Source organism: Seriola aureovittata, chromosome 11 (genome assembly GCF_021018895.1).
Source record: "Seriola aureovittata isolate HTS-2021-v1 ecotype China chromosome 11, ASM2101889v1, whole genome shotgun sequence".
Taxonomy (NCBI): Eukaryota; Metazoa; Chordata; class Actinopteri; order Carangiformes; family Carangidae; genus Seriola; species Seriola aureovittata.
Window position 1 is genome coordinate 14997446 of NC_079374.1, and position 488810 is coordinate 15486255.

Here is a 488810-nt window from a genome sequence, read left to right on the forward strand (position 1 = left end):
ATCTGTGTTCCAAAATAACTTCAGAAAATCAGATTGATGTACTCTTCGTCAACTTTACCTGCCATGGCTGAGTTAGAGTGAACCGCACTAAAATATGAGAAAAGTGCAAACATGATGAGACAGATTTATGAATACTCCTGCTCCCTTTCATGTGGCGATCTTCTCTGTTTGATCTCTCTCCCTTTTCTCTCTCTCTCTCTCTCTCTCTCTCCTTCTCTTTCTCTCTCTTCCGCTCTCTTCCAAAATAAGTACTGAATGTACTTACTTAACTCTCCCTTGTGTGACTCATAAATCATAATTGCCTCCACAAAGCTCCACCATGCATTACTATTAGCTCTGACACTCACATAGCCTGAAAGGTAAAGAGTGCCATCATTTCTCTCACATCTCACACTGAAGCATATCCGTCAACAAAATGTGCATTTCCTGCATCGTGAGACCACAATATATAAACCCTTCAATAACCCGCATAGAGGAAGTTGAAGAGTTGAAGAGAAGTAAACCAGGTGCTGTGCGTTCATTATTAACCAATGTTACCATACCATAATCAATCTTTGTTTAATGCAGCCACTTAAAACATATATATATATATATATATGCTCAATGTACACCAGAGAGAGCAGTGAGATGCTTTTCTGCTGATAAAATTTGTCTCCCAAAGCAATTTTTATCCAATACTCTGATCTCACCACTTACAAAGGGACATCAGTGGTGCAGAGGCCTCATAAATTTCAACAGAAATGATCTCTGGGGAGATGTGGTGTCCTTTTCCAGTATTACCCTGGAGAAGACATCTGAAAGGGTCAGGTGTGGCTTTTTTGCCCTTTGTCCATTATCGGACACTGGTGTGTGTGATTGATTGAGTGATCTATGCCCTCAATCTCCACAATTAGCAGGATGAGTAGAGTATTTGTATGCACAATACCATGGTGTATCAACTGATGTGATCATCTAATGGTGTATTCCCCAGGACACTAAGCTTGCTGTTATAGGGGGGGGCCCTGTTCTTGATACACATCACACTGGAGCCTGGCTGGGGCGCAGCAGTAAATCTTGAGTCAATGAAGGGTCCAACAATGTTTCCTCCATGTCTAGCAAAATAAACAATCTGCTGTAGGTCTGCAGAAACAGGAGATCAGACAGAGGGCAGAGCTGAGGACTCAGGCATGCCGGGGGAGGAGGAATGCAGGGGGAAACACACTGATCAGATTTCAGGAACCTAGAGAGAGGTCGAACAGAATGAAAAGAAACCTGGGTGTCTAGAGACCCACAAACTATAAATGAAAGTAGTAATGAAAGATTTTTCTTTGTTCTTTTAAACTTATTGCATAAACATAGTTGCATCAAGTAGTTCAGCCCTACTTATTTATTTATAGTGTCAAAACTATTAATCTCATTATGAAAAGGTGCAGTTTGTTAATTTGCCAGAAATATATGAAAACAGGACATGTACAATGCATGCATTCGTAACATTAGAGCAGACCGACGAGCCTCCTCGGTTTCCATCAGAAGCTAAAGCTGCACACAATACTGTTTTGGTTCAGGCTTTGGCCTCAGGGGCTTCCTGCTATTTGAGGAGGATGGGGTGGGGATGAGTATGATAAAAAAAAAAACTGTGAGATCTGAGATCTGCAGTTCTGAGAAGGTTACACAATTAATCTTTATATTTTAAATCTTTATGTGAAATCAGTTGTACTGTACTCTGATGTATTTTTTATATGCCAAATTACAGGGAGGGTCAAAAACATGTAGATACAGGTCTATAGATAAATATACTTTATATATACATATATATATATACAGTATATATGTATACATGAAACATGTTATTTATTTGTACCACAACAGTTACTTGAATAAGATCTTCTGCAGAGATACTGCAAGAAGACTTTCCTGCATGCTTATAGAATTTCCTGATTGATAGCGAAAGGAAGTTCTCTCCCTGTTCCTGTTACATAAGAGCGAAACCACAAACCTCTCATTTAACAAAATGTAGCTTGCATTTGCAAGGTAATGAGCATCAACCAAACAAATTCTATTATCCCTGAATCTCTCTTTAACTTTCTTTTAAAGGGTTGATGAACAATGTATCCTGATTCAACATGAATGCAAAAAAAAAAAAAAATCATTTTTTGTCACCTCTGTCAACACATTTTTAAAGTCTTATTATAAAAACAAAACCTTCACTTTTGATCAAATGTAATATTATTTTATCTTATTTAACTTAATGCAAATCCTCAGATATCACCTGTCCAATACCCCCAAAGTGAGCCAACAATAAATTACTGGTTGTCCTCAAACATGTGCATTGATTTCTAATTTGTCAGTATAAGATAAGGTATGTTCGGACATCCACAGAAAGTCAATAGTCTTGCGGAAAGGGAGGGTCACAGCAGTGTGTGTTTCCCACACAGGGTGACATTCAACAGATATGAATGTGGTGGGAATATCTGAAAAGCAAACCCACCGGCTGCTTTTATTTATGTCTTCGTGGGAAAAGTTGGGAGTCAACCCATATTCCCTCAATATTCCTGTTTCCAATACTCGCAAACCAACATACAGTGTGAGTGTTTTTAAGAGATTGGGTGGACTTGATGAGGAATGTGGGATGTTCACAATAGATCTCACCACTATAAGCTGAACAAACACAGGATGCAAAAGCTATATTCTTGTTGTTGCAGTTGGGATACTCAATAGATAGTGTATTTGGTCTCCAGAACATGACCATTTTGAGTAATGTTTTAGAACTGAGAATATCAAAGCAACCAGCTATAAGGTAACACTCCTGTAGGGCAGAGCACAGGTTGGATATTTGGCTTTGTAGTGTAAAATAGCACAAAAGGCTTGTGTAGATTGAACAAAAGTGAAAGGGTACATGAGGCTAAAAGGAAAGTCCCTAGCTAACCTCTCATAAAGAGCCCTCTAGCGCTCTCCATTACTCGAGCTCATGAAAATTTTATCAGCAGGAGACTCAAGGCTGGAGATTGACTATTTCTACCAGCAGCAAGAAACACAGAACATGAATTTACGCAATCAGTTAACATGTGATAGTGGAAATCATATTTATTGGTGTATTAGTGCATCCTCAAACACACTTCCTGAATGGTTATCAGTGAATGGACTTTTTAGAATGGGGCCATTCATTCACAGCAGCTCTTACTATTAGAAGGGGTGTTGGGATTTATCTCAGATTATTCAACTGTTTACCTAATGACCAAACAAGGTATTATTGTATAAAAAGTGACGATGCTGGCTATAAAATTGGTTTGTTTTTTGGTGGGATTTCTGGTTTTGTAGTGGCTTCAAAGACACTGTGTCCAATTCTCCTACTGTGATCCCATAGATGTTATTCCATAGATGTTATTCCACAGTGGGCTTTCTTGGTTTGACTCATCAAAAATAAACACGTATTTGTCTTAGTAATTAATTTGACTACACAATTTTAGGCCTAACAATTGTAAATGATGCTTCTGGAGGATCAGCTGATTTTATTCTGTTCTCTGTAAAAAAAAATATATATATATTTTGAAGTCAAGCATGCTATTAATATAGGCTGTTCAGAGGTAACAGCCTTAAATGTAGTAGTGATCATTTGGTAACATTTTGGTGATAGTCGGTAGCAGGCTGCTTCCACCAAAGTAAGTTTTATATGAGTATCAAGGCAAAAGCATTTAATGCTGTGGTGAGGATGCGGACAATGGCATTATGCTGAGGCTCAACAGCACCATACAATGTTTACAATAAAGTTTGGAGAGTTGCCCGGCAGCAGAATGTACACAATGAAACAGCTCAGTGGCGCTGCTCTTTATGTCCGTGTTCAGGCCTGAAAGAACTGCCTTTGTACACATATGACTCTCATTCTCATTCATTTGACATGAGCAAAACGAGGGGCAAGCGCCACAATAAAACCTTTCCTGCTGCTGTCAAGTATTTCCTCTAATACATCAGAAAGTACTCAAAGACGCTTTGAATGTGTGTAAAAATGTCAGAGAGAAATGTGAATAAAAGTCACCTTATCACACAAACCACTGTATGTGAGGACAATTTTAAAAAAGAAAATGTGTGATATTAACTAGGCCCATGTTGTGTCAAAAACATTTCTATTTGCAACCCTGTTGTTTTAATGTTTTTATGTCGTTTCATAAAGTGGCTGTAAGAAAAGGTGATGTTGGGGATCAATGAAAGAATTTTGATTTAATAACAAAGCTTTATCATGTATTGATGAGATGTAAAAATTAGTATTTCATATCAGATGGTTGGAGGATTTTCAATTTGCTGCTTCTGGATTCATAAACTGCCTTGCCACTTGTTTTGTACATTAAGATGATGAAAGTTGCTTCAAAATATACAAGTATGTCCAATGTTATGTTACAGCTACTACAAATGATGCATAATAGTGTGCTTAAGCTGTCTTTTTTATATATAAATAGATAGGTTCTAAGTCTAATGCTGTATAATCCTTTTTAACTGTAAGGATCACTCGCCTAAACAAAATGATAAATACAGCCATAGAGTTCTCTGTCAAGGTAAAATAAAACAGATTATGTACCTATGAAAGCCCATGAGTCATTTCAAACACCTATCCATAATGCATAATATGTTTCTTGGGCGTTCAAAAAGATTCATTCTAAATTGTTGATCATCACATAGAAGAAGTAAAGTGACTCATTCATTTTTGGATAAGTGAGCTGGGCTGTCATGAACACCACTCCCACACCAGCACCTCAATTAAAGACCAGAGTTGTGAATGTGGCCTTTTTTTTCTGTGTGACACACACACATAGGCATTCACAACTCTCTTTTGTGGCTAATTTACAGTCAAGAGTCAGGCGAAATGAATCTGCTGCTGCCAAAGAAGGGTTACACATGCCCCAACCCTTCCATCCAGGCAGGAAGGCAATGGGCTGTTAGTAAAAAGCTTCCTGGGGCTGCTAAAACTCTCTGCAACACTGATTGTGGCAGTGCCACTTCTCAGGAATCTAACACAGGGAGGAAGTGAGGAGAAGAATTCCTCTCTCTGCCTTTCACAGATTGAGCTGTGAGACTGTAATTGCTGTTATAATCTGTGAAGACCAAACAGAGAGCAACACTTTCCTCATATACCTCAGAATTATTTGGTGTTTTCATTGGTTCAGGGAAGAGTGAGAACAAGTAGCACAATGTCCTAAAGTAACCCCGCTCCCTTATTTCCCTTGGAAATACCCAGTGTGTGCGTGAGTTTGAGCCTGTGTATCTGTGTGTCTTGTAATCTTTGCATCTGCATGTATGTGCCTGTTTGAGTGATTACGCATGCGCAATCTAAACCTGTGTCTGTATAATGAAAGGAGATCTTCAGGAACAGCATGTTTTCTGGATAAACATTTGTTCCTGTATTAGCAAAGGCTGCCCTTTCATGGCAAAGCAACCTGCCTGAAGTGATTTAATGGTATATTGTATACACTGTAGGCTTAACAATTATGAGTAATTTGTTCCAGAGCTGGTTTGTGTAATGGAAAGCAGCGGAAACTCTCTAATTACAGTGTGGATAAAAACTAAAAATGATTCTACCTGTGATAATAACAGTCATTTATAATATATACATGTTTAGGTTTATTTAGGTGTTATTATAGTGCTACACAAACACAGGGACGAGAGATAACCTTTCCTTTCACTGTTTCATAAAAGGTGGTGGTTCTGCCCCCCCCCCCCTTTGGTACCCTGAGCAGAGTGCTGAATCAGACCTCTCTTCCTTTCCTCTAATGCCGACCCATTGACTCCTGTTGGCCTGGTGAACTTCTCTACATGCTCTCCTGGTGACCTTTGGTTTCATTTAGGTTGATATATCACATATCACACCAATATATACACGCTGTCCCGACGGCCTCAGTAAAAGGGCACTGATGTCATAGTGGGCTCACAGGGATGTTTTCACAGATTACTGAGGTTTAGAGACCTTCTTTTTTAATTACACAGCGAAAGCAGAGTATCTCTCAGCTGTATTCTCTCTAGTTGTTGTACATGTGCAGTTTGATGCATTAGAGAAAATAAAACCATGGAGAAAAAAATTTAATTTAGATCATTTCTATCTGAGTTGTTCAGATGTGACACAAAACAGCTGCTGCCCAAACCAAACTCAGAAGGTTCAACTGTTTAGGCAGACCATAAAGGCAGAACAAGACAGTGGTTACAGCCTGGCATGGCGCTTGTACCTTGCTGAAGGTCACCATTAATTCACATTTTCTGCCCCCACTGTTGCTTTTCCAATCAGCAGGTGACAGTGGTGGGTAGATTACCTTTGATTTATAGCTCAGCCTGTCCCTCTCACCTGCTCTAATAAAGACCCCACACACAAACAAACACAAACTCCACCACATCAAGCACCCATCACTCACAGTAAGAGGTTCCTTCTCACAATCCATAATAGAAGCCACCTTTCTCAACAAAATTGCACTCCACTGTGAAACCCAATCCTTCTTCTAGCCTCACAGAAAGCTTTTTATAATTTTGATTTCTTTTTATTTTGGAGGTATAGGTTTTGCAGGTGTAGGTTTTTTTTTATCTGGGGGGAAGTAGGTTATTGTAGTTTTTGTAATGTCTTTTTTTCAGTGCGCCACTAGTGAAATCAGCTTTATCCCCATTGAATTAGGGTGTTGGCAGAATTTACAGAGCGTGTAGCTACATATTAGGAAAATGTGTTGTTTTATAATTTGGATGGACTGATCCTTTACTCTAATTGCGAACCAAACATTTGTCCCATTTCACCAATTCTTGATATAATGTAACAATTATATGAAACAGTTTGTATCAAGAATGGGACTATTATCACGGTGTTTTATGGCTGTGTTGTGTGACCTAAGCCGTAGTCTGTAGTCATTTTTACAAAGTTGATGCAAATACGCTGGTATGTGGGTGTGTCTGGTTAAGTAGGCAAACTGTTCATTTTATTACAAATCTCATTCAAAACCAGTGGGAAATGGATGCGTTTACACTACAGCATGTCTTAAAATGTGTTAACACTGAGCTATCATCTTTTTTATTCAGGCGTCTTTGACACCACACCATTTATCACGACCATCTGCATTGTAAATAATATTGATCATCAGTAGATTGCTGCCTCCATACTAAATGGAATCCTTCACCACCATTAATAATTACTAATACTCTGAAACACAGACGTTCGTGTTACTTGCCCTTCATTTGATTATATTCTCAGTACACTGTGGCAGTTACACGCAAAAATAAACTTGTCAGAATATATCACAACCAGGACCAGCAGCCGCACGGTGGAATGTTTGGTATGCATCCTTTAATACATAAACAACAACAGAGGTGAAAACGGTATCTTAAATATTGTGTCTTCATATAACAAGAGCAATGTAGATACTCGCAAATACCAGGGAATGTTTTCAGTTATTATGAATATCTTCTTTTAAATGTCCACTCAGCCATAGATAAACGAACTGTTATGTATTTTTGGGAACGTTGTTAAAAGGCTCCCCCACTCCAAAAGACCAAATGGTTTCTCCCACCGTAGCAGCGTCTGTCCTGCGCAGCGCCGACTGCAAATCAATGAAGCCAGTCAAGGCAACGGGGCTGGGCAGTCGAAGTTGGGACAATTTACGGAGGTTTCTGTTGCTGGATACTCGACGACAATAAGGATATGTATACAGCTAATATGTACAGAAACCTATTTTTGTGTCCTTAAGCGGAGTAAGGAGGCTATATATGTCAACTAATTTTTCTACTTATTTCGCTAGAAATTTGTAGCTTAACTAAAAAAAAAATACCCTCCCTTTTCGAACTGAGGATGATTTTTGCTAATACTGGAAACCCACTAAGGACTCCGTATCGCAAACAGGTAAACACGCTAATATTTACCAAAGACCAGCCTTAAGACATAATGTCGACAAAACTGACTCTATTGAAGTCGCAAAATAGGTGTGTTTGACAGCGGCTCACTGCCTATAAAAAACTTAATGCACAACCGACGCTCTAACAGAAAGAAAACTTACTTTGTGTTACTTGTGTCATTTGAGATGGCAGTGTTGTGTTCCTGTGTCTGATGTAAGATCCAGATAGGCCATTATTCATAATGAGAATACCTGCTGCTCGGCTATGGTCCAGGTCTGATAGTGCTGGAGAGATACAGGCCGATGTCTTGAGTTGATGCTTTGCTAATGTTATGTCTGTACAGTAAAACAATGGGCTAACCCGTTTGAAAAACAATCCTAATTTAATATTAAGGATTTTGAAAGGTATAAAGCACAAATGAGGTGGCCCTTAACACCACTTCACAGAAACTCAACCAAACAGACGCAATTCCATTAGAATACTGTATATTCTTGCTTAGTTTGAACCAAAGAACATTTTTGTTGGCTTCTATTTTATGAAACTCATCTTAAGTCTAATGGACAATAGGTTACCTTAAATATTTGAAGTATACATTACACAAAATGTTATTTATACACCATATTTGCCTGCAGTGGAAGGTTTCTCTTTATTGTACAGAATTATACAATATGGGTGACTAATCGCCCACTGATGCATTAACTTTGTCCCAGTTACATATGGATTTTTTAAACTCCCTTTAGCCAAAAGATTTGAATAAGCATATTTACTCTGTCGTGCCCATGCTGTTATCCTGTGGCTAGAGCTCCATGGGCGAGGCCTGTTACTGGAAGCCCTGTGTATTTCCAGCTCGGATATGACAGGCTCTGCTGGTCTGGAAGTGACTGATAAGATGCCGTCCTCTCCCCATCACAGTCAGTCACAGTCCTGCATCTAAGTAGTCGGGCAGATGAATGAAAACAAAATTTACTTTCAGTCCCACAGAAAGCAGAAGTTGCAGTTACCTGAATCCCAGACAATGAAAATAGAGCTCTGGTCCCTCTTGCAGGCATTTTCTTTAGAGACTGGCTTGTCTTGTATGTTGGTACATGTATTATTAACTATGACTGGAATGTACATAATGTATGTTTGACTTTTTTGGGTTTTTTTTGTAAGATTTTGCATGTTATTTAATGTATTTACAGCCCACAAATACATTTAAGACTATGATGACAACGGGTTTAACGTTAAATACAATTGAAACCTAGAGCTTTTTAATATTTTAAAGCATTTATTTTCATCCCCATTGATTTTCCAGGTTTGATTTGTGTTTGTTTCTCTCAACACTACACCCTACAGTTCAACTTAATACTGTTATTGTTGTAGTCACAAACATAAAGAAAGTAGCATCTACCTGAAATTAATGTCTGAAACTCAAACACCCAAGATAACTCCAATAAGCATTGCTCTTTTGAGATGCTGAGAAATAAGACTTGTGTTATTTCTTGTGATTGGATGAAAATTAAAGATTAAGAGACACAGTTTCCATGTTAAAGAAGGTGCAGCACCTCTGAACTAGAACCATGACTGCTACCATTACCCAGGCACACCATAGAGATCATGTTGAAATAAGAATGTTTCACATTTGGTGCAAACGTGAATTTTTTTTTATCATAAAGAGCATTAAATGATGTTCGGTAAGTTTTTGGCCTGACTGCAGTCAAACCTGGGATCGATGTTCCTCTTAATAACTTCAAAAAATCAAGAAAAGTAAGCCACGCTTGTTTGTAAATGAGTGTTAATCATGAGAGCAACTGTAACGTATTTGAAATGTATTCTGTCTGTTGATGATGGTTTCCCAGAATAGAAAATGATTTTACTTTTAGTACTCTTCTATCACCTTTTCAAGTAGCAACAGTAGTAACATTGTCGCTGTTGTTTTTGGTTGTTGCTAAAGAGCGGGACCGTATACTTCAATTTTATGAGATCTCTCCAGGGAATAATTTTAACTTTGAGACCAGTTCATGCTATTGAGTGCAATTAACTGGCGGTTAGGCTGGGGGAATTAAGGACTTTTGCCAACAAATACAGCTCTCTGATTGCTATATGCTATGTGTTTTTGTCTTCCATTTTCTAATTTCCTTCATATCCTTGCAAAGAGAGCTATTACCAGTTACATTGGCACTAACAAACACATCTATAGTAGAACTGCAGAAAGAAACTATAGTTTTCTTTCAGGACACACGAAAGTTTCAGAGCCCTGTCACAGATGTAGCTCCTAGCCTAGCTTAGTCTAGCATACAAAGCTTCTCAGTCTTGCAAAAGACAACGTAAAACCTATGTCTCCAAACCCAGTAAAATTCATAAACTGCACAAAATTTTAGCAACTGACTGAGAGGATAACACAGCTTCAAAAGAAGATTGAAACACTAATTTGCAAAAGAGAGCAATTCAACGACTCTGTTAGCAGCTACTGCACAAGGTGCTGAGCCACCAAATGCTAACAGACAGACACTGATTTTTATACCTGGGATTACATCAAATGTAGAGCATCCTGTCACGGAATTGGCTGACACGTTCCTCTGGATGTGTCTTAACGCCACAAAATTAGCTGCTGAGGCTCCCAGACCAGCCTTCCCTAATGATGCGTCTTACTGGCACAGCACCAGCAGCAGACTGAAAGCATCAGCTCAAGCCAGGACTTGGTTTGATGTTGTGTGCTCCAGAGGTGACTGACTTTGAAAGAAATGAGTTATACTACTAAGTTGTACTCAGGGAAGGAAATCACTCCACTTGCATCAAGGCTAACCAAAACCTATGAATTAGCCTCAAAACCACTTCTAGGCTAAGGGCCAGAAGAAACATTGCTAACTCTAATAAATCAGACACTTCTGATGTACTACCAAGCATGCAAGAATGGCAAAGATTGAAAATTTGACTATGGCACACACATCTGCCAGGGAGCTGTCAGTTATTCTCTTAACACATACAAGTAATGTGAGGATTATTATCCACATTGTGTCTTTCGACAATCTGCAAAGAAAAATTAGCTCTGAGATCCTGAAAAAAGAAGCTCCTAGAAAAACTCAGTGACTGTCAATGGCAGCATGTATTCACTTCAGGCCCGATTCCAACTTTGGGGAAAGGAATCAAATATTTTAGCTGATTCTTTGGTCTGAATACATAGCTGACATTTATTGACAATTTCAATATCTTTTGGAACTATAAAGACCGCTTTAAACCTGATGGGTTTCATGGAAACATAAGTGAATCCAGACTACCAACCTACGTCATGCTCTAGGCATGCCATACCTGAACAAGAATGTGTGGTTAAGGTTCCACATCAGAGGATGTCTCTGTCCCAATCAGGAACCCAGCAGCCCTCCTACCCCCTCCACCACACTCACCAATCAAGGAGCTGGTTAAAGCTGCCATGCTGACGCTCAAGTCAAATTGATGAGCTATTAAAAAGTAATAACCACAGACATAATCACTCAGGTGTCTACCAGAGATGAGACAGACCCCATGCTGCTTCCTTAAATATACTGGTGATTTCAAACAGCCGGTGGCATGGTCAAACACATCGTAGCAATCACAGACCATCTGGTTGCTGTCTTAGTACTCTGAAATTTGTCAATGTTCACTAGTTTCCTTTCCTGTCACAGAATCCCTACAGCTGAAATGAGCTCTTTTTAATGTGAGATCATTGACTAACAAATCCTTTTTGGTTAAAGATCTGATAATTGCTCTGGGTTTCTGCCCCTTAAAAGGATTTTTCTTTGCCACTGTCGCCAAGTGATTGCTCATGGTGGGAAATTTTTGGTCTCTGTAATCAGTATCATACAAGTACGAGTAAGAGTAGGTCTAACCCTGCTCTATTTGAAAAGTGGCTGTTGTGATTTGGCGCTATATATAAAAAAAGGGACTTGACATGAAAGGAATTTACATTGTATGTTTTTAGTTGGCAAAACAACACTACTGGTGAAGCCACTGTGATACAGCCTTGTCCTGCAAACTATAATTTTTATCAGTCAGATGACACAGGAAAAACCGAACTCATCTCTTACTCATACAGTACACCGTTTGTATGTAATGACATTGACCCAGGTGAATTTACATAATTTGATTATCTTACTCTTTTGCTCAAAATAGCATTACCAGTGCTCATATTACATTATTACGATTCATCTATTTCTTCAGGAATTCTCAGAGCTGATCTTACTTGGTATCACTAGATATGATAGATTACATTTTTTGAATGGAATATTCGTATTAATAAAAGGAATGACTCCAAAGCCAAGGTGCTTGTGAATTCACTGACAGCTTGGAACTCACCCAACATGTAAATGAAGCCACTCATCAGCATGGTGACAATCTAGACTCAGGAATGACCACAGGGTAAAATATTGATAATGTTTGGTTGTTCGAATTACCTATTTATGACCATCTCTGTGTGTTTTTTGATGCCAACCTTAACAAATACTAGAAGAGAGGTCAAAAGTGATTCCTAGATGCCGAGGCTGAAACAAGGTTTTCTATACATCAATTGAGCCATACAGCTGTAACTGCTCTTAAAATGACATGGGTTTAAAATTTCAGCAATACATCATCATCTGCTTTAAATACTGCTGCTCCACTAAAGGTTAAAGCAAGGTTGACTGACAGAATCTCCCCACGGTTAAACAGGCAGCTGAAAGAAAATGGAGGAAAACTCACAGTCCACTGTAATATATACAAAGAAGCTGTAACTACCTGTAAAAAAGGAATACATGGACTGAGATACATTGCTAACTCCTTTGTAAACTATTTTCCTTCAAGAACACAATAGCAGCAATCATCTATTGTTGGTTTATTTGAGGTTCCCAACAGCAGCCAAAACAAAAACAGGGATGCAACCTTTGTTAATTATGCCCCAAAGTTGAAGGCTGTAGAACACATTACATATACTGTAGATATCAGGGAAGCATGAACAGCTCACCAAACATTAAAAAAAAAAAAAAAAAAAAAAAAGAAGCTAAAATCTCCTCACTTTAGCCTTTAACTAGCTATTACTTTCCTGATACAGGCCTGGAATTCTGTTTCACACTTTCTTCAGTCAGTCAAACAGCCAGTAACAAGAGAGGATCCTATAGGCAAAAGTCTAGACTTGGGTTGGTCAATCCTGTCACCGCTTCATGCTTGGCATTCCATCATCTTCCTCCCAGCTTGTGAGTCCTCAGAGAAAGAAAGGGGGTGGGGGGGTCAGTGTCATATAGTAGAGAAGACAAATTCCTTTGCCATTTGCTGCTATTATGAGCAATACTTAGAAAATGAACCAAAACTGAATAGTATATGAAAATTACAGTTCTAGTTATTTGACTGTTTTATAATCTCATGAAAAATGGTCATTTCTTAACCGTTGTTTTTTTCTCAGCTAATAGGGGAAAGATACAATCATACTTGAAATACTTTTCAAACCATTCAAAGCTATTCATTAAAAGGAGCGTTAAGGTTAAGAAGTCTGGACCTACACCAGAGTTGATTGTTTATGTTGGCCTGCAAATAGCTTATTCGACACCCACAGCAGTGTGACATCAGTGTGACACTGATGTCAGCACTACAAGCCCCTGTGGACCCCTAATTGTGCTGACTGTGAAGGTGTGTTGGAGATTGCCCTACAGATATGGATCACTGCTCTGTAAAACAGCAGTCCTTACACTGGACAGAAACCCGCAATGATGGAAGCACCATCATTATTGATAGTAATGATGGAGGGTCCAGGGAGTTTAATCTTTTTTTCCCCTTATATGTGACTGAGCTCTTTGCAACTTGGTTTTGAAAGGTGCTATATAAATAAAGTTTATTTTATTATTATTATTAATATTATTATTATTATTATTATTATTATTATATATGAGTGACTTGGAGAGGGCACCCAGTGGGCCTTTCTTGGACTAAACTTTCATGCAGAGATGTCATGCAGAAAGGAGTGCATCATATTTTGATACAGTTCACTTAAATATTAATAAGAATAATAATTTGTCAGCTAATCAAAACAATACTGAATCCACACCATACATATATGGATGTGAAATCCGTATTGTGGAAAAAGTCATTCTCTCACTCACCGAACAGCAGATGGACAGAGTTAGTTGCTAGCTGGTGAATATAGCGGATTATTTTGCAGCTCCGTGTCTGCTGCATGTGTAAATGTGCAACTTTTAACTGACAGCTTTGCCATATCAATTTTCTAAGGACATAAGATGTCAATATTGTGTTTACATCTTGTTTCTGCTGGCCACAAAAACACTTATTGCAGGTTTAAAAATCCCTGAAAATCTTGTTTCTGGTGACATCCAGAGGTTTAACTTGCTGCAGTGATGCAGTGATATATAAGTGTACTCCTGTACACTGTGACATCAGAAACATATCTGACCACACCCATCAATGATGTCGGGTGTGGTCAAAGGTGAAACAAACTTGAAACAGTAGTGTTTCATTCTCTGGTGTTAAGTTTTTCTTAATGTTTTGAGAATTAAAGTTAAACTCATGTTCATTTTGTGGAATTAAATCTTATGTAATATTAAAAAAAAAATGTTCTGAAGTTTTTGAGCACATTCATTTAGATTGGGGAACTTGAGCCATGTTGATATCTTGCTATAGCACTTGCTATATATTTGGCACAAAATGATTGTATGGAAGGATTTTAAACAATATTATTTAATCATAAACCAGCCTGAACTTGAATTCAACCTAGTTTTTCTCTGTCTCTCTGCCTATTCCAGCCACCTGTTGCCCCATCATCACACCCCATGGCTCCACCCAGCCCGAGCACCAACAGCAGCACCAACAACAGCAGCAGCAGTAGCACTGCAGGCTGGGACCAGCTCAGCAAAACAAACCTCTATATCCGAGGCCTGTCCCCTTCAACCACAGACCATGACCTGGTCAAGCTCTGTCAGCCGTGAGTATCGCACTTCCTCTCATCATTATCTGGTATTGATCGGCCATTGATTTTTTGGCCTACTTAGTTTCAGAGTCTAGTTTTAAATTGCAGTGGCAGTCACTTATTGATTTACATTTGGTAAAATACAAATAAGGTGTGAAAAGATAAAAGGTAAGATGTAATGCCATTTTACTAGTTCAATTACATGTTTATTAAAGATCAGAAAATTTATCAGGTGTTGTCTTTGTTGTAATTTATAGTTAAAGTACATTTTCTTCCTTTCTAATAATCTGACTGAATAATAAATTGAGCCCTATCAGTTGGTTTAAACATATTCCAAGAAAGAATTTAAAGATTTAATCATTTTTATAACGAATAGAGTTGTTTATATTTTAGATGATAAGAAATGAAACAGTATTGCCGGCTTCATTTGGATATGATATGAAAAATGATCTTAAAGACCACACAAGGACAGAGTGTAGATGATGTGCTACTTGACAGCATGTGGGGCACAGCAGCAGAGATTTCATATATCATGTGTGTGGATAAAGGGGAGATACTGTCAGCAGCAGGCTTGTCCATGGCTCTCTTTGTGCGCTGAATGCTTTATAATTGCCAAGCACAGAGACCACCCTGGTGGACTTTTATTTTCTGAGGCCCCATCTTCACAATGTAATACTGACTGAGAAGACAAAACTTTGAATGTTCTATTTTATCACTTCTTATGTAAATCTGTGGGCAAACAGGACTTTCTTTTTTCTTGGGCATTCAAACTGTCACAGGCGCATTAGTAACTATGTGTACATGTACAAGTAAATGTGCAACATTTTAATGGAACTGTAAGAGTGAGCGTGCTGTAGCCACACATGATTTGAGATTAAAGTTCAGATGGAGGAAAGGTCACAGGTTTGTGCTCTTTCACTCAGTTTAGCATTTAATCCCATGCTGAAATATCCTCCTGGTTGACTGCAGGGTGGTTTATATCACTGTCAGGGTAGATTATATAAGTAATTTTTAACATGATATGTATAGACAGAATGTCTCTCTGCATTGTTGTGAACTGAAACTTCAAGATCCAGGGGTCAACAGGCACTTACAGCACACACATAGGTTGATTTGAAACTAAATAATTATATAACCAAGAAATAATTTGTTTATGAAGAACTTTGCACCCAACCAAAAGCCAACCAGTTGCGCGGGTTAACAATATTGTGGGTGACTTTGATTTTTGGAGTTGTCATATTGGGGTTGGGAAAATCTGAGTGAGTGAAGTGGTGTAGAAAGGAATCAGCTCTGGATGAACAGCAGGAAAGGACGCCAGGTGTTGTGGAATGGCATCAGATTTGTGAACTGTTCTAGATTTGTGTGTTGAGAGACTGAGCCAGTGATTACTGCTAATTTTGTTCTGTCTTTCTAGTTGACTCAAATGGTTTTGTGTAGGACCTTGTATTGCATTAGTTTAATGGTTAAAAGTCATTGATTCTTTTCTAGACCTCTGCTAGTTTCACTGATTATTTTAATTAACTGTCCATATACTTATGGCCTGGACTGTAAAAGAAAATAAAAAGTTATTTTTTATAAAACAACCATTTTTAAATTGGCAGTGGAATGCAAAATTAAAGAAGTAAAATATGCTACATGTGAAAAGAAAAGAGAGAGAGAGAGAGCAGTTGGGGTTTTTACCCATTCACATCGATTCTGTACAGATACAGTTCCTGCATCAAAGCTTCTTGTACGAAAAGACTGTGTAGTAACATGGTATTTTCAGATGTTATCATTAGTACTTTCCTGTGGTCTGTGTGCATATCAATACTGCTCTGTTGAAACTATGGAAATGGCGTGTGCCAGACCACACAATCCTTTGCACACACGTACAGGTATCTGTAGTGTTGTATACAGTGAAAACCTAAATATGTAATGGAAATCATATGTCAGAACTTGAAATAATGTGATTCTTAATATAAAAAGATAGGAGAGTGATAATCCCAACTGCCCAGAGGCCTTAACAAGATGGTACCGAAGTGACCTGTCTTCTCCCAAGGGAGACTTTGGTGACTCTGTATAAAGTTTGATACAGTGGTTTAGTTTGGCTATAAAAAGGGACTGTTTAGCTTAGCACTCACATGGTGGGGATTTTCAGCACCACATGGAAACCACTTCCTGTTTCTCATGTTTTTACGGTGATGTCATAGATTGTTGCTCAACCCTCCCTCTCTGTGTGTTTTATAACTGGCTCTGTCTGGTATATAATCCTGCTAACAATGTCTCGCCTTTCTGCTCCTCCCATAGGTATGGCAAAATTGTGTCAACAAAGGCAATCCTGGACAAGACTACAAACAAATGTAAAGGTGTGTGACTTTTATTCTTTCCAGCAGCACCCTCTATTCTTTCTTTTATAATTAAGTATGAATAAGGAAATCTTATGAACTGCCCAGCTGGATATTCAACACCTTGCTGTGAGAGAGAATATCACTAGACCCCAATGTGTGAATTCTGCCTAAACCTCAAGTCATTTAACAGCTATGGAGTTGTCTCAGACGATCTGCTCACGTCAGGAAACAAGACAGCCAGGCTGCTTAAAGCTGCCTCCCAGCTCATGTTATTTTAAGCCTCAGCCCTTGTCTGTTGGTGTGTCACTGCTGTGGGTGGTTCTTCCGAAGAAGACCGACTCCTCCTCCTTCTACTGAATGACAGTGCTGGTTTTTTTCCAGTTTCTAATAGACTGCCCACCTGGCTAAAGAGAGACTTACTGATTCTCTCCAGTGCTGATGGGATTAAGAGAATGCTTTGTCACTCTCCTCTGGATTATACAGATGCCAGTTAATCGAAGGCTTTCTGTGAAATGGGACACCGTTAAATACCTTGTAAGGCTCTGACTGAATTTTAAATAGAACCCAGAGATGGCTTTGACAATCGCCTTTTGTGACCTTAAGTCTCACGCAATTCTTTATTCAACTAATAATCGACTGTTTTTTTCTAATTTCACACTTTATCATGATCCTTTTGCCACTAAGAGAAGCATTCATATTAAACTTTTAGTTCCAGTGTGACCCATTTCTCAGCTGAAAGAGCCCTGACATACAGTATTCACTATAATTTAGCTTGAATAGGTTAAATATTGCAGGTGTGGTACAGGCCAGAGACTGTAGTTTCACCCTGTTTGGACCTCCCTGGACAAAGAGCTGACCTGAGCCATGAATGTCACACTGGTATCTGCATCCTCAGCACTTTTCTACCTGTACTTACACACACACACACACACACACACACACACACACACACACACACACACACAAGCATACATACATACAAATTAGATAGACCTACATAATGCAAAAAGTATATAAAGTACATACTTCCTGTACAGTAACACAATATATGTATAGCTTCATTATAGTAGCACATTATATGCACAAATGAACACAGAGACCATCACCATCCATGACAGAGAGGCATTGGTTAGCCCACACAACACAGTGGCTCTGCCATTATCTGTACCAGCCATAGAGTAATGCTCTAAATGTGCTGCTTGTCTCCTCAGGATATGGCTTTGTGGACTTTGACAGCCCTGCTGCAGCTCAGAAAGCTGTCGCTGCCCTGAAGACTACTGGTGTCCAAGCTCAGATGGCAAAGGTGAGGATTCATTACAGTCTAATCCCGATATCACATCCATACCAGTCACCCATTAACACTGTTTCTCCTCCATCTGGTTGGTCAGCCGGTTTAAACCTAATCCTTGTGGTATTACATAGCAGGACTGGAATCCATGACTGCTAGGTGAATGCTCCCCAACACTTGGTCTGTAGACCGCTCGGTGACTCTGGGATCACTGACTTGAATTGTGAAGGAAGCCAGTGCTGAAAACAGTGTGTATTTGTGCGTGTGTGTTTATGGAACTCAGCACCAGATTTCCTAAGGCACGCTTGTACATTTTCAGGAGAAACTGTGACACATGTGAACCAGGTTGTTGCAGTTTGCAAACAAAGTATCAGTTTGCATGTGAATAGTGTGAGTGCCTGCATGTGAGGCTCTGTCCTTTCTGCACACACATTTAACCAAGGACTGCACAAATAATAGGTAGAGAGAGATGTTAATACAGGCTGAGTACGGTCATGGAAATTGCAATAATTATTAATGAACACAATATCATATAATCGTGGAACAGCAACCAAACAACAGTAGATGGACTGCTGTGGTTTGTGTTCATTAGACTTGAATTTGAACTTTGGTGACACATTACTGTATCAACACCATTTGAGATTAGAGTTCAAATGAAGGGAAAAGGTCATAAGTTCATGTTCTTTCACCCAGTTTAGCATTTAGTGTAATCCCTGGCTAAAATATCCTCTTGGTTGTCTGCAGGATACATCAAGGCTTATATTACTGTCATTGTAGATTATATAGGTGATTTTTAACAAGAATGCCTCTCCACATTATTGAATACATAAACTTCACAATAGAAACTACTGTACAAATAGAAAACTCCATCTAGGGATCAGCAGGCACTTACAGCATAGATAGATAGATAGATAGATAGATAGATAGATAGATAGATAGATAGATAGATAGATAGATAGATAGATAGATAGATAGATAGATAGATAGATAGATAGATAGATAGATAGCTAGATAGATAGATAAGGGTGGTTTGAAATTAAAATAATTATATTACTTTATGAACAATTTTGCAGGCAAACAGTACCCAGCCAGTTGTCTGGTGGATTCCAGATGTGGCTCTTTTAATGTCTGATACAGTGGTTTTGAAAAAAGGGACTGTTTAGCTTACCACTCACACAGTGGGGACTTTCAGCCCCACATGAAAACCACTTCCTGTTTCTCATATTTTTATAGTGATGTCATTTATCGTTGCTCAACCCTTTGTTTTTTTACTGTGGTGAGACATTGCTATTTCAACACCATTTCCACCTGCCACCTCTTCCACGCTGAGGTGCCAGTGCTCTGTCTCTTCCTTATTTGTTTTATTCTCTCATTTTATTCTTTTTCATTTGCAATAAAGTCCATAGTATAGTTAATGCAGGGTTAATATAACACACATACTGTATGTGTTGCACCAAATCTGGCCCTTAAAGTTAAAATGAATTTGATAATATGCTGATGTGTTCATACATGGCCGAGAGATCCCACATGGGCTGACAGAAAGGATTCAGATGTGAAGGTGCCAATAGTCAGACTATAGCATGTAGAGATCAGTGTTGCTTGATAATGTGTGAATGTGTCTCTACAGTCTGTGCAGCAACTGAGACTAATAGCTCAGCACTCTAATACATACGTCTAGCATCTCCTGCTGAAAGATACTTAAACCTCTCAAAAATTAATGTTCAACAAATGAGGCTTCATGCTGCAAATATGTTTGAAACATTGGAGAACATTTCAGGAAATACAGATAAACACATCCCTCTTTGTCACTGAAGAAGTTGGAGCTTTAGTACATTGGCAAATTAATTGTGCCCAGTGTTGTGTGGACAGAGTCATTCAAGGTTTCAACACACTACACATACAGTTTTTTTTTTGTTCTCAATACAATATAGCAGATTATCAGATGAGGGGCTTTAAAGTAAGGTCATTTTACTTTTGACATTATACTTGTCTCTGACATCAAAAAAGGAAGTAAATAATTGTGTGTTGTTATGGTAACAGGGACCACTCGGGGAAAATTAGTTCCCATACAGCACTGAGCAAGAACCCTTAGCCTCATTTCCCTGTCTGGGGATCTGTGGAGCTTCTTGACATGCCTCTGTGCACCCATTTTACTTTTTTTAATTAAAAGAGAGCAGCTTTGAGGGGCATGCCTAAGTTTAATCTTTGTATTGTGGAAGGTAAATGCCATTATAAAGTGTGAGCCTTTCACTCCAGCTTTATTCACACTCTTGCAGAAGCTTGTTTGGGCTTAATGGACTCTCTGACAAAGGTTCCCTTTCCTGTTTTTTCATCTGCTCAGGCATCCTTCAACAGACTTTCTCTCATTATTATTTCAAAGGCAGGTGGTGGGAAGGGGCCAGATAAGAGTTTCCCTTCTTTTTACTTTATATTATTTTATCTTTCTCTCTATACATATAAGGGATTAACCCCACATTCGTATATAAAGTTTTTCGTTAAGGCTAAGTTAATATAGGCTTTAAGATGGTTTTATCAGGTTGTGTTAATTTAATTTGTAGAGTAACAGCATTGTTTTAGATTGTTTGTTGTGACTGGAAAGTAGCAGTTTAATCCCTAGATCAGCAGTATAAACTGGGTAGGGTATGTGAAAGAGCAGCACGTGCCCGTTCTTCATTCCCACCGCCTTAGTGCCCTTGAGGAAGACACTTAATGTCCCTACTTCTCCAGCGGAGCGGCCCTCAGTGGACAACAGATACGACTGAGGCTGTACTGGGCATCTGCCAAGTGTGAATGTGGAGCAGTGTGCCCTGAAGAGAACAGTATTTATGCTCTTTGCAGTAAATCAAATTAATTTTACATCATTTCATACTCCCTGTCTCTGTAGCAAGAGAAAGAGTAATACCCCTTCATCAACGGTATCTCTCTTCGTCAGCTTTTCATCCACAAGCATGTGTCACTTACAGTTTGTGACATTTGATGCAAAAAAGATGCCTTATCTCACTTCTTTCTTTCTTTCAGAATTCTCTCAAGTAATGGTACAGTCAGTCTTACAACAGAAGAGCTGATATGGTTAAATTTGCTACATCAATAAAAAACGTGGTCATTCGTACCTTACCCTCAACCCTATTTTTCTAGAATTGTAACTATGTGAAATTAAAGACTAGGTCAAAATTAATCTTGCATAAAGTGATGATGGGTGAGGATGGCAACAGAAAAGAAATCAGCTTCCTGTTATTAACAATTTATCAGTTGCCTCACTGGGGGGGTCATTTAGGTTTATCCTAGCAGGATAAATGCTCCGCTCTGCCACCAAACAGCTAAAAGCTAAAGAAAAAAAAAAGAAAGAAGGGAAGCAGCCTTCTCTGCTTTTGGACAAAATTTGTGCATGTGTACAAGCATACACGTGTGTATACCCCCATGTGTGAAAAGCAGGTAGGAGCATTACTGGTCTCCTGCTCCCCTTTGAGTTTATTAGAGCTGTGCAAAGCTGAAGTGCTGAAACACATCCCTGCACCCCTCATTCTCATCCTCATCCTCTCATCTCTCCTTCCATCTCTTTTCAGGACCACTTTGTCTGCCTGAAAAACCTGAAAAACATTACTTGGGTTTTGTTGCATTGCAGACTATAGCCCACTTGTTGTCCTCTAATTGTGAAATGTTTATTTTTCTGTCAGTGTATTACTTTTAGTAAGTCAGTCTGGCCCTATAGCTGATTCTGAATGCAACACACCGTTGATGAATTGTAATGGTGAGAGGCTGCTCCCCAGAGACTTGTAGCCATGTCTTTTGTTTCTGCTGATGCTATTAAAATACAGCAAGAAATCAGCTGATGTGAGCCTTAAGCCAACGTGGGCTGCATGCAGATAGTGACCCTTTATTACCTATAACCCCCAACAGAGACAAACAGGAAGAAGCAGAGACATGATAGCCACATTACTGAGGTCTGTATTAAAAGTCTATTGAATGTTTATGTATTTCAAGGGATAAATTATATGGAATTGCAAGGAAACTTCTACTTCCCTCCTCTTTTCCTCCTTCTTTACATAGCTACATTATTGAGGCCATTTTGAATGTGATGCAATTAGAAATGTGTGTTAACCAGTGTGTTTCAAGCATTACCAGTAGTGTAATTACATTACCTCTGGCTTCTTCCTCTCTCTCTCTCTCTCTCTCTTTCTCTCTCTCTCTCTCTCTGTGACCATATAGCAACAAGAACAAGACCCTACAAACTTGTATATCTCCAACTTGCCTTTGTCTATGGATGAGCAGGAGCTAGAGAATATGTTAAAGCACTACGGCCAGGTCATATCCACACGCATCCTGAGAGACTCCAGTGGAACCAGCAGAGGAGTGGGCTTTGCCAGGTCAGTTACGTGTGTAATTTATTGTCAGGGACTCATGCAACTGAAACAACATTAAGAAGTTTTTACTGGTGCTACATATACTGTAGCATTTTAAAATCAATAAATGTAAACTATGTCAAATATGACACATTGTTATGACCAAACTAAATCCATGGTTTCCAACTGAGATGACTGACATCCTCTTCTGGCCTCTACCTAACGTTTCTTTTTTGACATCAGATCAGGTATGGCAGGAAATTCGTGTGATGGCTTCATGGCTAAAATAGATCCCTTCACAGCAGTAAACAGGAAGAGACCAGTATTCGGATGGAATATTATGCCAGAGACAGGGGAAATGAGACAAGTGGCAAAATTCCTAACAATGCCAGAGGATTGAGATCAAGGCTACTATTCTAAACCAATTACTAAAGATAAAGTGACATTTAATAATGTTACATATAACAGCTTTCAAATTGTTCCAAAAGATTAAAAATACACAGAGCTTTCTCCTCATCCATTAAATGCAGAATGTGTTTCATTTCTAAAATTAATAAGTAAAAAAAAAACATTGCTTTGTTGTTGATAGCACGGCGGAAAGAACAGTTCATGTATGGACAAATGGAAACTCCTTTAAAAAATACTTTCACAATGACTGGTTGATTTAATTATAGTGGTAATACTGGCTTCTGCCAGTCATGCTTGCATAACCAGAAGTTTGATAGAAACACCTGACAGGCAAGGTCGTGGTCATGACAGACGACACAAAAACATCAAAATACATCATAGGAATGTTTGTTTGTGTAGACATGCACTAATGAGTCTGTGTAGTAAAATGGTGAAAATATAGTTGTACACTTGGAGATAAAAATCTTTTATTTTGAGCCACCTTTTCTACTGAACCAGAAAGGAAGCCGATCTTGGAAAGCACCTGCTCACACCCTCAGTTATTGCTGATGTTATGGAAATGTTATGTTACGTTCTGTTTGTCTTTTATAACTTTAGAATGGAGTCAACTGAAAAATGTGATGCTGTCATTTCTCACTTCAATGGCAAGTTTATCAAGACACCTGCAGGTGTTCCAGGTAAGAAATACTATATAATTATCTTGTATTTGCAGACATACACTGGGGAAATTTAATGTAAAATGATCTAGCCATGCCATGAAAATAATATGTAAAAGAAAATAATAGGATTTGTCCCTAATGTGCACAGTCTTCATAGGTTAATAGGTTAGGGTAATAGTTGTACAGACAGAATGAAGTGATCGGCCAACTGATTCATGCTTCCAACAGGAGTCAGTGAGTCTGCTGGTAAAGAGCTCATATACACTCAGCCTTAAGAGGCAGAGCACAGACAAAGAAAACAAGAGAGAGAGAGCTGCTCTGTGTGGCCTCCACTACCTCGCTAAGTTTTTTAATTGGATTATTAGACTGAAATAGTCTCTGCTGGCCTTTCCTCCTTTAGGAAGGGGAGGGGATTACAGCTCCACAGCTGCCAAATTAGATGTCTGTGTTCTCAGACTGCCTAGTAAATGTGCATTCCCAGGCTTTAGGGACTAAAGTAAGCAATGACAGATAGCAATTGTCTTTGTGATAGTCTCTATTTAAGACACACTTTTATTTTGTTCTCTCACCATTTCTCGTTTTTTAGTACCCCCCGAACCCTTGCTGTGCAAGTTTGCTGATGGAGGCCAAAAAAAGAGACAAAGTCAGAATAAATTTGCCCAGAATGGTCGGGGTTGGGCAAGGGACGGTGATTCGAGACTGGTAAGTGGCGTCAAGGATGGACTGAGTGGCTGATGGGAATCACTCCATGAACATATGGAAATAATAAAGGATAAACTTCAGGTGTTAAATAATAAACAGCAGAGAATATGACAACCAATAAAGAAGCACTTTTGAGCGACTGTTGCTAAAGATTCATCTAAAGGAATAAATTACATGTACAGTATAACATTTGTCACTCTGAAGTGCTTTTGATTTTTATTGAGTTGCAATTCTGGTCATACTCTCTGCTGTTTATTGTAAAGTCTTGTGTAGTCAAGAGCGCCCTCTTTCAGTTTTGAGTGTAATAGTTACACTGTAGACTGTAGTACAATGCTATTGTGTTTGAGTTGCGTGCATCGGCCAGACCTGTGCTGTCCTTTTCCCGCAGGCTGGAATGACACTCACATATGACCCCAGTGCAGCTGCTATGCAGAATGGGTGAGCTACAACAACATATTAGATTACACTGTCGTGACCGATATATGTGTGCCTAATTTACTTTGTTGTTTTAATGAAATACACTTCATTATGTGTCCACAGATTTTTCCCACCAGCATACAGTATTTCAAACAGGATGATTGCTCAAACGTCCATGTCTCCTTACATGTCTCCAGTTTCTACATACCAGGTTTGAATGCTTCTCTTCAGTGGTGTATATGTAGCTCTGATAAAAAGCAATGCTTGCAATAGTTTAAAAAAACATTTTATTCAGCAGTTTTACACGCAGTAACTCAGCATTTATTATATTTATTTATTCATTTATTTATAAATGTGTCATCCCAATTCAGAGACATGTCCTTTGGGGTTTTGGACATGTAGGTTAAATGTAACAAAGGGCGTTGGGGCCCTTCATGCCTGATGCTGTGCCAATCACAGTAGCATGTGATCTCTGGAAATAGCAGCTCTTCAGTGCCTGTGTGTTTACAGAGTGTTTTTGTGTGATGTTCCAGGTGCAGAACCCATCCTGGGTGCCTCATCAACAGTACATCATGCAGCACCCAGTAAGAGCAAAAACTCTTCACCTTCTCATCATCACTGTCTTCATCACAATTCTCTCTCCCTTTTCTCTTTTCTCTATTTCATAAAAACATTTCTCTGTGTGGTTGTTACAGAATTGAAACATTTTTCTGTAAACAACCAGACACAATATGGAAGAGTAGTAGTCACACATAAGGTGACACTGATCCTTGAGGATTTACTGTGCTAAAGTGTTTGTATATGGATATAAAATTGACTGCTTTAGAGACACTATATAAAGATGTTTATTTGATGATACATGCAGAATATTTTATAACAGATGGGTTTGAATTGAGAGAGAAGAGTCCTTTCTTGCTTTGAAAATTAGCCAAACGTAGACAAGAAAACACTGTTAGATGCATCAAGCTGGCCAAGGTGCTTATAGACACCTTGTTCAACTTGTGACGACTCACCTTATGCTGTGGGCAGGCGATAAGAAGTCTTGAGATTATTCAGTTTCGTTTTCTCATCTGGCATACAGTAACCTTTAATCGCTCAGATTTTTGAAAAGTATTTCAGTTTTACAAAAAGATACTCCACCAGCTGCAAACATTCCTCTCTCACCCGCATTCACTTCTCTTCCAGGGAACAGTGATATCGCCCTCTATGGACCCATCTTTGTCACTGCAGCCTACTTCTATGATGGCCCCCCTTTCACAGCAGATGAGTCACCTCTCTCTGGGCAGTGCAGGAACGGTGAGACAATTCTACATGGAATCAGAAATGATTTCACACATTATACTTATTTGAGAGTAAGGTGATTAAATGTGCGTCATTAAACTGTAAAACATATACATTATGAATATGATCTCAATGTGTTTATCTCTCCTTTCGTCATTGTGCAGTTTATGGCCGCCAACACAGCTATGCAAGGAGCATATATCCCACAGTATGCACACATGCAGACAACTACTGTTCCTGTGGAGGTATGTTTTAACATCAGTGCTGCCCTCTGTGTATAAAACATTATCTTCATTTAAAACAGCAGCTAGTTGTAAGCAAAATGGCAGTGGCAAAGAATTATCTCACTCTCTCTTCCAGGAAAATGGTGCACACTCACAAGTGGACTCATCCAGAAATCATTCCCCATATCCATACCAACAAACCAAGTAGTGCTGAGGTAACACTTGTACAACAGCTAAAACAATCATGTCTACAAACGCAATGGACGCTAAGGATCTTTTCACTGTTTTGCACAGGTTCTGCAAATGTTTAAGTGAGACTATTTTTGGTATCATTTCAGAGAGAATACCTGAGTTCATCAAATGATTCAAATTATATTAAAAAAAAAAAAAAAAGTTTTGAAAAAGTTTTATTTTCATACTAGAACGTTTATTTTTTACCAAGGATTGCTGCAGGATACAAGAAAGAATCATGTGACTAGTTGTTTCAAGTGCATGATAGTCAATATGTCTTTTGTTAATATTTCCAGATTTTTTTTTTCTTGAAGATTTTTTTTCAGCCAGACATTTCTAAAATAATGTTTTTGTGCTTGCTGTGTGAGTGTTGCGATGGTGAAGTATTAATTGTTGTTTTCTTGTAAAGTGATTTCTCCTAGTACTTTAGATTGATCTTGCTGTCTGATTAAGATTATTTGCCTTAATAGTTGTGATACAATAGTTGTACAGACCACAGCAGAGTGGCAATAAGCAAAAGCTAATTCCTTTGAAATCAGCCACATAAGACTTTTAAAAACAAAAAAAATAAAACCTGTGTTTTTGCTTTTTCCCTCCCAGAACTGCTAGAAAAGTGGATGTAATTTTAGAGAAAAATGTTTTGAATGAAATGACTCCACATCTGATGATTTTATTGGATGTAATATTTATTTAGTGAGAAGGCCCTACATGTTTCTGGATGTTGGAATGATGAAAGATCACCTTTTGAATCTTGCCTTTTTGAATACTTGGTATTGTAGAGTAGCTGAAATTGATCTTTGTGGGGTGGGGGATGAGATGGGACTAATGTATTTTGTTTGTTGGTTGTGCTTTCGTCTTTTTGGGTGATGTTAATTGTTATTTTGATGGATGTCTTTTTCACTTTTATTTGAAAACCTAACAGGAAAACATGGACTCATGATTGTGCAAAAAACTCATCAAAGCCTTGTAATAGAACTTAGAGTTACAGAGTTAGGGGGTAAAATGAGATGAATATGTGTATTTAATTGCACCTCACTCTTTGACAGGAAACAAACAACCTTGGCACTTTCAATCGTAGTTTACTCCACCAAAGATCGTGAGCTAGTACACGGAGGAAATAGCATCATTTGTCTCTTTAACTGCAAATAAGATTGCAGTTTGGACAGTGTGCCTTTTTTGTACATTTACATTCAGTTTTCATAGGTATTAGTACAGTGCAGACACACACACAAGCATGAAGGAAGGCCTGGATCCAACAAGTGCCACAGATGAATTTCATACTTACAGAAAATGCAACATTATAGTAAAAATTAAGTTTAAAATAAAATAATTGAAACAATGAAAGGACAGTGCTATAATAGCAGTCTGGTATGGCATAGCACTCAAAAAAATAAGTCTGATTTTTTTTTTTTTTTTTTGATCACAGTAGATTAAAGCAGGCTTTTTGATTAAGGTGTCCTCTAATAAGCCTGTGATTCGACCTGATGGTCAGTCTGACCAATTATCTACCTCAGAGTTTTCTTTCTCCTCTGTATTAGGTCGGGTTAGCAGGTCCAGCCCGCCCTTCCAGACCAAATGCCACGCTCAGGAGCTGGCCACATACAGCTGTTTCCTTTCAGGTTGTTTTGAATACTTTTTGATTTTCTCATCAGACCTATTTTTTTATGATGTATTATTGTAATCATTGGGAGGGGGCAGCACGTTTCTACTCATGTGTATGCATTCAGTTTTTATAGTTTCGAAAAAGCTGCTGCTTTTATGACAATAGATTCCAGAGGCGGATCTAAGATCTTTAAGACCAACAATAACAATGAAGCTTCGTGGTGTTTACTGGATCTCTGCTCCTTTAAACAAGCATGTTTGTTGCTTTGTCTTGGGTCTAGACAAACTCGCAGCAGCATTTCCTCTGTAGTTAACTAGGATGTGCAACAAATGTAGGGCCGCTATACTTGAGATTTCTGTGTAATGCCTGAGACTGAGAAGTAATACTGTCTTGTGAGGTTTATGCTGCTAATGGTGTCTGAACCAAGTGCCATAGTATCTGGATCAAGAGTTGCAGAGGTGCATCAAAGCAAATTGCTCATATAGGTCACCATCATGTTGAACAGTCACTAAGTTATATGAAAAAGTTCTAATTTATGAAAATTTTTGTACAGACAGCTTAAGGAAAGAAAGAGATTTTCATAGTGCTAGATGAAAGTTTATTGTTTTTTTTTTTTTTTTACTTGTGCTACAAATGCCAGTGGTAACTTGTATGTACAGTTTAAGAAACCTTCCTCTGTATTTTTGTTTTGTAGTGTTTGTTAAAGCCAAAGACTTCTGCTTTTTTTTAGTAGCTTGTTGCCTAAGGTTTATTCTGTTCATTTCTTTGACATTTTTTGAATAAAAAAATTAAAAATGTTCACCTTTTATTCTGCTGTAAGTCTAGTGTTTATTTACAAGAGCTGCTGTTCTTTATGGTGAACCCTGAGTAAACCGGTTCCTGTTTTAATTGAGTATAGCCATTTGGCAACCTTGCATTGTCTAATGATGAAATTATGTAAACATCTTTTGTATAGCTTGCCAGTAAATTGTTTTTAAATAGTTGAACAATAAATTTTAATATGTCTGTTATGGGAGCTTGGCTGCAGCTTCAGAGGGCTGAAATCCAAACACTGCCTCGCACTTTGTCTCTCACTTTCAGTTTATGTTTAATAAAGAATCTGGCTTTATCAGAAATTTGGAAAATATTTATGCATTCATGAATTACCTGGTTTCAGACAGCTTGAAAATAACGTTTTGCTCAATTTATGAAGATTGTCAAACACAGAAATATATGCCATAAGAAAATAGGTGATTTATTTTGATATAGATGTAGATCTTTGTCATTGCAAGAAGTCCACTCATTGAATTAATGAGAGACTGAGACTTGCAGCTGCCTAGAAACATTTCACCATGGAGTGAATAACTGATGGTGCTTTCTTCTAAAATGTGTCTCTTTAGTGTACATCACAAAAGAATCAAAGATTACACCAAGCCTACCCCATCTTTAATAACTATCAGACAGTTTAAGTCCTCTACAATTTAGCAAATACATTAATGTCATCACTCATAATAATATCTGCACTTAAGATCAGCCTTGTCTCAGTGTTCATAAAGGAAATGTTTTCCTCCATTGCATTCCTCCGAATAGGATGTTATAATTGTACTGTAGCTCTGTTGAGATGGACGACCAGTATTTACTTTGCTGTACTTTCAACCCAAAAGGGTGAGGACCTGGTAAGGACTATATAAACACTGTCACATGGTATTGTTGATAACATGCATGGCCTGGACAGGGTGAGTTATGAGTATCAGGAGGTATGGCATAGGGTGGGTGGATGGGGGCGTCTGTGAGCAGGCCTTGCCATGGCAGATGGGTCCCCACGGTATCCTGCAGGGTGTTGTGCCACCCTACGGGAAGCCACCAGCTCCAGACGAGGAGCAAAATTCACACTCCAGCTGTCTGTGTTTGTGCCACCTGCGCCTACAAGCGATGGAGTTGAAACCCCCTCTTCCACCTGACCAACAACCATTCTGCCCCTTGGGCTTGCTGTCCCCCCCCCCTCACCTGCTCAGGTAGGAAGCATCCTCCACCCATATTATTTTTAATATCTGCAGTTTAGGAAGAGGGAAGTGCTTCATCGTGTAAACTGATGTAATAAAAGTAATTATAAACCATACTGATTGTGATTATTCAGGCAGGACTTATTATAACACTAGATATGTTAATAATGACAGAGTAGATACAGGGGTCTGGACACAACAACACAACATAATGCAATCAACTGCAACAACAAATACAAATAGACTGCTAATATATATATATATATATATGTGTGTGTGTGTGTGTGTGTGTGTGTGTGTGTGCACGCGTGCAATAATAATAATGCATACTGCAATAAGCAATTACTTTCATTATGTCACATTAATAAATGTAAACATTATAAGCAAGAGCTTAAGAGATGTTATGGATTTAATGTATTTTTTTTAATTAAAGTAATAACATTGCTTATATAGAAAACATAATAAATGCAAAACGCTCGTGTATATGGCTGTAAAAACTTTCAGTTCACTGGGTGATTGAACTGAATATATTTAAAATGAATTTAAAACATTTAAATGTCTGTCTTTACCATGTAAATACAGCAAATTAAGAGCCTTGTACATGTCACAACGATGGGTAGGCTATGACATGGACATGTCCAAATAAGGGTGGAAGGTAGTGTGTAGTGAGAAATATTGGCTCACAGAGATCACCTGTGAGTTTGTTAGAGTTAGTGTCCATTCTGAGCTGAACAATGCAAATCCAGAGACCTCATCCAGTCTGACGAACATTGCGCGTACAGCGCCCTCTAGAGGCTCCTGTGTGTAAATTCTGCCAAGTCTGATACAGTAGGACTGCAGTTTGTGTTAGACTACTTTCCATATTAACACAACGGCTTAATTACAGTGGAAGCTTCTCCATACTGCTGCGTAAATTTTATTACGTAATAAAAACCTTGTGTTTTTATAATTAATGCGAGAGTCCAAGCATCAACAAGCAACAACATCAACTTGTTATAAACCAGTGTAGATGAAATCGGAGTGGTCAGTTCACACTGTCGCGTAGTGAAGCGTGTGGGCCTTGTGTGTTTGTGAGCCGCTGTGCTGTGTGGGTGGGATCTCGCTCACTTTGCTGCTGGCACTGGAGTGGAGCAACAGTCAGAAAAGTAGTTTGGTGCTTCAGGACTTTGTTTAGTCGTCGCTGTCATGGAGTCAACGAAGAAAAGTCACCATTTTGGATCACTGTTAAGCTGCGTCTTCGTTTTGTGTGTTCAGCTGAAGTTAGGCTTGACAGGAGGTAGGAGTTTAAAACGGAGTCTTCGCTTCAAACTAAATAAACGTGCTATGTTTCGCTATGGTTGTACACTGCCGTTGACTGTAGTGTTGTGTAGGCCTGTTTTAAAGCCAGGGCCCTATCTAAACTCTTGACGCTCACATTTGTTTAGTGCAGGGTTTCACTCGATAAGCCATGTCCGTAGAGTTTCAACACACGTACTCATGTTAGTTTATCAGTTACCAAAGTAGCCTGAACCTGAATGTCGACACTTTTGCATATGGCAACATAACTCTTCATACACTGTGAACGGAACTAAGTTGCAAGTTGTGTGCTTGTCTTATACCGTGAAACTTTTACAAAATTAAAAAATCCGTGTTTTCCCTTCTGTAATCATGGCTAATTTACAATTATATTTACTACACAGATCAGATTTTTTTGGGAGAAGCAGTGTCTGGCAGTAATGTCGCTTAAAGTGGTACTACAATATTAAGAGTATTAACTATAAAGTTTCTAACCACCTATACTGGCAGCACGTGTCACCTGTAAGAAATCTGACAGATGTGTGAGTTGTTAAAGCAACTTGAGACACACAGCACACCTCCAAAAATCATCTGACCCCAAATAACCGGTGTAGTAGTTGAAACATTGCTAAGAGGAACAGTGTCCACCACAGCCATACTGTATCAGTAAAGAGGAACAACAGTCACAAGACAAATCAAAACTTGTACAGTGTATCGAATGAAGTTATCTGACCTACAGCCAAACATTATGTAAAGCTGTTGCAGCATCTTAAAATGGTGATTTAGCTAAAAAGGTCAGATGCCAAATCATGTTTTGTTCCGTGACTCCTCAGATTGCCCTGCAGATGGACGCACCTGGGTTCCTTTTCAAGACAGATGTTACCACTTTGTCCATGGACAAGAAGACAAAATCAAAAGCTATACTTTTGACAGAGCAAAAACCCTCTGCCAAGGCTTTGGTACATCAGACATTTTATTTTAATTGTATACATTTTGGTATCGATTTTGCATCAGAGGCAAAATGACAAATGTGCTGTTTTGCCAAAATCTGTGTGTCTGTGTTGTCATGCTGTACATTGCTATGCTTTTTTTTTTCAGAGCTTTTGACCATACAGAGCGCAGAGGAGAACAACTTTGTCCTTAAATATAGCCCAGAGGTGTGGAAAGACAACATCAATGTGTGGCTGGGAATGTATTATGACACAAACAGTAAGTTCCATGTGACCAGAGGACTGAGAAAATGAGCTGGCTAACTTCCATGAGATAAAATCTGATTCTCAATTATAATCAAAAACGGAAAAACTTACTTATCAACTTCATTTCAATTGTTTGGAGGCAGCTAGGTGGAAAACTGACAGATGTTTAAGGTTAACTAACTAATCTACATGTTTCTGAACAATTTCAGGACCTCTGAAAAAGTTAAGCCTGTGGGTTGGTTAATTGACCTTGCAAACAGTAGACTCAAGTTAAGAATTTTATCTCAGATTTTTTCAATTTTTTTCTCTGTCTGTGTCTCGGTTACTGCTCTATCTACCTATAAGACATTCACACTTAAAGAGTGTGAAGTGCTGTCTGTCAGTTTGTCCCCTATTTTCTGCTAGTGCCAGCTACTTTTGAAAGCACGGATCACAACACTGATTTATCCTGCTCTTAAAATCCTGGCACTGCCTCAGGAAATCCTGTATTTATTTTTTTTAAGCAGTCATGGGAGGCACAGAGGAGGACACTAAACCAAAACACATTGAACATTTCAATTAGTGTAAATCCTGAGTAGGAAAAATATGCATGTAAACTTCATTCAACCATATTTGTGATGTAGCGCAGTTCGGTCCAGCTTGTGTGAATGCTGGAGGGATGCTGTATTTTACATGGCTGACATTAACTGGGATGGTGGTTGGTATTCTTGCTGCCCATCGTGCTGGAGTAGTGATTGGCGTGTCTTGACAGGTGAAGACATGAAGTGGTTTGGCGACGACCCTGTGAGATTCACTAACTGGGAGGACAGCTCATCTCCATCAGACCTCGTGCCCATGGACACATGTGCGGCTCTGCACAGCAACACAGGAAAGTGGGAAAATGTCAGCTGTCTGGATGAAGTGGAGAACGGAGTGATCTGTGAGACAGCTCAGAGTAAGATTTAAGTTTTTTTTGTTTGTTTTAAGTCTCTTACACTTGTTGATTTATTTGCTGCATTTGATTAAAATGACAGATTTGTGAGTATGTAGCATGATTTGAGTCAACGTGACCTTAGATAATAAGGTTGGGATTGTTTTCCACTTGCCTCACAATGTGTTTTTTTTTTCCTTCAGAGGCAGAGGAAGCCAAGCAGAGTAAGTTCACCTTTGAGCTTTTTTCTTTTTGTTTCTTTACGTATTCCTCTGGGATTTCGCGTTGATAGCCGTGACCTTCCTTGCATTGTAACTTGTCCTCCTCAGGACCGAGTGCACTGCTGTCCGCCCTGGTCATTCTCAGCGTGGTGGCTATCATGGGAATCTCAGCGGTAATTTGGTTCCTGCACCAGAAGCACAATATTGGCTCCACTATCGTCACAGCGTTTGAGTACCACCCTCCGTTCCGAGTGCTGGACACGGACCAGTCCTGTCTGGTGGAGGCTGAGGAGACCGACAGCGTGCCGTAGGAGAAACCTGCTCTCTCTCACACAGTAGGAAGCAATAGGCCCTTATCACTGGGTGGGTGTTCATGCAAAGAGAAGTCCACTGTTTCACACATTTACAGAAGCAGTTCTTGGGTTTAACACACATCAATCTCATGACTCAGAATAATGTAGTATGATTGTGGGAAAACTGACTATACTTATTCTGATACTAACCTCTTCACTGTGGCTCATAATTGTCTCTACTTCTGTTCTGTTTTCTGCACTAACAAAGACTCACTCGAATCGTCTGTAAATTTCTCAGATGGGTGCATTTTCATCAACATGTATAGCCTGGTGTACATATCACCTGGCACTGGATATAATGTCAGGTTATTATCAGGCATTACAGATGGCCTGGATAACTTTTGGGATCATTGTTTTTTTCTTTCAAGAAAGGATCATACCACAAGAGAAACGGATTAATGTAAGATCCAAGTGTTCAGACTTTTTGTGAGGTAATAGAAATTTTTGTATTAACATAAAATTTGGAGATTTACAATAAAATTGTAAAAATCAACGCAGCAAATGCTGAGATATCCTGGATGAAACCTCAGAAATGCTGCACTCTACTGTACATTCTCACTAATGCAACGAAGTGCATGTTTTTGTTCGACCCTCCCTGCCTTGGAAAGGTTTATAACCCAGGCTCTGTGTTATAAATTTGTCGTCTTCAAGCCCAAACTGAGATAATCCTGATGACATCATCATTGTTATTTTTCTCAGATGTCGTACAGCCTCCTCCAGAGCAAGGTATAATACAACCACTTCCAAAGGCTGAGTAGTCCTCCTCATGATGAGTCAACTGTAAAATTGTCGGAGTGTCCCTTCATGTAGTATTTATAGAAACAGGAATTCTCAATCACAAGCTATCAGGGGCACATGTAAATAGCTTCATCCGAATGAGAGCCCAGCGAAAGTATGAGCAATTGTCTGGTCGCTGCATGTATGTAAATGTAGCCAATGAGGTGGAGTTCCACAGTCCATAAAGCAGGGTTTTTTTCCCGGTATCCTATTGTAATGGAAAACCATCCTAAATGAATACTGCCACAGAGACGTCCTGACCAATTTCCCTGCATTTTGTCAAGTGGACTTTGTGGGATGAATGCTTTTTACCAGTTTTCTTTTCTTTTTTTTTTCTTTTTTTTTTTGGTAAAAAGCATTCTGCCTGTTCTCTAACAAAAATCTAACTAGTAAATATGAAATCGTAATTTCAGAATATTTTCTATTTGTCCACAGTTCATGGGTCATTTTTGTATTGTTTAAGTGGTGAAAAAATATTACAGTATGTTTGCTTGTTTGTTTGTTTTGCTGCCCTATGAAATCCAGTCTTGGCATTATCATTGCTTCGTTTTTAAGAGAGTGGTCATGATTTTGTTGTTGGAACTAATTAACATTAAAGACAATCAAGAGTTTGTGTATGGTGTGTATGGTATATTGCAGAATAATGGCAAACACACCTCTTATTACTGTTCTTTATTTTCAACAGCATGAATGCTTTTGTGCAATATCTGACATTAATTTGGCAGAATCTGAGCCCTTGTGTGTTTTAATAAAGTGTGTTTGACTGTAACAATGCCTTGCTTTTGCTTTTATTTAATTGATCTGAGTCAGAAAGTTCTATTAAGCAGTAACTAAGTATATCTTGTAGTATGCAGCCAGTAATGTGTCACCTTTCAGCCTTGGGTTGTCCAGCAGTGTCACAAATCTGCAAGTTGAGAAAAAGGGCTGACCGTGCTCCGTTCTGTGTGAGCTACATTGAACATTCCTGCTAAATATATATATGTCAATGCATAATTGAGGAGAAAAAGATGAATTGGGACACCAAAATTGGGGATAGAGTCTAATTAGTTCTGAAAGGATATCTAAATCACTGTCATCTGAAACGTGCCACTCCCTCCAAATGTCCAGTGGCTCTGTTGACATCTCAGCATGGTCCAAGATGGAACGGGAGTGAGAGAAGTCAGCAGGAAACCTTTTTTTCTTCTTCTTCCCATTCATGCACGTCTAATTTTAGACTTCCAAGAAGTCTGTCATCTAAGAAATTCTCTCTACATCTTGGCTGCATATGTCTCTTTTTGTTGAGTCCTTTCCCTATATGTTTTTAACATCTAGAAATGATTTATCAAAGGCATTTATGGACCATCATCTCGAGATGGTGCATCTCTAATAGAGAGTCACAACAATAACCTTTTTCACCCCAACCCCTTCCTGATAATTTCTAGATTTGGCCACCAGGTGGGACAGTGAATCACATTATATCAACTCTCTTTCTGTCTGATGCTGCAGAGAAGGCATTTCTTCAAGGTCCATTGTAAAGTCATAGAACGATTATCTTTTCTTTAAGCTAAGGTTAAAGTCCTCTTGATGATTAAGAAGGTCATGTACAGCAGTCTCACTGTATTAGCCAATAATTAACGTGGTATAAAATCAGTCTCCAAACAACAAACTGGGACTGTTTGTAAGGCGTTTGATTCTGTTACACATTTGTTCACTGTATATCAGCAATGTAAACACCGGAGTAAAAGTGACACTCTTTTACTGTCAAAAATACAAATTAGACTTTTAGATGTGGCTTACTTGGTTAGATTTTGGCAGACATTTACTTATCAAACTCAAATTTACCAGTTTTCCCAAGACCAGAGTGATTCACGCACATGAATAGGCAATTAAGTATAATTTATTAGAGATATAATAGCGTAATGTTCTAAAAAGGCTTTTGAATGGAACCGAGAATGATGCGTTCAGAAAGCTTGGAGTGTGATTGCACATGTCCCTTTCCTCACACAACAGTCTGGTTCCAGAGCTCTGAGTTGCTGCCCTCGTCTTGGATTTTTTTCAGTGATTCAAATAAAAGAACAAAAGAATGAGTAATGAAGTGAAAACAAAATGAAAATTGAGTCCAATTATCAGTCTGTATAAGGTCTGCTGAACCTACACAGTTCTGTAATTTGTTGTGATGCTACACACAACTCTTTAGGTCTTGTATGTCACCAGTTCTAACAAAAAAATGTGTATTGACATGCAGAAGGGATGTTTCCTACATTTGCTTTCCTGCACAGGCAATTACGATAATTATAATAATTAATTGTAACACTAACACTAGTACACCAAAACCCCAATTTCATTTTTTTTTTTTTTTGAAGCAATAGGGTTGACTTTAATTCATGATTAACCTTTTGAGGCATATTAATTTATGTTTTGCAAACACAACTTAACGGATTCATCCCGTTACATCCCCTAAACCATCTTTTCTGTTTAACTGGGATGTGTGTCTTTTATTATCACAGAGGGGCTGTTGTCTCACCACAAAGGCTGTAATGGCCTATTTTTGCTTAAATAATGGCGAAATTATTTCATTCACACATCTGCCACACCACAGCTTGGAGCAGAAGGAGGTCAATGCTGACCCAGAATGACAAATTAAAATGGACATTGGTATGCATGAATATGACATACAGCAGCGTGATAGATGGAATGAAAATGAGAGTCAGGCTAGATCACAAGAAGTAAGTTCATCAAGCATGTGAATTACCGAGCTATGTGCCAATAACATACAATACAGAACAAAAAAAAAAAAAAAAAAAAAACAACCCTTTGGCTAGCTCATGGACTTCACAATGTCATAAATTTGCAAATAGGTAACAGTATTGCCTCTGGCCTGTGTAAATACACAGGCCAGAGTCAGTGAGATCTCTACTCTGCCTTTCTGTTTTTACTACAGCCCCATGTCTCTCTTTCTCAGAATTCAACTAGATATGTTGATATATTTCTGTTCTAACTCATCCTGTCTTACTCATCCTTCATGTCCCTGTATTTCCTGGGAAAGGTGTCTGTACACAAAAGTGTCGAGCACCTGTTTCTGATGCCCTGTAAGACTCAGCTATACTGGAACATACTTCTATTAACAGAGGAAAACAATGGCCACTATTTACATGATTGTTCTCTGATCAGCTATTTAGATGTTTAAATCTATTTCCTGTTAGGGTATGGCATACTATACTTCTTTTCCTTCACCACCTACAGAGCTAATCTTAATTATATTATCATTTTTGAGTGTAAAATGAATGCTTAAACCTGAGTGTTTTCTTTGTCAGTTTTAATAGATTAAATAACACATATTTGGTGTGTAACTCTTTATATCTTCCAAACTCATGGTGTGGCAGAGGTTTGGGGGTTGGTCAGCTCAAAAGCGTTGGGAAAAATTGTTGTGTTTGAGTTTAAACTGCACATTTCACTGACTGAAATATGTGCTCATACACACAGCTGTAAACATAAGCGATGAATGTGCCCAGTTTTTGTCATTTTCTAAATCAAATGCATGTGCGGTGCTGCGAGGCTTTGGTGTTAAAGGATCAGAGTACTGAGTGCTGACATGATTAAAATCTGTATTATTTAAATATGTCACAGGGAAAAAAAAAATCAATGACAGTGAGTCCAACTCCTGTGCCTTAAGGGTATCCTGAGCTTTCTGAGGACTGATATAAAAATAATAATTAAAAACAAAAGCACCGTCTTAATTTGTTTTCCATCAGTCTCCAGAGAGATCATCTTTGCTGTGTCTTTGGTAACTCATTATACTTTCTAATCAAGACTCTTTAAAAATCCCTTTAAAGAGGACAGACTGTTTGCCCTTCCCCCAGCATGCTGCTTGCATCGCAGACACCGACTGCAACTTATTATGTTACAAATGACCAAGGTAGGCTGACATTCTGATTGTACAATATGAAAAACGAGGGCAGTCTCGTGGTTTGGCTTTTGAAAGTGACGTCGCTCTGATCTCTTCCATGGATCATTCTCTCTAATGAAGATTGTTCAATATAATTAAAAACCCAGGTATCCTGTGGCTTGGCTGATGAATTTATCAAATCTTTTTCCCACCCTCACCATGTGTGTTCATCCAGCCAGGTGTGTGTTTTCACTCAGTCCAGTCAGCAGCCAGCTCCTGTGACTGCAGCATCTACAATGACACAGAATTAGAGGGGGGAGAAAAATCAATGAGCACAAGGGACGGTGAACAAGCAAATAAACCCGTTTTAAATCACAAATGCTGAACAAGGATTTTTTTTTTTCTCTCTGCATCTTTTATTCAAACGTGCCTTTGTGCCTTAATTACTGCATCCAATTAGCTCATGTACAGTGTGCAAAGGCAAAAGGTGCATTGCCTTGAATTGAAATCCACTCTGTCCTCTGAACACTGAAACACAGCTTCTTGTTTCTCTTTAGGAATTGCATCATATTTTCAAAGCACATTATGCATTGGTGCCACTCACTGTAATTACAAGTGACATTTCTAATTACAGTAGAATCCTCATTACCTCAGTTCTAACCTCCCAATAAAGCAAACAGTATACATTATTTGTGATCTACAGCTCTAAATTAGTCCACATTTTGATATAATTCCAACGTGTTTCCATTACACTGTGTTGTAAATGTTTATTTCTGATGTCTGTGGCTAACTGTATGCTTGCTTAATGATTAGAAAAAAAAAGGCAGATGGTAGTTCTTGGCCAAATGGAGTCTTGAATAACTCACTTATTCAATATGAATGTCTTGTTGACAGTTTCTGTATCACACTCTAAGCTTCATTTGGTCCCTGTCTGACCGTAGCAGTCCACACGTTTAGACAATTAGACAAAACAGACGAGTCAGACAAGACGCAAACATAACTCCCACTGATATGTACTTTCTTTTAAATAAAGATTTTGAGCTTCTCTTTTTAGGATGGGAGCATAGACTCCCCATCGCCAGGTGGAATTGAAAGAAACATTAATTTTAAGTATATGTGTAATAAAATCACTTTCATTTGCAGTATGAATTTATTTGCACCCTCCTTGCACATTTGAACTGTATTTACATCCTTACCTTTATTTTAACTTGTCCTTATTTACTGGTTTCCTATTGTATGTTACTTTTTCTAATGAATGATCTTTCATTGTGTTTGTTGCTGGATGAGCATGTTTTCATTTGTGCGTTTTTGCCATGCTGCAAGCCAAATGTTGCACAGCCCACTGGAGAATAAAGACCTAACTGCTATACCTATGAAAGCACTATCACATCTTGAAAACAGTCAGTCAGCTTTACTTTCAGATATTACACTACACTTTGTGCTCACTGTCACTGTCAACCAGACCTGCTGTGCCTGCCTCCTCTGGTTATTAATTACACAACAAGATGAGAGTGTATGCAGCAGAGGCTACCACTAAATGCATTTGGCAGCGTGTCCTTAAACCTTATTCTGTACTTATTTTAATTAAAGAATCATATTACACCAGTCTTGTGACTAATATAGCTAAGTATCTTTTTAAAATCAATTTTAAGGGTAATAAATAAACCCCGAAAATTGTAGCATCTGAAAATTAAAAAAAAAAAGAGAAAAAAAAAGGCAGGACTGTGTTCTCACTGTCTCACCAGATATGTGGTGGAAATTAAAAGCACCTGAAACTAATGGTCCGGTTTGTATATGTATAGTCAACAGAGTAGTGAGCAGTAAGATGCTGTTGCAATAATAGCTTAAGTCATTAATCAATACCGTTTTGACAATATCCGCACCATTATTTAACTCGTGGTGTGTCTTTTCACAGTAGTGGTTGCGTTTAGGTGCAGGACTGATGCTGGCTGTCAGTTTGTGCACTTGCTGGCTGCAGGTTTGAGAACAAAAGTTTGCATTGTAGAAGCCTTGAGCTGACGTCACTTCTCTTGAGTTGCTTGGAGTGAGACGGAGGAGAGAAGAAGAAGAAGAAGAGTCTCTTCAATCTGCGATTAGAGACCAACACGTTCAGTCACTCTCACACCCGGACTCAATTAACTCACCAGTTCTCTCCATTCAGCTCCTTCGACATCCCTCAAACTGCGCAAAACTGGGAAGTAAATTAATACAGTTTTTTTTGTCCATTTCGCTTTTTTAAATGAAAACACCGATTTTCAACGACAAGGTGAGTTTAATTGTTTGTGTGTTTCCTTTCGGGAGTTTGCAACCTTGGCTCGCTGGATGTTACTCACTAACGTAACGGTCAGTAGTGTTATTTCACAGGTTTCTGTTGCTGGGGCTAACAGCTAAGCTAACGTTCCTCTGCTAAACCAGTGGCATCCTTCCCTACACTTGCCACGATGAAGCGTTATCCGCTCTGTGAGTTAAACACTGTGATTAAAAAGAAAAACAAAAGTTAACGTCAAAGTACATTTGGCGTTTTTGGATGTTGTTGTTCTTGACTTTGTTCAGAATGTAACTGCTTTCATGTTTAAATCCTAACTTGGTCACAAAAAGAGTGTTCTGACACGGAGTTGAGCAACTAACGTTAACACGACACCGGTACTTGCTTGGCACAGACAGACAGGCAGGCAGTGCTGCTCAGTCTTGTCATTACCTTGCAGCATGGATCTTGTCTTTGTTGCCAGCTGGTCCACACTCTGCGGATCCGACGTTATGTCCAGAAACGTTAATGGCCGGACGATGAAAACATGAACATAAGTAAGCTTGTCAGAATATTAGGATTTAAGCTCACAGCACGCTTCTTGTGTATCGTTTAAAAAGTAGTGTGTGGCTGCCTGTGTACGTCAGTGTTTTTTTGTGGTTTTAAGCTTCGTGTGACAACATGTCATGAAATTATCCAACAAATGTAAATAATACAGGTGGCCTTTCTTAATGTTTTAGCTTCTTCATCTTGCATTATGTTATTTGTTATCAGTGTTAGAGCCGGGCTGCCCGCTGGTCTCGTCTCCCCCCGCTGTCTTCTTTTTTTGTGGCTTCCTCTTAAAGGAAAGCGCAGCTAATGCTGCAGCTGCGGTCTGGGCTGAAATTTACCCTTTGAGATTATGACAATACCCTCCATTTTTCTGCTTTCATATTAACAACAAGGCATTCGCCATCTTGGGCTATTTAAATTAGCACTGTCTATTTGAACGGTGGTTATCTGTACTAAAGTTATGAAACTTTCAAGGAGAAAAGATCTGATAGATACGAGCTTAATTTCTGTTCATCTGAAATGGAAAGCAATATTTTAATCACACGAAAATGTAATAGGTTTTGGAGTTCTGGTGAGTTAGATTTTTACAAGTGAGATGTCAAAACTGATTGGATGTGTTATAAAGCTGCAATTCGACCACTTTTATCATTCTGTGATGACATGCCATACATTTGGCTTAGCCATAGAAATTCAGTTTTTAAACCTTGTACTGGCAGTCATATATTTGGTGCCACAGGCCCTTAACTTCATATGCAGAAATTAGGGCATTTAAACATTGCCCTGATTCCTTCCCTTAGCACTTCATGTTTTTTATGCTGACCCTACTTTGCTTACTCTAAATTTGAAGAAACCTTTAAAAATGATTTTAACAACATTCAGTAAAACTCCCTGTCAGTTCTGGGCATGCACACATGCCACAGAAGCACAAACTAGAAAAACAAAAAAGTTTTAGTATATTTGAAGTGCAATATTAAGGATAATGCTAAAGTTTTATCTATTGCCCCTGAAATGAATTTTGACCATGTTTGAGATAACATAAACATCAATAGAGCTTTTTTTTCCCAGAAATCTTGACTTGTGTTATTCAGTAACATTAAGGGAGGCTTTGTTGTATTGAAGTGTCCCAGTAAATCTTGACAGTGACAGTTATGCATAATACCAGGACCCTGAAACTAAAGCAGCTATGAAATTCAGCGATTGTAAATTTTATTATTTACACCTGTGATTTTTCTACTGTCACATGTCAATGTCATTTGTTAAAAAAGGCCTGTGTGTTGTTAGGACTTATTTCTACAGGAGGCTGTGATGCACATCTGTGAAAAACTGGTCTCTGAGAGTCCAAATTGGACTATAGAGCTTATTTTGATCGCATTCATTTAACTTCTCATCATTTAGTGTGCTTTGGCTGGCATCTTTTGTTTGCTGCACAGTGGAGTTGGTTTTGTCTTTACAGATATAATTGATAGTAATGAACCAGTGTGTGGCCTTTGCGCACACAATCTTAGGGAAATGGCAGTAAACATTATTCCTGTTGAAGTTCATCATTTAAATGGCTTCAGTAGCCAAGGCAGCGAGATAAATCAGATCACAACCTTGATGTGTTATGCATGCATCTAGTAACTGCCAATGAATCAAAACACAGGTAGAAGGTCACTAAATTTGCCTCATATTTATTCAGAGCTCATGCCCTTGAAAACCTCTGCAGAGAGAACAATGTTTATGTGTTTTGTATGAGACTCTGAATATGAGCTTTTAACATAAAAATCAAAAGATTCACCATCGTGTCCTTTAAATGTTAAAAAAATTGCAGGGTTTTGTTCTTCCAGCCTCCAAAAGCAAATGTCCATTTTTCAGAAATATATCCCTTAATTCTAAACTATTAATTGTGTAAAATTATAGAACTACTGGGCTATGAAGATGTGTATGGTGTAACAGATCTGTGTTTTTCTTTTGCTCAGTTGGCAACAGTGCTCAACATTTCAAGTGTGGATCACATCAAACACGTGTTGTGTGTCTGACTTTTGATGCACTTCTTGGTATTCTTACAGAATATGAGAAGGTCCCTTTTTATGTTTCTTAGGTTCTTTTAAAAGTGCCCTTCTTTCCTTTGGCCTTTTGAGAGGGCCAAAGGAAAAAAAAAAACAGGTCTGCTAATAATTGTGTTTTCACCCATTTTCACCCTGTCTCACTATTCTTACCCTTTCCACAAGTTTGCACTCATTAATCAAAGATGCTGGACTCCTGCTGAGGGCTGAGCAGGTTCATCAATTTGGCAGCCAGCTTGCTGTAAGGAACAGTGCAGAGGCTCTTAACACACAAGCATAAATAAATCTATGGTCTTTATATGCAAGCCCTGAAGGTTAATGCTGTATAATTCAGTGCACCCTCTTTGTCTTCTGTGATTGATGTTTTTAAACATGTAAGGCTTGACAGGATTCCCTTTTTGTAGGTCAGTGTTGACACTTTATGATTGGGTGAGCTTGGGGGGAGCAGCACGAGGGAGGTGGATTATTAGGAATATGTCAGGGTGATTACTCTTTTTCACTCATCTTCCTGGTCTATTTTCTCTCCGCCTGGAGATGCTTATCCTAGTGCTGTATTTGAGGCAATGATGCTTCTGAGATTGAAGTCTCCCTGCTGTGTTAATGGGGCTGATGTTTAAAATGCTGGTGGCCTGGTCTGTTTGTTTAGCTGTTTAGTATGTATTTGTGTCCTCTGCTGCAGAAATTGTGGGCCAGCTGCAGGCCATGGATGAATTAGCTCCATATTCATAATTCCAGGCCAGGTAGTTGCATACAGTAATACAGTCCTTTTGTCCTGTTGCTGTTGTAAACCATTCCCCTCTCACACAAAGACTGTGCCTCAGCAGCCCCCCTTTTTTATTGATCCTCATGCATTTAAAATCTGGTCACTGCTGCCACAAACACTTCCCACTTTAGGCGTGCTGCTGCAGGCACATTTTTAAATATTTAATTTTTATTCAACCCGATAAGAGACTGGAGAAAAGAAATTCATCCCTAAAAATGTTTGGATCAGCAAAGGCCAGAATCTAAGGCTTAGTGAACCTAACTGACTGAATTCTTTTCTTCACAGTGGAGGCAGTGGCCATGTATCTTGGCATGTTGTGAAACTACTGCAACTCTGTCTCTTACCTTGAAAAAAATGGAATCTTCTTATTTTGAAAGTACAGACCTGCAACTAAACCTCATGGATTGGACAGCCGTAAGCAAACCCTTATATACTGAAATGCTGAAATTATAGAGCAAAGAAGTGTTCAACTCTATAATTTCTCTAAGACACTAATTGTAGTTGTAGTTGCAGTTGGATGTTGTAGTTTTGTTGAATGTGAAGAGAGCGCTTGCTCTTTGGTTTTGTGAAGACTTTGATCATATTGGTTTTAATGATACAAATTGTGTTTTGGAGGGTGCTGCCAACACTGTTCGTTCATAGACTTGATACCACAGTAATATTTAGTTTGACAGTATCTCACTATCTTTACAAATCATGTTCATGTGGGACAATTTTATATTAGTAAAATATGTCATAAGGGAACATAATTTGGCCCATTTTGTGACTTTCTTCAACATGTACCTATGACAGAATGTTTATATGGGACCAATATCTAACAAAATGTTCACTGCCAATGTTTTCACTTGGTTAATTCCAAGTACCGGTATATAGACACTTAGGTGTGTGGGAGAGCATATAAAACGACCTGGTTTGTTTTTAGGGAAACATCATTGTCATGCTAGAAAATAGAAATACCAACACCTGCTATAGGAGCAGGGATGCAAACCTAGGACACAGATGACACAGAAGTTTGCCATTATCAGAAAATCAATTGGTTAGAGACAGTGTCAGTTGATTAGAGACAGTGTTGATATGTTAGAGCTGAGAAAGTGGTAGTAAGAAATGAAGGAAAGACACTAAGATGCTGCAGGCCAAATTGTAGCAAGCAAAATGTTCAACCTGACCTCACTAGCAAGCTGAAAGACTCAAATCATGTAACACAAGGGCTGCCAAGGAGACTATGAAGAAGGAACCTGCTATTGGAACTGAGGTTACCCATTATTACTTATGACTTAGTAAACAGCTTTCTGTGCGGGGAGGCCAGTGTCATTATCTGTTCTTTAAATGATGACATGGCGCCAGATAGATGGATAGCTGAGTAATCTGAGATGGCTCATCCTTGTAGAAGTTCAAAGACTTGTTGTAAACAGTCCATTATTTCAGACTGGAGGGTGACCTTTTTACTAGATATTGAATGAAACATTCAAGTTTAGAAGAATACTCTCTCTTACACTAGTATTCACACTATAAAATGATACAAATGGAACTGTACTGTGTAACCTGATGTTGGTTATGAGAGATCCAGTCTGTTTACATTTATAGTTGATGTAGAAAGTATAGAAAGGGAGGATAACAGCATCCCTATATTGGACAATAAATATGACAGATGAAAGTGGCACATCTTTGATCCAGAGCCATTTTGCTTTTAAAGTCTTTTCCTGTTGTGTCTAGACATTTTAAAAGGTTTGGATGGGTCATTATGACATCAAGTGAGGCCATTGCACCTGTCTTTGTAGACCTTTTGATCATAATCCAAATTAGTTTTAGATATATGGCACTCAGTAATGTGTTAACCTGTGGTGTCCAAATTAAATATATTATCTAAAATCCTAGCCAAATGGATGTGCTTGTCAGGCTTTATTGACAGTCAGTTTAATTTATGTTGAGCCCTTAAATAGTTTTTTGGGGTTCTTCAGAAACAGCACACAGGTTAGCCTATATATGTTCTGTACGAAAAACATTTAGACCAGCAGTCTAACTCCAACAGCTACCCACTCAGATATTATTGTATCCACATAAAAGGTAATAATAATAAACCAGCAGCTACAAGAAAGGATATGTTGTCTTTACAAGTACTATTTTTAAAGCCAATTAATGCCCTTTTGCCATGACTATAGAACTTGTGCAAAATCTTATCTTCTTGTATTGTCTATCTATTTATCTTAGTTGAGTTATAATTCCATTAAACATGTAGCTTTCAGAGGGAAAAAACTCAAGGGAAGGGAAGGCTTGGGCTGGCAATTATCATCTTCTGCTCTTATTTCTGACATAAGACTTGTAGTGTAATTTGTTAACCTGTGCACAATCTGAAATGTTCCATATCAACAGAGTATTTTACCCCTGCAAAGGAGGTTATGTTTTTACCTATGTCTCTTTGTTCGTTTGCTTGTTTGTTTGTTTATTAGTGTATCAGAGATGGGGCATGGCCCAGGGGAGAACCCATTCAATTTTGGGGCAGATCTGGATCATTTACTATTTTTTTTTTTCTGTCTGGTGTGTGTTGTTTGACATTGGTCTGCGCTCTCTCGTGGCCTTCAAGTTAAACTAGACTATGAGGACAACAGCATAGACTTGAGTTGTTAAAAATTAAACACCAATGCAAGTAACCTAACACGAGGAGTACCTTTTTTCCTATTCCAATAGGACTACCCCAAAGAGGACAGTTTTTATGGAGGGTTGGTGTGCAGATAATGTAACAGGAAAAACTGTTTGGTTTTACAGTAAGATATCTTACAACTTCTCTCTTTGTCATACTCATGCTAAGTGATTAATATAGAAGTTAAAAACCTTAGTGACTGCTATTGATAGACCTCAGAATGGTTACTATACAAGGCCATGAGTTCAGTAGAAACATCTTAGACTCTGTGAATGAAAGATGATTTGAGTGATCTATGAATACTTGAAAGGATTTAAATGATACAGGGCTGGATCAAAGATCGAGGCTGGTCTAGACTTAATTTCCTTTACATTCCAAACAAAATGAACCAGATGGTAAGGTATAAATAGTATACATGTGGTGGCTGGTCAGAAGTGTTTGCAGTGCCTATCATGTGTATTATGTTATCAAATCTCTTGACCATGGCAGCTGCTTTTTCACAGTATGAACATTAAAGATTTCTTTATTAACCAACAGAATATCAGTAGAAGGTGTAGACTTTAATAATTGGTGTGTACATGTTTTTCAGAATAAAAGTTTCAGTCTACTCAAATTGAAGATTTGTTTCTTAATGTCACTGGATGTTGGATATATAGATACATAACTGACCATAATCCAATTTCTGCAAAGTGTTTTTGTCATATTCCATTTCCCTGTGTTTTCTCTGGGAGCAGTATTTTGATTCTTTTTTTTTTTTGGCTGATGTTTAGAATGGATAATTCATCTTCCCTAGGGTCTATATTACCATTTTTATTTCATTTTCATGGAGCTTTCAGATAGGAACGATGCTGAATGAGTAAATCGATAAAATCAAGCAATAAATCTGCTGTTGTTGTCTCGTGTTTCAGGTGCAGAGCAGTGATGTCACAGAACTGAGGATAGTCTCACACAGTAAGTATTTCGTTACTTCAGCTACCCATAGTCCATTTCTATGAAGTGCATCTTTTGATTTTTATATAGGAAAAACCAGTTTGCTTTGTGAAATTGGAAAAAGTAACCCATCATGGAAATGCCTGACTAAGTGGAACACCTCATTTTAAAGTATTATTTAGGTATAGGATTAGAATTTTCCAATTAGGTTGAGATTTAACAAAGTCCTCTTTTATGAAATTAGTTTGTGCTGCATTACACTTTGCTCTCATTTTGTGTGTATCTAATTAATTCCTGTCTTTCTTAGAATTAGAGTGTCAAGGCTTCAGAACATGTTTAAATCTCTTGGGGGAGAGAAGAAAACTTTTTTGACTATAGGGTATTTTAAGATAAATTACTGTGAGTTAAACAGGGGTAATTGGTGGGTTTGGAGCTATTGTTTGGCTTTGTTTTAAAATTTAATTTTGACTACTCCGCATATAGTAACTTTATACAGATGCATCTTGGCTGCTATTAAAAATTAAATTGTTGCCCCAAGACAGAGGTGGTGGGTATATCAAATTCAGTTCCCTTCAACCAGAGCTCTACTCTGTCAGAAAGTGACTCGTGGTTTTCTTTTCTTTTGACTGCAATACTTACTGCCAAATTAGAGCGTTAACTTGCAGTCTTACAAGCACAGTTCATTTTTTAACTTCTTCTTCTTGTACATGCTCCATTGTAGAGAAGGTGTGAACTGATGAGGTATTTATCACAATTTTTTTTTTTTTTTGGGCTTTTGTGCCTTTATTGGACAGGATAGTGGAGAGAGACAGGAAATGGGGAGGCAGAGAGAGGGGGAATGACATGCAGTAAAGGCTGTCCGATGCGGGACTCGAACCGGGGCCAACTGCAGCGAGGACTGTAGCCTCTACACATGGGGCGCCTGCTTAGACGACGCCCCTATTTATCACAAATTTTATTCCACACAGTGAATATATGAGGACAATTGCACTTGGATGTCACACTGAATTAACATAGTTTCAAAGCAATCAAAAAAGGAAATTACAATTGTTGAATTGAAATATTTTTTAACAAGAAATCAATTTGGTCTTTGTTATGCTGAATTGTTGGCTAATAAGATGTAGTTCAGTTATCAGTTCTGTTATTTCTGGAAGGATGTGTGCTCACATTTACTGTGGTTGAATCCAACAGAAGTTTTCTCTTGTGTCTTCCCCTCTGACTCCTTTTGTACTTCTCCACTCTTTCAACATTTAGCAGTATCCTCAAGTGGAAATGTGGAACTGCTCACTTAACTTTTATAAAGTAAAGAATGCTGAAGTTGTGCCATGAAATTCATGACATGTACACGGCCACCTCTTGACCTACAGTAGAGGGAAAGTCTCCTACTCTTTATGTGACTGACCCTGGAAAGAGACAGGTCATCCACAGAGCTGTAGACAAGCTGAGTTGAAACAGCAATGGCAAAATGAGCACAAATCCCATCATCTCTAAAGCTGAGCACTCTCCTGTTCATGTGGGGGTGTCATAGGATTTATTATAGCCGTTATCAGTAACCTTCAGTTAATCTACAGGGGCCGCAGTAAGTTTTAGAAATAGTTGCCAGGCAGTTAAGTTATAACCAGTCATTGCTTTCGGTTGCCAAATCGTTGCTGCACATCGATTTCACTCTCCTGTTATGGCTCTGAGTAATTAAACCATTATTGTGTTAATGAATGATAAATAATGAACAACTGGCTTCAAGAAGGGTAAAATATATTTTACGTAACATTAAATAACATTAATTATTTTATCTCTCTTTCTCTCTGTCATACACACTCACATTGACACACAAAACTGCTTGCTCATATAGTATGTATGTGCATGAATGCACATGCATGTTCATTTGTGCAGCAGCCTCTGCCTCTGATTGCTTTGTTTTAGCACTTTCCTGTTTATGAGCCTTGCTTTGCCTCTTACAGTTTGATGAAAGTTTACTTTGGTTTGATGAATTTGGTTCCATCCAACCTAGAAAGAGTGAAGAACGTAGGAAAAGGAAAGAAGTCAAGAAAAAATTGGTGAAAAGAGCAATGTAGACAAGAATTAAGAGATAAGTGAGAGTGGTGATATGATTCTGACAAGTGATCCCTTCCTGATTTCCAGGAGCCCAACCTACCCCAGCAGTGTTTGAAATTGATTCTCATGGAAAGAAAACACACAGAGAGATCTATGCTAACTTAAATCAAGCAAAAAGGAATTTAACTCAACACTTGCCTGCAGCTGCTTTATAGTAGAAGCCCTGCAGTGCTGCCGTTAATTGTTGTACCACCACAGGTGGAGATTAAAAAAAATATACAAAGGACATGTCTGGCCACAGACAAAGCCGACATGCTTATTTTTTGAAGAATTTGTAGGGGAGAGAAAGTGAAGCAGAACCAGTTATCTTACACTATTAAAATGTCACTTAAATTCTTCTTCAAAAAACAAATGAGTGTGACATTTCAAATGAATAATTTAAGTGAATGTTAATTTTTTTTTTAATTTCAGTTTTGTAATTTTGAGAAGTTTAGAGTGCTGGCTTAAGTCAGTATGAAGTGTTATCCATACTTTCCAGTTACATTATTTTACAGGAAAGCTTTATGGACTGGTATGTTTAACATGGGTCATTAATTTGTACTGTATGTTCTGCATGTGTATAAAAAAGAGAGGTTGAGCTGTGCAAATGACATTTTTCTCTTCATTCTTAAATATTTATGACCTTCAGTTAAAAGTGTAGCTTCACAGAGTTGGCTATATTTTGTGACTTTGCCAGGAGAGTGAACAGATTGCTGTGGTATTGTAATATGCCGTGGTAGTAAATATCAAAGCCCACTCTTCTTTCCACTTTTTTTTTCTTCCCAGAGGGAGACTAAAATACATGCAGGAAAGAAAAGTGAAGTGATGAAAGAAATCGGTCAGTGGTAAATCAAAGACTCTTGTGAATGATGCAACTATGAGATGTATTAGTTATATGGATACTGGATTGACATGGACTGTTCTCAGATGTTTAATGAATATGGAGCCATATTTAACTAAGAATAGCAGCAATGTGCATGATGTGTTTCTGTACAGTAATCCAGAAGCACTGGTTACATCATGCTGCCCTATGAGATTAATGATCTTTACATTAAATGTATAGCTGACAAAGAAGACAGTTAACAATAACCAGTCCTCAGTTTCTGACTGAGGTGGCACTTTGTTGTTGGATCTGCACCCATAAAACAACAAACACAAACATACCATTAAAGGTTCTGGAAATTAGATTTTAAACAATAAGATATAGCAGCAAACAACCATTTTCTATGTAAAGATGTAGTGGAGTAATGGCATCCTGAGCAGAGAACAGAGCCACACCCCCTCTGTATGTGTAATGCAAGTTTATCTGTTCTTTGTTTTGGTAGTTGGACTGGCTGCACATGCATGCGTGTGTCAGTCCCTCTTTGTTAAACCATTAGCCCTCCCCACATTTATAAAGACGTGAGGTGGCACAGTGCAATACACAGTGGTTGACTGAAAGAAGCCTTCTAAAATTAATTAACCCATGTATTTTGGATAAAAAGGCCTCCGACAAAGAAAGAGAAAATACCAGAGCATACTGGCTGTTTGGACTACTCGCTCAAACATAAAGTTTTTAAAGTGTTAACTGGCTCCTGGTCCCAAGTCCAAGGCTGAATTCCTTTTCCCGTCCAACCATGGATCAGAGCCAATACTGGTCTGGCTTTAGCGAGATGGATAGCCCTATTAACCAGAAAAGGGTTCCAGCTTGACTTGGTAACTTGATGGCTACATAATGTTACATGTCGGTTTCATACAGGAGGCATGATAACGTTAGCTAACTTGCTGTTACCAATATTATTAATTTTTCTCGGCAAAAGTTGCTATTGCTACTTGGCTGGCTGCTTTCACTGGGCTTGGTAACACCTTGCTGAGAACTGCTAATTTAAGGGGTTGTGGCCAAAGGTGTGGCTGAAAAAACATTTGTTTTGGTCTAAGATGCTAGTAGTCTGATGCAACATCTAGTGGCAGTCACAACTATTTACAAAACCTTTTTAAAACTTCAATGTCTGTAAGGCCTTTAAAGAAACTTCCCCTGCTCCAAATGAAAAAGGATAGGAAGACAGTGAGGTCCATTCTATTGGAATTATGTAGAGCCATTTGTGTCTGCTCTACAGGGATAAAATCACTGGGATAGTGATGGTATTGCAGATAGTTGTATGAATTCTGGGCAGCTGCAGTCACAGAGGCTAACTTATTGTAAATAAAGTGGAATTCATTATGTATGCTTCTTCTCTGAGGTGACAGGTCAGGCAGGCCTGGGTTTTGGGACAACACTGGCATGGTCTTCTGGGGAGCCTGTTAAGACTGTGGACCTGCAAGGGCGTCTCTGAGGTGTGCAGATGGCATTGAGGAAAATTGAATTTTCTTGGGCAGCCATGGCCAGCTGCCTGCTGTTCCTTTTTTATTGTTGGCATGAAGTCTTTATTGGACAACAGGGATTTCTAGTGTCTTCTCGAATATCAGTACACAGCATAATTGTGCATCACAAAATAAAGATATAGCAATGTGTTTCAGAGGAAATCATCCAAAGTAAAAATCTATGCCATCTTTGTCATTTCTGATGGGCTTAATTTTTGCTATTGATCTGTTTTTTTTTTTTTTTTTTTTTTTTTTTTTTGAGTGAACCAGAAATTCTTAAACTTTGCACCCGTTTGATAGATCTCAAAACACTTCAATATTATCAATGATTACCATTCTTGATTAGCATAAATGCCACTTAGATGGCTGAGAGTTTTGTTGCCAGCCTGCAGGGGCTGCACAGAGAGGATCTGTGGTGTCAGCGATCGGAGGGGTGTAGAGGTGACACCAAGGTGAACGCTGAGTTGTAGAATGGTTGGAAATCATTGATATTCTGACTAGGAGGCTGCAAATGGCTTGGTGGCAGATGGACTCTTTGTCAGGGAAGAAAATGGCAGCTCAGGAGCATCAATGCCATTTTCCCTATCAGCTCTGCTGGCAGGCAGTGACCTTCTGCCGCTCACAGAGATCCCCCAGCACATGATCAATTATCTCACTTCCATTGTTTACTAAGCTAGTAGAAAAGGATTTAAATGTCAGTTTTTTTAGAGAGAGACTGCATGTGCAATCATGAAACTGGTATTTGTTGTTGGTATATAATGAGGAAGCAAATTGTACAAGCACGTTTTTTGCAACCTTGTCAGCACTGTAGAAAAAAATTAACCAGTCTAGGATTGATGCATATGAAACCAATACATGGCAGTCGTTAGGCTCTGTTTATTTCATTTCGCAGAATTGTTGTAATTGATTTGACGGAGTTTCATCAGCTCTTTTAACAACACTGTTAATGGATGAGGATCCTCAGGAGTATAGACATATCGCATGGCATCAATTTGGCAAGTGCTTTTCGCTGACATTGTTTCACTCAAAATGAATAATTTGCGAAGGTGAAGATGTTTATGCAAATAATATTAATTAGGTAATAGCTCTTCTCATTGCCCAGATAATTATTATATTCTTGACTGTAAAGAAATTTAAATTGGAATGAAATATTTGATAAACATGGGGAAAAGAAACAAACAGTGGAAAAAGCTAATGACATTGATACCCCAGTCTAATATGTATGTATTTTGTCTTGATGGTTGATTTCATTAGCAGATCTCATTGTTATGCATTGACTGTCCTCCTGCAGTAAAGTGAATATTGTATTCATGTAGCCTGAATATTCAGACGGAAATGTTTGGATTTTGAGCGACGTCCTGCAGAAATAGTGAGGTGTTGTCTTTCTACCTCAGATTCTGATTAACTAATAATGATCACTAATAATCTTTATTAATATGTTGATATTCATGTATTAATGTATTATTTTCATGATTACTGATGGCAATTTATCAGAAAGGTCAGTGTTAGTTATCAGCTGATTATAGTAACCTTGGCCAGTCAGCTTTCTTTGAGCATTAGCCACAAACCTGTCATGTTCTCTTCTTTAAAATATTTAACCAGATGTAAAAAATGTTGTTCTCTTTCATAGCATTTATTTTGTGTCTCACTATGGGAGTGCCTCCAGCGTGACCTCTATGTGTGACGCCTATGTCAGGAGGGGACGGGACCCTCCTCCTATATATTAGGCTGACATGCCCTCCCTTAGCAGGCCTTCTGCTGCCTCTGCTCCCTTGTCCCTTCAAAACTTAGTCTGGAACCGAGCTGGGAGGGGACAGAGCGGCCCATGAAGGTGGCAAACTGGGCTTGCTATCTCCTAGAGGAGAGGTTATCAGTCTGGCTGGTTGAGGTCTGGCCAGGGGAGATTGCTTCCTGGACCACAGATTCTTGGGGCCTTCTGGAGACCTGGGAGACTGCATGCACTTTAGGCACTCTGGGTTTTTTTGTAAGGGAATTTGTCTTTTTTACAGGACCTTATTGAGATGGGTATGGCTTACTCAACCATCAAGGTGTATTTCAGCCTGCCATAGTGGCTTTGATGGAAAAACAGTGGGTCAGCACCAAGCGGCAACTTCCTAGGCTGAAAAATGAAGCCAATACGGAATTACCAAAAACTGCACTTCTTCGAATGACCACTTGTGGCTGGCTCCAAAAGCGAGTCATTCCCCATAGACTCCCATGTTAAAATGCCCAACTTTTCGGCAGAAATAAAAATATTTATAGCCTAGTGCGAAAAACAATTTTGGTGTCTAAACTGTACGGGGGGTGAATTTTTGTTTAACTGCCACAAGCCGGCATGCACCGAAGTCTCAGCTCAACACACGCCCTTCGTCTTTGCCCAGGTTTGGATTAGCTGGGAGTTTGGCAGAGTCAGGTACTGGCAAGATGGCAATGATGGAACGACCCACTCTGAGCTTCAAAACCTTCACGGAGGCTACGTCGATTTTTATTTACAGTCTATAGTCAGCACCCTTTACTGTGTCAGTTCATGAAACGCATGTATAGTTTTCCCTTGGGAATACTAAGGTCAGTATGCAGCTCAATCCGGCCTTTATACCAAATGTTATAGGCTTGTGCTCTTCTATAGAACTGGCTGCTCCTTTCTCCTCGAGGAGCACCAGCGTTTGCATACTCTCTGTCTAGTTTGTGCACCGCGCAATTATTTGGACAGGACACAGGGTTTTAGACAGAGTGACCAGTTATATGGGAAGGCCTGTGTCTAAGGAGCATCTTTCCCACTGTCCTATACTGGCAGGGGTCTCCAGCTTTTCTGCTGGCATACGCGCAAATTCAACTAAGGGTCTAGCGACTTCATGGGCTCTCTTTAAGGGAGTCTCTATTCAAGAAATGTGTGTGACTACAAGCTCGCCCCACACGTTTGCTAGATTTTATAAGTTGGATATCACAGCGCCAACTCTGGCACATTCTGTCCGCAGTGCGGGCTCTTCTCAGAATGTGGCTTCTCCCTTCCGAAGTGTCACTGGGGACAGTTGTATTCTTTACAGGCTTGCCTGGCAATCTGGGAGACAGTATCTCTTCCATATTGAGACACGGAGCAAATGCTATGAAAGACAACTTAAGGTTATGGATATAACCCGGGTTCTCTGATTTTAGCATGAGTGCCTCACCAGATCCTGTCCTTGCTATGAAAACCAAGTAGAGGTGAGCTTGTTTTGAATGACAACTGATGCTAGCCCGTCAGCCTAATATATATGAGGGCTGTTATATCTCCTCCTGACATGGGATTCACTAGTGCCAGCCAATGAGAGCTGGTGTAATGTTATTTGTGTTTCTGATTAAGTCACGCAGGAGGCACTCCCATAGTGAGACACTCATACATTAATCAAATATTGAGTTCTACATTCCACACACACGAGACAGTTGTATGGAGCTGGACCGTTACTAGCAGGTTGTTTTTCTGTCTGTAAGGAGGATGGTATTAACTTGCCATGCCACACACCCCCCCCTCTTTCAGGGCTGGCTGCACACAGCTTTCAGAGGGCAGTGCTTGTTGGGTTGCACTACCAGAAACAGTGTGAAAATGTTTCCATTATTAAGGCTCTGTGTGCATACAAGGTGTTTTGTTTGACACTACCCTGCCCTGCAGTGACAATATTAGCAATGACAGATGCTGATCCTCATTGGTCTTAACCTAAGTTAAGTACATGTATATCAATATTAGTTTGGCCTATGCCAGACCAATTTTGTCCTGGACTTTAAACAAATGTTGCAAGGATAAAAATGAAATTTTGCCTTCTGGTTAGCTGCATGTTTATAGCAGTATGATGATATGTTTCAAAAAGATATGGCAGTAAACTGATGATAATCTCTGTTGCTAAACTCAGAATGGTGACATATTGTGACCACAATGGTGTTAAAGTAACTCATATTTGTGGAACTTTTATGTCTGCACCCTGTCTTGACTTTAGACTTTGCAAGAATTTGATTAGAATTAGTGTTCCTAGGACAATGAGTATACAAATTAAGTACTTAAGGGCTAGGCACTAGTGTGGAGCTTTTTTTTTACTTTTATAGAACAGTTGGTAGTGAAGAGGCAGACAGGAAACAAGGGGAGAGAGATAGGAGCAGACATGCAACAGGTTATGGGCGTTGCTGTTATGTGTCTTACACTGTAACCATTTGGTTACCAATGCCTTCCAGGCATTTTGAAATTGCATTGTGCACTATTGAAGAAACAAATAGTTTAATTGATTCTAAGTTTCATTTTGAGTATCTCTTTTAAAGAGATGTCATTCTCTCAGTCCTAGGTAATCAAGTGTCAACTTTTCCTAGAACCCTTCCTCTTTGAGAAATGTTGAACTGTCTTCAAGGGCCTGTTCCTGTCCAAAACAAAAGTAGAAGATCGTGGCAATACTAATCTGCTGATTACTGTGCTGCCTTTGTGCTTCATTTTACAGATTTTAATTGAATCCTGTTGTTAGGCTTAGGTGGTTGGTGGGTACATCTGGAACTGCACATGCATGGGTTTACTGTTATCTGACATGAATTTCTGTCGGTGCTGTTTCTCCATCCATTCTGACCAAATAGCCCCAGGAACTAATTCCCTTCAGCACATTTATATTTGTTTTTCTACCACATCTGAAGGGCCATAAAGATTAAGTAAATTTGGCAGATTAAACAACATTATTTCATGAAATGTTTGTGTTTGCATAGATGTTGGGGAGGAGACATGCAAATTTAGAATGTGAGATGAAAAACAGCACAAAGGCTAGATGTCTGTCTCCACAGTAGTTATGATCTGCTAAAGGTTTTTTCTGGGTATTTTTCTGCTCTCGTACACATTCACATTAAATCTACCAGCAAGAAAACTTTCACATGAAACTTCCTTTGAAACTTTCATTTTTCTCACACACTGTATTGCTCTTCTCTTTTATTATAATCATTTTGGCTACATAACTGTCAAATTCAATTAAATTTCCATCCCTAACCCTAATAGTGGTTCTAGTGATGACCACAGTTGTACATAATTTTGTGGTTTGTGTTTGACCAGTCAGTTCAATACTGCAAACTTTGTCCCTAGAGATTGAAAGGACAGCTGTGTTTTTCTGAACCAAAATCCTATTCAGTGCACGTCCTGGTTATATACCCTCTCCTATTCCAAGTTAGCGCTGATTAGTTTCTTTTTTATAAAGGAAGCATGGGAGGCCTAATCTGTGTGGCCATGGTTGTAGCCACAGTGACCTCTGGCAACGGTAATATTTCACAGCTATTAAATGTCTACCTATTAGCACCGACACTGGTGTTTTGTGCCATACAGTCATTGTTAGCGCTACATAGAGCACACAGTGTCTGAAGTAGTGCGAGCAGGTGATGGAAATATTCATTAGCAGCAGAGAAGACACTCTTTTTGTAAAGATGGCTCAGAGGCAGACAGAAAATTAGTTATTTTCTCTGCACATTCATCAAAATAAAAATAGTCTGAGTATCCCAAGTGACTCTCCCATATATCGAAGCCACAGCTGCATGTTCCATGCATAAACTCAGGATTAACTCTCCAATGAATTTTAGGTGTTTTTGAGCACCATTAAAATAAGCCCTCTTTTTTTTCTTCTTCCTCGTCTCAAAGCCATTGTCCTGTGTTTCATCCCATAAGAATTAGCACATTTAAACTGATGAAATGCCCTACTTCATTTATAACCTTCACCTATTACTTTCCTAAAATTATGGTGTGCAACACAGTTACGTCCTAGAGCCAAGAACAAAGAATTCTGGATGGCAAAACTGTTAGATATTTGCCTTTGACACTTCAGTCTCTGATAACCTTTGATTTAATGACTAACAGAGGCAGAATGTCAAGAGGGACTGTCTGTGCTACATTATTCAGTCTGTGGCTCTTGTGAAGCTTCTGCACAGATAACGGATTTATTTTGATGGTAACATGCAGAATTGCCAGAGCATTATGGAAAAAAAGTGTGTGGAATCATATTTAGCCTAAAATATGCAACAGTGCAAAACCTGGATGTCATTATTCATGTAATTAGAAAAACTGTTACCATCGTAAACTTGAGTACATAATGTTGTTTTTTTTTTTTTTCTGATTGTTCTCCTTCTCTGTTTGTGGTCTGTCAAGTACAAGGTTGCTTTAACAGGAAATGAAGCAGTACGCTTTATTGCAGGGGAGAAAGCAAGTTTGTGAAATTGCACTGCCTTCGTGGCTTTATTTTATTGTAGATAAAGATGTAGTAAATAACCAAAAGCTGCAGTCACTTTTTAAACCATACGCATTTATTCATTTGCTGCAGTCCTAGTAAGTGAGTCAAAGCCACTGATTTGAAATCGTCAATTTAACAATGACAAAAATACAGTATTCTAAAATCTACCCTATCCTAAATACAAATAAGCTTAGTGGAGCAGACAGGCTTTACCCATAGGTGTAGAAATATTGTCATTAAAAAAATTATATATGTTTTCTTGTTAATTGTTTTTGCAACCATCCACCAAAGTTAAGCTAATATTGTCTTCTCCTATAGTAAAGTATATGTTCATACTGATGATATATATATGAAACAGTTCTGAATTTGTATTTAAGTCTACTATAGTGTGGTCAGCTGTACACTGATTAGAATTTCATAATACTCAAATGTTGTTTCAGAAAGGATGAAAATGACCTTCATTATTCAGTGCTTTTTGCACAAGCTAGCAATTTTTAATCAGGTTGTTCTATCAGACCTGTGTTATTCAAGGGAGCTCTATTCAGGCAGGAATTATTAATCCTGTACTACTGTATGTTGTTTTGCCGCCGGCACTGGTGATAGAGACATTTCACTAGAGTATCTCTGCTCATTATAAATGCAAAGTTCTCACATTTAGGAAATCTGTTAAATTCAATATTTCTCTGGCTTATCTCCTCAAATATGAAGACTATATTTAAAGAGACACTCCCTCAATTTGTTACTGTGTCCCCCAATCCTAAAACACTCTCCCTGCTTATGTGTGATGTTTAGAAACTCTGTTGTGAACTGTGAAATCAGGAATTTATTTTTGAGCTACACTGTTTGGATGCCAAGAAAAACCACCACACAAATATGATTTCTAAAATCAACACACTGATGTCTCCTTTGCCCAGCGTAGTGGTTCCAAAGTGAATTATTTCTAGTGTCTCAAATCATTCCCTTTTTGCTACCTAATGCACCAAATTTACCATCCAAACATATCGAGTGGAGAAATGTAGTGCAGCTGTGGTGTGGACAACTGTTGCATTGTGCACCTTTTTTAGGAGTTAATTGTCTCTTTTTCACAGTGAATGGCTTTCAAATGGCTGCCTGGAAAACCTGTGAGCTAGTGACAGCTTGTGCACAGGTGTAACCTAAAACATACAGCATTTTAAATTGTTGTTCATTTCACTTTCCTTCTCTTGCACAGACTACACTGCTAATGACGTTAGAAGAGTTTGACTGGTACAATATAAAGGTGAATATCAGCCCTGTAGCTGGTGTGCTGCTAAAATGAGCAGGGGAATGTTGCATGTTGAGACTACTTTCTTTTTTTTTTCTTTTTTTTTTTTTACTAATGCTTAAGCCTAAGCTGGCTGTGTGAGGTGCCTGGCGCTGCCTCAATACCACTGTGGACCTACAGCATCAGCTTATTTGCTTAGCAGAGCTACTCACAACACACTCACAGATAGTAGAAATCATCACAGATCACTGTTTATCAGGGAAGACTTGAAGCAGAATAGTATTTGAGAAACGGTAGCATCTGTTCATTTCATGCCTCTATCCGTGTATCATGTTTATCCATGTTATCTTAATCATGCTTGCTTTGCACTGTCGTCTGGAGTGTTGAAGGCCCTTCTTGTTTCTTTGTGTTCCAAGAATTTGCTATGGGAGTATAATCCCATGCTTCCCCACATCAAAGCGACTGATGGAGAGATGTGATGTGCCCGTCATCATGCATCTCCATTAGAAGGCTGATGTAAGAGTTCAGCTACTGAAAATTGTGTTCCCCTTTTGGCCTCCGGACATCTAGCTGTTAGGGTGTAGTGCAAATTGCTGAGGTTAAATTTCCTGATTATCTTGCTTTTTCGATATAATGACCTTCATTTAAGACATCCATTGTGCACACAGGTGCTTGTTTGAATGTAACCAGCATCGTCTGCTTTGGTAAAGCAATGGACGTATGGACACGGTGTGACTAATGCTTTGGAAGGTTGGATCTGTTTTATTGCTTCATTTGGCACACTGCAGCCCTACTTCCCATTACGGTTGCCATGTGATTTATGTTGTGCTCTTTGGAGAGTGAGAGAAAGGGGCTCTGTATAAAAAGCTGCGATAGTGATGTTTACCTTGATCCTAGCTGTTTTTTTTGTTTTCTTTCCCTTTCATCTTTGACATTGACATTAGGGAGAAATTAAAAGGCCCCATCTTTTTGTGTACATAAATGATATTTGATCATCTAAAGCATGAGGACGTTATTGAGATGGCAGTGTAAAGCCTCACAGACTGACAGAACCTGGACTTTTTATCCTCACAGTCTCTGGCATTATATTTAGCCAGAATCACACCATCACACGTCACCTCACCAACTTCTTTCGACAGACAAGTAGCAGATACCTGAGTGTTGTTTGGCAGATTTTTGCCTTAATGTAGCATAATCCACACAGTTGTTTGTCTAAGCAAATAACCAATGATCATAATATCATGAGGATAGCTTTTTCTTCTTTTACAGCTGAATCTGAAATAGACGACGGTGTCCTTTGCTCCACTGTGTTTTATTTAGCAGTATGGAATGACAGATAACCTTTGCATCAGCATCCTACTCTCATGATTAATTTGTAGCTATGCCTCCTGTCAGCTGATTGCACATGATACCCATTTTTTTCCAGTTTATGTGCAAATGCACATGATGTGTACGTGCAAATGCATATAAAGTGCATTACCACCTTGTTTCTGTGAATAATCGAAATTGTAAAGTAATGCAAACTATGTTTTCTTTAAATTGGCATTTTTATCATACACATGAACAGGATGTATTTCAACAGATGAAAGCATAATGTCTGGGCATCATGATACACATTACTAGACACACATTCCTATGTTTTTGATATGATCAGTGGCATGTAAATATTTTTGCAATTACTTTCGTTGACTTAAGAATGAGTGGCAAAGGAAACTGATAAATTTTGCCTGCTGCTGTTTTTCAGTCAGGTCCTGTATGTGCACATTGTTCCCACCAAAAGGCAGAAACTTTTTATTTATTTATTTGCCTCTCAAATATATTACTGTATATCTAATCTATGAGAACCTCAGGGATGTTGTCTTTTTGCGTTGTACAATTTTTGTAATGCCCCACTGACGGATATTATTTCCTCACTTATCAGAAATAAATACTCATTAGAGAGATGCCTTCAGCAAATGATGGTGAACAAATGATGCAGGAGTAAACAAGGAGGTTGTAGTAGGAGTTATGTGTGATGATGATAATATGGTGTACATGAGACTATCTGTAACAACTATTAGATTGCATTTCTACCTCCTCCCTTTGGAAAAAAATTACAAATACTCAGAACTGCCTGCATATTAGGCAATGAAGAAGCAGTATATTTTAACAGGTTAGGATTAATTTATGTTAAATTCTATATATATTCTTTTGGAAAATACACTGCTCTAGCATCACATTAACAATGCAAATATCATCCAGGGGATGCCGTTCTCCCTGTACCAGCTGCATTTTCTAAGCCAGTAACAACAGATTAATAGCAGTTGATTGGGAGATGCATGAAATTCCTTGTCCTTTTCTCGCTCTCTCCACCCCCCTCTTCCTTCCTCTCTGTATGTGTCTAATTAAAAACTGCAGGCTGAGCTACACAATTTATGGCTAATGCTTGCTGTTGATGGGGCAGCAGTAGGCAGGAGCTCTAGGAACATGTTCATGATGAATGTCAGTCTGTGCAGAACATGTGGGACTCCCGTTTCCCGGCGCCATGTCCCACCCCCAAATCCCTCCTCATGAAAACGATCCACATGCAAACTGCAAGCTGTGCTGATGCTGCTATGAAAGACAAATGTATGTCTAGAAACATTTGTCATACTGAGGCCTGACATCATTCATCAGAGCCCATTTGGCTCCGTGACTACCAACCTTTCCACTGTATTCATGGTAGCATTCAATACTTGTTTAAAGGAGTCGATACAAGCAGAAATTCATTCTTTTGCTGTGAAGGTCTCCCTAAAATATGGATGTGTCCTGAAAAATGATGACAACAGAATGCCTACACTTTATGTTTTGCAGGTAATTCTCAGGAGCAAAAATGGATTATTATCCTGAAAATTATGAGCACAAGTGGATTTCTTCGCTGGCCTCGCAGTGTGTGCATTCTTGCATAGGAGGTCAAAGACGTGATTGCATTGATGCATAAAAGACTATGGCTGAGACGGGCAAATCGGTGAATAGGTAGTGTTTGAAGCTGTTTAGTGACACTAGGGCTGGCCTTGCCATGGATCACATTTAGTGCGACAGTGGGACTGCTGTATCAGCGTCACAGAACAGAGGCTATCCAGTGTAACCAGCACTGCTCTGCCATCTGCCACCCAACACTGATAGTCAAGGTTGTGAATCAGTTTCTGTATAGAGTCTTTATTTACAGCCTACATCCGTTTGCTTCATCTGAGCTTTTGTATCCTTGATGACAACCAGCTTTTCCTGCACTGAAGAACCCAACCTCTGGAAAGCACATGGTTTATTTTGTCTCCCAGCATGTTAATAAAAAAGGGGTCATCACTGTAAAGAGCAAATCTGAGTTGAATGATAAACTATCCCTTAATGCAGAGTATTGATCCTTTAGCAATGCAATGTTTTCCTGTTTAATCACTCTGCACAGCCCCTCTCCCATGATTGCATGCTTAGTGTACTTGAACACCATTAATTTAAAGGACAGTATGTTCCCATATCTAGAGACTCCAGAAAAGGAACACTTCCCTTATTGGTTAAAAACCAAAAATTGTAGATAAAGGCGCTGGCTTATATGTAAGGCTTAGCTCAAATGTAATTGTGTAGTGTAACTTTATTACATAATCACTACCATTGACCAAACTGACCGAAGTGTATTAGTCCCCTCCCCCACTGCATCATCATGAAAATGCCCCTTCTGCTTTTACTCTGAGTAATAGTGTGTTACTGTAGTTTTGCCCCTGATGCAGGTCTGTTTGAAGTTTCCGTCCTTAGCTGGTGGGATGGATCAGACAGAACACTTAATCACTTTCCAGGTGGAGTAGGAGTCAGGGCCAGGAACCATAACTTGTCATCAGAAGACATGACAGAATGAAAAACTGATTGAAACTCATAGGAGCATGCCATTTCAGCTGAACTGTGGGTGTACCACTGAACTTGTTATGTGCCTAGCCGCAACGACTATAGACACTCAATTTTCTGTTATCCATAAGAGCAAGCCTCACAGTGAGCCTTCATTCTGCACAACTTGTGGGTGTGCACACAAATGGGGAGAAATGAAAACCTTCAAAATAATTGGCTTCATTTCAGCTGGTCTGCTGGGTGACCTCAAAGAGAGAATGATGAGTGGGAGAGTGAATGGCTTTTTTAAAAATGTGCTTTACTGCTGCCAGGTTTCAGTTTCTCTGCTTTTCTACATCCCCCTACTTCCTCCAATCCAAAAAATCATTGATGCCAAAAGTGAGCGGCGTTACTATTTTTCCATGGTAGTAGAAGGAATTAATTGTGCTAAGTGGGATGATGGACACCATCAGTGATTTGTGAGATTTCGGAGACTGCAGCTGGTGTCAAAGCAACCATGTATAAAATCAATCAAGGAGATGTTAATGTCTGAGGAGGTGGAGTTAACATTCTGATTAGAGGGCCATCAGGAATTAATGGTAATTATAGCATAAACGGTATATAAAGATGGACTTAGCCTACGTTTCTTCTACACCCGTTTCTGAAAAGTGGTTTTGAAGCCAAAGATGTGGGGTGTGTGGAGCTGAGACTTAAAAAAATGAAACGAGCGAGTTATATAAAAATTTACCCCTTGTACAGTTACCACATACAGGGAAATTAGATAGAGAGACTAAAACCGTTTTTTATACCAGGCTGTAAACATGTTTATTTCTGCTGTAAAGTTGGGCTTCTTAACATGGGAGTCGATGGGGATTGACTCGCTTTTGGAGCCATCCTCAAGTGGCCATTCGAAGAACTGCAGTGTTTGGCACTTCCATGTTGGCTTCATTTCTCAGCCCCAGAATCTGTTCCTTCAATCAAAGGCTGAACATGACATATTTGTTTATTTTTGTTCACATTCCGTTTATTTTCATCATTTCACTTTCGTCGCATGATGGAGAGGAGATACAATAGAGCACCTCTTAGTGATGCAGCTCTCTACCATATAACACTGTTTCAACACATTGATATACTACCTCTTTCTGCGTCTTGCATGAACCTTCCATTATCTTAAAAGACGCTGTGTTTGAATACAGTTAGAATACTGCTGATCCATGCTGAGGACTCTGTTACTGCATTATCATTGTTAGCATCAGCCATCTGTTACTGTGTAAGAAGATAACATGGACAGGGAGGAACACACAGTGGAAAACAAATGCTTACATGCACCCAGGACTAAACACTAAGTGAAATACGCACAGCTCTTACACACACAAAGACACAGTTGGAAACAGTAAATACACAGACAAAAATGCATCACTTTTCATTATGAGATAAAGTCTCAAATGTACATCATTTCTGCTACTTTATCCATCACAGTCAGGTCAAAACAGTTCTTTTTCATTGTTTATTTGTTTTACTGTTTACTTGAGCATTGAGGTTATACTTATAGTTTGACATTAGGGGAAATATGTTTAATCTGTTTCTTGCTGAGAGTTACATGAGAAGATTTGCATTAGTTTCATATATGTACAGTAAATATGATAATGGAAAAAGTTAATTGCAGCCCTAACAAACTAAGCTAACTGGATGTTGGCTATAACTTTATATTACTGTGCAGACATGAGAGCAGTATTGATATTCTAACACTCAGCAACAGAATAAGTGTATTTCCAAAGATGTCACACTATTTATTTAAGTTAATAAACTGCTGAACAACTTCCTGGAGGCTTTCAAGAATCATATGCTATGTTGCACTGGACATTAAGAGCCAGTTTAGCTAGCAACATCAACATAGCTGTTTTTTTTTTAAAGGTCCAAATATATAGCAGAGAACACCAGAAGAATGAAAGTGGCAAAAGGAAACTAAGTGCGTACTTCATTTAAATCATGGGTTTGGTAAGCTTAGCTTTGAGGCCAGCAATATGATTTCTGCTTTGCTGTTTTTGTATCCAAGGCAACATGTCAGCTTTGTTGGTTTGCTTTGCCTCTTCACAGCAGGGAGCTCCTGTGTTTGAGCCTTGGTTTATTCTCTTTGGAGTTTGATTAGTCGCCCTGTATTAGTATGTGTCTCCTGTTGGTGTTTCAGCTTCCCTTTTAAAGTTGCAAAGATCCTTTCACCTGTGATGGACTTGAAATTTGAAGCACCTTCCCTTCCTTCTGCCCAGTGTCTCAGTGTACGCAGGGACACGCTCCAAGAATATCCAAGTGCACAAAGTACATTTTCTCAGCCATTAACTAAAAATCATTTGATGCTCCTTATTTTATTATACAAGCTAGTTTGCATAGCCAAAGTGTTGAGAATATTTGTAGCATTTATCCTGTACACAATCAGAAAAAGAAATATGCTTCACTCAGTCACAGTTGAGGAGGACATTGAAATGTCGAGCTGTTTTTATGAGAAATGTTTAATGTGAATGTTTGGGATACTGTGTCATCATAAGACTTGCAGGGTGTTTGTATTATTGGATTACATTGTTTATTTCAATAGTTATAGCAGCCTGCATTTAAATGATTGATGGTGTTCTGCGCTTTGTCTCATTAGAATCTCATTCTCTTGAAGTTCATTGTTTTCCTGTTAAGGGACATTTTTGCTCAGAGATGACAAGCTGCATTGTGTTTCTGGAGTCATACTCACATATGCGAACATGACTTTGATCCACTCAGAGTCATTTGTTCTGTAAATCATCTCTGGTATATTAGCATATATATGTGCTTTCATAAGACCTGCATCCAGCTGTTTGGGATGTCTCCACTGCGTGACTTGCACCTCACATGCTTACATTAGCTCAAGATGGTGTGCATACATCCATCAAAATAATTTTAAATGTTTATGTAGCTTATAAAACACCCAGAATACAATGGATGCTGCCTCTATGCTTTTATGTTTATTACCTATAAATCCAAGCGTATTTGCTTGTTAAACCATTTTAATTTCTAGTAATGAAGTGAGGATGGGATCTGTAAATGCTGCAAAACATTCTTACCCTTCAGAGCAGTTTAGCGGTCTGCTCATATATTATTTTGTTTTGCAATACTAGATTTGACAGATGAAGTCAACTGTAAATCAGTTTTAAAGATTTGTAAAGGAAGCACTAACGGATACATCATTTCACAAGTCTTATATTAATAGAAAATGCCATTTTAATTATCCAGCCGAAAAGAATTACCCAATAAGAGATAATGTCTGCAGCATATCACTGTGAAATGAAGAGGTAAATTAACACTAAAATGTAGTGTGTGCAGAATTTATTAGTGACACATTGCACCTTTTAATCCTTGTCAAAGCCGTTGCCGCCCAATTGAATATTTAATTTAATTTCTACCAAAGATTTATAATTGATACACAGTTAGAGGGTCTTTTTCCCATCAGCATACAGCACATCTTGGCTTGACAAATGAAGGCTGATGAAGCAAGGTCAAAATGATACACTGAATGTTTTTTTTTCTTCTTTTCTTTTTTTTTTTTTTTTAATGATGCATTATAAATATGAAGGCACCTTTGTTCTTTGCTCTGCACAAACTCCTACTCACACTACCAGAGGAAACGGTGGCCTTATCAGTGAAGCATGGCTGCAGCTTTCATGTCATTTACGTCTCATCAGTGCCATTCCTGGTGAGGGATGATACTTGATATTCAGAGGGTAGCTTTGTCTCCTCAAATTAATCAGCTGCTCCTGTTTTCTTGTGAATCACCGGGGAGATCTGGAAATTGTTGGTGTAATGTACAATACTATAACAAAGGCAGGCTGTGAAACACAATCTAGATGCATGTGTTAAAGGGGATTTCAGATGTGGGCTTTTGTGATCAATGGGATGTGAAGCACTAGACTGGGGATGCGAGAAGTACTAGAATCTCTGCGGCATTATTTGGATGAGGGGCAGAATACCAGTGGTTTGACAGTCGTCGGAAAAAAATGGTGGAAACTATGGTTACACCTTCTGTTTACTCATCTGTATGGACTTAATGTAAAGGTTGTGGTAGGAAAAATTAAAATGTGTTCCTACGCGACTCAAGATTGAATTTTCTCCTAAGGCTTACAGCTTCATCAGATGATAATGGCTTGTATGGTAGCAGCTTTACATTAAAGAGCTCTGAAAGCAGTTGATATGAACCAGCAGCTTGTGTACCGTAGGCCACTGTATAGGGAGTCTGATGTATGTATTGCTGTTGTATCTACTGTTTTATATATTGTCTATGCATCTCTCCATATCACATCATGCTGCATGTTTTGTATTTGTCTTTCTATTTTTCTGATATTGGTGTATATCAAAAGCACATATAAAATGAGCAAACTTATGTGCAGTGAAGTGATTCACTCTTGTGCTTTACATTAGATGGAACTTACGTGTCAAATAAAACCTTCAATAACTCATTGTTCCAGTTTTTTATTACAAGCTACTTACAATTATTATAATACTATAACAATAATTACACAGTATTATTTTTTATTTAATTTTTTTTATAATTAATCAATCATTTTGTCTATACAATATAAGAAAATCACATTTTCCCATAGGCCAAAGTGACGTGTTTAAATTTCTTGTTTTGACAACAACAGTCCAAACCCGAAGATGTTAAATTTACAATCGGCAAACTGACATTTAAGGAGCTTAAACCTGCAAATGTTTTGCATTTGTGCTTCATAAATTACTTAAGCATCTGATTTATTTTCAAAATGGTTAATAGTTAATGAATTTTCTGTGACTGACTAGTTGACTAATCATTTCAGCAACCATATCATTACAGTACAATACCTCTCAAAGTCGGTAAACAATATGTTTCTTTCACAAAGGCCATCTCAGAGCGATACACGTAGAAGACTGTTTTTTTTTTTGTTTTTTTTTCCAAGCAGAAAGTATTGTTGTGATGATAATTCAGATTCGTGTCGGAGAGAAAGTCTCAGAAGGGTGTGTGGCATGAGTGGGTTCTTTTTTATCCTCTTCTTTTCTCCTCTTACATCTTGTTGACTGGATTGTGTTTGACAGATATGGAGTCTGGAGAGCGGATGGCCTCCCCCTCTTCAGCACCGTCCTCCCTTCACATGGCCTCCTCTTCAGCCAGCTCCTCCCCTGCTCCACCCCAGACACCCTCCACCAAATGCTGCACAGCCCCTAAGCCTGCAGGCAGTTCCCCTCTCACCACCTGTGGTATGTGCACACACACAGAAAAAAACTTTTCTTCAAAGCAAACTTAGATGTGCAAAAAGTCGGGGCACAGGATCAAATGTGACTCGAACATGATTGTTTTGATGTGTTATTTTGTTTCTAGTCAGTATTTTTCATTATTCTACTCACATTTCGGACAAGGTTGAGAATTTATTTTAGATAGGTTAAGGTTTGAGTGTGTAGTGCTCTCAACAGCATTAAAAAGTATAATAAAAGTTGCCATCAAAACAGCCTTAAATTCACAAGCTGTTTATAAATGTAAATGAATGCACTACTCTGAATGACTTTACAGTCACTCTGCACTTTATAACTACACGTCTACACAAGCTTTTGAGAGGAAAAAAATTAAGGAGAAGCAAATTTACTCAGGGGGGCTGTCCAACTAAATTCTGTGGAAAACACTGAATTAAAACTGTGCAACAATAAGGGGCTTAAGACACCTTCCTCTAGTCTTAACATGTTACAGACAATTTTGATAGGAATGGAAAGGCTGTTGAATTAATGAATGCCAACAATTAAAAAGCTGTGTACGCCCTTGTGGATGTCTTTTGACAACCTTTAGCTCCGGTTTATCCTGTGTGATTTGACATGTCTGTCAGCCTCACACTGTGCATGCAGCCGCCAACATCCTCTTGTTTTCTCTGAATACTAATTGTGGTCAAAGCCATTATGCATTGAGCAGCAGTGATGCATAAGCTGTCAGATTACCCCTGACCATAAAATAATGTGCAAATTTACATACTGTGCTTCGTGATTTCTTTTTTTTTTCTCTTTCGTGATAAGATGCTCAAAAAAATAGTATTTTTTTGTCATGCTATGACAATGAGGAACACATTAGAGACATTCTCATAAATTATTCATTTACAGGACCCTACACCAAACGTGCACAGAAATTTCCCAGATAATTTATTTTGGACTGAACACTAAATACTCAAAGTACTGTGGCACCGCGGTAGTCGCATTGCTGTTATGAGTATCAAGTAAATTGAGTTCTTTCAAGAGATTTCTTATCTCCTGTGGGAAGTGGAAGAAAGATATAACACACACTGTGCTAACGCCCCTTTGATTAGAAATATATTCAAGCTTTCATACTTTTAAAAGCTTTGTAATTGCTTTCACTGGGTGAGTTTATCTAAGAAACATTTTATACAGCACATCCTATTGCATTTAACACAGTGTCTGATTCCATATTGGTTTATGAGAAGAGTCATGACCTGGTTATTTTAAAGAAGTTGGTGAAACATTTCACAGTTCCAGCACAGCAGGAATACATTATATAAGCTGAGGCTAAAACCTTGGCAGACTCTTAAATAATAAAACCACTGTGGTTTTAGAGTTTCCAGCTCCACTTTCACGTCAATTAAATTGTGGTATTTTTGACTTCTGTAAATAAACAAAAATTTGGAGCAAATTCCACAAATGCACCTTTTCAGTTCATTTTCATTGAAGTTGGTCAGAATTACAGTTGGGGCTTTGATACAGTTATAAACAAATACACAGAGAGCATATTGGTCAGATTTCGTATGTTTGTCTTTCTTTTTTTTTTTTGTTTTTTTATGTGATCGGTTGTGCCACCCCCTGAATCCTTATTATTCCTAGAAATGGATTTTCAGACTCCCCAGACTAGTGTGTCTATTATTTGCTTAGGGAGTTTTGAACAGATGAAGCAGACAACTGTGTCTTCATTGTATATTTTATTGCACCTGAATATAATAGAGTATAATAGAGTAATAGAGTATCTAATAGAGTATCTAGATAGACAGATAGCCTATCTAGTTAACTAGAATGATGGATTGATTACTAGATAAAATCCTTTGTTCTCCAGGCCATTTGCTACAGATGACGGGGAATGAATGTTTAAATACATCTGGTAGCTCCAGCGGTTTTCCCTTACTCAGCCATCCAGCTTTTGGGGTCTACACATCAACTTCAGGCCGGTCTGAGTTTGGAGGCCTTGGTAGTCTGGGTTTGTCTGCCTTGGCTGCTCACCCCCAGTTTGGTACATTTCCAGGTAAGGAAGCTCAAGTTGCATTGTTTTTAATTTGACTAATGGAGGTGACGAGAGAGGTCTGCTTCATGTTAAAGTTTTTCAAAGTCAGCAATAGCAAGTCTTGTGGGGTTCTCCTGGATTATATTTTAAGTGAAATACTTTGCAAATGCTAAGGACGGTAGTAAATTGTGCTTTTACGTATTTATCTTTTCCATGTAATGCATTCTTCTGATAAGCAAGCAAGTACATGCAACAGTATGCTCTGCTTTATGTTGTCGTCCATTATTTTGATGGAGAGATTATATATTAAACTTATTTATGAAACTATGAAGACAAGAGCATCTAATTTGGTCCTTCGTTTTCAATATTCTCTCTGTTAGAAAGTTTTGAGCATTATATTTTGGTGAGAGTTACTTGTGTGCATTTTGAATGACCAAATGATGTTAACACTCAGAAAGGTGTGGCTTTTGGGAAACTGTATTGCCGCTGGGAAATGTTCAGCAGATGAGGCAAAACTCACACACAATTCCAGTTCAAACCTATACTTTGAACTGACTGATTAGTGTTATTATCCGATTAGATAAACTTCTGCTCTTACAGTTCGTTGACAGATTGAATTCTCTGTATATCTGTACATAGATAGAAGGGCTATTTTTGCCTAACTGTACAGTATCTCGCTCCCCCACTCCAGACTGGTGGCGGCCATCTGAAGCACATACCAGAGGAGCTGCAGCATTCTTCCCTCCTCTTCTGGGTCTTCATCCTGTATTTGCATCAACCTTCAAGAACTGTGATCCCGCTCACTTACAGTCCCGTACCTCAGGTTAGCTCCTGCTAAAGGTCATACACGTTGTTGTACTTTACAGCAAAGCAAATAGGTTCTACAAAGACTGATTCAATAAACTGAGTGAGGCAATAACAAAGACATGCCAATGAAGGATAAACTAGCAAGTGACAGTTAGGTCCCTGCCATATATGTACATGATTATACCATTGCAGAACTGCTGTTGACATTGCACTGAAGTGCTGTTGAGATGCTGTAAAGTTGTTATTCTTTTCTGTTGTCCTCCTAATGTGTTTGATTCATATTGCTTGTTCTCATGAGTGCCCATCTGAAGAAATGTACAATGCCAGTTTCTGTAGGCGTGAATGGAACAGTGAATGGTAGGAGTGCTTCCTCTCCTACTGGGAACTCTGCTGTGAACACCAGTTCATTTCCAGCAACGGGAAACAAGGACAAAACTAAAGCCAACAGCCGGAGTCAAAAGAGCAGTCCAGACCTAGGCCGACTACACCAGAAGACTGTTCTGAAAACGAAAGAAAAGGTTAATGTTTTGTCAAGCATTTACGTGTCTTTTCTTATTTACGGTATATGCATGAAAGCCCACTTCACTGATAAGTTTACTCTTATTGAGAAATGTGGACTTTTCTTATTTTTTAGAAACCCAGCAAAAGACCACAAGAGACCTCAAGCATGAGTGGCAGCCAGTCAGGATCCTTGTCAGATAGCTCCAGTGATGGTGAGGAGAGCAGCAGTGATCCTGATGACATGGAGGATGAGGAAGAGGAGGACAACGATGAAGATGAGGATGATCAGAGCAATGACAGTGAAGACTCTGATTCAGAGAGTCAAGTTAAATGGAAAGTCAAGGTAAGGCAAGGCTATGTTGAAGTGCTGCTGTGTGTGTTTAAATATTCAGCATATTCAGATGAGCACTGAAAATTAGTTGACATTTTTTGTCTAACACTTTAAAGAGCTACACATAGACAAAGATTTTCTTTTTTTTTAGTTTCTTTAACAGAATAATGCATGAAGCCAGACGTTATTTTGTAGGGTTAGTGTGTAACAGATTTTCAAAAAAGTCCCTGTGTAAAACTGCTCTCTGTTAAGTAAATGTTAGTTGGATTGTCAAAAGCAGCTTTAGTGGTGGGTGGCATACTGGACGAATGTGCTAGCTGACAGAGCTGCCACTGTGAGGCTTTCTCAGCAGGAGCTGACATGACATGCTGTCTTCTCCCTGTTTTCCTCATCCTCCTACTCAGCGGCTGACACAGAACACTTCTGAGAGTAAAAAGAATAGACCTTGCACTGCTGATGGAAATACAACTCAAGACAGTCATCGTGATAGTGTTCCTTTGACTTCCTCGTACCGCCTCCAGTCCTCTTCTCATCCTGCTGGCCGTCCTCAATCCACAACACAGTTCCTCCAGAGCTCCAGGGCTGCAGAGGAGGAAGGCCAGCAACACATCAGTGTCATCCAGGCCACAGGGCTGGCAGCCAGCAACAGTCCCTTAGCACAGTCCCACAGGGAGGCTTCTCCTCTGCCCTCCTCACCCAACCCCATATCCTTCTCCAACTCACCCAAACACTTGCCTCCTTCCACTTCACCAAAGCACTTCTCTCATTCATCCTCACCAAAGCATAGCTCTGTCTCTTCTTCTCCAAAACCTCTTGCTCTCTGTTCCCCTGCAAAACTCCTTTCTTTGGGTTCCTCTCCTAAATCCTCATCTCTTTCTTCTCCCAAACCTCTCTGTCTCTCTTCTTTACCCAAACCACCAACACTGTTAGCCTCAAAAAAGCCCTCAGATAAACAAAACATTTTGATGCGCTCTCCCAAACATACACAGCCTGTTGATAGCCTGAAGGAGAGCAGTGGAAGCCTCCCGGATGAAATCTCATTACACTTCAACAGTTTTAAACTGAAACAGGTGAGTTATATTTTTTATTCACACTGCTGCATTGTAGCTGATTAACCTTTTTTCAAAATTCTACCTAAATTACAGAAAATAAATTTCTGTAATGAAGCTTTAAAGTGTTTCACTCTCTTTTTCAATAGAAGGAGCTCTGTTTTCATGTATTGTCCATCATTTTCTCTGTCATGAAATAAATAAAAATCAGTGAGTTCCTTCACAACAGAAGATGAATGCATACACTATTATCAGAGCTTTTATTACACTACAAAAGAGTCTGACCACCACATGACTAGAAGTCTAGAAGTGACATAAAGTGACGTTTAGCTCTATTGGGAATACATCTCAAAACTGACAAGCAATTAGCTCTGTTATACTTAAGGATGTTTGTTATCAAGAGAGAGAAATCGGCCTCTTTTACAGGACTCAGTTATTGTCACTATTCTGAGAAGGAGGGAAAATGTGGCAATCTGTAACAAGAGAGTTTAAATTCATATGATGGTGGTACATAAAATACAGGCTTTTGGATGCCAGAGTATGACAATAGCAACAAATACAAGATGACAGCTAAAGTTGCACGATGGCACTAAGCCAAACAGTTTGAAAATATTTTTCCACAGCAGCCTTTTTTTCTTCATTGTTGTTGACAGGTTTGAGCCTGCTCTTCATTGTCCCTGTCTCTTATTACACCTTAAATTCCTTCATTCACAGCCCACAGTAATGTAATGTGAGTGACAGTTTGTGTAATTATTTCCTTTTTTTCTTTGTTTCCCTTCATTTTTATTTAGCCCCTCCATTCCAAGGACTCTTTCAAGCAGACTTTCTCTCTGCAACCTTCGAGCCAGAACTGGTATAAAAGCTACAAAAATTCAGCATCCTCTTCACCATTGCTGATACCACCTAAATATTCGTCAGATATGTTGAGTAGTCATTTGCTGTCTCTCCCACACAGCAATGACACCAATCTGTTCCTGAACCATCGCCCTAATGGAGCGATCCACAGCGAAGTTCAGGATGCCCCTTTGGCTCTTATCACTAAGCCCCGCAGCCAGAGCAGCACTCCCAACAGCAAGCCACTTCTGGCAGCTACCAGCCCTTCCTACCCGATGCCCATCAACTTGAGCACTGGCACCAAGGAACCATCAGGCAGCTCTGCTTCCCCACTTAAATCTTCTGCCTCATCAGGGCTTGCTCACGGAGCAAGGAAGACCAAAACTTCCAAATCTCTGCATGCAGGAAAGAGCCTCCCTAAAACCAACCCATCCTGTCTGCCTGTAGACTTGGTCAGAGGGAGTGAGTCTGATATCCACAGCAGCAAGGACTCAGACTCAGACTCTTTAGGAGACGACTTCGATGATGAAGATGATGATGATGATGAAGATGATGATGATGATGATGATGATGACGATGAAGATGATATTGAGGATGAAGATTCTGGTAGTAGCCTGTCAGGTTAGATTAAACAGACCTCTCTTTAACAAAGAAATGCCATGGGTGCATATAGAAGCTGTTAGATCAGGTTTCTTTGAGAATTGAGCAGTGTTCTGTGTGGTTTGGTTGTGAGAAGAATGCTAATTAGGATTTATTTCTGCTCTCTTTTTCCCTCTGTCACGCTGGAATTCCCTGCAGAGTCAGAGAGCAATCTGGAGAGCGACTCTGATGGCTCTGAAGATGACATGAAAGAGCGCGGTGAGACAGAAGCAGATAGTGATGCAGAAAGGACTCCTCCGAAAGCAGCTCAAGCAAAGTTGTCTACTCACAAGTCCTACTCGAACCTCTCAGCCAACCTGCTTAACCTGCAGATCATCAAACCTCCTAGTTTACCTAATAATCTACTCACCCCCACCACACTGACCAGCGCAGGGGCATTGAGTAGCCACAGCACCCCATCCCCGTCCCTAACATTTGCCACACTGCCAGGTAACAAATCCTAGTTTTCTAAAAGCCCAAATACATCTATAAACTACAGCTTGAAATGAAAATTCACTGAGATACTTTGATGTCTGGTTCAGGAAAGTGTTATTCTCTCAGTTAATAAAGCAGGATCATGCCCAGAGTCAGGATGGTGTTTATTTTCCCCCACTCTTGTCCTCCCTCCCTCTTGGTTATTCAGACTAAAACCTGTGGAAAAGGACGCTTATTTTTCCAGGATGAAAACAAGAATATACAGTATGTGTCTTAATAGTTCCAGGTTAAAATGAGCTCTCTGGAAGAAATTTGTTGCGTCATTGTTTTGATTATCTCCAGCAGCTTTTGCTTTAATAACCCAGGCAGATGCTTTATAAATCTGATACTGGATGAGTCATGGAGCATATTACATTACTAACAGCACTGAATTCTGACTTTCCATAATGAGAAAGTATTCATTTCTTTCCATTTAGTCTTGCTATTGAGTAATAAGAGCTATGTGCAGTGAATTACTCCTGATGAACTTGGAGACATTTTTAAACTTGTTATGGCAGCGGATAGGTTTGTTGCTGTCCACGCTCTGTTCCTGTGTTTTGAACCTCTCTGATTTGTCAAAAGAACAGAAAATTGTTTGTCTAATATTTTATATTAATGTCCATGTATCTTATTGCGGAACCTGACTTTGGCTAACCTACCATGCTGTACTTAACACAGATTCCACTGCCCTGGATCATGTCATTTAGTTGGAAGTTATGTGATATAAAGTTTGCATTTTCATACATAAAACAACTATCCACAACAGATTGATTTGTCTAACAGAGACTCCTCTGTTTTCAAGAATGTGGCTCCCTCCCTGTAAAAATGCCAAGTTTTTTTTGCAATTGTTCAGGTTGAAGGCGCTGAGTAATTTCTCCCGTTTTTAGGATCAGGAAGGAGGAGAAGAGTGACAGATGAGAGAGTTCTACGATTGCCTCTTGAGTTTGGGTGAGCTATTGTGCATGCACTTCATATTAAAGGAAACACACAATGAGTTGATGGTCTGGGCATGTCCAATTTGTCCTTGCTGTCATACTTGCTGTATTGTTTGTGTTTATGCAATTGGTGTTATAGTTAAATGTCAGCTCACTGAGGGCTGACTAGCGACCTTTTCTAAAAGGTCATCTGTGGACAACTTTTCTTTGTGGAGCCGACTCTATCTCTGAATTTGCTACATGCAACAGACAATTAATAGAGTTTTAGTAAACTTAGTGTTGACACGTTTAGCTCAGTAAAAGAATGAATAAGAAATACTCCATTCTCTCAGTATAAATGTGGGCAACTGCAACATGACACTGGGCAAAAAAATACTAATAATGCTCAGACAATTTTCCCAGGGTAAAAACTGTAATAGTCTTTTAAAAAGCCTTGCTATGGTTCCTGATTTGAGCACAGTGACATCTTCATCAATGCCTGAGTATGAGCAGACCACAAAAAAGATCCTTGCCTTCCTGTAAGGGGCCTTAAAAACCCAGTCTTGAGTAGTAAGTCAGAGTGGGCAGGAAATGAAATGAGGCCCAGCATTTCGACACAAGGGGTTAATTGCATCCAGCCTCAACACAGACATGCAACATTAGCAGCTCTCTGCCCACAAATTCTGCAGCCTTGGATCAGAGCCGCCTTTCATCTTCTCAGGATGTTTTTCATCAGCAGGTTCACAGGAAGCAGAGGCCACAAGACTGTATTTCAGCCCCCTTCTCTGGGATAACAGCCTCTACATGTCTGTTCTGTAAGCTATGGCTGCTCTCCAGTGGAGCTCATGGGGGACTGAGGGGTTGCCCCACTTGGCCCATGGCCATTTAGAAGTCTGATTACTGCAAGGGTCACAGACTACACAGTACACAGCTGTACAGACATCCGTTACATCATTTGTCAGCAGGAGGGAACTTTCATGATAGAAAATTTAAGATTTAAGATATATATTATTTATGACTAGATACAGCTGTAACAACAGTATTATGGTATTATTTTCATATAAACGATGTGCTACATTGTTTGCAATTTGTTTGTTCAGGTGGCAGAGAGAGACCCGGATCAGGACTGTGGCAGGTCGTCTGCAAGGGGAGGTGGCTTACTTTGCCCCATGTGGGAAGAAGCTACGTCAGTATCCAGATGTAATGAAGGTGAATCAATAATTTGTCACTTTATTTTATGGAAAATACCTTTAGATTTAAAGCCTTATATGATGGCACATACTAATTGCATCACTATAGTTGTATGTAATTGCCTACAAAGTCACAACATTTGACTGGTAATAAAAGTCATAAGTTCCTTCAATGATTTAATTAGTATGCATTGTTCTTTTGTCTGCAGTACTTACTGCGGAATGGAATAACTGAAATCTCTCGGGATAACTTCAGCTTTAGTACAAAAATTAAAGTCGGTGACTTCTATGAAGCCAGAGAAGGACCAGAGGTAAATGTTGCTACTCCTCTATTTTTTTTTTTTTTTTTTTTTTTTTTCTGTGAGTGTTTCTATTGAGAATGATCTCCAAAACACAGCTGTTGTTAGATGACATTTCATCATGATGTAGTCATATCTAGAATTTGTATTTAGTTTTATTCACTGAGGAATGATGACACTGATTTTGTGAAAATAGTAATTTAATAGGTATAGCTGGGAAATACAAATAATTCAATCTACCATTGTTGTAATTTTATTCACACCTACCTCAAAGCCATGATGTGTAAACTGCACTGATAAAATTCCTACATCTGTTTGTTTTGATCACCTTGTGGTTTAAGAGAAATGAAAGTTACACTCACATTGCAGTAGGCATACAAGTATTTACATTTTTGCATACTGTATCTGTTAAGGAAACATCTCTATCAGTTTTTGCAAAGTTCTAAGCCAGAACAATAGCCTGCTTTTGTCTAAATGCAGGAAAAGTACAAAAACGCATTCTGCATTTTGATGTTTATCCCCACAGTGTCTCAACACTGCAGCGCTAAGGAGTTGTGCCAGTCAACCTGATGATCCATTAAAGAAAGCAATTACTAGATAACAGTCAGTCTAGGCATTTTTTTCCTTTTGTTTGTTTTAATCTTTCTTCTCTGTATTTCATGTTAAACAGGGTTTACAGTGGTTCTTGCTGGCTGATGAGGAGATCACTCCTTGTATCATAGCAATGGATGGGAGGCGCAGCCGCCGCTTGAAGTCTGAGCACCAGCCCACTGGTGATATTACTGGGGCCCGACAATTGAAGGCTCATCCTCTAAATGTTGGTGAAAATAACTTTCAAGATGTCAGTAATGCCAAGCTGCTACGCAAACTGGAAGCTCAAGGTCAGTTTACATCTTAGAAATGTTTCAGTGACACGTGTTAAAATGATAAATTTCCACTTTGTGGGTTGTTACATTTACTTTTTTCAGAGGATAATTAGCCACCTGCACATATGTGATACCATTTCAAGATATTTCCATCTTGGCTACAATAGAGTTTAATTACAAAACCATTTTCGACTATCTAAACTATCAGTGGTGAATGTTTTGGTGTCAGCACCTCAATCCAAGCTGGAAGGGCTTCACACATACTAAAACCTTCCTAGAAGAGACAGCAATTTCTGAATAGTCATAACATAATGCCGCCATTAGACATGTTGCATATTGAGCAAGGCCTTTTGCTCTTACTGTTAAGATCAGTCAAGGGCATTTTGCACTCTTCCCATGGATATAAAAACTGTAGCTTGTTGCCAAAACTCCAGGCGTTTTCTCTGGAGGTCATTTAGAAGGATTTAAGGGGTAACTTTGGGTCAGTTTTTCATTTAAGTTTTTAATTTAGTAAGGTCTCTCATTTCATATTTCATATTTTATGTGCCATGTTGCAGAAATAGCTCGACAGGCCGCTCAGATCAAATTGATGAGAAAACTAGAGAAGCAGGCCATGGCGCAAGCAGCCAAGGAGGCAAAGAAGCAACAAGGTAAACTGTCAGACTCTTCTCTAATACTAGATCATATGCTGTTTGCAAGCCTAATTTGTTTTTGTTTTCCAGCAATAATGGCTGCTGAGGAGAGGCGGAAAAAGAGAGAGCAGATGAAGATTCTTAAACAGCAAGTAAGGAGTTTACTTTGTGTGCATTGTTTAATTTTCCATGCAGAGATGTTATAACTATCTGCAGCTGCTCTGTTCTGTTGCATATTCAGAGTTTGTGCACTCCAAGGTGAAAAGGTTTTAAGCACAGTTGAAATGCTTTGAAATTCTAGAAGGAAGTTGCTATCCTTCAGAATGCTGCACCTTCCTCATCTGCATAGACCCACTGTACTTCTTCACCCCACACCCCACTACCCTCCGCCTCGCTATAACATGCATGACTTAACAGTTAATTCATTTGATCTTGCCCTCATCCTTTTACCAGGAGAAGATCAAGCGCATTCAGCAAATTCGTATGGAGAAAGAACTCCGTGCACAGCAAATTCTCGAGGTTCGTCCTGAAAGTTATTGCAGAAACATTCTAAAACACTTCCTTTCTGCTGTTGATAGGATTTTTAAAAAAGCCAACCAAAGGCTATTCCTAAATTATTTCGTCCCACTTTTGGTCACATCCAGTGAGTACATGTGACTAATGCTTAATTGGTTTTTTGCAAAAGTGCCATTGAATATGAAAATCTCCTCAGACCGTGATGGAGCTTAATACAAAATACAGTATTTCATTAAGTAAAAGGTGGCCCAGAGTTTACCATGGCTAGGTGGAATACCTATTTTGCATTCCCTCACTAATAGAAGCTGTGAAGTATTTTAGCTTTTATAAATCAAATTTCAGTTGACACGCTTGGCAAGCAGCTCTTAACAGGATTTCATTGGGGCTATAATTACTGATCGAAATTTTGCTTAATTTATTCTTACTGCCTGCTGGTGTTTTGTAATAACTACATTGCCACTGCCGTTTTGTCTTTCAGTGTTAATGGGAGGGAATAATCATGAAGATTTCAATATGTTAGATTTGATATTATCTGTGAGCCGTTGGCTCTATTTATCTTTGTTTGAAATATTTTCTATTGACTTCAGCAACTGTCAAACAGATTAAAAAATTGCAATCTAGCAAACACATACTAAATTTATACAAATTATTAAGTACAACACTTAATTGATATCACTTTTACAAGCAAGATTTATATGTATTTGGAGATCATTTTCTCGTCCTTCATTATTTTCATGTAGTGGTTTCCATTAAGAAAATTATATCTATTGATTTTCATTTGCCAAAAATTCCTGCCCCAATCAAATGTTAATTAAGTCAAAGCTTTGTTGTGGTCTACATACTGTATGTGTTTTGAAAGAGTGCATCAATCACTCCTGTTTCCTGACTGCAATACATTTTTTCCAAACACAGGCTAAAAGAAAGAAAAAAGAAGAAGCGGCCAATGCCAGAATATTGGAGGCTGAGAAACGAAACAAGGTGAGTAAGATGAGATTTATGAGCAATCTGTGTTTTTGTCACTGTTGCTCCTGGACTCAAACTCTGTAAGTCAGCCTGTTCTCTTGATCAACCACCACAAATGTCCCATATGCCCCCGACTCTGTCTTTGCCCCTGACTCTCAGTCTTTGCCCCTGCTTCTCCTCCCTGTAATCTTTTTGCTCCATAGTACTGCTTGTCAGTGCAGAAGGGGTTTTTCCGGCCTTGGTTTATCACAGTGATTAAAAGAGGTTGGATCACCTCCTTGTATTCTACATATATCTCTAAAACGAGGGTGTTTTTCGTTTTCACATTAGCTTGACTATTAAAGCCAAGAGACCTGGAATTTTTGCAGGCTGTTGGTGAACAGGACGAGAGGGCCAGCCATTTTTGTACACTTTTTAAAAATTATGTAAATTAGTGTGAATATGTTTTGGTTTCTAATTGAATTAATCTTTTTTCCTGAAGGAGAAGGAGATGCGAAGACTGCAAGCTGTGATACTGAAGCACCAGGTGGGTATTTTGGCCATGACCATATTACTTGAATAATGACCACATAAGTTAAATGTCTTGGGAGATGGTCTCTAACTAATGATAATTTGTACAATATATCCTGTCAAATTATGCTTTGGGATTCTTTGGTGTATTTTTATTTCAGCTTTCTATAGGTTGGATTTTTCTTGCATTGATTTTCTTTTGTGACTTCTCTACTTCTTATTACCTGCTAACTGTTTCTACCAGGAATTGGAGAGGCATAGACTAGATATGGTATGGGTATGTTTGTTTCTGTACATTTAACAACATATTGTGAATGTGTTGTGATAAATGGCTGCCATCACAGCAATGCGTTAAGTGTGGCATTGGCTACAGTCATACTACATCCCTCTGCATGGCTTTTCCAGAACAGTGCACTGCATATGTCTGTGCTATTTGTCTCTCGGAGAAAACACATCCATTATCTCCCCAATATGATCAAAAATGTCTCGACTCCACAGAAATTATACAAGGATGAAAAGATTTCTGATAACCTGAAAGAATACTGACGACCTATTTGATTGTTTCTGTTTTGGACTGAATAGTTAGGCGCCTTTTTCTCTAGAGTATGTGAGCCAACTTTCTTCATCCATTTTACCATCTGGAAAAGTCAATATACAGTTTGTATTCTTGACAATGACTTAATGGAGAGAGTTGAGGACCAGAGCAAAATTCGTTAGTTTTCTTCATCTGAGATTCTACCATGGCAGTGCAGCTGTGTCATTTGTTAATATTGAAGCTATGAGCATTGTAATCTTCTTCTATAGTTTAGTTTTCGCAATAAATAAAGCGGAGTTAAAATATCATTAATTAAATTTAATCTCTAGGATGTCTTGATAGTTTCATATGACATTATTCATTAGTTTATTGGAAATGCACTCATTCTTTTGCTTGCTGCTGTAACCCTTAATACCTGCTGCTTACAGTTGTGAATCTCTCGGCCTATACCAGCTTTCAGTTTGCCGCTTGCCAACATGCTCAGATTAATAATCGCTGTTTGTGACTTTGAGCTTATGCTTTCTGTACGCATCACTCCCCTCATTAGCTTTTTGTCGATCATTATGTTCCATTTGGTTTAACTGTTATGTATGTATTTACACTTAAGCTGGAATACAATGTGCAACGTTATGATTGTGACAAACGGTGACCAATGCTGCATCTTCTACAGTGCATGCCAAGTGGTTCATTCTCTGTGTTGTATGTATGACCCCATTGTCTCTTGATAAAATAATAGAAACTGTAAATAGAATAGAAACGATGTGCCTGTGCTCTGCTAGGAGAGGGAGAGACGCAGGCAGCACATGATGCTCATGAAGGCTGTGGAAACCCGTAAGAAAGCAGAGGTGAGTAACTGCTGACTTGCTCACATTTCCTTATCTCTGGTTATTCTCTCCTCCTGTCCGTTCTGCTACACTGTTTATTGTGTTTTTTTCCTTTAAAATAATTTCATGTGGTGGTGGGACATAATAACATTTATGTTTTCATGTTTTAAATCTTTAATAAATGTTTTGTTAATTCATCTCTTTTTCATGATTAAACATTTGAGGTCATAGTTTCTGTTTTCATTCTGAGCACCCTCTGTAAAAAATAATTGACAATATCTGACCCAGCAACAATTTCAAGGGACGTTTTGAATAATTCTCTTTCTCTCGGCTGTAGGAGAAAGAGCGTCTGAAGAAAGAGAAGAAGGATGAGAAACGGTTAAACAAGGAGAGGAAACTAGAGCTCAGAAGACTGGAACTGGAAAAAGCGAAGGAGCTGAAGAAGCCAAATGAAGACATGTGTTTAGCAGATCATAAGGTATTCACACATTGTGGAGCTGTTGGCAGATGAAAATGAGTGTCCATATATATCACCACAGATAGTCTCCATCTGTGGAGTAGATGTGTGTGGAAAGATTAGATTTTCAACCAGGCCAGCGATTTTTTTTTTGACATGGAAATCAATCAGTATAATCACTGTAGGAGCTATAGGCAGGATGATTAGAAATGCTTTTGACAAATTTATGGTTTCATTGTTTCACTATCAGATATACCAAAATAGATGCTTAATATCACTGAAAGCATCTGCAATTGATTAAAAAGAAAACAGATGTAGGTCAAAATACTGCCACCAAGTGGCTACTGAAATAATAACCCCAAGTATTACTGATCAGACACTTGTAATCAAGAAATTCGGAGCTTGTATTTATAACATTTCTTCAACTGAACTAATGAGAAAAATTAGTCTGAAAAAAGTAACAAAATATTTGAAACTGTAATTAATTTTAATATTGTTGTGAAAAGGGCTGGTTTAAATCCAAAATAACATCCGTTTCTTTAGAAATGAGTGAAAGATAATCAAGTTTTATTTCCCTCCAGCGGCTTCCAGAGTTGTCACGTATCCCTGGTCTGGTCTTACCAGGAAGCACCTTCTCTGACTGCCTGATGGTGCTGCAGTTTCTGCGCAGCTTTGGAAAGGTCCTGGGATTAGACATGAATTTAAACATCCTCAACCTAAGTGACCTTCAAGAGGGGTTACTCAACATCGGCGACAGTATGGGCAAGGTGCAGGACCTGCTGGTGAGCATGGTCTCTGCAGCTGTGTGTGATCCTGGTATACCTGCAGGTCACAAGGTGAGAGTCATTGTAAGTGTAGGACTTGTACAGTTGTTGAAGTGTAAATGCTTTGGGTACTGTACATTACATGTGTATTTACACACATCCTTACAAAACCATTTTGAAAACTCTTTTGACTTTATTGATTCGGACACTACTATTGTACAAATATCACTTTTCAGTACTACTTGGTTTTATCAGTACTTTGGCTCTGCAGCTAAATGAAGAGTCTATTTAGGAGGGTGTAAGTGTTTAGGGCTCTTTGTACACATCTTAGATTAAGACCACAATTTTAATTCATCCCCCCCGATCCATTCCTCCATCCTGTGTAATTATGCCTTTAAGTGATTTTACATAATCTTGCTCATAATAAGAGGCTGTCTCAGGCTGTTGTGTCTTGTGTCCACACCAAGAGAGGTTTTCATAAAAGGACATTGCATAGCCAGACTATTAACTTAAACATCAAGCATGTTTCATAATAATCCATACATGCTAAATGGGTCCCAGATGCATCCCCCAGGGGCCACTTAAGCACTTAGCATCAAGAAGAGATTATTGCTTAGGACAGTGCTAACAGACTCCCATTGTGGCCTGATATCCTTGAGGTTTAAGTATACAAAAAAAGAATTCTTCTTTAAGCTTAGTGGGGAAAAAACATTTGTTAAACACTGATTAAACTCCATCCTTTAAATATTTCTTTTAGATCAAAACCAGCTTGGGGGACCACTTGACTAATGTGGAGATCAACCAAGACAATGTGTCTGAGATCCTGCAGATCTACATGGAGGGCCATTGTGAGCAGACAGAGCTGGCTGCTCTGGCCCTTAGCCTCAGGACTAAGGCTTTTCAAGCCCACAGTCCATCTCAAAAGGCCTCCATGCTTGCATTCTTGGTTAATGAGCTCTGCTGCAGTAAAGCTGTGACCAGGTGAGGGATCTCCTTCCTTCTGACACACATGTGGTCTTTTATTTTTGCAATTTGACAGCACAACAGCAAGTTTGGTACAGGATGTTAATGGACTATTCACAACAAAATTAAACCTGGGATTTTTAAGGCATTGATACATTTGTTACATAAATACAATATACATAAAATTGTTTGAGTGCACTGTAACAAGTGTTTCTTATGTGCCTGAAGTAAACAAATTCATCTCTTTGACTGAGAGTAGAAAAAAATTACTTGATTTTATTCATGGGAGCTTAAATTTTGATGAAATAACAGAAGTATCGGAAGGAATATGACAAACCATGGTCTGATGGACAGTTTCACAAGGTTGCATCAAACTACTTGTCATTAATTTTTCATTAGCACCAGAAACACATCTGGTGCGCACTGCAGTGTGGTGCAAATGTATCATGCACTTATTATACATAAAGGTCACAGAAACATCTTTTTTAATATGATACTTTTCAGTGAGATCGACAAAAACATAGATCACATGACCTACCTGCGGAAGGATAAGTGGGTTGTTGAGGGAAAACTTCGCAAGTGAGTATGCGCTTCGTCCAAGGGGTTACTGAAAGGTTCTGTGCATGCATTTCAAAAAGTTTTTGTTAGTGAATGAGACGGTGATGCTGAAATGACTTGGAATTCTTAACCAGTCAGATCTCACAGGAATATAGACTCTAAAAGCTGATTTTCATTTCTCCTCTGTCCATTTTTGACTTCAAAGACTGAGGAGCATCCATGCCAAGAGGACAGGGAAGAGAGACAGCAGTGTGGGAGGGGAGGACAGCCACACCTGTGTCATCCCCACTGCCAGGAGCAAATGCAAGCGGAAAGAAGGGGACAGTGAGGAAGAGGACGACGAGGATGACGACAGTGAGGACCAAGGAGATGATGATGAGGAGGAGGAAGAGGATTCAGGGGGAAAGAAAGGGAAGAAAGCGGAGATATGTGAAGAGGAGGTCAGTAACAGCATGATGCTTTTTACTGGTGCCAGCGGCGAAATCAGTGTTTGTTGTAGTAAATGTCAGCCGCTCCACTGGCCTCACACTAATGAGATCTTTTCATCTAGGACGACAGTGTACACTCAGCCAGCGTGGAAGAGCTGGAGAAACAGATTGAGAAAACATATAAGGTAAACTTTAACTCTTTGAGACCATTTTTTTCTCAGGAGGAACTATTCGATACATCATAGTTCACCCTCTTGTATTTACCGTCTCTTTAGCAACAGAGTCAGATCAGACAGAAGCTGTTTGACTCATCTCACTCACTGCGCTCCATGATGATTGGACAGGACCGCTACAAGAGGCGTTACTGGGTCCTTCCGCAGTGTGGTGGCGTCTTTGTTGAAGGCGTGGAGAGTGGCGAAGGTGCAAACCCAATCTAATCGCTCAGTTTTTATTCACTTTTATCCTTGTGCAGGATATAAATTTGAATGTGTTATTGTGCACTTTCCCTGAGCTGACCGTTTAATGTTTCTCAGGTTATGAAGAGGTGGAGAAAGAGAAGGAAAGACAGGAGACTGCTCAGGTGGTCAGGATAAAAGAGGAGCCACTGGAAGAGACAAAGAAGCCACTGGTATCCAGCCCAGCACAGAGCACAGATGGTGATACAGCCACACCAGAGACCCAGCAGGACAAAGACAGTCTCAATCTCTTCCTCCAGAAACCTGGCTCCCTATCTAAGCTCAGCAAACTCCTTGAAGTAGCCAAAATGGTTCGAGATTCAGACATCAATTCTCACAAAAGTCAGAACAGTCATTCTGCTAAAATCCCTACCACTGCATCTTATCCCTCACATCCCACCTCTCAGACAGCAATATCCCACAGTCCCCCGCCTGCAGCCCCTCACAAGGGGCTCACGGATAAAACAGATACTTCAGTGCCATCTCTTCTCAGTGCCCCCCAGTTCAAAAGAAGTCCCTGGATAACCTGCAGCCCTCAATCTGTCCTTCATGATGACCAGCTCTCCAAGATACTGAATGACAAGAGCAACCAATGGTTTAGTCTCTTGCCTCGCTCTCCTTGTGATGAGTCTTCGGTCACCTCTGGCTCTAGTCCTCCAGCCTCCTCCTCTTCTCCACAGACCATAAGCACCAAATCCCCTTCCTCCCTCTCTCCTAATCCCCTAGCTACAGCCAGCTACAACGCTCCTGCTGGGATCAATAACATACAATCACCTGCCCTTCAGGTTGGTGGATAACAATAATGCTGTATCCATCACAGACACAATTATTTCAGATCGCACTGTGCTTTTTTCAGAAAACTGACATGTGTTGCAAGCCAATGAGAAACTCTTAGCTTTTTTTGCCACGATTGTCTTTCACATAATGCATGTGGTTGTGGAATAAAATTGTATGTGTATTCTTCCTCTCAGCAAGCAAAGTCTGGCATTCATCAGAGCAGACTGACACTGTGTGACGTGTCCAGTGCAGCGACAAGTCCCAGCCTGCCCTTCCCTGGCACTTCTCTACCCCCCGTGCTGGATCTGGCCTCCCAGCATGCAGAGGGTAATGGGAACAGGGTCCTCTTCCTGGTGAAAAACAACACTGTCAACAAGAGTGAGACCCTAGAGGCCCTGAGCGACAAGCCCCCTTGTGCCTCATTCCCTGCTGTGGAGGTGGCCAAGACCCAGGACCACCCTAGACCTCAGCCTATCCCCGAGGGTAAGAACGGCTTGCTGCCAGTTCTCACAAGTGAAATATGCTGGACTAAAGATGTTCACTGCCCAGACAGTACTGGAATACATGCTGCGATGACTGTCACTCAGTTATGCAACTTCCCTACGATGGTAAACTTAAGCAATAATATGATAATAGTTTTTCAAATCTATGGTGTGTGTGTGTGTGTGTGTGTGTGTGTGTGTGTGTGTGTGTGTGTGTGTGTGTGTCTGTCTGTCTGTCTGTCTGTCTGTCTGTCTGTCTGTCTGTCTGTCTGTCTGTCTGTCTGTCTGTCTGTCTGTCTGTCTGTCTGTCTGTCTGTCTGTCTGTCTGTCTGTCTGTCTGTCTGTCTGTCTGTCTGTCTGTCTGTCTGTCTGTCTGTGTGTTGGCAGAGATGCTGCATGGTTGGTGGCGAGTGTCAGACATGCAGGAACTGCACATCCTGGTCAAGGCCCTCCATAGTCGAGGCATCAGAGAGAAGGTCTTGCAGAAACAGCTCCAAAAACATATGGAGTATATGACCCAGCTGTGTGCCAACAGCAAAGATGGTGTGTCCACATCGCTTCTCTCTTTAAGTCAGGATTCAACAGACATTAAGTGATACAAATAAACAACATATTATTATTTGATCTTTTTCAAATGTGTCACTTAGTCACCTTATATTAATATGTATAAATACAGACAGTCGTTTGCTGTAATGTTGTATGTATGTATCTGTGGGGGCAGCGATTGATGTGGCAGAGCTGGAGAAGCAGGAGGTGAGTGAGAAGACGGTGGAGAGTTGGTGTGTTGAGGAGCAGGCCATGGAGGTGGACATCAGCCTGCTGCAGCAGGTCGAGGATCTGGAGAGGAAAGTCATCTCTGCCAGCCTGCAGATCAAGGTACAGGAAAGAAAGCATCCTGCTCTTTTATCTACTTACAGCTCATAGATAAGAAACATCTGGTTTTGCGTAATAACTTTTTGATGCAGTTGCAGTGCATGAGTATTTCTGCTGTATATGCTGGGACAGGCTCCAGTGTCCCTACATCATATGGATGTGCATTAGTGTGTCAGCAAACGCCATATTGTGATGGCCATATTTCACTACTGTATCCTTCAGGGTTGGATGCATCCTGAGCCCCAGTCAGAAAGGGAGGATCTGGTGTATCATGAGCACAAACTCCTCTCTTCTCCAGCTACGGAGAACAAGGTTCAGAGAGAAACCAGCCCTGAAAAACTTCCTGGCACTGTGGTGCGGCGGCCTAACAATCCCCTTGATATAGCTGTAACTAGGCTGGCAGAGCTGGAGAGGAACATTGAACGAAGGTAGCTAAAGGGAAACCCACTGGTACCTGTGTTTGTATTAGAAGTAGTATGTAACTATGCATAATGCAACACAGTGGAAAAGTTCTGACGTCTTCAATGTGCAATATACAATGTACTCTTAATTTTGCATAAGGCATGGCTGCTTAAAACTTAAAACATTTTCTCACTGGATGCAATGGTTGTTATGGACTGTTATCATTCAGTGTGATGAGGTTACTGTGTGTGTATGTGATTGCAGCGAGGAGGAGGTTGCTCCTGGGATGAGGTTGTGGCGTAAAGCGCTCGGTGAAGTCCGCAGCTCAGCTCAGCTGTCACTCTGCATTCAACAGCTGCAGAAATCCATTGCCTGGGAACGGTCCATCATGAAAGTGGTTAGTGATGCCTCATTTCTCCCTCTGTTTCTCTCCATCAAAGATTTGTTTTTATCTTCAACGGTTTCATCAACTAAATTTAAAGACCAATTTATAGCCAACTCTACAAATACCCCTCTATATGAAAATCAAGCAATGCTTTCAGGCTGCTTGGCTACTTGTTTCATTTTATAAAAACTACTCTCTGATCCATTGTTTTTTTTAAATAATTAATCAAATCTACAAGGTTTATTGTTCTTAAAGGGGTATACAGATATACAGTATCTCTGTTTGAATCTGTAACTACATATATTTTGCTGTTTCCAGCACTGCCACATCTGTCAAAAGGGGGATAATGAAGAACTGCTCTTACTTTGTGATGGCTGTGACAAAGGCTGCCACACATACTGCCATAAACCCAAGATTACCACAGTACCCGATGGTGACTGGTTTTGTCCCACTTGTGTTGCAAAGGTACACAAGCATGCCCTGAGTGTTTATTCACAGAGCTGAGACTCTTTTTCTTTGTCATTCATTTCATAAAAAGTGTACGAGTACCGTAGATATAAAGGGCCTCACTCTGTGTGATTGACAAATGACGACTTAATTCTATCACATATACACATCCAATTAATTGATTTGAATATATGTTTTGTGTGGCTCTGCACCAGTCATTTGTGTGTTCTGTCTTTCAGGAAAGTGGTCATTCCCCCCGGAGCAGGAAGCAACAGAGCCGAACAGCTGGAGGAGGAAAGAAAAGCAGTGAGGTAAAACGAAATGGTAAGCCATCTGTGGTAGGAGAGCTCATCAAAGAGGAGGCTGCCAGCAGCAACAGCGTGCCAAAGAAAGGTACCAAGGAGTTAAAGAAAAGGAAAAGAGACGACAGCCCAACCAGCTCCCAGGCCAAGCATGACAGCCCTGTCTCCTGTACAAAAAAAGCCAAAATGGCCAAAGACAACACAAATGGGCTGGCGATGTGCCGGTAGGTATGAACACATACTCACTGTATGCATAGGACCTATTAGCATTTATTCTACCTGAACTCATTGTTAAATAATCTGTAATATAACTCCTGTGACAACATGTACACAACGATCATCCTTGTGCAGTTATGAATCTCTGATAATCACTTTTACCATGCCAGCTCTTATCATACCAAATCCTAATATCAAGTGATGAAAAAAAAAAAAAAAAAAAAACTGACATCGATGTTTCAAGCATGTTCTCCAACAGATGAAACTATATTAAAATTAAGTCAAATTATATTTGTAGTGCAAATGGCTAAGCTTTATCTGCTGCTTGTATCCTCCAGAGTGCTGCTGGCTGAGCTAGAGGCCCATCAGGATGCCTGGCCCTTTCTCACACCAGTCAACCACAAAGCTGTACCTGGATACAGGAAAGTAATCAAGAAGCCCATGGACTTCTCCACCATCAGAGAAAAACTCGCCAACAACCAGTATGTTTGTCTTACTGTTACATTGTTTATTTTAAAGATTCATGTATGTTTTCCATTTGTATTTTTTGTATTTCATAACTTTTCATTTTTGATTTGGATGCTGCACATTAATTGAAATTAAAACCATTTCTAATGATTGCAGGTACTTAAATTTGGAGACTTTCATCATTGATGTAAATCTGGTTTTTGATAACTGTGAAAAATTCAATGAAGATGATTCTGAAATTGGACGGGCCGGACACAACATGAGGAGATTCTTTGACAAACGATGGACTGAACTGCTGATGTAAAAAATTTCAAGTGCGGACTTCCTACTCGTCTTTCTACATATCAAACTTCTTCTTTGGTGTTGGAGGCCTTCTCTTCACCTATGACACTAAATCAGTATATGGTTATAATCACACTGATGTTCATTGTGAAAGGACAAACACTCTGTATCTGCTGAGAAAAAAAAAAACACTTAATAAATTAGTATCTCCAAGTGCAATACTGTTTTCTTTATCAAAATGCACTGACTTTTGGACTCAATATTGTATTTGGGAATCAAAGATTTCCACTGTAGATAGGTCACTGACTTTTTTTTTTTTTTATCATCGGTACAGCAGTATAGCTTTGTGTATATGTGTATTTATTTTTCAAGTATTTATGTTTCAGTCTTTTCTAAGAACAAGTCGGAAATGGCACACAGCTTTAACAAAATCTAAAGATTGTTTTATGGACTATTGAACAAGTTAATCGAAAAAAAAAATGTTTACAGCATTGTAACTATAGTGTGCCAGCAGTACTACTGTTCATCTGCATTTGTGAGTTAATTGTGTAAAATACAAGGAGGCATCACTGACACATGTATAGTGTTCATTTCTGTCACAGTTTACACGTCTTATCTCTAAAATGTATAGCGTGTACATACAAAACAGTCTTGTTGGATATATTGTCAATGCATAAGGATGATTGTAGCATTTAATACAGTATATGTCTTACACATTGTCAGTATGTGTCTTACACAGTGCTGATTATCCACTCAAACACTGTGGTCTCCTCAGTATTGTAGTGCCTGACCTCTGACCTCTGAACACTGTATGGAGGAGTTTGTTGGTTTTTTAAAAATACTTTCAGTGTGTGTACTGTATGTGTATCCTGCACAATATACTGTAAGAAACCCTAACACAAAATGTCAAATTCTTAAGAGCTTTTCCTCTGAACTGAATTGATGTGGTGCATAGTGTGTTTCATTTCCAAGCATTTCCTTCAACCAGAGTCTTGTCAGACATCCTGTGGTGGACAGATGTGAAACCTGCACTGGGCTTTAATCCAGCTGGGAGTCAGACAGAGTCACGGTCCACTGGAGGCATCTCAAGACAGCTCAAGTCAGAAGACTTGAAGTCGCTGTATTTTATTACGAATATTATGAAATGAGTAGCAACTTTTGTAGGAATATTATTTTTAAATAGTGGATGTGTGGCACGGATAAAATAAACCTGTTTTTCCAAAATAACACTATTAAGCGCTCACTATCTTACCCTACTTAGGCAAGTTATCGTTATTTGTTTCTTTAAGTGTGAAAAAGCTAAAAACTTGCAATTTTTCAATCATCAAAAATCATAATTTTTGAATCATCGTAAGTGGAGTTAAAGTATTAGTGCCAGAGGTGGAATGTAAACAAATTAATTCAGGACTTAAGTACACCTTTTAGGTACTTGAGTATTTCAATTTTTGCTACTTAATACTTCAACCACTTCACTGGGAAATATTGTGCTTTTCACTTCACACTGTTTACTTTAATTTCACAGCTGCAGTAACTGAGTACTCGGCACATTTAAATATACAAAAAATGTATTGTTATGGATTTAATAGCCTAACAGAATATAAAGTAGACAAAATCAGCTCCACTGAAAAGAGGATTATGGAGGGTTTTACTTTTTTATCCCTAAAATAATTTGTTTCAAATAATGCTTCTATTAATACTTTAGGTGTCAGGCTTGTACTGTATCTTTACTTTTAGGATTAGAGTCAATTCATCAGCAAGTTATTGTAAAATAATGAGGTTTCTCTCCTTAAATACACTGAAAACAAGTTTGTTCTGTAAAAAGAATTTCAAGCAGTAAACAAAAAAAAAACTGGACTATGAACATTGTGTAACTCAATAACTCATCGTCACATGACATCTCTGAGATAAACAGACTTTATAGCTGTGGTGAAACAGGAAGTACTTTACAAGAGAGACACAGACAGAGGTCAGTGCCGTCAAACTGACAGCTGACAGTCTGCCGCTTGCCATCTCCTCGCCGCTTCCTTTTCACAGGCGCATATTTGAGCGTTTTGCGCCACCTTGCGAGTGAACTGCCTCAACTGTGGCGCCACCACTTCATCTCGGTCACAAAATGGTGTCAATAATTTGCACTCTGCGAGACCACACAGACGAGCTCAGCGGCTGCGCCTTCTCTCCATCCCTCCTGGCGACCTGCTCCGCTGATAAAACGCTGCGTGTTTATAACACAGCGGACTTCTCGGAGCTTCCCTTCTCTCCTCTCTCGGGCCATGGCTACGGGGTTCACTGCTGCTGCTTCAGCTCCTGTGGCAGCTTCCTGCTCAGCTGCTCCACAGACGGATCCGTCATCGTGTGGAGCTCGGGCACAGGTGAGGTGGTAGCGGTGTTACAGCACCCGAGCCGCAGCCCGCTCCGAGTGTGCTCACTGGCATTAGACTCCTCCCTCGTGCTGGCAGGGGCCTGTGATGGCACCGTGGCCCTCTGGGACTTCCCTTCCAAGACATTACGCAGGTACAGTTTAACGCGCAGGTGAAGCTAATCAACAGTTACAGGTGCGTATTCAGCAGAGCAGGAGCCAGTTCACTGCTGAGGTCTTGCTGAAAGTGTTAAGTTTTTCTTTGGAAAACATTCAGAACTGCTATAAGCAACTATCAAGGTAAGTTATCTTATTTATGAAGAGTTTAACGCCCAAAAACCAAGGAAATCTGCTGTGTGTGTGCATAAACTGTCCGTCACAACTTGCAGTTCAAAAAAACAAGGATCAGTTTGCTTTGGTACGTGACAAAGAAGAGCGTCAAATCCATATGTGAAAATCTGGAACCAACAAATTAAAATATTAACATGGGCAAACGACCTCACAACTTTAGCTTGAGGGTTCATTCTTGATTTTCGAATTAAAAAACTGACACAAACAAAAAAACAAACAAAAAAAACTAACAGGCTCCACTTACTTGGATTTTTATGCAGCTTTGGCCACATCTTGCATCCTTCATCAGCAGATGGAGTCATCCCACAACAGTTGTTAGGTTCTACCTTGAACTGTAAAACTGATTAATTCACAGAAATATGTGACATCAAATAATTTCCATCAAAGACAGAGTGAGTCAGAGCACAGACAAAAATAAATAAATCACGAACAATGTTCTAACATCAATACTAACACTAAGTATTGTGTTAATGTAGAATCTTATTTCTTATAGTACAATGCTCATTGACAAAGAAAAATGATTTTCAAGGCCTTTAAACAACTCGACCTCAAACTGCCCTCTCAGACATGGGTTTTAATACAGTCTAGTCATTTATTAACGGAGCCTGTTTTTTTTTTTGTTTTTGTTTTTTTCTTTTACAAAAACATTACTTCAGGACTACATAAAAGCAGGTTTAACATCAGGTTCCTGTTGTCAATAGAGACATGTGGGCTTATGAAGATCAAATGGCATAACCAGCTAAACCAGTTTTTGTTAACAGGAGTAATATACTCAGTAAATCTGATGGAATAAGTTAATAAAACTTTGTCTATTCAAAAACATTTTATGAAGATTATTTTTTTAAGAATTTCTCTTTTAATCCCCACCCACACTAACTAAACTCAGGACTCCTAATCCAAGTTTGTTTCAAAGGGCTACTTTTTAAACTAGAATTGCTTATTCTAGATCACGTCCTGTTCTTTTTTTTTTTAATTCCCTTTCTGATAAATCTTGCAGTTCATAACGTTTTCCCTCACAGATGCAGCTCCGTAAGCGAGGCCAGTGTCGTGGCTTGCTGTTTCTCTCCGTGTGGTCAGTTTGTCGTGACTGGCTGCACCAACGGAGACCTTAAACTGTGGGATGTGGACATCAGCCTCCTGCATGCTGAGAAGGACGCCCATGACCTGGGAGTGACCTGCTGCAGCGCTGCACCCCAGCTTGAAGTTGGTGAGTTCAGAGAGGTCTTTTAAAGGGTATAAGGGTCTTTAGAGAAGACAGTTTTGAAAATCAGTTATTTAAGTCATCTATCAAGCAAAAATGCCAAACATGAAACATAAAACAAGCAATTTGAAGGAGAACTGTAGATGTTTTTTGTGGCGAAAAAAGTGGTTGATTAATCATTTTAAACAGAATATCAGTAATGAAAAAGTAGGTGGACCTTTAAACTCAACAGCAGTGCGTCTTTCTAATGGTCTGAGTTTCTCACGGACCTCACTATGAGCAGTGGAAAAGTTCAGCTGTTATTCGTTGTCTTTTTTTGGTGGATTAATCAAATTCAGTTCCAAACTGAACAAGTGTTTCAGTTTCACGACTTACTGCCCCTGTTCATTTTGGATAACATACTATAAACCAACCCAGCACAGATAAAACTGAGATCTCTCACAGCTGGCAGTTGGTTAAAAGCAACCTGTTGAATCAAACATGAAATTCACAGTGTTTATTTTGTGCCACTGTTTGGGAATAAAAATCACATGAATAATGTTATGAAAATCTGGTTCTAACCAAACACTGTATTTAGGCCACTTAAATTGTAAAAGATGCTTGCCATGTGTTCACCAACAGTCCGTCGGATAGTATTTGTCGTCTCTTGTTATTAAACTCAGTCGAGCATGAACATCCAGAGAGTGGGAATGTGGCTGTTTTTTGTTCTGCAGATGGCTGCTGTGTGGAGTTTCGACTGGCCTCCTGTGGACAGGACAGCCAGCTGAAAATATGGATTGTTTCCCAGCGTGAAGGAGCAGGTAGGCCCCTCTGCCCGCTTCCTCAACCGAAAACTCCCATCACTCCATCGAGAGAGAGAGAGAGAGAGAGAGAGAAAGAGAGAGAGAGCCTTCTGACTGCTTTAACCTTGAAATCTCTGCAGAATAGAAGAATTTTATTAGTGTGTGGAATAAATCAGCTGCAGTCTCACTCATTAATAATGTATCACTTTAAGACATTCTGCTGTATTGTACAGCAGCAGAGGTGTGTGTGTGTGGGGGGGGGGGGGGGGGGGGGGGGTCAGGTGCATATATCCACTGTGACATTTATATCTTGTACGGCCGATGGCAGAACAAGAACATTTCGTGTATGCTCGTAGGTTGTGTAACCAGCCTACAAACTGTATTTCTCTTAGCGTCTGTGAATACACCACATTGTTAGTTCATAAGATGTGTTGCCGTGGTAACTGCCATTTGGGGGGGGGTTGGATGGATGGATGGATGTGTCCCACGTTGTGACTTGCTGTGGTCCATGGGGATTTTTTTTTCATATCTGAGCAGCTTGTAGAAGGACAAAGAACAATGTCTGTCCTCATTTAATTTCTTTAAAGCACAGTTTTTCAGATGCTGCGTTTCTCTGTGGAGGAGCTTGCAACAGGCTTGCCTTTGTGAAATGTGCATTTATCTTGCCTTGGCAAAAGGACTGCATGCTTGAACCCCTCTTCTGGTGTTTTATGAGAAAGAGACTCAAGTGTAAATGATTCAGTGAAGCAAGGGACCAATTTTGAAGCTGGGATTGATGTGTCTGCCGTTGATGTGGAACATTTTTCTAGTCCCTGCTTACTTTGTAAGCCCTGTATATTGATAGTCATATTCCAGGGTTACTTGGGAGCTGTGTGGGTCAGAATTTTAATGTTATCAGTTCTGCGACCTTTTCCTTTTGCCCGGCAGTATGTGTTGATGCTTCTTGTTCACACATCACATTTGTCACATTTTGTCAGAGTTAATAACGCAGTTAATGTGTTGTTTTTTTTTTTGTTTGTTTTTTTTTCCTCCTTACACACCTATAATTGTTTCATATCATAAATATGCATAAAAATAACAAATCAGCCTTCCACAGAGCCTGAAAAGACTATTTTTAGTCTAATGGAGCAGGGGGAGGGTTTATTTAAGATGTGTGTTTACAGGCTGATGATTTTAAATGCTGCTACAGACCAATTAGCTTTGGCACATACAGCAGAAGCACAGCACAGTGGATTGTTCCTGAGAAGTGTCTTTGTCTCTTAGGCTATGAATACCACAGCTTTATTGCCATCAAAAAAAACCTTTTGTTTCCAAGCAGCTGTCAGCAGGTGGCACAGCTCTGAGCCAGCAAGAGGGAAGGAGGTATTGATAAAAAGTTTTGTGTTGTCAGCCTGTGGGGTAACGGTGGGGATCCAGACAGTGATGCACTTTGATGTCAGTGTGTTTGTGTGTGTACAGTGTGTGGGTGTCTGAACACATCTGTGTGAGAGACTCAATTTGAGGTTTTTTTGGTCAGTTCATGGACAAATTCCAGGAGGCTGGTAGCTGAACAAATACAGACACAACTTTACTTTGACCTCTTGGTGTGTGTGTGTGTGTGTGTGTGTGTGTGTGTGTGTGTGTGTCTTTGACCCTCAGCCTGCATCATGACGCTCCTTCACACACTCACCAGCCATTCAGCTCCAGTCCTGTCTTGTGCCTTCTCCTCTGACGGAGATCTGGTCGTCTCAGGGTAAGACACACTCATCATCACAAACACATAAATGACTTCCTCTTGCCCTTCCATCTGTGAGTGGCAACCTCCTGGGTCGGCAGATGAAAATTCTGACCTTTGTGTCTGTCAGGCTTATGTTTTGTAAGGTCATTTGGAACAAATTAAATTTAAATTAATCTCTCCATCTTCAAAATGCTCCTTTTTTTTCTGAGCTGTAAGCGGCAGATGCCACTACTCGGCACTGGTCCTGCTGTTCCCTCAGTCAGCCACAGGAGGAGTGTATTTTGTTGTATATAGCTTCTGTTTGGGTCCTTCTGCCATTTCTGGCTTTAATTCAAACATAATGAAGGTTAATCTGTGCTCTGTTTCTAGCACTGTAGAAACGTTTGAAAAAGTGTGTTGTTTTTTTTTGTTTGACAAGAATCCAGATTTTTTTTCTTTACTTATTATTCCATAATGCAAATGCTCGCATATGGATTCTGCAAATGAAGTTGACTTTGTTTACTCTCTACTTATTCAACAGTTCAGTGGATAAAAGTGTTGCAATATATGACGCGGTAAGTAAAGCCCCAAAAAATCCCAACTGCTGTAAACACAGAGATGCCAAACATTCCTGTCTTATCCATGTTTGTTTGTACTTTGTTTACAGAACCTGGGAACCCTGCTAAACACTTTGAAACAACACAACAGGTAAATGGCCTGATCCACCGCTGTGCAATCTCCACAGCTATCGGAATAGGAGTCCCAGTGTTTTGGAGCAGAACGTGTGATTTTTGCTTGATTAGTTTTTCCCAGAAGCACTGGGTGCAGTGATGCAATAGTATATCCTTCAGCGCTGCTTTCATTGAAGTGGCACCACAGGTAGGCACCGGCAGAGGACTTTGAAGTGCTTGAAAGGGTTTTAAGATACTGTACGATCCAAGACTTGATTTTTTTTTTTTTTTTTTTTTAAAAGAGGAAACCTGACTTCTAAAGCCGATCTCTTCCTGTACCAGTTTCACTCTGTTATACACACCCTTCATGTTTCTGCTGCTCTTCCTTCACCTTGCAGGTACGTGACTGCTGTAGCTCTGTCTCCCACCAAGCCGTGGATTGCAACCGGCTCCATGGACAGAACAGTGAACGTGTGGAGAATAGGAGATGGAGATAGCAGAACTGGTATATACTTAGCAGTGAATTGTTTAGGTTGGCGCCTACAAATGCACAATCACTCGTCTTTTTAAAACAGACTGTTAGCAGTGACTCAAAGCCCAGAAGCCATTTGGAGCGCCAAAGCTTCCCCCAAAAGAGTGTTTTGGGAGATATCCAGCGAGAGAAGCTCCTGTTACATGTGTATTGCTGTCTGGCTGCGGTGTCTGGATGTGATTGATGTTTATTGGTGCAGCGGGGCAAACTACCACTGAGCCTCAGAGAGCTGTTGTTATGGAGGTGAATCCTCTTCAAAAAAAAAAAAAAAAGTTGAAAGAAAACATTTGGAATAGTAAATGAAAAGGTGCAATCATCAGACATCTGGAGGCCTTGAAGCTTCATCAGGGAAGCTCCCTCATCTGCTATTAGTCAGGCTGATGTTGATTGTTGACAAAGCAAATTCCATCTCAGTGAAGCTCTGCCTTTTTTTTAGCACCCCCCTCTTTCCTTTAGCTACTCTTCTCTTACTTTCTTTTCACATATTAAACTTATTCCCTTTTATGTTTTCCTACAGCTGCTGAATCAAGACAGACAGTGTGCCAAGGTAAATAAATGCATTGCTCTGTTTTGCCCTTAGAATTCTTCATAGTGATTCATAGTGCTCTTTGTGCTAAAAAGCACTGCTCTTTTATTTTAATTTGCACTGTGTGTGTGAATGACTGAGATACCAGAGTCTTAGTACAGGTGTTTCGATCATTTAATGTCTTGATCTTTTATTTTGAGCTATTGTTGTCTTGAGCTGTTTTGTCTTTCTTGCATGTGACGGAGGGCTTTTCTTGTGATTGTGTGTCATGTTGGTAAACTGTATGTTCTTTTCTGTGAACCCAAAAAAGAAAAGCCTCTGTTTTGGCGAAGCTAATGAGGATGAAATGGCAATTGTCTGACTTTAAAGAATAAGGTTGGCATTATTCAGTATTTTCTTATAGTCAGCAAATCCCACAAAAAGCCCAAAACCAACAAGTCTGTCTCTCAGTTATTTTCCAAGCCTATTTGTTTCTTCTGTATTGTAAAACAACGAATGACAAAATATAGTTTCATTTCCAGAGAGGCGGCGTAATCTCCCAAAACAGGCACCGTTGTTTTTAGCCATGCTAACGCCGTGACCCTACAGATGGCAGTGCTGCTCAGTCAGTCTACCACTTTGGTCCACACTGAAATACTTTAAAAACTGTTGTATAGTTTGCCATGAAATTTGGTACACACACTCTAGTCCCCCTCAGAATTTAGAGCAAAAATACTTTAAATAGTAGTTAGCATGCTAACATGCTTAACTAAGATGATGAAAATGGTAAACATATCTGCTAAACATTAGCATGTTAGCATGTTAGCATCGTCACTCAGTACCCACTAGAAGGGGCACTCAGAGTGCAGACATCCAATGTCAAACAACATTCACCAAAATTCAGAGAAAAAAAAAGAAATTCATAGTAAATGATCCAGATCTGCCCCAAAATGAGTTCTTCCCTGGCCTATGCCCCACCCCTCCAACAAGTTCAGTGCAAATCAATGCAGTACTTTTTGCGTATTCCTTCTGACAAACCCGGGTGAAAACTTAAATGAGGTAAAAATGAGTGCTGTGCGAGATCTGAATAAGTAGACCCTTCCACTTATGTTGCCGAATGAGACCTCCTTCTCAGGGCAGCGTGGCCGTCGGTAGCGTAGTCCCACATCCCTACTACATGATAATTCTACACAGTATGTATTACACACTAATCATTACAGTTTACTGTTTTAGCACTTAGTCTACAAAAAAAATCAACATACTTAACCACTTTATACAAACAGGAAATTCCACAATAACTTGCATTGAGATGAGTGAAGTCACAGTTTAATAAACATCTGATATCGCATGTAAACTTCACAAATTGAAGCAAGGTACAGTATCTTCCTGATGATTGATGATGATATATATTGGCACACACCATCCACTCCCTCACTCTCCTGTTAATTTTGTTGCTGTTCACCTTTTAGGGCGAGGACAGCTTAGACTGTCATCATTCTTATTGGTGTTCAGAATTTGGTGACTTTATTTGCTTTTCAGCACAGCTCTACCTGGCGGCTTTAACCAAACTAAAGGTCTAATCAGCCAGAGTGATTGAATACGTGTGTTCGTAGACAGAGCCTTTAATAAAATGCAGTGGAAAACAGATTTGTCTTTAACTCTAAGTTTTATATGAACTGAGAGTTGGAGCAGTCCTCCAGATATGTGGTGTGTAAAAACGCTGCTTCTACGTTAAATTTAGACCATGAGGACAGTATGGCACAAAGAAATGAGCTACATCAGGCTTCGGCTACACAGGCAATGCTTATTAGTAGAATAAATTCATTGTTGGTTTGGGCCTTTTCATGGGATTTTTGGACAGTAAGAAAAACAGACTATCATCAGCCTTATCCTCTAAGCTGTGAAGAATGGAGTTGATGAAGAAAGCTTCTTATGTGCATCTGTCCAAGTAATTAAACACTGCAGTGTGAGCTGTCCCAGTCTGCAGCGAAGCTCTGAGGTTTTCATGCTTTTGGCACAGTGTTTCCATGACTCAGCCTCCTAGACTGGAAGACTCCACACACTATCAAGCAGAGAGGAGGTGGTGTTACTCTGCTCACTGTCGCGCAGAATGAATAAGTACATATTTTGTGTCAGTCAGTCAGTCAGTCAGTCAGTTCACCACTTTGGTCCAGACTGAAATATCTCAGCAACTATTGGATGGATAGCCTCAAAATTTTCTGACTTTTCCTGTAGCGCCACATGAAGGTCTACATTCAACAATCCTAGACAGAGAAATGAATCATAGACCAAGCGGAGATTCAAATGTTTGTAAAGACAGGGGGATTATTGCAGCCACAGGACATTTTATAATTTGACTGAAGGTTGTTTCTTTTCTTCTCGACATTCTCAAGCATAGGCAGGCTCTTAGGGGCTTATCAAATTGCATTTTGGCATTCATGACAGAATCTTTTGTGGAAGAAAATATTCATTGACTGAGAATTCTTTAAGCTAGCTGAAGTAGCAAGAGGTGAGGGTGAAACCTAATGGTAATGGCAATGAGCTACACCTCCCAGGCTTCAGGGTTATCCTTCACACGGCTAATGACGGGCGATGGGAACCGTGAGGCTGCTGTGAGGTGTCATCAACGGGGCCGGCACACAACAGACTAGTTTATCTCAGCCTTGTATGATAAATGATGGCTGCTCACTTGCATGGTGTCATGTGAAGGTTGATGAGCCGCATGCTGGCACAGTCTGAAATAACACAACCCTGGGTTTCATTTTCTTTCCTTTTCTCCATCACATGCTTGTATGCAAGATCAGGGATCTGTGCGTGTATGTGCATGTGTGTGAATGTTAATTGTCACTCCTGTACTGCCGCAGAGGGAGTGTGTCCTTTTTCTGTGGAGTGTGAGGGAAGCTGTTTGTTTGCATCAGATAAGTTTTGCTGCAGGAAACGGGGGTATAATAACAGAGCACTTCCTCCCTTCCTGTTGTGTGTTTTGCAGGAAGGAAGTTGCCGGGTCACTCCAGGCTACTGGTTGCTGATTGGTCGGAGCAGGATGTGCAGACCTGGCTGCGTGAGGAAGGACTGGAGGAGCTTGTCGGCAACTTTAAAGCCAACAACATTGACGGACCAGAGCTCAGCTATCTGAACAAGGAAACAGCCGCAGAGTTGGGCATTGGTGAGGATGAAATATAAAACAGTCATGTTCATGAGTGTACAGTACACACACACAATCACAGGCAAACTGGGATTCAGTGTTTTTTGTGTGGATTTACTGTTTGATCCTAAAACATGACAAGCCCAAATTCGATAGCATGATATAAGCAGCTTTTATCGATGCTCTGATTTATTCCCCCACACACACACACATCTCCTCCAAAATAGTGATCTGATTTAGGGACATGAAGCTGTAGCATTTCTGTCTGTTTACACAATCACAAATCACGTTGCGAGGACAGTACCCCACAGGATGACCTTTACGTCACAAACAATGATAATCCCTCTCAAAATAAGATTAGTCCATGCTGGGTCGTCCAAGGTCTCAGTGCGGAAAGTCACTGTACAAACTGCAGCCAGAAAACAAATATTCCTCCCTGCGGGTGGATGGACACACTGTAGTGTTTAAGCAGCAACATTGAGATCAACATCATCACCATCACTAAGGCAGTAATGCTTTAAACAAATAGCTTAACATTTTTTTGGGAAATATGCTTATTTGCCTTGTTGCAGAGTTTGACGGATATAACGTGTAAATTATTGAGCTGTAGAGGTCTTTAATAAAGGTGGCTATTGTTAGCTTCAGATAGAATCAGGCTAGCTGTATCCAACTGTTTTCAGTCTTTATGCTAAGCTAAGCTAACCAGCTACCATATGTACAGTATGTGTTGTTTAACAAGGAAACTAAAAAACTGCTCAGTGTACCTCAGTTCAGTTTGGTAGACAGTCAGGCTGTGGGCCATGGAGCAAGTGATGAGTTTTTGGTGCTGTGCAGTCATGTGACTCTTTTTATAAAGCACTTTGTGTTTTTGTTTATAACTCTGGGGACAGATGCATAAAACTGTGCAGGTTCACAATTAGAACTCTTGTGTACACACAAAGGCATAAATATATATACGCCTTCTTTGAAAAAAGTTGTGCAAAAGCCTGATCTCCACTCACCCAATTAGCCATAGATGTATGTCGACATGCCTTTTATCACTTCTTATATCAACACTTCTGCCAGCTCTTTTAGTTACTAGATGTCAATGGCTGAGCAGCTGTCCTTACGCTACTTACTGTATGGCACCTGTAAACTATTATAGTCATCTCAGTCATCAACATCAACCATTTCAATAAAGGACAGGATAAGGAAAATACACAGCCCAAGGTTAATAATTACACTATACATCTGTGTACAGACTGCAAAAGTCATACACAATAGGTGAAACTGGTCAACAACATAAACATATCATATTTTATTATTAGATATATTAGATTATTGATCTCAACTTATATTGCGGTTCCACTTCACCATACCACACACAGTTTACTCTAGAAAACTGTACATACACCTGGTCAAAAATATGCATGAGGTACACACATCCACACTGCAGATAGAAACGTAATTATTTTCTGACAGAATAACAAATTTAATGGATTGTATTTTGTGTCCCTGATTAGAGGTATGAGTGCTCTGTAGTTAGTATTTCAACTCTGGTAGTTTCAGATAAGCGCACTGCTGTCTTGAATTCTTATTTACACACACAGTTTTGAAGGGAGTGTATCAAAGAGTCCACATTACTGCATGAATGCCATAATGCCCAGAAAAGCTCTCTTTAGTCAGATTACAGCTACTTTGTGCCTGCTGTAATCACGTAACGAGCTGCATCACAATCCCACCCTCAGTCACGGTAAAAACGCCTTTTAGCTGCAGTTGTTTGCTTTAACTGGACAGCAGTAAACACAGTAAAAAAAAAAAAAAAAAAAAAAGTGCTGCTCAGTTATTCAAAGCATGTCTTATGGAATGAGCATCCCTTTCCCATGTGTTTAGTATGCGCTCTCATTACCACCAAATGAGGACAGAGGAAACAGCAGATTGCCACATTTCTTGTCCTTTTTGTGCTGTGTGCAACCAACAACTATCATTTTCCTCACATGCTGTTTGTGTAAATGTGTGCATGTGTATAGACACACACTTAATCACAAATGCAGCACACACACACGCACAGAGCAAATTAGATTCCAGTGCACTTTGCTTGATGAAATATTCATGAATCTTTGAGTAAAGGGATGGAGGAAAAAAAAAAAGTTCCTCTCAGATATAATTCAGGGTATCTCTGTGGAGACAGACACAGCGACTCATCAAATTATCAAATCTAAATGTAAAGTGGACAGTATAGTACTAATGGTTTGTGTTACCATGAAAATGTGGGAACTTAGGGAAATCTTAAAACCTATAGAAGTGTTAGGTGCAGTTTTTCAGTTCAGTTGTTTCTTGGATGCTTAGAACCCTTAATGGGTTCAACACGTTTCATCAAGAGAAGACATTATGATTGAGTGTAGGATCTAAACTATTTGTGATTGCGACAGCAGGCCTCCGCTGCTGCATCTGCCTGCTTTACTGACTGTATTTTCAAGGCACTGAGGTCATGGTAACTTGGAGCCACAGTCTTTGTGATGTGTACTTGAATGCTGTCATCCCTCCATCTCTACTTACAACTGTATGAATGAGTGCAAAATTAACAGAGACTCACAACATTTCATTTGCAGTAAGAAAAATCGCAGGTGCTCAGTACAGAGTAGTCGTCTATGAGTATCTTGTCACTTTGTTTGAAGCTGATTGTGTCCGATGAATGGATAAAAATTTCCTCTGAACACAGTGCTCCTAGACATCATGACATATGAGGGGAAGGGTTTGAGTGCATATGCTACATGTTTAAATAATGCTAGAGTTTAATTTGATTAAATTTACTACACAGGCTCAATCATTCTCAAAACTATGTAAAATCTACCCAGATGTCTCTCCCAGATGTGTTATAGTCCACATTCCCTCATGGCTTATCGCAACTTCATCCCCTTTTGGTCTTTTTGACATCATCTCAAAAGTCATTAAATCTACTCTAGAACCAGATGTTTTCTTAAGCATCATCAGCACAAATGAATCAATGAAAAACTTCACCACAGCTCTGGAACAAAAGGGAACATTAGATGGTAGAAACCTGTTGTCCCAACTGTTAGAACTGAGCTGGTTGCATGTGGAGATACTGTGTGTTTTAAAACTAGAATAGGAGTCTACCATGCTAACAGTTCTGTGAGGCTGCACAGCAGCTAAACAAAAAGCAAAAATTCTAATGTTTAGCAGCTATAATGTTCACCAGGTTTGTCAGTATTGGACAAATTGAAACTGTGACCTGATGATGAGGTTATTTGAAAATTTAGGGGATCAGCAAGGTGATTAAAATTCATAATTCATCCTGAGGGGGGCATGACTGGTTATACAAAATCTGATGTCAATAATTATCAAGACATTTGACTCAAAACCACAAATGTAAGCCTCATGGTGGTGCTACAGAAAAAAAGAAATTTCAGAGTCACCAAAGTTTTTATGTCTTTCTATAATTTTACTTTTTATGACTTACTATACTATGATTTATTTTGACTTACTATACTATGACATTTTATGCCTCGCTATAATTTGATGATTTTTTGCCTTATTATAATATGATTTTTTTTTTTTACTTACTATACTATGACGTTTTTATGACTTATTATACTATGACGTTTCATGCCTTGGTATAATTTTACGTTTTTATACCTCACAATATTATGTTTTTATGTCTAATATACTATGATTTTTTTTTACTTACTATACTATGATTTTTTTTTTTTTTACTTACAAAACTATTACATTTTTATGACTTACTATGCTATGATGTTTTATGCCTTGCTGTAATTCGATGTTTTTATGCCTCACAATATTATGACGTTTTTATGTCTTACTTTACTATGATGTTTTTATGTCTTATTATACTATGATTTTTTTGGACTTACTATACTATGAAGTTTTATGCCTTACTATACTATGACATTTTTATGAATTACTATACTATGAATTTATTTGATTTACAATATTATGACATTTTATGCCTTACTATACTATGAAGTTTTTATGACTTACTATACTATGATTTTTTTTTACTTACTATACTATGACGTTTTATGACTTACTATACCTTTTTTTTTTTTTACTTACAATATTATGACGTTTTATGCCTCACTATACTATGACGTTTTTAGGACTTGCTATACTATGATTTTTTTTGACTTACTATAATATGACGTTTTTATGCGGTACTATACTATGACGTTTTATGCCTTACAATACTATGATTTTTTTTTTTGACTTACAATATTGTTACGTTTTATGACTTACAATACTATTTTTTTTTTTTTTGACTTACAATATGATGACGTTTTATGCCTCACTATACTATGACGTTTTATTGCTTACTATACTATTTTTTTTTTTTTTTACTTACATTATTATGGCATTTTATGTCTTACTATACTATGCTGTTTTATTTCTTACCGTACTATGACGTGTTTATGTCTTTCTATAATTTCACTTTTTATGCCTTACTATACTATGATTTTTTTGACTTACTATATTATGACATTTTATGACTTACTATACTATGATTTTTCATGCCTTGGTATAATTTGATGTTTTTATGTCTCATTATACTATGATTTTTTTTAACTTAATTTACTATGACGTTTTATGCCTTACTATACTATGACATTTTTATGACTTACTATACTATGATTTTTTTTGACTTACAATATTATGACATTTTATGCCTTACTATACTATGACGTTTTTATGACTTACTATACTATGATTTTTTTTGACTTACAATATTATGACGTTTTATGCCTTACTATACTATGACGTTTTTATGACTTACTATACTATGATTTTTTTTGACATACAATATTATGACGTTTTATGCCTTACTATACTATGACGTTTTATGCCTCACTATACTATGACGTTTTTATGCCTTACTATACTATGACATTTTATTGCTTACTATACTATTTTATTTTTTACTTACATTATTATGACATTTTATGTCTTGCTATACTATGCTGTTTTATTTCTTACCATACTATGACGTTTTTATGTCTTTCTATAATTTCACTTTTTATGCATTACTATACTATGATTTTTTTTTTACGTACAATATTATGACGTTTTATGCCTCACTATACTATGACGTTTTATTGCTTACTATACAATTTTTTTTTTTGTACTTACATTATTATGGCATTTTATGTCTTACTATACTATGCTGTTTTATTTCTTACCGTACTATGACGTTTTTATGTCTTTCTATAATTTCACTTTTTATGCCTTACTATACTATGATTTTTTTTTTACCTACAATATTATGATGTTTTATGCCTTACTATACTATGATTTTTTTGACTTACTATATTATGACATTTTATGCCTTACTATACTATGACGTTTTTATGACTTACTATACTATGATGTTTCATGCCTTGGTATAATTTGATGTTTTTATGTCTCATTATACTATGATTTTTTTTTTACTTAATTTACTATGACATTTTATGCCTTACTATACTATGACGTTTTTATGACTTACTATACTATGACGTTTTATGCCTTACTATACTTTTTTTTTTTGACTTACAATATTATGACGTTTTATGCCTTACTATACTATTTTTTTTTGACTTACAATATTATGAAGTTTTATGCCTTACTATACTATGACGTTTTTATGACTTACTATACTATGATTTTTTATGACTTACTATACTATGATTTTTTTTTGACTTACTATAATATGATGTTTTTATGACTTACTATACTATGATTTTTTTTGACTTACTATAATATGACGTTTTTATGCCTTACTATACTATGAAGTTTTATTGCTTACTATACTATTTTTTTTTTTTTTTACTTACAGTATTATGACATTTTATGTCTTACTATACTATGACTTTTGTATGACTTACTATACTATGATGTTTCATGCCTTGGTATAATTTGATGTTTTTATGTCTCATTATACTATGATTTTTTTGGACTTAATTTACTATGACGTTTTATGTCTTACTATAGTATGACGTTTTATGCCTCACTATACTATGACGTTTTTATGCCTTACTATACTATGACGTTTTATTGCTTACTATACTATTTTTTTTTTTACTTACATTATTATGACATTTTATGTCTTACTATACTATGCTGTTTTATTTCTTATCATACTATGACGTTTTTATGTCTTTCTATAATTTCACTTTTTATGCATTACTATACTATGATTTTTTTTTTACCTACAATATTATGATGTTTTATGCCTTACTATACTATGATTTTTTTGACTTACTATACTATGATTTTTTTTGACTTACTATAATATGACATTTTTATGACTTACTATACTATGCTGTTTTATTTCTTACCATACTATGATGTTTTTATGTCTTTCTATAATTTCACTTTTTATGCCTTACTATACTATGATTTTTTTTTACTTACAATATTATGATGATTCATGCCTTGGTATAATTTGATGTTTTTATGTCTCATTATACTATGATTTTTTTTTACTTAATTTACTATGACATTTTATGCCTTACTATACTATGACGTTTTTATGACTTACTATACTATGATTTTTTATGACTTACTATACTATGATTTTTTTTGACTTACTATACTATGACGTTTTTATGACTTACTATACTATGACGTTTTATGCCTTACTATACTTTTTTTTTTTGACTTACAATATTATGACATTTTATGCCTTACTATACTGACGTTTTATGCCTTACTATACTATGACGTTTTTATGACTTACTATACTATGATTTTTTTTGACTTACTATACTATGACGTTTTTGACTTACAATACTATGACATTTTATGCCTTACTATAATATGACGTTTTATGCCTTACTATACTATGATGTTTTTATGACTTACTATACTATGATTTTTTTAACATACAATATTATGACGTTTTATGCCTTACTATACTATGACGTTTTATGCCTCACTATACTATGACATTTTTATGCCTTACTATACTATGACGTTTTATTGCTTACTATACTATTTTTTTTTACTTACATTATTATGACATTTTATGTCTTACTATACTATGCTGTTTTATTTCTTACCATACTATGACGTTTTTATGTCTTTCTATAATTTCACTTTTTATGCATTACTATACTATGATTTTTTTTTTTACGTACAATATTATGACGTTTTATGCCTTACTATTCTATGACGATTTTTATGACTTACTATACTATGATTTTTTTTGACATACAATATTATGACGTTTTATGCCTTACTATACTATGACGTTTTTATGACTTACTATACTATGATGTTTCATGCCTTGGTATAATTTGATGTTTTTATGTCTCATTATACTATGATTTTTTTTTTTTTACTTAATTTACTATGACATTTTATGCCTTGCTATACTATGACGTTTTATGACTTACTATACAATTTTTTTTTTGATTTACAATATTATGACGTTTTATGCCTTACTATTCTATGACGTTTTTTATGACTTACTATACTATGACGTTTTATGCCTTACTATACTTTTTTTTTTTGACTTACAATATTATGACCTTTTATGCCTCACTATACTATGACGTTTTTATGACTTTCTATACTATGATTTTTTATGACTTACTATACTATGATTTTTTTTTTGACTTACAATATATTTTTACGTCTTATTATTTTATGATTTTTTTTTTTTTTTTTTACTTACTATATTATGACGTTTTATGCCTTACTATACTATGACTTTTTTATGACTAACTATACTATGATGTTTCATGCCTTGGTATAATTTGATGTTTTTATGTCTCATTATACTATGATTTTTTTGGACTTAATTGACTATGACGTTTTATGACTTACTATACTATGATTTTTTTTGACTTACTATACTATGACGTTTTTATGACTTACTATACTATGATTTTTTATGACTTACTATACAATTTTTTTTTTTTGACTTACAATATTATGACGTTTTATGCCTTACTATACTATGAAGTTTTATGCCTCACTATACTATGAAGTTTTATTGCTTACTATACTATTTTTTTTTTTTTTTTACTTACAGTATTATGACATTTTATGTCTTACTATACTATGACTTTTTTATGACTTACTATACTATGATGTTTCATGCCTTGGTATAATTTGATGTTTTTATGTCTCATTATACTATGATTTTTTTGGACTTAATTTACTATGACATTTTATGCCTTACTATACTATGACGTTTTTATGACTTATTATACTATGATTTTTTTTGACTTACAATATTATGACATTTTATGCCTTACTATACTATGACATTTTTATGACTTACTATACTATGATTTTTTATGACTTACTATACTATGATTTTTTTTTGACTTACAATATATTTTTACGTCTTATTATTTTATGATTTTTTTTTTTTTTTTTTACTTACTATATTATGACGTTTTATGCCTTACTATACTATGACTTTTTTATGACTAACTATACTATGATGTTTCATGCCTTGGTATAATTTGATTTTTTTATGTCTCATTATACTATGATTTTTTTGGACTTAATTGACTATGACATTTTATGACTTACTATACTATGATTTTTTTTGACTTACTATACTATGACGTTTTTATGACTTACTATACTATGACGTTTTATGCCTTACTATACTTTTTTTTTTTTTGACTTACTATATTATGATGTTTTATGCCTTACTATACTATGAAGTTTTATGCCTCACTATACTATGACGTTTTTATGCCTTACTATACTATGACGTTTCATGCCTTGGTATAATTTGATGTTTTTATGTCTCATTATACTATGATTTTTTTTTTACTTAATTTACTATGACATTTTATGCCTTACTATACTATGATTTTTTATGACTTACTATACTATGATTTTTTTTGACATACAATATTATGACGTTTTATGCCTTACTATACTATGACGTTTTATGCCTCACTATACTATGACGTTTTTATGCCTTACTATACTATGACGTTTTATTGCTTACTATACTATGACGTTTTTACTTACATTATTTTGACATTTTATGTCTTACTATACCATGCTGTTTTATTTCTTACCATACTATGACGTTTTTATGTCTTTCTATAATTTCACTTTTTATGCATTACTATACTATGATTTTTTTTTACTTACAATATTATGACGTTTTATGCCTTACTATACTATGATGTTTCATGCCTTGGTATAATTTGATGTTTTTATGTCTCATTATACTATGATTTTTTTTTACTTAATTTACTATTACATTTTATTCCTTACTATACTATGACGTTTTATGACTTACTATACAATTTTTTTTTTGACTTACAATATTATGACGTTTTATGCCTTACTATACTATGATTTTTTTATGACTTACTATACTATGATTTTTTTTGACTTACTATAATATGACGTTTTTATGACTTACTATACTATGGTTTTTTTTTACTTACTATACTATGACGTTTTATGCCTTACTATACTATGACGTTTTTATGACTTACTATACTATGATTTTTTTTTACTTACTATACTATGACGTTTTTGACTTACAATACTATGACATTTTATGCCTTACTATAATATGACGTTTTATGCCTTACTATACTATGATGTTTTTATGACTTACTATACTATGATTTTTTTTTTAACTTACTATACTATGACGTTTTTGACTTACTATACTATGGTTTTTTTGACTTACTATATTAAGACGTTTTATGCCTTACTATACTATGATCTTTTTATGACTTACCAGACTATGATTTTTTTTTACTTACAATATTATGACATTTTATGCCTTACTATACTATGATTTTTTTTTACTTACAATATTATGATGTTTTATGCCTTACTATACTATGATTTTTTGACTTACTATATTATGACATTTTATGCCTTACTATACTATGATGTTTTTATGACTTACTATACTATGATGTTTCATGCCTTGGTATAATTTGATGTTTTTATGTCTCATTATACTATGATTTTTTTTTACTTAAAATACTATGACATTTTATGCCTTACTATACTATGAGGTTTTATGACTTACTATACAATTTTTCTTTTTTGACTTACAATATTATGACGTTTTATGCCTTACTATACTATGATTTTTTTTTATGACTTACTATACTATGATTTTTTTTGACTTACAATATTATGACATTTCATGCCTTACTATACTATGACGTTTTTATGACTTACTATACTATGATTTTTTATGACTTACTATACTATGATTTTTTTTGACTTACTATACTATGACGTTTTTATGACTTACTATACTTTTTTTTTTGACTTACAATATTATGACGTTTTATGCCTTACTATACTATGATTTTTTATGACTTACTATACTATGATTTTTTTTGACTTACTATAATATGACGTTTTTATGACTTACTATACTATGATTTTTTTTTACTTACTATACTATGACGTTTTATGCCTTACTATACTATGACGTTTTTATGACTTACTATACTATGATTTTTTTTTACTTACTATACTATGACGTTTTTGACTTACAATACTATGACATTTTATGCCTTACTATAATATGACGTTTTATGCCTTACTATACTATGATGTTTTTATGACTTACTATACTATGATTTTTTTTTAACTTACTATACTATGACGTTTTTGACTTACTATACTATGGTTTTTTTGACTTACTATATTAAGACGTTTTATGCCTTACTATACTATGATCTTTTTATGACTTACCAGACTATGATTTTTTTTTACTTACAATATTATGACATTTCATGCCTTACTATACTATGATGTTTTTATGACTTACTATACTATGATTTTTTATGACTTACTATACTATGATTTTTTTTGACTTACTATACTATGACGTTTTTATGACTTACTATACTATGACGTTTTATGCCTTACTATACTTTTTTTTTTTGACTTACAATATTATGACATTTTATGCCTTACTATACTATGACGTTTTATGCCTTACTATACTATGACGTTTTTATGACTTACTATACTATGATTTTTTTTGACTTACAATATTATGACGTTTTATGCCTTACTATACTATGACGTTTTTATGCCTTGTTATACTATGATTTTTTTTTACATACAATATTATGACGTTTTATGCCTTACTATACTATGACATTTTTATGACTTACTATACTATGATTTTTTATGACTTACTATACTATGATTTTTTTTGACTTACTGTACTATGACGTTTTTATGACTTACTATACTATGACGTTTTATGCCTTACTATACTTTTTTTTTTTGACTTACAATATTATGACATTTTATGCCTTACTATACTGACGTTTTATGCCTTACTATACTATGACGTTTTTATGTCTCATTATACTATGATTTTTTTTTTACTTACAATATTATGACATTTTATGCCTTACTATACTATGATTTTTTTAACATACAATATTATGACGTTTTATGCCTTACTATACTATGACGTTTTATGCCTTACTATACTATGACGTTTTATGCCTCACTATACTATGACATTTTTATGCCTTACTATACTATGACGTTTTATTGCTTACTATAGTATTTTTTTTTACTTACATTATTATGACATTTTATGTCTTACTATACTATGCTGTTTTATTTCTTACCATACTATGACGTTTTTATGTCTTTCTATAATTTCACTTTTTATGCATTACTATACTATGATATTTTTTTTTACGTACAATATTATGACGTTTTATGCCTTACTATTCTATGACGATTTTTATGACTTACTATACTATGATTTTTTTTGACATACAATATTATGACGTTTTATGCCTTACTATACTATGACGTTTTTATGACTTACTATACTATGATGTTTCATGCCTTGGTATAATTTGATGTTTTTATGTCTCATTATACTATGATTTTTTTTTTTACTTAATTTACTATGACATTTTATGCCTTGCTATACTATGACGTTTTATGACTTACTATACAATTTTTTTTTTTGACTTACAATATTATGACGTTTTATGCCTTACTATTCTATGACGTTTTTTATGACTTACTATACTATGACGTTTTCATGCCTTACTATACTATGACGTTTTATTGCTTACTATACTATTTTTTTTTTTACTTACATTATTATGACATTTTATGTCTTACTATACTATGCTGTTTTATTTCTTACCATACTATGACGTTTTTATGTCTTTCTATAATTTCACTTTTTATGCATTACTATACTATGATATTTTTTTACTTACTATATTATGACATTTTATGCCTTACTATACTATGACGTTTTTATGACTTACTATACTATGATATTTCATGCCTTGGTATAATTTGATGTTTTTATGTCTCATTATACTATGATTTTTTTTGACTTAATTTACTATGACATTTTATGCCTTACTATACTATGACGTTTTATGACTTACTATACAATTTTTTTTTTTTGTCTTACAATATTATGACGTTTTATGCCTTACTATTCTGACGTTTTTATGACTTACTATACTATGATTTCTTTTTTACTTACTATACTATGATTTTTTTTTACTTACTATACTATGACGTTTTATGCCTTACTATACTATGACGTTTTTATGACTTACTATATTATGACGTTTTATGCCTTACTATACTATGATCTTTTTATGACTTACCAGACTATGATTTTTTTTTACTTACAATATTATGACATTTTATGCCTTACTATACTATGACGTTTTTATGCCTTACTATACTATGACGTTTTATTGCTTACTATACTTTTTTTTTTTTACTTACATTATTATGACATTTTATGTCTTACTATACTATGCTGTTTTATTTCTTACCATACTATTACGTTTTTATGTCTTTCTATAATTTCACTTTTTATGCATTACTATACTATGATTTTTTTTTTTACGTACAATATTATGACGTTTTATGTCTTACTATTCTATGACGATTTTTATGACTTACTATACTATGATTTTTTTTGACATACAATATTATGACGTTTTATGCCTTACTATACTATGACGTTTTTATGACTTACTATACTATGATGTTTCATGCCTTGGTATAATTTGATGTTTTTATGTCTCATTATAATATGATTTTTTTTTTTACTTAATTTACTATGACATTTTATGCCTTACTATACTATGAGGTTTTATGACTTACTATACAATTTTTCTTTTTTGACTTACAATATTATGACGTTTTATGCCTTACTATACTATGACGTTTTTATGACTTACTATACTATGATTTTTTATGACTTACTATACTATGATTTTTTTTTGACTTACTATACTATGACGTTTTATGCCTTACTATACTATGACGTTTTTATGACTTACTATACTATGATTTTTTTTGACTTACAATATTATGACATTTTATGCCTTACTATACTATGACGTTTTTATGCCTTACTATACTATGATTTTTTTTTACATACAATATTATGACGTTTTATGTCTTACTATACTATGACGTTTTTATGCCTTGCTATACTATGATTTTTTTTGACATACAATATTATGACGTTTTATGCCTCACTATATACTATGACGTTTTTATGCCTTACTATACTATGACGTTTTATTGCTTACTATACTATTTTTTTTTTACTTACATTATTATGACATTTTATGTCTTACTATACTATGCTGTTTTATTTCTTACCATACTATTACGTTTTTATGTCTTTCTATAATTTCACTTTTTATGCATTACTATACTATGATTTTTTTTAATTACTATATTATGACATTTTATGCCTTACTATACTATGACGTTTTTATGACTTACTATACTATGATGTTTCATGCCTTGGTATAATTTGATGTTTTTATGTCTCATTATACTATGATTTTTTTTTACTTAATTTACTATGACATTTTATGCCTTACTATACTATGAGGTTTTATGACTTACTATACTATGATTTTTTTTGACTTACAATATTATGACGTTTTATGCCTTACTAAACTATGATTTTTTTATGACTTACTATACTATGATTTTTTTTGACTTACAATATTATGACATTTTATGCCTTACTATACTATGACGTTTTTATGACTTACTATACTATGATTTTTTATGACTTACTATACTATGATTTTTTTTGACTTACTGTACTATGACGTTTTTATGACTTACTATACTATGACGTTTTATGCCTTACTATACTTTTTTTTTTTGACTTACAATATTATGACATTTTATGCCTTACTATACTGACGTTTTATGCCTTACTATACTATGACGTTTTTATGACTGACTATACTATGATTTTTTTTTACTTACAATATTATGACATTTTATGCCTTACTATACTATGATTTTTTTAACATACAATATTATGACGTTTTATGCCTTACTATACTATGACGTTTTTATGACTTACTATACTATGATTTTTTTTGACATACCATATTATGACGTTTTATGCCTTACTATACTATGACGTTTTATGCCTTACTATACTATGACGTTTTATTGCTTACTATAGTATTTTTTTTTACTTACATTATTATGACATTTTATGTCTTACTATACTATGCTGTTTTATTTCTTACCATACTATGACGTTTTTATGTCTTTCTATAATTTCACTTTTTATGCATTACTATACTGATTTTTTTTTTTACGTACATTATTATGACATTTTATGTCTTACTATACTATGCTGTTTTATTTCTTACCATACTATTACGTTTTTATGTCTTTCTATAATTTCACTTTTTATGCATTACTATACTATGATTTTTTTTTTACGTACAATATTATAACGTTTTATGTCTTACTATTCTATGACGATTTTTATGACTTACTATACTATGATTTTTTTTGACATACAATATTATGACGTTTTATGCCTTACTATACTATGACGTTTTTATGACTTACTATACTATGATGTTTCATGCCTTGGTATAATTTGATGTTTTTATGTCTCATTATACTATGATTTTTTTTTTAACTTAATTTACTATGACATTTTATGCCTTACTATACTATGAGGTTTTATGACTTACTATACAATTTTTCTTTTTTGACTTACAATATTATGACGTTTTATGCCTTACTATACTATGACGTTTTTATGACTTACTATACTATGATTTTTTATGACTTACTATACTATGATTTTTTTTTGACTTACTATACTATGACGTTTTATGCCTTACTATACTATGACGTTTTTATGACTTACTATACTATGATTTTTTTTGACTTACAATATTATGACATTTTATGCCTTACTATACTATGACGTTTTTATGCCTTACTATACTATGATTTTTTTTTTACATACAATATTATGACGTTTTATGTCTTACTATACTATGACGTTTTTATGCCTTGCTATACTATGATTTTTTTTGACATACAATATTATGACGTTTTATGCCTCACTATATACTATGACGTTTTTATGCCTTACTATACTATGACGTTTTATTGCTTACTATACTATTTTTTTTTTACTTACATTATTATGACATTTTATGTCTTACTATACTATGCTGTTTTACTTCTTACCATACTATTACGTTTTTATGTCTTTCTATAATTTCACTTTTTATGCATTACTATACTATGATTTTTTTTAATTACTATATTATGACATTTTATGCCTTACTATACTATGACGTTTTTATGACTTACTATACTATGATGTTTCATGCCTTGGTATAATTTGATGTTTTTATGTCTCATTATACTATGATTTTTTTTTTACTTAATTTACTATGACATTTTATGCCTTACTATACTATGAGGTTTTATGACTTACTATACTATGATTTTTTTTGACTTACAATATTATGACGTTTTATGCCTTACTAAACTATGATTTTTTTATGACTTACTATACTATGATTTTTTTTGACTTACAATATTATGACATTTTATGCCTTACTATACTATGACGTTTTTATGACTTACTATACTATGATTTTTTATGACTTACTATACTATGATTTTTTTTGACTTACTGTACTATGACGTTTTTATGACTTACTATACTATGACGTTTTATGCCTTACTATACTTTTTTTTTTTTGACTTACAATATTATGACATTTTATGCCTTACTATACTGACGTTTTATGCCTTACTATACTATGACGTTTTTATGACTGACTATACTATGATTTTTTTTTTACTTACAATATTATGACATTTTATGCCTTACTATACTATGATTTTTTTAACATACAATATTATGACGTTTTATGCCTTACTATACTATGACGTTTTTATGACTTACTATACTATGATTTTTTTTGACATACCATATTATGACGTTTTATGCCTTACTATACTATGACGTTTTATGCCTTACTATACTATGACGTTTTATTGCTTACTATAGTATTTTTTTTTACTTACATTATTATGACATTTTATGTCTTACTATACTATGCTGTTTTATTTCTTACCATACTATGACGTTTTTATGTCTTTCTATAATTTCACTTTTTATGCATTACTATACTGATTTTTTTTTTTACGTACAATATTATGACGTTTTATGCCTTACTATTCTATGACGATTTTTATGACTTACTATACTATGATTTTTTTTGACATACAATATTATGACGTTTTATGCCTTACTATTCTATGACGTTTTTTATGACTTACTATACTATGACGTTTTCATGCCTTACTATACTATGACGTTTTATTGCTTACTATACTATTTTTTTTTTTACTTACATTATTATGACATTTTATGTCTTACTATACTATGCTGTTTTATTTCTTACCATACTATGACGTTTTTATGTCTTTCTATAATTTCACTTTTTATGCATTACTATACTATGATATTTTTTTACTTACAATATTATGATGTTTTATGCCTTACTATACTATGATTTTTTTGACTTACTATATTATGACATTTTATGCCTTACTATACTATGATGTTTCATCCCTTGGTATAATTTGATGTTTTTATGTCTCATTATACTATGATTTTTTTTAACTTAATTTACTATGACATTTTATGCCTTACTATACTATGACGTTTTATGACTTATTATACAATTTTTTTTTTTGTCTTACAATATTATGACGTTTTATGCCTTACTATTCTGACGTTTTTATGACTTACTATACTATGATTTTTTTTTTACTTGCTATACTATGATTTTTTTTTACTTACTATACTATGACGTTTTATGCCTTACTATACTATGACGTTTTTATGACTTACTATATTATGACGTTTTATGCCTTACTATACTATGATCTTTTAATGACTTACCAGACTATGATTTTTTTTTACTTACAATATTATGACATTTTATGCCTTACTATACTATGACGTTTTTATGATTTACTATACTATGACGTTTTATGATTTACTATACTATGACATTTTATGCCTTACTATACAATTTTTTTTTTGACTTAAAATATTATGATGTTTTATGCCTTACTATACTATGACGTTTTTATGACTTACTATACTATGATTTTTTTTACTTACTATACTATGACATTTTATGCCTTACTATACTATGACGTTTTTGACTTACTATTCTATGATTTTTTTGACTTACTATATTATGATTTTTTTATGCTTTACTATACCATGACGTTTTATGCCTTGCTATAATTTAATGTTTTTATGCTTTACTATAATTTGATGTTTATATTTCTTATTATAACATTACGTTTTTTTGACTTACTATACAATGATTCTTTCGACTTACTATTATTTGACGTTTTATGCCTTGCTATAATTTGATGTTTTTATGACTTAATACTGTAGTCATAAAATGCACAATTGTTTTGCATACCTGCCCCACTATTTAATAAAAATAAGACGAAATCTCCTCAGGACTTGAGGATGCAGGCAGGAAAAATGTCACTGTACCATTGTGTGAAACCTGCACCTCCATGGCACTGCCACTACACTCAGATGCACCACTTACTCATGTGTGGCTGTTAAGGTCATCCTTCCAGTTGTAGCTGGTGGTGAAATTTGCAGCTGATGACAAATTCAAAGGGGGCTGTCAGTGGGCGGAGACGTGCAGCTGTGTGCAGTGTTTTTGTCGTTTGAGTTTTATTCTCAACTAGAATGGTGAGAGGTGTTAACTTTGAACAAGCCAGAAGGAATTGTACTGTATGTGATGTAATTCAGCGACCACAGTGAGCAGAATACTAAACATTGTGTTGGTTTCTCAGAGTCTGTGGGCCTCCGTGGTCGCCTCCTGAGGAAAATCGAGGCCTTGAAGGCAGAGCAGAGCGGTTCAGAGGCCCCCGACGAGTTTCTGTGTCCAATCACCAGAGAGCTGATGAAGGATCCAGTCATTGCTGCAGGTCAGATGAAAAAAATGATAATGACATGTCCAATGTCTCAAACTGAATCAGAGCTGGTGCCTGTGATTCTTTCTGCAGAGATCTTTTTTTTTTTTTTTTTCTACATAAATTATTGTTTCAGTCTATTTGAGATGTCAAAATCTGTCTACCCCACAGATGGATATTCCTATGAGCGAGAATCCATTGAGAGCTGGATCAGAGGCAAGAACAAAACCAGCCCCATGACAAATCTGCCCCTACAGACCACACTCCTCACCCCCAACAGGTCTCTGAAGATGGCAATAACACGATGGAAGACGAGCCAGTAGACAACAGCTCATTCTAGCTTGTTTGTCAGAATCCAACAGGTACTTTATCATTAAGCAGTACTGGCTCATCTGATAACCAGTCCTCTGATTACCATTTAAAGAAGTAATTATTATATTTCACATAAGATATCTGAAAAAAGAAATAACATTAATATCTTTCTTAAAAGTGCAAAGTTGAATTCATGACTACTGAAACAGTCTTGCTCTACAATGGTACACCAAGGTTTTGCTGCTACACCCTACCTCATCCACTAAGACCAGTAACTTGCAGTAGCTAATGTTAGCTAATTTTAGCCAAATTTAGATATGAATGAGATAGATCGCTGACAGTATGACTCTTGCCAGTTACACTACATTTTATTATGTCACAGACAATAATTTGAATATTTTTATCACAAATGTAAAACAAGAAAATCACACACTGCATGTACCTCGCTTGAAATGAATGGAAATTCAATGTGACATTATGCTGTTTGCCACCTGTGGTCTCTCTTCAGCAGAACCTTTATAGTCCTGCTTTAAATACTGAAACACTGCATGGTCTGTAGGCTTTTTGGCAGTGACAAAACAGCTGCTTAATGTTTACATAATAATTAAATGTCCTCTTAAGTTAAGCAGTCTTATGTTTTAGAATAAGTCAGCAGACTTGATTGTTTTTTCCTCAGAGGGTCTTTATTTCTCTCTCCCATGATGGCTATGGCAGTAATGTTCTATTACAGTATGTGATCACAGCTAATAAAGCTCACAATACTGAAAACATGGCAACAATTGCATTTAATGTACATATTAAAATAGAGGGGATGGCACTGTACCCCAAAACCATTTCTGTTTTTATAGATTTTTTTTTTTAACTCTGTAATATAAACTGCAATTGTAGCATGCACTTAAACTCAACATTATTGAGAATCATAAAATGTCTTAGTAGCTGTGCAAAAATAACTATATAAAATATATTGCTTTTACAATTAACCAAGCCATTGGCGCTGTAAATAAATTAAACTAGACAGCAACAACAAGCAGATACAGAAAGGATTTCAACTCAATGTTAATGGTGATTTATATAATATACAAACATATTTAACAAATGCTTTTTTAGAACCTTTAACACCATTTGAACAACATTGTGCATAAAACTCAAAATACACAAGTCTGAACTTGTCCATACACTTAACATAGACCTTCACTGAAAAAAAGGAAAAGTACATATTTATATAATATACACAAGGATCTATAACATCCTTCTTAAAACACAGGAATGCCCGTCCTTCAGACTTTCTTAAACCTTCACTGAGGACTTTCTCTTCCTTACTTCTCTCTCAGCACCGTGGACGTATTGAACACCGTTCAAACCTCATTTCCATTCTGTAATAACATTAAGCTGTAACTGAATATGTTGTTTTAAGCGGCCTAACTGTATATAAAGTGCTCACTGTCACTGTTTCGTTTTGATAAGGACTTACAGTACATGTCCGAATACTTCCTTCAGTGCAATGTCTCCAGCTTGGCTGAATGACGGCGGACATGTTGTCATGTAACAAGCTGACAGCCACAAGCGACAGGTTGAGAGGAGAGAAATCTGGAGCATTCAGTACACTGCCCGGCCTGTGTTCACAAAGGAAAACAAACAGCTTGCATACTGTACTACTTCCAAGGTTTAAAAGTTAAAACTGTATTCTGTCTGGGGCCGGTTAAAAAAAATTAAAATAACTCCTCCTCATTTAAGATTTTTGCTAGTGTGTGTGCGTTGTGGACTGTATGAGTTAAAACATACCTCTCTACACATTCGACTCTATAAATGATCGCTTTGGTTTCATTGAAGCTACGTGAATGGCAGGATTATCTCGGGCTAAGCCAGGCTGCTTGGGCTTACTGTCGATGAAAGTGTGCGGCATAGCCAGTGCTGGCTTGGACTCTTTGTAACAGTTGGCGGCTTGGCAGAATTTCTCTGTGAATTCCTTGGCGTGCATGCCATTTTGTAAGCTACTCATTGCCATAGCACCCTGAGGTGCTGGAGGTTTGTGCTGCTCCTGGTAAGTGCTCACTGTTTTGGTGTAAGGCAGCTCACAGTCGACAGGCTGAAGACCCATTGCTGACATGTTGTGACATACCATCAGACCGTCAGAGGAGTGGTTCAGCCAGCTGCGGCTGGCAGACTGTAGGCTCTGGTGACTCTGCAAGCCGTGGTGCTGCTGCTGCTGCTGTTGGAGCTGCTGCTGAAAGCGAGCCGTCTTGTCAGTTATGCCCATGAAGGGTCTGGGTTTGTACTCTGTAACAGAGGGGGCCTGTTGGCTGTGCTTTGTCTTGGTGCGGACATCAGGTCCCAGCTTGCCGCTGTCTGATAAACTGCTGCTGGATGCAAGGCTGCTGGTGGAGCTGGACACATGCATGCTGCTGCTGCTTCCCCCTCCCTGCGAGACAACTGCACCACACATCCCTTCCTTTACTGTGTCAGTGTGGTTCCCCTGGAGTCCAGGACCAGAGCAGGCCAGCCCATCCAGAGAAGATGCAGAGTGAGCAGACAGCCTGTCTTGCCCCACACCCTTGGAGCTGCTGCTGCAGGATGTATAGGGGGCCTGGGCTGAATGGAGGCTCTCATTTTCACAACTGTGACCCATAGAGGTGGAGGCAGCTGCCAGCGACATGCGGTTCCCGTACACAGGCTCATCAGCCGGGGGAGGCAGAGGACTGATGTCGATACCTGGTCCTGGCTTCAGCATGCTAGACATGTGTCGACTCGGTAAGGGACTGGAAGGACCATACTGAGATTTGGGCCCTCCCGAGCGGCCCCCCACAGCCCCTCCCCCAGCCTGCATGGAGCTCATATGCTGGTTGGTCTTGACTATCTGGGCCTGCTTGGTGGGCTGCAGAACCAGGCCCTGCTGAGCCAGCGCCTCTCGGTGCTCTCGAGGGTACCGGTGAGGGGGGGGCCTGCTGGGGCCTGGGGGTGAGCTGGGGGTCAGACTCTGACTCTGATGTCCCATACTGTTGCTGGCAGGCTCAGAGGGTAAAACTCTGTTGTAGGGATAACTGTTCTGTGACCAGCAGGCTTCAGCTGTCCAGTCGTACTGCGAAGCTGCCGCCGCCTCCTCTTCCTCCTCTTCCTCTTCCAGGATGTCTCTTTGGCCTTCCACGCTCCTGGCAAGGCTGTGCTCTGACGGTTCCTCCTGTCCTTCATCTTGCTCCTGGTCAGACTCATGGCCTCCTGAAGCCTGGCTGGAAGCAGCTGCAGCTCCAGCGAGGCCTCCTTTGGGCTGCGTGCGCTGCATCTGTTTACACTCCTCCTCCACTCGAGCCAGCAGACGACGGATTTCTCGGTTATTGGGGCACAGCTTGGCTGCTTCGTGCAGGTCAGCCAGTGCTGCTGTAAACTGCCTGTGGATGGGAGAGAGAATGGAGAAAGACATTGTTACCGGATCCAGAACACATTTTTCACCATCAACAATAACAACTACAGAAGCTGGCTTGGAGCTGTGCTGAATAGTTTACCTGCTGCTTCTTTTAGCTCTTGCACGAGCGTAGTAGGCCTCATAGGATTTGGGTTTCAGCTCCAGTGCTTTTGTTGCAAACTCCTCAGCCATCCCAAAATCCTACAAAATGAGGAGAATAAATAAATTACAGTCAACCGTTTGATATTTTGATATTTCTATTATATCTGAAGGATTTAAAGAGAAAACATATATAGTGAAACTGTTCAGACCCCTTCAGTTTTTCACATTTTATGTGCAGCCTTTTGCTAAAATAATAATAATAGAAAAATCTTCCCTCATCAATTTACACTATACCCAATAATGACAAGGAGAAAACAATTTTAGAAATTTCTGCAAATTAATCAAGAAGGAGAAACTGAAATATCACATTGACATCAAGTATTCAGACCTTTTGCTAAGACACTTGCCTCTCCTCAGTAAAAGACACATGAACGCTGCTTGGAGTTTACAATAAAGCAGATAAAGGACTCTCAGACTATGAGAAACAAGATTCTCTGGTCTGATGAAACCAAGACTGAACTGTTCCACCTCAATTCTAAGCATCATGTCTGGACCAGGCACTGTTCATCACCTGCCTAATACCATCCCACTGGTGAAGCATGGTGGTGGCAGTCTCATGCTGTGGGGGTGATTTTCAGCAGCAGGGACAGGGAGACTGGTCAGGGTTGAATGAAAGCTGAATGGAGCAAAGTACAGAGATATTCTTAATGAACACCTGGTCCAGAGCGCGCAGTACCTCAGACTGGGCTGGAGGTTCACCTTCCAACAGTACAGTGACTCTAAGCACACAGCCAATACAATGCAGGAGTGGCTTAGAGACAACTCTGTGAATGTCCTGGCGAGGCCCAGGCAGAGCCCTGACTAGAACCCGATCGAACATCCCTTGAGAGACCTGTAAATGTGGCTGTCCACTGATGGTCCCCATCCAACCTGACAGAGCTTAAGAGGATGATAAGAGATGAAAATAATGGCAGAAATTCCCCAAATCCAGATGTGCAAACCTTGTTGTGTTATACCCAAGAAGACTTGAAGCTGTAATCGCTTTAAAGGGTCTGAACACGTATGTCAATGTGACATTTCAGTTTCTACTTTTGAATACATTTGCAAAAAAAAATTCTGTTTTCACTTCATCATTATTGGATATTGAATGTAGACTGAGGAGGGAAGATTTTTTTTTTGTATAAAACAATGTGAAAAAATTGAAGGGATCTGAACTCTTCCTGACTGCACTGGTAAAATGTCATCTCCAAGCTCCTGAGGTGACCATCATCCCCGTCAGTCAAACTCTGACGGAGTGAGGAGGCACGCTGGCACATACAAAACTGTTTCACCATTAAATTTGAGGAGTCCACTGCCCAGTACATCTGCAGTTTTCTGGCCACTTCCTCCCTGTTACCATCTGAACACTAACAAGCTTCCCTTGCCCACACATGCTCAAATCAGCTTGCATTTTTGAGTTCACAGATTTATTTTCTCTATAACAATTGGGGATTTTTCTTTGTTCTTCGCCAGATATCTAAAAATACAATGCTGGTTGAGGAAAAAAAGGTGAATGTGTCCTGGGATGCTTACGTTGGTTTTTCTGCGACAGCGGGAGAGATTGAGGTACAGGGAGACCCTCAAGTCTTTAAATGCCTTCAGGTCATCGCCAAAGCCTTCTCTAGGAAACTTCCTCAGGGCGTACTGGTACCTCTGGGCTGCCTCTTTCATCTTCCCTTTCTGAAGGACACATGGAGGGCAAAGCATGCAGTGAGTGAGAGGAGGAGAGAAGCAGGGCAGGGTAGTCACCAGATACTCCCAACAATAGCTGAGCCCTCCCCTCTCATCAATCACACGCACACACGTTACACATGACTGGTTTATCCTTTCTGCCACAAACCTCAATCTATTAAACGTCAGCCATCGATAATGGCTCCTTTGCTAAGCAGTGCGGAACGTACACATCCATTCATTTTCTACATTTAACTAGGCTAGAAAAATTGGTAATCGCTTCAGTTGTTATGGTGAACTAAACTGTTCAAAGCTTTTTTCACTTCCCTACCATATATAAAAAAATACATTATCTGATACCTAAGTTTGTCTTTTAGTATGGCAGAGCAGCTCAGGAACATGAAACATTTCATTAATATGCCAACTGCACATCACCTTGTAAAGCAGGTTTCCCTCCTCCATCAGCTTCTGAAGAAGAATGATCAGGATATCAGGCTTGGAAGTAGCCATGGCCCAAGCTGCATTCCCTGTTGGTGTAGAGCAGAAGGAGAGAAGCCGAGAAAGACAGGTTAAATTGTTGTAATTGTTGCCAACAGATGGTCACTGTATTCTCTGGAAATTGGTACAAGGTAAAGTTACCTAAAGATTGTACCTGATCGATCGTAAGGTGACGTTCTGTAGCCTTAGTTTATTGAAAGCAGTTAAAAAAAAAAAAGAGTTAGGAGGAAGAGAGTGAAGAGAAAATAGGTCATGCAACAAGAGTAGTAATTTCTAGTGAAAGGAAAATGTGTTATTAAGTGTAGTGTGACAGTCTACAATTATGTGTCATTCAACTTAAAAAGGCCTCATATTTTCAGCAGTACATGCATGCAGACTGTTAACTGTACTGAACGAAAATTTAAGGGTCTTGTGTGTTACAAATTTTTTATTTTCCTTATACAGCAGAGTGCACCGCAGAAAAGCCACAGACCCAGATACCTCTATGAATGTCATTTAGGTGATAAGTCACATTCTTAAATTAGCCAAGCAGCCCATGAGGGAGAAGAGGAAGGACACACACATACACTGACATGCTGAGTAGGAGTGAACATACACACACTCTCACTGAATGGTAAGTGAAAAGCAGGAATGGCAAGAGGGTTTTTCCACAAAATTAGTCTGAGCTTATTCTTGGCACCATGAGACATTGAGCGAACAAAATGCTGAGAGTCTCTCAGTGCTTTCTGAGAAGGGAACAAAGTACAGTTGGTAATAAATGTATACCAAGTTGTCTTCTTACCCAGCTTGGCCCCTTTCTTCAACAAAGTCACCACCACCGACGTGTTCCGACAGCCTATGGCCCGGTCCAGAGGCCTCATCCCACTGTAGTCCACATGCTCTATCACTGCTCCTCTTTCCACCAAGTACTGGACCTACACGACAGCACACAGAGTTAAAAACACTCAAACACTGTGACCACTGTCAAGAGCGTGGCTAACGCAGAACGGTATGTGTTTAATAATGGCACCGGTATGCTCGCAGTTAAGGCTTAAAGAAGTGTGTTGTTGTGCTCCGGTGGTGTGTCGTTGGCATGTTTTCAACAAACCTAAACTAATTTCACTTACAATCTCTGCATCTCCATAAAAGGCAGCGAGGTCCAGCGGCGTTCGTCCATTTTTGTCCGTATGGTCAATGACCGCACCTTTCTCAACCAAAAACTCCACAACATTCTTTTGTCCTTTGAGACATGCCCAGCTCAGGGGTGTGAGTCCCTCCTTGTCCATCGAAGTTAAGGATGCACCTACGAGGCAAAAAACAGTCAAACACTTCTACAAGAAACACCAAAACACTCATTTAAAACTTTGCTAAATGAGACTAATGGTGATATTGTTGTAGCTCACCTTTTGCAAGCAGAAACTCCACGGTGCTCAGATGACCCTCACAGGCTGCCACCATGAGCAGGGTCCTGCCCTGCTTGTCACTGATGTTAATGTCAGCACCACGCTGCAACAGCAGCTCAGCGATCTAGCAGACAGATAAATACAATGTGAAGTGCACAGAGCTCACCCAGAGATTTAGTTTGTTGTTTTAGCAGGAACCACAATCCTGTGTCCAGAAACAGCTGCAGCAGCGTTATCTCTAAAGGCTGGACATAAAGTACAATAAAATACCCTACGGGGAAGCAGAAGAATGTTGCTGTGGATGTTGAGGGGATAGTTTCACTGGGACAAAAGAGCCACTCAGCATCTCTCACCTGCCAGTGTCCCTGTCTGACGGCGCAGAATAGAGGAGACACCCCCCGTCGGTTGACCTGCTGCACCACTGCCCCCTGCTCCAACAGGAAGCTGCATACCTCCATCTTCCCCCGTCCTGCTGCCGCTGTCAAGGCTAGAGAGAGAGACACAAACAAGTTAAGGTAATGATACAGTATAGTGGTGAGATAAGAGTGGAATTTAAATCATCACTCAGCTGGAGAGGACACTGGGAAGCAAGGAGATAACTGAACATGATAACATTTACAATCCACAGAGACTTGAGCTGTTCATCAGGGAGTATTTAGTAACCTATAAGTATGTGGAAAAGGAAAGGCTAAGATAAAAATAGTTTGTGGTCCCAGAATCCCTCCCATTCTTCACAAAGAGGATGAGCAGAGAAATACAAATTAATGTTTGGTTCTAATTGAGTTTAAAAACAGACAATTACGTTATGCTCATTAAAGTCATTAAATTCCTGCTTCGAGCTCCTCCGGTCTTGTACAGAGAGATGAGACTTCAGTCATTATATGTATCGACAGACAAACATTAGACAATAAAGTCAAACAATTCTGTTAAAAACCCATTGTTGTTCATATTTTGTATCTTTTTCAGACCAAGATTAAATGGAATTAACTGTTTCCAATTCAAAGAGGAAAAAAAAAAAAAAAAAAAAAAAACTAATTTGTACTTGTATTTGGGTCTGTAAAGAAAACAAAGACAGATTCTCGAGATGTTCGATGCTTACAGTTAATCAGCGGCTGCTAATGTACGGCAGCAGATGGGTCGGTCTTAAGTGAGCGCTGGGTGTCCAAACAGAGAGGGCTCCACCATAAGAATCAGAACAGACATGCTCTCACATTCACCTCCGAGAGATTTAAGGTGCCGCTGAGCCTCCATATCTGACTGACATCATCCATCTGGATGAACAGTCATCAGAGCCAAAGAACCCCACCCTCCATCTGCTCAAAATATGGATATCCTCAAACACAGCACAGTGGAGAACAATGACTGTGTGCAGCTAAACTTAGGCTCTCTTTGTGGGATGGTCCTGGGTTACACTCCACATACTATCAACAGCTGTACTGTTTGTTGATGTTCGAAAGTTTCTAAATGACTCGTTTTATTCTTAGGAGTTCTCTGAGCTTAGAGCCATTCACACATCCTCATGTCAAATCAACAGCATGTATTTATATCTCACCAACATGTTTCTTTATACCAGAGCACCTCAACATTTCAAGAGAAGGAGCTCCTTTTTTGACTTTGGTCATTTATTTTCCTAGTATGACTTGCTGCTTCAGTATTATCAATTAAGTCTTGTCTTATTTCATCTTATCTTATGTTGTGTAAGCTATTCATCATTCTTGTCTCAGCTGTCCTCTGCCTGTCCCTCTAGCCCACCTACAAAGCTGCCTTGACAGTGTCTTGAGGAGGAGCCTCACACAAACTGATTTACAACCTCTATCAACAAAGAGGTTGAGATCTGGCATTTTAACCAAAGCTTTGCAGATAGAAAACCAATCACCAAATCATGCCAACAATCATGTCTAACCATAGTTTCAGATTTTCCAATTTGTCCTTAGTAATGTTAGAGTTGCTTAAGCTTCTAATATTTTTCATCTCCAGGGTGAAATTCCTAAACAACTCAATTGCGTATTATTAAATAGTTGACTAAATGTCCATTGTAAAAGGTTGCAGGCAGTTTATAAAAGGCATCACACAGACATAGATTGTGATTTGTAAAATGGCCAGCTTGCTTTGTCTGGAGATGTAGCAGATGTTAAATTACTTAGGAAAAGCATTTTCTATTTGCTTTGCCTTCACGTCTGTTAAACAAAATTTAAATTCAGACAAATCTATTTACATTTCTTGCAGCTCATAAGGGGAAAGTCTGTGACTAAAAGTTTACAAGCATAATAGTAGTTTTAATGAAGAATCTTTTCTTCAAAACGCTGATAAATAAAGCCCAAAGTGAAGTAGCTTTTCATCCAAAAATGACAGTGTTGGATTCATGCAAAGTAAAAGTTCAGGTGTTTGTCACTTGATGTGAGATAAAGTGCATCTTTTCCCCAAATAGCCACGTCGGTTAGCTCATGCTGTGCTCTTATTATACAGTATGAACACTTCAAACTCTTGGTACATATTAAAGGAAATAACAGCAGAGAGGAAAAAAAAGCATTTTGTACATTACCTGCACATATTATACTGTACAACTGCATTTAAGTCACGCTAACTATTAGACAAGGCGAGTTATTTGTTTCTTACAAAGGCAATTCAGACATTTTAAAAAGACACTAAGAAAGAACAATAAGAGCAGTGGGCAGCCATTCTGCAGAACCTGGAGACCACTCCCAGCGCCTGAAGTCAAACTCAAACAAACATTCAAACTCAAGACAGAAAAGCCCTGATAACCAATTAACAGCAAATCATGGGTAAATGCTCAATTGCAAAATGATTATAAATCCTGACTCAAATAAAAGAGGTGCTATCATTTAAATTGATTATTGCCATGACAACAAGTGCCAGCAGTAATATACACACTGGCTACAACATTTGTCATAAGATATTTCTTTATTTTTCTGATGCCTAACAGAATAGTCAGTACTCATCTCTACATGCCATAGGGTAGAAACAAAATAATTGAAAATGATTTATGAAAGACTACACCTCTGCACAAGAAATTGTTGGTTAGAATTACCTTGAGCCAATCCTGCTGCTGCGTGTTCACAACAATAAGAATGATTCTGTGCAGTTAAATAACCTTTCTCTGCATAACAGGGCAGCACTTTGTATTCTAAGAGTGGATTTTAAAAGATGAAGCTTACACAGATGTACAATCCAATCTGCCTCTATTTAAGCACAGGAGACAGTGGGACTATTTGCATAGATAATTTTACATGAAGATGGAATATTCTATTGAAATTTAAATGTGAAATAAATTCTCACAGAGACAGGTTCTTATCTGAGAATTTTTTTTTTTTTTTTGGAGACAACGATGAATGGCCAGTTTTTAAGGGGATATTTCAGGAACTTTGTGGGTGTTGGTATTCTCTGCAGCAGAGCTCCAGCTAACACCAGGTTGGCTTATTAAATCTGTACGCTGAATGGCAGAAAAGGGATTTGTGATGAAACTGAGTTTTAATATATCGCTCAGTGCTAATAATTTCTGTTGTTTGTGTCCAGTCAATACGAGCTGAGGCATTTCTGCTACCTTGCATTGAACTCATGCAAGGTAGCAGAAATGACAACAATGCTACACATCTACCTGCAATCCACAACTACATATTCATTTTGTCTGCAGAAACTGCCCCTTTTTTCAAGCATGACCCAGGGGACAAAATCTACATTGTGATCCTGAGCGTATATACCAACCTGTCTATTGCCATTTCATTACTTTAGAAGTCATGTCAAGTGATGCTGGCCGAGATTTAGTATCCACAGCGTAAATACAGCAGAGAGGTAAACACTAGACTGCAGCCACAGGTGGCTCCAATGTTTGTGAGAGTATGATTACTATTATTCAAGGCAATAGTCATGTCCAAATTGCCCTTGCCTTGAAGCTGGGCTTACATATCAGGTTCAGTAATACGAACCAAAGCTTTCGACAAATGCATTATGTTTTCAAATCCGAGAAGGCAGGTGTTTTGATTGCACCAGAACAGATTGTATCAGTGGAAACAGAGCAGCAGTTCCATAGTGAAACATTTCAGAGGGACGACTCTTTGTCTCTGGACTGTAATAAGGTCTGAAGTCCTGCAGTCATTTAGCAGAGCACAAGCACCAGCGAACCACACTGTGGACAGCCTCTCCACTAATAGGCTGACCTACATTCCTGTAGCACCGATCTTTTACTGCTAAATCCTGCTGGCTTACAACAGAGGCAGACACAAACAGACTATTATTAAAATTCTTCTTTTTGTCTATTCTGGTATTATTGTGTACAAAAAAAACATCAAACCCTGTTGTTGTCAAATGTGAAGGGGTGCAATTTGAACATTTATAGCTCCAAATCACTAAACTCTCAGAATAAAAGCTCACATTATGGACGAGATAGACCATTTTAAATGTGTCCATGATTTTAAAAACATTCTACCCTAAAATCATGTTAAAATACTGTCGCTCTAACACTGCATGTGTGTCTTATGTATCAGAAATATTGTTAGCACATGTGTGCATTAATGTTTTTGACACTTTTTAGGTGTAAATTAAAATGATGATGTACAATGTACAGTATATTTATCAGCACATCACTTCTGCAATGACTAAAAGAAAAAGAATCAAGATACCAGGACCCTTCCGGGGTGTGTGATGATACTACAGTCTACTGTGTAATTTCTGTCAAACAGAATATTGCTCTCTACTACTTTGTTCTGCTGACCGTCACTTCCTGCTTTTAGGCTTCATATAGTTTCCTGCTGCTCCAGATGGGTTTTTGCACCATAACCTCAATCAGTCTCAAATGGCTTTTGGCCATTGACAAGAGCCACTGTCTACAACATCTGGCAGACTGTCTCTCACTTTCTGTCATCACTTTGATTTAATCAGGCAAAACTTCTCAGCAAAAGTCCTCAGAAACCATTTCAGAATAAAAAATGGTTCGACTAATATCAACAGATACTTCTATACATTAAAAGTGAGAGTCAATGATTACAGGCATATAACATTAAAATATGTAATTCTACAGCAATACCCCTGCTAGACCTACATATGACTTGCAATGCAGACAACAGATGGTGGAGTTACTTCAAAATGTCCAAACTGTTGGCAGTATCTTAACATAGAGCACCGCGGGGATACTGTAGCTGAAATCCAGCAGCATACTGGAAAATGATTGTTCAGAGGAAATGCTATGTTGACCAAACTCCAAGTAGAAACCCAGATGACCACAATAAGTAATGCTTTTAACAGAGAGTACAGCACAGGACAACCTGGAACAGCCAGCATTACTGATAGCATTACTGTGGAGAAGAGAGATACAAGTCCTTCCACTGCAGCATGCAATTACAGCGGTGTGGTCCAGAATGCTAAAACAGCAGGCGATAATATGAGAGAGCCATGTAATGCAAAAAGATGGATGAAAACATACCTGTCTCTCCCCACAGAGTGTCGTGGCTATCAATTTGCACAGCATGCTCATTATTCAAAGCCAGCAAGCTGCTCACAACCTGCCAAAAAAGAAACTCAGATTAATGACATAGTTTTTCAGCACAAGATATCAAATACGGCTTCAAAAGGTTATGGAACATGCTAAAACAAAACTAAAAAAAAAAAAAAAAAATCAGACACAAAAATCGGATACTGCTGCCTGAGCAAATTATTACTAATTAATCACAGCAGACTAGAGAACTGCTGGTCCCTGAACCACTGTATGAGGTTACGTGAGTTGAGTACAATCTGATTAATACTTGAACTTTAATGGGGTCTCCTTCTACATGTGGGTTGACAGCTTAGCTTGGCCCAGTTCTGTTATTCTAAGTCGGGCCTCAAGATCCCATTCCAGCTAACGAGGAAGCCAAAATAAACCTAGAGCCTACATCGCACCTGGGTAGCTGAAGGCATGCACTGTGATTGATCCTTGAATCCTGTTTCAGACATACAAGGCCGAAAAACACTTCAAACTTTAATTCATCATTACTGAGACCAAGATGTGATCAGATTTTTATCAAGATTTCACACTGCTCTTTGAAAAATCTGAAATTCTTTGTCAAAGGTTGATGCTACTGTGCCATAAATTCAATGTGTATTTCATTTTTGCAATATACAGTGTTTTGAATGATTGACTCAATAGCAAGGTTATTTTTTTCTTTCAAATACATCCCTTTTAGTTGTGGGTTACCGTTTCATTAAGACAACAATAAAATCTCACCTGAGTTTCCTCATCATATTCCTCAGGTTCATTTTATGTGTGAAGGGACTGGCGAGGGTTAACTGTGTATAAAGTAAAATATGTGCATGTGTGTTGCTCAGACCTGTGTGTGTCCCATGCTGGAGGCTGCTATCAAAGCCTGCTGTAGAGCTTTGTTCTTCAGAGCGCAGTCCTGCTGCTGCCCCTCAGCACTCCATTCCAGCTCCAGCAGGTACTGGATAATCTCTGGATGTCCTCGAAGAGCAGCATGGACCAGCGCACACTGGCCACTCTTATCCACATGATCAACCTGGCAGACACACAAGATTCTTGAGTTTCTCGGCACAGAAACACAGGAAATATGCCCAACACCTCGGGTGAACGTGCTGCATGTGTAAATAGCCATGAACTACATACTGCAGCAAAGTGGCAAAACAAAGTCCATGCAGGTAAACGGCTTCAGACTAAAGACTGTGCAATTTCTATGACAACAAAGTACATTATCTCCAACTCTTTATTTTACAGATGGGGTTACAAAAGTAGACTTCTCACCTTGCCCCCCCTCTTGCAGAGCAGCATGACCAGCCCCAGGTGTCCCGCAGCAGCCGAGAAGCAGAGTGGGCTCATGCCATTTTCAGACACCACGTCTACACTGGCGCCAAACTCAAGCAGCAAGGAGGCAATTTCCTGGTGACCAAGGTGGCACTGGACGCAAAGCACCGGTGCGTTGTTCAGGACCTCTGTGCGGTAATTCACGTTGGCCCCACCCAGCATGAGCAGACGGCTCACCTTATCGTATAAATGAAAATGGACAGCTGGTGTTGGAACAATGTTATCAAAGTACTACTGTAGCATTGGCAAAAAAAATTTGATTTTTTTTCCATTTGGAGGCCGCCTTATTCAAAAGACAATAAAAGATGTATTTTAATGTTCACTTTAACTGAATTAAAGAGTAATGTATTTGCCAAAATGAAGCAGAAGACTACTATGCTGCAATTTCAAGGTGAAAATAAGGCTGTATTTAATCATGTGAATCCTTATGCACTCAGTATTCCTCTTGCAACTCCCCTGAGGTACCCTCAAAGGCAGATAAAACATTTACTCTGCACATTTACACACGGGCATTACTGTGATGGTTTCTATAAACATTTAACAGATAGAACAAATAGAATTTAACAGCATGAGTTTGGAATTATAGACATACCACAACATCTTTGTGGGATAAACTATTTTCTAAGACCATAAAGTTTATCGGTTTAAGATTGGCAGATACTGTTTAAACAACATATCAGAATGTAAAATACATTCGATTTTCCTCTTGTAACTTATTTCATTGCAAAGGCTCATGATGCCACTAAATGAAGTGGTCACATTCTACTGAATGCAATTATTAAGTGTGTTATTCTCTTCCATGATGAGGAAATCAATAACAAATGTTTATTCAAACAGAACCACCGCACCAAACGAGTATCTGACAACAGGAAATTAAACTGTGTGTTATTTGTTGGATCCTTTGTGGAATAAATTAACAGCAATTTTCAGTTTTTCTGAAAGGACAGAACAAGGTCATTTTGTAAGTGTCTCTCCGAGTGATATTATTCTTAATAACTCGCAAGCAGACATTGAGGATGACAGCAAGTGATGGAACACCACAGAAAGTCTAATGAAAAAGAAAAACGTAGCATAATTTGGCTTCTAGCTAGAATATTTCATTCGGACATAATGTCTTTTCCAGGCCAATGATTTTCTCACACTCAAAACATAACTGGAAGGTAGCACCCTGCAAAGTAGTACCAGCTCTACATTAACGTTTTTCAAATTAGTGTTATGAAAAGTTGGTTGGTAATTACAGAACCTCACCTGTATGAAGCAACAAATCATGAATAGACTACCAAAGGAGAAGTCTATCTGAATAACTGAATGAAGAATACAGTCAGTTAAATGACTTTCTGCCTGCCATTCATCTTGTTCTGACCTTTCAACTCCTCACATTTCCTATTTTATTCATCCTGGCACACATTTCATCAGATATCTACTTCCCAATTTCCTCCAAACATTTTTAAATTTCCTTGTTGCCTAAATGAGTCTGAGAATGGCTGGCCAATATCTGACAAATTATTGGCCAATCACAGTATCTAACAAGGAACTGATTATATTAGTCTGGAAATTCAGCCACTAAATGTAAGTGATATGACAACAGACCAAGGATTCAAACAAGATCTAACAGCCTTTTTCAAGTAACTTTTCCAAATAAGCGGTTGGCATCCAATGTGATACGATCCTGCCAACCATTGTTAATTCACTAATGTTACATGGTCTTTTATCACTGACACACTCTTTTCATTCAGTCTACTCTAAATTCATCACTAACATAAGACACACACACACCCTAGATCTATAATTACCCTATACAGACAAAGACATGTTCTTATTAATATCATATAAGCAACAAGGAATATGGTGTTCTGAAAAGGTAAATGAATGGATGGTGGAATTTAGGATATGTGGACTACAAAAGGGAGTTGTTATGAAATGTTAAGAGAAAAAAAGGAAATGTGAGGAAATAGCAAATCCTGTGTGCTAAATAGAAAATGGATTAAAGAGCTAGGACTAATACAACAGGGTGAGAAGCATTTATATTCTTGCAGGCCATTTCGATGATGTAACTCAGACTTATTATTTGTGTACTCATTTACATTTTCCCTGCCTTTTAATGACATTCGCTTCTGTCCTTACAGACGAGGTGGCCACAGATTGAGCTGAGGGCATGAAAGGGTGATGCATCAGTCTAAGCCAATGACAATCTTTATGCTGCTTTTCATGGTGGCTTCAATTGCTGGTCTGTGCTGAGCTCACACAAGTATGAGTACGGAACAGAGTGTGACATTTATTATAATTCATAACCTGATTGTCTTCTGTGAAATTACAAAAACATTCAGGGAGAGCATTTGATGATGTCACTAATCATACTTTGTATACTAATCATCATTAAATGTGATTTGAGAGTTTTAGGAAAATTATTTGGATTCTGAAGTGTAAAGATTGTTGTTATAGGCTGTGTTTGTAACTGTGAGCTGTAACTCTAGATTATTTTAATTATCAAGCAATCTTTAGATTTCTTTGATTAATCAATTAACTATTAAGACTAAATATCTAAATGAAAGCCAAAAACATCAGTAAGTGTCCGTCATAAGTTCGCAGATACCAGAGTGACGACTTCTCATAAAAAACAATCAAAACAAACAGAAGATTACATTTATATTGACTGAAAACTAAGAATGCAAGCTTTTGCATTTGAGGGGTTGGAACCAGCAAAAGTTTGGTGTTTAAAAATTATCATTAATTGATTTAAATTTTCATCATCAAATCAGCTGATGGGCAAATAGTTTCAGGTCCAAGTGACACAGAAAAGCTGGATAACATCTTTACCTTGACATTGGGTGTGTAGAGGTTTCTCAGGGAGGCCAAAGCTGCAGAAAGGCCATCAGCACTGCAGCTGATCCACAAAGCCTGCAGGACACTGGATGACACACCTGTTTTCTTACTCAGGCCCTGCACACACACACACACACACACACACGTACACACACACATGCATATGAATGCATATATAACATCAATGAACCTGAGCTGCACAAGCTGTTGAGTCTCTCTTCACACCCCGTGGCTTATCCTCTGGTGAACCATAGTCACAATAAGGGATGGATTTCAAACAAGGATTAATGTACAGAGCACATATAGGTTCCATCGTTGTACCTTGAAGATGTGTGCTTTGAGAATATGATGTCCCAGCTCCATGGTCTGTTGACGATTCAGTTTCCCCTCTTGGCGCGACAACATGAAAGCCATAAGAGCATGGCCGGTCCTGGGTTAGGAAACAACACAGAGGATGCTCAGCTGTACAGCAGAATAGGTAACAAATATAATGACGAAACAGGATTAGGAGACATACATTTATTCTTTTGTTGTGTATCTTAATATTCATAAAAAGTAAAGATGTCTCAGCTGGCTTACAACTTAATGATTAACTCTGGAAGGTAATTTTTTGTCATGTAAATCCACTGGTGCATCTGGAGTTCATCTGCCTCACTTAACATGAAAGCACTTGTTCATTCTGGTCATGAAGAGCACCTTGCCATTGCCGTAGAAAAGGCTGGGGAAGGGTGTAAAACCCCTGGGTTCTCCTTTCCTTCTTCACTCAGCCACTCTTGCACTAATTAATGTAGAACTTCATTAAAAGGACATGCATGATTGCAGATCACTTTGATCTGGTTAAAATTCTCTCTATTTGTGCCCAGGCCCAAACATAAGAGGCAGTACAGCAAGCTTTTGTGTGCATGTGCATTCCCTCTGCCAGACTCTTGAGCCTTTGTTTTTTTAATGACGCCGTTGGAAGGCTGTGAATGACCAGAATATGAAGCTCGGCTCAGGTCCATTTAAAGACACGACTGTGTGAGCAGAGGTGATACTGACGAGCGACAGGGAGGTAAAGAGCAAGCAAAAGTGACATCATCCAATTTATTAAGTGTGAATGACTGAGGACTCTAATGCGGGTGAGGGGGCTCTATAATTTAGGTTAGGTAACACTACTAAAGTAGATAAGCCTGACTAACAGGCGAGAAGGGCACGGCTGGAAACAATGATCATTTTCTGCAGAGTGAAGTCTCCTTTTACTCTAAGTGGAAAAGATTCAAATGACAGCATACATTATGTAAAATGTTTAGGCCAACATTTCCAAAGCTACAAAAGGTATTGTGTATAGTGCTGCAGTCTTTTTTCTTAAGACTGATTCATAGCTCAATGTCCACTGTATAGTTTTAGTTAACAAGGTTGTAGTGGTAGGAATACATACTAATAACATGACTTTAAACACAAACCCATGGGAATGATTTAACGCAATACGTTTTTCCCACTAAACAGCTCAAATTAACAATTCACATCCAGGGTGACACAGTCAGAGCTTTGCATTTAAGAATTCAAGTATTCTGTCTACAGCAGAGATCTCTAACACGTCAGCAGTGTCCTTGTATTGTCTTTGTTGTTTGCTAGTAAGAGAATAAAAAGCTGCAATTTAGTGCATTATAAATTGATTATTATGATTACAATAAATACTTGGAACTTCTCAATTTCCTCCCTGACTCAGAACTGAGTCACACTGCATTTATCATAAGCATATTCAACGTACTCTATACAAAGTCCTTCATGTCAGTTTACTTTGCCTGCAAGACAGCAGCTATGATTCACATATCACACTGAAGTCAAAACTTCAGGGACAAACAATATGATTATTTTTCCAAGACAAACCTCCTAAATTTTGAAAATCAAATTGACTGCTGTCATGTAATTATCATGACGACTTAATTTCTATTTTCCTACGGATTGTTTGAGGTCTATTTGTGATGCATTCCGAGATACAAGTTCTAAGGCATAGATGCGATACTGGTCATGCCTGTAATAGCAGCCCATATTCCTAAAGGAACTGAGTTACTGCATTTTCTTACAAAGCAGGGGACTGACCTGGGGTCACAGAGGAAGTCTGTGCTCTCTCCATCAGCTCTCCACACCAGCCACTCTCTGAAGGAGGGGTGGCAAAACATGCGCGTCTTGTCCCGCCGTTTGATGAGGAAGCATGAGAGCAACTCCATGCGTTGTTGGAAGTCCTCCCATTGCAGCTCTCCTTGGATGAAGATGGCGTTGATGGCGTGGAACAGCTGTTCGTCAGTCATGGGGTGCAGTGAGGCAAGCGCCACATTGAGGATAGGCAGTGAGCGCTCAAAGGCTGAATTGGTCATGAACTTCATATTGCACTGTAACTGGTAGAGCTCAGCCAGCGAGACGGGCACAACTTTGTAGCTGGAACTTTTGATCACCAGGTGACCTCTCTCAAACAGATCCAGGGTGAGTTTGAGATACAGGTAGGAACCCTGGCTGCGAGAGATCAGGTGGCTACTGAGCTTGCCAACTGTGATAGGATCGGCCTTGCCATTCAGGCTAATATTGTTCATGATATCTTTGCTGCCATTTATACGGTACTGGATATATGCATTGAGGTCGTTGCTTATCTCTTTGTTGTCAGAAAAGTCATCCAGGGAGATCTTGGAGAAGGGCAGAAGGCTGGTGATCTCCTATGGAAGAAACAAGATAAAACATAATGAATCCGTGGCATATGAGAAGTTATATTTGATGAACCATCCTGTTTAATTTCCTTCTCATCATAAAATAGCCTATAGTATTGAGAAAATGTCCCAATAAAATATCAATACCCACCATAACACTAAGTCATTTTCTAGTTAGCTTCTGCAGTATGAAATGTATCCCTTATTACCACAACAGACAAAAAGAAAAATTTGAAGAAAATGTTGCTTGTGTGTGATTACTATCAGAGTGTCTCTGAGCAGCAGGGGAGCAAACACGCTGAGCTATCAGGCCGAAGCAGACACTTGTTACTTTTGGAAATGTGGCTATGAGGAAAACAGGACTCGGAAAGTGAGTATTAAGAGGCAGGGGATGGATGGGATAGTGGCTAGGAGGTAAGCAGAGGTCTGAGCCGGAGCTCACATTTCAATCTATGTCCTGGGGGCCAGAGAAATCAATGCACCTTAATCCTCCCATCCTCAATGCTGTCTGAGGCTAGAGAAACATCACCTCAGTGAGATAACACTTTCGTCTTCATGGCAAGGTACAACAAACAAACAGACGCACGCGCGCATGCACGCACACACGCACGCAAAACCGTGAGTCAATGTAATGTACTGATCATAATTCATGAGGTGGGTGAAGTGCTAGCAACACCTCACAGATGTGCAAGATATTAGTCTAGCAAGCAAAGGCCAATACGATGACACTTTCATGACACTTCTACTCACAAATATGGTTCTGTGGTTACAAACAGAGACATATATCTTTCATGGCTTCCTTTGCAGAAGGCTTCACCACTGCAATATTTATGGTTCATCCTTTTTGATCTACAGCATGCCTTGCCTTGAGCTACTCAAGACAGTGTGACATGCAAAACTGACGAATGAGTTCAGAGGTTATAACGCAAATCCCCTCCAATTAAAATACTGCTTCAGTATGTCAATCAGAGCCCACCTACACTCCTCTCACAAAAACATTTTTAAGCGAATTGCCTTGTGTGCAATCGACTGGCACATCCTTCCTCATCATAAACTGATATTATAATGACAAATTAATAGATGTGAATACAATGTATTGATTTAGCACAGCAGAGGACCTTGCCATACGCCAAAGTTTAATTTTGGCTTAAAGTTTCAGCATAAAAACAAATGGGTTGAACTTGGCTTGTAGCGTGCTTCTTAGTCAAAGACGGCAGCCTCTGGCTCCTGCCTGAGCATTAATAACTTGAGTTCTGGATACTAGTCAGTGACCTATCACATTATTATCCCAGGTTCAACGCTTCGTCCCGGTGAAAAGAAAATCAGCCACCGTTTGTCTCATCAGGCATGCCCAAGCCTCAGCCTTTGCCAGTGTGAGTTCAACTAGGCCTCGCACATCTCTATAACTCGTCGACCTAGTGTCACCAAGCTAGTCTGCTCAAAGAGATCGACTGCTCATTCCCTGTCATGCAGTCTTGATTCCCGGGTCACTGATACTTCAGTTCCTTCTTGAATGGTCCTGGATATGCTTGACAAAAATGACTCTGTAGAGAGTAGAGTATGGCAGCAGGGAGCAGTTCAGGAAGACCCCTCAAGTATGATACTTGTCAAAATCTACAGGGTCTGATGTCAGTCAGCATGAGTATCAAGTAGTGGCAGCAGATCTGACTCATGGACTGTTGCTTTTTTTCATTCGTCATTGTTATGTTCGGCAATCGTATTGGGAGAATTCGGAACTGAAGATAACCTACTGCAAGAGCTGATTATAACGCTCTCTTTTAACATAAGCAGGTTAATTTGAAATATTTAATATGTCTCAACAATGATAATTCATTGAGCCATAGTCCAAGAAATATATTTCTGGTAAATCAATACGAGTTCAGCACGTTTTTTAATTAATGAGTTCTTCCTTACCAGTAAGTTGACCCGGACTGTGACGACCAGTTTAAGCCAGGAAGGGAACTTGGCAATGATCTTGGTGATAAAGGAGGCAATTGTGTCTCCGTAGTCAGGCTTATGAAACTCTGCTTCATTCAGCCCGTCTATCAAAATGATGTGGTCCTCCTCTGGAATCTTACGCTCTGGAAACATAAACAGAGTAAACAACAAAGGTAAGACAATGCGATAGCTCAAGTAATAGCTCAACTAAACCCCGTAGTGAGAGCGCAGACAAGTGCTTCATTTTAGTGCGGTAACTAAACACTGGTCCCTCCGTGGTGCAGTGAGACTGAGTAGTAAAGACCATTACTTAGATTCATCACCTAGTGCTCCCACTTCACTTCCACTCTGTAAATATAAAGTTCATAATTTCAGGGGCAGCTGGTTGATCTACTCTGTGAAATTAGTGACAATATAAAAACACTTTCCCCTGTTCATTTTCAGTATATCCATAAGCATCTAAGTCTTATCTGACTTACCTATAATGTTTGCAAGCTGTCTCTTTATGACACGGAAAATCAAATGATTATTTAAGTTACATTACAGTTTTGGCAGTTATACAATTTGTTCAAAGCAACTTTTCAATTTTTTCCCATACACATGCTCCAGAAACAGAGCACGCCTACAAATATGACATTTTGAAATATAAATAATATTAATATTAACTGTGTGTTACCTTTTCGAAGGTTGGCTAGTGGCTCCAGGACCCCCCTCCGGAAGGCGGCCATTGGGTCCTGGACACAGGAGCGCAGACTGAGCATGCTCTGCAGGTGGGGCTCTTTCAGCAGCAGCTCCCGGTACGCACTGAGCTGGTGTGCTCTGCACAGCAGGGCTGCAATACTATGTACAAACTCTGGCACCAAGCAAGTGTATGTGTTATCGGCCTGGCAGTAGTGATATGCCACAACCTGGAACACAGAGGAGAGGGAGAAAAACATAAAGCTCAGGGTGACCTCAGACTTAATAAGAACTAAAAACATGTTGACGTCATAAATGAAGAGCGGAAATTAGTTCTGACTTTAGTAATGAATGAGTAGAGCTTGGAACATTCAAGAACTTCAAAGCCAATGGCTTTGTTGACTAAGGTTGTTGAACTGACTTTAGCCAGGTTGAGAACATATATGGCTGGACCGCGTCATACGCTATCTACATTCTGCCTAGTGTCAGCCGGTTTGAGCCCTTTATCCATTTGCTTCTCTCCTACTCTCTGAGCTCACATACACAGTATTTTAATACAGCTGAAATTCCAATAAAGTTCTTCAAGCCATCTCCAAGCTGCTGCCCTGCACTGCTAAAATCCTGATTTTATAACCGAGATGTCATCTGACAAAATCACCAAACACTTCTACCGAGTAGGGTTAGGGTTGGTCAGTCACTCAGTTGCATTTATTGAGCTGGCCCACAGTCTTGCCATCCAGCCAAAAAGGAAACAGTCGATCCCAGGTGGACTTCTAAAAGGAGGATCTTCTGTGTCTGAGCAGGTTGCTGCAGTGTTCCAAAGAGGTCCGATTTAGAAGAAAAAAAGCAGGGATGGGGAAGAAGGAAAGAGAAATGCCCTGGGGATGTATGACTCTGTTCTAATTACAGAGCAACCTGGAGGAGCTGACACACTTCCAAGGGCAGCAGGAGGGGGAGCAGGTGACCTCTTCCTCTGCTGGCTACACCTGCCTATTGCTCCATTAACAGTGATGATCAGCTTCTGGAAAAGCCTAAAGCCAAAATTATAACTTAACAGAGATGGAAAAAGTGTATTGTGCTTTAAAATGTTTCAGGCAAAACATTGTTCCAAGCTTTACCACTGTGACATTTGAAGGCGTATTTATACTTCTTTTTTTGTCATGGAGGAAATATAAACCTCTGACATGCCGTTAAGTCATATCTGATAAGGTGCCACAGAGGGCTTGGTCCAAAGTGGGTTGCTGTGGCAGGAGAGGGACTAGAGACAGAGGCATCCTGTCCATTTTGGGAGTACCATGGTGGGTTTTGGTTCAAATGTGGGTGAAACCTACCTGATAATTACACTAAATTGCAATTCTACTGAAATAACAAACATTTTGACATTGATCTAGACATTTGAACCAAGGCTACAAATAAAGAGTAAACTCCACTCCACACCAATCCAGAGCCTAGTGATGGCGGTGCTCAATAAGAATGACTGTAATTCAAAAAAGGAATTTGCAGTCTCTTTTTGGAGCTTTGTCAGTGGTGCATCTCACCCCTATCTACCGCCACACCTTCAACAACTAAATGTCTCCAGACGTGTGTTCTTTATAAAAGCGACAAAATTATGTGTCTCTGCAAAGTTAATGTGGTAGTCATTCAGAAAAGTTATTTAGGCAAATGGAAATATACCAGTGAAGGAAAAAAGTTATCAAAAGTTTCCAGAAATAAAGAATACAGATTTGAATCCATGGAATTAAATCAGCTCTACTTATAATCATAAAGAACAGACATCAAAGTGAGAGAATAGGAACTAAATTAAACATAAACAACCCAAAAAGTAACAGAGCAACTGATTCCTTAATCCTTATGAAAAGATAAGGAAATATTGCATTACACTGGGGGATTTGGTTTTATTTGTACTTTGTTTGTTTTTTTAAGCTATGATGGAACACCAGCCAAGTCACCTGGATTAATCGTGTTATGCACAAAAAACAGAGATGTGATGGGGTGGTTTATCTTAAAAAAATAAAAACAATATCCATCTCAAACACTGGGTAATGGGCAAAGACTGTGGAACACTTCTCTCTTGGGCCATTTTATGCGTCAAACAAATTGAGGGCAACAGATGGGAGCTGTGAAATTATGTTCAGTCAATACAGTAAATCAAAGTTACCTGCTGTTTGTATCAATACAATAACTCTATATTAGCAGCTGCAAAGAAGACTGCAGTGATAGTTATCATAGTGTACAAGTCATGCAGATTACTGCCTCATCAATGAGCAATAAGAATCTCAACAACTGATGATGCAACACTCTGCAGAGCACCTGCAGTACGTCATCTACCGGCACCACAATGAATTTACTGTTGAAAAAACAATTCCTAAAAATGTGTTCATGTCAGAGGAGGAATGAATAAAACTTGTGATAAACCATAAAATGTAATGGCCTCTGTGTCCTGCGAGACCATTTTTAAATCAATGATTAAAAAGAACAGACAGAATTTAACAGAAGCAGCGCTATGTTGCATCAGTATTCAGACATCACAGGAACAGGGCGCTTGTGAAAAAGCCTGTTGGAAACACTTTTCACAAAAATTGGCTTGAGGGATACTGTTAAGGATATTCAGATGAGCCTCAGTAGCATACAGTCTGTTGGTCTGGTGCATGAACTTTGGCAGTCACAGTGAAACAGCTCAGCTTCAGTGGTAAATCAACTATGAATGCTGTATGGTGAATCCAAAATTATCTCTGAATCACAGTGATCCCACATCTTCATTATTGAAACTCTTCACAGGCAAAGGAATGCAAGTTATTAAATGTCTGGGAGTTCCAGTCTTCTTAAAGTTTTTACAAAATGTATTGAATGTGCAGGTTTTACATGTTAAGCAGCCAATCAATGTTGAGCACCCAGGAAACCAGAAGAGTCTCTGCCACTAAAATGATTTCAGAATGCTGAAAACAAAAAAGATCAGATGATTGACAAAAGTAAACCACCATTGCAGTTTTAATAGTAGCATCCCAAGATATAGAGCTAATAATTATAAAACTAAGAGACAGCTGCCAGCAGCAATTCCATGGACCACGCCAGAAAGCATCACAATGAACATTTCAGACGCAGGTGCAGTAACGAGCTGTCTGCCCACTGAACAGTTCTGATCATAATTTGAGAAAGCATTGCAGAAATTTGGTCCAACTCATGTTTGTTACTTTGCTGCAAACTCTGTCACAGACAAGTGGTTGAAAACAATAATGAGAGTGTGAGTGACTGAAATGCAGAAACATTAAAACATCATAACTGGTCAGATATCCAGACTGTCATGCAGAGTGAAAGGTGGGGACTGACAATAATCAATAGGTGTTCATTTGTTGCTTGGTCCACCAATAACTGTTTACTTCTAACCGTCAATGTCAATGAAGGCCTTTGTAGATTATGTTTGAAATAAAAGGATGCAGGGTACCCGCCTTAACCCCTAGGTGGACTAGGGGTTAAGGCGCCTGCCATGAACTACAATGTTCCTGATTTGCATCCTGCTGGTAACCTTTGTTGCATGTCATTCCCCATATTGTTGCCTGTCATCTCTCTACTTTCAACTGTCCAATAAAGGCTTAAAATGCTCAAAAAGAATTCATATGCTTGTACGGTACACTGTGCACAGCAAATAATGAAAAGCTTTTAGAAGCTATGTACTCTCTTTGATGTCTATCTAATGTAAAGAACTAGAATGGCCCTCAGTAGAGTGCATACCTCTGCCAAGGCCAAACAATAATTCACAAGTCTGGGAGGGCAGATTATTGTCTGGATCCGAACTAAATTATATGAAGTCATAGATTTCAACGGTACTAATAGGTCTGATTTGTCACATCAACATCCATGCATTATTTCCTGAGAAATGGTCAAAATTTGAAAATGTTTTATCTCGCAATGTTAAGGAAGTGAAGAAAAAATTCTTGTATCCATCCCTCCATCAAGTTTGGTACAAAATGGTTTATACTTTGCGTAATCCTGCTGACTAACTAACAAGCAAACAAAAATAAAGACAAGGGTGAAAACATTACTTCCTTGGCGGAGGTAACAAAAGACTCTTAGAGGTGTGACATTTAGGACAATATTTCTCCCTGAAGTTATTCTGCCTATACTCTTGGGAGTGTTCCCATGGCAGCGCAGAGACCCTGTGGTGGTCTTCACCATTCACAATGCAAATGCCTTCCATCTGAGAGCTAAAAGGGCGTGCTAAAGACCAACAGCCAAAGTTTTCTATGTCCCCACATCCTCAGTCATACTGCAGTACTGCTGCGGACACTAAAACTGAACTCGTTTTTTATGGCCATGTCTTTAACTAACCGCTTCTCAAGTCAAACAAACCTGTCATATTAAAGGTCTCTGACAGGCCTATGGTGGAAATGTCATTCATACTCTCAGCAGATTGCTGAAGATTTTTCATATTTCATAGGCTGAATATCAAACAAATTAACATAAACAACCATAAATCATATACACATATAAACACATATGAACATAAATCAACTGAGCTGAGCCAGTATCAGTTTCCTGCAGGATGCCTCATACATACTAAAAGCAATTCTGCACACCACTAGCATCTTTGCAATGAGGGAGTATCAATGGCAAGAAAGAAAGACAAGAAAGGAAGATATATACTGTTGAAGAAAGGAGACCCAGTTTATCAATTAATGTGCGCCATAGACATCAGATCGAAATGCACCCGTTTAAATAATGACAGACTCACCACCACTACCATTAATTGTCTCTCAGGGGTCAGCTGCAATCAGTCAGTTCATCATCGTTTTTTTTTTTAATGCCGAGCTCTTGGCGGAAGTCATACCTTTGCAGCCAGACGTTTGACGGCCACCTCCCTGCGCTGCTGCATCTCAGGGGTCCCTGGGCAACTGTTGGTCCTCAGTGTGTTGGTAGCACTGGAGGGTGGCGTGGGCTGTGGAGGTTGACTGAGGGGAAGTTCTGTGCTTGGTCCCCCACCACCTGGCAGAAACAGTATGAGTGTATGTCATATGACATATGATATTTTAAGTGTATAAATTGATCATTATTGGATGTTGAAAAGGCACATTACCAGGCAGTTTAGGCACTATTTAACAGAAGTTGGAAAGAGTTTTGATATTCATAGTGTCAGTGAATATACTCATTCTATTTCTACACTCACACAAATATCAAATACCAAATATCAATACATACAACTTGCAACTAATGTGGTTCTCACATACAAAGATTGAAATTAATTACTTTTCGGGGAGGCACTGGGACTGTTGGAGGCAATCTGACGCATGCGGCCTCCATGGCAGCTCAGTGCCACCAGCCGGGAGATTATGGCTGTCTTCCCATAGCCCACACTGCCCACCACTACAGCGCCGTGGTTCTCTGTGGATTCGCTGGCTTTCAGGACATCTTCCAGCTGCTGAAAGAGCCAATCTCGGCCCACGAACACAGAGTCTGTGGTGATGCTGGGCACCTCAAACAACAAGGGTTTGAGCATGATGTCCACAGGTTTGTAGGGAGAAAAACGAGCTGAGGAAAAGGGAGAGGAGACAAAACAAATCAGAATTATAATTGTATCATTATTGTTCTCACAAAAACAAAATATGCGATGTCAAAGATACTGCTTTTTTTCAGACAAAGGCAAGTTACTAAGGATACCGATTACTGACATGATTATGTCATGTTAGAACATCAACCATTTCACTGTAAGCTCTTCTGTGGCTTCTGAATGATGTGTCACGTAACTCTACATTAGATTTTAAGGAAAGGTTATCATCTGAATAGTTTTCTCCTTCCATGTACATCAAAGACGAGAACACTGTGGTCTTGAACATGTCCTTTTTCATTGTCTGCTTTAGATTGAATAAATGTTACTTTAAAAGCAATCACAATGTAACTGCGCTGGAGAGAGGACTCTCTGTCCATTCCACTTAAACAGTAATTTAATCTCAGAACACTTGTTCACTCAAGATCTAAGCTCTGCTCCTCTCTAATAATACTTGTACTAATACAACTACTAATAGTACTGCTACTGCTTTTACAGCTATTGCTCATACTACTGCTGATAGTTAAACTTACTACTATTATTGCTACGACTCTTTTTAAAAAGAAGCATACTTTAATTAATTAGTTTCAGTTTAATAATCTCTTAAATTTCTGTTTGCAGATTTCAACAAATTGTTTTTTTTTTTTTCTCCCTCAAACATCTTGAATGTTTAACTTTCCATGAATGTACTAATACTTTTCAGCCCCTGCGCCAAACTCCATTACCACATGCCAATAACTACATTGCCATGATGGATTACTTACTTTAAATACATTTTTATCTCTGCAAGTTATTTTTATACTGTACAACATACTTGAAATACTTGAAATAAATCAAAAGTACCAGCTGCTTGGACAAGGAGAAAATTGATTTATTAATCATTCTACTTTGGAAAGGTGGTTGGCAGGGCTCCTAAACATACAGGATGTTGAGTTAATATGACAAGGAATGCAATACCACTGGCACATTCTTTAAAATAACTATTACAGGTTCTTCAATGAAATGACTGTCAGCACATTTCACATTTAAGATGATGTCTGAGTGTATTTTTGAAGTTGTCTTCATTGTGATTTTATCTTAATGGCACAGAAACGTTTGCATAACACAGTTAGATATACACATAAATGTGGTTTCAATAAATATAGCTACAGAACATTCTTTTGGTCAACTGCTTCCAAAGATTGCCAAAATACTTTTGACCTGACTGACTATAACTCTTGCCCACACGCCCGTCTCTACTACAAAAAACACAAAACTCATTTCTACAACAGTTCATTACTGTAACAGTGAGTTGCACACAGCTGTCTTCTGTCTTTGGTAATAATCTATGTATCTATCTAATGTGATCTATGTATACATATAGAACATGAAGTCAGTCTGTACAGACATGGACTGTCTGTTCCTCAGTAATGATTTACCATCCACAGGGATATAAAATTAACATGATGCTGCTGTAACAACTTCATGCTTCAGGAGGTGTGGAAAAGGAAGTAGACGTTTTCAAAAGAGGGTTAAACAGTTTGAGTATCTAATGATGTTGTATTAAATTATTCATGTTCTCATCAAATATTCACTCTGTGGGATTTCTCTCAGTTAGACAGAGGATTCAAAACATATAACCAAGAAATAGGCGGGTGAACCAAGGAATCTTTACATGATTTTATCTGTAAAGCTAAGGAACAACCTAATTCTTCCAACATGTGTTCTGATAGTTCAGCATTAACAGCACCTCAGTGAGGCAATGTTTACATTGCATAATGCATTAGCATTTGGACAACTTTGCTTTTGGCTCTGAATTCAAACATATTGGATTTGAAATTAAACAGTGATTTTGTGAGGTTAGTAAGTGTTGACTTGGAACATTAATTTGAAGATGTTTACATCAACCTTGGATCAACCATGTTTGAATTGTAGCTCTTTTTATACATTACTGTGAATGGTATGAAGAGCAACAATTCCTAAACTGTTAATTCAATGTGAATATGGAAACCCCAAACATCATTACAGCTGAAACATAGCACTCTAACCTCATAATAGCTATCATTTATGTGTCATCATGTGCTGGGGTAGAACCAAAACAATGAAAAATATGTCACTGTCCATATCAACATACTAATCTTGACATCTTACAATCTGCTGACAGTAACTACAAATAGGTAAATTAAAAACACAAACACAAAACAAGAGAACTAGCTGATAAATATCTTAGCTGGTGTTTGTTTCCCAGGAATAACACATACTGTAGTCACCTTTAGAGTCCTGAGGTGGCCTTCCTCCTGTATTGTGCCAGGGTAGGCGAATGGATGTCCGCAGGGGGGTGTTACGCTGTTCATCAAGAAAGCTCAGGTCTTCCAGCTTTGTGGAACTGGTTGCTGGGGACAGAGAGATAGACAGAAAAAAGAGAAAGTGAAGCAGACACATTTTCAGTGTATTTGACACTACAACGTTAAGAGTAAGATTTTGTGGCACATTTGGCATCTCTGAGTGGAGATGAGTGAAGAGGAGTGAAGCCAGCGCGCTCTGACATTTGTAGCTTGCTTGAGGCAGTGAATGCAGGTACCAGTATTCTGTAGCAGTATCCATAAGACATGACAGACCTGCTCCCTCTTTTTCTTTGATTTGAGCTGACAGTTACACACAATATAGCTGTGAGAGGTCTGCCCCTGCCCTATAATGCAGAACAGACCACAGTAATTGTAAGTCAATGCACAACCATTCAAGAACAAGGCCAAATAATGTGATGCATTAAAAAACACTATCCATATTACTGTTGACGTTAATCTTGGTTTGGAGAAAAGAAAAATGTTCTACTACAGGTTAAACCTTTAATGTCTTAAAATATAATGGACCCAGAAAAAAATTTGGATGTTTGAAGTTACATTGCATCCAGATTTTGTTTTATTAAAGTCATCATTTCACAGCAGAAGGAGAAGACTTCTCAAAGCAGATGTTTTCAACCCCAAATGGATGATGTGTCCTTCTGAAACTGAATTCTGCAGATGAACTACTTGATGAGCCACTGATGACAAAGCAATTTGACTACCTGCTTGAAACATGGCCTGCAAGCATGATAAAGGATGTGCATTAGTGCAACTGGGTCTCTCTTTCAACTGCTGTTCACTGCTCAACAATGCAATCTCCATGGTGATCTATGCTCTCTTGGCCCTGCTGAAGAGCAGAATCAAGGTTGCTTCTTTCTACTTTGTCAGCAGCCTCAGCTGTGAGAGACTGTCACCAACACTCAACTGTTCTCTTCCCTCCCTCACTTGGTCGCTAACTTACTCTCTGGAATGTCCCACTAATTAAAACCCGTCTGCTGACAACAGAGTAACAGAAAACTGCCATCAATAAAGCGTTGATGGGAATAAAAGAAGGCCTTGATGGTTACTTTTACTGCAGTGAATGGTGTTTTCACAAGAAAATATAGAGGACAAAGTAAAACTTGCAACAAAGAAAATCATCAACAAAGGTAAACACACATAATGCAAAGTTAGTCGGTGCAGAGCAATACAGCACGAACACTTAAGCGAATCTGATCCTAAGGCTAAACTAAACAGCTACTTACATCCAAAAGCAGGGCCTGGAAGGACAATGGGAATTCTCAAAGCCCTCCCCTTGTCCCCAGCGTGGAATAGATTTGGGCAGGCATACAGGCAAGTAGGCAGGGTGCAGACCCTCAGCTAAATCTGTGGAGAGTGCTCCCAGTGGATGAGCTCACCGAGGGCACAAAAAAAACGATTCCTCTGCCCCAATGCTCCCATGCAGGCACACTGGCAGCATTCAGCTGCTGAGCTGAGGGCTTGGCTGCCCCCTCTCTAGTGCTCAGCCAGTCACAGCATCCAGGCACTCACTAAATGAATACAGAGGAGTGTCACCCTCTCTGCACTCACTATACACATGCATAGAGTTCTGTCTGCATGCATTTGCACGCACACACGCACACACACACACACACACACACACACACACACACACACACACACACACACACACACACACACACACACACACACACACACACACACACACACACACACACACACACACACAAAATTTGGTAAGCAAGCAGCAGAGGGTGAAAAGGGAGTGAATTAGAGGAAATATAAATGGAAAACCAAGAAATTTATTCTCCAGTGGGTTATTACAGTTTATAATGGGCAGCTACTGTCATATTAATCAATGATCCTGGCTGAAGTGGGGTGAGGGATAAGATTGTATGTGTGTGTGTGTGTGTGCGTGTGTGTGTGTGTGTGTGTGTGTGTGTGTGTGTGGGGGGGGGGGGGGGGGCAAGACAGATGTGGTAACAGAGGTGGAGAGAGGGAGGATGGACAGGGAATCTACTCTATGCAGCAAATTGCCACTAAAGCCCACTACTGACATCAGCAGAACACATAAAGACATCTTTTTTTCCCTTCAGATCTTTTCAAGATTTCTGTAGAGGAGAAAGCTAAAGCCACATTGAACATTATTCAACACACGGCTCATTTTTTCCCCCAGTGGTCCAATAAGTAAAGACTGAGAGTAATACTCACTTTGACTTAAGTAATTTAAATGCACACACTATTCCTATCTGTGGTATTGCATCCTTCACCATAACCATTTTTCCTTTTTGTTAAGTCATATCTCTTGTTATCCACAGTTCTATCAAGGCCAAGAATTCCCCCTAGGATGTCTTCACATCCCTCCAATCCACCTCTTCAATTCTTTTTTACCTCAAGTCTCTGGATTCCCTCCTATTCTTGTACACCGCTACTCACTGATAAAACACACATATGATACCTTGACGTCTGTGCTTGAAGTGACTTTGAAGCTGCCCAAATGTGTATTCTGATGAAAATGGGATTCTTTTTTTTTTTTTTTTTTACCTCAGGCAGGTCTGCCCTTTGAAACCTTCTCTTCTGTGTTTCCCATGACAGAACAGAGAAAAGGGCCGAGCTCCTCTGCTCCAACCACTGCCCCCCCTCCCTTTATATCCCTGACTTGGCTCTGGTTCTCCTCTTTACCAATGGATACAATCAGTACTCTCATCACCTGGACCACTGTCTTGCCTTTTCAAGACAGTGCAGAGTTCATTGTGTGACATTGTATGAGTGAGGATGAAAGACAGTTTTAAGAGTAAGGCTGGAAGTTCTGTGAATTACCTCTAAAATGAGAGGCAAAATATTTGGCTGCTATAACACAGATGGAAGTCTTATTACCACTGTGATGAGTTTGGGCGATAGGACCAAATTATTACTGTGATAATTATCACAGCCTAATCCTCATTAATTAGTTACAACATTTAGCTAAGTATTTAAATATCACACAGTAAAGTAAGTAAGCTCATTAGGGGTTATATGAGAACTTTGACCCTTGAAATCTTGATATATGGAAATTATATGGAAAAATGAAATCAAATGGAGAGACAAACTTAAAATATATACTTCATTATTACCCACCCATCCCTAGTGAATCCTCTGTTCTAAACACCTTAACATCACCTCTACCTCCAGCCCTCCTCTGACCTGTTAAGTCAAAATCCCTTTTGCTTAAGACGAGTAAGTGCTAAGTGGAAATTAGGTGGCCTGCATGCAAATTTGGCTTGTTACCATGGAAACTTTAAAATTCCTCTGGCTGCAATAGACCACTTTCTTGATCAAAGGTGAAAAATTAATATGTTGAAGAAAGTTTCAATTCCTGCAAACTGCCAGCACTGACTTCAGTCACTATTTTCTTGTTATAAAGCTTGGTAGAAGGAATTATGATTGTGAAGATTTATGATTTCTTTTCGAGTTTTCAAATTTACAATGCTGCACTTTGAATTTTAAACTTTTTCATACTGTGGGATGCACAGGAGACTTTCTTTCTTACCCTTAGATAAGCTTACCTCCATCACTAGTTTTGGCAGACCATGCCCTCAGTGGGGCCACTGCCAACTGTAACCTTAACCATCTATAATCTGAACACAAACAACCTTTTGAATGGTGAAACTTGTTGAGAGTGGTACAAAGCCTAGGAGTACAGACTACCTGAAATATTCAACTCAGTGTAGAGAAAGCCCACAGACCCATAGCTGTTGATGGCCAGATCAGAACCAAATATGATTAGATCAAACGAGCAGCTTGTTACTTTGATTTGATACAAGAATCTCCAAGAAATAGAAGACGAGGAAGAGTGTACAGCCAAGCTCCTAATATCAGCATGCTAACACGTTCACAATGGGAATACCAACAAGCTCATGTTTAGCAGATAAATGTTTACCAAGTTCTCCATGTCAGTTTAGCATTTTACCATGTCTGATATCTCCTAATTAGTGCAAGAGTAACAACAAAGCATAGCTGAGGCTGAAGGGAATGCTATTAGTTTACTAAGTATTTGGTAAAGAGCCACACGGCTGAACAAAATTAAAGTTTGATCTGATAATGGCGACACATAAGAAGTTATCGCCAAAGTAATTACAAATCATGCAATAGGGAATATTTAGATCTTTATCAAATTTCAATATTTTAAAGTTTCATTGCTAAAAAAGCATATAATTATAAAATAACCTCACTGCACTGTACAAGCTTAGAAACACAATAAAGAGCGTAAAGTATATTTTCTCCACAGAAACTGCAGGCACAACTTGAAACACAGGTCAGGTCATACCTAACTAACTCTGTGCCACGAGCTATAACTAGGAAGAAGAGAGACCTTGGACATTAGGATATTCATGCAGTCATAACAGTTGCATAGTTCCTTAACAGCTTTTGCATAATTCTCAATAGTGATGTGCTGTTAATCAAACTTAGACAAATGGCTCTGTTGTGGCAGAGAGTAGTGAGTTAAGACTCTGACCCTTTGAGATTGGGCATTTGGCAAGTTCTGATCCTTCACTGGAGTGTCACTGTGCAGAATTTAACACAGCTCCTCAAAGCTCAAGCAGATTGATCGCTGCAACGGTTTTTGTTTTGCTCCTGCTGTGACAGAGTGGCTCTTCAGAGCTCTCTGAAAGTGGACATTTTAAAAGATGTGGCTGTGACCTTTTGAGAGAGCTCAAGGATATGAATGGGTTATCCGTTTTCTCTTTGCTTTCTTTTCAATCTCTGGTCTCAACAGATCAATGACTACATAAAACCAGGGGCAGAATTGAATATCCATGGCTACCTAAAGAAATCAATGCAGACATGTCTTCAATCAGGTTGCAAAAATTACAGCAGGCACTACTGTCTTAAAAACTACCAGAGAACACATAAGCTTACAGCATATCAGATGAAAAAGTTACATCATACCTTCTTGTTCCATAACTACAAAGAGACTACAGTATTATCAAATTTAAAAAGCCATAACTCGTCTTTGTGCAGCAGTACTGCACAAGTTCGAAAGGCATGATTTTGTAATTTGAGAAAATTACTGTCTGACCTTTGCAAACATTTCTGAGATTTCCTAATAAAACACAGATGTGAGCTCATGATTACTCAAACCTTACCTTGTCCAACGTTTTGAAAGAGAAACAACAAATCCTAGGATTTGCTTTTCAACACTCCAGAGACTTAGCTGAGGACAGAGTCTAACAAAACATCTTGGATCCATTATCACTGGTGAAGGTATCACAGAGCGTGAGTTTGGCCAGAGGAACAGAGGACTTTGGAGTACACACAAACAATGAGTGTGTACTGTACCACCATGGCTCAGACCACAAAGCTTTGCTGAATAGCTAAACACCACAGAGGCACTGTAGCACCATTCCTCAGCCACAGTGACCCTAACTCAGTCTCCCTGTCTCAGTAACCCAACCACAAGCAGCTCAAGCTAAGATTTCAAAATCATGGAATTCCAGTGGCCAGAATTAATACAACCCTTTGACTCTGTAAGCCTTTTTTTTTTTTTTTTTTTTTAAAGGCTTAACTTGAATGACTCAAAATAGAATTCTTATTACCTTAATATAATGAGGAGTAAGGGTGGCGAGAGTGCAAGACACAAGGGATGAAATTTTGCTCAAACCATGTGTTCATAGATTCAACTTCTGACACAAGTTTCAATTTGAGCAAAAGGTTAGTGTTGTTAATGTGCTGACCAGGCACTTGAAGAAATGACAATACAGGCTAAATCCAACATGCCATCAATTGCAAGATCTGTTTTCATATTCTAAAATCCTGGATTGCAAGAAACAATAAGGAAACCAGAGCCGTGAAACAAATTATGTTACCGCTTGTAACTACCTGAAATGTGAGGGCAACACTATTGAGAATAAAATCATGAAACATGTTTTAAAATGTGAGGTGAAACTGAAATAATTCACATTTATTGTGTCTCATCTCTCTGCCATTTTAGTTATTCTTTGGCGATTTTTTCACCTAATCTGGATTCATTTATTTGGTGGTTATACAACTGTGACTGATAGTCACTGAATTGAGTGATTTATAATATTATACCATACTGAAAAGAAACAAGATTTGATCTTGAATAGGATATCAATGAATGAAACACAATGAACCAAACTGAATCATTGTTAAGACAGAAATTTATTACATTAGTAAAAAATGTTGGTTGAGAGCTGTCTCGGAAGGCTTTAAATACGGCGCTGTAGAAAAAAGGACTGCATTGCACTATGATGCATACAGAGTGAGCAAGTAAAAGATTTTCCCAGAGAGGTTCTCTGGAAACACAAAGAAGCCCAGGAAAAAAATGCCATTCACATTTCTTTCAGGCTCCCACACAACCCTTACATGAGGTCAGCTATGAACTTTAAAACAGTGTATTTTGATATGAGATGGATGATAAATATCTGCAGGGCGAGCTGGGGTTGTGGTTGTGACAACTATTTAAACGCTGCCTTAAAAGATATTTTCGATGAAGAATGGTGGCCAAGGCACTTTACCTTCTTAGACTAACAGCAAAAGATACAATTAAAAACTGCTCCTAAAGAGGCATCTGAATTCAGCCCCGTCTGCTGTGACAGATGGTTTGTGCCAACATTTGTTTGATTTGCCGCAGCGCATGTAGTTTCCAATGTAGCCCAAGGAGAAGCTAGCCACAGTGTGAGAGTGTGTGTAGGTGTGTTCACCAAGGCAGTGCAAATGACACTTGTCGGTAATATGCCGACATTCCTTCTACATACATTGCTAACATTCTAGAAGCCAAGCTATACAGCAGTTGATTGGCATCAGACAGATGGACAAAATCCACTTTGCCTTTGAGAAAATTTGGCCTTCGTGCGTCAACTGTCTGCAACATTATATCGTTCTTTCAGTTGTCTGTTATAGTTACCACAATGTTCCAATGATAAGTCAATTGATGAAAGGACAGTACAGTGTTTGAATTGAAGGCGAATGGTGAAATCATACTGGATGTATATTTTGCTTTATTCAAGGTACAACCTGAGTGTGGGTTGCCATGTAACAATGAAAAAGTAAGGTTTCATTGTTGCCTATTTTCAAAATAGTTCTCTATGAAAACTGTTGACTACAAGCTCTGGGAAATATATAAATATCCATCCATCAATCCATTTTCCAGCACATGTCAGGGTCAAGGGAGCAACAATCCCCCACCCCCAGTATGTTGTGTGTCTGCTCCAGGGGCACCTCCCATTGGGTACCTCTTGGATAGCTCCACAGATTCTCAAGCAACCTTAACTTTCTCCTTTCAGCTTCATAAAGATGTAGTTCTACTCAGAGCTCCTTTCAGATGCCAAAGTACTTCACACTATGCCTTAAGATGAGCCCAGACACCCTGGGAAAGAAAATGTATCTAAATGTTTATACCTGCAAGCTCCCTGTTTTGGTCACTTCTGAGAGCTCATGACCATCTAACTGCTGGGATGTGACAAAACTGGAGAAATGAGAGTTTCGCCTTCATACTTACATAGGGAGAAGGGATCATTTATCAGTTTCTATCTCAAGTTTTGCATCGACACATTAAAGCAAATTATATGCAGCCATTATATTTATTTTCATGTTGGATCTCCATGTCCTTGTTCAATGTCAAGGACAAATTGGCAAATTCACAGCAGACACATTGTTATCCTGTGTGCTGGTGTACAAAGCCAGACAACGAAGACAAGTCATCGAGGTTCTGGCAAACAGAGTGAATGCTCTAATGATGAATACATTTCTGTTTGCTTAGCACAATGGCATCTCTTCCATTTAACTCCTACCTGCTTCAGTAATTGCTTCTTTAGAATAATTTTCTTTCTATTGAATACAATTTCCTTGAGAACCAACAGAAAAGAAGCACTGTCCCTGGCACACCGTGATACCAATACAGATGGGTTTGGTCCACAAATGAAGTTGTCTCTCCATGTCGTCAATGTCCTCTCCCAGGGCTTTTTCACACGGCGTAAAATCTAAGGTGTGATTTTCACAGGTCCCTAGAGGGCAACGCTGCATAACTATGACATCAGCCCATAAACTCTTGGAGCACACACGCACAGAGACGAGCACACTGGCGTTCACGTGCAAAGCAACACACATAAACAGTCAAATATTTCCTGGTCTGTTAGCTTTATGAGCCAATGTGTGTGCGCTGTTCAGGTTTATGTTAGGATAAAATAATGATGAGATGTACAAGGGTATAGATTAATGGAACAACGGAATGGGCGATGAACAGGCATGTTCAGCACTTTGCCTTTAACAATGTGGGCACAAATTCAGTTACAGAACACAACACTAGCAAAGTGTTATGAAAGAGCAGTGCGCAGTGTGTGAAATACATACATAAGCTATGGTATGTATTCTATGTCTGAGACCAGGGTATGCACCAACCATGTACTATTTGTTCCGCTTCTATTTCTAGTACCCAGTCTACCTTTCTGTCTTACTGATACACCGATGGATAATTTTATATTCAGACTACCATCATCAGTTAAGTTGGCTACTTGTTGCAAATTGTAAGATGACCCTTTGTCTTACTAACTGGTGTGACCAGAGTCCACTTAAATTTTTACTCCCCCCACCCCCGTTCTGCCCAGTCTGCCCCTGCTGTTGAAATTTCCCTGTCATTTCCAGTCAATCACCAGTGGACTCATCTGCGAGTATCATGCAGTGTGACATACAGTTCATCTTCTCTAAAAACTTTTCATTTGTTTATTTCATTAGCTTCTGTCAGCATCACCCATCCCTTCATACAATCTTCATCTTCCAGAGAAGATTGTTTTTCCGTTCATTTTCTAGCCTGTAATAGCCATAACAATCAAATATGTTCCTATTAGTCTAACCAACCTAATAGCAAGCACATGCAGCATGGTCCCCTGGGTATGGGCTAAGCTAACTAGCATGTGACTGCAACTGGAGCTGCACTCTACATTGCTGGTGAGCCCAGTTCACTTACATATTCAAATCCATCCTTAGTTGAATCTATAGGTATAACACAACTGAAGTAACTAGTTCAAGAACAGCATTCAGTGAGGGCTTGATTTTTGTTGGTATTTGCATCAACTTGGTCTCAACCTGCCTTTTGAAATCCCTGCAATGGTTCAAGTTTTAAAGGACGATATAAAACCTATGGCTTAGAAACAGCAGAAACAGAGGGAGACCTGAGAATGGAAAAGGGGGGAGGGGGTCGTGAGGGATATCAACAACTGTGACAGCTGTGTGGATATGGCTAGCTGAGCCATAACAGGGAGGTTCCAGGGGCAGGAATGCAGAACAGATCAGCCAGACAGTGGCTTGCGCTTAGGTCCGGCATGGCAGGCCAGGCCGAGGCACAACACGCAACAGCTGCCTAATCTCCAACTTCTGCCTTGATACCCTGCTCGTCTTTGAAAAGCACAACCTGTCTTCCGAAAAACACTAAGTAACCCATTCGCTGTGTATCTACACATGTTTTTTTCCTGTCTTGTCTGTCACTTGCTCAGACTAGAAATGACACGCCACTTGTCAGCCTCAGGCACAGGTCATAACATAGCGTGACAATATTGAACTGACTGTCAACGCAATGCAGGGAGACACCCAAGCACAGAATCACAGTTTTCCTGTCAACATAATAAAGGTTACTAGGCTACAAGAAGAAAGTTTAAGTAAAATGTTTGGCGTGATGCTGAATCAGAGGTATACAGATCCATTCCTCTCTCTCCTCTGCACAGAAGACATCCAGATGTCAAAAGCTCAAAAACCAAAGGCCCATACCTGCTACCGAGTTCGGCCTCGGCATCATGAGGGATGAAGATGTCTGTGGTGGGTACGGAATGGGTCCCTCAGGTGAGTGACTTGGAGGCTGTGGTGGCCCTGATGCCCCTGCTGATATGTTGGACTGCTGCTGGTCTGTCCTGGATGGGGTGTCAGCTGGCGTTGCTGTGGCACTGTTGGAGTCTTCTTCAGCCACAGGAGAGCAGGTGTCAGCCCGCACGCTCTGTGCCAGGCCATGGCGTCCGCTACCTCTCAGGCTGCCATCCTTACTCCACTCCAGGCTGGAGCCGCTGCGGTCATCATTCTCCGAAGAACTAGTGATGGTGGCTGAGAGGAGATCCAAGCAGAGAGGCGAATTAAAGCGGGTGATTAGGTAAGATGGAGGAAAGAGATGAGAAATATGAGAGTAATGTTCTGTGTGATATGAATTTTTTTCTTTATTTACCTCTGGTGAGTTACTGAGCTATAATTGAACTTTTAACTTTGAATAACTCCCTGATTTTCTTCACTTCTTGATGTTTATTTACAACGACAGCCTGCTTTCACTAATAAACTGGAAAGCACAAACTCCTGAGCACAGACTCCTCTAAGGCCTTTTGTTTTTTCTTTGCTTTTATTCAGTTGAAACATCAAACACTGTAAACAGCGACTGGATGCTGTATTATGAACCAAAATACACATTTTAACATTTAGAAAATGTCAGAAAAAAGTGAAATAGTTTTAAAAACCGTTTTTAGTATTTTTTACTAAAAAACAAGTTTAAACAGGTGTTTTAGTTACATGAGAACAAATCCTTTAATCCTCCCCCAGGCCAACCCATCCCTTTAACACCAACCCAAAAGCTGAGTGACAGGCAGCTGGATACAAAAACATCAATACAGACAGAGGACTGGAAGTCACTGGCCAGCTGGTTGTGTTTGCATCACACATTACTAATCTGGATTTCATAATGCTGCGGCATGTTGCGTCATCACTAATATTAATATAACAAACACATCCTGGACAATGTGACTACTGTGATGTATAACTGGGCAAATATGAAGTCATTCATGAAAGCAGACATGTCTAACCCTTCTCTCAGCAAAGCATTGGCAGTCACCACAGTATAAAAAAGGTTACAATGATTGCTCACTTGGTTTAAATAGAGCGATGGCAAATTATATATTATTATTTATTTAAACATGTGGATAATTTTTCTTTATGAAGAGCAGGTGCTATAGGCCTGTTATAGCTCCTCCCCCAGGAACCTCATGAAGAAACTCTTCTGTTTTGTAAATGTTAAGACATTGCAAAGTCAAACTTCAAAGACCAGGGAGCATTAATCACAGGCTGGAATCTCACTTGTGGACACAACATAGCTTTGTTCTTTTCCATGTCCTGTCTTATTAAGGCAGGTAGGTGGGAAGTTTTGATTTGACACAAGCAAAGTAGCTTTACAATGAAATGGACTACAACACCTGCTATGCGACTGTCTCAACCTGGCTGGAAGCCTGTTGATGCTCCATGCTGGAAGATACTGTATCACAGTTTCCATTTATAATTTAGCAGTGAGCAATGATATTGCTTCGGGGGGATAGAGTGACTGACTCTTAGTAAGCACTTATGTCAACTCAGCTAAATTGGAAATCCAAATTGTTGTGTTATATCTGGCTTTAGCATTTAGCTTTCTACTGCAGTGCAATCATGTCAGTCAGTTACCTAAATAACCATAGTTCTTTCAGAAATTAGTTAAGTTCATCTGAGGATATCTGCAGTTATCATACAGTTACTATTTGCTATTGAATCCTCACTACAAACATTCAAACCCCATTTTCAGAACGAAATCCTAACATTTTATAGCCCATGGAGGCTTTGTGAGTAGAAACGGCAGACGGATTAATACATGAATAGACGTCATCTTCCTGTCAGCTTGTGTAAATCCCCAGATGTCTTACAGGGCTATTACTAGAGATACAGTACAATGTCAAACTCTGGCAACTGTCACCCCAATGATCTCTCATACCAGAACAGCTCTATACAAACCCAATAACTGACACATGGTAGAAGATGAATGCAGTCTGACACAAATCCTATTCAGTCGTAATAGGTTTAACAGAATGATGAATGACTGACACCATGCAGGTAAGACTCATAAGGTGCACACGAGTTAACAATTCTCAGAATATCAATTAAAAATAGAGGAGCTTCACAGGAAACACTGTAGCAAGTGATTGAAAAAAGAAAGTGTGCTAAGGAATCTGTGCTAACTGTTGAATTTTGCAGAATAAATACTAAAATAAATAAGTCAGCAGAGTCTTTGTCATTATCTATTATATCAAACCTGGCAACTGATGCAGCCACCGGTAAGCTGGCTGTAGTAAATGAGAGGTTGGTTTTTGTCATTGCCCTGAGGTGGGGTATTACCAATCCTGACTAAGCTATTGATTCACTGTGCCTTGTTGCCCATTGGATCGGCAGCTGACTTGGCTCATCACTCACATTCCTAGCATGGTTACCGACTATTTTGGCAAAGGCACCACAGGTGGGTTTAAACTGCAGTGAAGTCAGTTTGAAGCTGATTATTTGACAGACACTCTATAATTTGGTTTATATTATGTGGGTTCAGATATGAATGTCAACCAATATTGAGCAGTTTAGTTTTGCATCACCCTGCACGATTTGAGACAATTGCTTCAAATACAAGTGCAGTGAAACGGTAAAATATTTCCACCGGGCAGCTTTAAGCTGCTAGCTTCAAATGAATGGCGTGTTCTTGAAAACAAACAAAGTTGTGTTTACATTCACTATCACCCACAAAAACACAGTGTGTATCCTTGAGGCCTGACAAGCATGTTGAATGCATTTACTTCCTCACAAAACACTTGGCCAAAACCAATTTAAATAAAAAATAAAAAAAACAAATACCTGCAAAAGGAATGTATCCTAGTGTGTGTTTGGGATACGAACAAAACAGGAACCCAGTCATAAAAACATTGCTCCATAGCTCTACTATTGGTCAAAAGCTCCACAGGCTACATTTAAGGATATTTGCTGGTAATTTCTCACCTATGATCCCGCTGTCCTTGCTCTCAAGTGTGGAGCTGGGGCTGGTGATGGTCCCACAGGGGCTGGAGCGGCTGAGAGGTGGGCGGCTGGTTGTGCTGTTGAGTGTTGAACATGGGCTGTCAGTGCTGGGAGATGCCGTGCTGCTGGTCAGCGTAGAGCAGGGGCTGATACCCTGGCTAGTCACAGAGCACTGAGGAGAAGGGAGACAAGGGTGAAGTTACACCAAGAAAGTGCTCTACTAATCAATTATTTCAATGAAGTATGAAGTCAACTCAATATAATCTATCATCTGGCAACATGTTCACATCCCTGCAGTATGAGCAGTAATAAATACAACAAAAACAATTTTCCAACTCTACTGTGGAAGGAGAATTGAGAGAATTTCAAAGAACGCTTTAATCAAAGATTGGACGTGGTCTTTTTGACCTGGATCATGTGAAAGTAATGTGAAGCATTCCCTCACAAATAAACAAGCCTTTCACGTGTGAGCATGACACATAAACCGAAGGGCATAAGCACTGTAAATGGAGCAGGGCTCGAAAATTACACAGTCATATATCTGGAGGGACCAAAATAAGCCTGAAGAGAATTTCACAAGGGAAGAGCTCTCAACTTTGTTGTGACACAATAGATACCTTTCTAATGTCATCAAGCCTGTCTGACAAGCATACAGCAGCTGGATCTTTGTTTGAGCTAACTGACAACCGTAGAAATCCAAATTAAAGCTGGTTTGTCCTGTTTCCCCATCATCCTTCAACTGTATTCTGATTCTAAACAATGTACTGTAGCTAAAGGTCCTTCTTGTCCCAGCATAAGAACCAAAGCCTTTAACAGTTACACACCACAGAGAGTGAGCAAGCTTATTGCTCAGTAAGCTTTGAACCAGTTCCTCCCACAACCTGGTCCATTGACATTGCGTCCTATAAATTCAACAAACTTTATTTTTCCACCAAGGGGCAGTTTCTTTGGCAGACACAGCACTATCTTTACAGACAAATAGACATGAAACAAACATGTCCACAATTAGCTTCAATAATCCATTCAAATCAGAGGAACAAAATTACCTAAAAATAAAACACCCCAATTAAATCTACTGTAAGCCCAGGTCCAATCAATCTCATTCATTAAAAAAACTAGTTTGTTGCAGATATTTTGCTGCTTGAGGGACTTTCACCCACAGCTGGCTTCTCAAGCAGCACTTCCTGCAAGGCTGTCTACTGCCTCAAACAAACTGCACCAATTAAACTCTCAACATAAGTTTCTCAAACCATTTCTAACATTATACTTGACCTCAAACATCCGTAACCATCCTGTTTTTAAGTCCTTCTCACATACTGGATTGTTACTGCACTAAAATCTATGAAGATAATTCTTTTCTCCAACTGGAACAGTACTTACTTCGAATGTGTATTGATTAAAAGTGAGGTTGTTAAACAAAAGAAATCTTTCTCCTGCTTAAAACATTTATTTTTGTGAAAGTGTGTTGTACACAGCAACACAATATCACACGCCTGTTTCTATAAATAATACAGCAAAGTCTAAAAATGTAATTAGGTAATTATCCTCTAATAGGCACCACAGGCCATAATGTTTTGGGAAAGTCACCAAAATTAACATCGGTTTAACTGGACTGAAAAGAAGATGAGACATATTTGCATCCTTTCTGGAACAAATCTCATCTAGCTCAACCCAGTCAAACAAAATAGCAAGCCTCACCAATTCTTCATCAGTTGGAGAGAGACATGGGACTAACCTCTGATTCAACATGCGCTGACTGTTGCTGTTTAAAGCTCTACATGTTTGTACAAAGGCGTGCTGAAAGAATACAAGCAGCAGAACAGGAGGGATACTGCATGTCTGGCAGCACCATTAACAACTTGTGGAATGCTCATATTAGCAACATAACATTTCCCATTTCCACATCGCTGTGCAACTTCCAGCCTGAGGCTGCAGCCCAGAGCTCATGCTTATCACTCTTATCAAGAAAGAGCCAAACAAATTACTGACATTTAATAATTTACTTTAAGGCAGATCCAAAAACAACATGCTGAGCTAAAGATATGCTGTAAAACAGCAGTATGGAGGGAAAGAGAATTGCTGGCAGATGACAATAATGTGCTCCTCCCCATTTGAGCTCTGAGCACACACCTACATGCACACAAACAAACAAAGTAAAAACCATTACATGTCTATATTGCCTGTCTCCTCTTTTGACATCTGAACTAATGAACATGATTCCTGAAATACTTTGTAAGCCTCTTTTACATTTCTACGATTGCCGGTTCAGTGTCAAAACGTGTCCAAGACACGAGACGAGTGAGGCAAGAGTAGCATGCTGGGCTCTGCTCTGCTCTTCACACAGCCCCAGCTTAATTAGTAGAGCCAAACAAACTGAGGCTCAAACCTAGTATAACTATTTCTGGACCCGCGCTCAGACACTCTTGTTACATACTCAAGAGCCCCTGGAATAGCACTCAAGTTACTGGGAGACTAGCACACCACACTAGAGCTCTTGCACTGAAATAAAACCACTTTTCAAATAGGCAGTTACTTTCTTTAAAACATGTTAAACAAAACAGTTTGACAGTTACCGTTGGTTGTGGTGCCAAAAATCCTCCTAAATCCTCATACAAAAAAATAAAAATAATAATGCAAAGAGGAAAAAATAATCAAGCTGCAACAGAAAATCCATTCTTCTGTTACACTGTAACAACTCCCTCCTCCTCTCATCCTTTCCATCTCTCCTCTATCTCTATCTGTGCGCTGCAGCGGTAGCAGCAGCTGCTGTTGGAAGAGGGAGGGAGTTGGAGGGGAGGGAGAAAATGAAATACCTTCTTTTCATTCTTGTCGTCCATAGGTATGCGTGCCGTACCCGGGATCCCTTCTCCCAGTAAAAAGCCCAGCCTTGTCATCAGTTCCTGGGTGGCAGGGGAGGAGGAGCTTGGCTGTTTCTCTGCTTGCAGCACTAGAAAAGAGAGAGAGAGAGAGAGAGAGAGAGAGGGAGAGAGATAAAGAGAGAGAGAGAGAGAAAAAAAAGAGAGAGAGAAAAAAAGAGAGAGAGAGAGAGAGAGAGAAAGAGAAATTCTCAATGTTAGCGGGCAGATTCCCTCTCTCCACTGGATGGCCCACACAGGGGCCACTTTGCCTGCCCTGCCCTCCTCAGCTCTGCTCTGAAATGCTATGCTGCACTCTCCAGCTGCTGCTGATGTAGTGCAGACCTGGAGAGGGGGAGCAAAGAAGAGCAAGGGAGAGAGAGAAGGGGGAGAGAGAGTGGTGGGGGTGATAGTTTATGTGTGTGTGTATGTGTGTGAGAGAGAGAAAGAGAGAGAGAGAGTCTGAATACATGTGAATGTCTAGCATTGTTAAGAAAGCACTGTGTGTGTGTGTGTGTGTGTGTGTGTGTGTGTGTGTGTGTGTGTGTGTGTGTGTGTGTGTGTGTGTGTGTGTGTCCAGCAACACGCCTTGAGTGCCAATTCCAGGGCTTTCTGGTTGTTTACAGCTCTCACTCATAGAGCCTCTGAATATCAATGAGTGGACGTGGTCTTTTTCCAACACAGCTTAGAGTGTCTGCAGTCTTAACTCTGGAGCCTTAAAACATGTTTAGACTGCAATTTCAAGGTTGGGGTGCCACCCACAAGGCAGAGACCACGTGCAATCTTTTTCTTTTCTGTTTAAATGTATTGCCTTTTTGAATATATTAAAACCCTCCCAAAAACACTGGGGATAAATATGAGCAACTACCTGTGCTGAAACTCAGAGCGTTTTATCATCCATTCATATCTCAAATGTAGATGTGGCAAATGAATCAAGAAGACAGAGTCAAAACATTCCCTTAGAAAAACTGACCTGATCTGACCACTATACAAACAGATGGGGGGGGCATCCAAGGTACAAAAGCTCATTATACAGCTCTCTGTCAGCACCTTTTCCTCCTCTCCTTCATTTTCTCCTTTAGCCTCCTTCTTCCACAGTTATTAATAATGCTGGCAGTAAATCTGATTAAATACAAACAAAGTTCACCGGTACAGTCTACTGCCAAGCTCTGTTCAAGTCAAAATCAAGCCACCAAACACACAGACATCTTTGACATGCAAATACCCATATACATTTAACGTGTTCCCCTTCACTGTGAATGTGCATTCATTATAATCAAGTAATTACCTTCAAGCTACAACAATTTGTTATTTGTATTTTTAATCATTTTTATGTTAAAGGGAAATGTATTGCATTATACAGACAGGTGTTTCCATAATTTTTTGGACCCCATTTATGTCAGTGAGTGAAGGCTAAATAACGGAAACACTTCTCTGTATAATGCAATACAGTATATTGCAGTAACAGTGTAGCAACATCATAGGTCACTGGTCTGGTAAGGTTTAAAATGATCCTGTATGGTACTTCCAACAGTGACGCCACTATTAGCCTTTTCAAGGCTGTCTTATCGTTGAAAAGTAGCTGTTTTTTTTTTTGGTTTTTTTCCCAGACATACAAAGCATGCCTAATCAAGCAGATTGTACAAGTGGTGAGAACTAATTCACCACTAATTTAATAACACCAACGCTTCTTGGATTTTCTTGTAAACGTATGCTGGTGGTCATGATTAAAATGCAGCCGATGCCGTTATAGAACTACAGGAGAAATGTAGTGATGGAAGAATAAACCATGCCAGCAATTTATCAAAGGCTTCTGTACAAAACAGAAGTAGCCATTATGGCCTGGCACATGTTAGGCATGTGTCTTCTTCCTTCAGCCAAGAACAAAATGTGTTAGAGAGGATACTTGTCTTGTAAGTAATGGCAGACAAGCACATATCTCTAAGTTGAGGCTGTGCAGAATATTTACGTTACCCCTTTGACGTCTGCCTGGTTTCTGATGTAATTATGCTTTTATGTTGGCACTGCCTTTCAGACAGTTGCACCACCTCTTATAAAAGTACTTGCTTTTAATTTTTAGAAATTGAAATATACTATAGGCCTGAAACGAGACATAATAATACTCAAACAGGCCCCAAGGTTTTCTTGCTCAATTAACTGAAGCTTTTGTTTATATAGAAACAGACACTGAATGCTAACCTCATATGCACTGGCTGCTGGGCTTTCACTACCTTTTCTCCATTGCAAATACCATGCAGTAAAAAAGAACATACATTGAAAATCTACCTTTTATAGGGAATGTCACCCTGCTCACGTAAACGCATGAGATGAGTCTTTGGAGACCACTGGTGCAAAGACGACGCTGAGGCCTGAATGACGATGACAGTGATTTTATAGATAGTTTCAGGGTCACTGGATTATAGCACACATAATGTTAAGTCTTCACACAGCAATGTAATCATGTATAAGGGAAGTCATGCTCAATTATCATTTACTCATCGAAACATGCACAAATCTTAATAACCGGGAACAGGAGTGTGTACACTTGTTGGCCTTGACAATGTGTGGAATGTAAGTGTTCAATGCTGTGTTCTTTGGCATTACCTTACTGTGACACTTATATTTGATTTTTCTGTCATTAATTCTATTTAAGAAAAAAAAAAAAAAAGCAATAATGGAAATGATGAATTATTAGTCTAAATCACTTTCTGTGTAACATCATAGTAGTATAACTGAGATTCATGTTCATAATGAGCAAAAAGGTGTAAAATTCAACTATGGACAGATATCATCTGTATTGAAAGCTGGTTGTGGTTCAATAATAATTTGAAGTACACAACAACACATTGCAAGCTTCATCAACTTTTAGTAGATGGGGAGAGATAATGGGAATTGGTCCCAGGTCTTTAAAAGGGGGCACCTTACACATCATGCATTTATGGCCACCGTACATTAGCAGACAGTGACAGGTTGTTTTTTATTATGATTGTCTGTCAGAGGCATGGTTTTTAGCTCTAGAGCTGCAAACATTATGGATCCATGAAGAACAGAAGTCAAACACTGTGACACTCTAAAGGGATTCTTTTAGAGATTTTTCTATATGATGAGGGAAAACAAACATTACAACAGTCCTTTTCTGACATTAAATAAACGGTATGAAGCTGCACTTTAAACTGTGTTTGTACTTGCTTTGGGTATAATGTAATATAATGTTGAAAATAGTTCAATTGTTGGTAATAGTTTGTTGATGAAGTGATTCTTCACAGTTGTAGAGGTTCCTGCTAGCCCTCTGACTTTGTGTCCTTAGACTGAGTTGATGGTTTAGGAGTAAATCTTATTAAATCCATCAACCAGTTCTATATTGCTGGGCCCTGACAGGACCACTTCATCACTGGTTCTTCAAAACCACTTAAACCCACCTGCATCTGAGAACCAATGAGTAGTCCTGTACTCGTGCTGGGGCTGTGAAAGAACCTCTAGGCATGTGACATAGATACACCACAACCAACAGAAAGGCTGACATGTATGTGACACACAAGCCACGTGGGCCACATCAATAACAATATCTCCAGCCCGTGGTCTCTCTGCAAATCAATACACTGTAACAACGATACAAATTAGACGCACTGCCGACTGCAGCCATTACTGACGCAAAACCTCCACTTCTCCCAAATCTACAACAACTCTCTGTTTCTGAAAAAACAAATAAAAAGACAGCACATGCAAGTAAATGGAGAAATCTGTGTTTGGCTTATGGTTGTACCACAGGTTTATCAATTACACTACCATGGCTTGTCAACCACTTCTGAATGGATTTAGACTGTGTATACCGTGTGACTCACTAATCATTCTGTTTATACACATGATACAACAGGCCAGTTGTCTAGTACCGTTTAATTGTTTAACTCTGGGCCCTGCTCTTTTATGGATGCTATCATCACCTATTCATCACTACTTACTTTTTTACCATCCGTTGACAGCAATGACGGTCAAATGCACTAAAACTATTACAAAGATGACAGGTAGACAAAATCGAAGTCGATTTGGCTCATGTGAAGCAAATAATGCCATCTATGATTTTTGCTTCACCTTTACTGTCATACCTATTAGTTGCTCAAAACAACCATAGTCTATAGTAATCTGTAGCTGGTTAAGTGTCTTGCTCCAGGGCACCTCAGCTGTAATCACTGCTGCTAATGACCTGTTCTTGTTTATCTAGTCTTACCACTGACACTGATGACAACATATTGTAGGTGTGGAACAGTACTAGTGTGAGGAAATAATAGACAGTTTACCAGTTAGCTTTACTAGTCATTATTTCCCCAAGGACCTTCTAAGAAACATGGTCAGTGTTTCTATGTCAGTAATCCCTGTACACTTTATTGCAGATTGAACACTATGTTACTATGGTGTATGTGTCCTATTCACTACTGGGCTCAAGGCCATATAAGTGTTACAGTACTGTATGTCTCTTCCATTAAACAGAGAAGCAGAATATCAACTAGAGCAATATTATAAACCATTGGAATGGCACATTTTGGGAGACTGAGCTCACATAGTGGTGTAAATCATAAATCAAGTCAACCCTCCTCATCCTCATATGGCAACAAATAAAGAATAAAGAACATAGTGCAAAGAGGTCAGTGGGGGTTAATCGGTTTCTCAAGATGTCACGCATTCCTGAAAAGGAAAGCACGAAAGAGGTCTACCCGTCTTCTAAAATAACCTGACAGTGGACTGAAGACAAGCCAGACCTGCTGTCTTCTCTCAAATTTAGGTTTGCTCTTGTTTCATGTTAATGCTCAATTGTTCTTTTACCTGGCACAGCAGTGTAGCCACACACATCTACACATAGAGTGTCTTTAGTTGTTCTTTATCTATGGGTGCATGTGTATAAAAATATAGATAAATTAATAAATACATTAATATAAATAAATTAATAAATTAAATTGTGATAATTTGTCACCATAACATAGGCTGTCCACCAGGGAGCGCTGAGAAGTTTATTGTTCAGCTATAAAATGTTTCACTCAGTGCATATCAAATTCTTTTATGACTAATTTCAATGGATTCTTTTTAATGAGGTTTATGTTCTGCCAATTTGCACATATCTGACGGAGGCTAGATAACTCTCTGGATGGAGGTGGATTAAAAGTAGCTGCCACTTTACTCCAAATGACAAAATGCCATTTTATTACAGTGTTATCGCAGTTCAATAATGTGTCATTGGAACAGTGAAGCATTTGCGCAGATATCTCTACTCCAAACTTTACTGATTAAATAACAGATTAGTTATATTAGCTAAAAGGGCAGAAATGTATTTTATGCAGGGTCATTGGATTATAGCACAATATCCTGTGCAGTCACCCCACAGCAATATAACCATATATGTGGAAATTAGAAGAAAAAAAAAATTCTATCATCATTTCTCACGCACCAGGAAATGTGATTTGTGACGATTTAAATCTGCCCATTTCAATTATTTATTTCTGCAGACGTTCTGTGGACTTTAAAAGCGGAATTAAAAAGTCTTCGGCTAACCTGATGGATAAGAGCTCTTTATACCGACATACAGTCCTAATTGTGTACAGAGAAACTAAAAAGCTCTTAGAAAACTCAGTGAATGGACAGTTGAACTATAGCTGAGCTTTCTACCAAGGTTGCAGACTGCCTCCACATCAATGATGATGAGAAAGAAAGGCTTAAAAAGAATTGTTGTCCATTATGACCTGTAATCCCACACTGGATAAATACCACCTGAAATCAATGAATGTAGTCAATCAGGATTGCTGCTCTCATTACTCTCTTGATTAATCTAGTTAATTAATTGGTCCTATCAGAATAGGCTTCACGTGACTTTGTGAAATCAACACTGGCTCTCCACTTGTATGCTACTTGGCACAACTTAATGAATCTGTTTAAGACTTTATAACTGACATTATTTATGATTCTGCAACAGGCATGATGAAACTGTGGCAGTAGGAGCTTTGTCCCTACACTAGGTAAAAATGATTGCATTTATCTGAGTAGAATGCAGTTATAAAGTAAAATACCTGCCTGATGAAAATAAGCTCGATGTGCTCTATACACTATCTGATTAGTCTATCCAACACTATCCTGTAGATATGGAAAAAACTAGGGATGTAGCTGGAACCACTTTGTTATTCCAGTAACTGTACAGCAAATGGAGGCAAAAACAAAACAACATCGTTATCTGCCGCCTGAGGAAGTTTATGAGCAGGTGTGAAATAGCAGCCGTGTGGTGCAGTGATAGACGAATGAAGACAGGAGGAGGAGGAGCAAGACAAGGATGGAGTAGGAGGGGGAGCGCCATTAACAGACTGGCTCCACAGAGTTGTCTTGGTTCTCTCCCTGCCGAGAAAACAATCCAGCCGGTGCTCATTAGCAGCTTGAGTTTCATTACCACAACAGTGGAGCCTGTTTAATGAACCCTCAATGAGAACATGCATCCTGCTTCCCCATTTAAGTTCAGAGGTACTAGGTGACGTGCTCCCCTGAAGCACGTTGAGTGCTTATTGCACATTCCAATGTTAGAACCGCAAATCTCCTTTGCTGTGAGCACAGATGGAGTGTCCAATGAGACATAACAGCATATTGAGGTTAGACAGAATCTCCAAGTAAAATGAGGTTTGGGGGGTGGGAATGGCAAGATGATAATAATCATAGTTTGACTGACATCTCAGCTTGACACCATACTCTAGCGGTTATTATTGTTGATCTAATGGTAGAGACAGATGGCATTTCATTAACCATTTGACCAACAGAACTGAAGCTTCCTGATGAAGCGATTCAGCCCTGCAGGGCACAGTGACTGTGCTCTAACGATCCTCCAGAGATGAGCAGCAAAGATTAATGAAACTTCATTACTGAGTAAAGAAAAATAAAGTTTCATCCTCCAGCTGTTAATTTAAAACAGGAGATCAACAATAAACCAGATCTGCCTTGTAAAGGAATAGAATTACCACTGTTACAGCCAAAAAGAAATCATGGCTCATTCATCTCTGCTACCACAAAGTTACTGCTTTCCTTTATGGGAGATGGTGAATGAATATCATCATATGTTCTATAAACGGGTAACAATGGGCCTTGATTATACAATTGGACTTGTCTTTATAAATATCTCAAATTGAAGCCAGTTTATAAAGATGCTTTATAAAAAACTGACCCACAGGGTTCATTCTTTAATGAAAAAAAAAAAATCTTGTTCACGTCCCTCTGTCTCCATTTCTCAATGCAGCACCGTACAAAGACAATATGAATAATTTGACATTATCTTTTATCATTACCATCTTATGAATGGCCAATTTAAAGTGAGTGAGAAGCAGACACCAGGGTTTCCTACATTTGCATTCCTTGCATGCAGCCTGTCAGGATCTCAGCTGTGGCTGTGAGATCGTGAGTCAGATTACTTCTATTTGATTAGATGTTTTCCGTCAGGAATTAAGAAAAACATCAGACCACATTCATCCAATTCACACTGTGTCGTCAAAAAGTTGTTAATAAATGAGTAATAGATATTGTACAGGAACTGACAATGAATGGTCAGATTACTACTCAAGATGCAAATGCAATACCACAGACAGATGTTTTAAGTGGTATAAACTCGTTAAATACTTAACAATCTAAGCTTGTTTCAGAACTGACAAGATAATATGAAGAAACACGTGTTCAGTGTTGGGGCCCGGGTCTCACTGGACTAGTAACAGGTGGGGTGAAGGAGAGAGACATAACTGTGGGAGAGGACAGGACCTGAGGTTCAGCCTTGATTGACAGAAACAGAGCCCTGAGACCACAGCTGAAACAATTTTGAAAGGAAGACTGTTGACTGCTTGCTGCAAACCTACTCGTGCACGCAAAGACATAAACAAACATTAATGTGCTTGTGGACACACAGACAAAACAGAAATACACATTGCATTCACACACAAGAAACTCAATTCCTCAACAAAGACAGAGCTGTGTGAGACGACTCTACAGTAGGTCAAACGCACATTTCCTTTCTTAGCCTACAGCCATTCCTGGTTGTCCACAACACAGAGCCCTGGAAAGCTGACAGTCGAGCCCGAAAAGAAGAACAAATGAATACATTCAAAGTCAACATGTAGGCTTTAATCATATCTGAGGATAGCCAAACGAAACACGGACAAAAATGACATGGCATTAAAAAAAAAAAAAATTCTAAAAAATGACATTCATTCAGTTGCACTCAAGGTTTGTCTCTGACTATAGATGAGAAGGAAGGTTTTTCAACATTCAAGACAGGCAACTTACAGCACTCGTACAACAAAAAGCCCCTTTTCAACTCCTAATAAGTGACTTGATTTGTGGCCTAAATGTCACACAGTTCTCATGCTGCAAAACTTCCAATGGATTTTCCGACTTGGATTCTTCCGACACTGTATCAACATTCCACGCTGACGCTGACCTTGTTACAAAAGCTGCAATGTCAAACAACCATCTTGTCCTGTCTCTGCAGTTAATAAAAAAAAAAGCAAGCATTGTTTACCATCTCTGATGTAGGTGACAACACAGGCTGAAAGATGCTCTCTTTATTGACAAAAGAATATTAGATAAGTCCTTGTCACATGCAATGAGCAACGTACATTAATACAAGTTAATCCAGTTGATGTTAACAGGCCTCAGCCAAACTCAGACACTTTATCTAAACTATATCAAATGCAATGTGCACAAATTTGCCTAAATGAGAGTGAAAAGGGAGACGCATAGGATGTGTTGCTGTGCTCAAAAGCCTGTCAGCTGTTCATGAGGGCTCATCCTACTACAGCTGGGCTATTACAATTAGCCATCATTAGTCTAGAATTTATACAGTGCCTAATTGTACATAATAGTAAGTTCAGTAAGTCGGCCCATTCTAAATTCTCAGCATTAAACTCCTTACCTGCTAACTATGGCTGTGAGAAGAAGGAGGTAGAAAGTTTCTCCTGGCTAGTCTGCTTACATTAACTAAACCTACAACAAAGGATACAAGTAAGCTGTCTGACCTTAAAAACCGGTTATTTTAGTATTTGAGAACATTTACAAGTCACTCCCAGAGACTAGAATGAAACTAAAATATTTTAAATGCCTGGTGTTGCAAAATGAGGGAGACTTTTGCTCTTCTTCCAACACATATTAGCCATAAAAACGTCCTAGATTGGGCTGGACACTGGCTACTAGGGATTTTAGTGTCAATTCTTATTCGCCATAAACTGACCAGATCTGTAACTGTTCTCTACATCATCAAGAGAAGAATAACATAATGCAAAATTCAATTTCGAATTTTAGCTCAATTTTTGTGGACTTCCTTTGTTTGAGACTGACGTAGTTTGGTTATGCTCTACATTTCTTGGTTGCAAAAAGATTCTCTTGAGGCTTGGTCAGTAGATGTCACATACTGTACTTGTGAAATAACTGCCTGTTATATCGCCTGAAGAGTAATTTCAGCCTAGACAGAAATTAGAGAAGAGGCTACAACATTAAAAACAACCACGACTAGAGCTCTTCTGCGTGAGTTTTTTTTGTTTGTTTGTTTACATTATGTATACTCACATTAAGGATTATTTTTCTTTACTATGTTTGAAGAAAAGCAAAGAAGAGCGAGGTGGGAACGATAGTTTCTAAGACAGCACAGGTACGTGAAGGTGTGTGTTTATGTGCATTTGCTTCAAGGCAGATTACAGGTCTACAGATGAAGGCAACACATGTGGAATACTAGAGTGTTGTGGTATGGTGAGAAGGGGGAGAGGTTATTGACAAAGACACTGTGCCTATTACGTGCCCAACTGCAGAGATTCTCCCCATATGCAACTGCAAGAAATCCAAACCAAGTGTCTCAAAAGTTTTTTTTTCCAAGAGCACAGCTCATAAAATTAGTACAGTGCCAGTGCCAGTGCCGGTACACCAGCTGTCATGAGATAACACTTATCTGGTGTCCGCTATCTGCCGGTAGCCCGCGCTGAGCCGAGACACTGCTCTGTGCCAGCTGAATGTCAGACACACCCTCGTGCCTTGGTATGTACCATCAACAGTGACTAAGCTTTGCTGGGTTACTACTGTCTGCATATGTGAGCAATGTACAATCAGAGGGACTCTCTCTGTGTTGCCTTTTGCTAAAGATAACGCATCCTACAACTACACTTAAGCCTGTGGCAGGAATTTGAGCCATCCCACTCTGCTGGAAATCAAAATATAGCACTTAGTGGAACATTACCCCAACACACACAAACACACAACACAGGAGAGAAAAGAGACAGACACATGGAAACACAAGAACCCACATATACATGCGAAGTTACTGAGCAATTAAAAGGTTTTGTCCTCATTAAATTCCCATGAAACAAATCCACTGCTTCGGTCCAACAATGTTTCTCCATATAGTGGAAGACTGACTCTTCTGTAATCTAAACACACACTTTAAAATAAACACGGCACTATTGTTTGTATAAGGGGCCAGGAACAATGCTCACATGCACTGGTGCTTACATGGACCACTCGTGCAATAATTGATGCTACCTTTAAATTATAGAGACATATCCATGTTATAATATTCTCCTTTTTCTCCTCCTTCATTCTCAAGCCAGTTTTTTGTTGTAACTTTTTCCAATGTCTGCCTACCCCCTAAAAAAGAAAGAAAAAAAAACAGACAAAAATTGACTAAAAGCGAAACTCACCATTGTGTGAGGACTCCTTGTTATCGGCCACCTTCCTCAGTGCTGACACGATGGCATCAGAAGGAACGCGAGGACTCTCCACATATTTGGGTTTCCTGCTTGGACCTGCCAGCACGAACCGAAGATGCAGGGAGAGTGGGAGAGAGAGAGAGAGAGAGAGAGAAAGAGAGAGAGAGAGAGAACGAGAGAGAGAGAGAGAGAGAGAGAGAGTGTCAAACAAACAGGCAGAGAGGAAAAGAAATGCAAAAGACGAGAGAATTAGAGGACCAGAGAGCGAGAGTCAGGGTTCTCGCTGGATTAACGTGTTCCAGATGGGACTAGAGATGAGAGGCGGTGGTGTCTTAGTTGGACAGGCTTGGCTGCACTCCGTAGCTCACATAAAACTCTCTCACACACACACACACACACACACACACACACACACACACACACACACAAAACACACACACACACAAAAAACACACACTTTCTCAGACAGCTCCCTGCGCTGAAGGCAGCTCTGGTCTGTCTAACAACCCAGAATATTGTCTGTATGGCTGAAGACTCCCAGTAAAACACTGCTAGCCAGCTCTGGGAATGTAAACTACAGCAGGAAACCACAACAATTAGCCTCTTAGTGAACTTAAAAAACGAGTGCTCTAACACACACATGCTCTGTTGGGGATCAGCAAAACAGACAAACAAACTGAGTTTTTCTGCATGTTCATCTGTGAGCAGTCACTTAAAAGAATACCCTCTTATTGCTGCAAGGGTACATACAGTATGGGTAGATTAAGATCTCGGTGTCCTGGTGCAAGTCAGATGATGTATCTGGGACAGTGGTACAGTCCTCTAAAGACTGTCTTTGTTTTTAGTGAGGAGCTGAGGTTAGCTGGCTGCTCTGTTCCCTCCGCTCGCACCATGACAGAATTAGAAAATCCCACAGCTCTACACAAAATGCTTGGTCACTGCGCTGAACTTTACAATAAATCACTGACAGTCACCCCACTTGACACACAGCTCTTTCTGCATTATTTCCATGTTTTTGCGTACAACATCTCCAGTAATAAGTGTCTTTTAATCTGCCCTGAAGGGACAAAAAATAAGGTTGTTTATTTGAGTGATGGCAAAGGCCTACTAATTTTTTCAAAGAGTGGCAATAAAATTGTTTATACTTGCAGGAGATCCAGCAAAGACACTAGACTAAATATTAAGCCATGAAACAAACATCTCCCGAGCAACTAGATGTGCACATTTCAAGTCCTCTACTTCAAGCCAACATTTTCCTGTGTAAAAAGGAAATACACTCCAGAGTCCACATTCAAGAGCAGCACTAAAGATTCAGAAAATAATGTGAAAATAGGTGACTGTATTTAGATCCATAAATCCATAGAGAATGGCAGCAGCATGACTCCCCTGGTAACACTCCGCCATGCTACTCCAGCCTTGACCTACTGTAACCCAATCCAAACCTCCTCCTCCTCCTCCTCCAGACTCCTGTTATCAGATGACTGTATGTGTAACCCCAGTCATAACATGAAGATTGGATGGGAGAGCAGAGATAGCCATTTCCTATTACCACATCCAATACCAGTCACTCCCACCTCAAACAAAAAAATTTCCTCTGAATCAGATTGTACAATTTCTTAAACCACAGCTGCGATCTCAGCCACAGATAATGATACTGGGGGTGTGGGTTACTGAGGGGAAGGGAGTTACAGCGGCAGCCATGTGAGAGGAAATGATCTGGAGGTGACACTGCAATAAACCAAGCATGAGAGTCAAAGTCAGCTTGATGCACAGTGCCATCTATGGATCTGCAACTTGAAATGCATAGTAAGAACTGTGATTTTCATACCTGAAAAGAGCTTCTGCCTCTTCAAACATTGTGTTCTCTTGCTTGTTAACAGACGTCAAGGCATAAACTCAAACTCAAAAAAACTCAACGTAAAAGCCCAAAGCTGAATGTAACTGTCCGTCAGAGGAGCTGGAAGCAGTAGTGTAGTATGTTGTGATCATAATGTTGTTCAAAACTACTATACTAATAATTTCCAACACATTTGAGATGTTACAGACGTTTGATTTATGTAGATAGATGTGTCTAAGAGTCAAGGGGACTGATCCAGTGAAGTATCTACAAAAGCGATCCAAGTGAGCCTGTTGTTTGGCAGACAAAGCCGAAGAGTCTGTGCTGAAAACCTCCATTCATCTAAGAATGGTCAGGCACAACCTATTACCCAGGAGTCACACGGCTCCAATTAAAGGGGGACTTACAGAGACAGAGAGGGCTGTGTGTGAGACACACTTAGTTCAGGTAAATATCTTGGACCAAAAGCGAACTGCCTAATATGTTCCGTTGACTGTATTTCATCTAAAAACAACAGTGGGCATAGTTTGAGTAATCTAAACCATATGCTTAAGTTCAGATTCAGTTTACACAAAGTGCCAAGAGGAACACAGGATCCACACATGAAATAACAAACATGTGGCTGGCTATCAGGGGTAATTTCAGGTCACATCTAAGGGTTGATAACACAGGGAAGAGGCAAAAGGTCTTTCAGCGGGGCTCTGATGTCTGAGCATCAGACAAAGCACGGCGGAGTTTCTTTTCCATTCAAAATCTCATCTCAAGATTTAACAGGGTGCCATTACCGCTGAGCCCTTCGAGATGGAGGCCCTGACGAATAAGCAATTGCAGTCTATAACAAGCATGAAAAGGTCGCAGAGATGCGATTGTCAGACATATGACCCTTGAAGGACGATGACGGGGAGAGAGGCAGAAAGATAAAGATGTGCTCTCATTCTCATCACACCTTCGATGCAAACTCCAGAATGTAAATCTATTCACATGCAAATTAATTAGTACACAATTAACAATGATTTATGAAGGACAATCAACATTTTCTAAATTCTATAAAGAACCATGGAGGGAAATGAAAATGAAGAATGTGAGGATTTTACATCCTATCGCAAAGCTAGATTCAACAAATTAAAATGCATTAAATCTCAGTGTTCTGAACATACCCCACACAGAGAGGACAAATGAGAAATATCTCATTCTGATGCCCTCCAAAAAAAAAAAAGCAGCCAAGAGCTCATTGGTGCAAGAAAAAGCCATCAGAATGATTCAAAAGCACATTGAGCTTGAAAAGGAAAGTGAGAGAGAGAGACAGAGAGAGCGAGAGAGAGAGGCATGGTTGGCAGTAGCTTTTTGAGGGAAAAAAAACAGTCTGACATTATTTGTATAGATATATATTTGATTATTTTTCTCAATTCATTTTCAATATGCATTGTTTTGATGTATTTGCATTTCTACTGATAGTTATTATTACTGTTCAAGGTCACTATCCAGTTGTATAATGTCCTGCCCCCAATACGTAATGTCGTAAAAACCAAATGACCAAATTTGACAGATGCTTATGTAAAAGAGAAATATATATGATAGATTGTTAATGGATTGTTTTACTCTAAAATATATGTCTCGTCATCCTCAAAAGCCCTCAACCAGTCAATTTGTAGTTCGTTTTCTTAGAGAGTTAGGGTTAGGACTTGAAAGATCTTGTCTCATGCTGCATCCTTGTCTCTGTCAACTAAAACTTGTCTCTAACTTCTCTAACCCACTTGCACTGTTCCAAACTTCAAATCACTTTAACAGAAAGGGTTTAACTAGTTAGTATGTACAACTGCAACACATGGAAGATAACACCTAAAGGACAAGATCCTAAAGGAATAGCTCGCAGCAGAAATGTCAGCATGAGTACACATTAAACACTACCTGCTCACTCACTATATTAATGGAGTCGAAAACATCAGCTGCTCACCTTCAGTGTAAATATGTCTCTATGTAAATACACTTGTTAAATAAATGACAAGAAAAGCAAGCAAACAGAAAGCACGGGGGGAGGTGGGTTAAGGAAGAAAAACAGAGAGAGAAAGAAGAGCATCTCTTGGGTAAAGCAGCCAGACGAGCTGTGACTGCAGAGGACTCTTTACTCACTGGTATTCACCGTAAGACTCAGGAAGCCATGACCAGCGAGCTATCACTCAGCAGGCACATGCACGCAGGCGCACATATACACATACCAAACAGTCGAATACCTATGGCCCACAACTTGTTATGTCCAGTAAATTCCGATGAAAGAGAGGATTGTTCATGGTTACGAAGTGATCAAGGAGTTTTCCCAGCATTCTTCAAGATGGACTCTGACACTCTTCACATTTCAGCTTATCAATGAGACAGTGTGTCCTCTTTGTGCAGCAAAGGGGAATGAAAGCATTCTCACAACAGCCCTCTTTATGTTCTGAAATGTCATTCTTCAACTCAAACGTGAAAAATAATACATTCTGGCAAAAAAAAAAAAAAAAAAAGAAAAGAAAAAGAAAGATGAGATGGTATTTTGTGCACAGCACGACGAATCAGTTTTATTTAGTAAATCTGGAATGGTCTTGTTAATAGCTGTACCAAGATTTAAACCTTTCACCGTTATGGTTGCAAAAAAGTAGAGAAAGATTACAGGCATGGTTCATTACTTAACATGTGAATGCTAATTTATGATTCATTCCCTTTTCACAGCTTGACATATTACCATTATCCTCTCTGGTTAATGCAACTTCTGCACTGTACCACATTGAGAGACTGATAATCTTTTTTTTTTTCTTTTTTTAAACACAATATGTTTAATAGTCATGATTGATCTCACACATAACTCAGGTAGTGTCAAGTAAGACTTTAACCATTTACAATCTAATATGATACACCATTATATTATATGAGCATCGTGACACTACTGACTGACTGAAGAGACATTAACAGTTTATTCGGTATTGGTCTCTGAGGCAGTAGGTGAACTGGGAACCCACTGCAGATGAAAATGGGGGGCTGCACGTGATAATGAGGCAAAGCTGGAGTGTAGTGAAGCGCAGTGAAGTAGAGAACTGGATAGTACTTTTCACTGGGTGCCTATCACAGGAAGCTTTCAAAGAGTCCATGCAGCATCACAAGGTCTTTTACAGCTCAGCTCTCAGAAAGGCATCAATATTCCCCCAGGGCTGTCTGGTCGCTGTCAGTACCCCAGAGGTGACTTCAGGAGAGCTCACCTCAAAGGGGCTACAACTGCCTTTGAAGAGAGTTTCTATCCTCCTGACAGAATTACAAAATAAACTGCACTCGTCTGGCAGTGTAGAAGAAGATGAAGAAGGCTCGTAGATGAACACTGTGCTCATGTTTCCTCTGATGTTATTTGTCAGAAAGGTATTTAAACTGATTGTGAAAAATGAGCTGCAGTTATAATCCCATGACACAAACTTCTGTTAGCCGAGGTGGTTTGAGTTAAAGCAAACACTGTCCTTCAACTTGCATATGCTGTTAGCAACTACTCTGTAACTGTGAGGCTTAATGAAAAAACAGAAATCCATGAAGAAATCATCAGGTGTTTCACCATGTTCTTTCTGTTGTGTTTTATGGAGTTGTGTTAATATCCTCCAAAACTATCAGTTTCCTCTACTTTAACACAGGTGCTTTACTAAATGGCTATGGTGCTTTATAACCACAAAAAATACACTGCAAAGTCTGCGCAGTTGCTGCCACAAAACAGAAAGAGGAGACAAGTAGCAAAGAGGTCAAAGCATCAGTCAGTGAAAATCATCACCTGATCGGCTTAAATAGACACACACAGAGCTAGGTCTGGCAAGCAAAAAGCTATTGTGTCCTTGCAAGTTCCAGAGATTTTTTTCAGGTTGCCGAGTGTTCAAACATAATATGGTTTCATCCAATTGAAGAGCATCAGCAGGGTCACCAACCAGCCTTGATGACATGAAAAAAAAAAAAAATTCCTGCAGTCTTTCCTGATCCTCTGATAGAGAGATCATGACAGAATAGTGAGCTGTGCACCCTGGTGGTGATTTGCAGACCTGCTTGGCTGATCGATACGTGAATCAGCCTCCTACCCACAGAAAGCTGAAGCTCCCATCAAAGCAAAAGTCACGTAACTCGTTTCAACAGCCTAGCAGAGACCGCTACGCCTGCGGCCTCATTGCATACAGTATATACCAATTAAAACGATACACTGCTGATGACAGCAATAAATTAATATGAATTGCTGTTTTAAGATCCCTTGCAGGCTGGGTTACAGAGGCATAGCATGGGGCTCGCCGTGTCGTCATGTGACTACAGAAAGGTCAAACATCTACTGCCCATTCAGTGGCAACATTGGTATCGCCTCTGTATCTACAATCCTCCAACATCTTTGTGGAAATTCACTTCGACTAATATGTGATATTCTGCTTTTGTATATCTGCCAGCTGGTGCAGTGCTTAGATTTCAGGGATGTAGTCTGGTTTTACAAAAGTGTATGATGAAGGAGAGGTGGGCTTGTTTGCATTGTCAACAATAGTGTTAAATTGACCATATTTACATACTTGCACTTACTTAGCAGTGCAACTTTAAAGACAACAGATGTTTTTGACCCCACAACAGCACAGTAACCTATTGCAACCAGTGGAGGTCACTGTGGAGATACCCTGGAGACTGTGGGACCATGAAGTTCTATCAGTTCTAATGGCTTAAAGAGAGATGAAAATCACATTTACTGTGTCATCAACTTTACTCTACCTACTTCAGATTGAAGGCCCTCAGGTTTTTCAATTCTTGATCTTTGACCTGCACTGGGTTGGAGCAAGATGGGTCCATTCAGGCAACATTCTTGCAGTAAATGTCCTTCCCCGGGCCTTTCGAAAGCCTGTAAACTATTAGGACTGTAAAGACTAGGTGCTGTTCAACACATGTCAGAGTGCTGTGTTTCATGGTTAAGCTCTGGGTTTAGCTGATCAAAGCTGTGGCAGTCAACACCACCAGGACTTTGCGGCTCAGGCATCCGTCACACTCCTAATTAACTCAAATGTTTCTCTGTTGTCCCCTGTGAAGTTTTTCATGAAAAGAATAACCACTAAGTTGGGGCCCTCCAAACGGCGATAGATTATCCAATGTGTCAGGAAATGAAGCCAGGCCACAAAATGTTTTCTGAATTTGTGAAACCCCCCCCAATACATCAGTGATGGCTGGATGGGAAGGAGAACGAATGGATGTGTGAAATGAATGTACCAATGGATGTACTTTATGTATAAATAAATCAGGGTTGTCTGACTGTAGAAGCTTTTAGGAAATGTTCCTAAGAATATTGTTAAATTTTGACTAAGGAGTCAAAAAATGCCTTGCATTAATTAGAACATAGGCAGATTATATAAATAGGCTTAGTGTAGATTTCAGTATTATGTAGGCATGGTTCTCAGGCTCTGTATGCAATGGCACCAGTTATAAGGAAAAAACTATAGATATATTTAACCCATACACATGTATAACCTTGAAGCACTGCATCGGCTATCATCTGACCTTATAATCACTTATAATCACTCCCACCACTAACCAGTTAAAACCATGTTTCTCCAAGTTAGGTCATTTTGAATGTTTCAGTAAAACTGAATGATAAAGTGTTCCTTTATAGCTTGATAAATCCTTTTTACTTATTAACGCAAATAAACCATTTTAAAATCATGTATAATATGTAGTTATTTATTTACACTAGTAATGCCATTTTCTCATGTCATTCGCAATATCTAAATATTACAGGTTATTGTTTCTGCACTGGCGTTATTTATGCGGTTCTCATTGTTTTCATGTGTACAGTTTGTTTTTCCTTGCACAGGTTGTTTTTTGTGTGTGTTTTTATGTCATTGCCTTGATAATGTTTAGAATATGCCTTTTAAAATTGGACTTTTAAATATTTCTTGAATCTTCTTGAATTATCTTAAAAATACATTAGCACAAAGTTGAAAACATGTCCGTTTTTCTTTGCTCATACAATATAAAACATGGTTTTGACAGGACACCGATATGCAAGAAGATTGTATGATGAGGGTGGTCTGACAGAGCAGTCCATTGGTAAGATAAACTGATCAACAATAACAAGAAACCCATGTTGTTGTCACACATGCCATAAATACGCAACATAAATAATATCAGATGTGCTATTTGCAATATTATTCATGAAAATTAAAGTTGTTACTAGATGTGATTATTCCCTACATCCATGAGGAATTGCTTGTAGAGGTGTTTCTATTAGGATTGGTCCACATTTTCCCTGTTTTGGAAATCCATGGTCTCCACATCTGTGTGCATGATGCAACCATCTGCTGGCTGAATAAGAACACCTTTCAAGGTGTCTTACTTAGGAACAGAAATCAGATAATAGCTCTTAAACATTTACAGACAACATCTATTCTTTATCTTTACCTAGAATACGGGTGAACTTTCATTTTCATAACGCTGGCATGCTTAAGAACAAAAGTGTTAGTGATACATACTGGGCCAGGTTTAACAGGACGAGCCAGGATGGCTGAGCTAGCAAGACATCTGTGTCAACTCTACCCCATTGTGCATGATTGTGTTGAAACGGTAACAAGAACTCCAGCCGTCTTTCTAAAAAAACCAAGGTGAAAGAAAAAAAAAAAAAACTACTCACTGATAATTTGGTTTATAACAGATCATCTCCATAATAGTTACAGGGCTGACTCAATTCTTTCCATTTTTGGTAGAGGTTAACCTTGCTCATTTCAACAAGAGATGAGTCTTAAATTGAGTATAACACAATGTCGCCTCTTTGGCTCAGCAAGATTGAGAGAGAGAAACTGCAGCATGAGCCATGTTGTTTTCGTCGCAGAGCCGAGACATTTCCTGCAGTATGGGTTTATTAACTGGAGGTGTGAACTCTCCCCCTGCGGATTTTCACAGTTACCTGCGAGGACAGTGGAACAGAGTTTCCAGACCCTCCCCCAACCCTCACTCCCTGGTTGTCCTCCATAGCATCCTATCTTGCCAGTCCATTTTTTCCATGCCTCAGAGCACGCCACGAGGGAATATGCCTTTAATGAGTGTTCCCCTTCCCCTGTCCCCAGGGCACTTTTCACCTTCACAAACTCACCCTCCTCTCTCTTCATCTCCCTCTATGTCGCCATCTTCATGTCTGTAAATGTACATTTCATCAGCACCCTCTCTGATGGACATTTAAAACAGTTTTCACAAATCCTGTATTATCTGAAGTAGTTGAATAGGTTTGCTTTAAACTTGAGTGGGGGCTGAAGTGAAACTCTTAGTTATTATAAACTATATTTGTCTTTTTCATAAACTAGAGAGTAAGCATACTTGCAATTATGTATCCAGTTTCCACTGAACATTTACATAATGCACTGCATCACAATTTCAGGCCTGCAAGTCAACATTGGGTTTTGAATTACGTGATGAGAATTATGGAAAAGATGCATAAAAATCAGGTTTGAGATGGAAACACTCAAACAAACACAATATATCCATCCTGATATGTAACTGGAATTAGAGCACGGCCTTCCATATTAGAAAGCTCATTAAAAACTTTTTTTTTTTTTTTTTTTAAATAAAATGAAGTGAAACACAACTTAAACCTAAATCTTAAAACTGGAGTTGAACAGCTAAATGAAGATTTCTTATGGGAGATGTGAACCTGAGCAAGTTTGCATAGGGATCATACCGTACCATCCCCCTCCCGACAACTCATCTTTACACTAAACAGATCAAAGCTGTAACCACTCTAAACAAAGGCAAGATAGCCCACAGATGAGTGCCACATGTGAGTGGGGCCACATTGACCACTTAAAGGATTTCTCTCTTCTTTGCCAAGTCTCCAGAATACAAAGACTCAGGCTGAAACAAGTTCAGCTACAAAGGTATCCCCCGCTTTGAAGCGCTCTACAGCTGCTGACAAGCTTGTTCTCTACATAGTGGACAGAGCGAGCCAGGGGGGATTTACAATTAGATCCAGTGTAAACACTCACCCATTACGAGCCAGTAAAGTGTAAACACACAGTGCAGTTGTAGAGACCTATACTTCGACACAAGGTGATCAAATACGGGGATGAAGTGACAAAAACAAATCTCTGTAAGCAGACTGAGCTCACAGACTAACTGGTGGGATCTAGAATGGTCCAGCTGCCTTTATTACTTTATCCCCCTGTCTACCCGATGACTTTTATTTTTTCCAAAGTAGCTCAGACTAATACTCTCTTGACATGTTTCAGAGGCGACTAAGTTAGAAGTGGCAGCAGCAGTGTTTTAAGGCTGAGAGAAACTGTCATTCCCAGAGCACTGGCAGATGTTGAACAATCATACATAAGCTCCTGAAGGTAGACAGGAGCGATTTTACAGGTAACTCGTAAAGACAAATGAAGCTCCCATTTTGGCACTGAAATAGTGTACAAAAGAATTGGAATAAACCAAATGCTTGCAGCACATATAGATCGTGTTGTACCTGGTGATCTCTTGCTGGGGCGTAACGGCATCATGTAGGACTGTCGTGGCAGGAGAGGTGATGATGGGAGAGACATGGACACTCCCTTGGCAAGACTTAGCCTGAAAACATCATCTTGTGCATTAGGGTGACTGCTGCCAGGGCCCTGGGGCAAGGGGTTTCCCTCATGTGGGAATCTTCTTTGGGCACTGTGACTGTGCACATCACCTGTTGATGAGGAGAATCACAAGGTTGTTACAGATGGTACAAATACCTTTGCTTTTACCTCATGTACTGATGTCAGGAATCTAGACAGAGTCGTTAAATTTTGCTACCTATTTAGTTATGCATTGACCTTCAGCAGCACAAAAACACACAAACCTATGTAGGCATATCTTCTTCTTTTACTGTGCAGTTGCTCTTTAAGTGTTCATTAAGAGCAGAGTTTTGAGGGCTGAAGGAAGTGAAATTTCTAGACTTTTAAACCCGTTTAGACCAAAGTGCTATTCCAGGACAAAGTTGTTAAAACTCTGAGAATTGTTTAACAAAGCAATAATGCATGTTATGTGAATGTACAGCACATTAATCAGCATTGTGTGCACAATGTCAATTCATTTTTCAAGATGAGTCAACTGAAGGTAGAATTAGAGAATTGTTTGGATTTGTGCAACACACAGGGGTATATATTAAGACAGTGTCACCATAGCCACCCAAGTGATTATCAAATTCCCTACGTGGCTCAGTGACCTGAAATAAATAGATGCAAAATATCATCCCAGGTCATACTCTGTATCCCATAATACATTTATCCCATGTGAATTAACTGGCTGCAGCATGTTTACAGGAGTCAAAATTCCTTTCTGATACGCATCCTATCTGAAATGTTTCTGACCACCAACATGTTGCAGGCTGGTACGCTGTCAAGATTGGCTTTAAGGTTGTAAACAGGACATACTCAGACTGAGGATGTTAGCATGTGTGAATGAGTAACTGCAACAATCTGGGGACATTAAGAACAAGTTTGTCGGTGTTCATGAATTCAGCCGAACATTACAGAATGTCACGCCAGAGAGGAATGTCAGAGATAAGTCTCTTAATAGGTTGCTAGGGACACAAACAAGGACAACTGGTAGGAGTGGGAAAAAGGAGAAAAGACCTGCATCCCAGAAAACATAGAGGCACATAATATGTATTTAAACCCAGGGTCATGGACCAGTGAGCATTTCTCATGCCACTGAGGCAAATGAGAAGGACATCCAGTGAATGGAGTAAATAAAGCCGTGTCATTGACCACTGAGTTTAAGATAACATGTTACTCACTAAGCACAGTGGCTGGCTGTTCCATTCAAAGATTTGGGGGCGCAAATCTCTTATCAGTTATGCTATGTGATTTTGAGAAGTGTCATTGATGTTTATCTAGCCCATAGACCGTATATAAGATCTAGTCTCTACCTAATGTTCCTTATCTGCCTCCTTGTAGAGCTACAGCAGAATGTTGTGAATCAATCACAATTAGGAAAAAATGTACTCATCATTAACTAGCCCACCACATATTTAACATGAAGCTCATTTGAAACCCTCTAGATTAGAAAAATTAGAAAAAGTGTGAAACTCTGCTGTACACCTCACCTTGCTGCAGAGACTACTACCTCAGTTGGGCTTCTCTGACCTGAGGCCATATAAAATTTGTCAAACTGAAAGCAGAATCTGGTGATGTAGTTGCGGTAATGAGCAAATGAGCAAAAAAGGGACATCAAGGCCAAAGAAAAGGGCACAATTTCATCAACACTGGTTTTGGGGCATGAATGGTAAAAAGCTAGCTAGCTATATAAAAAAATAAATAAATAAATAAAAACCTCTGGTATTCAGAACGCAGTTCTTAAAAGTGGCCCAACATATTGTAAATAATACTGATCAGCTTGAGAAACCAAGAGAAAAGGCTGGTAAACTACCAACAGTTGTATCCAATGTAAAGACTCCACATTGTGTAAATACAGTAATCTCAAAACAGAAAAACCTGCTGAGCTGGTAACAGTGGAGTACAACGCAATCAAGGTTTTCAGAAAATGAGAGAAATCCGCTGTCTTATTTTGCAAGCCAACAGATTTTTCTGTTATGTAGTGTCACTGTTCTCACACTCACATCTCAGACTAGATACTCCCTATCCCATTTTTTCTGTCTCACCATGGAGATAGAGTGATTTGTTCTCCTCACAGAAATGGTTCCCCACAGTCTCTGCACATGACTTAGCACAAGACTTACAAATGACTGTACCTGGCTACTAGTTTGCTCAGTGGTATCCAAGCCCTAGATGGAAAAACCAGGTTTTGCTTTACTGAGAACCAATCCTGCATGGAAAGACCATTCTAGCCATGGAGCCAGCTAACAGCACAGTACGGTAATCTATTCTGCGGCATCAAAGTTGCCCACTCATCATAGCCACAAATTAAAATGTATGAATTATCAACCTCAAGATAACATGTAGTACCTAACTAATAATACAGACCATACGTCAGCAGACCCAGCTAAATCATAACTGCAGATGTGGCCAACCACAGCAATGACAATTAGCTTTGGTTCTGTTTTCAGGACTGTTCAGCAGATTAGCACTGACGCCTGTCTGCAGAAGGTTTGTAGAAATCACTGAGGACTGAGCTACAAGAGGCAAGCTACTATTAGCATCCTGCTCCACTCCTAAGGGAACTGAGTGTTGTTGGGCTGCTGTGCTAATCAGAAACAGAGATCCATTTTCTCCACGCCTCCGCCTCACCACAGGGGACACAAAGCTGCCCTGTGTTTTAAAGGGTTCCTAAACAAAGAAGAATGCCAGAGACAGGAAGCGGAAAGGTTGCAATGACACCTCTGAATGCCCTCAGACGTGGAAAAACCTGTGAATGGCCCAAAGGTCATTCAGCCAACGCCAGGACCTGCAGTCACCCTGACCTGAATGGAAAATCCTGCATCCACATTGACACTGACACTTTAAAGGGTCCTTAGGGAAGTGTGTGTGTCTGATTGTGGGTTAGATTTGCAGATGTGGAAGATTTGATGCAAAGAGTATAAGACAAGGTCTCTCTGTGAGGAGAATTCAACACAAACCTCAAGACAAGAAGCAACCCTCGCATTTCAAATGCTGATCCTACATCAATACCAAGTGTTCCTCCAAGGTGTATATATTACTGAATTAATTAAATCGAGATTCACGCTGATATATTTTGGGGCAGTCTGGTGGGCTAGAGGTGAAGGCACTGACCATGAGCCACAACATCCTCGTTCGCATCACTTCTTATCTCTCCCTCCCATTATTTCCTGTCATATCTCTACTGCAACTCTAGAATAACTCTTGAATAAAGACATAAAAATTCATTTTAACAATGCATTGACAGTATCTGTACAAAATGAAGATCATGTAGCCCCTATGTGTGGGATTGAACATTTTTCTGATTCAGCTAAATTTGATATACTGGAAAAATAACACTGAAATGCTACGTTTCTATTGTCCATTCACTAAATTACTAATTTATTAACTATTACTTTTTATTATTTACTATGAACTATTATTTTTATTATTATTATTATTATTATTATTATTATTACTACTTCTTATGAGCTGCTGGACACCTGAACTTCCCATAGAGGATAAATAAAGTATCTATCTATCTATCAGATATAACTTGCCATTCTGTAGAGGGCATGATAACCGTTGCAGTGAGACACTGATGGAGGAGAAACACTGTACTACAATGTAGCCTTTTACTAAAAGCTACATCGTGGTATACTGTAAAAGCTGCCAGCTGACTGTTCACTTGCTGCAGTCACAGTAGGTCGTGGGTAACATAGGTTTCAGCCATATTGCATGCTAAAGAGATTATGGCAAAGATGTAATTTTGGTAGTTGGTTCTGAAAACAAGAAGTGCCACATAAAAGCTGGTCATCCAAGTGCTGGTGAATAGGCTGCAGCATGTCACGGTGAGTGCGCTGCCATCTGACCGATACTATATAACGCAGAGGGACACAAGGACAGAAACTCGCCAGTGCTATTTCAGTTACTTTCCTAAACCCTGGTTGGGGCAAGGCCTGCAATTTCAGCCCCTGCTGTGGTCAAGGAAATCAACCCTTTCTAATTATACAGTGCTGCCCCAAAATGATGTAAAAATGATTACAGTCCCTTGCATGCTCTTTCCTCCTCATCAAAGTGAAGGGCCAGAGCCCATGAGGACATGCCCAACCCATAAAACGATTCAATATTATTTCAAGACATTGATTTAGAAAAATACACAAATCAATTATTTGTGCAGGTCAATGTGAGTCAATCTTGAATGCGTATCCCAACCAATGTACCGCCTCACTGTCTCCTACATCTGCACTAATGTAATAAGGATGGAAACTGAAGGTTTGCATTAAAACTAGGATAAAAGGGAAATATAAAACCATAATTGACTGAATGCTGATGAGGGTATCTTCATTGTTTGAAACTGCACAACATCATATTTGCATTCTGATTAGAATATATAGAATAGAAGTCCTTGCAGCCTTTATTCAAATTACTTGGCAAAGTGACCACCCTAATCAAATAAAAGTCAACCACAACGAATTAAAACTGATTTAATTTCTCATGAATTGCCAAAGTATCCTACTTTTCCCCTGCTAGCATGCTAGGCACTGTCGACACAGCTGAATGCTTTCAAATGTCTTTCATGGGTATAAATCTGGATGGTACCTTTCACCTTTCAAGTAAATCTGTGCAATGGAATGTAATCTGTCACTCCTTCTGAGGGACTGCAAGGTCCCGCTGAAAAGATGCAGACCCTCTCCATTGTCCGGCAGAGGCCTGACCCACCCAATAAAATGATGCAACCTTAAGGAATACTTTGTGGGTTTATGCCAGAACACAGAAAACGTGTACAAACAGAAACACATTACAATACAGCAGATCTGCCATAAAAATTACTGTTTGGCATAGCTGTGCCCACAGTATCAGGTAGTCACTGATAGAAACTAGGAACATCACATAAAGTAATTACCAAATGAAGTTAAGTTTCAGTTTCATGTCTCTCCTTACAGCATACTAAAAGCATGCTAATCGCCCACACACTCGCTCATTCTGTTTCTGTCAGGTCAGTTTGTTGTTCAGTCTCTTTCTCTCTGTCTCTCTCACTCTCTGTGTGTTGGGTGCTTTAATGACATTTACACTCAACACTCATAACATTACATTATTTTTCACAATGATCTTGTGACCAAAGATGGACAGTGACCTGCATTTAACCCAAGTCAAGAGGAGTGGAGGGAAGGAGTGTTAGCTGACGCACACCGACCTATTGACCCACATTAATGCATCTGTCTGAATTGGGGGAGGGGGTTAGGTTTTTAAGGCTTCCTTAAGTTTGTAATGGGATTAAAACCCAATGTTTTATGTTGACACTGATTTCACATTCGTTTAAAATGATACACAGCCCCAGCAATAAATATAATTTTGGTGATGGTCATGATGCATGTTAGGTGTGTATTTTTTGTGTTGAGATGCCATTAATGGGAAAGTAGTTTTAAGAGCCAGTGTTGGTGAGGGTCTACATGTGACCACTGTGATGATTGTAATGCAGTTGTCCTGTGCTAGGCACATATTGCCATTATGTTAGTTTGTCCACTGCCTGTAGTATTCAATCCAAACCACCTCGCTTGCCACATCGTATACTATTTACAGTGTAAAATATGTTGGCAAAAGCTGGTTAAACTAAAAATGTCTATTCAAACAATATGAGTCATGATACCATTTCATTTTCCATACACATATACTGTATAGAAACACACGCATGCACACACACACACACAAATACTCCATTAGCCTCTCACTAGTTAATTTTATGGTCCACAGAGAGAATGAAAAAAACGCTATAATTAATGCAGATTCTTTCAGTCGACACACAAAACACGATGACCATAGGACAATCCACCAAAGGGGGAATTCTCCCGCTAGAGTGAGTGCCAATGTGGATTCCCTGTGTACTTCCGAGACCAGGGTGACAGTCTCACAAAAGCTGTCATGGTTAACACACAGCAACCCACAGAGAGGAGAGAGAGCCCGACAACAAGGAATACAGAGTGGGGGAGGGTCTTTGGTACAAGTGGTCTATGACGATGAAGGACAAATTAGATTTAATATGTTAATTAGATGCAAATCTGTCTGGTCCAAATTCCCTAAATAACATAATTTAGAAATTACTTGTTAAAGCACAGGCATGCAACCAGTCAGTGAAACACTGTGGAGGCATCAGTGTTTTTCCCCATGAGGCCATTCTAATGTCAGACCATTTTACTCAGTCAGTGGTAGCCATAGGAACGGTCAAAATACTGTATAAAGCAGCCTGACAAAAGACTGTAAAACACAAAATGATGTAAGTGATGAATAATAAAGCAAACAGACTGTGTTAGCTCTCTTGCAACACATTTTGTTTTCACTTGTATAACTTTGAACCCGGCTTCATTTATGGTGCAGAATCAAGTATACAGGCAATAAAAGGCAACCAATGTGACATCTCTTCCTTTCCATTTTCTTTTCTTTCCACTTTTATTTATTGTATGTTAAGTATATTAGCAGATTGCCCACATCCCTTCCCCTGGGCACTTTTTTTCTGCCACGCAATGTCAATTTAGTCTGCAACAATCAAATTCCTTTAACTCGTCAACAGCCCAGACCAACTCTCTTACTAGTTTCAAAGGATTACTCATCTATGCTGGTGGCCTCTGAGGAGAGAAAATAACTCTGACAGCGTCATAAGTTTTAGCTCATCAGAAACGGAGACAGTTCCTGCAGCTCTGGAACCCTCAGCTCAAATTTATATGCATTTGATAATGAAAACAAATTAGCTGTTTTATGCAAAGTTAAGATGCTGTGGGCAAGGCAAGATGGTAGAATGTTTTGAATCCAAAACACTAAGACTGTCTCTCTCTCTCTTTCACTCTGAAGCGCACTCTGCAGTGGCCTGAGCTCTGGAATGCCTTCCCCACTGGCCCCGGGGGAAGAGAGACTGACAGGGAGGGGTATGTGTGTGTCCTGGGGAAGAAGGAATAGAAGAAGAGGAACAGGAGGAGGTGGGGGGCAGCACTTTGCAGGCCCCATGACATTTCCCATTCCTCTTCATAAATTGCCAATTTAAGTGGGCATGGGCCAGAAAGTATCTTTATCATGCTTTATTTCAAGAATCCTTACAGGGACACAAGGGGACTGCCAATAAAGAATCTGATAGAAGACCCCATTTTCTGTGTGTGAATCGATGCTAATAGAAATACTATCAACCTGACAACAGTGTGTACCGAGAATAGGTGTGCTATAATTCTGAAGACACACATAATACTAGCATATGATTGCACACATTTGCTCAGTCAACTTGGAATCTCTTCTTTGTATATTCCCAGTATATTAATAATGAGGTCTTACAAAGCTACTATGTGTGTGTTCACACCATCAATCAGTCTCAAGGTCAAATGCAGTCAGAAATCCAGACCACAGAAAATGTTCACTGATTTATTTCCTGTGTGCTCAGGGTACTTATATCACCCAAAAAGAAGATAAAATACACTTGACATAATGCAGATGTAAATGAACCAAGTGGCAATGTTGAATTACTGAGGGCCTGACCTGGTTTCATCAGTTTTGGATTAAATTAGGGCAGATTGACTGTTGACAATCCTGGCTGGAGAGTTGTTGATATTCATGCTCGCAGTATTGTGTCTGAGGTCCCAGTGTGAATGTCTCTCTGGCTCCACAGGCCCCCTCAGTATCAGACTCTAGCAGCAGAGTGGGGCCCACTGTTAAAGGGCAAATATCCCTCTCACCTCCTAACAACAGTGTTCAAAGTGAGAGCTCTTCGACTGCTGGAATAAAGAGCACTGCTAAATGGCCACTTTGGACAGTTGTTGAGCTGCAGATGCATTAATGCATCCACAGTAAAACTGCAAAATAAATGTCTCACATGGATTGTACCTGGGGTTAATTACAACAATGTCCTCTACAAGTCATGGAAACAGCTGGTACAGTCTAAGCAAAGGACGGGATGGATGATGGATGATGGAGCACACATGTCCTTACTATGATCAATCATCTTAGCTCTGTGATCACGGCTCTCTGCCCACTGTGTTTCAAGGGAGAGGATTCACAATGCAGCCAGATGAAAGATGGACAAGAGCTTTCAGCTGCCACACATTTTCTGATCTCCCTGTCAAAGTTGGGGCTTTCTCCATTGTTCCACTTCCAATTTTTGTCTGTTCCACTTCTAATTTTTGACTTTTATCTGTTAACAATATGGATCAAGCAGCTCTGAGACAAAAGTGAAATTTGTCTCCTGCCACAAGTGCAATATGATCTGGAGTCCTGGGTTGCCATGGAGATCTGGTATAACAACAGATTTGGACTGCCATTAGCACAGATCATTAGGCAGAGCTTCTTCTGGGGCTAGGTGAGGTCATGAGAACACCACTAACCCCTGGACAACAGCTTGTTCAATAATGTTAAATGGACGAGGTATGGCACAAAGGCTGTCCGTCCAATCCTTCCAAAGAGCCTAATCCCAAAAGTAAACAAGGACCAAGGCAGAGCTTGCAGCTTTGTACTATCTTTGGAAATCTTTGTGAATTTAGCATAAACCATCATTTGATGCACAGATTGTTTTGATAGGAACCTTATTCCAACCACTGGTACATGATATGTTGATGTATTATTTTAAAGATCAACAATAGAGTTAAAGGTAAATTACCCCATCCGACACTGAAGAGACATCCTCCACAACTCTTACAGAATGCTCTTCACCTCACTTTCTATGCTGCTCAACTACTTTTGTAAGGCTTCGCTAAACTTCACCAACAAAGTTTCAAATGAAGAATGGTCATGAAATAACACCATTAAAATAAGAGAGATATAAATATGAAGAGGAAGCACTCTCCGCAAACTGTTCCTCTTTGCAATAAGCACCATTCCCTTTTCCTTTGAGGCTGGGTACAAAGGAGCCGAGGTCATTAGTTCAGCCTGTCTCAAACCCTCCTGAGCTAAGGATGGCAAGACATTCATCTACAGGCACAATTGCAAAAAAAAAAAAAGGAGTCTCTGTGTTCAGAAATGCAGAACAGAGAAGCATAGAGCAAAGTAGGATAGAGGAAAGAGAAAGGGGCCCCAAAGCCCAAGACTGAACAGAGGTCTCCACAGACACCCACACAGACCTTTCTGAGAGTCAGACACTGTGACAGCATGGGTTGGTGTATGCATAGACAGATGGCGATAGATAAGAAAAACACAACCCTCAAAACTGTTGGAAAAATATCAAAGTACACTAATGAAGAGTTATTACTTTGTATGTCCTATGGGTGACAGGATAGTCATCTGCATAAAAAGGGACACTTTAGGAGGTCATTTAAATCACAGACAAAGGATGTTGAAGGTATGAGAGCAAAACGGAAAATCAGACAGAAGGAATGTGTCTGCCCAGGCAGGTCACGCTGTAATTAGAAAAACCTGTGGCCTGCTGACCTCTCCAGCCAATTAACTGCAATGACAGCCACTATCACCCCTTCAAAGGCCATCTAAAAACACCCTGGCATGTTAACTGATAAACTGTTTTTCCTCTTCTTTGAACTAGCAAAAGAAACTATTTGCCCATGGATTGGGGGGGGGGGGGGGGGGGGGGGGGGTTTAAACGGGACTATGACTTAGTGCGTTGCTGTGGTGTAGATGACATCACCCCCTGCTTCTACTGAGCCCTCATGTATTTGTTTGGCTTCTTGTCCGTTGCTGCGCACACCACTTCCAAAGGTCACAAACACCATCGCTGCTGAGTGTGTGAGAGCCAAATTAGGGTAATGGAGAGTGGTCACTGGCTGCTACGGCAGACAGTGGGCCTCTGGGAACCACGGAAGCATTTCTCCAGCCAAAAGCCGCTGGACAGGGAGGGAAGCGGCAGATTTGACCATCAGCTACTGCATTTAGCTAACCTCCATGTGTTGTTGGTCGGATATCACCAAAACACAGAGCATGCATGGGACGCAAGTTATAGTTCAACTGAAAAATATATGCAATTGAAAACCAAATCAACCAATAACTAATTAATGAGCATTTAATAAAGTACTAATACATGATCCTCAAAATTTTCAACCTGTTTCTCTGCCACTTTATAGCATCTATGAAACTATACTGAAAAGAAACAGCATAAACAACATCTCCAGGCATATTCCTTAATTTGACATGAAATTAGATATTAATTGCTTCTAGCAACCAAAACAGAGACGGCTAAAATGAACTTAGTGTCAGGCTGAATAATAAAAGGGAAATGAAATGGTAGTTCAGTCGGATTATCAGGCTTGATTTCATCAACTCATTATGTGACGTGATCTCGCCTTCAAGTGAAACTTGTAAGGTCAAGTACACATTATGCCCTGCATTCAAGGTGTGAATGCAGTTGTTATTCAATTTTACAACAAAGATTGTTGCTGCCTTAGGCCCTTTTTCTAACGATGCTATATCATTTTTTGCTTTTCATTGTCAGGCCAAGGAACTAGGAGAGCTACAGATAAAAAAGGTGGGTTTTACTCAAGGTTATTAGAACATAACTATGGGTTGTGCAAATGTTAAACACAACTTACCATAAGACCAATATAAATCATTGCTATTTGGTTAGGCAGCATTAACAACTTTTAGGAGTGTATGGCCATAGCGGTGTGATCAGAAAAAATTTATGAGCTTCATAGACTTAATTCTCAGAAGTCTTTACTCATGTAATGTGAAAGTTAAATGTAGCTGAGGCCAGTATTTGTTGTAAAAGTCAAACAGAAAACAGCGACACTGGGCGACCAGGTTAACAGCTTTCCCCGATAGCCTTTATTTTAGTTTTCAGAAGGAGAGCCAGGGAGTGTCTAATGTTGATACACCTGAGGTTTGTGGGCGTGTGCGCGTGTGTGTGTGTGTGTGTGTGTGTGTGTGTGTGTGTGTGTGTGTGTGTGTGTTTGTGTATTTGTACATGACTGTGTGTGTGTGTGTGAGTGAAAGATGTGGTTTGAGCTACGCCCTGCTAATCGTTGCCTGCTGGCTGCACAGTGCTTTGATAGCCGTGCAGGTCTGTGAACTCAATGGTCTCCTTTGTAAATCAGGTGCATTCTTTTCTCCACCATTTTAAACCGTACCACAACTGTCTGGACATGAAAATCTACACAAACATGACTGGGAGCAAAAATAGCAAACATGGGCCAAAAAGCTATTCCACAATTGTCAGCACAGTTTTCTTTTAATCAAAGTTTAGGACAGTAAACTCAATGTAACCCTGTGTATAGGTGTTTTTAAGTGAAACTGATTTAAACATTTGTCACAGAATGTTTAGTCTTGAAAGCTCTTTACTTAAACTTGAACAAACCCTAGCTTCATAGCTGTATGAGGTTGCTCAGTACGAAGTGTGCTCCAAAAGGAAAACCATGGGCTGATGATAAAGGACTCAGTGGTTCTGGTCTGAACACTACTTATTATGGTTAATCAAAGGATGTTAATAATGTATCTTGAGGTTGCTTGCCTCTCTCTCTGTCTCTCTCTCTATCTGTGTGTGGCATAACGTGGAGTCTGTCTTTCTCTCATGTATAGGTCACACACTGTATGTAATCTGTGGTCTAGACATCCTGTGGTTAACTGTGTGCATCTTGTTTGTCTGTCCTGGTTCAGCACTCACAAGTTTTGATTTTGCAACACCAAATCTTATGAAAAAAACAGTTTGTCTTTTTCAATTAACAAATTTCTGTCTTCTTCAGTATCAAAGCTTTCATGAACTCAATGCTTCCCTAACTCACCAAAAGTTTCATCCAGCCACAAGATCTACACCATGCATTCCTAAATCACCTGGAACACACACTTATTCTTGGCGTATTAGAAGTTTTCCTAATAAAAGGAAATGTTTAAACTTCCACCCACGACGGAAGAACTCTGCAAGGGAGTTTTCGTTAAGTTCCCCAACAAGCCACAGGACAAGGAGGAAGCATGTCTCAAAATGGCTGCGGTAGATATGGCTGAAGAGGACACTGCCACCCAGCTATTCACAGAGAAGAACCAGGATAACACAGGCAGGGTTATCCAACACACTGGAACCTGTGGGCAGACTCAGTCATGAGCGATGTTTGTTCATGTCTGAGATGAGGAGGGTCGGCCACCATGTATTTGTCAGTGAAAGAGTCCACTGTGAACCTGAACTCTGTGTCATGCTTTCCCTTAGTGGGGTTGGAAGACTGCACCTATCCAGCCAAAAAAATAGACACCTCAGACTAGAAACAAAGTTTTTATGTCATACATTATCAGTAACATGAGCCACATCCTTTGGCGGGTGAAAGACCATTACTGTTTCCTGAAGCCACTGTGGTTAGCACACATTAACATAACCATGTAGTACTGAATCTCAGATGAGGAAAAACTTTCCATTTCTAAAAGCACCAGATGAAATAGATAAATTATTCCTTGCAAAATGGTGTGTTAGCTGCACTAACTGTAAAAAGAACCCATGAAATAAAGTTTTCCTGAAAATGTTATGGTTATAATTTATATTTGCCCAGTAACCAATAAAAAAGCTGTTTTTGTTTGGACAAACAATGGTTCAACCACCTGTGGTTATTGTTTATTGAGGGAAGTCCTCCCATAACAGTAAAAATTCCTGATGTTAAACCCCTGAGGGCAGCTGAAAGAGAAAGAATACAGAAAACAGGAAAGGAATCTCTGCGATCACTGCTCTTGTATTTAACTGTATCACCACAGAAAAAGAGAGAGGGGAGAGAGAGAGACAGAGAGAGATAGAGACGGACAGACAGAGAGAGAGGGAATACACTGTACAATAGAGAAAAAAGAAAAGAGATTGCAGACATCAGAGACTGCTTTCTTCAGCCTACCTAGACTACAACAAACTATAGCACAACAGCAGATACTAGCACCTCGAATACATTATTAGCTTTATCAACATCTCACTCTAAAACGGAGTGTTATAAGCTTCACAAAGGAAGTAGTTATTGCAGGGCTATTAAGTTCAACTGTAGAAAATTCAGCATGAAGGGCAAACCTACTAACCCTATCATCACTGTGGCACTGCCAATTTCAAGAGCCATGTGAAATCCTACAAACACAACAAAATCCTGCCTTGTAACCAATTTGCTGTTGCCTCTGACCCTTAGAAACAAATCACTGTTTCATGTCAAAACACCCAAGAAACTCACAGAAACTGCAGAGACAGCATGTACCAGTCACCACCACAGCTGAGGCAACAGAGTGCAGTACTTAATGGTCTCTCTCTCGCTCACTTCCTCACTCTCTCTCACTCACACACACACACACACACACACACACACACGCACGCACGCACGCACACCATCAGTTTGTACATGGGTCGTCTGAATTATGAATATTCCATTTATCTTTCACTTTATCTTCCTGAAATCTAAATGAGGTTGCTCCTAATCAAAAATTGCCTCTTAAAAATGGCATTAGAGACTTAAAAAAATTCTGCAAGTGAGCAAACCAATAACTCATTACATTCCTGTCTACGTCTGCTTATCCTCTGTTGTTTTACCGCCTGCTGTGGGAGACCATGGTGATGATAAAAGCAATGTGGCCACATGTTCACTCTTCAAATGAAGGCCAAGCTGCATCTGAAAAGAACACAGAAACGCCACCTTTTAAGTGCGACTTTGGTGCAGATGCAGTTGTCACGAAAGATGCTATTAGGCATCCATGAAAATGAAAAAGTGCCAGCATTAGAGCCGATTCATCCTTTGCTCCTTCACATTTTAGTGGTTAAATCTTGTTTTTTCACTCTTGACAAATCTGAAAACTGTATCTTATGTCATTGCTGTCAGCATGACATGCAGGGCAGTTACTGTCCCTGTTGACACACAGCTGGGTAATTACAAGTTAAAGGCAGTAGAGATGCCCCCCCTCCCTTTTCTATGATTGCAGGTCAACAACAGGGCTGGTGTCTCCCGTCCAGCCAGGTGCGTGAGTGGCTTCTGTCTCCGTACTGCCAGATAAACTGAGAAAAGTCTTGCAAACTGGTGGTGGTTGCATATCTGTTTGTGTGTGCATCGCTTGTGTGTGGCAGTGTGTGTTGTTGGGGGTTGGAGAAAAAAACAGCTGAAACTGTTATCGGCCAGAGAGAGCGCATGGCTATGCATGCTAGTGTGATTAACACTGCGTCGCCCACAACAGACAGACAACTGTCTGGCAGCTGCCTCGAGCAGCCAAGCTCATTGAGTGGGAAGGCAGAGTTGGAGGGCCTTCAGAGGTATTACCTAACCCACACAGTCACACTCAGCAATTAAAGCTGAGTCAAAAGTGCTGCTACTCTGGGTCACATCATGAACTCATTGAAGATACTCCCAGGACCACAGTGACAGTATGCAGCAGCTCTCCTCTGTGAGGAATAAAGGAAAGAAAAAGGCCAGTTTGGTAGGAAGAGCATTAAATCTTAGTGGAAAACTGCAGACTTGTCCTGACATGACCATCAAATGGATTTTCCATGGCTTAAAAAAGAAAAAACTTCAACACATTATAACATGGCAAAAAACTTGATATGCACTAATTAATTGGCCTGTGATCTAATTTAGTCCATATTAACTCTTATTATTGGATCTAACATTATCAATATTTCTTCTACAGGCTGGAAAACAGAACCAATTGATTACACTCGACTTAATTATCAGCACTGTGGGCTGTCACAACCGTCTCTGTCTGTTGGACTTCCCATAAAACAATTTACGGGGTGATACTGAAAAAAATAAGCAAGTTGGCTTTAAATTAATACCTTGGTTAAATGTTCTGAAGCTGAATACTGTGGGGGCACTGACAGGAGAATCACAGCCATGCACGGGGTATCTTCTGCCAACAATTAATGGAGGCTCACTGCTGCTAACTCAAAATACTGTTGTTGAAGAATGTTCCCATTAAGAGGAAAACAGCATGGAACAGAATCACACAAACCTTCCTGAAAGTAAGATACCGTCCGAAAACTGTTCTACCAACTTACACCAAGCAATTTGTTTTGAAGTGAACTACAAACCAGACACTGCTGTGAATTAATAGGAAGTCATAGGTGAAAGTTGCAGTAAAATCTGAGGAGCCTGTATCCTGAAAGCGAACACCAATTAAAACACTGGTTGAGTTTTTACAATATTATCATCTTGTGTCTTGGGGTCTCAAATCTGTTAACTCCAGTGAGGCCTACTTGCAATGTAACCTTTCTCAGAAAATGCTCACATCAAAGGCAACAGGCCACAGCAAACTAGCATCCCACTTCCAGAATGACATGGCACTATAAAAAAAAAAAAAGTACTTAAAAGGGATTGAAAGGGCCAATTCCAAACAGATTCCTTACAGATTGAGTCAAGAAGAGGCAAGCAAGGAGGACCAAGAGGAGGAGGAGAAGGAAGGATCTAGGAGGAGCACAAGATGGAGAGACTAAATTAGCAAACTGTGAGTTTTTGTGGTCTTGGCAATGGGGAGATCCCAAAGGAGAGCTAATGACTGTGGTGGTATCTGGCATGGGGGCCAAGTTTCCTTGACTGCTTTAAAGTTTCCTCCAGTCCACAGCCACCATGTCATGAGCAACATATGCTGAGCGATCTTGCAATTATACTATTATCAAGGTCCTCCCTCTGATTTCCATTATATGTTGCTGAGCAGATTTTACAGGACTTTGTCCTTCTGGTCCTTCAGAAGCAAGGAAAGTCTGCACAGTCTGGCCCTGTATGAATGCAAACAGGTCTGGGAGAAACAACAGGGTCGACTAATAAACATAATTTTCACTGATCTGCAAAAAACTAAATCTGCCAAGAACAAAATGACCAAGCTTACCAAACAAACTTTTAAAAACAACAGTCCAGTATAAAACAGCAAGAATTGCTGCCCCAATGCTGACATCTCAACCATAAATCTCTGATGCTGTAACAGCCAAACTAATCTTTTACACAATGTGTCCAATTTGAATATAGAAAGACAATACTAACATAAAAATATCATAAAATGGAAGACAAAACTCCACTGCACCAGACATTCAATTTAAACTGAGGTTTCTTTTCCAAAACACTTGGGATCAAAACAAAATCTTTATTCAAGCAGTGCAGAAGATGCAGTGAATATTTTATGTGCAATATGGTACTATGTCATCTCAGAGACCATTAACTATACTCCAGCGTGCCCAATTTGATAAACACAGCCTTCCCCATCAGGGCTTCTGTGTTACTAACATCATTTCAGGTCCCAGGAAGAACCTGAATTTCCAAACAAATCCTCCTCTTCAAGGACAACAGACAAGTAAACACAGAGTGGTATAATATGCATTTCAACATTTTGGATGCAACTTACAATCTGAAATGGTACGCTCTTTAGCTCGCCAAAACTTTACCAGGATCTTTCAAGAACCATAATTAAGATAATTTAAGAAATACTTTTATTTATTACAGACTACTTACATGTAATTTTTTCGACAATTTCACAGGAAATTACCCACATTACATTGAGTCTGAACTTCAAAAACACCTGAAAATAAAAAAAATATGCTGTAGAGATATCTGTACCATGCAGGACCAACAGTGGGTCAAAGTGACCACTGCGAGATGTTGTATCTCTGCGACCTCTCATCTGTCTTAAGAGCTCTGAACAACAGAGAGGAGTGACCAGATTTTATTGTCCCAGCATGAGAAAAGGAGAGCGAGCTGCTTTGGCTTGATGGATGGGATCCAACTGGGAGAGTGAGGCTGGGATAAAGGAGCTGTATCCTACCATAAAACTCTCCCAGGCTGCTCCCAGCCTTCACAGGCACAGAACCTCCTGCATGTAAGAGTATATGTGTGAGGGTGTGTGTGTGTGTGTGTGTGTGTGTGTGTGTGTGTGTGTGTGTGTGTGTGTCTGGAAACAGGGAAGCTGTGTTATCAGGGTGATTCATGCATGCGAGACAGGTTGCAACAACTTGATAGAAAACAAGCCCACAATACTAAATTTACACTCTGTACTGTACTGGAGAGCAGTGGCAGTGACTGATGTGTAAAGCAAAGCCAGACTCTTTCCCCTTTAATCTTTGCATTGACTGTTGAGTGAAACAATCACACCAGACAAAAGCAGAGAGAGCAGAACTATGACACATGTATCTACTGTATACAGTGACTGTTTGAACTAGACTGCCTGCCTCAAACCAGTCCTGAGGCGGTAAAGCAAGTCTAGGCTGGTAGATGCAGTCTAAGCATAAATGGTCAATCTGCTATTTCAAGACAGAGCATTTTGGGGGGCCGGGCACTGTGTGAAAAAGAGACTAGTCAACAATGTTTTGCTGACAGTGACTCATGTTTAGTCATGTTGGAAAATAAAGATTTCCAAAAGGAAAAGAAAACATCTGTTATGATACAATGGCCAGGCTGTCTCTACAGTCAAAATTAAATAGAAATGATGGAAGGTATCTTGCTCTGAACTGAGAGTTATAGACGTAACAATGGTTCTCTGAACTTTGAATGACCGAAAGACACAGTGGGCTGGTGCTGGGGTGTATCCCTGGTGGCATTCAGTGTGTGAGCCTTTATAGTTGTAATTTTCTCTGCCCTGCTGTTATACCCAACTGCAATGGAAAGCTTCATGTTTAAGAAAATGGCCAGTAATATTTTCATGTGTACTCCACCAAATGCTTTATTGAAGGTTAATTTGTATTATGGTGATAGTCCTTACAGTTATGTATCAACAAAGCACTGGAAGGACAACGTGTGCATGATTCCTATTTTTTTCAGTTTTACCCAACCATTTACTAACTTTTGTTTTGTTCAGTGTAAACAAGTAACTTGACCTGTAGTATTTTACTTTACTCCTTGGGCAAACATCTTTTCCAGCTCATACTGTGGAAATATTAAACACATATACTGTACACATATTTAAATACACAGTACACAGTATTTAAATATGTGTCAATCACTTAAAATCACACAGCCAGTCACAGACAGAGGTGGTAGGGCTAAATTGTTGGCCATATATATATATATATATATAAAAGACGGCTTAGTGGATAGCTGGCAAACATACCGTCATCTAAGGAGTTAGAATTGCTTTTCTGCTTTCATCTCAACTTTCACTTCCAACTGCAACTCATTTCAACGTTCACATTCTGAATCTTAACAAGAGGAATGTCTATGAAATACACCGTCAGTTTCCAAAGCCAGGAATGAATGTATAAACCTGGCTGCTACCAAAGAAAATAAGATGATCATGAAGAGAAGTGTTTGTACATCTGTCTATGAAATAGAGTTTGTGTCTAACCCTTGGGGTATGGGGAAACTTGTTTTCTTGATCCATGCTTGCCATTTTGCCTCTTTGATATTCCACATACCTGAATCCTTCTTGCTCCCCTTGCCTCCATCTCTGTTCTTCTTCAGCACTGCCTTGAACATGGCAAGATTCCTGGAATCTTCTCTTTAGAGCCCCTGGAGGGGAAAAAAAAAAAAAAAAAAAAAAAATCAGCCACTCGCAGCCATGACAAGACAACAGAAGTGTATCTACTGTCATAGAAAGTAAGCCATCGAAATTTTCTAGCAACACAAACGGTCTATTTCCATTCGTGGGACAGAAAAGAGGCCATTTCCTCATTTCACCTGCAAATAACAAAACCAGTCAAACACTTGCAAAAAAGACTTTAATAAGGACAAGTCTTTTAACCCAAAACTAACCAAACAATACAAGATGTGTCCTCAAAAACTAAACAGCACAATGGCAACACAGAGTATATCCGCATTTCATACTGCTTAGCTGGCACCCGCCTGGAAGTTTTCCCACAGCACTCCCAATCCTGCAGGTCATCAGTGGAGGGGCACATGGAAAGAATGCTCTAATATTTAAACAGAAAAGGACACGTTCTGCTATCTTGCTATGCAGGAAAACACTCTGACGAATGCCCTAAATTCCACAAATAATTGATGCTATGCGGCTGAACTTGGGTGTTTGCAATTGTTTTCCATGGTTGTTCCCAATCTACTGTGCACTTTGAATCCTTAGAGTGAAACGGTATAACATGAACTCAAAGTTTAGCCTGGATGTGCTTGTTTGCTTTGGAATTATTTATTGCCTCATGTAGCTGGACAACGGTCAAACACACTTACCTAAACACAGCAGCAGCTACAACAGTTAATTCTGTGGGATTTTTGGTTTCTATCCCCTTCAACACAATAGTGGACTGCTTTAGTGTACCCCACTGTATTAATAGCAGCAGAGTAATCTTTCCAATGAGGAGAAAAGAATGGTTTCAACCAAATAAGGGTATGCCTTCTGCAAATAAAACACACAGTCCTTGCACTGAGTCCTTAACCCCAGAGAGCAGGCTTTAAATATCTAGCTCCTCTTACTGCTGCTGAGAGAGAGAGAGGCTATTGATCTGCCCTTTTTCATCCGTGATGGTTTCAAATGAAACACCGAAGCAGAGCTTCCACCGAATCAGTTATGGGGGGGGGGGGGGGGGGGGGCAAATCCCTGATGAGCCTCTGCATCTCAGCTCAGCCTTGACTGGTCAAAAAATGAACTTTTCATGGAGTTTTATTCCACCAAGGCAAAATATGAATCAAAATGATCAGTGTAGTTTCAAGGTAACACCTGGATTTGGGTTTCATTCTGAAATACCCAGGGAAACACACACACACACACACACACACACACACACAAAGCAAGCCCTTCATATTCTCCAACCTTTCTCCAACTAGTTAACAACTGCTTACTTCAGCATTGAACAGTACTTTCACTATAATATACAGTATCTCCAAATAATGTGCACGATAGATAAAGACCTCTGTCACAATATCCAGTTTAATATGTTACAGTATATTGTCACAACATAATTACACCCACATAATCAAACATGAACAAATATCAAGCAGATAAAATGCAGAGCACATACAGCTTCTGATGCCATACCCACTTCATGACAATTATGAAAAGCAGAAACTCTTAGACCAGTATAAGCCTATATTCCCGACTAAATCAAATTTAGCATGTTCTCAGACTACTTCAGACAAATCACAGTATACCACTATAACTCTCCTGTGGTTGTTAAGTGATGCTCGCAAGTCACAGTTATGTGAGATATGACTTCAACTTCCTCAAATTAAAAGGCAAACATAATTATACCAAAACAAATACAGCAACAAAATCTAGTACTGTTACCAGCAGTGTTGCTTTCTGATAACACTATTAGATAGCTGATGCTAAATTAACATAAACATGTATAATGTTATTAATGTAAACTAAAAAATTGTGGACAACAACCAAGCAAATGATAGTACTGAAACTGTAACGATTGCGGGATGCATTACTGTTACGTTTGAACAAGGTTAATAGTCAATAGCCATGCTAGCAGCTCTGTGATGCTGTACTTAGGCACAGTGAGGCTTTTAGCTAAATGCTAATGTCACAACACGTAGTGCTCAACAATGCTGAAATGCTGATGCTAAGCAGGTATAATGTTTACCATGTCACCATGCGAGTTTAGCATGTTAGCATGCAAACAAAGCAGTAAATGCAGTAGAACTGAGGCTAAGAGGTATGTAATTCACTTCACAAGTATTTGTTTAAGTGATGGGCAATATAAAATGTTGACCTGATGACAGTGCTAGAAGTCAGCAGATCATTTTTTCTGGATTTTGTGTAATGTTTAAGGACGTGGTCCCTGGGTGCCTCTGCTAATAATAACAAAGAGCATGACAGCAGGGTAAACAGGTGTGATGTACTAAGAAACAGATCTGTCTATGTCAGTATAGTATGATACAGCACAGTGCATTAGCCTAGTCAGTTGGACTGCTGACTGCTATGTGGGAGCTGACTGCTCATCTCCACAGTAACAATAAACATCACCCAGGTTAACCCAGAGGAAATGAAAAACGCCCTCTTGAAACTCCAAAAGCCAACATGACAAATTCCTTCCATCCACCCTCCCCCGTCACAGCCATCAGACACACACACACACACACACACACACACACACACACCACACACACACACACACACACAAAGTCAGTCCCCACTCTGAGAATGAGACATCATCTACAGGTCTCATCTTGAGGTGTGCTTCTGTTCTGCCATTTTTATCCCCAGGTGGAGAATTAAGCCCTGAACATTACTTGAATGAATGTCAAACAATTCTTATCACTGTGTTAATACTGATTTTACCATGACACAGTGATCATAACATATACTGTAAACAAACCAAGAGTCTTTCGGTGTCTGGGCACCACAATGTAGAAGCAGTGCTACATACTATAATAGTGTGATATTCCTCCATACAACACATTCTTGCCAATTGAACAGACAACTATAACACTTGACTGCAATAGCCAAAGATGGTGACAGATGAAGCTGATGTTATAATGGTACTTACTCTGATTTCAGATAGAGATGCAACATTTTCTTCAGAAGTGACACAAGTACGAGGAGGAACCATTAGTAATATGCTAATTGCTCTTTGCACAAGTTAACCATAAAATCCTAGTCCACCTACTCCAGCTAGGCCACATGTTTCAGTCTTTATAAACAGACAGAGTAACACCAGCTCTGTGTATATGGAAAATCTCTGAAACTCCATTAGAAGCATCAATTCCAGCTATACTATGAAATGACAACTTACATGACAATGAATATCAGTTACATCTACTTATACACTAGGAAATGCTCAATATAACACTGTAAGATAAAGTATTCATGCCCTGCAGAGACAAGCCATTTCACTCTGAGTATTCATCAAGTCTTGTGTATTCATTTGAAACAAGGCATGAAGTCAGTATGTGTTGATGTTGCCTAAGCCTTAGGCTGTTTTTATTGGAAGTAGATGTGAGGGATGCTGAAAAAAAGTTAATGAAATCAAAGTCTGGATCCTACAATAGCAAAGGCACCACAGTCATCATCAAATACAGCTAAGCCTAAGCTGCAGGTGAGATATAACTGTGACTTTTGTGAGAAAGTCTCCTCAGTGAGGAGTCACGGACTGAATGGTATGCAGCAAGACGAGCATCAAGATTCCTCAGGCCTTCAAAGTCAGGTCCTTCCCAGCGCATTTAAGCTTTGTTTGGATATTAGCCTCAAACTATGGCCCCTTAGAAGGGGCCTTTCATTATAACAAGAGAGAAGTGAAAGTCCCACGGTGGCTCACAGGTCTTTGTGGACTCACATTGGATGAGGAGACAAAATAGACTCTGAATATTCACATTTACCCTCAGAAACAGCAGAGAATTAAGCCCAAGGTATTGCCTCTTCTTTTATGTGAGTATACTAACATCCTCTTCATTAAAAGTCTTCAGCAGGCTTCAAAACACCCAAAGCAGTTGAAGGGATACAAAGCAACGACAATCATGGTATTTGGGAAATAATATGTGGCATTAAGAATACCTCTCCACCGCTGGCATGTTCAGTCAGGCATGTGTCAGCTCTACGACCTTCACATGTGGGCTGTCTATTACCTTGGAACAGCTCTAGGTAATAATAAAAAGGACTCCAGTCGATGGTACAATGTAGAGATGGTGTCCTTTCAGAGCAGAGAAATTGGAACCCAGAGTGGCTAAAGGGTGCCTCGGGGTATCAACATGTACGTTTTCCAGGTCACCATTGAACTGATAGAGTCCAAATCCTTACAGGTTGTGAAGTAGAAAGGATCCTCACCTGCACAATGCTGACGTGACATGTGGTTAATGGGGCCAACATGCAATACCACAGTCAACTGAGAAGACAGCTATATATAGAACGGAAATAGGATTGTTTGTCCCAATTGCCTCTGGCAGGGAAGCATTTCACATACACTGGCGGGTGGTGAGTTAGAACCTGCTTTGTCCTCTGTTTGGTGGCAGACAATAGAGAGAGAGCACCCTTAAGCTCAGATCAACTTCCCCACTCTTCCAGGAGCGGCTGCAGACAGCTATTTTCCACCTGATGCGTTTGTCTCTTTCTTTCTGAAAACACCCTGCCAGCTCTCCTCATCAACTGATTCTACATGAATGATCACTCTCAGATTTCCATGCTGTTGTCATAGGAACATGGAAATTCTCACTATGGGCTGACCTTCAAGCTTGTTTATTGCACACAGCCTAAAAGTGACCAGATATTTTAAAATATTCCTGTGAACTCAATAATTATCTGTTCTTTTGTTGTCCAGTCATTGAGTGCAGGAAATAGGCCCAGTCTGGATGGTGAGTTCAAGTGCTCCATAAACAATGGGAAGTTAGCTAACAAACCCTTGAAGGAGGAAGTGTAGGGAGTAGGTATGGAGGACAACATAGTCTCAGTGTCAGCTATTGTAAGCAAAGGTTGTTATTCACACTAACATGAGTGGAAGGGAAATAACAAAAGAACAGACATTTTTATGCAACAAGTCTACCGCTTTGACTCAAGTGCTTCCTGCACGGCCCTCCACCTTCAAGCCTATGAGAAGCATGCCTTCATCTTATTATCAGCAAATAGGGAAATGTCTTGGAACACAGATGGCTGGCCTTCAAGAGCAAAGACAATGTTTAACTTGTTAATATAATACTACAGCCAACTTGTATCATGTGACGGGCAGATCAAACAATTTTTCAGGCCAGTAATCTGCCACCTGTGAGTTTTGTTGCACAATAAAAAATGATTTCAACAGAAACACTTTAACGTATTTTTGATTTACACATGAGGTAGACAAAATGGTCTACATTGTGCAAAAGAATATTTAATCTTAAAAAACTGAGGTAGCAACATTGAATTTTACTGAGAATTACAAAAGCATCTCTCCAGCACCTCTAGGTGTATTTTGTATGTTGGCAGCCCAAACTACACAAGAGTATGCATTTAACACTGTGGAAAAAAATGAAGGCTGTCAGTGGCGTATGCAACACCATTGTTCCATTCCTTTAGGAAATTCTTGAAAGCCAATTAGCAGCATTTGTCAGCAATGAAACGGTTTTTTTAATTGAAAATGGCCATTACACATCAAGAAAAGTGGTAAGTTTAATGGACCCTTCTACAAGAGCTTTATGTAAGTTTATATAAGAGGACATAGTCATCGCTAGTGTTGAGTTCTGGGTAAAATGAGAGCATCATAACTCTAATGCAACATCACCAGTTGTTTTGGCATGAAATTTGGTGTTAGTCATAAGTATGATCATGTAGCGAGCTCGTCAATACTTAATAAAAAAATCAGGGGAGTATTCATTTTAACCTTAATGGTTACAGACTGTATGACCTGATTTGACCTTTGTGATTATTTACCCTTACCTAGTGGGAATTATACTGTCCCATCACAGACAGAGGCTGATTCAAAGTTCTAGCTTGGGGCAAAGCCAGCTATTTTTTTTTTTTTTTTTTTTTTTTACTGAGGAGGACTAGCCACATGGCTCAGCATGAAATTAAAAAGGATAACAAGTCTGATCTACTCATTAGACTGCCCTGGGAAAGATACTGTCATTTTGGAAAGACTGATTCGCCCTCTGTGGACACTTGTCCCAATATGTGGCCTCGTCTCTAATATGACTGATTAAATCCAGACACAGGCCTACATGTATCGGTTAGACCTGTGTCTTTTTATCCCAGCTGTGTTGCCCTAGAAGTGTCAAGGCATGTTTTAGAGAGCAATCATTGCTGTGAATTTACAGTTACCGCAGGCTCTGGAAACTGACTGAATCTGAAACTAAAATGTTGGAATAAGACAAGACATTGCACACCCTCTCCAAATAAATATCGCACTCCCTGCTTCATACAAATTAAACTCAGAACTAGGCTAGCCATAGGCTTACATATAACCTACATTGATTTAGCTAGACAGATCAGTGTGTAATGTTGATTTATGGATGAGTTAACACGTGAAGCAGGATTTCACAAACCAGTTTCTCCACTTTGAGCTTTTCCTTTTCTGTCAAATTACTTCAAACTCTTTCCACTGTAATTACACACTCCTCACACGACACCAGCTACCACCTCTCTGCTGAAATCATCAACCAGCCGCAGATTTAACCGCATACTGAGTTACAACAATCACCTCATCAGAGTTATACTCATTAACTCCCATTATCACTGCTGATTAAACTTTATAACACTAGTACTGATTCACCATAGCGATCAAGTGTTAATGAACATTTGGAGTAAAAGTAAATAAACCTGCATCATTGTTGCTACCACTTAATTCGACATTAGCCTCCCAGGAAGCCTCGTATTTGATTAAGGGTAAAACATTAACAAGTAGTGTTTAAAGTCTACAGGAAGTTCCTGCAAACACTTAGAGATATTCTCTCATATTAAGATTTGTCGGTCAGAGGGTCAAATAAATGAATCATCTTACCAAGGCAACAGACAGCATTTTAGAGTTACAGCAATGTGGCAGACTTAAATCCAGGGGCAGAACAGCATGCCCAGTAAGCCAGGATTTAAGCCACTACGAATTCAACAGGGCTTCAGATCAAAAACCACTTTGCAGATAACATGTCACCACCACTTGACAATTTCAGAGTGCAGGTTTATTCTTAGCCAGACTCTCTTTAGCTATATTGAGTGAACTAATAACGATTTCATTTAGTGTATAAGAGGGGTATTCGATTAAAATTCAGAGGGGTCCAGTTAGGCAAAATTTCCTCAAGCAAAAGGTCTGGCATATCGGTTTAGAGGGTAATGAATTATAAATAACTTCTTTAATAATAATTTCATGTTATTTTCTCATTCAAAGGAAAATATAGCTGTAATAAGATTAGAAACTGTGCATCTTGGAATAAAGTGCTTTGTTTTACAAGAATGAAATAGGCCTAAAAAGTGTACCTTGTATTTCCCGTTTTCTTCTTTTTCATTAAGTTCAATTCACATCCTCCAACAACTTTAAGAACTCCTTTACTTTCTTTCCCTCTTATATCCCACTTTCCCCACTTATTTCTCTATCGTCTCATCTCTCCCCTGTGTGTGTGTCTCACTCACGCAATCTAGTCGCAGCGACTGGAGTAGCATCACATGACCAAGTTGTAAAGGCTAGAAAAGGTGCGCCAGTTAAAACAGAAACCCCATCAAAATGTTAGAATTCTCAATGATTTATAAGTTATAGCTGCAGGTCCAGATAGGACAGCGTCTGGGTCTGGAATGGGACCATGGTTTACCTATGAGTGATCTCTGGTGAAAGACAAGAGAGGAATAGGGACTTATTCATTTATATGCCACAACTAAACAGAGGGGACAACTAGCCTTGGACAAAAATGTACATACTGCACACAAGTACGAGACAATCTATTTTTATGTGCACTGTGATACAGACTCAGGTATGGCAGAGACATAAAAGTTGACATGTCTGACTCAGAGACAAGCTATCATCCAAAAAAGATTTATGCCAATGATTCATTGTTATGACAGGAATACATCAAGCTTTGCACAAGAGTCCCACAACCACTTCCACTGTCTGCCTGTAAAGACTCACTGACTTCGACAAGCATTCCCGCAAAAGTCTGCGAGGGCTCAGGGCCGTCCCACTGTGAAATCGTAAAGTGCTTGAGGGCTTTGTTCAAGGGAAGATCCCACAATGCATAAGTGTTGTGACATGAAATGATGATGAAGATGATGGTGTCATTTTTAAAGGAAAATTAAAATAGAAAAATTCCACAAAACATAGATACTGATAGCACAAATATTCCACTTATTTTAACACTTTTTACAGTTTACTGACTACAAAAAATTTCACAAAGTGCTGTCCCATTCCTCACACAACGTCTGGACTCCTTACGTCCTCCTGCACCCAACGTCAATTAAAATCTGTGAGGGTCAGTAGCTTAGGGATGGTATTTGGACTGGGCCCTTGAGTATTCCCCACCTATTTGTGGTGTTCAATTGTCATTTTATTAAATCTGAATGAAAAATATGTATTAGAGTCATGATGGCAATTTAAATTTTGAAAATGTAATTTTATCATCTAACCAATTTCAACTAAATCAATATTTAGTCATATTGTGAAGGTACTTGCCAAACACTTGCACACTGTGGTATGTCTAAACCGCTCTGCACCTCGGAATCTTTGTCTGTCTGCTTTCAAAAAGGCTTGACAAAAATGTAAATCAGTAACAGCTGTTACTAAGAAGCACTTCCAAACACACACGTGCTTCTGATGCACACATGCAAGCATTCGTGCACATATGCACGTGCACAGACCTTGGAAACATATACATGCTTGTTCACCTGGACTTTCAACTCATACTACAGACTGTACCTTTGTTGTGATAAACTAATTATTGGAAAGAAAGTCAGAGGAATGCCTCATACTAGGACCCTAGCTAGCACTATCACTGAAATACAGGCACAACTCAATATGTATGGATATCATTTTGTAACATTTCAATGTGCTGAGGGAAAATGGGGCAATTAAATGGTAAAGCAAGCATGTTGATATATAAATTGTGATTAACAATTTCAGGAAACTTGAGCAAATTCAATTACACAGCCCAACTTTGACAATTGGCTTGACACCAGATAATGTGTATGATCCTTTGCCCACCACTGAGAACTAATGAGAACTGATAGTAATAATCGAGCCATATAAGAACTTAAAGATTCACATGTGATGTCCATGACATGCATCTTCTCTTAGAGGAATAATAATATCACTATACTTTCATTTTGCTATGGTAGCCATGTTAAGCTTTTATGACCACTTCAGGTGCTTTATTGAAGGAGAGTGTGTCTCTCCTGGCATGGCATGAAACACAAAACAACCATGCCTTTGTTCAAGTTCCAGGAGCTCAAGGGGTAACTGCTTCTGCTAGTGTTATTGCACCAGTATTTCACAACACATCCTAAAACCACCTCTGGGATTGTAACATACAAAGGTATCTTTGGTATATGATATAAAACATTTTTTTTTTAATCACACTTCTAATACATAATGGCTTAGGAGTTAAGAGTTAACTTCAAAATAGAACAAGATTCACACAAGATTTTGAATGACAACTTTCACACTGAATTAATTTGAAACGTACTAATGAAGTTAGATTGAGTGATTTAGGCCATCATGTTTCTGCTTATATTTGTGGTAAGGTTTGGTTTGTGGTATCTAGTGTCCCCGAATCCCATCTCGACCGAGTCTCTAAACCATTACATTCAGGATTCATTCAAAAACAACTGTGGTTAAGTGGTATGCTGACAGTGAGGGTCCTGAACCCAACGAATCTCTGAATATCTGGCTTTCCTATTGGAACCATGTGCTTCTACAGTGAGTAGCCCCTTTCAAAAGTACAAAATAATGACCATCATCATCAACAACAACTCAGTATGTGCTGTCTGTCAGGTCACTGGCTCCAATAACTTTCCCTCCTCAGCTATAACAATGCAACTCTGATGCCAGCATCTGTTACTGGCCAACTGGCTGGGGACCATGGGAACCAGGCTCTGTAGAGACTGGGGGGCAGACCCTTGTGGCACTTTCAATAAGACGAGTGGCCTGTAGTACAAACATCTCATAACACTGCAGTTGGTGGACAATCGGGGGGTAGCTCTAGCCTTGGCATGGAAGCATGCAAATCCACAGTAATGGTTCCATAATATGCGTAAAATTGCCTGAAATTATGTTGGAAAGTTAATACTGAGTATCTCCAGGTTAACAGGGAGTCAGCATGATTGTCAGCAGCTAAGCCTGTTACACCTGTTGAGTGCAAAATGGAAAATCAACACTGTATATAGTGGAATTGCCACTGAAGCTAGATTGAGACACATAAGATATAGGAAATGGCAAATCTTGTGGCAGGTTCTTTCAAGATGGAACATCAAGAGCTTGTGAGGTTATGAGGACTTAACAACACTCAATCAATGACTTCATGAGCTACCAATGATCAAAGGTGCATTTTGGCATTTACAAGCAATATCACAGAAGGGGAAAACAGAGCTTGGATTTTCAAAGCACCTGGCTGAGTTACAAGGAGATTCATCTGCTGAAAATATGCTTAAAAAAGCAAAAGTCTTATACAGTCAGTGGTCAGACTTCAATGACTCAATCTATGTGGGCGGACAAGATTACAGTCCTTTTGCCTTAAGCCTACTAGTATATCTGGGCTGGGTTTTGCTTTCAAAACCACCGCATCCAATCACAAAATACAGACTAACATTAGCATCAAACAAGACCACGCAGCTATAAGAAAAGTAATGAGCTGCATCTGCATCCTAGTGAGCTGGGTGGTTCTTCACAATAAGTATCATACACCTTTAAAAGTTATTTGAAAAAGTTTGTTCATCTTTAGGTAGGTTAGGATATTCTGCAGGTTGTAAACAGACAAATTTATTATTAGGCTATCAATATAGACCTTTTTTTCAATTAAATGATCATTCATTTAAAACATAAGAAAGAAAATAGCAAAAAATGCCCAGATCCAAGGGTGACATCTTCAAACTGCTTGTTTTGTTGTCCAAAACACAAAGATATAACAGAGAACATTAGCAAATCCCCACATTTATTAATCTAACACAAGAGAATGTTAATCAATTATCAAAATGTATTGATTATTATTGTAACCAAATTGAAATATCTTTGGGTTTTGGGTGTTGTTTAGACAAAACAAGACATTTTAAGACGCTAACTTGGACTGGACTGGAAATTGTGACAGGCTTTTCTAGTTTCTGACGTTTTATAGATTAAACAATGGAAATAGATAAAATAATTAGACAATAATCATGCAGGTGCAGTCCATTTCAGAGGAAATGATTGTTGATGTCATGTAGTAAATTTAACTCCACTAATACGAATCCTATGACTATACTTATTTGCTGCTTTCCAGACTAACTGTGAAAAATGTTGCCAGTTAGTTTTCTGTCAATCGACTATACGATCGACTAATCGTTTCAGCGCGAAACTCTTCAATGATCCACCATAGTGACTCTGAACTGAAGCCAAGTTTAAGGTGCATACAAATTAAAAGTGAATCACAGGCAGTCGATTTCTCTGATTAGCAGGTGTGTCCCGTTAGCTCCGGTTCACACCAAACAATTATTACCTGTGGCAGAAGTTTGGTTTAACCTTGCTAACCTCGTAGCAACCGAGTTTAAGCTTGAAGCTATCGAGCCTGAGTAGCGGTAAGATGAAAGTTTAAGTGTCCACACACACAGCAGGCTAAGTCGAGCACAGGCGAGGCTAAATAACAGCCAATAACTTGAAAATAAAAGTAAAACACCGCTGACAGTCCTGTTGGTTTTGACGGCTGCTGAATGGGCATGTCCCGACATTCCTCCAACAAACAAACTGCCAGCAAAACTCTCTCCACTTATCTTTACTTTTCTGAACTGTTAAACCGACTTCGCCGAGCTCACGTTGTGAACAGAGTCTTATGAATCTTTTAAAAGTCTTACCTGATAAATGTCATGGATATTAAAGTACGAAAAACAAAAGTTTTCCCAGTCCTCTAGCGTATCTCCACACGAACTCAGCACCCACTTGATCCACCAAGGTAATCTACGGGACTCTGGGCTCCTCCCCCTCCTCCTCTTCCTCCCCCTCCTCCCTGCATGAGGTCATTACACAGGGCAGGGAACCAAGACAAACTACCCCTCCATCCTCCTCCTCTTCCTCCTATTCTACCACATTTCTCTGTGCATGCCTCATGGACATGATAAGATGCTAGAGATGCAGGATACATGTATTAAGACAACTAAGCTGCATGCTTGCAAATTAAGGGGGTGGAGGGGTGTAACCAAGGTTTTTGAAATAGTGAGGTTTGATGTCAAAATCCCCCCTCAAAGGAAGTCTCTAACAAAGCTGTAAGCACATTGATTTTTCATATTTTGCTCATTTAATTAGCTGTCAAATGCTTACCCCAACTCTTACTTTTTGTCAGTTTTATTTAAATGAAGCTGTTTTTTCCAGGAAGATTCCTCTGGAAGACAACAACTGCTTATAAATTCAACATGATAACTAACCAAACAATAAATGTCTCTATTTTCCCTGAAATAAATACCTGATTACATAGTTATTTCCAGGAAACTTTCTTAGAAATTATAGACCAGCAAAATAAAAGCGTGAGATGCTGATAAAAGATTAAATAGACCATTAGATGTAGAGCTAGTATTTGGATCCTGTGCTGGTTATTTTGTCACACCTAAAGCATTACTGTTTTATTTCCTAAAATAAAGGTCTAAATGCTGTTCAAAGCCATCTCCACACTCCCAGGAATACACTTCTAGTGGAGAATTACTGTATGCTTTATTTATTCATTTTGTTGGCTCAAACATATCTTGTCGAATTTTTTATATATTCAGTCTAAAAATGCTGGAATCAGCCTACAAAACATAGAATTGTCCCAGGCCACCATGACACAAGTCCTCTGTCTACTATAACATCAACATTACAGCAACATAATTGTTAAAGTCACTTATGTTAGAAATAATAATAATCTATTCTTTTCTGTCATTTTATATGAAAAAATGATTAACTGAAAAAAATTATTCTTAATTATACCTCTATTTCATATCATTCATGTGATCAACTAGGTTATACTCCACTGTATTGATCATATGTCTGTTGCTATCTGACACTTTGCAGATTAAGATGTTACATGCAAAACATAAAGCCACATATAAAATATGATGCATTGTTACATTGAACTCTCCAAGGGTATAAAAAGTAACATAGCACTACCTGGACTGGCCACCACAAAAAATGCTGCTTCGCATGAATGTTCCTATGAAAGGGATTGTTCTTCTTGAAGAGCAAATTTAGTCTTAATATATCTTACTGCCAATGCCTCTATACTTTTACTTAGCCTAAATATAAATTTTGAACAATCTGAAAACTTTTTCCATCACGGCCTAACTCACACACTCCCTATTTTAGCTAATTGATGCCTGCATTTAAAATGCCCAGTTGTCCCACTGTTAACAATCATAACTTCCTCTTTGCTGATGGACATTAGAGGAGGATGGGTCGAAACAACGAGTCAAAGCTTTTATGTAAATTTTGTGTAATTGATTAAGGCCTGAATTAGCGGTTGTTAAAAGCAGGATGTCACTCAGAAGCTTTCTGTATATCGCTGAATCTGGCTGTACTATAGACTTCTTGACAATAGGATTCATATTTAAATTCATTCATAAGACATATCAGCCTATAGCTTGATTCAAATGTTATTTCTATGGAAAGACTAAAATGTTGTCAACATATAGCCAAAGAAAACAGTATTTAATGAACTTATAATCAAGCAAAAGCTTCAGATGATGCTAATGCTACTCTATAACTGTAATAAAATATAGTGCAAGGCTTTCCAGACTGGTGGACTCCCCTGGCCTGGCAAGTGAAGATCAGAATACGCCTTAGTGTATGGCGACCTCATGAGGCAACAATATTTTATGCAGCTTCTTCCATGTGCAAAATTAGTAACGTTTAGCAACAGTATAATGCTATTTTTTGATTGTAATTCCATATTGCTTGTCATGTAAGCTGCAATATGAAGAGATCAGCTTTGTTATTGTACAGTAAACCTGCATATTTTACCGTGGTGATAGGAGTTCATTTTGGGACTGCAAACCACATCCTCTCAGTCATCCCACTCCTCAGTGTGAGGCGGCGTTACACAGCCGGTGTGCACTGTTTTCTCAGCAGTGTGGTGGGCGTTGCAGGGTCAGCGAGGCCCCTCAGATGGCTGGGAATGGGCAGACACTGGCAGCGACACACACCATGTCTGCAAGTCACAAGACCACCAACTGCTCCACTCCTCAAACAGAGCCAAAGAGGTCTCTGAACTTCACACACAGATGGTGTCAAAGGCATGTGTGAACAGCATGAGCATCACAGAGAATTTAAGGTCGACACATTGTGTTTACAAGGCTATCATCATGTACTTTGTTGGCGAACAAGCGAGCAGCAGTTATTGTTTGTGGACTTTCGGATGCAAACAGAAAGAGACATGTATTAACACAAGGACATGACATACACATAACACACATGAACAAGGGCAGGCTCAACCTAAGGGACTTTTTTTTAGCATTCTTTTTTTTTTCAATTTAAGAGATTTTTATTTAAACAGATCATTTATAGACAAAATCTGTAGTATCAGTGTGTGCGTAGGTATAGCATTAGTCTGGTATCATTCGTTCTGAGAGAAAATGTTAATGTTGTCTTATTAAATACTTTTTCTTTTTCTATTTGTTTAAAGAAAAAAAATGGTCTGTGAAAATTATATGAAATTTAATTTGCCCAAAAAGATATTTGTGTCCAATTAAGGTGTGGTATCTTACTTACTACATCTGTAAACTGGTCATTATGTTGGCACTGATGAGAAAATGTTGTCGGTGATGAGAATTAAATGAGACAGAAAATGAAATACACTTTGTTTTTGTGCTACAATTTATATTGCAATGTTAGAAATTGGTTATTCAATAAAATAACTTTTTCACCCAAGAAATTCTGACATGTAACAACAGGAAAAGGTGTAAATAATAAAATGAATGGAGGTTAAAAAAAAAAAAAAAACGTATCAAAAAAAGATCGCACTGTCAGACTTTTTGGACAATGCATGAAATACCACTTTTTCCTGTAAAACATGTTTTACTTTAAAACCTTTCTTTTTTCATGAGAATCAACTAGCCTATATGTTGTGTGTCTTGTGGTAATATGCCATTTCAATTGTGTGACGTTAAAATAAAATAATCCATTCATGTAGACTGGAGTACAGAGAACAAGTCATCCATACATGCGTTTGATAGGACACTGGCTTACAATGTGAAAGCACAAACATAAGATGACAGAAACGAATGTAAAACCTGTAATGTAAGCAGGGTGAGGAATGTAAAGTGGAAACCAGGAAAATGTTTATAATCCAGCCTGCCATCCATCTCCTACATATCCCTTCTTCCACCTTGTTTACAATGCACCCCTGGCCTGTGCTCATGAAGCCTGCCTTCATAAATTATCCCTGAAAATGTTTAAAAACCCCCAAGAACCGCTTGTCCGTCAGTTTTCTCTTCCACAGAGGTGACCTATACCACAGACATACGAGTACAACACATACTGCAGTCTCGTATGTTTTGGTATGAGTTTTGACAGACATATGATGAGGTCTGCTTTCAAAATAACACTACTGACGGCATTAAATGATTGTTCATGTAGGAAAGAATGCAGAAACTAACTACTGGGTGGCTCTAATGTTTTATGCACATGGATATTCTTGGCTTCAAAATGGTCAGGATACAACTTGTACACATGTGGGGACCCTGAAGCTGAACATATCCCTTCATGTTAAAAATATGATGCAGGTGAATAAATTAATAACAGACTTAATCTCTTTTTATTTCCCTAGTAGCACAGACTGATGTGCTTTTCTTAAAATTGTTTGTTCTCCTGCAGACTGTATTCTGTTGGAGCATTTTGACCTCAAGCAAAGCTGAGATGATTCTGCGGTTTTTGATACCTGATGAGACAGAGCCAGTCTTCATGGGAGGTTCTCAAAGAGCTCTTCCATTCTCACTGTTTAACTACAAGTCACACAAAAGGAAAACCTTCAATTCAAACTAAAAATAGCTCCTTTAGAAACATGGGCTTGTATCATTGGAACACTATAATAGATAAGCCATTGGTACATTGTTATACCAGTTGAAATAATGCAAAGGCAAACATATAGAACTGAAGAAATGTTTGAAATATTGTCATGGTGTATACAACAACAGTTTGATTTGAAAGTTCACCAAGGCCCTCTGACTCTTATTAGTTTATCAATGACTATTTGCTTCCACCTAGTGGCCAATGCTGTATAGTGCAAAGGAAAACTGTTTGAGGAAATAATTACAGATCTGCAAAACAGTGATTTCATGCAATTTTTTTTTTTTTTTTTTTTTTTTTTTTTTATTAAATCTAATAAGTGCCAAGCAATATATGGAAGAGTTCACTGACAAGACAAAGAAAAGCCTCAAAGGCCTCACTTACATACCCCAAACCCTCTCTTACAACATACTGATACCAAAATGCCATCTGTCATTCCATCAGCTGGAAAATACAACTACAGCATCGGTTTATAATATTATCACAAACAAGCACAGCCTGAAAAAAAGCTCTTATTTTTTTTCCTACAAAGTAAATACAGAGCTTGATGAATGCTTTCTTTCTTTCTCACATCACAAACAACCTGCCAGAACCCTTCACGTGTCTAACACTTCATGTTTGTCTTTCACAGTTGACTTAACATGTTTCCCTCTAGGGCATTCTAAAAAAAAAAAAAAAAAAAAAAAAAAAAAAAAAAAAAAAAAAAAACCCAAAAAAACAAAAAGAACACAGGCTCTTCAATACTTCCTCGGCTGCTGGATAAAAAAGGTCCGAGGTGAGTGGGGCTTTTCCACTGCGGGGCGCACCTTGCTGTGCCTCACACTCACCGGTGTCTCTGGAAAGTCATGGCTCAGCTGTGAAAGACACCAGGCAAGAGTTAATTATTCACAAGGCTCTGTGGCCACAGAAGCACTGTAACTGATACAGTTTGGCTGGTAGGTGGTTACTTGACATTCAAAGTAAGAACTGGCTTGTTTTTTAAAAAAAAAAAAAAAAAAAAAAAAAAAAAAAAGCAATATTTTTGTTTACCTTGTCGAGAGTTCCTGCCAGAAGTATGCCAACTTGTTGCATCCTGCTGGAGGTGGCGAGGGACCTGCTGCAAGAACACAAGTTTCAATTATAAGAGTTTCACTGAACTTGCTCAAAATGCTGCTGGACATTCTAACATCTTAAGGTTTGAAGCAACATGCATTTCTTTCTCCTTGGAGTCAACACTTCAAACCCATTTATCAGATACTGTGCATGCAGCCTGTAGGCCTACCTCAATTTATCAGACCTCTTAGTCTCCTTCTCTGGAGTCCCATGGGTGGCACTCTCTTCCAAGCTTTTCTTTGCCACCCGTTTACCTCCAGCCTTCACTATTGACCCAGAAAGGAAAATGGTTAAATATGTTACATGAAAAAGAAAAAAAAATGAATAAAGTAGCATGCTGTATGCACTTGAGCTTTGTAGATGTTAAAGATTAGTATGTATGCAGTATGCACAGATCGCAAACCCCTTGAGAGAGAAAAAAAAAAAAAAAAAAAAAAATACAAATACAAATACAAATAAAATCAAAAAAGCAACAAAAAACAACCAAAGATTGGTTTGAGAAACTCAGTGAGTCAACCAGTGACTGCTTTTACAGTATCACTAATGTTTTTAAAATTACTATACAGATGGTCAAAGTATAGAGGCAGGGTTGTTGCTTAGTGCAATCCAGCAAGTGGCCTAAACCTAAAACAGTGGTGGTGGGGGTCAGGGATACATCTGAGGGGTCACAAGAGGATTACAAGGGAAAAGAAATAAAAGAAATGCATTTTTCCCCCCCTTCATTTTCACATTTCCCTTATAAAAAATAAAAAAATAAATAAAAAAGGGTACTTTTCACTTTCATTTTCCAAAAAAAACAAAAACAAAAAAAAAAAACCCAACAACTTTAAAATGAAATAATCTTTGAAATTTGTGTGGTATAAGAAACTACACGTGCAAAACATGTTTTTAAACTGCTTCTGCTTAAAATCAACAACACTCATCAATGGGCATCGACGCAAAGGCACAAAATATAATAATGAGAGAAAGACAGCAAACTACGGCGCTCTGTGATGGACACATTTGCACGACAGAATCTCGCATGCATTAAACTGAGCCTATACGAGTGTTTATGCGGAGAGAACACGGTGTTACTTTCACTGGACTCTCAGCCAAGGCCTTCTCATAAATAAAAAGGCATGTGGGCGAATCACGGATGCAAACGCCCAGCAGCAGCATGATCACAGCAAATCAACGAAAACAACTAATTTCTTGCGATACGACCAAAATGCAGCAATCTGTCTAATCAGGACAGAAAAAGTCACTAAAATACTTGGGACAAAAGCTGAGGAGGAGGAGGAGTTGGCTCGGCGTCTCGCTCCGCACGACTCTCTGAATCTGGGTCGAGCAATGTAAAAAAAAACAACGATTTGTTTTAATGTGGTAAAAAAACAACAACAACAATTAAACAGAGCAACTCGAGGTGTGTGTGAACAGCGGTTTACCTGCTGGAGGGTGGCCAGCTTTCAGCAAAGAAGTCTCCTTCGCTCCAGATTTGGACAGCTGCTGCACCATTTTCAAAACTTTCCGGAGAAACGCAAAGAAGCACCAAACTCGTTCTCTACGCCCACTCCGTTGTTTTTATGCTCTCACACAGATGACGTCCTGTGTGGCTACAGGAAGTCTGCGGCCGCAGAAACGCCCTATTTGCATTTTGAACTGATTTGGAGCTTTTACTCTTGAAGTGAAACTTGAAACAGCGAATGTCTCATATTTGGTCACAAATGTAATGTACATCTCTTTAGGTTTCTTTTTAGGTTGCTCTGGTTATTTTTGAAATACGGTCACGGTTATGTCATCTTATTTTGAAAATCTTCGCAAAAACCATACAATGAGAATAGGTTGGCAGCTCTCTGACAGAACAGCTTAAATAAATCCACACTTTAACTGTGTTCATGAAGGCATCTTTTTGATTTTGTGTCAAAATGCATGCACACTTTTGTTGTGGAGCAGCCTTAAAATACACTTTTATTTAGTTTTACTGGAAATAAAAACTGACTCAATATACAGCAGGCCTACAATAGGCCAGTTTCACAGCAGACAATTAGATGTGTCATTGCAGGAAAAAGAACAGGTGTTGCCAATAACATCACCAATGGCTCTGTTCTGTTCAAGATAGTGTGACAGGGAGCCAGCATGCACAATAAACTGAAGCAGGTGAATGGAATTAATTTGATTATGAATGTTATGAGGTGTAGTGTTTAAAGGGCCATGCACACTTCAGAGATGTGTCCACTTATTCTATCTGATAAGTAGACCATTTTTTTCAGGGTGAGGTTTGGTGGAGCTATGCTGAGTGCTTAATGAGGTCAAAATATGCATTAAAAAAACAAACACAAAACAAACAAAACATCTATCTACTGCAGAGAGCAGTAATGCACATCAGCAGCTGTTTCTCCAGAGCTCCAGGGTCTCTGAAAGCTGCAGGCTAACTGTTTGTCGACTGGTTTTTAGTTAATTTAGTTGAAAATATGTTTGGGAATATACAGCTCTAAAAGTACAATATCAGCTGACATGATCAGGGCCTTAAGGCAGTCCGCCTTCATTACTTGATTTTTTTATTTTTTTTGAATGTTTTGAAAAAAGGATTTGAGGCAAAAATCTAGTTTCAAGACTCATCAGTTCAGTTTGGTAAAGATATTCTAAATATTCCTGAATGAATCTAATTATCACAGAGCATCCTGGGGCATGGGAGAAAAACTACATATTGCCAAAGGGGGGATGAATCTGAGGGCACAGCAGCTCATCATGTACTCAAGGCCCCCTTCGTTTACACAAATGAGTCTCTCCTGATTGAACTACCTTTACTCCTTCCCAGGAAGCTCTAATGAGGAGAGCCGCTGTTATGATTTGTTTCCTTCTCTTCTCCTCACCTGTATTTGTGTAGTTACAGAGTTAGGTTTAGTACTGAAACATGAAATTCTTTTAGGGACAAGTTTACTTTGTATTGTAGGAAGGGTGGTAGAGACAGGGGTCATGGTGATAAAGTACAGTCTTATAGCAACGTCAACCTTTCTTACTGTTTGTACTTCCTTACATAACTGAAAATCATTCACTTGTTGCAAATCTAATGAATACTTTAGAAAAGTTCACATTCCATGTGATTTTATTAGCAGTAAGTGGTTTTCATCATCTACTTACCTTGATGTACTTGTACATGATGTGCGGATGTGAATATTCATATTCAAAGCTTTTTAGACTCTTTTGCGATGAATGGTAAACTGAATATAATGCATAATGTATTTGAAAAGCTTTCACACTAATTGTTAAAACTTAGACATTTACAAGTTCATGGTGACTTTCATAACACAAAATTGAATCTGTGTAAATACAGAAATTACTATGTTTGAAACCTTCACTGTTCATGCGATTCTCTTTGAGATCCCAGGAGAAGAATTTGTTTGTCCAGGTGAAAGCACAGCGTCAGGTTCTGATCACTGTTGGTAGGGATTCAGTGTTCTGCCGAAGTGATGTTTATGAAACTCAGGTCTGCTGGTTCATAGTTGGCCGCCCTCCACGCATATCTGTGCAAATGCAATCTAATGAAACATTTTTCCCGCAAGAGGAGAATAACTTAAGAGGAAAAAACAGTTCAAAAGAGAGAATGGTTTGATTTTTCCTTTGGATCTGTTCATGTGTACAATTATTTCTGTTTGCTTCCGTAGAAAAACGTTTTCACCGTACCTGAGAAAAGATGCAATTGCACAGTGTTTAAAAAACAAAACTGACCTTTTATTATTATTTTAACATGTTTGTGTGTTATGATGCCATCGTTGTCCACATATTTATTCATATATTTATATATCTATAGAGATTTAACATGGCACAAGTTTCTTTTTTTAACCAGTGCTGATGAATGTAAACCAGGTAACATGTTGTTTTTTTCTGTATTTACAATAAAATGAAAGAAATGTACAAGACTCCATGGCATTACACAGCTTCAACATTAAGTACAGATACAATGTGATCCCTCTGTACAATCTAACATCATTAGTTTACTATTTCTTTTTTTTTTTTTAATTTTACAGATATGAGTTCATGATCCATTTTGGCTTCAGCACATACATATACCCCATCTTGACTCTTACCGCAGACCCTTGCTCACATGACTCACACCTTTCATCATGCTATCACAGCTAAGAGTTTCATAAAGAAAATAAAACTAACATCTAGACAGAGCAGAACGCACGTCTCCTCACGGTAGTGTCCAGTTTCGTCCCTCAACAGATCCCCAGCATGATTCCATCTTCCTCTACTAAATAAAAAATAAATTTTTTAAAAAAACCATTCCTTGATTTCCTTCTTTGGCACACATTCCATCTTTCCATCTGTCATCACTCAGTTGAACTCCCCCCACCCCGTACACACACATTCACTTTAAAACAAACACACTTATAAAGCCAAGTTCATGAAAAAGTTCATCGGTTCTTGCGTGCTACCGGCTCTTCGCCTTTGCTGCAGGGTGAAGACGCCGCTCCTCATGCCCTGAAAGGAGAATCAGGGATGAATGAGGTTCTTGATCACAACACAAGAGCATCTGCAGACCTATACCCAGGAGTCAGGAGAGCCGGGATACTGCTCTGCCCTGTAGGAAGGCCTCCGTGTGCTAGCATAAAAGTCCACATAGTTGGTGGTGGATTTCAGTCCATGAGGCTGGGAGCTATAGTCGACTGTGGGTGGGTAGGTGATGACCTCTTCCAAGTACGGGTCGTCATAGCCGTGTGGATGCTGCAGGTACATTCTGTATGTATCGTAGTTCCTCCTGCCCGGCTCGTCTGTATAATACATAGGCTGCAAAGAAACAGAGGCAGGTAGACTATGTTGAACAGGTTTTCACTAGAGTAGGGTCAAGAAGCAGCAGTGGCAAGTAACTAACTACATTGACTCAAGTACTATACTTATGTGTTATGTGAAGTGTTCAGTATCCAACACGCAAACACTGGAGTTACATTTGTAAATCTCAGGAAAATGGACTTGAAGTGTAAATGTATGCTTCAGGTCACGTTTACGAGTGTGTAGCGTGGGTGAAACATGGGCCATGGCCCCTGTAGACAGCTGGATTGATTAAAATGGGAGATTATCTGTCTCATCAGACGTGTGTGGGATGAACATGGCTGAAACACAATCTGTGTAGACACAATTAAACGTATTTACTTTCTGTAATTACCTCTTTATATTTGAATTGCTTGTATATGCACGGGTCATTTACAGGAAATGAGTCATATCCGTACTCCAGTCTCCTGTGTGTAATCTACTGTATTAAGTTTGTGCTACTGCAAACCAAACATTTCCCACTGCTGCTGCTTCACATTAGAAACCTTCAACTGGTGAAACACCAGGTGGCTTTTATTGTGAAGCAGTCACAGGAAATGTACTGTATTCATCATTGAGGTCAGTGCTGACCTTGAGTGTTCACAAAAAAAAAAGCATCTACAAAAGAAATAATTTTGGTATTTACTGGCATTGAAATTGTTAGACGGTGACAGGCTGTACATCTCCAACTTCTCCACAGGGTAACTGATCTACTCCTCCTGTTACCATTGGTAACACAGGTGTTGCCAAATTGAAAAGGACTGTAATCTTACGTACAGTTTAGAGGTGCTTGTATTACTTCTACTCCACAACATTTCAGAGGGTAATATAATGTTTAACTCCACTCAACTACACTTATTTTACAGCTATGGTTACTAGTTACTTTGCAGATTCAAATCCTCATTCAAAACATAAATTAAGCAATTATGGGGCACTGTTACCTGGCAGTATATAAAGTTGAAAAAAATTAGCTCCAACGCAACCAATGACTAAATTAAAATGCTGTTTACACATTAATACATCATCAGTACTGACAACCCAGTAGTTCAATATACTGCATAATAATATAACACTTACAAGTACTTTTATTTTTGGTTGTAAATTTAATAATAAGTAATAATTTAATTGTATTGTATTGTATTTTTACATTGTGGTAGTGTTACTTTTACCTTTTTAAAGGAATAGGTACCCATTTTGGGAAAACTTTTTATTCCCTTTTTTTGCTGAAAGTTAGATTGATGCCACTCTCATGTCTGTATTCTAACTGTGAAGTTACAGCCAGCAGTTTAGCTTAGCATTAAGACTGGCTCTGTCCAAAGGTAACAAAATACCTACCTGCCTATCAGCACCTCTAATAATAACAACATTTTATTATATATAATAACAATAACAATAACCAAAGTATAGAAATGTCATAAGACTGTGGTTTAATGGGGGGGTTATGTACAAGAGTACTTCCTCGTTAGGTGCAGTAACTTCTTTGGATTTGTCTTACCTCTCAAGTTGAGGGTGATATCCACCGTCTCATCCAACTCCCACCAAAAAAAAAGCAAGCAAGTGTATTTCCCAATATGTTGAGCTATTTTTTTATGTAAAGTGTTGTAATACTTCTTCCACTACTGTCAAGTACACAAAAAAGAATGAAAAACACCACAAACCAATCTTCCATGTGATAGCAATAAAATATAAAAACGTACACTGATATCTTAGTTGTTTCAGCAAAATACACTTTTGTCTGGCTGGAGATTTTTTAGACAGTAAGCTAATCAATCACCTTCTTGCCCACAATTCTCTGGCTGCTAATGCAACAGAAAAAAGGTTGAAGCTATATGGTAGAAATCCAGAAGATAGATGGAATTCTGTTCATCTGAAATAAATGGGGTAATGACTGCCTTCACACATTAGCAAATCTAAACATGATGGGATGAAGTACACAAGAGAACTCTCTCTTTGTCTCCCCCATCTCCTCCCTCCTGTCTCCATCTCACTGTGCCCGTTATCTGAATGGGCACACATGGACGTGTCCCACAGTGACAGGTGCCTGAGACGCACCCAGACTATCCCAATCCCAGCAGTCACATTCACTCTAGCTCAGACAATAGCTGATGTGCTGGGTCATTCCCAGCATTGCCATTTATCCGCAGTGGAATACGTGTCAGTCTCTTTGTATTAGTGAAGTGGGGTGGAAGAGCTGGTCGTCCTTGCCAGGTTTATACAGTACCGTGGAAGGATCTCAAACAAGGGCCTTGTACCAATACTAGCAAACATTTCCTAGAAGAAAATGTTGATTTTCAAGGCTGGGCTCACACCTACAGTTTGATTTCTTAGTCTCAACAATGAAGCCAAGGAGCTCTCAAATGATTAGCTGATCAATTAATTAACTAATCAACAAATAATCGGTTATTCTTATTAGGTTATCTATCAAGCAAAAATGTCAAACACAATCTAGTTCCAGCTTCCCAAATGATCGATTTTATGTCACTGCAAACTGAAAACCTCTGAGTTTTGGCTTGTTGGTCAGACAAAACGAACAATCTGAGGATATCAGCTTGGTGTACAAGAATTTGTTTTCTTGTTTTCTTATTAAAAAATAATCACCAGGTCAATTGATAATTAACATAATCATTAGCTGCAGCTTGTTGCGAAGGTTTACTCCACTTTAATACAACTTAGGTTGATTTTTTTCCCCCATGGTTTTTTATACATTTAACCTCCCACCAATATTTTGATATTCCAACACAGAATAGCTTCTGACTTGGAATACCGGTCATTTCGACCAACAGCTGAGTGAACAGGGTATTCCTGACTACATGATAATGGTTAAAAGCTATACACATCACACAATCAACTTTTTATTACCTTATGTGCCACATCCTGAATGCGTTACTGTAAGTTGCATGTGATTAATGCAATGTTATTATGTTATGTCTTTGCATGTTACGTCTAACTACTGTGTAATAAAACTAATTTTATAATTAAATAATATTGTATAAATAAGGGAAAATAAGTTTTCATACCCAACCCTGAGTGGCTACCTCAGCAGGGCTGAGTAAGAGCAGACATCCCAGCAGCAGATAAGAATTCAGAGCACTTATTTGGAATAATTGATATTCACCTGTGTTCTTCTGGGCTCCTCTCTTGTGGGTGATGAATAGTAATATGATGGCGGCTTTCCAGACCCTGGAAAAAAACAACAACAACAGAGAATGCGTTGCTGTACAATAAACAATGGGACACTTAATGCAAACACACTTCATTTCATATCAGCGAAAAAGTCTGCACATCCCCAGAGGGCAAATGTCTGTATTTAGATAGAGCAGGATCAAAAAGTGCTATGCTGAGCTGGAGAGAGAAATAACACCAAATAATAGAGTTGGCCACTGCTGTTCTGTTGTTTACATAGCCCATGGGATGGGTATTTTCCTTGGCACTATATCCAACCGGTGGAATCCTGAAACTCAATTTCCACTTTGCTATGTAATACATGGACTGTTGAGGCTGCAGATCATTTTGTTTACTCTGCCCTCCCCCTGTTCCCGCCAACCAGGCTGGCAAGAGCTCTCGTCTGGCTGTAGTATGTCTGGGTGCCCACTCAAGTTGCAAGCTGCAACTTGGGCCAGCTAACAATGGCACCATTGTAGTGTGTGTGTCCACCACTGGCTGGTTGGTCCATGTTACTGCTGTTCCAGACCATCTCCAGTACAAAAACAGCTCTGAAGTGCTGTGAATCAAAGTGACTATCTCAGGACCGGCAGGCTTTGGTGGAGATGATAAGAGAGAGCGGTCTTGGCAGGGAGAGGACACTGGCCGTGGAATCTGCTTGGAGTATTATAAGGGATAAAATAGATAACACCCTGCACAGAGAGGACCAGAGGGTGGCCTATGATTACAGTATGGCGCAGAGTGTGGATATCGCTTGAATAAGATTTGAAAGAGTACCGTTTGTTTACCTGTATACTGATTTTTATGAATACTGTTGTCCCCTTGGTAATTATAAAATTGCATAGTTGACTGTGCTCTCTGATAATCTTTGATAGTGTCTCTATGCTCTTTGATGCCCAGCACTGCAGGAGACGACGTGGCACTGGCAGCTGTGAAGAGAAAAACACATTTCAACAATAAATTCCAGAGGTTTTCCTGTTTCACTGGTGGTGTCTATTTTCATCTGGCTGGGCCTGTGGCGAAAAGAACCTACCAGGGTGGTTGACTGGCGACATCTGAATGCCGCTGGTGGGGAGGGTGGGCTGGGACTTGAACCTGTCCCTTTCAAGTGTTGACACTGGAGTGAGGAAATGGTTTTGGTTCCATCCATCCTGTCAGGGAAGCACAGAGAAGAAAAAGCAGTGGTTTGAATAAGTAGAACAGTGCTGGTTGTTGTAAAACACATCTGTGGTATTTTTAAATATGCCCTTTCTTTGGTCACAGAGGGAATATTTGAAAAATTCCTGTGCTTTGTGGTTCACAATAATATTTTAACATTGTTCAAATGCACAGTTAGCATTCTTTCAACCTTCGAAACCTTTGGTATTTATAAGACATGTCTTTCTTTTCAGTTAAACATGTTGCACACATGTAACAATATTACTAATATACAACATTACAGTTTCTCTTACAGTTAAACTGGCCATCTTTTAATTAAAACATAACATTTATTGATCATACACAGGCAGCATTAGACTGGTGACTGTCTTAACAGTACGATCACGGGCCGCAGTCATTAATCCCATTGTCCTTACCTTTTTATAGATGGTACGCAGATCCCTGTACTGCCACAGTGTGTTCAGCACCTGAGCAGCTGCCTTAACCACCTTCATAGAGTACCTGGAAAACAGACAAAAACATAAACATATCTTTTTGAGCCCCCTTGAATCACTTTAACCTGATTAGAAATTACACTGTAAATATTGCAGGACAGTATGATTGATGGAAGAGAGTGTCCTCAGTGTGTTTTAACCTGGAACATTACTGAATATATAGCAGGCTAGAAATAGCTGCTCCATCATTCCACAGGGACATACAACCTCAATGCATACAAAACCACCTTCCTTGTGGTTATGGCTTCTCCTTCTCCAAGCATTTGAATGTTTGTGTCTGAGTGTGTGTGTGTGTGTGTGTGTGTGTGTGTGTGTGTGCTTGAATGTGTGTGTGTTTGTGTAAAAGGAACCCTGTCCAATGTCCAGGACAGTCTGTGCAGCCGAGCCAACAACCACATATGGCTGATAACTGTTTGCGTGAGCATCCGAAGCACGTGCACAGGCAAGCGGGTCACCAGCGTACCAGTGTGTACTCTACACCCTCACAAAAAGCATTTGGATGAATACATCCTGCTGTAACACACCTGTCTCCTCTGCCCTTGGTGATGTTGACCAGCTTCTCGATGCCGCCCGTGTCGGCCAAGGCCTTGGCGTTCTCCATGTTTTTGCTGGTGACCTCGTGCAGGGTGCAACAGATGGCTGCCATGGTCTCGTCCGACAGCAGGGTGGTGTTTCCCCCGGGGAGACGGTTGACCAGGTCCCTCATCGCATACTTCCCTGAGAGGGAGGAGGGAAAGTGAAACATGCATCTAATATGTTTTGACATACTGTACAGCAGGTTTGTGGGCAGACGTTTACGCACAGAGAGAAGAGGGGAGTTCCAAAACATGCAGACATTCATGGCTTCTTTTTTTTTTTTTTTAATGTCACATAATGTATAAGTAAATGTCTGCCACAGTGACCTAAACTACATTATGTACTTTCTGTATCATGAATGATGTATTCATTTTGCTTGAAACTGTGTGAGGTAGGCAGTTTTTCCAAATGACATTGCACTATCTTTGCAAGGTTGTCTGTGTGTGTGCATCCTGGTGTTAAAAAATGATTGTTTCCCCTATCTCTCCTTCAGCAGAGCAGCACAGCTAAAGGACCTGAATACATGCAGCACAGCCTCCCCCCACAGATGCACAACCAAAAGCACCTTAAACCAACACTGCAGCTCCTGCCCCCTCCCTACGGGCATCATCCCTGCATTGCTGGGATTGTAACTCCTCATTAATTCCACAGAGAGAGAGCACATAAAAACTTGTTGTTCATTAAATGAGATGGTTTTAATGGAACAGAAAAGGCTGAAGTGAAACAAAATGAAAATAATAACCAGCAGTTAGACAGCAACAAAACACCCTGATCCTGCTTCTGCATGAGAAGTTTATAAAAAATATTTGTTTATAATTCTATTCAGCCCAGCTGATCCCATTACAATCTGAAAAGTTAGTTGCGTGACAGTGTGACTCCTAACCTATAAGTTCCTTGTTCCTGACATCCAGTGCCATGTTTCTCAGAGCGGTGGCAACCGAACACACCACTCTGTCGTTATCCATCCTCAGCAGCTCCACTAGGATGGGCAGTCCTTTCTCCTTACGCACTGCTGCACGAATGTATGCTGCAAACTGTACACACACACACACACACACACACACACAAAAAGGCATTAAAACTTTAAAAAGGTCGAGACGTCACACAGGAAAATGGATGGTCTGGAGGTGTACATTTTTAGCATGTCATTCCAAGTGTAAAACGGACGTCCCCTTTGACTGACACAGAGGAGGTGAGCTGTTAAATCCTTTTTAAACAGCTGAATAGATTCTTTGTCTCGTAGGATGTCACTTTTAACATTGTCTATAAAAATCAGAAGAGAAAGTGTGTGTTTGTTTATATGTGCACAAATACATAAACATTGGTACTGTACCTTCCAGTTGCCAGCTGACAAGTTCTGAAGGGACCCAGCCGCGCCCTCCAGAGTAGCAGGGTTTGAGCTCTCAGCCAGCAGCGTCAAGTAAGGCTTAACCACTGCAGGGTGCCATAGCATCTCTGCCCCCTTGGGAGACTTGGAGAAGCCGGGGATGGGTCCGACACCGTCCCACTGAACAAACATGCAAAGTGCTTAATCAGTGTGCGGCACATCCTGGACTAAATACAATGTAGTACAAATAGGCTGTGTGGGTTTCTGTGTGTGGTCTATTCTGCTAAACACATCCACTTTGATATACAGCACCAGTGAAAATTTTGGACACACTTTCCCATTCATTTGAATGGGGAAGTAAATGTTAAATAAATAAGGACAATATAAACTTTTTGCCAATTTGAAAACTGCTCTAAGTCACTATTAAAAAGCAGCACACTCACTGTGTCTTCCTGTGAACTCTTTTTTTTCTTCTTTTTCTTCCTGCTCCAGCAGCTGGAATCCACCTCTTTACTGGGGGACTCGCTGCCCAGTAAGCCGTCCAGCTCCTGCCCCCCAATCAGTCGGGATGGCGGCATCTCCAGCTCCAAACGATATGACAGATTCCTTAGAGTGCAAATACAGTTCTCCACAATCTGAGGGCAGGTAGATGAAGAAAGAGGTTTGGGTGGTAGTTATAGCAGCCGGTTTCTTAATCACCATGACAAAAGTTACAATACAATAAACTCTGTGCAGCACGCTACAGTATCTACAGCAAATGTGTGGTACACAGCCCTGCTATTTTCTGCGTTACAAATCAATTAGATATGGAACCCAAGGGTCTCCAGTTAGAAAGACTATCTGCACCAGAGCAAATGGACTTAATTCCATGCTGTTTGAGCTCTGTACAGGCTTTGCCTCGCAGAATGTCAATGAGCATATATGTTTGACAAAATTAACAAGCCCAGTTCCCACGGGAGATGATCTCCACGGTACAGATGAGTCACTTGATTTCTTATGTCTTTTACAGCTCACAGATGCATGACTGAAAGATCTGATTTCGCTTCTACTGATACCATAGAAAAAAATGTAAATATACTGTATAACAGGTTAATGAGCTAGCTTACTTGAATCTGAATATGCATGTATGGGTTGTGTTTAGGTGACAAAGCACATGAAACAGTTGCTGTTGGCTGCTACTGTGAGGGTCTTTTAGACACCGGTAATAAAATGATTCAGTCAAGGTAAGTAGGATTTTCCCCCAGAGCCCTTTATCATGTGGCGACATGTTTTCCTCTTGGCTAAGTGTGTGTGTGTGTGTGTGTGTGCGCCTTAGTGCCTACCTTGCTGTCGAAGTCAGAGGTGTTTACACAGGCTTTGATGACGTAGAGCAGTGAGTCAACCAAGCCCTCACAAATGCGCATCTGTTTTCTGGCCTCCTCGCCAGCTGAACTCAGGTTCCTTTTAAAAAGAACACACACGCGCGTGCGTACAAACACACACATATAAGGCCTTTGATTTGCATCTTTGCTCAACAAACAAATGAGCATATGTAAACACACAAAATGACAGCTGTGTGTGGGTGTGTTTGTGTGTTTCCCACTTGAATGTGTAATATTGGTTCTGCCATCCCCATACACCATCAATAATGTATGAAGTGTGTGTGTGGTCTGATCGAAGTCATTATAGCACTTTGCTGAGTAAATAGGGAAGTAAGTGTGCTCGCACGCGCACGCACGCATACACGCACGCACACACACACACACACACACATACACGCACGCACACGCACACACACAACCATACCTATGCATAAATGTGTGCAAAGAGGCACGCACGCACACACACCACACACACACAGAGTTCAACTGGCTGTCACCAATTAAAGGCTGAGCTCTGCATGAAGCACAATGTCTTCAAAGGAGGATGCCCCAAGAGAGAAGCTGGGATTATTCAATGACGTCAAAGATGATCTCATATAATCTTTGACTGTAATAATATGTGAAACTATGGCTTTGAAACAAAGACAAAACGGGTCGAAATTCTAGCTATTTGAAGAACCCTAACCCTGGCCAATTACCAAAAAAATTATTTTTTTCTTTAATGTGGGATATTAAAGCCACTACTTATGACAAACTGCTCACCATTCTGATACTGTGAATGTGAATTTTGATTGGTCTGTAAAAATTACTTTCTGGTGTATTACGTTTCTGGTCGGTCACTCCAGTATTATATATTCCTCAAAAACAACATTAACATAGCTATTTACAGAAGAGCTACAGTATGCATGCATAGCCCACTAGATGTAACAGTGTCAGATGTCCACAGTGGGGTGCTAGTGCCAAGTGTGTTCATCAGGTGGTTTACCTCAGACATCCTGTGGTGTTCCTCAGCACCAGGGAGGAATGAAACTTCAGCTTGTGGTCGTCATCGAAGGTGGAGATGCTCCATCCAGAGTGAGGGATGATCACAGTGTTGGTCAGAGTCGTTAAGGCGTCCCGAATGATTGTCATCTTGACGGCGTCACAGGACGACAGGTTCCACAACACCCCTGCGGGGACACACATGCAAACACAGGCAATTGAGAAGCAGACACGCACACCTCCAGTTACGTCAGCTGTCATATGCTGTTAGGGCAACACAAGAGAGAAACCAACAACTTGTGCTTTTAATAGCTCAAGTTTGTGAGGATGTGTCCACAAACGCACACATACAAATAAGCAAAGACAGACACGCTCACACAGAACCAAAGTGAAAATACTCCTCTTCAGAAATGAACCACGACTCTAGCATTGAGGCATCAGACATTCATATCAAATTTCATCTAGGCAGAATATCCTCAGGGCGAAGATTATTTGCTTGAAATGAAAAAAAAGAAAGAAAGAAATAAAGAGGACTAGGCGGGCATCCATATGGCATAGGCTCAGTCATTTGAAATGAAATATAAATAATGTAAAGTCTTTAGAAATTATGCCATCATTTCACTCAATTCAAATATACTTTTGGTAACCACTGATAATCAGGGACAGTCCTGGCAGCCTTTGATGCTGCATCTGTCAAGGATTAGCCAGCATGTAGCATGTTCTTCTAATTAGATGGCTCTTGCTGCTAGGCTTATACTAAGGCACAGGCTAACTTCTGCAGGGCACCAGTAACCTTGGAGGAGGCTAATGCCGCATGAGCTGGAGTCTACTCCGAAGACGCAGGACTATGTACATGACTAATACTCAAATCCAATGCTGCCTCAGCCAAATGTTGAAGTGCATGTACAGCATTACATGAGTGTTAGTGGTCCAAGTGTTACTGCTTCATGACTTATGCATGACGTTTGCAATTTTGCTATTGTTTTTATGCTATAACTTGCTAACCTTGGCTTGTAAATGCAGAATACAGTACATGACCTACAGACCAGGGCAAGCTGTTACACTGAATCCTGTCTGGTTGTAGCTGTATTTTCTATAGAAGGACATTTCATTGGAAGAGGTCAAAAATAATAATTAGCTTTCCTGACTTCTTATTACATAACCTCACTGTTTATTCTTTTAACACGCTGTACACCTTTCTCGCCAAGAAGAAGTTAAGCTGGCAAGAAGCTGTACAGACAGATATACATGCATGCCAAACAGTGTCTCTGACAGTTATTTAATCAACAGTCATTTCACTTACCATTATCTTTTTAAGACTACATGAAAGTGCTTTAAAACCCATTAAAATCCTTAAGTGAACTTCATTATTTAATTTTTATATTGACAACATATCAAGGCAAAGCTGAGAATGAAGTGATAGTTGGCTCTCGAACATTAAAATGCAGCATTGGCTTTTTATCCGAGCTTTCTAGCGGTGTGTGTGGGGTTGCATGCCGAAACCCTAACATCAGGTGGGCCTGCGTCTCTGCTCTACTCAGGCTGTGGGATACATTTCAATCAAATCCCTCTGTGGTGATGGGGCTCTGCTCCTCGTGCAGGCACATTCAGGTCTGTGTTTGCCTTTCTCACGGGATACTTGGATTGCCCTGAAGTAGGACCATTAATGCGGAGATAACACATAAATTCTCATGCTTTCCGAGCAACCTTTCTGCTTCTTTAAATACCACAATCCATTCTGCCTTGGACAAGCTCCTCCACACCCACTCCAATGTCAATTTGCTGAAATGAAAATTCTCTTCAGGATTTCACGCTGGTCCTGTGGAGGTGGCAGCATGCCGGAGAAATCAACAGGCAAATTACTGAAGTGTGACTGACAATGATGTCAGTGGTGTAACACGAGCTGCAATACCCTTAAGTTATACTTGGCAGTCTAAAGGAGCCGATCTGTGTGACTAAACAGAGTCCTAAACCTTGTTCTCTGCTCAGTGGCATGTTCTCTGGTGGCTTTCAAATAGTGACCTAAGATAAACACTGTTGTGACACCCGGGCCAATAGTCTATTCAGAGCTAAACTACAGAGAGCACAAGAGGTGCAACAGAGAGATGGTGAAAAATATAAAACTGGTTAGAATGTCTCAATAGCTGCTGAAGCACTGATCCAAGAACTAGCTGAACTGAAAACTAAATGGACATTTCTTTTGACTTGAGGCAGCTCAGCTGTAACAGATCTGGGGCTTTGCAGAGGGCAATACAGAGAGGATGAATGTCAAACCATAGCTGATCAGGAACTAACTGGTCAGACAGGATTGTATTTGTATGACTTTAGCTTTAGGGCCCTGACGCACCGAGCCAGGGACATTGGGCCATCATTGAGTGTCTATGGCTAACTGTTGCCCATTGAGTTTGCAAAGTGTCTCTCACCACTTCTTTTTCATTGTCCACAAAACAGCAGGCTAACAATGCAAGTGCTAGACAAACCGAAACTTGACAGCGGAAATTATTAGACATATTCTCATTTATATTATGAGCATATAAAGCTACTGCTTCAACAGATTCATAGTGGCATGAAAATGGCTGAATTACAGACAGAGATCACTTTTGAGATATTCCTGAAAAGGTGCAGAATTTTAGGTGTATGTCAGTAGTCAGATTATTTTTATGGCATGTTTTCCTTTACCAGACTAATTCATTGAGGTCAGTTTTGTGTGTCACAGCCCAAAGTTCGCACCATCTACCTATTGCCAAACCCAAGGCAGAGCTTTCATACTTGTATTAATTCCAAAATAGTTTTCTATTTTTTTTCTCCCCAGGATTTTCCCTGTAACTTGGCCCAGCAGTTAGTATGCTTTGGCATGTAGAAATATCAGCCCCCCCAGGTCAGCTAGACTCATGTTGTAATGATTACAATTACTCCAGTACCCACAGGATCTCATCTTACTCTGTAATGAGTCCAGTAACTGATGAACACATCAGTAAGTTTTTTGGGACATAAATAATTGACTATATTTGACGTCTCTGAATGGGCCGTCTTTACATGTTACTGTATATCATGTTAGCTAGAAAGATATTTACCAATAAGGCTGGGTTTTGTTCACATTAAAATTATAGTGAAATTATCACTTTTGATGAACTGCTATGCAAGCAGTTTCTCCATGGTTCTAGTCTGTGTTAAGTGATGTCTAGAAGTTGATGAAAGAATGATTCCCAAAATGTCTGACTGCTTCTTATTCTCTTAAATCATAGTCAGCATGTGATTGACTTTGTCAGGTGAAGCAATAACTGTGTGGGTATTTATTTCAAGCTGTGAAAAGCTGCTGATCAACCAAAAACTGCCCAATTTATTAACCTTTTAGTTTTTGAGAGTTGAACTGGAAACTTGTCAGTGCTGCATTGACTAAACCTCAGACAAATTGCTTGTGGTGTACTTTTGAGGTTAGTGGGCGTTTCTCATTTTTTGTTTTGTGCAGTTGAAGTCAGTGTATTTCTGCTTATCGCTATGACCGGATTCATTTTTGGATCAAATTAAGTTTCTCATTTTTAATCTAATCAAAGGTCATAACCACCTAATTTTTTACTTTCAACCAACAAAAACAACAACCGATGTCATCACTTGAAAACTTGTTCGATGTGTCTTGATGCTAAGTAGTTTTGACTTTTTTGAAGTAGTGCTAGTTTGATAAAAAAAAAAAAAAAAAAAAAAAAAAAAAACACACAGTTAAAAAGTTATTGTGGTGTCATGAAGGACAAGACTGGAATAAAAAAGAAAAACAAACAAACACAAAAACCAAGTGAACCAACTCCAAACACTCAAAGACTCAAACACACAACACTCACAATCATGAAATCATGATTAAGTATGTAGCTGAGTTTGCCTAAGTATAGCCAAGATAAGAAGCTATATAGTAGTAACACAATATTGCTTTTGTGCATGTGTGCGTGTGTGTGTGTGTGTGTGTGTGTGTGTGTTCGCGGACGCATGAAAGGGCCAGTTTCAGGATTCCCTTGTATTGCAGCGAATGGCAGTGTTATGGGCTTGGCCTTTTGATCTTCAGGGTCGTTTGAGGACACCGCAATAACCACAACAGCTGCTGGACAACAAGGCAGGTAAGGAGGCTCAGATCACGTTGCATGTCCCCATAACATGACCCCTGACCTGAAGCAAGGGGTGGCCTGTTCTTGCAGCTAGCTCTAATGGAACATAGCTGACCCTTGGAACTCGCAGGGGAGTCGAGAGGGAGCCACTGACACCAGGGAGCCCCAAAGTCCTGACAACTGGTCTCCTTCTTAAATACCCTGAGAGGGTGTTTGAATTCAAATTGTTAATATTACCCAAACTGTGCTTAATAAGTAAAAAGGAGCTGTGGGTGAGTGAATGAGCTCTATCTGCTCCACTTAAAGCTGTGGTGTGAGATGCCCTTGTCATCCACCTGAAAGCTCTTTATTTGGATTGTTCTCATCAGCTGTAATTAACCAAAGGTGATGCAGCAGTACTGACCTTTTCTAATTGCTCCCCATCCTGGGGCCTGCACTACCAATTAGCCACAGCAGGCTCTCTGACTAGTGGTTGAAAGGAGAAAAACAGAGCTCACATTAAAACTGCTGACTCTGACTGTGCAATGCATGTCTGTACAACATTTTGAAATTTGAATGAAGGGAGTGAAGAGAGACATTTTTAGTGGTTCTCAGACATAAGCCCTCATATACTTAAATGTGCTTTAACACAAGCACAAGTATGAGCAGAGATTTTAAAAGATGCTTTTCTCCTGATTATTTCTCCTTTGGTATGTGTTAGGCAAAGTAAACAGACACTTAGTTGAAACAAAAAAAACTGAAGGCAATCTCTTCCCAGACAATATACAAATGCTACAGTGTGTTTTGTTTGTACACCGGCTGTAATGTTTTCCCTCAGGACCGCTGGACTGTAACCTGAGACCATGTTAGAGCGGGGGTTTGAAGTCGAGCACAAACAGCTGACTCAGCCACCTGGGAGCCAAATGTCTTGGCTTGCTTATTTCTGTAGCGCTCCACCCTGATCCAAAACAACATGGATTTATACCCTGTTTGCAGAGCTCAGACAACACACAAATACAACCAAGCTGCACACAGCCCGATGCAAAGAGGAGGAGAATGACAAGCATGCTGTCAGGGACAATTTTCAGACAGAGAATGAGTTAAATCTCTCTGCAGCCTAAGTAATAAAAGAATATGAATCCGGTGGAAGTGGTTTTATTTCTTTCCATGTATCATATGCAGTAGTGACAGCCGCAGGAGCAACTTGCAGAAAAGCCTCCATGATTCATGTACTGCGACATTCATGATAGGATGATGATAGGATAGACCAGGGTAAGCAGCCAGTTTAATTGTTTAGTTAGAGTATCTTTATTTACACCTAATGTCTAAGTATTGATTAGTCCATCAACCAAAGATTAGGCAACCAATTTGGTAATTGATCATTTGTTTAATTTATTTAAATGTAAAGATTTCAAATGTTCTCTGTTTCCAGGTTCTTAAATGTGTGGATTTACTGCTTTTTTCTGTTTTATGAGTGTACATTGAATGCCTTTGGGTTATTGAATGCTGTGGAGATGTAATTCTGATTTTACTCTTTGTGCATCAGATGAAGGAACGTCATAAAGTGTCATCATTTTGTGGAAAAATCTCATACACACATTCTCAAAGATGTGTGTGCGGGAGGGTAACTTCATCGAGCTTACAATTCACTAAAATTTGTAACCTGCATACAGTACATATTCTTCCCCCATGCAGACTTACCTGTGACAAGCTCCCGCACTTCTGCATCTACAGTCTTTCTCAGCAGGCGGAGCAGAGCTGGGATGCCTCCTGCGTTCCTCACAGCGATCTTATTGTCATCCACTGCTTTGCCATAAACGAGGTTCCTCAGAGCTCCACATGAATTTTTCTGGACCTCAAGGACCTTGTGGTCTAGTAGGTCCACCAGGTGTTTAATTCCTCCGAGTCGACATACCTATAAACACAGTGGATGGGATCACACACCATTAGTAGATAGGAAATGATTCTGACAAGTGGTCATAATTTTTCAGCTTATATATTGTTAAGACACAACCTAATGTCTTGTTTCTCTCCCTGTTCCTTCCTATCAAAACTCCACACCAGAATAGATTATGTTGAAAAATGACGAGATTGACCTTTAATATTTGAGGGATTCCAGTATGTCTATTTTTTTCTGTTGCTGTATGCTGTGGGCCTTTTTCATTGGCTTATGATATGACTAAGCAGTGTGAATGTGTCTTTGTGTCTATGCAGCCCCTTTTACACAGCCTGTTCAAGGCGGGAATGTTTCGCCTTTATCCCGCCTCGCCGTTCTATATAAAAGGCACAAACACAGAATTGGGGGGCGAATTGTTGATCTGGCAATAAGACGGCACCGGAGGTGGTCACAGAGCCAAATGCGTGGCGGAAAACAGATGCTGCTGCTTTTGTGGTACACGTCACGCCTCAGAATCTAGAACGCCATCAACGTATCTAAAAGTGACACACTGGGGCAGCATCATGCTGGCTTTGCTTGGTTGAGTAAAAATAAGCACAACCGGCATAATGAGGGGTCTTCTCCACGGCAATATAGTGGGATTTCTTTATACAAGAGGATTGTGTGTGAATCTACAGTAGATTTAATCGCTACAAAAGTAGTGAACTGAGTTGTTGTGTCCAGCTCTTTGTCCCCCATCTTGTGCTGACACCTCTGGAGGCAGAACAAGTTCCCTGCTAAACTGTGATATCCAGAGGAAGACATGCTAACTGGAAGCTGTACTTGGCGTGAGGCTGTACTGAGGCACAGTGTGCTGTCAGCTTAATGCTAACACATCTTAGTGTTTCATGTTAGCATGCTAACATTTGCTACTTAGCACTGAAGACCAACTACAGCAGAGGATGATGGTAATGCCATTATTTTTGCAGGTATTTGGTATTAAATGAACTGAAAACAAGAGGAGGCATCACCAAAGATATTACAATTTGTCATGAGGGGGGCATTAATGTCTGAGCAAAATTTTTTATCTTTGTACATCCGTTAAATGTTATGATATTTCAGGCTGAACCAAAGTGGTGGACCAACTGACTGACTGACATTACCATCCCTAGAGCATAGCTAAAAAACGGGGTTCAAAGGAAAATGGCTTATAATTACTTAGGTTTTATCTTTATGACTCCGGCGATCAGTTCTTTTGGTTTTGATGACACTGACTCACCAGAGTAATTGCTGAGGTCTGGGAATGGGGCAAAAGCATTAAAAATAGGCCATATTATTCATCAAGCAATCAGCAACTACTTTATTGCAAGATAAAACCAAAAGTGAGCTGTAGTGGTATCTCTCCTTGCACAGGCAAAGCCATTGTTTCTCTTGCAAATTAATATAACTTAATTTGGGGTAATGTTCACAACTTGTCTGATCATCTGAAGAATTGTTAGCAATGTTGCTGCATTTTAGTGCAATACAACAAATGGCTGTAGCTTCCAAAATAAAACTCCAGGTATACTAAGCTGCAGCTTCCCTTTAAACATGACACAATTTCCACAGATAAATGCACAAAGAATGTGCATAATGTATAATAATTATCAGAAAGGAAGGTGTTTGATTAAAGTCATTCTACTAAGACACAGCATGGGATCGGTACAGTGCCTACCTCAGCCTTGATTCGATTATCACCAAAGCACAGGTGCTGCAGATAGGCGGCTGCGTTGGCCTGCACTGAGGGGAAGTGGTGCTGCAGCATGTGAATCACCTCCGTTAGCTCTGGGTCACGCCACGCAAACTCCCTAGAGACACAGGTGGGGACAAAGGTATCAGCATGATGACACAGAAAGGAATAAACTTGTCTCCTCCGCGGGCACAGTTTCCCTCAAAATGAATACTTCAGGAGCTCGGGGCAAACTGATATGTCCAGGAAATTACATTCGCATCCGGTTCTATGTAACAATCCACTTTGGTCACACTTGGATTACTACTTTTCTGTATGCAGGACACTAAAGAAAAACGTGAAGAATGCATTGTTTCTTGACTAATCTTGAAATATCCTTAGGAACCATTTTTTACACTCAGAAGTCAATACAAATTCTGTTGTATATTTACTATCATGTTACTTAAAGAAAATATAATTTGCAAGGTGGGACGGAGTTGAACTGACATACATGCATCCAAAACTATGTTGAATTATGTGTGAATTACCAGGTTGGTCAAACTGCTTACGAAGCTGGAAAACACACTGATACATATTTCTGAACAGAAATCCTTTTTACAAATATTCCAGGGGACATTTTACTACGATGCACTTCCTGAACTGACCTGGGTCAAGGCAGTCGCCCTGGTGGACTCACTTCAAGTAGTTCAAGTAGTGACATTACAGAGTGTAAACAAAGCTCCCAATGTACAAGGCTGGGGGTTTTACTGCAGCGGTCAACCCACTTTCTATGCATATACACGTCTGTACGGCAAGAGCAGACACAGCACTTCAGTGCATGTGAGAATCTATTCTGAAATGGCAAAGGCACAGTAAGGCCAGTTTAATGGTTCGAGCTGCGTGTGACTGTTCAAGGGGCTCTCTGTTTGATTAGTAAGTGGACACCGGTGTTGACCTAGCAGAACAGGGATGCCTTGTAAGCATAAGTAGTCCCTTTGGATGGCTGGTTTGTTTTACACTACACAGGTTTAACCTCAGGCTACATCTAGTAGTTTAGAAACACAATATTACACAAAAGTGCCTACCTGGGATCCTTTTGAATGCTGTCTATGGAGGGTGAGCGGGTGGCACCATCGTCCATGACAACAGCCTGGCGAGTATAGTTTGGATCAGAGGGCCGATACTGTGCTGAGCGATATGGATCAGCATAGGTGGCTGATGTGTTAAGAGCATAGTTGTTTCTTTGGTAGGTCATGGCACTGCGTTGGCTGGATGTCCGCTGGAGACTCCCCACACCTGACATCCAAAAAGAAAAAGAAAAAAGAAAAAACACACACCATTCAGAGAGGAGGTTTGAACATTAATAATACACGTCCCAGCCGACAAAGTGCAGATTAGCAGCATTTCAGACCTTTTAAGCTAAACTCTGAGCTTTGCACACCGGTAGCTTACAACTTTAAACCAAGCTGAAAATACAAACATGCAGCTGTTCTGACAGACTCAGCAAATTCTCAAATCTGGAACCAATAAATGATGAGGATAAAACACAGCTCCCATGGTTCCACAAAGCAGAAGTCTTCTTCTTCAAAGGCCTGTTTGCTTGTTGTTTTGTTTTTACAAGGTTGTGTTTAGCCAGAGGGATCCTGCTGGTTTTCAAAGAGGACTCAACCTGCTCGATGATCCATAAATCCTTTTCCTCACCGCCTTCTTGCTCCTTTGCGCCACTGTATTCTTAGGTTAACTTTGCCAAACACAGCAGCGAGACAATGGTAAACCATGACCAGCTCCAAAAACAGTCAGTGATACACTAGTAAAGTGGAAGCATCACGAACACAAACATGCAGAGAAGTCATTCCTCCAGCCAAGGTCCAATATTCAGCCTGACAGCATCTCGCTTCAGTCATCTTTCTTTTGTTCATCCGCTCCAAGTGATATTGTGACCTAGTTTTTTAACACAATGGGTCACAAACACAGAACTGCATAAACAAGCTGGTTGGATTTAGCCCTCCTTCTCACAAGAGCCACGTGATGTGTGGCAGCATGACTGCTGTGCTAGTCAGATCTCTATCAGCTATCCAACAGGACTGGGCATGTGCGTGCTCAAACTCCCTCCTACCAGGAACCAAGACGTCAACTTGTGGGGCTGCTCCAAAAACACAATTTCTCACATCAGTGCACTTCTATGTTGGGCAGCAGTGCTACCCTGCAATATGGTTATCTCTCAAAATGGGACCTTACAGAGCCAAAGACACAGGAAAACAAATTATAAACAACACAGTGTAGCTCTGCAATTTTACCAGAACTATTTGGATCCTATTCCTCGTCTTTTCAGACCAGGATCAATATTTCTGCTTAACATTAAAAAAAGCTTGCTCCTACCTGCACAAAAAAAGTAAAGTGCAAGCTCCCAGAAAAGTCAAAGACCGCTTGGAAAGCTGGTGGGGGAAAATGGCCCATTGAAATTTCATTTCACAACATAACAAAGAATACTCTAGGATCAAATTGGATTTTTCTAATGAGCTCACTCTCATAAAGACTCCATATTGAACACACCCGCCAGCTCCACCCCACTTGCCTTTTCTCAATATAGCTGGCATAAACACATTATACTGGCTTGTCTGTGGGGCTTCTTCACAGCATCAATAGCATTTATTAGTGAACTTATCGGTCTAAGCAGATCTCCTTTGTGCCAAGGAGAGGGCTGAATGGAGTGTGTGTATGAGCGCGAACTAAGCATGTGTATCTGAGGCCGGAGGGATGATGAGTGGAGAATGCCAACATCAGGAGAGCTAAAGGAGAGCAGGCTGTGGACGTGGGTAACCAAGCTGTCCCCTGGCCCCTTCATCCTTCTTTTCATTCTCAGTGTGACACACGGGTAATGGACTCTTTTGTGGCAGGATGACATATCAGTATCTGCCTATTAACTCATGTCTCACCCGTTCTGTCTGACAGTGGAGAGAGGAAGGGAAGGAAAGCAGGGAAGGAGAGGGTGACAGAGAGAGAGACAAATAGAAAGGAAGAGAGAAAAGCAAGGAAGACATAACATACATAGTGCTAAAGGGTGCTAAATGGTCTTCCCCGAGGGAGACAATACACCAGTGTCAAGGGCCCTAAATTAAATGGAAGACTGTGGAATATTTGAAGACAAAGGGGACATGTATACAACAAGGTAAAAGGAAAACAAAAGTAACAAAAGGAAAGTGCTCTTCATGCGACGACGTGTTTGCTGGAAATAATCATGTTATGAGTAAAAAATTGCTTTGAAAAGAGCTAATCTTGACCTGCATGACTCAGCTGCATGAAGATACAGAGATAACATGAGCAATAAAGAGATAAAATAGGAGGTCAATAATAAAATCAAATTGAGTGTTTGGTAGGTTTGAGTATGTCTGACACTGTGTTGTTTGTTCACTATAGCAGCAAATCCCCACTTTTTTGTACTGTGGGCCATTTTTATATTGACAGCATTGATGCAGACCAGCCTAGAGGGGAAGAGGAATAACTAAAATAAACATTTCCTTATTTAGTATATCATATGATGTCTACCTTCCTCTGAAAAAAAAAAAAAAAAAAAAACAAATTCTCAAGGTCTCTGAGATTCCTCTTATTTTTGTTTTATACTCATTTTAGCATCCAAGTTGCAACAGTAACAGGAGGACAGCACATGCTGATGCAGTAGGCTTACCGATGATGAACTGTGGATAAAAATCAGAGAGACCGTTCAAAGTTCAAGGTAGTGACCGCACAAACGGACTATAAAGTCATAAAATTATCATTCTTTTTTCCTCTCAAATCATTTCTTATGGCTCTGTAGCAAATTACACCAGGCCTATGCCTGGGACCCCAGCCTTGGGAAGTACAGACCTAAAACGATTGTTGTACTGTAACTTCTGTTGGTGTTTTATAGTTACTGAACCTGCCTGCTGACAATCCAGCAGGCAAAATCACATGAATGAAGTAAGACAAAAAATGACATTTAGTGTTATAAGGACACTGCACAAAGGATCAAACCATCTTCTTCAAGTGGGATCATTTCAGCCCTACACTTGTTAGCTAGCATATTTTCCCGTTCTTAGTTTGCAGAATCTGACACCTTTTCCACACCAGTGACATAAAAGGTAAGAATTTAAATGCCATTGTCTTCTGAATCACTATCTCTTCAATTTTCCTTAAATTCTCTCTAAGAGCTTTCATTTAGTGAAAAAAACTAAAAGTTTGCTAATCAGAGTCACAGAACAATAGCTGGAGTATTTGCCTTATCTGCAACACAATCTGCTTTTGGTATATTATAAGGCAGTTTACAAAAAAAAAAAAAATCACAGGGGTGGGTGTGTCCTAGATATGATGCTGACATGTCCTTTGTGTTTGGCTTGTCACTGTCCTGATTCTTTTACTTGTCTCTCGGGTTGTAACACATAAATAACGTCAGACCAACCTGAGGTGCTCCTGTAGAGGGTGCCCTGCTGGGTGTGGCTGGGGCTACGGTACAATGGGCCCTGGAAAGTCCGATCCTCGTAGATTGGTGCAATGTGGCGGTCTGGGGACATGGCTGACCTTAAATCCTGGCCCAGCTGGCTGTGTTGACTGGCATATGAGCTCCGTATTCCTGTAGATGTATGCGAGTCGTTAGTGGCAGCATTTAGTTGCACAATGGTCCAGTGATTACGCAGACAGCCTCATAAGCGAAGTGTCAATGGTTTGAGCCCTGTATGAGCAAAATCTGTCAATCAACCTGCGTGTGTACTGTCAAATTGTGAGTTAGCAAGACACTGAGTGACTTTCAGCTTATTTATTGTAATTCTTTTTGGACAGCAGTATCAGTCATAGCATAGGGGGTGGGGATAGGCTGCTTTATATTACACTCATTTCTATTTATTCTGTTGGGTTGTGAAAGTTTATTTCAAGAGACTTGATATTTGCTTGAGTTAGGTAATCAATCAAATTAAACAACATGTCTCCTTTAATTGATGTCAAATTTAATGTCATTGATGCATGGTAATGTAGTCCACTGATTTGCAAAGTCTGCAGTGCATTACCATAAAACAATAATGCAACCCTGACAAAAAATAAAAGCATACACGATGTTCACTGTGACCTCGCTCAAGCAAGTTTCAGGTTAATTTTCATATTTGATGGAAATGAACGGAAATCAGTATGACGTATGGAAGGTAGGAAAAACTTAATAAAAAATAAAAAATCATGATATGCTTGAGGAAATTGTGTGATTTATCATATATATTGTGCTGCTGACGCTGTGTATGTGTGAATGGCACTGAGCTTTTTCCATGCCACACCGAAAACAAATTCCACCAACTCTGGTCACCCAGCCATTGAACGTGAAGTGAAATGGTTGTCAATAATGTATACATGTATGTGCAAAAAATAGTATGGTTCTTTAAGGCAATAAAACCAAGCTTGAGAAAACTATCAACTACTGCTAATAACATGTATCATTGCAAATCCACATTATGTAGAGATGACATAAACAGTGCCGAAACACCATGGCTCTGCTAGAGATATTCAACATGACACTCCTATGAGAACATTTTAATGGATTAGAGGTTAGAAAAACAAACCATCTCAAGCCTTCTTGATTTGATTGTCACCCCAACTAAAATTAAATAAAAATACATTCAATGCTTGTTTCCGATTCTCTATCAGGTTACATGTTCTTGACACACCAAGATCATTTTTGTCAAGACTGAGGACAGACAAGGTTGGGCAGCTGCATTCCCTTTTGTTCTCTTTTGTTGCACTTAAACACAACACAAAAACTACAGCCAATGGCCATCTGGCTGCCAAAATCCACATATGATCTGCTCCCTGCTTGAGAGGAAATAACAATTAATTAGTCTGTTTACACTCTAAAGAGCATCGTGGAGAAATGAACAAAACAAACTGCCCAAACATTGCCACTCTGAATGTGATTAAACAGTCTTTTTGTGTACTTGATATACAAAAGGAGACAATGTATGATAAAGAGCTGCGACTGGCATTGAGAAGTTTTGTTTTATTTGGCCTTGGTGTTGTCAGTCAGTGTTGTTTTTCTTGTGCAGGTAGAATTGGCAGGAGCAAATCGTAAACACTGCACTAAATGGACCACTGATGAGGGTCGACCAGAGTGAACTGTGAACGTCTAAGAAGAATGTGAACCAATCAGAGCATGGTTAGAGCAGATGTTAAGAAATGTGTGGTGCAGGAAGCAGCCTGAGCCTCTGTAATGAGCAACAGGCCAACCTGCCGACGGTGAGAAACAGAAACTCACAGGTGAGGGCTGCAATTAAAACTCCCTTCCAGACAGGTCACTATAAGTCCTCTCTGGCTCAGATTCAGTCCAGATGTCAAACAATAACAGCAGAATGAGGTAACAGCAACATTTGCTGCTCTGAATGCTTCTGTGTAAAGAAGACCCATGACTATGAGACTCATCACCCTCATCCCATTACCCAACCAAAATCAAATTGTCTAAAAATATCAAATGCAAACACAACACATATATGTGCTCTTTCTTCAAGGGAGTACATCTTCAGATTTGGTCATTTTAAACATTTCTTGAGATTTCAATATCATTGTCAAACCTCAAGTTATCAAATCTCCATTTTATTTTAGTCCAGCCACTGTCCAATAGTGAAACAGTATCAAACAAACAGATTAAGATGTTGGCTGTCGGTGTCTAAGTTTATTTTAACCAGTTATCAGAAAAAAATTTGATTCTGTAATAGCAACATAATTATTTTACATATTGTCAGGGATTACTCTAGTACTTCACTCAAGTAAAAGTGGGATTTGTGATTTGTAGGATGTGATTTGTTTTCGTTTGATAACAGACATTCATCTCAGGCATGTGATCCTGAGAGCACATTTAGCCACGACTCTGTGAACGTCCTGCATGCTACACCCTCCTAGTGAAGCCCATTGCTGACAGGATGAAGAGGCAATTAGTGTACACTTTCCCCAGATCAAGAGTAGGGCTAGCAGAGAGGACAGTAGCAGTGCACATGGCATTTCAGATAGGTAGAAAACAGGGAAAAATCTCCAATGAAACAAAACGGCAAAAAGAAAATAAATGGATGAGAAATTGGATGAAAACGACCCTATTAAGGATGGATAATTGGTTGCAAAGCTTCTTTCAAACTAAGGGCTAATGCTTGAAAATGGACTACAATAATGGCATGATTCAGCCAATCACACCCCTGATTAAACCAAAGCTGGGGCTGAATATGTTAATTTGAAATGACAAAAACATATTTTTTTTATCAACTGGTACAATAATGGTCATGCTTTTACTGTGAAGTTCTAAAGATGGCACAAATGGGCTAAGTACTACACCCATTTGAACTAAAATTGAATTGAAAGTTGAACACATATGGGTGCATATGTGAGGACAAGATGGATATAAAGAGATTTCAGATTTCTTTAATCTCCATCAAACAAACCCACACATTTCAAGTGATCTGTATGCCCATGTTTGTGTTAAACCTCACATCAGTGAAGCTCACTCAACTGTGAATCCGGGTGGACCAGTACACAGTTGGCAACTAACTGCTCACTGCACATTTCACGAGCCTCCAAACGTCACTTGGGTCCTCTCCAACTGCACGAGCTCAGGCGCAGGCTGCTGCTACCATGCAGAACCAGCTAAATGAGGGATTCTTGTCACAGCCTGAGACAGAGGAAATTAATAAATAAGCATGTTTGCCTCCTTTGGGAGCAGAGGGCCTTTGTGGGCACAGCTAGTGAAGATTTTAGATGTAGATAGTGGGCCAGACTGAGGCTGACCTTTGAAGCACCAAGTCTTCAGTGGTTAAGAAGCCAAGCTCTGGGAGGGCATCAGGCAGCCGGTCAAAGGCTATGCTAACCTCGAGCTACATAATGAATACATAGGACAATCAATTAACTACATTAATGGTTAATGATTATTAAAAGTAGGTTGTAGTCCAGATTATACACTGGCTGAGACTAGTTGATTGTTATGACTAGCCCAAATTTCTCTGAGTGAATACCACAGTTGGTTCTGCTTCGCCACCAGGTGTGTGAGGAGTGGTAATCAGGAGGTTTGGGAGAAATCCCGGTGGGCCTCTACTATTCTGGCAGGATCACTGAGGGTTAAAGGATAACCCTGGGATTTTTGCATCTGTGCCTTATTTTCCCATGCTTTTGGGTGTAACATCAGCTATAACTACTAAACAGCTGCTGCAGTGCGATTAAAACTGGGCTTTTGTCTGTGTCAAAGTATGTTCACTTAAGGTGCTTGTTTTTCACTGACAGGTACAGATTGTTATAAGTGTCTGACAACATTATGGATATGACTCATAGACCTTTTTGTTAAAGTGTAAGATCCTTGTTTACTTGTTCCGTTCAAAGCAACCACAATCCATTGACAAATTTTCACCTTGCAAAACACTGGAGTTACTGATCTACCGCTGCCTTGATCAGTTAGTTTTATAAAATTTTGTTAATTTAATTTTACAGATGATAGTCTGTTTAGCGATCGCAGTGTGTTAAATAAATAAGAGGAGGCACAGCAAACATCCTTGTAAAAAATAAACAAGGCTGTAGAGACCAGTTACATATTCAAGCTTTTTTCTAAATGTTTTTTTAGTTTTTGTTAGTTTTCAAAAACTAACTAAAAGATATTATCTAAGAAACCCTGCCTAATCTGGTTATGTTTGGTCCCTGACAATAGCCCCCTCTAACTACTCTACATGGTGTACATTGTTCAATTCCGAGGCTGAACATCAGTTGCACTCCACACCTACAGGCTTGTTTATCCATTATTTAGGAATGGCATTGTCAAAAATATTTATGATTTTTAATTATCCATACAAAATAAATTATTTTTAAATACCATTAATGAGCAATAAGGCACTTAATGCAATGCTTTTAGAGCAGCTTAGAGGGTTTTAGGCACTCCAGGGTGAATGTCTCCTAGCTTTTAGTATGCTCTCTGGTGTCTTATTGCTAAATAAACCATTGTAGCTGCAATATAAACTGTAGATTCACAAAATTAGACTTATTAATGGGTTCTATTAAACACCCAAATAGCTTCAAGGCAAAAAGGTGAAATTTAACTATGGAATGCACAAACAATGAAATAAAACAAAATAAACATGTACTTTGAAATGGAAGGCATCTTGTTGTGCAGGTTATGAAGTAAAACAAAGTAAAAAAGAATAATACTGCCGCTGTGTGCTGTTGTGGCAAACTCAATAGCCAAGAATCCTTTCATTCTGCGGCAGTGCTCACAATAGCCACTAGCAGAAGCTTGGCAGGGAATCAGTTCAGCGCCTCTTGTTCAAAGGTTTGAAGGGGGCGAGGGTATGAAGAAAGAAGAGGTAGTGGGAAGACGTAAAAGGAGAGGCAATAGCAACCGAGAAGAAAGCAGGAGAGAATATAAGAGGGGGAGGGAAAGAAAGGATGAAAATAAAAACAGGGTTAATGAGGCCGTCTAGGACCACCAGAGACTTCTCATCCCATGTAAACCACGGCCACATGAACGACGGCTTTTGGCACAGCTGTGACCGAGTGAGAGGGACAGAATCTCCCAGGCACAGGAGCCTTCATGCATATCTCTTCCTCTCAGCAGCCTGACTCCTGAAAGTAGCAACATTCAAACAACCTTAGAGGAGACTAATCTGTCTGCCTTCTTTATTCTGCTCCCTTGATAGAAGGGCTGCAGTCTCTTTTAAAAGCATCTGCAAATTGTCAGGGAGAAATAACATACTGCTGTCTATTGAGAATGAATGGCCCACATTCCTGGTGCGTTATAGTCATTTAATTCTCCCCCTCAGCCCTCTCACCGTGGCTTTAACAGATTATACTTGGCAGAGGCTAGATGAAGGGCGGTGGCGGCTTGGTGCGTGCTTGCTCCGGAGAAACAAACACTTAAATGGATGCAGCTGACTGCATTCCTCAACAAAAATTATTTTCAATACCCCTCTCCAAACAAACAGGAGAACTGGTGTGATAACCAGAAAATTGTTACACATAAAAGTGAGACTAGCTATAAAAATAGAGTTAAAACTACCGTTGCGGCTTGGCTGTCAGGTTGAGAACTCATACATGCAGAAATGCCATTTCCCCTTGCTCTTCCTTTGTCCCACTCTATTCTGAAATGGACACTGAGCATAATGAGCATATTATTAGGGACGATTTGTCTTCATTTTCCATTTTTCAGCAGCAGAGGGAAGGCATGACTTACTGACAATGTCAGTGCAGGGAGGGGAGCCAGGTGGGTGGTAGAAAAAAAAGGAGGAAAGAGAACGAGCAGGCCACCGAGAGGAAACACAAGAAAAGGGATAGAAGAAAACAGAGGAAAACAACAAACTGTGTGACAGAGCAAGAAAGAGGTGAGGAAAGGAGGCAAAACATCCTCTGATAGATACTGACAGAAAACCACCAACAGCTACGATATCAAGGCGAGGCTGTCGGATGGCATTTGCCGAATGCTTGCAATTGAGCCTGATCATGTGATCACCCCATTTCCTTCTACTATGGCTCATCAAACACTTATGACAAATTATTGTGGTAGAGGTAAAGCTCCAGTGAAGTGTATGTGAGAGAAAGGGAGACAGTGAGAAGGGGGAATAGTGTGAGACATAAAGACAGGAATGAGGGAGAAGAGGACATGGCAGGGAGAGGAGAACTAGGCTTGTGTCTCAGTCTGCTCAGTGGACAGTGACTGAAAACCCATTTGTGTCTGCTGGAGACATCATCAGTCATAGCAGCAGCATGTGTGTGGGGTGAGTAGTAGAACTAGACAAGAAAATACTCTTAAAAGTTCTTCAAAAGTACAAAATAAGATAAAATAAAATTCCAAAATAAAATTGATAAACTGTAATTTCTAAATGTAACTATTCTGCATTTGAGTCGAAGCTCAAAATAATTATCCAATCAGGCTGCAGCAACAGGATGTAGTATATAGGTTCTATCCAGGAAGAAAAATAAAACCGAAAAAATAATTTTCTCACCACCCTCTTATAAGACCCTGAAAATGCACGGGAAAACTAGTAACTTGTTAAAAGGCTCAAATGACCCAAAAAGAAATTCACACAACTTATGTGATTTAAACATTATTAGAATTTCTGAGGTCAAATGAAGAGCAATTTGATATTTGTTGCAGATAATCTGTACCAATAAGGATGGGAAACACAACACACCTCTTCTACTATCTCAAAAAGGTACCATCCCACTGAGCAGATGAAAAGTCAATTCAGTCACAGACTGTCAGTTTGCAGCTCCAAGGTGCTAGTATTAGCAGTCGCATGAGACCGAACACAGGCTATAAAAAAGGTAAATACAGATGCATGGTCCAATGTGCAATGGCCAATTTATGTACATTGGCTTCAGAAAGTATTCAGACCCGTTCCCTTTTTTGCATACAATTGTGTTGATTTCAAATGGATAAAATTGACATTTTTGCCCATGACTCAATGCTCAATAACCCATAATGACAAAGTGAAAAGATGTTTTTAGACATTTTTACAAAAAGCATTCAGACCCCATTCTTTATAGAAACCTCACTGGCAGCAATTACAGCTTTTAGTCTTCCTAGGTAAGTCTCTACAAGCATTTCACACCTGGATTTGAGCAGTTTATCCTATTCTTCCTAGCAGATCCTCTAAAGCCCCGTCAAAAATTGGATGGGAAGCGCCTGTGAACTGCCATCTCCTTCACAGATGTTCTATGGGGTTTCAGTCTGGGCTTTGATTGGACCACTCACGGACAGTCAGAGACTTATCCAGAAGCCACTTCAACGTTGTCTTGGCTGTAAGCTTATGGTCACTATTGTGCTGAAAGGCGAATTGCCGCCGCAGCCTGGGGTCTTGTGCCCTCTGGAGCAGGTTTTCCTTTAAGGACATCTCTATATTTGGCTGCATTTATCCTTCCCTCAATTCTGACCAGTCTGCCTGGCCTTGCTGCTGAGTGACTCCAGTGTCATGCATTGTGAATTGTGGGACCTTATATACACAGCTGTGTGCCTTTTCTATTTCAATTTGCCACAGATGGACTCATTTCAAGTTCGTGACACATCTCAGGGATAAGTGAAGCAAAGACGATGCACCTGCCCACAATTTGCAGTGCAATTGACTTGTTGGGACTAAAATATTAAACCACAATGGTATTAAAATTATTGTTTTGAACAATTACACGCCTTCTGATTAATGTGGGATTCGCCATAAAGGTGAATATATCCCTTGAACTACAAATTTACTGCAAATTTATTAAATGTATATTGAGATAGCCGCTAACAGATAAAGAAGAAAATAAAGATATTGTGATAATATTTTTACCTAGCCTTGTTGTTTATAGCACATGGTAAAATAACAGTGGCGGATGTGACCCTAAATGCTGATAACACTACAGGAAACACATGCACAGTCAATGGTAAAAATGCAATCGGGTGAAGGTGGTGATATATAATGGAGACCAAACAAAAGGCACACGCACTGCACATGTGGCGCCTACATGCAAACGCAATGCACAGAGGACGATGGAAAACCGATGTAACACAACAATCCAAAATGTTCACCTTGAACGTCATCATCAACCAGGGCATCTGAGGATATCCCCAGGCAGCATGAATTCAAGCAGAAAACCATCCATTAACCTTGTAATAATACAGTGATTTGCTGAATAAGTGCTTCCTTCACCTTTTAGGGGAAAAACAAATATGTTCTTAAAATTTGAGATGCACCCGTGCTTTCACCAGTTTTAAATGACTACTCATTTTTTTCTCCACTTGAAAAATGCCTTTATTCTATTCTAATCTAAATGTGAAAAAAAGGGGGTGATTTTTTACAATCATTATGCTATGTAATATCTGTGGTTTGCATTATCTGTCAAAACTACATTCTTATCTACAGGAGGTACCTTAAATTGTGGGAGCTGAGAATAAATAGGCAGGCTGGTCTTTTCCTGTTACTATAGGGAAAAATTGGTTGGCTCTAGATTTGAACAAGAGACGTGTTTGGCTATAAAAACATCAGCCACTGCTTGTTTTTGGGCCTTTCTCCTAAAAGCATGACAAATAAGCTAGTTTGGGCAGACAGGTTCTCCAATAATTATCTTCCTGATCTCCCACACACCCCCACAGACACACACACATATACACAATTATAGTGCTACCCTATTTTTTCTATTGTGAAAAAGAACGTTATAGCCTGGATAATGCACTCATTAAAGTAATGGATTTGGAAAGAACTCTGTTATGTGTTGTGGAAATGTTTTCTCCTACCGTCTTTTTTTATTTCTCCACACAGGTACACATCATCATGTATATTGTTAAATTGCTTCTCACTTATCTAACCTGCAAAATAAAACGGTCTCTGAATAAACAGCACATTTACTTAACATCAAATTTACTAAACATTAAATTAATGAGCAACATAACAGCAGTTGAAAATCTTACTTCTGCTGACTTCCACTAGTTTAACTTCTCACTTTTTCTACAGTGATGGGAAAGTGTACTCAATGTGTGTCAGTGCACCTTTGTAATCACTGATGGGTGTTGTTAGAGGTGTAACAAATTTAAGCTTTCTATCCAAAAGGACTCTTGAACCTAACAGTACACAAGCTAACAAAGCTTCAGAGTTGATTGAAAATGACATTGTCAGTGTTAGTAATGTCAGTGTCACATAAGCTATATTAGGACTACTAGATTTGGTTTCCTAGTCTATAAACTAACTATGATTAGCAGTCTATTATACTCTTTGAGCTAATATCTTCTTGCAGGAACTATGTTTTGGCTACCCTCCAGCACAACCACTGACCTCACAGTCACTGTTTCCTTTCAGATTCAGTATGCTGAGCAGAGAGCCAACAAAAAATGTATCACTGTCCAAATATTTACAGCCTGCAGTACCAATCTGCTACTCAAGGAGAAATAATGAAAAGCAGTTATGTGACAGCCTACAAAATAGATTTGCTCAAGTTTTACAAAATACACAAAATACCCATTAAGGGTGTTACTTCATTGTATAACTAATGAGAAGGTAAAACCAAGAGGAAAACACCAAATACCATGTACTCTTTACCACTCTGATTTGACAGAAGGTATTTTACTATTGCTATTGCCCTTACACTTTTTTAGAATATAAAACTGCAGCAAAAATAAAAAGGCATTTGAAAACAGTTACTGTTATGACAGTCTAAGTGAGTTTGAACAGGCTGCTGAGCTGATACACTCTAAATAGCGTGTGTGTGTGTGTGTGTTTGCATTTGTGCACCTGTGAGGCTGTCAGGTCGCGTCATCCTCTCGTAAATGTCGTAACTCTGGGGTCCGTAGGGGTCAGTGTTGTGGAGCATGGAGCGGGGTAAAGTGGAGCTGTAGTGCTGGGGCACGGCGGTCATACTAGCCCTGACTGGAGATGATGAGTGAGTAGGCTGTTTAGTTAGTGGAGGGTTAATGTTGTCAACCATTGTCAGAGGTGAGCCCATGCGGCCCGATGAGGACCCTGCAGACGCCTGATAGGGCGAGGTGGTACGGCTAGCGCTGCCCGACCGCGAGTTTGTGGAACCCATGCGTCGCAGTGCAGCGGGGGAGTTTTTCTGGGTTGAGTAGGGTGAGCCGCTGCCAACGCCGGTGGTACTGGTGCGCTGGGCAGAGGGCAAGGTTGTAGAGAAGATGCTGGAGAGGGGTTTGGGTTCAGTTACAATGGGTGAGCCATAGGCACTGCCAGCTGAGGTACGCAGGGAGCCGCGGGAGGGGGACATACTGCTGGCATATGCTGGCGAGTGAGAGCGAGAAGGCACTGAGCTTACCCTCCGCATAGCACGGCCAGGCACTGCTGTCGTGACTGCTGGAGCCTGCAAGTGAGGGGGAAAAAAAAATGGCTTCATGCATTTGTTTCTACAGTCCTTAAGGAGCTATAAAAATCATTAACAATTATGTACTCTCTTTATAACTAATGACATGCTAAATAGCACAGCATTAAATAAACCAATTCATTACAGGGCATGACTTTTCTCTAGGCCATATTTATTTTCTCTGCTCCTCTCCCCTCTATAGGGTACAACAGTGCCATTTGGTTTCTCAGTGGTCTCTGTGTACAGCGCTGTATGAGGCATGATTATGTTGTTTGCTCAGTGCACCGTGTACCTTCTGTGCCTTTAAGCTTTACATTGTTACCTTCATGGAAAAGATGCCAATTGAATTCTGGTGTTTCTCTTTTGTTGTCATTAATTAAAAACTCACAGTCAGTTCTGAATTAAATTAAATGAGCGCTTGAACATTGTGAGCAATGTTTAATTAAAAGAAAAGAAAAAGAATGTATAAAATACATAGACTACCGGTCAAAAGTTTTAGAACACCCGGTTTTTCCGGTTTGGTACAAAGGTAAGCAGTAAAGTGCCCAAGGCAAACAAACAAGACTAGGTCAATACGTCTCTGGCTGGACTGTGTGTGAAAACTGGTATGGAACTGCTGTAAACAACTGACGTCATTGTGTCATATTTGCATACTACTGAGTGTCAGCCAGTTTCAGTCCTTTTATCTATTTGCTTCTCTCCTACTCTCAGTGCTCACATATATGTTACAAATATATTCTAATACAGCCGAAGTTTTTCTGTTTCTTTTGTCAATGGTGAGTATGAAATAGTGACTGACATGTGGCCCATTAAGACTGCATGTTAACCAGACGTCCTTTCCAAGCCATTTCCAAGCTGCTGCTCTGCTGCTGCTAAAATCCTACACATACCTACCTACACATACGGAGGGGTGACAAATGAAAGGAAAAACCTGAAAAATGAGTAGAGAAAAAGATGACAATGCCCCCATCCATAGCGCACGAGGGGTCACTGAATGGTTTGATGTGAATCATATGCTATGCAGTCACCAGATCTCAACCCAATTGAACACTTATGGGAGATTTTGGACTAACATGTTAGACAGCGCTCTCCAGGGTATAATTCTCACTAACATTTTGTGCTTGACAACAACAATATGTTCTATGTGCAGTAGCTGACAGTACCTGGGCTGAAGCCTGGCCCTCAGCCCTGGCATTTCTCATCAGGGTGCCAGTGCCAGCGCCAGGGAAGGAGTGCTGCATCCTCAGCTCAGCCTTGCCCAGGTTCTGGCTGCTGAGATAGCCACTGCTGGCATCCTGGTAGCCACTGTCCGAGTACGAGTTCATCTGGGTTGAGCTACGCGAATTTCCTGCGGACCCTGAGAGAGAGTGACAGAAAAAGACAGACAAAAATGAAACAAGGAGAAAGAGAAAGAGAGAGAGAGGAGAGTGAAGGGTTAGAGGTACAGGAGACAGACACATCATAAAAGGTTTCATAATAGACATGACCTTTACCTACATGGCATTATTGGCACTGTAGGGGGATAACTGTTCTATCACCCTGTGATTCAGTGTACCATGGTACATTATCGGACTTTCATCGGCTCTGATGAGGGATCAGATGTTATCAGTGGCACTCAAAGTATCAAGTATCAGTTTGGGCAAGAAAAAAACAGACTTTATGTATTATCCAAAGATAAGTCAAGAAACAGTCTGCAGTTGAATTAATTGCCATATAAATGTAGTCGGATAATGCTGAGGTGAGAAAACGAAGATGTGGTTTGGAGAAAAAGAAAGCAGTGCAGAAGATGGAAAGAAGGCAATAACAGACCCTCACTTTCATGGAGGGAGGACTGCTCCGGGGAGTACAGAGACACCTGCTCTGACTCAGTCCTGATGCGGTAGCTGGGCGACTGGGAGCTGTCAGTCACCCGAGACTTTGTGTCCCCTGTGGCGGACGCATCTGGGAAGACACAGCAGAGCAGGGGAGTCAGACAGAGGAAGAGCTTTGAGTCTGAAACAATTACAAAGTTTTGGCTTTGGGATGGAAAGATTATTATAGTCATTAAATCAGTAAACAATTTTTGGAGTTGAGAGGAAACAATAACAGCCAATAATTTCTGCAACATTAGTCTCACGCCTGTGTACATTTGGAGTCATTCAATTTTAATGCCATACTTATTTTGGAAAGCAAAATTGGGTAGCATGTCACTTCAACTGTGTTTACAGCCGTGCTCCAAATAGTTTAACTGCTCTAACAATTCCCCACATCCCCCTCTCTTCATGCATGGCAACAACCAGTATGACAAACAGGAACTGGAATTAGCTCTCTAATGTCCCTGTGCAAAACGTTTTCCCCATAATCACAATCTAGTTAAAGCGTGACTACTGTCAATGGGTTACTCTGCAATCACCAGAACAATAGGCAGCAAGCGGAGGGGAACAGGGAGGCAAACATTGGCAGCCAGGGTCTGTCAAATCCTGCTCAGTCAGCTGGTGTGTGAATGAGAGCTGAATTCCATGAAGGAGCCGCCTTGTTGCCCAAGCTGACCTGTTGAATAAATCTGTTGACACATATCGGCCTAGTGTGTTTGACAACCTGGCATCATGGACTCTCACCCCTGGACATCCAAGAGTGTTTACCCATTTACAAATAGGATTGACACAAGCCGGGTTCAAGCGGGTCTTAAGTCAAATTGTCAGAATACACATTTAGTATAGCCTGGTGTGAGAAGGTCAACCTCCTGCTTTTTCTCAGCACGAGTACCAGGACTTGAGCCAATGCAGTCCGTATCAAGAATCCTCAATATTTGCAGGACACCTTGCTGATCGAATTTCAATAGTGCTGCTATTTTCAATTCAATACAAAACCCTGTTTAAAATAACAACCATATAAATTTAAGGTTCAGATTCTCATTAGTCTGACTTTCTCGCTTGCCCACTGACTGTCTTGTGTGCTGTCCTTCTTTGTCTTCCTCTCTTTGTACTAAAAAAATAACCCCACCCATAGTTACATTTAGGGAGCAAAATGGCAAAAGATTAATGTGCCATGTAAGCGCGAGACGTACAGAGAGCGAATTCATGTGAAAATCATATTTGAATTAATTAAAATTTCATGTGGGTGATAAAAAGGACTTGTTAAAGTATTTACAGTAAAACAACAAGACGGTTCTATGAGAGCAAAGGGCATTTATATTTTCTTAGAAGGTAATGTAAGTAATGACACAACTGAACAAGCCTTTTGTCTACTTCCATTCTGGCAGTGATTGTGTCTGGCACATAGTGTGTCGCTTTAGACCACAGGGTTTTTATACTGAGCCTTGACCCCGTTTGATAAATGAGATGCCAAAAAGCCAGAACAGAGGAGGAAAAGGAAGAGAGGGAGAGACAGCAAGCGGACAAAGAGAGCGAGAGAGAACCCTTTTTCACAAACTGAAGATCAAGCTTTACTGACTTCAAATATCCATGTACGGGAGGAGCTTTTGGCATTCACATTTAATTTCCCATACGTAACAACTCCATGTCGACTGTTCACACAACATTAGCACTCTGGATAGATGAGTTTTTTTCTCCAAGACACTTAAGAAGAAGAGAGCTGTCAGTTCTCCCACAGGATGCCTTGGTGATAAATTACAAAAACACAAAATGTTGTTGTAAATTCATATAAAAAATTGTTTTTTTTGTCTGTTTAAAATGTATAAGATAAAACTATTGAATACTCTGCCTAGTTTGCACAGGCCAGCAGTACCCATACAGACAACCAGCTCATATGTGTCTCATCTCAACTTCCTATTTCCATCACCTTATTTTGTGGGGGTTTTACTGGAATTAAAGCCTTTCTAGGTGTGTGTACCCAGTTAATTGATGTGTTGGAAAATGCAGAAACTGGATTTTCAAACCTTTCCGCTATAAATAAAATACAGTGACATTCTGATATCACATATGGGAGAGCAGCTAAGCTAGGCATACGTATATAAATATGGATCCTAAGACCCATATTGACACTGATAAGGTTGAAAATACATATCTGTAAGCATATAAAGGATCACAGCGTTATAATTTGGACCCTGCGTTCTAGGGGCTGGGAACAAGAAAGCGTATGGAGAAATAATGCTCATTGATGACAAGTGTCAAGTGACAAGTATTGTCATAAAATGTGCTAATAGATATCCGGCAGTAGAAAACTAGTAGTGATCACCTACTTTGTCTATGAATTTCTGCTCATCTATTAACTTTTCAAAGCATAAGTTCCACAAAACAAAGTACAATTTCAGTAATTCAACCCACAAATTGCTCTTTCTGAGACTCTTGTCTTGCAGATCATTTGAATAAAAGGGTTATTACAAAATCATTGCTAGGTCTTGAATAGGCAGATGACCACAGTTGTTTTTATTAAAATGGCATTGGGTCGCCTCTGAACATGATGCTGACATGTTGAGCTGCCAGCATATTGATGGATATATGTCTGAAAAAAGCAGCAGCGGCGAAACAAAAAAAAAGACAGGAGAGATGAACAGAAACAGGAAGAAAGCTTTCATTTTGGGAGGTTTGTCCTCTATTCTCAGTGGTCATGAGGTGTGATTGCATTGACATTTCCTGGGGCTAAAAGGCTTGTTTCCACAGTAACACTTCTATCCCAAACTCTCAGACAGCAGCTCATGAGGCCAATAAGCCTCACAGACAAAAACATGGCCCATTATGCTCTGTGCCACACATTTAGACTTTAATTCATTTAGATTGGAAAAACTACATTACCACATCTGACTATCATTTATCATCTACAGTACAATGAGAAATCAATACAAAGCAAAACAGTGATTGTGATTAGTCCCAGACTCTGTTCCAACATTAATGAAATGCATTCAGCAAGGAAATGGGGAGCAGGCGGCAAATGAGAAAAACGTGTAGTATTAATATTCCCAGTGCATATGTACAACTATAACCCCCCATAGGCTCTTCTGAAGAGTTCGACAATAAAAGATTAATGGCCACTGCAGAAATTTGCTAAGTTCCACTATGTAATTAATAAGCCATGAAATACATTAGTATATTCAATTCATTATCTGTTCCCTCCTGAAGATCCTTCAAGGATGTGGACTAAACAAACAGGAACCAAAGGGGTCTGTGAGAAATCCTTCCGCTCTGTGTCACTGATGGTGTTGTGTGAGTGGGCAGAAATAGCTTAGATAAATATTAAAACAAGAATACGCCTTAGGCTGCCCATTACTGTAAGTGTGGTTGAAAAGGCTCATGTTAGCAATGATTACTGTGAAAATGTGAAACATGCCTGTTCTGCACCACACATACACACGGAAACACACACTCCTCACTGCAAATATTAAATGAGAATTGAAAAGCACTTAGCAAAACAGTTTTGCCGTACTGATGAAACATGGGAGCATTTTATCACTGTGATACTGAGCAGGATTGTCTAGTCCACTGAAAATCAATGCATGCCTTCCAAAGTAAAACAAGGATATGCAAGCAGGTACTTATACTGACCACTGAGTAGAGGTCTTAATAGGTCCAAAAGGGATTAACCAGGGTCAAACAGAAACAGAAAGTAACAAATCAAGGAATACTTTGTGAATGTGTAAACTAGAATCATACACAGGATGAAGAGCCTTGGGTTGCCTCAAACCTGTGGCTATGAATTTTAGTACCAAAGGGATCCTCAGCACCAAGTATGACAGAGAGAGTAGGTTGGCTTGTGACCCATTACGTTATAGTAAAACTCTATGGAATGAACAGTAATTTGTTGTTCCACATTAATCATTTTAGACATACTGCAGCGCTGCATAACTCAGGTTGTTTCAGGTCTAGGTACAGGGTGAGGTGGGTGGTATGTTTGCCTCAATTCTAGCAATGAGTGATTATAGGGGACACCAAATATGCTCGGTATGCATATGGGAAAAATCAAGAAAAAAAAAAAAATAGAGTTGTTGTTGTCGTTGTTGTTATGAAGAGTGATAGGTATCCAATTTAGTTGACATACCTGCAGTTCTCCAAGGCAGGGACTTCTCAGACGAGCTGTGTGGGGGGGAAAACAGGAGATGAAAAAGTGAATACATGCACTACAAACCAGAAACACCACAGTGAATGACATGAGTGAAATCATCTGGAAGAGACACCTTGGGGCTTCATGTACTCTTTCCTTAGGCCTTTCACAACAGGGTCAGAGATGGTAATCACTGTGTTTGAAATAAAACTGCCTGAGGTTCAGATTACACTGCCTAACTGGAGATTAATATTTACAACGCAGATGTAAAGTCCATTTCTGTCATTTCTGTTTATCAAGACTTAACGGTGCCTTTGGTGACAGAGAGTGTTTTTCACTGTTTTGCACCTGCAGCTTTAATTAACATGCTAAGTCTAAATGTGCAAAAGGCCAGGGGATGGAATACAATCTGATGGGAGCTGATAGTGAACACAGACAAGTGGGGCAAGCTCCTAGAATAAATCGGAAGTGATCATACAGTACATTCACACACACTCAGCGCTCTGACATCCTGATATAACCCTGACATGCATGCCTGTGTACATCCAAGCACAGAGAGAATCTGAGGGAGATACTCAGTCTCCAGAGAATAATGTGGGAGAATAATAGACCAGTCAGAGAGCACTCCCAGTTCGTGATACTACTCAGCCACCACACTTGAAAATACTAGGTAGCAAAATCTGAAACGATCTATTGACACTGTGCGGTCTACTGATGATGAATGGTCCTGGATCAGTGAATCAAGGATCATACTTAATGACAAGCTCAGCACAGAAAGGCATCAGACCATGCACAAAGTACACAATGGCACAAATCTCAAAAGGATCCAAAATGAATTTTCAGAATCTGCACATTGGCAGAGCTCTTGATCTCATTTGGAAAATGTCGGGGACCTCACAATTGCTATGAAACATGCTCTATAACCACAGAAGATACATTATAACCCCTTAATGGAGAAGTAGAAAGGTTACGGCTTGACTGAGCCTTCACAACAGAAAGGCTTGTCCTCCAAGTACTATACTGAATGGAGTCCAGATGCATAATTAATAATAAAAAGCTTTTAACTCAATTTTACAAATCAATTTTTTAAGACAATATGGAATAAAAAATATAAACCAAACATGCTGAATTTCTGTTTGATCAGTTAATGATCAATAATTATTGATCATAATAAAAAGAACACTACAAGTCTTTTTTAAGAAAACTCCCATTCTGATCTTGTTAAATCTTATCTTAGAATTCTTAAAAATACAACTTAAACTGAGACAAAGTGAAAGCTGATTATTATATAATCTTAACTGTAAATTTACCTTTGAATCTTACCAAAACTTAAGTTGAATTGAAAGAAGATCAGAGTATTATTTTAAAGGAAATTTCCAGTAATCGCGAAGCAAATGCATTGCACTCAAATGATTTAAGGTAAGTGCAGAGCAGCCATCGTACATTAACATCTTAATAGCCACCTAATGACTTCAACTTATGCAAGTACCTATGAAAATACTTTCTGACCAAAGGGAAAGCAATTCACTTTCAGAGCCATTTTTCCAAGACTGGTTATTATGGCAGAAAGGCAAAGCAGGAGACCTCAAAGCTCTTTTCTTTATTTGTTGGTCATTATTATCGAGCACCAAATGTTGCTCCTGCTGCTATTTTTTCAATGTAAGGTGACACTCAATGAGCTTTAGGAAGCACAGCTCTCAGAATTTTAATGAGCATGCAGGCAATTAAAAAGAGGAAGTTGGGCAAGTTGTGCTCCACTGAACCATGGCAGATGAAGTAGAAGAATGGATACCATAATGATGATGCGTCATGCATGCTGCATGCTGACTGGCTGGCTAGGTAGAGGCTTTTGTAAAGTGATTGTAAAACTTTGATGCTGATAAACAACATGTCTGACCCTGGCAGGATACTTTATTTCCCATCAGCCCCTTTGGCTAGTGAGCGACCAGCTGGGTGGGAGGTCGCATCTTTTCAGGGTTTTGCCAGAGGTCAAGTTTGATGACCAGGCCCTATTTGCTTGCAGAAATGAAGGGGGTGGTCAACTCTGGAGGTGTCATGAAATGTAATGACTCCCATCAGATCCCTTAAGTGTGCTGTCACCTCTGCTGTTGTCCTGCTGAGCTATTGAGCCAAGCAGTGTGACCTCAATGGTTAACGCTAATCTCCATTCACACACAAATGTCCAGTGATAGCAATTTCATTTGTCCTCCTCTGGCTTTAAAAAAAGGTGTTACATGTTTTCTTTATAGGATCTGTAGGAGATGGTGGATGGGCACCGGCCCGTCAGTGGGAAGAGTAGCAGCATTTACATGTATTTAACAAATGTGATGATATCGTTTGGCAGTAACCTGATTGCTAAAACATTATGTACCCTGGAAACTTGGCTTAGTCTTAGGGTAGGACTACAGTTAACCTGGATAACAAAGGCAGATTTCTGCTGGAGGACCATTAAGCCATTATTCAACCCTTAGCAATGTTTCTGAAAGGTTTTTTTTTGCATGTGTCCATTTACATGCCAAAGACCCATGACACAGAAAGTACTTGTATCTCTGAGGCGACAGTAAAGCAAGGTGAAAGGAAAATACTTCTAGCTGTTTGGGATTGTATCCAAAATAATCAAATGCAAATTCAAATTTCATCTGAAAAAAAAAACAAAAAACTAGGGTTTTAGGGTTAAAATTAAAATTATAAGCGACAAGATAAATCAGGGTACACAGTTAAACAGTGGGTTATTTGGCTCATCCTATCACAAAAACTGGAATGAGATCATAAAAATCCCCAGTCTACAAAATAACAACAATCTGCAAAAATTGTCTCCCTAGTCGTGATACTGATACTAGTATAGTGGCAATTACTGCATGCTTTCTGTGTGAATGAACGGTGAACAGTTGTTGCAGCCTCAGGGCTTTTGATTTCCTAATCGGCTCTGAACATCAAGTCGCACTCAGATAATTCCTAGGCCAATAGAAACCAGGGACTTTTTCAGGCAAGGAACTGTGGCTCAAGGGCTGAATTTAGACCCTGGTTCTCTTGGTAGCAAAGCAAGCTAATTGCCCGAGTTCCAAAAATGGTTAATGAATTCCTTAAAAAAGTTATTTCAGTTGAAAAGGTTTATGTTTCAACTCTGCCACCATTAATAATTTTAATATTAATACTTACTAGTAATTTTCTGAAAGAATTTTATCCTGAGTCCAGCAACAGACAATGCAATTCAAATAGTTGGGAGTAAAACTGCATTTGCAGCAAAGATAAAGAGCATCCTTTATGAGCTTTATGAGTGCCGGGGCTGATGTAGTTCCTCACCTTTCTGAGGTCTAATGAATCGAACAACCTTTTGATAAAGGTTGTAATGACAGAATGTTTTATTCTAAAATTGAGCCAGTTCCAACTTGGCTATCGTCGTTTTATTGTAGTCACCAGAAAAAAAACAAAAAAAAACAGTTTCAGTCACAACAGCCACATCCACTGCTGACTCTATTTAACAATATACTGATCTTTCTCACCAGTTAAGCAAATTTAAAAAGCATGACACAAAAAAGTGAGGCTTCTTACTAAAATAAGATTTATTCTAAAACACATTAATAAAGCAGGGAAATGAGAAATAAAGGCCTATCTGTGTCAATATAGATTTATTCTATATAAAGGTCCCTACCACTATTTGAGAAATTATAGACCTACCTACTTGTGCAAAATAAGCTTGACTGCTAATTTTAATTGTGACTGGCTGTCACAAAAACCCTCTCATATAAGAGCCATATTAGAGTCATAAGATCAGGCAAATAGAGACTGCTTTTTTCTCTAGCCTTTTTATCTCCAAATATGATCATGGCGTCGCTGGATACACTAAAACTGAGGTCCAAAAAACAAAAAAGGAAACAAAAGTAAATAGACTGGCTGTGTATATTTTCAGAGAGTTGGTGTCCACACCTTTTTCACAGCACTTGAAGTTGCTCTATACCCGCAACTCTCTTAAAAGGGAGAAAGGGGAAATGGACACTCTTATCCCTGAGTACTGCTATCTGCTGATAGCATGTGGGTGTATTCTGCAGGTATGCAGGCTGAAGTGCAAAAATTCATCATGTAAGGCCATAGGGCTTATTATCACAAAGCCAGCTAAAAATCACAGTACTCCTGCAGCCCCTTTTGAGACCAAGGGTCATGTATCCAGATATATCCCAAATGCATCAAGGTCCATTTGAGAATGAATGCAGCTCAAGGCTGGAATCAGAATGCAGATTGCATTACCATTTTTGAAGAATACGCAAATAACACTTCCATTTTCTTCGGACAATGAAAACAAGCTCTTAAACATAGTATATGTGTGTACAGTATATGTGGAGATTTTTCTTTCCTCAATGTGTCTTGGGCCCAGACATCCTAGTTGAATAAGCACTCTCTCAGTGGTCAGGGTTGCTCTAACATGTAGTCATGTGTCAATGAAAATATTCAAACATGACTTGAGTGACTCGATATCGATCAGTTATCGATGCCTTTGGGTGCAGTTACACCTTAATGCTGTCCACTTGTGATTTCATGACGCAAAATACATTTTTAGGGTCAATGATGATTTACTGTTTAATTCAATGTCTCACCATCATATCCTTATATCAGAAACCTTAGATTTGATCACAAACCTTCTAATGCAACATAACATGTATGACTAAAGCAGCGGCACATCAGTGGATAGTTTGGTTAACCATTCATAAAATACCCATATTATACAGCACTGTGCTATGCCATCATAACTGCTGGCCATAATCGAAGCATATAAGCAAAAGCAACAAAGAACCATCATATTAATAGTGCTGCAAAATCTAACCATTAAGCAGTATCTGAAATGTCATACCCTATTGATCTCTATTGTAATTTCTCTTACCAACTTAAGGAAGTTTTTAACCAGACCTAAAAGATGATCCACATATTCTCTGCTTAAAAAGTGTAACTACAACATGATGCATGTTTGAAATTTATGAATGAATGTTACAAAACATATGCATAATCTTTCAGACCATCTAATATTGACGTAAGCTGTTTTATCACAGCTCTTTGTCCCTGATACTTTTATTCTACTACTCACAGTTGTATTAGGTGACATATTCCAGGAAAACCATTAGTGAACAAACCAGCAGTATAATTAATACTAGTATTGATTTTCAATATTGTTATTGGTCAACGTCAACAGCATACTCACATATCGGTGCATTTCTAAATCATTTGTACGTTGACAAATGACACTGAAGCAAACCACCAAACCATGTGATAATACAAAACTGGTGTCAAACCTTCTTCACAGTGGGCCTCTGAAGCCCACTGGGATATTGTACTTGTTACTGAGCTTCACCAATGAACCTGACATGTCTGAGCCACAGTGAACAGGACAGAATGTGTGGTCAGTGAGGTGTGATGATCAGGCAGCCAGGTGTTGTAGCTGATGAAGTGAGAATGAGTTCACAGAACAAACTCAGAAGCTCTTTCACACCGACGGCAATGCTTTACTGAGCAAATAACACTCCACTATCATGCACATTCACATGCTGTCACTGATAAACATAGGCTTAATATATTGCTTACAAAGGAAGTTGTCAGCTTAACTTAAAAGTGACTTGAGTGAATTTGCCTGGACAAAGTCTGCACATTTAAATTGCCAACTGATGTGACCGTCTCTCTGATCAACTTAGGTAGCGCTGAAACAATTCAGTCTATTGCAAAATAATAGGACAGATTTAAGCACACTGGGTTGCTCCATCACTATGCCATAAGGTTACACTATGGAATATGGCCACTGCTGTGAAGGATGAAAAAGCCATGTGTCGGATTGTGGCTGTGTGTGTGTGTGCATCTTCTCATTACCTGCTGCTACCAGCGCCTGGTGACTCGGCCCCAAGTCTGCATCTTTCCAGCTGATTGGCCACAATCTGCCTCTCCACTTCCAGCTCCCTGGTTAGCCGCTCAAACTGGAGCTCCTGTATAAACAACAAGATATACAGTCTCACCACAGAGAGCTTTTATGGACTTCTATTGACAGATACGACAAATGTGAAGTCAATATGAGGGAGGCAGGTTGACAGTTTGTCAGCCAGCTACAGTTCCCAACAGTGTTGTGCTTCATCGTGGCACGTAGGTTAATGATAACACAAAATAGAAGCTTAAAGCATGGCAAATAAGCCAATCCTCAAAAGAAATGTTTGCTCACAAGTAGCTCAAAATAGAGACCATGTACAACCCTATACACAAACTTAGGTGAAGACGCATGCAGGCGATATGGTACTGCCATTTTTCCAGCCCACACAGAGAGATAAGCACCGCTTCAGTGGGTGATATTTAGCCTTGGTGGCACTGTTCCTATGGGAGACGAGTAGAAATCAGCATTTGACTAATTATCTAGCCTGAGCGAGGCTATTACTTGCACAGCTCTCTAGCTCCAAGCACGGCATCATGACACTCAGAAGACACGCAAAGGGCCTTCTGTACACAGAAAAATTATGGCATACACATATACACTCATTTGCATACCCTAGGAATACCTTGTTACTCACCCACACCACTACCATGGCAATACAAAGAGTATCTGTACTCCATCACCAATAGTTATGCTTTTCTTGCAAAAAAAGCCTCACTCACCATAACTCTATGTACAGATGGTAGGATCATTGTCTTGCTATCCTTAGTTGTCCCATGTAATGTACATTACCACGGTCAATTACATTCACAACCAGCTGCATACACACACAGATACATACACACACACACACACACACACACACCAGTTTCTTTTGTGACCTGTCTGAGGAAGTTTGGTCACCCCCAAGCACCGAGACCAGCCCACTTTTCACACTTCTACTCTCCCAATGTTCCCTGAGGGTGCACTGAAATCTCCTTCCAGGCATGCTCTACTCACCCCTCCCCCAGACTACTGCTTTACACCCTCCACCGCTCTCCTCTCCTCAACCTCAGTTGTAGATACGTATGTGAAGCTTGACTGCAGTGAGAGGGAGCTGGAGGGAAAACTGCTAAATACTGTTTCCTTAATGTAATTGACATTTTTCATGTGGCTGGGATACCCATGCAATGCCATGAGCAACCCTGATAACATCTTGTGGTGTGTGTATGTGCAAATACGATAAGCAGAGCTTTATTCATTCCAAAGAAAATGTCTATGTATCAAATATAAGAGAGGACAGGATGGTACAATAAAAGTTATCATTTACTTTCATGACATGGTGAAAGTTTGATGGTGTGATGACTTGCACAAACCAGAGTAAAAGCCTGCAGCTCACTGTGGCCGTATCCTCTGATAATATTCTCCTTTTGCAATACATAAAACCAAATGACTGACAAATTAGCACGGAATAAGTATGTAAATACTGCAGCTAACAAAGCAACGCTAATCTTCATGACAAACACGGTGTGTTTCCTCTAGCATAATAAATAAATAATAAAAGCCTCCAAGGGTTAATCAGTGGAAAGCTTTTAATGTGAAGCAGCTGAAGGAAATGTTTAGTTTGCATTAACAGCAACTTACCACAGCAAATATTCCTGATTGGCTTTGTGAGGTGCCACTTTCCCAACACTTAAAAAATCAGTGTAACTTTCCTGTACACCAAAAAATTATTGACCAGATTATATTTTGTCTTCCAGATCATTATCCTAATCATCTTATCGCCCAGCACAGGCCAGTGTTAAGAAGCAGACTCCCCAGGAGGGATAACAGGGATCATCCCAGTGCTGTCTTATTCCTGATACAAATACACACCCACGAGCTAAAAGAGTGCACATACTGGAAGCACGACAGAGACACAGCGGGCACAACACCGGTTTACTTACAGAATGAAATGAGCCATCAATTCTCTGAGAGACAAATAACCCTACTGACAGATTTAGTCACAGGAAAATTGCCAATTTCAACCCTTCATTTCAACCAATCATCCCTGTTTCCATTCTCACTTTTCTTGAGACAGATATGACTCAGTGCAAAAGGTCAAAATAGAAAATACTGAAATGTATTTCTACACTGCATATGTGCAAATTGTCAAGGGGAGAAGGACATATTCAATTCAGGGGCTGCTTTTGATACGGCAATCATTTTAGGAAGTCGGCTGTTATAAAAGTTTTTAAGATCTGAACCCTTAGTTGTGTAATTACTTAACCAAATCTTAGAAATGTGCACAGACCCTCAAGGTCACCAACAATATGAACTGTTCTCTCAATAGCCCTACAAAGTGAAACACAATGCGGCAATGTGTGTTGGAGGTCTGTTTTCCACAAGATTCTTTCTGCACGCAAGGGCAGCTACAAGTAGGGCTAAAAGTTAAGGTTATGCCTTATGTATAAGGGAGATAGGACATTGAATAACAGTGACAAGAGCTTGAGCCACACATGCATGCAGAAAGAGACAGACAAAGGGAGGGATGATTCAAACACACTTTCACCTCTTCCTGATACAAATCTGAAAACACTCCAGTGCACGATTTTGCCACCAATGTGCAAAAGGAAGGACATAAGGTGAAAGCGACAAGGGAAGGAGATAATCCATATGGACACACATATTAAAAAGAAGGAGGAGAGAGAGAAAATGTGAACATTCAAATAAGTGAATGCAGTTCAATCCCACAAGATACAGTATTCTGTGAGCACAAGGCTATTGTCTGAATCGAAACATTCACAAAACAGTATAAAAATGAACATTCAAATTAATTTTCCCTCATCCCCACACAAACACACATGCGTAAATCTAAAAGATAAAATTCATCAGGCGTGTGTAAAGCTTACTCAGTCACAGTAAGCATGTCATGCATGTAGCAGATGCTCATGGAAGAAATGATTAGACATATGGTGAGAAACAGACCAAACTGTTCTGTTTACTTTTTGAATGAAGATGGAGATTTCCTGCTCCTGCAAATGTCACTATTCTTGGCCCACCATTTCTGTGCCTTCTTTCTTTTAAGCTCATAATCCAATTGTTTTGTTTGGCAGTGTGTCATCTTCTCCAGTCCAGCGACTTCATCTTGGGCTGCACACCTCGCATTATACAGCATCACATCCGAGAGAAAAATAAACAGTTATGCCTTTCTTAATATTTCACACAAAGTGGCTGGCCTTCAGTCCCACTGATTAGATGGTCTATGATCTTGATCGAGCACAGCAAAGAGAGACATCTGCTGCAGCCATAAGGCAAGAGGTCTCTGTCACTACTGATATTCAGAGCCGCTCCAAGCCTATCACAGGCGGGCATCCTGCCTGCATGCCCTCTCCAACCCTGCTGTTTTCTTACTCGGAGAAGTATGGAGGCAGTCCAGAGCTTCCTGCATGGAGCTCTGACCCCCAAGTTTTTTCTATGCCTTCACAATTTGGTTGCAGCACTGTTCTTAGTTGTGCAATCATTGTGTCACATTGGTTTTGGTATACTGTTATGTATAATTATAAAATCCCCTTCATTAAATGACATTTTTCATTTTTGTAGCACAATTTCCATCAGGTTGACAGTTTTTAGAAGCAAGATTATGACAAGAATCAGGTGGCCTACTCTTGGCCTACTGTTTCTATAGCCAGCTATTAAACAACACTGCACCCTTTCTGTCTTGCTGAGTTTATAGGCCTCTCAGGTGGCATTGAGGATTACTGCCATGCCTCTTTACTATCACATCCTCTGGCTCTATTCAGCAAAAAAAAAGCTTTTTTTTTTTTTTTTTAAGTGATCGCTCTCTCCTCTAACACATAGTTCAATAGACTTTCTTTACTCTGCATGACTCATTAAGACTATTATGAATATGGACTCAATAAAGCCATAATTAGCTTATGATAGCACAGGGCTATGTGCCAAAATGGGGCTTGATCTGATGAGACAGGGACAGGATCACACTTGTAAGTGGGATTCACATAAACCATGGAAAGAGAGCACTCACTGCTCTGTGTAATTCAGTGCATTCTCCATGCCTGGCCCCTACATAGAATGGGACATATCTATTCAGCATAATGATCCACCAAGTCGGGCCGAGCACAACAGTAATGACCACTAAACAAGGACTATGCTTATTTAACGGGTGTGGGCCCAGCCTTGGTCGGTACCAGGCTTAGTGTGGAAGGAGAGGACAGGGACAATGGGCCACCGGCTTTCCTGTACTAACAAGGCCTCCAGAGCCTTTATTTGCTATTACAATGAGCCTGTTGGGTCTGATCTGCCTAAAGTCCCATAGCTGAATCAGATCCTGTCCGCTTGTGTCCTCAGCCGAGCCCTAAAGAAACAGATGACACATGGCAGCAAACCACGCTACCAACGTGCACACTCCCATGTCATCTCTATGGGTGCTGCTGACAGCACAAGACCTATCTGAAATGCCTGAAGTGGCTTCTGCCTGCTGCTGGTTCAGCACATAGACGGTGGTTCAGCACAGATAAGAGAGGCTTAAGCACACATAAACCCCAAATGTCACACAGCTATATTACCATACACTGACTTCCAAGTACACTCCAAACAGCCTAACTGCATAAGTAAACAAACTAATATACAGCGTACTTGAATTTAGCACACAAAGCAGCATTATGGCATTGTTACATCATTACAAACAAGAATCCAAAGATACCTTCAATATTACCAAAATATATGTAACATGGCAACAAAATTGACAATTTACTAAAACCAATCTATGTTAAGGATGCTGCTCATTTTCTATATTTAAAAAATATGTATATGTATAATTTTAACCAGTTTTTGAAAAAGATAAATTTCCTTTTTGCAACAAAACTTTTTTTAGAAGTAGCAACCCTACAAAAGAGAGGCTGCTGACTCTGGGGTAAACACTAAGCTGTAAATCAAGCCAAGCTCCTCAACCCACATAGGGGAGATAGTCTGGTGTAATGAAAGGTCTCTCCATCCTGCAAGTTCCAAACATTAATTCAAACACTTTCACACAGCAACTGGTCAACCAGCACACTCATGATTTTTTGTTTTCCTCCCTCACTCATTAATTCAATTGGACAACCACAGAAAATGTTAACATGTGGGAGCCCTGCATTAAACCGTGGCGTATTTCTGCTTACAACTCTCAATTTTGGCAAATTGAATATATTATCCAATACATTTTAATGCATTCTAATGCTTTGTTGGGCAAGTAAAGATTGATTATGGAAGACTTTTATTGTATTTTGACAAAATTAAATCTTATGATTGAATTCACTGTCTGCTACAGCTTTAAATGATTTTCCAAAAGAAATGATCAAATATTTTGACTTGAAAGATGGATGCTACATTTTGGTTGGCCCTTTCCCTTCAGAGAACAGTGAGAATGGTCAGTTTAACTTTATGGCGGATAATATAATAAATAACATCTACACCTCCGCTCCAAATCAGTCTACTTCCTTACTGCTATCCATTTGTTTGTTACAAACGCATGTAATACACAGTATTCATTTGTAACTAGTGTGGTTGCAAAGTTACATGTGCATTCAAATTATTCACAAAACATATACAAGGATTTGTGATGCCATCTATCTAACTGGCATGTCTGGATGGGAATGCACTCATGCGTCACGTGAGATCCATCATAGATATAACCTAGTTACTGGGCAAATTCATCATCACCCTGTGAGCATAAAACAGGGAACCTACAACATAATACATGAGACATATACAGGATGATGAATTAGGATAATGTGATGCAGAGGCAGTGCTGTGCGAATTTATGCTTGAATATTCTTGGTTACTCAGCACCTTCCTGTATATGACAGAATAATAATTGTGAGGTATACATCAGAGCAATCTTTGCCTAATCCTTAGTAGTGAGTGTCCAAATCTCTCTATTAATTAAGACTTGAGATCTTATCTGTAATAGTTCTTGTTACCTCGAGCACAACCCATGTGAGTCTGTGGTACATTGTGCTTTGGTGGTGCTGTGATTTCAGCCTGGGCCTGGAAAGAAAGGGCTACATGTTCATTTGTGATGCTCAGATCCATTTTGCATAACTAGTGCAGATGGCTTTTCCTCTTAACCAAAGATGAGAATCTACCAGAAATATGTTTGTTCATTAAGCGGCAATGAGGCTTGACAGTTTTGCACCCTCACTGCAGCGTGGCAGACGCATTCCAACAAGAGCCTGACTCTGCTGCGCAGTGGGAGAATGACAGCAGAGGTTAAAGGATTTCTGCAGCAGGCCCGAGGTTTGAACAAAGAGAATGGGCCTCAGAACAGGCTGTGTGACCAGACCTGGAGGAACCACGCAGTGCAATTACTTACACAAACTGCCACAAAGTCACCTTGTTACAATACTGAGGTTTTAGGAAACTGGCTGCAGCGTCATGCCACCACAGCAGAATTACAATAACCATGTTGGAGTGAAGGCGTTTAAAAATACAGTAAAGTGGCTCGCTGAGGTAAGAGAGTGTACAGCTGCAGGCATAGCTATAGGTGGAATCAGAGCGAGAAAATTGCTTTAGCACCCACAGCTGCACCAGAGCTTTTATACTGTATAAGCTGATAATGTGACAAGAAGCCACAAACAGAAATGTGAAACATCATTCACTCTCAGATAATGGAAAAGCAAGTTTACAATAGGACATAATTTCGCCAGGATTTCTAACATGGCCTTACAAGGATTTACAGCAGAAAACTTCCATAGCTGCTAAAATTATTATTTTTTTAATCCTTCTGTTAATAGCAAATTGATACACTGCAGTTGTATATATAGACATGGAATTTAAGGTAAAAGCAGGATAATCCTTTTGTAGGAGTTCGGTTCCTAAAAGATTTGGCTTGCTGGTGCAGATCTGAGTCATTGCTGGCTCTATCACCGTGGTGACCTCTATGTAGTACCAGAACAATTTGATTGTCTATGATTTGGTGCTTGCAAAAAACAACATAATTGCAATTGCTTTAACTTTATGGAAAAATTATTTCTTATATCATAATCACTGTCAGGAAGTTCATAGTAATGGCTAACAATGTAAACTATCTTAATGTTAGCTGCTTATTTAAAAAAAATCTAACTATGATCCTCTGATCTAGACCTTATCACTCTAAAAATAATTTTATGTTGGTAGCATTTCAGATAAAAGATGAGTCAGACTCCCAAGAACATAATTTTCCTCTATACTTGAACATGAAAAGGAAGTTAAAATTTCCCTTGATAATGAAAATGCCATTAAAGAAACTGTCATTTGTGTGGTGAATGCTATTAAAGGAGCTGTCATCTGTACTGGCAATTGCTGCAGTCAGTGCTTTCCACAAAAGAGATTGACAACAAAAGAAAGACTGTCAATAAGAAAGACATAGAGGAGAGACTGTACAAGGGGGAGAGTGAAAGAAAAATCGTGTCAGTCCTCATTAACAGATCCGACAACTTTCCCCACAAATTCTTTTTGTTGTCAGGAGTTTAACATTTATTTGTCCATCCACTTTGGCAGTCTTAGCTCATTTACAGTTACTAAGTCATCTAAAAATGCTTGTTTTTTGTAGCCCTGGTTGTTGAGGTGTGATTGGAACAGGTTGTTTTGGGCAAACAGAGGGAACATGTTGGCGACGGCTGATGAGAGTTCTTTTGTCTCTGAATTTAAAAAAGTTCAGTAAATACCTTTGCATTTCTGCCTCATTAGCATTCACAGTGTGGGGTTTGCACATAATTCCACTTCAAAAGTACAATTTATGCACCATTACTAGTTCAAGTGGAAGCAGCAATATGTGGCATCATTTAAAATAATTTCTAATTTAGTTCTGTCTAGCAGTGGAAACAATTTCTCTTCTTTTTTTTTCTTTGTTAAACCTGACTTCAAAAGCACAATGTGACAAGTCATTGGTGTGTGAGGCCATGTCTCTCACATACTGTGAAAACTGGCTTCTAAAGTCTCTAATCTAACAGCATCATCTTGTCATTGGTGTCATTAATACACATGTAAATGTCTGGATTCAAAAACTGGATCTACAGCTGCAAAATACGAAAGTCTCTCCCTTTCCCTAAAATCCAACATTTTTTACTACTATCTACTAGGTCTTTTGATTTAAGTTATGTACTAGACCTGCTGCTGTTTTGTGCAGCTACAAGCTGTTGAACCTCAACAAAAGCTCTTACGTGATGCTGTTGATAATAATGCCAAGGCATAGTGCCAGTAAATGAGTGTAACTCACAAAGGCAATCTGTATCTCCTCGATTGGAACAAAAAGCCAAAATGCTGCAGCAGTGCAATCACACAGCCAGCACAATTCATGTAGACCTGCGAACATACAATTCCACTGAGAGATCAATAGCGTTGTGTCAGACAAAAAGAACATTGCTCCCGGCCAAAATGAAGAGAGTAAGCAATCTAGGGACTGTCAGTCTGGAGGTTGCTGTAGTGAACAAAGACTGCAGTGACATATGCAATTAGTTCAGGATCAGTCATTTAGAGAAACTCATCTGCGTGTTTGGGCGGAGGATGACAGGGAGACACCTGTAAACTTCTTAAACTAACTCAGTGGACATGTGCCATTCCAAGGACAGCTCAACAGTATTTACTGTGCTACCACTTTCCCAAAGTACAACTACTGCTCCCCAGTGACCCAGTGGTTCCTCTGTGTGTGCTGTTGACGATGGCATGATTATAGTGATAATGATGATGATGACAGTGATGGTGATGAGTATTAACAGGCAAGTTAGAGGGATATCTCCCAGGGCTGTGCCAGGCCAGACACACACACTCCTTTGACATCATGTCACATTGGGAGCAGATTATCTTCTCTTCCTATTCTCCTTCTTTTCTGTTTTCCTCTGCGTTGACAGCCTCCTGCCACAGTGCTTTAGAGAACCATTCACAGGTGACAGCCACTCAGACTGCCTCTCTCCATCATGCTCACACTCTCACTTTTGTCCTTTTCCCTTCACTCACCACCCTCTGCGCCCTGCCTCTATATGAGCGTTTTGTCTTTCCTCTGTATATCTGAGCACTCTCCTTCACCTGGATCCCTCCCCTCTGAATCTGTCTCTCTCTTTCCCTCTCATACTTGTTCTACTCCCCCATGGGGTAATTGCTCAGAGCCAGGCTTCCATTTTTATGACTATAATCGAGGCCAGAATGCTTATGCCTCTAGATTTCTCCTTGCCTGTGTCACAGCGGCAGCACCAGGGAGAGGAAGGCAGATAAGACCCAGAGGAGTGGAGAAAATCACTAGTCGATTGTAATTAGAGTCCTTATATATCGCCTATGGAGGTAGAATGAACAATATCACCTGCAGAAAAAACTCAACCTTTTTGCTGCGCTTATGGTGTGGAAATGCATAATGGCAAAAACATTGGCATGAAGCTTTGCCCTGACTTGAACTATTAACTCCTTAAGCTAGGTCACTTAGACAAAGATGACTTTGGCTTCATTAAAACAAGACAGAGGCTAGCATCGGTATCTCAAGTGGGTAATATTTCAGCCAGCTCATCAAGCCTTTAAGAGAGTGCTGGAGTTGTAGCTCTCAAAGCAAGGTCAGCTCATGGGCTTTGCAAAGTACGCTGGACCCTGTCTGTGTGTCTGTGCCTGATTCAGATGAAAACAGGGTCACAGAGTGTAACTCCAGTTTGCCAGGGAGAAGCAGGCGGCAGACAGATTTTTCATGTGTAATGGACTCCAACAAAGTGGGAAAATTCCACTGTGGTGTTTTCTGGGAGGCGGTGTGTTGAAACACCATGGTGCAGCGAGCCTATGAGGCCCTTTTTGCCACTCGTGTGGTACATATAAGCATGTTCAGGCACAGCTAATAACAGCATTACTCTGAGGGCAAAGCCTCATAATAGAGGAGGAACAGGAGCACACCAAAACACAGCGTTTCTAAGAGAAAGAACCACAATATTGATACAAGGAATTATCCGATCAACAGCGCTTTACATTGGAAGGACTAATTTGACCACAGAATTGCTTTTCCGTTAGAGTGCAAGTCTCACCGCAAAGCAGAAAGGATAAAGAACAAATTCAACTCCCACCTCTGTCCATTTCTGAAGCCCTTACTGACATAAAAACATCAAAAGGTACTTGCTGATCATGACTCTTCTCAACAAAGGAACACAGACAGAAACACATACATTTAATACAAAACATGGCAAGTTGCCAACACTAGTGCTGGCAACCAGAAACAAATGATTCCTTGTCCGTTTGATAATCTAAACAAATACCAAGTATCCTGGCAGTGACCTTTCTAAAATGAACAGTGGTGCAATGTATTTTTAGTGACAGCAGTGCCAACATCAATGCCACTTACAAACACTACGGGAGAAAAGTCATCTATTCCCACTTTAATCTCAGACATTAGTTCAAAAACACTCAACCTGCTCAAACACACAACTTTTTATACTGAATCTTTTACAAGAGTTTTTCCTCCCCTCTGTTGCCAAGTGTTTGGGAACTGTTGGGTTTCGCTCTATAATATTGTAAGGTCTTCACCTAACCCTGTGAAATGCCCTGAGATAGTGTATGTTATGATTTGGCACAATACAAATAAAACTGAATTGAATAAATTCAAACATATGATGTTCCTGTAATAAGCCTTGACATTTTTCTTTAGTTAATACCAACTATACATAGTGGGTTTACCCTATGTCTAACAATGTGCGAGCTGTCAGGAAGGAACAAGCTTCATCAACATCAATCATTCCCCCCTCTTTTTCTGCTTCTCCAGCCTACTGATGCTGTAACACAAACATAACTAAAACAGGCATACTGAGAAGCCATTCAACATCTATGCGTACATTAAGGATTGCTTGGTGAGGATAAAAATCAAAGCTGACACAACTAAAGGGCCCCTCGCTCCTGTAGCTATTCCTCTCCGGGGATATGTGGTAGGAAACAAAGATGAGGGCAGAGTGATCAATGAAATGCTCTTTAATGACCTGACCTCACACTCACTGTCGGCTGCTCAGTGGTTGCCAAAGGCTCTCTTATTAGACAACCTAAGGCCGTAAGGCAGTATTCTCATTCAAAATCGAATTTGGCTTGTCCTCAGGCTGTTGAATATGGTGCTGGTTTGCAACTGCTAGGATACTCCCACATCTACAGCCTAGTTTTCATGCTACACAATGTGCATTTAGATTTGTGTATATAAACACATGAATGATAAGTCCAGGGATTTAACAAAATTTCCCTCATAAAATTTGCAAACCTGATTGTTTTACAATCATCTTAAACCCAGCATTGCTTAAATCTATGTTTGCTACCTTGTAGTATTCTTCTTCCTTGTCTTATTTGCGTGTTATCATCGTCAAGCAGCCAAATAGTGTGAGACCAGCAGCACATATCTGCATTGCCTCACCTGTGTGCATGCTTGTGCATCCTTGTGAGTGTGCACAATACGAACAAAACAGGGACTCACTTCTAAATAACTTTTTGCCTAGTCATCTGATGAACCTGTAAGTACAATGAATCTCATGTAACTAACTAATCATAGTTAGTGTGTGATTGTAGCCTTTGTATGGGTTAATTCTGAACAGAGGAGCCCAGCAGTTTAATGTAATTATAATTCCCAGGCTAACTCAGGTAGAGAAAATTTACAAAACATGACCCAACAAATGCACTGAAAAGATACCATTCATTCATTGAGATAATTCAATATACTCATAACATCAGCCATACCAGCACCTCTCCCTAATTTTGAGGGAAGTCGTAAAAAGTAAAAATCACTTTTGTTTGGGTAACTTCATAACTGACCTTTTGAGGATATAATCCTTTCTTCAGACTCTTTACCAGTAGTTGTTGGAATCACATTTTGATTTGCATCTTGTTTCATCCAGAAGTGATGAAACAAGTAGAAAAATACCCTAGCAGAATCAGATTATCTATAAAAAACACAGATTACCTTTCAGATTATTCTAAAAGACACATTTTAATATCCTAACAACATTTAATATCAGTCAATGTCCATCTATGACATTTTTAAAATGTTCTGCTCTTGTGAAATATTTATTTATATATTTATTTAAATTCTTGTAAAATAAAATGTCTCAAGTATTATAACATAGGTTCTTTACAGTGAATAGACTCAACCACTTTAGATAGGTCTCTAAATCAGGCAATGGGATGGTATTTTTTATGTGCATATAAAGACACACAGTCTTGTCTCAGACAAAATGCAGTGAACCATTTCATTCATTAAATAGTTGTAAAATGCTCATGACCTGGTGGTTAAAAGAAACTTGATTGAATGTGGCCATCAACACACTTCAGTATTAGTAGCCCTGTTCAGACGTAGTATTAATATGCGTCTCAGGTGATCCGATCACAAGTGGACAGCTCTTAGTACGGGTGTGAATGCACCCAAGATGCACTGAGGACTTATGGTCTGGGCCTCTTTCACAGTCTAATTTGAAATGCCACACTTTAATAATGAACCGAAAATACTTGTACACTTCTACACAGTGTGTCGATACATTTATTTATTTATGGTGGCCTGCCACAATATCTACACTGAACGCTACAAATTGATTCTGTGCTTTTGGCTGGACCGCGACAGGGGGGCCAGCCATATAGTTGCGAATATCTGTGACTGACTGACTGAGTGACAAATTTTAGCCAGATGTCAAGTGACTGAGTTGGAGTTTCACCATTAGCCACCAGTGTCTATTAGGGGGGCATTTACAGGCTGCACTGTTGCAAACTTTGCGCATTTGTCTCTAGATTGGGATTTTTTTTTTAAAAAAAAAAAAAAAACCAAACAAAAAAACCGTGACAAATCTAGTGACCTTTTGGACAAACCTTGGCTATTTAGAAGAGAGTCGCCAATAATGCCCTCTCTAGTGTCTCCTCTGTTTAGATAGTGGCAGAGAGGCTGAGCAGCAGTTTCTTTTTTTTTTTTTTTAAGTATATTTTTTTGGGGCTTTTTATGCCTTTATTTGATAGTATAGTGGAGAGAGACAGGAAACAGGGTGGCAGAGAGGAGGAATGACATGCAACTGCAGCGAGGACTGTAGCCTTTACACATGGGGCGCCTGCTTAGACCACTACGCTGCTCGACGCCCCGAGCAGCAGTTTCTTATCCAGACCGAAGCTGTACGCTGCATGACACACAAAATAAGAAAGATATTCTGTTGCATCCAACTTTTACTCTGAGCGTTCATTTTTAACGTGTATATAGCCAAAAACAGCTAAATCTTTGTCTTTAATTTATGTGTTTGATGATTTGTCAGATGAGATTGTGGTTATAAAATCAGGATTTTAGCAGTGCAAAGCAGCAACTTGGAAATGGTGACCGATCTTAAGTGGTCTCTACAGACACATGTGGAGACTCATTCTAATGCCAGGTGTGAACTCATCTACTTAGAGCTGTCCACTTGTGATTGGACCACTGAAGACGCATGTTAATGCCACATCTGAACAGGACCACTGAGCACTACATTGAACCTCTACCAGCATTCATTGTAGGGCACTTTGGACACAAGGGAGAAAAGGACTCTAAATTTAAGATGTAGTAAAATCCAACTTGAGGAGTTCTTCAACTCTTTGTGGAACCAAGGGCCAAATTATGCAAAAATATTCTGGATAGTCCACAGCAATTTACAAGGGATGGACAATACTGAATGGTTTTGCTGGCGTCCCATTACTGTAATATGCAAGGGTTTTATTCAGCCAATACCAATACTGATACTGATGCAGATTCTGACATTTATCCATTCATTTCAATACCACAATGTGTCTAGTTTCCACCGGTGGAGGTTGTAATACTAGATGCTTACATGTAGGAAAAAACACTGCTTTATTACTACTTGCTCTGTTTTTGTCAACCCTGCATTTTTCAAAGTCTGCTATCACTGAAGGAGAGGAGTGCAAATTTACAGAACGTTGAAAATGTTATGACAAAATAATCTCCCTGTGATAGTGTGACTGTGATTTCATTTGGAGCATTATATTCTAATTAAGGACAGTCAACTTTGTCATCAGTCACTGACAACCTTTTGGTGTTCTCTGTAAATCACATCTTGACAGTTTAGAGATTTTACTGATTAACTTAATTGCTTATAACAATCATGCACATTCACATGCAATTTCACATCATTTTAATGCACATTACACTATTCTATGAGCGCATGAGCACTTTGTGATGGTGGTACTGTCATCCAGAATTTTGTAAAACTGTAACAAAAATACGTTATTGTTGTGATACTTTTCCATTGGGAATGTTGCTTAATAGAAATAATATAGAATTATCACCCAGCCTTAGCCCTGACATGCCATTTTTTGAGTCAAGGAAGCAGAGAAGAACTGGGATTTACAGCACAGAAGAAAAAAGCTACATACACGTTCAGCTGTCATGTCAATATTGAGGCAGCATCTGACATGTAGTGAAGCTGTATCTGCCATCCATGTCAGATTACATTAAATCAATCACCTCATAAGATTTAAGTTTGTTGAAAAATAAGAAACATTTTCAATCATATTTTTACTCAGATTTGATGCATGACAATCTTGTTGTTTCCTAGAAGAGTTTAGAAAAGAGGATCAGGTCCTTCCAGATTATTCTTTCAGTAACAGAAAGTAAGTGAAGTATAGGGAGAAGATGCAAAAGAGCTAGTGATTATGATGCCAGACTTACTTGATTTAATTAAAAAAAAATAACCACAAACTGTTGTTTCTACTTCAAAATGATTCTTATCTGAACTACTTGCACATCTTTTTCGAATTCAAAATAAAATAAATACCACGAATATGTGTTTTTTTTCGTGGTTTTTGCAATGATATAAAACAAAAGTAAAATACACCAACAAGAAACACAAGAGCATTGTGATTGCTGAATCAACACAAAAGACAAACTGGATGAGTGCCACAGCCTCCCACTGCTTCAATTACTCTTAAAATGAAACAGATAAAAATACAGGTCTTAGATAATCCTTGAATCACCTCCTTCGGTTAAATTAAATTTTGATGAGATAATAAATACTGAAGAGGGGAAATTTGTAAAGTTTATTCTGAATTACAGTATGGTTTTACGCTTTGTGGTTGAGGTTTGAAAGATATTGTGTGGAGTAGGAATGTGCAACGAGAAACACTGACATTTAAACACTTAAATGGGGTCTAATAAACCATTATGGATGTGTCATTCTGATGGTGGATCAGTGCCATTAAAGAAGCAGAGAGCAAAGACAGTAGTCTATTAACCAGGGGCTGCAGGACAACAAAACCAAACCCTCAAATTAATGGCAAAAAGACTGGGGCTTGTTAGTAGCCAGGAGGGAAAAAAGAGATGACATAAGTTCAAGCAAATGAACACACAGGGAGCATGCAATCATAATATTCCGGTGAATCTCTCCTTGTTTGGGCATCTGGGCAAAGCCTGTGCAGCTGTAACTGCAGCGGTGACAGCAACAGAAGTTTGGAAAGAGAGAGAGAAAAATGCAGGAAGACAAGGAGTGAACAAGAAAACTGAAGGAGGGGAATTCAGCAAAGGGAAACAGAGAAAAAAATAAAAAGATAAGAGAGCCATAGAGTAACCACTTACCAAACACCCAGTCATCCTAAGCCCCAGCCCTAACTGTGGCCACAGCTACAGCAATTGCATGTTTACAGCAACAGCAGGATCCCTCGAAGGTCTGCCTCTCAACAATCACAGGAAAAACGTTACGCAAGGGCACAGCCACACACTCACACTAGCCTGTTCTCTCACCTCCTCTGATTTTCACTCACTCACCCTCTTATTTGCCTTTCCAACTCTGTTAAATACTGAGGAGAACGATAATTTCACAGTCTTGACTATTTAGCAGGAATCCCCTTCTGAGGCATGTCTTCAGCAAGTCACTCTAAAAGCAACAGCTCAGGCAGAGTGCTCGCTCTTCCTGTTCGCCTGCATGGATATCTGCTCTAACCGGACAAGCCACTGAGGAATACTCAAGGGAAGGAAGTGACATCGACAGGTGCTCCCTCCTTCCTTCCTTCCTCACTCATGTAAACAAAACACACTTTCCTGAATTAAGCCTAAATGGGATTTATCTAGGCTATTTGATTGAAAATACTAGAGAACGCATTTAATTCATTTGAATGTGTAGTTCATTTAAAGTGTCATTCAGGGATAAAAATGGGAGGTGACACAGAGAGAAATTAACATCATCAATAATGAGCAAAATCTCTTTAGCCCAGTTTGCCCTGTGCTAGATTCCCAAGAATATGGGAGGACTGGAACGAAGCCAGAAAGGAAAGGAGAGTGTGTATGTGTGTGTGTACCAGAGGGGAGCGTGGATGAATCACAGAGAGGCGGGCAGAGATGGAGTGAGTCAGAGGGCATGTCCCTCCACAAGCTCACAAACCCTGCAGGAGATGATCTTCCTGGTTATACATTGATGCAAGCCAGGCCATGACCGCAGGCAATAAACAACCAATAGCCTAGTCCGGCTAATTCCACTTCAATTAATCAAGACAAAAAAGTAAACAAAGTAAACTCTGACCATTGTCCTGCTATCAACAAAAATATCACCATCCCACATGCAGATAAAAAACAACTTTCTACACTGGGCTCTGTGCAACTATGCTGTGTATCATCATTACCAGCAACAAGGCAGTGTCTGTTACATTGCCTGGCTTCCTGAGACATGTTTATGTTTAACAATCAGTCTACATGTTCATGTAGACACACAACGTGCGCACACATAAAATGCACTGCCAACTGTAATACTATGGACAAGTTACAAACTTAAGTGAACACAAAGCTTTTACAGCTTAGTTCTGGCTAAACATAGCTGTAAGGTTTTGTGTTTATTTTATGTTGGTGGCCTGACTGTCAGGGCATAAAAGATGGTCTCTGGAAACTCTCCCAGCTGTTGCTCCAGTGACAGGGGCTGAGCAAAAGAACTGCCCCCGGGAACAGCAACCAGTGGCACATAGGGCATTGCAACTTCTGCATTGATCATGTGATGTGAGTTAAGATACGCGTCTTTGCTGAAAACATTTGTGGGTTAAGCCAGATAAGGGCGCCCCTGCTGCCGCCTATGCTCTGGGCCACAGTTATATGATTGCAATGAGAAAAGGGTGCGTGACACATATGTGACACAAAAGAAAAATTTCCACATACATAGTATAATGTGCAATGTACTGTCACCAGATAATTTTAAGTTTAAGTTTTATTTATATATATATATATTTATATATATCACTGTCTGAACATGATCTCAGACTTTTAGACCCCACTGCAGATGGTACATAAACACAAAAACAGTGCCATATGTGACATGTAACATGAATCATTTCACTCTTAGCACAGTATGAATGCAAGAAAACACTCTACCTGTTCTTTCACAGAGGCCAGGATGTTGTTGGCGGTGTTGTCAGCCTCCATGTTGCGGCCAGTTGAACTGTCGCGGATGGTCAGCAGAAGCCCCTCCTCCGTGCCTGGGCTCTGCTCAGGAGCTGGCATTCCTCCTACATGGATGCGCGCGCGGGCACACATACACACACATACATACACACATACACACACACACACACAGCATAATGTGGTCACCACAGGCACTCGCTTGAAAAAAAACAAAACAAAACAAAGCAAAAAACAAAACAAAACAATCTTGTACACACATACCAGACTGTGTGCATGTATGTGCAAACACACTCCACTCGTAAATGCACACTTAGTCAATCCCTCCTCAATACACAGGGGCGAATAATGCTGAGAAGTGACTATCAATGGTCACACGCCACCACCAGCAATACACAAACACACACCCACACATGCCATATGGCCCAAAGAGAAAAAGATAGTCAATGTTTCATGTCTGTGACAGTGCAAATCAATGCCATATGGCTTTGAAAAAACACACAAGTTAAAAAATGATTTGTGATTTTAATGCGGTGATGTAAAAAAAATATAACACAAACATAACAATAGCCAATGATTGTAGTAAAACCACAAAACAATTCAAATCGACACTATGCAAAGGCTGCCCTAAAATACCAAGCATACGTGCGTGCAGGTGAAAACTATATATGTTTGTGTATTAGATACAGTGCAGAGGTTGCAGGAAATGAGTGAGAGCAGGCCTTTGAAAAAAGGAAACAAAAAACAAGTCAGCAGCCCGACAGAAGAGTTAAGGTGTTCCTGTATCCTTCGCTCTCTCTGGCCTCTTGTCCGGGATTGAAATGAGAAAATAGAACGAATAGTTATGGTCTCATTATATCTGTTGACAGGGAGAGTGTCAGGGGAACGCTGCTCAAGGTGGATCCATATTTACTAGAAGGAGCCTGTTGAGCCAGACAGTGCAGCTAAAGGCTGCAATAGCTTCCTCACAGCTCAGGGCTGCAGCAGTAGACAAGAGCAAGGCGTCCAATAACACAGGAGCTATGTGACTTCAGGGAAACAGGGATTTTACTATGACATTTACAGCCTTAGAGATCCACTGCTGCTGTCATCTTCAAGATACGGATATAAAGACACATTCCACCCCCGGGTTTCTACACATATATTTTGACCTACATGATTTACTCTACTAAACCAGACAAAATTCAGCCAAGATGATGCATGTTGTAATGGGACAACGTCTTCACATGGTGGAAAATTGCTGCGTAAACCACGATGAAATAATCATATAATAATTTACAAAATAGCCCTGTCACTAGCATTATAACTTATTATTTCCTCCATGAAAGTCTCTAGTATAGTATCCGTCATCCATTCTTGCATCCAGAGGTTGACTTGAAGACCTGATATACAGTAGCTTCACTGAGTTAGCACTGACAGACATTTAAAATCATTTTAATGAGTTAAAGGGTCATATACTGTCATGTAAATGCATCTCATAAGAGTACTGAATTCTTTTGCTGAGGCTGACAGCCAGTTTGTTTACAGTGAGAACATAAAGGTTTTTGGCCTGGGATGAAGCAGTAAGTGGTGGTGGGGAGGCATGAAGTATGTGGGAGGTCCCCCAAACATTTAGATGAAATGTGACCCTGAGGTATTCTGGGAGTCTGTCATCAAGACACAGTGAGCCTTTCAAGGTGCCTGAGCTGAACCAAGTCATGTGCCAGCCCTGTTGTTAAACAGCAGATAAGGTTTTACTACTACCAAGTATGATAGTCCACACAGGATATTCCATGTATTCCCCGGTCAGTCTCCTAAATTCCTTTCCTACTCATTCATAGTGTAGCAATAAACCGCCCTCACTCCCTCCCACCTTCACTGCAGCTTTTGAATCAGGGATATGGCACTTTATTCCCACAAAATGCAGAAACAGGAAATGGGAAAAGCTGTGTGAATTTGACAGAACTCCTCCTCCCTGACGAACACAGACGAGAACAACACAGACAGGACTGACAGAGCACAAATTCTAAAACTGTCAGAGGTTGCCAACCCGGTTGGGGTGGATAAAATCCTTTCGGCTGTGTCCCTCAGGATGTTCACACAAGAGGGACAATGAGAGGTGTGCAGTTATGTTAGCTAGGCATCGTTATGGTAATTGTCATCTAAATCACCCTAGATTAGGTATAAATGGGCCTCTACATACTTGACCTTTCTGTAACCCTTCACTATTTCATTTGATACAATACAGCCTCCTATCAAAAAAGAAAATTCCTTGCCATAACCAAAACCTGTGTATATAATCAGTCCAAATGAATCTCCCTTTGCAGTCTAAACTTGCCTGTAGGAAACTGCACACTAAGCACACTGTAGGAAATGGAGCCACAGTAAAAACAACATACAAAGAGGAAAGCAAACCCTATCGAAGGCACCATTAAGCAAAGAAAAATCGCGATGTGTATCTGGGCCTACCTCTGAAATTCCCCATTACATCTGGTCCAGAATGATTTCACTCTGCTTTGCTCTCAGCAGCTTTGAGATTGGAGTGAAGACAAAGATTCTGCTGCCAACCTACCACAGTCCTATAAGCACACGGCTGACTGGTTCTTCAGCATTTCTCTTTGTGTTTCCCTCCAAATGCAGAAAGGAAAAATAGCCTCACTGAACTCTCTGGCAGTTAAAAACTTTGGTATGTCAAGACCTTAGACAGTTCGAGGAGCAAACACAAGGCTGAGAAGGATGTGAAAAAGCTAAGGAGGTGGGCCCAAACTGTGCAGCCTTCAAGGCTATCATAACATTGATGCCTAAGGACTATACTGCGTAGTTCCCACTGAGTAAAGATGACCTCATTCTGGTCTGAACAGAGGCAAACCAGTGTGTAATTATGACCGTTATGGTTATTTTCCTTGACTAAGCAGAAGACAAACACACTGTATACAACAAGATCTTAGAGTGTTACATGTCAAAAAAAAAAATCTGAGTGTTTAAACAATTTCTTTCAGTGAAAAGTTTCAACATGGAATAATAAACATCTTTTACAAGACACTAATTCTAGTCAAAGATTCTAGTAAATCTCCTCTTTAAAGTATTATAATCCAGGTTGCCAAGAAAAGTCTTAGTCTGACCCCACCCTGACTCGTTGGATCAAGTGGTCTGATCTACTGACCTCAGACTGCGGCCACTCCTTGGAGCTTCTTACACAACCCCTCTTTCCATGACTCTCTGTTTCCCAAACTAAACGTGGCCTATGATGCAAGGAAGGAAAAGGAAGTGGAATCGACTGTGCAGCAGTGTTTACAAATCTGTTCAGGTGTAAAATATGAATGAGAGAGTATGTTCTAAAGGGAATGACGCTAAAGAGAGTTGAGACAGATTTACTGTCCCGGATTCAAACACTGTCTTCTTGCATCAATTTCACCTACAGACATGGATTCATAAGTTCTCTGATCCATCTGAAAGCCACCTGTGCCTTGTGTCACCTTCCCCAAGGAGCACCACAGTAGCTTATCAAATATGAGCCATCACACAGGCTACGTTATACATACACACAGGAAACCAGGTTATTGAGAGAAATAAGGTTAAAGGAGGAAACAGGAATATACCTGTACATTCTCCACAATAACATGGTTATTGTAACACCTATGTTTACATTCAGCTGGTCAGTAAGCACATTGCTTATACGGCCTATTTTGAGCCAAAACTACAGGGACTACATATGTAAGTTAATTAGTCATTTGTGATTCTGAAGCCTAAAGAGCAGTTTTCCTGACTGTATTGTGGCACGTATCTGAATTTAAAAATAGCCTGCAGTTAAACACTCAGAACGTAACTTCATTTAGACTTATTTGTTTCAGTTTCAGTTTTTGTCTGACTTTCAATTTGACCACTTTATTTTTTCCTTTCATGCCACTGCACTGCTGTCACATTGATACTACCTGTCTTACGTGTTTTGTCATGCAGGTATTTCATGTGCTCTTACAAAAACCCTGTTGGAAACCTGGTTAAAAACATACATGGCTGAGAGATCAGGTTTCCCCAACAAAAAACTAGCTTTGTTACAGTGTTATCTGAATCCCTTAGTACTTACATGACATCAAATGTTACTGCAGAAATCCCACAGGAAACACATGACTTAAGTGCACGTAAATGCGCTGACTTACATATTCTTTTCATTTCTCACTTTTACTTCAAGAGGAGATAAACTGTCATCACCTGAATGCCGTGTTCCTGTAAGTCAAAAGACCCATTGTCTGTCAGTCAGCGGAAGGAAGGTTTGTCTTCAGGAGGCTGAGTGACACCAGGTCACAGTAATTCAACACAGACAAATTGAGATGAGCTGTGAAATAATTATATATCAGCCTGAATTTCAGTGGAGAGGAGTCTGGGAGAAGCAGCAGTTTAAATGCTGATTGCACTGACTTGGTGAGCTGAAAAGGGTTGGGAAATCTACAGCACAAAGAGAGCTGAGAGCTACCTAAGGTAAATCTACAACAGTGCTACACTTCTCTTATCTGCAGCTCCTTTTTTTGGAGAGAAAAACAGTGATAGGTTGTAGTTAATTGCCATCTTCTTAAAACTCAATTTGAATCCTATATATGGAATCAAACTTGGCAATTCATGGAGTGAAATTACAAAATATCTACTCGTAAGAGCTACGTTATGTGTAGTAATCTAATAACAATTTTACAGTGTATAGAGCTTAACATCCCATTAAACCTCTGTCTCTCCAGCTCATCCACCCTCAGGATGTCCGAAACAAACATGAAGTCATCAAAGTATGCACTTGATATATAGGCAATCACGCAAGACCATCTGGGAGGAATCTCATTGTTCCCGGTTCATTCTGCAACCCCAAACATGCAGCCAGAGACATAAAGAACTATCTTCAGAGACAAGAAGAACAAGGAGCCCTGCAACTGATGGTTAGGCATCCATAGAACCATGAAAAACTGTGCACAGGTACCTAGGGGAGTTAGTGCTGTGTTAAAGGCAAAGGGTGGCCACACTAAATGTTGATTTGATTTTTTTTTGCTGCTCTTTATATGAAGTTAACTGATAAATAAAAACTATTCATGACATTATTCTTGAAAGCATCCTTAATTTACAACATTTTTTCACAAGTGCCTAAAACCTGCAATGGATTCCCCGTGGCTTCCTAAAAGAGGGTAACCACCTTTAATCTGAGCACGAGGGGCTGATCAGATGAAAACCCACATACGCTCAGGCCCCTGTGGCACATGATGGCTTATAACATATCTAGAGTAAACTAGCAGCGTTATGCAGCATGTAAAATCTCTGTAGGGAGACATACAGTCCCATTACTAATCTCTCAGCAGCTACCACATCCCCAAAGACTCAAAATGCTTAATTGCTTCTTTCTAACACTGTATTGACTTCCCTGAATAAAACTAACATGGTCCAGTATAATTCGCCAGGAAGAACAATAATATATTTCAGCCTCAATAAATAGAGCGACATACAAAAACCTTTTTGCATCAGCTCAGAAAACCATTCACAACAGCCACATTATGTTCCATAGCAAGTTGCTGAATTCTTAAACCATTTCTGAAATCCCCTACTGCACACACTGTTGGGATAAACATGTGGTTAGGAATTGCTGACTATGGCCCTGACCAAAGTAATGGCTCTGAGCTGGTTTCAGAATGTGAGTAATACTAATATACAACTCGTCCTATAGATACTGCATGTCACCGATTAACCTTAACCTCAGGCGGTATACTTCTCTAAGTATCAACATACAGTGCCTTCTTCCTAGATGCCACATGTGGAAAATTCTTTTAAGGAGGATGACAAATTCTCGGCAAGTGTCCCACATGATGGATTTGCCAGCAGAAACACAAAATGTTATTATTAGATCCCTCGATGTTTGACTTTCTCAACAGCTGAAAATGCTTTGCTCATATTAACACACCCAAAAGCAAAGGAATGTCTCATTTCCGACGAAAAAACAGTCTCACATGCACACACAATAACTCTATCAATCATTACACAGAATAAGCAGAGAATGATGTAACCTCCTTTAAACAGACACATACCTGTCCTCTGGTTGCTATTGAATAAAACAAGGTGAAAAATATGAGGCTAAATGGAGTGAAGACAATAGTCCAACTTCATACTCATCCACCTTCTCAACAAAGTGGGCATGAATAGAAATCAATCAGAAGCTGCACCCATGCCTACATCATACCGTCAACCTCACCCTGACACATGTTGCAATAACCTGAGGCCTATCTGAGCATGTGTATCCACAGGGCAGGGCTTGTCTCCGAGTAAAGGCAGGAAATACAGTCATTTAACCATCTACACAACACACAAACCTGCACAGACTAATGCCACACACCACATCCAAACTCTCTGGGCTGCACTTTATCTGGCTAGATATGTTTACTCAAAGAGGGCACGGGGAAGATGACTGCAGTCCAAATAATCCATGTTTGCACTGCGCAGCAGTAAAAACACAAGACTAAACTTCCAGGAACAACTTCCCACAGTGATCATTCACCCTCAAAATCATTTCCTCACAACAATACCTCATCTAATGGGGAGCAGAGAGGCTCAACTGCAGGTTCATCAGCTGTTTCCAACATGTCATCACTGGTAATATGTTGTGACAGAACGGGACATAAATTATTCTGATTGGATGTAAATCCCTTAAGTAGAATCTGGGTTTGTGCTAGACAGACGTGCTTCATCCTGTCACACATTGTTAGACGAATACATTTAACACCCTAATGCCTTTTTGCATACAGTTACAATGCAAACACAACTACTACAGCAGCAATGACTCCCAAGAAGGAATTATAGCATAATGCTGCGTATATCTCATGTGAAGTCAATACAAAAATTCATTCCTTGTACGACAGATAAGACACAAGACAAATGTAAAAGATTTCATGCACTAAGCTAATTGTCAATGTTGAATGAAAAGGATTTGACCATGGCTTGGTATGTTCATTATCTAACCTCATTTAACAGTTCAGTTAAAAATGTGTTTAATCAATTCTGCAAGTTTTATCAACACTCCACGCTCCATTTGCTGTGTCAATCATTTTCCCACTGCTGAGCATATCATATGGTTATCAAATGATTGTGTTTAAATTTTATATCATGCAGGATTCTGGGAGAGAGGCCTGACAGAAATACCATGCTCATCCGAATGACAAAAATTGAGAAGGAAAATTAGCATAACAAGTGCAATGCTATTGGCAGTGTCCTGGATCCCCACAATGCAAGGTGTCTCAGAGGTGAATAACTGGGCTCACTCAGCACTTTTTACTGAGACCGATTACAGCCAGAGATGAACTACCCACAGAAAAATAATCAATCACATAGCTATGAATTGTAAAAGTCTAATTTAGCTGACTGCTTCTTAATAAAAACGATCATTTTGAAGATCTGTTGTGATGAATTGGGAGATAAAGGAGGATGGCTTTTACGTCTACTGTCATACATACATCTTGCTCTGACACATTGCATGTGTCAAGATTATTAATATCACAGTTTTGTCCACGTCTACATATGTTTTTGTTTTGTGAGGGAACTATATCTTTTCACCCCGAAAATAGTGATCCAGTTACAAAAAATAGGTTGATGTTAAAATATTTTTTATTTCCATAATGGCAAAAGTTAGTTGAAATCACAAACATCTTAACATGACAACACAATATAAAAGAACAGCACACATATTGCTGTTATCACAACACCAAATGCTCTGTCCTACTGACATTCCTGTCAGCACGCTGCTTGTCCCAACATTTCATGTAAACCAAAACCAAACACCTGCAGTCTGACTGAAAAGGATAATCAGCAATCTTTGTAGCAGTTTTGTTTGTAAGAGTGCAACCATGTATAAAAAACGTTACTGATAACAGATTGCCTATCGTATCCACTACGATTTACTATTGATGGTGAACTGAGATGAACTCTAGGAATGACAATCTAGGCAATTTACAGTTTTATTCCACATGGTTTACATCTTTAGTTCAATTAAGAATAATTTGAATGGGTTGGAAAGTGCATCATTGACCATTGCTATTATCTGGGATTCATAATAGCTTTTCTGCCTTAAGATGAAAAAATATTCAGTTTATTGACAAAAAGCTACTCTTCATTTCATTATGATTAACCAGGTCCAGCTCTAGAGCTGTACAAATACATGCTGGTCTTCTGGTTTCAAGCTATGAACAAGCTAATCAAGAAAATAAGAATAAATATTGAGATTGAAAGATTAAATTCCTCTGTGCAGTGACACTGACTTCTGAACTCTGGTGAACTTTGAAAAACAAAACACAGGAACTTTTGTTGTATGGAACCAGCTTAAAGAAGGAGATGGATATGCAGAGGCCTAGACATGTGCAATCCTGATGGCTGATTTGCATTAGCACTGCCTACTCGGTGTTCTGTGCTTCGGAGTGGAGAGACAGGGGTCATGGAGCAACGTGATGCTAACCATTCAAATTTGAGTGCGGCTACTGATAACTGCACCAAAAACAGTTTGACAAAAACAGTGATCAATATGAAGAAAAGTCCTGACTGACACAAGTCAAGACATTAAGAAATTATGGTACTGCTTCCGACCACAACTTCAAGGCCTTCTGGCCTTAGTGTTAGGGCTATTTGTCCTGGTGTATTGCTAACAGTGTAATGGTAAGGGTGCATTTTTTGACAAAAATCCCTGCTTTTAGTAACTTCTCTAAAGTAGGTGGCTCCTTGAAAGTCACATTACTTAACCACAATTTTTGTCTTGATGTTGACAAGATTGACAGTTTAGCTTATTTGACTATTTACAATAGAAATACCCCAATGCTAATAACATATTTTCAAGCACCTGAGCTGACTGAAATAAAATTGCACTCCAAAAAAAGGTATTTACCTCTTCTTTGAGCCTCCTCTAGCTTTGGCCTGCAGGTTGGAAAATGATCCCTAAAAGTCCTGAGAGAAAACCTAATCTATATCTGTACACCTAAGACAGTCCCTTCAGCGAGTGGCCAAGCATTAGCTGAGCTCTGCCTTACATTAACTTGACTTTAACGTTTGTTTTCTCCTGGAAATCAACAATGAAGTCAAAATAAAGTCAGTAAAGTAAATAAATAAAGAGTGAACAGAAATGTTCTGAATATTGATTATTTTGCAACTACCCTGTGGTGGGCAGTAAAAATGTGAGATGATTCACATGTTTCATGCAAGTTACTGTGAATAACTCTGCAAATGAGGCAATGAGAGCAAAAATAAAGACCTTTTATTGGTATTGGGAACCATTCTTTACCGTGGACAATCAAAAGCTAACATGTTACTATTGAACTCAAGCCCCGAGGGAAAGAGCCAGACTGTGAAGCAATGTTGGTGTTTTCAAGTTCTTTCTGTGACGCACACTGACCCAAAAAGCATTTTTCACATAAACAATCCTTGGAAAAGGAGCCAAATGTAAAATGGAGAATACATTTTTGTAATCCATTTGGTCCAATAACATTTGGAACGTTTAGAATAGCTGCACAATTAAGTTATTTTATCCCACTCATTTGTGCGGGGAGCCAACACGAAGTCATTCGGGTCAGCCAGCAGAAGTCTTGGACACACATGCTCTTCGCAGCTCGAATGGAGGACTGTAGTGCGCATGCTCTGTGAGCCCAAAAACAAGGAAAAGTGAGGAAGCCTGTGACATCTTTGAGGTGTATGTGCTCAGTGAGCAACGTTTACAGGAATGAATGGGACACCATCAACATGGTTTTACGTTCTCTTTAATACAGCTATGGTTGAGGTGAATCTTACAACTGACGTGCCTATTATTAAAGTTGTCAAAGTTCAAGTCACTGATGACAGAAATAAGATACTTATCTCAATAAAGAAATGGGTTGCAAATTTCAGTGCCAGCTCCATTTAACAGAGTGCTTGAGTAAAGTTAACCAAAACTGGTCTATTGCCGAGGACTATAACAATAAAGTGAGATCAAAATCATTTGGATCAAGGCTGATATGAAAGGAAAACAAAACTCAGAGAAAACCCTCAGAGAGTAAAACTGGAATAAATGAAATGGGTAAAATCTGTTTCTTAACCATCAGGACACTGACACGCATCGAACCATGATGCAGAAAGACGGATGGAATTTAGTTACTTAAGAAAATGTCAGGTCAGCCAACCAGCACCAGCTGGCCTTTTAAAACAAGGATTTAGTTCAGGTGAGTATGCTGTCTACTGTATTTGATATGCAGGATTTTAATATATTGGCACAGTTCATCAGAAATTCCTGGGACGCAGACTGACAAAAAGGCGAATATCTCTGACTGCAATGTCACTGCATAGTGAGTGGAAGGTAGGATTTCTGTTAGATGGCACCATATGGGTAATCTATCAAAGGGGATTTAATTGAAAAAATAAATCACACCCCATGAGTTAGTAAAATAAATTCCCCCTTAGTTGTACTCTGTAATGATTCACGGAGGAGGTGTATGACTTCGCAGCTCTGCAGAGGTACGTATAGTTTTATTTGAGGCATTTTCTACGATTTATATCCTTAGGGTGCTACAGACCCAGAAGTGTGAGTGCCATCATGTTCATCATATCACAGAGATACTTCTGCAAAAATTCTTTTATATATCTAATGTAAGACATATCAATATGCAATTTCCTATCCTGATAGCCACAAAACTGTGTGTGAGTAATGTTTCTTTCATCTTTTCTGGATTTATCTGAACTACAGCAGGAAACTTTAAAATGATGTGTGAGCACCTGGGAATGAATGTCCATCCAAAAATAAGAGGACTTGGCATTGTTCTGGGTTACTGATGCATGCAGGGGAGAGTGCACTTCAGATGCCATGAAAAACAGTTCTCCCTCTGACAAGACCAAGCTCTTTAACAGGTTGGATGAGTTTGTAAACTGGTAGCATAACAGTTATAGTCACACTTTAGGCCTTATAGAAAAACTGCCAACAATTGTGGGTTATTTTTTTGCTTCTTGGAGTAAGTTTTCTGCTACAGAAGACCAGTGTTTCATTCATACAAATTATATGAATCTGAGCACCATTGCCTCAAGGCTACAGGTTTGTCAGCTTTGATGTTGTCACAATATCAAGTTACTCTAACAGAGCAAGAAAAAATACAGTATAAGCTTTGATATCACAGCCCACATCTGCCTCACAATTCCACAACCAATTGCATAGCATAGGATCTATAAAATGCCATTTCAAATGCCATGTTCTTGAACTGTATTTGTTCATTTCCAATGTCAACAACTCCCCTTTTCAGAGGTAATTTTACTTTGTTGCAATCTTTTAAATGCCTTGACATTTAAGAAGTGAATTTTTTGCCTCTTTGCAGACTTTTATGGAAACAGGTGAGGCAGACAAATCCCACAGATCATTTCAGTTTCCAGTTGTAGTCTGGGAAGTAGCATAACTGTCATGGTCACTAGAATGTAACCTGACATTGGGGAGATGCCTTCACCTTCTGACTAAATTCAGCCACCGTCCGCTCACATTCCACTTTGGGGTGAAACCTAATCCCCCAAACAAGCGATATGAGCTTTTAAAAAGCCGCAACCAAGAAGCACACAGCTTTAGTTTGACGTTTAGCTCATGTGCTGAAACAATAAGTCAATTAAGAAATTAGTCAATTGACTGAAAATTAAATCAGATTAATCTGATTGAAAGAGAGCCAATTCTCTGAATCATTTAACAAGCTGAACATGCCAAACATTTGGTGGCTACACTTTGGCTACTGGGAGAGTGGCTGGTTCTCTGAATTGTAAATGTACATCTTTGAGTGTGAAGACAGTTGGTCAGACCAAAAATTCAATTTCAATTAAACCATTCTGACATTTCACCAACTAAAGAATCAATCAAAAGCCTTGTGTATAGAGATTGTTGAGTTGTCTACAAGTATGGCATCTGGTTCAAAAATTTCCCATTCAGCATCAAGCATCATTCTAGTTCATGACATGTTTGGGTGTTTATTCATTATGCCATGTACTCCACTGGGATGGACTCCTGTACCACTCCTCCTTTTACCATCAGCAAAGAGAGAGCTTTCGCCTGGGGTGATAATGTGAGTAGCACTTTGAAATATTCAACAAGGTATTATGTGCCCTGTTGAGGTCATTCTGAAGCTGATAGGTTTAGATTGATGGGATGGTTTTAGCAATGAAGTTGCACGAACACTTCAGCAGTAAGGCTGAATGTGGAGCAAAAGACAGTGGAAAAACTCTGTCCCTCCAAAGCTGCTGTCCACATAGCAGACACGGATGAGTGTCTGTCTTTCAGACTCAGCATGTCAGGTCCATGGAGGGCTATTTTACTGGACAAAAATCTATTGTGCACCTAATCTCTGAAAGCGCTGACATGCTTTGTGTTCTGTATTATCTTTAGCTGTCCGGGATCCAACCAAAGCATGAAATCTGAGGCTCTTTCAGGAATCTATCTACATATCCAGTTAGATCAACAATCAGCCAGCAGCCGCACATGTCAAGGCTTATTCACACAAGCCACTGCAAGGCTGAATACCCTCTATACATGAATTATGGTTCTTTAATTGGTTTGATTGAATTTGTTTGTTTGTTTTACATATGACAGGACAGCATTCCTCACATAGGAGTGGGCTATGCTGCAAATTTATAATTAACAGTTAAGATTGAAATCCCCCTGCATATTATTACTTGAATCTTGACAATATAGTTTTAGATATTAAAAATGAATATTTTTTAATAATTTATGCTCATTGTTTTATTTAGAACTCTTAAAATTGATATAACAAAGATAGATATAAAGTTCACAATGGAAATTCCCTACCCTTTTACATGGCTTGTTCTCAAGAGGGCCAGGAGAGTAATACCAACTGTCTTTAGACCACACCATGCAAATGTCGAATGGAAAGAAGCTATGTGAGGTGGATATGATGAAAAAAAAAAGAATTTCCACACCAAAGGATGCATAAAACCTTTTTTTCAGTTGATTGCTACTATGAACTATTATTACCATCCCCCACTGGAGCCACAACACAGTAGCAAAGAGAACTTCCAGACAAAAAAAACTCTCTCTCACACTTTTGAATCTGCATCACTATGTGTACTCTCAAATTATTATTATTACACAGTAAATTATGCTTTTGAGAGTGAACAGTACATATGTATCTATGCCTTCAAATTCAACATTTGTGTTATAAATGCAGTAATATCATACAAGATAGACTTAAGGGTTGGTCACAGAATACATGGAATACATAAAACACAAAAAGCTGACTGCCATTCAGTAAAAGCTCAACTTTTAAGAGTACTTGATTGACTGAACTGTCCACATGGGATGCTACACTAAAAAAAATTCTCTTGACTGGCTGAGGGAAGAAGCTGATATGTCAGCACTTCACTTAAATACAAACATACTTGCACAGACATAAGACAATTAACTAAACAACCACGCTGTCAGATGGAGACTGAAAATTCTTAAAAAGTGGGAATACTTTTTGATCATAGCAGAAAAAAGTAAATCTGACATGTAACATAAGGGTGAGGCTTTAAGCCTTGATGTTGGGCCAGAATTAAGAAGTGAAAAAAATTCAAGGAAGCAAGGCCCGCCAAAGAGCGCTAAACTATTCAACTATTGTCATTTCCCATTAAAAAGAACTCAGCATGACGACTGGGTCAAACGATCACACTAAAGGTATTTTGCAAGCATAGTTGTGTTTTTGTCTACTGTGGCAGAAATCGTTTTTCGTGCAAACAATACCTTTTTTTAACATCTACTAGCCCCCGCATAATCTATAAGGAAAGTTTCAAAAACATGCATCACTATCTTGTACAACCAGAGTGATACACAACAAGGAGTAGGACAAATGAAACTGACAACAGGTTGGCAGCATGTCTGACCTGCTAAAACCTCTTTTACTTGTCCCAAACAGTGTCACTGCTAAAGTACAAGCAGTAACTACCAAAAACACACACACACAAACAGAGGTTGAGTTTGACTCTTCAAAACAACATCCCGCTGTTGTTGCAATTCCACAGTAAACCACCCTCAATGGTTGTCAGCTGTGTGACTGTGTGTCTTGTGCACTAATGTGAATCACGAGGGGAGAAACCTAGAGATTCCTCTTGGGTGTGTGTGCATGTGTGTGTGTCAGATTGAGTGAGTGTGAGACAGAGTTCACATATGATTTTGTTTGCCATATGCACTCCCACTGTTAAGTGGCTGAAATAAAATTAACCTGCAATATGGTCACATCAGTGATGTAGGCAGATAACCTTTCCACGTCTGCATGGCAACAGGAAAGACTTGAAGCACTGCTTCCAGCATATTTCATGTGATAACATGAGCATGAATCTTGACCTTTGGTGCATATCCATCATAACAAAATTAATAACTGCTTCTTCAAGCTTTTTCCTTGCCTTGGTTTTAGAGAGACTTAAACATGACACAGAGGGATTTAAGTTAAATGTAAAATTATTTTCCTTGCAATTGCATTTCTCACACTAGGATTTTAGTGACAGTTCATACGGACAAGCAATGGATTATAAGAAATATGAGCTGAAGACTGAGCAAAGGGTTTTATGTTGTATGAGACGTACATTTACTATAGTGCACATCAAATCACACCCACTTTTAAAACCAAAGTGGGACATGATAATGGACATATGCCTTGTCTAATTTAATAAACACTAGCTACCTAATCAACCAGACTAAATGAATGCTGCACTTTAATGCATTAGGGCAGATAATTTGACTATTTCTTTGACAGCCTCTCAGGGAATAAAGGTGAGTCCATCTTGTCCTAAAAAGGTTGGTTGTTCATGCACAATACAAAGCAATGAACGTCACGGTTCAGGTTAAAAGGGACGCATCTGCTTAAAATGCAGATTAGGGTCATTAAATATGGCGTACTTTGAGTGTAGCGAGTAAACGCGAGGTAAAGGTAAGTTTATCTTACGGGCGAAGAGTGTCTGGGTCTCCTCCCCTCGGCGACCTCGCATTCCAGAGATTCCCACACTCTAAGCTCACCTGCTTTTTCCTTCACCACTGAGCTAAACGCTTTCAAGGGCAACATGAGAGCAAGGTGAGTTTGGGAGGTTTATTTTTTAATACTGGAAAACTAACACCAAAACAGTTTCAGTTCGTTGGCCGGCTAAGTTTTCATAGGCGTTACGTGGAAGACAGAGCGTGAAGGTCCCTCAAAGGTGTGCGTTGTTGACGATGAATCGGTCACAAGAACAAGATTAGCGTAGTATTAGATTCTCCCCCACCGAGAAGAAGCCTAAAGAAGCTTCTCTTGTGCCACACACGTACAAAAGCTACCACTTTCTTTTCGATGTGAATTGAAGACTTTCTGAGTTCAAGCAGCAGTGCATACTCTCCTGCCTTGCGCACAGACGAGTTCATTTTCCCTTAGGTTCTCCTCCAATTACCCTGCAGTTAGTGAAGGAGCGGAAAAAAGCAGTTAAATACCTTAAGAGGACTGTTGTTGAGCTGGCTGAGCTGCGGCTCGGATGTACATTGGAACATGGAACTTCATCGGTAAACTCCCGTCGTTTAGTCCCATGCATGTGGAAGAGTGAAACTCGCCTCCATAGCCGAGAAGAAGACGAAGACGACCCCTCCGCTGCTCCCTGCTTCCACCAGCACAGTCCTAGGCTATGCAAGCGTGCATGACGTCAGTGGGAATGTGGGAAAGGAGTGCGCACTCCTGATTGGTTGCAATGGGAGCGGGGGTGTTCAAGAGGAGGTTCGCATCGTTGAATTAACCAATAAGAGAAGAGATGATAGTTTCCTTGGTTACAAATTTTGTCAACCCATACACTGTACAGAGAAGGATAGCACAAGGTAAGCTAGGCTTTAGTGTGTAAATGTTCATTTTAATCACATAGCAGGGACTAAATACTAGTCACGTGTGTTGCATTTTGTTATTTATGAGGTTCTGTAAAACTTGTTTGTCTTGTATCTCATTTGTGTGACTTCAGGAGTGTAGACCTAGCTAACTGACAAGATAATAAAACAACAGCTCCGCTGTTCTTTTGTAAGTTTGTGTATAAGTTCTTCCACAGTCTTACCGGTGAACTTATGTTATATTAGGGCTGCAACCGTTATTTTCGATTATCAGTCGAGCATTTTCTCAGTCAATCGAGTAACGTGTGGAAATTACCTATCACCATTTCGTGGGGGCCAAGTTGGCAAATGTTTACTTACACTTGAGAAATTGAAAGCAATGAGTTTGGGACATTTCTGCCAAGAAGTGACTGAAACAATTAATGCATTATTAAAATTGTTATTGATTAAGTAAGCCATTAATTGAATAGGTTCAGCTCCAAACTCGCTGCCTTGGAAAAAATTGCAAGGCAAGTCGTCTATCCTAAGGTTTAATGCTACATTTACCTTTCAAATACCAACAATCATCCTGTGAAAACCAACAGCTAATGTTAAGCAGCTATTATGTCCTGAATTCTAACCTTAGTTTTCCATACACTGAAAACTAATAATCTTGCTCTGTGATTACCTTTATATCTGCTGGAGACTTGAGCAAAAATTATGATCAGTGGGTGTAGAACAGAGTGTTAATTTTCATTTCACTCAGATTAAATCCATTCCTGCATCCTCAACATCAACCACCTAATCACACATTGTATATCTTAACTGACACAACACCTGTGTGGCCAGAATTTTTCAAAGCTTAATCCAAAACAAAGACACAGAGATGTTCCAGCGGCATATCTGATCACACTGGGTGCACCATCTGTCCCCACCCAAACTCTAAAACTTGTGAGAGCCGACTGATATTTACGCAATGTCACTAAGACCTTGATGGCAAAGTTTGGTTTTTGATGGGCTTTATTGCTTTTGGCCTATAGTCTCCTGTGAATCCTTTGAATGACCCCACTAAAGCCTGCTACCTTCACAGTTGAATGTTGTCTTTTATCAGGGTTTGCAGAGCCTTTGTATTTTTCACATGCAGTGATTTTTTTTTTTTATCTTGCAGGCACTACAGTGCATGAAAGCAGAGCGCTATAATGATGAGTGAAAGAGATGTGCATATGTTCATCACACACTACAGAGCAGAAGATGTGGGTAAGTCAGTGAGAAATGGGTCTGAAACATTGTTGACTTGTGACATAGTGACTCTCTTACGTGTTGAACAGATTTGACCCGTAGTCCTCATGTTAAAATTCTCCAGGTACTGTCAAGTCTTTGATGCTTTAGTCAGAGGCAGCATTGCTTATGTTTATTCACCTGCCTCTTTGTGTCACAGCTGAACTTCTCCAAAAAACTGTCTGCCACATTTAGTTTGCTCTGCTCCTTCCCCTCCATACAACTCCCCTTCATGCAGTCATTTCTGAATTACCCATACAATCCATTAGTGCTCAGCTGGTGCTGCTCTCTGTCTTTACCTTTATTTCTTTCTTTGCTGAAGTCAGCATAAAGACTTTGCTTCAGACATCAAAAGTAATGAGACTTTCAACAATTCCAATGATCCTAATTCAGCCATATCATTTGCTTTCATCCATGCAGAAAAACTGACACTGCGGATGAAAAATGGTCTCTGCAGCTCAAAGTACAAACCGGGTGAATATAAAAGACTACAAGCTATTGTTGATGCCCAACGTCTGGAATCTGATCTAATTGGACAAAAGGTAAATTTTGGTCATTGTCAAAATCATGCTTGCACTTAAAACAGCAACGCTATTATAAAATCAATTCTTGATAAATTTAGTAACATGGTGATTCAGAAGCAAATTAAGAGGTACATGCATTAACACTATGATAAAAAATGTTTTTCAACACTATGATAAAAATGACCAAACAGTCCTCATGACCTACCACAGGAAGAGCGGGAACTGACAGAAACCTGGTTTTAATGTGAGGTGAAAGAACAGCATGTCTCCAGTAGTTCTAAATAGCACCATTGCTTTCTATTTGTCTACCTTTCTCTGCTCTTTCTTGCAAACAACACAATGTAAGGGGATTTCATTTCATACAAAACAGGCATTTCACAACCTTTATAGTTTGTCCAACAACATGAAACAGAGCAGTAATATCACTGTCATACACAATAGCATTGTCAGTTTCATGAATATTCATTTGGCTGCTATGCATTTTCTATATAACTGTTTGAAGTTCACAATCATCTGACTCTGAGCAGAGCAAAAAGTTAATACTAGGGGCAATTGAGATTAGGTTGTTAGACCTGCGGTGTTTTAATTGGTAAACTGTGTCAGAAGCCTTTTAGTATCATTATGGTTGCCCATGGCTTCTTCCAGCCCTGCTCTCTGCATACCCTAGATAAGACGGGCTATGTTTACATTCGGTCACCCTGCTGAAAGGCAAGCTTTCGGAGCATCTCTCATTGGTGATGTGATAGAGGGTAAATAAATGACCATGAGTCGCCTCAAGCATGAGATCATTTTTGCTCTTCAGGAAGGGACTGGCAGCATCAGTAGATGCTAAAACCATAAAAGAAATTACCTCTTGATAAGATTTTTTTGAGCAGCACTACAAGAATGCATAAAACCCCCCACAAAAAAACATCAAAAAACAGATCAGAGAGATGCATATATTGAAATTAGTGGCTACATTGCACTAGTGTTAAAATCATTCAACAATGAGCATTTAACAATAAGAAAAAAGAAAATATTGTTTTGTATTAAATTAGACAAGATGCAAATGAGCACAATATTGCTACAGTGTTTCTAACAGATTCTACACATTCACCTACAATGATGTTTCTGCGTTTTTGCTGAAGCACCTTGGCCTAATTAGAAAATATGAAAGTACATAATTGAAACACCACAGTCCTGTGGGAGAGTCTTCACTGTATAATTGCTAATGTAGTTCATCCTTTTTTCGTGCACATACACTCAGAGATGATCTCTATTTCATGATTTGGGTACAAGAAAAACATATAAAACAGTAAAAGACAAACAAGCACAATTCAAATGCATTCCATCATTCACAACTGCTGCAAAGCCCCAAATTTAAGAAACATGTACAAACAGCATTTACAATATCTATTAGTATTAAGTTGTTCAATCTCCAAATGAAACAAGAGATTTAAAGTTTTTTTTCTGTCGTTAGGCCTACATTTGTAAGTAACATCGTATTTAAAGGCCCTCCACCCACACAGGTGTTTTCACTTATTTTTGCCTGATTAGACCTTTTCTCAAGCATCTCAAGACTGTGCTTGATTGACATCTCTGACCCTCCTGTTAGATTTTTTTCACCTGTTTGGATTGAGAAGGTTGCACCATTATCATGGTTTGTTAACCTCATGAAATTCAATATAGCATCACCCAACTTCAACCTTAGCAAATGTCTAATCAGCCAGAGTAGAATACACCTGTGTGGGTGGACAGGGTCTTTAAAACAGGAATGCAGAGCCCAGATTGAACATGTGGAACATCTAAAGATAAAAAAGTGAAGCAGAGCCTTATACTGAGGATAAATATTGTGCAATGCAATGTGCTTTTCCCAACTCCCTCAAAGAGGAAACCTTTTCATATAGATACAATAGCTTACAGAATGAGCTATCGTTAATGTAATTAGCAACACCTGTGCTTTTCTTCCTTTGACGAGCAAAATGTTTGCTGTGAAAAAGGCCTGCAGGGAGTGAGAAATGTATAAGACAAATTGCATTGTGATACACGTCTCCATAGCCAAGTATGGATATCATTTTTGACTGTATTATTGTTTGACAAGCTGAGGAGGACCATCAATTGTTGTGATAAGAATTAATTTTTGACTTTCAGCTCCGAATTTCAATTTCCATATTTTCGGTTTGACAGTCCTGAAGTGCTTTGTCAGGGATCTTAAAAAATTATGATTATCATTGTCAAGTGATGACTGATAAGAGAAATCTGAAAGGCAACAAGAGAGTCAGATTTCAGATTGTGAATTTGCAATGACTTAATTAGGAATAAAGAAAGTGGTGTTATATGCATAAAAATGGTTGGTTTAAAATGTAATTGGAGTCTGACCGAACACTCTGCTGTTTAATGGTTAATATAAGATCGATAACGGTGGATATTAATGGATTAGTTTTATTTGGTACAGTAAGACTGAAAATCACTTGATGTAAATGTAACTCCAGGCATAGTTTTTCTAATCCAACTGAGTTATGAGTCAAGATCACCTATAATACATTGCCTGTAAGAGGCATGGAATGACACCAATTTGGCCTCTTTCTTTCAGAGCGGCACTAGTTTCAGATTAAGCACTGTAGATTCCAGTAACTATAAAATGAATATCACCCTGAGGGTAAATGTCCAGCAGAGTACGTTCTTACTTCTTCTTCTACAACAGCAGCAGTGACTTTACATGTACATAGACAGTCACGACATAAATCAACACCCTAACTCCTTTAGATTTCCTATTAATATGAAATATATTGTACCCATCTATAAGCTATGTGAGATTGTCTTTTGTAGAATTATCTGAGCCAGTGGCCTGTGTATAAAAACACTGATAGAATACCATGAATTGCTGCACTGAAAGCGCTCTGAAGGAGGGCCCTGTTCTTTAATGACAAAAAGGGAAAACAATGATAGCAGATTAAGACTTCTACCTCCCCCCTCCTCTCCTAATAACATGCCTCACGCGTGTCATGCTTATTTCTACTTGATTATTTTAATTTGCCGCTGTTTATTTTGCTTTCATGCTTTAACAGTGATACTGTTTCAGTTGAATTACCTGAGTTTATGAGCCTCTCACAGAGACTATAATGCTAATAAAGACTGAAACGCATGCCAATAATATAACCCTGATGTGCAGAGAGGAAGGGAGCAGCTTACTTTTTCTATAAGAAAACTACCTATTTTGTGTTCCACTGTCCTTGCGACATTATGATTTACTTACTAACATTATTATTTATTACTATATTGTTGTTAGGAATTTTGAATGTTTAAAAATGGTCCAGATAATTGTGCATTAAAGCATTCAAGATAAGGTTTTGTCCAGATAAAGTTAATTGTAGGAGGATTTAAACGTCATGGCTGAAGTGCATTTAAAAGAAAACACTCAAGTGCTTTGTATATTTCTTCAGTGCTTATTCTTGTTCAGGGAAACTGTTTATTCCTGCTGTGCATTAAACCTGGTCTCATAGGTACAGAAGACTCACTGTGCAGCCAAGGCAACCAAGGAGAGCTCCATTTTACGGCAGCACAGACAGGTGTGGAGCAGAGAGTGCCCCAGGCTGCAAAAGGCTGAGTAAGAGCCCCCTATTACTCCCTGTCATTTTCTGCTGCAGTTTTCTGAATCTGCTATTATACCACGCAACCGCTCCATTTAAGCCCCATTGAGCCCAGAATGGAACCTCCTTGAAAAAATTGTGTAAAAATGCAGGACAAAAGTGATCTCAAAGAGAAAAATGTATCATGGAGAAAACAAGAAGAGGAGGAGGATTTACAGCCTCCTTAACATGTAAGCTGATTTTCTTGCAGCAATGACATCAAGTTAGGGTAGCAAAGGGAGAGAAACTGAGATGAGTGGGGAGTTGCAGTTGTGTGGAGACAAAGGGGTATACTGAATGGAGGAACACTCATGCTGAGGCAGAAGTGTGGGACTGGGCCCCCGGTGGTGTCATGCCTTGTGAAGTGAGAAGGGCAGCACTAGCTCTGGGGTGCAGCTTGTTTGGCTGCGTAATGACTGTGTCTGAGCCACCCAAGGTTAATGATGTACACAAGCGTGAGCCTCAGTAATGAGCCTACTCATAAAGATGTGCCACTGCTTGCAGCTCTCTACACATATATCTAGTTAAATTACCTTGGGATTCAAAAGCCACCTTGTCAAAACAAGCAACTATATTGCTATGGTTACTCTTCCTTTATTCACATATTCTGGGCAAGTTAGTAAGATGTAAACAATTACTATAGCTCCCTCCATAGGCCGGTTAGTGCAATACTGCCCATAGTAACAAGACATCTTGCCCCCTCTTCCCACCCCCATACCTACAAAACATACTCTTAGCAGTAACTCTATGCAATGGTTGGAAGTAACTAAGCAATTTTGAGGTACTTGTTATTAATATATTATTCTATTTAATGCTACTTTATACACATCCTATACTTCCCTACATCTATTTGATGGCTTTATTTACAAGTTACTTTTTCAATTCAGATGATAAAAATATAATCAACAAATGAATTAATGAATTATTCTGAAATTGGCCATCTACCTTTGGTTCTTTATGTATATTTAGAATGCATACTTGTGGAGTACTTTGTGCACCACTGGTTGTATGGAGCCAATCAGGACGATGCGAGGTCATCTCAGCTGCAGGTGGGGTTCTGATGGGGAACAAGCAAACAGTAGGCTGCTCAGAAAGAAAAACAAAATACCATGTAGGTTAAGATGACCAGAGTTTAAAAGTAGCTGTAATCAATATTTTTATAGTAACAAAATGACAATGGAAATCAATGCGACAATGCAAAAGGGATTACTCATAGTAAAGAAAGCTACAGAGAATTATCCCTTGAACCTGTGACTTTACAGAGCTATATAGTGTGTTCAGTTCATTGCTTAGTTGTGTAGTTGGAACCTTACTGTTTCTGTTTTTTCTCTCACCACTCATATAGTGTAGAATAAAAACATAACTCCTAATAAATGATTATGTTGCTCCATAACAGCTGCATGTGCAATTGAGCAACTATTTTCCAACAAGTTTGCCACATCTACTTAAAAAGTGATGATAGTATGTAAATGCTGTGGTCACAACTTGTTTCCACTTCCCCCAAGTGGTCAAAAAAATATTCAGTTATTGCAGTCTCTGTTTGGCAATGTCCTCGTATCTAATGTTAGCTTAGCTGTACTTCTAACTAATGTTACACAGAGTGCCATTATCTTTCTTTCTTCATCTTTATCTAATATTGTAAATTATTAGCTAAATTAGCTAATGTATTGTTGTTGTATTTAATACGTCTTTCTCTTGTCCCATGAAACAGGGAGAAGGCTGAGAGTGACATCTGTGATTTTCTGGAGCAGATCAGGCCGAATAGTAGAACAGACACTGCCATCTTCTCACTTCAAGATTATGGTAACAGCATCAACAGTTTTTAAACAGTACCTGTGTATCACCAGCAGTTTATGAGTACTGTAATAATATGTATCTTTGTGTGTTTTGGGGTTTTAGAGCTGTTCCTTAAGAGGGAGCGGCAGGCTTTCAGGATAGCTACTGTTGAGCCTGTTCATCAGCTAAGGCATGACCTGTGCTTCAGACTGGGTGAAGTACAACATCAGAAGCTCACTGCCCATCCATCAAGCTGGAAACAAGTAATACAACAGGTATCTCTATAATATGAAATAAAGATACACCTGAATGTCCACTGTTGTCATCAGAGTAACTTTGGTAAAGACAAGCTTTAACAAAGCTTAATTTGTAGAAAGCTAGCAGAATGACAGCATTAATAATACTAAATTAATACTAAATTGCATTTGGCAACTCATGTCCCTATTTGTTAGTGAACCATTTGGCAATATTTTATCCCCCTTTATCCCGTACACCGAAAGCCTTCAATAATGAATCTTAGCTGTGCTCACTGTCTGTTGGTACCAAACCATAACAGTCCATCCTGCAAACAGAAGTTTAAATGAAACCACCCTCCTGCTTCTTCACTCAGCGTGCTCACAGTGTTGTATTCACTGTCCATGAATCTCCTGTTTGTTAGATATCCACAGTCCCTAAGTCACCAATTCTGCCTTTGACTCTCAGAGGCTTTTTGCAAGCTTGAGAGATGAATGGTGAGATTAAGGAGTAAGCAGGGGTCTTTAAAGACAGGCCATACTTGGAAAGAACTGTCTGCCAGCCATTTTGTCTCTTCTGTGTGGCTCGCTCATGCTTGTTTCTTTCCCATGACCCCCCTCTACTGTGCTGGCCCACAGCTCCTACCCACCTGATTGCATGGACACAATAGAAAACACACACACCAAGCCACGATGCCTGCCCTGCTGGTCTTTTCCTTTTTTTTTCATGTCTTTTCTCAATTTGTTTAGTTTCTGATTTCACCATTTTGCTTCACTCTCTGACTCACAAGAAATTAGAGAGAGAGACCCTTCTCAGGTGCTGTATAATTACACGTCCACCCCTGGGTGTTTTAAATGAAAACGATGGAAAGAAAGAATCTGAAAGAGACTGGTACTTTGTTACACTCTACTTAATAAATGGAATCAAAAAGTACAGTATGAGGGAAACTTACCCCATGCCATGTTAATGGCTGTTAAATATTGTGAACTGTTTTGACACCATGCATTATCATGTTGTCTCCAACATTTTCCAGACTTCTATCGGTTATGAATGGTCAAATGGTATTTCTCCTCGATCATTAAGTTTTGTACCAGGTGAGTTTTCTCTTAGCTTTCCTGAAATTAATTAGTTCTCTGAGAAAAGAGAAAAGAGATATGCAGATTATCTACAAGACAGACAAAGATAACATCACTTTGAAATACGCAAAGTGAGCGCCGAGAAGGCAAGCATGCAGTTACTAGGTATGATAACAGGTCTGGATTCTCTTTAATCAGGTTTTAAGATTATATGCAAAGGAAGGGTAAGAGTTGCTTTATTGTATATTTAATGGAAGTATGTTCCAGGACTGGGAAGCTCTTGCTGTAAAGGCTGTGTAGCCGAAAGATGTTTTCAGCCTTGCAACAACAATGAGCTGTTTAATCTCTCCCCACCTTTTTTCTTAAATATGAATGTGGTAAATGGGGGAAATGCTAATCCTCTAACAATTTTGTGTATTAAAAAGCATTGTGAAGATTTTCCCAGAAAACTAGTACAAATTGTTTATATACACAGTGCGCAGGCTTCATTGTGTCAGTGGTAAGAGAACAAGTGGTTCAGTAGTGTGTTATATGTGAGAGAGTCTTTACAGCTTCAGGTGTCACATATTTTCAAATAAATCTATACTGAATTTTGTTTTTGCAACAACTTACATGACTTTTTATTTTACATGCAAGATGCAAACAAGAATCTTTGTAACCAATTCCATTAACTTTAAGTTTAAGAGCAGCTGCTTCACAGTTTTTCACATATATTTATTCCTGTATTTTCTGCATACATTTGGACATCAGCTCCAATAGTATATGATCTATAACCTGAAGAGTAGCAGACTTAGAAAAGAGCAGGGCAGTCCAACATTTCAACAGAGGGTGGGTGACACTGTCTCCATGATCCTTACATGTTGGTTATCTTGGTAACCGGTGCAATGACACTGTGGGAAGCAAAGCAGGCATTCTCAGGCCCTAGCATTCTTTATCTCTTGATCCTCTTGAAGGATCCCATGGTGTTCCTTCCCCAGCTGGAAGATGCAGTGTGTATAGTGCACACAAGGAGCATAAGATCCACCAACCTGTTAAACATTCTCATGCCTTCCTTATATATTTGCAGTTTTTATCCAGAGTTTGGAATGCTGAAATCTCTCGCTATATCTTTGGCCATATTATTACTGTTACTTTTACCTTTATATGACTGATGTACTGCAAAACATTTGCAAAATATTTAGTAGTCAGAACATGATGCACATCTATGAATCTGATGTTGTTTTTCTGACTCACATTGGCTGAATGTTCAGTCATTCACAAAACACATTAACATTTGAATCTGTTTGCAGGTCTTGAGGAGTGTTATTGCTTACGTGATAAAAGGTGTATAAAGCTCTTTGGTGCTCCAGAGGGAGCTGCAAGAAGTCTGATAAATTGCCTCAAGTGATGACACTTAAGACAGCGTCAGTTGGGGATGAAGACTAATTTGAAAATTTAAAAAAAATCTGGGGATGTGGAGTTAGAAAGAAGTCAACTTACCAGACCTCTGTAGGCAGCTCCTCACCTCTGCTGTTAGCGTAAGAAAACCCAAATCTCTGAAACAACTGTTGCCGGTTGACTTGCACTGTGGGTAATATAGTCGCCAGGGAAGAAGGAAGAAGAAGACATGGAATAAAAAAGACAAGCACTCTTTTAACTACCACTATCTGAAGTCACAACAATATACTGAAGTGGCATCACATGGATGATTTTCTATTCTTTTAGAAAACATGAATATCAGGAGTTATCTTTAATTTTACCATATATTTTACCAATGAAAAACGATAGAAAACGCAGTGTTGACATTGGTGAGTTTGTAAAGTACTTAAGTCTAGTGAAACAGTCCACTACTCTGGGTGAGTGAGTGAGTGAGCAAGTGGTTAGTATTTCTGTTTAGCCATAGCTGTTGTCTGCAGTCAACTCTGCTGACATGTTTGGACAAGAAGAAGACAGGTGGGCATAAGATCACATTGTGAAGGCCAACAACTAGATTCTGGAAAAGAAACTATGGGAACCTGAGATGATGTCTTCAGTGGGAGTGCTGGACCAAAAACTGAAAAGCCACGAAGGCCAGAGGAGTCAGACCATTTCACATTTTCCACCATTGTTTTTAATAGTTCACAACCAAATGTTTACATTTTCATAGAATTAGAAAGATGCATAAACATAAACTATGTTGTTCTAACTTCCACCACTCTTCCACAACTTGGTCTATTCACACAAATGTTTAAAATACTAATGCAGCTATTCTACCAATGTACTGTTTGTATGAATAAAAACTGCTACTTCCATTTTTAATCTGAATTTCTACATTCCTTTTTGGAAACTCAGAAATAGACCTAATTATCTGATAAGCATTGTCTCCATTTCTAAGTAGCTGTTTTACTAATACTGATTCACTCTGATGATAAATGTTTCTAAATCTACATGTCTGTGAAAACAGAAGGGACCTGTGTTCAACCAGTACTGTTGATGTGAGCAGACATAGCAATAATGAGAGTGCGGAAAAGTGTTACAGTAGATAGCTGTGATCTTTTGAGTCTCTGTGTATTCCTAAAGTCCCAGATTTGTTTAAGCTGCAGGAATTCTATCAGAGTCTTTCTCAAAGCATTATGGATATCAGAGGGATTCCTGGATACTCAGGGCAAGAATGGTAGCTTTGTTTGCCCAAAACAATTTAGCCCATTTAATATTGAGGTGACAGTTTCTACTTACCAGTTTGATTTCCCTGGACAGTGTGGAGTCAGACTGTATGGCTTTCATGTTTGTTTTCTAAGCCTGTATTTAAGATATTTCCATGTTCTGTCCTTGAATTACCAGATACACTTTGTAAAAGACCAGCAAGATGGCATTACTGCAAAACTTCATGCAGAGTTCCTAGCATTGGAGGAGGAGATTTTGGGCCTTGGCTTGGAGGTAAGGTTATACTGTAGATATCCTGCTTCTGTTACAGCAATTTTAACACCTCTGCTCAAAATGGAATTACTACACTTTGTCACCAAAGTAACTTATCTTACATATCTCAACGATGATTGCATTGTCCTCTGCAGAAATATCTTACTAGTACTTCGGATAATCTGGTGAACATTGAAAATATTCCAGAGGAGGTTTTGAATTCAGACTGCCCTTACCCAGAGCTGATGGACTCCCTGATCCAGGCCTTCCACTCCCTGTCAGACAGATACCAGAGCAGGCTGCAGTGTCTTCAAGAACAACTGCAAAGAACTGACAGGTAGGCCTCTAGACTAGTAAGGTTCAGCTTTGAACCTTTTCATATCTGTAAGTGCTTACACATTGATTGAAGGAGAAAATTGTAGTGATTTTTGGAGCTAACATCAAATATGTATATGATGACAATCCCTCAAATATCTTACTTAGTCATGATAGAAATAGCCTTTAATGATTTTCAGCCATCCATTTTGATAAATACATGCACAGGAAGAACTCTGGTGTAACTTCGCAGATCAAAATGGAAAACTCAGCAGGATGTTGACAGCATATGGAGGCACAGTCACGTTATTCCCCGGAGGCAGGCTGTTGAACAAGACAAGTCTTCCTCACCAGGAGGTTGATTATATCAGTATCTTAAAGCCACTTCATAACTTGATTTTTATTTCCATATGGTCGCTATATAAAACTTTTGCCTCTATGACTAGTATGTAATTAATCAATGTGTAATGGAAATGAAGTGAAGTGAAGGAAGGGGAACATAGTGTATCATTTATTATTTATTTTGCTTTATGGTCATTTATTTTCTACATTGGAATCTGTTTCAGGTTCTGTGGCTGGTATCCAGATGACCACCTACGCTTCCAGTTTACATTGTTTGAGTACACCCATGACATACCCAACCACAGAGCACTCTTCATGGACATGCTGCAAAGACTCTTCCCTGAGAAAACTAGACAAGAGCTGGTCAGTACACTGGAAAAAGATTATTGATTTTGTTGTTTATTAAACAGAAGAACTAAGTCTGTCAAAGAGAAAATATGCAATGTATCTAATTGTTCGAATAATGAAATCAAAGAATTGTTTAGGTTGTTTTTCAAACAAAAGAACCGAAACTTTGCTTGTTTCAGCCTCTCGAATTTATGGTATGATATATGGTATATGATAAACTGAATATCTTTGGGTTGTGAAATTGATGATCAGACAAAATTCGTGATATTTTATACACTAAACAACAAAGTGATTAATCAACAAAGTTTTTGACAGATTAATTGACAATTATTGATTGTTACAGCTGTACTTTAGCTCTCTTTTTCACACTGACACAGTTACATTCTCACATGGGAGCTACCTACTCTGCTGACCACTGAGCGAGAGAGTTAAGTGTATTGATAAAGAGCAAGATTTATCCAGTGGGACACTGTATATTGATAAACAAACTCCCACACATGCTCCTCTTAAAATGTAACTCCCTTTCCCAGTATAAAGCAGCTCTTCAGTGTTAGTCCCAGACTCCCCGATCAATGTAGCTCAGTACCCTGAACCGAGCAGACAGACACACAGATAAGCTTGGACAATGATCCGCTCAGCACGCTGCAGGATGTGCCATGTCACCCACTGTGGACAGCTCGCTCACCCCACAGCCTAGCATCGCCATGACAACCGCCAGCCCCTCTCTCCTTCCCCTCCTTCCTTGCACTCAGAGACACTGTCCTCATATCAGTTCCAGCTGGGTGCTGCATTTAGAGCTGTGATCGTTTAGTGTTGGAGGGAGGTTACAAGGAGAAGGGATGTGTTTGTTAACAGTCTTTCTTTATACTCTCCACACTTCCTCAGAAACAGACTCAGAGATGATGTAGTGCTGACTCCACCTAATTCACCTATTAGTCATAATTAAGATGGCTTGCGTGCAGTGAATAATCAGTGAGAACTGTAAATTGGTTGGCTGAAACCCCACTGATTAAGCGCATACATGCTATTCTGCTTTCAGTATTTGGAAAAAAATCTTGATTATATTTAATAATTTTTTTTTGCATTTTCTGTATCTGAAATCTAAATTAAGTATGACATTGATTAGTATCCAGATTAGTATCCAGTAAACTCAGATGTTGGTTCGCTACTTGAAATGAGCTCAGTCTGCTTTGGGCAGATATTTCCCGCGTATTTAGTGTGGGAAAGAAATAATTCCCATTGCTCTAGCAGACATGTGGGTTGAAATTCTATAGGTTGTACTTTAATTACAGAATCTATCTGTTAGTAATTGCCTTTGCTCTAACCTGTCTTATGAAGGTTTTTCACTTCAGAGCATTGAGGGTTGTTCCTGCTTGAGCCGTAATATTTTGCTCACCTGCCATTTAGTTCCATCAGTGTGCAATCATTGCAGGATGATAGGATCATTTTCCATTGGTTTTGTCAGTTTTCTTTTAATTCTAATGCAAGCTAAACCTGCTTTTTGTCATATCTAGATAGCAGGTGACATATTACCACAGTTAAAGGGTTTGTGCAGTGTAACAATTTAAGAGCCTTGGTTATAAATCAGTTCCTATGTTCTCCTCAATACCTTGCAGTTTCAGAGGAATAGTTTGAGACCTTTGAAGAAATATTGCTTTTGTGAAATTCTCGTTTCAGTTTCTTTCTTTGATCTTGCATAGAAATATCCAAATGAAAGTAGAGCAGAAGCAGACGGTTTGACTGGAGACTGAGTTACATTAGTGACATTGACTTACTTTGTTCTCTTAATCCCAAAATATTTGAATAAAATAATTTCTTTCAGCAGTTTGTTTGACGAAGGCCTGCAATCACAACCCGAATACATATTACTGCCTCAACAAAGTGCCACAGCAAGTGTGCAGGCATGGTTTCTGTGTCCCTTTTTGATGACCGTAAGTGGAACCAGTTTCTCAGTTTCAATGAGTCAGATGGTGGTACTCCATCTAGCTTAGTGTGGAGATATCCCTCTGCTGGATGGGTCTTTTTATTGTCTATTGTGACTTACTCTTTGATGTACTCTCATAACAAGTGGGAGGCCAACAGAGTACCAGCAGGATTTCACAGTAATACCCTCATAATATTCCAGGGCAGTAGTGGAAATAATTCATACTTCTTACCTTTTCTGACTATATGCAGGGAGCCATTTTTATTTTTTCTTTATTTTCTTGTACTTCTCAGTCCTCATGGAGACAGCACTCCACAGAGGGAATGTGGATGCAGCAGCTGAAGTGTCATGTCACTTTAAGTGTGCACTGTAGACACGGTGCAGTACATGCTTCCACATATATTCTGTGAGTAATATGTTAGCTAAAGTGCATGCTGCACTGTGTGCAAACACACATTGCATATCAAGGGTAAACATGAAAACATGTATGCAGACACATGCTGTGTTTAGGCTTACTCTCTCCTAACAACCAAACAAAGGCAAGGGTAGTGAAGGAGAAAGTGACGAACAAAGGGTGGATCTTCCTCAAGTTCCAAAGTTGTGCATTAATAAACAGGATTTGCTTGACTGCCACTGGCACTTCGGTTCCGTTGGCACGTCTGTCAGCTCACTCATTTTCAATAAAACCAGTCAGCCGTCTAATGCCATCCCACCGTCAGTTAGCCGCTATTAGCCCATAGATGAATATCATTCCCTCTGTTCCAATGGAGCAGCCAAGTGATGCAGCCTGTGTGAGTGCTGACACAATGATGAATAGCTACAGGGAGCCCTCACACAGAAGAGGACTGTTTTCCTTCAGGATATTTCAGAGCCAGGAGAGAATGACCATTTTATACATGAGCCTAGCTAGACCTGACACCGAGTTTTCCCTATGGTCCTGCTGCCATTATTATAGACAGTGTAATGTATCATGTAGGAGTCTTTGTGGATTTATGTTTGCATGTCATCAATTTGATAAGACGCTATGTACAATACAGCAGTGTTGCCATTTGGGCTGAAGTTGTTCAGTACTTATAAGACCAACTAATACACTATACCTGTTAATACCCCATGAGATAAACAATGCCGTCTTCATGTTTGTTGTTCTTCAAGATGGAGCATGAACGTGTGTGGGACTGGGAGCGCTTCACCCAGGTACAGTTGAGCGTAGTGACCCAGCAGTGGCAACGGGACCAGGAAGAGCTACTGGCCAGAGCCCTGGTCACATTACAAGAGGCAAGACATACCCACCGGGAGGAGCTGGAGCTCCACAGAGACCGCCAGAACCAGCAGGACATCTGCTTGCGGCTCAGAGAGAAGGTTAGTGCCTATTATACCTTCACACCAGGAATTGTCACGTGTTTAGCAACATTTCCAACTTTATGAGACGGCACTTTTTATGTTGAAAATTATGCTGCAGTTCTGTGTCTGCAACCCATATTTAGTCCCACAAGGAAGTATGTGTATAACTCCAATTTCATACTTTTTCCCTCTTCCGCAGCCTACCCAGTATGACTCTGTGGTGTACTTCTCTGCTGTTCTTATTTATAAGTGACACTCACTCACACTCCTGGTGGATTCGTCAGAATTGAGAAGGTTTACAGAATATTTAACATCAAATCCTTTTCCTCAAAAGAACATATGAGAATCTTGTAGTTGCAGTGAGAGCGGGTGAGGCACCAGACAGGCAGCATTGTCTGACTACCTGCTTCTGTACAGTATATCTGCTGACGAGGTTGCATGTTACACCAGGCTGCCTGACAGCATCTCTCGCTTTAGCTGCCACTTGGGATGGGCTGTGAATGCAAACAAGCTACTAAAGATGGTCTCACAAACATGATGTTGCTGTCTCTGAGGGGTGCTAGTTCACATTCACACAACAAACAATTTATTCATGTGAACAAATCCATGTGCTACTAATGCAGTGCTGTATGAATTGAATTTTCCTTGCCTGCAAGTCAAAAAAAAAAGAAGATGCTTATATTCTGTGGCTGATCAGATAACAAGACATTCTGATGTACTGAAGTAGAATTGGTCAGGGCCATCCCCACTGAGCCTAGATTTTTCAAATTATGTGAGGATAACAACCCATGTCCGGTTGAACTTAGTTGCTTAGTTTGCTGAACATAGTTGGGTAGTGTAGAAATGTGTATTTATTATGTGGTGAACTAACAAACCAACAACCCTACTGCTGGGACCTTTTCTCAGGTTCCCATGTTAGGACAATGGGGAAAACAATATATGACAATCTCTCTCTTAGTTACAGCAGTTGGCCTGCACACAAATCACATTTTTTCCCCCAGTCTTTTATTTTACTGCTATCATTTAATTTTGTGGCAAGGCTGCAAAATTGTGGAATTAAAAAGTGGCTCTTGATTTCTTAATTTCTCAAGCTGTGCCTAACTGTGCAGCTTGTAAACATAAACACTTAAGGTAGGAACAGCAGCACTCTTATTTACTGCAGCGTACCTGAGATCTCTTCCTCTAAATCTAAAACAAGATTGTTGGACCGGAAGACAATTTCAAAAGAGGTTGGCAATTGATTATTTTTCCATGGAGTTTAATATGAAGACTTTCTGCCTCATCTTCAAGGATAAAGGTGCCATTCTCAAGGAATACAATCTCAAGTGGAATTACACCATTAAACAGCCGCATGTACAAAGGACAAGAAAGTGAAGGGCACATTACTCAGTTGTGGAGTGTAGATAGTAAAAAAGAAAAGAAAAAAGTTATTATTAGTTATTAAGTAATTATTCTTTTGTTCATGTGCTTAAGCAGTCTCAGTAGGAAAGAAGATCTTGGCCAGTGACTTCCTGATAGTTTGAGTAAGATAACATCATTGTATTATTTCCCTATTGCCATAATTATACTTTTTTTTAAGTATTTAAGTCTCTTTTAATCTGTTTTGCTACACATTTGCTGTAACACCTGAAAGTAATATGCTCCTAGACAATCAACAGCTTGCAAATTCTTTCAATTTAGCTCACATAATACATTATGTTGGAGGGGATTTGTTGACTTGCTTTTATTATGCAGGTAATTGGACTGTTTTCTCTTTATCCTTTGCTGTTCATTGCCATTTACTACTAATGTAAGTGAGGAAGCAAATTCAAGGGGAATGATCACTTCACATTCAGTTCTGTCAGAATGGAGCTTTTTCTGATACAGCTGCAATGGCAGTGGCACAACAAAGTTGTGTTTGCAAAAAAGCATCACAGGTTTTTAAAATGATGGACTATGTTATTCAAGACAGCAGTGTGCCTCTGCAAGCTTCTTTTTTAAAGTATTTTTGAAAACACAAGGGGTCTTTGAGTTTTAGTAATTTAGAATAAACCTGCAGCAGAATATAAACATAAGCCTCTCACTATTGCAAACACATTTTTTATTTTCATGGCTCTCTGAGGCAATAAGAAAAATAAAATCACAGACATTTTAATTCCCTTAACTTTTCTAGATCCACATTTTTTGTTTATGCATTGCATGGGCACATATTTGAGTTTGTGTGGAGGCTCAGATGGACGCCTGTTTGCATCCAATTTTTCTTTCCCCTACCTTTATCACTAGAGCACAGCGACACAGTGGTGAGACAAGATGGATTTCCTCCCGTTGCATCTGCTTCTTTAACGCTTTGTTTTCTGCAGCTGCTCCCTCTGACCCAAGCAACTCTCCTGACTCTCTCACCCCTCTTGAGATCGACTTCCTTTCTATGCTCTAAATTTAATTTTTATTGTATTGTATGTGCTGTGTAGCATAAATATGATTTGGCAGAAGGCTAGGGCAATGTAGCTGACAGGTCACCTCTAAATGTATCAAATTTATATACTTTATTTATATTTAATTTCATGGATTTTATGGAGGTAATCATCATGATCTTTAACTAAGGATCAGTTCACATATTTAACTTGATTCTTCATAGTATATTTTACACAGATGGATACTCTTACAGGAGGTAAGTGGAAAGCTTAACCAATTAAATCAACTAAAGTCAAATAATGCAACTAAAATAATAGAAATTGTGATTTGATTTGAAAATATAGATATAGATAAAATAGTTAACTAAAAGTATGGATAAACAGCCGAAATAGCTAAAAGTAGTGGATAAACAGTTGAAATATATTGTGTTGTTTATATTAACAACAATATCCACTTTAATATAATTGGTACATCAAGTTTATAATCCCTTCATAAGAACATTTGAATGAAGGGGGGCTTGATAGAGCTGTGGGGACATGTTAAACAATACAGGTTAGGAATCACTGGTCTAGATGATGCTTTGCTACAATGACATAACTGAACTAATCTAATTGAGGTCCTCTTGCAACAGTTTACACCAATGTTAACTGGTTTAAGCCACAACCTTTTTGAAAAAGATTAAGAAGCTAAAGGGCTGCTGTGATGGTACTTGTCGGTTAAAGCAGTAAATAATATGTTATATTTTTTAGCTGTCATTATGCAAATAACAACTCTCCACATCTCGTATTCTCCGAGCCTCCGTGGATTTAGATGAGAGCATATATTGGACAAGTTCTGGTCAGTGCTGGTCTGGTTCTGACCTCATTAGGGAGGGAGGCTGTGTGACACTTCAGAGGGACATCTAGTGGGAAGAAATCCAGGGTAATTGATCTCAGAGTTAGCTTGTATCCCTCTGTTTGGGAAAGGGCAAGACTGTTACACAGACCACAGCCTCTCAGATTGGCCATGCAAAGATGACTGGCTGGATTCATGTGTCTGGACACGGACGGATCATATAGCAGTTATTTCATTTCAGAAGGCTCCAGGTGTGATGGACAGTATAGGAAATGAAGAGGGTGTTTATTGTCAAAGGTAAAATGAAATGGATGATTAAGATAACTAGTTAACATTTCATGCATGAGACATGGCTTATTTCATTCCAATTTATCACTGAAAGACAGATGCTTCTTTTCAAGTCATCAGCTGTTTGTTCTGCAGTGTTCTGGCTGCTGTAATTAGTTGGCATTGTTCTTGGTGTTACTGTTCATTCCAGCCTTTTATTCTGTCCTTGCTTTCATTTTGCCTCCCACTTATATCTCCCTCCCAGGCATCTTTGATGAGCAATTGTGTTTTCCACATGAGTAAATAAAGCCTAGAGGGATGGCAGATTGTTCCAACATTTTCAGGTGGGAAAGAGATGAGCAGACCAACAGGACAAATGACATAACCATTGAAAGAAGAAAGATTTTCATATAAGATGGGGGATTTTCTTTTATTGCAAGAGCTCATTTTTCATTTCCTGCTCTCCAGAGTACTAGTACTACAGAGCAATATAAACAGCACTATTACAGATCAACTTACACTGAGTTGATCTGTGGGCCCTTCTTGCAGTATTCTCTAGCGACTCTGTATTAGCAAATCCCCCGTCACTGAGTGTTGATGAAGAACAAGGATAGCTGTTCATCCCTCTGGTGGCCGAATGGACACAGCAGATTTGAGTTAAGTTGAGGTAGTGCGTGGGCCACTCAGTGTTTCAGTTGACAACCCTCTGAGGAGGTAATTGCTCATATATGTATAATTTTTCTTCTACAAATTGATGTACCTGTTATGGCCCTGAGGAACATTCCTTTTGTGCAAGCTGTGAAAATACAAAGATAATTGCATGGTTTCATTTTTCTCAACTCTTAATGGACATTATTTCTTATCCCTTTAAAGATCCAGTAGATCTCACGTGTCATTAATGCCACTCAGAGTGGTCGCTAAGATGGAGGAGTGTTACTGTTCTTATAAATATATCACATATTCTCCCCAGTTTGCTGTTCTAATTCACAGCGATGATTCTGGTTCGAGATTTGTAGCTTTGCATTTGGTCATATCTAATCTGTTTCACCCATCTGTTATATATCACAACTTTGTTATTAAATGACCTGCAATTGAAAGTTCTGATGGCTGCTGCAACGCCCCCCTGACAGAAGACATTACTTTAACTGTACAGTTATATTAACAAAGGATTTTAGCAGGCTGCAGTGTGCAGATAAAAAGGCTATTATTCTTTTGTTATTCTGACATCTCTGCAGTCTTTTCTCTGCTGCCATGAAAAAGGATGGTGTCCCATTTCCTTTTGAATTCACAGAAAATGAGATTCCAGTGACAAATTACTGTAGACTGTACATAATGACCATTTTATTCCCTTTGTGCTCCCTAAAATGTCTTTTCATCTCTGCCTAAACAAGAAAGACATACAAAATACATTCAGTCACTGTGGATCTCACTGTGTTCACAGTGGATCTAAGCTTAAAAGATACATTTAATATTATTTGGTTTCCTTACATGACCTTACACTACAACTGAAAACTACAACTGAGCTTTATGAGGCTGTGGGGAAAAAAACAAAGATAGTGTTATCAGTCACATGTTTGTATGTCTCAAAACATGCAGTATGCCTTTCAAACCCACCCAGCAGGTTGTTGACACACTCTACTGCACATGGTTCACTACAGCAAATATGCAGGTGTCATATCTGGGCCAGACAGGAGCTTGATAGATGGTTTAATTATGTGTGCTTCTTTTTCTGTATTAAAAAATAAAAAAATCTATCATTTGATTTGTATTCTGGTTACATAGATTGAGGAATTCTATGAGACAGAATTTTTACTGAGCAGTGGAGATGTCAGATGATGACATTGAAATATAGATATTTGTAAAATATTTATTATCCATTTTTGTCAGTAGAGACATGACAAGAAGTAAGACAGCAGAGAGTATGGGTTATGTGTAGGAATGACCCCCAGCTAGAATCAAAAGAGTGGCATTGCAGTTACATGGTCAGTATCTGCGACCACTACACTGCCACGAAGCTCCAAAATATGGATGGTTTATGCGTATTGAAACCCTATATATGACTTATTATATATTTCAGATTTAATACCTTTCTGGTTGATTCTATACACCATTTAAATATAATTTAAGTCTTTATTTTTCCAGGGGGGGAAATTCAGTATTAAACTGGGAAACGAAACATAAAGCCTAAACACTTAGAGCACATAACATTAGCATTGCTCATTTCTCAAAATTTTATGGTTTGTTTTATACACTGAATACTTTTCCTTATGGCCAAAAATGAAGTAAAAAAAAAAAAAAAAGACTAAGGCATTTTAGTAGACATCTTTTCAATCTATATTTAAATTGAGTGTGCTAATGAGCTTTTGTATGGGTCCAGTGTTTTGCCCCAGGGTAACACCAGTAGTCACTGGAATCATTACTGTGACCTTTCACAATCACAAGGTTTTATTACATAAGGCTGTACTTGAATCAACGCCAACATCAACAAGTGCACATTACACATTAACAGTGGAAGGGAGAGAGCAGCAGAAGTACAAAACAGGACAAATGGACAGTGCAAGATAACTGAAAAACAGTGACACATAGCATACATAGCAGGATAAACATTGTCGCAGTGCTTTCACCATCGTTACTCAGTCATCACTCTCTGTCACTGCTCAGGATTGCTCTTCTGGTCAAGAAAGAGAATAGAGAGCGACTAAAGAAGCATGTTGTATCACCAGCGTCAACACTGGAAGCTGGAATTTGAATAGAGGCTGGATCGTTTAAAGTTATCTCTCAAACACACAGCTGTTGCTTTTTCTCAGGCAGACGTCAAGTATGATGATGATCTATGAATGACTTGATGATACCGCTGGTGCTAATGTGTGTGAGACCATGTTAATTTGTAGTTTAGTCCTGCAGGGATTCCTGAGCTCTCCTCTGATAGTTCTGTGAGTCCGTCTGCTCCATTGGAATGCAGCATTTAATACCCTGCTCACCGCAGAGCGGCTGCTGCATAACTGTTTGTGATAGGGCTCAAACACACAGGCTTTCTTTAAGATTCACTGCTTTGAGGGGTCCTGAGGTGATCTAACACAAAGTGTGAAAGACGGCTGTGACACCTCTTCAAGAGTTCATGCCACACTTTGGCACCATGGCAGTGGGGCTCAGCTGGTTGTCTCCCAATGAATTATTCTTTCAAGACAGCTTCTGATGGACAATAATCTGCTTTTTGTTTCTCCTCTATGTGTATTTGCATGTGTGTTTGTAGCTGCAGCGGTGGCGGGCCCAGCAGGAGGAGGTGGCGAAGCTGGAGGCAGCTATAGCTGCTAGACAACAAGCGGAGGAAGAGGTGAGGTTAAAGAGGGAGCAGGAGAGGGAGACCACCATCAGGTCACAGCAGAAAGAAAAGGTAATCTCACCTTCATCAAACCCATCACAAAGCACTTCTTAATATCAACCCTTATGCACATGAATCAAGTTAAAATCTCACTCATTTGTATAATTCCATTAATTGGATTTAAAGGATTCTCTGTGTTACCAGGGAGAAAAACACAATTTTTGAAAAAAAACTGAGTTGATTTAATACATTATTGTATAAGAGATATTACAGTAAATATTCTTTCTAGATGATAGATGGCATTTTTTATCCTGTGCTTACAAGATCCATATATTGTGTGCATAACTTATTACAAGGTAATTTATTTTAAATTCAAATACTTCTTTATCATGCAGCCAGCCCACAGCCCACAGCCAGCTCAAAATGGAGAGGACCTGGTCAACCAAAAACACAGGACTGTCCTCAGCAGGAATTATCCGCTAAATTTTAAAATGGGAGACAATAGGTATAGATGAGTGAGGTTTAGATGGATGTCTATGGCGTGCCAAGAAAATAGCCTCATAAGTTAAAAAAAGAAATTAGTCATATTGGCTCAGCTTGATCCCAGGCACTCGGCACACATATCAGTGATTTCACAGAAAAGAAAGAACTCCTCAAAAACAAAATAAATGTGGCATATAAGCTTTTGGTGCGTGTGTGAATGAGTGTATAAGTGACTTCTCATGGAAAAGAACCTATTATTGAAAAGTTATTAGAATAGAAGCACTGGTACTGCTATGTAGCTGTCACGTAGCTGTCCTAAACTTCTGGAAACATTTAAATAACTTGCTTGAATTAGATAGATAAAAACACATTATCTTTGGTGACATCAGGGGGTCTGTCTAAATTAAAACCATCACTAGGTTGTCAATTTGATAAAATTACACTAGCTTCAAATTGCTCATCATTTTTGGCTACGCTGTCTTAAGTATTTAATTGTGGGCACACGTGGAGATCAAACTTAAAAAGATACATTTGTACAATTATCTGGGTATTTTGATCATTCAGTTTAGTTATTGTCCTCACTGGTACAACTACACCAGAATGTGTGTGTGTGTGTGTGTGTGTGTGTGTGTGTGTGTGTGTGTGTCTGACTGTTTAATTAACTCTCTCCTCAGGGGTCTGCTAGGAGAGCATGGGCGATCTGAGACACTCTCTGATTAATGAGAGCATTTAGGCTGCATTGTATTCCATGTAATTTAGTACATTAGTCTGCCAGACATTGAAATATCATCTCATTCTCTCTATTTACACTTATCCGATTACTGCTCTGTCACAATCGATAGGACATGACGATCCTAAGAGTTCTGTGGAAGTCAAATTATTGGGAGCTTTTTGTCGTAACTCTTTGTAAATTGTTGTTTTTCCCTCAGGTCAGGCAGTTTTATTTAAAGCAGCAGAAGAGGAGGGATGTGCTGGAGCAGAGAGATCAAGAGAGACTTGCTTATCTGAGGAGCGTCATGGAAGAACAGGAAAGGAGAGACAAGAAGAGGTGAGTGTTGCACCGTGGGACCCAAGAGCTAATACATTATTGCCCATTACCAAGCATGACATGACATGCATTTAGCTTTTTTCATATTGGCTTACAACCACTTACAGTCACAGGTGTATTACAAAAACATATACAGTTATATTACAATTTTTAGCATGATGGTTCATATCAAAATCAGTTTACCAATCATAGGGAATACAACTCAGGGTGTGGAAGCAGCTGTATAATGTCTTCTGTGGATTTTTCTAATCAGACAAAACAACCATGATGATGTTCACGATCATTATCTCAGCTTTGGCTTGAAGACTTAAGTTTATACCAGAAAGCATCAATCACAAAGTGAAGATAAGGAATTTGAAAGACGTGGACGTTTTTAATATTACCACTGAATCACCCAACTTTATGGAAGTGCAATACTAAATTGCTGGAATATCGAAAGACCAACCAATGCAGACTGATAAACAGCATCTTGCATCCAAATACAGTACTGCACTCCTGTTGTAATTTTTATGACTTTTTTAAATGGCTTTTACACTTTTACAATCAATGTTTATCGATTTGAGCACTGATTGATCTATTCATCCATTCAATTAAATGTGGCTGTTCTCTATCTCCATTTTCTCAAATAAACTTGATTACAGTATGTTTATACTAGGCTTCACTGTAACAGTAGTGGGCCAGGTAACAGGTATTAGTTAATAACTTATGTACTACTATACTACTATACTGCTATAGCATTTATTATAGCTTCACTACCAACCACCATATATGTACCAAATTATCTTTAGCAGCCATACACTAATTTGAATTTTTTCTTTGTATGTAAGTTGATTGGCTGTGGGTACAATTTTACTGATATCTCTAGATTTTAATGGGGACAATACCTTTTTTTACTATAATAACAGACACGTTTTTCATTTTCGCTTATATCAGAATATGCATCTTATCATTTATTTACATATTAATTTAAAATGTATATAATATATAATGTATTAATCCAACAATCAAAGCATTAATACACATAAAAGATCAATAGAGTGTCAGTGTCTTTGTGTTCTTTGCTCATTCTTGTCAACCTCTTAAATGCAACACACTTAAAATTTCAACCAGAAACATTGCTATTCAGGCTGACATTAAGTTACTCATTTTTAAAGTTTTTTTTTTGGCCATTTTCTGCCTTTATTATTCAGAATCAGTAGCGACAGACAGGACATTCAGGAAGAGTATAGGGAAATGACCCATAAGCCCTTGAGGTAGGAGCCCTAACCATTTGGCAGGTCGACCTGATGTTAAGTAACTCTTGAAAAATAAATTCTGCCTTTGAAAAAAATCTTGTGTTTGGTATTATTTGTTTAGCATTTCTCCACAGACACTGACAGAGACTGGCATTAATAGCAGATAATAGTATTGACTTTGGCTGCGAGAATGAACTCTGGCTGGAATAAGAATCAGGAATCATGAGAGCCTGAAAAGGCGATAAAAACAGATGATGGGAGAGGAGCTGCACTCTGGCAGCTTCATAAAACCCTCCACAGCCTGGAGCCTTGCTGTGTCAAGAACGATTGGTAATGTTGGTCATTGCAGTGGCAAAGGAAGAGAGGGGCTGTTTAGGTCTAATGTCCACACCTTCTGTGCTCCCTCTAGGGTGCAGTTTAGGGCAGATATGTTGCAGCGGCGCAGGGAAGAGAGAGAGGCGCGGGAGCTTGAGCATCAGAGAGAAGAAGAAGAGAAACTGAATCGTCTGGAAGCTCTCAGAAAGCAGGTGGATCATTATCTGCTCTTAACCCTCTCAAGCACTCTAATTTACTCTGTCAGTTGAAATGACCCACAAGGGAAGACTTGGACTCATCCTTATCTGAGTCGAGGCATCACTGCCACCTTATGGCAGACAATTGTATGTTAGCACTATATAAAATGTTTTTTTTCCTATTCATCATAGGTTGGGGTGGTGGCAGTGGCAGACCCAGAGAGGATGATGGCAGATACAGAGGCTTGGAGGAGTCGACACTTGAATGTAAAGGAGTCTGAGCTCCAAAGGCCTCTCTACAGTATTAACACATACACAGACACACAGGTGAGGTATGATAATGTCTAACCTCATATAAGCTTTAGCTTTTGTATGATTTAAAAAGCTCTACAGCTATATGATTGTTTGCCCCAAACTCCTTATCTATGACATACATAGCATGAACCTAGTTTCCCCTCCCCAGTTTCCTTGATTATATTAAGCCATTATGTTTTGGTTCATCTTGGGCGAGACAGGGCAGTGACCTCTGTAGTGGGAGAAATTATGCAAGCTGGTTGGCTGATAGACTTGTTTACACAGCTTTGATCTCAAGGCCACCAAGTCAGTCATTATACTGAAGAGTCTGTGTGGGTCTGCGGTTTTATCATCATTGTGGAGAGCAGGTTGGAATGTGGTTATTGTGTAACACAAGCAATGACTAATGATTGTCAAACTGTGATAATCTTCTCCTCCAGTACCAAACCATGAAGGATTAGTGATTAATCTTGTTTCAAGTATTAAATATGTAATAAACCATAAAAACAAACTATAGTAACCTAGTGGGTGTGATCTAGTGTGAAACAGCTAGAAATATATTATTTACTGTTTTTTTTTCTTTCATTTTTATTTGTTTTCCAGATTGTGTCTGATCCAAGAGTGCGGGTTGAGCAGGCACTGCGGGAGGCTGGTCTGCACCACAGCCAATATGCCAAAGAGGTTCTGTCTGTCATCAAACCCCCCAAACCACCTCGACGAGACACAAAATCCATACTCAAATTCTGACCAAGGGCTTGTTGGGGTCATATTATCAAGTCAAACTAACCATTTTTCGGGTATTAAGATTATATGATTGTAAATACATTTTACTGATCTGAATGTGTAAGAATCACATTCACAGTTGGACAGTTCACACTGTACAAAGAAAACCGTTATTGGCAGCTACAGTATTGACCACCACATGATACAGTGCAATTACTATTATTTACCTTTATTGCAGGTTTTATACGCTACAGGAATACAGTAATGATACTGCATAAACATGTACATCCAACAGGTGAAAATGACCTCTCTGTACATTCATATATACTAGTTCAGTGCCTGTTCATAATGTGCCTGGTAATTTCCTCTTCTTGTATCATAAGAGAAAATACTAAGTTATATAATAAGTGTTTCTCATCTAACAAGCATATAAGAGGAGAAACGCATCCCCATAGGATTTGGAATAGTCTCTATATCTGTTAGATTTGTAGTTATAGCTAAAATAATTATGCAATAGACTTGGGTTACCCCCAAAATGTAATCAGTTGTCCTTCACCCCAGTGACAAGCTGAAACACGCAAATAAAGTACAAGAGTTTGAAAAACCTTCGACTTCTCTTGGCAGTTACAAGTTGATGTCAAATCAACATACAGAACACAATATTTAGAAAATTACTGTTACCTTACATAAACAACAATATTTAAGCATCAAAGAAATCATAATAATCTTAACTTTTTAAATAAGTGTGTAATATTAACATGCTAAGTACAGTACATTTACATATCCTCATATCAGTCAAAGCTATATACAATCTTTTGGGAATGCTGTGCTAGGGATGGAACATGAAGGTGTCTCAGACAATATATCCCAGGCGTTTCTTGATAAAGTGGGACACCAAGACTTGAGGTCTCTGCTGGTACTCCACCAGCACATCATGAGGGGAAGTGATCTGGTCTCCATCAAAGCGGTTCAGTAATGTAACACAGATCACAGCCGCTGGAAGAAAAAATAAATAAGTCAACAGTCATTTAGTATAAGCTCATGTCCTTTGTTCTCATGTTAGTCAAATCAGAATCAGTCAGTAGAGACAAGACACTTTTCTGCATATGTCATCTATTCTCTACATCTATTTTCTACAAATGTCATTATGCATAATAATGACATATAACTTATGTAATTAATTATGTCATTATTTACCAGTATCAAAGTAGGCTAAGGATGGTACGCAAAGTAGGATGTAAAAGTGTGAATGTGTGAATGTTTATAACAAAACAATACCTTTGAGGCCACAGACACGGCACATAGCAGCAAGCACGGTGGACTCCATTTCAATATTCCTCACTCCCGCCTCGTAAGCTTCCCTCAGATACTCTAGTTTTTCTTCATGAGAGAAGGAACAGAGAGCCCCGTCCAGTCGGCCTTGACCTAGAGAGACATAGAACAGGATCTGTCACCATCTGAGCAATGTATGTGACCTGCTGAGGTTCTTGCCTGTGCTGTAGGTGAATACCAAATATGATCACAAACAACCTGAACATGACATCCTGTTTATACCTTCATAGAAGTCATGGGCGCACATGGTGTGTCCAATCACTGCCGGAAAGTTTTGAAGCTCCGAAGAGCACTGCAGAAGCTCATTGGCCACTCCTTCATCCAGCTCAGTATTCCTGGTGATAACTTTACCAAGAACCACTTGCTCAAACTGGGGACGGAAGGAGTAGTCCACTGCTTTATCTGTGATCACCACCGTCCCTGGAGCCAGACCTAGAGACAATAAAGGGCTATATTATAGTCGTGTCTGATACCCAGAATAATGGAGTACTGGCATGCATCACTTGAAGAATTCTGTTCACTCTGAAAGGTAAAGCTAACGCTTTCTGTCACCTTTAACACAACAACTGTTCTTACCGACTCCACCAGATGTTCCAAGGCGAAAGAGGACCACATCATGACACTGGGCATGGTGCAGCAGTTTGATGAGCTCATGTAGCATGATGGATATGGAAGGGACGCCCATGCCATGCTATAATACGTACAATGGATGGAAGTATTTTTTTGAACATCCATGAAATAATTATTACTTACAGAAATGAATGATTAGTAAAGTCCACATGCACAATGCATCCACCATTGAAACTTAGGGAATACTTACACTTATAGACAGCACTGGTCCCACTTTATACATGCAATAGCGATCAGTCCCCTCACAGATATTTCTTATTTCCTCTGGGCTTCCAGGTAGTTTCAGCTCCTGGTGGATGAACTGGGCAAAGGCCTTCATGCGAGTCGCACTGCCACCAACACACACAAACTATGGAAAACACAGAGAGAGAGCAAGGATACCTGAATTTAGTTTTCTAGCTTTTGGAGTTGGATACCCAAAATCATTTTCTTTAATCTGAGCTAATTTCACAAACCTTAATATCTCCAAACATTTCTGGAAGGTTGTGAGTCTTGGTGCTCAAACTGAAGTGGTAGAGAATATCCTCTTCCATGGTGTCCAAGTAGGGATTTTTCAGTTGAACACTTGGTCTAAGAACAATTTAGTGCCACATATTAATGTATGATACAGAACGCTCAAGCAAATCCATTAGCTGCACTAAGTGTAGGCTCTGAATAGTCTATTAAACACGATGACATAAGACATATGAAGAAAAATGCTCTTTTGAAGAGCAACAAGAAGAAAAGAGTCAACAAAAGTTTAGTTGAGGCTCCCAAATACTTACTTGATATACTCATTGTGGTCATTCCCCATACGGTTAAGTAAAATCTGGGCCATGACTGCAGGAGACAGTATGAAATCAAAAATGTATATGTAAAATGTCTTCAAGTGTAAATCCTCCAGATACTTGTTGCTGCTGCTAGTTGTTATTAAAATAAGAGTTATGTCTGACTGCAGAGCTTATATAGTGGTGACCTCTGACCTTGCCACTGATTGGTTCCATGAAGAGGAGTAGCATCTGTCCCTGTGCTCACAAAAAAAAAATTCCGACAGCCTCAAACAAACAGCAAACATGTGAAAAATGATTGGCTCAGTTCATTCAAAAACAAAACCACATCCAATGGCAATGAAAAAAACTAATGTGACGTGAATTACTGTTATGACTGAACCTTACAAAACCGTGAGCTTGTGTTGTAATGTCTGCCAATATGAAGCTAATGAATAACTAGTGACAACTTTGGTAGGAACAAAACAAAGGCTCAGATGCAGAGAAACTCGATGGGAACAAGGCTGAGCTCAAAAAGGCAAAATCTTTAATGATGGTGCTTAAGGTCATATACAGGTAGTCCAACAAAGGCAGTAAATGCATGCAGGGAACTGGCAAAAATCCCATCAACCAGGGAAACTAAAAAGGCAAAACTACAGAAAGAAACACTAGGAAAGACCAAGAAAGCAAACACAAGTGAACAAAGATAATCTGGCATGGAAGCATGGGAAATAGGCAAGTATACATACACATGAATGATTATGAGAATAATCTAGGACCGGTGAAAGATTTGCAAATTGCAACAGGTGTGGCTGGTTAAGGAAGGGAAACACATGAGGACAGAAAAAGAAACAAGAAAAGAGATGCGCATTACAAAATAAAACAGAATATATGCATTATGACAGACATAAGGACAGAATGTCCAGTGTGTTGAGAAGGAGACAGACCAGTGATGGAAAACAGGAAAAGAATTGTGTGCATATTCAATCCATACCAACAGTTGACTCCAAAGGAATTGATTCTGGGAAACTAAACATCTGAGACCAGTCTTGAGCTCCAGATTGTAATGCTCAGTCTGACCTTTGGCCTAGTGTTACCTTCGGATTGGGGCAAACCAGTCTTACAGTCCAAAGATATGTGTGGGACCAGGGTTGTTGTGGCATCGATAGATGATGAAGCAGTCCGTAAAGTTGTTGTAGTGAAGTCTTATTCTGAGCACAAACAGGTCAGGCTGGGACAAACTCCCCCACATTTTCCACCAAAGAAGGCCAAAACCGCTGCTTCAGGAAACTAATGCTTTGCCTTACCCCTGGATGGCAGCTGAGCCTGGATGAATGACCCCACTGCAGCATCCGTGGATGGAGTGGAACTGGGACAAAGACTAGGTTCTGAGGAGACCTTACTCTCAATGTCCCAAGTCCCTTGGTGCTCCTCGAGCTGGGGCAATGAGAGAGGGTGAAATTAAAATGATTGAAAAACAGAGCCCACTTGGCTTAGCATGAATTCAGCCTCATGACTGTTCTGGTATACACCAGATTCTTGTTCAATTGTAATCCGGATTCTCCTTGTCCATACCAGGAATGGCAGTTCAGCCTGCTCCAGCCGGTGTCTCTAGTCCTCCAATGTCAACTTGACTGCAACAATTCCCGGTTACCCACAACATAATTCCTATGCTGGAGACAACTTTCTGGAAAACAAAGCACATGGGGTATGTTTTCCCCAAAGCCCACATCTGAGGCGTCAACCTTGACGATGTATTGAAGCTTGGGGTCTGGCATCGTGAGGATGGGAGAAGGGGCAAACCAGTGCTTCAGGTTATTGAAATCCCTCTTCATATTGAGTGTTCCACAGAAACTTAGAACCAGGGAATGTGAGGGCACGTAAAGGGGCCGCTATATAAAACGTCAAACCCCAAAAATCTCTGTAATGGCTTGCGGCCAGTGGATATCAGCCAGTCAACAACAGCATGAACCTTGGCAAGGTCCCTTTGGATGTTTCCATATGACAAAATGAATCCCAGGAACTGCTGGTGAAACTTTTCCACCATGAAAAACAACTGGTTCCCCAACTGTTGCTGAAGAACCTGAAGGATTAGCTGCACTTGTTCGTCTTCACTCTTAGAAAAGAACACAAAGCAAAGACAAACACAAAGCAGTTAAGCATATCTAAAAGAACATCATTCACTAAGGACTGGAAGACTACATTACTAAGCATTACCAAGTCCAAAAGGTATCACCAGATATGCCATACTCATAATGGCCACTAGGGGTATTGAAGGCTGTCCTCCACTCATCCCCTCACTAATGCAAAACAGATGATATGGATTTCTGAGATCAAGCATAGTGAAAATGGTGACTCCTTGCAACAGTTCAAAGGTGGAGGAGATGAGTGGGAGGGGTACTTGCTTTTAATGGTGATGCCTATTTAGTTGATACACAGCCGCAGAGTCTTGTCTTTCTTCACAAAGAAAAATCCAGTACCAGCAGGAAATGAAGAAGGGTGGATGATGTCAACAGCTAGGGAGCCCTGGATGTATTGATTCATGGCCTCCCTACAGGGAGCAGAGGCGGCCTTTGGGAGAAGAAGCCCCGGGGAGGAGATCAAGTCGTATTGTGTATGAAGTGGTGGGGATGTAGCAGGGGCCTTGATGAAAACCTCCTTCAAATCTAGGCAAGTAGAGGGAACGTCAGACACATCAGGGGACTCTGAGAAGGAGTGAACAGGGGGGAGATGGGAGAACTGCAACTAGAGCTGGTGAGCGAGGCATGGGTCAGCTCTCAGGAGGGTCTTGAAGTAGAGGAAGTTCGACTCCCCAGTTACTCTCCATTCACTGATGAGCCTCGCCTTTTAATGGACATGCTGACAGGATATGCCCTAGGAGATCACAGTAGATGCATCTTCCCTCCCTAAAGTGGTGCTGTCGCTCCTAAAGGGAATGCGTGCAGGCCACCTCCACTATCTCCTCTTTTCTCTCAGGAAGTGCTGAACCTTCCTCATTGGAGCTCAACACCGGGCTGGGATGACATTTTGTATGAGGACAGGAAGTGGATTGCCCCCAGTGGACTGGAGGTCTCCTCTCAGCTCAAATCTTTCTTTCAAAGAAGTGAAACCAGTGAGTCAAAGTCTGTGGGTAAGTTTGATGGGGTTAGTTAAACCTTTAACATCGTCAGGAAGGTTGTGCAAGATGGTTAAAAAAGTGAATAAATAATCTCCTTTCCTAACCACTTTACTTGACCTCAATGGAAAATGTCATCAGTTCGGTAGATGTAAAGGAGAATGCATAAGGACTTAGGAAAAGACAAATGCGGTGTAGAGAGAATCTGACTGCACATTCACTAGGCTTTTTTTTTTTGAAACCAACTTTATTCATAATGACGGATGGACGCTAAATACTCCTTTCCAAACCACAAAAACAAAACAAACAGGATTGAAATGTTGAAATAAGATGTAAAAAGAAATTTACAAGTGGAAAGAGTTTAGCTGTTAAAAAATGTATTCAATAGAAATAAGGAAGAGGGCATAATAAATTATATTCAGACATGAAATTAATTTATGTATATAGTATATTGTCACAATGATAATAGTGTTGACTAGAAATTCAATATGCTTGCTCTTCATTATGGCTCCTAACTGGATTTGAAAAAGAAGAAATCTATATTTATGGATTTGGAACTCAGCCAATCATACAAGGATTTCCATAAATTTTGTGATCGTGTCACAAGCATAAAGCAGGTGCTCTGTTGTTTCTACATTTACGTGGTAAAATTACAATTGTGCATCGTTTTAGATGTTGTATTTTCACCTTTCCTTTTCTTTATGGAAGGGCCAGTGTTTCCTAAGCTAAAGGAGATGAGATAGTAAGCACGGAATCTCCTTTCCTTATCATTTAGAGAATTCAACCAGCTCTTATCATAGCTGCCACTTAGATACTTCCAGGTCATTTCACTCAGTTAGGAACCTTCCTAAGCAAAAAATACTTTTCAATCACAGCCACTGCCAGCAGTGAGAGTCCGAAACGAATGGTGTGGTGTACCACTCTACATAACACGATAGAATGTTACATAACTTATATGTATGACATTCAGATTTCGCAAAGAACACTGTGATAACCTCTGACTTTGACATGCAACACATTGGCATGTCAAAACAATGACACACAACCAACAGAAATGCTGTTTGTTCAGAGTACATTTTGCAAAAATCAACTAAATCAAATTGTGCATTGTATCATTTACTTTAAGAGCAATTTTACACTTTTAATGTGTCCTAGAAAAATTAATAATGATGACAATATTAATAATCTTTGTTGTCCATGGATGTGGAAATTTGCCTTTGGCTTCCGAGGGTGGTTAAAACACATTGTTGTAACTCACAAACAATGACACAATAAATTGTCATAAATTTTTGGACTATTAGTGTTATTCAAATTTCAGCTTCTGCGAGCAAGTCAAAAAGATTGTGAAACATTTTGAATCATATTAATTTTATTTTTATTCCTGAAAGCTGCCTTTTACAGAGTTATAGGACACAGCAAAAAAAAAATTAACACAGGGTTAACTGGTGCCTTCCTAACTTAAGGAATGCAGTTAATGAGGCACCACTAACAGGCACAATAAATACAAGGTCCTAGCTTTAATTCAGTGAAACACTTTCACACTTGAGTAATCCATCTGATATGACAACACAATTGAAACTACGTAAAATATTTGATGTGGCTCAGCATGAAGGGGTAAAGAAATTATTGTTGTCAGAGGAGAGGATGGCAAATATCCTTGTTGGAAGCATCTGAATTTTCCACGCACTGGCAGTCTTCTAATCTGTTGACATGGAAATATATACAAGCAGATGAGTCATTCACCTAATCATTATCATATAATTCACTAACAATCTCTACACTATACCATAAATTCTTAATGGTTGAAACCTTAAAAGTTTCACACCTCACATTTTGTGAACATTTCATGATGTACTATATCCACAGATTGAGTCATAAAATCAATAAATACCCTGCTCAACAGCTTGGTTTAATTTCCTTCTATTATACTAGAGGCAAATTTTGATAGCATAATGAAAAAGGAAATGATTTGTGGCGACCAGGAAGATTTTAACTGTGCAACTTACTTGACACATCAGTGTTGGCTATTGGTTTGTTGTCTTCTGCATAACCAAAGCTCAACAGCTTAGACATGTCGACAGGAGCTGGTTTCTTGTCAAATATTCTGCGAGAACACCAAAGACATCAAATTTTAAATTAGCATTTTAAAGAACATCAAAACCAGATATACAAATCTAATGTAATAATTTTTGTCATTATGATTGATATATAAAGAGATGACAGCAGACACAGTTTAAACATCAAATATGGACCCTATCCTTCCAACACTATATATCAAAACAAACTCTGGTTACTCATTACAAATGTAATCCTCTAACAAAGTACACAGAGTCAACAACTGGTATTCACATTAGATTTCTCTTCATCTTACACCGCACAACCAATTCTGCATAACTATCCTTCAGACCAAGTGTTGTAATCTTAGATTTGGCCTTCTTATCTTAGATAAAATAAAGGAAAAAAGGGTGATAAATGATTATTTTCACTCAGTCAGTCAGTCTTTTGTCAGGAAATTTACAAAGGCAGTATCTTACACAAGACTGTGTGTTGATGATCGCTGCACTGCACAAATCAAAAATAACTCATGGTATTTTTACTTGTTTGACTAATGTGATTGAAGGACTTACATAACTTTTTTTGTAGCAGATTCTTTTTGAACTTACTGACAAATAGTACCATAACCATACATATTCTAGGACTTTAGTCTTTTCTGTCTGGTCTCTGTAGAATTGTACTTGAGGTTATTTGAGGTTTGACATTCACAATAATATTTTCCCAAATTACAGGAAACACACAGCAGACAGACCAGCTGTGAGCCAAAGCAAACACACAGGTAAATGTCCAGAAGCCATTGCTCTGTGTGCTGTTTAGTCTGACCAGAGTGTGCAATCTGCCCATGTGCGTTTCTGATTAGTCACTACTACATGGAGACATATGGTCTAAGATTTACTGATAACGCCCACTTAAATACCCAGATTTTGAAATATGGATCAGCCATATCTGATGTGCTGCAATGCTAATAAGTACTAATTTACACTGATGCAAATTTCCTGCAGATTATGAAATTGCTTACATTCATCATAGCAAACAAACCTTGATTATACTATCTAAGTACAGATTTAGAGGAATGTATAAAGAATATATATCCATACTTAATTACAAAAACTACTCATAATAGATTATTGTTAGGTCAAGTATGTATAATAATGTAGCTGCTTAGTAGATGACTCCAGTAACCATGTACTCCTTTTATTCAGATACTTCCAATCAAAATGACTGATATGGTCTGACATATTAAGATCACAGGTCCATAAATCTATTCTATTTTGTGCAATGCTGTTTCTGACTGTGGCATTCTGTGACACAAGCCACAGAACAACAGCACCATCTTGTGATCACATGAACTTACATCCTCTTGAATTTGCTGGTCGCATGATACTGGTCGGGCGACTGCAATTTCTCCATCTGGCTGCAATCAATGTCGTTGTTCTGCAGTACCAAAAACAAAACCACAGTGTTTGGTAGTCATTTTGTGAATGTAAATATTAAAAGGATATCTTTTTTTTCCATTTCTTCAAACAAGTACCTGAACCAAAAAGTAGGTGTGCCTAATCAAGTAACAACTAAATGAAGTGTGTAACAGTAAAGCCTTTAACTTAGTCACATGAGGTCATAACAAAAGAACTTGAGACAGAATATATTGTGGCAAAATTACTCTCTAAATGACTGGCATTACTCTGTTTACCTTCTTTTTGCCGTTGCTGCTGCTGTGCTCTCTCTCCCAGGATGACATATTGTCAGTCCCAAAGGGGGGTTCTAGTGTTTGAAAAACTCTAGGGTTTTTTTTCTCTTCACTGTTAATGGGGCTGTTGGAAAAAAAGCAATACAGGTATATGAAATGTGTCACTTAAATGATATTTGAAATATATAACAAAGAATAAACAGTAACAAGAGTGGCTGATTGTTACTGTTTTATTGTTCCTTCTATTTTACAGTACTGTAGCAATATTAACAGTCACAAAAACATGAGCAAGTAGAAGCAAAGGCAGCAGATGTGTAATAATTTAGTAGCATGACTATCATTACAGTAGCAGCATTAGAAGTAGTAGTATTCACAGCAAATAATGGTTTTAGTAATGGAGGTGGAAGTATTTTCTAATAATAAATTGACTAGATGTCAGTATGCATGATAATAATAAGACCAATGTTACAAGTACCTTGGTTTGCTGTTGTCCCCTGATGCAGTGTAGAACCAGTCTGGAGGTTTGTAAGAATTGGGTTTAGAGGCAATTGTTTCCTCATGCCACAAAAGTCCTGTTTAACAAGTAAGAAAAAAAGGGGGAGAAAATAAAAGTAGGCAAGAAGTATTAACCAGCCAGAACGACATGTGTAGATATAAGGCAACAGGATGGCTTTACCCTTATGCCCTCCTTGTTTTGCAAGTTTGACATAGTCAGAGTCACTCTCCAGGACGCCGGCTCTTCGCCCTCGGGTTTTCTCCTGGGTAAGAGTCCTGATGGTTGGGGACAGTCCTGGAATCTGGGAGATGTGGCTATTTATTGCGTTGTACCCCGTCTTCACATCTGTTGAAACACACAGACAAAATGACGAAAGAAAAAATAATAATTTCTATCTATTGCTTAATTTGGACTTTGCCAAGCACCACCACACTCTTGCCCCAGTAGATGGCACAGTGGTGGTAGCATCTCTTCAACAGGTTCCAGCAGAATAGTGTTACTGTTGACGATAGCTATGCAGGTTGCATCGCGAGGTAACTAAACTAGGTCAGTTGTACTTGCCAGATTTTGTTGGTTGAAGATCGCTATTCATGAGTACTGGGGATGTTCTGTTGGAAACGGAAACAAAACCCGGTACACTGTCAACTTCTCCGATGATAGCTTGTACGAGCTGCATTTACGTTAGCTAACATCACTTGACTACTGCCGGTTTATTCAAGCATTAAATTAAACACACATTGCAAGTGACGACATTGACTACTCTGGATAAAGAGTTGAAATGCAGTTCTGAGTAAATTCAGATACGCTTTACTTACTCTGAATACATTTTGGCAGGAAAGTAAGAATCTGCACGGACCGTTGCTGCTGTTTGGAACTTCAGTTCACGTTGCTATGGAAACGGTTTGTCGCTATTTATTAAAACCTAGAGCACAGCTGCTGCTCCGCTGATGTGTGGTGACTGTCAGTCAGTCAGTTAATACGTTAGTTAGTTAGTTGGTTGGTTAGTTAGTTAGTCAGTTAGTTAGTTAGTTAGTTAGTTAGTTAGTTAGTTAGTTAGTTAGTTAGTTAGTTAGTTAGTTAGTTAGTTAGAAATAGTGAACAAATCGGTGTTACATGAATCTTGACATAACCTATATTTTTTGTATCCTGAATAAAAAAACTACATTAACAATGTATTAACAAAAATATAACGCAAGTAATGTATAATAAAGTCAACAAGTAGTAGCAGTAACTAAAAAACAGAAGAACTAAAAAAAAAAAAGACCATTTTGTGATTTGACAAGTCCAGTCTATAATGAAATGTCACGACCCAGATAGTAACTGGATCCGTAATGGCTCTAGTCCAGACTTGAGGCATAACTGGCCAAATTATATTTTTTTATGCACTTGGCTTCAATATGGATTTTTAGTCAATATTACTACTGAATCAAAGGGCAGGCCTAGTAGCATTCATTTATAGAATTGCAAGCTTCTTCACATATATTATGAGAAAATTAAATGTCTTGTTTTCTTAAGCCACTAATACTCAAATGTGATAAGTAATTACAGGGGAATGTTTCTATCTGGTATGTTTTAACATGAACCCCTTGAATAACAAAAAGTTTAAAGTAATGATTTAGGCGTATGTAGAAATTAAGGAATTACTGTACTGAACATTTTTTGTTTAGTAACCAGTAAATTCAAAAACACAAATACAAAATTAAGCTAATTTATTTTGCATGTAAATGACCAATGCAAGCAGTGCCATGCCATCTTTTAACATTTTGGTAATTTTTTCATCAGAAGTCAAATGAGAGTTCATATTAATAAAAACACTTCAAGTCCCTACTGACTATGTTCATATCCATATATACAGAACTGATAACAGTGCTGAATAAACAAATGTCAAATGCAGGCAACAGGCCTTTGACAAATATATCCCTAAAAATATATAAACAAAGAATTAAAATGCTGAAATGTGCCTAGAAGCCAGAAGTCCTTGGTGACTCAAGCTAAGGAACAGTGAATTTCAGTGAAGTGACAAGAAAACAATACATTTTCAACACATAAATGTTTATGGTGCTGTGCAGTGATGAAAGAAGTATTCAGAGCCTTTTTCCTTTTTTGAAAAAGTTAAAGTAAAAGTAACAGTACTGCAATATAAAAATACTCCTTTACAAGTACAAGGCCTGACTGAAAATGTTACTCAGGTAAAGTATTACTGGTAACCTGTACTTGAAATATCAAAAGTAAAAGTACATGCATTCCACCACCGGTGCTATGTTGTATTTACAGTGTGTTTGAATGCTGAAAAATATTTGTAATGTGTTTTTTCAGTAATGGTTGATAAATCACTCATGCATTGCACATTTAGAAAAGATGGATATGTGGAAGGTCTTTGTAGAAGAAGTGACAGAGCACTATGAAATGAGACTTTGCTCTTTTCATGCAAATGCGCCTTCAGAGCAATTTGAAAAGATATTCAGTGGTTTTATTACAGATAAATCATAATGTGTTCTCTGTGGTACTACAGTCGGCTCTTAATTTCTTTTTAGTAGCCTAATCTCCATAAGTATTTTGTCAGAGATGTACTGCTTAATATGAACTTTTTGAATATCGGACTATCTATTAACCCAAGTTTTCCTTCACCCATACTGAATAAAATGTCCCTGCACTTACTAGTCTTCTGGTATTATTGATTAATGCTCCAAACCCTGCATAAATAACTAATGGAAAATCTAATGGTAGCAGAATAAAATGACCACTTTAGATATTCTAAGTATAAATAAATAGTAGCATAATATGTTTGAAAACACTTTTCGAAGTTATTTAATTAAAGTTTTTCAGTTTACAGACTATGTTTTTTTATTAAAATTCCGACCATTTTTATTGTCTGAAATATGCCAAAAATCCTGAACTCTTCACCCCCTGAATGCTGAAACCAGAACATGCGCAGAAAAAAAACAAATAGCAAAGGTCCTAACACGTCAAACTAGCCAGAGAGAATGAGTCTGTGACAGGAAGTAGACACATTTGCTTTAGCATAAAAGCACAGTGTATCCCAGGAAAATATTTGGGGAATCAAGATGAAGAAAAATATAATACCTAATAGCAGAGTGGAAGAATATTTCATTAGGATTTGGCTGTATTTTCTTTCTTTACAGCAAGAAGGAGTATAGATAAGCCTACAGTTTATCAAAATACTTTTAAGTATAAGTAAGATGTCATTTGTTTGTCTATTTCTATGATATGTTACTTACTACCTCTATTCCACTACCTGTTGGTTGCTTCTCACATATTTGACACTGTAGTATTACTTGGTAGATTCATATATTTTTCATATGAAATAAACTTGTAACATGATGCAGTTTAAAAGGCTTTATTATGTAGCAAGACTATATTACATACCAGCTGGAAAAGCCTTTAGAAACTTAATACAGCCAGTCTCAATAGAATATGAAATAGTTCAAGTTAGCTTCACTTCATCCACCTACAACATTAATATGTTTCTTACACATTAAGACATTAGAGACCATAAAACAATAATACATAATATACATACAGAGTGCATGTGGCCATTCTGAATAATCAATACTTTGACTTGTGATACTTAAGTACATTTAGTTGAAGTGGTGGGAAAAGTATTCAGATCCTATATTCAATTAAAGTTACAATCGCACAATGTAAAAATAATCCATTACAAGTGAAAGTCCTGCATTGGAAAGTAATATTAAAAGTAAACGTAGCTTACTTAATGCAGAAAATAGTCTTTGTGATTGCAATACTATTATATATTATTGGATTCAGAGCATTGGTGATGTACTGCTTAATGAACTGAATAAATATCTGAATATAGGACTATCTGTTTACCAAACATTTTTTCACCCATACTGCACAACAATCAGCTGGTATTACCAAATAATGTTCCAAACCTTCCATAAATAACTAATGTGCAAAAGCTAATACAAGCCTTTGAGTGATAGTGAAATAAAACGATCACTTTCCAATCTAAAAATACTCCATTACAAATAAAAGCCCTGCACTGAAAATGTTAATCAGGTAAAAGCAATAGTTTAATGTGGCACAGTGGAACAATAGTTTACTAGATGATTTCAGCCTGTAGAATTTGAAGCTTTTGTTATATTTGTCAAATGACTGTAAATTGATGTTGGTTGAATTGTTGGTTGGTTGTTAGTTGAAATAAATGAACAATTTGGATACAATCTCTGTGGGCTGTGAGAAATTATATAATAATATGCATTTTTCATTGTAGGATTTTTTTTTACTTACACAATATAGTCTTTTTACATATATACATCAATATTCCTCTTCGCCCCTTAGAAAAACAAATGTTTTTATTTTTCATATTTTGTTTATAGTTTGTATTTGTTTTATTTTGAAACTTTGGACCGGAAGAGAGTGTGTTTATCTTTTCACTTAACGCTGAAGTAATTGATGCGAGGTAACTTCCTCCTCCAATCCTGGCTTTTTCCCTCCCTAGCGCTGCGAGTTGTGAAGCTGAGACGGTGCTAATGTGTAAAGAAGGACAACGAAACAAAATGTATCTTAATTTTTTCTCTCCGGTAAACTCATATATCGAGTGAATTTATCACCCTTTTTCTCTGAGCGAACGACCGACGATAATGTTGGCGTCATGTAAGCTCTGCTTTTCGGACTTTGGAAAACAAATCGGGTATTGTCGGTGAATTCTCGGGAGATGGCAGAATAGTTCGACCTGTGCCAGTTACCGAGCCCTCATAAAAGCACTTTGACAAATAACCCACAAGGTAAGTTAAAATTATGTCTTCTATCTATAATGTAATTTTAATTAGGCTGTAATTACTCGTCTTTATTGTAATGTGGGTATAGACATTTCGGTAGACGTGGAGAAGTTTGCTGATTTGCAGGAAAAAGCTTCGTGACGTGCTCACAAGAAATCCTGTCTCCCCCTGACCCTTTTCTTCCTAAAATCTTGGTCTGTTTTGGCATTGCAGCCTAACATATTTTATTTAGACAATATTTTCAGCTTAGGTTGTGTGAACAAAATCTGATATAGCTTAGTCATCTAAAATACGATTTCGCAGAAGAGGCAGCTTTCACGCAGTACAGCGTATCATTTTTAAAGGATCGCGTCAGAGAGGTGTTTTTGGTTATTTGTTGATTGGTGATGATGTGCCCCTGGCCAGAAGACTGAAAATAAAAAGTCACTGGTTTAACACAGCGACTTTCTGTGGTTGTAATTTCAATTTCACAATCAAATCAAGCTCACGACATTGCAACAACTTGTGACTTAGTGAGAGTATATTGTCATGCAAACTGTCTTTGGGAGGGTCGTTCCTGCTTGATCGTGTGTGTCTCATCATCTCATGCTGAGCACTTTTAACATCACAATTGCAGTCCTGCAGGGGGGTGGGGGCGGCATTTGTGAACACAGACTATGGCTTACAATAGTCTGTGGCTTAATTTTGAACTCGTTTGCACTGGGGAAACTTTAATATCACCAATGTAATTCTGATATAAGATGTAAAAGTATTTGTTGTCATGCTTTTCCTTGCAGAGGAACAATCATACCAAACAGGAAATGGAGTGTGTGATAAGATTTCATGAGGCAATCAAATGTAAAGCCAGTAAACCTGCTGATGAGAGGGTGCAAACTTCATTACTAAGGTGTTAATGCTAGCTGAAAACATTCAGAGATAATTGTGCCGATTAAAAGATGTGTAAATGGGAATGTCTCACACAACAGAACTGTTCTTCCCCAGAATCAACTCATTGTGCTAGATCCTGGCTCCCACAAAATTACATTCTCACATACTAATCAGTTTTTTTCCTCTATAGTAGTTTAAATGTCTGGGGAGCTTTTGATTGTGTATTAGTTTTTGATGTTGTACGCTGTGCAAAGAATGTAACATAGCCAAGCTCCTTTTAATTTTGTTCAAGGTGACACGCCTAAACCTTTCAGTTGACCACAATTATATGCATATCCATGACAATATGATTGTGAACCATATGCAGTAATAGTGTCTGGCATGAGAGACTTAATCTACATGGATTAGCCACTCAAAATGAATCTGAACACTAATAACCTCCACCAGTTGAAGCTGTAACACATGAATTGTGGGTGAGGTAGTTGGTAATATCAATTATATGCCTTACTTTAAGTATTGGATAGAGACTATCTGGTCAGTGAAGTAACAGGCGGTGGCACAGTTAAAGGACCCATAGTTGAGGTTACTTGTTATGGTTAGTGGCTGTGTGTTTGTGTTGTTGGTTGATTATCTGGACAATGTAACTGCACAGCTGACCAGTCTAAGGTCCAGCCTCTATGTGGGCGCCTGGCGTTCTCAGTGGCGTGCATCGCCGAGTCTGGCTGATAGTGGTCAGATAAAGGGACGTCAGTGAGTCTGGGGGCTGAGATAGGGTTCAACTAAAAGGGATCTTGAGGATCTTGTTCCTTTTAGGTGCGGTAACATGCACCAGCTCAAATGTGGTGGCTAACCCTGCTATTGTCTCCTCGTTCTCCTCGCCTCTTGGTCTACAACAATGTTATTGTTTGGATTTGGCCCAGTGTCATTGTTTCAAGAGCCTATCTGTGATAACTTATTCCTCAACCAGTTAGGAGGTTATCTGTATCTCTGAGACTAACAATGTATTCCCAACAATAGAACTGGTTTGGGGTGTCATGGCCAGTGTCAGGATTTTTCCTTCTTAAGTCTGTGTCAAAGAGGCCTTAAACGTGTCAGATCTGTAGAGATTTATTTTTGGTATATAGCAGGTTCTCCAATTCAGGCATTTTTCTTTTTGTAAGATTTTATTTTGATTTTCATATATATATCCACATTCCCAAATTCTTTGGCTGCATATATCCTTTATTTTAAATTATACACTTTATGGCCATCAGAAAGAACAGCTACAGCAGAGCATTGCCGTAGCTGTTCTTTCTGATGGCCATAAAGTGTATAATTTTCCCACAGAGGTCTGAGCATTTCATAAAGCATGAAGATAGGGGTCTGTGGTGGGGTGTTGGGGTAGGGGGGGTATAGACCTCCGATAGCAATCATTTCTCTGTGCACAGTAATTTGGCTGTCAGAAGCAGCTGGCAGTTTGGGTTGGAACAATATGCAAGTGGAGGGAGAGGGAAGCGCTCACTCCAAAAAACCCTGAGAGTGTTTGGGGGTTGGGTGGTGTGTGTATATGCATATCTGTGTGTGGAATCAGGTTACACAGTCTGTCATTAACAAGAGAACTGCAGTTATGAGACCAAGATAGACTGCTTCAAGTCTGAGCAAGAGTCTCAGGCTCATTGCTTTTCCACGTAGGTGGCTCTCAAGTTAGGGAAGAAAGGAAGGGAGGGGGCAGGAAGAAGGAGGGAGGATAGAAAGGGAGCAGGATTTGGCTTGAAGTCTAGCATCTGAGTACCAAACCAACCATCAGCTATCGTGCTTCAGCTTTCAGCCATATGTGTGTGTGTGTGTGTGTGCGTGTGTGCGCATCTGTGTGTTTGTGTGCATCTGTGTGTTTGTGTGCATGTGTGTGTGTGTGTGTGTGTGTGAATGCTGACTTACTAGAAAGTTTGACTAGCAACAGACCTGGCATCAGATGAGGCAGCAGGCTGCAGAGGAACACAGCATGTGGGTTGAATTTGCTTCTACTCAATGCTCGTGTCCAGCTTTTTAGAAAGGGGCCCTCTGTCTGCAGTGTTATTTTTAGTCAAAAAATCCTTGAGCCTTTTAATAATCATCAGCCTTATGTAGCCCAAACATATCATGATGAGAAGCGCTGTCTGGGACTTGCGGGCACTGCAGTCTCAGCAGGACACGGGAAGTTAGAGGGAGAAAGAGAATGAGATAAAAGACCGCCTGTGTATCTGCCAGATTTTAGTCTTGTTTCATCGTTTGCTGTTTCAGAGCTTGCTCTCCTCTTCTGGTGGCTCTGCACAGACTTATTGATTCCTCCTATTCTCTGTTCAAATGTGGATGAAGACCAGTGGAGACAGAGGGAAGGGAGACGAGACACTACTGTCTGCACAGATGCACACACACATAGATCTGCAGTGCTCGTGGCTCCTCTCCTCTCTCCACGCTAACCCCAGACTGCACTGGAGACAGTCTGCAATACACATTTTATGAGCCCTTCACTCGCTTCAGTGCTCTTGTCTTATCGCTCAGCTGTTAGGGGGGAAAGTTATGGCTTTGTTTCAGTTGCTGCCTCCCTCTGATCTCATTCCTACTCCCAGGCATGGACTCTTATTTTGTGTGGGCACTTTGTCTGCGAATTGAAAATAATGTGTTTCATCTCTTGGGTCATGGGGTCGTAAACTAAAACAATTCTGATATGATGGTAGTGCTAGTCCAGTCTATTCCCCATGCTTGAGCCAAATGGGGCATTTATAATGTTTTAGTTATTCATTGGTTTTGACATCCAAGCGGGGCTAGGCAATATGGCTGAAATCATATGAACATGAAAAATGTGTGCAATATCTAAATATAAAATATCATTTAATCAAATAATTCATTTGTTTTAAACATTTTTGATGAATACCCATCACCATCTCTTACAGCTCATGTTAACATGTTGTTTTGTATGCGCAACAGTGGAAAACCTAAAGGTAACCAGGTTATTATAGAGTATTTAGAAAATATTTACATGTGAGAAGCTGAAACCAGAGAATTTTTTTGCAGTTTTGCTTAAAGGACTACTGAAAGGTTGGTGTTTGTATTCAGGTTAGCTTGTGAGAAACTATTTATTACTGGTCTTTCTCCTAAGAAGTCTTTCCTCTCTGGAAGACCAGGAAACTCCCGGTCATAAAAGACTCCATTGGCAGCAGGATGTAATGGCCTGGGTCAGTCGTGCTACAGAGCATAGTGCTGTATACACATTCATTGTTTTGTTGCAAGCTGTTTGCTGAGTGATTATCATCACAGTGGTGAATGCTTCGGTCAATGTGTGTGGGTCACACGGCGAGGGTTGTTATGTTAGCCCCCTGACTCCTGTAGCTCTGTCTCTGGCAGACTTGGAGCAGAATCAATCACGACTAAATATTCCCTGAACGATGAGTAGCAGCACATACAGTTCTTTGGTCTGTTTGCTTAATTTATGTGTTTCACAAGGAGGAAAATTTGTTTAAAGCGTGAACCGTGATACAAATCAAGGTGTCCATTTGAGAAATGTATTGCCCCAGGGCAGTGAACTTTGTGAGATGGTCGTTTGGAGGGAGAATGTTTGTGCATTCCTCTGTTGGCAAATATAACTCAGGGCCATAAAGACAGTGTTTGAATTGGCTGTTTCAAATGTTTTGATAGTTGTGTGAAAATGAATGTCTAATTGCTATGGTGACCATTGCGTAGAACACTTGTTAATAGTGTCTTCACAATGCTGTAAAACCTACCAAGTTGTGTCTCACAAGTTGTGTCTTCACGGAACACAAAGCCACAGTAAAAATCATAAAGAGAAGCTTGTGAGAAGCACAAAAACTGCTGTTATTGTGAAGAATTTTAAGTGTGTTTGCTGAAGCTTTGCTTCTCTGTACAGGTGATGTTCTACATAATCATGAGACATAACAACTATTGTATGCTAGACTCTCCCAGACCTTCAGTCTTTGTTTCTGTGTTCAGCTGTCTCTCTCACAACTATTACCCCGGGGCGATCTTGTCCTGTCTGCAAACAAATCAAACTTTGTCATAGAGTTTCAGTATAAACAAAAGCCTTCAATCATTCTCAAAAGTACTTGTCTCGGCCTGGCCAAGTCCCTGAGTGTGTCCGAGTAGTGTTGTCTGTGCAGAGGTGGAAGGTAGGGTGGGACTACAGCAAGAAGAAAAGGCAACTATTGTCTCTGATTACATTTGATCTAGGCTGAATACACTGTGTGTGTGTGTGTGTGTGTGTGTGTGTGCGCGCGTGCGTGCGTGCGTGCGTGTGTGTGTGTGTGTGTGCGCTACCCTGGGTTCCACTGTATCCAAGGGAAAAAACCTGCTATGCTATTGCCTACCACAATGAATGTGTGAGTGAGAATTGAAAATAAGCAAGGGGCATTTGCATTTGAGTACATTCCCCACATTGTGAAAGCAGGCAGCTGCTCAGATACTGTAGGGTCCTGAGAGATGGAGCCTGGCTCGACCTGATGGGGCACTGAAGGTTCCTCAAACTGTTCCAGGGGGCCACAAAAGTCTTTCTTTCATCTCCCATTTGATGAGGCCCTTGGCCAGCGAGGTGTTCTTCCAAAGGTTAATGAGCTTTGCTTTCCCATCAGCAGAGTCATACATCTTTCACACACAACCCCAGTCTATGACTCCAAATATTAAGAAGGGGCCAACCTGTGTCTCACTGTTACACCAGACGAAATCACGGCACTGCACTGAGTATAAAATCATTTCAGTACTGCATTCATTACACTACCATAATACATTACAACACCATTACAAATAAGTTTACATACAAAACAAATTTACATCTTTCTCTCCTGGGGTTTTCAAAACCTCATATAGCAACAGTGTTTTGCCTGGAATTTTTTTTTTAGTAGTGGTGCATGTCCATGAACATGCAACATCAGACCTGTATTTACACGTTAGTGGAGAAGTATCTTAAAATGACCTTGGAATGGATATCAATAGGGTTATTTCATGTTCATTTTGTCGTGTTAGCTTTTACACTTGAAGCTTACAATGTTGCTTTGGAGGCCTAAATAGCTGTAGGAATAAATGTTGAAGAATGAAATGCTTCAACACAGAAAATAACTTTTTTTATTTTACGTTTTTATTCAACATACATAAAAATATAAACTTAATTGAGTGTCTCAGACTTATCTGAAAATTCAGATATAAATAGATTAACAAGAAACATGTACGGGACAAAGTTGCACCAGTTTAGTCCAAGTTTGTACCTCTTTTAGGTTGGCACCCCGTATGATGAGGATGTTAATCAAACCATTGAGCTTTGTTTTTGTACATTTGCACAGATATTCAAGAAAGAAAAAAAAGAAAGTTGTATATTGCTTTTCATTTTTATGCACAGGCCTCATCACCCCAATTAACACCCAGATGACTTCAAAGTAGTGACTCATTCATTTGCACATATTTTGTGCAACGAAAACAAACATTTTTGCTTCATTAATTCTCCAGTTATGAGCTTTACACATCAGACAAATAAACTGTGATAACTTGAGAAATAATGAAGCACAGATGTTTGTCTTGGTTGCAAAACAATGTACAAATGAATGAGGCCATCTCAGAGTCATTTGGTATTTATGGGGTGCTGACATAATAGGCCTATGCTTAAAATTAAAAATAGTATGTAATTTCTCAAAAATAATTTGAGCAATTTTCTTTTGTGTGCACTGAAATGCACAAATGACATGAAATTGTTTTATTCATATCCTGATCACATGGGGCGCCAGCCTTACAGAGAGGCTATGTTGCACAAGGTTAGGTAGTATTTCGTTCAGATGTCTGTCATTTGGTGAACCATTGTATTATGCATACAACTACACTCCCAGCCTGAGTAATTGATGGGAAATGTGCAGGCTTTATGGCATAGTATCCGTCTATATATTTCCTAATTCTGCTCCTATAATGACCTGCTGATTCTGGAAACTCGACTGCCATCTCGTTGTCTAATGGGTGCTTGGCAAGATGGCAAGATGAAAGTTGTCATTTCCATCGTTATGGAAATGAGGTGAAATTTTTGGATGTCCAACACCATGCTCCTAGATTGCATCTAGAGAGAGGCTCACTAACAGAGGATGTAGAGCTCTTACAGCCTCATCTCAAAATTCAAACGGTGTCAGAAAATTAGGTCTCACAGCAGGTCCTCTGTTAAAAGCTACGTACGTCTACAAAACAGCAAATCAGAGAACTGCATGCAGTGATGCAGAATACACTGGCCGATGCAACATTGCAAGAGCCATTTAATAAACGCAGAAAAAAATGTGCCATTGCCCAGGCCAGAGTGTTTTTTTGTGTGGATGATGTGAGTGACGACATGTCTCTGCTTTTTTTTTTTTTTTTACATCATAGACCTACATTTCACCAGACATTCATCACACAACCTGACATGCTTCAAAAATGATATTGTACAGCCTGACACAGATTTGCTACCAAGACTTTATTAGACCCATCTTGCACAGTGTGACATGCAATGAACCTGCAAGATTGCTGATATCTCACAGTCTGTAGGGGCCTTAAGCCAAATGCCAGCTTCACAACAAGCCTGCCACTAGATGACAGGCATCCTAGACAGCAGGACTCATCAGATTAGTTATAAAACAGGTTGCTTCGAGGTATTGTAGAGATGTAATTTAAATTCATCACTGACGTTTGAATCATTAGTGTGCTGCCTTCTTTTTACGGTAAGATTCATTGTAATTTTACATTATACTCAGTTTGTAAGCACTGTTGTATCGAGTGTGAGTGTGTATTCTCTCCATACTCTAGTATAAAGTTATGGTTGTGTATTCTTTCAATGCATTTTTAGTCAAACCAAGTGTTGTATTTGACTGTAGGCAGAGAGGGGTTTTTAGACTGAGGTGAATGTGTTGATTTGCTGTGCTGTAGTGTGAATATGAATGTGGGCTGCTGCAAAGAGGACGACTTTCGCCCTCAGGTCTGTATTACACCCACATCCACCTAGGAGCTAACCATCTGTGTGTCCCTGATGGCATGCTGGCACTTTGGCTGTCTGGGTCTGGGTCGGGGACGGGGACAGGGACACGAACAGCAGGCTCCACATTGCCCTAGTCTCTGCCTGTTTCTTCCCTCACCGTCCTGCAGTTTGCTGCAGTTTCCTCGGTGCCTGGGCTATTTGTGCCATGGTAACTGTGCCAGCCTGCCAGCTCAGACACAGATTCCACCTCTCGTCTCCCTCTTTGCCAGCATGATGACTCAGCAGCTCCTGCAGGGCTTCCAGCCTCCTCCCTCCTCAACCTAGTGATACACCATGCTCATCAGACAGAGTAGTGTTTTGTCATTCTCTCCTTCGTCCTGACCTGAATACAAAACAGACCAAAATAATAAAGCATCCAGCTTGACAAATATCTTTTGTTTGTTGTTGAATCAGTTTTAAAATACCACCTTAAAACAACAAATGGTAATAAAATATTAGCTTTAACATGGCATTTGAAGATGTAGTCGTAAGTGGGAATGTCTACCAATTCGTCAAATGTATTTATTCGAATCAACATAACTGCCTACACGCTTCTCTTTTTTGGGTTCAGTTGTACCAGTCACAGCATTTGAGTGGCATGTTTAACCATCATCATCTAATCACTTTAAGCCTTGCTCAACTTCTTAGAGAAGTGCTTATCAAGATAGCCCTCTGGAGTGGGATCACTGGAAAGAGTCTGGGAAGGAAACGTGGCGTCATAAAACGGGAGCCTTGATATGTAGGATCACTTTCAAGTCCTGCTAGCAGCACTCAGCAGGAGTCAACTCTAACATACTTTTCACTGGGTCAAGTCTGTTTGAACTATTTCTCTCGGGGTATACACTCTTTGGCCACTTTGTTTTGAGCTCAATGAGGTCTTTATGTTTCTATGTACAAGGTCAGTGCTTACGCCTGTCATAGGTTTGATATCGTCATGTAAAATACCTGTGGTGGAAAGTATTTAGATTTTTTTTTACTTAAATGAAAGCATAAATACACACAAAATGGTCAATTTAAAGTCAGTTTTTGCTATTGCTACATAGCCAACATTAGCATTATCAGCAGTTTATTTACCAATATAGAAGAAATGCTGTGTTGTCTCCAGTGCTGGAGAGCAATGCCAATGTTGACTGTTTTGCTTCTCTTTCTATAATTTTTCTTCTACTGAAGTTAGCACGCTAACCAGCTACCCCTGGTCCTGCCAGACCATCGCCATCACTTTCCAATAGAGAGTCACTGTAGCGTCCAGGCTGCCCTGAAGAAATAACGCTGCAAAGAGGACAGGCGGAGGGCAGCCTCTTAAAGTAAAGGAACGGAATTATGTTCAGCAAATTTCACTTCAAAATCAAAAGTACAAGTGCTGATTACCCAGAATGACTCCTTTCATACATACATATAATGATATGTTACATTATTTTGTTATTATTACTGGTAGCTTTCATGCACAACTACCTATGAATTGTACTTAATTGCTGTATTTGAGGTTTTTTCTACAACTGCAAAATATTAGCTCAAGACACTCAAATGTGGAAACCGATGTGAACTCCCTGACCCACACAGACTGAAGGAGAAAATTAAAGGAAAGGAATCACCTTCATGACAAATGGTAAAACAAACAACTCATTGTTTTACATATGTATCAATATATGGCCTCATTTTAAAGTTTTTGTTAAGTTTTGGTCTGTTTTATAGTTTAGTAAGATCCATTACATTATTAGTTCCAACAGCATTAAAGATGGAAAAATATATATCAAGTTGTAATTACCATGTGGTATTCATACTGGTTTCCCATTACAACACCACATCAGAGGATATATGAAGACAGAATAAAAGGAAAGATGGGGATTGAGACAGATAGAGGGGGGAAATGAGAGCACACCCTTGGCAGGATGTCAGCTCTGTGAACACACACTGCAGAGCACTGCCAGAGAATTCAATACGCAGGGATAGAGCGCTGCAACACACACACACACACACACACACACACACACTTACACACATTCATACACAGCGCCATGAAGTTGACTGCTCAGATCGCAATCGGTTCTGCAGATGCTAGCCCTGCCTCACTCCTTCCCAAGAATCCCTTCTTAGGTTTCCAGTATCAGGACTCGTACTTGCTGTGTATTCATCAAGTAAAGCCGTTAGCTGGCTTGATGATATATGAGACCAGCTTGCCACGCCTCATGTGTTTTCCTAGATGTGGAGTAGTTTCTGTTTACTGTGCTTATGCAAAATAAACTATAAATAGAAATACTGTAAATTTTACATACATTCAAATGCATCTGTTGGGAAACCAGGCAACTCGAAAGGTTTTTGCAGTGCAAAGACTGATATATTTGCTGTGTACATAACAGCAAACGCATAACAGGACCACTTGAGCACTCGGTCATCACTGTGCGACTCACTGCTTATGATAGCTTATTTAAGACAAAGTGTCTGCGTGGGAGAGATGAATTGAGACAGATAATTTCAGTGCCCGTCGAGGGTCTTTCAGCAGTAGATGTAAACAAAAACACAGCAAGTTATTTACCTACAATAATTAAAGCCAGTAAGTGGAGCCTTGTGACATGCTCTACTTAGTTAATTGAGGTGAGTTATTGATCTGTCAGCAGGGTGTGAGCGAGGTTATGGTGCTCTTTGTTTTCTTTCTACATGAAAGATATATGAGTCAATAGCAAGATAACTAGTCAGACAAAACTTGTTCTGTCTGGCTCTAGAAAAGGGCTTCAGACTATTGTCTCTCATTCCTCTGCTTATTTCTTTGTCCTGTTTCCTCGGTGGCCCAGCCGACCGTCTCCTGCCAGCATGGTGCCCTTCTTCCCAGTCTCCCCCGGGTGCTGACACCAGACACCTCCTTGTCCCACTTCTCTTCTTTTAGCCCACCTCACTGTTGCAGCCCACTCTGGCCCACATGTCTTTTTCACACTGGCCCTGTTCTCTGCCCTTCTCTAACCCACTGTCCCCCAGTTGCCCCCTGGCTATACCTCCCTTGCCTCCTCATGCCCTCCTGCCCGTTCCCTGCCCCCATTGCTCCCCTCTCCCCTGGTCCAAGGGGAGCAGACAGAGCTCCTGATTATCTCTGTGTGGCAGCCTCTGTTTTGTGCTCTGATTAAAGGAGCAGCATGTGGTCTGTGTGTGAGTGGCCTGTACAGACGCCGCCGTTGGGCTAATGCTAACATTACGTGCTTAATCATTTATGTCTGGGAGACGGGCACAAAGGCTTGGAGGTGGGGGGTTGGGGGGGGGGGGGGGGGGGGTATTTATCAGTGGCACAGATGCACTGAGGCGCACACATACGCTGCCAAGATAACGGCCCCCGGTGCTTAGTATGGCATAAACGGGGAACGCTCCAAGCTATGATGTTCCCACAAAACTTGCATATTATCTTAATAAAATGGGTAGTTTGGAGGGATTTTTCCCCCCTAGAGTTTACAGTGTGAGTTAAACTGGTGGTCTGTTCAAATCTGTCTCTGGATAAAGCAAACAAACAAACATAACTACACACCGTATGTTAACGTTGCTGCAGACACATTAAATATTGAAGGATTAGACTGTCTCCAGGTCTCTAAACGATAGTATTTGGGCACCCACACTAATTCTCCCTGCTGTGATCCTCTCCTCTTTCTCCTCCTCCTCCTCCTCATCCTCCTCCTCCTCCTCTTCCTTCTCTCATGTCTGTCTGCTCCTCTCCCCTAACTGCCAAGCAGCCTGTTCCTCCAACACACACACACACACACACACACACACACACACACACACACACACACAGACAGACATCAATGCACACACACTCACGTACACTTGCACGCACAGAGGCGCAGCCAATAGGAGAGCACCAGTCTCCCCATTGCTTGCCAGTCAATGCCTTGTTGCCAGGACAACAGGAAGGCATGAGACCCACTTTACTTGAGCATTTTAAACTTGGTGTTGACTCTTTTTCTGAAAAACAAGAAAAGGTCTCCCTCTGTAAAATTGCTTTCTCTAATATGCTTAGGTTGACAGCTAATCCTGTTGTTATCTGTCTGGTTCTCTTGTTCTTCTGTCTCACTGAGTGGTGTCCCAAAAGATGGTTTGCAAAAATACAAAAGATATTCCAATGCATCAGTATGAAAGTCACCATCCTTTATTATACTTTGTTAGACAAAGTCGCAGACATTTTTCAACTGGCAAAAGACACATTTTCATGAACCGCTTTTATCGCAATGGAGTCCTGGTGTTTATTTTTTTGTTTTTCTTTGTTCCCCTCTAGGTCTACAATGACAGTTGGGGATATGCTTCTTTTGGTCTTGATCGTCCTGGTCCTTCCCTGTTTTAGCTTGGAAGGTAAGCCTCACCCTCTCCTAACACGTACTAAACAGAGCTTTTCTCACATCAGACCTAAATGAGAGGTGTACCTAAAGGGAGGAGAGGTTTGTGCCAGCCTAAATGGACAGAATCTGGTTTAATTCACCTCTCTTGCTGCCTCTGGATGTGGAGTTATCTGTTGCAGAGCCATAAGTCTTGCTACTGCAAAAGAACAAGATTACAGTAGGTCACAAACTGTGACTGGGGTTCTTGAGTACACGCAGTAGCTTGAAAGGTGTGTGGAAGATGTCTGTGTTCCCCCTTTTCTCTTTGACTCAAGTTAACATACACACAGCCTCTTTGTATTTCTCTGTCCCACTCAAGTCTCTTACATGCACAGACCAAACATTCACACATTTTTTTTTTCCTCTCACCACCCCTCCTCAGTCTGTCTCCCTCTCATCTGCTGTCTTTCAGTGTTATTTTAAACAACTGCAGTGGTGGTGGATTGCAGTGGAAAGTGGAGTTTTTTTTAGGCTGGCAAACCACACTTGTCCCCATACCTACTCATTAAATCCATCCATCCAGCCATCCATCCATCCTTCCATCCATCCATCCATGCATCGCATTCGGAAAGTGCACTGGATAGATGGATAGATCCTTCACTTTTCTCATATTTTATGTTGCAGTCTTGTGCTAAATGAAAAAAAAAAAAAATCCCTCATCAATCTACACTCAATACCCCATAATGACAAAGTGAGAACAGAATTTTTTGAAAATTCTTTTAATTTATTAAAAAGGAAAAACTGAACTATGACACTCATATATACATATATGTATCTAAATATAATTATACATATATGTATGTATATGTATATATGTACACATATGTATTGGTCTCCTGCTGCAGCATGTAATCTAATAAATTAATTCTGATGTGCTCTATAATTGCTTTGTCTGTTGTAGGTGAGGGCAGTGTGAGAAACTCACACTGTTTGTGTGATGGATCATCTTGCAGCAGTGGGGACATGTGTTACGGCCAGCAGTGCTTCACCTCTCTGTCAGTACTAGATGGGACATCGGTCCTTCAGAAGGGCTGCATTGTGGGTAATGAAGAAGAGTCCCTGCGCTGCGGAAGCCCACCATCTCCTGAGCTGGTGATAGAGTGCTGCTATGGGGATTTGTGTAACATGAACGTTTCCTTGCAGTCGCTGGTGAAAGGTGAGGTACTACCGTCATAACATTGTGTTAAAAATATCCTGTCTAAACTTCTGAAGGAATTTCATTGTCAGTCCCAATGAAACACATCATCATTCAGTCTTTGTAAAATACAGAGGAATGGGGAAAGTTTCATTTTACCATCCAACTGTCCTTTAAGTTGTTCAACAGGTTGGGAATCTATTTGCTGATCCCTTGCAGAGCTTCATTAACAAGCCTGAAATCTGTACAAATCTGTACAACTGCCCAACTGGGGGATGTTGTTAAAATCAATAACAGCACATAGATACAAATATTCTTTTTACATTAATATATAACAGGACGGCAAATATATGCAAAGTCGGATATAAGATAATCACATTTTGTTTAATGTTCAGCTGTGCTTTAATACATCAGACACAACTCTTAATAAATTTAAAATAAAAACCTTTATTTAAACACAGTTTTCATTCATCATTCATTTAAACAACTGAATTCATAAAACAATAACATGATATCATTGTATCATTGTACTATGATTCAGCTAATTTATCTAGTTTCAGAAAATCTGCTGTGTGGCCTCCTGAATAGATTCTGTATGTGGAAAACAACTCATTTCATATTAGCAGGTGTTGGATTTCAAACCGGAAAATATTTCTCGATACATTTAAAATTGAGCGGCCTCTTCAATATCTGGCCAACAAAGACAATTTCAACCTGCATGTTTTCTGATCTGAGTGAATGCCATTTAATTTAATGGGATACTAATGGTATTGCTCTAATGGGTTTCCCCGTATCTCTGTTTCTTCTTATCAGATGTAGAACTGTCTGCTGGCAGACCAGTCCTCAGAGACCAGGAGTGTGTGTGCGAGGGCGGTGCGTGTGAGCGTGACCATCGCTGCACAGGGCAGCAGTGTTTCTCCTCTCTGAAGATGATTGATGGGGTGGCCGTCCAACAGAAGGGCTGCCTGAGGGATGACGAGGAGGGCAGAGCCACCTGTGCCATGCCACCCTCATCGGCCCATGTTGTCAAGTGCTGCCAGGGCCATCTGTGTAACATGAACGTCACTGTGCATGCTCCCGGGAAAGGTGACTTTGTACACACTGTACATATTTCTCTTGGCCACTGTTCATGATAGACCTTCTGTGACTTAAGATTGCGCAAAAGTTGAGTTGAGCTTTTATGACAAAACTGTATTTGAATTTAGGGTTTTTTAAACACCATAAAAAGCAACAGTCATGTTTAAAGTAGTCTGACGTAGACAGTGGGTATAAGCCTACCATTCTCCTCCCTTTCTGCTATTAATGTATTACCATTTTCAGAGTTTCCTTTGCTATTGGAAACAACAACAATAACCTCCGAGCTAGCAACTTAAGCACTGAAAACACACATTTGGATCGTGCAATAAGGCAGGCCTGCTTGGTCGTAAATATCTACAAATTATATGTTTATAACATATGCTGTCTAGCAGTGATACTCTTGCATGTTTGCCCTCCGGTTATAGAAAAGTTTCATTTTCCAAGTGTGGCCTAGCGTTTGCAGTTTTTTATGGTGTTTTATTTTGTAGGGAATTAGCCGTTTTAATGACCCTGCTTGCATATTCACATGCAATTTTCCACCAAAACTAGTTTACCTGACACCCTTATGCAGAAACACGGTCACAACATCCTGAGCTTAGCGCTGCCCAAGATTATTATGATTGGTTTAAGGAAATAAAAGTGTTTTTTTTCCTCTAGCAGAATGATAACGGGTGCAGCCAGATCATTCTCCAGAACTGTGGAAATGGGTCTGGCTATGCAAGACTTTAAAATGATGCAGAAATAGTTTGAGATGTACCTATTTAACCAGTCATTTCCTTTTTCTTTTGCAGAGGAGGAAGTGAAGCCCCTGATCAGACAGGAGCACGAGTGTGTGTGTGAAGGCAGCTCATGTGCAACAGGCAATCGCTGCATGGGCCACCAGTGTTTCTCTTCCGTGACAGTCAACGCTGGCTCCCTGGTGTACCAGAAAGGCTGCTTTAAGGTTTATGAGCAGAGCACGTTGACCTGTAAAACCCCACCTTCCAGAGACCAGATTGTGGAGTGCTGCCAGGGGCCTCTGTGTAACATGAACAGCACCGTGGAGCTGCCTGTCAAAGGTACAGTACTGTACTACCCAGAATGCACAAACTGTGTTGCATTCTGGGAACTGTCTCTGTAGCGTTCCATCAAAGATGCTCAAGAGCTCCATCTGTTGATTTCAGTGTTGAACTCCTTTCACTATATTGCTAAAAAACCTTCCAGAAAAAGTGCTGCTTAGATTTGATCTGTTCAGAACATAAAAAACTATAAAGGTTAGTCTTTGCTGTTTTACACAAAGTAGCACACATTCATTCCTCTCCGTCATTCTCTACTGAGAGGGCTATGCCATCGGTTGTAAAATTGTCTGCCACGGCTGTTCTGGATGGTTTCTGTTGGCCTGAGTTACACCTCTGTGTGGTCACACTCCTGGCACCTCATGAAACACAAATGGGGGGAGACAGTAGGCAACTAGAGGGAGGTTTTGAATATTATTTAGTCATGGTCCACTTCCCACCTGTCCTCTCGGAGGCTGTCAGAGCTGGCTGACAGGAGCCCAGAGGGTGAAGCCACCTGGGAATGAAGGAGAGGCATCTATACACAGAGCTGTTGTTGCCCTTTTTTTTGCCTCTTTCACCTTTACTTTTCTCCCTACAGCATTCCTTTTTATTATGTTTTTCATAAATTAATATTTAAACCCAAATCGACTCAACTTTATTTGAGACACGAGCTAGGTGCCGTTTAGAATACCATAACAATTTTTAAAATATTTTTTTGCTTACAGTACGGCCTCGTGCCGTTAACTCCCTATGTTTTTTACGTTGCTACAAATAAAATCATCATCTAAAAAATAAGTCGCCTAACTAAATGTGTCACTTCCTATGTGTTTGCGTCAAGTCTAGTGAGCTCCTAGAATGTGTTACTAGTTATGTGTATTTGGGAGAAAGAGTTCATTATGCGAGTTGAGAAAAGGGGATCATTGTCTGTGCTGCAGGCAGAGCTGAGCACTCTTTCCCTCGGAATGTTTGGAAAGTGTGAATGGTGGTCAGTTCCTCAGGCTGACTGTGTGTGTGTGTGTGTGTGTGTGTGTGTGTGTGTGTGTGTGTGTGTGTGTGCGCTTGCGCGTGTGTGTGAGAGAACATATGTGTTATGCATGCACCCCCACCCCTAACTGGTTTCTTCAGAATGTCTACTGCAAACCTGTGAATTGTCTGTGGACAAGCCTCAGCATGTGTGTGAAAAAAGTTACAGTAAAGAAGAGTTTTCCGTCAGCATATGTAATCATGAGCCCCTCTTCTTGTATCATGCCGACGTTATAATCGACGCTGTTGTTTGTTGTTTTGTCTGCCAGTTTTAATCATTAGAAATCAAGCTTTACTCTATTTATTTACTTTACTTGTTCTACAACAATGTCCAGAACAATGATCTGATTGATAGGTTGAAGAACACTCACACATTGTAAATTTCTTCTCTACCCTCACAGCTGACGAGCTGCCAAATTACAGTGTGACCACGCTGGCTATTGTCATCGTGGCGCCCATCATCGTCCTCATCATCCTCTCTGCTATCGCTATCCTGGTTTTTAGACGCATCCATCACAACCAAATGGAGAGATTAACATCACGAGATGCTGAATATGGAACTATCGATGGCCTTATAGCATCAAATGTGGGGGAGAGCACTCTGGCGGTGAGTAGTGGATATTATTGAGGAGGTTACCTTCAGCACAGTAATTGCGAAGGAGAGGATGCTATAAAACATTTCGAAAGTGATAGCAGATACAATCTTGTTTTTGATTCTGGGTGGTCGAGTGACTGTTTTCTTTACACCAGATCACAGAGAGTGTCTTTAAAGTCACTCTGAATTGTGAATGTGTGCACCAATAACAGAGATGGAAAACCCCCTCTAAAATTGTGTTGTTAAGTTGTGGGATTCAGCTGTTGGATTAGTGGGGACTTCTGCCTCTTGTGTGTACACATTTGCACTATCTACAACAAGATAATATACTACAGAGACATGATGGCATTGTTTCCCTCTTTTTAATCCAGATTTGTAATCAAAGCATGGCACAAACCCTGAACTGAAGACAACTTGGAGTTGTTCAAAGAAAGCATGGTCTTTCCTTCAAGTGATGCTTGTCAAATGAGTTTTTTCTCTGTTTGTGAAACAATTTCTTTAAGACAGAATACTTCAAGCAAAATCAGAATAAAACTGATCCACTGGGCCATTGTTGTGAGGTTGTAAATGTTCCTCCATTTATGTGTTTTTCAGTTCTGTTGGCTTTATTTTGACTTGGCATCTCACTACCTGGCTGAATTATTTAAAGCACTTACTTTAAAGCACTAAATCTCTAAATATGGGGCACAAAAATGAATTAACTTCTCAGGTTTTAACACAGTAAATGTTATGAAATTATAGATGGGTAGACTGGAGACAACTAATGGCGATGTTTAAGCCTTAATATGTTATAGTGGTTAGTATGGTTGACAGTGATTAAGTTCAATAGTGAAGACAATCACTGCTGGACTTTGTGCACTTCACAGATCATAATCTCAACAGTGTTTGGTAATTGTCATATAAAAAAAGCAATGAACTTTGTGTGTGTGTGTGGGTGTGTGTGTGTGGGCGATGCTTTTGCTGGAATTAGAAAACAAATCCTTAAACTCTAAAAGTTGTTTTGCTTCTTCAGTCATTTTTCCAATCTGTTAGAGGTATGTCGTTTGCTATTTATTTTCTCTCCACTCAAGCATGGATTTTAAGATTTCTGCCAAGTGGTTTATGTTTTGAGGCCCGCTAAACTGATCCAGAGTTTAGGTGGAGTCCTGTGGTTAGCGTTTAGTCTGAGAGACAGCCCAGCACATTCACTGGCTCACACACTGTGTAATCAAGTTGTGTGCTCACTGTCTAGCTTGTGCCCTAGCAAAATACATGGCTGTTATCGTCCATGTTATTATTCTGTATCCTCATAAAGGATACTAATGTATCTTAATGGACATTTTGAATTTTTTAAAGCATTTTATTCACAATGTAGCTAAACTTTCCTGTCTTCATTGGCTGTCATAGAACATCAAATCTCCTTTTGTAAACATGTCTACACTCTTCAAATCCAGTTTATCTTTAATTAAGAAACGTGTAAATAAAATGTCCAACTGATACTGGGAGTATGATCATTGTGTGTGTGTGTGTGTGTGTGTGTGCACGCGTGTGTGCGTGTGTGTGTCAGACAGAGAAATTGCTGAGTTTGGCTCCCTCTCAAGCTGTTTCCAAAGTCCATCAACACACTTGGCAATGAAAGGCCCAAATATGGAGCAACAGAATATTTGTTTCAGCATAATTAAAAAGTGCTTGGCAGCACCATGAGAAAGGTTATTAGCAACAGTGGTGTGGCTGTGAAAAGCAGATCGGACTGAAACACATGTGCTTGTCCCTCAGCAGCCTGCTGCCCAGAAGTCGTCTCTGATTATAATGATATTGCAGCGTTGTGATTGCATTCTGCTGCTTAACGGCCTGGCCCAAATATACCCTCCTAAAAACAATCCTCCTGTACCAGAGAGAGGGATTAAACCTCTCTGCAGTGTAACTCTTCATTCATTTTATGGCCTCTGTCTTGCATTCCTGTGTTGTGATTCCAAATTGTCTTTCAGGCAGCTCTTGCATTATGCATCTGTTTATCTGAGGCATCACTCTCTGTTGTTTTCAATCCTCAACCTCCCCTCCCAGTTAAGTCATTTGTTTTGCTCAGCAGCTACGAACTCTGTTGCTGTGTACTGCCCTCCTGTGTCAGCACAGGCATGCTGCACGTCTTCTAGCTGAGATAAAAATAAAAGGCTTAGCAGCATTGCGCCTGTTTTGGAGTCTGGCCCTTGGATTAGATAAAATCTCCAGCGCCCACACCAGTCACCAGGGAGGGGGTGGCACTTCTGTTGTTTACTCAGCAGGGGGCACTCTGCACCTCCACCAATGACACACATCCACATACGCACAAAATATCCTGATCCACACACAGCTTACCCCTCTTCATCCCATGTGGGTGTCACATCAAAGGAGGCCTGCTTGTATTAGTATTATTTGAGTCCCACATGCTCCTCGTTTCATCATTTTTAGGCCACATGATTCCTTTGGGAAGGTTTTCAGATAGCTCACTTACAAACATGCACATAAATGCAAATACACAAGCCCTTTACTCTTTGTCTCTGTTTTTCTCTTGCCCAGGATTTGCTGGATCATTCCTGCACTTCGGGCAGTGGCTCAGGACTCCCATTCCTTGTTCAAAGAACTGTTGCTCGACAAATTACACTCAATGAGTGTGTGGGTAAGTGTCCTGGTAAAGGTTGTTTTCATATTTACAAGAGCATTGCCTCAAAAAACTCAGCCCCCTCATTCATTTCAATGAGGCACTCCCACTGTGCTGACACAGGGGGCTCTGGCTAAAAAATGCAGTTAAGTCCAGCAAGAAAAGTGGTCCTGGCTCAGTTTAAGCCCCAGAGCAGCAGCATTTGGCAACACACTGTTGGACACTCAAATACAGTTTTTGTAAGGGCACATATTACAGTGTTTTGTAGCATGTAAATGGTTCTCTTGTTTACCTCACATATATTGACATAGGAGCAAACTATCAATACCATAGTAACTCACCAGACTTGCATAGTAACTTACAGAGGAAATTCTTCCTTGACGGAGTATGACCTCCTATGTAGCACTTCACTATCTGATAATCCGTCAAACAGGATTTTCTGGTTCACTTTTACACTTACTCCCTTCTGTCCTTCATCTGTGAGACTGATGCATCTTCAAAGATCATCCAGTACAAGCAAAACAACTATTTTGTCTACAAGAAACTTAAATCTGAAAAAATATTTGGGTTGCAAAACAGACAAGTGCTGTGAGGATATTCTGACATTGAGCCAGAATGAATGTGCAACAGTTCCAGCAATGAGGTCCCCAGAGCCAAAGTTGCACAGATTTTACTTTTGAGATTGGTTGTAGTATGTTAAGTGTCATAGAAAGTGTTACAAACAGCAAATATATTTTCATATGGATAAACATGTTGCCATAGTTACCGATGTTCAAGGTTTAGTCACTCATTTTGAAATAAGAGATTAAGTTGTTAGTTGCTTCCAGGCTCTCTGGGGAAGTTAAATCTGCATGAATTGATTTACAGCCACTAGGGGGCAACAAAATAAGAGGACATTTATTACTCAGACAACACAACATCACCGGCAACTTGTTATGGTGAACATGCTCACAGGCTATTTACTCATCAAGTGGACACAGCAACTGTAACATTCATTTGGGACTGTGTTCCTGGCCACTTGATAAATATTATGTAATATAAATTCCAAAACTTTCCTTATAGCTCTGTTTTGTTTCCATTAATGTCTGACAAAGATATCTGTGTTTGTAGCTGCTTGGTGTTTGGCTTTCATCACCAGGCACTCAGTAACTTTGTCTGCTATTTGTAACAAGGCAATTGGCCTACAGTGAACCTTAACACAGCTATTTTTTCCTGGCAAATGCTTCCTAGAGAGAGATGATGAGTGAAAAGAGGCTAAAAAGCTCCAGAGTGCTGTAGAGTTTAATTTACATTATGGTAATTCTGGCACTGTTGGCAACTTTTGCACATAAGAGAGAGCCTTTTTTTTTTTTTAGTTTTTTTTTAATACAGTGTGTGAGCCTTTTTGTGTGTGTGTATGTGCACATATGAACCCTGTATTTGTGGTAGCACACGTTTAATCCAAGATCACTGAATTTATTTAATTTGATATGCTCTCCTGTGTCCATCGTGTACTTTGTTTTTATTTATCTTAAAAAAAAAAAAAAGTGTTTTGGTCAGTTTTTGTTTTTTTTTGTAAATTTAAAAAACTTAAAATTTAAATTTAATCCTCCATCTTGGAGACAGTAAATCGTGCAAGAGCAAGGTCACAAACCAAACACATGTTCAGCCCATAACACCAACATTTATACGAGTCTCTTCCTGTCTGTGCTAATTTCTTCCATGTCTTTGCCTGCCAGGTAAGGGCCGTTATGGTGAAGTGTGGAGGGGTCAGTGGCAGGGAGAGAGTGTCGCTGTCAAAATCTTCTCCTCCAGAGACGAGAAGTCCTGGTTCCGAGAGACTGAGATCTACAACACGGTGCTGCTGAGACATGAGAACATCCTCGGTATGTGGCATATCACCCATGACCAGGTTTAACAAACTGTGAGAGTGTGTATAGCAGGACACTCCTTAATACAGCTCATATAGGCCATGTGTTTTATAAAGATAATTTATGTTGACATACTGTATACGTATTACTAATTGCTAATTAAACCAATTCATTTAAAAATTATAAAACATTTATCACTTGTTTTAAATGCCAGAATGTCTCATTGGTTACATACTATGGTGCATGTGTTGATTCAGTCCTTTAATTAATTGATATATTTCTTTCAACTTAGGCTTCATAGCTTCAGACATGACCTCTAGGAACTCCAGTACTCAGCTATGGCTGATCACTCACTTCCATGAGATGGGCTCCTTGTATGACTACCTTCAACTCAGCACCCTGGATGCATCCAGCTGCCTCCGCATGGCACTCTCCATTGCAAGCGGCTTGGCACATCTCCATGTTGAGATTTTTGGCACACAGGGCAAACCGGCTATCGCCCACCGAGACCTCAAGAGCAAAAACATATTGGTTAAAAAGAATGGACAGTGCTGCATTGCTGACCTCGGTGAGATACTAACATATCTATACGATGAATATGCTGTTTATTTTTTTCTATATTGGTTGACTGTATTTCCTAGCTTATTCTAATTTTATGGTTACCTTAAATCTTTTGCTTTCGAGATGTGGATCAGATGTAATTTTCAAATCCCTTCACAAACAGAGCCCCCGCCCTTGGTGGACCAGGCATTATAAATATATAGTACATAGTTTAATCTGCACAACTTAATTTTCAATTCTAGTGGAGATCCACAAGATTGGAAAGATACAAATTAGGTCACGCTGGATTTGGGGGAAATGTTTAGAACAAGACAGCACAAGACAACTAGAATCTTTCCAAAGTGCTTATACAAGGTGATTCACCATAAGTGTAAGATGATTTTAACCACTTTAAAACTACTGAAGGGGTTGCGTAAGAGATGCATCTGCAGCATTATGGCTCAACTGTCCTCTATGCTTTTGCCATATTTGAAGATAATTTAGGAAGAACAACCACCGCTAAATCTACCACCCAGCCATTAACCAAAAACACATTTAGCAGAACTCAGACTGCTTCATCTAATACACCAATGTTCCATTTGCAGACACTTGAATAAAAACTAATTCAGGTATGAGCCACAACCTGACAACAGCTCAACATGTTTACAAGCTCGATGTAATAAATTCTGCTCCGCATGACGCATTTCGCTGTCCAACAGACATGGAAGCAGTTGTTTGTCTCCCAAGCGAGTTGTTCTCATAGCGGGGTACATCCTGTATGGGGGGGGGGGTGGTGGACATGACTGTTTACAATGACCAAGTAGTGTTTCAGCCGATAGAGTGAGTCCAGTCTTTTGTCCTCACCATAGTTGTCTGAGATGGGAAACATAAAGTCCTGTTCCACTCAAAATTGTGTTTTGATTATTGTGACCTTCACTGTGCATAATGATGTATTTGCAGTTTGACATTACAATGCGGTTTTCACATTCATCTGCTGAAAGAGGGAAGTTTCTCTGCGCTCACCTTAAAGCTGAGTTGAAGACGTGTATCAGAAGGATTGAGTTCACAAAACAATCATGGACCAATATGTAGCTTACACAATAGTGATGTAGAAACCTGAAGCCTCTAATGCATTGTAATTTTCACACATCTTAAAGCATGTCTGGAGGGGATCTTTAAACTCATTATGTGTTTTCATGTTAGGTCTGGCGGTCATGCATTTTCAAGACACCAATGAGTTAGATGTGGGGAACAACCCTAAAGTGGGCACAAAGCGCTACATGGCCCCTGAGGTGCTTGATGACTCTATCCAGATGGACTGTTTTGAGTCCTACAAGAGAGTGGACATCTGGGCCCTGGGCCTCGTCCTTTGGGAGATCGCCAGGAGGACAGTCAGCAACGGTCAGTATGTTTTACACATATTGGATTCAATATAGCTCTGTCTCTTTTACATCATTTAATTTCCTTGATTGCATCAATTCAGCCAAGTGTTTTTCTTCAGAATTGACACAGAGTCACTACTTTAAGCTGGACTACGTAAAAGCTTTTCTGCTATTGATATAAACATTTGGCCTCAATTCAAATGCCCCCACCCACAGTATGTGGTCTGTTGAGAAGCCAGAGGCATTTTATGTGAAATAAAACCAACTTCCTCTCTCCACTGTCAAATAGGGTAATTGCTCTATAGTAGGAGCTGGGCTTTCAGTAACACTCAAGATATTGATTTACCCCGACAACACAGTAACCTCACATTTCTCCCACAGCTGCACTTGGGAGCAAGTTAAGCGCAAAATAGCCATGCCACGACACAAATCCTTTTTTATACACCTCAGTGTATTTCATGTTAGCCATTGGCAGTATAAGTAGTATTTTGCACTTTGCTTTAAGTGATATGATCTCAAACATGAATTGTCTCATACTAGGCATTGTAGAGGACTACAAGCCGCCGTTTCATGATGTGGTCCCAAGTGATCCCAGTTTTGAGGATATGAAGAAGGTTGTATGTGTGGATCAGCAGAGGCCCAACATCCCAAACAGATGGTTTTCAGACCCAGTAAGTAATATTCAGACTGACATTAAGCAGCATATAACTGAAGTCTGCATCCGTTTGATATTCAGAAATACAAGCATTTCAGTAATATCCCCTAATGTTGACAATTGGACACACCGATTGATTTATTTCTCCTAATTAATTTTCAGACTTTAACCTCCATGGCCAAACTCATGAAGGAGTGCTGGTACCAGAATCCATCAGCCAGATTAACAGCGTTACGCATCAAAAAGACTCTCACAAAGATCGACAACTCTCTGGACAAAATCAAAACAGACATTTGAGCCTGCCTCGAGAAGAAGAGGCAGACATATACTAAAGGCCTTTGTAGACATCCAGAGGGTGGACCATCCTAGAGAAATCTCAGAAGACAAAAGACTTTGATGGTTTCAGTGCCCTTATAGTGGCACAGACCTATATTTATTTTAAAAGACTTGGCGGGACACATTTTGGCATCCAAAGATGGCTTACCGGGCATTCCTGAGACTGCCAATGGTCTTGGAAATAGGAAAATATCTACTCAACTTATAACACTGTTAGAAATGTTCTTCAAGGAAGAAACTGTTACCTGGGCATTTGAGTAGGCTTTCTTTTGTTAGAACCGCAGATTTTGTTTGACACTTTTTTTTAGTTTGAAAACTGTCAGAACATATTAGCAGTTTCACTTTATCTCTGTAATTGTACTGCATTGTTTGTTTGATTTATGGTGGATTCATTTGGAAAAGAGGTCAACTTGCCAATTGAACTTGCCAATTTATTCAGCATACTTTCTGAAACAGTAACGGAGTGTTATATTTTACTTTTTGTGTCATGCACCTCTGTTTACAATGGTGTCAGAACAAGTTTCTTGGGATCTCATCTATCCTGTAACATTTAGTTGTACAGCTGTGTCAATGGCACTGTTCTTTTCCTGATATATCGTCCAACTGAAGGTACTCTTGCAGACTTTTTATATATCACCATGAATTTTACATTGAATTATGTACCTGTTCTATGTTTTGTTTCTTCAGCTTTACAGACACAAATGCTAAAAGAACAAATAAAATATCTGCTAGATGATGCTGAACTCTGTTTCTCCAGAGGCCTGTAAGTAAGCCTGTAAAGCCTGTATACTGTCTTAACGCGTGCATTGTTGTCTTAATGCGTGCATTGTCAAGTAAATGAAGTCAAACTTCAGCCTTTTTTTATTTCTTTAACATTTTATATCAATTAGTGATTTATATTAATTAAATAGAAAAATGTATTTTATCTGTCTCATTTGTCTTGATGCTGTGTTTAGTAGGTGCAATTATTAGCCATGCTAGCGACATGGCTCCAAGGACTGCACTTGTGTCAGTCAGTCCACCACCTTGGTCCATACTGATATATTTCCAAAGCTAATGGATGGATTGCCATGACATTTTGAACAGATATTAATGGTTCCTACTGCCTGTGGTCATCCCCTGACTTCTCCTGCAAAAGAAGATGAAATTCTCTTGACTTTGGTGAGTCACTGACTTTTCAACTAGCACCATCATCAGGTCACAGGTATCACATCTTGGTTATGTTTTTCCTGGGCTTTCATGTTGAGACAGTTAATTATTCGCAGTCTTTCATATCCAGTAATTTTGGTCATGTAGTTTTTATTTCACTTATGTCTGTACCTTCTATGGTTTCAAATCAAACCCTATCAAACCTCTTGTAAATCCAGTACAGTGTAGAGTAGGGACTATTGCATCTTTAAATCCTTCCAGCTTAAACCCGAATTCCATATTCCAGTGGCTCTATTCTTGTCAGAACAGGAAGAAATATTAGCTTACCCTGGTTTCATTCATTTATGTACTGTAAATTCTGCTCAGTAATCTATTTCTGTCCTGTGAAAATCTCGACATCTGCACTAATAATGTAACAAATTAACATTAATTTGAAAAAAGGTCAAAAGCCCAGACATTTTCCCTACCAGCTGTAGACTGACACTGCGTGCACTGCGGATATCTTGGCAGATGTCAAACAGAAACTAGGCTCCTGGTGGTTCGCAGACTGATTAATATGCTACAAGAGTTATGGGCCAGATGATAGAAACACAACAGTGGATGCCTGATGGTGCTGAGACGCCCTGCTTGCATGTATCAACAGCTGTCAGACTTTTTATTTAGACTGTCTTCATATTCAGAATCATTTGATCCATGTTGCACAGAGCACAGAGGTTTGACCCAACCAGTGTTAAAATTGCATCTTGTTTCCCCGAGGTCCTGTACTTGGTTTGGATACCTGCTGTGCACGTCTGTACATTATGACATACATCAGATGGAGGAGTGTTAACTCCTTCCTCTCTTGCAGAAAGGCTCCTATGTAACTAATAACTTATTATGATTGAGTTGATAAATAAGAACAAGAAGATACTGATACTGACTATTTTAACTGTTTAAAGTGACATTTAAGAACTTTCCATTCACTGTCTGTACAAGTTTTTAATGTTGTTTTTCCTACCTTCAGCCTGATATTCATCTATTCATAGTCCCTGGATGAAGACTGGTAATATACTACAACATTGGGTGCCATTTTAACAGTGATGACGAGCAGAAATTACATAATTAGTGGTGATTTCTGAACCAATAACAGAACATGGATTCAGTAGTTATTATTGATGACTTGTTCCCTGTTGTTTCCAAATCTGTGCTGTTGGTACAGAACGTGTAGTCTGCCTTGATTTTGCTGTGAATGCATGGAAAATTACATTTTGTGCTTCTGTAGTCTTTGGGATTAAGCTCAGTTCACTCCTTCACTCTCCCTGGTGACACTGGCACCTGTTGTTGCTATGGAGCCTGAGCAGCAAAAACACGACTTGGTCCCACATGGCCTGCTGTAAATCACATATTGCATACAGGTAAATGTACGGCAGACCCATTCAGTCATCAATACCTGAAAGTGTTTACTCTTTGCTTGGGGTAAATGTTAGCAGTGATATATGTCTTGCCTGGTTTCTCCCATTTTGTGTGCTTGAGTGCTGCTCACATCCAGGGAGAGGAATTGCAATAGCCACATGGGTGCAAGATAGGCTGCTTAGGGTTGGATTACCAAACAGGCAAAGCAAAGAACTGCCAGTCCCTTAGGAGACACATAGTTGTTAATTGGTCTGTGGTAATTTAATTAAATTAAAATTTGTCAGAGAACTTGCACCTCTCAAGTTCAATATCAACAAAAGTATAAAACTGTATTATTACCCAATGTTATGGTCCTGTCTGGTCAAAATCTAGATTTTTCATTATTTTAGTTTATTTTGTGCTCACATGGGTACATGCATAACTTTTCTGTGTAGTCAGATTATCATAGTCTTAAATTGCACATAAAAATCAGGGCTAGGTATTTAAGGATAGGAGCACTAGTTAGTCTATAATAAAGCTGCTTTATAATCTGGATGCCCCAAACAGGTTAATCTGGCCATTTCTACCATTCCCTGGAAACCACGTCACCATAGACCATTTATTGGCCCACTAGTGTGGAATATTCATATTTCCTTTGGAACAGTGTGTGTATGTGTCTGCTTTGCTCAATACAGAGTTTGATGAGACTGTTATAGCCTACATTATTTGTTAATGATGTAGTCTGTCGTTTTGAGTCCTTCTAAAGACTCTGGATTACTTTCGCATATTCAGCGTACTCTGAACAATTTGTCCTGGTTTCCTTTCACAGCAAGCACTTAGTAAATAAGTGAGAACTGACACCTCCGTGAACAGGTCATTTCCATATTCAATCAGCAGACAGGAGGTGGTGTTTCACTGGACCTGCAGCACTTAAATGGATGTGCAACACACTTTCTTTCTGGCTCTCATTCACATGTCTTTATCAGCGGTCTGCAGCGCTAATCCTCTTAAACTCCTAGTCAACAGAGGCGGAGCAAACCTCTCGTTGCGTTTTACAGTTTCCTCCCCGCTCATTTACTGTGAGAGGCTTCTGTGGCGGGGTGCATGGCCGACGGACTTCACCGCAATGTGTGATGTTGTGTTTACTGTAGAGTAGCTGCGTGGAAACGGTGCTTTGGAGAAGGGTGCAGATGCGGCACTTGCCATGACTTGTCCCGGGAAGCAGAGCTTTCAAGCGGCGTTGATCTTCCTGTCTGTCGCCCAGCTGACTGCAGGTACAGTAGCTCGGTTTGCATTGTATCAATCAAATGCATTCATTTGGCAAATGACACTGTGTCAAGGTTTTATGAGTTATTAAACTGCTGACAGTATACAGTCATGGCTAAATAGTTTATTCAATTGACTTTTGAATGCTGTTTTCAGGAAACATGAGTGAATTGAGTTTATTTAACTTAACTGAACGACAAATAATTTCATACTAATCAAAGTTAAATCACAAGCACCAAAAGTACAGAATAATAAAGATATATTAAGTACATATAGTTTATTTCTCATTAGGGTCATTTCCTGTTGGTGTTAAAGCTCTGAATTCAAAGACCAGTTACCAGTTATATAAAAGAAATAGTTACCCCCCAACAAACAGCCTGTTTTCTTAGCAAATAAAAAAGAGTGCTTTGTAGAAAAGGAAACCTGCGAGTTAAACAGTCTTTTCAAAAAATTTGTAGAATATTGTCAGTTTTATTCTTCATTGCCATTTCAAAGTCACTACTCATGCTGTAAGATCATGGTGAGACTATGATGTTATTGTTTTTGGTAAAATTTAAAATGTACTAGTTTCATAGAGCAGGATTGCTTTCATTTTGTGTGGACTCTTACCTGTTTGTATAACAAGGATTAACATTGTTTTTTTTTAATAATAATAAAAAAATAATTTAATTTGCTTAACTAAATTCATACTAGAGTTGAAACAATTAGTTGATTAGTCAGTCCACCAAAATTAATCTGTAGCTATTTTTGATAATTAATTACTAATTTCAGTCATTTTCCGAGAAAAAATAGCAGACTCTCCTCTAGTTGAAGCCGTTCTAATGTGAGGATTTGCTGCTTTTCCTTTCCATATATTATAGTAAACTGAATACTTTTGGATTTTGGACTGTTGGTCCAAAACAAGCAATTTGAAGATATCACATTGGGCTTTTTTGATTTTCATGTTTCACCATTTTCTGACATTTTGTAGACCAGACAGTTAATAGTAAAGATTATCAGCAGATCAATCAATAATGAAAATAATCGGCTGTTTGCAACACAAACACCTCCTATACATATTGAGTCAAAAAAAAAAAACTAGCAGCTAGAATGGAAGAAGTATCTCAGGAAAGATGTCAACACCATGCACCTACTGCTGTTGTCACCTGGTTTGTTCTGGTGTGCCCTGTTGAAGACAGCAGTGTTTGCAGTGCACTAACCTTTTCCCTTTGTTTTTGGATGCTAATAGTTCAGGCTTTGAATAAGTCATTAACACTAACTTGAAAAAAGTGAAACACGCAAGGTGTGTGGGAGCTGTTTCAGCCTATTTCCAATGGGGCAAGCAGGTAGTTGGGTTAATTTTAGAAGAGTCAAAACTTTGGCAGGCTCTTTCTGTCAACAGACATTCTTGTTTTCTACAGAGTAATAATTGAAGTGCACTTATTGGACACTTTATTTTGTTAAATATAACTGAACACACAAATTCAGCTGTGCGGTTCTTCTCAGAGATGCACTCATTCCAGGTTGTATAATGCTTTACCCCTCATATTGCTCCCTTTGTAATTATAATGCATAAGTGGTACTTTTCATAACAGTCGATTTTTGCTGAAGACTTCTTTGGTTAAATGGTTTTGCAAGTGTACAAGCCTCAGTTATTGCATGTGATTAATTACTTAATGGATCGTTAAAAGTAGTTGATAGGCAGATTTAAGCAATAGATACAAATGTACAGTTGCTATTTCTTGCATCGAGTTATGCAATACTTTATAGGCAAACTCTGCTTCTCCACTTATGCCCGTTTTCTTCTCCTGTCAAAAATCCCTTCCATGTTGGCAATGTTGTGAATGTTGGTTCTAGGAATCTGCATGCCTCAGGGTCTGACTTTGATACTTTTTTTTGAGTCAATTTGGTCCAATTTCATTACCAGACATCACACACTGAGTCAAGTAAGGCCTCCCCTGTCCTTTTAGCATTGTACTTCCCCCCTCAAAGATTACCTCAGCACAAATGGCTCATGCCTACTTTACTGAGCATCTCAGAGAAGGAAGTCAGTTCTGACTGCCTCAATATTCTCAGTGACTCATACTTGGTTGTATTTTTACGTTCAGGAGTACATGCACTTTGTTTCTTTAGGAAATGACTCATATCAATTGGAGGACTAGGATTTAGGGGAGCTGCGGGTAGAGGTTCTTGGGAAATAATCGAAAACATGTGAACACGTTTCCAACTTGTGTGGAAATATGTAAAGTGTTTCTCCATCTACTTCAGATTCACCATCTCTGACACATATTGTCCAGGGTAACTGCTCCCCCTACAAAACCATGTCCACAGTGCAGAGTTTATAACACCTTCAAGGACAAACAGCTCCAAGCACAGCGATTTCAAGACATATTTTATTTGTTGCACCTCAAAACTCCAATTCCATGAAAAATTTTCTCCACATTTGAACTGTGTTGTAAGACCTCACGTGCATTCATGTAACTTTCATCGATTTCTGGTTGTCTTTACATCGTTTGTTTTGTTCATTGTGGCTCTTTCACTATGTCAAACTATACAGAGATAAAGAAATTCACTGTCACTCCACACTAATCACTTACTGAGCTACAGTATTTTCAAACTTTATTTAATAATCATTGTCCTTGATAAAATTGTTGCCAGGCAACTCTCAGATATGTTATAAAAGAAAAGCATTTTTGGCGTATTCCGGTCAGGTTCTCCCTGACCTGAAATCCGAATCTTTCGTTGGCTCTTTATTTTGTCAAGAGGTCAGCATCACTGCTGGAAGAGCTTTACAAAGCCCTTTACTATTTTTTTTCTACAGTAGCTCTAAATCACTCCGATTAAAAGACAGACGATGATCGGTTTATCCTGCTAAAATGTTCTGTACACCACACCGCTACACCTAGGTGACATGTTGCTTCATTCCAATGAACATGGGCACTGTTGTTTGTTTCTCTCAATCCTGTGCCATCTTGGTGCTGTAAACTCTCACTGGTGCAACAAATGTGTATTAATCTATCTATATAGATATGTCTATACTATATAATATATTTGTGACCCATTTTCAAACATTAGATCTTCAGTTATCACAAATGCACTTAGGCCTGAGTTCCATGAGGTCAGCTTGAATTTATTGTCATTATCTCCATAAATAATACTCAGTATAAAGTGGCACAAAATCAAAGTCCTTCAGTGCTCCATTATAGACAATAAACAAACAAAGGGTAGGAAAGTTAGATAGTATTGAATATTTTTCAATGGATTTGTTGAGAACATTGCTAGCCTTTTCTTTTGAACCATCTATCACTCCATGTGGCTGGTATTTCAAATGTTTTGTGAGTGTAAAATTAATATGAATCATTTGTTAATCATTATTGTTTGTTTTATCATTCAGTCCCTTTGTTATAATTGTGTGCTTTAAGAACGAACTCTGTACCTACAATAGGAGTAAAGAAATGTGGGTAACTGAAGAAAGTGAAAACATTATGCAAAAGTATTCCAGATTTTCTGTGTTGAGGCTTTGTTTCCCTGGAAACTGTAACCGGACCTATGTTCATCCTGATAGGTTATATTAGTGACTGTCCAGCTAGTGGACAGTTTATGGCTTCTTTCCAGTTGATTCATATTTTTATTAGGGTTAGGGTTTTATTAGTATTTTTTCTCCCATTGTATACAATATATTTTCTAATCCTCAATCTATCAGTGTTCTGTGTGCTTACTGTAGTCAGAGTTTTCTAATACAGCAATTTTCAGTGACAGTTTCTCTTCATATTTGTTAGTTTAGTTTTGTTGTGGTGTGCCTCAAGGATCAATTCTTGGCCCCATCATGTTCTCTTTTGATATAGTTAACTTTGTATTAATTTGCTACATGGATGACTTATAGCTATATCTTTCATTTAAACTGTATGACAATGGCAACCTGTCCTCCTTACTGATTTGTTTAGCAGTTCTCAAGGCCTAGACATCTTTACATCTCATTTAAAACTCAACAAAAAAGAGAAACTCTTTCACTGGCTGAATCCATGCATCGGGTATGAAAATCTATTTCAAAGCCCAGTTACAAAAGTAAGAGTCACTGATCACAGCATGAACTTTGACCACAATCTCAAGAAAGTTTCTTAATTTTTCTTCCAGTTGCGCAATGTATAGTTTAATTTCTGTTCTTATCTGCCAAAATCTGAAAAAGATTTATTAATGTTTTTCTTCTTTGTTGGAAAGAGTATTGCAATACATTAGATTGCTCCACTTCCACTCCAAAAATGCCACTGCTAGACTTTTAACAGGTTGAAATCAAACAGTGCTTGTGGCTTTTGAGTTCAAAAATTAATTTGACATGTTTTTACACTTTATTTCGTAATGTTATTGTTAGCATCATCTTCATTATTATTATTTAATCCCTATTTAATTAAAGTGCCATGTAACATGCCCTTGACATATATAATACTTACTACTTAATACTTTTATTTACTTTCAAGACAGTCACTACTCATGAGGACTTGTTGGAAGTTGGCTGAATGGGTTTCACATTCAGTGCCACCCAATACAAAATAAGTCAAATCAATTCTTTATTTCTATAGCACATAGAAACACAGCTAGAATGAACCTGTGTAAAGAGGTGCTTGGTGAAAGACAAAATATCCTGACAAAAAATACTTTGTTGGGTCTTAATATCTTAGTTACAATGAGACCGACTTGGCATGCAAACCCCTAACTACACATAGGACATACAGTTCAGACAGCAGCCACCAGTTTTTACTGGAATGTAAATAAACTGACAGAGACCCATTAAGATTTACTAAACAGTATGAGAATATATTCATTAAAAATTTATAAACAAACACATTTATCTAAATATAAATAATCTAATTTAACAACTATATTATATGATGTGTTTATGAATACTGTAGAGACCTTTACTTATATATTATTATAGGTTAAAAACTGGGGCTTCCTTAAAAATATTTTAATTAAATAATGTACAATATTCACAGTTATTTCCAGGTTTTTCCAGTGAGCCAGGCGGTGCAGCTTTTCTTATCAATCACTCACAGTGTTATCAAACAAAGCATGACAGCAGCTCCAAGTAGAACACAAGATTATCTGGGTGTTAAAGTAAGAGGCATTACATCGGTTCCTCCGCCTCCATCCATTTAAGAGTGTAGACCTCCTTACCTAACAGGAGCCTCCTGCTTCTGAAGAGTTAAAGACCACTAACAATGACAATCTGTGAATGAAAGTGTTTCTCTAATATCCCCTTTCTTTGCAATTTCTCAAAGCAATGGATTGACTCCCAGAATGTGTGTGTGAAGAAAATTGTTATCTAGCCATCTTGAGTGATTCAATGTGTTTCAGGTCTGAAGTGTGTGTGCCAGCTGTGCACCAACCACACCTGTGAGACCAGTGTAGACGGTGCCTGCTGGAACTCTGTGATGTTGATTGACGGGAAGGAGGAGACGGTAAAATCCTGTCTGTCGCCTTCTGAAATGAAGGGCCAGGTCTTCTGCTACAGCTCCCGCAATGTCTCCAAGAGGAACTGCTGCTTCACTGACTTCTGCAACAACGAGACTCTGCACCTATACCCAGGTACTGCTGAAATTATCATTATTATTTTATTTCAATACAATATGGGTTTAATAAATTGTGGTTCTTCTGAATTGATTATCTTGTTTCTATCTCTCGTTGAACATGGATTCATCTGTTCAGACCGTCAGTTAATGTCACACTGCTCAGTAGTTACTGCATTCAGTCGACAGCAGCACCAGCTCAATCCCAAGTGTGGGATTTCCCACTCATTCTGGCCCCGGCTAGACGAGGCGGATGCTGATCCTACTAGATCCTGTGACATAACAAATCTGGCAGAGGCTATGGGACGGCGGTTAGTGATCCTCCCCCTCCCTCCCCTGATTTATAAATAAATACTTTGTCAGGCATGTAGTCCGACCGCAAGTTAAAAGCCTCTCATGGGTCTGCTGGGTGGAAGTTGGCCTTAAAGCAGAGGCAGATTACTTTACACCTGTGGATATACGACTCAGTGGAAAGTGCTGGGAGGTCAGGGTCACACTCACCATGTGGGCTCATGAATATTTGCTGTGTTAATGTAATATATATATATTTTTTTATGTTTATTTGTATATTTACTTTCACTTCATGGTAATTAAATACTTTATAGCCTCATGTAAATTGGATAATTTATAAAGAATGTAAATTGGATTTGTTGAAGTTGCATTCATTACTTTTTTAGCCAACTTGGAGCTGCACCTAATAATAAGCTGAAAATACACACAGTTATCATGTAAAAGTAATATGATTAAGTAATATGATATGATAAGCATCTGTTTTGATCTCGACTACCTCCACCATGTTCCAATATATTCACCAGCTAGCAGCTTACTTTGTCTGTCTGCTGTTTGGGGCTATAGGAAGGTAGACTACAGTGGATATATCAGAGCTTTTTGCTGAAAACAGCTCCCTGCTGCTGCTGGAAATGTGGTTGATGAGAGTCAAGTTGTAAAAGCAAAAGACAAATAGTCTGTCAACTTGAACAAAGTCATTTGACCATTGTTCGTATGAATGTTTTGACTAATGCAGCTTAATAAAAACATAAAAATGAACATCAGTATAGTGCAGAGAGGCTTCTGAGTGGCCTGGTTTAAATTGTGATTCCATTTGACATTTGACATTAAACACTGTGCGAATTTGTAAAACATTGTTTTACATTTATATTTATTTCAGTGCTTGCAAACACACAAATGTTTTTTTTCCCCAATCCATTTAATTGCTCATTTTCTCACTGATTTTAAAATTGCACTAAGCAACTAGATTGACTTGTTTATCAGAATTGTTGCAGATTAATTATCTATCGATTGACTAATCAATTAGTCGACTAATTTTGTCAGATTTTCACACAGACTTTAGAATAGAATAAATAGTAAATGCAAAAAATACAAAACACATCTATTTACCTGGGGAGCCCCAGTTGATTGCAAATGACTAAAAACAGATACAATACACTGATCTTCTTAGAACGCTGCTCTTAGACAACAACAGCCTAGGTTCCTCTTCCTGCATTTCAAATATTCGAAAATATTTACTCTTGGTCATAGTATGAAATAATACTACTAATAATTAGTCCATTCTTAATTTTTGACACCAAATAAAACAAAAATGTAAGTGTTTTTCCTCCACTTATTTATTTGTGTAAAATAAATTTGAGTTAGATGGAACTGTGTCTGGTCACTTTCAAAAAATGTGGAGGTTGTATAGGAGATTTAAAGTGAGAAGTGCTGCGGACTGTTGATGAGACAGGTCGGGGCAACAGCCTGAGGCTGTGATGGTGTCGACTGTGAATGAGGACACTACAATCAATCTGTTCCACTGCTCTGCTAAATATCAGTACGTGAGCTCATGCGGTGTGTTATTTATTTTTCATACATAAAAACTTCATGTTCATCAGTGCTGTGACCTCTGCAGGCCTAAACGGTAGAGTGTATTTGCAGTTATAAGCTGAGTTTATAGTAGGTAGTGGTTTGTGGTTTTGTGTAGCTGTATTAACAGATTTGTTAAGTTTATTGTCCTTTAACACCATGACAGGGATGAATTCTGTCTTCTTCTATTATTTCTGTTCCAATCATTTATTTAGATGTTACTGCTGAGATTACACCCTTGTCCCATACACAGTCACCAAAAGGCAAAAAAAAAAAAAAAAAAAAAAGTTACAGTTTATAGAAGGTCTTTTGCCATTAGGCCAGAGGACAGTAAGGTCTTGTTTTTCACCATATCTGCTGAGGTCCAGCTGGATATGTATTTAGGTAAAAGGCTAAAGATGTCTTAGGAAACTGTGGTTTAGTTCATGATGGGTTGCTCTGCACATTGGGTCATCTGCAGATGTTGCATGTTTGTGGCTCCTGCTGAGGACATTTCATACTTTGGGGATTTGAGAAGATGAAAAGGCCAAGAAATATAGAACCACAAGTGGATATCTCCCAAAGTTAGTCTTTTTAGTGCAAAATTGTTTGTATTTCCCAAACCTATCATTTAGTTGTAGTGCTATGCTAAGGTGCTATTACATTATTCCCTGTGAACACTTTTGTCATCATATCTGTGAATCTGATATTATCACAGTGCCCACCAGCTCTGCTATTTTTGTTTGTGTTGAGATCTTCCTTGTCCACCCACAGACAGAATGAAGGTCATGGATAGAAATGCCAGGTTACATTGTTTTGCCAAACCCACAGTTTATTACAAAGCCTCACAGGGCACCTGCGTTTGATAAGTGTATGCCATCTATTTAAGTAAAGAGTGTTGTTGTAAGAAAAAAATGCATTTTTAATTTGGATTTTTGGAGAAGAGTTTATTGGCACCACGTTTCTGTATCTCTTTTGATTCATGACATTTATGGGCAGTGATTAAAATTTCTGGCACTCTGGAAAAAAGAAAAGTTATGTCTGCCACAGTTTTTTGGCAGACATAACTTTGCATCTGCCAAATGTACAATTTCTATTTCTCTAAATCTTAAGACATAGCCAACTGGCTATGTCTTAACTTTTGCTGAGTCCGTGTTAAGGTCAGAAAAGTGTTATACAGTAAATCAGACAAGGCCGTCAGCATATTTCAGAACTCGTAAAACACCAATAATAATAATAATATATTCATCACTTGAGTGGCTGACTTCCATCCACTCTCTGTTGTACACAAAACACTTAATGCCATTATCGACAACGGCCAGCAGAGGGTGCAACAGTCATAGGGAGCTCAGTGATAAAAAAAACATAATCACAAATTCTCTCTCCATTCTACTGATTAATTTCAGGGAACATGTACGTTAATAATACTGGATTTGAAAGATTTACATTATCTTGTTGCATATGTATGTATGTTATCAGAGAGGCCTTTGGAAGAACCCGGCTGGAGCAGGCTGCAGCTCGCTGTGGTGATCTTGGTGCCGTCCTGCCTCCTGTGCATGGGGATCCTTCTAGGGGTGTGCGTTGTGCAGGGCCACCACTGTGCCTACAGCCGAGCTCACAAGCAAGACCCAGAGGAGCCTCTAGATGACCAGATGCTCATGTCACCTGACAAATGTCTCAAAGATCTGATCTATGACATGAGCACCTCAGGCTCTGGATCAGGTGAGAGAAAAAACACCCGTTGTCTTAACTGACACGAGGGCACAGGCTGTGATCATGTCCTGTTTGAGTCATTCTCGGCAAGTGAAGCAAGTCAAAATGTAATGATTACATATGAATATAAGAAACTCTTCAGGATTTCTTAATGACTTTTAACTATAGCATTCCAGCATTCCTTCCAGATGTGATCTACTGAGACAAAAAATCTTCTCTGCTGCGCATAGTCTTTGCCGGTTGAATTATTTTCTGTGTATATTGCAGGGCTGCCACTGCTGGTCCAGAGGACCATAGCTCGGACCATTGTCCTGCAGGAGACCATTGGGAAAGGTCGATTTGGTGAGGTGTGGCGGGGCAAGTGGCGAGGAGAGGATGTGGCGGTGAAGATTTTCTCCTCCAGGGACGAGAGGTCCTGGTTCCGTGAAGCAGAGATTTATCAGACTATCATGCTCAGGCATGAAAACATCCTGGGATTCATTGCTGCTGACAACAAAGGTGTTTGAATATCAGGGTGTATAATGAGCTCTTTAGCTATAGACATTGTGTGACATGTGTATTATTTGCTGTGTGCTGCAGATAATGGCTCGTGGACTCAGCTCTGGTTGGTGTCAGAGTACCATGAGCACGGCTCCCTGTATGACTACCTGAACAGGTACACAGTTTCGATGGAAGGCATGATCGTCCTGGCTTTGTCAATATCCAGTGGGCTGGCACATCTCCACATGGAGATCATTGGCACGCAGGGTAAGGCTGCAGTTAGTAAATAAAGAACATGAAGGACAATGACCTCATATCAGAGAATTCAAAGGATTATGACACTTATGTGAGCAGTAAAGCCACAAAATACTAAAATATCATTGGACTTGAAAAATTATCATAACCCAGATTCATACTCTAATAGTCTATCTTTTCCGATCTATCTTGATTTATCTGACCAACAGTCCAACACTCAGTTCACTTTGATCTAAACCAGAGGAAAGCAGCTTTGGAGAAGTTTCAATCAGCCAATAATTAGCATTTTGTTCTTAAAACTGATTGATCATACATTTTCAGTCAGTCAATGGGCTAACAATTGAGTAATAAACTTGGCACTAGTGTATCTGCACAGTAAAGCCTATAGCAATTCAGCTGTTCATTTATATTAATTTTGACTGATGGTTGAGCTGTTGATCCATTAAACTGGAACTTGATCCAACTGCAAAAGTTTCCTCCTTATCATCCATCTTTGAAAGCTCCAAAATATTTGTCTTAATATAAACCTATATTTTTTAGGCTAATTCGATACCTTCTTGATTCTAGGGAAGCCTGCCATTGCTCACAGAGACCTAAAGTCTAAAAATGTCCTGGTGAAGAAGAATGGTACAGCAGTCATTGCAGATTTGGGTTTGGCCGTGAAACACAACTCCAGCACCAATACCATAGACATACCGGCCAACCACAGAGTGGGAACCAAGAGGTTGGATATACTGTACATCACAAGGCAACACACAATGAACACACACGAAATGGAAACATGAAATCAAAGTTTGAAGTGACTTCAACCTGGTCCAGTTTATTTGATTTGCCATGACTTCTCTGAAGTCAACATGCTCTAAAAACAAATGTAATTCAACATGATAAATTCAGCTGTTTTTTCTGCAGCTGCTCTAAATTTTATGATGATACCATGTCCTGCAGCTCTGAATTCAGGAAACAGGAGATAAAGATTTATAAGAAACCTACACACTTTAATCAATTAAGGAAATCAAAGGGGTACTTGACTTTTTTTTTGTTACATTAGACCTTAATTATTTTGTCCTCTGCAGGTACATGGCCCCAGAAATCCTGGATGAGACAATCAATATGAACAGCTTTGAGTCATTCAAGCGGGCGGATATCTACTCGCTAGGCCTGGTGTTCTGGGAACTGGCTCGAAGATGCTCTGTTAGGGGTACCTTAAATGACACCCACACATGTACACTCCCACTTGTTTATTGATATTTATATGAATATCCCATGGATAAGTACTCAGGGAAACTGCACTTTGGCGCTAATAGTACATATGATACACACACAAATGTCATGCTCCCAATAACAGTTAGTCGTTATGGGCTATGTCAGTTTGTCCCTTGTACACACTAATTGAAGGTAGTTTATGTCCTCGTGTTTTTTCACACACTGCACATCCTCAGTCTTGCATGTGAAGAAAAGCATAATTATAAAGAAAATCATCATTTGTTGTTATTTGAACAGGACTTCATGAAGATTTCCAGCTGCCTTATTACGACCTGGTGCCTTCAGATCCTTCCATCGAGGACATGAGGAAGGTGGTGTGTGATCAGAAACTCAGACCCAGCATTCCCAACCAATGGCAGAGCTGTGAGGTGAGATGGGAAAATCTATCTGATCTATCATCAGATCGATAGATAAATAAGATAAGATATAATTCATCACTAGTGTGTGTATGAAACTGTAATGGTGAGATACAAAACAGAATTAACAAGCCCAATGCTTAAGGGATAATTGTGGTTTCTTACCACACAAGGTCTACAGTAAATGTATGAAAGAATTTTTAATCCACAAACCGAATGAGTACACTGAGTCATCATTTCCACTGAATGATTCAGTAGCTTTTAACATCTGAGCTTTCTTTAATGCTGACTGAAGATCTGCTGCACAGCATGATACTTCCCAGTTCGAAGCTTACTTGTAAGTAGGACAACCACAAAAGCCGAAGAAACAATCACAATGCTGTAAGTGTGATACAGAAAGGTGGTTTCAGAGATTTTCAGAATGATGAACAGCTTTTCTGTCGGTCTAGTTTGTGCTGAACTTAACAAAACAGACTGAATTAAAACAAAAAAAGCATAGAAATAAATGATTGACACAGTCAGAATTTTCGAACTGAAGTGCTGATGAGCGGTGATTCATAAATTCCTTACTTCCATTTTGAAGCTGTGGCCATCCTTTCTGTCAGTTATGATGAGTTATGATGAGTTATGCACTCACTGAAGTAACTTCTGAGAACTGAGAAAGGTGAGCAGGGCAAGAAATGCCAGTGGTCAGGACACAGTTTAGACTGAACCACTTTATTTGGAGGTAAAACCCAAAAGTGAGCACCCTGGAAATCTAGGTAATAATCTCTCATTGCACAGGAAAAGTTTGCGCAGTGGCTGACAGTACAACTACATGAAATGGCCTCAGTATGCTACAAACCAAGTGCTCGTCAGCTGGTTGAACACTGGTGGTTAGGAGGATCTGCGTTTGACAATTGTTCTAACTTTTGGAAACTGAGATTTAGAGAATCATTGCCAGTTATGCCTTTGCGTCAAGTGCGGCTGTTCAGAACAGAACCCTTCATACATACTAGTTCATCTGAAGCAGACTGAACCCTTAAGTAAGGTAGATCAAAGACAAACCAGGATGTCTGGGTTATAATTTTATTAATTAATTCATCTATTTTTTGCCTTCCTAGTAAGTTTGACTAACCAGCAATTCATTTGATGAGTCTAATGTTATTATTAAAGAAAGGATTGCTGGACAAAACTACAGAAATAAGTTGTATCAAACCACACATTTCCTCAATAGCTTAGGTAAATTTGGGAGGAAATACATCAAATATACACAAAGTCATATGAGCACAGGGTGGATGACACACCTGACACTTTTTCTTAGCTTCACCCCTCTCTTGTTATTTTGATATATTATTCCAAAAAGGTTGATCACTCTAATGCTAACATACTGTATAACCGCCGCTCTTATTATTTATGTTATTCAAGGTAAGAAGCTGACACGTGTTGTCTGAATGAAGTGTTACTGTATTTTGACTCTTGTGTTAATGAACACTGTCATGCTGATTCTTCAGGCTATGCGTGTGATGGGCAAACTGATGAGAGAGTGCTGGTACGCCAACTCCGCTGCACGACTCACCGCTCTACGGGTCAAGAAGACTGTCTCTCAGCTGTCAGTCATCAAGGATGTCAAGGAATAGTTGGATTTGTTGCCCCCCTCCTGCAGATCAGCACTGGTGCCGGCACCGGTGCAACAAGAGGAACTGGGAGTAAACAGGGAGAAGCTGTCCTCTCTAACTGCCTGAGGCTGCCCTCTTCAGGACACAACCACACTGTTCACTCGCAGAGAGGCTCGTCAGGCTGTTGTTGTTGGTGCCAAAGTATTGTAGGAGGCGTCTGTGGCTGCTTTGCACACAGACACCTGGTTGACCAATTTGAACCAAACAGCTAAACTTTAGGTAGGAAGAGCCATATGAAATAAGAATATGTTTAATGTGTATACATATTGTTTTTGCTACCTCACACATTTAAGTGTCCAAAGCTTGAAATTGCACATTGTGATGTTTTTGTGCCATATCTTATATCGTAGCAAACACGGTATTGCTGGGTAGGTAGCGTGCTAACTGACAATCAAAGGGTACTGGATAAAAAAATTAAAAAAAAGCCCTAACTGGTGCTGAATGGTTTTAAATGACACACATACAGTTATACCAGTAAGCTCCAGAGCTGATGCTCCACACTTAACAGGATTTCAGCAGTGCATTTACAAGTGGAAGAGAACCTTTAGCTCAATATATCAGAGGGTTTTTTTTTTTTTTTTTAAACTGTGATCTAATTCTTATTATTGATTGTTAGCCATTGAGCGTGGCTCTATAGACCAGAAGATGAATTCTAATGCCCAGACTTTTCATCTAGTGCCACCAGATAGGCACTAGATAAAGAGAGCACAGAAAAGGGTCATCGAGTACAGCTTAAACTCATGAAAGCTGAGCCTGACAAGTTTTGATTTACAAAACAACTTGAACCTTTTCTGGCACCACCCTCAGGCTAAACCCTTGTTTTTGATTGACTAGCAGGAAGGATCTATGGATTGCAAGGGTAGCTCTCCATTTTTAACAGTGTCATGGGGCAACGAGCGCTATAAGCATGTACGTATTGTTCTCAATATAAAGAGAAGTAAAACTAGGAACTCCTACTACAGATTTTGCACATTTAAATCTTTCAGTTGCTGCCATCTTAAAGCTGAATGCTAGTATTTGGATGAACAGAAGCTCAGTCATGAATGTGAAAATGTATGTTTTGGTTTCTCAAACATATTTATTCACACTGGAAACATCACTTCGAATTATGATTATTATTTTATTATTATGATGATTCAAACAACCCCATTCACACTTCAGAAATTCAGACAAACGACTAACTTAATTTCAGTATTGTTAACATCGGCTGAAGGTATTTGTAGTTTCTTTTAATAGAGTAAAGTAACAAATAATTTAGTTATCAGTTTTCCCAGCAAATTTTCCATAGTACCACATAATGACGATCTATAAAGATAAAATCATAAAACAAGAAAATAATGACAATGCACAAAATAGACAAAAATGCTTATGTTATCAGCAGAAGTAGTCCAATATCATGCTGTGTTAATAGTGTACATTAGCACTGGTGGTAGATCACTTTGAGACATTTCACCGCGAGAGCAAAGTTTTGGCAATGGGGGCACTCTAGGGTCACTAATGCCACTGTCAGACGTGGCCTGTAAAGCCTTGTCATAACAGGCTTAGTGGAAGTGCACACGGGTAAATCTGCATGCCGCGTGTGCTTGTATGCACTCACGTGTGCAGGCGTGTCTGTGTGTGCACGTGTCTGTGTGTGTGTATGTGTGTTTCATATCATGTGAAACGATCCTTCATTTAAATGTATGAATCTGATTGATTATTGTAGTGTTTGTGAAACTGTGAAACTGGTGCTGTGGATAAAAAAAAGAACTTTCCATGTTCCCCGTACACCATGGCTTTAAATTCATGTCTAGCTCTACAGCCTCAGTTAAGGTTCATATTTTTTAGTTGCTAAGGCAAGTTTCATATTTCCATATAGCTGCTTAGTATCAGTGTTGACACATACGACAATATGTAAGTATTTTCCTGTCATGAAGGTATCAGAATTACTGGGTGATACTGTATGTAGCATCAGCAGTATTGCATCTTGAAAATAAGCTATGTACAGTAGCCTGTTGCTATCTTGGTGAATATCAGTTCATGTGAAAGTTTGTATTATTTTCTTTCTGTGAGATGATTAGTCATGGAATTATTCGACTGTGTTGCAAAGAGTAGGAAGTATTAAAAATGCAGTATTTAAGCGTCTAGCTCTGCCCCCCCCCCCACTGAAAATACCTGTAATGTAAATTTGTTTTTATCTGAAGTTCAGTCCATGCTGAGCCAAGCTTACAGTATGTGTCGTCCATTGTGTCAAATCTGCTTCTGTAAGAATCAGACAGGTGACACAGAGAAGAACTGATAGCTAAAAGACTTTATCAGTCATTCCAAAGAGGAGTGACCACCATGTGCAATTTCTGACTGGTGTCTTTTTTATATGTATTGTAAATGACATAGCTAAATATTAATAAATGTGACACTGCTTTCGTAAAATAAGGCCTACTTTTGATTTCTCATTTAGATGCATACATTTGATATATGTAAATACTTTCTGTGTTGTTGCTCTCACTATTTATTCTGTGCAGAAATAAGTGAGTTCAGCTGCTGTTGTGCACATTACTGTATGTAGGGCAGAACTTCCCTGAGCAGCTTATCTGACACAGGTCCTTTTTATCTTCCCCATTACACTTCTACCTTAACTGACATGACTCATCTGTGCTCGCTGCTCTATTTTACGTATACTGTTTATGAAGTGGAGTTGTCCGTTAGACAGAGGAAATAAGACGCTAATGCTGGGGCCATCAGCGCTACACAGATGAGTCATTCCCTTAAGATTGTGCTGTATGTTGCTTTAACAGATTTTACTGCTGCTGCCTGTCACCTAAGGTCACGTAGTTTCACTTACAGGAAGGTTATTGCGCTCTCTTGAGAACCTTCCTATAGCAACAGCACCAAGCAAAGAATCTGGTTACCTAAAAGTGACATAATTATTATAGTTTTTTTTTGTAAACCATTTTAGTCATTGCACATTCTGTTTAAGCCAATGTTTCACATATGACAAAAGCAATGATGAGAGATCATCAAAGTGGGTTTTTTTCTGTTGTCCTCCTTCCTCAGAGTGCATGAGCTGCTATCACTGACTTTTCTATGCATAAAGTAACAAATATGTGGATTGGGATTTGTAAATGTGTGTGAAATGCCTTGGTCGGTTAGGACAACGGCTCTGCTGAGGGTGAGTGGGACAGAGGGGACAGCTGTGAGGCATTCATATGTACAGTGCTGAGACTCAGTAAATTTTCTCAGATTTTTGGGTCACCAAAGAAATGCTGCTTTTGTGCATGGTGAAAGATGATATTCTTTTCCTGTAGATTTCACATTGTAACTTTTGAAGGCATGGGTGTGTTAGTGGGAGAGGGTTTGTGCGCTGTGGTTCAGTTTTCTTTGACCCATCCGCCATTGTCCTCCCTGACTGCTGGCCTGTGTGTGTGATTTTTCTTTTGATCCGACCATGTCTGATGCCTTCAGCCCAATGACCCATGCTGTCTGTGAGGGGAGCGTGACACTGGCCCCGGGCTAAATCAACCTTTTGTCTGTCTTCATAAGACAAGTCTCCCTGCTTGGCAGAGCACAGGACTCAGGATCAGACTGAAGCTTATCCCACTGAGAAACTGAGAGTGAGACAGGCTGGAAGCAGGTGCTGGTGGAGGTATGAGGTGGCAGTTTCTCATGCATTGCTGATTTCTGACAGACCATAAATCAAATTGCTAAGACTGCAAAAAGGGAAAGGGACTGTTTGAAGGGGAATTGTGCAGCTTAAACATTCTCCCTCCTTTTCTTTTCAAAACAGCAGACCAACCCTTCTCAAGAAAAAGAACAAAGAGTTAAAAGAGGTGAACAGGAAAGTGGGTTTGTTAGGCTGTGATCTGCAAATTCAGGTTCCACCTTAATCACATGATGTGGATTTCCGCTTTGACACATTTTACTTTTGGCTGCACAGCAGGGCAGGGCCACACAGTCACTGAAGAGCTGCTGCAGCAGGACATTATGCTGCTTTGAGGACTACTCTACCATGCAATCCACCATGAATTTCAATGGACTTCAATGCCAGGGCATCCAAGAAAATTACATTCTGGATAATACTCACAGGAAGAAAAGTTCTCTATTTTCCCGGCGCTCACTGAGGGGGAGCAGTGATCGCCACCGGCAGAACACAAGCTCTCTGCCGAGAGTGTGCAAGGTAAGACAGTAACTCAAGTGTAAGATATGATTAGAATAAACCGTATATAGTGTAAATAGTTACACCTCTGCAATTTAAGTCAAATACCATAAAACACTTACATAACAGAAAGCTTAGAGCTAGATTTTTCTCATAGAATATTATTTTATAATGAGAAGCAGTTTACTGATTTACCACAAACTGTGCAGAAAAAATACAGCAACTTGCTGCAACTGGCCAAAAGCCTTTTAACAATTTTAATCTTCTGAGTTATGTAACACTATAGGATCAACATGTTCTCACATTGAACCACATATTTAAAACTTAATTCCATTTTATTGTTTTAAAGAGGAACTCTGCATTTCTCCTTTTGCAGCCCAAACTAACCCACTCCAACTCACTGGTTGATTACTCTGACCCACAAAGGTAAATCTGTCAAATCTGATGTGCAATTTCTCATTTAGCTTTACTACATGTAAAAGACTATATATAGCATTTTGCTTTTTTGCAATAGATTTTTTTTAATTGAAAGGAATAATATACATAGACAGAATGTATTTATTTGATGTCTTTTTCTTCTCTTTTGCACAGGACCACAATTGTACTGGAAAAGCAAGACAATGAAACATTTGGTTTCGAAATTCAGGTAAGCCTCAAAACATTTTTATAAACATTAAGATGGATTAAGATGATTTTCTGTCATGTTTTTTAAGCTTTAATTTTAGAATAATTTTAATGTGTTTAAAAACTGTTTAAGCTTTTTTTGTAGAAAAGTATTGTTTTGCCACTTTTTGTGACCAAATTGTCTTTTGTTGCAGACCTATGGCCTGCAGCAGAGGAACAGCTCTGCTGTGGAGATGTGCACATTTGTGAGTAAAGTGCAGGACGACAGTGCAGCTGAGAATGCTGGCCTGACCGCAGGTGAACCACGCACATCCTCCCGACCCTATATGTGTGCTACACAGGCTTTCATACACGTACAAACGCACCAGACCCTATCGCACCTTTCTGTTGTACATAGATTGACAGATATATCTCTTGACACACATGTAAACTGTTCTAGCCGCCCACCCACAAAAACACAGACACAAATGCAATGCAAAGCAATCTTATCTTCTCGTTATTGATCATTTCCTTTTTTGCATCATCATTTATTGTAGGGGATGTTATCATCACAATCAACGGGGTGAGCATCGAAGGATCATCTCATCAGCACATACTTGATTTGATAAGAGAATCAACCAACAGTCTAAAGTGAGTGATCTGCTGGCACAACAAAGCACAACAGCATATAAAGAAATAACAATAGTATTATAGCAGTGTTTGCTGGTGTGTAATGTCTGATATTCTGTGATTCCAGGATGGAGACTGTGTGTGGGAATGTAGTGAAGCAGATAGAGCTGGAGAAGAGGATGAATGCGCTTAAGGTGTGTCTCTCTTAACCCTGCCCATGTTTGCTGTTCACATACTGCAACCTATGAGCAAAACTGCGACACTATACTGAATTACAGGATGACCTACTGCTATATCTCAGCCTGACATATTGTATTTGTAGGTGAATGTTGTGAATGCATCAGCTGAAAAAAAAAAATCTACTGACAGTATAACAGTGTAACATTGTGTTTTTTTTTCCGCCAATACAGCAATCACTACGAGAGAAACTGGTGGAGCTGCAAGCGCTCACATTACAGGAAAAACGCCTGATGCGAGGTGAGTGTCTGCTCAGCTGTCAGACCACAGCACTTCCTTTCTCACAGCCATTGTCGTCTCTCTAAAGCCAAACTGCCAATGCTGTGAATTCAAGTGTAAACTCCAGATAAGTTAGATGAAGGAGTTCCCCTGAGAAATAAACATACAGTAGAAGCTACTGACGAACTTCCTGTTTCAAACATCTTGACTTCCAGGAGCTTTTACTAACAGGGACTTTATGATTTCAGGTAACTTGAACGACAGCACCTTCCACCTCTCCATGGACTCCTCTTTGAGCTCCCCCACAAGCCGACACCTTGGCCGGCGTTTTTCCAGTGACAGTAGCTACAGGAGTGTGATGACAGATGACAGTGACCAGGCCAGTGTGTTTGGGGATCTGTGCTCACCCGGCCCCTGCAGCACAACAAGCACCACAGACGACAGCTGCTTCTTCCCCAGAGATTTTCCCTCACAGGACAGCTCCAGGAGGTTTTCTTCGAGCTCAAGCCCTCATCACCAGCCCCTCAGCCGCTCCAGCAGCTCCAGTTTTGCCGGCAGCAGCAGCTCCCTCTCTCCTTCCTGGGAGGAAACAAGGATCTCCTCCTTGTTTGGTACCCTGCCCAGGAAAGGCAGGCGAGTCAGTGTTCGCAAACACATACTCAAGTTAATTCCTGGACTCCAACGATCAGTTGAAGAGGAGGAGATGGGAACAAACACTCAGTGACTTGCTGTTCACATGCTCCTTGTCTCTACTTCATGCTGAGGATAGACAAGGGTTTTCATGCTCTGAGACTCTGAAGTGTTTACACACACTTAAAGGTTGGGTTAACCCTTTACCTATTTGCTTTAATGGAGACACAGGGAAAGGCGGACATTGTTGCACTTGACATTTGTCAATGTAAAAGTCTACCCAAAAAGGTCCTAAGCCTTTAAGGTTAGCTTGGCTCACTGTTTGGCACAAAAGCATTATAAAAATGTAAGATATTCTTCCTTTGAGAAATTGTTTGAATGAATGTATGCATCAAATTGTAATGTATAAAAGATGAAATTATATATCCTACTAACTTGAATAAAAAACAGATTTTTTTTCTTGTGCCACAATCAAAGAGTGTGATAAGCATTAATCAGAACAGCTTGAAATGCAGTGGCTGTATTCATGTAGCACCTTGAATTTTGAAATTAGACTATTGTGACTTGAAATACATGAGAGTCACTCTCACATTTAAAGAGCACATCTGTCACGTTTCTCAAGAGTTTTGCTCTACAAAACTCTACACCCTGTTGGTGTCTGCTCAGCTCAAAACAGGATGTGGCTACATGAGTACTACTTACCTGTTTTCATTTCTAAAATAATTTTCAGACTTTGCACGACTTACTTTCGGTGTCAGCGAACACTGAAACTGCTTCTTGTAAATTCTTAATGTATTGAAATTTGTATGTTTCACTTTGGCGTGGAAAGAAAATGCAACTTATTAGATTGTGTGTTTTTGACTCATGCTTTTACTTCTGTATGCAAAAAGCTTTTTCAAAAATAATATACTTGTGAAGTTTTATAAACCCACCAGTGTTTTTCTGTTAGATACCAGGTAATAACTTACACTCATTTTAAAGACACATTTTCAGCAGGAAAGTTGTGACTTATTAGACTTATTAGGTGAGCTCCATTAAAGGTGATGCAGGTTATACACACAGTTTACTCATAAATAGACACCAATGGTATTGTGTGGAAAGTGCAACAGATTTCAAATAGAAGTTCTAAAACTCTAAAACACCACACATTTCCTGTAATAAGTCAGACTTTTCTGGTTTCCTGCTGCTGCTGAGAAAGACAAAAGAGAGCGTGAGAGAGAGCTACTGAGGCATCATTGCATTATGATATATTGAACTGCTTTCTTGAACTTGATTATTTATTCACAAAAAATTATGATGCACTTTATTTTGAAGCAATAAAACCAAGAAAAACATAATTTAAAAATGTATCATGAAAATGAAATGATTGAATGATGATGAAGGGTTTAAAAATGCCTCTTTTAAAAAAGATTAGTTACAAAAACAAGTTGTGCTGCCTGCAAAAAGAAATATCAACAACCTTTGAGTAAAAGTATAGAAGTATTTACAACAAAATGCCCTCGAAGGATCAAAAGAACAAGTGCTAGTTCTGCAGTAAAATGTCTCCTAACTGATATATTATTATACAGACGGATGCATCAATGTGTGTGCAGCATTGTACAAGTGTAGTTGGTTGGTTGGTTGGTTGGTAGTTGCACCTGGTTTTAATTACTTTATATCAAGGGTGTAGATTTGCATATGGACAGTAGGGACATGTCCCTACCAATATTTTTGGGAAGAACGAATTGTCCCCATGAATATTTGAGTGAGCTTGTTCGCACTATGTTTGGAGTGAAGTCATATTAGATCATTCGAATGTGCCCTCGAAGAGGCTATCTGAAGGCTCACATAATGTGAGAACATCACACTGATAGATAGATAGATATATAGATAGATAGATAGATACTTTATTTAGCTAACGTCACCAGAAAAATGTCAACTGAAGTTATTTAACAATGTTAGCTTGTGTTAACAAGCAAGTTAACCCTGGCTTCTGTCTTCTGTAGGCTAGCAATCAGGTTGCTAGAAGGAGTAAACATAAAATTATGGATATATCAGAGTATGAGTTGAATTTTTGGTCAAAAAATCCCATGAAAATGTCATCATGAATACTAGGATTTTTATGCTTTGCTATGATTCTTTTATGCCTTACTGGACTATGTCTTTTTTATGGGATGGCATGGTGCCTTTCTGTGTGGAGTTTGATAGATATATTTAAATAATATATAATATATATATAGAGGATAATAAAAATAATATAAATAAATATATATAAGAATATTATATATATTATATATATATTAATATATAAGATAATAATAAATAAACAATAATAATTAAATGAGTCTTCTTCCTTTGGGTGAGTTGTTATATGATAGCAGTGGGAACAAAGGATCTCCTGAACCTCTCTGTTCTGCAGCGCAGTGAGATGACACGTTTGCTGCTGTAGCTGCTTCTCTGTCCTGCCAGAATGTTGTGGAGAGGATGGTTGGTATTGTTCAAGATGGACTTATGCGTTATATTTATATGTTCTCCCTCTGCCTGAGTGGGTCCTCTCCAGTTTCTATGATGTTTTTATGCCTTTCTATACTATTCATTTTTATGCCTTACTATACTATCACATTTAGGTGCCTTGCCATACTATGACTTTTTTATGCTTTACTATAGTATGACTTTGTTATGCCTGACTATATTATGACATTTTATGCCTTCCTATACTATGGCTTTATGACTTATTGTTGTATGACATTTTTATGTCATACTATACTATGTTGTTTTTATCCCTTATTGTACTATGTATTTTTATGACTTACTATGTTATGAGTTATTTTTGCCTTACTATACCAAGACTTTTTCATGCGTTACTATACTATGTGTCACAGTTCTGCTCCATTGTTCACCTGAGCTCCCGGTACTTTTCCACTCACCCCTTCTCTGCTCCACTGTACCTGCCAGCCACACCCATCTTATCAGCCAACTCAGCTCACCTGTGTGCCACTCATCAAGCTAGTATATAAGCCCCTCCAGTTCATTTACTCTTTGCCAGATTGTTCTTCGCCTTCTCTGCAAGACTTTCCAGCATTCTTCACTGGACTGTATTCCTGTTGTTGACTTCATTTGTCTCAGACCTGCCAGCTCCGTCTACATCCTGGTAAACCCACCTGTCTTCTGTCCCTGACTATGTCTCCAGCCTGCCCCCCAACGGTACGGTTGCCTGGAACTGAACTGTACTTTCTGACCTGCTTTGCTGTGTGTTTACTATGTTTAGCAATAAAACCCTTTGAGAACTGAGCCAGTCTGTCTGTGTGCTGCAATTGGGTCCTACGGCTACCTGTTACACCATTATTTTTTATGACTCACTATACTATGATGTTTTACTGACTTACTATACTATGACTTTCTCTATGCCTGACTGTACTATGACTTTTTCATGCCTTAATATATTATGACATTTTTATGCGATACTATACTATGACTTTCAATGCCATACTATACTAAGATGTTTTTTATGCGTTACTATACTATGACATTGTCTACCTTACTATAATATGACATTTTTATGCCTCAATATAGTATGACATTTTTATGCCTTACTATATTGTGGTATTTTCTTTATGACTTACTATACTATGACTTTTTATACCATACTATCCTATGGCGTTTTTATTCCTTGCTGTACTATGACTTTTTTGTGCCTCAATATACTATGACTTTTTATGCCATACTATACTGGGAGGTTTTTATGCCTTACTATAATAAGACTTTTTATGACTTACTATACTATGACCTTTTTTTTTGCCTTACTATACTATGACTTTATAACTTACTATAATATGACTTTCTTTATGCCATACTACAGTATAGTATGATTATTTCATACCTTACTATACTATAGCCTTTTTATGCCTTACTAAACTATGACTATATTATAACTTTATGCATCAATATACTATGACGTTTTTATGCCTTACTATACTATGACGTTTTTATGCCTTACTATACAGTGACTTTTGTTCACATTTTTATGCCTTACTATACTATGATGTCTTTTTGGCATTTTTGCAATTCTATACTATGTCGTTTTTATGCCTTACTATACTATGACGTTTTTATGACATTTAATGCCTCATTACACTATGACGTTTTTATGACTTACTATTCTATGATGTTTTTTGAGGTTTCCATGCCTTACTATACTATAATGTTTTTTGATGTTTTTTTTGCCTTGCTATACTGTGACATTTTTATGACATTTTATCCCTTATTATACTACGACGTTATGACTTACTTTTGTATGATGGTTTTATGCCATACTATACTTTAGCCTTTTTATATATATTTCTATACTATGACATTTTTATGACATTTGATGCCTTATTATACTATGATTTTTTTATGCCTTACTCTACTATGACGTTTGATGCATGTTTTTATGCATCACTAAACTATGACGTTTTTATGCCTTACTATACCTTGATGTTGTTTGATGTTTTTTTGCCTTGCTAAACTGTGACATTTTTATAATACTTTGGGCCTTATTATACAATGACCTTTTTATGCCTTACTATACTATAATGTTTTTATGCCTTACTATACTATGACTTTTTTTGGGGATTTTATGCCTTAGTATAGTGTGTCGTTTTCATGCATTACTGTACGATGATGTTTTTTGATGTTTTTATGCCTAATTATACCATGATGTTTTTTAACGCTTTTATGCCTTACTATACTATGACTTTTTTTTTGGCATTTTATGCCATACTATACTATGACATTTTTATGACATTTAATGCCTTATTATACCATGATTTTTTATGCCTTACTCTACTATGACATTTGATGCATGTTTTTATGCATCAATAAACTATGACGTTTTTATGCCTTACTATACCTTGATGTTTTTTGGAATTTTATGCCATACTATATGATGACTTTATGACTTACTTTTGTATGATGGTTTCATGCCAAACTAAACTATAGCGTTTTTATGCCTTACTACACTATGGCGTTTTTTTTATGACTTACTATACTATGAGTATATAATAACTTTATAGCGCAATATACTATGACATTTTTATGATATTTTATGCCCTACTATACAATGACTTTTTTGGCACTTTTTGCCATACTATACTATGACGTTTTTATGACATTTAATGCCTCATTATACTATGACGTTTTTATGACTTACTATTCTATGATGTTTTTTGAGGTTTCCATGCCTTACTATACTGTGATGTCTTTATGCAGTACAGTATGACTTTTTCATACCTTACTATACTATAATGTTTTTATGCCTTACTATACTATGACTTTTTTTGACATTTTATGCCACACTATACTATGACATTTTTATGACATTTAATGCCTCATTATACTATGACGTTTTTATGACTTACTATTCTATGATGTTTTTTGAGGTTTCCATGCCTTACTATACTGTGATGTTTTTTGATGTTTTTTTGCCATGCTATACTGTGACATTTTTATAATATTTTATCCCCTATTATAAAATGACGTTTTTATGCCTTACTATACTATGACTTTTTTATGACATTTTATGCCATACTATACTATGACGTTTTTATGACATTTAATGCCTCATTATACTATGACGTTTTTATGACTTACATTCTATGATGTTTTTTGAGGTTTCCATGCCTTACTATACTATGATGTTTTTGATGTTTTTTTGTCTTGCTATACTGTGACATTTTTATAATATTTTATCCCTTATTATACATTGACGTTTTTATGCCTTACTATACAATAATGTTTTTATGACATTTTATGCCTTATTATACTATGACGTTATGACTTACTTTTGTATGATGGTTTTATGCCATACTATACTATGGTCTTTTTATCCCTTCTTATACTATGACTTTTTATGACTTATTATACTATGACTTTTTTTTTTGCTTTACTATACTATGACTTTATAACTTACTATAATATGACTTTGTTTATGCCATACTACGGTACAGTATGACTTTTTCATACCTTACTATACTATAATGTTTTTATGCCTTACTATACTATGATATTTTTGACGTTTTCTTGCCTCACTATACTATGACTTTTTTATGACATTTAATGCCTCATTATACTATGACGTTTTTATGACTTACTATTGTATGATGTTTTTGGAGGTTTCCATGCCTTACTATACTATGACTTTTTTATGACATTTTATGCCATACTATACTATGATTTTTTTATGACATTTAATTCCTCATTATACTATGACGTTTTTATGACTTACTATACTATGATGTTTTTTGATGTTTTTTTGCTTTGCTATACTGTGACATTTTTATAATATTTTATCCCTTATTATACAATGACGTTTTTATGCCTTACTATACTATGATATTTTTGACATTTTATGCCTTATTATACTATGACGTTATGACTTACTTTTGTATGATGGTTTTATGCTATACTATACTATAGCGTTTTTATGCCTTACTACACTATGGCGTTTTTTTTATGACTTACTATATTATGACTATGTTATAACTTTATACCGCAATATACTACGACATTTTTATGATATTTTATGCCCTACTATACAATGACCTTTTTTGGCACTTTTTTGCCATACTATACTATGACGTTTTTATGACATTTAATGCCTCATTATACTATGTGTTTTTATGCCTTATTGTTGTATGATGTTTTTTGAGTTTTCCATGCCTTAATTTACTTTGATATTTTTTTATGTTTTTATGCCTTACTTTACTACGATGTTTTTTGACATTTTCATGCTTAACTATACTATGATGTTTTTTTTTTGCCTTCCTATACTATGACTTTATAACTTACTATAATATGACTTTCTCTATGCCATACTACAGTACAGTATGACTTTTTCATACCTTACTATACTATAATGTTTTTATGCCTTACTATACTATGACTTTTTTATGACATTTTATGCCATACTATACTATGATGTTTTTATGACATTTAATGCCTCATTATACTATGACGTTTTTATGACTTACTATACTATGATGTTTTTTGAGGTTTCCATGCCTTACTATACTATGACTTTTTTATGACATTTTATGCCATACTATACTATGATTTTTTTATGCCTTACTATACAATGATGTTTTTATGACATTTTATGCCTTATTATACTATGACGTTATGACTTACTTTTGTATGATGGTTTTATGCTATACTATACTATAGCGTTTTTACTACTTATACTGTACTATCATGTTTTTATGCCTTACTATTGTATGATGTTTTTTGAGGTTTCCATGCCTTACTATACTATGATGTTTATTGATGTTTTTTGCCTTGCTATACTATGACACTTTTATGATATTTTATGCCTTATTATACAATGACGTTTTTATGCCTTACTACACTATGACGTTTTTATGACATTTTATGCCACACTATACTATGACATTTTTATGACATTTAATGCCTCATTATACTATGACGTTTTTATGACTTACTATTCTATGATGTTTTTTGAGGTTTCCATGCCTTACTATACTATGATGTTTATTGACGTTTTTGCCTTGCTATACTATGACATTTTTATGATATTTTATGCCTTATTATACAATGACGTTTTTATGCCTTACTACACTATGACGTTTTTATGACATTTTATGCCACACTATACTATGACATTTTTATGACATTTAATGCCTCATTATACTATGACGTTTTTATGACTTACTATTCTATGATGTTTTTTGAGGTTTCCATGCCTTACTATACTATGACTTTTTATGACATTTTATGCCATACTATACTATGATGTTTTTATGACATTTAATGCCTCATTATACTATGACGTTTTTATGACTTACTATACTATGATGTTTTTTGATGTTTTTTGCCATACTATATGATGACTTTATGACTTACTTTTGTATGATAATTTCATGCCATACTAAACTATAGCGTTTTTATGCCTTACTACACTATGGCGTTTTTTTTATGACTTACTATACTATGACTATGTTATAACTTTATACCGCAATATACTATGACATTTTTATGATATTTTATGCCCTACTATACAATGACCTTTTTTGGCACTTTTTTGCCATACTATACTATGACGTTTTTATGACATTTAATGCCTCATTATACTATGACGTTTTTATGACATTTAATGCCTCATTATACTATGACGTTTTTATGCCTTATTGTTGTATGATGTTTTTTGAGTTTTCCATTCCTTAATTTACTTTGATATTTTTTTATGTTATTATGCCTTACTTTACTATGATGTTTTTTGACGTTTTCATGCTTAACTATACTATGATGTTTTTTTTTTGCCTTCCTATACTATGACTTTACAACTTACTATAATATGACTTTCTCTATGCCATACTACAGTACAGTATGACTTTTTCATACCTTACTATACTATAATGTTTTTATGCCTTACTATACTATGACTTTTTTATGACATTTTATGCCATACTATACTATGATGTTTTTATGACATTTAATGCCTCATTATACTATGACGTTTTTATGACTTACTATAATATGATGTTTTTTGAGGTTTCCATGCCTTCTATACTATGACTTTTTTATGACATTTTATGCCATACTATACTATGATTTTTTTATGACATTTAATGCCTCATTATACTATGACGTTTTTATGACTTACTATACTATGATGTTTTTTGAGGTTTCCATGCCTTACTAAACTATGACTTTTTTATGACATTTTATGCCATACTATACTATGATTTTTTTATGCCTTACTATACAATGATGTTTTTATGACATTTTATGCCTTATCATACTATGACGTTATGACTTACTTTTGTATGATGGTTTTATGCTATACTATACTATAGCGTTTTTACTACTTCTACTGTACTATCATGTTTTTATGCCTTACTATTGTATGATGTTTTTTGAGGTTTCCATGCCTTACTATACTATGATGTTTATTGACGTTTTTTGCCTTGCTATACTATGACACTTTATGATATTTTATGCCTTATTATACAATGACGTTTTTATGACATTTAATGCCTCATTATACTATGACGTTTTTATGACTTACTATTCTATGATGTTTTTTGAGGTTTCCATGCCTTACTATACTATGATGTTTATTGACGTTTTTTGCCTTGCTACATTATGAAATTTTTATGATATTTTATGCCTTATTATACAATGACGTTTTTATGCCTTACTACACTATGACATTTTTATGACATTTTATGCCACACTATACTATGACATTTTTATGACATTTAATGCCTCATTATACTATGACGTTTTTATGACTTACTATTCTATGATGTTTTTTGAGGTTTCCATGCCTTACTATACTATGACTTTTTTATGACATTTTATGCCATACTATACTATGATGTTTTTATGACATTTAATGCCTCATTATACTATGACGTTTTTATGACTTACTATACTATGATGTTTTTTGATGTTTTTTGCCATACTATATGATGACTTTATGACTTACTTTTGTATGATAGTTTCATGCCATACTAAACTATAGCGTTTTTATGCCTTACTACACTATGGCGTTTTTTTTTACTTACTATACTATGACTATGTTATAACTTTATGCCGCAATATACTATGGCATTTTTATGATATTTTATGCCATACTATACAATGACCTTTTTTGGCACTTTTTTGCCATACTATACTATGACGTTTTTATGACATTTAATGCCTCATTATACTATGACGTTTTTATGACATTTAATGCCTCATTATACTATGACGTTTTTATGCCTTATTGTTGTATGATGTTTTTTGAGTTTTCCATGCCTTAATTTACTTTGATATTTTTTTATGTTTTTATGCCTTACTTTACTATGATGTTTTTTGACGTTTTCATGCTTAACTATACTATGATGTTTTTTTTTGCCTTCCTATACTATGACTTTATAACTTACTATAATATGACTTTCTCTATGCCATACTACAGTACAGTATGACTTTTTCATACCTTACTATACTATAATGTTTTTATGCCTTACTATACTATGACGTTTGTATGATATTTTATGCCTTACTTTACTATGATATTTTTGATGTTTTCTTGCCTCACTATACTATGACTTTTTTATGACATTTTATGCCATACTATACTATGACGTTTTTATGACATTTAATGCCTCATTATACTATGACGTTTTTATGACTTACTATTGTATGATGTTTTTTGAGGTTTCCATGCCTTACTATACTATGATGTTTTTTGAGGTTTTTTTGCTTTACTATACTGTGACATTTTTATAATATTTTATCCCTTATCATACAATGACGTTTTTATGCCTTACTATACTATGATATTTTTGACATTTTATGCGTTATTATACTATGACGTTACGACTTACTTTTGTATGATGGTTTTATGCTATACTATACTATAGCGTTTTTACTACTACTACTATACTATCATGTTTTTATGCCTTACTATTCTATGATGTTTTTTGAGGTTTCCATGCCTTACTATACTATGTTGTTTGATGTTTTTTTGCCTTGCTAAACTGTGACATTTTTATAATATTTTGTGCCTTATTATACAATGACGTTTTTATGCCTTACTATACTATGATGTTTTTTTGGCATTTTATGCCTTATTATACTATGATGTTTTTATGACATTTAATGCCTCATTATACTATGACGTTTTTATGACTTACTATAATATGATGTTTTTTGAGGTTTCCATGCCTTCTATACTATGACTTTTTTATGACATTTTATGCCATACTATACTATGATTTTTTTATGCCTTACTATACAATGATGTTTTTATGACATTTTATGCCTTATTATACTATGACGTTATGACTTACTTTTGTATGATGGTTTTATGCTATACTATAGCGTTTTTACTACTTATACTGTACTATCATGTTTTTATGCCTTACTATTGTATGATGTTTTTTGAGGTTTCCATGCCTTACTATACTATGATGTTTATTGACGTTTTTTGCCTTGCTATACTATGACACTTTTATGATATTTTATGCCTTATTAAACAATGACGTTTTTATGCCTTACTACACTATGACGTTTTTATGACATTTTATGCCACACTATACTATGACATTTTTATGACATTTAATGCCTCATTATACTATGACGTTTTTATGACTTACTATTCTATGATGTTTTTTGAGGTTTCCATGCCTTACTATACTATGATGTTTATTGACATTTTTTGCCTTGCTATACTATGACATTTTTATGATATTTTATGCCTTATTATACAATGACATTTTTATGCCTTACTACACTATTACGTTTTTATGACATTTTATGCCACACTATACTATGACATTTTTATGACATTTAATGCCTCATTATACTATAATGTTTTTATGCCTTACTATACTATGACATTTGTATGATATTTTATGCCTTACTATACTATGATATTTTTGACGTTTTCTTGCCTCACTATACTATGACTTTTTTATGACACTTTATGCCATACTATTCTATGACGTTTTTATGACATTTAATGCCTCATTATACTATGACGTTTTTATGCCTTACTATTGTATGATGTTTTTTGAAGTTTCCATGCCTTACTATACTATGACTTTTTTATGACATTTTATGCCATACTATACTATGATTTTTTTTATGACATTTAATGCCACATTATACTATGACGTTTTTATGACTTACTATACTATGATGTTTTTTGATGTTTTTTTGTTTTGCTATACTGTGACATTTTTATAATATTTTATCCCTTATTATACTATGACGTTTTTATGACTTACTATTCTATGATGTTTTTACGACATTTTATGCCTTATTATACTATGACGTTATGACTTACTTTTGTATGATGGTTTTATGCTATACTATAGCGTTTTTACTACTTATACTGTACTATCATGTTTTTATGCCTTACTATTGTATGATGTTTTTTGAGGTTTCCATGCCTTACTATACTATGATGTTTGATGTTTTTTTGCCTTGCTAAACTGTGACATTTTTATAATATTTTGTGCCTTATTATAAAATGACGTTTTTATGCCTTACTATACTATGATGTTTTTTTGGCATTTTATGCCATACTATACTATGACATTATGACTTACTTTTGTATGATGGTTTTATGCAATACTATACTTTTGCCCTTTTATTCCATACTATACTATGACATTTCGACTTACTGTCGCATGACGTTTTTGTGCCATATTATACTATGGTCTTTTTATCCATTCTTATACTATGACTTTTTATGACTTATTATACTATGACTTTTTTTTGCCTTACTATACTATGACTTTATAACTTACTATAATATGACTTTCTTTATGCCATACTACGGTACAGTATGACTTTTTCATACCTTACTATACTATAATGTTTTTATGCCTTACTATACTGTGACGTTTGTATGATATTTTATGCCTTACTTTACTATGATATTTTTGATGTTTTCTTGCCTCACTATACTATGACTTTTTTATGACATTTTATGCCATACTATACTATGACGTTTTTATGACATTTAATGCCTCATTATACTATGACGTTTTTATGACTTACTATTGTATGATGTTTTTTGAGGTTTCCATGCCTTACTATACTATGATGTTTTTTGAGGTTTTTTTGCTTTACTATACTGTGACATTTTTATAATATTTTATCCCTTATCATACAATGACGTTTTTATGCCTTACTATACTATGATATTTTTGACATTTTTATGCGTTATTATACTATGACGTTACGACTTACTTTTGTATGATGGTTTTATGCTATACTATACTATAGCGTTTTTACTACTACTACTATACTATCATGTTTTTATGCCTTACTATTCTATGATGTTTTTTGAGGTTTCCATGCCTTACTATACTATGTTGTTTGATGTTTTTTTGCCTTGCTAAACTGTGACATTTTTATAATATTTTGTGCCTTATTATACAATGACGTTTTTATGCCTTACTATACTATGATGTTTTTTTGGCATTTTATGCCTTATTATACTATGACATTTTTTCTTTGCCTCACTATAGTATCACTTTTTTTCTTGCCTTATTATTGTATGACTTTTTTTGCCTTGCTATTCTATGACTTTTTATGTCATAATATAGTATGACATTTTTATGCCTTCATATACTATTACTTTTTATGTCTTTTCATGGTCCCCGGGCCTGGGGCCTTTCTGTGTGGAGTTTGCATATTCTCCCTATACCTGCGTGGGTTCTCTACAGGTACTTCCAATTATTCCTGCAACCCAAAGACATGCACATTTCGTTAATTGACATCTCTAATCCCTTACTATACTGTGTCTTTTTTATGCCTCACTATACTTTGATTTTTATGCCTTACTATACTACGACCTTTTTATGTTTTACTCTACTGTTATGCTTTCATGCCTTACTATATTGTAACATTTTAAGCCTTACTGTACAATGTCTTATGACATATATATGATATATTTATCCGTATATATATATATATATATATATATATATATATATATTTATATATCATTTCCTTGATAATTCCTTATTTAATTTAACTGTACATGTCTATATTTTATATTTATTATTACCGAACATATACTGATACTGATACAGGCTTTGGGATGGATATATATACATGTAACATATGTCTTTAATACACTGTTGCCCATAAAGTTGGAATAATTTTGTTTTCAGACACAATCCTCTGTTTATTCCTATTTAAATGCATCACTAATCACTTTTGACCAGGTGCAATGATTACATTATGTCTCCCAATTACCCAGGTGAAATGAATTCATAATTATATAACATTTGTTTGGCGCTAAAAAAGTATTTAAAAAAATATGTGTACAAACCAATAATACAACAGACTTATTAAAATATATGTTTGTCTTAGCTACACATATATGTCAATATCTGATGTATATACGCTTATGATTATTGATTTTACTGATGTACATATATTTCATACATGGAAATTCAACACATGTACATATAATTACATTTGTGTATAGGCATTTCTAAATGTAAATTCAGATCTGATATGTTGATAAACCACTTGGTTCACGGCATTAAGAAGTCAATCTCTTTGTTTTGGAGGTATAAAGTTGACATACCCAATAAGAGTGCCTTAACAAAGCAGTACACTATAGAGTAAATGTACTTAAGTTACTCTTCACCTCTGTGTGCAGACTGCACAAATAGTTTTCAGAATGTTATACCAGCATTTCAGGCGCCTTACTTAAGATCTTTATGCACTTAAAGACAGGGCTCAAGACATAACAGGGCCGAGCTTCAAGACATGCAGAAACATTGCCAGTTCAGGCAGTAAAATACTGTAAAGAAAACCTATAGGAGAATGTTAATCCAGACTCAAAATGTTACAGAAGGAAGGTGGTCACCCAGCAGAGATTAAAGAATGAGTACAATCACTCCATATGCAGATGCCAGAGTGACAAAGAACCTTTGTTGGGTTCACAACAAAACCCCTGTTCTTCAGTGATTGAGCACGCACACACAGTGACATCGTCATAGCGCTGGATTCTGTTTTCACTCTTTGACAATATAGGATAAAAAACAATTCTTTGTAAACACACTTGGATGGCTGAACCAGGCGATGTGGAAATGCAAAGTGTGAGGTTGTTTAACTTCTGATTCAACATAAAACAACCAAGAGCATCAGCTGCTGTTTTCAACAAAGAAAAACGGACGGAGATGGAGACTAGCACAATGCCTCCAAAGGCCACGAGATTCACAGTAGAAGAAGAAAATGCACTGGTATCCCAGGTGCTGGAGATCATTGGTGGGATCACGCTTGAGGCCCTACAGACTCTGGACCAGCCTGATGAGAGAGACGTGTGGTCGATAGAGGAGGGGGATGACTCTGTGTTCTACAGCGATGAGGACCAAACTCATCAGGACATAAAGGAAAACACAGCTTGTGATTTCAGTGCCCACATGACCGAGCATCTAGTCAAAAGTGAAGCAGCTGGAGAACCTGTTCCACAGAGGGAGGGTGATCCAGGAGCAGAAGTCTTAAGTGACAAAGAGGAAGAGAAGGAAGTGACTCCGACTGTACAAGAAGAGGAATGCCAAGAGCTCCAGACACCAAAAACTGAACATGTGTATCAGTCAGTGTCAACAGATCCAGTAGCAGAAGCTAATCTAGCTCCAGAAAACTCAGCTAGCACCAGTGGAGAATCTCTACAACCAAACTGCACAAATGCAGACATGCAAACACAGCCTGGAAAGACTATATCATCAGAAACAGGTAAGAGGAGTTTAGTATTATTGTGCAGTGAAATAGATTTGTTTATTTGAGAGTGAGGTTTTTGTTTACAGAATGCAAAACAGATTTTTTTCTTCCTTTTTTTTTCAGCAAATGTACAAGTAAAGGAGGAAGAAGTGGTGCCAGAGGCTCAGACGCCAAACCTCAACTCCTTTGGTGTAACTAATGAGGAGAGTTATACAAGGCTGAATGTGGAGGCAGAGGTGCCAATAGAGAGGTCGAGTGCTGAACTTGAGATATCAGGCAACAGACAGCCTGAGGTAGACCAGGAGCCAGAGCAGGACCGCAACTTCTATGTTCCTGTTGAGTTTCATCAGGGCCCCAGTCCAGGCTACTCCACCCTGCCTCTACCGAAGGAATCCAGTCGCAACAATGGCCAGCAGAAATCTTTTGACCACCTCACCTCCTGCAAATACAGCACCATGTCCTACCGCAAGATCCGCAGAGGCAACACCCGCCAGAAGATAGAGGAGTTTGAATACATGATAATGAATTTATAAGATGGTTTCAGAGCCACTTTCAGGAGAAAAAAAAACTGCAGGACATGATCCATAACAAGAAACGAGCATTAATGGATACTGATTTTACGTTTTGGTATATTACATGGTTTATATATCTGTTAGTTCTGAAATCTACTTGTAGATAGTATTGAAACTCTTCCATACAGCTATCTAGGTCACACAAACCTAACAAGATTTCTAAATGAGCTATGCACTGTTTACATCTGTTGTATAGTATCTGATTGGAGAAGAATAACTAACAGTCATCTCATTTCCAAGAGGTACTTTAGGGTTTTCATCTGGTTTCAGCATGAAAACCTCATTATGTAAGGCAGGTATTTGAGTAGAAGATTAAATAAATAAGAAGCTCTGGGATTTATAATCCTACTTGCTATAATAACTAAGATGTTGTTTGGTATTAGAGCTTCAGTATCTGAACCTCTGGAGAGAAACTCTGAGTACTGAAACTATTAGGGTTTGTATTTTCAAGTGATTAAGAAAGCATACATATATATATATATATATATACATGTCTTAATGGCTAGTGAATAAAAATGAACATAAATAAAGACATTCATGCCATTAAATCTGTATCGTCATTTTATTTCTTTACTTTCTCAAGAAGATGCATCAGTTTGTGGTTAAAGGGTTTGATCACAAAGTCATGAAATCACAGCACAGGTTTATTGTGTGTTTTAAACCAACACTTCCCCCTAGTGACAAAAAAAAAAAAAAAAAAACATTTTTGTACAAAAGAGACAAACAAAACCTACACCTAAATAACACAGCATTAAAAACCAGAGAAGCAGCCTCATCAAACATAAAATACATGACATCTAGAAAAGTAGATGTCTCACCAAAAATATGTGATATGTTTTGTACAAACAAATAAATTCAACTTTACATGCAAGTTAACTCATTATTTAACCCAGACCCCACAGCGCAAACACTTTTTATATTTCAAATCTATAAGGCACTGTTTAATCTTTGGCAGAGAAATGATATGTTGTACTGAAGAACGTATCAGCTGGAGTGTTCTTCTATTGACATATACCTGTGGCCCAGTTAAAAAAAAAAAACAAAAAAAAAAACCTCAGGTGATTTTCCTGAAATACCTGTGAGAGGATCTTTTCCAAAATTAGAAACTTGTGGTGCAAACCTTCCTAACCAGAGAAATATTCTCTTTTTCATCTGGCACGAGTGTTTAAACACAATGTCAGTCCATGCTGATGAATTAAAAAGGACTTCAGTAACAATGCACATCCCCACACCATCTGCTTTACATCACGCACATTACTGCAACCAAAATGACTTCCTCTGGGCAGTTGTGTGTTTTGAGGTTGGACCACAGAGCATACTGTGGTGTGAGGCCACTGAAGGTCTCTATAGTGCATGAATAACACAGGAAAATCCCGATCGGCGTCATCACTGAGCACGGTAGTGTGTGAATTGCCACTTCTGGAGGGCATTGCTGGGTACACATGGGTTGAGGTGAAGTGTGTCACCCTGTGGCCCCGCCTCCAGGCATAAGTGGTGGGAAACGAACTCTGTTATGAGGTGCTCCGCCTTGTCAAAGACAAAACAGGAAACACAATTAATGAACAAACCTTTAGCCTCTAAACATTTTCAACTGACAGCAACATTTTGCTTATACTGGATGTGAAGCAAGCAATTCTTGTTGTTTGATTACAGTAACTATAAATTGCTAAAATGATAGAGTTGTAAAAGGGAAAGAAAAATAAAGACAGCAAACAAAGCAAAAGGCACACCCAGAGTCAACCTACCAGAGCTGAGTTGGAGGATTTGTGGAACCAGCGGAGTTCAGGCTTAGTGTTGTCACAGGATTGTAAACCAAAGCCAATGCCCTTGCCTTGGGGAGCGACACACAGGTCCTGCTGGCGAACGTGCCTCATCCAGGTGTAATTAAAGTGCTGACTCTGTAGACCAGGGAGAAAAAGATGGGAGTGACAAGGATGTAATTACGCTCCATGAAAACTGAAAGATGTTGAAAGATGGCTCAGTGGGGTTGTTTTGAATCCAAGACAACCACATTTAGAAAGGCTTGGTCTCGTCTTGAGCTCCACCCTTGTTTATCGTGGCTCGGGTCCTTGGGTCTTTGACTCTGACTGCACTTGTCCTGGTTTAAGTCTATTCCTGGATATTTTTTGTGTTATAGCACCCGTAATTAACATAGTCATGAGGCCAAACTTAACATGTGCATCCCCAGAAACAATAAGAAAAAGCCATTAATTGTAGAACATTTGCTAATATTTTGGTTATTAATAAATACTCAATTTATTAAATTACTTTAATGTGTGCTTACTGACCAATAATGTGATAAATAAAATAAAGATGCCTACCTGCTTACTGAGATCACATATCTCGAAGGACAGAGAGCCTTTCTGCAGAGCAAGACATTTTCTTAAACCACGATTGAAGACCTACAAGAAAAAATGAGATGATGAACATTTTACAGATGTGAAACAAGGGGGCTAAAAACATCTGTTTACTTGTTGTTTGAATTCTACCAAGGCTTTAACAGACAGCTATTCTTTGTTCCAAATGAGCACAATCACAGTCTCTGTTCAGTTCATTTTTGTTAAAGGGGTTCCCAGCAGGGATAGCAATGACTTCATGCAGGGAAAGTACGACAGGCTTTTTTAAGTGATCATTTAAGGAAATGTAAACAACGTTTGAAGCGAACACAGAGCATTGTGATTGCAAGAGACAAAAAATTACATGGAATACATGCGGCTGTAGGGAATTCACGTACCAGGCCTTCAGCTTTGACTAAAGGAGCGTCCATGTCTGGATACACGTTCTCCAGGTACCACTTGAAGCTCTTGCATTTGAGCCTCTTCCTCAGGTTGATCTGCTCGGTGAGGTTGCCGATGTCAGTGGCCTTTTTATCCAGCAGGTGGTGGTAGCCATGACCGTAGAAGAGGTCCTTGTACTCATCCAGCCAGACCTCAGCCACCCTCGCCAGGTTCCGCTCCACTGTCTTCTGCCTGTCTTTCGGGAATTTGTACGGGTTCTGTCCTCGGAAAATATGTCCCACTCGAGAGCAGGGGATAATCTCGATTTCCCCGCCACACATCCAGATCTATTCAAATGGCAACACGTGAGACAAGAAGTCGTGTGAGAGATGTTCTGTGGACTTCTCAAGCAACTATGGCCAATACTGCATTAATTAGTTGAGTGATATACCTTAAATGAAATCTCCATGTTCTCCCCGCCCCAAACATCCAGGCCAGGGTCATAGGAACCGAGCTCATAGAAGTATTTCTTGTCTATGGAGAAGAGGCCTCCAGCCATAACTGGACACCTGTAAGACAAAATAAATAAACAAAAATAACAACTACACATTAGCTTGAGTCAGGAAACAGAAATATTGATAAAACATGAACAAAAAAGTCAGAAGAATGAGCAGTCAAACAGCATGGAAAAAAATTTGGTACCTGATGGGATCTGAGATGGTCATGTTGTTTTTCTTAATGTACTCCTCTGGTAATGCGCTCCAGCCAAAGACCAAAGGCCATTTGAAAATACCTCTTTGGAAGTTGTCAACCAGCATGTAACTGAAGAGAAAGAGCAGGAACACAACCTCCAATGTTAAAACGACATTTCCTGATTCAACATTCAAGTATGACTCTATAAAAACATGATGTATGGCTTCTCTTTCAGTCACCTCATGTCCTTATCACTGATGACTTCAATAACTGGACAGGGCACCTTCTGTCGATCAAGATACACTCTCTCCAAGAGCGGCTCCAGCCAGCCCACGTTACACTCAACGTGGGAGTCAAGGAAGGTAAGAACCTCACCTACATTAGAGGAAAGCAAACATCCTGCTGCAGTTAAACAAACACCCACAGCTGCATTTTAACAGTGCAACCCTGTAACACTTGTCAAAGAGTTCTTTGAACGGTAGGTGATGGTTGTGGTATGTAAATAACATGTATAACAATGCATAGTAAATACACAAGAGCACAGGTGCTGCTGCTCGCTTGAGTATGTTTCAGTACTGTCTTTGTTACAAAGCTAGTTATTACATAATCTGTTATTTTGCACACACATCTAATGAAATTAGTGTAGTAGTGACAAATGTAGTTGCACAAAGTTTAGAAACATTTAGGATTTACAAGATACAGAAACTGGTTTGCAGTTATCCTGTATTTAAAAAATATTGCATTTATCTGACTCTAATTTGAATTTCAGAAACAGAGAATTTTACAGCAAATCAACAAATGACTTTAAGTCCACAAATGTTTGATTCCTGAAAATAAGTTTTGAAATATGTCTACATACTTTGGTATCTGATGAGCTCATTTGCAAGTACAAAAGCTGGAAAAACATGGCCTAAGAACTGTATGCCTTGTTGTACTGTGCTTCTATCCAGGTCATGTTGATTAGCATGATACAATAGTCCCTACAGTTATACCAGTGTTGATATCTTGCCCAACTCGCACAGCATTATTAAACGTCAATGAACAATAGGAATAATATGAGTAAATTACTCACAAGGAGAGGTCACATAAATACAGTATTGGCCTTTAAATGAACCCATCTTCGAGGACAAGGATACACTTGTGTTTTCGGTGAGTCTGATCATGTGATTTGACATATTTATGTGAATTGTTTTAAAGTCTTCATCTTTCTTTTAAGAGTGAAATATCCCCTCATTCAATCCCTAATCACCTTTCTACATATGAATATATGAACCATACATTAAAGACATTTATTGCAAAAATATGTAATCATAGCAGTGGTTACCTTTGGCAGCAGCAGCTCCGGCCAGCCTGGCCCTGATCAGACCCTGCCGCTCCTTCAGACGAATGATTCGCACCTTCGGAAACTGGGACATGTACTCATCCAGTGGTGCCTTCAAATTTTCTGCCAGAGTAAAAGTCATACAAGTTATAATGTGATTTTACAACACTGCCAGCAGACAAAAGTACATATAGATTAAAAGGAAACATACAGCACTTAAACTTAAAATACTAGGCTTCAAATAATGGGTGGATCCCTGGTAATAGCTGAGGACTGTTCTGTGTGATTGTTATGTAGAACTAAAACAACTAGTAGATTTATCAATGATTGATCAAATGTAAATAAATCAACAATAGTTTGGTTATTGTAATATTTAAGTTTAATAAGTAAAAATGCCAAAAGTTCTATTGTTTCAGCTTCTCAAATATGAGAAATTGATATTCTTCTCTGTCTTACACAATTACAAAATTTATATTTTTTAATTTTGGAACATTGTAACCAGCAATTGACCTTTCTTGCTATTTAGTAAACTAAACAATTTTCTTATTATTTAGAATAACAGATTAATCAATAATAAAAATAATTGTGAGCTGCAGGTCTGATGTTATGAGTAAAGATTGCACCCAAAAAGTCCATATAAAAAAGTAAATGTGGGAAAAGGGAATTTAAGACACAATGTGATTAAGAATTATTATTTGCTAAATTAAACACCTACAGCCAGAAAAAACTGTGAACATTTTGGACCGTAACTTTCAATACCGATGTCTTTTTATTTAATCAATTATCATTATCAATGAACAGAATTGTTTGCCTGGCAATGTAAAGGCTATAAACAAGGATTTGTTGGATTCAAGTTGGGACAACATATTACAAGTAAATGTGAAGCTTTTTGGCCTAGTGGGTTATGTACACCAGCCAAAAGGAAAAACTTGCTTCTAATAATAAAAACCTAGACCTCTCTTTGTCATTAACAGCAGTATTCTGGTGTTGGCAATATCTGCCCCCCTGTGGAAGACCAATCAGGGTAATATGCTCTACCTGCAAAGGACTCAGGATACTATTACCTTTGGTGCTGAAATCATCCACCAGAATGATCTCTTTGAGGAGGTGTGGTGGAGATCTGTTGAGCACACTGTGCACAGAGCGTAGGAGCGTGGACCACACTTCATCTACGAAACAGAAAATCACACTGGTGGAAGGTAAGTCATCATGGACCAGATTCTGCGCACACCTGGAAAACACAGTGATAAGGACAAGTCAAGCTTTGCAATCACCTGCTGGATCGACTGAGAGGTAAAATGTGCAGAAACAGACTCACGTCTCAGGCCTGGTGTCTGGGATGGCACGGTCCACTGGGATCTGGTCACTCAAGTAAACATTAAAATGCCCTTCGTCCCATCTCTTCCTCACCTCTGCATCTTCGTTACTGGCAACAAGTGCTGCCTGACCAAACTGGCCCACGGCATTGGCATCTCTGGGAGTGAGAGTCGCATCCAGAGAAAGCACTTTGTGGACACCTGGTTTTCTGACAGCTGTGGAGTTATCCTTGGAGTCCCCTCCTGCTTGGAGCTTGATTACAGGTTTCAGGGGTTCCTTTGTTGCATTTAGATCACTCTTGTCAATTTTCTCAGCTGGTTTCTTCTCTTTATTAATGTTTACCTCCTTTTCTTTTATATCCTTGTTGGGAGGTTTGGATGTTGTTTTAACAGGGTGTGCCTCCTCAGTCTGACGCTGGCTCATTATTGTTCCAGTCTTGGAGGGTTCCTCCTTGATGTTTTGATTTGTCTTTGAATCCATTTTGTCCAGAGCGCTTTGTACAGCATCTCCAGTTTTAATGGGTTTTTTCTTTGAGGTCGGTAGAGGAGCATGTTTGTTTTTCTGAACACCCTGTGACTGCTGGGTTATATCAGACTCTACTGCAGGTAATGTCCCCTTATTAAAGACATCTATTACTCCACTTTTTTCTAATTTTGAGCCATTCAGATCCAAATTTACTGCTTTTTTGTTTGCAGGGCCACTATGCTTTGATGTGACATTTTGCAGGGCAGCACTCTTTTGATGTTCAGAAACTACAGATTTAGCCTTGGGAAGATTATCTCCCTGTTGCTGAAAAGAGTCCACCTTTTTGTCCTTCAACATTTGGTTGTGTTTCCTGCCTCCCTGTCTGTACACTTGGGAGAGTTTGATGCCTGAACTAAGTGGTCCTTTGCCCCTATGTGTAACAGCCAAGTCCACCCTCTGCACTGGGTGTTTAAACCCCCTGTTCATCAGCTGTGTCACCCTAGACTGCTGTTTGAAAGTCTCCCTTTCTCTTATCACCCGCTCCTTCAGCAGCTGACTGTTCGCATCGTTTATTGATATGCGAAGTGCAGCCATGTCAAACAGCAGCCAAATGACAGAGGCAATGAATACGAATGCGAGTACCCTCCCACTCCCCCTTAAGTATCTCCTAACCTTCATCATTTTTCAGAAGTGTAAAAAGGAAAGGGTGAAATGAAGAAAATGTCACAGTATTAGACTGCGTGGGCCACTGAGGTTTGAAGGCAAAGTTTTCCTGGCTTTGGAGAAGTTAGCTGCCTGCGTGGCATGCTAGAAATATTACACAGAGCAGCAGCGGCAGTCAGTGTTGTCAGTCAGCAATACAGCAGGGTCTGACACCCATGGCCCAGCACAATGGTACAATGTAAAGTTATTTTTTCCATACCGTATCACTCAGGTCATGTCCACCCGCCTGGAGACATTACGTTAGTTTCGGAAAAATAACCAACTTCTCGCCGAAGAAGAAACTTGGTATAAGTTGTTGGTTTCGTCGCTGGGTCTCCACGCCACAACTATGACTGACAGAGTTTTGTATGAGGACGTAGCGACCGACTTCCACCTTGTCAGTAAAGTCTGATTGGACAGATGGACAGGGAAGTCTCGGCCTGCAAGGAGCTAAAGGCAAGCTAGGCGGAGATAGTCAAAAGGCGACAGGAAGCGCTTGTAACTGACTTTCAAAATAAAACGTTCAAAGGGCAGTCTTTACATTTCGATGTATCTTCACAGGTAGACATGGTTTGACAAATCTTACAAAATCATTTAATCATTTTTCTACATGTAATTCAAGGAAATAGACTTGATGAATTGTTGCAACAGTTGAAAAAAAAATCCATTGAATAAATGTTCAGTCATGAATATAACCGCTATTAGGGTTAGGAGTTAGGGTTAAAAACTGTATTGTCCACAAAGGTGGAAAATTGTCTTTAATTTAAATCCCTGACAAACAGTGCCATCAACTCATGATGACCATTTGACATGATCAAAAGCCAGCTACTAAATCTACTAAATGGACCTTGTGAAGTCTGGTTTTCTTAACTGCTTTTTCTAAAGTAAAACAAAACCTACATTATTACAGCTGATGAGAAAACAATCCAACGATCCAAGTAGCTTTTCTGATTCTTTCCATAATTAGCTGAATAGCTACTTAATGGACCTTGTGAGATTGTGTTCATCTGCAGTCTCCAAGGTCAATAATGAACCCCCCAAACTGCAGCTTTTAAGCCAGTATGAGTCACTGAATGCTGTGAAACAACATGTTTTCATTGTGAATACTATGAAGATTTTACTATGACTTTAGCTATCCAGAAATGGCTCAATAAAACCCTGAAATATTTTGTATAGGTTACAGATGCTAAAAATAGGACTGACTGTTCATTTTTGATATAATTAGGATTGATATTGTCTAAAAACCCTGTAAAAGAAGGCAAGGTGAGTAATTTACTCTGATTTCTTCAGTATTATAGAGTAGCTGGTATGTCTTATCAATGATTTATCAACTTTTCTTGTAGCCACAAAGGTTTAAAAACCTGATGTGAAAATAACTCAAGATGACTTTTTTTGTGTGTGTGGTAACGTTTAAAAATGTATATGCATTCTGAGTCTTACTTATATAAATTTGTTATGCCCTGTAAGTCATGCAAGCTGGGCATAATCCCCTGACACAATGATGAAAACTTAATTAATTTGAACATCTGCAGTTCAGTTACAACTGGGCAAACTCCAGCTTTAGAAAAAGCAACTAAGGGGACCATGGTTTCATATTGTTTTCCGCTGTTTTCCAAGTATCAATGCCAATTATTGCAACAAAATCTGTGATGAGAACTTTACTTTGTAGGTCGTAATCGGAAGCGATGCCTTAATTCAGTAGTTTCACAGCTTCACGTTTACTTAAAAAAAACTGCAGTCATGGGCCAGTCTCGACGTCAAACGGAGAGCTGGAGCCATGTGGGCAGTTTCACTGTGTCTAATGGGAGCTGAGACTAAAACTGCTTTAGCTGATTGTTTGGTGCATTTTGTGTTAAAAGTAAAGTTATTCTGACATCACAATGTCCAATGTTGTAAACCATCCGAATTTGACACCGCACACACCTAAAAATGTAGTGTAACCTGATTTACCAGATTAATTTGGAGTGTATGTGTGCTGTCGTCAAAACGTGTTATACTCAATGTAGGTGAGTTTTTATCAGTGTTAACTACATAAACACAGACCAAGAGCTGGCATTATAAAAATAGCTAAACTGTTGTTGAAGTTAGTATCTCAAGTTATAAACCAACGGTCATGACTGTCTTCTCATATTAACTTATTGTTGGACCAAACAAATGAACCCAAACCGTCCAGATTATTGCCCTGTCATGTAATTTATTTCATCAGATAAAAGCAAGGTGAATTCACGTAATAAAAAAAACATCTGATTTATTGGTTTCACAACTGGTCAAAATGGGAATTAAGCTTGTTTTACTGCTGTTTTGTTTAATATCACCATTACAAACAGGGCTTGATCTGACGAATATTTTCATTATTGCTTAATCTGCTGATCATTTCATTTTAATTATTTGATTTGATTAATAGTGAAAAACTGAAAAATCAATTTCCCAGTCCACAGTGACGTCATCAGATGTCTTGTCTGTTATAGTCCAAACCCCAAAGATATTCACTTTACAATGACATATATTGAGTCTACATTTAGATTATGGACTGTACCTTTAATGATATGAAACATAGCAAAAGATAAACAAACAAACAAAAACAAAAACAACAACAACAAAAAAACGCCTGGAAAAGGACAATAACCCCATAGTGGTGACAATTAATGCAATTTTTATGTAAATTTTAGTTTTACCAAACATCTTTGGAAGCAAAATATGCACACTACTATGGATAGAAACACAATAGATTCCCCAGTGAACATTTTAGTGAGATTACCAATATTCTAAAATACACACACGGGTACAGGCACACATGCACAATCACATTTGTAAAACCTGTGTTACTGTGGCCATTAGGCAGTGATTAGTGAAGGCGGCGACAGGTTTTCCTCTTCATCAGCAGGCCTCTCCTGGGAGTCCCATTGGCTCCATCCAGCCTATTAACAGTCCCCAACATGAGGAGGGAGGGCAGTGGTACCTCCCATGGTGGCTGCCCTTAGCCACACTACACACGCTTTCATTAGTGTGTTAGCTAAATGATTGGCCTCAGGATAGCCCCCGAGCCCTGCAATGCATGTGTTAGCTTATATGTTCCATCCACTGGGCAATTTATTAATTTATTCATCCAATTCTGCATTCACATTCAGTGATGCCATCATTTGGTAAATTTGATTTGTGTTTTCTCTAAACTGATGGGGCACAGGGTTAGGACAAACACAACAGAGGTGACAGACCAGTGAGAGTCAATCACCAGTGTATATATTTTCATCCACTATGGCATTACCTGAAGTGAAGCAATGTGTAAACATACAGGTGTCTGTGCTGCTCTTAGTCGAACTGAAATGATTTAAATAATTTTCCAAGCAAAAACATTTTTTCTAATTTTTAGCCTCTGAAACATGAGGATTTGCAGCTTTTGTCTGTTTTGTATAATTGTAAATTGAACAGATTTTAGTCTTGAATTGTTGGTCAGACAAAACAAGCATTTTAAAGATGTTATCTTTGTGTCTGGGAAATTGTATACATTTGATTGACCAGGTGACTAAAAAAAAATAATCAGCAAGTTTAATTGATAATGAAAATAGCTGTAAGCTGCAGCCCCAGTACACAGTACAGTTGATTTGTAATGAATTTAATATCTGTAAATTTTAATGTTTTCAACAGCGTACAGTGTATTGAGTTGATATATTGTGAACCATCTAAATGCTGTCCCTGTAGCCTATGAAGGTTCTCTGAAGGGAAATACCAACTGAAAAACTGTTCAGTTCACAGCTAACGATCATTAACTGTCATATATTGAATGGGGCATCTTTCATTTTTTAATCTTGCCTGTTGACCTCACTACAATTGAGTGGGATGAGTAAAAGAAGATCTAATAGGTATCTAAATGCCCTCCTCTATCAGAAATATTATTGTAATGTTCATGCTTTGTGAATGAGATAAGTCTTAGTGTCTGTAATGCTCACCACTCCAGTACACGATTAAATTTAATTCATTTTTACTTGTATAGTAATCACAATATACATTATTTCAAGGCACTTTACGGGGTAAGGTCAAGACCTTATAATATTATAGAGAGAAGCCTAACAGTTCCCACAATGAGCAAGCACTTGGTGACAGTGGAGAGGAAAAACTCCCTGAAGAAAACCTCCAACAGAAGCCGAACCAGAACCAGCTGCCTTGCGTTTTGAGAGTGGCACTGTCACACTGACAAGAAAGTTCAACACTTAATCCAACAAGCAAAAAAAAAAAGAAACAGCCTTTTTGTTATAATTTACATCTGTAACATAAACCGATGTGGCGTTTCCCACCAAGGGAAGGGGATTACACAAATTGAAAGCAAATGGAAATCTTGCATTGACACTGGCACATGTAAAATGAGTTAAATGTACTTGTATGATATCTTTAGAACATGTTAATTAGACACTGGAATTAAAATTACAACAGTTGGTCTGTGTAATTTACATAGAGGTCATGTTGTGCTAATATGGGACTTGTTGAAATAGACAGCCAGCAACAATATGGTTAAGTCTGACCCACTGACATTTTCAGCTCCAAATTATGCACATTGTGTGAATTAAATTAATTAGAGAATTCATTAAGAAATATGGCTTGCGGAAACGAGTATAATATTTAGTTATGTGATGTAATTTTCTTTCATTGTTAAAGCTAATTTGTTTCATAACAGTTCCTGCGGTAGTTTCCCCCCTGTACTAACTATGATATATGTAATTTGTTAGCCATTTAATTAATTATGATTAGAATTAGTGAATGTACAGCTTGTTTTGACAGATGGTTCCCATCAGGGAGACCTTTGCACAATTAACTTATAATCAATTACATCCCATTTTTTTCCCCCGTTTGTTACATCTTGAAGTTTGTGTGGAAAATATCCACAGCATATGCATCAAATGACTGCTTTACTGTGAATACATCAAATGAGCAATTATCTATAATTTGCCCAATGATACAAAGCAGATAAACAACTTTGATTCATTTCATGCTTTGTGAGATACCTGCAAGCTATAACGTGTGGACCGCTCACTTAGTGACCGTTTCATCAGTGTTTAATTGTTCTGTTTAGCGACTTATCTCCTCTGTTTGATGTGTTCATGGGATTCTCAAGTCATGAATGTTTCTCCCACTGAACGAGAGCACCGTAAAATATTTATTGATTGCTTTATTGCATATTTTGCTTTACTGCAGATTTGACTCTTCTCAAACACATAATATATGATTATATTCAAAGTCATTAAATTCATGCTTTGTTTTTGACTGTTATCTTACGCATATTTTATCATTTATCCTTGTATATCAATGCAAGCATTTCTGCTGCCAAACATGTAAAAGCAAAATGTGGGAAGCTATTAGAGTACCCGTCTGCTGTACTTGCTTTAGTCCACAAGATGGAGCTTTAGTTCTGCTCATGTTGTGCACTGTCTGCTGGGTTGACGATCCTCCTGGGTTCCTGGAAGAATCTGCAACAAAGACTCATGTGGTTTTATTCCCTTTGCAATATCTATATATGTATGTAAGTTTAAAACATATAATATATCATGCCTATAAGGCATTGGCCTCTATTAATGAAATATTATTTGTTTTTAATGGACACAAAAAATTTGTAAATCTATGATAATCACAGGACGTATCATCAATGATATGACGCAGGTGTAGGTGCTTTCTTTTATATTACAGCACACAGCTCTCATGATTTATTTGTTTATATGTTGTTTATTTGGTATCATAACCCTTGTGATCCTTTAGTAATGGGTTTATAGCAAATTCAAGGCTATTTTCTTCACTAATTCTGTTCATTTCTTGCTTTTCTTCAGGCTCGGAAGAAACAACTGCCACAGAGCAAAGGAAACCATTGCACCTTCTGCAGTGTACAGGGAGAAAATGCTCTTTTTTGACAATCTCCGTTTTGCCAGGAAAGCGAGAGGAGATAGAAACAGCAAAACAAGATTGATTTTGAGTCAATTGTCGTATGTTCATGTGTTAAATGAATAACTTGAGAATTAGTAAATAAATTTAATAAGAGGAATTTTGCATTTAGAAAAAAAGTATTGCGCATTCACAGTTTATTATCTTACAACATTTCACTGTTATTACTGTTGAAGTCTCTGCATTGCAGATCAGGCCCCACTTCAATTCAGTTTTGTTTTGTAATGCCAGAAATGTTCACCAAATAAGTTGAATAACGCCCCTGCTTAAGAAGTCCACAGCCTTTATCATTTTTTTCCCCAGGTGACATGAAGGTGATACTGATTTGGCTCCCACTGGACATGACTTAATGTCTGACATAAAAAATAACTACATAATTTGTCTCAATCCAGAGGGCTGACTTGGCATGGGCAGCAGCAGTCCTAAATGTCACCCTATAATGAGTTCTGGCCAAAGGTACACAGTTAGGACAGTGCCCGCTGGCACCTGGGATGCCCACTGGCTAGCTTTTTACCCCACAGCCATTTGGACAACCCCAGTTTTCTTTGTGAACACTGCCGTACACGATTTGCATCCGAACAAAAAGTTTTAGTATTGTGAAGTTTCATTTCACCCTGGCATTCGAAGACAACAGAATATGTTTCGTTTTCTAGTGCAAAAATAGAGCAAAAATAATGAATGATATCTTGATAGAATACAGTAGAAAAGAGTAAATAAGAACCTTCAGGTGTCGAAATGGAACGGCATATAGAAGAGATCAATCTTTAAATCAAACACACTGGAGAAGAACAGATGGAAATCTACAGTGTCACATGTTGTAACCCTCTATGACTCACCACTGCTCAATTGTAAGTTTTACATAGACAATGCATGGATGACATGGACTGAAATTATTGCAGTGATCATATAACACTCTGAACGATCCACCAACTTGCCGCCTTCTCAAAATGAATGCAGGAAGACTTTCAGTTTTGAGGAACTTGACTTCTTTTGTTTGACTGGTATGAGACCTATTGGCAACACGCTGGGTTTATTATCTTACAAAGGCACAGGAGATGAGGGAACATTGTATCTAAATTAACTTTTTCTATTTCCCGGTGAATGAAATCAATTCCATCCTTTTATGTTACTTTTCATCTGCCTTTTGTCTTGTTGCGGAATCTTTTCTCTTTCTCTCTCATTCATCTGTTTTGCCCTTTCCTTGATCTGATAGCATTAAACATATAATTAAGTCATAAAGGAGGGGACTGATGAGTGTAGCAGATGGTAATTGCGTCCTACATTTGAATGAAATGATATGCATTGCTACAATTTACAGCCTTCGCCTCATATTTTATTCAGCAACCTTTTATCTCTTTTCCTGCAGAATTATTCTGCAATAAATTTAGACATCTTATCAATAGCTGGAGTGATAGTGGCAGAAACATGGAAAAAATGAGCCTCTGCCGTTTTATACTGTTTAAAATAATTTTCCATAATAAAGGAGCTATCAGAGCTGCTCTATCACTGTAGAGGGGTGGATATTCCTATTTCTAGTAAGACTGCCCCTGGTTTGTGGACAAGCTGTCACTCTCCTGTTAGTCTGAAGACATGTAAAAGGATAGAGGGAGATGGATTTAGTCAAGTTCAGCTGAGATTCCGAACCTCACACGGGGAAATTAGACAAGTATAATAACTTGCAAAGCTAGTTCCAAGTTATTTCACTTTTTGCCTACCTGAAATACATGCTGTTTTATGAGATAAATAAGTAACCTGAAGGTTAAAAAGGCCATTTTTTGTTCAGTATTTTGTGAGGAAACACACCTATAGATCCCAAATAGAGGTGTAACTTACACTTAATTGCCTGTTTAATAAGTTGTTATTATGATATGAGGTGTTTCTAAGATTTTGTCCACCCTGTTTATATAAACTGTTCAGAATAATGCTGTATAATTCAACAGCACCATAAACCCCAGCCTCCCAAATTGCCATAAAGCTGAGTCCACACCTCTTGAAAATACTCAAAAAGCTTGAAAACATGACAACCGTCATGATGGCAGGATTAGCTGCAGGTCTGTTGCATTAGACTGTATTCGTTTTAGCTTAATGTACCTAATAGTGAGTGTATTTAACAGTATGTAGGAGTGAAGAAGACCCTCTGCATTTCTCTTAGTCATAGAGACTTACAATTCAGCAGAAAACTTTGATGCCAAAACAACAAGTTAAATGGATTATGGTTGTTGCCCTAGTAATTACTCTGCTTCATGCCCAGGTAAATTTTGTCCATGAAAACAGGACACTAGACGAAGCAGAGACACACCGCTTTGTCATCCGACACTCAGATGGGTCCCTCCTTCACAGGATCATTCGTACCTACTTCCACATGAAAACTTTAGTCCTGTAATAGCAGTAAGCAGAACAGTTGAGTGGAGACGTGCCAGAAGGAGCTTTTTGTTCCTCTGACATGCTTTCCTCTCACCAGTCCCCAGTGAAGTGCTGGACTCCACTGATATTTGAGAACTGGTAGCTGGGGCGATATAGGTTTAATTCTCATGTTACCCCCGACCTGCCAAGTACAGGCGTCTGGTGCCAGCTGGAAGGCTTTCATATGTTGGTGTGCGAGGGTTGGGGGTATTAGCAGGGGCAAAAGAGAGGAGGGCAAGTACACAGAACATACACAAGTGTCTCTAGACCTTGAAGGTGCTGCAGAAGTGCTTTCCACATGTAGACACCCCAGGCACTTAGCGTTTAGTCATGATGCAGGTCCATTACCTTTAAGTACAAGTACTTATGTTTGGTCGCCTGTTTTTACAGCCCTTCTAGCTTGAAAGGAATCTACCCGGGGTGACCCAACTCTATTTATTGATGCCTCCTGAGTTTCCACTTGCTGGTAATAGACTGGAAAACACAGATAATGTGTTTGATCGATCAACGTGAACAAATTTCATTTGTTGGGATCAATAACAGTTTACAGTTGACAGAGCCCAAAGAACTACATTTATTTGAGCTTTTTGATTGAAGCTGTCTTGGCAAGCCGGCAACATGAGGCACTCCAGACTGGGCCTATGTGGCAAGCATGGACTCTTCTGTTCCATTATTGCCAGCAATCTGTATTTAAAACTAATATCAGTGTGTGCTGCATGGCTTGGGGCAAAAGGCACCAAACCAATCTGATATACAGCATGTGTTTCTTTTCGGTTCCTTGTGATGTGAATTAGAATGTGAAAAATAACAATTCCCTTACATTTTTCACTGGTATCCATTTTTTCATTTGAGAGTGTAATGATTAGATTTTTTTTTTCCAGCAGCATGATTTGTATTATGTTTTCACTGTGTTCAAAACATAATAGAAAAGTGATGTGGAACCAAAGGGAAAAAGAGGAAATTAACTGACGTGCAGAAGAAAGACGTTTCCATGGCTCAACCTTTTGCAGTTTTCTTCATGTTTCTGCTTTTCATGATCATGCTCTGTGGAACGCCCTGAAGACATGAGAGCCCTTGCTCTGTGTCACACAGTTCCAGGCCAGGCCGCTACCTTCTGCACACACAGACAAAACAGCATGAGATGGGAAGTCCACATGGATAAACATTTACTATGGTAGGTGTTGCTTCAGGCAAGTGCTATTCAGGGGGAATTTACTGTGTATACCGGTGTTACGGCAATAATCTTCTTATAGAGGTGTGTTTGCAAAGCTTTTTACTCCAGTGTAGTAAACCGGTTCATGTTGGGCTCAGCACGAAAGAAGGCACATGGATGTATGGATAAGGATATTTGTTGTATTTTACCAAAATTAAAGACAAGCCTGGTAACACTCTATGTTCTCTATGTTTTTCTTATTGTCAACAAATCTTACGCAAAGACAAAACAATGAACTGATATTTTGAGTCAGTCAGGTATGCACCGTCCTGCTGCAGTAAGTAGTCCCCTAACAAATGCACCATTTACTGTTTGAGTAGTATTTCTACCAAAAAATGACTTAGGATAGTCAAAGTGTGTATTTGTGACCTGTTTTTGTTTTTTAAGATTTACATCCTCAGTAAGCGTGAATAGTCTGGGGACTGAGAGCAATAGACAGGTTAGGGAAGTCATAAAGTAATGAGAGATGAACTAATGCATGTTTTGGTCTTTTCATCTAGTTTTTTTGACAGAAAGGAAAATAAAGGATAACACCGACCTTATATATAACTTAGATTTAGACTTTGAACACTGATATATTATCACCTTTTAAGTTAAGATGCCTAAGTAATTAGCAAGCATTTGCCTATTTACACATCCATCAGACATTGTGTAGCTGCTATATGCTCCATTATGTTCAATAGCTAGTTGCTACCTGAACCTACCATGCTTCTGTTTGGTGTTGTGGTTTACAGTGGGTAGTGGGTTTTTAGATTTTTTTGCTGAATACAGCCGACTGCTGCGCCAGAAGACGATGCGACGAGAGTGGTAAGAGTGAATCAAAACAACGAGGAGAAAGAGGCTATAAAGTTCCACCGAGCTGAGGGCACCTGCAGGGTTGGGTGATAATTCTCTGTGGGTAAGCAACCGCTTTTACGTTAGACTTAGTCATTTTGATCCATTGTTATTATAGAAATATTGATTACAGTCATTTTAAGGCTTTAGACTGTGGATCTTTCAATAACAGCCAGAAGCTGCATGAAAAATGTTCACAGAGACAATCCTAATCTGTCATGTTATTGTACAGTTCACATGACCCTAACCCTGTACATTTTACTTTACTGTATAACCCCTTTGTGACCTCAGAACTACAATGGGCAGTGTTAATATAGATGCTGGTGAAGATGGCGCCTTTTTGCAGCCTGCTCTTACTGCAGGCTCTCTGTGTTACTGCTGTGTGGCCGTATTCACAGGGAAGGGCATGGACTTGGATTGGAGGACAATGCATCAAGACTGCTGGTCCCTATGCCTTAGATTTGGCACAGGTTAGGGAGAGGCATGAGATGCATATTGTTTGTGTTCATTTGAATAAGGACAAATGTCAGATTTCCATGGCTCCGGGCAGCTTGTATGTTAGATGATCAACTCTTTTGGGCCCCTGGATGTGGGGTCATCAGTAGCGCTTCCAGGTCACTGTCACTGCATGCCGGTTTGGGGCCATAATTGACCTTTTGACAGAGCGCAGGGAGACAGCCTTTCTCTGAGGGCAGGAATAATCACTTTAGATTTACTTGTGTGCTGTGCTTTTGTTAGCTAATTAAAATGTTTCTTCTATTAAAAATGTAATTTGTGATCTCATAAAATGATTTTATAGTTATTTGTTAGATTTTTTTTTATCAGTTGTGGTTTAAAAATTATGACTACCTTAAAACAACAATTGATTAAATATTGATATAAATTAATTACAGGTCATTGATATTTTTCTGCATGTGGAAATAAATGTCGTAAATCGTATGAAATTACATCTGTAATGCCATGACGAAAGCTATGACCAATGCGGCTAAAAACAAGACACAAGTGACTGCAGCGCATCACTCATTTCTGATGTTTTCCATGACTTAAAGTGAGTCAGTCGTCATTTACTTTTATATGTTTAGTTAACATTTCTGTTATGTGCGAACAAATGAGTCAGTACTTCTCATGGCATACTGTAAAAGTGCCATCATTCCCTGTTGTTCTGGTGTGTGTGGCTGCAGAGAAAGGTTGAACACAGCCCATATCCCATAAGCCCTTGAGCTCCCTCAGGCTTCTTTCCGGTCCAGGATCTCCAAAGAAGCGTGCGTTTACCCTTCACTGTGCTTGTTATTCCTCACAACATAGCACCCACGGCCATGTCTCTGTCTTCATAGCCCTTAACACTAACTTTCACTCACACCATGTACTCTGCTTACAAAGGGTACATAATTTTTATTACCCCCCCCATCTTACTTGTTTCGTGTCCCCTGAAATTAATTTTACACTTCTATTCTTCCTTCTCCTGCTGCTTCCTCTTCTAATTCATCTTTACCTAAATGATGACATGTACCACAATGTACTTTCTTTGGTTCCTGAGCTCCAACACATGGCTAAAAAACTCGACTCCCTTCACTTACACAATGCTTGAAACGCTAGAGAGTCTTACTTTCAAACATTATGTATGAAATCCAGTTGCATGAGTCTGAGTGTAGAAAAATGCTCCCAGCATCTTTGCTGGGATCTTGAGAGTATTTACAAAAAAAGCAGCAAGAATGCCAAGGGCCAAGCCTTTGAGACCAGGGTATTACATTATTAATTAAAATAGAAGTCGCCTTGTTGCCCATGGGTATACAATGTAACACACTTGATTGAATCGGGTAGTGGCAACCAAGGCCTTTTGTATTTTGCGCTTGAAGGGACGAGAGAAATTTGAGCTTGGCTGTATTATTCTACACACAAAAACATGTTTTGAGAAACGGTTGTGAGCTGTCATTGAAAGCTAAGGCAGGTTTAAAATGCGGTTAAATTCCCATGTAGGAGCAGGACTTGATCCATCAACTAACTTTATTCTCATAATGTAGAGTTAAAAAGTTTTGATAACAATGCATTTCTTTAATTTGTATTTCATTAGACAAATTAACTTCCAATTAAATTATCATGAAGATATATGATGATCAGATCTATCTACCTACCTGGCTGTCTGCATTTCAGTCTGCATTAACATTCACTGTTAAATTCACTGCCTCACCCTTTTTTTGCAATAATATGAAAACATGAATCCTACATAATTAACTAATCCTGTGAAACAAAACATAATAACTTCCTACCTAATATTTTCATATCTGAGTGGGATGTAGTAATATATATATATATATATATATATATATATATATATACATACACATATAGACAGTTTTACAGACCCTCCCAATTCTACAATTTTTTGGGTGCCTTTTCATCTATACTTAGCTTAGTCAAAAACCTTTAGATGTCATTAGATTACCAACCTAGACTTTTTCATTGATCAATGGCCATGTGTGTGAGATACTGACCAACAGAAAATTAATTACAAATCTCACCTCTTTCATGTAAACCACTTACTCTGGTAAATCCAGGAACCATTTTTTGCTAAGTCTTCTGTACTGCTGAACATGTTTTTTTCCCGGGAATGGGTACGATGGACTAAAAGTTTTGGTCAGAGTTGGCTTTCTAAAAACAAGAGGCTGTAATACTTCCTCTGTGCAGCACTATGTCTTAGGGCAACCTGGAGGCTACCGTGAGTCGCTATCAGAAAGTGACAAGACGGGCCAGGGCTAGCTGGTTAGCATGCTAATTCCAGTGGAAGAAAAGGCATTAAAGACACTAGAGTTTACATTGGCTTTCCACCGCTGGAGACAGCTCTGTGTGTTTGATGCTGAACTCGCAATGTTTCTTCTTGACTGGTAAGTAAACAGCTGTTATTTAGCAATAGCTATGTAGCAATAGCAAAACTTGCAAAAAGCTTCTTTAACAGGGTCAGTTGCAAATGTAAGTTTTAAACTTTTGTTGATTTTTAATAACCATAACATACCTCGAGATGAATGAATTTTTTAAAGTCTTGTCCTTAATGAAGTGTTGCCTCCTTTTAGGCCACCATCACATGGCAGGATGTGCTAACAGTTTTAGCTGTGTGATACCTGGATAATTGGAGCATACCTTCAGTCCTCTTTGCGAATGAGCCGCCCCCTCATCTGCCAGTCCATAGGTGCTGTCCTTAACATCCGCGTGTCATTGCCAAACAAGAGAAAAGAGCGTATACATACCGTATTTATACTATATGTTTAAAATCCAATACTCTTCTTCTTATTTGTGTCTGCCATTATCCAACAGTTCTTGAGTAGGGTCATAAAGTGAATACAAACTGTATGAGTCTCCCTTCATCCTCATTAAGGGTCTGTTCTACAGAAGTGTGAATATGTAATCTTTTAATAAGCACCCTGACAGAATAAAGTTGGTTCCAGTTCTTTTAGTGCTGGGGTGGGAGTGGTAATAGCACCCAATACTGGACAAAAGGTAACCGTAATGAGTGTTGGTGTGTGAGTGTGTGTGAGTTAGACGGAGAAGGAGACAGAAAAAAAGATTGTGTGTGCAAGAGAGAGAGCGAGAGAAAGAGAGAGAAAAACCCTGTATGAGCTTGGCCATTTTAAGAGTCACCATCTGGGGTAAAACAGGAAGTGGAAGTTTTCAACTGTGCTCCTTTTCTAATTTGAATTTCTCCTCTCCTCTCCTCTCCTTTCCTCTCCTCTCCTCTCTTCTCCCTTGATTTCTACTGACCTCCAGTCTAGGTCTGTTAGATGTAGTCCAGGTCATAGCAGACAAACGAACGATGGAAATATCAAAGCCAGCCCAAGGCCCTTACATTCGGTTTTGTGCTCCAGGTAATCACAGTGTGTAGATCAGTGCTGAGCCCAGCTGAGGCCTTGTCTTCTCCTTAGCCATAGTCTTTTATTCCCGTGTCCTCTTTCATGGGGTTGAATCCACTGACTCCATTTCTGCTGTCACAAGCAAATCACAAGGTTAATTATGTCTTAATACAGTGTGGCTACTAATATTCAAATTGCCTGATGAGATTTCATTAATTGAAATAGTGTTGTCAGTCTAATGGTAATGTATATGAACTGAATGGAGAGGCGGAGAGCTGTGGGATGATGTCTATCCATTAGACATAGACCTGGATCCGCACCTGAAAACAAAGTGTCTGTCAGTAAAGCAGCCCAATTGTGTGAGATCGTGGCTGGCTGTTGGGCGCGCGATGTTCTGAAGTGTATCGAGAGGCACAGATGAGTGAGTCGAATAGTCTGTGGTCTATTGATAACTCGCGCCTGTTTTAAAATCCTGGCACAACAATGCAACTCGGGCCTTGTGTGCTCCACTGAGCAACAATACCTTCTCTCACTGGCAGCTTCAGCGTAACGATGACAAACAACAATAAAGGAGCTCTTTTTTTTTTCACATGCCTCTCATTCCTGGCACCTTTTGATAAGAATATTTTTTAAGTTTATCCATAGATATACTCTGAGTATTTATTGGAAATAATTTATTTTTGAAGTTTTCGTGTTGTTATTTAGATAAACAAAAACACTTTGTCAAGGAACATCAATAGACAGCTGTTAAAGGGAAGACACAAAGGCTCACTTTGCAGAGAGCTACCTATCTTTATTTCTATCTCCTCTTTTCTGCTTTCCCCACAGCTATCTGCACACCTCCATGCACACACAGACACACATGCTCACACACTGGCGGTCTTCATTTCTCCTGCCTCGCTCCTCTCGCTGTCTGTCTCAGTGTGTGTGTGGAGCTGGTTGGCTGGGCCGGTAGCTGGGAGGTATGGTGGAGTGTAAGCAGTGTTGATGTGGATGGCCCCTGGTCAGAGGCCAGGGCCTGGCTGTTAAAACGCAGCCTCTTTTGTGCGTCAGAGCCAGCATTGCCAGTCCTTTTCCACCCCTGTCGCTAGGGGTGGGGAGGCATTTACCCACCACATGCATTCATTCCATTGGCATTGCTTGATGCAGGGCTAAATGGCATTGTTACAACGCGCCTCTGAGAAGTGTTGACAGGTCCATATGCTAATTTTAATGAATACAAGGGAGCTGTGGTTTTATTCACCTCAACTCAGCTGCAGAATCCTATCTGCACCTAGAATAGCAAATATAATTGCAGCAAACTCAAATGAGCTCATTAGGAAATGTATTGAATTTACACATTATTTCCAGTAGTTAAGCTGAGTTATTTTCCCTAAGGACTCAATTACATACTCATTTGTGACTCAGGTAAATGGCTTTCTGTGTGTGACTTTTTCAACTGCAAAATTGTAGTCACTGAATAATTTGTAAGAAAGCTGTTGTACAAGAACATCTATTGACATTCATTTGTGTGAGGATTTCAAAATGGGGGGAGAAAAAAAACTGCAGACAAGATAACTACTCGCTTTTGTTCCCTTATTCACTTCATTTGATTAACTCATAACATTTTACTCACTCGTGAATTATTTGAACGTGCGCTCATTTGTCTTCAGTGGGTTTCCTTGTAATGTTTTTGTTCACAACAGCCTTGTTGTCTTTCTGACACATGTGATTTCATCAGTGAGTGTGTAGCTGAACTTTATCTAGTCAAATGTGCGAGTGCAAGTCCTTTTTTTCACAATGGAAGAAGGACAGAACGCACAATCTAAAAAAGACCTGGTGAGTCAGGGTTCAGTATCAGGGATTATGCCAGCCTACTGCGCTCTGAAATGAAAGTGAACATTCATCGAGTGACTCACTTCTTGAACCATGTCCTCCCTGAGCCACAATGAAGAGATTGTTGAAGGAGCGGACATGGTGTGGAAACTATGTGACAAAGAGGAGTGCCCAAAATTCAAATTGCTCGTCGAATTGCTGTTTGTTCTGTGTGAAAATGGCCTGACTCGCTGGAAAACAACAAAGAATTTTGGATGGGTAAGCATAAGGGTTTCCACAGAGCTTTGTATTGGCTTGTGCTGGATGAACTAAAGTGACTCTGGCTTTTGGCAGAGTTCCCAGGAGCACATTGAAGACAGTTTCAGGCAGTTGTAGTGGACTTCAGTGAACCAAATGTGCTACTGATGTCTGGTATGCATGATATAATGTTCCATAACTTATCTGTGATCTTTTCATGATTGGAAGAGCGGTGTACTGCAGGGAAACAACTGGGCCATCCATACTAAGGGTCTCTTCTGCCTTATTGGATTGTACGTTTTGGAGAGTGACAGAGTAAATTGTGGAGAGGATGACTTGTCATAAAGGTCATTCTCCAGATTCATACTCACAAGCACATGGCTTACTCCATACTCTGCCGAGCCAGCAAGCTGTCCAGACTATGTACAAAAATTTGTTTTGTGTCACTCTGTGCACCTCTGTGTTGTGACTTTATGGTATTGCGGCCTGTGCTGTGAGTGCTGGCTGTCCTCGCCCATGGAGTGGCCATAAGGGGAGTGGGACTGGGCCCATTGCTGCCCTGGCCCTGCAAGCTGGGGCCCAAACGCATCCTCTGCACTCAGCTGTAAATATCACCAACAGCTGGTGGCACACAAGTTAGTCGTGCTTAACAAATTACTGGCCTACATGCGGAGGGGCAGTGGGCTTCACTTGCCTCCTTGCCAACCAAGTGGCTGTACAAATACAGTCTGCAACAAACTGGTTTAGTAGGTTAAGATAAAAAAATTTAAAAAATCATTCAAGCAAATCTGTTCTGTTCAGCAGAGAGATGTTATTAAGTAAAAATCTATAGAAAGATAGCTGGGCACTGTTGTCCCACACAGTAGATAAAATACACAGCAGTGATCTCTATTCGAAGACACTTTCCAGTTAAAAACAACAGAAGGTCAAACTTTTTGGAAACACAAACCTGTTTGATCCCACCTATCTCGGCTCCCACTCCTCATACACACAGAGCTCTGTTTAGAGAGATAGGAATTATCAAAGTCACCTTTGAGCTCAGTAGCCCGTCTAGTGCTCATGGTATCACACATAATGACATTCAGTGTAGCCCCAGATCACATTTATGATAACATATTTGATACAGCTGTACACCAGCAAAGAATAACGCAGCCTAAAAAAAAATAAACCCCCTTTTTTTCAGTTTAAACACAATCCATTTTCCAGTGTAAATCACTTGTCACTCTATTGCAAATGTAACTGCTCTGATCTGAAAGAGAGAGGTGGGGAGAGAGAAAGAGAGAGAGTAAAGATTATCTTTTGGGCCATTTCACTGGCACCGTTGCGTGACAGAGACTGACAGCTCTTTCAGATGACTGACAGGTGTCCTTTGAAATGCCGGTGAAGCAGCTTCTGTTCAGACTGTTGAAATGCATATTTGGAGCTCTTATCATAAAGGCATGGATGGCCCAGATAGGTGCCGTTAACATTGCAAATGGCTCCAGAATTATTCATTGTCAGTGCTGCGGGAAAGAATGGAGGAGAGGGGGGTGGGGGTGGGGTGGGGGTGGGTGAAGTTTGATTATTCTGCTCACACAATGGCAGGGTGCTTAATGATTCCTCTCCACCTTGGCAGCAGCATGTGCCGACTTCAGGCGCTAGCGGCGGGTGACACAGGTCTGGCCAAGTGTTAGAGCAAGATCATACGTCCGGGCCCCATTTTAATTTCTAATACATTAATCTTTTCCTCACAGATCCTCCATGAATATTCCAGGGCTCCTTGTTTGTCGGGAAGGCTGTCTCGCTTTCATCTATTCAGGTGGTTTCATTCACTGTGAAAGCCAGCTAAATGGACCCGATCAGTCAATGACAACGGGGATACAATAGAGCCCAGTAACATGTCCCTTTTCTCCTTTCAGCCTTCTGATAGACAACCCTGACACCTGCTCCCGGGGGAGACCCTCCGCCAAGTCAGTGCACTGTTCCTTGAGAGACTTCCCTTACTTTATCAGCCCATAAAGGATTGTCACAGGTGACTATATCAGCTGAGGTATGGAGCTGCTCCCTCTGACCTGCCCCGGCGCTGTGCGGTCGAGGCACCATGCTCCGCATCACAAGCGGATTAAGGTGGCTTAAACGCTGTCATACAAGCAGACTCAGTGCTTCACACTTTCTAAAAATGTTAAGCCTTTGTTCTCCTCCATTAATTAGCATTGTCTTAAGTTCATTAGACCACTGCTCATGTTGTTACTAATGAGGCGACGTAGACCACCTACATCGGCCGTAGCTTTGTAGAGCCTGACCTGACTATGGCTCCTGCGCTTTCCTGTCTATGGTGTAATGACGTACACACAGAGCAGGATGCAGGAACGCTGACACAGCCCAGAGTGGGGCTCACGCTCATTAATGGTTACATTTCTAAACGTAGCGATCATTAGATAGTAACCACATAAGCTTGCATAGATATGTCAAAGTGGACAAAGTAAAATGCCCCCTATAGCATTAGGAATGATGTGTTGATTTATAATGGGGACAGGTTTTCCTGCTCTGTTGATAGCCGAGTTTGACTATGTGAGATTAACAGATTTTAGGGGCTTCAACAGACGGGTGAAAGTTTGTTCTCTTCTTTTCTAAGGGACAGTGAGCTTGTGCCTAATCCAAATGAGCCTATCAGTCAAACCTCCCTTTTCCACAGCTAAATGAGACTCACAGGGGCCTGTACTCTAGAGCGGCGCCACACAGATCTATAACTCAACACAGAGAACACCTTAACAGTGGAAACTTAAATGTACATTGGCACATATGGATATTAGAAGTGTCAAGCCCGGTGATGTAGATTGGGTGCCATTCATAATTATGATATCTGATTTCGGCTCAAAAGCGATGCTCTAGAGAAAAAGCGGGGGGAGAGCACCAATATTTTAATGGAGACGAGACAGCCTTTTCCCTCAAGGAACATCCTCACTGACACCGGCGGCTGGAAAATTGGGATTTATACTTCCTGTTTTCTATTAATATGGAGATGAATACAGGTGTTCCTGTGTCGTAAAATTAGTTTAGCTCTTGCAAATTGCAATTACACGTGTTGAGGAGAGGGAAGTGATGTCTATGCATTTTCAAAGGGAAGTAAAAATGTGAGAAAATTAGGAAAAATATCCAGATTTAAAATGAACATAATAACATGTAATTCTATCCTCTCCAGCCCCGTCAGCACAGTTCGGCAGATGCACCTATTTGTTCTGGTGGCGGGTTAACAGACTAGGACACTTTTCCTTGCTTCTCATGCAAGGAAAAAAAAAAGAAAAAAAAAGAAAGGAAAAAGCGCATCAAATAAGCTGTGAAACGTTTCCCTCTTCAAGTGTGAAGACTTGGGAAGGGCTTCAAACCCCGAGGAAGTCGTCCAAAATTCCCTGCTGTCTTCCTAAGGGGCTTGTGGTGGGCATTGTTGAGCAGAGGGCACTGGTGAATGCACCAGCAAGGTGAGGGGAGCTGCACCACAGAAATACCCCGAGCTAGTAGCAGTGATCGGCTTATGGCTGGTGCACCCTGGCACAGCAGCCTGCCAGGACAAGTCACTTCCCTCTCCATGAAACTGTAAGCCATACAGGGTAGTGATGATACAGTACACGAGCAAACCCTGAATGCTTTTTAAAAATTTTTTTTAGCTTTGACAAAATAGTCACATAGACACTCAATCTTGCTGTCTGTACTCTCTATCAAGCGTCTTTACTCATACCATAATTATTTTCCATGTTGTTTGGTTAGCATTGACAGGAACGCTTATTCACTTACTTGCTGAGAGTTAAATCAGAATATCAATATTGTTAGCTTAGCACTGTACAAAAAACTGGAAGGGGGGAAAAGTTAGTCTGGCTCTGGCAAAACCAAAGTGTACAACATCATGTTTCACTGTTATGTGCACAACTGCTTCTTGGCCTGGGCACAATAACTTCCTGGAGTCTCACCTGGTTACCTGGCTGGCAAAATCACATTGTCACCTTATTTGTTTTGTAAGAATTAAACAAATGAGATAAAATGTGTTAATTTGTGAGCTTTAGAGGTGCTGGTAGGCAGATTTTGTTACCTTTAGACAGCTCAATGTTTTGCCCGGTTTTCTTAGTCTTTATGCTAAGCTAACGTAACTTGCTGCTATATATTTACAATACAGATATGAAAGTGGTACCAGTCTTCTCATCTACACCATAAAACAAGTCAAGGGAAAAATAAATAGTAGAGAAACAGCTTAATGGGATTGGTACAACAATACAAAATAATTTAAATGCCTTGAAAATCAGTTGCTATCTCTTATGGTTACAGCAAAATTAGCTCTTCTTCGGCATCACAGTCCTGTGACTTCATCAGTATCAATGTATGTTCAGTGCCACAGTAATAGAAAACAAATGCACCGCTGACTTATAACAAGACATGCAAGCAGCAGTATTACCTGGCATTGGCGCTAACCTTCTCTCCGCAGCCAATAGAGAGGCTCTGGTATTGAGGCGAGACATTAATTCATTGTGTCAACCTGTCCCCCTGGAATATTTATGATGCTAAATACATTTAATTAGGCACTGGGAGCTGTGATGGGAGAGAAAATGCACTGTCAGTAAAAGAAAAAAGAAGAAGAAGAAGAAGAAGAAGCAGAAGAAGAAGAAGAAAAAAAACCCCAAAAAGATTGTGTTACCTCTAATGCTGATAGGCTGGCAACGCTGCTTACTCATTCTCAGTGACAGGATGACCAAACGCACTGCAGAGGGCATTCGAATCATTCAAAATCATTTGTGGCGTGTTCATTACAATGTCATCATAGCACCTGAAGAGGAAAGCACAGATGCTTATTGAGAGCAGGACAGTTTTCCTGAGTGGTATTTGGCATGCCTAAGCAGGTAAACCAGAATAGAAACGACATTATAGAGTTAAAGAGACAAATAGAACAGCATGTGTGCATGTGTGATGATGATGTTAGTTTTGGCGTCTTTCTCCCAGGATAAAATTGATGGTCTCTGTTGCTCCCAAAGTTCATTATATTATATTAGACTAGCATCATGCAGTTCCTGATTTGGGCAATCAGTGCTATTAATTTGCCTCCTGACTAACACAGCAACATAATTAATTTTAATAATAAAAAAGAAGTATCAAAATGATTGTATACTTTGTACTGCTGTACTCCAAATATAACAAAAAAGACAGGTTTTGATGCATTGGCTGACAGCCTGGTGTAAAGTGAGACATCATGTCTGTCTGTGATAAAAATACGGCTACAGTAAATAATAGCCAGTTTCCATCTTGACATCTGTCATCCGAGTGGAAATGGATGGGGAAATGACCAGCTCTCTATCGGCCGAGCTCTGGCTGTGTCACTGGCTGAATGATGCAAATAGAAGATAATATCAATGCTATACTGAATGGCATTACTCCAAATCTAATGTCATTAAAAGGGTGGGTATTAGCTTTGCTGTCTGGAGGTGGTGGTGTGGGCTGCTCCGGCTTGACTGACACACAGATTAAGTGCAGTGACAGGGAGCACAATAAAGTCATCAGAGAATGTGACATGTCAGTTAGGAGGGATGAAGGGATGAATTGTCACTCTCTGTCAGAGCCCATCCTCTGCCTTATCCATGATGTCCCATACACCACCGTGGGAAAACAGGACAGCACGGGCGCCTCAGACAAATATTTATTCAGGTAGAGGACAAGTATACCCACTCAAGCTTTCCTGTTCACTACATGTTTGTAAATTTACTCCCAGAAGAAGAGTAGATGATAGATGAAACGCCGAATTGTGTCCATTTGTTTTTGTAAGCCATCACACGAAATTCTGTCAGTGTAATATTAGAGTAATGGCATTAAAATAGTACTGAACATATCCAGTTTGTTTTTAGGAAGTTGACTTTTGTTGTATCCTGGTTTAAGGCTTCATTACTTCAACTCATAGATGATATTAAGACTCTGTTGTCTTGAAAGATAAAATTAAATGGACATTTATAAGGGATGATGGTCAATATTCCTGTAGTTTTAACAAAATACATGTAATCAGGAATTACTTATGGACTATAAAGTAATAACAATTGAAACAGATTTATTTATTGAATTACAGGACAAGATGTAACGCCTCCTTTCTCTGTAATAAAAAAAAATATATATAAAATCAAAGAATAAATCTGTTACGTACCTGTGTCTCAAGCTGCCTCAGGACCTCAGTATGGTTTTGGAGCTGGAGTATCCCTGGGATTTTAGAGTATACAGTCTGGCCAAAAGATGGCAATGTTGCAGTGCTGAATTCCAAATGAGTTTTCTACTGGTTAGCCACCCCCCACCCTCCCTTAACCCCCCCCACCCCCCCGTAATGCAGACTGGCCACTGCCTTCCCCTGCAGCACTCTTCTTTCCAAAGTAGCCCAGAAATTTGTCATCCTCACAGGATAAATCTGCACTGAAGTGTAGGAATAATGTTAGAGTCGACCACTAAAGTACCACCAGAAAAGTTGATTACATAGAGGACGGATGAAAAGACAAAGTTTGGTGTGATAGGCTGAGGGAACTGGGCCACAATGCATTGAATGCACTTTTCTCATGTCATGTAGGATGTGCTGCTTAGCATCAAATTAGTGTTGTGTCTCCTAGCGCAATTTTCGCTGGATGTAGGGAGTCATGAAAATTTTTTAGGTGCATAGCAGAATTTAGTATTATTTTCACCATAATATTTTCTTTTTTTTCCCCTTAATTTGCAAGTATTTTGTTCTATCACAGAGCAATTCCTGTGACTGTGACTAAAGCAATTATTTTGTCCTTTACACACTCAGCTTTGAAATAAATTTAGTTTAGTTTAGCTAGTTTAAGTGCAATTTGCGCTCAGAAGATTTTCTTTTGAGTGTTTCTGAGTAGTTACAGACAGTAGGAAGGCATTTCAATGCATTTGGTGTATCCAAATAGACACCTAGCAGGACAGCAATTGGACAGCTATAATAGCACTGAAATACTTGCAACATGCCTCTGTAAATGCATTATGAAGTAATGTCCTATACTGAAAGGGTTAACAGAACAGCACTGCTGAAAATGAATTGACAATTTGCCACTCTCAACAAAATGACATCCGTCTTAGATGCTTGTAGAGGGGGATTTAAAAAAAAAAACAAAAAACAAAAAATACAATTGAGAAGACAACAATTTCATTAATTAAAGAAGAGAAGAAAGTTGCAAACAAAAAATAAGACATCACTTTAACTTCGCATACCTGGCTGCAGACTCTTGAGTGACACTTGTTTGTTCTGTTGTTTTGAGAGTAGCAGGAATAGAACTCTCTCCCATGGCCACTTTGCTGGTCTTTATTATTGGCTTATTGCCTTTAAGCTGTCACCACTCAGAGCATTTCTTCTCTCAGGGGATTGTCTTCTGGGACTCGAGCAAGCTCGGCTGGCTGGGACTACTCAGCTCTGTTGCACGCTGCTACTGTGTCATGTTGCATGCAGTGTACTCTCATACTGCTGATTTTCCACTGATTTACACAATAAACGCCCCCTCTAACATTCAAAATATCTGTATGAGACGTGTTCGAGGTTAACTTAAAATTTAATTAGCAAAATCAGCTAATTAAGCTTTTATCTTAATGTAATTATTACAACATTTTTATAGTTTTATTATGTTTTCTGTGATTGTGCAAGTCAGCTATTCCCTCTTTTAGAACAGGTGTGTTCCTATCACTTTTAAATTGCATTGTACAATAGGCTGTGGCTGTTCCACTGCATAAGGTCAATACATACAAGCAACACAGGAGCTGGATGCCAGTTGCGCCTCAGTCAGGTAGCCTCTTTGCCATGGGCAACTGTTGTTTATTGGCTATTGCATTAAAGAGAAAGTGTGCCAGGTAGATGCTCAAATAAAAAGCTACAGAGACAGAGAGAAAAAACAAAATAAAAATGCTTCATCACGTGTGTCAGTTAATATATTTATCGATACACAATTAAAGGAACTATTAACTTTATATGCTTTTTACAGAATAAAATATTTTTCAAGCTTTTGTTTTGAAAATGTGACAAATGGCGAGGCACAACGGGAAATAGTTGATTTGAAGTATATAGAAATCCCAAGATTTAGCAAGAGGGTGTGATTTTCTGTTCCCGAGCCTAATCCCACCATTCCTCCACCTCTCCTCTCTTATGCCAGTCACATTTTCTAATTAGCTTTCCCTGTGGAGGAAGAAGATGGATTATATTTTAATATCGGGGCCTAAAATTAGTTTATATTTTAGCAAGTTAGCACTTCTTAGAAGTTGATTTAGTCTTGAAGCTGTAAAACCCGTGAGCTTGCAATTAATCATTCTCTTTGGTCTTGTTCTCCAGGAAAAAGAGGCTGCAGTGTCACAGGCTGGATCACAATAGGTAAACACCTAATTTACACTATTTAGAAATCACCTCTCTAGTATTGTACAACACATGACACTCGCTCCCTCAATTGTTCTGTCGTGCTCCAGTTATTAATTAGCAGCACACTTTTAACAAAGCGACATTGTCTATGACTAATCATCGACACAGAATGATTAAAGATGTTCCTCGCTTTTTTGAATTACTTGCTTCCCGTTCGTCTGTGTTCATTCATGAGCTACATGCCACTGTCTTTTTTTCCCCCCTTCTTGGTCAAGAATTCTGTTTGCTGTTATCCGATTACCAGCGTCCTGAGAGGCTTTCACAGGCCCATCCATCAAGACTAAGGGGTTGAGGGAGAGCCTCGACAATGCTGCTGCAGTGATGTAAAGCACTGACGGATTAATGGTTATTAAAAAGTAAGCACAGTTTTATATAGAAATACATTAGACTTGCCATGTAATATGACATTATGTGATACTCTCTTGTGTAACTTTATAAAGGTGACAGAATTTTTTTTTCCAACTGTGACAAAGTCCCCTGTTTCTGTAAAACTTCAGAGGGTTTACATTATGAAAAAGCCTCATTCCTAGGAGATAAAATCAACTCACCTATTTTCAAATGCAAAATTTTTAGCTGCTATAAAATTTCACCTGCAGAGTACTGCAGAAGAGCTGCCCAGAAAAAATAAATCACAATACAGACTGAGTGAAATGTGCTTGACAGAAGAGCAGGTGTATGGATGCAGTTCGTCACCACGCAGCCCTCCCTTACAGCCACACAGTGTGAGGAGAGCATCTCCTAAGCCTGGATCTGGCACGGCTTTGGAGTACTGTTTGGTGACTGAAGGTAGAGCGGTGTCGGGAGGATCATCAGTGGCTCTCTCCCAGGGAGATGAGCAGCATAGGCCAATTTCATATGCGGGGCTCGGCCCCTGGGTCTGAGTGGAGGTGGGCTGGGTCCACCCAGTATCCTGGCTTCATTAATCATCCCGCCAAGGCTTACCGGCAAACCCCCTCTCCGCCCTCTCCTAGACAACCCCTTGGATTACACAGAGCCAGCGAAATGTCAGCCCAAATCTGAGTCTTGATGCAGATAATCATTTCAATAATATTTCTCCATTTGTGCCCCCGATGCCAGGGGAATAAAGCTTTTCCACTGTCAGGTAGCATAAGACTACAGTTGGTGGGAATACTTGACTCTGAGCCAGATGGCTTAGCCATGCTCGCAGCATATGTTCAACAAGCAGTCCTGTGCCAAGCACGCATTAGGTTTTTATTAATTTGAAGCAGGCAGGAATGCATACGTATATATTTACCTGATCCCACCACTCCTCGCCACCCCTCAACCCCAGTGCTCCCCATAGAGAAGTTAACTAGACTCTACTGGTGTCTGCAGCAAGAAAAAATATGATCATGGTTCTTAGTTGATGGCTTTAAACAATACAAAATAATAATTTATAGATATTTATAGTCACCACAATTCTAATATAACATTTATAATATTACCCCAAAATATGTATTTGCTAATTATTATGCTAAAGGACGTTAAAATATAATCAACACATTTCCTCTTTCCTCTGGTCTTCTTTAAAATAAGAATACGTTTTTCAGTAATCAAAGGCAATTATAATATATATCTATGGCTCTGGTATCTGCCATAGTGGTGGTGATAGTTAAACGGCAAATTACCATTTAGATGCATGAATATGCTTGGGTCCAAGACAAAAGAAACAGTGCTGCATGGGAGGGCACATTTTTTCATTACCACTAAGTTGAACTTCCCTTTAACAGCCCTGTGCTCTGAAATCCTGGGAGTTCTTCTCCTCTCTCAGTGACTTATGGTAGTGCAGGAGGGAAGAGGGGCAGGGGAAAGGGGGGTGGGGGGGCGCCGAAAATGTCAATAGAAATAGTAAGTGTGAGAGGGAAGGCTTGCCTAATTAGTGCCCATTTAGATTTTATGACGGCTCTGAGATCTGCTCTTCCTGACAGAGAGCACTATAGTTGCATATTGTCCTAGCCTGAGGGAACCATAGGAAAATCCAGATTTATTGTACCTCTCATACCAGCATATTTCATTTGCCATTATGAGATGCCATCTTGCAATGATGCCAGATTATTTATTACAGATTAAATTGTGGGACCTGGGTGGTTGAGGAACATTTCAAAGTACCATTCCTCTTATTAACTTCTTCATTATCTGCCCCACTGTGATCTAAAAGCTCCCTCCTTCCTACCTGCGTTAACAAATACATTACTGATTGGACAATGCCAAACAGTTTTTTTACTCTCTGCATTTGTTTCCTAACATTAGCGCTGGTATGCATCACAACTCATCTGTTTCCTCTACTTAGGGCAGACTGTTATTTCATTAAGCCTAGACAGAGAAGTTCTGTTTCTTTTCTTCTGATAGTTTTTTTTTCCCAGATTTTTTCTTTATAAACAGAAGCTATACAGGCATCATTTCTTAATGTAGATGAATCACATAAATATTGGGCTGGATTTTGGGTTTTATTCACATGGAGAATTACATTTATGTCATTTTGTTGCCACATAATATTTTGCTGTATACTGAAGGTAGACACTGAGTGTTGCACTCTCCTCTCATTCATTCCCGTCCTGGTCTGCAGTCTCCCGATGCTTGAGTGGTTTTATATATTTTGTGTATTAGGTAGTGTTTATTTACTGTGTCCCTTAAACCCCAGGATGTTGGCATTTATCCTATTTACACATCAATATTACATCTCCGGGAAGGTCTTGAGAGTTGCATTTAAGTCATAGTGCAGGGTGGTATTAAAATGTACTCCATACTGTGAGGGGAGCTCATCAGGGAATAGCTGGGCCCTGGACTCCCATTACCCAGCATAAAAGTGTCAGCCACTTTAATTACATTCATGCCTTCCCCAGTCCATTTTACTGCAGCCGCTATCACATTCCCATGCACAGATCTCATACCTCTGTCTCAACCGTTTGGACATTGTCGGTGGTGAGATGAGGATCGAACATGATTTTTTCCGACTTTTTTCCGTCTGTCATCTGAACTCATGATATATGACTCAGAGCAGTGTTTAGACTTCAGAGATTGCAGGGGTTTGCAGCTGGTCATGGATCTTCACTCACAGCCTGAATGCTTTGTCTGCAGCTCCGTCCCTCAATGTGAATTTGAGTATCTGTCCCTGGAATTGTTGATTAAGTTGGCATATCCAGCCACTAAATATCAGTGCACCCCACTGAGAGTTGAAGAATTGGCTGTACACAGGGCACCCTCACAGAGAAGTGTGACGGCAGAGGGTGGGGGGTGGGGTTCAAGTTCCACCGGTCAGACTGTTAGCGAGCGTGGAAGAGGCAGTGTCACTTACTGTTTCACGGGGAAGCTTCCTGACCTTCTAGGAGTGAAAGCGAGATCCTCTCTTGTTTATACTCAGCCATGGATCAGTGCGTGGAATATGTCTACATCCTCTCAGCCAATTTCACACAGAGGAGGCGCAGTGTGGGCGGCTGACACAAGCCGTTTCCCCTGGACGATGAGTCCCATCCCTCACGCATGTCCTCTCTGTCTGTGACTGGAGGTGTAGAGAGACAGACACAGACAGAGCACTCTACTGCTCCACTGGGCCACAGAACTGTTCCCTCCCTGGGGACCCTCGTGGTGGGATCAGCCTCTGACTCTCTGGCCTTATTTAAGAGAAGAGGTACTTTCTCAGCCAAACAGTAGTGACATAATTAAGAGATTTATTGCTTTGTTGGCACCTCCGGGATAATTTTTTTTTTCTTTTTATGTTTTGTTTGCTTACAAGTAGAGTGCATTTGGATTTTTTTGCTCAAATGTGACTTTTCAAAACAATGCATGACGCATTATGGAGTTGTATCTCGCCGTACTGAATAGTGAAAAACATCACACAGGGCCTCAGATGAAAAGCCCTGTTTTAAAATGACAAAGGAATGAGTCCTTCTAAAGGTAATTTATAGGCCAAATAAGTGGACATAAAGCACTCAGGTGAATTATCAGAGAAGCCATTAATTACCCCTAATGATTTGAATGTGACATGCACATTTGCTATAAAAACTATTTATGATGCACATTAAGGTCAAGCTTTTCTTAAAACTAAGATTCATGCACATATCAGTCATTGAAGAAATAAGCACAAAACAATCCTCCAAACTCTTAATTAGAAAAGAAGGGGATTCATACTGTTGTGGCTCAATCCAATTTTGCATTAACAATCAAAAGGTAATCAAACCTCAGTCAGTGATCCCACTTCACAACCACACACTGCTCTTGGATGAAGCCTCTTCACTTCATGCCCAATTGATCTAATTACATAAAGGGAATTCTCTCTCTCTGTCTCTCTGATATAGTGGTTCCTGTTAGATCTGGCTGCTCAGTTAATTAAGTCTTCATTCTTTATCACAGTGGTGGACATGGGAAAACCATCCAATATTCTGTCTTTCCAGAGCCCTCTTCCAGCGCCCTGTCTTGTTTTTCTGTACAGCCTTGAGGTATGCACAGCTCCAATCACTGTCCTATGGTCCTGTATGCTGCTTGCTTTGTAATCAGCGACCCCTGTTACTCAATTATGGGGTGTGAATTTGGGCTCTTTGGTGACCTTCTCCCAGTGATCCTACTACTGACCCTTCAATAAGAGCGCAGCCTTCCCACCACTGCTTTGTGTGTTGCATCACATTTTTTTTTTCATTTGTGGGATCTTTATGAAGAGGGAAATGAAAGGAAGCGGGTCACTCGTGTTGTGTTCTCACATCTACCCACTTCAGAGGCTCTGAACAGGGGCTTGGTGTTTACTTTGATTCTATGTAGGGTACACCTTAAGTTCAAAGGTTGGAGGGCAGGAAGCATCACTCTCTTGTAGGTAATCATATCCAGCTTTGTGCTCCCTGTACCCTGACACTGAGGGTGGCAGCTTAAAGGCTATCTGGAGCCTTGTTCCACCACCGGACCACACTTTTGATATCCACAGCAGCAACAGCAAACCTCCTTCTCCGGTCTGTGTGATCCTGGAGGATTCAGCTGAGCTCTGTGTTGATGTACAACTCTTCTGTGTAGCAGACCAGTTTTTTATGTACCGTACCTCATTTCTAGCACTCCACAGTTTTAAGATGACATATTAGCCAGCTCCGGGGTGGTTAAAGGTGATGCAAAGATTACAGCTATTTACTGAATTATCTGTCTGTGAGACTACACTCATATCGCTGCATATATTACCTTGAGCTTGAGTTTAAAGAGCGATTGCTCAGAACAAGGAAGTTAAAGAGGCAATTACATAATGAAATGGGCCATCAATTCTGTTCGTGGCCTTTTTCTCTTTGAACAGAGATGGCCTAGATATCCCTGGTTTAGCTGACCCAGTAGAAGTACAACTGTTTGTATTAAACTCTCCTTTATCAAGGGACTAAGAAGCTGCATGGGTCTGTCTGGCTTTTTCTCTCCGTTCCGTAATTCAGTTATTAATTACCCTTCCTCTCAGAGCAGCAGCGGCCATTGTATTTACAGTGTTTCCATGGTGACCCTAGCCCATTTATAAGGTTTGTGTCAGTCTTAAGACAAGACCTGTATTCAAATGGCCTCCATCTAAATATAGCAGTGTCTCATAATGTGAGGGTTATTATAGCGAAATTAACACTGCTCCATTGCAGGCTGGATTATATTAAAGACTGGTAATATTCAGCCTGCAGTGGAAATGTAGAAAAAGAGATTTTTAGGTTATATTGCATATGTGTCTATTGAATAAATTACATTATATGTAAAAACATATAAGATATCACATGGAGGCATTTGATTTTAGAGTACAATAATTACACAGTATTTACACAGTATTTTTAGAGTCAGTACGATCATAGCTAATTAAAATCTGGTATGTATGTGATAAATTCAGTTATTAACCAGTGTGTACTAGTTATTCGCTTAGTACCTGAACCTTTATTAAATAACACTGGCATAGTGATAAACATATTAAATACCAAACATTTACTTAGAAAGAATGCTTTAATAGTTGTAGAAAAAGTATTAATTATAGTAACTGTTAGTAAAAATGGATGAATTTACTTAAAGTGATATAACATAGTGATTCCCTGCTGTTTACTAAGGAATCTTTACCTATAGTTAAGACTGTTTGTGTGGTTAGCTCACATCTGTATACATCTAGATACAATGCATGTTATCCATATGTAAAAACGTAACAATTTTTATGCAATATGTAAAATGAAAGTGGACTGTTGGATTGAGTGAACATAGTTTTCATAATCTTATCACATGCACTCCCCATTCTTTGTCTAATTATCTCCTTTTCTATTCTATTTCTATTCTCTTTTACTATTAATCTGTGTTTCATTCAGGTGAAAGTAGTTACCTTTTTGTTTGAATAATCACTGATGCAATAATTACTTTACCTACATAAATATCACTGTATAACATTAACTATGAACAAATAAATTTTTGTTTCAACCATACATCATAATCACCATTTAAAATGTTATTATTGTACTTTACACTAATGTGCAACTGTTACGCAGGAGATGCACCTGTACCTGTTAGCCTCAGTTGTCATGAACTTACACTCAGTATCAGTAGATACAGTATGTGTCCTATCAGCAGGCCCAGTGTCTCCTCAGTTCCTCTCAGTATTATGGCTTTAGTTTGTCCTTCTGGTGTGGAGAGTCAAAGAGTAAGATAGTCGTCGGCTCTTATTCGGGCCCAAACAGGACCCACACCTTCTGTCACAGCCTCCAGCCCTGGGCCCGACGGCAACCTGCTGCCAGGGCCTATGTGCGCTGCCAGTTGTAGTTTTTAATTGGCCATCTGGGGAAAGCTGGATCTAGTGGCTGGATATTAATCAGTAAATTAACCCAGCCATAATACAGCTCCCTCCCAGTGGAAGCCCGGCAGCTGTGGGCAGAGAAAGAGAGAGCGAGAGCGCGAAAGAGAGATGAACCATAGGCTGGAGAAGCTGAAAAGGGAGGCTCCCGAATGGGCTGGCCCGTGATTGAACATTTCCTCCGTGTCCCTTGCCACATTCCCCTGTCTGCAGCGCCGCTGACCCCCAATTTGTCTGACAATCACATGGAGGATTATCTCCAGCATGTCAGTGCAGATGTCACAGGTACTTCCTCTCGCTGAGGACAAAGCTGCAAATTCAGAGTTAAAGCTTGCTTTTCTGGCCAAAACTGACAGCTGTATTGAAAGCTGGAGCGATTGTAGTGAGAGTGTTCGACAAAAGTTCAGGGGGAGGTTACTTCTGCAAGGTCTTTCTGTGTGGAGAACTGTTGTGTGCATCTGTGTGTGTGTGTGTGTGTGTGTGTGCGTGTGTGTGTATCATTAGTGTATTTCACTGACTGGAATTGCTGGCAGTCCCTAGAGTTAACCAATTAAAAGGCTAATGAATATACAACAGCTAATTATTATAAGTAAGCTAAATTATCATAATAGCCTGTGCTTACAGTTTCAGCACTGAGTTTGGACATACTGAGAATAGCAACTGAATTTGGAGGGAGCACACATGCGGTGCTAATGAAATGATGTGTGGCATTTACTGTAAGATAAAAGAACAAGTAATTGTGTGTATAAAAGCACATCAAAATAAACAAGGTGTTGCTTCTCTTGTATTGCTGTACACTGTGGGAAATGTGGATAAGATCTCCGATCATAATGTATGTAACAGCAATACTGTATATAATAAGATATAGAATATTTTGTGGAGATTAAATTGAAAAACAATATGTTTGTTTTTGGCTAACCTATTAGATTAAATACTGAAAAAATAATGGCAATTTATCACACTGATGAAAAACATTGTCGACAAGTCCTGTTCATTCATTTGCAGCATTGCCCTCCATAGCCTGATGCAGCCAGAGATATTGAAGAGGTAGCTACCTCTGCAGAACCAGTTGACAAAGGTCTATTGTCTCCCAGTATACTGTATATATAGTCCATTTGTAATTGCAGTTCAGTGATGAATTTGATTCTTTGAAGATGCTTTTGATAAACTTTGGAAGACAAGTTTGGTCCATTCATTAAGTTCTAACGAATGGGCATTTATGTTATGAAATCCGATCCATGTGAGAGGGATCATTCACACTGTTTCTCTTCATGCTGGATTAGCATCCCCAACTTGTATCATTCTGAATTGCAGTTGTTCACGTGGTCGTACGGCCTCGGCATTCAAAAAAACAGCATAGCAGCGGACGTCACAATACATCACAGGAAAGCAATGTCAACCACTGACCCACTCTACCGCTTATATATTCATGCATAGCAAACACAAAGACTCAAACCCGTGCGGCGTATGCCATCTGACCCTGCAGAGGGCTTTTATGGTGTGATGTCATCACGCCCCATTGTCATAAATGAACCACCTCACTCCTCCGCCTGCCTGTCAATAAATTTTCAAGGGGCCTCGGTCGTATGTCCCCACTCTACTGTGCTCTAGATGGACATGAAATAATTGCCATGCAAAGACTTGCACGTTTCCCTTTCTAATTTTAAGGGTCAACAGCATTTTAATACCATTTTAAACACACACAGTGTTTTTTATGATGCATGTACAGGCGGCTTTTGATAGCTTAACCAGCCAAGCATGGTTAAAGAGAGAAACCATTGCAGCTGCTTCCAGGACCCACTTAATTTAGTCTCCTGACCCCAGTTCACCTGAGTCTGCATGGAAATCATAATGCAATTCAAGTGTGAAGTAAAATGATATACTGTGTATTTACCCCAAATATTTATGCAGGGCCTACTAACAGTCATGCTTACTCCTAATAAAGGGAAAGTGATGCCTTGTAACATTGGCAGTGCTGGGTTGCTGCTACATTGCCTGGGGCCATTGTTTCCTCCATTATCATTTTCATTGGATTCTATACAGGGTAGTGTTTCTAGTGTTTACAATGCCTGCCTCATATACTGTAGGCCTGAGGTGTTTTACAGAGCCGTTTTGGATATTGAGAGATTTCTTTTTGAATTTTTGACTTTATTGTCAATAAAAACTCCACAGTATTGTATTATTTGTATTATTTAATCTGAGGGACACATGAGGCATATATTCTGACCCACAGTTACTGACACCATTTCAGAAATATCTGCTATCCACCCACGCAAGACGCAATAACAACCTGTATGGTGCCCTAGTAAGGAAATAGAGATTTACTATGAGTGGGTATGATCTTTAGGTGTTTTTTTTCCCTTTCCCTATCATATTCTTCTGCCCGCTCAAGGTTGCAGTTCACTCAAACTGACAGCTGCTGCCGGGGTCCAACAAAGTGTCTATTGCTCAACATCCCCACCACTATCTGCAACTGATGATACCATGTGCTACCTGAGGGATAAAAAGCCAGGCTGGAAAAACACAATAGGATAAAATAGGAAATCCTCTATACAGTAACACCCCTGAATTGGATTGTTATTCTGCAGTTCAGTTCCTTAAGAAGTGTGTCAATAGCTATTAGCTCCCTAACAAGGGGATCAGGTGAGCCCTGTAACAACGAAGCGAAGCTCCCTGAGGCACAATCATGTTCTATATTTCCAGAGGGGAGGTCTGTACTGTACTCTGGGTAGCAATCTTCCAGAGGCCTATTAGACTACTGTAGCCGTATAAAGAGTCAAGCAGAGAGGGTGTCTCATCAGTGCTGATAACAGGGTATCTGGTCAAGTCATTAGCTCTCCTCTTATTGAATTCCTCCAACCAAATAGACCAAATGAAGCTAAATAAAGCTATAGAGGGTGAGGAGCCCACAGCCCATTAATATGCTGCCACCTCGCTTCCCCCCACCCCACCCCACCCCCCCTGAGCCAGTGACACACACACACACACTAGCTTTCTCCCCTTTTCTCTCTCTCGCTTATTCTCACGTCCTCTCCCTCACTTCTCTCCCTTTATCCATCTCCTCCTTTCCACTCTTTCCTGCCGTCTTTTCTCTTCTCTCATTCTAAGCTCGCCCCTCTCCTCACCTCTCCTCGCCTCCTTCCTTCCCTCCTCCCCTCACTTTCTCCTTGTCTGGGGACCCTAATGGCGAGCATGTACAGCAGCTCTGACACCGTCACATCTGCTGGCAGAGAGGGTCTCTCCCTCACCACACAGCCTGCTAATGAGATCTTCCCCCATTTAATTAATACCATAAGAATTTTAATTCTGACTGAATCAATTTAATGTGATGTGATTTTGTCAGCTCTATTCCCCAAGTAAGGAAAAAAACAGAGCGGGCCCTGATGCTTATTACATACATCATTTCACGGGGCCTGCATTCCCTGCTGACTTAAACAAATTCTAATTAAGACTAATTAAAGCATCATTTATGAAAACGCTTGTGATAGTTATGCAAACATTCTGGGTGGGTATGCTCTGCATGATAATTACCCCCCGGTTTAAATTAAGACCTGTTCCCTGGCAATTATGCTAGCCACACACCAGCACCTCATGGAAAACGTTCTTTATTCAGTTCCTACAATTAAATATGAGACCTGGCTCCTGAACTATCTGCTCAGAATGCATTTTATAAGAAGAAAAGGGTGATTATGCACTGTTGTTTTTCTCCCCTCTGTCAGGTGGAGTAAATGGAGCCAATCCAGTGTTCTGTATCAGAGTTACATTGGGGTTAAAGCGATGATCATAAAGCAGCCAGTGGTGACTGATATCCGAGCTGACACCCGCTGCCTTTGGATGAGGTGATTAGTCTGTGTTTTCTAGGTGAGTTTTTGTCACATTAATGCTGGTTAGGAGGCTGTGAGCAGATGCACTGTCTTAGATCTCCACCTCCACTCACCGGTGACTTTCACTGAATTACTCCAAACGGACAGTATGCATACAATGGTACAGCATGTTATTTTGGATATGCCTTAATTTGTCTCTTTTCTCAAACCAGTTACAATTTACAAAAAAAAAAAAAAAAAAAAAAAAATTGTCTGTGATCTCAAAAGAATATTTGAAGTTGGTCTGTGGTCGTGTTAGCTCAGTGGGCGGAGCAGGACACCACCCAGGCTTAAGAGCTGGACTATAACCCATAAAGGAATATTTTGACATTTTGGGGGATATGCTTATTTGCTGTCCTGAAAAGAAGACTTACAGATACAACTCACATGCCTGTATGCTAAATATGAAGCTACCACCAGCAGCAGTTGGCTAACTTAGCTTAGCACAAATATACTGGACACAGGGGGGAAAAGCTGGCCTGGCTCTGTCCAAACGTATCAAAATTCACCTACTAACAACTCTAAATCTCACAAATGAATACTATGTTTCTTGTTTGTTTGCGTACAAACACAAATGTCATAATTTGTCATTTTATGGAGGGTTATGTGACAAACTATTTCTTGGCCAGAACCAGTTGCCAGATGGAGACTCCAGGAAGTTACTGGTCCCAGCCAAGAAATACTTAGGTACATAACCCCCTGTAAAATTTAAAATTATTGTTTTTAAACTACTGTTTTTGCACAAATTAAACAAATGAGAAACATGTTAATTAGTGAGCTTTGGTGGGCTAACTGCTTCCCCCTGTTTCCAGTCTTTATACTAAGCTAAGTTAGCCAGCTGCTGGCAGTAGGTTCATATTTAGCGTACACACATGAGAGCAGCATTGATCCAACTCTTGGCAAAAATGCCAAACTATTCCTTTAAGCTTTTCTGAGGAGTCGTACAAAGGCATTTATCAAATATTGCTATGAACCATACAGTCAGTTGTTGGCCTCCACTATAAGGTAGCATATATACAAGATTGAGAAATGGTGAAAGCATTTTATGAGAACAGGATTTCCCTCTTCAAATAAATGTGCTGATCCAGTTGCTTATGTCAGCTGGCTGTTAATAGACATCCTGCATAGGGCTGCCTCTTTATCAGGCTTTTAGCAGGCGTTTACAGTATGACGTCATTACACCTATCAGCTCTGTTGATACGGCGGCATACTCCCAGCATACATTGTTTCACTGTGCTGAGGGCCAGGCTATTCTTACTTTATTGGTACTATTTAAGGCACGTCAGACATATTAATGACCGAAACTTCAACCAAAAATTGCTAGTGTTGCAAAAGATTTGTGTTTCTGATTTAAGTGGTTTTAGCATGTACATCTCCATTAAGTACATTTACTTAAGTACTGCATTTAGGTATAATTTTGAGGTTCTCAAACATCCACTACATTTCATAATGAAATATAGTACTTTTTACACCACAACATTATTTTTAGAACTATAAGTTACTAGTTACTTTTCCGATAAAGATTTTACTTACAAAACAGATGATCCATATATAAAATATAATATATGGTTATAAATGAAACTACGCAACAGTAAATGAAGAAGTTAAAACTATTCTCAACTGCAACATTGAAGTAAACTTACATGTTAATGCATCAATAGTAATAATCTAGTATAGAACAGAATACAGAAAGTACAATTTTGAATGCAGGACTTTTCACTGCCTGCGTATTAGGCTTTTCATGTCTATCATTGTTAAAGTGGCCACTCACAACATACATCCTTCATGTCCTAAAGCCACAGGATACTTTGTGTAGATTTACAGTTATAACGATGAACAGATGTGAAGCTCTATGTGGCATGGTAATTCATCATGCTTTTAAATGCTTTTAATAAAGTTACGGCTTCCTTGCGCTCAGATGGCTCGACGTGGTGGTGTTGTTTATATGTTTGCACAACACTTATCACTTCTGTCATGTTTGTTTACTTTTCTCAGTGTGTTCGATTTTGGCAATGCCGCAGCATTATTGCGTTTTAGTTCATGAGAGGCAGCTGGTTCAATAAGATGAGAGAAAAAAACAGGCCCTATTCCCAAATCAGTTGCTCATGAGGTTGAGGGAACTGGAGCGGCAGGGAGCAGACCCTGGTTCCACCCACGCCCTGTTTTACGTGCGCTGCCTTTCCCTGTACATGCAGATGGCACAGCGCTCTCCCAGATTTCATTTGAGGTAATCTAATCCCTCCACTGCTCCCTCTAGAAAGGAGGAGTATTAGCGGCCATATGTCAACCAGATTTGTCAGATTATTCATTACAATTAATTGCTGTTCCACTTAAGGCCTTTAAGGCTGTGAATTGCTCCGAAATCTATTGCAAACACAAAAATTATGAGTAAAAGACTTTGGCCCTGTCATTCAAATTTCAGGCTGACCTTTAGCGGAGCCTGGCTTTTCTGAGGGAGTGCAGGAGAGAGAGCCTTTCTAATTGGTGTTTCTTCAGCCTTTTTTTATTTTCCATCGACAGGTAGAGCGTCTGTCTCTATTGACATGGAATACAGGGAAGACTGTTGTGCCAGTCCGGAGTGATTACACCTGCTGCCCACTGAAGTCCACTGTTCACATCATGTGGCAGCACACGCTCCAAAATATATACTTACATACTGGTTATATTCATATCTGCAATTTGTTTTGCTTATATTTGGGATGCAGTAACACCATAGTTAGCTTTCTGCACACTGTACACTGTCAACTGAATTTCAATGTGGACCTTTTTCGAAGGTTGGCTGCAAGGCAGCCTAATAGCCACCTGAATTAATGTGCTGTCCAAGGATATGAGCTATAATACTTTGGTGATTAATGTTTCACTGGTGCTCTGCTTCCATAGTTAGGGCTCAGACCCCAGAGATAAACTATTCACTACACACTTAAATCACATCCAACCACAGTCGCGTTCAACTCTAAATGAGATTTGTTATTTGTGTAATTCTGATTTTTTTGATTATTTTTTTTTGACTAAAAAATATTGATTTTAAATCCTATTAGTCCAAATCACACCAAGTACTCCTTGAAGAAAAAGTCACAGAAAATTACAACATTATGATTGCCTGTGATTACGATTGAAATCCATGGGGCTGATTCATTGCTGATGATGTATTTTGGTTAATTATGGAATTAAGGCACTAGAGGAGTGACTTTAAGCCTGTGTGATTGGCCCACTTAATTGTGCTTTATGAGACAGGGCTTACCAAGCAGGGCTTAGAGACTCAGTGTTAGGGCTGAAGTAGGAGGAGAAAATCTCTCCCAGGTCATATTACCCAGTTCAGAGTTAATGAGAAGGTAGAGGTAAGAGGATCCATCACCATATCAATCTGCACCACCTCTCCTTTCACCTCCGCTCCAACTGTTTTTTATCTTTTCCACATTAATCATCATTAGTATAATATAATATTGTCGTATTCCTTCCTACACCTAATAATAAAATCTACAATAAACATTTGATTTGATGTGTTTTACTGAGTAAACTAATAAATAAAGAGGAGATTTTTTTTTAATGAAAGCAATTACTTTACAGTACACTGTTGATCTTAATGTAATTGCTGTTATTGGGTATGATTCAGGAAAAACAGGCAGATATATTGCTCATCATTAATCACAGACAGGAGGGTCCATATACTTCTGTCTTGTTTCTCATTGTACTCGATGGCTCAGACTGCCTCAAGTGCCTCCAAGCAGCTCGATCAGATCTCATATCCACCTGTACACTGGGAGAAGAGGGCGTCGAAATATTTCAGATTCTCTACTATGCTCATGGTGCCAGTGGATCGATGCTCTAAACGCCGCTTGCCTGGCCTCGTCTCATCACTGTACTCCCGCCGACTGACACATCCTCATTATATTACAATACGGTTGCCACTAAAGGTCATTCTCCCAGAACATAATCACACACAATCAAAACCACAAACTTCATATATCAAGGAGACAGTAAATAGCCTGAGGGTTTATTTTCTACTGCCACAGAAATGCATTCTGTCTGTTCATAAGCTCAAACTGTGGTGACTTCTTGAATTAAGATCTGATGCCACATAAACATGACACATAAAAAAAACATTTTAGAGATGCGCAAACTCTTTTCTTTTCTTTTTTTAACCGACTCATTCAGAAGTCAAAAATAATTCTAGATATTTTTACTACTGCGTGCTTGTGCATTTGCTTTGTTATCTATTTGTAACAACTGCTAAAATCTGGTATTTAAATCTGATATTTACTTTAATAATCACAGATTTTAGCTGCCATTTATCAGATTATAGTTCTTGAGAGAGATGGGCATTGTGTCCAAGCTCCTAATCTTTTCCTTCCTCCTCCATCAGGAGTAGGTTGTCATGAAAAGAAGTGTCAAAGTAAAAAAAAAGAAGAGTGGAAACACACCCCTCTCCTCCATATTACCATAATGAGGAAAACACACTTAGTGGGCCATGACCTGATGTCATCTGATTATACCCATGATTAATGATATCCTTTTACCAAAACATGCCACTACTGTAACTATCTGGGATTAAAAGCAGCAGATGGTAATGTATTCATGCTTTCAATGTTCTTTATCCACTGTTAACCAGAGTTGGTTTTTAATACTTGCTAAGATGCATTGTTTTAATAGTTTTTTTTAAGAAGGCATTTTACTTTTTTTGTCTTTGGTATATAGGTTTTTTTTATTAGCTTGATGTGAGGATGTTGTGTCTCAGTGCTTGTTATAGATCCATTTTGTTAGCTATAAATGGTGCAAACAGCCAGCACCATCTGTTGTAGAATTAGACCAATTCAGTTTTGATATTAGGTCCAACTGTGGATACATGTGCACACTGATATAAATCTGTTTTTCTTCTTGCCAATATAGAAAAACAGTTTGATGTACAGTCCATTATTGGTCAATGGACTACAGTAAAATAACAAACTGGAGTTGACACTTTCTGCTCCCTTTGGTGTGAGGATGATCTTAATAATGGTCAACAGTATCCCACAAGAGAGTGGAAAGCTGAAATGCTTGTACGGCTTTAAAGCATCTTGTTTTGAACTCAGACTCCAGTCTCCAGATACCAATGTCCAGTCGATGACTCAGTTGAAAATATTTTCCTCTGGTTTTTCCTCTGTCCAGACGCCATGTCAACAAAGCCCCCAGTGTTGCAGCGATGTAGGAGCTACAATGTCAGTCTGTCTGCTTAATTGCGAGTGGGATGAATGTTAATTTACTCAGTCAAGAACCCTCTTTGTAGCACTTTTATAGCCCAGAGGTGTAGATTTACATCTTAGGAATACAATGAGTTTTAGCTTGTGCTAAAAGGGGGGTGATGTAGGCCCACATTCCTCTACCTCCCACTGCATATTGTTCTATTGTATATGAACACCTCTCTACCACAGAACAGCCCTGGTCAGGGTAGGTGTTGAAGATTTTGGGGGGGGGTCATCCTGACCTACAGCTGAACTTGGGCAAAAGGCAACACTCTATATGTACTCAGTCTGTATAGTCGATTTCACTGAGGAGAAGTGATGTAACAACACACCTGTCAAACAGCACTGTTTGGTCTGTAATTCTATCGCTGCTGTCTGAATGTAGCGTGTGCATTGCCGGCTCTGTGAATTTTGCTCTTAATCACTGAAATGTATCTGCAGTGCTATACTGTAATGGACAAATTGAATTCCCGTTTGAACAGTTCAGACGTTGTGCGACGCTCAGAGAGATCTGCTTCACTACTACAAAGTGTAGTACTGTGTAATTATAAGAGAGGTGGTCCAGGCCTCGGGGGATTGCTGCTAGATTTCACCAGAAAGGTTCCTGTGCACTACATGAATATGCTCAAGAAATCCAGCCCGCATTTGTGTATTGGGCTGTCAAAAAATTAAATGAAAAGTCATTCTAATAGGCGACCCTTGGCCTAGTTCATATTTCCTGTCAATTATGAAAGTATGAAGTCATGCATAGTTATGAGGCATGGGCGGGCCTATTAAAATTCATAAATGATTTGTGTTTATACCAGGTTACTCTAAACCACTTAATTCCACGTGGTCATGTAGAACTAATGCCGCTCCCCACTGTATACCTTAAAAAGAGGCAGGGGCATTGTGTTTCTCGCACATTTTAATCACTTGATTTGTAATATTACATTTAAAAAATATTTAACAAATCAGACTAGCTTTGTTCTAGCTTCAGTATTGACAGCATGGGATTTAGCAAGCGCTTTTTCATAATCATCTGTTTGTGTAAAGCCAGACGCTGCACTGGAAGAACTCTCTTTCCAACTGCCATGACAATGGGCTAATTGTTTTCTGGTAATTATACCTTCTTCACCAGTAAACGTTTTGCGGACCTCTTGGGCTCTTGTGTAACTCAGGTGTGTGTGTAATTACATTTCTTAAGGTCAACCTTTCACCAGGATGAATTAGTGAAATTGCATAGTTGACCACTTCAGGGCATGGATCCAAATGCAATTATCTTTGTTAATAGATCTGCTCTTCAGTGGTAGAAGACGATTCAAAAGCAACTGATTGACACAAAACATGTGACACATTTAAAAGTTGACTCATAATAACTCAGATCACACTTTTTTTTTTCCCCACAAGTACAACATGGCGCATATTCAAATTAACTGTCCTCTCATTACTCCAAATTAATGACAAGTGTTTTGGTATTTAATCCTGAATACAAGTGTAAATAGTGCCTTGAAATACACAAACACTTGATTTGTTTTCTCTCACCATGTGGGGCCTGGTGCGAGATATTGATCAGAGCATATCATGGTCAATCAGACTAAATGATTGCCTTTAAACCCCCAGCCTCTCCTGCTGGCTGGAAGGCATGAGGGGGATCCAGAAGAAACCGAATTATAGCAGCCCAGATATGAGCTGCCTGGCCACTGATAGTTCCTAGCGGCCTCGTGGAACTGAGCAATGCAAATGTACAATAAACAGGGTCTAAGCTGGTGGAGGTCTTTCAATCACACAGGGGCAATAGTTCAACCCCCGCCATGCATAATCCCAGCCTTGAAACCCCTGGGACTCCAGCTTCCAACCTGCTCAATGGCACAAAGATATTAGATAGCCATATGTAGATTCACTAGGTAAACAGACTCTCATGATAACACAATACGCTCTCTTTTCTACCGGGAGAATATTTTAAGCTAAGTTCTGCTTTCTTCTGAGAGGAGGCTCAAATTGAAGGCTTAGCTTTGCGCCATCAGAATTCGATGCAGTTGTTTGCTTTGTTTAACGTCCTTGATATATCTCTTGCTGAGAAGAAATTGGTATCTCTTCCTTGTGAATTAAGTTGCCTGGGTGTTTGCATTATAGACCGGGCTAGACTGAAGAGTGGCGGATAGAGGGCCTGTTGAGGGCGGCTGAAGTGTGTTTAGATGAATGGTAAAAAAGATATAAAAAAGCGTCGGAAACTGAGAAAATGAAACGATGCTGGATGGAGAGTTGGTGACAGAGGAGAGGCGGAAGCTTTTTTTATTTTATTTTGGATGTTGGTTTTAGAACCAAACTGCTTTAATACAACTGAAGTGGTTTTTCGAAGACGCTGGTGATTAAATTGACATCTGGTTGAAATTTACCACCAAGTATCTCCTGTATGATTATCTTTGTGCTGTATTTGACATTTATTGTTGATGTCGTCCCCCGATGTTTCAGCTCATGAGGTTAATCCTTTCCTGGGACATGTTTACTCACTCCGTCGTTCACTCACACACCCACACTCACACATACAGTACACACAAAAAACATTCATACACAACCACACATGCAAGCCTGTATGAGAACACACACATGCTCTCTCTCTCTCTCTCTCTCTCTCTCTCTCTCTCTCTCTCTCTATGTCACATACATCCACTAGAGAAGCCCATATGGAGACAAATGACATGTACACACACACATATGCACACACATACAGCCAGAAGAGACCCTGTCTATACGTGGGGGAGGGTAAACAGGGACAGAGGATACGAGAGTGGGATGGGGTGGAGGGTGATGGGGGAGGTTGGGGGCTGTTGACAATGTTCTCCAGGTCTGTGTAACCCCTCCTTCCTCCCTCCCTCCCTCCCTCCCTCGCCGGCGGCTCAGCAGTCCCAGCAGGAGCCACTCCAGCCTGGGGAGAGGGTCCTTCCGGGCAGCAGGGGCTCCGGAGAGAAGGGGGCGGGGGGGCACAGAGCAAGAGAGAGACACGACACGGGCCACTTTAGGCTTGCATCTCATGATCCATGTGAAAGGAGGTGGCTGATGAGGAGCTGACACTGATCTTCCGTTCCACCCGTCCATTATGTCAGATAGTGCGAAGTGACAGGAGGACGACGTCTTCAAAATCCAGTAGATCAACCTCTTTTTGTTTGCAACAAATGTAGCAGAAACAGCCACAGGAGTCCCAGTCAGGAAATGGCTAAGTTGTTCTGAAATAGCTCTCCTCCAACGTGATTGCCAGTTTTCTCACTTCTAATTGCTTTAAGAGCTGATTCTTCGACTTTCAAACCTATACCATTGATTTGTCCAAAGCAGTATATCTGTGTATTTTCTGCTAATGATGCCTCCGAGGTGCATTTTATTTTGTCATAGATACGGTGTTGTAATTAAGTGGCTCTCAGTCCTCCTCCTTAGTACCCATAGCGCTACTTGTTTTCAGTTCTACTAGATACCTAATTTCATTCAGCTGGTGTTCTAGGTCTAAATCAGCCCCTGATTACATGACAAAAATGAAAACCAGCAGGGCTCTGCATCCGAGAGGACCAGGAATGAGAACAACTGAAACTCACAGCGCAGTAGAAAGCAAAATGCAAATGAGATAATTTAAAAAGTAACCAAGTTTGTCAATTTTAAAAACTTGTCCGTAGGTACGCTGAAGGCATAAGATGAGAAGCTGGAGGCAGTTTCATTTGGCGCTGAGCACATGTGAGCCTGTTCACAAATGTAAGCACTCGTGAGTAAGAGATGATAATGATGGGATAATAAGAATCTATTAGTCCTTCAGTTTTTGCATGCCTAATAATTAGATTAATTGAATGACACTCATTTAGAGAGAATGAGGGACCCAGTGGTGTTAATTCAACCTGTGTTTCCAGATGCTCATTTCTAAACAGCTAAGTGAACTACCTAATCATAGCCCACCATCTGGGAATTCCCCTCCGAGGCAGCAATAGGAGATGGCGCCATAATACGTTTTAAAGACATCGACTTATGGTTGCCTGCAACTAAACATATTGAAACTGCCGTTTAGCCTCTCCAGCTAACAAATAGGGGGTAAAAGTGAGTGCCTTGATTATTAACTCCCCGTTCATTTAGGGGACCTAATGCTAATTTCTGTCTTTTATATGAAGGTAAATAAGGTCATTATGGCTGTGTTAATGATTAGCATATCTCACAGGTGTAATTCTCTGGGAGTATTGCTTTGAGACTCCTTCCCTTCAGTAAAAATCACTCAGTGCCATGCCAACAAAGATGGGAGACTGACTAATTTATCCCCAAATTTGCACCATGTACAAAAAATCATGCAAATGAACTGGGTTCTCAATTGGAAGACACAGCATTTGGGTGACATTAATCAAAGAAAAATATGCAGACAAAGGTGACAGTAATCCCAATACTCATGCATAAGTGGCACAGCTGTGATTTCGCTCACTGTATAGCTGTACAGTACCTGCGTGGACTGGAGCAAAAAATGGAAATTCTATACATTATGATGAAACCACCTCTTCTCATTATTTTTATTTTAGCTCACAATGATCAAGTGGGCTTCAAAAAAAAAAAAAAAAAAAAAAAAAAAATCACACTAAGGTGCTCATGCCTTCCAATTACATGAAAGCAATTACAAGTATCTGTTGGTTTTTCCATTATCACTTAAAGTTGGCAAGCAGCAAAAAAGAAAAAATCATCTTGTCAAGTGAGAGGAAATTTTGTTACTTGAAAATGAACATGTGCTTTTGTAGCTGAGATAAGATATAAGGTGCTTGACAAAAGTTGAGGGAATTCAAATAAATTAAAAGCAGGAGACATCTGTCAAGATAAATTGTACGGTTTCATATATGTTTTTCAGTGTGGTTAATGATGACTGATATAGACATGTGATAATTGTAATTATCTCCCGCTGCCTCTCTCTCTGTACACATGTGCAGCTTCATTAGCTCAGTCAGCCTATGGATATAGTATGGCCACATACAGTTCCTTGAAGTGTGAAATTTCCCAACAGTTGTCTATTCATCTGCTGGGTGTATGACTGTTGTGAGAGCAGTGCACTGCTGCTGCAGCCTGAGCTCACCTAAGCTCTCGACTGAGTTGTAGTGCAGCGCAGCCTAATCCCCCAACAGAGCCGTCAAGCCAGCCTGCAAACAGAGCTCACTGCTGGCTCTCTCTGCGTGGAGGGAACAAACCAACATCATAACAAAGGGTGTTTATGGAAAAATAGATGCTGGCGCAGCCGACCAGAAAGGGCTTAGCAGTGATCAGACCCCACTCCCACCTTTATCCTTCACCGTTCACATTGAAATGCAAATATCAAGGCAGGGTTTCCACCCGCGTGCCACTCACAAATTGAAAAGCAGTTTTTATCTATGCAAATGCAAGCATGGTAATTGAAGTTAATCAATCAATGCTAGCTTTCACTAAAACCTTGAACATGATTGAATAAAGTAATTATCATTCAGGAGAAAATGATGAAGTTGTAGACAGCATGAACCTTATTAAAGGAGGATTTTGAGTCACAATGGCTTAATTTAGCCAGCAGCCCCCTCTGTGTCTTCTTCCTCTTCTCCCCTCTGTTTCTGCATCTCTTTCTCACTCCTCACCTCATCCCTCTTTTCTTCATTCTGTGGTTCAATCTTGTGTGAAGCAGAATAGCTCACTGTTACAAATATTTTAGGGTAGTGTGAAATATGCCCAAGTCCGACCACATGTGGTACATGTCACAAGGTAACTCCGGATAGAAGTATTTATTGCAGATTTCAAATTGCATGACTTTTTTCCACCATTGTCACACGGAGACACAGTCACTTTTTTTTCCTCTTTTAAAGACACGGCAATCTCTATCAACCTCTGTAACCAGTTTATGCCTCTAGCGTTTTACCATTACATCCAAATCACAGAGCTAAGAACCTGATTTTCCAAAAAAATAATTACCTGGAAAGCTTTAAAATCTTAGAAGTGTTGTTTAACAACACTTAGAGCTGTTTTGATAGTGTTTCCAGAATCTTTAAAAGACTTTTTTAATCATCTGGATAAAGAAATATTATGTCTGTTGTATGAAAGAAAGACTTAACTTTAACCTGTTTCCCAAGTGGCGACTGTATTTTGTAAGCTAGGAAGCAGGAAATGACATATTTTCTTGCCCTTACACAAGCAAAAATATTATTCCATTATTTTGTATATTGTATTTGTATTAAAATATAAAATATGGAAATAAATGTCAACATATACCTATATAACTGATATGACAATCTAAAATTTTGATAATAAGCAAACATATTTCTGGCTACCATCTTTGATTGGGTTAGACAAAAGTGGCACAAAAGAAATGAATTAGAAATCTTTTTGATCATGCAGCGGGGTGGAATATTTTGTCATCCAGATGGCTTTGAGGATTCAAGAAAATCTGAATTGGAATCAGCTGCATGGGCCAAGTATGTTTATGCGTATAAAAAATTTGATTCCAGTTTCTGGGAACTCTCAAATTTTACATACCAGTATATGAAAAAAACAGAAAAAACATTGGACGACAATAGACAGTGTCTGTATATATGTCAAAGACTGTTTGGACAAGTGGATGATGCAGCAAGTTACTTTACAGTGTTCAAGTACAGTATATGGATGTATACATGTCTATGTGTTTATATTTGGGTCTGATGGATGATATGTTCATTTTAGTGTGTATTACTGTTAATTATTTTTTATTATTTTATTGTTTCTACCATATTTATACTTATGACACAAAAAGTATTCCCAATAAAGCAGAAGTACCACTGGAGACATGGTGAATGTGTGACCCTTGATGAAAAGCGTATCCCCACTGACTGAACCTGAACCCTCTCACATTCAGACTCCATGTATCTGTTCTTTGAGGCCAAAATGACACTAGTACAGAATTGTTGAGGTTGGGGATGAAAAAAAAAAAAGACAGACGTCAGTGTCAACCATTTTCAGATGAAGTCTATACCCCCCCCACACACACAAACCCCCCCCCCTAGCTCCCACCTGTCAGCCAAGATGGTGGTAATTGAGACTTCCAGAGTGCTGTGGCTGGCTACCTTACTGTGGCTCTCCTGGCTGCTCTCCTCATGGCAGGGCTAGTTAAAGGCCTCTTCGGTTTGTCACAGAGTTTAATATGCACCCTACATAATTATGCAGGATTCACAGTGCTATCAAACTGCAATTCAAATTAGTTCAGGATTAAAGGCACAGAACAGTACTGGTTCCTTAATTGCATTGTACTGTGCTGATCACATTCAAATACCCATTACTCATTCCCTCTGCGGAGCAATAAGTCAGAGGGATTAATACTGAGGCAGGTGACAGGGCCAAGCCATTAAAAGGCAGTTATGCAGAAAGCATGGCTGGTTTTATTCACGTTAATGAAATCAGCGAAATGAAACTGTAATAGATTTATCAAAGCTCAGATGGATTTGCAGTAAATCAGTTTGATTCAGGCAATCAAACTGGACAATGGAGATAGTTTTCAGCTACAGCAGTGGATATCAGGCAGCAGCATGTGAGAAGTGCTGATATTCTTCTTGTGAGGATTTGGTGAACACCCGGTGCCTAGGCCCTATTCCCAGAGCTGGGTCTGCTCATTTTTGTCAGCTAAATGGTGCCAGTGACTGATAAAACATACTGCCTTCCAGTTAAACACCATATTCTTCTACCCCCTTCTCTCATCCCACACTCTGTCTCTCTCTCTCCTCTTGAATTTATGGACCGTGTGTTGCTGATTCTGGCTTGTTATACAGTGCACAAGCCCATGAATTAGAACCTAAATTCACTTACATCAAACGGATTAGTGTTGAAATCCATCCGTCTGAGCTTGTCTCATGGCACAGGGCTTCAAGTAGCAGTCCAACACAGGATGCTAGCCGGACAAAACTCTGGAAAGAATAAAAATACATAAATTAAACATAAATTAAACATAGTTTGGTAAGACTTTCCTTTAAATCCCCCTATTTATCCTTTATAAGCAGTACATAAACATGTAATAAATGCTGCTATGAGCACCGTCATGTAATTCTATGCAGACATGAGGACATTTTAAATGTTTATTACTGTGCAATATGTGTCAACAATTATCAATAACTTATTAAATATTATGATTGTTACTGTGTTATATGACAGTATCATTAATTATCTGCAGCCTCTAGTTATTGTTGCCCACAGGAGGAACAATAGTTGTTGACAAATACATTAATAAACACTTATACTTTCTTACAAATAGGGCAACATACAGTAAGTGTGAAGACAAGTTATCTTATGTAAATAAATCAAATTGTTTTTCTATGTGAAATTGAACCAAGGGAGAAGCACCAACTGACAAATCAATAAGTGACATTTTGCATTTAGGTGTACACAGTCTGTAGGCATTCATGCTCAGAAAATTACACCAGCTATGCCAATTTTTTTTTTTCCCCCCCAAGTCCTGCTTCCTACTTTTTCAATGTAAAAATGGTTAAATGACCTGAGCTCAAATGACATTATTTTTAAATGTGTTCTTAATGAGTCGTCCACTGTACAGTATAAATTCCAATTACATCCAATTAACCCCAATCAGAAGCACCTCATCTCTGGCCTCTTTTTTTATTTAATGGTTCGCTGCGGCTTCAACCATTGATTAGGCTGAATGAGCAGCGCTACTAAATGACCGCCTTGAAAGAGACGGGAGCTGTTAGCCTTAATAGAGACAGCGTGGCCATTACACCTCTGTGCGCACAGTCTCTCTCTTTTAACAGGCTAGATCAACTTTTATACTGGAGTCTGACGGGCCTCTGTCCAGGTTGATTTTGACTTTAGCCCATTTACTTCGAGTGAAAATGTTAAGTAGAAACCTCCCATCCATGAACACTAGCCCATTATTTTCTAATTACAACGCATTTAAGCCCTCCAGCATGCATGATTATACACAGCGCCATTTGAATGTGTACACAAAGGGGTTATTTTCAAAGCAGTTTTGAAGCCAAATGGCATCGTGTTAGTGGCCTTGTGTCCTTATGTGTTTTACTAAAAAGAGATAAAGAGATAAAGGGGGAAATGTGGAAAACTAATAGTATACTAATACTAATGTTCACTAATAATTTCTTCCAAAGACAGTTTGAGGCTAAAAGTGATCACAGCAGCTTACTTCATTTCTCTTTGCTTTGGTCAGGATCAAGACAAGACTCTGCCCAACTGCAAGAGAGAGACAATGAAGATTAGAAATAAAAGCATAAATCCATTTAACATGAAGTATCCTCCAGTGCTGAAACTGGCAGCAGACGCTCGGATAAGCCCTCCCACATACTCAGTCTTGAGAAATTCTCTGTTTGTGTTCTTTTGAGGAGTTTGCATTGCATAATTCCCACGTGGCTAGACACAACAATCTGTAGATTAAGCCCAACAAAACTATGCATTAGAACTCCCTGGCTTTAACAGTTTCATGAGTGCATTCAAAATACAATTCCCTTATAATTTGAGCTTTGTAGAAACAAAAAACAGCACTGGTTTCTTAATGAAAGCACCCATAGTCGACATTAGAAATGGATTAACCAGAAGAGAACTAGAGATGCACAATAAGTCTTTGAAAGAGCCTTCATATACAATTGTCATAGCAGAGGCAAACACATGAAGCCTTCACTTCGACAGTGCACATAAGAAAATAATTGCTTTATTTATAGATGGTGTGAAATTAAGCACACTTAAAAGCCGGGGACAGTATGGTTTAATCAACCCCTTTGATTCATGCTAACAATTCACACTGCAACTGAAAGCAGGGCGCATTAAATACATTCCCTTATTACTCTATAAATGCAAGTGGCCAAGCAGACAAAACCCAAGTAATAAATTAATAGTAATAAAAACACCAACTGCACGGACAGATACAGAAATTAAAAGCCAGCATCAAATACAACAAGCCATTCAGCTTAATAAAATGCAAGACAATAACATTTCTTGGACCCAATCACGTGCACCTACTGTTGGATATTTAAACACATTTAATGTTGATTTGTATCTCATTCAGCAGTGACTAAATTAAGCTAATAAATACTGAGCATTTAGGGTACTTTTGGGAAGGAGGATGCACAGATTTTGATGCCAGTGAGTGGAGAAACCTATCATTTTGCAATTACACCTTGAAGGCGGATTGCATTAAAGGGCCAGTTCACCCAAATCACAAGATGCATGTTTTCTCGCTATGCTCCTAGCAGCATTTAGCCAAACAGAAGTTTTAGCTTTGTGTTGCGGTTTGGACACATTTGCCTCTGAAACATCTACTGTACCACTACCCAACAGCTGTGATGGGGAATGATATTTTCATGGTGCCGCTCAGCACATTGAAAACTACTTTCCAACTACTTGGTGGCAGCAGAAAACTTGGGCAAACAAAACCAAGGGATAGTTACCCTGCAAATTAACTATAGATACACTACAGCTGTAATTAAAAATCACAGCTGCCATCAAACACTGATGTTCAGACTCAATTGTAATATTGTTTCACTTCGTTATTCAATCTGACGTTGTGTTCATGTTTGCCACTTTCCGTTTGAGAGTTGGATTGTTTTATTTTGACAACCAATCATCAGCATCATTTTCCGCTGATGTGTAGGCTGTGGTTGTGGTAGCTAGGGGCAGTTCATTTAACATTTTTTATGACAGTCCAAAAACATTTGTAGATTTAGTTGTTTATCTGTAAATTTACAATGACTTGTTCAGCTTCGTCGATCTCACCCTCACCTTGTTGCCATTTTTGCAACAAATTTTTACGTTGCTATTTTTTTATAAATGCAGAAAAAAAAAATCTGAGATGCGAGTTTACGAACTTTGCTTCATTTTTTCAGCATTTACTTTTTTACCAACAGGCACAATAGCACAATAAACATCAGAAATATTTTTATTTTTAAAACCACATGACCAGTGGAAAACAAGTATAGCATCGCCCAGAGGTTATGACTCACTCACTCACTTATATAAGAAAAATTGCAACATTAAAATAAATTATGTTAAACCATCCTACCTGGCACACTATTGACAAATAAAAAGAATTTAATGAGTATGTTTTTGCTGAACTGCTCATTTACAGCTGCCAACACACTATTCAATGTTTGATTTAGCATTATGATTTTATTCACAAATCATAGGCACCACCAAATTCATAGATACAGTACACCCGCTGCCTTCTCACTTCAGTGTTGTTCAATGCAAAATGTAATTTTAGGTCAAAGCCGAACAGACTCGACCCAATGCTGAGTGGGTCACATCAAACATGAGAATTTTCAGTCTCACTTTTCTGAACACTAAAATCTATCACAAACATTTCTCCTGAAGTCCATGTTGTCTGCAGGACTAAAACTACATTACCAAAAAGGAGTAGAAAATTAAACCCTCTGATCTGTTGACCTTAAATGCGTCACTTTCACAATGCGGCAAACCTCCTCCACTTCTATCGCACGCACTCCCAATTATACAGCATCAGCATGATACTTTGTAACACTGAGGGACATACAGTAGGTATACAAGGTTCATCATTTAAGACCAGAAGTTCAAAATCAAAAACTCTCCTAATTAGTTCGATTTCAACAGAATGTGTCATCAAAATGTCAAAAGCGTCCACACTTTAAACATGTCTCGCTAAGGCTTTAGACATCTCACACAAGTGGAATGCACTTATTACAATGACAGCTTATTGCTGATTAAGCACTGTGCAGAGAAAGTATATAAGACAGGGCGCCTTCTCATAATAATTCACCTCTGGAAGGTGGATGAGAAGCTTATAGCTTTATATAAAAGTGTGACCATTCAGACAGTGAGCAGAGTATATTTTTGAGTGTGTGTGTCCATCTCAGGTTTGACAATGGCTTGAGATTGCCATGACCTCCCACTTCAGTAGCAAGGGCCTTATCTCTGGAGGGTCAATTACCATCCGCTTTTGCTTGGTCTTGTTTGTTTAACTTGACACAGTGAAGAAAGGGCTGACATTGACCAGGATCTGCTGCATTAATGTGTTTCATGTTCTGCATTCATCATTGTCACCGAGCTGGAGAAGACTGCCAGCGTCACACGAGGACAGGAGGGTGTGTTTTTTGTGTGTGTGTGTGTGTGTGTGTGTGTGTGTGTGTGTGTGTGTGTGGTATATAGAGACAGGAGGAGAAAAAGATATGTGTGTGGAGATGAGCAATAATGATAATAATAATAATGATGATAAAGATTATTTTCTTATAAAAGTTAACTGCTTTTCATGCACTGTGTTTTCATCAGACTGAACATTAATGCTGTGATAGAAAATAATAAAAGATCATTTTTAAGATAAAAGTCACAACCCCAACCCTGAGGACAAAGAATTAAAAACAATCTCTACAAAAATATTTCACCAGTAGTTTCACAGTTGTGCAGGTAATTTAACTCATAAAATTTTTTCAGCATAAATTACTACTTCCCAAATGCCTAAATTGTACCGTTCAAACACTGTTCTACAATCCAGTCTTCCCACCAATTTAAGTAAATTGTACAATAAACCACTTGGTTGTGTTGCATGCTTTCAGCAAGGGGTGCGACACACGCCTGTGCCTATATTTAGTCAATTAAAGTAATTAGAGTTATAACGAAATCTTACATGATTTTTGCAGGTTAAAGAATAATAGCACAGGTGTTGTTCAGGCAGTGTACAACTCCACCGTACTGGTTCAGTGTGCAACCTGTGTGATGATGGGTGAAAACTTGTAAATGTAATTCTCAGATGGTCCTTAATATAGGGTCTACTTCTTCCTGCGCGTGGACAGCTAATTTATGGTTTAGTTCACAGTGTGTCTCATACACACTTCTTTCCTTTACTTGTACTCTTTATTATTATTCCCTCTTGGTCACTTCTGATTTAATCTGTCACCACCTTCACTTGAGCAAAGTAATAATTATGATATGATAATTACTTTTTATTTTACTTGAATACATAAGCCATTGTATGTGGATGTTTTCATTGGGGACAATGCACATTAATCAATATTTTGTATGTAAATAATCCAGCAATTGCAGGAATTGACCAATTAGGGTTTTCCATTTCATACATTGGTGTATTGTTTCTATTGTTCTACTTCACCATTAACATGATATTAGTATAAAAGAGCATGCACACTCAGCTAAGAAAGAAAAAAATATAAAGCCTACGTCTCATCTATTGCAGGAATTTATTGACATCTAGTGTGTCTGGCTTTTGTGTCTAAACCTGCACTAACAGAAAAGTGAAAACAAGCTGTAAACACAACACTGACATGTTATAACCGTTTGTGTTGATGTGGAGAACTTGTTAACATACAGTTATGCTTATTGTCGTGCCTAGCAGATATGGAGAAACATTAGCATTTATTTGAAGTTCTGTTCCTGGTCATCTGTTCAGTATCCACTCTCCGTTCAGCTCTGTTTTGGTCTGCACCAAACCCTGAGAGAAATCTGACTCGTCAGTGGATAAACGCTTCTCTGCATTCATCAACAGTCACTAACATTGTCTGCAGTTTGGTGCTGGTCAGGTAGCATCCAACTGCTATATCTGCTGCATCTGGAAATGATGCCAATGAGAGCAGTGACAGTGAACCAAAACAGTAAATTTGGAGACAGACAAACCTTAACACTGGGCTGAAAGATGCTATAAAGCTCCCTTTTCACACTAAATGGGGCATAAGTGTCTTTAAGAGTTTTACTTTTCCCTGTTCAGGTTTCATTGATGTCAGTACAGTGAAGGTAACACCAACATAAAAAGGAGCCAAGATCAGTTTGCGCTGATATTCATGAATTTTGTTTTGCTCTCATTTACAACATGCCAGACTCGCAACAGTAAGCTTTAAGATATTTACAGCTGCTACCGACCGTCTTTCCACCTAAACCCTGAAAACACCTCTCACGAATTGCCGTCTGAAGACCTCAAATGATCCAAGTCTATAGTTTAAAAACTCCGCAGACGACAACGGGAGAGGTGTGAATGACATGAGATGCTGCCTTTTTGTTTTAACATGTGAGCGCATCTCAACAAGTCAAAGAAATCTTTCCCAGTGGGTTAAATGCAGAATAATATAGGCATTTCATATCAGAAATGATGAGAAATTCTTATGAATATTTCTCTTCAGTATTTGCTGTTACTGAAAAGTGTTTAATTTAGAAATTGTGTTGACAGAAACTCCCACACAAGCCCCTACAGCAAACCCACGGCTCAATTAGTCATGCAGCAGGGTTCACTTTGAGAGACCTGTCACCAGCTGAATCTCTGTTTACAGCTAATCCATATGTTTTCTGTCAAACTGATGTGAACCAGCCCGGACTAACAACAGGACCAACATTTTTGTTACACCCCAGTGGCTTGGGAACAGAACTGACTGGTTTCCACTGAAAGTTGTTTAAGCACACTCTTACAATACTGAATAATAGTACAGCGCAAAGCACACATTTTAAAGGCTTTTTGAGGACAGCGTAAATTTCAAGTTTTTATTCCTTTTTAGTTGACTTTAATGCACTAGGTCTATGTAAACCTGTAGGTGGAAGAAACATTTTAGTGTCTTCGTAACATTTTCATAATTTCCATAACTTTTTCAGGTTTGGCCATAATCACAGAGTTCAGTGGGGAGACAAAACATATCATAGATGGTAAAAAAGATGGATGAATCAGACAACAGGGATGTGCTGTTCCAGTCAACATCTGGAGTGTAGTTACTGATCCCTGCACATCAAACTGAGAAATTCTGAGTGTCATGGTTACTGAGCTAAAAGAGGATCATCAACACAGGGCTTCTATTAAAGCCCTGTTGTGCAAGAATTGGTATTAAGTTAAAGTTTTGAAGCGCAATTTACATTGACACTAATCACTTTTAATTCACACATGTGCCTTGATGGACAGCTTCCCATGTGCACCTGTTGACAAGCTGAAGGATCAAGAACCAGCAAAGACAATGTCAGAAGCCAAAGAACCACATAGACTGAAAAGATATAATGAAGTAATATTACATTATTTTACACAGATATGACTCTGCATAGTTGTATGCAGTGAGACATTGAGACATGAACATTAAGATAACAAAAATACCTTAAATACCAATGCTTCCAAAACATACACATTGTTTGCTAAGCTTTGGCATATGTGTGTAATCGAATAGCATGTTGTTGGTGACATGATATAGGCTACACTGGACATAATATACATTGGGCAGTGCAGTTTATTACAAACTGGCTGAGATAATTTTATGAGGTTGCAAACTTTCAAGGCTTACATGGTGTGAGATTGATGAAGACTGACCAAAGTTTCTGGCCTGAGATGAATTTATTTATTTTGCTGATACCCTAAGACGGGACTGAGGTTAGATGACGTTTGGCATCTGGAAATCTACAAAACTCTGAGAAACCCACAGGTAATAATCAGACAAGAGCGAGCACACACACACACACACACACACACACACACACACACACACATCTTACCCTGTAACAGTCTATGATATTAATGGTTGATCAAACCTTTGATTTATTGAAAAGAATGTGTCAAACCTTTTCATGTACCGGTCAGAAGAGTTACAAGGAACACCAGTACACCTGCCCTCAGAGATTATTACATGGTAACATCATATATGATGGATGGTAAAGATGGGGAAGACTCTCAAACACTTATACTTATTTTAGTGGAACATTTTGATGTGATTATATTTGTAATTTGTCTTCTTATTGTAATAGAAAAAATGTAAGCCATTATATGTGTCCCAACGTTTAACCTAATTTTAACTTCTTTGTAGTTGATAAGCTGTTAGAGCTGAACTGCCCTTGGATGTGGTAAAGGAATAGTTCTTTATCTGCATTCTTTCCCTTTCTTACTGGTTTTGTCTCCTGAGAATTTACAGCTACCTGCCTGTGCAGCCTGAAATCACCAACTGTCAGCTAGGGGCGGATTATCTCACATTCTTGTTTGCCATAGTATAGGAGACTGGGTTGTTGTCATTTTGGGGTTCTCACTTTGTGGGGATCATTGATTTCTGTATAAGTGCTGTGTCCATTTGCAACTGCTATGTTGAATAAAAACCGCAAAAACAGGCCCAACCGTTATTAAGCGGCAAGTTTGATATATTGCGATTTTACACTGGGGGTTGTCTTGAAAGGTATTTACAAGTTGGAAACACTAGTCTCATTTAATAAAGCCTGATGAACATCTTTTTAATTTTATTTATTTTCTATTTAACCTGTTTTTAACCATGTAAGTCCCACTGAGGTAGAAAACCTCTTTTGCATTTTTATTTGGGTTTTTTTGAGACAGAATACTGATATTAATGCTTCAATAATCTGATAACAATGCATGGACTGGTAATTATTTATTTATTTTTTGTATGGAAAAAACATTTTTGATGATTTAAGGTATGTACTGAGTGGGACATTTTGAACTTGAAAAATTAGCTTGTGAGAGCTTTCTGTTGAAAGATCTATATAATGTTGACACTGTCTCCTTCTTCTGATAATTATGAGTCAACATGTACACCAACATCGATACATCTGTGACAAGCGAATATCAGCCTGGCTGATTTATCGTTGGGTTCTCTATATCACACGAACATGGCATATTTATCTATATCCAATCAGGCTGGTGTAACTTCAGTTTGGTGCAACTTTAAACAACATCCACTGCAATGTGGGTGTTAATTAAGAGGATAAAGGCTGTGAACTGTGCACACAGTACATGAAAGCATTATCATCCTGTGGCAACGCTAATGACCGTCAGGACATGAAGACATACCATACAGCTAAAAATAAACAAAATACTTTATGAAGTTTCTACGATCCATGGGAACTCAGACCTTAATCTGAGCAGTGTTTGTACCACAACAGACAAATAGGCCTCATTATTTTAGGTTTTATTTTATATAATCTTTTGTAATAAATAAAATGCATGAAACATTTTAAATAAAAGGTGTGATTCTCTGATCTTAGAAATACCTTTTGCAGTGCATACTTTAAAGTTCATAAGCAAAGAGGAGTTCCCTCCTCATAAAGGTGCTGTGAGGAATGCACAGCATTCAGCGATCAGATCCACATCTGAGCTGCACGTCGCATGACTTATTAAGGAGAGAATGACAGGAAGGGCAAGGTTTTCAACTAAGCTCAGCAGAATCAAACTGTATCAAAAGTACTGCTAGTTATGGTGCTAATAATAGACCAATACAAACAAAACTCCCGACAGGAATAGAAAGATCAAAACAATGCCTATTTAGTGCTCACGCAGGCAGTGTGAATGGCTTTTGTGTGGTGCTTATTATTGCAATCTCAGTGTAGCAACGGTACAGAGCAAATCTCAGTAATTAACCTATGGTAATGACAAAAGCCAATTTATGGATCTTAAAGATCAAATGTATCTGGGTTAATGTGAGGTCAATCTAATGCATGTGCGGGAATACCAGTGCTGGAATTGAAGTAGCTGGTTGGGGAGAGGTGTACTGGGATTACTGCCAGTGTGAATGGTGCTGTCAAAAACATCCATTCTAAATAAACAGTGTTGCACAAGCTGGTGTCAGGCTTAATTTGACACAGTAACAGTACATATTGTGAACACATTTGTACACTAACTAATTGGTTTTTATGACCTATGGTGAGCTAAACAGAAGACAGACAGATAGAACAGACTTTTTTGTTGTCTTTGAGTAGTTCTGAGTCAACCTGCTGGTTTTTTAAAAATGAAATCCAAGTCATCTGTTCACTTTATTTTGCAGCCATGAGCGCCACAATTCAAGGAAGAGCCTCCTCTGCTGCCTGCATGCTCAGGAAGCCCAGCAGTGTCTGCCACAATGGCTGTGCATGCATACTCCTCCACAGCACACAGTAAGCCTCTTTTCTACTGCAGGAACTTTAATGACTCACAACCTGGAGCTTCCCATAACCTGAACCTGTGAGGCCTCACTTCTACATTCTTCCTTGCATTTCCACTGTGTTTTACAAACCGCAACATTTTTTTATGTACAGTAACTCATTATAACTGCTGTGTGCAATTGAGGGACATACAAGAGTAAAAGAAGTGGTGCTAATATTTAAATGGAATTTCTTTCATATTAATGCATAATTTCTTTTAAAACATCATTATCACTAAAACAGCGTGTGTGTGTGACGCAATGAGGCTCCTTAAAGAAGTATGGCAGTTTTCCTTTCCCATCTGCAGTCAGAGAGCAGAATGAATCAGAGAGGTGGGATGGGAACCAAAACAGCTCTCTAGTACAGGGTGTGTCCTCTGGGACAGCCTGGCTGCTGGTTACGCCCTTTCCTGCTCCATACTATCAAACAAAACTGCTGGATAGGATAGGATGAAAAAATAGCTTATTACTAGAAACTTATTACTGAAAACTGATTTTGAAACTAGTTTCCTGAATTCTACTGAGAAATGTAGCAGGTACAGTAAACTAGAGTTGGAGTCCCCAACACTGTGCGTGTAATTACAAGGCAGCAAAACACACAATGTATTGATACATCACACGCTTAGCTAAATACATACCCTGCTTTAATATGCTGCGCCTCTGCCAATAAGGAGTTCTATGTACATATGCACAAATTAATGGTATAAGTTGTGGGGAGCAATTCAAAGTTTAAAACATCTCAGCCTGACCAATCATAATTAACAGTGCTGCTACCAGCCGTCAACAGTACCTGGAGCTGGCTCTCAAAGTGTGCGAAGTGAGACAGTACAGAGATATATTGTGATATACAGTATATATTATCAATATATAATCTGATGCCGGTATCAATATGCCTACCTAAGGAAGTTTTGATCCAAGCTGTGTGTCAACAGTGGGCCACCTTCCCACCTTCCTTAGCAAGACACCCTTGGATTGCTTACAAGTTCAGGATCAGAATGCTGTTGCGATGCTTTTTATCAAGTCCTCTAAAGAGTGTCATAAGTGTCATCAAATCAATTTATAGATACAATACAGCAGCCCTACACCACCAGTCTGTGTCTGATGTCTTCTGATCAGGACTTGTTTCTCCTTTCAGGCAGTTCTTTTTGAGTGTGTGGCTCCTAAACTTTTGGAGTTGAGTTTTATTTTTTATTACTAGGACTTTTACTCTCCTCATGTCTGCACAGTATGTCTGTTGATGTTTTTTTGTTTTGTTTTTTGTTTTTTTACTGTGAAGCATTTTGCAATGTCGACTCTTGTATGGCGCTATATAAATAAACTTACTTACTCTTCCTGGTGTTATACGCGCCCTCCTGACCACTTTGTAGGCAATGCCTCTGTAGGTAGGGGCCAGATGTTGGGCCACCTGGACACAGCGACAGACAAAACAGGCATTAGTTATTCAGCCAGACTCCAAACAGAGCCTACTGACAGATCATGGTTCCTGGGGAGTTATGCTGCATTTAAATAGCACCTTTTGATATTAGATCAATACACTGGATTAACAGTCAAGTCACTCATGGGCAGATGCTGTGGGGAGACAGCATGCTTTGACTGTGATACATTATGTGCCAGAACTAAACAAAGAAGTTATTTCAATTCCAATGGTTTTGTTACTTTTTTCACAAAAGGTCAAGCGCTGTCAAAAATATCAGCATATTGACCTTTTTAAACATTCCAGAAACATTGGGATCATAGATTATGCTTTCTTCCCCTCTGTCTTGCTAACAAAGGGTTAAAACTCATTCACACCAAAGTCGCAGGGGGCTGCAACTCTCTGTGCTTGTCATTTGCAGGTCATTGTACAGTTCATTTGAAGTCTAACATGGCATGGACTGTCCTGGTGATATGGGTGTATTGTCAGGAGGACAGAGACACTGCGCAGGATGACAGCAGGCCCTGTTACTACTTCAGTAGATCTGTTCACTTCTCACACACCGGTGGCTCATTCGCTCACAGTCCAACACCTACACACGTCTAATCATCCATGTTTGCAGTCTAACTCTAAAAACCTGCCAAATATTTTTATCTTTTTGAATTTTTTAACCGACCCCCCACCCCAAAATCTGTACACATACTGTTCCAGGACCCACGTGTTGATTTTTAAACTTTTTTCTTAAGTTAAAAATAATGCAATAATGTTTTTTGCAACCAATTTGCAGTTATGTTTGATGGGGTGTTGTATGAGCTGGGTCTCTGTGGTCGTGGGTGAGCAAGTGCTTTTCACCTTGTGCCACACAACAAAACAAATACACATACAAAACAAAAAAATTGAAGGAAACAAAAAAGAGACCTGAATAAGTGAATGTCTAACTGGAAACTTTTAAGTATATTATAAAAATTCATTTTTCCAAGTTCATATGCTCAGAAAATAGATTCTGCAAAAACCAGTAATATATAAACAAATAAATTTAGTGAATGTGTCTCAAACCAGTCTAGACTTGAGCTCTGGAAATGAAATTTTTTTTTTTTCTTTGGTTGGTTTTGGACAGAATGAAGGAAAATCCTGGGCATTGTAGGAATAGTTTAACAGAGAATTTAAAAAGAAGCCTAAAAATGTCCTTTTCTCAACTGATATCAGAATTTCTTTTCTTTCTTTAATGTATTTACAGGTAACAATGAATACTTGCATTGTCATAATTTCGCTGAAATTGCTTTATATTAATATTACTGAATCTGAAACAAAAATAAAACAGCAAACAAGATACCACCCTGCCATGGGATCACACCTGCCACGACACCCGTCAACTAGGTGATTTTGCGACCCATGAGCATTCAGTAGTTATTACTACATTATTACTACATTATTACTACATTATTCCCCTGAGTACTCAGTAATTATGGGTCGGACCACACCCATCTTTAAACACAGCCTTCAATTTGAGCTCAACTTCACACCTGGAAAGTTTCGTGACTGCATCATGTATGATTGTGATGCTATCCTTTATGCAAAAAAATATGACCACAGGCAGACAGCTGACAAATTATTCAAAACCACTTCTGTGGTAGTTCCTGCTACAGTCGGTGTCTCCAGGACCACATTGTGCCATTATGACACACAGACTCACAGGATAAGAACATCACCATTCACACACTGTTGCTGGCTCATATATTATGTTCCTGCATTAACAAACAAGGTCCACTGTCACCAGTGTCATGCGTGTTTTTCCTGCAGATTGACAGAATGTCATTGGAGTTAGACTTCATGACTAGAGGACAAAAAACACTCCAGGGTACCGACATCTCCTCTTCTGTCTCAGACAAAGACAGCACAAACAGGCATGGTGGCAAACATAAATATGAGGGCACCTACGGTATGAATCCTGCAGATATATGCATTGTGTTTGTGTGAGTGCGTGTGTGTGTGTGTGTGTGTACACGCACAACTCTTAAGTGAGTTGTCTACCCTGTCTTTTTCACTGCTACAGCAGGAAAATAAACGAGGTCCAGCTGCTGCTTCTCAACAATCCACTTTTTCTCATATTGTAGTGACATATAAAGAATTAAATATTAATACACTATTGTGTATCGATTGAAAAAATACCTGCCACTATAATGGGCCGGTTGATATTTCTGAATAAAACAATGACAAACTCGTTATCAAAGGGCATTTTTTAAACATTTATGACAGCTGAGTAGCTGTGGAGCAGAAGGCCTCACATGGGCAATAAAAAGCATGCAGATGAAGACAATACCCATTTATAGTTGTTCAAAATGAAACTTATGCATGATTAACAATGTCTCCTGAGCTGTATTAACCTGGAGGATCTGGTACCATGGATTCAACAGTCCAATTGATTATTTTAATGGGTGAAAAGGTTCGACTAACACATCTGCTGAATACTTACAAGTCAGTATGGTGTATGGCTGCTACTGGATGAAGACAATAAAACATATCTTGTAGAATTTTAATGTAAATTATAACAGTGCACAAAAAGAGAAGCTCCTTTGGATGTGAGGACTAAGAGAACGGACTTGAAATATTCAGTGAAAAAAAACCTTTTTCATTCTTTAATTCCAGAGGCAGAGTCAGTGACACTGATGCCTCCTTTGTTCGGCTGACTCATGGTTGGGGAATGGAACTGTTGTGTGGTGTGGAAAGATTTCAACACAAAAACAGAGAAGAGAGTCCACTTCAAGCAGCAGGAACTGAACAAAGAGAGTCTTCAAATATGCCAGTCCAGTCAGTCGAGAGTCCAGTAAGTCAAACTGAGTACAGTGGAGCAGAGATCTGCTGCTAGACATGCAGAGACTCTGGTGTGAGTGTGAGAAGCCATGGAGACCCCCGCTCCCTTAAGGGAAGGACTGGGGGAGACACTGGCTGTCCACTATGGAGGCCAGTAGGTCTTCTGAGGTGTCACCTCCACACAATGTGACAAACGCCTCTGGTATGACCCTTCTTCACACTCCCCCATCCCCTTCCTTCCATGTTCTTAGACAAGTGAGTGAAGACCCCGGCCCAGGCACTACCACAGGCAAGGACGGAGACTGCGTGGACTCCACCAGTCACAGCTTCTCGCTCCATCACTTCACACTTAAATCCCCCACACTCTCCTCCATCCCCTTCCTTTATCTTTTTTTTTCTCTCAGGCTTCAGGCTCTCTCTGCTCATTTTGTGACTACAGGACTTTTACCAGGGTCTCGCCCAGACATACGCCACATGTCACCCTGCCGTCCGTGGCCATACTGCCTAAAGCCAGATGTAGTCTGAGGCTTGAACTGGAGAACTACTGTGACACATCCCGAACAACCAATTCTCTGTCTTTTTCTGTATCTCTTATTGAGATAGAAGAAGTACTCAGATCCTTTCCGTGAGTACGAGTACTAAGACAACACTGTAAAAATACTCTACTCAAAATGCTCAACTAAAAGTCCTGAATTCAAAATCCTGCTTAAGTACACAAATATTATTGGCTAAATATACTTAAACTACCAAAAATGAAGCAGTGGGATACTATTATATATTATATAATGCATCAATATGAAAGTAGCATTTTATTGCTGTAGTTGGTTGAGCTGTATCTAGTTTTACTTCCTGTATAGTCATACATAATTTAGAAGAAATCAGGGCTCTCCAAAGGGTCACAAAACAAATCTTTGAGGTTTGAGATGATTATTGAGAAAGTGAGGAGAAAACAAAGCAGGTATGTTTGCCATGTCCATCATCTTAGTTTAACATGCTATAACGTCATTAATTTATTTGGTCATAAACCAAAGTATGTGACAAACTAAGCTGATGAGCTGGGCTACCAAAGAGATTGCACTTCATCATTAGAAGGACGTGAGCGCACCATATTATTTAGATGAAAACCATTCATTTCAACCTCATGGTGACACTAAATGAAAAGTCAGAGGTTCACCAAATTCTTATGATTCATTTGCTGGATACCAGTATTGACCGAAGTTTGTATACATTTTTTTTTTTTTTTTGTCTTATTTCAAATCTTTGCTTTTATTTGTGAAATATTGAATCATTTTACCTCGTTGGGTTTAGAAGGTAAAAGTCTCTTTGATGGAATATGTAAAAACTCAAAGATGTCTTAAGTGTGACATGGGGCCCCAAGTAGAGAAGCAAGCCAGAAATGTTGGGAACCGCTTTACATATTTTGCAATGTAGGATCTTAATCTGAAAAGTGTGTAGTAGTTATAAGCTGTTAGATAAATTTTAAATGAGTTAACATGCAGTTAAGTTGTTCTTAGGTAGATATGATGAAGTACAGTGTTTGAGTAAATGTACTTAGTTACTCTCCACTGCTGCCATGTTTCCCTCCTGTGTGTATCAATCTATAACACTGATTTCTTCCCCCACACGTCCCAGTAGATCCAACTGATTGTATCAGCCGACAGTTTTTTTTTTCCTTTAGCATATAGGAGGCAGAGCTAATATTGTGGAATGCAAAAAAAAAAAAAAAACCCTTGTGGACTAATCTTGTGCTGAGTACAGCCATGATAATGATGATGGATTAGAAATACAGCAGTGTATTGGGATTACAGTGCTATTAACTGGCCAGAGGAGGAGGATGAGGAGGCAGACCAGTATCAAGCTAATCAATCAAATAATCGGGACAAGCCCTTGTCTACTAGAAACAATTAGACCACTTCTCCAAAATCAATAGCCCTGCATTCTGTTTAGATACCCACTGGTCACTCATTCAATAAAGCCTCCGTGGGTTTTGATAAGCCTGCCAGTCGACAAGGGCCATTTGAGGCTCCGAGTGGGAACAAAATACATCAAACAGGCTCCAGGAAGGCCTCATAAAAATTGCAAATCGAAAACAATATAATTTAATGTGGCAAAGGTTATTTTTCCACTTGTTCATTATCAAATGTCTCATGTGAAAGCATTGCTATAAAGGGGAAGAAATCTATTTTGTCTTGAGTGTTTGGGGAAAACAGGAGGGACATATATTATATCTAAAGGAAAACAAAATAACGATGGAATCAAAGGGGTTCATAAAGTTGCTCTGAGAAATAGTCCTGGTAGTAGAGGTGTCTCCTGTTTCCAGCAAAGCTCCCATACATAATTAAAGCAGGAATTTGTATCTGTCTGCACTCTGTGGCCTCCTGATGAATTAATATCTGGTGGAAGTCCTACACAGCCATCAGATTAGCTCATTTATTTCTGTCAGCTGCTTGCTCTATCAGCTATTTGTAAATCAGAGAGGGTGGGTGGGTGGATTGGGGGGTGTTGAGATTGTTGGACGTGTATTTATTATCATAAATGGCTGTTATGAATTAGGTCTGATTCAAACATCCAGGCTATAGTGCCGCAAGTGTAAGTGCAGAGTGATGACTCATTTTTTTTTTTTTTCCTGGGAGAAATGTTATGTTGATGTGGTCGTGCTAGTTATACCATAGCATCACAGCTGTTCTATGCATACACCAACACACTGTGGGATTGACTGCAGACACACATTCATATATGGGATAGGACAACTTGATGCAGATCTAAACATATCTAGTATTATGACTTAAGTCCAGTTTTGAGATTTCATATGTAAAAAAACAAAACAAAAACACCTGCAGAACAGTGCAGAGGTCACTACCAGGTAAGTCTGTGTGTATATCAGTGTGATAATCACCTTCTATGTCCTGGCTGAGGCAGCTTCGTAGTTGTGGACTTCAGTCAGTATAAAGTCCATGTCCTCCTCCTCCACTGGATGGCTCTTGCCGTGTGTGGGTGTGTTGGGGCATCCTTTCCCTGGTCAGTAAGAAGATGACGTGACGGGATCCAGGAGCTCCAGGAGTGGAGTGGAGGTGTGTGTGTGTGTGTGTCTGTGTTCGCCTTATGTGCATGGGCGGGTGCAGGGGTAGGGAGGGGAACAAACAAGAAGACTGCATTAACCTTTGGTCTGCTGGGGAGGGGAGGGCACGAGCGGGCCGGGCTGGTTGAAGGGACACCCCATAATCAGGCTCCTGTCAGCGCTGTTTCCAGGAGATTAATTCAGCTGGTTTCAATTCCAGCCGCTGCTCCCCTAGCCTCAACCCAGGGTGCACATATTGTCCTGTTTAAAACACATGCATGTGGCTCTGACTCAATTTAACACAGGCATAGCTGAGGGGGAAGGCTGGGTCACGGGAGTAGCCTTCCTCCCTTGCAAACACAAATAACATGCATCAACAAGAAAGCAGAAATCCCAGCTCTGGTTAAGGCAGAGAGAGATTCAATCAGCTGCAACCTCCACAAGATGAAATGATGTTTGATCAGGCCGGAAGATGTAAATCTTCCCTTCCACTTAACAAAATGACTTCATGACACTCCTCAGCTGTGGTTAAATTTCTACCTGATCTGAGCCAAACAAACCAACAGAGCTGCCAGACAGAGTCTGGCTTTTGTGGCCAGAGGCTGAGGAGTCTCTGCTGGTGCTGGCTAATGAACTGATGAGACGGCAGCGCTAAGGAGCAGGTGATACAGTGACAGAGACGTAGGGGCCCACCGTTAGTTACCTGTAATAGCCCGGGATGACGATGTGCACCCCAGCACTGGGCTGACAGATGTCGGGGTTCTTCTGATCATCCATTTTCCGCAGCGCGTCCGTAAAAGGTCCTGTGGCATTGATAACACATTTGGCTCTGACATCAAATTCCTGCCCTATGAAAGAAAACAGCATCAATCACCAGGGGCTATTCATCTGTGGCTGGTGACAAGCCGGATTATTAATTTATCAGCGAACGCCCCCCTCTCTCCGTAATAGAGTGGCTCGAGTGTGTCCATGGGAGACTTCCCAGGATTGTAATTAATAGGAAACAGACATACCTAATTTCCCTCTTGCTTCTTTGTGTCACAGAGTAGCTCAGTGGCAGTGACTGAGGGAGCCTTTTGAAACTGTGGAAGGGAAATGTTTGTTAATGTGAGGCTTGATGTTGACGAGCTACAGTATATAATGGGACGCATATCAAAAGATACCGGGAGGATAGCAAATGATTTGTTTTGACAACAAGGTGAATGACGGACTACCCTTTCTAATTTGACGTGTGATGCTGCCACTGATACGAGGGAGGAAGAGGAGCAATGGAATCACAGGGTCCATGAGCCTGAAATTCATGTTTTTGCACGGAAGAAAAAAAAAAATAAAAAAAAAAAGACAAAGAAAAAAAAAAGTGATGTCAAAACTGTTTCTATTATCCTTTCAGTCTAAGCCCTCCCTATGTGAGGCCCTCCTCTCACATTATTAAAGTGAGACATCTCCTCCAAGAGCACACTTCCATCTTTTAAAACATCAGGGGGTGGTCATGTGTTGAGATCCTCAAATCTTGGTTATTCATGAAATGTTTCAGAATACCATCTTTTACCCTTAACTGCTTTATTCTTCCAAAGCCGGTCCTATGCATGACATTTAAAAGGTAAGTAAGGCCATTTGGAGCACGCTAATTCCATCTTATGTTCCTCCCTACAAGATCTGAAGCAGCCCTCTACACCATAAAATGCTTATAAAATATTAAAAGCCCCTGCATTAGATGTGCAATGACTATGTGCAAACTAGCACTGAGTAAGAGGTGCTGGGAGGGCCCCTGTTGTGAGGGCTAGAGAGAGTGGGAATAGAGAGAGGCAGGAAGGAAGGAAGCGGCTTTTGTTGGATTTACCTGTGATCACATCCCTGCAGAGTGCTCCGCAGACCCTCTCCTTCCCCGTCTGAGGGTCTGCCCTCTTCAGTAGGTGCACCACTTCAGTGTAATTGGCTATGGCAGCCCCATACCTGGCAGCAGTGAGGGCGATGGCGAGGTTCATTCGAGCATCGTTGTGTTGTCCTGCAGCGGGGGGACAGGACCAGAGCAGGGGGATGTGAGTCACCCCGAGCCTGTGACTGGTGGTATGGAAGTGTGTCGGAACCGATATGTCACATCTGTCCCTGTCACTTTGCATCAGCGCGATGGCTGCTCCGGCCACACAAGGAGCACACTTAAAGCCACAGTGGCCCTTTGGCCTGTGTGTGGGCCCCCCCGACCACCTCGCCCCTCCCCTCTCCTGCACTGGGAAGGAGAACTGGTCCTCGGGAAAAGGCAGGGAATGTGGGGATAAGGAGTAGACATATCAAAGCCTTAAATATACCAGGAGTGCAGAGGTAGGAGCTGTGGAACCTGTTGTTTGACAGTGAGTGCTGTTTTTTGCCCTTATGTGAAACATGTGATTGTGTGTTATTACTGCCTTTGGAGGATGATATTAAAATATTTTTCCATATTTTTTTTTTTTGTATGGGCTTTCACCTACATGTTCTCATAACTCTTTTTTTTTTTTTTAACAAAGTTAAATGTGCATAAAAAAATAAAACTGTGAGAGTCTACATCTTAAAAAGAAAACCACAAAAAGTGATCACTGAAAACAATCACTTCCTCTCCTGATAATCACATTCTTCAGTCTGTCAATATGACAGTAAATCGCTCTTGACAGCAGCTGATCTGCTTTTCCAGCTGAAGATCCCTCCGCAGAATCCTCTTAATGAACAGAGAAATCTAGTATCAAGATTTATGGATTAATCCCTCTTCAGCTCTAAAATACCAGAGATCTATATTCAGAGTCACAAGGTCACAAGTTTTGTAATTTAAATGAAAGGGTCTAAAAGGTGACAAATGAACAAAGCCTGGTTTCATTAGGAAGTGATTCTTATGTACATCTTTGAAGATTTATTGCTGGACAATCCCTTGGTTCAAAAGTAAAGAGAGAATAGAGATGATTAATCACTTTTAATGTTGGTGTCTCGGGTGACTTTCTTTCTATTTGTTATTGCCAGGGAAGTTCAAGTCCTCATTGTTGGCCAGGGAAAATGTTGCTACTTTGCAGGAATGAGCGGGGTCCTTTGTGCCCTGATTTATTTTACGTTTGAGCGACTTGAGGCTAGCTAGCTGGTGGGCTCTGCTTAATGCTACGACATGCTCCAAGCCATTCCCCCAGTACGGGAAATAAATAAATAAATTGAAAGCAAAAAGTAAAAAAACAAAAAAAAACAAGAAAACAACAGATTTAAAGGCCACATTTTAGAATGAATCACATACAAGAGTATGCACCCTGCCATGATGTATTAGGAAGACCATGGAATCCACTTCTTCATCTCTGTAGGGTGAATGTGACCATTATAGTATATGGTTAGCAAAGTTATGCCACCGGTGGTGTGTGTGCACATGCATACACACACACGCACACACGCACACAGGCACACAGGCACACAGGCACAAGCAGCTCAGGCTTGAGAGGGGCTCTGCACTAGTAGGCAGTGTCTGATCCTCAGTGATTGCTGAGCCTCCTAATGACCTCTGACCCTGTGATTCACAGCTCTCTGTTGTGAGCCTGTCACAGATTGGCACTGGGCAAAGAACAGGAGCATTAATACTACATTAAATGTCAGGAATTCAAGGATTAGTCAGATCGCGGGTACCAGGATTTATGAATGAACAGCATAGCACGGCTATAATAACCTGACACACTGATGAAGGTAACAATAATGATGATGATAATTATCATCAGCAATTAAAAGCCAAAATGGCCGAATGACAGACCAGAGCTAAATGAGCATCAAAGCTCCCTGGAGGAACAGGAGCCCCCCCTCCATCCTCCTCCTCCTCCTCCTCCTCCTCCCCTCTCCTCCCTTCCCTCCCATCCAGCCCCTACCTCCGCTCAGCTCACACCACCACTCTTTCCAGCCTCCTGGAGGTACAAAACTCAGTGGAGTGAGAGGAACTCTGCGGCTGGACAAAATGCTGCAAAATGACAGGGACAATAATGACAATGAATTTCATGTCTCCCAGTCATAGAGCCAGAGATGCTTGGCTGGGCTGACTTGTCCAATTAAATTGTTACAGGTACAGCGGGAGATGGAGTTATTATCCCAGATGCTTTTGTCAATTACTCCTCTAGCAAAAAGACGAAGGGCACAGTTGAATGATATATAAAGACACAACAAGAGGCAATACTGCCTTAAAAGTATAAAAGTTTAAATACAGTGTAGAATTTTGAAACTGATTAAGCTTAGCATTTATAACATATATAAGACTACAGGATGAGTGTATCAGGTCCCTTTATGAGAGCATTTGTCTGTGTGATTTATGTGTATGGAGTCTGACAATCTGTTTGTCATTTCTCACTAAATTATATGTTTGTAAAGACTACGTTTTCTAAGGCTAAAGGATGTCTACATGTTGAAACTATCTGACCATGATGGCTTGAAAAATCCTGAGGAGATGAACCCGAGCAGTCAAAGCCCGATCCCCGGTAAAGAAGGTCAGGACAGAAAATGTCACTGCCATAATGTACCCAGTTGCGTATGGGAAAAAGGGTGGAAAAGACAGCTTGAGGAAATATTAAATACATGTAAGTGGTACAATGTTTTTAGATTTTTTTTATCCCTTTGTTCTTTCTACACTAATTATAATAGGATTCATCATTTTATTAATACTATAAAATTCCACCTATAGCTTTTTATTTATTTTTCTCAGATCTTGCTGTTTTCTCGGAGTAAAAAAGATTTTTATTTAAAAAATCTGCTGGTATAAAACTGAAAAAATATAAATAGCTCATGAAAAATACCCCCCTCTCCTACTTACTTCTGCTAAATGAATAAGGTTGACAGATCACTGCTCAGATAGTGGCCGTATTCCCTCAGAAGTATGTTGCCTTTTTGCAGTACATGGGAATCCACGAAACCTCAAATGCTAAATGAAGGCTGACAGATAGCCTAGAGAAACAAAGTTGGGAGTTTGCAGCTACAAGGGAGACCTTGAGTGAACAGGACATGCTATGTACACCCTGGCTAACAATCAACATATGCTTTGTTTTTCTGATGCCAACACGAGGCACATATAGCCCCGAGATAAATAGATCCTGGGACCGGTTGGAACGCGATGCCCACTGGCTGTTGTCTGTTTAAAAAAAAAAAAAAAAAAATGTTGTTTCTAATTTACTTACGCTCACATAGACAGCAATTACATGGCTGTGTGAGACACAAGATACTTTACTCAGAAAGAAACGGACAAATAACAATTAAAAACCTGTATTTAATTATACTTTTTCTTTTTGGTGCCAAACACACTGTGATGTAGACATCTGTTCTGCGCTATTCTCAATTTAATAACACCTCATTCATTTAAATTTACGTGTTTATGGTCTGTTTGGGTTATACGTGTTAATGGCAACACACAGGCCTTCAAGTGCGTAATTCAGCTCCACAGATGTGTTACATTTTACTGTGGTCAATATATCTGTAGTTCTTAGAGTTAAATCACTGCACATGTATGCTTCACACTTCTAGTTCACCAAAGACAAGAGAAAACAAGTTTTGCAATCACACGGCACAGATAATAGGACAGATTTAGATTTCTACAATTTGCAGTCAGATTGCTGCTACCAGCATCTCCTGCTGTGATAAGTGCTATAATTTTTAACACTGCACAAAGTGATTCATACTGTATACTTTCATGCTGCATTATAAATGTGCACAGAACACCATATACTGTTCAAGAAAGGATTTCATGGTTTGAAGCTTTGAGCATCATAATAAAACAACAGCTCTCACCAGTTTGTCTTTCATCAGCATGGCAGATTGCATGAATCACTACTTTGCAATACCACGAAAAATTCAACATCTGAAGGGCTGGTAATATGTTCCGTGGATCACATGCTACCACAGTCACGCTCTTTTATTCCCTGTGATACTGTCTGCAGCTTCCTTCTCCATGGCAGAGTTTGTAGCACTAAAAAAAGTGCCCATCATTTTATGATAGGCTTGAACTCTACTTTGACTGATGATAGTTGGGTCAGATATGGCTTTGTGCGAGTGAGGGAGGGGTTCTGGGACGGTGACAGGCAGCATGATGACTTAAGACGCCGCCACAGCTCCGCAATGAGAGAGAAATCAGAAAATCTCCTATCCCCCTCTCAGTAATGAGCCACACCTGTACACTGCTTTAAATACCAGAGAGAAGCTTTAAATGTCAGGTGCAATTAAAGCTTATGATTCAAGGCTGCACCAATCAAATCAAGGCCCCTGAGTTCAACCATGTCTGAGAGAGCAAAGGCGAGATGGTGCAGAGATGCCATGGACCACTCTTCCTTTACCTTACACTTCAATGGGCCTCTCAGCCTAAAGGTGATTGTAAAGTTTACTACCATTCGGCTGAACTTCTCCATCTTCCCAACTCCATGGCTTTATCAAGGGAAAGGTTTACTGCTTTCTCTGGTATATGAGGTGAAAAATGATCAGGAAAAA

The 488810-nt window shown here is 39.1% G+C and overlaps 15 protein-coding genes and 2 long non-coding RNA genes across 33 annotated transcripts; 10 read left to right on the forward strand and 7 right to left on the reverse strand.

Annotated features, from left to right (window-relative positions):
* The first annotated feature begins 7559 nt into the window (after nucleotides 1–7559).
* LOC130177356 (RNA-binding motif, single-stranded-interacting protein 1) lies at nucleotides 7560–29022 on the forward strand. 2 transcript variants are annotated; one of them, XM_056389022.1, is made up of 14 exons: nucleotides 7560–7837; nucleotides 14571–14749; nucleotides 17021–17079; nucleotides 18273–18364; nucleotides 22556–22713; nucleotides 23695–23774; nucleotides 24343–24458; nucleotides 24847–24896; nucleotides 24999–25086; nucleotides 25409–25459; nucleotides 26061–26171; nucleotides 26321–26401; nucleotides 26517–26595; nucleotides 28150–29022. In XM_056389022.1, the coding sequence occupies exons 1-13, from the start codon at nucleotides 7787–7789 to the stop codon at nucleotides 26586–26588; spliced, it is 1188 nt and encodes a 395-aa protein (XP_056244997.1). In that variant the 5' UTR covers nucleotides 7560–7786; the 3' UTR covers nucleotides 26589–26595; nucleotides 28150–29022. The 2 variants fall into 2 exon arrangements, with proteins under 2 accessions (XP_056244997.1, XP_056244996.1); XM_056389021.1 differs by having other exon boundaries at nucleotides 26517–29022.
* A 2223-nt stretch (nucleotides 29023–31245) lies between these two features.
* cd302 (CD302 molecule) lies at nucleotides 31246–35702 on the forward strand. Its single transcript, XM_056389023.1, has 6 exons — nucleotides 31246–31472; nucleotides 32305–32430; nucleotides 32570–32680; nucleotides 33419–33601; nucleotides 33781–33801; nucleotides 33907–35702. The coding sequence occupies exons 1-6, from the start codon at nucleotides 31382–31384 to the stop codon at nucleotides 34107–34109; spliced, it is 735 nt and encodes a 244-aa protein (XP_056244998.1). The 5' UTR covers nucleotides 31246–31381; the 3' UTR covers nucleotides 34110–35702.
* Nucleotides 35703–40707: 5005 nt separating this feature from the next.
* On the forward strand, nucleotides 40708–92316 carry LOC130177679 (bromodomain adjacent to zinc finger domain protein 2B). 5 transcript variants are annotated; one of them, XM_056389596.1, is made up of 39 exons: nucleotides 40709–41059; nucleotides 47945–47987; nucleotides 68772–68933; nucleotides 70777–70962; nucleotides 71633–71764; nucleotides 72076–72266; nucleotides 72383–72592; nucleotides 72985–73650; nucleotides 74421–74482; nucleotides 74585–75084; nucleotides 75262–75552; nucleotides 76464–76524; nucleotides 77591–77699; nucleotides 77890–77991; nucleotides 78650–78860; nucleotides 79403–79495; nucleotides 79568–79629; nucleotides 79931–79996; nucleotides 80906–80971; nucleotides 81438–81482; nucleotides 81711–81743; nucleotides 82781–82846; nucleotides 83163–83303; nucleotides 83864–84118; nucleotides 84804–85027; nucleotides 85514–85588; nucleotides 85773–86007; nucleotides 86118–86180; nucleotides 86271–86415; nucleotides 86529–87235; nucleotides 87422–87710; nucleotides 88097–88252; nucleotides 88431–88585; nucleotides 88805–89010; nucleotides 89249–89381; nucleotides 89688–89834; nucleotides 90056–90342; nucleotides 90673–90816; nucleotides 90959–92316. In XM_056389596.1, exons 1-39 carry the CDS (start codon nucleotides 41033–41035, stop codon nucleotides 91104–91106), a joined length of 6894 nt encoding a protein of 2297 aa, XP_056245571.1. In that variant the 5' UTR covers nucleotides 40709–41032; the 3' UTR covers nucleotides 91107–92316. The 5 variants fall into 5 exon arrangements, with proteins under 5 accessions (XP_056245574.1, XP_056245571.1, XP_056245573.1 ...); XM_056389597.1 differs by having other exon boundaries at nucleotides 40710–41059; nucleotides 81711–81737; XM_056389600.1 differs by lacking the exon at nucleotides 40709–41059 and adding an exon at nucleotides 41458–41595.
* A 609-nt stretch (nucleotides 92317–92925) lies between these two features.
* LOC130178081 (WD repeat, SAM and U-box domain-containing protein 1-like) lies at nucleotides 92926–121747 on the forward strand. Of its 2 annotated transcripts, none has more exons than XM_056390187.1 (11): nucleotides 92926–93595; nucleotides 94811–94998; nucleotides 95706–95792; nucleotides 97413–97506; nucleotides 98012–98045; nucleotides 98138–98178; nucleotides 98540–98673; nucleotides 99191–99220; nucleotides 102168–102344; nucleotides 120483–120617; nucleotides 120774–121747. In XM_056390187.1, exons 1-11 carry the CDS (start codon nucleotides 93198–93200, stop codon nucleotides 120923–120925), a joined length of 1470 nt encoding a protein of 489 aa, XP_056246162.1. In that variant the 5' UTR covers nucleotides 92926–93197; the 3' UTR covers nucleotides 120926–121747. The 2 variants fall into 2 exon arrangements, with proteins under 2 accessions (XP_056246162.1, XP_056246160.1); XM_056390185.1 differs by having other exon boundaries at nucleotides 92928–93595; nucleotides 98540–98646.
* tanc1b (tetratricopeptide repeat, ankyrin repeat and coiled-coil containing 1b) lies at nucleotides 121576–217905 on the reverse strand. Of its 2 annotated transcripts, XM_056390183.1 has the most exons (27): nucleotides 217780–217905; nucleotides 205817–205910; nucleotides 187476–187682; nucleotides 177163–177267; nucleotides 166430–166563; nucleotides 163599–163788; nucleotides 160554–160880; nucleotides 150720–150842; nucleotides 148173–148454; nucleotides 147757–147911; nucleotides 142930–143161; nucleotides 142230–142396; nucleotides 139717–140324; nucleotides 137956–138064; nucleotides 137629–137751; nucleotides 134752–134988; nucleotides 134324–134509; nucleotides 133441–133519; nucleotides 128357–128490; nucleotides 128004–128127; nucleotides 127728–127903; nucleotides 127403–127535; nucleotides 126776–126805; nucleotides 126559–126650; nucleotides 125986–126132; nucleotides 124412–124512; nucleotides 121576–124297 (listed from the first exon to the last, which is right to left on the reverse strand). In XM_056390183.1, the coding sequence occupies exons 2-27, from the start codon at nucleotides 205875–205877 to the stop codon at nucleotides 122701–122703; spliced, it is 5859 nt and encodes a 1952-aa protein (XP_056246158.1). In that variant the 5' UTR covers nucleotides 205878–205910; nucleotides 217780–217905; the 3' UTR covers nucleotides 121576–122700. The 2 variants fall into 2 exon arrangements, with proteins under 2 accessions (XP_056246158.1, XP_056246159.1); XM_056390184.1 differs by lacking the exon at nucleotides 126776–126805.
* Nucleotides 217906–222231: 4326 nt separating this feature from the next.
* On the reverse strand, nucleotides 222232–224632 carry dap1b (death associated protein 1b). 2 transcript variants are annotated; one of them, XM_056390127.1, is made up of 4 exons: nucleotides 224473–224632; nucleotides 223218–223314; nucleotides 222986–223049; nucleotides 222232–222810 (listed from the first exon to the last, which is right to left on the reverse strand). In XM_056390127.1, the coding sequence occupies exons 1-4, from the start codon at nucleotides 224540–224542 to the stop codon at nucleotides 222694–222696; spliced, it is 348 nt and encodes a 115-aa protein (XP_056246102.1). In that variant the 5' UTR covers nucleotides 224543–224632; the 3' UTR covers nucleotides 222232–222693. The 2 variants fall into 2 exon arrangements, with proteins under 2 accessions (XP_056246102.1, XP_056246101.1); XM_056390126.1 differs by having other exon boundaries at nucleotides 222986–223052.
* A 2105-nt stretch (nucleotides 224633–226737) lies between these two features.
* Nucleotides 226738–304177, reverse strand: LOC130177360 (plakophilin-4-like). Of its 6 annotated transcripts, none has more exons than XM_056389033.1 (23): nucleotides 303995–304134; nucleotides 288544–288677; nucleotides 271190–271302; nucleotides 265337–265371; nucleotides 261179–261304; nucleotides 260527–260720; nucleotides 258784–259363; nucleotides 257088–257114; nucleotides 248991–249161; nucleotides 245641–245851; nucleotides 244562–244694; nucleotides 242673–242886; nucleotides 236903–237086; nucleotides 235879–235996; nucleotides 235000–235191; nucleotides 234563–234736; nucleotides 234113–234263; nucleotides 233178–233370; nucleotides 232576–232660; nucleotides 232035–232152; nucleotides 231790–231930; nucleotides 230955–231019; nucleotides 226738–227818 (listed from the first exon to the last, which is right to left on the reverse strand). In XM_056389033.1, exons 2-23 carry the CDS (start codon nucleotides 288670–288672, stop codon nucleotides 227573–227575), a joined length of 3600 nt encoding a protein of 1199 aa, XP_056245008.1. In that variant the 5' UTR covers nucleotides 288673–288677; nucleotides 303995–304134; the 3' UTR covers nucleotides 226738–227572. The 6 variants fall into 6 exon arrangements, with proteins under 6 accessions (XP_056245008.1, XP_056245007.1, XP_056245011.1 ...); XM_056389032.1 differs by having other exon boundaries at nucleotides 261173–261304; XM_056389036.1 differs by lacking the exon at nucleotides 288544–288677 and having other exon boundaries at nucleotides 261173–261304; nucleotides 303995–304177.
* Nucleotides 304178–304250: 73 nt separating this feature from the next.
* On the forward strand, nucleotides 304251–331203 carry LOC130177108 (coiled-coil domain-containing protein 148-like). Of its 3 annotated transcripts, none has more exons than XM_056388554.1 (15): nucleotides 304251–304369; nucleotides 305520–305608; nucleotides 306050–306171; nucleotides 309636–309739; nucleotides 311473–311564; nucleotides 311661–311812; nucleotides 315647–315742; nucleotides 315877–316058; nucleotides 316603–316741; nucleotides 319803–320009; nucleotides 326737–326877; nucleotides 328218–328336; nucleotides 329981–330098; nucleotides 330276–330415; nucleotides 330981–331203. In XM_056388554.1, the coding sequence occupies exons 2-15, from the start codon at nucleotides 305551–305553 to the stop codon at nucleotides 331189–331191; spliced, it is 1881 nt and encodes a 626-aa protein (XP_056244529.1). In that variant the 5' UTR covers nucleotides 304251–304369; nucleotides 305520–305550; the 3' UTR covers nucleotides 331192–331203. The 3 variants fall into 3 exon arrangements, with proteins under 3 accessions (XP_056244529.1, XP_056244530.1, XP_056244533.1); XM_056388555.1 differs by having other exon boundaries at nucleotides 330276–330410; XM_056388558.1 differs by lacking the exons at nucleotides 304251–304369; nucleotides 306050–306171 and having other exon boundaries at nucleotides 305531–305608.
* A 100-nt stretch (nucleotides 331204–331303) lies between these two features.
* On the reverse strand, nucleotides 331304–333959 carry upp2 (uridine phosphorylase 2). The gene is made up of 7 exons (XM_056388559.1): nucleotides 333827–333959; nucleotides 333518–333632; nucleotides 333253–333411; nucleotides 333009–333123; nucleotides 332655–332864; nucleotides 332379–332525; nucleotides 331304–332096 (listed from the first exon to the last, which is right to left on the reverse strand). The coding sequence occupies exons 1-7, from the start codon at nucleotides 333877–333879 to the stop codon at nucleotides 331954–331956; spliced, it is 942 nt and encodes a 313-aa protein (XP_056244534.1). The 5' UTR covers nucleotides 333880–333959; the 3' UTR covers nucleotides 331304–331953.
* A 4322-nt stretch (nucleotides 333960–338281) lies between these two features.
* On the reverse strand, nucleotides 338282–342095 carry LOC130177657 (uncharacterized protein C7orf57-like). Its single transcript, XM_056389557.1, has 8 exons — nucleotides 341977–342095; nucleotides 341723–341769; nucleotides 341342–341506; nucleotides 341141–341237; nucleotides 340669–340789; nucleotides 340333–340412; nucleotides 338930–339027; nucleotides 338282–338625 (listed from the first exon to the last, which is right to left on the reverse strand). Exons 1-8 carry the CDS (start codon nucleotides 341985–341987, stop codon nucleotides 338621–338623), a joined length of 624 nt encoding a protein of 207 aa, XP_056245532.1. The 5' UTR covers nucleotides 341988–342095; the 3' UTR covers nucleotides 338282–338620.
* A 3498-nt stretch (nucleotides 342096–345593) lies between these two features.
* On the forward strand, nucleotides 345594–371295 carry LOC130177757 (activin receptor type-1-like). Its single transcript, XM_056389693.1, has 12 exons — nucleotides 345594–345927; nucleotides 358029–358102; nucleotides 359030–359284; nucleotides 360077–360349; nucleotides 361132–361398; nucleotides 362802–363007; nucleotides 365531–365630; nucleotides 367331–367477; nucleotides 367755–368030; nucleotides 369206–369403; nucleotides 369925–370055; nucleotides 370202–371295. The coding sequence occupies exons 2-12, from the start codon at nucleotides 358036–358038 to the stop codon at nucleotides 370334–370336; spliced, it is 2055 nt and encodes a 684-aa protein (XP_056245668.1). The 5' UTR covers nucleotides 345594–345927; nucleotides 358029–358035; the 3' UTR covers nucleotides 370337–371295.
* Nucleotides 371296–373803: 2508 nt separating this feature from the next.
* Nucleotides 373804–389680, forward strand: LOC130177701 (activin receptor type-1C). The gene is made up of 9 exons (XM_056389617.1): nucleotides 373804–374169; nucleotides 379493–379723; nucleotides 383023–383265; nucleotides 383524–383754; nucleotides 383836–384003; nucleotides 384559–384715; nucleotides 385065–385189; nucleotides 385492–385622; nucleotides 387104–389680. Exons 1-9 carry the CDS (start codon nucleotides 374100–374102, stop codon nucleotides 387227–387229), a joined length of 1482 nt encoding a protein of 493 aa, XP_056245592.1. The 5' UTR covers nucleotides 373804–374099; the 3' UTR covers nucleotides 387230–389680.
* Nucleotides 389681–391177: 1497 nt separating this feature from the next.
* cytip (cytohesin 1 interacting protein) lies at nucleotides 391178–396957 on the forward strand. Of its 2 annotated transcripts, XR_008829046.1 has the most exons (9): nucleotides 391178–391421; nucleotides 391777–391826; nucleotides 391992–392046; nucleotides 392219–392321; nucleotides 392561–392654; nucleotides 392761–392827; nucleotides 393044–393110; nucleotides 393338–394065; nucleotides 396581–396957. XR_008829046.1 is itself a non-coding variant. In XM_056389618.1 (8 exons), exons 1-8 carry the CDS (start codon nucleotides 391254–391256, stop codon nucleotides 393811–393813), a joined length of 1080 nt encoding a protein of 359 aa, XP_056245593.1. In that variant the 5' UTR covers nucleotides 391178–391253; the 3' UTR covers nucleotides 393814–394564. The 2 variants fall into 2 exon arrangements, 1 of the variants encoding a protein (XP_056245593.1); XM_056389618.1 differs by lacking the exon at nucleotides 396581–396957 and having other exon boundaries at nucleotides 393338–394564.
* Nucleotides 396958–408189: 11232 nt separating this feature from the next.
* LOC130178026 (uncharacterized) lies at nucleotides 408190–410055 on the forward strand. The gene is made up of 2 exons (XM_056390100.1): nucleotides 408190–408950; nucleotides 409059–410055. Exons 1-2 carry the CDS (start codon nucleotides 408395–408397, stop codon nucleotides 409466–409468), a joined length of 966 nt encoding a protein of 321 aa, XP_056246075.1. The 5' UTR covers nucleotides 408190–408394; the 3' UTR covers nucleotides 409469–410055.
* On the reverse strand, nucleotides 410056–417179 carry LOC130178025 (polypeptide N-acetylgalactosaminyltransferase 5). Its single transcript, XM_056390099.1, has 10 exons — nucleotides 415557–417179; nucleotides 415303–415469; nucleotides 414242–414361; nucleotides 413157–413292; nucleotides 412927–413046; nucleotides 412676–412793; nucleotides 412242–412571; nucleotides 411829–411909; nucleotides 411253–411405; nucleotides 410056–411034 (listed from the first exon to the last, which is right to left on the reverse strand). The coding sequence occupies exons 1-10, from the start codon at nucleotides 416699–416701 to the stop codon at nucleotides 410894–410896; spliced, it is 2511 nt and encodes an 836-aa protein (XP_056246074.1). The 5' UTR covers nucleotides 416702–417179; the 3' UTR covers nucleotides 410056–410893.
* A 12712-nt stretch (nucleotides 417180–429891) lies between these two features.
* On the forward strand, nucleotides 429892–434973 carry LOC130177243 (uncharacterized). Its single transcript, XR_008828991.1, has 3 exons — nucleotides 429892–429979; nucleotides 434725–434789; nucleotides 434890–434973. It is a non-coding gene; the product is annotated as an uncharacterized LOC130177243 (long non-coding RNA).
* A 29287-nt stretch (nucleotides 434974–464260) lies between these two features.
* Nucleotides 464261–484469, reverse strand: LOC130177808 (uncharacterized). The gene is made up of 7 exons (XR_008829060.1): nucleotides 484198–484469; nucleotides 483371–483439; nucleotides 483061–483205; nucleotides 482196–482398; nucleotides 476402–476479; nucleotides 466365–466411; nucleotides 464261–465120 (listed from the first exon to the last, which is right to left on the reverse strand). It is a non-coding gene; the product is annotated as an uncharacterized LOC130177808 (long non-coding RNA).
* Nucleotides 484470–488810: the final 4341 nt, after the last annotated feature.

Bases quoted from the DNA above. Each gene is read 5' to 3' on its own strand.
- cytip (XM_056389618.1), top strand. From the start codon at position 391,254: ATGCAATCCACCATGAATTTCAATGGACTTCAATGCCAGGGCATCCAA. The intron at 392,047-392,218 runs GTAAGCCTCAAA...CTTTTGTTGCAG, and splicing joins CATTTGGTTTCGAAATTCAG to ACCTATGGCCTGCAGCAGAG. The intron at 392,828-393,043 runs GTGTGTCTCTCT...CCGCCAATACAG, and splicing joins AGAGGATGAATGCGCTTAAG to CAATCACTACGAGAGAAACT.
- LOC130177701 (XM_056389617.1), top strand. From the start codon at position 374,100: ATGACTTGTCCCGGGAAGCAGAGCTTTCAAGCGGCGTTGATCTTCCTG. The intron at 383,266-383,523 runs GTGAGAGAAAAA...TGTATATTGCAG, and splicing joins CACCTCAGGCTCTGGATCAG to GGCTGCCACTGCTGGTCCAG. The intron at 385,190-385,491 runs GTACCTTAAATG...TTATTTGAACAG, and splicing joins TCGAAGATGCTCTGTTAGGG to GACTTCATGAAGATTTCCAG.
- LOC130177657 (XM_056389557.1), bottom strand. The intron at 340,790-341,140 runs GTACTTGTAACA...TTTTTCCAACAG, and splicing joins GGGGACAACAGCAAACCAAG to CCCCATTAACAGTGAAGAGA. The intron at 339,028-340,332 runs GTAAGTTCATGT...GTGTTCTCGCAG, and splicing joins ACCAGCAAATTCAAGAGGAT to AATATTTGACAAGAAACCAG.
- LOC130177757 (XM_056389693.1), top strand. From the start codon at position 358,036: ATGACAGTTGGGGATATGCTTCTTTTGGTCTTGATCGTCCTGGTCCTT. The intron at 368,031-369,205 runs GTGAGATACTAA...TTTTCATGTTAG, and splicing joins GTGCTGCATTGCTGACCTCG to GTCTGGCGGTCATGCATTTT. The intron at 369,404-369,924 runs GTCAGTATGTTT...GTCTCATACTAG, and splicing joins CAGGAGGACAGTCAGCAACG to GCATTGTAGAGGACTACAAG.
- tanc1b (XM_056390183.1), bottom strand. From the start codon at position 205,877: ATGTTCAAGGCAGTGCTGAAGAAGAACAGAGATGGAGGCAAGGGGAGC. The intron at 148,455-150,719 runs GTGACTACAGTA...CCTTTTCCTCAG, and splicing joins GCCACCTCAGGACTCTAAAG to CTCGTTTTTCTCCCTACAAA. The intron at 138,065-139,716 runs GTCAGTCCCCTG...TTCCTAACCCAG, and splicing joins GACTTCCTCTGTGACCCCAG to GACCGGCCATGCTCTTATGG.
- LOC130177356 (XM_056389021.1), top strand. From the start codon at position 7,787: ATGATTTTTGCTAATACTGGAAACCCACTAAGGACTCCGTATCGCAAA. The intron at 25,460-26,060 runs GTAAGAGCAAAA...CTTCTCTTCCAG, and splicing joins AGTACATCATGCAGCACCCA to GGAACAGTGATATCGCCCTC. The intron at 26,402-26,516 runs GTATGTTTTAAC...TCTCTCTTCCAG, and splicing joins CAACTACTGTTCCTGTGGAG to GAAAATGGTGCACACTCACA.
- LOC130177360 (XM_056389032.1), bottom strand. From the start codon at position 288,672: ATGCCAGCTCCTGAGCAGAGCCCAGGCACGGAGGAGGGGCTTCTGCTG. The intron at 242,887-244,561 runs GTAGGCACTGTA...CTGTGTTTATAG, and splicing joins ATAATCGAATCAAGGCTGAG to GTATGTCGACTCGGAGGAAT. The intron at 231,931-232,034 runs GTAGGTTCTTTT...TTCTCTTCACAG, and splicing joins GTCGCCAGTCAACCACCCTG to CTGCCAGTGCCACGTCGTCT.
- LOC130178026 (XM_056390100.1), top strand. From the start codon at position 408,395: ATGGAGACTAGCACAATGCCTCCAAAGGCCACGAGATTCACAGTAGAA. The intron at 408,951-409,058 runs GTAAGAGGAGTT...TTTTTTTTTCAG, and splicing joins GACTATATCATCAGAAACAG to CAAATGTACAAGTAAAGGAG.
- upp2 (XM_056388559.1), bottom strand. From the start codon at position 333,879: ATGGCCCAGATTTTACTTAACCGTATGGGGAATGACCACAATGAGTAT. The intron at 332,865-333,008 runs GTAAGAACAGTT...TATTGTCTCTAG, and splicing joins TGGAACATCTGGTGGAGTCG to GTCTGGCTCCAGGGACGGTG. The intron at 332,097-332,378 runs GTATTGTTTTGT...TTTTTCTTCCAG, and splicing joins CCGTGTCTGTGGCCTCAAAG to CGGCTGTGATCTGTGTTACA.
- LOC130178081 (XM_056390187.1), top strand. From the start codon at position 93,198: ATGGTGTCAATAATTTGCACTCTGCGAGACCACACAGACGAGCTCAGC. The intron at 93,596-94,810 runs GTACAGTTTAAC...TTTCCCTCACAG, and splicing joins CCTTCCAAGACATTACGCAG to ATGCAGCTCCGTAAGCGAGG. The intron at 94,999-95,705 runs GTGAGTTCAGAG...TTTGTTCTGCAG, and splicing joins TGCACCCCAGCTTGAAGTTG to ATGGCTGCTGTGTGGAGTTT.
- dap1b (XM_056390126.1), bottom strand. From the start codon at position 224,542: ATGGTGCAGCAGCTGTCCAAATCTGGAGCGAAGGAGACTTCTTTGCTG. The intron at 223,315-224,472 runs GTAAACCGCTGT...CTGGGTCAATAG, and splicing joins AGCTGGCCACCCTCCAGCAG to TGAAGGCTGGAGGTAAACGG. The intron at 222,811-222,985 runs GTAAACAAAAAT...TGTCTTTCACAG, and splicing joins TGGCAGGAACTCTCGACAAG to CTGAGCCATGACTTTCCAGA.
- LOC130177679 (XM_056389596.1), top strand. From the start codon at position 41,033: ATGAAAACACCGATTTTCAACGACAAG. The intron at 74,483-74,584 runs GTATAAAAGCTA...TCTCCCACACAG, and splicing joins CAACCTTCGAGCCAGAACTG to CAATGACACCAATCTGTTCC. The intron at 79,496-79,567 runs GTAAACTGTCAG...TTTGTTTTCCAG, and splicing joins GGAGGCAAAGAAGCAACAAG to CAATAATGGCTGCTGAGGAG.
- LOC130178025 (XM_056390099.1), bottom strand. From the start codon at position 416,701: ATGATGAAGGTTAGGAGATACTTAAGGGGGAGTGGGAGGGTACTCGCA. The intron at 415,470-415,556 runs GTGAGTCTGTTT...TGTGTTTTCCAG, and splicing joins CCAGACACCAGGCCTGAGAC to GTGTGCGCAGAATCTGGTCC. The intron at 411,406-411,828 runs GTAGGCATCTTT...CCTGGTCTACAG, and splicing joins TATGTGATCTCAGTAAGCAG to AGTCAGCACTTTAATTACAC.
- cd302 (XM_056389023.1), top strand. From the start codon at position 31,382: ATGGAGTCAACGAAGAAAAGTCACCATTTTGGATCACTGTTAAGCTGC. The intron at 31,473-32,304 runs GTAGGAGTTTAA...GTGACTCCTCAG, and splicing joins GAAGTTAGGCTTGACAGGAG to ATTGCCCTGCAGATGGACGC. The intron at 32,431-32,569 runs GTACATCAGACA...TTTTTTTTTCAG, and splicing joins AACCCTCTGCCAAGGCTTTG to AGCTTTTGACCATACAGAGC.
- LOC130177108 (XM_056388554.1), top strand. From the start codon at position 305,551: ATGATGAGTGAAAGAGATGTGCATATGTTCATCACACACTACAGAGCA. The intron at 315,743-315,876 runs GTAAGGTTATAC...TGTCCTCTGCAG, and splicing joins TTTTGGGCCTTGGCTTGGAG to AAATATCTTACTAGTACTTC. The intron at 316,742-319,802 runs GTCAGTACACTG...TTGTTCTTCAAG, and splicing joins AGAAAACTAGACAAGAGCTG to ATGGAGCATGAACGTGTGTG.